This window comes from Manacus candei, unplaced genomic scaffold (assembly GCF_025592945.1).
Source record: "Manacus candei isolate 608988 ecotype Guabito, Panama unplaced genomic scaffold, ASM2559294v1 h1tg000083l, whole genome shotgun sequence".
In the NCBI taxonomy this organism is placed as follows: domain Eukaryota; kingdom Metazoa; phylum Chordata; class Aves; order Passeriformes; family Pipridae; genus Manacus; species Manacus candei.
Genome location: NW_026138131.1, coordinates 1,080 through 577,795, shown reverse-complemented (window position 1 = coordinate 577,795; position 576,716 = coordinate 1,080). Strand labels below are relative to the sequence as shown.

Sequence of the window (576,716 nt, the reverse complement as noted above, 5' to 3'; positions counted from 1 at the left end):
AATTAGGGTTCAAAGAAAAATTTGCAATAGTAGAACAGATGACAAGAGTACCAGTGCAGCTTGTCTTTTTCCTCCTATGTCCAACCTTAACAAACGAAAGCATCAGTGGAGTTGAAGGAGGGAGTGCTTACATAAGATGCAAGTTACTCCCTGTCAGTACTGTTTATTGATCAGAATATGAAAAATTTATATTTTTCTTCCTGATGAAGTTTGTTTCAATTTTTCCATAAAATCAGAACTACTTTAACCCCCAGAAGAATTGATTTATATTATAAGTTTTCTATCCACCTAAAGCAGGAGACTGCATTATAACTGCTTCCTGAATTTGACCATACTTTATTTGCAAAAAAATAATTACATATGTGCAAAAAAACCATGCAGAGTTGAAAGTTGTAGCCAGGAATGTACCTTGCAGGTGTGTGTGCTTCTGCATTCTTCCCATCCTCTGGATTCTGTATGTCAGTCAGTATAGCAACCAAGGAAAGGAAAAATCTTACACAACCATATAACCCTGATATGCACTATACTACAACAGAGACCAAGATGTGAGAAAAGATCCAAAGCCTTTTAGCAGCATTTTGCCTCTGGATGCTGCCACTTTTTATCAGCATTTCCCTTTTGCATCCCTCTGGAGCTTCTGTACTGAGAATATACCACAGAAGGAACGTGTGATGGTAACAGCAGTCAAATGAGTGTGGGGATTTATGGTTTGCTTCCCAGGTTGGCTCTCACCTGCTAGGGGGATCGGGTAAATTCTGTGGTTTGTTCTCCCTCTCTATGAAACATTAAAAATAGCACCTGTGATAGTGTTTTGGGAACATCTTTTTGTGTGTATTTTGGTGGCTCTTTTCTCCACTGGTACATATCAGCATCAGAGATGCATTAGCAGTTCTGTTGCATTTCATAGTACAATATAGTAATTTATCTGGCTAGTGAATTGTAGAGGAGACAAGAAGTCTTGAAACATGGAAAGGTATAATGGAAAATTTACTCCTTCCTTTCAGCAAGGTAAGGCATTATCCTGGTGAGATTTTGTGTGTTTTTCTTTTCTTTTTGAAACCCTGTTAATGAAAATCTGGCTATACTGAATCCCTGTTTTTTTTCCTGAAGGAATAACCTCACTCTGATTATACACTAGTAGAGCTGAAAAATAAGAATCGACCATTGTCTGTCTCTTTGCCTCCTGTCCATAGATAAAGTTCTGCACTGAGGGACTTGTTTGTTTTCAATCTTTAGGGCTGGCAGTGGAAGTAGCACATTTTAAAGTCAAGTCTTGCACAATTTTTGTGATGCTTTCAGGGATAAAGTGACATGTTGACTGACGACAACATGGTTGGTGACATGTTGACAAATGACAAATGTTAAAAATACTGTAGCAAATATTAGTAGTTGGTAACCTCTTTTTGTGGGGAAAGGGAACTAGGCTGAAAGGAGCAGTCATGGTTGAAGAACACCTCAAGTGGGTCTGCAGAAGCTTATGTCCTGCCCAGTGCTATATAGAAGTGTCTTGGACTTCCTCTTCATCAGGCAACACATTCATGATTTTATCAGTGTCATAAGAGTAGAGTATAGTGTTTGGAATCTGTAATTCACAGGAACAAAGAAGTGAATGCTTTCCAAGAATGGAAGTGCACTTTACTGGAGTGACCAAAAAAGCTGCAAAAATTCTAAAGCACATGTGGCATTGTAGCATCGTGGATTTCTCTGTAACACACACGGAATATACCCACTTCTTGGATCCTCAATCTGACTCTTCTGAAAAACAAGGGGAGAAATTGTGCAGATAGTACTGCAGCAGTGGATGGTAGCCTAAACTGTCTCAATGTTCAACAGAGGAGTACGGAGTAATTTAATTGTACCAAATCTTGAACATAAACCACCTTGGTTTAAAGAAGTCTTTGTAAATCAGTATTTTATTTGCAGAACCTCATCTCCTGCTGTCAAGTTTGACAGCAGATTATGATACTAATCCTTCTTAAATGGTTATATAACTAATTAGCAGTAGGTGTTATGAACTCACTGTAGCCTTGGAAGAGTTTAGTATTCAAATAATGCATTGTTTGTGGAAAGGGTTACGCAGTAAAGGATGTGGATTACAATTTTGGTCATTTTCCTGTGTTTGTGTCCACAATTCTGAAGTATGAAGTCTCCTCTGTATTGCTAAATGTTTTGTCTGTTTTCTACCTATAGCCACATATAATGCAGAAATCTTGAATAAAACAAATTCTAAGCCTTAGTCCTATAATTGCTATTAAAGAATGTGACTAGCTACTGGAAAAGACACTGTGATTAATGGATATAGCTAGTTCAAGGATAATAAACTACTGTCTAGTAGTGAGAGAAGTTTAAAATAGGTGAAGATCGCGTAAATGACTGCATAGAATTGAAAATAGAATCCCCATGGCTTCATAAGATAGTTCTTACCAGAAGAAACTAACACAATTCTGATAACAATTTTCCAGTGGTATAAAAAATGGAAGTGTAAGTTTTGCAGAGTGAAAATACTCCATGGAAAATAGTGAACTACTGAGCTTCTTCAATTTAGAAATAAATAATGTAGGTTGCTTGTGGTTAGCCTCCTGAGGAGTAACTGGCCTTTTTGAGATCATAAAGGGCTGATACTTCCTGAATGCTGCTTCGATAAGTGACATTATATTTGTCTTAATTGAAACTTGGAAGTAATATGATTAGAGGATAAGGCTTTTTAGGGCTTATGTTTACTGTTATATTCTCTTGTCAAGATTTGTGGAATAAATATTAAAATGTGAACATGCCATGAACGAAGCTTTTGGAGCCCATTCTTTAAAGCACAAGATCTGGACTTGGGCTGTGTCAGATGGCTTATGTATTTAAAGCTTTAGAGTATGTTTGAGGTAATGTGCTGGAGCTTTTGAACCTTTCTATACTACCACTTTTGAATATATTCAAACTTAGCATTAGACTTTAACAATTACTTGTCAGTTTTAATGGTCAGTGCTACCCTGAGGTAGTTAATCTAGTCAAGCTACCTTTTTATCACAACAAAAAAATCCTTTAGTTCAGTGATGTTGGAAGTGATGATCTTAAGCTTCTTGTGTACTTGTCTGTTCTCTGATGGAAGCTATTGAAGGCAGATCCAAATAATTCAGGTGAAATTCTGCTTCTGCATCCATAAAGATTGACTAGAAATGCAGTAGGACTAAGTTGGTAAGAATCACTCTTATATAGTAGGTCAAATTTTTGTCTATTTTTTAATTTTATTTGGAACTTCAGATTATTGTAATTTTGTACTCTAATTTAAACCCCACTTGTCCATACACTAATCCCAGGTCACCTGACTTCTGGCAGTGATGAGATGGAGCTCTTCCCTGCCTACAGGCCTGTTAGTGCCATTCAGATTTTGATTGAAGGCCAGCTGTAGCCTGTGTAGTCTGGAGGTGGTATAGGCATAAAGATTAACAGTACAGGGAAGGAGAATTTCCCAGTCTGGGGTCTGCTTTACAATTTTGTGATTTTCAGCTACATTGTTGACCTATCTGCATTCTCATACAAGATATGTACTCTAGCACAGCAGTACAAGCAGTTCAAGTTTAATAGTCCTTCCTGGAAGAGGTTAAGAAGAAAAGATATGGAAAAATCTATTCATCTTTAGAAAGATTTCTTTAAGTGCTTTTCCCTAACAAGCTGTTTAAATATTTAATGCATTGTAAACATAAACAGATATTCTTTTACAAGGAATACTTTCATTAAATATCTATTCAAAGCACATGCATATATTTTATAATATGACGGGGGACTGGAAGGTGCTTATCTAAGAGAGAATTTATTCTGTAAAATGATTGAATAGTAGATACGTGATTTTTTTAGCTTGTATGTTCTTTCTGAAGCACTAGTGGCACTGTAGACCTCATCAGCTTTGCGGCAGAGTATTTTAAATCTTCAGACTCAATGGGGCACATATAAAGTAGTGTACATACACAGGAGTATATTTGCATTGTGACTCTCAATCTTGCATACATATCTGCACAATTGAGTCTCTCATGAGGAATGTAATTTACAACCTATTGAAATTCTCTAGGCTATAAATTTTGGTAAGCAGCTGCTTTTTCAAGGTTCGTGTCCTCCGTGTCTTTCTGTAAAACTGCTTTCTCAAATGCTCCTTTCCCTGAACCTCTCTGACTCATAGAAGACTAATGGGGGCATTCCTTCTGATTTACCATCTGTGCTGTAAATTCTCCTCACAAATCCCTGCTTTCTCCCCCTCTTCTTTGATGCCACCTATAATGCACTTTTATATGTGGTAGCTTGTTGCCATGCTGCTGCTTGCCCTGAGTTGACAGCACTTGTTCTCATGCTGGCTGCTGGTGGCTGTCTTTTAACTTGCATTTGATTATGTATTTCTGCTTCGAATCATGTGGATGCATTCAGCTATGAGACTCTTCTAACCACAATTACAGGGTTCTGCCCCTCTGTGTCGGATTTTTGCATGGGCAGTACTGGATAGCAGAGGTAGGCTCAAGAGGAGAGTTTAAAATACTGTTAAAGGGAATTAGTAAACTGTGAAAGTTTCAAAGACGGCTTTTGTCCTAAGCTTCTGTACAAGTTCTCTTTGAATTAGTTTGCAAAAGCCCTTTTTGGTCTGTCCCACCTGGAGTGTTATCTTTCACTTCAGAGGCTGGTGATGTGTTCTAAATGCCATGAGGTTTGTTGCAGTTGGCTTTTCTTTCAGGAAGTGCTTTGTCACTGTAGCCTGTTACTCCCTTTAAATCAGTTATAATCAGGAGCAAAACCTATGTGGAGCAGTAAATTGTGGTACTGTGTACAACCAGCTAAAATTTGTGATGGCTTAACTATGGAATTCTCCCTGTGATGGCTGTTTTGTGCTCCCTCCCTCCCAATTGCCCATTATTGCACCTCTGGAGTCTAATCTCAGCCATGGAGAAAATGACTGAAAGAAGGATGAAATGAAGTTCTCTACTGAAGTTTAATGCTTTTTTACCCACTAACTGTATAACTGGCCTACTTATTGACATGAAGGAAAATGTCATGAGGAAACAAACAGCAAGTCTCAGCAGCTGTGCAGCACAGCAGCTCTATGATAGATGAGACTGCAATGGGTGTTGTAAGCTCCTTGCTTGCTCTCCTCCCAAACCCGCCCATTGCCTCTAATAAAAATACTCTTCTTAGTCTTGTAATCTTGTAATTTGTTTTGTTTTGGTTTTTTTCCCTCTTAAGCTTGATTTCACACCTATTTATGACCCCTTTCCCTGCTGCCTTCTCTACCCTGGAATGACTGTAGAAGTGGTGTTGCCTTCTGCAAAATACAAATGTAATTAATGTCAAATAAATTATGATAACGGGGAAGAGCTTTTTAAAATAAGGCTTTTTCCTTAACTTCTGTGCTTCAGATATGTTTTAGTACTGTAAACATCTTGATGTTTTTCTGGTTTTTAATCCAGAAGAACTGTGAGCTTGATTTTGAATATGTTCGTAACACTTAATGTTTGGAGTTTACTGGAGAAATTAATAAATAATAACACCTAATGCATGATTCATTTAAATGAATTTAAGCTGAGAATCCACAATATAGTAAACATTCTAATTGGGGGATGTTGCTTAATGAGCATTTGATTGTGGCTGATTCAGCAGCACTAGCAGGGATGCAGGTATGGTTGGCCTTGTTTTGTTATATTTGTTTTTTTAGTTTTACATTTCATTGTCTTATAGAAGTTATCTAATTGAAATACAGTTGTAAACAAAACCAGGCATTTAAGAGCTTGAAAAAGATCTACTGCATCAGAGCACGGTATCTGAGACCTGTTGTGTGCATGTGGATCATTCCATTGCTGTTTCTATTGAGATAGCTTTGCCTAATTTAATTTTGTGGGAAATGTTTTACTGTTCACAAGTAATTGCTTATCAATGTGAGCTGTGTAAAATAAAGACTGCTCTCAAGGCTATGCCACTGACAGTGCCACTTGCCATTATCAAGATGGCATATCAAGGATGAATATGATGATGTTGGTAGCACATACTGTCCTTGCAGAATGACAAAATTAAATTTCTTCTGTGTGTTTTGCATGAGGTCATTTTTACATTTATTTTAAAAAGTTGCATGTTTGTTCTCTTGTAAAATAATTACTTTTCTTACTTTGGATTGTAGTGAGTATATACTCGTTAGCACTGAACACAATGTTGCAGTCAGAAAAGAGTAGGATGGAAAAGGAACCATAAAAAGCAGAAAAAGATAAACTATGAATATTTATATATATTTAAATATCTATTGCTAGAAAAAATATTTAAATTCAATATACAGCTTGTATCTATGATGTTGTTTTTAGCTAGATTTAGATAGAGATTATAATTCTGTTTGCCATGTGGTTACTAGTGTTGAGAAGTAGACAGTAAGCCTTGGCTTCAAGCTGTCAGTCTGAAGGAAAGCATTCAAAGCTCTGTGTAATAATTATCCATCATTAGCCACCACACCTCAGGTGGGGGTTTTGTATCATACACTATGTCTCTGTTGAAGCACTAGGAATTCTCCAGCTTTGTTTATTCATGTCATCTTGCTGAGGCAGGGGGACTGAATTCTGCTTTTTACTCAGTGGCCAGTTGATGAAATCCATGATGAAATCAGAACAACAAATACACAGCCTTATGTTAATTGTCTTAATCCATCTGTTCTTCATTCCAGTGTAGCAAAGAGTAGTTTTGTCCAGTTAAGAGCAAAACACCAGCTCTGCTGTCTTTCATAGAAGGTGGTTATGCCCTCCTTGCTCTCTTCAGAGCATTTACATTCATCCTGGATGTTGTCCACCCACCTCTTCAGTGCCTGTATGAGAAAGGCATCGCACCCACCATTTGAGACTCAGGACCCTGTGCAGATTCCCTGGCTGGGAATTGGTCTCCTTGCCCCCCCTCCCTGCTGGCTTTGCCTGGCCTTCTGCAGGAGTCGAGCTAACTCATCTTCCATATCCTGAATCAGATCAACTTGCATCATTAAGTTCTGATATTTTATGCATTTTTATTGGCTGATGTTAGTATTTATGAAGCACTTTCTATTCAGAAGTTAGGGCAACACAGAATACCTCTGGGAGCTACTGTGCTATATAGTACCTTACCTTATAGAGAAGAAGGTAAATTGACTTGCCAAAGGCCATGCAAAGTCTCTAAGGGAACCAGAAATACAGCATGGATCCATGAATGGGTCCTTTTACCTACACTGTAATACCTTTGCTTTAGATATAACGGCAAGAACTGGAATCATTAAAAAGTAATGCAAATACAAACCATTTTTCTGGTGCAATTATCACAGAAGCAACCACAAGAAAGCACTGTGCAGTGAGTTCCTTTCTACTAGTAAATTAATACTTTAACCATGCCATCTGACTGCCTGCCAACTGAATTTTGCTTAACGTTGAATGAGCCTGAGGCAGAAATAGTAGGTCCTGTGCCACTGGTGAAACCAACTTGGCTCTGTAACTATATGATTTTCATTTTGTTTCAGTGGTTTGGTCCAAAATAGTTTGCCTGTGGCACTGCACCTAGAAATTAGATGTTTGTTGTGAGTATGATCCCACCTACACAGAGTGGGAACTGATTTGCAGTATCTGTGTTGCTAGGTTTTGACAGGTTCATATAGAAGAAAACAACTTCGATTGGCAGAGAGAGAAAATGTTCCTTGTATGTATTTCTCAGTCAGGGATGAGTACTCAAACCACAGCAAAGAAATGAAGGGATAATTGGTTTGCAAGTGGAAGTTTTCATCTTTAAAACTCTTTGGCCTTTTGGGTTGGTGTTTGGTCATTTACAGCTCTGACATAGATATTATAAAGTAGGAAGAGATTTTAGAGGGAACAGCACCTGAAACATGAACTCTTTTCTTAAAACATCAAAGATCACCCCCTGCTACTTTCAAAACTCTCCTGTCATATATATATACACTTACAGAAGACATGAGACATCAGCAGTCTGAAAATGAGCCACTCTAAGAAGTACCAGATCTATGATGATATATTATTGATGTGTCTTCCCATTAAGTACTCTGTAATTGCAGTCAAGCTGTACAATTCTAACACAATGCAGTGTTTTACTGTGCTTAACGTGCAACACAGAGTTTAGTTAGTCAAGGTGAAAGTAGAAGGGCCTCCACAGGTGTAGAATATATGTGGGACTTGTCTTGCCTTTGTTTAGAGTATTGTCCAGGATCTACACCTTGCTTTAAATTTTAGGAAGTGCTATAGGTCAACAGTCACTTGTTAGCTGCATTGCTTTCTGTGTCTTGCTTTTCAGCTTTCCCAGTGTTCTTCCAGTTGCTGTTAATGACCTTTATAAAATCTACAGCTGCAGTGCTTACCAACAACTTGAGTAGACCCCAAAGCATGTAATATCGTGATACTTCTCCAGATTTACTTTCTGATTTCTCTTATCTTGCAAAGACTTCTCTTATTTGGTTAATTTTCCTTCAAAACTCTTGATGTGGCCTGCACTTACAAATCAAGGTGCAGGAATAAACATCACTTGAGGCTTAGTGAGCTTACTGGAGCAAAATACCAGTTGCCCCTGTGCATGTCTTGGACAGGGATGCTTGTAGGTGTCTCAACTCTCGGGCATCATGGATTGTTCAACTGAGTGTTTTGGGGTACTCATTCTTCCCTTCCTGGGTATGAGAATAGCAAGTAGTGAGTTGTTTTGTTGGGCACGTGGACACACAGGAAGTGGCTCTTGCCAAAGCTCTGCCCACCCACATTCTCACCCAAAGCATGTTGAAATCTCTCAGCTGATCTTTTTCAATGGGATCAAAACAGAACTGCAGGTGATGTAGACCCTCAGAAGGCAGTTCACAACATAAGTAAAGGCATTAGGTTGTCAATTTGCTAAGTGGCAGGCAGTTTGAAAACCCTTTATTTGGGCACAGGAAATCCAGGTCACAAGACCTGTAACTTACATTAATATAGCAAAACAGAGATTCATAGATTGATGTTGGCACAGCTCTCAGCCACCGGCTGCCTTGTAATGACTCGACCAGCTGTGATACAAGTAGGAGTAATTTCTGGGTTCTTTCTCTAATTCTAGAGTGATTATATATTTATGTTTTGATAGTATTTTATTTAATAGTTTGTGCAATTGTTTTTAGCATTCCTAAAGACTCCTAAAGGTTTCAAAATATCTCTTTGTACCAGTGAGAAGCTGAATGACATACCTGAGTTTTCTTAAAGAATTGACCACTGGTCTATGACAGCAGGTGCCAGATCAAGGATGAAAGAATGAAAAACTCCACAAACTGCTCCTTTTCTGTTTTAACACTGCAAAGGTCTTGTGGTGGGTTAGTGCTAGAGGAAGTCATGACCAGTGATGAGCTGAGTTGAGATGAATAGATGGTTTGTTGATTTGCTCTATTTCCATTACCACAATCTACATTGTGCATTTTATAATACACTTCTGTCACCAGTCTGTTGATGCTGTCCTATGATTATTGTAGCCAGGCACACCAGCGAGTCCTACTGGTACCCATTCCATCTGAGTGGGAGCTGAGCTGAGGGTCGCTGATGGCTGGATTGTCTGTTCCAGATCTTAACCAGCTTCTTTCTCCAAGCTTTGTGCTATATATAGGCACACTTATTAGAGGGAGAATCAGTGCAGTGTGAACATGATTATAGCGATAACTTTCATAGCTTCAAATTCTGTGACCCCTGTGTCTCTACTCCTGCTTCCTGCCCTTTGAGATGTCTCAAAACTTCAGAGCTGTTTAGGCACAACTGACTCTTGCTGCTCAGATGAGAAGCAACTAGGAAAGGGGTGGGTAGACTGGGAGAAGAGTTGGCATTGCATCTGTTGTTACCAGGGAAGGGAGAGGTGCTTCTTTCTCAGCTGCTATTTCACAGTCCTCAGTTTCTCAGTGGTAATAGCCAGGAGCAAGCCTGATTTCTCCTGTATTCCAGGGTGCTGGGAAGCACAGCAGAGCTAAGTAAGGATGTTTTTGCTGGTGGAAGCAAACATTTAGTTGCCAACAGTTCTAGCTTGCCATGCCTGGCATTGTGGATTTTTTTTTTCCCTACTATTTGGTCTTAAGCTTCTCCCAGTTAAAGAAATGAGCCAGAAGAGTTCTTGGTGTGTGTGGAAACTTTGGTCATCCATAGGGATAAAGAATTTAATTCCATGGTTTGGTTAATAATTTGTTTTCTCTGGGTTAATGTGGGAAAATAAGAATATGCTTCTCATTTCCCACTCCCTTTTGAAAACATTTTCCCCTACCTTCTGTGTTTAATCTGTATTGACTGAATGTTAATCAAGATTTATTCCCAGGTAAGCATTAAGAATTCATGTCCGTGCTTTGGATTTTGCATGGTGTGTTTTTTAAAAACTTTTAAAGCTTATAGTTATATGAACTTGACTATGAAAAATAAAAACCCTTAAAATTCAGCGTGTCTCAGATTATCCTTTGCTCTACTGCCTTAGTGCTTTTCTTACTCATAATTCCCATCAGAAGCAAAACTCAGTGAAGTCTACCTCCAATTTGTGCTCTTTCAGAGAGTGGACCTATTCTTTCAGACAACTTTAAGTAACTCTGATTGTTCAGTCTTTGTATTGGCTTGATTGTGTTCTATAGCAGTGTCCTGGTTTCTGTAATACCCTTTTTTAATAGTAGAATGACCAGAACAGTGCAGAGCAGCCTTTCAGAAGACCAGAATGAGTCTGTAAGGTGTGGGAATTGAAATACTATAGGACCCGATATTATTCTTTTCAACTTTTTATCTTAGTACTCTGTCAAGAGATGATGACTAGCTGGATCTAGAGAGATTCTAAGACAAGTAATCTGCTTTCAGGATGTAGAATATGGGAAAAGGATGTGTAGGAGGAAAAAAAAAAAAAGAAAAAATCATTGGATCCTGACTGGTTTTATTTTCTTTCTGTCAACAGCTGCTTAAAAATCTGTTTACTTGTTATGTTTCCCATCTACGTTGAAAATGTATCTTTATTTTAAAAAGTGAGATTTAGGATGTTAAACTGTGTTTTAAGCTTGAGCAGGTGGGATTTAAAAGGAAAAAAAAAATTCCAATTAGGCAGTTGAATCTGCAAATACCTATGCAGGTACCTGCCTGTGAATGAAAAGTTGTCTGGAGACAGGTTAGTAGGCTTATTTGACTGCTTTTCTGCCTTCTCTCTCAACTGCCATTTGAAATATCTTCTCTCCTCTAAAACCTTGAACAAAATCTACCTTTTCAGCTTGTTTTATCAGCTTCTCATAGGTGGGTATCTTAGAGAACTCAAGAGAGGGTCATATGGGTAAATAACTCAGTTTAGTTTATAGTCTGAGCTGCTTAGCCAGTGTGACAACAAAGTTAAAAACATTAAAACATCTAAGAAACAAAGCTCTGAAGATAAGACCTGCACAGGTAAACAGCATTAAATCACGGGTATGTGCTTATTTTTTCTCAAATAAAAATGTGTTCATTTCTCTCAAAACACACAAGGACTTAAACAAGCCTCTGATTCCTCAAATGAGAGATAAAAGCTTCAAGAAGCACAGTCCAAGGCCCAATGAGGGCCCCACTCTGATTCCCCAGAAAACAAATTCATTAAAGCATGCTGCACACTCAACCTTGGGGATCTCAGATGGATTCACCTGTACTTTTGTAATTAAAACAGACTGAGTGCCTGGCCTGCAGTAAACTCAACAGTGGGAATAAAGAATATTACTGGAAAGGAAAAAAAAAAAAAAGGATTTATCAGTGAGTCTTTCACATCTTACCAGAATAGTTTTTAATTTAATTCGGTTCCTTCAGTGCATAGAAATCTGGATGTTAGATTGTCATTGTTTTGCACTTGATTTGGGAAGGGTACTACTATTGTATAGGGAGAAAATTAAACCTCTTTAGCAGCTACACACTCTGTTTCTGTCATGGTTTAGCCACAGCTGACAAATAAGTAGCACACAGCTGCTTGCACACACTCCCCCCATGCCCCCCCATCTCCTGGTAATGTGGAGAGAACAATCAGAAAAATAATACTTGTGGGTTGAGATAGTACAGATTAATATTTACAATAATAGTAACAATAAAAAGGAAAAAGTAGGAATAAAACTCTGAGAGGTTAAGCACTACTCAGCAATGACTGAAACATCACTGTGTTATCAACATTATTCTAATTCCAAATCCAGAACACAGCACTGTACCAGCTACTAGGAAGAAAATTAACTCTATCCCAGCTGAAACCAAGACAGTTCCTTATGCCAGACTAAAAAAGAAACATAGACCCAGGCTGTTTATTATCTATAGACAACTGTCCAAAAATTCTATTAACTTCCATGTTGTGAACATCTGACACAGGTATACAGCAGGAAACTTTTTAAGAAGTGCTGGATCAGTAACAACTCAAGGGAAATGTGTCAACTATTTGGGACAGGACTGGATGTTCACTTGTCTAATTATCTTGGACAGCAGTGAAAGCGACACATCGGGGCCTGCTGTTAACAGACAGGCAGGATAGAGGGTTAGGCAGGTAGGCAGAGCATCTCTCCAAATCTTGCAGACATGAGAAATCTCACAAACATTAATTTTAAATGTGTGGTGCTTTTGTCTGCAACCCTCCTTCAGTGGATACTCTGACAAGGAGGTTTCAAAGCTGCCTAAGGAGAAAAAGTGAATCTTTCAGAGGTGTTTGAAATCTAATTTCAAATGTTAGTTCACAAATACTAATTAGTATTCTTTCAGTCTCAAGAAACCCTGTTAAGAATCAGAAACCTTTGTACGGCACATTTAAGACTGCCTTTGACTGCAAATCCAAATCCTTGAAGGACCTTGTTATAAGCACCTCTTAACTTGGAGACAAATAAACTCCATGTTCTCGGGTAGCTGAACCAGACTTTTCAGAAAATCTACAAAGATGGACAAGAAGCAGAAATAAATACTTGATATTGGCAAGAAATCAGGATTTACCCAGTTTGCTCCTCAGCAATTGGTCTGAGGTGCTTAGTTTTCACAACTCCTTTGCCAGCAAATAAGTGTTCTTCCTTTACCCTAAGAGTATGCCATGTATGATTCTTCAAAATATGTTGTCAATGTTTTGATGCTTTTGAGAATTGTCCTGGTGAGCATCAACTTGCTCTGAAGAAAATAGTGTTTATATAAGGACAGATATGTACAACTTTTAGATTAAAAAAACCGAGCAAAACAACAACCTATTAGAGGAGAGCAAGTACGTTCCTTGCCTTTGCATCCTGGTAGAGGTTTATAAAAAATAGTCATAAACCACATTTAAGGACTTGAAGTAATTTGTTTTGTCTTGATGATATTTGACTGCTTGTTTAGAAAGTCAGAAAAATTTCATCCCAAATAAGGAATGAATTAATACAATAAAAAGCAAATCCGATAACTGTATGCTCTGTTGCTCCAGGCCAATATATCACATCATAAAAGCTGATTCCACCCAAGGTGAAAGTGTGGGGGAGGGTAAGTCAATGACAAATAACAAAGTGGTGATATCACTGAAGAGTTGACAGTTATAACTGAAGGTCATTACTGTGACATTATCATTATCTGGGCAGGATTAAATTAAGTCCAGAACTAATTATATTGTCCTTTGCAGAAACAGTCCAGAAATACTTCTGGTAAATGTCAAAAATACAGTTCAATATTTTGATGTTTGGAACTTGACACTCAATAAGAAGTGCATGTGTCTGTGCAATCAAAATATAATAAATGGAAAGGAAACCACTAAAAATGAGCAGTATTGGAATGTTTCATAGTCCTCAATCTACACATGCCAATGAAACTCAGTTGGATAGATACAAAGGTGTGTGGTTGCAGTGTCTTCTTGTATCTTCATCCTTTTCAGAGGAGAAATAGCTCTTTTTACGTCTTGAACCAAAGCTAATTTTTCCTGTCTTCCAACCTTACTTTCACATATCCTTTCTTTCCAACTTGCTGTAAAGTACTTTGGAAAATATTTATCTTCAGAACATGTTGGGCAAGTGTACTTTTGTGATCTATCTTTTCGACTGTCTCTTTTCAATCTCTTTTTTTGTATGTTTTTTCTTGTATACCCAGTATTTTTATGCTATGCCTATGCCTGTCTTGATTATTTGCTGTACTTTCCTGTTTATCTACATTGGCCTTTCCTCAGTGTTACTACCTTTATTGCTGGAACACTTGCCAGAAGCAGAGCTGAATTTATCTTTGAACAATTTCAATTTCTTTTCTGTTGCTTTTCTTGCCTTGCTTTATATCTGCACATGTTTCTTTTGACTTTATTCTCTGCCCACAGTGTGTTGTGCTGAAATACAGCATCTTTCTTTACCTCTAGTTTAGTCTCAGTTTATTTATGGATACAAACACAACTATAGTACAGGCGTTGCTTAAAAGTTACATGATCTGTTCATCTCAGCAATGGGATTTCTGCGATTTGGACCCAATTTATTTTCTAAGGAAGTGCCTTGTGGAGATGCCTCAGCTATTTCTGTAGTTATCAAGCTGGGTGGCAGTCACAGCAGGTTTGCTCTTTTCCCTATTTCTAGTCAAGTTTCTGCCTCTCTTCTCTCACTTTGTCCCCTTTTTGTGAAATCCCTGCTATCAAAGAATCAACTGGCTTGGAAAAGACCTCTGGAAGAAACTTTTTACAGAGAGGGTAATCAGACATTGGAATGGGCTGCCCAGGGAGGTGGCAGATTCACCATCCCTGGAGGTTTTTAAGATGAGACTGGATGTGGCACTTAGTGCCATGGTCTGGTAACCACAGCAGTGTTGGATTGAGGGTTGGACTTTTAAGAGTTTTTACTTAGGTAGGGAGGAAGATGGCAAACCTGTGTATCCATGGATACTTTGTTGTCCAGGCATTCTGTTGAGTTTAACATTGGCGTTGAAAATCAACACATCTCATCTGCACTATCGTTACTGGAGTGTTTGCAAAGGCATGCTCACTGTTAATTTGGATTTAATTTAAAATGGAGGAATTAAGGTTCAAAAGCTGTATTTAGTGAACAAACTGCTTTAGAAGAGGTGAGGGCTCTCTCAATCTTGATGAGGCAATTTTGTCACAATTTAAAAAGAGGTCAGCTACACTTCCATGTACGTTACAGGGCACAGACATTAGTGTATTTGAAAAAGACAAGTAAGTGCTAGGAATCTATTGGGAAGAGGACCATAAAACTGTCTGTAATTTGAGGTCCTAAATTTAGGGCACTCTAATTAAAACTCACTTTGTATCCAAAAATAGCAATCATATTACAAATCTGTTTGATTATGTACTACAATTATACCACTTTATTTCTGGTAGACCAGATTATATTTTTTTTATATCCAGCTAGTTTTGTTTGGCTGTTGGGAAAGGAGGACAGACATTCTTATGCCTAAAACCCTTCCCTTTGTATCTGAAATCCCCTTTTTTGACAAAACATTGCATTTCTTGCTATAAAATTCTGGAGATTGAAATAAGACTTATTATGAACTTAAAATTTCAGACCAGCTCAGACTGGGAGAATAGATGAATGGAGGAGGATAGAAAAGATTTTGTCAGTACTATGGTGTATATAGATTTGAAAATGAGATGTAGTTTCTGAAAGGATTAGGGAGCTATCCATAAGCATAAGCCTCCAATGCCATCTTGTATACTCAATTTCATATCAGGACAAATTGATTTTTCCTTTAAAGTAGCTTGTTTTATTTGTCTGGAGACCAGTTTTTACTTCTATGGTCTAACCTAGAAAAAAGATTCTATTTTCAGTGGTACCAGTAACAAAAGACACTAGAAATGTAACTGGCTTGATAAAGCAACATACAATGAAATCTATCTGTATACAATCTGTCTCTGACACTTGTACAAGGGTGGGAGTTACAGGCTTAATATTAATGAGACCTATGGTTTTTACAGCACTACTTAATGAGATGAGAGCTTCTCTGCTCTGGGTTTGTTCCTCACCAGCAACTCTGGGTGACAGAGTTGTTCTGTTCATGTGCTCTTCTGTGTCCATTGGCTTAGATTGTTTTAAGAATGTCATTTTTCATATTGGGCCTGTGGTTTGTTACCTTTGCTGTAAAAAAAATGAGCATTTTTATTGTTTGATTTGTGAGGTTATTTTTACTTTTTAGATGTATAGCTTGAGGTTTTTTTAAAGTGAACTAGAAGCATGAGATGAAAATGAGTTGCAGAAAACACTTTGGTTTAAAAAATAGGCAAACTACAACTGACTTAGTACAGTCTCTTAATGTGCATTGGGAAGCACCATCACCAGACTGTCATAAGATGCTGAAAAAGAACTTGGCAGTAGCCTGTTGATTAGTTTCCTTGACTGTGCCTAGTGGTATTGCCTGCTCACTCATTCCATAGTTATGTCTTTTGAAATCTTTATTCTTGAATTACTTCTTTATAAATATAACCAGTACATGTGAAAATTCTCCCGTGGAAATGTCTGAGGGAAGGTGGAAACAAACAGAGGGAGAGGGCAGGGTTTATACCTTGTGTAGCAGGAGAGGCTTGTGCTTGTGTGATGCCATATTTTGTTACCTACAATATATATGGATTGCTTCTGGCAATGAAAAGGGAGCTTAATCTCATGACCCATGTGCTTAATGTCAAAAGTGTACACAGTCTTGGGGAATTGGCCCTCACTCAGAGCAGCTATGGCATTTATATTAGTACTCCTGTCTCTGCCTGTGGATTTGTGCCTTTTTTCTTTTTTATTCTTGCCTACTTGCCTCTGGATGAAACTTATTTCTCTTCTTTGCTGGCATCATGACTGCCACAGAAGAGTGTGGTGAGTGCCCACGATGACACTTCCATGAGTATGGAAGCAGGGGGAGGTTGGAGTCCCTGTGTGAAGTGGGGAGCTGAGGTTCCCTAATGAAGGTTATGTAAGAGGCTGCAGTGTGATGCAGCCTTTTAAAGAGAAGGCAACTAAAAGGCTTTTCTGTGTGTGGATCCTAATTTTCTCAGTGTGTTAGACACGCTCAGAGTCTAATGCAATTAGCCAGCTGAGCCTGGAGAACACTAGTGTCATGTGAAAAAGCACTTGTCCGGCCTCTTCACCTTGTATGAATGGAATCTTGATTTCTTCTGTGATATTCTCAAAGCATATTCTTTTTCTGAAGAAGTCTAATATGTACTGAGTTTTACAGAAAATGTTTTAATGCACTTAAGTTCTTGGTAATGGACTTTACCCAGTGTTTTCAAATGTGATATGTAAAACTTGGCAACACTTACTGTATAATTTATGCACTACAGTACCTAACCCTCTTTTTGCTGCTTATAATACACTTACTGTTACACTAATGTAAGAATATAAAAGTATACTATATTTTTATCTGTGGCATAACTAATTCTTTCATCCCAGCCTGTTTGGCCTTTAGTTTCTCTCTGATATGTCAGAGGTCTTTGTTTTTTTTTTCTGAAATTGGGGAAACTACTTCAGACTTGTCAGACATAGATGGCAAAATAATACTTTAATAATTCAATTTATTGCCAGCAATTTCATAGAGATCAATCCAATGTTTCAAGTAATAACTTTGCCAGAAGTTCTTGTAAAAAACAGTTTCATGTTTGTCTGTAATTATTTTGTCTGTAAAACAAACTGATAGCCTTGTACATGTAAGGCTTTGATTGCATGTTATATACCTACAAAACCTATACTGCTGAAAGGGACTGTTTGGTTCTTCACTATGCCAAAATGTTATGATATTTAAAAATTAAAATGTAATGGCTTCTCTGGACATCCAACAAAAACATGATGTTAGAACAAACCTGGTTATTGTTTTTTAGCTTGAAAGTATATTAATGTTGCTTAGCTTCTTCTTAAACATATGGTAACATAGTCACTTGTACAAGTATGTTTTGAGGTTGTGCATTTATGAAACCTCCAAATGAAGTGTAGTAGGGACCATGTGCTTTTGCTAGTCACCAATTACTCTAGCATAGCCAGTTTTTGTGCATTTGTGAAAATAAAATGGAATCTCCAGCTGGAAAACACTTCATTGATATAATTTAGCACAAGGAGCTAGAAAATGCTGTTCCAAAATGTGATACAACAATAGGAAATGTCTTGAAGATAAATGATGTGATTGTTCTGGTCAGTAAGTATATTCTGCACATAAAGGACAATAAATAACATAATCCACTTTGGTTTTATCCAATTTAAGGCAATTCATTAAGCAAAAACATCTAAATGCTGTTCCATGGGAAGCAAAGTAACTGTAGATTTCTTTGCTCGAATTCCTCTGTGAGGTGAGACGATAACTTACTAAAGGATGGTGCCAAGTCTGTTTAGGGCTTACGTTCCGCTTCTGAGACCCATTTTAAACACGTTGCTTGCATAGGGCACTTTGCCTAAGTAAAAATGAAAGAGACTAAGAGGAAGAAATCTAGATTTTCTGGAATTTTATGGTGAAATCAGTAATCGTACAAGAAATTAAACATCTTCTGAAAGAAAAAATTAACTCTTTGGATTTTCCGTAAACTAACATTTGTTTCTTTCTATTGAGTGTGACAGGGCAAACAGAAAAGCAGCTTTCAGAGCATTGTTGTCATGAAGATCTAATGGTCTAATGAATAAGTAATAAGCCATCTTGTAAAGCTATTGCCTGTTCATAATGCATCCATATTATAGTAACAGATTGTAAATTAAGAAATATGTCGTTTCTTGATCCGTTCTGTCTGTCTGTGGTTGTCCCATAAGGATAACTGATGATTCTGCATATCAGGCTTCAGTCATTTGGTAAAAGAGACTGTTTGGCAGAAGCACATGTCTAGGATGGTGTGCCTTAACCTTGAACCTACTGTGGTATGAGAGAAGGATTTATTTATATTAAGTAATAAAGTTTACCTTGAAAAAAAATATCAACAGGGGGATTTAATCCAAGTAAAGTTCTAAAAAAGAAATTGACTTGTAAAAAACTTTTCTCTGTTCTAATGTCTATAGTCAGATTATTTGTTTTGGAGTTTGAAATGCTAGTTTTTCTTGAAAATAAATCGGGATTAAATAAAAATGTGCAAATAGTATTTATAAACAGTAGAAAGTATTTGTCATGTGACCTGTCAGGTCTGCCATACTTGACAAAGTCATCTTCTGCATCTCCTTGAACCTATAATGGGCAAATACACAAAGTGCAAATGAAGCATTTTAGCATCACTCCTTAAACAGAGCTCAGATTTAAGAGTTGGACACAATGATTGTTTTGTATTTTGAAAAAGGGGCAACAGAAATCTTATTTTTCCTCATGCACTTATTTATGGTGCTTTTAAAATCATTCTTGTGTCACTATATTGTCCAATACTGAATGGTTCACTCAAGAAAAAGGGTCTGCTTCTCTACCTTAGACTCTTGTCTACCCTAAGCTTTATTTTATAATATTTGAAATCTGTTCCTTTCAGTTTTCTCACTTTGAACAGTCCAGCTTGGGGGGAGGTAGGGTCACAGGAATCCTTAAAAATATTGCTCTAAAGTGTACCTGCATCATCTTAATTAAAGCAACTCATTTCCAAAACCAGAATAAAGTATAGGTGCACCCTCCTGAAAATGTTTTTGAAAATAATTAAGTTTTATCTCATTAAAGATCTCCCACAATAATTTTCCTTATTTTAATCACAGCCTATTTCTGAAAGCAATTGATAATAATGACATTATCCATGGATGTTGACACACTCTATCTGATTTAGGTGGAAAAGATTAAAAAAGAAAAGACACTTCGGTTACTTCAGAGAATAGAAGTTCATAAGCTGACTTCACTGATGTTGAAGGACAAATTCCCTTTAATTTTACTTGCCTAATATAGTAAAATGTTATTTGTCTGACAGTCTTGCAGCTGCTGTTGAGTGTAGCCATTACCTGCAAAATGAAGGAATTTCATAGTGCTTTCATAGCAGTGAGAAATACACAGCTTGACATCATCTTTCATAATCATGACCCTTTTTGTTCTAGAGGGAAGAACTGCATTAGAAGAATGGTGGCATCCTGTTTTTTCTTGTCATGTCACTCCACTATTTTTGAGTATTGCTTTTCTTCTGTGCCTAGAAGCAAAGGAGAGCATAATTCATGGAAAACCAAATTGTTCTTCTGCTTCATACTGTAGATGATTGATACATGTTAATTTTGGGCACAGTTGTAGATTATGAGTAGTAACACCCAGCAGTAGTGAAGGGGTTTATATTCAATTCAGCACGTTCTTTTTCCTATTTGAATTGTGCAGCCAACTGCCTTGTTTAAGCTGAGGTAGATGGAGGTGATGCTGCTGCTGCTCTGTATGGTGAAATGGGGCAACTGTTTCTGGAGGTTGAGGAGATGGTTGATGAAAGAGGAATCTCTAACAGTGAAATATTTTAAATTATTTCCTCATTTTATAATGAAAATGCATTTGGTAGTCATTTCCTGTTTAATTCGTGTCCAAGTCCTTTGCTGCAAGAATTGTTAGCCTGGAAAAGCTTTCACTTCTCTTCACTCAGAGTGAGGAATTTAGGATGCTGCTAGACTATGGACAGAGGGACAGGTGAGGGGACAAAAACATTCACTAATGGATCAAAGCAGGAATGTCCCAGTATATCTCACCACTTACAGCCATGCTTGCCTTTAGGTACATTTTTCTTTTTTTTTTCCACCCTTCATTTTATTTAGGGTTTCTTAGCCAATTACTTGAGCATCAATAGTTCCACAGAGAGAAAAAAATATAAAATAGGAAAGGAGATTTCCAAGTATGCATTCTGCCTTCAGTTTTATAATGTGTTACTTGTTGGGATTTCTTTTGTTTCTAGTAGTGATGATACGGCTAAAATTAAATACCAACCCAGCACCTCTTTAGTTCTTCTAGGTTCCCCATCTTCTTGAATATGTAGACATCACTTCCCCAAGAGAACTTGTACAAGCTAATCCTTCTGTCATCAAGCCTATCCTGTTTTGCAGAAGGGGGTGGGAGACTGAATGGCAGAATAATTGGTCTGGTGTATTGGCAAGTCCTTTTTGTGTTGCCCCGCTCTCATTGCCTGGAGTTCTGCCTGGATGGCAGGTAAGGGAATAGCTGAAGTACCAGTTTAAATACAAGGGTCTCAAGAACAGTTTTCATAATCAGACACCTGGGATTTTACTGGTGGATTAGCCTTCCTGGGGCAAAAGGGACATCTGGAACCTTTGCAGTTCTGAGTTAAGCAATTTCCTGCCCTCTTGGGAGAAGTTTTCCTGTTGGTAAGGAAAATTATATATAATAGATTTATCATGTTTATGAGTCATATACCAGTCATACTCTCACCTCTTCACACTAGAGACATTAATGTTCAGCCTGTTAAAGTAATAAAAATTCAGCTGGATGCTTAAATTGATCCAATTGTCTGCTTTTATTCACCTGTGTATCCTCATCAATTAAACATTGGTTTAAGACATCTGTTGTCATGCTGGTCTTAAGCCAAACCAGTCTTAAACCTTTCAAAGGCTGAAGGTGCTGAAAAAGCTTTGCACACACGTTTCTTCCCTTTTATCTAACAGGAATAGTTTTAGAAACCTGGTTTTCCCTTTGTTCAGTAAGAAAACCACCTCCCTTGGGAGATAGCTAGCATATCCTTGACAGGCCACATAAATTACAGATTCAGAGTCCTGGGAATTTCCAAAATTACTCTGCTTACCATAAAATTTATGGAAATAATGAAGTGTGTGTACATAGATATTTTGATTAGTGGTGACATGAATAAAGAGGAAGTAGTCTTACTGTGTTTTCTTTATTCCCTAATTATAGAGCTGTGATAAAATATCCTAAGGTAAAGAAATATGTTAGAGTAAGCTGTCAAAACAAAACAAAAAAAGAGAATAAAACCTACTTGCTGCATAATGTCTAGTGAAATGGAAATAGCTTTTAAAAGTACTTAATTAGACCATAGTCCAGAAGGTAGCTATTGTAGTTTGTGGGGAAACACTTTTTTAAATATAAGCTTCTTAATCCTTCAAGAGTTTAATTGCTAGTAGGATTGTGTTTTGTTAATATTTCCATCTCTTCTGAAAAGAATTGAGCAAGACCTGTATTTTAAGCAGAAGTATTTAGTGAATTAAGGTGAACTACTTCAAGTGCCTAAAGCTAAGGCCATTTTTATAAGATCAGCAGAACTTGATTTATTTAGTTTAAAGGCAGTCTGACTTGGTTTTTAGGGGACATGTCAAATTAGTATGTTTCTCAGCTGTATTGTCTGTGTGGTCTGTTCTTCCTGATCCTCACAGGTGTATCCAAGGATAGTACAGAGCTAAGTTAAGCCTGGGGCAAGAGAGAGTGCCTGTTTTTTTCTGTGCTTCCTGATACATGGAAGAAGCGTTTCCTCTGGCCTCCTTCCTAGGCTGAGGTAGCTGAAAACACAGAAGAGTAAGAGACAGCACAGTGGTTTTTGCTGCGAAGCAGTTAGTCTTTGGCAGAGCTCAACAGATGAAAATATCTTTGCACTTGCCCTTGGGAGTTTCAGTCGATGTATCCTGACCTGAAATCAAAGCACAGTCTGACTTGTCTGTGGTAGCTAGGTAATTGGTTTCTGTACATCTCAGGGTGTATTAAAAAAGGCCAAATCTTCTGAATTATTTGTTTTATTTTGTGCAATTTTTTTAGTTGTCCTTTTCTGTCTTTTATTTAGGGTTTAGTTTTAGTAAAGTCACAAATGAGGTAATTCTATAGGGTCCTTGAGGGAAACACCTACACTCCCTTTTGATTTGGGCCTCTACCTCAGTCCTTCAGTTAGCAGTCCCTGTTGTTACTTTTCTTCCTTTTTTCAGTGTACAGTGACTTCCAGTATTGTGTTTTGAATGGTCCCATATGCTCTCTTACAATTAATTTAGAAGCACAGTCTGACAGAGGCAGGAAGGCACCTCTGCAGATTGTCTGGTCCAATCTTTTGCTCAGAGCAGAGTCAGTCAAGAGCAGGACAGTCAGGGCCATGTCCACTTGTGTTCTGAATATCTCTAAATCTAGTGGTAAACTGCCTTTGATGTATTAAAACAAAAAAAAAATAAAAAAAATTATGGAATTTCCTGTGTTTCTGTCCCATGAACTTATATCTCTTCATCTGGTTTAAATGATTCCCTGAATTCATTCTCCTCCACCAAGGTAAGTCTTCCTTATTCTGGATTTCCCAGCTTGCCACAGAAGCTTGTGATTAGTGAGTGCCACACTTACCAGTAAAGACAGAAGTGAGGAAGGTCTTGAGCAGTGTCTTCTCTGTGTCCTTTGCCACTGGGTCACCTGTTCGGTTCAGCAGCAGACCTACATTTTCACAGTCTTCCTTTGGCTGCTGCTCTACGTGTAGAGCCTTTCTTGTTGCCCTTTTTATGTCTTACCAGATTCATCACTGGATTGGCTTTCTTAAGATTGTCCTTTCAGACTCAGGAAATGTCTGTATTCTGTTGGGTCATCTGAGAGTCAGTCAATGAGGTCAAGGACCTTATAGATGCTTTTTGGAAGACTGAACTCCGAAGTGTTTTATGAACTTAAAACAGTTACCTGTATGCTCTAATAGCTCTGTGTCAATAGTGAGCTCCAGGAGGAACATGAAAATTATTTTGCTTGATTAGGATGGAATAAGTTGCTTTTTTTAAAGACTGGCTTCCTTTAGCCACCCCCCCCTCAACATAGCTCCCAAAAATCAATGATCAATTTATTTTATTTGTCAGCCTGTTAAATACAAATAGATGTTCTCAGTATCCCTTTTTTTTCCCCAATAAGCTGTGAGGTTTTCTACTTTGTGGAAGTGATTTTCACTGATTAATTATATCTTGCATAAAAAGATTTCCTTCATCAATTTAAAATGTCTGCTTTTCGGATTCATTGATTGGCCTTGCTCTTGCATTAGGAGGCACAGCAATTAGGAGTGCCTAATTTGTGTGTTCTCTCCCATATGTTATTTTGTGCACCTTTATTGTGTCTTGTATTAATCATCTCTGCTCTAAGCTGAACTTTCTTTTCAGTCTCACAGTGTTGTCAAATGCAATAAAATCAATGTAAGCGAAGTGGTTTCAGATGGTTACATTGCAAGTTTTTGCATAAGAGTCTACCTTGTATCAAAATTAACAATTTGTGAAACACTTAGAATGTTTATTTCAGACTGGAGAGATACTTTCCATGAGTAGTTCCTGCAATTATTGTTACAAAGAGAACAATGGTGCTCCCAATGTATCTGCAATGAAAAAAATTTAAAATGTCTCCTAATGTGCATTTAATTAGGTTATTTCGCATCTCATATTACCCAGTAAATTTTAAATGTCTCTTTTCTAACTAATCTAAAAATTACTTCAATTGACTGTTTCAATAATAGGATGCAATTGTGTATATTATTGATAATTTGATTTATTCACTTACCCCGATTACTCTGTATCTAAGCAACTGTGCCTGCAACGAGGTATCTGATTTACAGAGGAGTGATAGGTGGTTTGTTCTGTGTTTAGTTTATTACAGCACAAACGTCCTCCAAAAAAAAGCATAGAACACGTGTATATATATTTCCTAGAACCTTCTTGATAACCATGTCCACACTTTACATTGACATGTGAGTCTGCCACTGGAAGGTGGGCTAGCAATCTTTAAATGCTAAAATGATACCTTTACATAAGCATCTCAAAACTGGCATTCAGCAAAGAGGGTAGGGGGATTAAAGACAACAAAGTTCTTTCAGCCTCTCTGACTTTACCAAGGTTTACTTCTTGTTTTTCACCAAAAAGCGAGTTGAAATGTGAGTACTTTCCCTTACAGAAAGAAACAAACATGAGCAATTTTTTTTCAGTGTATGCCTGAATGCTACTGTTTCCTTCTCCCAAAGTGTCTTGCATATTTTAAACCTGACATTATCAATGGAAAATATGCTTGTCTGAGTAAGTTCTTTGTGTGAGAGGAATGAAGAAGAAATGAGAAATGGCTTTTCAAAACTGCTGAAAATACAAACTTAAATAATTGTCCACATTTAACATTAACACTGTGTTTTCCTGTTTTCAGTGGAAGAGGGACCCTAAAATGTTAGAGACCTTAGACTATGGCCTTATGCATATTCACAGTTTTTACTTCGGTGTTTCAAAGGAGATGGACGTCTTTAATTACCACTTCAGATATGTTTTGGGTGCCATGAGCCGTCACTGCCAGGGAAGTAAACACATACCATATTACTAGAAAGACCATATAGCAAGATTATGCTTTACTTTGAAGAGTTTTATTGGTAGTTTGGTGGGTTTTTTTCCTCCCTACAATTTCCAACTTGAAACAGAAATATTTGTGTAAGTGGATGTTGCTCCTCTTTTAACCAGTTTAAATTATGTATGAAATATTTCATCAAGTGTCAATTACAGAAAGTTTTATTTTTAGTGGCAAATATTTGGTTATATTATCGGAAGTTTTAGTATCATAGGAAGTGGTACTATAAAAAGCATATTCTGAAGCACTGTACAGTAGTAATCTTGCTTTTCCCAAAAGCCATTTTCAAGAGAGGTTTCCCTGAGAATGCAGCCATGAAGATGTTTCTCATTATCACCTTTACCTAGCTTCAGGCAAAGCTTTAGGATGCAATAAAATGTCTGCTTTTCTTCACATTCATCTGTCTTATAAAGTTTCAGCAGAAAACTGTGAGCTTAAAAAAAACCCTATTCTCCTTAGTAGATTGGTTTGAAATGGCAAGTATGATGATATCTTTTGATGTTTGTTTGTGCGTTTTATGTTTTTTATTGTTGGGGGTGGGGGGTTGGCTGTTGTTTGTTTTGTTTTTTTCTGGTCTGGGTGTTTGTTTTTTTGGTTGTTTTTGTGGTGGTTAGGGGCTTTTTTCTGTCCTCCCCTCTCACCCCACCCCCTAATTTGAAGAAGCAGGACGTGTGTGTTCTGGAAATGGTCTGTTAAATCAGGAAGTCTGTGTTTTTACTGAAGTCTTTTTGTACTTTTAAGTCTCCATTTATACCCAAATTGTACTGCCTTGTAGGTCTAGTTCCTCTGTAATCCTTTGCTAGAAATTTTAGGGGTCTAATCACCCAGAAATGCAGAGACGGGGAATTTGGTAAAGGCTATTGCTGAAAGAGAAGAAAAGCAAGAAGATTAACTAAATAGTACAAGTAGAGAATGTGTGTCATAATGAAACCGTAGACTAGGTAGTGTCTCTGTTCTCTTGGAGAAGTGTTTGAGGGAGAAAGATGCCTATGAAATTTAATTATTTTGGAAAATGATGGAGGAACTGATGTGTTAGTGGGGGAGACATTTACTTCCTGGCAGAATGTGCTCTGAATAAGCTACCACTGGTAGTGGTAGTTTGTGCATATCCACACCTCACACACCTCACCTTTATTATTTTTTTTAAACCCTGGAACAGTAGCTGCTCTGGTACAATACCAACCACTCAGACTGGTCAAACAAATGTAGAACCTAAAATTGTTGAAGGAACAAAAGAGCTGAATGGTACTAAAATCAAACTGTAGCTTAATATTGATTTCATAGCTTAATTAAATAGTAAGGTGCATAACCTACTGCAGAGGCTTTTCTTCTGAAGGAAAAGGAGGAAAAGAAAATGAGTACAATCATGAGTCCCTATTCTCCTGTCTCTAGGGTGACTGTATGCTACCACTGGAGGCTTAATATGTAATTTCAGTGACATAATTACCACCCTTAGATTTATCATAGTTTTGTCTGACACTGCAGAAAGCATGAGGGCATGAAAAAGAAATGCACTTAATAAAAATCATAACTTTTTTTTATTGGATCCAAATAGAAATTATAGAAAACAATGACATAGATTAGCAATATTGGTTTCCATCTATAAAATTAACAGAAACTTCAAAGAGAAAACAGAATGAAATATACAGTCAAGGCACTCATCCAGGAATAATTTCACAGAGAATGATCTATTGGGAGGTTATAAGTGACAGGATCAGGAAAAAAAATGCCCAGTGTTTCTGGGTAATTTGTCATGTAAGTAGTATAACTTACTTATCACTTATACTTCCTTCTCTCCTCTATCACCATTTCAAATCTAAATGAGCTGGGAAGTGACTGCAATAATTTCCTTCTGAAGGCTAATTAGCAGCTTAAAGTACTGATTTTGGGGAGTTTGTGTGAGATGGGTGTATCTCAGGTGCGGTTTAAGGAACGTGCTCTCCATATGAGAAACCTGGCACTCAGCAGTGTTCTCACTTAAAAATGAGGTGGAATGAGGGTAGGGACTAGTATAACCTCTTTAGCAATCACTGTGCTGAGGCAGTTTCTGGCACACTGAGCAGTCATGTTTCTTAGTGCAGGCTTCTTTATATTCATCTTTCATCTGTCTTGTAGACTGTAAATTTTGCAATCCAGAACCATCTTTCATCAGTGTTTTGTAAAAGACTAGCACAGTGAGTCTTGAGCCAGGGCTTCAATATGAATAATAAATGCAGTTCTGATAAAGTATGCTTCTGAAAATAGAAAAAAAAAAAAGGAAGAAAAACAGGAGAAGAAACGCAGCTGATTCAATGCACCATAATATCAATGACATTTATGATGTTGTATAGTCAGGTTGAAAAGTTTGGATTTGTTCTGTATCAGCCCTGCTGAGAAACACAAGTGAGCACTAATTGTTCATTGTCTCTGACATGCTGTTGACTGGATATCCATGGGACCACTTGAACAATGAAGTCAATGCTATACTTGCAGCTCACTGATCACAGGTCACCTATAGGAAGACACATAAAATAAGAGGTCTAGTCTAGTGTTGTTGTCTGTAGGAACACTGACATCTGTGGTGAAATAATGTCACCAATTTCAGTCCATAATTTCAAGAATATCAATTATTCAGTAATGATAAATTTCAAGATATTTTTTTGAATCAAGGGAAAAAATGTGGAAACATGAGAAAAGCAAAGGCTTTCAAACTTTTCTTTAAGAGATCATCAGTTCTTGTTCAGTTTTTTTTAATTTTTAATGTGAATGTTGTTTGTCCTTACCTGAAGCCAGGCTGTAGGATTCAAAGTGGTCTTGAGGTTTCTGTTCAGTTTCCTAGTCCTTTTAAAGTAATTTCCAGTAAGGGCATCCCATGTGTGCACTGACAGCTCCACCCCCCTTTTCTGAGCTCTCATTCATTTCAAGTGAATGTTCCTGTAAGAAAGAAGACAGAAGTTTCAGGAGGAGAAAGAGTGGTAATATCTCTTCTAAGTGAGAATCAGTAGCATGCAGTCAGTTTGCTTATTAAAACCAACAAAACAAGGAAAGAATTCAATCATAAGACAAGAAATTACTATGGAACTTGTTTTGGTTTTCCTGTAAATCTCATCATTCCCCTGAGAAGTGAAGAGAGGGAACCCCACCCTTGTAACTACTAATGAAAGTAATCACTCCAATTCTAAGGAGCTCAAATGTTACCCTGGTAGATCAAAATTCGGTATCCTCATAGCAGCAGCATAAATCTCTGTTCAATTTTGAGAAATTGGAGGAAGAGTTAGCAGTTGTTGTGGGTAATGTTTGTTTTAAGTTCAAATCTGGTAGATGAAGGAGGAGAGAAGGGTAACATGATGTCAAAAACCACAGTTTCCAGTTCTTTAGGGCTAGAGTTTACTAAAGGTGGTTTCTTTTATATAGATGGGCAGCACAGTAAGAAAATATACTGAGAATATTCTGAACATTTTTGGGTAACTTTTTTTTGGTAAATGAGGCAGAATTGTGGAATCCTGGGACAGGCTTTTCAATTTTTATTCTGCTGTTCAAGGCTAACACCAGTCTTCATCATGCATCTCTCTAGTCTTCTTAGTGCACAGATTTCTCCTTAGTCATTCAAGTGTCTACTTCATTGCTACTCTGCCATCTGCAATATGACCAGGACTGTAGATTTTCTGTCTGCAGTACTGATGAAAAAGTTACAGAGCATTTTGGTTAGTTAGCTGCTATAGTAGATGAAATGACAAATATATTTTTTGTATATTTTTACCTGTATTAAATTAGTACATGTTGAAAGGTTGTACACAACTGGTATAAACAGCCCAATATCTGCAAGAGCTTGGATCTAAGCTGCTGCTCTTTGTCCAAACACTAAACAAAATTGGTGTCAGTATATAGCAAAACAAGATTTTGTGAATTTTAATAATTTTGAAGTCAGTGTTTTGATATATTAATCTCTTGTAAGCATTATATAATTAGGATAGCCTTTGAGAGGACTGATGGACTAAATTATGAAATATATCTTATCCAAATACACATGGAAAAGTTGTTTTGATGAAATCTAACTCCTAGTATGAATTTTTTTCCTTTTCATTCAAGAGGTGATATATGGACAGATAAGCACTGCCAAAGGTGAAACACAGAAGACACTTCCAAATAACTGGAACCAAGCTGCAAAAAAACCATTTCAAGGTGCATAAAACAAGTTGTATCCCTAAGCAAGCTCTGTTACTGTGAAGGCTGTTTTAATCAGACCTACTTTTCTAACTGCCCTCCTGAGTATGGTGGCTGCCTATGATGTTAGGAAAGGCATTTAGGTTTTACACATGCGTTGTATTCATGCAGAAGAAATTGAAATTTAGCAAAGATTAGGTAGGATTATATGGGGGGAATAAACATTGAATTGGGATGTGTGTGGCTGTGCCACTGGGATAACAACAGTGAGTATGCAGAGGTGCAAGATGGGAAAAAGGAGCATGAAGGGAGGGCTGGCATGGCTGGAAGTGAAGGACTGTGAGAGGGTGGAAGGGAGACACAGGTAATATCTCTTCTAAGTGAGAATCAGTAGCATGCAGTCAGTTTGCTTATTAAAACCAACAATACCCCAGTATTGGGAGATACTGGGGAGAAGGGTGGAGACTGTGCATACAGGCTGCTGGCTGGCAGCTCTTGGCACCTGTAGGAGGAGGCTATAGGGAGTAGTTGGGCACCAGATGGCTGTGGGGGCTGTTTTGAGAGAAGGATAAGAGGCAGTAGGTTTTTGGGGCTAATTTCTCAGGGCTTACCATGGTTCAGTTGAGCCCTTAAATAGAGGAGCCCACTCATCACGATCCTTGCTTTCAGAGTAGTGTTGCTTCTGCTTATCTCTACCTGTGAGCAAAAGTGATTTGGTTTGTAAAAGAAATTTTCAGCATTCTCTCAAATGCAACTGATTCATCTTGGAGAGAAAGAAGATGGTGAGGGATCTTCAGATTAGTGTCTGCCTTCTGCTCTCTCGTTTTGAGGGCTATTTGTGTTTGCCAAGATGTAGGGAAATGTTGAAAAGGGTAATTAACTAAACAAACAAGATCCTTAATTGCAGGGAGACCTTTATAATTCTGTCAGCATGCTTTTAAAAATGACCTGTGCCTTCACACTTCTGTGATTAGGGAAAATGTTGTTCCCTGCATTTTCAGGCAAAATAAGGGCAGACAGTTCAGTATAGTAGGACAGTGTGTTGAAACCTGTAACACTGATGCTGACTATCAGTCCTACCAGTGAAGGGATCCTGATGGCTTTCACACTGCTCTGCTGCTGAGTCCTCTGTCCCTGTATATGAAGGTCACATAGATTTTTGCTTGGCACTCACTCGCTGTGAAATATCCATCAGTTATAAACCTACTGACAACCCAAAAGTCAGAGACCTGAGCTTGTAGGAGGTTACAGTGCACTTTTCTCTGCACAGCTGTGGAGGTGACCACAAAATGCTGTGGGATGCCCAGGGTAGCACTGCTGACTTGCAGGATGTGTGCCTCCCTTACAGCGTGCTTACATGCTTATAAACCCTTGTTTATAAATTCCTCCAGCAATTCCTTTACAAGCCTCATCTCTTAGAAAACTAATCCCTTGTTGTAATGCACATAACAATAACAAGATATGGATCAGTGACAGATGGATACTTTCATACTTGGCATATGGCGTGTTATGAGCCTGCTCCCATGCTATTGAAGCTGATGAGTCTTTCCATTGAATTCACTGAGCTTTGGATGAGGCCCTGGAAGAAAATGATTATACATCTAAAGACAGCTTGATATTAAAAGGAAAAAAAAAATCACTTTAAAATTTTTTTGGCTCTGTAGAAGTAATTTTTGGTTATGTATTGTAACTGAGTTGGAAAGACACACACATGGGATCATACCAATTAAGAGGACTCCACAATGGGGGAGAAACTTCTGCTTAGTGTATAAATCTTGAGCTTTAATAAGTGATGTTTGAGAATTGGAAGCTGACTGACTTTGCAGGCAGTGAGGCACAACAAAGCTGGAAATGTTGAAGTGACAGGAAAATATATGAATTATGGCAAACACCTTGTGTCTAAATGCCGAAAATGCCCATTTATCTCCATTTTAAATTTCTTCAGAGATTACAATTTAGCAGAATTGTCTTTGAGGAATAAAAAAGTGTTTTACCCAATTAATGCCTTGCCTTAATATTCTATTAAGAAGTATTTTTATGATTAACAGCACATAGTTAATTTGCATAGATAAATGTGTTTAAAGTTTTGACTGTGTCACCAGACTGGCAGAAAAAGTATAGCTTGGGGACTTTCTTATGCAAAACTTGATGTGAATTTCAGCCTGATTCTTATTGCAGCTTGTGTCAAACACATTAGATTCAACATAAGCAGCTGACAACAAAAATGTGTCATTGAGAAAGACAACTGTGTGGTATTTAATGGATCATATAATTTATAATTTGCCATAGCTGGAAGATGACTCCCTAATAAAAATCTAAAATAAAGAGATTTGTAGTGAATGTAGTTTTGATATTGAGTAACCCACAGTCTTTTTTAATAATGTTACTGCTGAAAACTACTGCCAAGCATAATGAATCATTTCTTTAGTCCTAGCCTCTGTCAGGCACCTGTTCAGAACCTGAGGTTATTTACAGAGGTGGCTTTCATTATAGAATCATAGAATAATAGCAGGTTGGAAGGGACCTTAAGGATCATCTGGTCTAAATTTTCTTGACAAAAGCATGGTTTAGATAAGATGACCCAGCACCCCGTGAAGCTGAATCTTAAAAGTGGCCAGTGTTGCAGTATCCAGTACTCCTCTGGGGAGATTATTCCAATGACTGATTGTTCTTATTGTGAAAAATTGTCAGTTTGTATCCAATAGAAATTTCATCAGGATTTATTGTACCCACTACCCCTCATCTTTTCTATGTGGGTTCTTGTAAAAAAGGAGTCTCACTCTCCCTTAAACACTGGAACATGGTGATAAAGTCTCCCCTTAGCATTCTTTTCTTAAGGATGAACCAACCCAAGGATGAAAAAAACCCAGTTCTCTCAGCCTTTCCTCACAGACCAGGCTTCCCTGTCCTTTGGTCATCTTCGTGGCCCTTCTCTGGACTCTCTCCAACCTGTCCACATCTTTTTTTTTTGCGTAGTGGGGACCAAAACTAAACACAGTATTCCGGGTGTGGCCTGACAGTTTCTGAGTAGAGTGGGATACTTACTCCTGTATTTCTGCTGGTGATGTCCTTGTTGGTGCAACCCAGCCCCTGTTCACCTTCTTTGCCACAGCAGCACACTGCTCACGTTGAGCTTGCTGCCCACCAGGACCCCCAAGTCCTTTTCCATAGAGCTGCTTCCCAAATGGGATGATCCCAGCCTGTGCTGCGCTCCTGAATTATGTTTTCCCAGGTGCAAAACCTTACACATGTCCTTGTTGAACTTCATACAGTTCTTGTGAGCCTACTCTTCCAACCTATCCTAGTCTTCCAGTGGGGTGGCTCTCCCTTTGAGGTGTCCACTTCCTCACTAAGTTTGATGTCATCAGCAAACCTCAGCAGGGTGGTGCCTCTTGATCCCACCACCCAGGTCACTTAGGAAGATGTCAAACAGCATTGGGCCCAATATCAGTCTCTGGGACCCCACTTGTGACAGGTTGCCAGTTTGAAAAGGAGCTGTTTACCACCGCTCTCTGGGTGCTGCCCAACAGCCAGTTCCCCTCCCACCACATGGATCACTTGTCCAGATTGTAACACATCAGTTTCTTTAGCAGGGGGCTGTGGGAAAACACACTGAAAGCCTTAGAGAAGTGCAGGCAGACAGTGTTTGCTGCTCACCCCACATCCACTGGACAGGTTACTTTGTCATATGAGGCAGTCAGGTTTGTCAAGCACTATTTGCCCTTGGTGAATCCGTGTTGGCTTCATCTGACTGGTGATAACCACCAAGAGGGATTCATTCTATAACTTTCCTAGGGACTGAAGGAAGACTGAAGGACCTTTAATTGCCTGGATCCTCCTTTAAACCTTTCTTGCAGATGGAGGCTACATTAGCCTTTTCCTAGTCTTCTGGGATATCCCATGATCTCCATGACTTCTCAAAGGTTATGGAGAGCAGCCTCACAATGACATCAGCCAATTCTCTTAACTTCCTTGGGTGGATAATGTTGGGGACCACTGATTTGTGGACTCAATGTTCTGTAATAGTTCACACACCAACTATTCCTTCACTGGAAGAGGACCTGTGTTTGCATCAGCCTGGATTTTTATTCCCCAGGCCTGGGACCAGACCGTGCCTGTAAAGACAGAAGTGAAGTAATTATTGAGAACTTCGGCCTTTTCAGTGTTGTCGGTGACTAACTCGCCTCTCCTGTTTCACAGTGGCTCAATATTGTCCTTGCTTTTCTTGTCATTAATGTACCTGAAGGACTTTTTCTAGTAGTTTTTGATGTCTCTGGCCAATTTCAATTTAAGCTGAGTTTTTACTTTTCTAACTGTAGTTCCTAGCAGTTATGTGTCTGCTTTTCCATGTCTGGCACTCTTCCCTTTTAGTTTTGAGCAGACTCAGGAGCTCATAGTTAAACCAAGGGGGTGCTCCACTTACTTCCCTTACATTTAAGGGGTATCAACTGCTTTTGTCCTTCCAGGAGAGAATTCTTGAAAAACTCCCGGCACTCACTAGCTCCTTACCTTGCATGAAAGATTCCCACAGAGTCACTCTCAACTGAGTTCTGAGCAATCTGGAAGGTCACTAAGTTTTTCCTTGGAGATAACCGCTCAGATATTTACCCACAGGCATTTGGTAAGTGCTTCCACAATTGCCAAGCTGACTTCTATACATTCAAGGTTCTCCTTAGCATAGAATGCAACAACTCCTTCCTTGCCTTTCTTTATGAAACAGCCTATGATCCAGTATGATCCTCTGGGCATGTGGCACATTCTCCAAGGACCCAGTTGCTCCTAAGATGCTTTGGTACCTGCTTTTCATTAAAGTCACATGAGGAAATGTTTTACACCCAGGCTTATGCTCCAAATGTGCGACCTTTTTATGACAATATCATATTTACTGTTCAGTGCTGCTTCCTCTTTTATTTACAAATGACAGCGTTAGGAGTGTAGCTCAATGCACTGTACTCTTTGGAAATAAAAATAATTCTAAGATGTGATTGGTTACTAATGAAGAAAACCACAAATTTTGCTTATCTTTGGAAAAAGATTTAAAACTTTTTCTTCCTGGATTGTATTACTCGAGTTCTGGCTGTGGTATTTTGGGAAATTTACAGATCAGCTTTTTTCTGGCATGCACTAATTTTCATTTAATGGGTTATTATATTCTATAGTGCTTTTCAGATATAAGCAAAAGAGCATAGCTAGAAAACTGTGTTGTGCTCTTCATAATGTCCTGTTTTGAATGAGAATTACATATATTTTATTGAACATGCACTGATTACTTGATTTAAATGCTGATTATGGAATTTTAAGTCTCTCCTGAATGGGCATAGCAAGGTGCTAACAGAGCAGTGTGTTCCAAATAGCTTGACTGTGGTTTCTTTCTCTTCACAGTTGTTGCTCAAAGCACATAAAGAGTTTGGAAGCAGTGTAATGAGAAATTTCATGTTGCTGGTTCTGGAAATCCCCCCAAAAGGAAATTATAATAGACTGCTTCCCTGGGATGGTCATGAGCACCTCCCAACTGTACAGATGTGGATCAACACTGACTGACTGTCCCCTAGGCTTGCTCCTTCTTCTAGTGTGCTGTACCATTCCCAGTGTATGTTGTTGTGATACCAATTCCAAAATTACCTAGCAGTCAGAGTTATTTGAATACCAACAGTAGCAGATTAGAAATGCATGATTTCTGCATGTTTATGAAACCCACTGGAATGAGGAATCATTCCTCTGCTGTTCCTGTCCCAGTGACGTGAGCAGTACAGCCTCTGTATTGCTCTCACTGGAGCTAGAATTAAATTGCCTCATTGATGATCTTGGTCTACTGAACAGCTCCATCCAGTTTTATTTTTTCTGCTCTTTTAAAACTAGCTGTAGATGAACAAACTTGAAGCTTATGGACACCCACAGCTTCTGAAATCAATAAGGTTCTATAATTCTGAAGAGTAATAATTGGCTTCAATCTTTGTAGTGTAATTTTTAAAAATTATAAGCAGATGGAGCAAGAAAAATTGCATACAGAATTTCTGACAGGATTTAGGGGAAAATGCAGAGAAGAGAAACTGCAATCTCCAGGCCCGTGTATAATGCTGGGAAACTGAATAGTGGTTTCTGGTTTGGTCTTTTGCTGCCTTGTTGTGTGTCTTTGGGGAAGCTGCTGAACATGTGCACTTGCTTTCTGTGTGGCAGAGATAGCACTGAGTTACCTCTCTCTGGAGAGTGTTGGTATAACAGGTAACATGTCCACAGGACTCTGCATACATTAAGTCCTGGAACTGTTTTCTTCTTTCTTTTTTTTTTTTTCTTCTTTTCTCTCCATTCATTCACAGCAGGTCTTGCTTGCAGAATTATGTAATAAACCAAACCACGATAAAATTTTAATGTGACATGAAATTAGGCTTATAGCTATTGTTACTTTTGCTTACTGTGCTTCATTAACCCAGGCTCAAAAAAAAAAAAGAAAATTACTTTATCAGAGGAAAATCAAAAGGTGGAAGGGTTTTAAAAAGCACATTCCACACCTTGTGGTTAGTTTTGGTTTTGGTTTGGTTTGGTGTTTTGGTTTTGATTTGATTTGGTGTTTTTTGTTTGTTTGTTTTGTTTTGTTTTGTTTTCAAATTAGCCTTTAATAAAATTATGCATTTGAATGCAGTACAGGAATAAAAGAGACTTTCTGAAATTGCAAAGTGAAATTACTGCATAACTTATTTTTCAATCTTAAACTATCCTCCCAAGAACTGCTCCAGTTCTTGGGTACTTATTTCTTACCTGGTAGTTTTATTACCTTTTTCTTAATCTTTAATTATTTTATATATGTGCTCTTCTGTAATTGATTCATATACTTGTTTGTCTCTGAGACTCCCTAAGGATGTACAGTTACACTCTGTGTCCATTTATGTCATCTGCTCTGTGTGGTTAGGCAACTTGGCCAGAGCATTTTCAGTACACAAACAGTAAAAATAATTAAATCTCTTTTATATAAGAAGCTTTTGCTTACTCCAAGTTTAAAATGGAATTGTGTTGTGGGATTACAGACGCCACCTGTGGGTGATACTGAAGATTGCAAGCAGCAGAGAGCGCAGGTGTTATAAAGAGTGCAAAAGATTTTAATACCACAGAGCATATAATAGAGCATAAATAATTGGTTTTCTCCCGGTCAGTGGCTTATACTGAATAACTTGATTTGTTTCAGTCTTTGACATAAAACTGTGTTCTGGTCTTTTCCAAAGATGCAGAATTGTTTTAAAAGTAATTGATTTAGTCCTGTAATTTTTACTTAGGCTCAATTTCCCATGGTTTTCGGATATCTGATTGCAAGGTCTGTTCACACAGGTGCTGGGAACATCTTTGTGCTTCATCAGGCTTCAGCCTTCTATCTGCTTGGTAAAACAATGCTCAAAGAGGAGCTGTGTGGCTGGAAGGGGTCTGTGCTCAGGCTCCCATGCAAGGTTAGGCATAGTCAGGGGTTCATCCAAGAAATAAGTTTCTTCTTATCTTCTTCTAAGTGTCCAGTGTTTCCTTTTGTTTTGATTACAATAATACTTCATTGTATAATTTCTGTTTTTCTTTTAAATTAACCGATAGGTAAAAATATGTTGGGGTATTAATTTGTTTTTAGTTTTTAGAAGGGGTTTGTTTCTTTGTTCCTTTGAGATTTTTTTGAGAGAGGACATATGTTCACTAGCTTTTTCAGGCTTGAAAAATAGTGTCCTTCTGGAGAAGGATTAAGCCATCATCTGATTTTTTTTTTTTTCCCCTTATTTTTCCTAATAACAAGGATGAGTGATAATCTTATAAACTCAATTATTATGATCTGAATCTTTAATTTACATTGTTGCTTTACATTATCTTTAGACTGATTCATAGCTCCTTTATAAACAGCTGAAGATAATAACTTTCTTGAGGAAAAAAAGTAAGCTATAGGCACTGATTTTTAAATAGTTTTTATTTTATTTTGTAAGAAGAAAAGAAATTATTATTAAATAACATAATTTGATTTTTTTTTCTGGTGTCACATAAGCCCCTTTAGGTATGGTAATCCACTCATTCCATATCATTTGTTGTATTATGGTTAAAGGAAAGGAAAAACTACATAATATTCTTTCTGTTGTCTGGGACAAGGCATTAAAACGTGGACCTTTTACTGTGTTACAAATAAGAATGGTGTTTTAGTTTTTATTAGAAAGTGCACTAGACAACATTATTGAAATGCAATATCAAAAACTTACGTTAAAATATTTTAAAACATTAAGCTCTGAGGAGACTTGCTGCTAATTTTAGTAGTCCAAACTTATTTTCTACATGACTGAATCCAGAGATTAAGTTTCAGTCTATTACTTTAAAATAAGATTGGGTCTGAAGAACATGCAGAGTTTTAGAGACAAGATTTCACCTTTATCAAGCTAAGCACCTCTGTAGTACACATTGTGACTTGAAGTAGAATAATTTTGAATGTGCAGAGTTTCCCAATGGGTTTTTTGTACTTGACTTTTTTATTATATCCTCAAAGAGAGAAAAGAGAGAATAACACATCCTCTCTTTTATCCATTTTGATTCTCTGTTAAAAGGCATTTTTTAAACTGCAGGACATATTTGTACTTTCTGCAGTTTCCTTTGTAGTTTTGATTGTACTTTGAGCCATTTTGCTCCTAATGCAAACATTGTCTGCTTGACCCAGGAGTTCTTCTAGACTGTCGTGATTTTTGCAGGTTTATTCTCTGCAGAAAGCTGGCTGGACTAACTTGTGTTGGGAACAAAAGGATAGAAATCCTACCTGCCATTGTTAGGCACCCATGTGCATTGCTGGTTGCTCAGCCTGTGTGGAGATGTTGGTTTGCATAGAAGCAAAAACATTTTTTGGTTTGGTTTTGTTTTTTTAAAGCCACATTCTGTCGATTATGTGCCCACAACAAAACAAAACAAAATTATCTGTATTGTGGGCAATTTTTTTGTAGTCATACATATATTCCCAAACTAGCACCATGGAAATATCTTCTTTAAGATTTCTCCGGTGTCGTTGATATGTTTTTCCAACCCCTGTTTTCTGAGTGGACCTACTGGTTTACTGTTAGTCCTGGGCTGACCCGGCAGATTTAATAACCTGCCTTTTCCCAGTTCTGGACTGCTATGTCCAGACTGTAAAATTTGATTCAATTTTGGAAACCATGATGAAAAGTCAAATGGGTATACGGAGCGCTTTTTTGTTGTAAATACAAGAAAAACAACTTCTGTGTCTGATGGTTTATTTTGCAAGGCGGGAGCTTAAATTCCCCTTGGCACTTGTAGACAATGTGAGGTAAATCAATTCTAATAATGAAACATACCTCCCTGTTCTGGTTAACTCTTAGAACTTTCAAAAATTAGAACTTTATAGGAATAAAGATGAATGAGTCCTCCACCCTGTCCTCCCAGTCCACAAGGGATTGTCGTAGCAAAAGCTTAAGGAGAGACAGAAAATTTGGAAACACTTTTCTGAAATGAGCTCTTTGTTTTGCGATTTGTGATTGTGTCCTTAAGCTAAAGGTGAGACCATTCCACGGAAGTTTTCATTTTTATTTGGTTTGGCTGACTAACGTGAATCTTCACTTTATTTTGCATATATCTATCTCCTATGCTTGTTTGTTACATTTTGGTTTAGAAACTTTTCTTGGGAGGTAAACTCTACCACAGTTTGCTGATGTGTAAAGCTGGGGTGGCACTGTTGGTGGGAAGAGGAATTACAGAACAGCCTGGGAAGCTGAACCAGGAGGGCACTGGCACTAGAGTAATGGTATCAGTAAGATGCTGTAGTTTGGAAAATGACAAGATGCAAAGATATTAAATGTTGCCAACTCAATCTGTCCAAGTATATCTTCATGTCTGTTGTATTAACAGTTAAGAAAGTACCTGTTTGACTTGATAAATGTGTTTTTGCAAGACAGGGTCTTTTGGAGACCTCCTTGGTCTAAGTCTCAGAAGGTGGACAGAAGATGGCACATCCCCTTCCACAGGAATTTATGTACGTGTAAGAAAAAAAGAAAAAACCCAAAGTGAGAAGAGTGAACACCTGCAGGGCATGACTGTAGTCTGTGGAAACAAACAGGAAATAAATGTCTTGGTTTCTTATTTCTATATCTTTTTGTGGAATAGTTCAGTTTAGCAGTTCAAACTGAGCATAGCCAACAGTCATCTTGTGAACAAAAGGATTTTCCTTTTACTTCAAATTCAGAGTTTTTTGGTGATAATATTTGGATACGAGAGTGGCAAAAAAATTACCATGTAAATGGAAAATTAAAATAAGAATTAGCTACACCTATATTTTAATACATACACTTCAAATAGCTACTTTCAACTTCTCTGGGTTATATAAACATTAACTTGTCTTCGTTGTGCCCCAGAGAGATAAGTGTTATTAGCTTGATAAACAATAATATTAAGTAAATTATTTCTTATTTTCCTCCTTGCTGTTTTCATTATTATTTTGTGTGTCTGAAAATTGTTTCTGTTATGCAGCTTTTATTTCCATATAAAAAATTATAAAACCATGAAACAAATTTATTATTAATTATGCATGCTTTATTTTATTTAATCCTTTTTCTGTTTGAATGGGAAGTCTTCCTTCTTTCTGATACATTAGGTAAAGCACATTGATTTCTTAATGTCTCAATCTAAGGGGAATAACAACTGAAAAGTAATAAATTGCAGTTTGAAAAAAAAAGAAAAAGAAAAAACCCATCCCTTTCTATGAAATAAAGAAAAATCAAAGGATTATATTTTCCCCTTTTACAAAGCTTCAACTCCTATAAGTTCTCCAAGTATGTTTTTCTTCTGGTTTTAAGTTTAGGTTTTCATGTTGTCTTGGTGAGTTTCCCATCCATTCTCTTCCCTGGAGTTTATTTTGTCAGTCTCTCAGTTCTGGGTTACTGGGGGAAGAAGAGGCAGCCTCTAGGAAACACCAGTTTGTATTTCATGATCAGTGTGACTTCTTCAGTGATTAACATCATGGAGCCCCTAAATGAACAAGCTCTGGCAGAAAAAAGATTCTCCTCACTCCTTTCTACCGTTCCTAACTTTAGGGTGTGAGTGATGTTTACGTAGTAGAGTGGTGGGATAGTGGATGCCTAGATATATATAACATCAGGCAGGATTTATGGCAACGTTACTCTTTGCAATGCATTTACAGTTATCTCTCAAACTTAAAATAACGGACCAGGTAGATTTGTAAGAGACAGTTCCATAGACACAGTTAAAAGAAATCATCTTAGTCTAGAAGTCTGCTATAAATTCATGGTAAGTTTATAGGCTTCCTTTGTTTCAGATGGCTGTTTCTGGGATTCCTGGCTGCTATTACAATTGCCTGAGCTTCTCAGGGGAGCTGGATATAAACGTCACTCACCCAGCAACCTCCTGGCCCTTTGTTTTTCTGTCCCTCCCTTTTTTTCATAAGGTATTTTATGGGTTGAATTACTACCTAAGTAGATTGTTTTCTTTCCTGCCTGTGTTTAGACCTTCATTCTGAGCTATGTCATCTTACCATTATGGCTAAAATATTAATCCTTCCTTTGTGACTTCCCCAAGTCACATATGCCTATAATATGGATTGCCATGCTGATAATTGGTCAGGCAGATTGAAGAAAGTCTGTGATACTCGACATTTTCCATGTTGACTGCAGGCTTCCTAGCAGCCACTGCCTCCTGATGACCTATGGTCTTCTAACTGTGCCCTTGCTCACAGTGGCCAGTCATGTGGGAGTGAGGCCTTGGGCAGTAACTTCCCAGAGTTTGTGAAGGGCATCAAATACAATTTTCTTCTGCAGCATTCTGGCCTGAGTGATACTGTGTATTTTATCTTTCCTGCACTAGGAGACTGCTGAGTTTTATCTTCTCAGTAGGAACCCAAAAAACAATATTCTTCAGTTTATTGATGTGCTGCTATTATGAAAAGTAGTTAAATTGGTTAAACAGTTTTAATCACCAGATAAGAAAATCCTGGACCTTGAGGAAAAAATGTATAGCAGAGAAAATGTGAGCCACTATTTAGTATATTAAGAGATAGAACAATTCAGGATTGGAAATACAATGTTTAAGATGGAAAATAATAGAATTGGGGTAAGTATAAAGCTTTTTAATTTTAGCAGGAAAGATAGGCACCTGCAGTTGTTTCTATTAAAGGACTGCTGAAGCAAACACTTTAACTTTCTTTGTAGGCATGGAAAAAACAATTCTTTTTCTTGAAAAAGGCTTCTTACAGATTGCTTATGAAACTTAGGGGATTTTAACAATAGATTTCCCATTAAAATGTGCAAACTGTCTTTCCTTGCCATGACAGTGATGTTAGGCAGTGCCTACCTTAGCACAAAGGGCAACCCAGCAGGACCAGATCTGTAGGTTGAGACACTGCGTGCTGAGGACCCCAGGTCTTGTGCTATGGGACAGCATGTCAAGGGAGTTTGCCTTTGGGCTAGCTCTAGACTGCACTGAACACACCTGATTGGAATAAATACCCTATCTGTTTTTGTCCAGTTGACTAGAGTTCACTTCTGTCCAAGAGCTCTGTGATATTTCAACCAAACCGTGGGAAGGTCAGACACGGGGGCAACCTAATTTAGTTGTGTGCTATTGAGAGTAGTGTTAACAAATGCTTAATAATTCTTTCTTCTTCTACCCAAAAGTCACACAAGCACTTATTTTTATATTTTTACTCCCCTCAGTGTCATGTCTGAGTGCAACTTTGTATTTTAATGTCACCACTGAGATTGACTTACACTGAAAACTTTGTGTGTGGTTTTCTGTGTAGAATTCATGCTCGTAAGCTCTTCAGCACAGGGATATTTATCTATCATTTTACCCATATAACTTGCATGTTTCTTGGACAAAGCAGTGCTAAACATGAAATGAAGCATAAAGGTACAATGTACTTTGAAACATACACTTTATAAAATACAAAATTGTTACTTTAGTCTGGATGGATCATCTTCAAAGATCCTGATTTTTACATCCATGGGCAACAAAAGGAAAACAATACCACTGAGACTTTAAAGCTATGCTTAGGCACTTAAAGAAATCAATGAGCAGTAGATTCTGGATGCTGTTGTAGATTCCACTCAGCAGTGAAGTGCCTTTTTTAGGTGCCAGAAATACTTTGCTCAATCAAAAGTTCCTGACCATAAGTACACTTGGCCAAAATTTTACAAGGGATTTAGGAAGATGCCGAATGGGATTTACAAATATTGCTAAGTGATTACCTGCAAAACAATCACTTTGAAATGGAAGCTAATGTTCAGACCTCCTAAGTATTAAGTATCCTGGAATGTCTCTGTGGTATTTCGTGTAGGATCAGTTTTCATCTTTGCTTGAAAAAGCACTTATAAGCCCTCCATCTCATTCATTTGCAGAACTCTTAAAATTGGAGTTGTCATCATACTCTTTATCTTGCTGGTGTACTTTCTAATTGACCATTGAATGCAAACCTATGCAATAGTAGATGTGCATGTATGAATATTTTTATCTGAAAATCTAGACTTGTATCTGGTCTTCTGCTCAAACCAAATGCTCTCTTTTTTCATTGTTTTTATTGAAACTAGTAGGTGGTAGAATCCATTGCTGGGGGAAGGGTGCTCATGCAGTCACAGAAATGTGTGCAAAGATTGAACAAAATACAATCCAGCCTGTAATGTGGTCAGGTCATGTTTTAGCTATATTTCCTGTTTGCAGTTCCATTTTCCCACCTATTTCTTTCTGGATCCTGTGGAAATGAAGGATCAAAATACTATAGTTTCTTATTCTGTCTAAAATGTCTTGGATAGCTGGGAGGAGATGGCTGAGGTTCAACTCTAGGGCAGCTGAGTGCCAGGGGCCCCTCTTGGTCAGGGATCCCTGAGGCACTGGGACCCCCGAGGTTCTTCAACCACCACTGCTGCCCAAAGGCTCCTGGTTCCCTCTGTGGAGACAGAGACTATGACACACCTGTAAGCAGGAGCTGTGGGGCACTTGGGTTTGTGTTTTGCCTCCTCCCAATACACAGGCAGGACATGGTGGAGTGGGAACATGCTCAGTTTAGTCCTGTCAAGCTGAGGTGCAGCATTAACAGCTTTACGGGAAATCACTAAGAAATGGATTTATAAACCATCCAGTTTTGATGGAAAAGAAAAGATTTGGAGAGTATTAAATGGTGTTTCCAAGTAGGAATGAACTTTTGAACCTTTCACTAATTGTTTTAAGTAATGTATTTTTCTTGATACTTATCTGCCATACAGTCTAGAGGGACTGATTTTTTTTTTTAAGTCAATTAGTTAAACCATTATTTATAATGGTTAATTTTCTTTGTCTAGTGTTTTGGAGGAGAAATACCTAAGTGAAGAATTGATTTAAACTACCAAGAATAATAGAAAATCTATTGCTGCCTTCTTTATGTTGGTTTCTTGATATATTCTAGAAGGGTCATGAACTTTAACTGTAAATTTATGTTCTCCAGAATTGTGTTTCTGCTGATACAGTTTCTCTGAGCTGAATTGTATTGTCCCAGTCAGGTTTTCCTTTTAATAGCAGCACATGTATGAGTTTATGTGGAGGTGATTAGATCAAAAATTTGCCTTTAAACTGGGGCACTCTATTTCATTCACCAGAGTACTTTCGTATGCACTTATTTTCTGAAAAGGTAATTTTAATATGTATATAGAATTGGACCAAAAAAAGCCTCTAGCTAAAGGCAACCTATGTGTTACCTATTTTATAGATAAATATCTGCTTCATTATTTGTAACACAAACGAAATACTGTTGATGCCATGAAAAATACTTAATATCTTCTGAATCACCTTTCGTCACACTCCTTAAAAGGCTTAAGTACTGAAAGGGAGCAGAGCTGTTTTACGTGATGTGAGGTCCCTGAGAAAGTTATAGAGAGCGTGCCCTAAATTATTGGTCAAAATTGAAAGCCTCAGGTGTTTCTGTTGCATCTTCTAGAAACCTAACTCCATGTCTCCAGTCTTGTGTATCTTTACCTTTCATCCCTCAGTGCCAAGTCATGCCCTCCAGCTTTCTCCATCCTTCTCACTGCTGGTTCTTGTCTGGTGCTCCCTTCCCTGTGCCCTCCCCGCTGGCGTGCAGAGATGCCACTTGGCACAGCTGCAAGTGTCTCTGAACCCAGACATTCACGGGAACTGCCACCTACAGGCTTCTATAGGAAAGGAAACCTATAGGAAAGGAACAATGATGTGTGTCTTGCAGGTAGTGCATGCTTCTCTGGAGTTTCTCACTCTGCAATATCTAATACTCCAGGGACCTGGAGAAGTGGCTTGAATTGGTTGGACCACAGAAATCTTTGGAAATGTGAAGAATCTAAAAAATGTCTTGGCATGGTTGTGCATAAGGCTATTTGGGTATAGAAACTTGAAGAAAATAGGAAATTTTTTTTAGCACTTAAATGTTAAGAACAACAGAACTTTTTTCAACATAGTATTTATTGAAGTTTAAAGAGACTTTTTTTTCTTTCTTTTTTTTTTTTTCCCCAGAAATGGGGACAATTCATGGGTTTTGGCAGAAAAGAACTCTGAAACATTCATAATCACAGGTATAAGAAAGGATTCTCTAAGAATATAGTTATGTTCTCTCAGATGGAGGAGTTGAAGTGATAAAGTGAGTTTAAGTAAATTCATTTGGGAAAGAAAAGGTACACTGGATGTTAAGAGATAGCAATTGAATATATTGTAGGAAAAAACATTGGTATTACTAATATCTGTATATTGATTTGCATTAAGTGAATCTTAGCATTCTTGCTTCAAGGAAAAAGAGGCTTCATGATTTAAGAGAGAAAACCTCCTTGTTAGAGTCTCATAAATCAGAAAAAAAAGTTTGGAAAAACCTTTAAAATCAAGTCCAACTGTAAGCACAACACTGCAAGTCTTTTTTAAAAAAATGAACACTTTTGTATATTGATAAAAAGTAGCAGCAATTTTTTTTTTGGTAGGGGTATGGAAAGAGAAGAATTGTAAAGGAAGAATAAGAAGGAAAAAACAATCAAAACCTTGCAAAATATTAATGATAAAAAAAAATAAGATGCTGGGCTTAATAGAAATTAATGTAGTTTAACTTTTAATAATTAATGTCATTCTTTCTGTGTGTGTACTTGTCTAACTGTTCTCATTTAAGGGACTAGGCATAAATTGTATTGTATTTTATTTTTTTCAACCTCTGAGTTATTGCTTCTAAAACAATCCAGGTGGGTGGTAGCCTGGAATAACTACATTCTCATATCTACTCACACTCCTGCTTTATGCATCAATGTGTGATGTGTTTTGTGTGCCCAGTATAAGTGACTCATTGCTTTTACAGCTCCTGCCCTCATAGCAAAAGCAGTAGTTGTAGGGCCTGGGGAAGGTGCCCCTTGCTGTTGTGACACCCCCTGCAGCCAGCAGTGCTGGTCCCACAGGGCATGGGCTGCCTCATCCACAGTTCCCCAAAATGGACCCCTGCTCACACAGGTTTACATTAGCAGGAGAAAGCTTCCCAGTCTTTTCCTTCTGCTTATTTCTGGTTGATTTGAAAATTTACTGCCTTACCTGGGTTTATCTTTTCTAAATTTCAAGTTTATCTACAGAAGTAGTCTGTCCTGACTGCCCCATCATTCGCCTTCCTTCTTCCCTGCGTTAATAATAATAATGCAAAAGAACTTTATTAGGCACTTTTAGAGCACTGAACAGATTATATTTAGCTAAAGAGGTAGTTAAGATAAATGGATGAATTACTGAAGATGAAAGTTTAAAGCTGACCTTTAGATCATCTATTTCTTTCCCCTTATTATTATCTATTACTTATTTCATTATATCTTGTCCAAACTGAAATCTTTTGAGTAGCCATGCTTCTAAGTATACCATATCCAAGAGAGATTTATTTTCCTTTCATCACAGAGTCCTAATATTTATTTAGAACATGTCATAAGCTGTGCAGCAAGCCTTAAACCTGAAGGAAACCCTAAAGACAAGGGGAGGATGTTTGAGTGGGTGGTGCTGCAGGTTGTTTCATTCCCTGGCCACTTCACATAATTTGGGAAATGCAATAAACTGCAGTTGAATCCATGTAGCATGGCTGTGCTGTTTTCCCTATAACCTGTCCCCTTCTTGCCCCCCCTCTCCCCCACGATGGTTTGAGATTGGCTGTTTCTAGAGAGATTTAAGAAATTATATATTTTAAAGCACATCAATTGTGTAAGCTGGGTATAAACTGAAGATCTGTGGGTTCGATCTGCAATAAAATCTCCTCAAGCTTGTGGTGTCATATCAACAGATGGGGCAGGGGGATTGTTCGTAATCTTTTCCATCTTAGTACTGGAGGCTTAAGCTGAAGCTGCAGACTGAGTCTGGATTTAGTCCTTTTTAAAAGTTCCCTGAAGTCAGTAGAAATGAAATATGGCAGAAGTTGCTCCTCTGGTTGCCCATTAAACACAGGTGGGACCGACATAAGATCAACCTAATGAGCAGGTGCTCTGTTGCCACCACTTCATCCAGTCCTGGAGTTTGCCATCAGGGCCTGGCTGCAGAAAGGCTGGTCTCTTTGTGCATAAGCAAAAATAAAAATGTCCCCAGTTAGCATTCTAGGACCTGTTTTATTGACTTGTTAATGTAAGGATGGGCAGAGCAACAGGATAGCCTTCATAAATATCCAAGTTATTATTCTCTAAGCAAAGGCACTGCTGACTGGGAATGCATTAAGTGGTCGTGTCACTTCGCCTATTTTACCTCTCTGGTGGAAAATAACTGGGTATAATACAGGGATGCAGTTGAGGACCTGTGCTGCTGGGCTTTTTAGTTTTGTTTTTATTATTTCTTATTAGACTTCTCTTGCCACCTGTGTGGCACATCACCACTTTGCCAGTTTGGAAAGAATCAATCATTTTATTGGGGTTAAAGCATCTAAGAAATAACCAACTGCCTACAGCACTTCTCAGAATATGACTAGTGAACAGAATGAATGGTGATAGTGAAATTCAGGTGGTTTTGAATTATTTGATTTTGTTTTGAATATTGACTCTACTACTGGCTATAACATAAATGGAAGCTACAGTCTGATTCTTTGCTTACATTAATGTTGGGTGAGTGTTCTCCAAATAACAGAATATCTTCTTGAGCACTTTCAGTTCATAACTGCAGAAATATGACAGTGCCTACTCCTTGCTAGTTTTTGAAAGGTGTATCTTTATGGCAAAGTAGCAAACTACATTACTAAGGGAAAGAGATTTGTACATTTCTTTTCCCCCTGGCAGATTTTCTGAAGTCCTTTGAAATGACTGTTAATATTTTGATCTTTTGTGGTATTTATTATTATAGGTCTCAAATTCTACCTCCCCACTATTAATAAATAATTATTTCCCCACAATCTTCTTGAGAGGTAGGCAGCTGTTTGTTCAATGTCTTTTACTAGCAGTCTAGCTCAAGCACAGCAAGAAAGGTCATTTGTTGTGAGTGTGCTATGAAATTGTGGACAGAATCTGGGAGTCTTAATCTGTAAATACAGTTCAGATTAATCTCTTCTTTTTCTCTATGAGGTGCCTGGTGGACCAAAGTAATTAGAACTATGAGATATATGGTTGTGTATACATCATCACATTCACATTTCTCTATATTGTGAAAATATTTTGTGTTCCTGCTCTGTCTCAGAATTCATCAGGGCTAATCTTTGGATGATGTGATCTTTTCTCCTTTTGCCCATAACTTACTTTTGTTTAGTAAACTAATCCCTCTAACCTTTCCACCTGTATTTTACATACTAATTAAATCCATCAATATTTTTTTTTTTTAATTCTAAGAGAGTTGCTGACTAAAATCTCAAAGGAATGTGTTAAAACAATATACAGTTAGTGCTCTGTGTTCCTTTCAGTTAAAACCTCTGGTTGCCTCCTCAACAATAATTCATCTGAGTTTTCCAGACTGACTTTTTTAATGAAAGATGCATTGTGATTGTATCGAACTTTCCAGGCCTGATGTTACTCTGTGGTTACATATAGTGTTTGTGACAGATCCTGGTCACTAAAGATACTGGTTTAAAAATATATAAAAGTGTAAATCAATCTCTGTGAAAATATCTTCAGGTGAAATCTGGCAAATATGCACATGTGGCTCTCTGACAGAAACTGCTGCTGACCGGGAAGCATTGCTCTACCAGTCAGAGATGTGAGGAGTATGAGACTTGCTTGTAAGCTAATTATTGTTTGTTATCATGTTGAATTACCAAAGCATCAGATATATTAGAAAGGTGTTATGAGATTGCCTTGGGTGTTTTTTCTTAGTAGTTCCTCAAAACAGTGGAGGAAATGTTCACTTGGATTATATTTGGATGGACAAGGTTTTCACAGGTTTCATACTTGGAGTAAAAACTAGTGCAAATCACTACAACATAGCATAGGCAGAATGAGAGAGTGTGGAGAATGGATTAAATCACCATGAATTTTATTAAATAAGGTGATAAAGTATATTAGAATAGGATGTACTGCAGCTAATAAGGTGTTTTCCTTTCTCACATTTGTCAGATCTCTGCTTTTTCTTACTTGTTGGTCTCCAGGTCTCATGCAGTATTTGTAACCTTGATCAGGTTTGTCTTGAGCTCCGGTTTGTGCTTTTAATTTAGTCCTCTTCACCTTTTGAGTGCTGGACTGTCTTTATTACTCTCCCTGTGTGTTTCTAACAGAACATATTAACGTTGATTGAAGTCTCCAGCAGCTTGTTCTATGTGTTTCACAGGCATTTAGTCCTGTATTCTCTTTCAACGTGACAATTAAAATCGCTTTAGTTCATGTCATTAGAATTAATTGCAGGCATTGCAGGTGACTGGGAATTCGTCTGGCTTAGGACAGCAATGCTTGGTAGCTTTCATGTCATCATAAATTGTGACCTAAAAAGTTGAGTAAAGGGGAGCCAAAAATCTCCATGAAGCAATTTGAAGGTTTCTGAATCTAAAAACCTGTAAGCAGATTATGTATTCCTTATAATGTGAAATGCACTTTGAAGTATAAACTGTCCAGGGAAATATTTAGCAGTAACATGTTTTTGGCTCACCTCTCAAATAACTATTCAAAATACATATGTAAAGTAATAGGGGCTTAATAGTTGATCGATAAATTGATTTTCCAGTTGCAGACTTCTTAAGGAAAACTGTTGACTTTGATATTACAGTATATAACTTAGGATCCGCAGGAGCACAGATTTAACTTAGCAGGAGCTGTCAAATAGGGAAGGGGAACTTCTTTTGATGTCATAAGGATGTTGTAGTCTTCAGCATGGACTGCATTTTATAGCAGTACTTTTTTGTTTAATGATTGTGTATGGCAGAAGAACAGAGAAATCTGTTAACTGTAGTATAGAATAGTGATGATGATTTAATACAACCCTTAATAAAAAATAACCGTTTTTGAAAGTGGTGTGTGAAATAGAACTGAGCCTTTTTACTCTTTCTATTTTCATGTCTCTCCTAAAATTTTAGGGATCTTTTTCTTCATTCTTTCAGTTTAGTTTAAGGGTCTGTCTTTGCTGGTTTTTTTTACATTGGACATATGCTAGGAAGCATTTCAGATTGCTGTTCTCACCTGCCAGTAGGAATAAGATGACATACAGAAAGATTAGCGTTGCTTTTAAAACTCATTGGTTACAGTTTGGGGAAAAACATGTACCAAGCAGAAAGCTTTGAATATTTGCAAGCACATACTCCTGAAAAGACGTTTTTAAGATCAGGGCTTTTGCAAAAGTGAAACCTGCTCTTCTGTTATAAAACCGGCTTTTCACTCCTCTGTATAATATGCGTTTCTTAAATTTTCCTCTATCACTATTTACTAATTATCTGTCTTCCTGATTGTGTTCTCAGATTCTCATGTGTGTTGATCTTTACATCAAAGGGCCTCTCAAAGTGAACATTTAGCAATGTATTAATGAAAAAAAATGCACACCCAAAAAAACCAAACCAGCAAACAAACAAAACCAACCCAAAATCCCCAAATAAAAAAAACCCAAAACCTCCTCGCCCCCAACAACGGTGTAAACCAAAACCAAGTTCTATAATTTATGATGTGTCATTGGGTATCTTTCATTTTTTTCACTGATTGCATCTGTGTTTCTGGCAACTGCATTACTTCCCTTCTTTATCTAAGCTGGACAACGTATTTTGATACTGTCTGGGAGGTCTCTTTAGATCTACCTTGCACCATATGTCTCTCAATTTGCAGCTGTCAGCATCTTCCTGGGCACAGCCAAGTGGCAAAATCCTGTATTTACCCCTCTCCTGAAGAGAAGCACCCTTAGATATTACCATGACTGCCATCTCCATCGTTCCCTTTGTGCCTCCCCAGTGGACACTAACATGATACTTACAGAAAGTACATTGGAGGAGGGTTCAGACAAGTGGTTATCATTAGTACTAATGCATGGTATGCTTCCACCTTGTCCTAGTTCTTGTTTGCATCTCTCCTATATGCTGTAGATGTAGTCATAAAAATTCTTTAGAATGGCAGCATCTGTTTGATTGAAATCATGTACAGCACTGGGGTTTTGTTCTTGCATATCTTAGAGCAGAACCTTCCACCTGCTCCTTGACATGACTTACTGATCAAAAGTGGGGAATACCACCCCTCCTTTTCAAGCATGAGGAAATAACACTGTTTGAGAATATCAGGAATACAAGAGTAATCCTGCATTTCTGTTGTCCAGCCTGTCTATGTATTTCTCACAAGGCAGTGTAAGTGCAGGCTTATATGGCTCCCAGCTGGTAACGAGGGAACCAGTGCCCTGGGAAATTCTGCCTAAAAGTTGAGAAGCATCATAACACTTGGTCAGAGGGCTGTTGTCTGAATCAGTCCATATAAAGGGTTTTGTTATGCAGCATCTGTCAATATATCTAATTTCTCACATTAAATTTTTATTTTTGTCTGTCTTGCCTTATTTTCAGTTGCCTGAAGAAATAATATTTCTCATACCACAGTGGAGTTACCACGGTGGTTTGTTTTTGAAATACCAGGCTGTAATTGTTGCCAATTTTTATTTTTGTTTAGTTTCTTTGTCTCTTGAGTTTAGTATTCATTGATGGAAAATAAGGATACTCCAGTGGTTTTTTTGTTTGGTTTTTTTTTTTTATTGACTGTAATTTTTTATATGTTACACGAGTAAATTAATTTTGTTAGCTCATGATGTGATTGTCCAAGATTCTGAACAAAGGATTTTAGTGACAGTGTAGAAATTTGAGGTGGTAAAAAGTTTTGGCATAAAATTCAGGAGTAAATTTGCCAAAGGATTGGAAAGAAATGAGGAATAATCGAGGATTCAGGTTTTTTGTTTAGAGATGTTACATGCTTTGGGGGAATAATCATCTCTTTCCTGCCAATTTTCCAAAATTTAGAGGGATACCAAAAGTAAGTTTCCATCAAAGTTTTTCCAAAATCAGAAACTTTAGGTTATAATTTTTTGGTTGTTTTTGTAGGATTTCATTTTCTCTGCAGAGTGACACCATGCTTCTTAATACAAAAAAGAGTGAGAAAAGAGACATAAATTGTTTTGACAAACACGTTGAATATTTTACCTTTTTAAGTTCAAGGCAGGAACAATTGCATTTATTGTGGGCTTTTTATTTTACTTCAATGGATCTAACCAGCTGAATTTACACTGCTGGAGGCATTTCAAAAATCCGTCCTGAGGATATTCCAGCTCCAGTACTAGAAAATTTATTATTTCCTTCCCAAGAAAACCTGAACTTCATTTACCTAATGATTTGGAGTGGAAGACTAGAGCCTCTCTTCTCCTTTCTACAGACTCAGTGGCCAAGAATATTTGATTTCACAGAATCCTTCCAAAAGGCTTTGGAAATAACTTTCTAGCAGGTTCCATACTCTGTGAGCTGGTGTATTTGCAACGGAGCTTATTTTATACCATCTGACAACTTGATGTCCAATTTTGTGCTTTCAGAGCATGCAAAGGGCACGTTTTCAAAGTGCTCTGTTAAAAACAAACTAACAGAAAGCTAAAAACTAAAAACAAACACAACTTTATCAGCAGTTGAAAAAATGAGGATATCTGTTTTTTCCTAAGGTATTAGTGCAAATATATACACTTTTAGAAGTAGCAAGAGACTGGGGGGGACACCAGGCACAACAGAAGTACACAAATCTTATGTTATTTTTCAAGAAATATCTAGCAGAGGAAAGTAAGCAGTTAACTCCCTTTTCATTCCCTTTTTCCTCGTTTTTGGTTTTTGTGTGTGTGTGTGTGTGTGTTAAATGATCTTGATGGCAGCGAATGTATTAAGATTCTCCTGCTGCTTGTCCATGCCATGTGACAAAAACACTCCAGCAAAAACATGTTGAAGTGCTCTTGGAAGTGGGCAGTGAGGCTCTTACAAGGTGTGAAGCATGCGGAGATGGAGGAGTTTGTGCAACTGCTGAGCATGTCAGAGACTGTTGTGCAATTCAGTGGAGCTGTTCATGCAAGGGTGTGTAAGGCACTTCCTACGTGATAGGACCTTTATCTTTGAAGTTGTGGGGAACCTTTAACTCTTGATGAATTCAATTAAAATGAAGGATATATTCTGCACTGTAAAATAAAAGCCTGTACCTTAAACAACACTTGAAGAGAAAGTTGGATATTGCGTGGTTGGACTCTATATAAAAATTTTGAGCACTAATCTGAGCTTAAAACTTAAGGACAGTTTATGATTCCCATCTTAGTTTTAAGAAGTATTTATGATAAATACCTACAGGAATGACATTTAGAGACATCTATCTCTTGCCAAAATCAGATTGTTTACTATGAAGTAGGAAACGAATTTATGATCAGAACATCAGAAAGCACACAGAGGAAATCTTTCATGGCTATCGTTAGTCATACTTAGTTTGCAATAGTATGAAAGCTATTTTATGCTTTATATAGGCCTCCTGCTGAAGATGACTTTATTTCATCAGTCAACTTCTGCTTTTTGCCATTCCCTAGAGGTCTTACATTAAAGGAAATCTGTTGATCATCACCAGATACATTTGTGTGCTTTCCGTCTTCAGGATAGCTGCTCTGTTCTTCTGTGCATTGATTCTTAATAAGTATTCTCCTTTTTTTCTTTTAAATTTTATTTTTGTGGTTGTGTTCTTCTCCTCAGAAACTAATTTTTGCTTTATGGCAACAACTGTATGTTCTGGAGAACATTTGGTTCCTGGTGTTTTGCTGCATATTTGACGAAAAGACAACTTCTTTACCTCTTCCAGTAAATACAAATGTGTTTTTTTGTTGTCAGAGAAACAAATGCTTTTTCTTTTTTCTGTTACCAGAAATAAACTATTGAACTCTGACCAAAAAAATGTCATTTTATCAATCCCCATCCATTGTATTGAATCACCAATCAGGTCCATATTTCATTATCTTTTGTGGATAAATATTTGGTTGAAGTTACTTCATAATTCATTTGTTTGTACTTTCTGGAGATTTTTGAGAACACTTTCAACTTCTTGTATTTTTAGTTATTTTAGTTTAACTTATATAGTGCTACACATGTATTGGTGTGGTTAAATATATAACGTGTTTGAGAGACAAAATCATAGAAAACAATATTTGCATTATTTGATGCTTCCTGAGCAAGTGGGTGTACTGTTCCATTATTGTTCCTTATGTAGGTGTAATTTGCTTTATTGCTCTTGCATTCTTCACTGTTTCTGAAAAGATTTCATATGGCTGCAAGACAGAGGTCATATATGAGCATGTATTGAACTGAATTGTATTCTAGCTTGAATTTAAGATGCAAAGAAATGGGTAGTCCTAATGATTTTTTGCAATATATCGATAGCAGTATCTATGTATCAATAAACCAGTCTAAGAAAACTCCTGAAAACAAGTAGTTTACTTGCCTGTTATGTAAGAAGAAAGCTTTCCATTTTTTAAGCAATTTTCATCTGCTCTCATGGAAGGGTAACAGATGCATTATGCATGATGCTCCTCCTCATTCAGATGCAGCTTTCTTTCTGACTGTCTTGCACTCACACATTGATCTTCCAGGCACCACCAATCCTCTCAGGCCTCATTTTCATTGCACTCAACATACCCTCATTTGGCATCAAAACTCCGGTTAATGGAAGTGACAAGGTAGAATTATTTTTTTTTTATGTGAATATTCTTGTTTTGTGTGCCTGAACAGATTGAGTGTGGTGGGGAAGGAGTGGGGGGTTGATTTGAATTTGTTTTGTTCAGAATTGTAGTGCCTCACTGCTCTAGGCAGGAGTTACAGACAGTAATAAACCCCACCCTGAACTTTATTAATTAGAGCAGGAAGGAGATAAAAGTTAAAGACAGAGGGAATAGTTTCAGTGACAAGTTGCAGTATTAATGTGAGTACAGAAGGGTAGAACAGGTTGCTCTCAATCCAAAAAGCCCCGCTCAGACCTCAGTTGCTGTTTCCCACCTCTCTAACTTCTCTTTCAGTGAAATCTGGGCAGGAGAAGGTAATGGTGTCATCTGAGCAACTGCCACATGTCCTTATGTTTGCTACTGTGTTCACTGCAAATGTGTGTGTGGGGGTGTAGAATCCCAAAAGATAAGGGTCTTGTGTGTATGTCTCAAACACCGATAGCCACAATAGCCACCGATAGCTCCACCTTGTGGAGCCAAGCAAGGGTTGTTGGTAATAACAGACAAGAAGTGGAAAACAAAAGGATGTGGCTGGAGAAGGGGGCCGTGTGGAGGTAGGGCAGCAATTTCCCAGGGCATACATCCTTGTTCTGCTTCCTGGAGATAAGTACAATACAGTACAGGACAGGTGCAGGATTGAGACCAGGAAGTGGGCACAGGTCAATGGCTGTATGGAGGGATCAAGAGCACCCAAGGCTCCCGAAGCCCTCCAACCCATTCCCAGAAAGGTCTGAAAGAAAGGACTGACATGTTAACTAATTTCTGTAGAAAACAAAAAAACTGTCTTCAGGGCAGGGAAAACCTGTCTGTAGAGAAGTACCCCCACCAGGCCTGGGTGTGCACCCCAGGACCCTGGACATACTGTTGGCCAGACCAACAGTGGAACCTGGACTGATGATCTCTTTCTCCCTCTTCCTTCCTTCCTTCCTTTCCTTCTTCTTTTTTTTTCCTTTCTCTCTTCCTTTTCATCTTACCCCTTTATCCAAGACCCACTGCCATGTGCTTATATAGTAGGTCACCCTAACTTATACTTATTTCCATGCCAAGTGTTACTAACAAAACTCTGTGAGCTGTTGCAGGCCCTCTGACTTGGGTTGTTCCTTTTGATTGTGAGCATCTACGAATCTTGGGTGCTCCCTTCTCCTTAAGGGTGGGACATCACATGCGGTTCATTTTATTTTGTCTTAAGATTGTGTACTGGATGAAAACGTTGAATCATTAAAATTGGAAGAGACCTCCAAAATCATCGAGTCCAGCCATTAACCCAGCACTACCAAATCTCATAAACCATACCCCTGAGCACTACATCCACACACCTTTTGAAAACTTCCAGGGATAGTGATTCCACCACTTCCTTGGGCAACCTGTTCCAATGTCTCTGACTGTCCTTTCAGCAAATAAATTTTTCCTAATATATTGGGGTAGAGACTATAAGAGCTTATATGCATTTATTGCATCTAGGACAGTGGGGTTTCAGCCTGAGAGCTGTTATTAAATCCTTCTAGTGGGTATTTGAATTATTATTTTATCACATTCTATGCATTGAACATAAATTATAAAAGTTGGTAGCATTTTAGAGTGGTTTTTGGATGTTTTATGGGATTTTTTTTTAAGCAAAGACCATGTTTGTTTGTTAAAAAAAAAATTCCTTTAATTTGTATTTTTTCTACTTGTACTTAAAAATGAGAAATTGCAATAAGACACTGCAGGATCTAAGTTAGGGTACAACAATTTACACATATGTTAAGCATAGTCATTAGTATAGTGCCTAGCAACACAGCAGGTATGACTTATTACACAATATAGTGTTTGCTTATTGCCTAAGTGGAAGGCAAAGCAGTTCTAACTGATTACATGTTACAGAGCTCAGTTGCTGTAGTTAATTTCCCCACTGTTTCTCTTGCATTTTGCAGGAAAATACTGTGATAGTGTTATTAATCAATTATGATGTACTCATTAGGAGGAAATGCATATTGAATATATTAATCACTTCCTTAATAAATTATACAACCACACAATAAAAGCACGCATGTTCTATTGGTAAATAGCTTATCGTAGTCTAAGATTGTTTTCCTTCATTACTCAATTAAATCCATAAGTAGGAGAGCAAGGTGTCGAGGAAACACCTTACAGGAGCTCAAGCATGACAAAACAACACAAAAGTGGGAGGAGTGGATGATACCCCAGAGGGCTGTGCAGCCCTTCAGAAAGAACTTGACAGGTTGGAGAGATGGGCAGAGAAGAACCATCTGAAATTCAACAGAGGCAAATGCAGGGTCCTGCACCTGGGGAAGAACAACCCCCAGGCAGCAGCACAGGCTGGGAGTGACCTTGTGGAAAGCAGTCCAGTGGAGAAGGACCTGGGGGTCCTGGTGGACAACAACCTGTCCATGAGCGAGCAGTGTGCCCGGGGGGTCAAGGAGGTCAATGGGATCTGGGGTTGCATCAGGAAAAGCATTGCCGGCAGGTCGAGGTGGGTGATCCTGCCCCTCTACTCAGTCCTGGTGAGGCCACATCTGGAGTGCTGTGTCCAGTTCTGAGCTCCTCCGTACAAGAGAGACATGGAGCTCCTGGAGCAGGTCCAGGATGACAAAGTCGATTAAGGGACTGGAGAATCTCTTTTGCAAGGAAAGGCTGAAGGAGCTGAGCCTCTTCAGCCCTAAGAAGAGGTAAGAGATGACCTCATCAATGTCTGTAAGTGTCTGAAGGGAGGGTATCACGAGGATGGAGCCAGGCTTTTCTCGGTGCAGTAGGACAAGAGGCAACAGGCAGAAACTGATGCACAGGAAGTTGTGCCTGAACACGAGGAAGAAATTCTTTATTATGTGTGTACTGCAACAGATTGACCAGAGAGGTTGTGGAGCCTCCCTCACTGGAAATACTCTAGAACCATCTGGACACAACCCTGTGCCATGTGTCCTAGGATGTTTCTGCTTGAGCAGGGAGGTTGGACCAGATGACCCACTGTGATTGTTTCCAACCTCGCCCATTTTGTGATTCTCTAAATACCATGGGACTGAAAAATCACATCAGCCTGGGATCCAGAAGCTACAGGTGGAAGAACAGAGATGTCACAGTGACCAAGATACTCAGATCCATCCATGGTCATCTCTAAAGGTCACCTAAGGGGATCATGGGCTAACTGGGTGGGATGAGTCCTGAAGGGGGAGGTCAGTGGCAGCACCAAACTGGGTGCTGTGGGGAGGGGGTTGCATCCTGGGAGCCCACAACCTCAGCTGGCATGCCCTGGGGTGCTTTGCTGAGGGGATGGATATTAAATGGTCTTCATTGGGATGTGGAGCTGCAGCACAGTCAGTATTTGTGCTGTGCCATTTCCATTTAAAGAACTGTTGATTCAAAGTTGCTGCTCCACCTTACTTTCATTACAAGTGAAATTAGAACATTCTGTTCTTTTTTAACCTATTAATTAATTTTTACATATTTGGAACCAGGATCACTGCAATGAATAAAAGTATTTTTCCTCAGAAAATATATCTTAATTTGGATACGTTAGATTTCCAATTTTCCTTATTGTCCAGTGACCTTCTACTTGTATTTTCTTTTTCATATTAGTGACTGAATATTCTGAGAGAAAAATTGGATAATACATAACAAGTTATTCTCTAATGCTGTAAACTTTAAAAAGCATGTATTTAATCAAAATGTTTAGCGTGCTTGAACATTATGAACTTGAAGAAATAAAGCTATTAGTAGTTTTTTCATTTTAAAATACACAAAGAAACAAACGTCTGTAAATGATATTTAGGAAAAAGTTACCCAGTTGCTTGGGAAATTCATACAGCACAGCACTAATGCACTCTTGTATTTTACTGTACATAGTATCAAAATAATAATTTCACAGCCTGATGTCCATGACATTTCAAAGTCCTTGAATAAATTCCTTTAATATTTAAAATCAGTAACACATGCTTATCACCTTTTTCATATTCTTCTTGGTATTCTTCCTTCTCAGAATAAAGGGAAAATGAATTATTTTCTTAGTTGAACAATTTTTCTGTTGTCTCTGACAGTAAGCCTGATAATAAGTTGTACAAATTACATAGAAGTACAAAATATGTCTTGAAAGTGCATGATTGAATGCACATCTCATTTTGGGATAGGTAGGTATGTATCAGGCTGTGGATAGCTCACTGAATCCAGTAAGATAACTTGAATCTGCAATTCAGTAATGTAAATGAAGCTTTGAGAAACTTGAGTATCTTCAAAATGAAACAAAAGAAAAAAAAAGGCAGCCTGGAAAATGTAACATTTACTATGTGCCTGTAAATATCTCCTCGGGAAATGGAGAATATTATCCCCTAATGTTTCTGGGTTGTGCTGGGTTCTGTGTGTTATGGAGCTTCCCAGAGCAGAGAGAGCCACTCAATGTGAATTAGGCCAGACAGTGCACGTGCCAGTAGAGAGGCTGTGGTGACACTGCTGCTGCTGTGACTCACTGTCATCGTGATGGAGCCTAAGCTGAAGTCCAGGCTGACCTTGGTGGTGTCCTCTTTGAGTCTTGTGGTCCCAACCCACCTGCGGAGCTGGAGTAGGGAGCTCTTTGTCACTCCCAGAAAACCCATGTGACATAAAACAGGGTGGGACCTGGGTCTGGATCCTTCCAGATCTATGGAAATAAACACCTGGGGAGAGCCTGGAATTTTTCAGTGGCCCTTCAGGAGCTTTTCTGGTGGCAGCAGCCTTGGCCACCCTTTGGTCCCACAGCAGGACGAACAGGTTGTGAAAGTCTCTGTGGGGGCACCCAAGGTCAGACTGTGGTCCTTCGAAAGGGTCAGCTTGAGTTGGTGGAAGCTGGATGGACCAAAGCCCTTGAACACAAATAAAAAGTTTATTGCTGGACGTGAAGTCATTTCTGTATATGTAAGTGGGGTTTAGATTTGAAGCAGGTATACCAGAGGCTGCTTAAATCTGCAGGACAAAGGATTCAAGACACGCTTAATTTAGGTTTTATTGGGTTTTATTAGAAAATCTTATACTTGATATTTATGTTCATTAACAGAATAGTTCACCCTTCTGGTGGGACCCTTCTGTTAAATGTGCATTTTACTTAAAGTATATTTTTAAAATGCCATAGTTGATGGCACCTTTTCTCACAGCATTACTTAAGATAGAGAAACAAACTTCTTAGTGCCTATGGACATGCAAAATATATCGCTTTCACTCATATATGAGGATTGACTTGACCTTCCTTTAAAATTGCAGGACTTCAGAAGTTCTCCTGAAATTCATTGGCTTATGTAGGGTGTCATAAACACGAAACTGCTATACATGCCACATCTAAGCTTTCAGCAATAAGAAATGAAGAACTGTGAGAACAGAAGAAAAGAGATCTGCTGCCTAGAGCCTCTTTAGGTGCAGAACATTTCATTTAAGAGATTGCTACAATTATCCACCGTTGTACCATTTGCAGTATTTACTCATATGCATCATTTCTATGCTCTTTTTCATGTCAATTAATGCTTTTCCAGGAGACATGTCCTTGAAATAGAGATGGCTTATGAATCCTTCAGGGTCTTATAGGAACCTTCTGATTCCTGGATCTTACAGTTTTGTCCTTCCCACGACTTATAATTGGATGCAATTATGCTGGAAATGTTTAACGTGTGGGGATTCACAAAACTTAAATATGACTGTGCCCTTTGCCAATGCACACATGTACATCAGGACTACAAACCATATGTGAGTGCCCCAAAATGTATTTCTGTATTAGAAAATGATAGTTTCTGCTACTTCAGGAAGAACGAAAAACTCTTCTGAAAACCAAACTATATATAAAGCAGGGAGGAAAAACAAAGTCTCAGTGCTCATAAATTAAGTTCTTAGAAATGCCTTAATACGTAAACTATGGTACAAATCATGTAGCTATTAATATAGTAGCATAACTGACCATGGTGTTGTGCATATATTTACTTTTGTCGTTAACTGCAGTTTTTGATGGGTGAAATGTAGTGGGATTTCCTTACAAAACACCGAATAGATAACAGGACACAAAAAGGATGTCTATATTTTCTTTTGTTTTAATCCAAGCAGTGATGCATTATTCAAGGTGAAAACATACTGTATTAATCTAGAACACAAAAAGCACAGCTAGTGCTGATTCATTTTCTCTTGCAAATGAGATAATATAATTTTAACATGTTTAATCAATGCTACTTTATAAACCACATGACTTACATATGCCAGTAATTTGTTTTTTTTCTTTAAAAATCTTGTTAATGAACCACTGTGAATAAATGAGGGAAAACAAACAACATTTTCAGGCTTGCCCACAAAAAAACAAAACCAAAACTCCACATCTAACAGAGGTGCTACATGAGGTCTTTGCTAGAATTGTTCACCTGGATTCCCAGGAAAGGGAATCCCAGTTGTTAAGAGTGGTTGTATGAAACCATGGTCTCTTCTGCTGTGATGATGGCAGCAGACAATACAAATACCAAAATGCCAGGTTCTGGGAAATCAAATTGAATTACTTCCAAGCATAATTGTATGTTGTTTTAAGTATTTTTTCTATATTAGCAAAGAAATTTTGTCAATAAATAGCTAAATATCCTAATATACGCTTGGTGACTTTTTTAATATTCTCTTTTACTTGTTAATGAGGCTTTTCAAATGATTCTTTATATTATTGAAATAGCATTTATTTACATATTTGAGTTGTTCTTTCATGATGTTAGGGTGTATCGTTGAAAAAGGAAGGGAAATGATACTTACAGAAATGTTGCTGCTGAAAAAAGTTGGTGTGAATTTGAATTCCATCCCCAAACCATATCTAGGCAAAGTCAAGAAAAGTTGATTTAGCATGTCCATGAAAATGCTGTATTATGTAAGAGTGCAGGAACCAGGTTTGAAATACAAACAAATGCCTGGTGTAAAATTGACTGCACAGTAGTGAGTCATTAAACTTATGAGTAAAACTTGTTAACTGGAATGGAAGTAAAAAGAGCTAAGATGTATCATACAGCGATGAGGAGCACTTTCACATCTTGCTGTGCAAGGTGTATTGCAGACAATATACTGATATTTGCTCTATATACTGCATACATACTGCTATCAAGTCCATACAGTACTTTTGGGTACCATCAAAGACACATTTGAAGTGAGTAGCGGACAAGCCAAGATGTAGAATATTCAAAGGATCGGTACTAAAGTCTGAAACATGGAGGTAGGTGAATACCCTAAGTAGCAAGAGTTGCATATACATAAGTGTAAGGGGGATATTTTTGAAATAGATGATCAATGGAGCATAGAGGCGTGAGAACGAAGTCATATTAGGATGTGAAACCAGCTAGAGTATGGTACAATGTAACTTCATGGCAGAAGCTAATTGTAAGGTCCATTGTGCTTTTTAGCAAGTTAGCTTGTAAGGTCCATTGTGCTTTTTAGCAAGTCAGCTTGATATTCCCTATTATCAGAGCTGAGTTTTTCCTTGGTTTTGCTACATATTGCAAGATAGATACATCTACCCTTGAAACACAATGGTAGAGGTCATACATAGGGGTGAGAAAGATGATGATGGGAGGAAGATTATGTGGGCAGGGGTCGCTCGCCCCTTGCCCTACAAGTAGGGCATGCGCAGACTGTTGCCATTAGATAATGAACAGGCGGTGTTTGGCTGCCATTCAGGCATCACCTTATACTGCGTACTGGCCCTACGTAGTGTAATGTGGAACTGATAAAAATGGGGTGTCGGAGCTGCTGAGTCGAGCGATACTCATCCTACCACCGAGACTGTGTTGCTCCGCGGGGACGCCCGCTAAGCATGGGTACCCACCAGCTGCTGCAGATCCTGACAGCCCTGGCCTGTCTGTGTGGGTAAGCACAGTTTATTGATAGGAAGCAACTGAGAGAACAAACTTTTTAATATCCTTTTAGTGTTCCTTTAATTCCCCTTTTATGTTTATAGTTTTTTTTTCCTTTAGTTTCCCTTTTTACTAACCAATATCATGTTATCCATAATATTGTGTTAAGATCCTTTTTTGGTATCCCTTTTTCACTAGTTAATACTGTATTAAATGCTGTTCGTAGTATTTGTTTTAATGCCACCCGATAAGATAGTTATTTTGTATCCTTTTTTTTTTTCTCTTTTTAGTTTTTAATTCCTCTTGCTAAGTTTATTACTATTATTATTATTCTCACTGTAATAAAAGATATTTTGTGTGCTTGAGTATTTTTTGGCACTTGTCTTTATTCCGGACATGTATCCGAACGTACTGCTACAATAAGCATAGTGTTTTAAGAACACCAGGAAGTGAACCATTTATCTTATTATCTAATAATGTCCCATTTTTTTGTCGAATGGTAAATGTATTATGATAACTGGAGCAAGTTGGAGAGACAACATTTCCTGAAAAAGTAAAATGGCATTGGTAGGTTTGAGACAGAGACTGGACTACATAATAATTCTACACAGGGCTGTGCAGATTGCAATCACAGCTAATAGCTGTTCCTTTTCAGAAAAAACCCAAAACATCAAACATAGATTACAGAATAATACAGAATTACTCCAATGCATTTATTAAAATTTTAGTGCATAAAATTAGGGATTCCTTCTCCTGGAAAACTGGACTCTACAGGATATTCTGACACTTTCTCGCTTTGCCACATTTTTATTTTTTCTCCTTGTACTTGCAGGTGGCAGAAGGTTTGTGAGCCCCACGGTGCTTCTCGGTACACACCATATTCAGATGTTGGGAACAGCACCTCTGCTCCAGCTGCTGGGGAGAGGTTGTTCCTTCACCTTTAAAGAAGGGTGGGGTCCACCTCATCCACTCCTTGGAGAATAAATACTTTTCTTTTTTAGTAACAGGAAGACTGAAACTCCTGTGGAAATGGGATCTTGATGGATTTAAAAAGTAAAATATAAAAAAGACTCTTTCATAGTAGCAAAATAATATAAATGGGTATAAAAATAAGTGCTTATTTATTTCAGAACAGTATCCTTTTTCACCAGAAATCAGAATAGCTCTCAGCTCTGGGAACTTGAGCAAAAATAAAACCACTGACAAAAAGCCCTTGAGCTCAATTATCTTAGAGGATAAAATTCAGAAGTTGACTCTTTTTATAAACTAAAATAAGAGAACAGCACATTGGTATACAGCTGTAGAAAAAATTTAATTAATTTTTTTTCTTTATTCAGGCTGCTGGACAGTGTTCACCTCCCCAAGAAACAAAATGAAGGGTCTCTGAGTTGTCTGAAATTGCTTAGGGAAATCATGGCAATTAGGAAGCCACATGGAGATGGTAAAGGTGGTACCTTGACTCTATTGGAACTGGCAGGAAAAGTTTGAGCAAGTGGGATTCAACCTAATGGTTCTCTATGGATTCCTGTATAATACCTCCTCCACTGAATTAAATAGAGACCAGAAACCATGTCAAAAAGCAAAAAAAAATGCAGCTAGTCAGTAACAGGAAATTTGTAAGGAACTATTAAGGAAATTTTTGATAACAAATGTCTAAACCCAGTTTTCAGGAATTGTTTTGTTTTATTGTACTAAAGAGTGGTGATGAATATTTGTCTACATCAAGGAAATCACAGATAATTATTCCCTGATAATTCTGCAAACAAAATGTAACATCTCATTAATTCTTTCTGTTCCTGATGGTTTTGATTCTGTCTGGTTTAGATACAGATCAAATTGTTACTTTGATTTGTATCTGTTCTCTTTTTTTCCTACAGATGCACGCTAAATGAGATTAATTAACAAAGCAACAGGAGGGCAAGGGAAACACCAGAGCATGGAATTTTGATGGGTTTTTCTCTCATTTCTGATGAATTTTGACCTCAGCAGAGAGCTTGACTGTACAGCAAATAATAACTGAGTAAAATGTTATATTTGTGATAGTTATTATCATACGAGATCAGCTATAAAAATATTATCTGCTGAAACATCTCTTATATGAGTTCAGTATAGAAAGCTGATGATTTATCTGAGTTTACATGATATGTGTTTAAAATTTGTGGACACGTGTGTGATACTAAAAAGTATTACAGAGGCCAGTTATTTTTAACATTTTGATTTCAAGGTCAAAATAATTTGTTTCTTCTCAGAATGATAGAGGAAAAGAAAGATGAAAAAGAAAATGAAAGGTTTCATAGACTTTTATCTTAGCTGTAATTTCAAGAAGTCCTTATGTAGAGTGTGCACAAAAAAAAAAAGACAAAAAAGGAAAATACATTCTAAAAAGGAGTTGTGTCATAAGTGGTAAGTGGAGTCAGACTATATAGTGAGGAGAAAAGAGAATAAATCTTTGATACATCTTGGTTCACATTAATAATTGATGAAGACTGCATAAATTGATTTTGTTAACTCTTTTTACTTTGATGTTTAATTCATGGTTTAAAAAATACAAAATGGCCAAGAAAACTTCTTTAGAGGATCTTGAAATATGTTTTAATGGTTTATGTTTAGAGATTAGGTTTATTGTTATGATTAGAGGTATGAACAGCTGCCTAATTTAGAACTCAAGCACAGAGAAAATGAATGGGATAATGAGGAAAATCTGAAGTATCCTCTTTCCTTTTTACATTCCACTTTTCGAAACCAAAATACACATTACAGAAAATACCTATGTTGTAAAATGACCTATAACTGGTTTATCTTGTGAAATTACATGATTTAATTTGTTTCCATTTAAGACTAAAAAATATGAGAGTCTGTTGTGGATCAGAGAAGCTTGACAGAACCTGACATGAGACTATTATGATTTTGAGAGCTATATGTAATGGTGCTTATATACAGCCATTTTTTGTTTTATTTTTCTGTAGATATTAGATTTTTTTGTTTATTACGTACTTGGCTTAGTGAAAATAAAGTTTTAACTGCTTCAATAAACCTGGCTTTTCTTTTGTACAAAAAGATGTGCAAAGTGATGAAATCAGACATGCTCCCAAATCACTTGTTATAATGTTCTGGCTGTCAAGCAATAGACAGAAAATAGCGATCAGGTCACTTTAATACTTTTTCCAGGCAATGTGCCTTCATTTATTATGCTTTTTCATAGAATCAAAAAAAAATGCAAATGAGTGGCTCTGAAGAAAATAATCTGGGAGGGAGGAGAAATAGTAGGCAGCAAATATCTGTGCTACCTGGCTCTAAGTGCTTAGCTGGCATTAAGTCATGCACTCAACAGCTCTCTGAGGTGCTCTGTTGTAGGTGTTATCTCCACTTACAGGATTTGACCATCAGCACTGCTTTTGCTGGGATCTCAGGAGAGGAATTAAAAAAAAGAAAGCTGAAGATACAGTATGCTGCATTTGGTTCATGATACTAAAACCCATCTGCAACAAGGCTTTTGTGAGACTTTACTCATAGAGTCTGACATTAGAGGTTTGGTTTTTTTGGCAGGGAGGACTTAATCCGTGTAGCAGTATTGTTATGACTGGTTGAAGAATTATGCAGCAAATTTCTTGACACTTGTGGAAATACTGAGCTTTTTTTGCCATTTTGGCATTTTATGCTCAAGTCAGTCATCAGATCAATAATTACTAGTGGAACAAACCATGGTTCCTTTTGGTTTCCTAATACTGGTAGTACCGGCAGAGATCAGAAAGTAGCAAGCAAACCTTTATGGTGAGGATGTGCATTAGTTACAATAGGAAGTAAATTTAAGAGGACCAAAACCACTTCTGCCTGCTAAGCCAGCATTTGCTTGCAGCCCTCTCAGTCTGTGGTGCAGCTGCCTGCCCAGGCTGTCCCAGCCCTAGAATGGGTTCCCCTTGGCAGTGCTCCAGGGACATCTGTGATTTGGGGAGGAGCAAAAGTTGGAGTGCGCAGGTGGCACGGGTTGAAAATGACATGGACAAAATTTTGGTGCCAGGAATTTGGACCTTGTGGATTACTTGCACCCACTTAGGAGCACATAAGTAGCTGCTTCTGCCTCATTTTTCATTTCTGTGTCTCACAGCAACTCAATGAGTAGAGAAGTATGACCTCCATTTGAAAGTTACTTTTTTTATTACACAGCAATTATACTGCCATTTAGGGATAGAAATACCCTCTTCTGTCCTTATAGACTTGGACAATCATCATGTGCCCTATTTAGGCAGGATTTTGTAATGCTTTGAGTGGTCCCAAAGAACAGGCAGAAGGGAAGGTGGTCCCAGTCTTTCTTGTTATACTTTAGAAGTAACACCTCTGCATTGAATGAGAAAGAGAAAAATTCAAGCTGCTTTTAATAGCTTTGCTGTAATTAGATACTGAATAGCAATAGCTGAGAAAGTATTGTATGATTTCTGTGAGTATGGTTGCAGGAAACCACTGCTTCACAGAGCAGTCTGTAGGATAAGAATGTATTGTAGCCTAGAGCAGAGACCTTGAAAGCACAGACACAAGAAGAAAGCAGAGTTACCAGAGGATCATGTATTGATCAGAATGAATGCAACCCAGAGAGACACAGGTTTTAGAGAATTGCAGAACCAACACACAAGGTTTAATTGTGCTGATGAAGGCATTAGGATGCTGTCTTGAAGGTGTATATCTTGGAAAGGGGTGAGAATAGCAGGAATTGTATATCTTTATTGATGATAAAGTCTGGACCCTTCATTTTAGTCATTTGCCAATGACTGCTTGGAGCCCCCAGTTAAATTTCTATAGCCCTATGTATCAATTTCTGAAAACCATTCATAACTAATAGCACAAATGAAATTGTCTTTAGATTGTATTTTTAAGCCTGTAACAAAAAACAACTGCTGCTATGCATCAGAAAAGGGTCGTCCTGTATCCTGTTCTGTACAGGTACGTGCATAGGTTATTTTTTGCTAATGAAAAGCATCAGTACTTTAGTATCTGGTTTAAGGTTTTGCTGATTATTGTAAATTGGCCTGGTATCGCACTGTTAAATCTGGATGCAACATCTCATTGAAGTATAGTCTATTTATGTATCATCAGACAGGTCCTTTGTGTATTAATTATTTCACAGTTTCTTTTGTGAATGTCTTCTGTCTGAACAACCTGCCAGGAGTACACTCATGATGAATATCCATTTTCCCCGACTGACTCTGCTAGCAAAAATATCAAGGTTTTACTGTAATTAGTTCTTTTTCAGATCTGTGTATAATCTTTTGATTACATTTCTTATTTCATTTTGGTACAGATAATTAATACCATATCCTGTAACACAATTTTCTATAAAAACAGACTCTATGCATTCCTTTTATTTAAGAGTGCAGCGTGCTACAATAATTGAATTTAATAGACTGGAGGATTAAAAGGAGTGCTGTTTCTTGATTACAATGGAGTGGTGCTTTTAGAGTTTCAAGGTGTGAGTTGCTTGCCAGGAATATGCTTTTTTCAGTCTGTAAGTCTTGATGGACCCTGAGGAATCTCAGCTAAAGTATCTGTGGTGGTGACAGAGGTTGGTTGGCTGTGTACTTGGCATCCTTTTCCCCTTTCCTCCTCATGCAATACTGGAAATGAGCTCCCAAAATGGGTGGGACTTCTAGTCTCTCATGAAAAGGAGCTCCATGCTTGATCCTCTTGAGATGTTTCCCAGAAACCAGAGCTCTGTCATGGTTTTCCTCTGAACACAAACAACTCCTTGGTCTTTCTGTCAGGCATGCTTGGCCCATGTGCTAATCAGTTGTTGAATTTTGCCAGATTATTTGCCTCTAATTCCTTCATCTTTGGGAATGACATATGGCGGAATGTAGTCCAGGGGGGCAGGCATCTTCATGGGTGGAGTATTTCAAGTATAAGATGATATGCAGAATGTCTCAAGTGAATGACAGCATAGTTATTTTTCTTGCAAAAAACCCTCTTACATAAATCTGCTAACTCTACTTGGCTTTTCAGAGATCAGTTCAGCTTGTGACTTGATTTCCTGTGATTTCTCTTGATTTTCCCCATACTTTTTAACAATTTAAAAAGTAAAACAAAAGTTTCCATTTTATTTTACTTTTTGTACTTGTTTTTTCCCTCATTTCTGTTACTAGAAAGAAGCCCAATTTTGGTGTAACATCTAAAATTTACACTGATTTGCAACCTGCCATCCACTGGTAAATTCATGCGTGCCCTGATTTTCAGTAAAAATCAATTTCATACAATCTGTATTCTCTCAATTTTTATGTGATTTCCTTTAATTCTCTGTTTTAAATGGATTGATAATAATGCAAAATAACTGTTTTGATATCTAGATGATGGTAATTTCTACTGTATTAGGCACAATACTGACAAAAACTCAACCTTCAGAAAGCTATTAAAACAGAATCTGAGACTTCTCATATCATTGGTTCAGCTGTGGAGGAGGAAGAAACAGAGTGAAAGGAACTGCAGAGTTGTGTCAATGGCAAACAAAATTCACAGTATATTGAAATATTACAAATCCATTTGGTTCCCGAAGTGCTCCTGGTTATCTGCTATATTACATAACTTTAATCTGAACTGCTTTAGAAAGCAAAAAGGCTTTTTTTTTTTTTTTTTGGTATTAAGCTGTATGCAGTACCCAGGCTGACATTTTGAAAAGTAAATGACGGGTTTGTGTGTCTGAGAAGTCAGTTTAATATGTCCTAAAGACTTTAAGAAGTTAAGCGCCTGCCATCTGCAAAGTAGTCCTTTCTGAGGCCACTAAACTAGAACATCCAGTTTCATTATCTCTTTCTGAAAACTTCGCTCACACAATACCTGCATGGCTTTTTTTGCAAGATGTCCCATGTTTTAAGTTGTTCATAGGCCAAGTAGGACAAGAAGTCTACATGGAGGAAACAAATGCTGGAAGACAAAATGATACTACAGAGTCTGAATGAATTGCCTGAGTTTTCACAGCACTGCTACATGCACAGCAAAGAATTACCTCACTTTTAGTGTAGTTTTTCCATCCAGTGGATGGCAATACAGCTCACAAAGAATTTGTTTATGGCCAATCCTTTTTTAGGGATTTTATTCCTGTATGTGGTGGTTTTTATGAGGGTTTGGTTTGATGTATACACATGTACTTATCATGGAGAATTAGAAACTTACTGGACTAGGAATTGAGTTGTGTTCAAATAAAAACTGGCCTCAGAGCAGAGGGATAGGAAATCTCAAGTACTTCTGTTTTAATCTTTTCAGAAATACCAGTGGAGGCAGTTAGGATTGGAGAAGCTAATAAATAAATTGAGGTGTAAATTTATTTACGTGTTACTAATATGCACCTCTATGAAAGTGTTTTCAGAGGATCTGATTGAAGGGCTTGACAGAAAATGTTACAGATAAATAGGCAAAGTCAGTATTAATAAATATCCAAGATCAGATGCTAATCACTGACAAGTTTTTAAGTAACTCAGAGATGAAGCAGTTCAGATAAGTTACCAGTTGTGATGTGAAGCTTTTCATGTAAAACTGTAATTGGTTTCTGTGGCTGGGTTTTGGTAGTGGGGGCTGGTTATAGGGATGGCTTCTTCTAGAAGCTTCCCCTGTCCTGTGGAGCCAATGCCAGCTGGCTCCAGGATGGACTTCCTGCCACTGGCCAAGGCCAAGCCAATTAGGAGTAATGGTAACGCCTCTGGGATAACATATTTAAGAACAGAAGGCTGTTGTGCAGAAAGAATTCCAGCCAGCAAAGAGCAGAGTGAGAGCATGGGAACAAGGTAGACCCCAAGGTCAGTGCAGAAGGAGGGCAGGAGGTGCTCCAGGCACCGGAGCTGAGGCCCTGCAGCCCGTGGTGCAGCCCATGGTGGGGCAGCTGTGCCCCTGCAGCCCGTGGAGGACCATCGGGGTGCAGAGACCCCCCTGCAGCCCATGGAGGAGCCCATGCTGGAGCATGAAGGAGGCTATGACCTTGTGGGAGGCCTAAGATGGAGCAGGGTCCTGCTGGAGACCTGCAGCCCATGGAGAGGGAAGCCCATGATGGAGCAGGGTTTTCCCGGGTAGGACTTGTGGCCCCTGTGGGGGACCCACATTGGTACACCTCATCTGTGAAGGACTGCACCCCATGGAGGAGTGACCCACGGGACAGCAGTTTGGGAAGAGCTGCTGCCAAAGGGATGGACTGACACCATAGAGGTCCATCAAGGACTGTCTCCCGTGGGAGGGACCCCATGGGAGCAGGGGAAGGACTCCTCTGCCTGAGCAGTGGCAGAAACAACAACTGACCGTAACCCCCATTCCCCATCCCCCTGCACCACTGGGAGGGAGGAGGGAGAACATGGAAGGGAGGAGGGGTGGGAGGAAGGTGTTTTTAAGATTATTTTACCTCTCACTCTTGTTCTCTGATCCCATTAGTAATAAATATCTCCACTTTGAGTCTGTTTTGCCCATGAATGTAATCAGTAACTGACCTCTCACTTAACTCATGAATTCTTTGCTTTTTGTTTTTTCCCTCTCCTCTGTCCAGTTGCAGAGGGGAGTGAGAGAGTGGCTGTAGTGAGTACCTGGAATCCAGCCAGGGTTAATCCACTACCACAAAAACTTTGATACCTCTTTCTGTCACCAGGACTCCAGGAGAGAGCTGAGAACCACTGTCAGTGAAGGCTATATGGAACAAATGAGGAGAAGCCATAGCAAACAACGAGTGGGGGAACACAGAAGCAAAGTACAAAAGACCAGGGAAGAGTCTTTAAAAAGGGAATTCATGTTTAGATAAAATCAGGTTTGCCATTTGATGCAGCTTGCTAGGATTTCCAGAAGGCATGAGATAGTTCCCTTTAATCAAAGGCTCTTATGAAAGTGAAGCCATGATGGGAAGAAGGGAAGATCCTTGCAGGTGTTGGTAGTTGCTTAAAGAAGAACATGTCCCTACCCTTTCTTTGCTAAAGTGTTAACAGTAATTAGGGTAAAATAATATGTAAAATAGATAAATACATAAAGGATATTAGTACAGCAATGATGTATAGTGGTAAGAGATGTTGTCTGATGCTTTTTGCTGAAGCAAACTTGTGATTTTCTGAAATTATTTCAGCAATTGACCAGAGATGTACCTTACAAAATTAACAAACATTCAGCTGTGTCACTCTAATCTACCACTAACCTGACAGTCAACAGATTTAAATCTCTCACTCATCTCTATACCATTGGTTCACTGTTCACTTCTGGAATCAGGGAACCTGCCTGAGTCAATCCTCCTGATTTGTTAGTGAGGTGCCCAACACAAAACCCTTCCAGAAATGTGAGGCTAGCTATTCTAATGTCCTGGAAATGTGAGTTCTTTGAGAGTACACTCTGCTGGCTTCAGAAAAGTTTGGCTCAGTCCTACTTTATGGCTTTGCTGCTGTGGTAACTAGCCAACTGACCTGAAAAATTGGCTCCGTCATTTTGTAACTATAAACTCCTTAAGATTCAGTCAAATAACCGTCTGATTTTGAACACCTCAAGCATAACCAAACAAGGAAAACCTTTCAGACATATAATGTATGTCCAAGGGATTATTGGAAAGGGAGATTAAAAAGGGAGACACCAAATACAGCATTAAACGTTCAGATTAGAGCAAGAAGGAAACAGGAGAAAAGCTGCTTCAGATCAGCCTGGTTAGAGGAAGGAAATAAACTTGAATTTCTGTAAACTTGGTTTAAATTGAAAATGGTTTGAAATGTTTATTTGAGACACTTCATATTGCCCAGAGTGTTCTGAAGTGGTTTTGTTTTGTTTATTTTGAAAATTCTTCTGAATATACCTTTGTATCTTAACCTGTAAGGTTGGGGTTTTTTTCAGTTTTAATATTTCTTTGATAGATGAAAACTGTGAGCTTTACAAAATAAAAAGTCAATTTGAGAAATTTGTTTTTCTGTATCCCTGAACAACGTTTCTGAAAAATATAGCAAATGTATTTACAGTTTCTGCAAGTAGAACTAGAAAATTCTGACTAGATGTTTCAGTTATGCTATAGGTGTTTGTTCTCTAGCTGTATGTGCTTTAGATATTCAGGTATCAGAAGTCAGGTACATACTTGGGCTTCTGGCAACTTTGTGGTGGTATATCTAGAAAGTGACCTATATTTTTAACTGTTTCATTACTAAAGGTCATTTTGTTCAGTAGAGTACCAAATCAAAAATGGAGCAGTGCGATGCTAGACGTGGGAAAAATACAAAATAACAGATGATTTGCGTCTCAAATTTCATTGTGCTTCCAATTAAAGTAGGCACTATTTAGGGCCTTACTGTACTGGGAAAATATCTAATATTTGCGACTTCAGAATATTTTTTTTTACTAATGGAACCAGCCTCAGTTTTCACCAGTATTCCTTGTCCATATTTAACTGCTGCATCCAAAAATAATACAGTCTGTTTTCTCACTGTGTTATGTCATTCACTCATCCATTTGGTTCTTAGAGGACATGGCACAAGTATTCTGCTTGTTTGGGTTGAGACTGTTTCAGTTTGGTTTGTTTGCTTTTTGTTCTTTTTTTTGTTTGTTTGGTTGGTTTTTGTTGTTGTTGTTGTTTGTTTGTGTTTTTTGTTTTGGTTTTGTTTTGTGGTGTGGTTTTTTGTTTGTTTTGTTTTGGTTTTTTTGTTGTTATTGTTGTTTTTTTGTTTTTGTTTTTTTTCTAGTTGGGTTTTGTTTGTTTTGTTTTGTTTTTCTAAGTGCCAGATTCTCCGTAATCCTCGTGTCACTTCTGAGTCACTTGGAAATGGTTGAACTAACAGAATAAACCGTATGTATGGTTAAATTCTCATTGTGTTTAGCAGTGGTCTTGGTAATGGCTAGATCTTTCTTAGTAAATTCATACAGGACTATATAGCTCAAGAACAACAGCATATTTTAAATTAATTTCAATATCAAGTTAGGCTTTTTCATTACTTCTTTTTTACTTATCTCTCAATGGCAGAGACTATTTTAAATACTGTTTTAAGGTTGTGCAGTTACACTTTGGAATTGCATTATATCAAATAAAGTTTTGACTAGTTATAACCCAAAGCATCAAAAATGTTTACACTTCATTCTATGAAGAAAAAGGAAAAAAGACATAAATTATTACATGAATTTATATTAATACTTTGTTCCTGGATAGGACTTTTTCTTTGAAATTAATGAATATGTTATTTCTCTTTCTTGTTGATTTGAAGTTTTCAAAATTCCAGATAAATGCAGTACATACTTATATGAGGTGAAAAGATGGATACTTTTTGAATGTTTGTGATAACTCTCTTTTGAGATTTTCTCAGATATTAGTATTGAGAGCTTGCATTTATTTTGAAGTTCACTTAACATTTATTTTCACATTTTATACAATTTATATAAATGGGACCTGCATAAGGTCCCTCATTTCATATTCATGCTCAAAAACACACTGTGGAAAAGGGTCTAGCTTTGGTTACAAATAGGTTACAAATGCCAAAATAATGCCAGTGAAATAAATGTGTAGTGTTGGTAGCAGTCATATGTAGCTTCATGTATCTAGAAGAAAAGAGACATTTGTATTCTCTGAGAGTTTTCTCAGCTTGTTAAATGCCTGTTTAAATACAGTCGATGAGATGGAAAATCAAGTTTAGTGTTAGAGACTTCCTGCCACGACAGAACAAATTTTCCCAGTAATTTAATCAAAGGATTGTTCTGGGTTTATATGGTGGCATCTAAAGGGAAAAAACCTATGACATTTCTAAGATTTAAATAATACAAGAAGGTGAATATCAACCTGAGAACTGAATTCTACCTCCATGATATCTCATTTTTTGGCAAGTCCAAAAATCTCAGTATTGTGCCAGAATACGTGCCAAATGTCATCACTTAATTCTATGAGGGCATTTATATTTTTGGAGCAGATGAGTCCCTGAAGTCTGTATGTAAGTCATAGAGATGCCAGGCTGGTGGGCACATGGCAGGGCTTGCATGGCTGTGGGGCAGCCTGATGAGAGCCCTCCTCAGGCACAGCAGGGCCTGTGCCCCCAGCACTGTGAGGAGGGAGAGTTGTGCTGGTGTTCCCAGCTGTGGGACACCAGCTGTAGCAGTTCTGATGGCTCTCTGTGGCAATGGATTTGCCATATGTAGGATGGAAGAAGTCCTGTCAGAGATGGACTAGTGAAGAAAAAGAAAACAGCTCAAATGTTACAGAAACAGAAGTTTTTAAGGTGGTTTAAACAGGTTTTAAAATGGCTTTTGCTTTTTGCAAAGTCATTGCCCCTTCTTCCTGACACTCCCTGTGAAGGACTATTGTCTCCCATACAGGAGTGTCCTGGGAAGATGTCCTGAGGTGTTTCTCATTGGTCTTTGTTAACCCCTTCCTATTGGCTGTTAACTCCTTACCTGAGTGGTTTTTTCTGTATGACCCTGAACCTGTAACTGGTCCCCTTTTGACCCTCCTAAAAGCCTTATAAACCCCTACCCCACAATAAACTTCCTCTTTCGTCCGTCCCTCCCTGGTGGTCTGTGTGAGCTCCTTACGGGGTCACCGGGCCACGTGGCAAGGGCAGGGGGGAAGAGCATTCACCTCCAGGTGATGGGCTGGCACCCAGGGCCTGAAGGTTCCCCCTCCAACTTATCTGCCGTAGCTCTCCTTTCAGCAAGCTCTCTGCTTCGTTCTGCTCAAGGGGGCAGTGGTGAGGAGTGGGTTGAATAGAGTGGTTGTGACTTTTACCCTACACCTTGACCCATGAGGTTTGTTTATTTTAATGTTATTTTACAAACCAGAATGATGAAAATGTGGCATAAACAGGACAGGCAATATTAGCTGCACTCTTCCTTGGTTTTGGAGAAGTGCATCACTATTTCATTGCAGCTGATTTTAGAGGACTAATCCAACTTCAACTATTGTTGCAGCAGAAGCTGTGGGAGAAAAGTGAAGCCCTTGTTTGAAGGTAGAGTTGAGAGGATGCAATCACTTTTTGGGTCAATGACAACTATAAGGAGCCAGTCAGAATGAGATGAGGCAGCAAGTGACTTTTTCAGATTTAGAGGAATTAGTTGATGAAATGGTACTTGATGTAAGGAGTTCTTGTGTGGAGGCTCTGTGTGCAGTCCACTAGATGGGATTTCTTCTTGGGAATGAGGAGAGCTTTTAAAATTATTTTTGACAATGAAAATGACTGCAGAATTGGCCATGAAAGGATGATAGTAAAAGAAAAATACGTGAAAAAGCACCAAAGGGATAAATGTTGCTGAAACTGTGGGAAGCTCTTCTACCTTTTTGTTTGTTCAAAAAATGCAGCAACCTAATGTGTGAAATAGCTGGGAATGCACAGATCCCCACAAAGGCACAGGACATATTTCAGTCCTTTGGGATTGCCTTTCTGAGATATTTGTTAATTTATTTTATTTTGTCCAGAGGCAAAGAAAGGTGCTGCCTGTAGCAGGTAATCCTGTAGAAATATGATCATCAAAGTATTGCTTATGTTGATTCCTGCTGAGAAATTATAGAGGAAATAGGCTCAGAAGTTGCCTGAGTTTTGCCACTGAAACACATTTAGATGGAAGTGTGGATCTCATAAGATGTAATCAGTTTGCCTTCTGGTGTCATGGCTATGTTTGCAGCAGGTTTATAGCTTTGGGAATTCTGTATCTGTTAGGGAACAGATATAAAAGGAATTTGAATGTAATTTGAAGGAACACTTAAGACTCCTGGGGTAAAATCTGTTTTGGTTGCCAAGTCAAATTTTTCGTAGTAGTTGTGTTGAGTAAATTTATATTTAAATTTTGATTCCTCGTTTGAGAGAAATTAGAATAATAAATCTTACCTGCAAATACTGGAATATGATTCTAAAAATAATAAAGCATTGTATGTTTCCTAGTCTACATTTTGTTTGTTGAATTTGGAAATTGGGCCACATTTGGCCTTTCTCCAACAGAATGAGAGGGAGACTGCATAATTTTCAACTGAGTTTAATGTAGCAAAGAAGATATTGATATAGGTGCTAGAAAATTCTTTTAAGATTTCTCTTCTGTAAGCTGTAACCACTGAATTTCACAAATATCATATGATATACTCGAGTAAGGAACATGAAAAACTCAAGGCATAAATTGTATTAACCTACATCATAAATCTGAAAGCTGGAATATTGATATAATCTGAAAAAAAACCCCAATTGCTGCTGTAGAGAAAAATATTTCCAATGTTGTAGGAAAAAAACCAAGACTTCCACCACTTTTAAGAGTCTATATTTTATTTCATACACTCAAATCAATTTTATGAAGTTTAATTATTTATTTACACATCTGTACAAAATTATCTTTCCTCCCCCCCCCCCAGTTTTCACTACTTCCATTGTCTTTGTTGATGGGTTAAAAAAATATATGCTTCTGTATGCTCTATTTTAACTTAATTTTTCAGGTTTATGTTACCTGGAGGCTGGCATTTCATAGAAAGCATGAATCTTGTCACTTTGCTGTTGTAATAACTGTCATTTGACTAAAATTTTATGTCCTGACGTTAGTTTTGAAATGGATTTCATAATTTCAGGTTCGGGATTTTTCAGCTGTAAACACCTTGGGAGGAAGGGAGTTGTCTTTGCTTTTCTGACCTCAGAGAGCAACTTCAGCATTTCACATTCCCCAGAAGTGACTGGACCAAAACTAGATCCAAAGTTATGTCAAACCTTTATTTTTCTTTATTTGCCCAATTTTTCTAAGGTGTTGTTTCTTCAGGTTTTGTTGTTTTTATCATTGCTTAGTTGTTTTTTTCCTGTATATGTGTTGTTAAAAAAAAAAAGTCATAGACTGGTAATTTATAAACTCCCTCTTGTTCTTTCTCTTAACACCTGAGTTTTTAAGCCACACAGCACCCCTCTCTCATTTTGAAGATGAAGAAATTCCTGTTGAAACCCAAAAACTTAGCAAGTTAAAGCATGAGGAAGAGATCCAGACATGGTTTTAGCCATCAAGATAATCAATGAAGTCCATTAATGCTTTTATATCATCCGCTTTTTGTTTGAGTGTGTGGGTAGGGTTTTGTTTGTTTTCATTCTTTGAAAATATGTTAGTACTTCTAAGCGTATTACTTTTGGCAGGAAATACATATTAAAAAGGGACAATAAAGTTTATACTTATTTCTGGTAAAATGGAATTGTTTTCTTAGAAAGATGTGAGCATGTCTGATCACCAAAACACCAAGAGATATAAAAATCGAGACTGTATAAATCGTAGGACTAGTTTCCCTTAATCAGTCTTGACTTCTCTCTTTGTTTTTGTTTTTCTCTGAATATAGTACTTTTTGCTAAGATCTTCTCTAATCTCAGTTAGATTTTCCCCATGACAAATGAATTATTTCATGTTTTAATAAATTTGCACTGTAGTTTAAGAGCCCATAATTTTTGGTACATTTATGATGCACTTTGTGGAAGAGGGAAGAGGTATTTTGTTTTAAATGGGAATAAACTTTCGTCTCTGGAATTGCAGGTTAATTAACATTCATTATTATGTGATTAATAGTTCAGTGAAAAGAAGATGTCTTTGATGTTTTCTTTTGAAAGTAGTACTTGGTCACTCCTTTTGGTCCTTCCAGTGCCACAACTGTGAAATAGAGATTGATCTTGTGGCATTTTTCCTGGAAAAAATATCTTTACTGAAACAGGGGAATCCTAATTCCTTCAGGATATTCTCTAAAGAACTTAGCTTCTAGCTCTTTTCAGAAAGCTGGCTCTGATTTCTTCTGTTGAACAATCTGCTAAAAACAAAATACCTGATATTCTTTTCAGCCATTGCCTTTTAAGTGTTTGATTTTTTTGTTTTGTTTTGGTTTGTTGTATTTTTTTTTAGTAAATCTTCAGTGCTTAATCTCAGCCTAGTTCTGAGCTTGCCCTGTGGCAATGTTTTGGGGACAATTCCGTCAATGGTTCTTGCTTATAGTTCCTCACTGCAGGGGATTTGAAGGTTATTTATTTATTAAAGCACATTTATTCAGACAGTGCTCCATAACTGTTTAAGGAGATCATGTAACAATGTGGTTTTATATTGCAGGGACATAATATTTGGCCCATGGTTGTGCCAAACAAAAGTTACAAAAAGGAACTAGTCCAGGCCCATTTCTTTTCCCCCTTCTGTTTTCCTGCCTGCACTGCTGTGACTGCAGCTAGAGACATTATTGCTTTTCAAATAACCAGATCAGAAAGAGCACAACATGGCATCATCCTCTTCCAAGCCTTTTTCTCCTTTGCCTCTTGTCTGAGGCAAAGAGGTCACCAAGACCTGGCCAATGAGGATGTGCATTTCATATGTTGGCTACTCAGGGTTGTGGAAATGAAAGTATGTTACTCATTCTCTCATTGCATTATGAATACTAAAATATAATATAATTGTTATTATTTCGTGTTCATCCCCTGCAGAGTTAAACAGAACCATATTGCATTCCTGACCTTAAAATAGTAGTACAAGTTGTATAGCTCCCTGCTTCAGAGCATTTTTCTTTTTTCTGGTTGCAATTTCAAACCCAAACTCTTATTAATATGTGAAGTTATTGTTCAGAAAACCTCTGAAGGAAAATCCATACTTCATTTAAGCCTCCCTTTCATCAGGACTAGTCAGAGCACTGAGAACATGAAGGTGTCACAGGGAAAAAGAAAGGTAGCCTTGAGCTGGGTGGCAAGTGATTCATTAGCATTGCTAAGGAGGCAGCTTTGTGTATAGGGTGCAGCGTTCTCACTGAAAATGTGCTCTTCTGGCACGAGAGGCAGAAAGATATAGATTAAGGCTAAAACAAACAAGTGTTCAGTTATGATTTCTGAAGAAATGCTAGGATGTCCCAAGCACAGGACTCCTCTGCTGATGATGTGCAGCACAACAACCACAGGCTGGCTATTTTCAAGGCATGAACAGCAACACCAGTAATAATAACTCACATATATTTTCAGATTAGAATATGTGGAGATAGCATCTCATTAGCAATCAAGGAAATAATTTCATAAATGCTCATTTCAAAGGACAGTCATTGACATAATACCACTGCATATGAAAAAATACATTTAATACCATCTTGCTGCAATGTTGGGCCAGAATTTGTAGATGTTTATTTGATTTATTTTGTCAGGGATCACAGAATCACAGAATATGCTGAGTTGGAAGGTACCCACAAGGACCATCGATTCCAACCCTTAGCCCTGCACAGGACCATCCCCAAGAGTCACACCATGTGTCTGAGAGTATCATCCAAATACTTCTTGAATTCTGTCAGGCTTGATGCTGTGACCACCTTCCTGGGGAGCCTGTTCCAGCATCTAACAACCCTCCGGGTGAAGAACCTTTTCCTAACATCCAACCTAAACCTCCCCTGACACAAGTTCAGGCCATTCTCTCACATCCTGTCACTGGTCACCACAGAGAAGAGATCAGTGCCTGCCCCTCCTCTTCCCCTCATGAGGAAATTGTAGAGGGCAATGAGGTCTCCCCTCAGTCTCCACCAGGCTTAACAGTATTAGGAAGAATGAAGGATTAAACATAATATTCATAAATTGCTTCCCCCTATTATGTATTTTCTGGTAGTCAACCTTTTATTTGAGGTATAGTGATGGATTTTTTAAAAAATATGTTATTTGCTGTCAGTCAGATGTGACAAATAGAGGAAGAAACCTATAAACATCATTGGTTCTGCCTGGTCAGTCATCAGCCTACGTGCTCTCCAGGTGGATGGATGGCACTAAATTTAGGGGAGAGGGTAAGGTGTCTTGGGTATTATCAACAGTAAGTATTACAAATAGTGATTGGCCTTGGTTACTTGGAAGAATTTTAATTTCTTGGATGCTATCTAGTACCTGTAACTTGTGGGGAAGCTTGGAACAGTATTTGAAGAAAGAGGCACATTTTAATAAACCTATTATGTAAAGATTTTTTGGCTTGAAATTGATTTTTATTCCCCTCCACTTTCTCTTCTGTTCTCAAGAAAGTCTCCAGTCCTCTTTCAGGTGATGCACTGAACTCCCAATAGCTTGGGCAGTGACTGACAATAGTTCTAGCGGTTTACTCTAATACTTTTATTAGTCAAGATGTCAGAAGTCTGCTGCCAGAGGTTTTGATAGAGGCATATGAATCTGTGCCTTTTTTCTGATGACTGTCAGCTAAGAACAGAGGTGTGACTCTGTGTCCTGGGTTGCCAGTGATTGCATTCAGTTAGAATCTTTGTCCATCCAGCATTTCTTATGAACCAGGTTCTAATCAGTACTGGAGCTGAAGGCTCCAAAGGGTAAGGGAGAAATATGTCCATCTTATGCATGTTGACATTTTATCACAGAATAACATTGTATGTAGAGAAATAGATATATAATTAATTTTTTAATATCATAATTGTATGTTATTAATAATTAATATTATAGTTATAGAATCGTAGAACTGTTTGGGTTGGAAGGGACCTTTAAAGGTCATCTGGTCCAACCCATGTGCAGTGAGCAGCGACATCTTCCACTAGATCAGGTTACTCAGAGCCTCATCCAACCTGACCTTGAATGTTTCCAGGGATGGGGCATCGACCACCTCTCTCTGCAATCTATGCTTGTATTTCATCACCCTTATCATAAAAAATTCCTTTCTTACATGTAGTCTGAACTTGCCCACTCTGAATTTTAAACCACCACCCCTTGTCCTATGACTACAGGCCCTATCCAGCCACACTTTAATAAAATGTCATTCCTCAGTGCATTCTAGGACATAATTGACACTATTTACTGAATTTAGTTTTAAACCATTTAGAACTGGAATTTTTACCTAAGTTAGAAATTTTTGTAATTCTTAGATTTGTTTTCTTGATTTTAAACCCAGAATTGCTGTAGGCACTGTCTAACTTCTGTGTTTTGCTTTCTGAGGACATTCAAGCAATCAAATTTTGTTCACATCAATGCTCCTGGTAAACAAATTTTAAGTTTCCACACTTCAGTATGCACACTGGGAGTGGAACTGTACACAGTGCTGTGGTATTACTTGACACAGTGATAGAAGTGAGTTCCCAAAACCCCCAACCAGAGCCTGGCACAGAAGCAATTAAATATGCCATTCTTAGCTAGGAAAGTACAGAAAGATGCAATATCTTTGTGTGAATGTGATGAGAGAAAATTGCATTTAAACTCTAGTCCCAGCCAATAAATCTTACAGCTGCCTAACTTTTCTTGGAATGATGCCACAGGCAAAGTATACAAGTGTCCCAGAAAAGAAAAAAAAAAAGAAAAAAGAAATCCCTTAATGTTTTCATGATTATCTGTTGCTTCACCGTAAATTGCAAGTCCTCTCACACAGAGACTCGGAGCCTTAGGGCTTTTAGTGAAGTTCTCCTACTGACTGTGTTACACTTGTCCCATAGAGCAAAAAGAAACTATATCTTGTCACATCTTCCCATTCACATCACACACTTTCAAAAGATCAAGTATGCCAATACTTGCAGCAAATGAGTCACTCTCAGTCCACAGTGTACTTAAAAATTAAGAGAACTTTTGATGTATTCACATAATGCATTCAGTTGAACATGAAGTATTTTCCATGAAGTGATAAACTGAACAAGATGAAGCTAGTTCATTAAAGACTTATTCTTTTTCATAAGTCTTTTTCTGCATTTGGTTTAATTCAGGTTGTGCCTTAGCCATACTACACTAATGAAGTGATTTTTTTTTTCTATCTGGTACAGTAGGCACATGTAGACCTCAGTTTGAACAACTATCTTTGGAAAAGTTTCTAGACCAAAGGTGTACAGATTTAAAGAGCACCTGCAGATTTGGTATTGTTCAAAAGTGCTCAAGGGTTGATATATAAAGCTTATATGCATGATTTAGGCCTCAGAGCGTTTCTTAGTTCCTTTTACTACTTGAAATGGAGAAGGGAGTTGCTTTGTGGCATTCCTTCCCCCACCTCCCGCCCCATTTTCAGTGTTGAGTGGATGCCAATTTAGACTCGTGGCCAAATCTGTTTTTGGAAATCAAGAGCTGAGTTCTGTTCATAACAGAAGTGCTCATATGGCTGTTTCTTGTTGATTTTCAAAAGACTTTCTGGTTGATAATGTGGCCCCATTCTTCCAGCCAGAGAAGAAGCAGAAGAATGATGCTCTTACTCAAGTCTGTTGAATTGGGAAGTATTGACAGACATGCAGACAGTTTTGGGAATATATTGATGGCAGCAGCTTCAACTGTGTATGTTAAAAGTCAGACGGTGATAAGTCTGAAATGGTTATGAGGAAGCTTTATGCCTGCATCAGGGAAGCATCTTTCCTGGGCTTTTGTTGTTCCTGTTGAGGGAGACATGAGTGGGAAAGGGCATTAATACTCATTAACAGGAAACCAGTGTGCACGTGGTGTTGAAACACTATCTTTCTCTTCCAAAGTTTTTCCTAATTCAACCTAAAATGTCTTTGTGTAATTATGCAAAGAAAAAAAAAGAGTTTTGCATAGAGTTTAAAACTAAAAGTTTAAAGTCATGCAAAAGGTATAAATTAGAATAAAAAGACAAATATATCAGTGAGTCCTCTGTCATGTCCATCCCACACATACAAGCACAATGACAGTGATTGCCTTGGCATTCTGGATAGGTCGATTTGATTATGGACCAAATTTGAGTACTTACTGTTTTCTAAAGATCAGGGATGTGGAATTGGTGAGTATCTGGAAGGGAGGAAGGCACTAAAACTTCCCAGGTGCCACTGCTGTTGCTGACATTTTTGAACTGCATGCAGAAGCTAGGGTACCATATGCATAGTGAACCTTTCTTTGCTCAGTCTCTGTGTTTGCTTTCTATGATACCATTTTGCTGCCTTTCTGTGCCTTGCGCCGGATCTGGTAAGTCCAAAATGACCTAGTGGGATGCTGCATGGAGCAGCATCCACGTTACACACCAGCCCATTGAACTGAGAGTTCTTGCAGGTGTCTGCCACTTTTATTGGAACTGGCTTTCTGCTTCTATCAACTGAAGTCATGGTTTCCTGGGAAATTTGCAAGATAATTATATTTTTGTGATAATGAGGTTGTTAAATCCTGCATTTTTTGCATAAAAAGAGTTAGTAATGTAAATCAGTGTGAATCAAGTAATGTAATACCATGTTATATGCTTAGTAGGATGTGCTGTGAATTATAAATAGTTGAAAAAGGAAATATTAACTGCTCAGGGAACGTGTATTCCCACAACACCTTGTTTCCATATTCAGTATCTGGTTTAAGAATTCACCTTTTGTAATTGTTTTAACAAAACTTTGAGCTATGTTATATACTCTGTTGATATAATCAAATGCTCAGCTATTCTACTGATACAATACAAAATTGATTGCACTCTGATATTATGCAAAAAAATGTTAAAAATGAAGCCTGGCAAGCAAAGTGATCCTTGGCAGCTGGCACCCTGCTCACTGGTGCCATTCAGTGTCCCAGATACGCTGGAAGTTTGACAAGATGCAAGAGAGAGGGTTTAATTAGGCCACAGTTTTACTAATTCAACTAATCTGGGAGTTATGCATCAATCACCCCATAACAATGCAGAGTGTTACTTCTTCCTCTGTCATTCCTGTCTATTTGGGAAGTGCTTATGGTCTCACATGTGGCTCCACAGGTGTGAGGTTTAGAGGCCTGATGACACAGGGTTCTCCAATTCCTATCTGCTTGGGAACTGACTCTGTAAGGGTCATGCCTTCCCCTAAATCTGCTTTCAGTTCTGCCTGAATGAGAAAAGGTTCTTGATGAAGCGACTTCTAAATTACCATTATATGCCCTTCTAACTAGGGCCTGTAGGGCAGCCCAAATAATTCACTGTTCCCTGGCAGTTCTGGGGATTAAAAGAAATTAATAAAATATTCACAGTATCTTCTTCAAACTTTTCATGAAAAAGGACATTCATGTGAAAAATGGACATTCAGGGTCTCTCTATGCTGAAGTTGAGAAGGTTATCAAGCACTAACAGTTGTGGATGGTGAATTGAGCATTTGTTTCAGATTTAGATTTTTATCTCAAATCCCATATAAAAGCAAATAAACAAATACACACAAAAACCTCCAAACCCCAAGACTACAACTGCTTTTTTGGGTATACATTATTCTCCAGAGAAACCAAGTTGTCTCCATCCAATTTGTCTTACTTTGTGTGTGTATTGTAACAAAATGGTAGACATCCAGTCTTAAATCTCCGAAGTCAAAGCAGATTATTCAATGATGAGCACAATCTGTGGGGTATGTTATTTCTACTGATGAGGGAGGGTAAGAAGGGTGAAAGATGCTTTTCTTTGTGAACCCCACTACTAATTTTTGTTGTGGCAAGAGCCCTACACACTGCAGGGAGAACTCTCTAAGGCAATAAGTCTGCTGTGAGCTGCAAGGCAACTACCATGGATTTTATTTTGTTTTAATTTAGAAAATATATTAAAACATATAATAATGATACTGAGTAGCTTTATTTCCTATTACAGAAAGAGTAAAGTCTTATGATATTTTAATATTTTGAGCCCACATTACTGTATTTATCCTAGGAAGGGGAGAAAGTGTTCACCTCCAAACTCAACTGCTGCCATGCACAGAAATCACAAACAGAAACCCCAGATTGTACAGCCAGGCTTGCTCACTGAGCATTAAGGAATTAACTTTCTTCCCCCTATATATTTTTTTAGTTTTTTAAGAACCTTTAATGTATTGAAAGCAGCTGGATAACTTCTGTCTGTGTGAGGTGTTTGGTTTGTCTTTTAAGGGAATTGCTAGAGTTTTCTGAAACAGGTACTGGATTTTAATGGACTTGTGTCAGAAAGTTGCCTGGGATTTTAACTTAAGCCCTTAACTGAGAAGCAAAGCTTTAGGAAGTGTTACCTGTTAAGAATTCTCAGTTGCCATTTTTGGAGATTTTGGACTTGTGTTAGCAGTTGCAGTCTCATCAGTAATCTTAATCAGAAGTCTGTTTTTAATATTAATACAACCCAAACCACATAGATAATTAATTTAGGGAAAACATAGCAAAGAAACAATAGGAAGATAAGTTTGAGATACTACAGGAATTTGCAATATGGTAGAATCAGCTTGAATTAATTTAGTTACATGTAGCTGTCATACACATTTTACCAGCTCGTTAATGTTCCATCAGAAAACCAATACAATGAATCAGAAATACCACTAAAGCAGAATATAACTGCAGTAGCAATAGAAGTGACCAATAGAAAGCATTTCAAAGCACGCAATCTCCAAAACATTTATTGACCAACAACCATTTAACTAATTCCTTAATTTAGCTTAGGTGACAATCATCTGCATTTGGTGAAAATTGAAAGGACTGTGGAGTATGTTAATGGAGAGCCATACCAGGGTAGAGTGCTGATGAAGTCAAAACCACACTGAGCTGAGTACTGGCATACCAGGGGCTGCACAGAAGGGCAGGCTGTAAGGCATGTACTACGTCTGGGTAGTTTTGTTTTGATTTTAATTTAATTTTATTTTTTATTTATTTAATTCCTGGTACATCTGCTTTGTATCATTTTATACACGGACTGCAGCTGCAGAAAGAATGAACAAATTAAGATGCTTAAATCAGTAATTATTTCAAGCCCAGTACTGCTGAACAATGTATTTTCTCAAAGAATAAAGGTATAAATGAAGAGGGTTAAAGCTGTGTAGCTCAAGTCACTCTGATTTAAAATGAGCTGTAAGAGAACAAAATACATATTTTATATAATTAGCATGAACTTCATGTCATTGTTCAGTTTTGTGCTAACAGCACATACAAGTCTTGCTTGAGGAAGATTAGCAGCATTTGCTGAAGAGTTCAAGGTCACTAATTCTCTGAGTGTTAAATAGGGAAACTCTGTATGTTTCTGCTTCCTGATGTGTGTTAAATATTTGGAGAATGAGTTAGCTAGATTTCTTTTTTTCTCTCTAGAACCTAGTATTTTAAATTCAGTGTCACTGAAATACATATGCTGTGTGAGAACAAAATGTAGGCTGTGTGGTGGCTTATCTGTAGACATAAGCAGAGGTTGACATTAAAAATCCTCAATAGTTGCTGCATTTGAGAGATTATATTATCCATGTTTGCAGCAGTGTTCAGATGACTGTATCACACAGCAATCTGCCATTAGAGATGATCCCAGAGAACTGTTTCTGTAGCATTTTTTATGAATAACTTTTTTATCCAGGTCCTGTAATATGAAATCCTGTGATTGCTGAGGAAATTATTGCTTGTTATTGTTGTAAGCACATCTGTAATAAAATTTTGCAAAACTTTTTACCATAAGCAGATCAATCTTTCTTTGAAATTTTGTTCAAAGTCCTCCTACAACATCCTCAGATAAGTGTGTTTGGCTTATGATGAGTGCCTGAACTTGGGTGAATTTCATACACCTGAGATATTCAGTTAAAAAATTAAAGATGACTTCTGCACAAAAGTAACTGGATAAACTGTGGTCCAGATGAGCAAAAAGTTTTATAAAAACCCCAAAAGTTTCAGCTCTTGGAATGGCTATCAATTGCCTGGCTGGATGGCTTCAGACATTCACACCTGAAAAATCTCTCTGGCCAACACTCTGATCTTATGTGAATGACTGGGCCTTTAAACCTTTCCATTGGAGTCTCAGGGCTTGTCTGTGTGAAGAGGGTGGTTGCTTTTAGTGGCTAGGCTTTTAGTTTATAGAGACATGACTTCTATGCATTTTTCATTTTCATTTTTTTATACAAATTGTCTGTAGTAATTTTTTTTAAATCTTGAACAGTCAAAGCTACATTTGCCATAATTGTCAGAAGTTATCCTCTCTAAGCTATTGAGATAGTACCATTAAAATGAAAGTACTGATGAATCTAACGAGATGGGAAAGTGACTCTTTATGGACAGATTACTTTTATAATCATATGTCAGAAATCCTGTAATGGAGAAGTAATTAATATAGAATGGTTAACAGTAAGAAAAAATGAATAATTCCTGGCTTTGTTATACAAACAAACTTTCCAGTACCTCTATTGGAGATGTTTATTAATCTAAACATGCACAGTATATCATTAAGGTATTTTCTTGCATGATTGATCGATTGAATTAGTTGTTCACTGGGAGAGGGATGGAGTATCTGAGTATAATGGGAGGCAGGGAAAAAGGGAAGAGAAATTGACTTTCTTCAGGAGACATATTAGCAAAACAAATGAACGGTTTTTGCTAAGCAAAATCAGCATTCATTTCTGCATACTAGAGAGAGTGTATTATGGAGAGCATCATGTAGAGCTGAAGGTCAAGGCCAATCTGCTTGCTTCCTATTTTTCAGTGATCCATTATTTACCCTTGCTTAGTCAGAGTAACTGGTACTTCCAAAGAGGAAAACAGAAAGCAAAAAGAAATGGCAGCAAGAAGAGCTTGTACATGGTGTCTTAGTTATTATTGTAATGTGCACACACCACCACAATCAAACTCAAGCACCCTGAATGCACCAATTAGTCACTCTACTAGCAGTGAAGCAATTAAATTGAATACACATCTTTGCCATAGGATGTAGATGGAATAGGAAGAGAGTTGTCACACAAATAGACTGGAGTTTCTTTGCCTGCTGAGTTCAGTACTGTAAAAAGCAGAATACCACTTGATGAGTGTTTTTCCACTTGTCATTTATTTCTGCTTTTTCCAGACTGAGGACAGCTCTGTATAAGACAAAAAATTATGTATTTGTGTTATTGTAGATTCTAGGAGCACTACCCATAGGGCTTTCTCTCTAAAGCAATTCATTCCATATGGGTGGGTTACTATAATTATATCTATGCAGATGCTGAATCCACTTACAATATGCAGAAACCATGGCTGTTGTTTTCCCAGAAAACTGCAGAAAAAACTGGAGACCAAAGCCGGCTATTAATCTGGCCTATTAGTATGTGGACAGAATGACTGATACTGGTTTCTCCTCCCAGATTATCCATTCATTTCTGAGCTGTTTTTCTATACAGCTAATGTACACAGAAGATGCAAAACCTGATATATTGAGTTTCCTTCCCCTCTGAAAAAGTAATTAAAAATATAACTTTTTTTTCCAAGACAAAAATGGCTACTTCCCGTAGACCTGATCTGAATGGGAATGTGTGCCTAAACTATGTTGCACCCACTGTATGCTGTGTTGCAAGGCTATAATACTGAGTGTTAAACCACAGTGGATCCTCCCTGTATGGCCATGCTTGTTTCTCTGGAAATATCTTTCATAATTCCCTCTCTGTTTTCCTCCCCGTTTGGTTGTTTCTCCCCCTTTTTACTTCTGTCTGAGGTATTCTGGGTGGGATAGGATCCTGCTAAAGCATATTTATGCCATACTAGATACCCCCATTCTCTTTTCATTATTATTTGTCTCACTAGCATGTGAAATGTTTTTCTGGATATTTCCATCTATAATCTTGCACAGCTCAGGATTCAGAGAATTAGAAATTAAGCCCATGTTGAGTTTCTGGGTACTTTAGGTCTTCCCTGCAACTACAGACTGTATGAGCTATGAGCTCAAACTCATCTTTTGTGAAATACCGTGTAAATTCCTTGTTGCTGTGTCTATGGTTTTAAAATCGTAATGCAGATAGAAGTGTGAAATATTAAGCATATCTTTTTATGTACTTGGAACTGATGGCGACTTCAAAGTCAGTCCTCATTTATTGCCTGGTTTGTTTCACTTCAGAAATGACTTGAACTGTGAACAAAAAAGGAGCCGACAGTATTTTCAAACAGCCGCTTTAGAGTTGTGCACTTTGCCACTATATGGTAGGACTGTCTCTGTTGCCTTGAATACAAAATTGGCTTGTTGATACGTGCTCCTACAGACAGAGGAACAGATGTAGTAATTCTATTTTATTTACATGAAATCTCTAAAAAGGAGTTTTCTGGCAGCATGCTAGGAATAAATACAGTATCAAATATAAACCGCGCCGTGCCATGGTAGCTCATTCAGGTGTCAGCTGTGCCATTTCAATGTGAGTGAGAGCAGGGAGCTGGATCTCTCCCAGCGGGGTTGGAAGCTCTCTCATACTCAGCAACCCTGGCACCAGCCTGTCCCTCTGCCCAGGGACCCTGTCTGTAGCCCCCAGGTTGGGGCTCTGCAGAGGGCAAACAGGGACGTACCCGTCAGTCCACCCACTGATAAACCCCTGTGGGAGGCCTAGAGGAAGATATCAGATGTCCTGATTCTTTATTTCTAATTTTTTTCCAAAGTAGGAAACTCTCTTACCTTTTTTCCTGGTTTGGTTTATTTGTTTGGTTGTTTCTTTGTTGTTTTGTTTGGGATTTTTTTGTTTCACTCTGCCCACCCTCCCCTCCCCCTTTACTTTCTGTGACTCAGAGCTCCCATGAGCTCATGTTTTCAGGTTTCTTGTTCATAACCAAGAGCTTCAGGAACTTAACTGAAATTAGGAAATTATGGGGGAGGAAGGGACCATCGGGATGGGGGAGATTGCAAACCACAGAGAAGTTCATTATCTGATTAAAGAAGTGAGGCTTAAGTAAAACCCTGTGAGCCTTTTGAGCTGGGAGTATGAGAACTGGTGAGTGATGCTGAGCTGGCAGCTGCCACAAAGAAAAGCTTTTTCTGGGGGACTCTGCCCTTTTCCCCCTTCCTCTGTCCTTTGCCATTGTGCAAAGGCTGAGGAAGGAGGTATTACTCCAGGGACAGTCCTTGCTCTCCCTCACCACTTAACTATCCAGTTTTAGCCAGGTAACTGCCTCTGTTAAATTGTCCCTTTTTTCTCTCTCAGGTATTCAAACTTTGCAGTGTGGGGTTGGGGATGTTTATTGAGCTTATGAGCAAGCAGATGTATTAGAGATGAAATGCCTTGACTCTGAACTGCAGGCAGAAGGGGTGGGAGGAGACGCAGCTAATTTAACTTGGAGGATGATTGATGTGTATATGTCAATTTCTATTAATACTCTTTTGAAATCACTGACGCAAGCCTGATTTTCCCCCACTCAACAGAAAATATAAATAGAAAGACAACAAAACAACCCTATCCCTTTAATTCACAATACTCAGAAGCAGTTAGGCAAACTCTGTCATTCGAGAGTGTCCTCCACAGGCTGGCAAAACGCAGCTTATGGGGGTGTTCTTACCACTTTAAGAATATCAAGATGCTCTAACGGAGCTATCCACTTACTGTTAAAATTTATAAAGCACAAAAAGCAAGTGTCACCTACAAATAGGCTCAGATAAATTGCTTAAAAATGTGCAGTTCCCTCATTAGACAGCCATTCATTGCATGAAAAGAAGTAAATGTATTTGTCGAGGTGTAGCTATAAAAGGCATGTTCAAAATGAAACAGAGTTGAGAGCCTGAACGCACAGCACTGTTATTCAGAAGTAGCTTTCGAGCAGAGAGTTTCAACGGGAAGGTGCTGTTTGGTTGGACAGAAATCAGCAAACGTTTAGCTGGAGCGTGCATAATTCAAGCGTGCACGAAGAGCTGTGCTTTCTGAAGAGACAAAATGCAAGAATAAAAGAAAAAAATCTTCAAACATTCACATCAGCCTTAGAGGACAATACAAGCAGCAGGATTTGAAAGAGATTTGCAGATGCACTCTCTTTAGGCAGGGAGAATTCTCATTAAATGCAAGATGCTTCTGTGGCTTGTGGGCTTGCACGGAGGTAGAGGTTTGCAAGACTGACGTATCAGATAAAGTCAGAGTGGTTACCACACCGACGGTGTAGCAGCTGCATAATAAATGATGGAGAGAATCATGTTAGGCATGCCCACCTAACCTAACTTGAATCATGCGAAAGGGGAGCTGCTGGAATTCAAATAGACTTTCTGGTTCCCAGCAGTCGGCAGTAATAGAATGCTTTCAGGAAGATGACAGATGCAGGGGAAAGATGCTGTTTTGCACTATCTTGATTTGTTACGGCAGCCAACTTATTGGCATGATGGAGTGACAAGAAAAGCAGCTGGCATGGAAGGTAGGATTATCAAAGCTATTGCATCATTATGAATGTAATTAGAAACTGACCATGACAAAGCATATGCTAGAATGAGCTGTCGCCGATGGCAGAGGATTTGTTGCTGAGGTCTTGAAACTCTGAAAACAACATTCCTCGTGCAAAATGGATTTTGCAGTTTCATTTATGCTTGTGTTACTCTTTCTTTGCTGCTCGCCTCCAAGCTCGGGAAATTGCTTGCTTGAAAGAGAGTGTCGTGCTAGGATGAGACTGAAGAATAAAGTCTTTTCTAAGTCTGTGAAGCCTCAGGTAGATAGGAACAAACAAATGTGAAACAAGACTAGGAGAAGCTCTCTCGGATTCAGTAGCAAGCTCTGACCTATAGGTATATTGAGGAATCCCAAGGATATGAAGGTGCATGTACTGAATGTTTCGGTATAATGAAAAGATATTATTGCAGGTCCCTGCTTTACAGTTAGTTTTTATGACAGGTTTTATTCCCCATCAGTTTTTAGCTCTTGACATTTATCCGGTTGTTCAGTATTATATAAAGAAAATACATCAATATCTCCTGCAGGGTTTCTCAACAACTTCAGCATCTGTTTCAGCTATTGAACTGTATTCACGTTTTGCCAACTTGATGCCTACCCAGCTGGTCTATCATTTCTCGCTTGATTACTGTTCTTAATTTCTCTGTATCAGCTTGTTTCAGACAGGATTTTGAAAGCTGTTAATGAGAAATGACAGTAACTGCTAAACTGTTGAGAACTGGAGTATTCTCTTATTTTTGAAACATCAGAGAGCATTTTTGTGTGCATTTTATTAAATTCATGTTATGTGTTGTACTGTGAGGTTTTCATATAATAATTAAATTTAGCTGTGAATACTTTGAACTAGATGGATCACAAGCATAACTTTCAACTGACTATTTTGAGAGAGTTTGAGAAATTGTACAGGTGTTTGCTTTGGTGTAGGTATTGTCTTAATATTTGTTCCTTCCTCCTGTTCACCTCTCCCCCCACAACATACATACCCTCTCTCAGAGTGAACAGTCATTAAGTGTATACTGTACATATTGAAATATATTTTATCACCACTAGGGTGAAACTGCTAAGCAGCTCTGAACAGGTGATTTGAACAGGTTTAAAACAGACGTCAGCTCTATCAGAGTGGATCACCCTCGATGTGAGAAGTATTGCTTTCTAAATGTAAGGCATTCTCTTTCCTTCCTATTTGCAGGTTTAACAACCTCTCAAACACTGCTCGATAGCTCACAGGTGATGATTATGTTAACTTATTTGGATCATTTGGCTTTACAAAATTATTTATTTTATGTAAACTTTATTCTTCATTAGGTCTATATTTTTTTCCAAGGAGATGATCAAGAAATCTCTTGTCACACTGGATATTCACTTTTCTGAATTTATCTTAAATTACTTTGTTGGCTGTACTCTATGTTGTCTTGTCAAAAGGGAATCAGGCTATTAAACACTAAATGTTGCTGAGTGAAGCTGTTACAGTTTTAGAAAGATAGATGTTTCTAGATATGCAGCAGTGAACCAGCCTTTAGAAAGTTTGAAGGTAAAGATCAGTAAAACTGATATACTGTTTCCTAGTTTGAACATTTCCCTGCTTTGATCATCTCTGTGAGGCATTTTAAATTATTTTGTAACTGCCAGAAAGGGAGATGTACTTACTAACGGAGAGGATCACTGTGGGGTATGTATAGCCAAAAATAGTTCTATAGTTTTGATGACAGTAAAAAAAAATATTATTCCATTTCATGGAAGTTCAGTTAAATTTAACAATAATTTGTTGTTGTTGATCAATGAAACCATAGAGAGAATAACCCCTATAAGCAGCTTAAGTGCCATTCTCCTTTTCAGGGTAGTAGTAAAACTGTTTTATATTGCATATATGATATTTATACTCCTGAAGCTGCTAGTCTCTTTTCTCAAGAGTGCTTGCTGGAAATCATCATACAGTAGTTACTTAAAATGGCCTTTTCCCTGTGATGCCAGAAATTGTAACTGCATGCTGTCTGTGGTCATCATCCAACTGACAAGTGATTTTATAGTTTGTTTCTGGTTTATCTCTAGTATTTGGTTTTAGCTTTCTCTTTCACTGATGAAGTAAGACGACACTAGGTGGAGCTAGCTGTTGATTATAAATAGAACCACAGTAATACAGGCCTGTCTAATGAGCAAGCCCCTGTCTATAACGATTATTAATAAAAATAACAATTTTAAATGTTAAGAATTGAGTTGAAACTTAGCCATGAGAGTCTAGATCTGGTGAGACTAGAAGAAACCATTTCTTCATTTCCCTTGCCTTTTATTATCTTAAAAGCTTGTAGTCAAATATGAAAAATAATAATAAGGAAAAAACTTCTACATTCAATAAAGAGGTCTGGGAAGAAAAAAAGTGGAAATAGAAAAAGAAAAGAGAATCAGCAATAAGAGGCAGTAGATGTTTCCACTGTAGATACATGCAGATATCCAGTTGTGTATGTACATCTTTAGTCTGATGCACATAGATTTTCTCTCGTCCTTACATTTAAATCCTCTTTCCAGTCTGTCTTCCTGAGGTAATTTATAGAGCTGACATCTTTCACTTTATATTTAGATATGGGACCGATGTTTTCAAACCTCTTCTTGGGAGGGTGATCTGAAAGGTGTGCAAGGGCAAAGAAAGTTGTCACTCACATGTTGGCCAGAGATAATTAAGAAAAATGTGAAAGAATATTTACTGACTGAGATGGGATCTGATTGTATGTGCTCCTTCACATGATTCCAGTTATTAATCCTAGTCAAGAATAAGAAATCTGTAGTCCTAGGCAGTGTGACAACATATGAAAAATACACTCAGTTCCACACAGATTTACTGATACGTACCTTAGATATGGTGCATATATTAATTCAGCAAAGAAAAGACAGAAATCAGGATATATGCTGATACTTAGGTACAGGAACTGGAGAGTAAAAAACAGGGAATAAATAAGAAATATGAGATGAGTACAAGGTAAGGGACAGGCAAACACAGAGATTAAGGATATGGGCTTGGGGCAGACTGGCAGAACAATTCCCATCAACCTCTGTTGATTGAAGCACCTGCAGGTTCAATCAGTGTCTTGTTCTTATAGCAGTAAAAGGGAATTAGGGTAGGGAGATACTCAAGTCAGTGATAAAAACTTGCACAAGAGGGAAATGACAGCAGCCTGATGCTCCAGGAGTAACAAAATCTAGAAGCCTGCAGACTGACCTTTTTGAATGTTAGGAACTTAAAACTTTAGTACTGACATGGTTAGAATAGTCCTGTTCTACACAAAACCAAATTGTGTATGGACACAATGGAGGAGTCTTGCAGGAAAGCAGTGCTGCATTGTCAGCCTTAAAAGACCTTTTTGATTATGAGCTCAATAGCACAAGCATGAGAGGTGATCAGCTATGGTGGAGACAAAGTTTATTAGTTTTACAAATCATTTAATATTTTATTGAGGCTAGACCATGATTAATTGTTAATATTTTTTTATTTTAATGGATAGTCTCAACCAGAAACCAGGCTTTTAAAATATTTTATGGTGTCAGTACTTCCATATCTGCTTCTATACAGTTTTGTCAACCAGTACCCTAAGACTCTTGCTTTAAATGACCTCATCCTGCTGTGTCCTGAATGTTCCTCTGACAACAGCAAGATATGTGTAGTGTAGCAGCTCTTGCCTTTCTGATGCTAGTCACCTGCTGCTTCACTCAGTTTGTGGTTCCTCCTGAACAAGGTCAAAATTATAGTTAAGAAATACTCACAGTGTGGGGAAGTGTCTGACAATCTTGGGTAAGGGTCATGAGGAGCTCAGCCAGATAAAAAGGAGATGTACTCCTCCTTCTCTCTATCATTAAAATCCGTCCATTTTAAAATCCACTAGAATGAGGAAGAAGACAGGAGGAGAGAAAACAGCACATAAGGTGGGAATGAAGGATCTTCAGGTGTTCCGTGAGATGGTCATTTGATGAGTAAATGGTATTCACCTTGAAAAAAAGCATAAGGAAAGGCACACATAGGAGTCAAGTTATCCAAGGGATATTACTGAGCATTTGGTTATGTACTGCCAGAAAATTCTACAAAGATATATTACTTATATGCAAAATATGTTAATAAATTAAGTCTATTAGCAAATAAGAAAATATTTTTGTCCTTCAAAAGCCAGAATTCAAATTCTGTGGGTTATTAATTTATTCTTACTGTGTAACATAATTAAAATTGCTAAAAGTTTGGGGGCATTATATTTGATAATAAATGCTGAAGGATATCCTTTCTCTTCATCCCAGATAGGAACTGTTGGGTTTTTTTCTCAAAATATTAAACCACTTGTCCCTGAAATCATATTTTAACTTCTATAGGAAATGTTGAGATTTCCAGGAGCTGCTGGTTGTTGCTAAGTACCATGTTAAATTTCTGTATAATACTCAAAGGAGTAAAGGTCAGGGGAAAGATGATCTATCTGAACTACCCAGACACAACTAGTTGCTGTCTTTTGTTCAGAAAGGCATCTAGAGAAATGTTAGAGAATTTTCTGAAGGCTGGTATTTTCTTGCTTCACCTTCTCACTCTGGAAAAATAAGACCAGAATATTACTGTGTTTGCATTGGAAATAACAAGAAATCCTTCAGCTTCCTGCTCCACTGAATCTCACAGCCCATCTCCTTGGTGACAACACCAAGCCGAGCGGCGCAGTTGATACGGCTGAAGGACAGGATGCCTTCCAGAGGGATGTGGACAAGCTCAAGAAGTGGGCTCATGGGAACCTGGTGTGGTCCAGCAAAGCCAAATGTGCCTGGGTCAACTGTCAGTCCAGGCTGGGGGATGAACAGATCGAGAGCAACCCTGCCAAGAGGGCCTTGGGGGTGCTGTTGGATGAGAGGCTGGGCATAACCTGGCAATGTTCACTCACAGCCCAGAAAGCCAATTGTATCCTGGGCCATAACAAAAGCAGCATGGCCAGCAGGTTGAGGGAGGTGATTCTCCCCCTCTATTTTGCCCTTGTGACACCCCACTTGGAGTACAGGGTATAGGTCTGGGGCCCCCACACAAAAAAGACATGGGCCTATTGGAGCAGGTCCAGAGGAGGTCCATGAAGATGATCCAAGGGTTGAAGCACCTTTCCTACAAGGACAGGCTGAGAGAGTTGGGATTGTTCAGCCAGGAGAGGAGAAGACACTGGGGAGGCCATATAGAAGCCTTTCAGTACTTAAAGGGGCCTTACAAGACGGCTGGAGAGAAACATTTGACAAGGCTATGTAAGTGATAGGACAAGAGGGAATGGTTTTAAACTAAAGGAGGGAATGTTTAGATTAAATATAAGAAAGGAGTTTTTTACAGTGAGGGTGGTAAAACACGGGAACAGGTTTTCCAGAAAGGTGGTGGATGTCCCATCCTTGGCAACATTCGAGGTTGAGTTGGACAGGACTCTAAACAACCTGATCTAGTTGAAGATATGGCAGGGAGGTTAGAATAGATGACCTTAAAAGGTCCCTTCCAACTCAAACTATTCTGTGATTCCTTAAACTGCAAAGTATGGCTGGTCTTGCATCTTCTCTCTGTCACTAGTTCCAGAATGTCCAAGAGATTCTCTGCAGCACTGAGGTTATGAGTGCAGTACTTGTGAAGTCCTTGCAGAAATGTCCCGACCATGATAGACCAAGTGATAGAATCATGACAGAGGGGGAGCTAAAATGGAGAGATGAAAGAAGGGAAATCACGACTGTACTAGAAATAGAAGAATGGAAGTAACAATAATTTTGCCTGCATCTTTTTTTTAAACTTCTTATTTATGGTCTGAGCATCTGTTCATCAGAGTAAGGATGCAAGATACACCTGTTCACAAAAATCAGGAATCTCCATCTGCACTGCAGTTTCTTTAGCTTTTGTTATCTTTAGAATGTATCTTAGTCTTAAAAAAAGGAAAAACAGTGAAGTAAATCAAGATTAGTCACACAGTTTTTTTCATTATTATCCTCGAGTTACCCAGCTGAATGTTTTACATTACAACGCCATTCTTTACAAGGTGTCTCTTCCATTTACATATCCCTGAAGATACTGCACACAGCGCAACCAGGACTTTGACTTGCTTGATCATACAGAAACTGAAGATACTGAAATGGTCCAAGACATACTTTTGGGGTTGACCAATGCTTAAAAAGACTCTTCTTTTTTTTTTTTTTTTCCTTCCACTCTCTTCCCTCTTCCCATGACTTGCCACAACTGAGGAAAAAGAAAGATCAGAAAAAGTTAAAGCAAAATTTGTACAAAAATTAAGCTACTTGAAACTCGTGTTTTCTTAACCCATACCTAGTTTCACCTTCACCTTTTTTTAGTGTCCTTCTGATGCTTAGGAATAAAAAGCATGCGGAATTCCTTTTATAGGGTCAACTTCTTTTAACATTCACTTCTGATCACTTATATTGATCTGTTTCCCTGAAATTTAAAAGCCACACTAAATAAAACCACCCCATGCTGTTTTCTGTAGACTTACTTTTTATGAGCAGCCTGCTATCTTTTTATAGCTATTATGCAGGTCACGTTTACTTTTGCAACAAATAAAGCACAAATACTTGCAAAAAGTTCATAATTTTCTCTTTTTTTATATAACAAAATTCATTGATGTATTCCCACAGTATGCTCATATTTAACACATCTTTATTTCCTCTTAGTACAAAATACGATTAATAGTGGGAATTCCCCTGTAAGATAGATGTTAATGGTCCCAAATGGTACTTAACAAATATCCCTGGGTACAAAGACAACTTTTTCAAATGACAAGCTGGAATTTCAATGATTTGTTTAAATGAAGGTTTTTGTCAAAAAACAGACTTTTCACTTTGCAGTCTCGGGCTGCTTTTCTTTTGGTGTTGGTAAGGCAACTGATGTCTTCATCAGTGCATCCTTCATCAACCTTACCTGTTGTCTTCAGTAATTATTGCAGGCCCTTAATTGTAACTGGGTCAAGTTTGGTGACAAGGCAGAAAAGTAAAGGTGTTAAACAACTGCATATGTATGGAAAATGTTATATCTATATTTTTCTGAGCCATAATGGGAAGAATCTTTTAAGATGCATGATTTGGTGAAATAGTTTTGGTGCCATTGAAATATTTAGTGAGTGAAGTTTGATGTTAAGATAATTAAGAAATTTAGGATGTTTATGGTTCAATGTCTGTGATGACTCTCAAACTAATAGTAAAATTACTGACTTCTCATTTCTTAGTGACCTTGTTTTAGACTACTGAAAGGCACAAGGGATTTTTATCTTACGAATGAATTTGGTACTTAGCAAAAACAGCAAAATGAATTGCTAGTCCAGTTGATTCTGTAATTAAATCTTTGTATGCATGTGTCTCTTCAGATACTTCTGCAGAAGCCAAGAAGAAAAAGTATGTTACAGATTTTGGTAAATCCCGGTAACTAATTATATTTATTCCCAGGTTGTGTTACTTTTTAAAACTTCAGAAATAATGAGGATTAGGTAAGCGATTAGGTATGATGCAATCTGAACAAAGATCAAACAACTACTAAGACAGTTTAGGGTTATGAGGAGATTCTCAGGCTACTAATTTAAGGATGTAATGAGAAGGCAGGAATTCAAAATTCTTGACATACCTGGGATCCATATGCAAAGTAAAACCAGCACCATCATATGCCCTCAGAATGTGCAAGGTCAAATATGATTTGCTTCATTTACAGAACCTAGTCTTCTGTTAAGTACTTTTTGCAAGTTAAAAATGCTTTAAGCAGTAATACCTCATTGTCTGTCATAATATCTAATCCTACACTTTTCTTACAGGCACTGTTTGTTAAACTATGTGAGCCTAAATGTGACTTTGAATCATCAGCATTAGCCAGTTGTTAGTGCAGATAATAAAGGTCCTGTAACTGGAGGGAAATGGTATGCTACTGAAGAGTACCAATTACAGTTATTCCTCTGGCAATAAGCAAATGAATTTTTCCTTAACGAGTCCTTAGTGAAACTGGTATTTAGTATGAGATTCTGTGTGACCTGGCTGACCCATCAAATAAACAGCAGCCCAAGCAGCTCTGTCAGGCTACATGTATCTCGCAGTTCTATAAATCTGCCTAAACCTAGGGAACAGAACACTTATTAATTTATTATTATTTAATGTGAACGCTTTATTATTTATTTTGTGATATCAGTGTATGTGGCAAGTGATAAAGCGTAGAGAAAGGGGACTTCTTTGCTCTAGGGAGCAATATGTAATCAACGTGAAAGGTCTGCTTTGTATCCTGAAAACCAGTCACAGAATGATGGCTGTAAGCCTTGGCCAGTTGTGAAGCTATTATATACCCCAAGCAGAAATGGAATTGCATTTTGTGGCCTTGTTACTGAGACACAACTTGAGGATTTTACACTGAATGATAATTGTATTGCGCAGAGACAAACCACCCATTGATGATTCTGAGACATCATGGAAACGCAGAGGTACCGTATCAGTCGTGTGTGAGCCAGAGATAGGCATGTTATTGGGAATCCTCCACAGCCTGTACATCAATAGAAACACTGAAACTGAGAGTGAGAAGATACATCTACACTGAAAGACAGAAAATATGAGCTAGTCAATTAGATGTGGGAAACACAGAGGTGTCAGTTCAGAGGACTAACTTATTCTGCTATTGTTTCATGTAACTTATTGGTATCTGCCAGGTCAATAATAGAGAGAATAGCTTTTGCCTGAGCAAACAACCATCTCAAAACAGTTGTAAGCATTATTATAATTCAGGAGAGAAAACCCAAGGTATGTGGTTTGTGTTGCAGAGTAGTTTTCTGGAGTTGTAGAAATATGAGAAAACACAATGAAACCATTGAGGAGAGGTGTATCAATGCTGAAATTGTCAGTCTTATTTCTTTCTCTGGGATTTTATTAGGTCTCAGTTGCCTCAAGTTAGTTTAAAGGAAAAATAAATCCATATTAATAGTGCTGGACAGAGCTGCATTGACAAGATGGGAAAAGAAAGTCTGTGTGCCCCCAGCATAAGTATGGGACTGGGAAGCATTAGGCTCACCCACATCAGCACTCTCCCAGATGCAGAGGCAGAGAGAGAACAACAGAGAGACGTTTTGAGGGTGCCGATGCCTCTTTTCTAAAGGGCTGTATTTGGTACAGGTGGTGAGGTTGATGGACTCCAGAGGAAGGGCTGTGGACTTCATGAGAAAAGGCCAGGGACTGTCCTCTGGATGATACATCTGATTCCAGCCAGCTCCAGTGGATCCACTGCAGGGCACAGCCGAGTCCCACAGCCTAGATGGTGGTGCCTCAGGAAAAGCCTGTTTAAGAAAGGAAGAGACACTGCCCTACAGCAACTGAGGGGAAAACACTCTGAAACACCAAGGTCAGAGAAGGAGGGGAGGAGGTGCTCCAGGTACTGGAGCAGAGATTCCTCTTCAGCCCTTGGAGCAGTCCATGTAGGATACCATGTCAGAGCACGTGGATGTGCCCTAAAGTAAGTTGCAGCCTGTGAAGAGCCTACACAGGAGTGGATAGTTCCTTAAGAGCAGCAACCTATGGGAGGACCCAAGTTGGATCAGGGGAAAAGTGTGAAGAGGATGGAGCAGCAGAGAGGAGTTGTTATGGACTGAGCACAGTCCCCATTGACTAACACCCTGTGTCCCGCATAGTGAGAATGATGAGGAAGGAGTTGGGAGTGAAGTAGAGCCTGGGGAAAGAAGGGACATGGGGAGCAGGCAATTTCAATCATTTTGTCTTTGTTTTTGTTTTTGTTTTTTTTCTGTCCAAATCTACATTAATTTGCAATAATTTAAATAAATTTTCTCCAAGTTCACTCTGTCTTGTCCATGACAGTAACTGTTAAGTCATCTCTCTGTCTTTATCTTAACACAAGAATTTGCATCCTATTTTCTCCTCCTGTTCTGCTATGGCTGGGTGGGTGTCTGGCTGCTGGCCAAGGTCGACCTACCACAGTGAGATCAGACAGGATTATTCCAGCTGATCTTTCCAAATTGACAGGACATAATGACTCATGTTTGGTAATTTTAAGGGATAACGAATATTAGAATGGATGGGTGTGAACCACAGATGATATTTGGTAAAACAAGAAAGTATGTAAAATTAAACCTCCCTCTGTTTGAAGCAATGAGTCATTATAGAGATATTTATCCTGGACTTGCCCTAAAAAGGCAGATTAAAATATGCAAAAGGCAGTATTAGTAGTTTAAAGCTGCTGTCAGTTGTGCACACCTGAGATAAGATTAAGAGCATGAGGAATTATATTTGAGCAACATCAAGAGTGCCTTGCTTTGCTAATGTTTTTGTGTACTAGAGAGGGATTGTATGTATCAGAATTTTTCCTTGGCTGTCCTCATAATACATGATCAAAACTTGAGTTTAACCAATTCCAAAAATGTTTCTTTACTTTTAACTACTTAAAAAAGAAAGAGATATGGTGCTGTGGTTGTGACAGGTTACTCATTCAAAAGGGTTAAAAAAAAAGAGAAAGTTTTATTAAAAAGATATGCCATAAAAATAATGACAAAAAACATAGGTTATGTCCTTAAAAAAGATGCTACTCAAATGGGTGTCTGTGGCATTTCACAACACATTGCTTGTACAGATGTTATCTGTTCATAGTGGAGTTTGGAGGGGAAAAAGAGAAGCTATTACAGCATTTGAGTTGTTTCATCATTCTGAGATAATCAGTGAAGGAAAAATAGTTTGTGTCTTCAAGTTGAGAAAGTGTCAAGAACTGTCATATTGTGCTGAAATCAGATTGGGGAAGAGCAAGTTGTCATTTCTGGGATGTTGGAAGCTGTCTGAAGTAACAGGCTGTATTCTGGAGGTTGGATTCCTCTTCTGCCATTGCTAACATAATCTAAGTTTGAACCAATGCACTTGTTCAGTAGAAGTGTTGTCTGTAAAAGGAAGGTTGTAAGCTTGAAGAGTGAGTGGAGGTGAGATGGAGTCTGCTCAGAGGTATGTTATGTTAGGAGCCACTTTGGAGCACCCAGCTGGAGTCTTGTGTCAATGACATCTCAAGACAAACTCGTTTAAACTTGAAAAGAAAATGAAAGATGTACGGGGGGCATTGCTTCAGCACCATCTTATTCATTATTGATTTCAAGCCTGTGACTTAGAATTAAAAAGCTTTGTTTCCCACTGTTGGCCATCTGAGCTTCAGACATTGACAAACTAACAGCACCAGTCTCCTTTCTCTGTGGAAAACTGCTGGAGTTCCAAGATTTCACTGAAAAATAGGAAAGGCCTCATTTTAATCATTGGAGTTGTAGACCTTCAAAAGGAAGTCTTAACAGAAATGTAAAGGAGTTGGGAAATGTAAGGAGCCACAAATCTTTTGTTGGGAGAAAGGCAGTTTTTGTTATTTATTTTTATTTATTTGTTGGTCTTTGGACTGTAGAGCAAGTCACTAGGGGTTTTGGTCCACTTCTTGTCAAAATTTGTGAGGGGGTTGTCATTTCTGGCTTCTTTATGCATGAGTTAAAGAACAGGGTTAGACAACATCAAGCTGAATGTTAGGGTTGAGTGGAGACACTCATGGAAATCTGACTTTTCTTGGATATCTCTCCTATCTTCAGTAAAATGGAGTTGGGAAGGATGTAGCAAACTGGTTAGGAAGGACAGGGTTCATGTCTTCATCTATTGCTTCTGGAGGTCAGTCAAAGCATATTTATGGAAGCCTGGCAGTACTTTCTCTCTTTGTAACCAAAAAACTGAAATTACCCCAACCCATTACTGGAATAAAATGTTCATCTTCATTGCAGATGCATTTTTAGATTAGATTTTGATGTTTCTTTCCACATTCTGGCATGGTACTTTGCACCTGTAAGTAATTTGTCTTGCTAATAGTACTTGCAAGTAGTCTGGAATAGTCCAAATCCTTGTAGTAAGTAATGATCTCCATTGTTCAAGAACAATGTGAAAGATTTGTAGTGAATTATTACAAAACTTAAAAATTCAGTAAGAGAAGGCCCATCTATACTTGAATCAGAAATAATTTCATTAATTACATTCTCACATTATTGTAGTTTCCTAAACTTTGACTTGTTCTTTCAGATTTTTTGATACTATATTCCTACCAGGTTGTGGTATTGAACACTTTGATTGCTAATATTGATACTACTACTATTTCAAGAGTAGTGTAGGGCTTTAAAGACCTTCTTGGTTAAACCAGAACAGGTCTGAAGCAGTGAGATTTTTTTTTTCCTGGCAGAAGAAGTAAGGGTGGAGTAGACACACCTAAAAATAAAAAGGTTTTATTTCTTTTTGTAATCAGCAGTTGAAAAACAACAAGTCCCTTAAGAGTAGAGAGGGAGAGAAAAGTTACTTGAGTCTAAATAACACATCAAAGAACACTTTCTTGTGTATTTTTAGAAAATGTCTGTTTTTCTCCATGCATTTCAAGTGATTCACAGAATGGTGCTCCATGGTGCGTGCGTTCAGCTCAGAGAAAAAAAAATGAAGATTTGAGCCCTCAAAGATTTGCTCCTTTGTAATCCTATTTACAGTCATTTAAGATCAAGTCTGAAGTTTAATATTAAAGGAAATGTTGTTAACCCTGGAAAGTAAACAGCATGAGAGTAATTGAGCTTTTCCCCCTCCAGAGAGTGGATAAGAAGAGAGAGAAAAACCTTGCATAAAATAATTAAGAGAACTAATTGTTTCCTTTTTACCTACTCAAGTATTTTATTCTGTGTTTCTGAACACAGAGCATTACATGTCCTCCAGGGGAACAGTCCTCAGAATTCAGGTTTTATAGTGTTGGGAAACACTGCATGATTATATATGGGGAGTTGAACTGAGAAAGAATATCAACAGGAAGCCATTCCTAGACAGGGAGATGCTGCACCACACTGAAACACGTGCATATGATTGCTGAAAACGTTACAGAGCACTGTATACAGAGCACTCTATGAAGCAGCCTTGCCTCTCATGCTCAGAGTCTGAAGGTCACAAGGTGCATCACTGGAAAACTGTGCTCTCTGCTAAGGTCTGTCTGGGAGAATAAAAGAGATTGGGGTTTACAGGGGAAGAGCCCCCATCCCAAATTTCATCCCGGGTTGTCACCTTGCTTGGCTGTAACTTAACAGTGTTAGAACTATTAAGTTCACGTCCTACATCCTCTGTCTCAAAGATTTATAGACATGACTGGTGGAATACTTGGCTTTTTCCAGTGAATTAATGTTATAATGAGTATGATAGGACAAGTAGGCTTCTTCCTTTATCAGGTCTCCAGGAATACAAGAAAAAGAATATATCCAGGGAAACTGAAAAGCAGTTCCCAGAGAAAGGAGAACCATTCTTAACCTTAGGAACACTTTCTTTCTAGGGCTTGTTTAACATAGTTATTTAATGGTCCCATGGTCTTTATAAAATTATTAAATTAAATCAGTTTTCTTTATTTTGATACAATTATCTTATGTTTTAATTTTATTAATCATTGCTTAACATTTTTTAAAGTAATGTATTTCTTTTGTTCTTGTCTTTCTTATTATTTTCTTTTCACCTATTTTTAATTTTTAATATTTACAATTTGCTACATCTTCCATGCACTTTGACTCCTCTTTTTTGTTTTATGCATTGTATTTTATGATGCCTGTAGGTAATATTCAAGATTGAAGGTGCCAGCACTTAATAATTACATTAAATTTAATGCATATCATTCTCCAGAGATGTAAAAGAAATTGTTTGGCAGTTGAAGCTCTCAGGTAAAAACTAAAGTGACATACATATTTCATGCATCACATCAACCTGTTTTGCATGCCACTATCATCCTGCCTGAAGTTGTGCAAGATCAGATTCAAACCATGCAAAACAAACAGGACAGGTATGTTGCTGCCACTTTGAACTGTGTGTATCACATTGACTCTTCTGTCAGATATGCTTAAACTGAAAAATAACCAGTGTATGTGGTCTTGGTCACCTCCCAGCCTTACTCAATAGCTGTGGTAGTGTTTAACATTATGTAAAATTGACCAGTCTCTACAGCCCACCCACTTTGTTATTAATATAATTGTTGAAAATCAATCATTCCTTAGATCTTGGATTTATTTCAGGTTTGTGTAATTTCTATTGCATACTGAACCACCTTCTCCTGCTCATCAGCCCTTGCCACAGTTGCTGGAAACCTGGTTAGAATTACCCCTCCAAGAGGACCCTCTCTAGCAAAGACAGCTCTCTCTAGCTCAGCATATTCTTTGACCCTCCAGTATTTTGAGCTTTCTTGGATGTTGTCACATATAGAAGTAGTCATTTTATTATGAATTCTCAAGTTACAAAGATCAGTTTTTAAAAAGAGAACAAAGGTTTCCTTGGATTTATATTCCCTAAGACTTAGTGGGGGGTTTTTTCCCTACATTTGGAGGATGCCTTGTCTACTTCTGTGTAGATACTTTTAGTACAACTGGGGAACTTGTGGGTCATTGTGGCATATTCTCCCAGCTTAATCTGCTGTTACTTATGCTAATGAAGCTTGGGGCTCCGGGTTTTTGCTTCTGCAGCAGAAGCAAAAAGTGACTTTATCCACTTCACCTGTGATGCTCTTTAAGTACATTTTGATTTTCCAGTGATGTAGCCCCAGAAATCTGCGAGTTAGACTATCTCAATCTCCTCCTAGGATCATGGATTTACAGCCTCCAATTTATTCTCCTCATGTGAAGTTCTGTGAAGCTTGTCTAAACTTGCTAGAAGAGTAGAAATTTCTCTTTTATAGAATCATAGAATGCTTTGGGTTGGAAGGGACCTTGAAGATCATCTAGTTCCAACTGTCCTACTATGGACAAAGACACCTTCCACTAGATCAGATTGTTCAAAGCCCAATACAACACGACCTTAAACACTTCCAGGGATGTGTAGGCTTTTATGGAAATGTTGGGAATATGGGGAAACTGAAATAAAGAAACATTAATACATACAAAGCTATTATATGTACATGTATTCCCTCTTCTAATGAGACAGTTGTATTTCATATTATGTCAGAATTTCATCTCTGAAGGACTCTCGGTGATTTGCAATCATGGGTGAATTTTGAACGTAACGATACAGAGATGGGTAGGAACGTTATAATCCCTGTTCTAGAAATGGAAACAGCATAAGGAAGTTCAATAAGCCAGTGAAGAAAGCCAGAGAAACAGAATTTCTGTCTGGTTTTGTATTTTCTCATGTCCTTCTAGAATATTGAATTAAAAAGGGAGAGAGGAAAGATCTGGAAAGTCTGCTGCTTCTCTGCTACTCCATATACCTTTGCTGACCCTGTGAATACAAACTGGCTAGAGCCTTACTAATTTGTTTAGCTTTTGCCTGTGCTTGGGTTGCATTAATGTAGCTAATTTCTGCTAAGTTTAGATAAAGCCTCTTGTCTTCACCTTCATTCTTCTAAAGTGATGCAGTGAGAGATGCCAAGTTCCTGCAAGCTAAAGGCAATCGAAACCTAGGGCTTTCTGCAGTCTGGTTTTTGCTCCAACTTTTGCATCCTCTGAATTAAAGGATATGCTCAACCCTCTAAGTAAAACCTTTCAATCTTTTGTTAGAGCTCCACACATTATACTCTGAGTTTTGACAAAGAACAGTTTAAGGTTTAATCTTGATTGGCCTTTCACAAGTACATAGAAACCTTCAGGGTCCCCAGGCAGAGTCATGTTCTTTCCCTGTTTTCTCTCTCTTCCCAGTTTTTTCTGAGACTTGAATTTTGCATGGTTGTTGTCATTGAAAGCAGGGACAGAGGTGCTATTTGTCTTCTCCTACTCAAAACAGCAGGAGAGCAGATGTTAGTAGGAATGGTGCTAATAATCTGCAATAGGCATGGCAGTATGTCTAGCAGGAAAGATCCCTGGCTGACCATGTTTTCCACTGCTGTAGGGCACAACTACAGTGTGCAGTGAAGAGAGCCATGCCAACTCCAAATGAGCCAAATCTGGAACTGGAAACTCTTTATGGCTGTGTTGCACAGGAGGATGGTGAAGTTGCCAGGCCTGCAGACTCCTGAAACATGCTGCATCTTAAGGATTTATCATATGATCAAAGGAAATGGGATATGTGTGTGTGGAATCCCAAGAGAGCACTCTGGAAAATTCATCAAAACTTATGTGTGTGTGTGTGTGTGTGTGTGTGTGTGTGTGTGTGTGTGTGTGTGTGTGTGTGTACCACAGGTTCACAAACAAACAGATACTGCCAACCAACTATATTCATAGTACTCTCTAACCATTTCCTCTAGAATTCTGTAAATGTGGTAACCTTGTAATGATTTCAAATTAGTTTGAGGGTAAAAAATTAACTGGAAAACCATTATCACAAGACTAATGATAAACACAATCTCCAATGCAATATACTTCTTGATTTCTGCTGTTGCCTTTAAGTTGAAAGTAAATAAAAGTGACTCCCTTTAAGCCCAGTTTCTCCTCAAATTGGCAACATTCACAAATACAGGAACAGAACTGAATGTGTTTATGGCAGTCATGATAATTATGGAACATAAGATTAACCTAGCCAGGAAAGATAAATATCTTGGTACTCGTTGCAGTGATAAAATGACTTTGGAATGCAGCCTGACAGAGTGGCAGATTAAATTTGATTTTTCTAGCTATACATAGCTCACAACAGGCCTCTGTAATATTTGTTGAGTCTAAATGTCCTGAGAACCTTGTGTTGTCTTTGTAGCATGGGTAGTTATTCTCTTATAATATTTTATGGGAAAAGGCAATACTTTTAATGCTGAAAATAGGTAAAAATCTTTTAAAGATGTTGGAAAAGAGAAAGAGACTTGCTTGAACTGTAGAACACGGTTTTTGTCTTAAGTGTGAATTAGACCTTTCACAAAGGCCATGTGTTCCACGTCTACCTGTCTAAATAATTGAGTTGCATTGATACTGTATAACAGGCTCTCTTTTAGAAAAAAAGCACATACAGTTCTTCTAAGGGGGAAGATCAGATTTTTCTGAGCTGTGGTTGACTACCAAAAATACAGGCTGGATGTATATAATTTGTGAAGAAAAATACTGTTATCTTCTCCCTAAATTGCGGGTTAAATAAGATGATATGATGGTGGAGAAGACAGAACAGTTACTAAATAGTTGCTGGTCTGGGTTCTCTGTTTCACCAAAGTATTATTGACAAATATCTGCTCTCAGTTTCCAGTGATGTCCTCTGTACATGGAGGGAAGTTTCACAGTGATGTTTATTCATTTTCTTAACTAAATAAAATAGGTTCCACTTCAAGGGATGCCTTCAGTAATTTGAGTAAGTTCTGGTCTCTTTGCTTCGAGTCATCAGTGTCCAGTCACCAACATTCGCAGAGAATCTCTGACGCTGAAATTGTGTTCTGTAGTACACTCTTCGCTTTTCTTCTTAGCTGAGGCACACAGATCTGAATTATAAGTGCAAGAAGGGGGCTCACAGCAGCACTGTGTTCTTTTCCTGAGCTCTGTCAGCCTCTTTCTGTGTAAGGCAGAGAATTTAAGACCAGGGATAACCCTTAGATCATTCCGCCTGACCTCCTATTAAAACCAGATCATTACATTTTACATACATACCACATGGTTGATCTCAGTAACTTCTGTTTGGCTGAAGTGTAGCTCTCGGAAAGACACCCAGAAAGACAGCAACAAACACAATGTGCATTACTGCTCTTGGCAGTGTGGTTGCACTGGTTAATCACCCTTTCTAAACAAATATGCCTTTCATAGCTGAAACCTTGCCTCAGTCAGCTGGCACACTGTCACTACAAAACTTCTCATTCTTAATTTTTAGCTTGACTTTGCTTGGCTTCATCTGTTCATTGACTTTGTCAATTGATGTGTTGGTTGAGGACTGTGATTTCTGCAGGTTCTTGGCCAACATTTTTCTGCGATCTCTCCATGGGTACGTTTCCCAAGTGTCTTCACTTCATAAATGTGTATTTCCCTGGTTCCATCCATTTACAGTGGATTACTTCTCCTCCTCTTGCATTCATTGTGTGTCAGCTACACAATGAGCAGTGCCTTACACTTCCTCTTCAGCTGTGCATAAATGCACTACTCTGCTGCTCTTGAACTTGGCCCTGTGGTGGCATACCAACACTTCTAATTATAATAAAATTAAAGACCTCGTATTTGAGACATGCTTTTGTAACCGGTACTTGAAAGTAATTTTTCATCAAGAAACTGTGACCTGTAACTGATTGAAGTGATTAGAAACAACTCCTTTCAATGGCTGTGTTTTCTTTTGAGGGGAGAATGGAAGGGTTTATGACGACAGAAAATCTAAATCATCCTATTCCCTAATGAGGGTTACAATTCCTAAAAGGACAAACAAATGTTAGTTTCAGAAAGTTACGTTTGAGATGTGGGTCTTAGATTAACATCCCAGTTGTGTTCCTGGCCTCCTCCAGCTGTCTGCACGTCAACCTAAGGCTTCCTCCACCTTTTGAGCTATAACCAATTTATTATGCTTTTGAACTCCATTCATGCACACATAGACAAATCTGACAAATCTCTTATACTGGGATTTTTCATCATTTTATACATTGCACATTGCTTATTTAATTTCTTACTGATACAACTCATTGTAGAAGAATGGCTTTTTGAAATAGTTTCCTTCAGCTCTAGAAGATGATCTGAAGCTCTGTGTGTGTTCATTCACTACTGATGGCCACTGCGTGCTCTGCATTTTTCTTTCAGTTCATTGTTTCTCTCACATCACAATGGAAAGTGAAAGATGGGAGGTGTGTGGGTGGTCTGGTTTGGACATAGATTTGAGTCATAAATCTTTAAGCTTATTTTAGCATCCTAGCATACATGTTTCAAGTAGGTAAATGTATTAACAGAGTTTTATTAGTAATTAACAAATATTTTATCAACAATTAAAAGCCTTCCTTACTGTTGCTATAACACACAGCTTTGTTGACTAGTGCTTATTCTAATGATTGGGCACTAAATTTAAGAAGAAGACTGGTAACTTATTTCACTTATTTTTGAGAGCTTAGGGACTACTAAAGTTTACTCTAGATTGCACTATTGTTTTCCTTCTCTTAGAATGTGTTTTGATGCTGGATACTGCCTTGAACAGACTTTGGAGACCAAATTTACTCGCTGCTGCTCAGAGTTCAGTAAAACTCCTGAGTATATGAAAACTGTATGTGTACCCTGAGCTTTAAGTGCATATTTTTATTTTTTTTTTAAGAAGAAATCCTTGTACTGAGGAAGTTAGTCTCATGGAGTTTGTAAAACTTACACAACAGAGGCTTTATTCTCAACTATAAGCTGTATGGCATCCAATTCAGCAATCATTTTTTATTCATGCTCTCAATTATCCAAATAATTTTCATGCCTTTTATATTAGATACAATGGTCAAAATGTGCTCAATAATTATTTAGGCATTCAAGATGTTTGAAAGTGTTAACAGAGCCCTTTGTACATCTCTTACAGTATGTGTGTGGGAAGTGCTTCTGTTTTAAAAATACTTGTCCAAATTATGTTCTTGGTAATGAGAGTGTCACCTCAGCAAGGTTTCAGCTGTGAAGCTCAGTGCAGAGTTGGGCCACATTAATACAGAAACAGCTCATCAAGTTCCTAGAAGCGATTTAAATCCTATTAGTGCAGGTATTGTGTGATATTGAAGCTGACAGGTTATCCGCTTTTAGCAAGACTAATCAAGTGGGGTTTTTTGAATTGTTTTATTTTTGGAGAAAGAATAGGAGTGTTGTTATGCAGCAGCCTTTGTAAAAGGTTGGAAATTTTTCAGGACATAAGCCTCTGCTGCTGAAGACACTGCTGAAGGCAAATATTATTTGGGAGGAACTTAGAAAAAAACTACTAATATGCCATCAAGCCTCTCAGTTCCCCATAGCCTTTCGAGGGCCCTGTTGAGCTTCAGTGTGGTTATTATTAATAACATCAGCCTCTTCCTGTGTTGTCTTTTGCAGGCAGATACAAACTCCTCTTGTCAGTACTCTGAGTGAAGATTTGTTTACTCTGACCAAGCTCTAGATGCACTAAAACCTGGGCATGCTAACACTGTGATAAATAGATCTTACCAGGCTTAGTAGCTTGGCTTTAACAACTTTTTTTTTTTTTTTAACTGTCTTTTAGTTTAGTAGCTCAGCTACCCACCGGGGCCATACAAGTTTTATTTGGCTGAGGCTATTGGCAGAGCATGTTTGCATGCACCTGGAGAGCAGGTCACAGGGGTTTGTGTTTGCCTTGGGAAGACCATGCCAATATACCTCAAGAAAGTGAATTTCCTTGAGCTTTGCCTGTCAGCACTAAGGAGAAAGCGGATTAATACAAAGATGGTCCACTGACTGTGGAGGCCTGTGGAGGTTACTCCTGAAAATTAGTTCTTGTTGGAGAAGAGAACTGGATATTTCTCCTAATGAAAGTGAGTTTAAGAGAGAAAATGGCCCAAAGAAGACGGAAGACAGAGAGGTGAGGGTGGATGAAGAAAAACTAAAAATACAGAGAAGAAGAAGGTGAAAGTGGTAGAGAGTTGGCTGCAGCCAAGGGTTGTTTTTCCAGTCACAGGCAGAATGTTCTTCTGAAAAATCTACTTCCAGGAATGTTGAGAGCCACACAGAAGCCTACACCTTGGTAAAGTATGTGATTTTCAAGCACTTGTAAGGCAGAGAGAAAAGTATTCTTTTTTGGGTTACTGCAAAGTCGCAGCAGAGTAAAACTATTTAGGGAATATTTCAGGTAATAGGAATGTCTCAAAAGACTTCCACCTACAAAATACCACCAAATGGAGAATTTCTCTTTAATAAGTCATCTTTCTTTAACTGCAGCTGCTACAGGGGCTAGATATAGAATTATTACATTATAAAGATCAAGTTTCCAGGGTAGACCAACGGTACGGTAAAATGTCAGTTTACCTAGTGCAAACACTTGACATATGTTGAACTGCATAGGGAGTAATGAGGTTGGAGACTGTCTATTTGCTCCTGGTCATCTCTCTTTAGAATATTTTTCTGGATACACACTTGACAGGGTCTAGCTGGCACCATTTCATCTCCTCTGTTCAGAAAACATTCACCAGCTTAATGTGTGGGAAGCTGAACTGCTAATGCTCTATATGAACTTGCTCATGGCTGGACTGTCATAATGATTCTGCTGTGACTTTAATGAACTAGCTGTGAGACCAATTACACCCTGTAAAAGCTGTAATGGTTAATTAAACTATAGCTCTTACTGCAGTCGGTCAAACCTGGAGCCTACTGAAATATTGGGTGTATATCTGAAAGTGAAGTGAGACTGAAACACACAGGACTTCTTTCTCTTCTTATATACTTTGCTTTAAGTTGTCCAGATGAGGTGAACAACTGAATAAATTCAAGAACATTTCCTTTTTAAGAGACAAGGAGTTTACTTAATGATTCCAAACCTGCCCCTTTCATTCCTGTTTCTAATGCACCACCTCTCTCACATCAAAGAAGAAATGAAAACGGCACCCTGCAGAGATCATGAACACTGCTCTAAAAGTGCTAGTAATGAGAGGTTGATTTTTAGTTCAATACCGGGCCAGCAAGCAGCAACTGCCTGATTTCTGCCCTTTCCCACCATTTTATCTGTCTAGGCTGCAGGGAACTGTGGCAGCACTGAAGCCCCACATTTACCTGGTGTGTTTGGCTACTGCACCTACTGCAGTGCCTGGAGGGGAGAGAGTGAGGGGCTGCAGTACCTTGTTTTAGTTGACTGGTATTTTGGTGTGTGAGCTGTGATGTGTCTGTGAGGGAGACCTCGTGTTAACCTCTTGTCTTGGGGAGTACTGCAGTTCTCTCTGGTCATGCCTTCCTCTCAGCCTGGTGACCGGGTGTTACAGGAGCTCATCACATCTGGAAAAATGGGGCTGAGGATCCTCCTCCAGTGGAGCTCAGACCACCCTCTGCTCAGGAGAGAGGAAAGGGAGTACTGCCACAGCAACACAGAAAACACCAGAGGGAGAGATGGATCCTTCTTGGCTTTGGTACTTCCAAACAGTGGTCAGGAGCAGGAGGTAACACCAGGACCACCTCCAGGAGCTCATCCCTCTCTCCCCTGGGAGCAGCAGCAGGAGCACTGCCACTGCCTGACAGCAAACTCCTTGGGACAGGATGAGTCAGGACAAATGGCTTTCCCAGAGAAGTTTCCACTTAGCTTCTAAACTCCTATAAAATCATCCACTGTATTATTTTGTGTCTCTCAAAATCTCAGTACTGCGTAAGAGGGGGAAAATGAGAGAAAAAGAAGGAGAACGGATGATGTGGCAGTGAGAATGGCTTTGGGGAAAATAGGTGTGTTCACGCAAGCACTGTACCTATGTGGGGAAAACAAAATGTTTTAGTAGGTAATTACAAGTTAAGCACTTAAATGGCATATTGTTTAGGACCCCTCTTTTCAAAGAACTACTTAGAAGCTCATGAGCAGAAAGGGAAGTATTTAACTGGAGGTTGGAAGTTATTCTAGACATGATGAGCACCCCCTACTCCCGAAAAAAACCCACCAAACCAAAAATAACCAGAATGAAAACAAACATTGAATCTAGTAACAGCTGGTTGTTTTCCAGGCATAATCTTTCAATAGCTGTTTGAGACAAGAAGAAAAAAATCCATCCCCAAAACAGCAATTCACAACTATTGCACTGAACAGTTACGCTCTACCAGCTAAGGCTGGTAGTTCTTGGTTTTCATTAATATAAATGCCCCTCCCCTGCAACAGGGAATGAGTGATAATGATTGTGATACAAGCTAGCATTAGTTTTACTTAGCATGTAAGTGAATGCTGCCTTCAAAAAACACCATAGAAACAGGATTTGAGGTTTTTTTTTTTTCAAATGACAAGCTATTTAATTTTCTTTTTGCATATTGTACATTTGAGAAAATTGAAATGTTCAGTCAAAAATGAATACATAAAAAAAATCTGGTAAGAAATGTTGTTTAATAGTATTACATGTCTTTATAGCATGATAATTTCTTGGCTTTTTTCGTATTTTTTCTCTCCAGCAGCAGCATTAATTTTCAATCCCTTCTGCTCTATGTGGGCTGTTGTCCAGTGACCTAAAAACTGACGTGTTACAGATTTTGAACCATTACTATTTATGCATGGGGGGGGCACAAGAGGTTATTATTTGAGTAGCTGAGGTAATGTCATGCTTTTCTTTTATATATTTATCTATATATCACACCCACACACACACTCTTTAGATATATATGTGCATATGTAGCTTATCTTCTGTAAATAATCAGACATAAAGTTTGTATTTAGGAAAACTGTAGAGTCTGGTGAGTGAGAGCTGGAACTGATGTGAACTGGAATTATCGAAACTTGATTTGCTCCTTATCTTTCCTGTTGTGAGATGAGATTGTTCTCTGCTGGGGGCAAGGTAGGATATCCATTTCCCCTGAAGGTTTGTAGTTGCTTGCATAGAAGAGGACTTTTGGCTTGAGCAGGATTTCGCTTGGCTAGTGCAGTGTCTTGTGACTATGGTCAAAGTAAGTATTTTAAGATACCTGTGATGGTGATGAGTTTAAGCAGTTTTGGCACCAACAGACAGCTTGTGGCTGAAGAATATAAGTTCACTGGGAGCTTACTTAGACTCCAGTATATGAAACAACTTAGTCAGTCGTGCTTATTATGTAAAAACACCTCCCATGCCACCCAACCCCCCAAATCAACCAGGTCGTTGGTCGCTGTCACTGAGCATGTGGACGAGGATGCTTTATCTGAGCCCATGTCACTGCCACTCATTGGAGGTCTGCCTTCAGAAGCCCTGCAGAGCACAGAGCCTGTCCGGAAGGACTTTTTTAAGTTATAGTTACAATAGGGCCAAAATGCATAGCAAACTGTACAGTTTCACTGTAATTGTGTAAGAATAGTTAATATAAACAGAAAAAATAAAATATTTATCAAATCATTAATTATGTAGATCCTGCAGATATTACTAATTTACAGGCAGCAGAATAGTTTTCATAAAAGAATAAATAGATGTTAAAAAATATCGCTTTGCTTTTATATGCGATTACAGAAGGCCTCGTGATGAAGTGCTGTTGTTTACTTATGTTCCAAAGATATTCTCCCTCTTTTATCTTAAATATTCCAAATATAAGCATCATACATACCTAATACATGTGTTGTGTAATTCGTGATGATTTGCTTATTCATGATTTGTTGCCTCTTTCCAGCTGTATCCGGATGCTTAAATATTAACTATGTGGGTTTTTTTCCCCAATTTTTATTTTCTTGCCACATAAGCATCATTATAAATAATACATTTTTTGTTGCCATGTGTCAAAGATGTTTAGAAATAAACCTTTTTTGCATTAGTAGCTGAGAACACAAACATCCAGCCGCAACTTGTTTAGATGTTCTTTTTTCTGAAACCCAACTGTTTGATTAGTTCTATTTAGAAGACGCTGGAGGCTCTGATGCTCTGTGAACACCTCTCTGCTCTTTAATGAACACTTCTGAATCCTCCAGCAACACAGAATCAAAGTCTTATTGTCTAAGCTGTTATGAGTAGCTCTGTCAAAGGGGTGCGTGTCATTTGCTGTGCTCAAGCTGATTTTAATTTAACGGATGACACAAGTCCCCTTCTTCACAAGAATCCGTGTTTATAGTATAAACTTACTGCTCTCGCCTGAAATTCCTTTTTGGAATTGTTCAACTGAATCACAGACAGGAAGGACATGAGGATGTTTAAGAGACTGTTTGTCATGCAGGTTGTAAGAGCGCATGAAGCCAGTGGCACCAGTGGCACCTGGGCTGTCACACTGCAGAGGCAGGTACGGTGTGTGATGAGGGGACTCTGCTGTGCTATGGCCACGCAGCACGAGCACCCAAGTTACACATGTGGTTTCTGCTTCATCTTGGGGTAGACTTTGGTTCTAAGGCAAACAAACCCAGACATTATCACCAGTAGTCCATATTCAGACAGAAGGCAAAACCTTGCATTGCTGCGTCTGACTCAGTTCACGGAATAGTTAATGAATTTTCCCATGTAAAGGCAAGGGATGGATGGGCAATTAAGTGTGATGATTAAGTAATTCTGTAACCTTGTTTACCCTTTTAAACAGCATGAAGGAAAAAGGTGGCATTAAAAAGAAGAATAGAAATTGGTCTGGCGCACAGAAAAGCTAATTTGCAATTAGAGGAAAAAAATTGTGCCACTCAAGCACTCTGCCTGTATTGAGAAAATGAGATCATCAAAGGATTCAGAGAAAGTGACTTAAAGAAGCAACAACTTTTAAAACAATTAATTTGCAGGTGCTGGGTAGAACATATACAACTGGCATACAACTAACACAAACTTGGAGAAGTTGGTCAGAAAAACTACTACTTTTTCTCTTCCTGTACCCAAAATATCGGACAATGACAATACCTGACATCTGACAAATCTGTGTTTTTGAACTTTTTGCACTACAGAAGTCATTGAAGTAATTAATAAATTGCTGATATAGTTTAGTTCTGTAATGGATAAATCATGACAGGAGAAGAGTACATATGAGTTCATGAATGCAGTATTTATAGAAGTCCTGAAGGACAACACGAAGAAAACATGCACATTAACAAACCCAGTTTAATACCCAGGAAGTGCAAAACAAACTGACTCCATAGAAACCCTAGGATGAGTAGGAATAAATATAACTTTAGTTCCTTGTTTGTCTAATTCTACAATGCTTTATGAGATTAACCTATTACTGTGTTTTGCATGATTACCCTAACACATTGTAATTAACCTTTTAGTTATCATGTCTGTAAATAATTTTTTGTTACATGCTTGCTCTAGGCTTGTGGACAGAAAAGCAAACTGTTCCTTCGTGCATATCCTGTGACTTGATTCTCCTTGTAATTCTTCCTCTGTCCTCTGGTTCTGAAACTGCTCTCAATTTTGGCTCAGTTTTCCTCCTGATATTCTGTGCCTTTGTCATTCTCCCCCATGACTCATGCAACTCTTTGCTCAGATGTGCAGATTATCTGAGATATTTTATTCTTCTTCAGCTTAATTATTTTTAAGAGTGTTTCAGGTTGCACTAAGTCAAATTAGATATTAAGTTTTAATCTACTATTAAAAAAGTAATAATATTTTTGATATTAAAGACATTAATTTAAACAGTAGTTAATAGTAGATTCTTTCAATGAGACTTGATTTTTTATTGAAAAAGCAAAGATTTCATGTTTCTTATGTTCCCTTTCCTCTGGATATTTCTGTAGAAATTAGACAGTGTTGTGTGGTTTCTCTCTTTAAGTAACAGCTGTATTCAGGATATTTGGCAAGATATTATGTGCCATCCACAGCATTTTATTATATACTGGAGTTCTTGTAAAGCTGGCATTTCCATTAGAGTAGATCAGTGAGTTTTAGTCATCAGAAGCCTATTACAATTATTTTATCACTTTTTTTTTTTTTTTTTTTCCCAGCAGAGTAATCACTTTCTCATTGATCTGGACATACAACCGATAGATGGATATAGGGAAGGGCTGAAAGCAGCAGGCTCCAACTGCATTAGATTGATGTATCAGGCAGCTTCCAGCTGGGTGTGATAGGAAGATTACAGAGCTCCAACTGTATCTTTGTGCAACTCCAAGTAAGCCATGTAAAATCTATCTGAAAGATTGAACATTGAATCCTTCAGAACTTCCCATTACAGTGGATGCAGGAAGTACTGAAAAGGGAACCTTAATTTTCAGAGACACTAAAATTCAGATCATCACCTGTTTACGTACTGTGATTCTATCTGTAGGAGTAGAACTTTGAAACAAAAATAATGAATCAAATTACCCAGAAAAACTTTCCCACTTTGCTTCCAGATGTGCAAGTTATCTTCCTTAGTAATAGTAACAACAGGTGATATTGGTAACAACAAAATTGCCCAAGCATGCAGTGCCACAGTGTCCCTGTCATACTCCTGACTCTCTGGGAGTCCTTTGTTTGCCACCTGCAGCCTCTGCCCAGAAGTGATCTCAAACACAATTTTATCTTTAAAAGCAGATAGTTAACTAGAAAGTGGTGACAAGTCTTCTGGCCTCTTTTATATCCTTTATAAAATACTATTTTCTGTGACTACATTTAATATAAACTGTATCTGCTTGTGTGATACATGTAAATATTACACCATAAGAGACAACACCAGTATATAAATTGACTTATTTTCCTTCTGTACTTCCAGTCAAGTTTTAAAAAAAACACTTATTTACCACAACTTAATGTTTGTAGACACAAAATTTTGTAATTGGATATGAGTCACTGAAGATTGGTCAAAGAAAAACCAATGAAAATATTGACTAGTTTGTAAGCATTAGAATGACTTAAAGCTTTGGACTTTCTTCCCAGACAAACTTGTATTTCATCCTGACTAGAACCTAGCCTCACTAATGACTTTGGCACAGTCTCATATAATTGATTTTATATTAAATCAACTGGTCAAAGGTTCAGAATAAACTGACATGTCCACATTGTTGTTACAAAAATAGCAGCCTTAGGATAATATTGTTTTTTCTCTTTTTTTCTTTTCCACAGATCTGTCCTTTTGTACTCATTGCTTGAAACTGTACTGTTTACCGAGTGACTAACAAATACTGATTCCTGGTTTGTTTGAGGTTCTGAGAAAGTCATGGCAGTGTAACACATGCAACAAAAACACTTGGGTAGTGTAGTTAATCTATTTGTAGAGGTTTGGGTTTTTAACGATAAACAACATTTTTGTTCAATTAATACTGCAGTAGTTTAACGTAAAGAATTCTGTAAAATCCAGTTAATAGTCAAAAGATATCTAGGAGAGCAGGTTTCAGCTTGGCAGGATCCCATGAGAGGCTGCTCTGGAGGGCAGAGGGGCTCAGAACACAAGGACAGTCCTTTCCAAGCTGCAGGGAGTAAGCAGGTGTGGCAGGAGATCAGCACAAGCAGAGCTCACAGATAAAACTAAGTGCACCAAAGGGGGTGGCAGGGGTGGGCTACCCAGTAGGAACACAGGCAGATTGTCCAAGCTTGCATGGATGGAGAAGGGGTGTAGGAAAGCCACAAGTTACCTGAAGCTGAAATTGGGAAGGATGAGAGGGCCAAAGTAAAAGTCTCTTTACATACCTTTCAGCAAAAGAAAGGCTAAGAAAAATGGGAGCCCACTCCACAAAGGAGCAGGGAATGTGCTGACTGATAGGTTACCTCAGCTTTTTCTGTGTCTTCCTGTTTTTTCCTGGTAAATTCTGCCCTTAGCTCAGCCTCTGAGCCATGTGGCAGAGTTCAGGGGAGTGAAGAGTTACCTAGAGCAGAGAAAGATCAAGACTGATGGCTTTTAGGCCAATTGAACATACACAAGTCTGATGGACCAGGCAGGCTGCACCAGAGAGTGCTGCAGGAGAGGATGACAGTGGTCATTGCAAGGCTACTCTCTGTCATCTCCAAAGAGGTTCACAATGACAGGAAAGAGGCAAACATTGTTCCCGGCCTCAAGGACAAGGAGGAGGATCTAGGGAAGTTTATACAGCAGATCCTCCTAGAAACCATGTCCAAATGCATAAAGATCAAGAAGGTGATTGTGAACAGCCAGCATGGAGTTACCATGGGCAAGATGAGCCTGACCTTCTGGGTTGCCTTCTCTGATGGATTGGCTGGCTGTGTGGGTAAGGGAAGAGTGGGTGATGGTCCCTACCTCTGACTTTAGCAAGGCCTCTGATCGTGTCTTCCATAGTTTCCATGAAGAGAGATCCATGAAATATGAGCTGGATTAAAAGATGGGCGAGAAATTGCTGAGAGGGATTGGGGGACATCCCGTTGCCATGCTTGATGGGTAGGTGTAGAAAAAATTAAGGCTCTTCCCAGAGGTATACAAAAAAAGAAGGAGAGGCAACAGACCTGAGCTGCAATGCAGGAGATCCAGATCAGGGGTAAAGAAAATGCTTTTCACTGTGAAAGTGGCCAGACAGTGGAGCAGAAACTCAGAGAGGTTGTGGGATCCTTGGTCCTGTGCAATCTGCTGTCCTTTATGCTGCTTTGAAGAAGTCCCTTCCAACCGGAATCACTTGTCATTCTCAGCATTTTCAAGGAGTATTGAGCCTTTTCTTCCCTGCAAATTTACTGTGGTGTAAAGGAACATAACAGAGTGTAGTATCATTTTAAGCATCAGTTCTAAAGAATATGTGAAGACGCTCTCTGTGCTGTAAGGCAGCAGACCAACCCTGAGTCCCAGAAGCACATGTGTGCAGTTATTACTTGACCTGCATATAAATCTGCCTGAGACAACAGCATCATTCCCCCTGTGTAAACACATGCAGTTTCTCACTAGGTAATTAGGGCTGGGTTTGTGAAGGTGAAGGAAAAACGGGGAAGGGGAGGATGAAGGCTGAGGGCTGCAGCAGCAATATCATCACCTCTCCCTTCAGTGGCATTCACAGCAGAGGTACCGAAATTCAGAAAAAAGGCAGTTTACTGAAACTTCTTTACATTTTTTGTAAGTGAGATTGAAATTTTAGACTTGACTTCTGTGTAAACTGAGCTCATTTAGTGTGCTTTGAATAAATATCTGGTAAGACTGTTGCACCGGATTACTGTAATTGCAGAGAAAGAAGAAAAGACTTCTAAATGCAGTCAAAATGAACAAGCTTCCAATATGTGCACCTAATTTTCTTATTCCTGGAATGCTGCCCCAAGTGTTCCCAGAATAAAGCAACCATTATTTCTGAAGCTATAGCTAAATTGAAAGAATATTTTACCAAGCAACTATTTCGAGAATTCAGTTCATCTAAATGAAAAAAAAAACCTAACCACTAAATAGCAGGTTTTGTAAAATATCTAAAATTGATTTTCAGACATGTATCTAGGGGCTAACAGGGAATTTGGATGTCTGAAACAACCAGTGAATCTCAAAAAAGCAATAGAGGGTTATTTACTTTTGCATAAATGTGAAATATTCACTGAGTGATAAAGGACTTGTAACCTGGTTTTGATGCTTTTTGTGAGGAAATATCTCCATAGCTGGTTGGAACTGGTAGTGTTTCAAAGTGAATCCAAAAATGTAAAAACTTTTGACTCTTTTACTCTGTTAGTGTTTCTCCCAGCCTTCAATTGAGTACTTTATAAATGTTTTGAGGAATGTGTTACACTATCTGGAGACCAAGCAATAAAAAAGCAAACTAAAAGCAAAACATTTAAAATGAAAGTCGATTAAGGACAGACACTTTAAAAGTGATATTTAAAAAGCATAGGCTAACAATAAATATTTGAAAAATAATGTTTGCAACAAAAACACAGCAGTACCCACACTGAGCTCTCTATGAAAAAATTTAATTAAAAAGATTTATTTGTGCATTACTGACTGTTGGATATTCTTTTTATGGTAAGTTTATATGCTGTGGGTACTGTATTTGTTTTACTGCAATTTCTGACTAATTCCTAAACACGGGAGAATTAGTTTCAGTGGAACAGTAAGAATGAAGTATTAAAGTTTCATTGAGTTATCATGAGAGACTTAATTTGGCTCACATTCCTGTCTAAGGCGCTGCTCCTAGCTTTATTTATCCTTTTAGTTAGTTCCACTAGGGCTGAATAGTATATTGCCTTTTCCTGTTAGTAGCTGCTGCAGTGCTGGTGTCCTGCACCCTGAGAACAGGTCTCAGAAACATCCCTTCTAGGTTGAGTGGAATTTTTAGATAGCTATTTATGTGGAGAAGCATTCAAACTTTAAGCCCAAGTGTCTTCCAGGGAAATAATTCCCTATCATCACTTGTAACTATTTAAGGTCTTTTAATTATGCTGAGGTAAATTGAGTGAAAGAAAATAATTTACTTTCAATCATAAAATCTGGCCGCTCTAGTAAGCACTAAGTTAGTGAATTTATTAGGTTGAAAACATGGGTTTCTGCGTGTATTTATGGTCCTAAAAAGTTCATATAATGGAGAAGCACCCTCAATCCGTCATTCAGAAATTCTGTACTATCACTGACAGAATTCCAGGCTAATTTATAGAGTGCTTTTCAGACAAATATGATAGTAAATTAAAGCTTTCATATTAGTTTGTTTTAGTGCTGAGCAGACTTGATAAGGATCTCTATTGCACCTATTCTTAACCCGGACAAATTCCTTATTTTTAGAACTGAAATCAAGTTCAGCTCTTGAGGTCTTTTTACTTCTGGCAGACCTGAAATTCCACATGGCCAAGTACCACATAAGACTAAGCTTGTAGTATTTTTAACCCTAGACGTACTAAGGAGTGGTAAAGGAAAGGTTTTGGTGGTGTGGGCTTTTTTGTTTATTCTTGGGAGAGGTTGTATATTGAGGTTTTTCTTGTTTTGTAATTTTTTTGGGGGGTTGAGTGTGTGGTTTTGTTTGGGTTCTTTTAGTTGGTTGGTTTTATGGGAGTTTGTTTGTTTTTCGTGTTGTTAGGTTTTGATTTTCTCTTGTTTTGTTTGTTTGGGTTTTTTTTCTGAAAGACCTTTTTCATCTTGGTAACGAGAGCTAAAACTTCAAGTAAAACTTAACCAGCATTCTGAATAACTGCACATATACAACACTGGTCCTGTGGTTTATCTGAGATCAGAACCTTTTGTACCTGTAAGATTAATTTTGTAGATGGAAGTGTTATCTTTTCTATTTGAAGTACACAAATATGTTGTCTAAAACTATTTCTGTGCAGAATAGATTCTACAAGCCAGGATAGTTAGAGGTCATCCAGAGAAACAATTGTAGCATTCATTTTCTTCTACAAGTTGTACCTGAGAACTTCTCATGAAGTCTGAAAACACTGACCTTGAGAGACTGTTATAATTGCCTATGACAAGCATACTTAAAATAGCAGATAATTTCCCATACATTTTGAGCTGAAATAGTATTTGAGAGATTAGTATTTGAGTTTGTGAGTGATTTTGCCATAGTTAGGCTTAGTGTGTCTGCCATATATGTTTCAACATAGTAATATGAAGTCAATTCAGACCTCACACCGTGGACATGGTTCTGTTTACTTTGCCATTTTGAACATGTTTCTTGCTGGTTTTGGTCCCTTCTCTGGGCTAAGCAAGTCTGGATCCCCCAGCAGTTCCTCCCAGGGCTGCTGCTCCTGACCTGGAGCTCCCCTGGACTCACTCCAGATTTCTCCTTGTCTCTTGCGCTGGGTTTGTGTGGCAGAATTTTGGTAGCAGATGAGCTGCAGGGGTGGATTCTGTGAGAAGCTGCAAGAAGCAGCCTATATCTGACAAAGCCAAACCTAGACAGCTCTGAGATGGATCTGTCACTGTCCAAGGCCAAGCCCATCAGTAGCACCCCGGGGACAAAATAGTTAAGAGGGTAAAAAAGTTGTTGCGCTGAAGCAATTGAAACCAGAGAAGAGAGGAGTGAGGATATGTGAGAGTGACAGCCCTGCAGACACCAAGGTCAGTGAAGACAGAGAGGGAAAAGGTCCTCCAGGTGTTAGAGCTGAGATTCCCATGCTGGAAATAAAAACATAGGTTTGTCACCTTGCTGGTGACTAGGCAATGCCTAAACAAGAACAAAATTTTACAGACTAGTAATAAAACAATTTGCTGTGTAATAACACAATGAGGGGAGCAGGCATTTGTCCCTGTAAACTGAGCCAGCCATCAGTCACAATGAGAGGATCAGCACACTCTTCTCCCTCACTGTTTTGCGCCCTGGCCAGCAACTGGACCAGCGTGGGGCCCTATAGTTGCAGCACAGGCACAGGTGAACCAAAGTACAGGATTAAAAAGTGCAGAGGGAAGGACTTGCCAGGTGTCACCTTGTTATCCTCATCCATCAGGGCTGTCCCATGCAGTACGTTAGTATTTTGCAAAAGGAAAAAAAATCCATGAGCAGTTTTCATGTTTTCAGTGGTCATTTTCTGCAATTCCAAAACTTTAGGCACATTTGCTTTTTATTCCCTCTTGCTTTTAGAGACTCAGGATGCACTTTTAAACTGAATTGTCGACAACTGTTCTACCAAACTTAATACAGGGCTGAATAAAGGCATATTCTCTAATGTCTGATCCAGCCTTTGCCTTAACAGAGCCACTGCTGCCTGGTTTTGCAATTGCAGTGGCCCTGTCTGTTCTGACATCTTGGCAGGGGAAAACAGATTCATTCATCAGTAGTTGATTTCTGAGCCTGTAAATCTAGCAAGACTATGGAAACTGCTTTGTTAAAAACTAGTGCCATATCAGACCCATCTTCCAGAGCACTGTTATTTTATGTTCAAGCTTCTCAACGTTTAAAGGAATTTAGTTTCTCTCAGTTTTTATAGGGTAATGACCATGAGACTCACTTTTGTCAGATTGAAATAATAACTTCATTTATTTGCTATTTAGTAATAAATTGATTTAGGGAGGATACAACACACAGATTATTTCAATGCAAGTATATGGATTTGTGTGAGTCCTATACTTCAGTGATCAGATGATGAAGAAAAAAGCACTCTGGCAGCTCTTGATTTTTAAAGTTCTGTTTCTATTTATAAATTCTGTTAGGAAGGCACAGCCTAAGCAGAAAGACAAATTTAAATGACACTTTTTATGTAATAGTGCTCATTTCTCTAAGGATCTGAAATGTCCCATTCATCAGTTCTGTTATCTCTCAGCTTGATGAGCACTTAAAGCTGAAACATGTAGCTATCTTAATCTACTCTGAGATATAGTGCTTTTGGATACATCAATTAGAATCTGCACTAAGGCAACCATGTAATTTCTTACAGTGGCACAAGGCAGCCCTGATGAGGTTAGACATTTTTCTACCTCTTGTTAAGCTAATTAATTTTTGAAACCCCATTTGTTGGTATTTTTTATTGTTTTTCCTCTCCATATGCAGTCTGAAAGGAAAAAAGAAAAAGCCAACAAAACCAACCCAACTATCCCAGAAGATTTTACCTGATGAATTGGACATTATAATCAATTTTGTGTGCTTATCAGGTGTTGCAAATGGATGAGAGAGGGATATTAATGGTAAGATAGTTGTGGAAATGAACAAATCACAAGCGCAATCAATCTCACTTGTGTCTTCAGGGAGGAGGGTACTGCAGAGTTTTAGCATGGATGTGACAGCTTCACAACTCAAGGTTATTTCTCTTTGAGAAGTGAAGTCATGAGTAGCATGTGGTGGCAAGATTGTAGCCCAGAAGGGTAGCTGGGGTAGTTTGGGCCTCACAGAAGGAGTCAGTGGCTGCCCAGGGCTGGGTGCTATGGAGACTTGCACCCAGGGAGCCTGCAGCCTTGTGGGGCAGCTCCCAGGGATGCTCCTCCTGAGATCCAGCCTGATCCTCCCCCGTGTCTGTTTATGCCCCCTGTTTCTAGCTCTCCCACTGCTCACACCAGTTCAACATACTTTGATCTTAAGGATAGAAATTGTCATATAGGAATACTTGGGTAGAAAAGGAGAAACGTTTCTTGCTAATGAGAGGTAAAAAACCCCCTTAGTTAATCATCATCATAGCTAGACTTCGCGAACGAAGATTTGGGGAGGGCTCGTTTGTTACGAGTGCTCTGGTGGCTAAAAAGGCCAATGCGAGATAGGCATGTCCGGTTGCAAAAGGCACAACAGAAAGACTCCTTAGATGGTAAATTCTGCAAGACATGATTCTTTCTGCGATGTCTTTTCTCCTCAAGGGTGATCCTGCGTGCTTTCTCAAAAGCATCAGCAGCGTTATAGATGGTGTGTCTCCAGGCCTCCCAATTGGAGGCCAGAGTAGACCAGTTATGGCGATCAATATGGCCAAGGCTGAGATGTTGTTTCAGGGAGTCCTTGTATCTCCTCTTTTGGGCTCCTCTCATGCGGCAGCCGGTGGCAAGTTCACCATAAAACAAGATCTTGGGAAGGCGGTGGTCCTTCATCCTTGAGACGTGTCCTGCCCATCGCAGCTGTGTTCTCAGCAACATGGCCTCAATGCTTGTGACTGCTGCTTGTTCTAGAACAGATGTATTAGTCACATAATCTGACCAGTGGATGTTTAGGATTGTTCAGAGGCAGCGTTGATGGAAGTGTTCTAGGAGTTGCAGGTGGTGGCGGTAGATGACCCATGATTCGGAACCATACAAGAGAGTAGACACTGTAAACACTGATCTTGGTACTTTTCTTCAAGTGTTTATTACACCGTACTCTTTTATGAAGCTTTCCAAAAGCACTATATGCCTTTGCTAACCTGTTGTCTATCTCTCTGTCAATCTTACCATCTGAGGAGATGAGGCTGCCTAGGTAATTAAACTGCTGGACTGATTTGAGCTCTGATTGGCCAATGGTGATATGGGGATGATGGAAGACTTCCAGAGGTGCAGGTTGATGGAGAACCTCTGTCTTCTTTAAGCTGACTTCCAGCCCAAAGAGCTCGGCAGCGTCAGCAAAGCAGGATGTTAAACACTGCAGAGCTGCTTCTGTGTGGGCAACAAGGGCGGCATCATCAGCATAAAGCAGCTCCCGGACAAGATGGTTTAAGGTCTTGGTGTGGGCCTTCAGTCGCCTTAGGTTGAAAAGGCTTCCATCAGTACAGTATCGAATGTAGATACCGTCCTGATCATCAAGGTCTGCAGTGGCCCTTTGGAGCATCATGCTGAAAAAGATTGTGAATAGGCTTGGTGCAAGAACGCAGCCTTGTTTTACACCATTGGTTATTAGAAAGGGCTCAGAAAGTGCATTGCCACATCTGACCTGGCCGTGCTGATCCTCATGGAGTGAGATGATCATTTTAAGGAACTTGGGGGGACAACCTAAACATTCCAAAATCTGCCACTGACCTTTTCTGCTCACAGTATCGAAAGCCTTGGTGAGATCAACAAAGGTTACATAAAGACCTTTGTTTTGTTCCCTACACTTCTCTTGCAGTTGTCTGAGAACAAATACCATGTCTGTGGTACTCCTGTTGGCTCTGAAACCACATTGGCTTTCAGGTAGAATTCCTTCTGCTGTAGCGGGTATTAGTCTGTTCAAGAGTATTCTTGCCAGAATTTTGCCAGCAATGGAGGAGAGCAGAGTAATACCATGGTAATTTGAACAGTCTGATTTAATTCCTTTCTTCTTATACAAGGTGATGATGACTGCACCTTGTATCACCTTAGTTAATACATTTTTGATAAAAGTAGTTACAGTTTGCACTGCTACAGTCATTTTATTCTGGGTGGTTAGGCCTGTGTTAAGATGTATTTATTTTCATCGAAGATGGTGAGACGAAACAGATGTAGGAGGAAGATTAAATAACAACAAAAAGCAAGCAAACAAAAGCCTCATCTTGAAGTACATTTTTACATATGAAACAATAATATTGTTGGGAAAAAAAAACCCTCTGGTTCTGTACTACTACTTGAAAACATTTATCAATGCTTTTTGTTTGTAAGTGTTGTGGGTTTTAAACACCTGTTAAGGCTGATGTAAATAAGATTTTCAGACAAAGTGAAGTCAGGAGAAAACTGACATCTCATCCAAGGTCCTCAGGAGATTCGACTTGGAGACAAGAGAGTCAATCCTTCCCCCTTGAGATCCTTCTGTCCATCCCATCTAGGAAGACCCAGATGATGTATGGCTCTCCCTGGCACCTGGGGCAAACATGGTTGAGGTCAATCAGGAGCAAAAGCAATGTGGCACCTGCATGTTGATTTTCATATGCTTGAGGTGCTGACCTAAAATGCTGAGCTGTGCAGATGTACAGAACGAGCAGCCTGTTGCTAAATAACTTTGGATGGCCAAAAAAGTCACTGCTGGAAGGGTTTCACATCTGACAGATCTGACTACAGTTTTAAGAGCACAAAGACAACAGTTTGCAAAGTGTTACCTGCATCTGAAAGCAATTAATTAATTTAAATTGAACAATGAACCACTTCTTGCAGCTGTACTCCCTGGTTTGTGACAAATTGACTAAGTCAATTGTATTAATGAGGTCAGCCTGTTCTGGGATATCTCTGATTCTAGAATTAGTGAGGTCCAAAGTTGTTGAATTAGGAGCTGCCATATTCTGCTGAAAGATTGTAAAAGCCTCACTGAGTCACCTTAATTTGAAGGGCTGTAAGATTTTTTAGTACAACACCTCAGCCTTTGACAGCATGGCACAATGGATACCCATGAAGGGAGCAAAATACAGCAATAATAAAACCTTTGTTTTCTGGCAACAGTCAGAGGATTGAAGTAGTTGCTATTATAGGAGAAAGTTAATGTATTTTGGGGCAATTTTTATTTAATGAACCCGATCTTATCTGAAGCTCACGTTACTGCAAACATGTGACCAGTCTGTGCACAAAACGAAAGGAGTGAAAAAAGTTCTTCATCCATAAGAAGCTGTAAAATAGTGTGAACTAATAATGTATTGTTTTGTTTACCTTAAAATTTAAAGGTTTGTTTTGTTTTGTTTTGTTTAAGATGAATTCAGAATCCAAAGGAACCTGGTCAGGCTAAAGAAGAATTACTTTTGTCTCCTCTAGAAATGAAACAAAGCTAGAAAACATGTTTGCCACTAGTTTGCTAGTGGTTAAGAAGGAAGATCTCTGTTTCTGTATAATCTTCTGAATTTCCTCTTGCTCCTTTCACATGACCCAAATGAAAATTGAATGTCCCTGAGCTTTAGGAAAACGAAAACTAATTTTAGTAGTAGCAAAGTTTTTTGAGATGTACACTTTATACCGCCTGAGAAAAGGCAAACTATATGAATATGTCTTCTATGCCTATTGATCTATTCTAATAAATAAACTATTGATCTATCTACAACCTCTTCCTAAACGTTAAGCCTTGAATAATTAAATGTTCCAAACCTCTGGCAGGCTTGGGGACTGTTTATTTGCATTTTATAGCCTGAAGCACCCAATAAAAAACCCACCAAACCTCAAACCCCTGTGTTCACGTTTTACCCAAAAATCATTTTGAGATAGCCATCTATTATCCAGAGATTGAAGGGATGTGTATGTTCCTATAGTTATGATAGCCTGGAGCTTTAATATTTGCAGTTTGCATACAGGAATTTTATGGGGAAAAAAAATGAAAGAAAAGGTAGTTGAATAAAGACATACAACTGTATTCTGTGTATGTGGACATAATCTGTACACATCTAAGCATAGGGAAATATAATTTAATTTCACTTGCATTAAAAACATGTTCTGAATAACTTGTTATAAATAAATGTGTTAATAGTGCCCATGCCAGTAATTCTTTGGACTGAATCAGTTAACCAACAATGCATGTTTAGTGATCTTTCTTTTTCGTTTTCTTTTTTTAAAGATTGACATTCTAATCCTCGGCTTCAATCTTTTTTGTGTTATGAATAAAAAGTGAGAAATAATGTGAACATTGCTTTCACATACGTAGGCTCTACCTTGGAAGCTAGACTGGGCTATTTTGCTTTAAAACATTGAGTCTGAAGCTGCTATACCAGGGGAAGCTTTACAAAGCAGGGACGATGAAGCTGACATTTGAAGAACTGGGCCGTTGTGTCACAAGTTAGGCCAATAGATGTCAATCTAAATCCTATGGAGAAAAGCAAACTAATGAGTCAGAAACGTACTGGTGCTGTGTGTTTGCCCTCCAGACCTGAACATTTGTTGGTTTCAGGGAAAGAATAACTTAAAGAAACTCAATTTGGAATTTAATTTTAACTGTTTTCAAACCTTGTGATGTTTTAAGAGAAGATACTGCTAATACAGTGAAAAAATGGGCCAGGACTGGCAGCCTGGAAGCCCAAATGTGCAGAATTGTTCCTGAGTCACTGCTTTTCCCTGGCTGTTATGGGCTGCTGTGGCCTGCCTAGGGTTGCCCACTGGAATCTCTGGCCACGTGTCCTCATCAAAAGCTCGTGGGTTTACCTGAAAATTGGTCACCCTCCACAAACAAATTCAACAGATGGCAAAAATAGTGCAAAACCAAAATGAGCATGGTACTGCTGACATTCATTGTTGTATCCACCGTAGGAGCTAGAAAAAGCATTATCTACAGAACTTACTATTTTAGAAAAAGTTTTATGTTTTGGGGTTTTTTTGTGGACCCTAAAAGCTAGTAATTACCTGCTGAATCATAGAATGGCTTGGGTTGGAAGAGACTTTAAAGATCATCTCATTCCAACCCCCCTGCCCTGAGTAAGGATGTAACTCACTCGATGAGGTTACTCAGGGCTCCATCCTGCCTGGCCTTGGAACTTCAGGGATGGGGCGTCCACAGCTTCTCTGGGCAACATGTTCCATTGCTTCACCACCCTCTGAGTAAAAAATTTATTCCTAACATCTAATTTAAACCTTCTGCCCTCTTTCACTTTAAAACCATTGCCCCTTGTCCTGTCTGTCCATATAAAAAGTCCCTCTTCCTCCTTTTTATAAGCCCTCTTTACATTCTGGAATGTCATAATGAGGTCTCCCTGGAGCCTTGTCTTCACCTGTGGCTCTTTCCTTATGGGTTGAAATATGTATATTATGGTTCTGAAAGGGTGGGGCTTGTTTGTTTTTTATAAAGAGAACACTAACTGTAGATAAATTCCTTTTTTAAAAGATGATGTGAATGTATACATATTTTGAGTAAATGAACAAGATTTGCTACTGTTATTGGAAATAGAAATCCCACCATATACATAAGGCTTTGATTAGGTTGTTTTCCACTTTTGACTTGACTTTCTTTGGTTCCTTTTGATTATGCAGATCTAGATTTGAGTGTACTTCTCAGGTGACCAGTAGCAAACACTTACGGTCTACTTCAGAACTTGAAGACTTTATCCTCTGTGAAATCATGTACAGCACGATCACAGGTCTTACAGAATTAGATGACAGGATGACAGTACGTTACTCACAGTTCAGATGGCTGCAACAGAGAATGTAATAAGCCATAACGCTATTATTTTTCATGTTAGAATTTTAATATTGTGTTTTCTACAGCTCTTAATATATCATGCATTAAACATGTTTCAGAAACCACAGTGAGTTATGTATTCATAGTGTCATTAAAGGAAAGCAGTCTGACAACCACATGGAGTGATGAAAATCTATCCTATGGCCCCTCTCTGTTCTTTTTCATGAAAGTTGTTAAAAGGAAACATAACAACCTGGAAGGACTTCACATTTAAAAAGTGTTGTGGTCATAAGTCAGAGGTAATAGCTTGATGCTTTGTGCTGCAGGCTGGGTTACAGACATAGCCCACAGTGTCTGGATTTCAGTGTGCAAGAAGATAGGTCACTGTACTCAACCACTGCCCCTCTCTTAAGGGGAAATGATAGCAGAGAAATGGTGTTTTTGTGTGTGACTTTGAGTACTTTGTCGGGACCCAGATAGAAAAGGGCAATTACGTTTGCCTTCTGGAAGAAGATTAAAAATAGGATTTTTGGAATCCTGGATCCAATTTTTCTGGGAGGAGAGTATTTTTGAACCAGTAATGCTCTTGGCTGCATATCTTTATCACAGATACCTCAAAGCTGTCATGCCAGAGAACAGAGTGAAAATAGTGTCAACAACAAAATAAAATGAGAAATTACTCTTCCATCAAACCCATTGCCTGTAGTCATAGATGGTGTTGATTGTGTCTTGTCTTAGCAGCATATACTAGGGAGGTAAATTGCAGTAACAATAGGAGACAACATATCTGATTCAACTGAGAAACACAGTTAAAAACCCTACCATATCACATTTACTCGGATTACGTTTTTGAAAACTGTGAGCAGCGAGGTGACCTTTTTGTTGATTAATCCCAAACTGGAGATTATTTTTTTGTGAAAGAGAGGCAGAAGACTTAAAAAAAAAAAGGAAAAAAAAAAAAGAAAAAATAACCAGTCACTCAGAAGTCAGTGGTATTTTTAGGAGCTGGCCTTACTGGCAAGGGAAGGAGAAACAAAAGAAATTGCTGAGAGACCCCACTTTACTGCTCTTTGCAGAGCCAGGTTCAGCCCTAATAGCAAAAAATGGATGAGTTGCATGGTTTTCACCCACCATGGTAGTCAGCTGTAGCAAGGGAAAAGCTCCTGTTTCCCAGTTGCTGCACCTTGACACAACTTCCCCCTCGTTTTGTCCCCATGAGGCCCCACCTGGAGTTCTGTGTCCAGCTCTAGGGCTCCCAGCCATAAAAGGGGACATCGACCTGTTGGAGTGAGTATAGAGGAACGTCATGAAGATGGTCATAAGGCTGGAGCCACTTTGCTATGGAGACAGGATGAGAGGGTTGGGGTTGTTCAGCCTGGAAGTTCCAGGGAGACCTTAGAGTCCTTTCCAGTACCTAAAAAGGGCCTACAAGACAGATGGAGAGGGACTTTTTACAAGTGCATGTAGTGATAGAACAAGGCAGAATGGCTTTAAATGGAAAGAGGGTAGATTTAGATTAGATATGAGGAAGAAATTCTTTACTAAGTGGGGTAAGGCACTGAACAGGTTGTGTAGAGAAGCTGTGCCCCACCCCTGGAAGTGTTCAAGGCCAGGCTGGATGGGGCTTTAAGCAACCTGATCTAGTGAATGGCATCCCTACCCATAGTAGGGTGTTTGGAACTGGATGATCTTTAAGGTCCTTTCCAACCCAAACCATTCTATGACTCTGTGATCCCCCTTGGGGTCCCTCCTCTAGCACTGGGGGCTGGAGCCAGGACATTGCCTGCCCTGGGAAAGAACAGTAGACCAGGTCTCATGAGGGCCAAACTTGTCACCTTGCAGCAACTTGACAGGGCTTCACCTGCTTATTAATGTGTTGTCACAGTGGAACAATTTGTTCCCTGTGACTGTTAAGAGGATTTTCCTGTGTTACAGTGTCAAAATCCTGCATAATTTCTGCCTGATTTTCATGGAGGCATAATCAGACTTTTTACTCGGTTCCATCCCTAAAGACAGTTCTCTGCTGGTGTTCTCTTAAAATAAACCAGTTCTTTAATGAAACCTCCTGTAATGAACTGCACTGTCACTATAATTTTGTTTATGAAAAAATATGAAAGACATCAAGGGAACTGCAGTATACGTGTAATGTTATTATAAGAGGGCCTTCTGCCAATACTGGAAACCACAGTTCAGCTCTTTTAGAAGATGGAATATGTTTGCGTGCAATGGAATTACAGTTCAGTTTATGTTTCTGGGAAACTTAGTATTTACATTTATTTTATGATGTCTCAGATTTCCTTAATTGTTAATTGAAATAGATCTGCAAGGCTGAGGTATTGGAAGATGCTTTCTCTGCAACATATTATCTTAGTTTGGGTTTCTTTATTGTATTTTGTCTATTAGGATTGTATTAACCATTAGTACCTGTATTATTTCACAGACTGAGCATTAATTTGGTTCTAAATAAGAAATGTTTAGATTAGCAGAATTATATTATGATCTTATAAATTCATAAGAGCATTCTGGTGTATATCAATGATATTAAAGCTTACACTGAGCTACCATGGAATTAAGAATAAAGCAAAATGAAAACAAGGGATAAAAATTAAAAGAGTGTCTTGACGGAGGAAAAGCCATATATAGTTTATAGCCTCATTCTTCTGCCAACTCTATGGTAAAACTTGTGTTTGATTTTCATAGACTTTTTCCTGAGTAATGATTAGGGGATTATATTCCTATTTTAGTGTTATCTTAAAAGTTTTGGTGTGTCATAGGTGAAAAGATGTCTTTCCATCATTTTAACCAAATGTTTGGGATGAGATCTGTATAAAAAATTTACTCAAAACTGTATACCGACTGCAACATGAAATAAAAAAAAATAAGTGAAAAACAAGGTCAATTTTTTTCTCTTCCTGCAAAAATCAAGAATTGGCATCCTTTGAAAAGCTCCTTATGGAAAAGCTTTCCAGTGATATAATTCATCTAGCTTTGAAGTGTCATTTGGAAATTAAACATGAAGATGCTTTATTTAGAAAACATCAAAACAATCTCTTTCAGGGGAAAAAAACCCAGCTCCTGTGTTTGGAGGCATGAAACACAAAATTCAGTGAGGTCCATGCATATTGACAAACCAGATTAGTATGTGGGCTTTTTTCCTTTGTTTTCTGTTGTGTCTTTGAAGTTGCCAGTGTGTCCTGGGGTCCCTGCTACTGAGAAGTTTTGACTCAGTTGACACCAACCCTACCTGAGCTGGAAGCAGAAGGCATGTCTGCCTATCTTTTTTCTCCAGAATGGTGTGCTGGAGACAGCTCATGGCTGCTGAGGGCTGTGATCTGAGTCTGTTAAAATCACTGGAAGTTTTTCCATTGATTTCTTTGGGTTTGAGTTAGTACTTCAAGGAAGGATTAATACCTCTGGTCCTTCTCCCCTAACCTTTGAGAACGGGGAGAAAAACTGAAATAGGTTTGGGGGAAGAAGCTTGTCAGAGAGGGCTCTTTGTTTTTCTTAGTGGTTGGGAGGTTGTAGGAATAAGGTAGGAAAAAAAAAAAACCAGTGAACTCTGCTGTTTTCTTCCATTGTTTCAGTGATGTACAGAAGAGGGAATGGGCCTGAACCCACATGATAAACCTTAGCTCTCCCTGCCACTGCCGTGCACTCTGACTGCTCTTCCCAGGACCCATGTGCACCAGCCCTGAGGGTGAGGCAATAAGGATATACACAACGTTTCCAGAACTTCTTGCTAAAAGCAGCATAGCTCAGGAGCAGCTGAAAGGGGATTAGACAACAAAGCACAGGTCCTCCCAGAAATGTCTGGGGAGAGGACAGCTGGGGCTGCTCTTGGGAAACGCTCTAAATAGAGGGCTCAAGAGCTGGTATAACTTGAACATAGAACTTGTGTTGAGCCCTGTAAGTCTTGGCAGTCACCCCACTCAGTGGGACAAAACCCTTCTACAGTTCATCATCTGTATACAGGCAGTGGCTGAGGAGCCAGTGAAACTACTCCCTGGAGTACTGATTACTCACATGAATAGAAGGTTACTAATTCAAGACTGTAATTGTCATGCAAGTGGTTTACAATATGGATAATGTTTTCCTCCTGATCTTGGACACAGAATTTTGTGTAGTTTTTGGCATATGCTTCAATTTAGGAGCCAACACTGAGGCTCACTGAAGAGTAGGATAAGAATTGCCTATTTATATTTGGAGGCACCTCTGCTCATTTACTCCACATGAAGATATGCTTTGTGATTTCCATATTCATCTAGTATTTGCATCGGGGGGTTTCTTTGTCAATTATTAAGAGTTTTTATGGAGGAAAAAAAGAGAATTTTTTTAAAGAACCGTTAAAAGTGCCAAGTGGAGAAGGGAGCAGAAGGTTGTATGTGATGCTTTGTTCTGGCTTATTAGTATTTAACAGGAACTGAATTTGTACAGTTAAATGAGATTCAGATCATGTTTTATTGTGCACATAATCATATATCAGAGGAAATTTGTTAACTTTTCCACTGTTAAAGCATTTAGAGTGTATGGAACTGCTAATGTTTTAGCATAGTTTCATAGAGGAGTAAAAATGAAGTAGTATTTTGAAATGTAGAGTCAGAAATATATTTCTGTACATCTGCTTACCTGGTATGAGTCTAAAAAAAGGCAATTTAAAATTCAAGATATTGATGTTAAAGCTAAAAAATCACCAAACATGTCTTTTTAGTAATAAAAACACAAGAATAAAATTAAAATTAAATGCAAGCACAATAAACTGGCACATTGTACTGTTAGTTTATTAATTTTGATCTCTGTAGCATATGGTATTTTCATGCAGCTAGGGGCTATGGCCACCTGTTAATACTCCAGAGGACCAGAGAAGAAAGGATTTCTTTGTTCAGTGATGAAAAATACAGTGAGTTCTGTATTCTGATTAAAGAGGGAGATTGGGTTTTTTTGGGGTTTTTTTTGGGTTTTTTCAAGTATAAGTAACTTTCTAAAATGAAAACAATGCAGCAGATTTTGTGGGGGTTTATTTAGAGGAAATCCGAGTTGTTTTTCCCAAAGGCCCATTTAAGGCTTTAGAGAATTTACATTGAAAAACTATCTGCAGCAACACTTCCCTGTTGAAGAAATACGCACCTTGCTGCATTTTTAAAAACAATAATTTAGTTAAAAAGTATTGTTTGCAAGAGGTCTCTTAACATAAAATACCAAGTCAGTGACATGTATAACCGTACTGTTACTTTATGAGAAGTGTTTCAGAGATTCCAGGGAACACTCCTGGTGCTCGTCCAGAGGGAGGTGCTGAGCCATTTCTCCCCAGCTGGCTCGTGGGTGGCTGGCACGGAGGCAGCGCCTGGCCCACAGCAAGTGGGTCCCTGCCAGTGGCACGGGCTGGCACCTCTCAGCAGTGGGAATGAAGGACTGTTTCACTGTGACTGGGATCAAAGCGTCGCCTTGCAGCAGAGGCTGCAATTCCCCGCATTCCCTCCTTGGCTCCCCAAAAGAGATGGACCCACGTTTACATCACATGGAGTACGTAAGGTGTCACAGTAGAGTAAAGCCTTGGCTGGCACTTATCATCCACATGGTAGGAGGGAATTTTCTGCTTAGGGTATTTTCTTTCTCATTGCATCTTGGTGAAAATTTGAAAGACATATGGACCTACTGGAACCATTTGGTGTTTATCCACCGGTCATTCTCCACTTGGAAGAGCAGCATTTGTTGGAAAATCAGTGCATTTGGAACCAGTTGGTGTCTCAGATTGTGTGTTGTTGCAACTTTGCGCATAGAAAGTCAAGGAATCTGGATGCTTTTTAGGCTGGCATCCCAAACTCATGTGCAGAAGAAGGCTTAGCAGTGCAGTAGGATGGGGGGTAGGGAGAGTAGGTGAGTCTGGGGCTGTTCTCACTGGCAAGCAACTGGAGAGGCCACTGCACTGGTCAGTTTTGTGCATCTCAATTGGTGAAGGTGTCCCAGGGGTGCAGGGGTCTTGACCAGTTGCTCAGCACCACTGGGGTTTATTGGTAACAGGTGGCACTTTTAAAAGTTTGGTGCTTGTTTGATGTTAATTAAAACTTTGTAGGTGGAGCTCTTTCAGCCCAGAGCTCTGACGTGTTCTTTTGTGCGTACCACAAGGTTGGCACTCAAACAGGACCTGAGCGTGAATCAAAAGTGTTCTCTTGTAATCATTATACTTTTAAAACAGACTGGATAGCTTTATCTTTTGTGGTGGCAGATGTGAAACATGCTTTAATTTTGTGTGCTGAATTATTCAGATCACTGTGGACATGTCTGTATATTATTCATCTATAGTTGACATCCTCCTTTCTCTTTCCCTTTTTGATATTTTTTTTTTTTAGATGTAGGCTTTCTTGTGTATTATTTCCTGAACCAAAAAAGTGTAGGGCACATTACTTTTCATTTCTATTCAGGTTACACCAATAAAAAAGAACAATTATGATTCCTTACAGTATTGTCTCTTGTCCACTGTAAATTAAATCACAACCATCAGCTCATTTTGCAAAGGCATCTGAACAGCCATCCTGCGTAATTATATTAGCAGAAACAGTATTTTCATGGTACGTTTGAGCATAAATAATTAGATACAGTTCAATATGTGCAGCTCGTTGATTGGAACAGAACATGACTTGAGCTCACAGAAATCTGAAATTTGACAAGTGCTAACTGTGCTAACAAATCTTAACTCAAGGTATGGGGAATTTTCACAGGGTGGTGGTGCTAAAGCTTCAGCTAGACAGTGAATTTTGGGGTGGACTGATCATAATAGATTATTAAAGTGATGGTAACACATTGTTGTCAAGAGATGTTGCAAAGGTTTTAGAGGCAGATGCCCTCTGGATCACAGTAGCAGAGTGAGGATGTCTGTGTGCCTGTCCCTTCAAACAAAAGGGCCTGTCCTCTAGATTGAGTCCATCATAACAGAAGCACCTTTCATTCTTCTGACCTGTTCTGTACTTGGGGCAGGGGGAAAGGTATGGTTTCCATTTATAAACAAGACAACATTTATTCCTCTCACTTCTCGTTATATAATCTCATACGTGCTCTGCCTACTGTCTGGATTTTTAAAAGAGAATATGTCCAAGTGTGTTCATGCTTTTGTAAAAAATGTTTCAATTTCCAGCCAGAGGAAATCTCTTTTAAGACATCTTATGGTACTTCCATTAGTTAGTTTTGAGCTAGAAAAACACTGCAAATGGTATCTACAACATGTAAATATATAGCATAAAAATTGGTAGGAATTAACAAAGACTCCAGATGCTGCTTACTGAGTCAGACCAGAAGTTTTTTTGTCATACAGTGCTGTCTCTTTGACAATTATCTGTAGAAAATATTTCATTTCACATCAGTCACTGTGGGCAGTAGGCACCATCATGACATGGGGAGATCCCCATGTGTACCCTACCTATGCTCAGAGGGGATGGGAGCTGCACCAGGGCTGGGCTGGTGCACTATTCAGCCTCCTGGTTATCAAGGACTAACCTGGAGGTACTCTTTCATGTCTTAAATGACATCTTTGCTTTGCTTTCTCAGGTAAAAAGATCACAGAGAAAACAAGCCCCAAATTCCCCTTGTTACGGATCTGCTGGTCAATAATTCCTCATTTCCACTGTTTCAGCTGATAAAACCCATTCACTACTCTGTGCTCTTCATTGATCTTTTTCAACATCTGTGGCTGAGCTTAAAGCACTCTTGCCGTGTAGTGGATATTTGCTGGGTACCACAGTCCTGGTGGCCAAGTTCAAGCTGTGTGAGCACCCCATGCTTGCAGGTTTTTCATAGAACAGTTGCTGCAGAAGAGTGGTTCAGGCCACTGGCTTCCCCAGGGGGCAAGGGCTTTGGTATGGTGGACAGGACATAGCTCCCTCCCCTCTGCTAAAAGAGTCCTGCTTAGTTGCTTGCAAACAACTTTTTTTTTTTCCCTCAGCAGAGATTCCCAGTCTATTTTTTTTCCCCCTTAGTATGCAAATTGTTTCCTACCTCTACTCATCTTTCTCTCTCACCTCTCTCCTTTTTTTAACAGAATCACAGAATGGTTTGAGTTGGAAGGGGCCTTTAAAAATCTCCAGATAAAATTTCCATCCAACCTTGCCTTGAACACTTTCATGGATGGAGCATCCACAACTTCTCCACTGTTTCAGTGTCTCACCACTCGTATTATGAAAAATTTCTTCCTCTTGTGCAATCTAAACTTTCAGAGAAAAGAGGAAAAAAATTTAAGGACAGAGGTCTTGGAAGGGTTTAAGGGCAGTACAAGAAGCAAGGCAGCAAGCTCTTGGTTTAGATACTTTAGGGACTATGAATGTACCTGTGAAGGAGTTGCACTGGATGGGCTGAGTTATTAAATGCCAACTCAGATTTATCAGCATTCTTCCAAATACATTTTTGAGTGAAGGATCCCTTCCCCTTACAAATCCTTGCGTGCAATACTTTTACCTCACTTATATTTCTCTTCCAAAAGTGCTTAGCGAATAAATGGACCAATAGCAATTAATTTATCCAACATTTATTCGATATTCAGAGTCTAAAGCAGGGAAGTTAATGTAAAACTCAGTGCTGCAGGTAATTGCCTGGACACTGATTCTGAGCTTTACACCTTGAACCATGTGATCTACTCAGATATTCAAAATTAATAAACTCATTTATAACATTCGTGCTCCTGGTAAATGAGCTGTAGACTAAATATTATTTTAATAATATGGTGAATTAAATTTGAATAATTATAAGAATAATTTGTGCTAATCATAGAAGGTTCATGAATAGAAAGAAGCAAAGTTGACAATTTATTCACTGCAAGTTAGTTACCTCCCTCTATTGCTAATTAAGTTCAAGGCTTTGAATAAGTAGTTCTGAGTTGCTTCATTACATGGCAAAGTGCAGCTCTGACCCGATAGGGACGCCTGAGCCACAACACGTGACAGAGGTTCATCATCTGGTACTGCAAGCTCCAGTGTGCTTCCTCCTCTCTGAATAAATCTCTGCCCAATTACTGTAATGCATACCAGGTACTTTATAAAAAATGCAAATAACCTTCCAATTATGTGATTGGAAGAAGGGGGAGGATATTTACAATGCACGGCTCTTGGTGGTTTGGGAAAAAAAAATAAAATCTCTTTTTTTTCCCAGTTTGCATTTGGTTAGATAATGAAAATGAGCCCTGTCTTCATTTTTGCATAATTAAGAGGTATCAGGGGAACATTATTTTTTAAGAGAGTCTTATTTCTTGTTTCTTTTATCGTTGCTTTGTATTGGGTCACTTTTGTTTTAAGGATGATCTTGCATATTCTTGACCAAAAGTTACTGGTTTATGTTTTGGTGTGTTTCTGCTAAGCCTCTCCCATTCATGGGCAGGTAGCCCAGAAGGTATTAATGCCCTATTATCTTTCCCTCCAGTTAAATCCCTGTTCTCTGCATCTTGCCCTTACATTTTTCTAGAGGTAACTTATTTTGCCCATGTAGTATTTGTTGAGAATACTAGAAAAATCACTGGAGCTCTGCTCTAGACACTGGGGATGTCACTGGTTTTCTGTGGCACTGGTCCTGTCAGTATTGTTAATGATAATTTAGATTTCTCTGCACAATGTCGTAAGTGTGCTTAAGCACAGAATAAATTCAAGTTTCCATTCCATTTCCAATTCAGTCTTTATGGCAAATCAGTTGCACTTAGGAGCCCAGATTTTTTTTTTTTCCATTTTTGTGATACATTATTTTTAAATGGTCTTGTTTCAGGTTTATGTGTAGAACTTCTGACTGGTTTGGTCTGTAATAAGTCCATTACAGTTTTGTTGCATCCAAGATTGAATTCTCACCAGTGTGATGCATTCAAAATGTTTATGTGGGTGGAAGGAGCAGAGCTGCTGGGCAAATCTGTGATGTTTTCTTAGTCTAATTAATTTTTTTTCACTCTAATCAAAGAATCTTTTGCTCAGTTACAATGCTGTGAATACTTTATAGTCATAAGTTCAGTTGTTAATTATAGACCAACTTACTAGTGTATACCCTTTTCTCTGGTGTGAGCTCACTTTCCTGTTACCCCTTTGCATCTCAAGGTGGAAGGTTTCAGCCTGGAGAGAGTGAATTCAGGGAGTCATTTTGCCCTCCCCTCACCCTTTGCTCCAAGGAGGGTGAGGTTGCTGTTAATGGTTTCTTCTTCCTTGCTCCAGGATGGAGCGTGGGGGGTCACTTTGCCATGTGTACTGCCTCGCTCTACACCTTATTCTGTGATCCTTAATCACATATCAATTTGCTCTAAGTAGCTTGGGTTTACAAATATGCTGTCTGGTGGCTCATTATTACCCTTAAAATTGGTTTTGCCCAAACTGCACAAGTCTGATGAGAAGAGCTGCTACTCCTGAGGGATTTATAGCCCAGAGACTATGGGCATCACCCTGCACTCATTCTCCTGGGCCAAAAATGGTTCTTTTCACACATAGTAAGACATTGGTTTTACAGAAGTGCATATAACAAGAGGCTTGGACCCTGGAGGGCCCCCCAGAGGAATGTTCCTATTAACACCCAGCCCCCAACGCCCACCATGCAGCATTTATTCCCCTTTCTGCTTTCACAAAGCCTCAAAAGTCTTCCAGAAGTCTTTATTACAAAGGAGAGTGAGCCTGGATGTGTTATGAGGCTGGTGGGCAGCTGGGCACGCACTCCTCCACCTCCACTGCAGTCAGACCCTGCGTGATTAAATCACCCCTGTCTAAGGAGAGTGTTTCTGACAGCATAACTGAGCGTAGAGTCTCTTACTATTATTCTTTCAACCCCTGGGCATGGTTTTTAATGTTTTTGGTTTTCTCTGTTGTGTTTTTACATGCTTTTTTAAGTTCTATTAATGTTGACTCTCCAGGGTCTCTCTGTATATTTGAAAACTGGTATTCTAGTCCGTGTGTGTGTGTGTATTAGCATGTGTGTATGCAGAGGGGGAGAAGAGGGGAGCAGAGGGGGTCTCCCTTTTTTCAGTGCTTCCACATCCCACATATGTAATAAAAATTCAAATGTCTTTTGTTCATTCTGGAGCTTGGAGAAATTTTTTAACTCTTGGTTAATAAAAGAAAGCCTGTTCAAATAGAGGCACCTTTGTTAAAAATTACCCCCAAAGTATGTATTTTCAGAGTTCCAGAATCTCGTGTCCTGTTTGTCTCAAGGATGCATCTCTTTCATAGAAGTTCTTAAACTGCATTTGGATGAACTGACTGCTATTAGTACATAAGAGGATGTATTTTTGGCAATACTTTACTTTTTGAGGGAAATATTTTTAAATGATGCCTTTAACACACTGAAGGCTTACAGCTGTTTTCTAAGAATGTTGTTATGAAAAGAAATTGTTAGGATTTTGCAGAATGGCTCAGGCAAGCAAAACCAAGCTTCATGCATCACAACCTCGGCCTCTCTTGAACTTGAAACTTAGGATATTTTTGGTGGAGCCAATAAATCTTTACCTTACAATGGCAGGCAATTTATTTTTAAATAGTTGAGGTGAGGCTGAAGGAAAAAGCAGTTTAAGGACATAGAAAGAGAGGTAATCTATCCTTTTTCCACAAGTGGAAAAAGGCAAACAGAACACTAGTGTGATTTTACAATGCGAAAACAGCTTAACCCTCATCTGCTATTTTTAATTGAGCCCCAAAAGTGCCCTTGTGTAAGAAAACACCATTTCTGGAGTTAAGGCAGAGGAGCTTCCTCACTCTAAGTGGTCCACATGCAGAGTTGTCTGAAGTAATACCGAGCAGTAAATTCAAACACAGCCTTACTTTGCCCAAATTCCCTCATGTAGGCAACCACCAAGATAACTGGAACAGACCATGAGATTCACTTGGAAGATGAGCACACAGCCATCGATGCAGGCTGCCATGAGAATATTCTGATACCCATGCATATGAAAAGAGCATTGAAGGGATTTAATTTTGATATTGCTGCCGGCAAGAGCTTAGAAGAAGAGCATACATTGCAATTAATATCTTTCAAGCAATATTTCTATGTTTATAACATATCCTGTCATCAAATCATGGGAGTAATCTGGTAGTAATGCCCTGGAGGAACCCATCAGTGAAATTTTCTGAATTATATTGAGCTCTGAGGCTTAACAGTGTAGGACTGATTTAGGGGACAGGTGAGGTATTCTCATAGTAATGCCATTACGCCTTCTCAATGTTTTCTTCTGTAGCAAGAGATTAGCTATTGTGCAATAATTGATAAAGTTGATTATGTCAAGTCATATTTCCTGAACAAGGATTAGACACAGACAATTCAAAGACTGATAGGTGAGGAGTTTCCCTAGAAATGAAATTAAGAACTGTCACCACAAGGAGCACATACGGTGGTTCATGACTCACACTATCCATCACTGAGTCATGGCTGGGTTGATGGCTGTGCATTAGGAAGCTCTGCACTGGTTCATGCAGTTTGTCAACCAGGAAGGAGACATGTTTACCCTTTAGTGGAATAAGCACTGGAGTATTTTTGTGTACTGTGGCTACATGGAAGAATTCAGTGGTCTTAAGCTTTCCCATATTTCCAGATACGTTTAAACTAAGGTGCCTACAAGCCCATTCTGGCACCACGTGTAGCAATTCTCCCATTTCTGTCAAACTCCATATTGCAAAGAGTCCTGGACATTTACCCTTCCCTTCCATACTCCATATCCATATATCTACTATAAAATAATACTATAGGTGTGTATTTTTGATTGTGTGTATATATTTGTTTTTGTGTATATGTATATATTGTGTATGTATATATGCACCCACATGTATTTATTGTTTTGTTTCTGTTCAATGTGAATTTTTCAAACTGTAGGGGATAATTATTTCTAATGTGTGGCTATTTCCTTCTGCTTTCTCACATTTTCTCTGTTTCTAATGAAGCTCTTGAGAAAAGAGAGTGTCACACAGTCTTAAATAAAGTAGAATATTTTATTATTTCAGTTCTGCTGGTGATGGATGTTGGAAATGAATTAACTTTTTATTCTCCCATGCCATGAATTGAATTCCACAAAGATGCATATGTATGTGATTCATGTTTTGGGACTGCAGACAAATACAATTCTCTGTATATTTGCACGTAGTAAGACAGGTGAAGAAATTAAAATGTTGTATTAATAAACAAGATACTTTGATATAATGAACATATAATTAGTAAATATTTCTGAAGTAATTCAGTGGAAACAACCAATACAACTTGAGAATTGGGAAGCAAAGGCTGGTATCCTCTTTTAATCCATGAATTTTCTAAAGTAAAAAACAGGTTTTTGATTCCTTGAAAATTTTAGAAATTATAAACTAAGAATTGCTCTGTTTTACATGTCCCTACTGTTAATATCTCTCTTTTCTCCTTAATGTAAAGGTATGAACCCAATATTTAAAATCTGTTACAGTTTTGTCAACTCTGCATCCTTTAGTAATGACTACATTGCTTTACAGAACTGGATCTTTGTGTTTCATGGAAAACTGTGGAAAAGGTACACTAATTTTGTAACTTTTTTTTTTAAACTGACATCTTTTCTTGTTCTTGCTGTCATCAATGGTTGTCACTTATTAATACATCCAGTTGCTTAACTTGAAACACGAAAATGTCTTAGGCAAAAAATCCAGAAAGTAAAAACCCTGCAGAAGCCTTCTATTGATAGTTATAAAAATGACATACTGTTTTCCCTCTCACGACTGAAATGAAATGATGCCTCCACACTGAGACTTTGAATGCTGATCTTCAGCTGTGAGCATTTTTCCAGCTAAATTATAAACCCTTGAAAGCAGAATATATGGTAAAAACATGGAGAGCCTTTTAATATTTTGTCATGCAAACATTGCTGTATTAAAACACACAGCACTATTAAATTCAGAGATGGTTGTAACTACAAAAGATGAGAATAATACCAGTGATTTAACCTGTGTTGCACTGTTCCCACCAAAGTTTACCAGCAGCATTTTGCCTGAGAGGCTCTGGGGCAGAGGAAATAAAGAAATGACTGATCTGTGGGGGTGAAGAAAGCTGGTATAATGTTTTCTGTAGCATGTTGTTTTGTACTTGAAGTGAGGCACAGGTAAGTGATGTGTCCAGTTCCTTTTTTGCTTTAAGAAATGACTGAGCACCTGAGAGGAGTGTTCAAGGAGACTTGATTTTCACACTGTTTCTGCTGGTGCCGGGGAGCAGGCTGGGGTGAAGACGGAGCTCTCAGGGTGGCTGAGTGACATGAACCCTTGGCATCCAGTAGTAGAGTCCTATCACTTAGCTACACACAGTGTGAAGAGGTACCTCTTTTTGCTTGTTTTGAACCAACCACCTACTGATTTTCTTTCTTTTCCTTTTTCCTCTCTTGTGTCCAACTCTTGTGCTAAGAGAGACACTGAAAAATTGTTCTCTGTTCATCTTCTCTAAAGACTCATGATTTAGTGCACCTCAGTTATGTTCAGTTGCAGTCTACTTTTCTGTGTAACTTAAGTTCATACAAAATGTCCTGCTGGGTCAGAACAATAGTGCATCAAGCCCAGGGCTATTTCTCTGGAGAATGGCAATAGGAGATGATAGTCTGGGAGAACACAGGAGCCTGGAGGTCCATTTTCTCCTCTTCCCCCGGCATGTGTAATTACAGTATTGAAAATGCTAGAGGTTGCATCCTGGCCCCATTCCTTTTAGTGTCTGTTTACAGACCTGTTGACCATGAATTTATCTAACTCTGTTTTAAACCAGGTAATAAACATCTGCCTCCATAACCTCCTTGTGCAGCAAAATCCAGAAGCTGATAGCCCACTGGCTGAAGAAATACTTTCTTTTTTGTCTTTCAAATCAATTGTATTAGAAGATTCAGTAAATAATTTATGCAGCTTGTTCGCCCCCTTCATGGTTTTCAAGCCTCAGTCCTATCTGTCCTATCTCCTCTGAGCCTTCTTCTCTAGAAACCGAAGCCTCCCAGCTCTTTGAGTCTGCTCCTAAGGCAGGACCTACAGCTCCTTGATTGTTTCCAGTTGCCCTTCTCTAACTCCACTGCATCCTCCTGGAGACCAGCACTGCACACAGCCCTTCAGGTATGGACACACCACAGCAGCAAAGCCAACCCTTCTGATTTGCTCCCAGCACTTGTGGGGAGGCCCAGTGTTGGGTCAGTTCTTTTTGTCCACTCTGCACATTGAGCAGATGATTTTGGAGAACTGTCAGTGATGGTGCCAGGACCTCTTCCTGGACTTGTACCTGCCTATTTGGGCCTCAGGCCCTTTCTAGCATGGTTTAGATGATTAGTCCCTCAATACAGAATTCTGTGCTCCTTTAGTTGGCATGCATCCTCTGGGTGATCTCGTCCTCCTTGTCAGGCTCAGAGGACCTAAATTCCATGCTCATTCACAGTCCCCTCACATTGCCTTGAAGACTGTTCTTTAGTCATGCTTTATATGGAAGCCATTTCTTGCTAGTTTTCAATCATTTCTGTTGTCCTTACTATTCCTTCTATATCTTTTTAGTGATAGGGGAAGTAAAACAGCCCACGGTATTCAGAGTATGAGCACCTGAAGACTTTAAATAATACCATTATCATATTTGGTATGGTGCTCTCCATTTCTGTCATAGTAATGTCCAGCATTTGATTTGCTCTTTGACAGCCTCTAAGATGGAGTTGATATTTTCATAAACCTTTTATAACTCCAAGATCTGTTTCCTGAGTGGTAATAACTAGTTCAGAGCCCATGCTGAGTATGTAAATTTGAGATTTCTTTTTCTCCACATATTCTCAATACTGAATTTCATATGTCTTTTTTTATTGCCCAGTTGACACTCTGAGACTCTTCTGCATCTCTCTGGAGCCAACTTTCATTTTATTTCCCTGAATACCTTAGCACTATCAGGAAACTTGAAAGTTGCCTTCTTTTTTGAGATCCACGTAATGATAATCACTGTACTTTATATGTTGACCAGTCCTGGCACTGATCTGTGATACATGTGTCGTGACATACACATTTGAGAAAACTGAATGCTTTCGGCACTTTTGTGTTTTAATGATTCATTTGTTCATGAGAGAAAGAAGATCTCTTATTCCATGATATCTTTGTTTCTTTAAGGTCTTTAATGAGGCAGTATTGAGAGTTCTTTAAATTGTATAAACTAGATTTCTCTTGACGGTGTGCTCACTGACTTCCTCAGAGAAGCCTACCAGACACATGAAGTGTGGTTTCCCCCTGTAAACTATATTTCCCTGTTAATTCATATCTGTGTCTGTTAGTTCTATTCTTATTGCAATTTCTCAAAATTAGATCAGTACCATGATTAGATACACTGGTTTTTAGTTCCAGAAGAGGGTTTTAAAAAATGGGCATTGCATTTGGCAGTTTTTATTGAGCTGAGGTTGAAACAGTTTTGCACAGTAACTGCAGTACTATTGTGGGTTTTGATGAATTTTGTACTTGAAAAATGTATCAACATTAAATCATTTTAAGTCTATTTGTATATTTTGGCTTAAAAATATTTATTTCAATTGTAATAGTAGTCTTTGATGCATCTGTATTCCGGTCAAGCATACCCTCATGAGAAGTTTTATGTGGATATATTTATCAAACAGGGAAAATAAGTAATTGGAATGATTGAAGAGTGACAGACTACTTTAATCTGAAGTATTTTTTCTGTTTGTGAAAAAGAAAGAAGAAGTCATACTTGTGCTGCATTGGTAGGGAATAAATCAGGTGTTTATGCACAGGCCATTTAAAATGTTTGACAGTGACTGGAATTTCTAGCTGGGGCTGGTGGTTCTCAAACAAAGTCTATAGAAGACCTGTGCCTTTCAGAGGAAGTGAGTATAGACTAGGCTAATTACCATGAAGCATCTAAAATAGTATTGGATAAATTTAGTCATCTGTTGCTCTCATAAAGTCCACAGAGGTTGCGACCAATACTCTGTTCTCTAAATGCCTGTGCTGCTGTTGTCCTCCATAGAGGACATGTTACTCTATCTTCCATGGATTGATTAATTTTAGAAAATTTTAAATGTTGACCACTTTCTCCAATGTTAATATATCATCTCATCTAGTTTTACTTATGTAACATGCATAAGCCACAATTTATTGCATAAAAATAGTTTGAGGTGCATTTTACTTGTAACATAAAGGCACTCAGGCTGTATGTTAGTGGATCTGTAACAGAAAAGACTGCAAAAATTCCTTGTTTCCATATTGGTAGCAAAGCTGCTCTAGTTCTGATCTACATTAAATTTTTAAACTTACATGAAGTGTTTCTAAAGGAAGCATTTTTTTACACACAATTTATAATCCCTTTGGACTGTTGTCATCCCACAGGTCGAATGTGGTAAGCATTTGTATACATATTGCATAAGCAACTAACAGGCTACAAAACCTCAAAACAACCAACCTGTAATTCAAGGTGCTCTGATGGAATTAAATATTCTAAAGCAATTAAGATTTGAAATAATTCCTTAGAGAAGAGACTTTGTAAGTTTCAAAACTCCTTAGCTTGGACTTCCTCTAAATCATTTTAATAATTAGGTGCCTTTGCTTATAATTAATAATTTAAAAAAGCAATCAGCAATTTTTCCCATTATCTATTCTTTGTCTGTGTTATAGAACATCACTGAATTCAGTGAATTCTACAGATCTTATATCCTTGCCATCAGAGCATATGTCTTCACTGGAATATATTTAGTAAGTTTAAACTCAGCAGGCAGAATGAGGGACCACTGTATGGTTCATCCTTTATAGCTTTCAGTCTGTGTTTTCTTTTCTATGTTTGGTTCAGATTCACAGGTAGCTTCAGCTGGCAGAGGTTCCATGCCAACAGAGAACTTAGTGAGTAGCTGGATATACTGATTTCCCAGTCTTCTAAAAATCCATGCCTTCAGGTGGTATGTGTGTGTATCTCTAGAAAAGCTACATGAATTTTAATATAATGTATGCAGTGATAGTGACTCTTACAAATTTCAGTCTGTAATCTGAGTTACTTGGAGCCCTGGACCCATCGTTTTGATCTCCTTTTCTGTACTCCAACTGCTAATTTATTAGCCAAGGAACTATTTTGAAAATTCTGACAAATGCACAAACCACTCTGTACTTATCTCTGAAATAAGTTAAGATTTGGAGTTTTTAAGTGAGATTTTGCCATTCTGATATTTTACTGAATAGGATGTGTAATTTACTCAATAAAAATGTATAAATTTTCAATAAAATAAATTTTTTCATTTTCTTCTCTACTAGATGGAAGAAAATTATGCATGCTTTCCATCTAAAGGTCAGGCACTACCTAAAGTACTTGACAAAGGCTGTTATTTAACCAAAGCACTTCAGTTCACCAGTGTAATTCATCAGGAACTGAGTATCACATATTTTGGGTGATAAGAAGATGGAAAACATTACAGATAGAGAGTCAGACAGATAGATAGATGTGCCAGTCTTTTGAAAAGACACAAAGTACCTGCTGTTGCCAAACTGGAAATGCAGTGTACCTCTTATATTTAGCAGTAGATAGAAAAATTATAATGAGAAGAAAGGACTTCAAATGCAGAAAAAAAAAACTTTTTCAGGTTTTGAATTAGTTTTTTTTCCCTCATATGTTAGAAGTAATAATTAAACATTGCACTTAGGAAATATACTGCCAGATCTTTGGTGTTACTGACTTAATCACATTAAAATATTATGAACACTCCGCATATTAAATGACTAATCTTCCTAATCTTATAATGCTGTGGATCCTATGTATTTGAATTTACCTGAGACTGGATTAATTTCTTTTGGGCCTAATGAATAATCTCATACTAGACATGTGCTACTAACCCTGCCAGAATACAAGAAAGAAAAACATCAATATGATTAAATTTAGGAAGGAATTTCCTGACCAAACTGGATTCTGTCATAGGACAATAATCTTAAGCACGTTTTCAAAAATTATTTATATTTCTACAGAGTCAATTACCTCTTTTTAGTGGAAAAAAATATCCTAGTGATGCCATTACTCAGAATTTACTGGCAGTTAGTTGTAAGGCAGTCTCATCCTGGCTTTGTGTCCTCCTGATCAACGTTGGCCAGTTTGGCAAGGAATTGATTTGCAGCACTAGTGGTATCCAGTATGTTTTTTGCTTTAAGGAGAATTTTGTTTGGTTTTATTTTCTGTGGTTTTATTTTTACATTCTCCTAATACATTTTTGTGTTTAGGAGCCTATTTTTTAATCATAGTTCACTTGCAGTGGCATCATTTTGCAATCATCTTGACATTTGTAATGTGAGCTCTGCAGACTTGCATTAACTTCAGTTTGCCATCATCTTGATGTACTAACCTGCATATAGACCCACACAGAAATAATTTAACATTCATCCTAGTGTGTGCACTGATGTCTCATTAGACTTGAACTAACAGAATTTTGTCATCATAATTTGCTGTCATAATAGCCCAGTCTTCACAGATTTAATGTGACAGTCTTTTGCCACTGTAACTAAGGCTTTGAGCAATTGTCATCTAGGGAGACTTAGGGTGAAATCAATGTAATTAAAACACAGACCTTTAATAGTCCTATATATTAAGCAATTTGTCACCTATCTTAAACAATAATTAATCAGGCTAATGCTTAGCACTTGTTTAGTTTGTGTTTGTTTTCTATGTGGGAAAGGGGAAAAAAAAGGCAGAAGTTGAGTAATGAGTGACTGGTAGAACTGCTAATCAAATTTAGGTCTCCAGATTGTCAGTGTGTACTCCTGTATCCATTGGGCTGCTCTCCTTTCACAGCACAATTATTTTGTTTAAGAGATGAATACAAACTTGAACTGTATATGACTGGTCATATTAGCTACTCTGCAATTCTTGTTTCAGAGAGTTACAGAAATACAGAGCTGAAAGGCCTTAGATTTCATCTACTGCAAGGGTTGAGATAGATCAAATAGACTTTGTTACCCTGGAACAATTTGTTAAACTTTTCCTTACAAGCTTCAGTGTAAACGTTCTTTTGACCTCTGTGTATATATGTTCTCATATATGCAAGTAATTTGGTACTCCCAAAGTTTTCTCGTAATATCAAATCTAAGTTGATTTTACCCTAGTGATGTCCCTTTCCTTGGCACATGTGAAAAATAATGGAGTGTTGTGATCTTTAGATGCTGAAAGGCAGCAGCTATGTTCTTCTTTGCCTTTTCTTTCCAGACTAAACATGTAGTGCTCCCTCAATCTTTTTTTACAAAGAAGACTGTTTGGATATTTGTGATGCGAAGTGCTCTCCAATTTATCTACGGCTTTCATAAAGTGCTGTGTCAAAACTGGACGCAGTTGAAATGTTGACTGGAGGAGAATAAAGCCAAGGGATTACATGGTGGGGTGACCGGGATACTGCGTAGGCGGCTGGCGTTCGAGTTGTATTTCCCTAAAGCAAACTGTGTATATGTGAGCAGCTAGCACTTTTGCTATGCCAGGTGACCTTGAGTTGTCTTTGGTAGAGCTGATGCAGCTTGCCTGCAGACCTAGGTGAATTCTCTGTATCGTACGTATGGATTGTTGACTCTGATTCATAATTACCTCTTAGTTCCTTATTGATATTCTTTGCAATCAGCTTGGCATTTTTCCTCTGCTCCTTACATATTGTGTTTGCTTTTGTTTTTTAAATACCTGCGGTGTCTTCTAGACTAAATTTGTTTTTGTTTGCAGTTGTTTGTTTTCAACTAGAGAAACTTATTTTCTTAGCAATGACATTGTAGGCCTGAGCAGTGTTTTCGAACGCCTTCCAATTATCGTTCACATTTCTCTGTTTAACTTCTTTCTCCTCGCTGATGAGGTTCTATAATTGTCTTCAACTTTGTGAAATTGGGTCCTCTTAAAAGAAGTACTAAATATGCACACGCACACATTACCATCGCCAGTAGCTTCCCTGTGAGTGCACTCGCTCTCTCCGTGACATACGTGCATGTGAATGTGTGTGAGTGCATAAAAATTGGTTAGTATTTCACCATTTAGGTGTGATGCAAGTTATCAAGTTATTATCAGTTTCATTTAAGTATTGTGGAGTCTGGGAAGAGTTCCTCTGTAATGTTGGTGACACTGAATACAGAATTCCCTTGGGTGAGTTGCAGTGGCTTTCAGAATTGGGTGAATTTCACATGCAGTAGTTTGTACCCAACCTGAGAAAATAACTGCAACAATGGCTTTGCTGAACTGGAGAACCTCATGTGATATTCCTCATTTCTGGTCTGTGGGCTCAGATTTTCTTCCTGTGGATGTTGAGAAGACAGGGAAGAGAAGGGCAGCCTGACATTGGCCTTTCATAGTCTGGACACAAAACCAACAGTGGACCAACAACAGAAAGCCAGAGAAAGACACTCCCCTGCTCCACTAAGGGCATTTTGGGGCAGGAGCCTATTTTAGATATGCAGGCACTCTCCTGAGGAGAATCCTCTCTGTAGATTATGTGGGATGCTTATGGTGATTGGACTGAGTTACACGCCTAAATCTAGAGAAAGGAATATTAGTTAATAAGATGTTCTCCCTTCTGGTTGTATCAGCCTCTCTAGAGTGATCAAGACCAGACACTGTATAAGCATAAATGAGAAATTCTAATTCCTCTTTATTACTTTGGCTCCTACCATATATATATCAGTAATTAAAATCTTCTTCCTCTTCTCTTCTTTGTACTCTTAATATTAGTTTTTAAATAATTTACTATCCTTTTTTACACTTTCCTTTTGATGACTCAGTATATCTCCTGAGTACTCAGGTCCAACTGACTCCAGTAAAGAATGATTTCTTTTCTGCTGAGGTGAAAGTTTCTAAAAGTTGGAGAATTGACAGGGTTTGAGAATAAAGATCTACAAAGCATGGACATGCTTTCCTGTTAAATCTGCTCAAGACCTCTCACTCAGGAGAGCTCCACTAGGTAAAAAGAATTGGTTGTTCTTTAGCTGAAGCTTTCCAAATGGATAGTGATTACTGCTTGTTTTCTGAGCGTTACTTGTTATGTTGAACAAGTAACAAGTTAGCCCAGCCCTTCTTTTTGCTAGATGGCCTCCAAAAAAGAGTAACCTCTATTTCACAGTGCCCATGACAAGAAGGAGATAGCTTTCCTGGGGATAGCACAAACACGGTAACAAACCAATATGCTGGTTTGTATGCTAGAACATGTTTTCAAACAGAAGTGTTTCATGATACAAAAAACCAGTGAATTGTTGTAACATACCTTGCCCATGAGAGGGTTTTGTCTTTATCATTGTATTGACTACCAATATTCTGACTATAAATTTATATTTATATTCTCCACTTGGGAAGCCAAAACCTACTACTCCCTTCAGAATTAAGAGCAAGATTTTGATGTTTTTTTTTTTTCTCCTCTTATTTTCTGGTCTGAAGATCAAATAACATATAGAGAAAAAAGAACCCCCTTGCAACCTGTACTAAAAATCTCTATAACATATTCCTTTTTGAAGTAAAAATAGGCTAAGAAACAAAAGAAAAAAATCCTTCAGTGACTTGCATTGGAAGGATTTTCTTTTTTTTCTTTTCTTGCCTATTTCACAGGAAAATTGGAAGCTGCTTTTTTACTTCTGTTGTCATAAAGCTGCCAAATATTTGTTTTTCCTCTGTTGCTGACACACATGTGGTTGTCTATTTTTCATAACAGGAAGTGAATAATAAAAAGGCTCAGAGCCAATATACCACCAGGGCAAAACCCCACTGTGCGCATTAGTGCTTTAAAGAATCCCATCCCAGTTCTTCCTTTACATCAGTCCAGTAGTCCCTACAGCTCAGCACTTCTTCCCACACAGATAGATGTGATAGATTTGCAAATACTAGCAAGAGCACAGAGACATCTCGTTATGAGCTTAATGGCTGAACTGAACGACAGGCTTGGATTGCCTTTTTTTTTGGGTCAGCATTGGCAGGGCGTTAAAAACAGGGTGGAATAAAGGTTGAAATGCTTTCTGAAATTATAATCAAAATATCATCTGTCTTAGGTTTATGCTGTAAGCACTCTGCCTGATGTTGAGTTGTATTGGCAAACAACATGTGCCACTGGGATGTTTAAAAAGTCATAAGAGGTTTGTAAATCAGTTCTGTGTGGCATTCTACCTATTTGTTATTTTCCTGTTTGATCTGTCAACAGGAAAGGAGATAGACGCTACAAATGGCAATATGGTGTGCTTTGCTCTGTTGGGGGTTTGTTAGGTGCTTGTATCAGAGTAAATTACAGTGTGATGGAAGATTTGTTACTCTATGGAGGTTGTTAACATGAAGTTATTTGATTTATTTATGTTGAACTGGGGACCTCTCCTCCCATATCAATTATGTCAAAAGTGTAATTTTCCAATTGTGTCTTTTTTTTTCCCTCTGCCAGAGAAGTCCTGAATTTCAATGTAGCCCTTTATTAAGGTACAGGAGAAGAAGAGTTAGAGAACTAAGAACTTGGTTCCCACGTCCAGCCTGATGTTTGACCATTATCCTCAAGTCCTAACCTCCCTCTGGTTTAGCTTACTGAGACAATAAACGTGGCTGCCAAATTTGGATGTTGAAATCCATTTCTTTTCTATAGCCATGCTGACATATGCTGAACCCAATTCCATACAAAGTGACTGAACAGGCAGTTTATTGTTGGGTCTTGTTTTCAGATAGCTGCTGGCCTCTTCGGCATTTTCTCCAACTCTGCATTGCTGTCACGCTCATGCCATCAGAAAGGAGATATTTTCATCTTTATCAATACTTAGGCTTTGAAAGGACTTCTCAAGCAGGGAAATAAACAGCCTCTCTATAAAGCATTTGTTAATGGGAGGCTGGAAATCACCCGAACCATTTCTGTGAAGATGACAATTTTCTTTCATTTAACCCATTACTGATTGTGAAAGAGGAAGGCAACATTAAAGTAAAGCTGACAACAATGATTAAGAAAAAAAAAATAAAATTTTATCATTATAGATTTTCTACATTTTCCAAATTATTTGTAACTTTTAAGCTTGTTTCTTCCCTGCCTTGTAGCACAGGCACTGTAGTCTCAGAGCACTGAGCAGAGCTGCTGCGGGTCAGAGCCTGCTACTTGCAGCATCTAGAAGGAAGGGTGAGGCAGGCAGTCTCTGACTACCAGCATTTATTGAGTGTACAGTAATTACTTGACATAAAGCTAAAGTGGCTGTGACTTGCTCTCTGTTTTTGAAGATAGACAGAGCTTTTAATGCTGGTTCAGAGAAAAAAGCCCTTTATAAATAAGAAAACTTGGTGTGTCAAAATGACAAACCTGTTCCACATTATCCGTGAAATAAAAGTGCACACGATGCTGGCTGGTAGGGACTAAGAGATGCATATTAAACCTCTTTTCAGTTGACTTGATGTTTGTCAGAGTTAGCCAGTCACAGCATTCATAGCTGCTGAAGATAGTATTAAGTTTTTTGAGAGCCTCTCAATTTTGATACAGTCCTCCCCAAAAAAAACAACAAAGCTAGAAATTCAAACCCAGCTAAATACCCAGTAGATATGAACACTCACTTTTGTTATTTCTCTATGGCCCAACAAAGTATGACTCTTTCCCCATTAACTGGAGGACCATCAATAGGAGGAAGGAAATTTTTTCTAGGCTGAAGGTTTCTGCCCTCCAGCGAATGACCCAGGTGTTCTTTAGAGGAAGCAGAGTTTTGAACTCCCCTGGCAAGAAGAGAGGAAGCAAATCTGAATTTCCTTCATCTGGAAGATTGTTTAATTTGTAATTTATTGTAAATATTACCACTAGACACTTCTTTGGGCCATGTTTTAGAAGAAAGTATTGAGTAGAACCGTATTTCTTGCAGAGCCCGATCCAAATATTCTCTGATGGTCTCAAAGCCATTATTCGAGAGGATGGATAATCCACATGAATTCTTGTGGATTATGACTAGAGTTAGGTGTAAAAACAGACTGCAGATCTCTGTTGAGATGAAGGTAATCTGGTCATATTTAGAAACAGAGATTCAGGCACCTGAAAAGTTTTGAAGGAAAAGTTTGTCACCTTGAAATGAATAGAAGCCAGGAGGATCACAGTTCTAGCATCAGACACCTACCTTCCAGATAACTTTCACTTGTAGACTATAAGTACATTACTGAGTCTCAGTTATTGACAGCGTGTGCTATTAAGGGTGACCTTAGGTATTTTAATACAGAAATTTTGCACAATAAGCAGTTCCTTTCATGAATTTTCTCAGTCTCCTTTTCCCTCAAATAATCAAAATGCTGCTGCTGTCACAGTATGCTCTGCTCTGCTTCAGATTATTTTCTACATCAGTTCATGACTCGCAGTTCCCGTGGGCTGCAAATTAATCCTTAGGAGTCTGTTGGTGTGTACTGTACATCCAGGTTCTTCAGTGTATTAATTTGACTATCAGTGTAGAAAATGCCACTGGCTGTAAAGTTATATTACATGTTTCATGTTTGTGTTTATAATGTTTGTGTCTGTATAATTCAGAAATTTACTTATAAATTTGTAATCACCATGACTAAACACTTAAGCTTTAAAATTGAAAAATTTTGAGGCTTTTAGGGATTGATTTTTAAAAGTAATGAACAGTGTAAGAGTATTTTTTCAAATGACTTTTCAAATAAAACCATGATTTAATATGACCTGTCTCTAAAAGCCATAAATACTGTACAAAGTATATATTGTAGAAAGCAGCCCTATAAAATGTGGGTTTGGGTGAAGGATGCCACAGTCCTGTTTCCATGTATTGTGTGAAGGCCTAGTTTTCCTTCCTGTGTAAACTAAAGAGGCCTGGGACTGAATGTACAGGGAGAGCATCAGCCCAGCTTCCACCTGTTTGGGTCCAGCAGCTTTTGGGATTTGGGAGTGAAATGATGTTCTCACTTTTAAAGAGAAAGTGACAGGCAGCTTGAGTACACTCCCTCCTCTGCTTCCTCTGCAGCTTCTGGGCTGCAGTACTGCGTGGTTTTGTTGGGAGTGGAAAGGTCAATTGTAAGTCAATAGTTTTTGCCTTTTTTTTTTTTTTTTAAATCAGCTACTGACATCACAGATTGTGTTAGCATTTACACACTCAGTTTGGTGACAGCACTATTTTTGGGTTTGTTTATTTTTTCCTCTGCTTGGGAGCAATGCTGAAATCCCAGAAGTCAGGGACGGTTACTGCTCCTCTCCCAGAAAGGGAGGATCCTCTCTGGGGATGGGCTGGGGGTCATTAGCTGGGAAGGGAGCAAATCTGCTCCATAGGGATCTCAGGAGAACTGCACAAAGGAAGCAGTAGAATTTTCCTTTTCCTTGCCCCCGCTTTGTAGCCTAAATGTTCCTTGGGAAGCCGCAACACATAATTTAAATCCATTGCACATGCCACCCTGGAAGCAGAGCCTTATATGTCGAGTGCATGGGCTGTCCTATTATGGGAAATCAACTTTGTTTTGAGGGAAGCACAGAGCATTGCTTCTGCGCAGGTCCTGGAATTTGAAACATTTAGGGGCCTCCAAAGAGCACTGGCATTAGTTACCATGCCGGCCGGGTGGAAGTGAGGATCCCTGCCTCTCCCTGCTCGGGACGCCGCAGACCCTGCCGGCAGCCAGCCCAGAGCGGCATCCCACCCGGGGGATTCCTGCCCTCTCCTCTGCAGAGCTGCTGGGGCTTGTGCGGGGACACTTCTGGCATTATGCAGGGACAAGCCTAATTCAGCAAAAGCCACTGGAGCAGCAAAGTTGGGATACACTTTTGCCAAGAAATATTTTGCTGTTGTTTTCTTTTTCCTCTGTTTTGTGGAGAGATTTCATGTCTGCTCACATGCTTTGGTATGAGGAAGTGGAAGATGATTGTAAGTATGAACAGACTGACATAATTTATCACAATATTCACTTTGACAGAGCAGTGTAGTGCTACACAGCCCACTAACAGCATGCATTTTTAAATGTTTACTTTCCAAGTCTAAAGGAGGATAACACCAGAGGGGGAAAATAAAGAGATTTTATTTTGTCTCTGTTAGGGGGCTAATATCCTGTACATTATATATATATATAAAAGAAGTCCTCCTGAAACAGCACACAGATCGCCTTTGAATAAAAATAAAACATTTCTTCCTGAAGTTCAACGGTTATTAAAGCATAGGGTTAAAAAAGAAAGAATTGAGAAGACACACCAGTACACTTGAAAAAAAAAAAAGTGTCATTATTCTAATAATTTGGCAACACATCAGAGGAGTAATCAGTTTCTTTGAACTGTAATGGCATACGCAGTTTCATTGCCTAATATTAACTTACAGAGTAAGAGAGTTCTTCTCTGGCTGCTGAGCTGTCTGGTATCAACCAAATGAGGGGCTGTCAGTTTTGTTCCAAGGGAGCAGCAGCTGAGCTCTCCCATGCACTTTCCAGAAAAAAAACAGGCACCTTCTCCAGACTTGCACTTGTTTGTTGGTATAGAACTACTCTTTCTGGGCAATAAGAATTAAAACAGGATGACAAGAGTAGGAGACTGAAGAGAGCCAAGTATGAAAGAATGACAGGGAGCTCAAAAATCCATCTACCATGCTCACAGATGATCTTTCTTCCTTCCCCACACAGGCTCTCAGAACAGACTGTGCTGGTGAAAAAAGAAGTGTCAGTGTTGTCTGTACATAATCTATGATGGTCCCTGACCCCTGATTTATAATCTATTTTGCCTCTTTCACTTTCAGCTTAGTCTTGTGTCTTTATAATAATAGAATGTCTGTTTTTCTCTATCTTCTGATCATAAGAGGCAGAGAAATCTATACACACTCTCATTTACCCCCATAACATATAATGGACTGCATGGTCCCTAACATGCAGTGAAGACAGTCTAAAAATAATGTTAGATTTTGTTATGTTTGACAGGAAAGAAGCTTAAACCAGAAAATTTCAAGGTGCAGGTGTGGCCTTTTGCCATACGCTTTCCCTTTATGCAAGATGAACTCAAACTGTGTTTTCTTGTGCCATAAATAAGACTTGGATAAGCTAAAAATTTTCTAGACAGGTTTGTCCTCCTAAGAGAGCTCCTGCAGTGATAGCACCCTTTACTTATTGGACACATTCTGGCAGTTCAAGTAAGGTAGAATAATTAGATCACCATTATCACATATTAAATAATTATGAGACAGTTTACTAGACTTCTGAAAATATTGGGAATGCAGTTGGGAAGAAGAAATGTTGTGGGTTTCTCCTGAGGGATTTTATTCCTGGTTAGCAAGAGGAAGATCATGTACTCTAGAGCAATCCACACAACGCCCAACCATTTTCACAAGTCCTCTTTGGAGAGAAATAAAGAGAATTTGTTTTCTTAATTTTTCTATATATTCCATTTCCAAGCTAATCACAGTGTCAGCCCAGATTTTTAGTCTTCAGCCTTGAGGAAGAGACAGTGCTGCAAGGAAAGCTGGGCAGGTGCTTACTAAGTAAGGAGGAAAGATATTTGCTGCTTAGTTTAAAAGTTGTAATTGCACTCTGAAGATGTAGCGGGTGAAAGAAAGCAAAAAAATAGTTCTGTTGGAGCTTCTATAAAATATGAATGGAAAACCAGAGTTGCATCTAGCAGATGAATAGCATTCATGATAAGAGCCTTTAAATCACTTATATGTTATGTTAACTTGCTATCACTTGTATAGTTACATGTTATGTAACTATGTTTATATCTAAAATGAAATGGTGATGTCCTAGCACTTCTTTGGAATTATTTAGTTGAATTGATTTCCTCACCTGTATCCTCACTCTTTTAAAGAGCATGACATTTTTCTTTATATAATTTTGTATAACATTGTCAAGGATTTTTATAGTTGTATTTCAATAAAAAAGGAAAATCTATATCTGCACTTTGTGACAAAGTGTGCCCAAAATAATGCTCTCAAATTTATCCACAGCCTTCCTTCGGTATGTGTCACTTCTCCTACTTGTTGTCTGTGCTTCCTTTCCTTCTTTCTCTATTATTGGATGAAAACTTTTTTGCTCTTGGAGGTGACAGTGGTCACTTACACCTTTGCATTATTCTTTAAATACATCCTTTCTCTTCAAGTCCCCTCTTCAACCCTCAATCCACCTCTGTATTCACCTATTCCCTTTTCTGTTCTGTTCTCTTCCATGCCACAGCAGTAAAGACAGGTTCTCCATTCCCTACTTTGTCTCACTTTTGCTGCGAATGACCTTTGTGAAAACACAAAGGTATTTATTCTTTGCCGAAGGCTTTACTTTCTTTCCTGAGCTATTCAGTGTTTACTTCTTCCTAAGTTAGACTGGAAACTCCTTGGGGCAGAGGCTGTCTCTTCCTAGATTTCTGCAGAGTCTTTGACAATGACACCTAAAGAATAAAGTGGCAGGGAAATGAGATATCATAAATTTCATTTTGTTTTAATTATGATGAGATTACTGCAAACTTCATCTCAGAAATGAGTCTCCCTGGGGGATTCAGTATCATATGCTCTATTTCTTCCTTCTAGTAGATATAATCCTCTTTCTGCGTCCTTATTTTGACGTGGAACCAAATTCAGCTTTCAGTCACAGACAGGCATCCTCTTTCTCTGCTTGGATTTGCACAAAGTAGCGACTAAAAATAGAATTAATCATCCAGCATGGAAAAGAAACTAATCCTGCCTGAAAGTTGGTGGCCACAAGGGGTCTCTTATAGGATGCCATGGGTGTACTGTAGCAGAGGTCCATCCAGGTTCATGTTTTAGCTCGGATCAGAAGTGCATTTCTGAGGCGAATTCTCAGATGTCACATTCCTTGCTTACGACTGTACATCAGTCCATGTGCCAGAGGATGTGCCCTGCATCCCCTTGGGAGGAAGCTGAACTCAAAGATACACTCTGGGTTCGGCTGTTGGTCACAAACTCTCAGTAGGTGTGTGGGGTGCTGGAGTCACACTGAAGCTCCTCCAAAATGAGCTCAGTGACACACACCCCCCCCTTGGGGGGGAGCACTGGGTTGGCAGCCTGCTCCTGTCAGGCTGTATGATTTGCTGATGCTCAAGACAACTCAGTGAGATAGGGAAAAGATGGCAACAAATTTCTTTGGATCTTGGATGGGAGGACAGAACTGCTTGGAAAGTTACTTCCTAGCTAGTGCAGGGTGGGTGCTTCATCCTGTCTGCTCCATCTCCCCTCATCCCCAGGCTGCCCATGGCTCTTTTCAACATGATTATTGATCAAGGGACTATATTCAAGGAACAGGGCCTGTTACATACATAATTGGTGATCCTGTAAAAATTAACCCTCTTGATTTTTCATTTTTTTAAATTTTTTTTTTAAGGAAACAAGTCAATTATGTTACTAATAGAATATAGTTACTGATCAGATCATGTTATTTCTTACTGAAAAGGTACAATATTTATAGAAAATGGTTAACCCTTGACTAATACTGTGAAATTATTCAAACCACAGAACTGTCCAGAGGGTTAAGTGTTTTCAAATGATCTCCAGAGGAAACAGGATTAGATTCATATATTTTTGTCATGGATTACTGTTAAACAAAATCACATTGAAAGGTATTGTGAACCAAGCAGCCTTGACTTGAAAAAGCTGACTTGTTGATTTTCACAGTACATTTTCAATTAAATGTTACCCCAAAGCTTAATTATCATTTAGGAGGATAACCATTGTACTGTGTTATAGCTAACTGCTGGAAAAAAGCTCCTCGATAAATTTAGCGGAACTTTATAGCATCACATTGCTGTCGAGGAGGATGCACTTGTGATAATACTGTATCACTGTCAGGGGAAGCAGAACAGAATTGGGAATTTTAAATTATTGTGCCTTATCAAAGACTGTGGAAAGCAGAAATAATGGTTAGTGGAGTGTGGCTTTGCAGAATGTCTTGCCAACTGAGCCACACAAGGGAACAAGCTCCTTCATCTTCCCAGAAAAGCACATGTGGAGCAAAGGAGTTGCTCTTTGCTGCAGAGACCACTGAAACTTCCCTTCTAGTTTGCTTGCCACATGTGTAACAAGTCAGAACATTCTTAATAGTGTGTTTTGAGGCAGAGTTAGACTGCATTTTAAGAAAGTCATAATCTTTCTTGGTCCTTCTTGCAAGACATATTTTAATTTTAGGGTATTATTTAGAGCATGAGACTGATATTTGGCAGGTTTTCTGGTCCTTTCTGTCTCTCATTCTATATTTTCAAAATAATGGGTATCTATATAATTTTTTCAGTTATATGCAGACTTTTATTCTGAAAGACAAAATATAGTTTTTAAGTATCACAAGTGTATGTAGGAGAAAGAAATGGTATTATGTGAGCAAAAGCCTATGTTCTTGTAATTTTGCATATGTTCATACAAGATAACAGTTGTCACATTTATACTGAATTTCTTTCTTGAAACACTTTTAAAAGATAATAATCTTCAGCAGGAACAAAGTAGCATAGTTTAATAGTAAAAAAAGATACAGTTGTAAAAATTTCCTCATAGAAAACATTATAGAAGTATGTTAGACCCAAGGGTGGGGTTTTTTTATTTTTTTTCTTCCCCTACAGTATTTTTCTATCAAGTAACATAATGTTTTGAGGATTGCTTTGTAAAAAAAAAAAAAAAAGCTAAATAATCTTCAGTATGTAGAGATGACCTAAAAGTGAATCCAGAATATCACATTTTGCTTACCTTGCCTTTGCTAATAGATTCTGAAAGGTCCTGGGGGACCTAGTGGTATTATGAGCACCCCAGAATAAGAGAGAGAGAGTGAGTTTTAGTCAGGCTAATTAAACCTTTTTTGCCTATTTCTTTTAACCACTTAATTCCTCTGGCTGCCAACAAAGTCTGAGAAAACTGTACATTTCTTGTCCTCCAGAAGTGTCCCAGTAAAAAAAGAAACACCAGCATCTGCTATTTTTTATATACACTTAGAAAGAAGAGGGGCAAAAATTTAGTAATATGCACTGGACTAGGCACATGGAATTGCTCTGCTGGATGCACAATAACCTGTATTTCTTATAAAGTGTAGAAGTTGTTGTCACTTGTGAAAATCAGCTCCACTGGCTGCAGGAGCATGGCCATGAGCACGGATGTCCGTGGGGGAGCCTCCCTGTGTTACCCCCCTGGTGCTTGCCATGTTCTAAAATTGGCACCCACCCGCGTGCCTGTGTCTGCACACATGCACACTGGTTTTTACAGGAAATTATCCATGGGTTTTAATGTTGTGTAGCACAGGGAATTGAAGGAATTTAAGGGGTGATTGGAATTTGACATCTCTGCCTTTTTTTTCTAAAAGATACTTTGATTAAAGTGTTGGAAGGCCCAGATAATGGAGGCGTTGCTGCTATTTCAGATACACAGGGTATGAGATTTGAAGGCAAGCCAAATCACAGTGAAACAGAATAATGATGTCCTTGGTTTATTTTTCACTTGGTACTTTCAGGTTTTGATTGGATTCCGAATGAGGCAACAGTTTTCTCTCTCAGAAAGCAGTGCTAGTCCTTGGAGGCTCGTAGCCTGTTGTCAAAGAAGTGCTTTCTTGTGAAGGTCATGTACTGCAGTGGCAGGAGAGGGGGAGAAAAACCAAGGGGCGGGAGGGGGGAGATGAAAGAAAAGAATGAAAGAAAAAAAGATTTCTTTATTGGTCTTAGCCAGGTACAAGCTTCTCATAAGAAACATTTCTGCAGTGAGACCTCTTAATACTTTGACACAGCCTGTGCTCTGCTGATGGTGTGTATAACAAAAAGGTCCTCCTCTCTCCTAAGCCTCTCCGTGCTCATCACACACAAACACTTCAGTGATTCCCTTCACCTTGTTCTCTCAATGTTTGGGTTTTTTTCCCCAGTATTTTAAAGTTTTTATTTGGAAAAGACTGTTCATGAATTGTTTCTCTCTGAACAAACCTCAGATCTTCTTAGCTGTTGCTGAGCTTGTGCCAGATTAATGCAGGCACTGTATTTTCTAAAAAGTTAATAACATTATATAGGTAGCATTATTGGAGGTGCTAAAGAGCACCTTATGAATTTCCTGGATGGTGGGTTCTGTAGATATAAGGATAGGATCCGTTGACACGTTCTGATGTAAATGGCTGATGCTGAGGATAGGAATAACTCAAAACATTTGTGCTCATTTCTTCAATACGAGGAAAAATGCTGTTAGACATAAAGCCATCCTGTCACATTCCTGTGCTTAGAAGGTATGAGTCCCCAACCCTTCCTGGCTGTCTAACTCATCCCAAAGCTGATGAACTCATAAGAAAGGAAAACATGAGAAAGTCTCTTTGGGTCTGAGGGAAGCAAGAAGGATAGAGGTGCTCCTTGCTGCAGAGAGATCCAGGTGGGACTACCTCATGATCCTGCCCAACTAAAAAGGGGAACTGCTCATAAAAATGAAAAAGAGGAAACTGAGAAGTTACCAACTTGTGATAGTCTGATGGTGAGCTTGCAGATGTGGTGTGTACAGGCTTATTAATTAAAAAAACCTCAGTTTAGTGGCTTTTTGTGCTGCTTTTAGTGAAGATTGTTAGAAACCCCAAATTATTTTCCACTAGACTTCAGGAATACAACAGTATTTCTTTTATTCATTTGACTTTATTTACTGTGGACCTTTTCCTATCATGTGATTTAGTACATATTTTACATTTACTCCCTGCCCCACCCTTCCGAGCCCAGCAAACGATGCTGAAAATAGAGATCAGTATATTTTTACACCAAATTCTAAGGTCACATTTATAAATGCTTGATTGACTGATGGTTACTCACTCTCCAAAAATGCAGAAGATCCAGATTAAAGTGTTTGCTCTGCTTATACTCTGTTTACAGAGGAGAAAATTTCAGTTGCACTGGATGTTGAATGCAAACCAAAGGTGAAGCCAAGTAACTTTTCACAAAAAGGAATTCTTGTTTTCTCGCCAGCATGAGAACAGTTCCTTTTATAGTAGTCTCTAAAGGACAAGCATGTTGTAAGCTTGATTCTGACCTTTCTGTTTTTCCTAATAATTAAATATATCAGCTCTGAAAGCTCTAAGAAGAGCACGGAGGGAAACTTAAAACTGTGAAATAAATGATGGATTCCAGGAGCAATTATCTAACACTAGAATGTATGACATTTATTGTAAACAAAAAGCTTTATAGATATAAGAAATTATCATAAATCTAGGGGGTTTTTTTCCATAACTGTTTAAAGTTCCATGATACCCTGTATCCGTGCATACAGAATGGCTCAGTGATAGTAGTGTAGCTTTGAAAGATGTTGCTTGAATCAAGATGCTTTTTGGAAAGCAGATAAGTAGACCTGTACTTAGTTATATCAAATTCCTCTATTAAAAGTGAAATGGTATTTCTGTCTTGATTACCTGATTGATGTAAAGTTTTAGAGAACATAAGTTGGGGCACATTTTTGCCTTGGGAAAGGAATCTATTGGATTATGATGTCCATCTCTATTTCCTGTTCAAAACAAGGCATGTCTTTACAGAATCAATTCAGAATTACTGCTGGTTTTAGCACAGGCGTTAACTTAATAATGTTTTTCAACTGTTACAGCTGGAAACCAAAATTGGAAACATTTTATATTTTGAAAGAAACTGAATGACAGTGAACATTCACCCTTTAATCTTTAATCTGGTAAGGACAAGCCTATTTTTCTTAGGGAATAGCAGCTGAATTGTGAAGCCCAGACTCTTTCTACCAATACTGTTGTCAGCTCTCTTATTTTCTGTTTAGTCCTTTTGCCATTTTACCATTTCTCTGAGTCATGCACATCCATTGCTGTACTGCTTATACTACTTTAAATAAGTCCTTTCCTTCCCCAAGAAGGCTTGCTAATTTTTGCATGTTATCTTAAGCTGATTTAACAGTTGTTTCCCAATTCTTCCCAGCTGCTGCTACTGCTGAATTGATTCATTTTACTCTTGAGATATTGCAGGCAAAAGTTTACTTGACCAATAATCCTCCCCTTCACTGAAGGAAGGATGTGATTTGAACAAGAACTTGTTCAAAATGTGGACAGAGTTTTTTCCCTAAATCTGCCTACTCTAGACACCAAATGTATTTGCTTCTTATCTGGTAAATTTTTATCTAGAAAGTGAAAAATGTCTTAGCCCTAAATAGTAACAAAGGAATTCATTTTTTCCTGGTGTAATAAGTCAGTCTATGGAGGCTTTTTTTGATGGGGCTATGAGTTCCTAAGAGGTGTTCTGTGTGTCTTGGAGTGCTTCCAGAAACTGTTGCTCAGCCTATAAACAGATGAAATTTCACAGACTCACAGACCAGCTGAGGCTGGAAGATGCCTCTGGAGATCATCAACTCTAACTCTCTGCTCAGAGCAGGGTCAGTAAGAGCAGGTTGCTCAGGGTAATGTCAACTTGGGTTTTAAATATCTCCAAGGATGGAGACTCCACAGCGTGTTCTGGCAACTGACCATCCTCACAGTAATCTATTTTTCTTCTTAAGTCTCTGTGGAATTTCCTCTACTTCAGTTTATGCCCATTGTCTCTCATCCTGCCAGTGTGCACCAAAGAGTTTGACTCTGTGTTCCCTACTCCCTCCCATCAAATATTTATAGCTATTGATAAAATCTCCCTGAGTCTTCTCAGTTCCAGGCTGAGCAGACCCAGCTTGCTCAACCTCTGCTCACCTGAAAGGTGGTCCAATCACTCAATCCTGTCTTTGTGGCCTCTTGATGGACTCACTCCAGTATGTCCGTGTCTCTCTCATACTGGGGCACTGGACTCAGTTTTCCAGCTTTGTCTGACGAAGGTTCAGCAGAGAGGAAGGACCATCCTGCTGGCAACAGCCTGCCTAATGCATCCCAGGATAACAACCTTCTCTGCTGCAAGGGCACATTGATGGCTCATGCCCAGCTTGGTGTCCACCAGATCCATTTTTGGAAAACTGTTTTCTAGCTGTTAGGTCCCCAGGTTATACTGGTTCATGTGGTGGTTCTTCCCTCTGCTCAGGGCTTTGTACTTCCCCTTCCTGAACTTCACAAGACTCCTGTCAGATCTCCAGTTGGACTTTGTAGAGCTCCAACCTTTGAGCCCAGCAGTTCAGTTCATTTCCAATAAACCCCACTAGCCACTTGCTTAGTCTATGCAGGGGTTTTTTTAATGGGAATGTTGTGGGAGACAGTGTTGAAAGCCTTTGTAAAGTCAGGATAAACAGCATCAACTGCTCTCCCTCCTGCATCACTGAGCCATTCACCTCTTCATGAGAGGCTGTCAGGCACCATTTTCCTTTGTAAACCCTTGCCATCTACTCCCAGTCACCGTCTTGCCTTTCATACATTAGGAAATAGTTTCAAGGGTGATTTGCAGTTTTCTAAGAGGATTTGCTGCATCACTTTCCTAGGTTATCCAGTTATTCCTTGCTCCTCTTGAAAATGAGCATCATTTGCTTTCTTCTCATTCCTCCAGAATCTCCCACAATCACAAAGGCCTTTCTCTAGTAATCAATAGTCATCTTGCAGTGACTTCGACCAGCTCTCTCAGTGCTTTTGTTTGCCGGCAGCCTTTCTGACTAGTGCAGAAGGTGACTGTAAAGAGAGATTTGGGGTCTCTCATGTCTCTGTCGATGCCAGTTTTTGGCAGGTCTCGCACACAAATACCAAAACTGTCCATATTCGCTGTGTTGCCCATATTATAAACCACCCGCAAATCAATTTAGAGCTAGTATTTCAGGACATATTTGTTTGAACTCTAGCTCATCTGAACATCCTTTTACTGTAAAGCCCATCTAATTAAATTAATATGTAGTGTAGAATGTCCATTATTTGTTTAAAGTCTACACAGGTTCAAAACCCATTAAACATAAAAGACTAAACCTGCAGTAGTATCAGCACGTTTTTTGAAAGTTGTTTAAAAATTAGAAGTTAGCAAAGTGTCTAAGGTGATAGTGTAAATTATTTGATCCATATTCTGTGAAAACATGGTTGTTATTTTGAAGACTTGTTGCAAATTTATTCTGATTGCAAAAATTAATAAAATTTAATTAGTTTTAAGCATGTTGAGATTTTAGTTTGGATGTCTTAATTTAAAATCAAAGAAATAAAAGTAAGCCTTTTAAAAAGTAAGCCCTTCCAAATGAATACTGTTATTGAGTATACAGTCAGTGTGTCTCTCTCATGGAAGAACTGTACTGAATTTTGCCACTTTAATCATTTAGATGTAGATAAATTCTGTATGTTCCATCTTTCTTTTTATCTGTCTTATGTTTTGGTAATTTTTGTTATCATCTTTGGTTATTATAGTAATTTTAGTATGCTTTGTGATTATTTTCTAGTAACCACAAACAGTCTGTGTTTGTAATAAGAAATTTAATTATTTTGCCAGATCGTATTTGTTTATGCCACCTAAGTTATACGCCCTATTTTTAATTGTATTTTCACTTGTTAAAGTGCAGCAAAGAAAGAATTAACTGCTTTTTAAACTGCTAAATAGCATATCCTGTGATTATGTGAATTTGTTGCTCAATTAAATGCTAAAGTTTAGCACAAGATGTTTGAAGTGAGATATTTGAAATATTGACTTAGAAGTCATTTGGTTCCATTCTAATGGAAAGGGCTCCCAGTTGGGAACCTATTGGAAACCTGAGGAGTCTTTTTGGAAACTTATAAGATGTACTTTTTGTAACAGATTTTCATTAAGACAGAGAGGATTTTTGAGCCAGAAAGAAAATGCATGGAGTGTGTGTCACAGCTTCCAGGATTCCTTATGTTAATCTCACTTCTTTGATAGTAATATCCTATTTCAGTTTTACAGCATACAAATTTGCATCGTCTATATTTTGTTTTATTATAAAGCTCTCTATTCTAATTTACATCCACTAGAGCCTATTTCTTGGTCTACAGCTGTACCCGTAGCTGTGGCCAGTCATGGGATGTTACTTTTAGAAATCCACTATTTCTTTCTCACACAGAAACAGCACAAGCCTCTGCAATTACCCGAGTCCTTTTCTTAATAAATACTAGGAATTATTTTTTTATCTATGGTGATTCAATTCTTCATTTTCTACACAGTAAAAATCCCTGGACTTTTTTTTCATTTTTAAGGTTGTTGGGGTTTTTTGTTGTTTTGTTGTTGTCGTTGTTGGTTGGTTGGCTGGTTTTTGTTGATTTTTTTTGGTGAGGATCTGTTCCTGGGGAGTTGTTGTACCCGAGTTTGGAATATGCTAAAAGTTTTCAATGTACTCCCTATACCATATAATTTACAGCATGCAGAAATATATATATATGTGTCAACAGTTTGCTTTGTAGATATGTAACACAATCAATGGGCCTACAAGCATTAATTGGACATTAATTTCCTATAGGTTGTGCAAAATTCTGGGGCCAAGATGGGATTATGAATTTGTAATCACTGTAAACAAAGGCCTGGTTATTTTTTAGTCAATGAATTTGAATACAGAAATTAAGCTGGAAGCAGAGAGCAAGAACATATTATTTTCTGTATGGAGAGAAGTTGCTATGGTGTGGCCAGGGCTGAACTCATAGCTGGAAATGATCAAAGATGTTGCTAGAAAGGGAAGAGTCCTTAGAGGTGTGTTTAAGAAGCTTCAAGTACCTCATGTGATGGTAGTGACAGTTATTAGCTACTACAGCTGTTGTCAAAAGATCTAGTTATTCTGAAGCATATCACACACGATCTGAGTGGAATGAATGTATAAATCGTTATAATTATTATTGATACAGTATAACAGCTGAAAGTACTATTTGTGGGAAATCATATGCACACTTCAATTAAGCTATAATATAAATGCAATTTAAAATGTAACTGCAGATTAAGTGTAACACTCAAGCCTGACTTCATGCAGAGAAACCTTCTTATGGAGCCCTAAATGTTAACAATATCATCATTTTTAACAGACAAAAATGTCAGTGCTGTAAGCCAGTCAGAATTGCACCAGTAAATCAGTGAATCTCTTGTTTCTGTAACTAATGCAGTTAGTATCCCAGGTCTCATTATGCACAGAACCTTTCTGCCACAAGATTTCTTTATGGAAGCCGACAGGACAGGAGCTGGTTGGCAATGCAGTTCAAACACTGGCAAGGCAACTACATGCACTTAGACCTCCAGTTTGTATGATCATTTATTCATGCATTCAGATCTTCTCATTTTTACAATAAAAGAAACATATCTATGTACTTGCAGAACTATTACAAGAATTTATTCTGATGATACAAATTTCGTGGTTACTAGTGCCTACTTGAAGAGGAGGGGATGTTGGAGGCAGCAGGAACTGATGTAAAACCAGAAATGCGAAGGCTGCACTGGGATGTGGGGCAAAGGGAGGGAAGAAGTCAGCCAGAACACAGCTGGAGAGGATTCAAGGAAAGATCTGGGACACATGGCAGCCATAGACCTCTCCCATCATAATGCATGCCTGGAAAGAGCTTGCCTGAGAATGTAAGGTGAAGAAAACTAAAGAAATCTGAGTAGTAGTAGCAGATATAGGAATTCATTTTAACCCTCTTAACTTCTAATCTGCATCTTTGTGTCACTGTGCCTTCTCACATTGGTTGGCAAGTAGGTTTGCTAGACCTTGCTGCTGGAGTTACAGCTTTCACGAAGGGAGTGTGATAGCAAGGATGAGCAAACACAGTTTTCTCACTCAGAGCCCTTTCCAGTACTCCTCTCCTTCCCTTCATGACAGGTCTGGTGTATGTCACTTCAGCATGTCTCTCTATAATCTAAATCATCTTGTTCTGTGTGTACAATAAATCACATGCTTGGTTGATGCGACATGGCATAAATTACAGGTTATGCATAAATTGTGATGGGTCCAATCAATTACAGTCTAAGTTAATTTAGACCTCACATTGGGACATCTGTATTACACATCTTTAACTTTAGCCTCATTTATGGGCAGGCAGGACTTGTTTTGGGCTTGTTTGTTCTCACTAAAGCTCAGACACCAACACCAGTGTTCTTCCAGGTGCTGCCTTCAGGTCTCTGTGCCAGAGGTGGCTGTGTGGGATAGGACATGTCCACCTCGTGCACCAGAGGCTGAAAGCTGCTGCTCAGATTAGAGCTGAGGCCACAGCCTGACAGGCTCACATACTTTTGAAACAGAGATGTATTCACTGGAGGCTTGAGGGAGGGAAGAGGAATGCTGCATTTTTGTGGGGCCGGACTGCTGGAGGTCCTCCAGGACTTCTCCTGTTATCCATTGTTTTGGCAGCACCGATCGTGTCAAACTGCTCCATCAGCTGAATGGCACTGGCCCTCTTTGGTTAATTTATTTGTCATGGTTGTCTCTTTGCCCTCATCCTCCCACGTCACCAGAAAAAATAGATTCAGTTTTTATGTAGTTAGAGTAAAAGATGTTTTGGAGCCTGTTACGGCTTGGAACAAAAAGGTGGGCAAGTTGGACTGGACCTGGTTGCCTTAGGTCACATGTGAGGGGACCAGTGGTAAATGTCCTACTCAATCTTTTTCTTCATTCTCTTTCTTTATTGTAAGGAACTTGAAGCTTTTGAAGTAGTAACATGGTTTGCTGTGGCTGCTGATATTGAATCCCTCTTTTCCATTTTTCAGACAGCCTCCTCATTACTGCTAAGAACCATCCTCACAATTACAATGCCAGTCTTGATCCCAAATCACCAGCAAGATACACTAATCCCTTCACCCTGTCTGAAAGGATTTTATTCCCTTACTGCTTTAGAAAACTAACACCGTAACTGGAGAAAAAAAATTTCTCTCTGGACCTTTAGTCATAAGGTAACAAGCAGGACTTACTCTGGATTTCATTTCTATGGTATAGATATATTGCCTCTTGATCTATGAAAATGGCTGTTGTCACCTATAGTACTTTACCATTTATCTCCAAAGAACATAAGTCTCATTGTGTGGTGTAAATTCTTTGAGCCAAGAAAAATAACCTAAGTGCTCCCTGTGACAGGGTGGGAAAGTCTGATGGCTCCTCAGTATTAGGTTTGCAGACCTTCCAGTGTCTTCAGCTGTGAGGCAATTCTGGTTTACAGTAAATCTCTTCTCCCAGAGTGATCCCTTAAATGACTGTATATATTTAATCCCCTTTTGATCCTTGACAAAAACTCCTATCTCTTTTCCTTAGGGATCTTTTGTTGTGTTTTCAGTCTTTCTTTTTTTCTATTTACTTGGATATTTAGGAAACAGTTAATAGAGAAAAATAGAAATTTCTCCTGGGTACCTAATGCACATTCTCAACCAGGAGAAAAAAGTCTTTCAGTGATATTTGGAAAAAAAAATGCTTGTATTTTCCAGTGTTTTGAAAACATTGTGTGGTGTATATTACTAAAGAAAGTGGGAAATTCAGTACTGCTTTCATATTTAATGTATAACACCTTTAGTGTTAAAATACTATGAAATATTTATAAACTTACAAGCCTTTTCCCTCAACCATTTTCCGTTAAACTTCACTGAGTGCAGCTTCTCTGATTTATTCATGTGCCTAAGTTGAGAGCAACAATGCTGTGTTCAAAGATTTCTTTTGATAACTTTGACTTAAATCATACTGTGAAGGGTGTCTGTGACGATTCTCTCCCCTTCTCGTCTTGGAGCTTGCAGAGTGGTGATCTCTCTGTCTGTTCTAAATTGTTATTATTTGCCTCCCATTAGGTTCTTGCAACTCTGCACTAAAGTTCCTTCAAACTCTTGGGAGCCCTCAAGTCTGCTGGGGCCAAGTTGTGGGAATTCGCTAGTTTACCCTTAATAATTTTACCATTCAGCACCTCTGCTGGAGCACGAGGCTTACAGGCCTTTCCAGCCCACTTCAGGATTTCCCGTGCCTTGAAGAACTATTCATATTCAGGGCTTTAGAGATGGCTTCTGGAGGCATCTTTAGCCAACAAAGAAAATCTTTGTTTTGCTTTCTCCTTGTTCTGTGCAATTTGACAGTAAGATATCTACGGTATATCATTCCTTTTGCCCTCTTTCTCTCACTAACTCATCTATGTTTCTATTACATACTTTAATAATAGAGAGCATTCTGGATCTAAGATAGAAGCCCTTCCACCTTCTTTGTAGCTATTCTACAAATGGCTCAAAAGGTATTTGCACAATTAACAATCTTCCTGATTTAGAACACTGAACTTGCAGGAGATTTGCACAGGGGTTGTGTGTAGCTCAATCAGCATCTGATTCAATTATGGACTTGCTAATTGTAGGTTCTCCCTTTTCCTGGTAATGCAGACAGGCTCCATTCGAAATCTGGGGACTGGTTTCAAGAACTGTGTCACAAATGTATTATCCTCATTATTGCATAGCAGGCTACATAACTCAGTTTCTGTGGCTAAAACTTGGTTGTTTCCCTGACCAATTTCTGAGGTTCTTTCAGGTATCTCTAGAGAACTTAGGTAATTCCATAGAAGTTTAGGAATATAATATACTGTGAACATGCATATAGTTTGTTTAAGAGAGAAGTTATGTGAATATAGGATGCTCTTATCCTTTTACTTACAGCTAGATCCATAGCTAATTAGAAATTGAGAAAGGCCTAAAATCCTGTTGCTACAAAAATGTAGGGAACTCTACTTAGTGCAAAACTGTATTCTGCCTAGTGATGAAAATTAAAACTACTGTACTGTTTAGCCATGAAAAGGCTAAGAAGGGATCTAATTGCTCTCTTCAGCTACCTGATAGGTAGTTATGGAGAAAATTGTCAGACTCTTTGCACGGCTGTAGAGGGAAAGGGTGAAACAGTTCTCTAGAATGAAAATTTTGACAAGATACTAGGAATATGTTTTTTTTTTTTAACCATGGGTATCACAAGTTAAGCACCAGAGGAACTGTAGAATCTCCTCCTATGGAGGGGTTCAAAACTCAATTGGACAGAGCCCTGAGCTTCTCGATCTAGCTCTGTAGTGGGACCTGCTTTGAGCACAGTGTTGGATTAGATGGCCTCCCTCACAACCCATATTATTCGGTAATTCTATGTTTGCTTTACAAAGAATGTTCTAGTCATATTCAATTTAGAATAGAGATATAGCTGCACAGATTTGCTAAAAAAATACCAGCCCACTGAAAACTGTAACTTACCAGTTGAATCAAAAATCTATTATTTGAAAGTATTATTTATTTTACTATTCTGTTTCCAACAACGTGTGAGTTTTTTTCCTCGACCCCTCCCTTGGTACTAATATGCCCATTCTATTTTTTGTTTATTTTAGTGAGTCACCATCCTAGCTGGGTATTCTCTCAGTGTAAAGGTTTCAGACTGTAGTCCCCTGTAATCATTAGAACTGCTTCTTGATGATACATGGAAATAACAATAATTTCTGAACGCAACAGTGCAATCAAGAATGAGCCTTGACATGTTTAGATCTATGTTATTTAAAGGTACATAAGGCAGTAGGCTCTTTATTTTTGTTGTTGCACAGTAATTGTGCTCCAAGCTCTGCATAGCTGTTTGTGTCTATCTGTGGGCATTGCACAGGCCTTCTCAAAATAGTTTCCACTGCACAGAAGTAAAACAGATTTGACCTGGATTAACTGGAGCATAGACTTCTAATGAGCCAGATGGATCAACATTCCTGTTCAGCAGAAATGATAGTTACAGTGTTTGCCATAATAACCCAGCAGTTGCCTTGGTTTTCTCCTCAAAAAATAAACTATTTTAAACTTGGTCTCGAGTGGTTAAGCAGTGACTGCTGTGAGGCATTTCCTTCGAAAAAACCTTATTTTACGTCATTATGAATTTCCCAGGGAGGATCTAAAGCTGATATGGTGAATGAGGTTTGTCCTTGTGACTCTGACTGGGGACAGTATCTGCCAGCTAGCCCTGAGCTGGGTAGAGCTCATCATAACACTGATTTAAGTAGAAAGTATGGAGCATTTTGTTTCATTCACATCCCTTGCACAGGAAGCGGGCAAAGGTCAGAGAAACTCCTCTTGGGTGTGTCAGGCAATAATTCATAGAATTCAACATTGAAGATCCCAAGAGTTCACTGTTCAAGTGTAGAAAAGCTTTCTTTGTGGGTATATCTGATTTCCAGGCTCCTCTGTCTGGGCAGAAAGGGAGTGTACCAGTCTCTGGCCAGCCAGCACAGTGAAACAGTATCTGGATGATGTGCCTTAGACAAAATGTCCACGTGTTGAGCGCAGCCTAAATAGATGACATTCTCAGTGCAGCTCCTTTAACGCCACCCCTCCCACCATCTCATTCAACTCCAGAGAGCTTTCCCATGGACTGACAGTGATTTCACAAAACACATAAAGATTGGGACCTAGCTACTGCATAATTGCCAGTCGCCCTAACCCGGCTCTGCTGTGAGCTTGCACTTGTGCCAGCTTCTGCCTTGCAAAAGGAATAGGAAAGTACTTATGAAATAGGCTTGTGTTCATTTTGAATAGGTACAGATACATACAAAAGCAAGGAAATATGCTGGAAAAACTGGAAAGACTGTGTGTGTTGGGGAGGGAGAATTATATGCCAAAGGGATTGAGTTCTCCTACTTAAATACTAAAAGGGAACAAACCCTCTGTTCAGCATAGAATTTCCTGTAAATTCACTGACGAACTGAGAACGATACATCGATTCATAAAGACCATGTAACTTAATAGCTGTTCTTCCAAATTTTCATTTGACCTTTCAGCTATAAAAGGCAATTCCTTAGAGTTTTCAAAGGTACAGTTCATTGCTCTTTGGTTTAGTGTTACAGAGCAAGTATAGTAAGTAACAGACCTTATTACAGTAACTTTTTTCTCTTTGCAAAACCATTATACACCTCTTTGACCTTTAAAACAAAAAGTGCAAATACGGTTCAGCAAATGTTTCCAGCATTAATTTCTGTTTTTCAGAATTACAAATATGTGGGTCTTAATCCATATGGTCTGTATAAAGCCTGTTTTATTCCTTTTTGCTTTACTCTTTCTTTGATAGTTTTTCTCAGTTCCCTTTCATCCAACATCCTCCATTGTTCTTAGTGCTTTTTTCAGTTTTTCCTCTATTTGTGACCAAAGAGACCAGAAGATATTTTTTATTTTTGGTACAGTATGGGATTATTTATCAAAAAAAAACCAAAAACCAAAAAACAACAAAACCCCCCACCAAAATACCTGTAAATCACAAGATGACACCTGTGTAAAATTGATAAGATATTTTCAGTTTTCTACTGCCCTGGGCAACCTATTATCCATTCATCTCACTTACAGGCTTCAGACTTAAAACTTGAAAGTTTTTTTGTTGTCTTTTTCCACTGTTTAAACCTGTTTGTTTAGAAAGGAACTTATTACTATGCAACATATGTATATGAAATACAAAACATTACCAAATTAATGATGGCAGCAGGAAGAATCACAGAATTTTTTCATTGTTAGGGAAATGAAATATTTTACTCTTAAAGGTTGTGACCTCAGTAAAAGCACTACTTAGCTGTTTTCCTTTTTTTAACTTTAGGAAAAAAAAAATCCTTTTTGAAGATCCTCAAATGTCTTATCCTAAAACCATAGGAACCACAAACACTGTGTATTAGAATACTCTCACCCACACATTTTTTTTTCTGGTTGTGAGTGAACTTACTTGTGAGAATATATAAATCATTTTTAAAGGTGAAAGGGGGGCATACATTGCTGTCATTATCTATTATTTGTGAAGTTACCTTTTTTTCTGTAGCTAAGAAGAGTATAAATTTTGTAAGGAAGTGAGATGACACATGAAATCAACATGTCATGGGTTGTTTTTTAGTGTTTAATTCAACTAATTTCTTGAATATTTTTGGACAAGAACAGTTAGAATTGCAGTCACACCAGTAGTGCTTTGTCATTTAACTCTTGCTCTGACACAAAGACTTTTGAACTCCATAAAATATCCTGTGCTGATGTGCGTGAATAAAACTCATTTGACTTCATCTGAGGATCTGGCCCAGGCTTTGATCTCTTTTTAGAACTTGTCCAACTTTTCCCTTTATGGCCAACAACGTAGTACCAGATTTCTACTAGCTGAATACATGCACTATATATATATATATATATATATAAAGTAGCTAATGGCCTTTAAATAGTTACCAGTGGGCAATTTTTAACTTGTTATAATAGTTTGAAACTATTTGGATGCCCTGTCCTCTCTGCAGTATGCAGCACATTAACATTCCAGAGCCCACAAGGACATTTACTATGAATTGTGACAGTGTTTTCCTCTGTGGCAGCTTTCAAGACTTTCACGTAGTAACTGAGCCCTTGTCTGAATGACTCCACAGCACGGTGGCAGTCAGGAGTGCTGGCAAAGCATTGTTGTGGGCAACATACCACCAGAAAGCATATTTCAGATAATGCCCCCCTCCAAAAAGAAAAAAAAAAAAAACCAACAAACAACAAAACAAAAGCAAGCACTCTGGCATCTACAGAGTCCCCATTGTCAGCTGGTGAAATACATTATAAATGGCAATAGCTGCCTTAAATTTCAACACGTACATGGTCTACATATAAATACAAAATAAAGGTTACAGACTAACATTTGGAGGGATGGGGGGAAAGGCCTATTTCCTGGCATAATAGTGTTGAAAACAGCATCACACAGAGTGGAAATTTTGTTCTACAAATAAAAAGTGGTCAAACTATCACAGGAATAGTGGGTTTGTTAAGTGGGAGTCTGAAAGAACACAGTATAGCAAATTAGTGTGGTGTTATATAGGCTCTCTATGTACACACTTGCTGAGCCTGTGGAATGGCAGAGCAGTGAGTATGTTGCTTCTTTGCAGTTTTAAGGATGTCTTCATTTTCTGCACACATTGCCTGTATTAAAGCATAAATGGAGCCAGGTTATGGAATGCAGTACAAAAGGAGATTTTGAATAAGGAAGAAAGAAAGAAATAGCTATTCCCCTCAAAATGTCCAATAACTAACCAAAACCTTCCAGAGAGACAAAGATGTTCTAAGAATTGCTTGAATTTATGGAGGAAAAATATCAATAGGAAGCCAGAAATGTGGAGTTTAATATTAAAACAAACAAAAACCCAAACAACCAACTAACTGCTAGTTTATTATTTTGTTAGTATGCTTTTAAGAAGATTCACCAAAGAGCAGAAGGGTTCATTTTGTAAAAGATTAATTTTGTTTCATTTGTTGAATTGTACATTTTCAATATGGATTTCAAATACTCCCCAGCTCTGTGGAGTTGGCCTTCATCAGCCAAGTGACGGAGGATGATAGACAAATTTTGCTAGAAGTGACGAGTAAGATGTAAGATGTAAGAGTAACAGCAGAAACTGTAATAGAAATAAATAGTTCATGTATCAGCTTCTCTAACAGAAGTAAGAGTTAAAGGCTTTAGTATTGATGTTTCTGGTTGAACAAAATCTTTGGGTACTTAGGAGCCTGTATGACATTGCCTGGATTGATCAGGGCGATGACCTTTTTGATGGGAGATTTTGCAGGTATCAGGGCTAAATTACTCCTCTTTCATTATGTCTAATATTTCTTTTTGTCTGGTTTTCGTACCACAGAAGTGTTTTTGACAGGAACTGTGAAGCTCACTAAATGTGACAGAATTGAAAAGATTTCAATATGTCCCTTTAGACTTGTGGTCAGATGCTTGGTGATGACTGAAGACCATGAAATCTCCTTTACCTTGTCAGGGGCAATTGTTGCCTGGGAGAGGGTGCTGGCTCTGTGACAAAGTGCCATCGTGGACCTCATGTACTGTGCACCACTGCAGCCACTGTATTTTATTGTTGATATTTGTGATGGTTTATAGAAAACATGAATTGGCTGTAAACTATAGCAGGGCTTTTAAAAAATAATCTCTAAATCAGAAAGTGGTTTACTGTGTTTTCTCCTGTATGGTGACTGTGCAGTTTGCAGGTGAAGCCAGTCTTAGTACTGCTTCTTAGTACTACTTCTTAGTACAGGTCTTGTTCAGTGCAACTTCTGTGAGCTCCTCTGCTGAGAATGGTGCATGTCACTCTTCTGACCCCAGGAGACACAGATCAGCAATAGCCTAGTAGCTGAAACTGCAGCAGTAACAGGACTGTGGACAGGAGAGTGTCCTGCTCACAGACATGATCTGAACAAATGTAGAAGTATTTGAGAGTTAGTTTGAGCTTCAACATGTGGTTACAATGGTACTTCTCCAGAGAGGTCAAGTTTAAATTGAAGCTGGTGGCCAAGTCTGATGAATTGTACCAAAGTGTTATTGCTGTTTTGTGATGTGTAAAAATAGACACAAGGATCAAAGAGTCTGGTACCCTGTAGATGAAAGATTAGTCCACTAACAGGGTAATTTAGTTCAAATAATCACAGTGTGGCCCCTTTGTATTGCTTTCATATTAGAGTGGCTTCTTCCTTAAAAGATTTCTGTGCAACACTGAAAGAGAACAAAGTCTAGTAATTCTTCTGTATCCCTGTCTTGTCAAAAAGGGTCAATAGAGAAGTGACCTTTTAAAAGTGCAGAATTGAAGACCTGTATTTTGTATGATTTTTTTTGTCGTTGGTTGTTGTTAATTAAGCAGCCCTGTCCTGTAGAAGACACAGTAAAGCAAATGGCTATGGAGAGCATTGCAGCACAGCATGAAATTCCATCAAAATAATGTTTTGATATACACTTCTAGGAATATATTGATGTGGGTTTTTCAGTACTAAAGGTAAATTGTTCCTCTTCAGACAATTAGTTAATAGGCATGTTATGATGAGCTTGTGTGTTTGACCTTCTCAGAGGTTTATTAAGAGAGTAGAGAACCTCAGTTTTGTGGAAAGGTTTGTAATATATATTTTAATAGAAAGTATGCAAAACTGCTATCAGGGGAAGCTTGGTTGTTGGTATTTAGATCAGGTCAATTTTTTCATATTTTACATGTGAACACTAGTGTCCAAAGCCCACCTGACTCCAAATCCTGGCTGTGATGCTGGCTGATCATGGAGTTAGGGAGGAATGGCTGACCAACCTGAACTCGTAGACTTCTCTGAAGTTTACTTTTCCAGTCTTGAAAAATTTAAGGAATCCCTCCTTTGGGGTTTTGTTTATTTGCTTTTTTTTTCGTGGAATAAACCTGCAAACATCATTGAACCCTCCTATCAAATTGCTTACAGTAGAGCTCAAGCTGTAAATGCAATTCTGCTTTGGTATTATCTCATATGTCTGGTTTAATATACTCAAAAGTGATGAAAAATCTATAAGACCATGTAATATTTATATCATATATAAAATTGACTTGAGCAATGACATTGCATCAGTGGCAACATGACATTGAAACCTAATAGTTTGGTCTATATTGCTATAATTTAAGCTTTAGTTTTTTTAAAGTTGAGATCAATATCTTAATGATTAACTGATTTTTTGTAAAAAATCCTTAAAGTTTTTCACAAAGTAGTGATTAGTTTGTTAGTAATGCTGCCACATAAGTTTCAACACTCATGTATTAACACAACTATTTTCCATAGTGTATAAAAAGTAAGCTATGCTATTTCCTCTGAAAATTCATTATGAACCCAATATTTAAACTTGACTAAGAAAAAATAATTTTAAAAATCAAGCTGATTGATGTGACCTTGAAAATCTGATATACCTCCAAAGACAGCAACAGGTCATAGTAAAGTCTTGATCTTCGTTGCTCTCATCTTTTTTTTTCATATTCGCAAAATTAACTTTGACCAATTTTAATGTTTCTATGCAGCATTGCTATATAGCTTGAAAACTGGGTGAAAGATGAAAAAAAAGCCTAATGAAAAATTAGATTGATAACAGTTTTTAAAGTAGGATTATTGCTGCTTTCTGTGTTGGAATCAGTAAGGATTTACTCCACAGTAAAGCTTCAATTAAAAAACATATACTTGAAAATAGAATAATAGATGAGAAACTGCAATCTTGAGTTAAAGTAATGATTGATAGCAAACTAGAGTTAGGATTTCTGCAGCTTTCAGGATGACAGTAGTTGACTTTCCTTTGAATTAAGTCTGTTATGAAGGTGTTTTGTTGACACTGCTTTGGGGCTTGCTGGTGTCTGACATGTACCTAATAGAATATTTCTCTGTGTCCAAGAAATAATCTTCACTAGGGCTAAAATCCTAAGTAAGCAGAGCCCAAAGATGCACGGCATAATGTTTTCCTGGTGTGGATTCTGTCCTATACTGTTCTTCACAGTTACCATGAACAGCTGTGTGGAACATTCAGGTACAGGCCTTCAGATGTGATCAAAAAAATTAAAGCACCATTAGCTTGACATAACAAGAGACATAGAAAAGTATGGATAGAAAAGAACAACAATGAGCTTTAGTTTGACAAGTACAAATGTGATGCATTTCCAGATGCGAAGGATGGCTGTTCTGAGCCTTACAGGTGCTCAGTGGACGGATAAAATCTATTACAACTGACAGATTTTTAAAAATCTAAACAAAAAAGTACTTACAAATAATAAACCTGAATACATCATCAAAATCTATGAGGGTTTTTTTCCTCAAAAGTTAACACACAGTAAAATTTCACTTTGTGAGTGTGAGGTCTGGTTCATGAATAATCAGTTAAGTTTGATTATAAAAATAACAGAATTGGATGAACAAATAAGTCTTTTCCATCTGTAATGTCTGTCAATCATTTTTAGCTTTTGCTGATAAGGAGAGCTTGGCCAGATCGTGTTGCCTGTTACATGAGTGTAAATCCATGACTTGAGGGTAAATGAGAACAGAACCTGACTACTCTCCCCATCTCTTTCTCTCTCCCTCACACTCAGCTTCTCTGACTTGTTTTCATTTGTTTATTTTTACCTTTTTTTTTTTTCCTTTCTAGTCATTCCCTTTGCCTTTCTTTTGCTTTGGTTTGCAAGATAATTTATAGATTGTCTGCCCTGTTACCAGCCTCCACGTTACACAGACCTATTTCCATTTTGCTCTACTTCTCACTGAACCCTGAAAGTTAAACAAATACATAGAGAAGGCAGAATAATATCTTAATGTGTCAAAATCCTCTCTCCTGTCATGTCTTGAGCTTACCTCTGTGTACAGGTGCCTTCATTGTTCATAGTAATTTTTGACAGTTGCTCCTGATTGATAGTAATAGCATGGAAAATGTGCCAGGACTTTATCACGATAGTCAGTTGAAATCTGTCATGCTTGTCTTGTAACTTTGACCTGTGGCAAGTGAGAGGGACTAAGAAATAAATATTGATCTCCTTCCCTGAGCATCTTATGTTGTTGAGGTTTTTTCACTTTTTTTTTACTTCTTTTTTTACAACATTCCTCATTTGCTTTTTTTGGTTTTTCTTTTCGTTAAGCTACTTGCTCTTCCATGTTTTCCTCTATGTGCACTGCTCGTGGAAAATTTTCCTGCTCTTACTGATCTTATTTACACTTTATTTTCTTGTTCTTGGATTTCCTTAGGCTATAGATTTCCTTGCCTCCATAGCCACATCAGAGAAAGGCGTTTTGGAAAGTCACATACTGTCCCTTCGTGACCCCTGTGCAGAAAAGGAGTGAAAACTTCTGCTTTCTCCTTCTTCTGTTTCTGCAAGCCTGTTAGTTAATCGTTCCTGGCAGGTACATGGACATACTTTGGGGACCAGGATGGGGGCAGGTGCTCCTGCCCTACAACCCACTGGACACCTGGGGATCCCAGGTCTGTTCTGATACTACCAGAGTGCCAAAGGAAAGCTGGCACCTCTGCCCTTGGGGAACTTAAGATCTCAACTCTAGTGCTCTTTGAAGTGAGTGAATAAAATTTCAGTATAACTCAGGAACTTCATTTAATAGTTTAACTATTCTTTTAGCTTTTTGTAAATAGAGTAAGGAATGAAAATAAGACCTTCAGTGCAAGTGTCGTGCACACTAATGAGATCTGCAAGGTGACAGGAGATGATACAGTAGTTCCTCAGTCCTTTGTAAAATACCCAAAGGTTCTGCCTAAGCAATACATTAAATTTATCTGTTAAATCAAAGTCTTTTTAAAAATTAAATGCAAAGGATATTTTTAGTAGCTTTTTATTATCACAGAGATATTTTTATAGTGCTCTGTGAGTGATAGTTTTTTTCATTTTCTTCAATGTCACTGAAACTTCATTTGATTCGCACCACATTTGGTAAAATTTAGTTCTTTTTCAGGCTGTCATACTGTACACTGAGTTCTAGTTTAAATGTATTTCAAGCTAGATATTTTTCATTAGTACAGTTAGATCAATTTCACCTACCTTTGTCTACCTAAAAATTAATTGTCTGCATTTCCACTGTAGTCAGAGGAAAAAGAATGACACATCTGAAGGGTGATCCTTATCATCTATATCTTGAATAACAAGGGAGAGATAAATCCTCCTCTGAAGGCACCTTTCCTCCTTGCCTGAATATACAGGGGGCTTAAAGAACTATTTTAACCTACAGTGATAATCCTGTGCTGGCTAATTTGGCTCTAAATGCTCATGTATGGCATATTCTGTAAGGTGTGAAGAGAAGAGCAAGGTCTGTGATAGACAGGGGAGTGGCAGAAAAGACACTCAAAGGTCGAGGTTGTACCAAAACCCTGGATCATACTCAGTAACTTCATGTGTGCTGACATTTCCTGGTCTGTCAGTCCACTCCTGTTGCACACTTTGAAGTGATTACTAAGAACAATATGTTCCTAGATGGTGAAAATCACAGGTGATTGATTTTTTGCCTTTTTCAGAGCTTTTTTCATGCTTTTTTTCTTGTTTGGCTTCCATAATGTGTGTGGGGAAAAAAATCTTTTTGTCATTAATGGAGAGAGTGTAGGTATTTTTTTTGAGAGAGGCAGTTAGTCTCCATTACACATAATTGACCAATTACTGTGTCAACACACAAAGTAAAAACATGACCCAGGCTGATATTTCCTGTTGGTATTACACCCATTTATTACATGTGCTAAATGAATTACTTATTTTCCATCAAGGCAGGAGACTAGAGAGGATGAAATATTTTTCTTCAGTTCAGCAAATATGGTGTATATGTTTATTTATAGAGGTGAAATACAGCCACTTAAGTATATTTATCATGTGGTTTTAGCAAAATTTAAATTTTAATGTTTGAGAGATGGATTTCTTATCCTCAGATGACTATGTTTTTGCCACATTATCCAGGAGTATAAGTAGGAAGACAGTTTCCCGTGAAGCATTTCATTTTTTCATATTCCCATGAAAAATCTAAGGGAAATGTCATCTTGACACATTTTGCAGGTTGAAATTCCACCCTACATGAGAACCCCAGTGTTTGAGATGACAGTTTTATCTTAATGGACAGTTTTAAACTGAGATCACTTTAGGGTATTGCTTTTCTGAAGTTAGAACATTTTTTCATCTTTCATTTTAAAATATCAGTAGATCAATAGAAACATAAATTCAGTCGTAAGCAAGGCTTTGGTTTTTTGATAGAAATTGCAAATATGAGTTCTCACATCCTATTGTTTGAGGCAGTGTCTCAATAACTGCACTTGTATGAACATTTCCACTACTTTGGTTGGATGATTATATCAGAATAAAACATAAGCAAGTAAATATAAATAGAAGCTTTAGCTCATAAATTGCAAGATACCTTATTTCACAGACAGAATATAATGTGTAAAGAGAAAATAAAATGATTTTGCATAACAATAGATTATAGAGGAATTTTATTTGTAAATGAGAGTAAATTCTACAGGTATCATCCCAGATCCACCATTTTATATGACAATTCAAGCGGTTGTCTGTTATTTTTCTATGGAACCAAGGATGTAAGTTCAAGTTTTGCTATGAAAATGACATTTTTGGTCAGCTACAGTGACATGGATTTGTTTTGAGGTCTACCCAGACCTATCCTTCTCTGGTATGTTTGTTGGCTTCAGGCAATTCCATTGCATACCAAAGTTTTGGTTGGATTGCATTGGATTAGAGCTGGTGCTCAGTCTAGGGTGTACAAGAAATATCAATAATATTTTTAAAAATTCTCAGTATTACTGGAAAGAGAATTTTTCAACATTTTTTTTCCTCCTGCATAAACTTGCATATTTGAAGACATGACCTGTCTTGTCAAACCTGACTCAGGTTGCATGTGACTCCTATTTCCTGGATCAGAGAAAGGATGGCAGCACTGAACCTGTAAAGTACCAACAAGAACTACCAAAACCAGCATCCTTTGAAGTCAGTGACAAATGTCAGGAAGTCAGCAGCAAGGTAGTTGCTAAGTTGCCAAATTTTCATAATTTCTTAAGTAAAATAAAACAACCAACTGACAAAAAAACCCCTATAGCCCAATTTCTGTTTAAATTTTGTTATCCAGATCATGGTAAATGCCACCAAAAACCTGCAAATAAGTACTTACATTTGCCTCCCTTCTACACAGCCTTGTGTCCTCCAGGCACCTGCTATTTGGAAAGCATCAGCCTCCAGAAAATGAAAACCAAAATCAGACTTGGACTAATTTTCTTTTTCAAAACGTTTGACATGAAAATTTCTTGTCTTCTGAAACCAAATCAATTGTGTGTGAAGTTGAGGCCATTAAAGAAAATATAAATTCTAATTACTTAATTTTTTTAATCCAATACCAATGCAAACTTTAAAACCATGTTATCAGAATGAATCATTTGCCTAAATCAGAATGAATCATTTGCCTAACTCCAAATGGGAAAAGAAAGGAAATATATGTACTGGAAGAATCTTTTTTTCCTTTAAAAAAGGCTTCCCGAAGTGCTTATTTCTTACAGTCAGTTTACAGGGTTTGATTTCACTTTCTACATTAACAAAAAATGTGCAGGAATAAGGAACTTTATTAAGAAAGTAGTTTAGAAATGCCTAGTAAACAATTTAAATGTAATTTTTAAAACAAAACCAGAACTGTCTATAATGTGTAAATGTCATGCCAAACTCATGCTTTATTGATACATTGGGAAGCATCATTTTCCATTGCTAGACAATAGGTGTTAGTAATTAAACCTATGATATGCCAGTTTACAATAAACTCCATGATAAATATTCCTTTTAGGTAGTAGGCATTTTAAGTAAGATATTATTTTCATACTGCATCTCTGTTTGTATTATTTTGAATTCTGATATGCAGTTTAGGTAGCAGGAGGTCATAAGAAGGTCAAAGAAACCTTTAAGCATTGTGTTCATCTGACCTAGCATTGCCTTCTGCTCGCTGCAGTAATAATGGCAAATAGATACTCTTTTTATTCTAAATAAAGCAAACCACGTCACTTAATAAATTTTTCATGCACAGACATTTAGGTCAAATGGGAACTCCCTCTTGAGAGAGAATTAGAAGAAAAAAATTGAACTTTCATAGAGAGTAATTTAAAAAAAAAAGAAAAATGGGATGAAAATCAGTTGGGTTTTTCATACTTTTTGGATCATGATTAGGTAGGATTTTTCTGTTTCTTTTACATTTTCATATCATTATTTAATTTGTCATAATTATTGTGTAAAATGTTACTTTCTGTACACACTGGAAAACAGAATACAAACTTAAATAAATAGGAAGTGATTTTTTGGTAATGATCTCTTCTGTTGGTGGCTTTTCCACAATGGACACCGAGCCTGTACCTGATAACTATGCTGTGTGTAAGAAATAAGCTAAAAAGCCTTGTCCCTGCTCGCTATATAAGATTTTTGAATACAAAACCCTGTGGAGGAAAATGCTTGTGCAGGATTCAGTGTGGCATCTCCTGTGGTCTTGGTTACCATTTCGCATTCAGGTGCTGTGGCGGGTGAGGGTGACGAACAATAACTGCATATGCAGAGCATTCAGGGAACTGCAAAATGTCTGGGCAATTTGCACTCCCATGTACTCCATTCGGAAACTCAACTCTCAAATTACCCCTGAAGAGCAACAATGGGTGCATTTGTGGGGATGAATAAAGGGATCAGAGAGGAATTTACATCATACAGCTTCGGATATTATTTACATGCCTAGAATGGGATTGTGGGCTCCATATGCAGTTAATGGAGGGACTCTTCATCCTGAGCTGGCATCTAAAAATGCAACAGGTTTGTGAGATGACAAGACACAGTAGGATGTGGTCTTCTGACTCCCAACTGTGCAGACCAGGGATCCAGCTGCCTTGTGTGCATGGTGGTCCCTACATGCTCAGACATCTTGGCTCCTTCCTCCTGGAAAGATGGATGTGTTGCAGGGAAGAGACTCTTGGGTCTTACTCTCAAATAGATTTGAGATCTACTCAAGATGTTTAAAGGGACTTCAGGCTTGGTAAATGTTTCTTAGTCCCTATAGAGTTATGAGGTATAGTTTCAGTTATAGCCTTTACACTCTAGGCTGGACAACATGATGTCATGGTTTGAGATAGTCCCCAAATCCAATCCCCTAGCTCCATTCCCCCTCCCACATCTCAGCCTAATGTGAGATGGGTTTTTCCAGACAAAACACACTAGACTCAAAGTGGGGGAAAGGAAATATATTACAATGACTGTACAAATAAATACCATATCAAATTATACACATGATCACAACTATCTCTACTATGACATATGTATTTACAATGATCAGATCTCTTCTCCCCTCCAAATAAAAGTCCAGGAGGGAAAGAAGGACAGATCCCTTCCAGTCTCTGAACAGCAGCATCTTCTGAGGCAGCAGTCTGTCTGTCTTCTCCACATGCAGCAGCTGATAGCTGGATCTCTGCCAGCATCCACGAGGGAGGTATTCAAGCCTCTCTCGGCCCCATCGCCTCCAACCGAGGGGTCTTCCGTGGGCTTCGTAACCCCAGACAAGGTCGTTTCACCACGTCATATCACGAAGACACAGGGGGGTCCTCGTGATGGTCTGGTATCTCCAGGAGACTCAGCTCCTTGCAGGGCCTCTGTGCCCTGTCTCTCAGGCTGCCACCGTGGCAGCAGTGCAAGGGGGGGAGCCAAGGTCAGCTCCCCCCGCATTCCTCTGGCCGTCCCGGTCCAGCTCCGGGACGCTCTGAGCTTCTCAGCTCCTCTCTCTCTCTGGTGCTGCATGTCTAAAACTCTTCTCCTTAATAGGAGTCCATGTCCCTCTTCTCCAAGAGGGGTCTCAAGGGAGTTTTAGGGGATCTGGTACAGTCTTACCCCCAGAACTCTGTCTCTCAGGCTGCTGGCTCTCTTTCTCCCGGCTCTCCTTCCAGGAGTCCTTTCTCTGGTGCTGCATGTTGCTTCTGCTGCTCCTCCGGTTCAGGTGTTATCTCTCCTGGCCCTCTGCCACCGTTTCTCCGGCCAGTGCCGGCTGCTGCTCTGTGCCCATGGAGAAAACATCTCCCGGCATAACTACAGGCACCTAGCCCAGCTTTATGCTGTTCCAGGTCCCTGCAGCCCCCCAGCCAGGGGCTGGGAGGCCCCAGAGGGCCCAAGGGGCTCAGAGCCCCTTCCGCGTGGCTCTACAACATGGCCACCTCCCCTGCAACCACCAAAACTACCACTCATCTCTTCCAGTGAGCTTGTGATATGTTTACATTTCTGCAGGAGCGCCCATTGGGCAGAACTCCAAAACTTCCAGGGGTTTCCACCCCTTGGGGTCTACCACTTTTCTAGCCTCTGGGGGAAAACAAGATTCAAACCATGACACATGATTATTCTCAGAAAAGTTATATGCAGTAATTATAAGCTAAAATTAAATTAAAATGTATCATAATATAGCATGGTGTGATATATTCTTCAGGATGATTTTGGATACTTAGTTATCCAAGCACTGTGTATGAAAAAGGCTTGTCACTCAACTTCTGTGTATCTTCAGAGTTGGAGATCCTTGTCCCAGTGCTTGACTATCCTCACACTGAAAACTGGGGTTTTTTATAACATAAACTGGAATCCTATGGGTTCCAGCATGTGTCTGCTGACTCTAAAATTTCTAATTTTTTTGATAGATAATACTTCTTCTTTCTCCTTTCTTCTTCTTCCTTCTGCCAAGTAACACTTGTTGATCCCCAAGGGAATGGCCTGAAGTTTTGTCAGGGGAGGTTTAGGTTGGATGTTAGAAAAAGGTTCTTCACCAGGAGGGTTGTTGGATGCTGGAATAGGCTTCCTAGGGAAGTGGTCACAGCACCAAGCCTGACAGAGTTCCAGAAGCATTTGGATGATACTCTCAGGCACATGGTGTGACTCTTGGGGATGGTCCTGTGCAGGGCCAGGAGTTGGACTCAATGATCCTTGTAGGTCCCTTCTAACTCAGTACATTCTGTGATTCTGTGATTCATGTCATACATAGTAATTTTCCAACAGAACAGTTGTTAGGACTGAAGGGGAAGTGGACAGACAGGAAAATCGAATTTATAATGGAAAAACTGATGCATTTTTGGCAAAAGATCTCCCAACAACCCACAGTCTTCATGCTGTTGTCTTTCAAGAAATTTTAACTGTAAATTTTGAATAGTGACTTTATTTTAAATCAAACAAACATGTTTAACTTCCACAACCCAATGCCAATGTGTCTGTAGACTTATGGAGGAGATAGGACACCATGAGCCTGGTCATCTGTCTCTGCTTTGCCATTCCTTAGGGTAAGATCAGTCTGTGTGGGACAGACCCCAGCCAGTCTGGGGCCAGAGCTGGCTGAGGCCAGAGGGTCTCTGCTGAGCAGCACAAGTCCCCCAGCTGAAGCCATACTACCCACACGTGCAATCACAGAGCAAAATGGAAATGTGGTTTTGGCGTATGCTGAAGAGTCTGTACAGTCCTCTAGTTGATGTGCCTGGCAATAACAATTAAGATGTGCCAGCATATGCAAGTAGCCCAAGTGTAGGCTCTGTGGGCACACAGCAGATACAAAAAGAATCATATATTTTAGATATATTGTGGTCCTCTCCAGATGCTGTCCTTGGCGGTTTCTTCTGAGATCTGAAGAAGGAGGGAAAGCAATAAAGGCACAATAAGGAAATAGGAATTTGATCACTACACAGTGCTGTCTGATCAGACTTAATTGATAAATGGAGCAATGAAAATAACTGCTTTTTAATAAATCTGAGTGTTCATCACCAGTTATAAAGATGTCTTTAGCTATAAATTTGAAAAGATTGGACTGCCTGGAAGATTTTATAAACATCTGTTCTTCCAAGGTTAACTTGGTAAAAGAAAAGTCAAAAGGCCAATTGACTTAATATTGTTAGTTAAATATTACTAGTAATGAACTAATTAAAATAATAGTAGCAAAGAGTTTGGGGGTTTTAGTTTATATATATATATATATATATATATCTGTGCATATTAGCTATGGGTGTGTGTGTGCGTAAAGACTGTATATCTGTAGTATATTTAATCACATTGAACACATAGATTTGTGAGCAAACAATTTCCTTGATTTAGTGCTTTTTCCCTGCTCTTTCTTATGTGCTTCTTTACAAAATAGTTGTATTGCCATATTTTGTGTCTTCAAGTTGCCAGAGGCATCAAGTTTTGAAGGGAATCTATAGCACGTTCATTTATTTCAACTGCTTAGCTGTACAATATCTCATGGATCAGATGGGGTTATGCAGAGAAGTTTTAGACAAGAAACAAGCATGTACACATGTCTGTGTACCAAAAAAACCCAACAAACCCCATAACAAAAAAACCCTAACAACAAAAAACAACCCCCCAAAAAACCAAAAAGAAACCCAAACAAACAAAAAACCAAACCAAAACAAAAAATAAAACAAAACAAGAAAACAACCCAAAAGTTGTATTGGAAATTCACAGTAATAATTACACATTCTCTCCTATCTTCAGACTCAGATTTGCAGACAGAATCTGCTTTCAAACTAAAATATTGGTTTTGTTCATTTTAAAGGCTTGGAATATGTTGTACTAATGCTAGAATATTTCCAAGCATTAAAGTGTCTTCAAAGAGATGAAAACAAGCCCTGTTACCTGTGAAGCTTAGCTTGTTCTCTGGCTTACATGTTCAGGAGCTGGCAAAGCCAGGAGGTGTTTTAGAGAGGCAAGTAAGAGGGGAGAGGAAATCATTCAAGGTGAAGTGGATGCCCTGAGAGAGGCTGGACACTGGACAGGTTCAATATTTCACATGTTCCACACCCTTGTCTTACTGTTCCCTCTGGGCTGCAAAGGCAGGAGGTCGAATCTGTGCAAGGCACACATCCATTTTGAGCTTTACAGCTGGCTGTCAGTTGGAATCCCCCTGAACATATTACTGCATGTTAATATTTCTCATTAAAAGAGATCTTGAAATTTATGTAAGCTTCAATTGCATTATTTTCAATAGGAAACCAAATTTATACTTAAATCTTCACCATGAGGAATAGCAATCAAGTAGTGTAACAAAGATGGTTGTTTTACTGATAAAAGAAGTTACTACTATGCTTTTGAAAAATATGTCACTGAAAGTGCGTATCAGGGGAGGGGAAGAGGGAGTAAATGTAGGGAGATACACAAAATTGAAATAGGGGTGGGTATGGGGTTGGGGGTTTTTTTGGTTTGGTTTGGTTTGGGTTTTTTTGTTGTTGTTTGTTTGGGGTTTTTTTTGTTATTTTTATTTATAACCAGACAGTCACTTTAAGGTCAATTCCAATATATGCCAGAGCCAAGGAGCATTTTCTGTTCTGTGAATGTTTATGGTATTTTATTAGCCAGTCCCCTTCTCTGGGCTTTTCATCCTTTTGATGTTTAAACCGGAACACTTCTTCTGGAAGCCAGTTCACAGGGTGTCTTGGTGGGATGGAGATGAGCGTATGCTTCTCCCCAGCAGATTTACAGTGTTCTCATGTCACTGCACTTGACAGGAGCACACCTGGATACCTCGTTGTTCTGCGATCATCTGTCTTGTGTGTGCTTCAGAAGCCATGAATTATTCATGCCCTCTTAGAATATTCCTCTGGATTTCCTGTGCTAGACCCTCAGTATTGTGGCTTTTAAAGTTTGAAATGTAATTTTAGGACTTTTATCATGTCACTTCTACAAATATTTTCCTGTAGTGCAGTTTAACCCTTTACAGGGAAGAACTGATTTTTTGTTTTCCCAGGACTCTCTTCTTGGTTACCATTGAATTTATTTGAAGAATGTTGATTGATAACAGTGATATAATTTAGAATGTAGTCTACTTAAAAACACCCGCTTATCATTTGTGTAACATCTGTGCTGTATGAGCGTAATGGGATTTTATGACAACTAAAAATTTTCGCTTTTTATTCGTGCTTTGCCATTTTTCCACCAGTCATAAATTTCCTAGTAAGTCCATTTTCAGTTTTTCTGTGTGATAAGATCTCTCTATTACTAAATCTCTCTGAAAGATAGCCCTTAATCCTCATGTCCCTCTATTCCAAAGCTATACGTATTACTGTAACTCAGCAGTAAGTACAGTTCTGTTGGCCTAGTGTCCAAGAACTGCTCTCAGTCTCAAATCCCCCACTGCCTGCTTCATATGACACTAAGCTGTCATTTTAATCCCTGTTGTAATGAATCCCACACATATAGAGTGAATTTCATTATACTGTACAAGTGGTTTAAAATATTCCAGCAGAACAGTTTTCTTCTGAAAATGGCTTGGGTTTCTTGAAACAGGAAAGTTTCACAGTGTCTTTTCACTCTTTAGTGCAGGACTTGCTTGCAACAATTTATGTTATGTGAAGGAGTTTCTCTGGAGTTCTTTGCTGGGTATTGCATTAGACTGTAGATGTTCTGTGCATCCAAACAATGAGAAAAGGCTGAATTTCATCTGACTGCACAAACTCGGGGAGAAAAAAAAGACAAAACAAATGAGAAAAAAATCCTATGAAACACGAATATAGTCAGTGGCCATCTGTGCTGAAGGGGTACACAAACACACACACATCATATTCTCATCCTCTTGACTGAGTTGTGGGGACACAATCAGAATGTGTGCTTAATGAAGTGTGAATAATGGAGGTAATTTTTATAATTTAGCAGTGGAAATTCTGCCTGGTTTAGGCTGTCTTTCATACTATTTATTTCTATCTTTCACTTTTCATCCAATTTTATAAGCTTTCAGGTGCTGCTGCCTTCAGGACATAGTGACTCAATACTACGAATTAGCTGTTTAACAAGAGAACCTAATTTATGGTGTAGAGCAGCATTTAATGGAGAATTCCCAAATTAAATTTCATTATAATTCTGCACAGAGGTTTGATTAAGTGTTTCTACCACTGGGAATGGAAAGCAGCAGTGCATATGCAGACAGAGAATGCTGGGAGAAGTCTTCCCTGCCTTTAGTGCGCAAGGATTTGTGGAGTCTGCTTTTCCCATCTCACCAGAATGGCAAGACTCTTAAAAGCAATAACTGGCCAACAGGTTGAGATCAGAGGGAGTTGAGTTTTTCCTTTTCCATTCCACTCCTTCCCCCAGACGTGACTAAGATGTGGGACTTATTTTCATAGAAGGTTTTAGAAGCCAAATTATAGATGGGATTAAAAAGCAACTGGCAGGAGTCACATAAACCCAACAAAGTTGGTTGGTGCACAGTTCCCAGGGCGCAGGGAGTCCTTTCAGTGTAGACCACTGGAAGCATTTGGATGGGAAGGGGAGGTTATTAAAGTATACTCTGCTCTTAAATCCCTTTGGTAATCTTTGCCTCTAGCCAACAAATGAGGTGAAATGGTCTTTATCTTGCTGTAGATGTCTATAATACACATCCATACCTCCAAGGCAGACACATCAGGCTCCCATTTAGTGGAGAGAAATAAGCCTTTCAAAGAAATTTCTGATTCATTTTGCTTCAGATGCCTGGCCATTCACTTTAGCATTGGACTCAATGATCCTTGTGGGTCCCTTCCAATTCAGAATATTCTGTGATTCTGTGATAAGCTGTGACTCTAGGTTGAAGTTAAGAAGACTTGTTTATGAAGGCAGCTCAGATGACTGCTTCAGATGTAGAGTTACAAAGTGTGATTTGTCCTGAACTAGCTGTGCTTGTTCTTTTCCACTGGCTAAAAATGAAGCTTTGAGTGACTAGTCAGAAGTGGATGCTGGCCTTCATTTAGTCACATCAGTCCTCACGTTTGTGTGGCTCTGTATTTGAAAGAGTTTTAATTGTGATTTATTTCCAGCTAGAGCAGTCTTTGGTCAAAAGATGTCAGAGACTGAAGAATGGGGCTTAAGGTAGGGGAAAAAAGACTTGCTTACCATTTAATCTCATGAATGAGGAACAAAATTTGAAGTTTAAAAGGAGGAGAAATTAAGTATACCAACCCAGCATCCAAAATGTCCACGGTGCATGCTCATTTCTTGTGGATGAGGTTCCTTAAATCTCAAGTTTTTTACTGGAAAAAGCAGAATGCGAGAGTCTCCCTAGGTCTACAACAGATAAAGCCATATATGACTGTGTATGATTTTAGGCTTATTGCAACTATACTGAAATTCAAAATGCAAAAGGAAAAGGCTCAAGGACATACACACTAACTTGTGATACTCTCTGGAGTATATTGTGTTCATAAAGCAATAAATGGTTTGAATTCAGACTCACAAATGTGTATAATCCAGGTTTTTTTGTCTCTTTCGTATGACGTATCTAAGCATTGCAGAGAAGCTACTGAACATAAACAGTTATTCCAGTAGAAACTGTTATATACAGCACAATTCACTGCATCCAAAATAGGTTAAGGATCTTTAAAACATTGCTTGTGAGGGAAAGGACTGTAGCAAATAGAAATGATTCAGAGGATTCAGTTCCAGCAGCATATTAGGAAGCTTAACATTCAACTTAAAATAGAACTGCAGATTAATTAAACAAGCAAGCTAGGACAGTAAAAACAAACACTGTTAGCAGTTTATGTAGCAGTAAAGACAAACTTCATGAACTTCACCGTTAATGTCACCAGATTGAAGTAATGTAGGAAAAAAAGTATTTAAGAACTTCATTAAATGTGTTGGAAGAACTGAGGGAATATATTAGTAATTCTATCTTAGACCAGACATAGCAATACTTGAGAAAAAGAAAGCAAAAAACCAAAGTATTTCCAGAAACAAGGGGCACATACAGAAACAGTAAAATATATTTTCAATAGAATAGCAAGTTAATGCACTCATTCCCAGTTGGCATTGAGGTAGATGGCAGAGCAACTTTAGAGCTTACCTAAACCTTTATGCATAAGGTGACTATTAACCTCAGGCAAGTAAGTTCATTCTTTCTTCAGGTCTCATGTAAGCCCTCCCTAGTGTGATCTTGAGCCAGCAAAAAATACATTACTAACCTCACCAAAAACCTAACTTCTAAAATTTCCAGCATAAATTAGACGAAGCATAGGAAATTTTAAGGCACTGTCATTAATTTTTATTTTCCTAAGACACCTGACACTAGCAGTTACTGTTTACATATTTCTGGTAGGTGAAAAAAACACCCCAGTATATAATGGAAAATGGACAGACACTGAACAGAAAACTAGCCATTATTGTAATATAATTAGTCTTGGAAGAAGCATATAATAAATCACTGGAGAAAGTAAATGCAAGAAGGACAAATAGGTAAAAGCGTACAGTACACTTTGAAATATATCCAGGTTTATGATATTCGTCATCTGGGGAAATACTGCATTCTGAGGTACCAAAATTTAATTAGAAGTAATCCTTTCAGTTGTCTATAAACTACAACGTGACCTTTGGCAGATGGCTGTAATTGATCCACACTTTATTTCAAAGCAAAGAGTTTTGCTGACTTGAATGAGCACTGGGTCAGGCCCCAGCTCCTTCTGGTAGAGAACAGCCGTGTGCCACAGGTGGAGGAACATGAAATGTGTAGCTCTTCGTGGAAGTTTCTGTAGCTGAAGCCTAGACTAAATCCTATGTTTAACTTCATTTACAGGTTTTATTTTCTGACTCAGAGCTTGAGCTGCATAACTCAGTTTTTCATTCTGCAAGTATGAAACGTTGCCAAAAATTAAATTGACTACGGAGTATTAGGTTTTACAGCTGGATTGGACAATTGACCAAGCAAGGAACTGAAGGAACTTCACAATTTATTAGTTACTTAGTTCTTTCCAATTCCAAATTTTTACAAAATTGTATTCCTCCAGATTTGGAGCTTAAGGATGACATTTTAATGTGGGATTTCTTCATACTTTATTTTTGCTTTAAAATAAATCTTTATTAGAAAAAAAATGAATGTTGACTGTCTCAAGGAGGAATTACTTCATTAGTGTGGAGACATCACACTGATTAGTTCATCAGCTTGTGTCAATTTTTACTGCATTCATTCTTGCTACAATATGCAATACTTAAGTAATGATGGGTTTTGTTGCTGTAACAAAAAAACCATTGGGTTTTGATTAAAGTGATAAATACAATACTAGGAAATGTAAGCCCTGTGTTTTTACTTTAGGAAATAATTTGATAATTTATTTATTTGTATTTCGAAGATTTAATAAATTGTTATATATTTTTAGCAGTCAGGAGAAAGTTAAAAAGAAATACTTTGGTAGAAGTCAAGGAAAAGAATGAAAGACTGAGAAAAAAAAGGGAAAACCCTTTATGATTAATTATTGCTTGTACAATAGAAGAAAGCAGAAGGTGTAGCTTTATAAATTACAGAGGTATAGAATAAGTTGTAACAGATTTTCTTGTACAGATAAAGGGTTGACAGCACTCTGCAGACAGCCTTTCATATTTTTGTTCTGCAAGAAGCTGATCCTGCAGCCTTTGCAAAGTGTTTGCCGTGACATCAAGGGCAGTTGTGCCTGGATAAAGATAGAATGATCAGTTATTATGCTGGGAGATAAGTGATACACTTTAAACTGAATTCATCCTCAACATTTTCTTAAATAAAAAGTTTTAAATCGTTTGTGCTCAAGAGGTAAATTAACTGATGTAAGAAGTTGCTCTGCATAGCTGTCCTTCAAAGTGACTCAGTTACTTGTGAATGTTGTATGGAAATTTACTTTTTATTTCATTACAAGTCAAAAAAAAAGCATCGTGTAGGTTATTTTTCAGGTGGATCTGAATAGGATGAATGAACTTAGCAGTTATCACCAAAAAAAGTTTGATTTTTGAAAGAGGATCTAAGTGTTGCTAAACACATTGGTTTGGGTGTTAAGCACATTTTTGGCATAATACAGCTGCCTCAGGTATCTTCTAATGAGAAGTAACAAAGTGAAAAATTGAAAAAAAAAAGAAGTTAAATTTCTAGTGATCTTCTTACTCTCTTCGTGTGTCTTTTTCACTGTCACTGATACTTTTGTATCACTCCTGTATGTATATCAGTGAATGTTTTACTTAAAAACAGTGAAATTGGCAACTGGGTGAAATAATTCACTTTCACCTTCCCAAAACTTTAAGAAACTAGTTATTTTCTTAACAAAGCACAGTTAACTGAAATTGAATTCAACTTTTTAATCTTTTGTAAGATCAATTGAAGTAATTGGACTACGTAATAATGACACATTTAATTTAAAATATTTTTAGATTACCCATAATTGATTTCGAGACATTGACTGATTGCTGTAAAAGCTTGGTTTTAAGCAGCTGACAAGCTGATGACAAGCATTAATGGATTTTGCAATGAAGAGTTTGAATTAGGAAAGGAATTTTGTCAGAAGAAAATACATGTTTCTGTCATAAAAATGCATGACAGCGAAGATGGACACTACATCACTGAAAACAACCTGAAAACTAAGTTTGAAACTTTTTGGCAGAAAGTATAATGGCATATAAATACAACCATTGTGTTCCAAACCAAAAGATTTTGAGTTTAGTGACTTATCTCACTACTAACACACAAATATGAATCCACTGCAAGTATATAGACTATTGAAATCTAAAGGAGTTGAAAGAAGGAAACAATCACACTAAGAGAGGTGCATAAGTGCCCAGTCAAGTCTCTGTCAGTGCTCAGGTACAGGCAATCTCACTGCTGTTAACCACTCAGGACATTACTGTCCTTATTTAAAGGTTTGATCATGAGTTATGGACTTGAGCATAAATGTGTGCAGGGCATTTCAAGAGTATATGTGAAGACAGAAGTGAGTTTTGTTTAATTTTAAAACTTGTAGGAATATATGCTTGTATTATTCTGATATTTCAGTTGTTTCATGTGAGGATAACTGAGAGGACGAAGCTGGTTTAGGATTAAAATGGATCTGTAGAATAAGTTTGTTTCTGATAGGTCATGATAAAACTGTTTGATGACCTATGGTAAAGGCAAAAAAGTTGAATACTTTTAATACTTTTATTGGACTAGAGAGAGAATGGCCGACCCTATTTGTATAGGACTACAGTAGCAAAAGTACAGAGTATTTTATTTTATAAAATTAAAAAAAATAACTGCGAATAAATATTTTATACTAGTGTAATGCTATAGTGTATGTGCACAAGGCTAACTGTCACCTGGTCAGTGGAGGTTCTTGCCAGTGCAAATTAAAGCAGGGGAAAATTGAGGGAAATTTAGGCATAAGAGACCCTGTCAAACAGTTCGCAGTTTCATGAGGCCGTTAAAATCTTGAATTCAGTATCATTTGGAACAGCCATGCACAGAGAGACTGAAGATGAAAATGGAATTTCTTAATTTATTTTTACATATGGAAATAAAACAAATGCATATTTTAAAGAAACACAGACGAGGTGTTAATATATTCAGAAAGCAATAGATGGTTTTGGATCTACCAATTCAGTGTCTCAGCTGTAACTTGCTGCTTTCCACATACTGACATTAACTGTAAGCAGTATATCACAAACCAATTTGTGCTGTAAGAATGTGTTGCAGCATGTATCCTGAAGAACATTTTATGTTCCACAGTATCAGTTAATTGTGGAATATTTGGAGATTGGTTTTCTCTTCTTTTCTTGTACTCCAGGTTCTCTGCATTCCTGCCAAATCTGTGCATCTCTATAATTGTGTAAATATACATGTATGGATCCATGCACACCAGGTATGCTGGAATGGTGACTGTCAGTGTACAGAATTACAGATCAATCATGGGAAGGTAGCAGTATCCAGTGTTAAAATGTTAATGATATTCTAGGAGGAATAGAGAGTTGCTGTTCAATCTGACCATAGCTGTTTCATTGGAGACTAGCCCACTTGTTAATGATGCTAACTGGGTGGGTTTTTTTTCCCTTCCACTGGTAGGTCTTTGTCTGCCCTTAAAGCACTCCAATGATTTTTTATTCCACCACATATAGCACCAAGTCCATAGTCTTTGATTCTTCATTTTCTGCTACTAAATTGCAGTCCATATCTATTAATGTCATTCTGAACACTGCTCACGTCTCTTTGTCTGATATTTCAATTTCCCTCTGCCTTGACAACGATTCCCAATTTTTTGTCACCGTTTGACTTCTTTGGCATAACCTGTTTGTGCAAAGGTCATTAATGCCTCCTGTCCCAGATCCTCTTTTAAAAAAATGAATCAAGTAACTTGACTTATCAGCAAGTGATTCCCTTTCATCACAATAATTGACATTTCACCTTGTTCTTACTAGTTGTGATTCTTTAATGAATTCGTATTTTTCTCAGACTTGCCTTTCATTAAACTTGCCTTTTTCTTGTAGCTGCCTTCAGCTGGTGAATTCTAGTCAGATGGAGCTGAGGTACTTGAGGAACTGTCAAATGCTGACATTCAGAGAGACTAAATCCATTTCATTTCTTTGTCTACAAGTTCAGTTATCTTCTCAGAGGAGGATAACTGGTTAATCTAGTGCAATCTTCTTTTCACAAACTCATGATTCATTTTGTTCCATTTTCCATTTATCTCTATATTTGAAAGCCTAAACTGAGGCTATACAACAAAACAAATTTAACAAGAAAAATGAAGTGGAGAAATAACTTTAGATAGTACTGTATCTGCAAGTGATATATAAGACTCTACCTATTGTAAAGTCAGGCTTCTTTTCGATGTATGTCACATCTGATATGCACTATAAGGTAACAGTTAAAACTGAGGCATAACTTTAACCTCGTGTTTGCTACGATTGCTGTGGTACACAGAACAGATAGAGAAGCTGAGTTCACAGAACTGTTGGGGTTGTAAGGGATCTCTGGAAATCATCCAGTCCAACCCTGCTGCCACAGCAAGGTGACCTACAGCAGATGACACAGGAACGTGTCCAGGTGGGTTCTGGATACCTCCAGAGAGGGAGACTCCACTACCTGCCTGGGCAACCTGTTCCTGTGCTCTGCCACCCTCAATGTAAAGAACTTTTTCCTCATGTTGAGGTGAAACTCCTTGTGTTTTAGTTTATAGCCATTGTTTTTCATCCTGTATCTGGACACCACTGAAGAGAGTCTGGAACCATCTTCTTGGCACCCACTTTTGAGATATTTATATGCATTGATGAGATCCCCTCTCAGGTTTTTCTTCTCTAGACTAAACAGTCCCAGCTCCCACAGTCTCTCCTTAAAAACAGAGATGTTCTGGAGCCCTCATCATCTTTGTTGCCTCTGCTGGACCCTCCAGTAGTTCCCTGTTTTTCTTGTACTGAGGAGCCCAGAACTGAACATAGCACTCCAATCTCCCGATTGCTGTTCCCAAGGCAGCCTCCATCACATCACCCATCAGTCCCTCTCTGTTCCCAAAGAACAGGTCCAGTGGGGCACCTCCCATAGCTGGCTCCCTCACCAGTTATGGAAGTTATCTTCCACACACGCCAGGAAACTTTTAGACTGCTTCCTCTCAGCTGTATTTCTGTATTTCCATCAGGTGTATAGTAAACTGAAGTCCCTCAAGAGAATAAGAGCTAGTGATTTTGAGATTTCTCTTAGCTGTTTATAGAATATTTCATCTGCTTATTCATCCTGGGCGGGAGGTCTGTAATGGAATCTCACCAGGATATCTGTCTTGTTGGCCTTCCCCCGATTCTTACCCATAAACCCTATTATCACTATTATCAAGCTCTAGACAGTGACAACAATGTCAGTTTTGTTTAAAATATCTGTTTAAAAAATATCAGTGCAGAGGTTTGCTTATATTTTTACTTCTTCCATTTCCCAGGACTGTGGTTTATTCTAACAACAAAAAAAAAATATGACACTCTGGCATCATTAGCCCAAGGGAAGTGGCTTTGTGAAAAAATGTAAATTTTTTGAAGTGCAACTGTTTCAACAAGGTTTGAGAGATAGGAGAGCTTCCAAGTTCCAAGGTGCTCCCGTCTCTATCTACAAGGAGAAAGCAAACTGTGTTAGAACTAACTGAACCTTTTCATTTTGGTATTTCTAGATATGGCTGTTTTGCAAAAATCAATTAGGAAGATAATGGTTTAACTCCAAAGAAAATATAAATACTACTCATCTGTTCTCTTTAGCACTAAGCAGTCAGTCTTTACAGAGAAGAAGAGCAGGTTTTTTCCATGTCTAGTTCTTTAAGGCAAGTTACTGAAAGTCAGTCTGCCAAAGGTACTTAGAAAAAAAACTCTGTTTAATATATACCGTAGTTTGATGAAGAAAGTGAGTGGTAAGTGCCTATTTTTTCCTCCTTTTTTTGGTCATTTTTTTTCCCCTGGTCAATACTTGATAGCTCTCGGGAAAAGAGAAGCTCTTAGATGCTAATGTGCTTTAATGCCTGGTGTATTTATTTCGGTAAGACCTGTCTTGAAATGGGTGGGATTTTTGACAGCTACAGTACACTAAACATTGATCTACTTAAAAGGGCATCATTTGGTATTCTCGGGGATCTTTGAGGAAGTTTGTATCTAGTTAAAATGACATTCTCCTTTCCATTTGCCATTCGATGTAAGCATAGCAAGAAGCACTGTGTACAGAGTATAAAGACATAGATAAGCCTTTGTTTTATAGAGAGTGATAACCTGCAGTTCATGTACAAGTTAGAAGGCAAAGGTTATATTGAAATGGGTAAGAGGGACCAAAAAAATACTGTGTCTTTACTGGGGGGAGCTGTGCATTAGTTTGGCTGGGTGCTGTGATGCTGTGCTAATTTAGATAAGACAAGCGTGTGAGTGGGTGTGAGTTCATTAATGATCACTTCATGTTCCCACCAAATTAGAGCATCTCCCCGAAGGTCACCAATCTCTACGCTGCCTGTGGCAACACAGGTATGAAACAGGGAAACACAGAGTGGTTCAGAGCCGGCAGCAGCAGGGCTGCAGACTTACCTCCTGCGTTTAGGTCGCTCCCCCTCTCCTCGGCACCTGCCTGCTGCTGCCTGAGGGGCAGCCGAGTGCTGCCCCTCCCCGGCAAGGGAAAACAGAGCTACAGAAGAGTGGAATGAGGGAGCAGAGAGCAAAAAAGACAGAAGAGACAAAACTCTTATTTTATCAATTTTCAGTGCAGTTTTCAAGCAGAGAGTTTAACCCAAGGAGCTGGTTGGAGCAGTCTGACAGCATTGCAGCAGCCGTGATTGGAAACTTTCTTCACACCTTTTGACCTACTTAGCAGTGAAGATTTATGTGTCCATTCACATCTAGATCTTATCTAGCTTTTAAAGAATAAAATATAAGATTGCCCTCTTTGCTTTTAGACATTCTTGTTATTGTAGATCAATGAAAAGGCAAAAAAAAAAAAGTTCTGAACTATTTGTGTATGATTAACAATTTATCAAGTTGCCCTGTTGCTACCTCTGTTTGCTTTCTACTCATTTAAAGGTTTGCAAAACTGCCCGTAGGGCTGGTGAGAGAAGTATTAACAGTTCTTAACTTAAAAAAACCCAAACAAACAACCAGCTGTAGGCACGTCTTAAATCCCAATTGTACAATGATTTGCACATATATTTTACTTTAAGCTCAAAATGACTATGAAACTGAAGCTCCTTCTGTTAGTTGTTTATTTTGCTGTATCTTAATTGTATTGTATGTGTGGGAGTTATCTCACCAGTCTCATTTGGTGAGTCGTTAGCACGTTTCATAGAGGATTAATAAAGGTACATCCAAGAGTATATATATTTGACAATTATTATATTATTAGAAATATTCCATAAAAAAAAAGAATGTCTCATAGTAAAGTTTAATGCTTATGAAGCTTGGGTATCTGTTTGTCTATTTTGACATCTGTTTATGCCAGTTTATCAATCCCAAAATGCTACTTCTTAATCTATATCTGTATCAAAAAATGTGAGACTTTGTTAACTAGAGCCAAATTCAACCTGAAGATTAAATGGACCTCTATCAATCTTAGGTTATTTAGAAACAATATAACAACTATTCTGTTAATTCATGGAATATGCAGAGAAGACATGAACCAAAGTCAAGTGAAAACTGCAATGGAGCTGATTCCTTAAAGTTAAAAGTTTAGACTGACTTCTCTCTTACACTTCCTGTAGATCCAGTATTACACCCATAATTTTAACCTTGATTTACAGCTTTACTTCCAGAAATCAGTCACATCATGACTTAAGGTTCCAGGGAGAACACTAGAACCAGAAATATTTTTTTGGCATTGTTCACAGTTAAAAATTTGCAGTTGTTATTCCGAACATGTCCAGCTTCCTCTTGCTGTTGTTACATACTTTCTTTTGCTGGATTGATAGCTGCTCATTATTACTGATTTCTTTCAACATGGATATTTTCAGGCCATAATTTCCTGTTAACCATCTCTTAGCCTGGATAAAATAGCAAGCAATCAAAAATGGTCAAAACAAGGCAGGTTTCCAATTTTATCTTTAACTATTGGTGAGTTTCAGCTATATCAGAGATGCCACAGAATAGGATCAAAGTCTCAATGATTAGAAAAAACATTGAATTCATTACTATGTGCATCACTCCTTAGATTTAATTTATTTTTAAAGACAACTAGTATTCAACAAATTGAGAGTAATCATTGATAAAATCATACAGTGGTTAAGGTTGGAAATGACCTTTGAGATCACCAACTCCAATCTATGACCATCACCATGTTTACCATTAAACCATGCCCTTAAGTGCCATATCTACATGTTTTTTAACAGTTCCAGGGATGGTGACTCTCCCACTCCCCTGGACAGTCTGTTCCAATGCTTTACAAACCTTTCTGTGAAGAAAGTTTTCTTAACATCCAATCTAATTCTCCTCTGGCACAACTTGAGGCTGTTTCCTCTTGTTCTGTTACTTGTTACCTGGGTGAAAAGGCCAATTCCCACTTTAGTTCAACCCCCTGAGCCTCCTTTTCTCCAGGCTAAACAACCTTAGCTGCTCATCCTAAGATCTGTGCTCCAGACCCTTCATCAGCTCCATTGCCCTTTTCTGGACTCACCACATTGCCTCAATGTCTTTCTTGTAATGATGGACCTAAAACTGAACACAGTATTGAAGGTGCTGCCCCTGTGATATAAAAACAACTGTTCCTATCTTCTGAATAGGCAAAAAAAAAAAAAAAAAAAAAAAAAGAAAAGAAAGAAAAGAAAAAAGAAGGTAAAACCCCCCTTAATAATGCAAATGATCTGGTTGTGTTCTTTCTTGAACCTTTCTGAGCTTGGATTCAGGTCCAGTGCCCGCATTACTTTTTTTGTAATTGCAGCTGAAGTGATAATCCATGTCTTAGATGTTATGTCAGTTTGTGTTATGATTCTGAACATCTGCAACTTTCTTCCTGTATGTAGACTCAAGACTGTTTATTTAATTGATATCAAAACAGTAAATCTCTGACAAGCATTCTAGAGCAAATTATTCTGTAATTCCTGTGACGTTTTGGAGGTGGGGAGTAAACGAGGGGAGCAGTGGGGACAGTATTTGATTGAGCACTGTAACTCATTCTGTTTGAAAGCCCCATATTTATTGGTCTGTCAAGCAATTATCAGCAATTCCAAGAGAGCAATTCAATTTACACTAATCTTAATGGTCAATTTAAGTGAATTAAGCCTTATCAGCAAGATATATGTTAAGAAGTTTTTGGTTTAGTGCAGATTAGAGCTATTGCTGCAAATGCCCTACAGAAGCCTGAGGAACTCTGCTGGAGGCACTTACTGCTGTCTGAGGAAGCACGTGGCAACAGAAAAGCCTCACAAGAGAAATTGGGGGCTGGAATATTTTGTCATAATTCTTACTATATAGCTTGACTAATTATGACATTATCCAAACTCTATGCAAATATCAATTTACAATAAATTGGGATTACAAAACTCAGTGAAACTGTGGTTTATAAAATTATTAGAAACCATTACATCTAGCAAACAGTATTTGTATTTCAAGATTTTCTGACAGTTGTCTGTAGACAAGGTTGACTTTTTTGGTCGTTCAGTACCCTGGGAAGTCTAACTGGTCTTTGATAGTGGGTTTGCATGAAGATAAGGATTTAATAATGTTTCTTTTACTTTATCACAATGCCAACTGACAATTGGACAAGCTTCAGTACATTATGCTATATCTGATAATATCTTTAGTTCCTATGTGTACAGTTTAAATTCAATATGTATGGTCTTCTAGGGCAGAATTGCATTTTATCTCCATTCAACCAAGTAGTCATCATACTGCTACAGTAACAGCAGTCCAGGAATAATTCTGAGAAACTGAGTCAGAATGCATATAATTATAATGGTGAAGTAATTTTGGAAGGAATTAGGATCTAACAGATCTTTATTGCACCTTAAATTTTAGGTATATTACTCCTGAAAGCATCCCTGATTCCATAGATTTATTTCTCATGTATTTATACATTAGTTTTCAGATAGGTTACAGTGGGCAGCACAGTAATGGCTCACTAACACATAACACTTGTCATCATCCACCTTGGGATGGATAAAAACCTTTGCAACAGATAGGTAACTTTTTAATGTTTTATTATAACTGTGTGGATAAAGTTACACATCTGATTTCCTGACCTAATGAGTCAGTCCTTCACTATCACAAACAAGACATTAGATTGAATAGACACATTTGGGTTAGCCTGACAGAGTATCATCAGGTAGTCCAAGCTGTCAATGTAATAAAGGAACTGTAAATGCAAAAATTACAGCCACCTGATGTAAGGAGATGTATTTTTGCCTCATTTGAGATGTTTCCAGGCCTGCAACTATGATACAGAAGTAATGATCTTCTATTTGTCATACCTTCATTTTTGGGAAAAAAAAAAAAAGACAAATTAGCATTATAGCTAGTAACTTTTAAGAAAACACTGTTTTAAAAGCTGTGCAATTGCTTGGCAGGCTGTTATCACTTGATAACACTGTCAAGAAAAAGTGTAAGACAGAAGTAAAAAAAATGAAGGAGCAGGTTCATGAAAATTTTGCAGTTCAAAAATGCCTACATACTCATTCCAAATCCCTGAAGTATAAGAATATATTAAAATTCTGCATATCTGCACACACAGCCCTATATACATAAATATACAAAAGTGTGAGAAAATATATGATAATACAGAATAGTCACATATGTCTACATTTATAGGAAAGTACAGGGACATGCTCTGACTGTTCATCAAGGCCTCTCAAGGCCAGCACAAATGAACAACTATCTCCCTCCATAATACGACACGAAATAGAGCAGATGTTGGCTTTTGATCTTGAAGCAAAACCAGTTTCTAGTGAAGTTTTGCTTTTGACCTCAGGGTTTTGCCATCCAGGATTTTGCCAGTTATTTTATCAAATTATTCTTTCTGAAAACCTTTTTGGTTTTGTTTGGGTGTTTTTTGCTGTTGGTGGTTATTTTTTCCCTCTAGCTATTCTTTTTCTAATCCCAGATTATCAAAAATCACATCAGTCTGAGGAAAACATGTATTTTTCTGCATAAAGCTCCTTCAGTAGTAACAGCTCTCAATTATAGAAGAGTATAGAAGGTTTCCTTTAAAAGGCACCTTCTCATGAGCAGTTTGTAAGGAATACTTATACTCTGCATATAAACTCTCTTGTTTTTTTTTTTCTTTCAAAACATGAATGTCTCTCTCCCGTGTCTGAAATTACTTGGGGAATCAAAGATAAACAAAGTCTCTGCTCTGATATCAAACCACCTACATCGTATTTACTTTTTATTGGCTGAATTCCCAGCATCTGTTTTCTCAGTGGTTATATAGCACAGCTGTTCCATATAACACCCTGCTTCCCCAAGTTAACCCCTCTTGGGTAGTGGCAGACAGAGAGGTGTCAAAAATGGGAAGAAGGAAAAGTTAGTAGCAGGCAAGATGAGAAGCTGGTGAAGGCCTTTGGGTAGGGTAGGAGAGATGGGCCTTGAGTGTTCTGGGCAGCTCTTCCATCCCACAAGGTGGAATAGAGGTCAGAGAATGAGAGTTGGCACCCCTAAGGCATGGTTCTCCAAAGCTGTCCAAGGCTAGGAGATGGATCACAGCCAGCATGGCTTCATCAGGGGAAGGCTGTGCTTGTCAAATCTGATTTCCTTTTATGACAAAGTAAGCCACCTAGCTGATCAAGAGAAGCCAGTTGATATAATCCTTTTGGAATTCAGTAAAGCTTTTGATACTGTGTCTCACAGTATCCTTCTGAGAAAAAGTCCAGCACACAGCTGGATAAATACATCATGTGACAGGTGAGGAACTGGCTCATGAGTTGAGCACAGAGGGTAATAGCAAATGGGGGAACATCAGACTGGCGACCTGTCACTAGTGGGGTTCCACAGGGCTCCGTTTTAGGCCCTGTGCTGTTCAACATCTTTGTAAATTACTTGGATGCAGGGCAGGAAGGGATACTAAGCAAGTTTTCAAATGATATAAAATTGGGAGGAGCTGTTGATTATCTCAAGGGCAGGCAGCCCCTGCAGAGAGACCTTGACAAATTAGAGGGCTGGGCAATTAGAGGACTGTGTGAAGTTTAACAAAGGCAAGTGCCGGATTCTGCACCTGGGACAGGGCAGCCCTGGATATATGTACAGACTGTGGAATGAGATGCTGGAGAGCAGCACTGCAGAAAGGGACCTGGGGTTGATGACAAGTTGATTATGAATCAGCAGTGCCCTGGCAGCCAGGAGGGCCAACTGTGTCCTGGAGGGCATCAGGCAAAGCATCGCCAGCTGTTTGAGCTGATTGTCTTGCTCTGCTCTGCACTGGGGCAGCCTCACCTGGAATATTGTGGCAGTTTTGGGCACTACAATATAAGAAATAAAGCTGTTAGAGAGCGTCCAAAGGAGGGCCATGAGGTTGGTTCCCTTGAGGGGAAGCCGTATGAGGAGCAGCTGAGGGCACTTGGTCTATTCAGCCTGGAGAAGAGGAGGCTGAGGGGAGACCTCATTGCAGTTACACTTTCCTTGTGAGGGAAGAGGAGGGACAGGCACTGATCTCTTCTCTGTGGTGACCAGTGACAGGACCTGAGAGAATGGCCTGAAGTTCTGTCAGGGAAGGTTTAGGTTAGACATTAAAAAAATGTTCTTCACCCAGAGGGTGGTTGGGCACTGAAACAGTGGAACCAGGGAAGTGGTCATGGCCCCAAGCCTGACAGAGTGTGAGAAGTTTTGGACAACACTCTCAGGCATATGGTGTGATTTTTGGGGGCTGTTCTGTGCAGGGTCAAGAGTTTGACTCAATGATCCTTGTGGGTCCCTTCCAACTCAGAATATTCCGTGATTTTGTGATTCTAGGAGTCCCATATTACAGAAGAGTCTGAAGCTAAGCTGAGGGGTATGATTTTAGACTTGTTTTTCTCATCAGATGATTTGTGGCTATATTTCACACATCACATGAAGGGTTGTGTGTGACAGAGTAGTTTCATGGTTATTTTGGATGAGATTTAAAAAAAAAAAAAAAAAAAGTTGTGGACCCTCTTGCCATTAGTCCAGACTGCTCACAGATTGTAACACTTTCTTTAAAACAAAATTACCTCTGTTCACAGAAGGACTTTAGTTTTGAATACCAATAATTTTGTCTAGGTGTACGTGTACCTACATAGTGGTGCTTGAACATTTAGAGGTATTTTTCCTCACGTCAGCTAATGATCAACTGCAGTCAAGACTGCACCTATAAACTAATATACCCCTCCCGTGAAGCTCAGGAAAATAAGAATAGAAACACATTTGATAAATGCCAAACAAACATAAAAGATTAAAAGTACTTGTTTCTATTAAATTAGTATTTTGACAAACTCTTTGCAACATAAGGCCTGTCCTTACCTTCCTGTGGGGCAGCCATACAGAGTAGAGATGGAAGCAACTGCCTTTTGTAGTGCACATCTGCCCTAATGCAGAGTGATGGAATACAATTGCTCTAAGGAGTATATTGCATTGAAATCTGTTATTTCTTCTTCCCAACTGAAATTAAGAAATCAAGCAATGTGCTCTGCCTCATGCTAGACTCCTCTATACTCCCTAACCATTATTTTATTGTTGATTATTATTAATTTATGTAACTGTGTTTATTTTTTTTTTACTGCCTTTTATTTCTTGTCTGCTTTTCGCGCTTATGTCAAATTTCTCAAAGTTTTTAAGGTCTTGGGAATTGACACTGTATCTAATCTGGCGTTTCTACAGTACCTGTTTCTCCAAGACATGGTTGTGACAGAGGTTTCCATGTTATCAGAGTAGCTACATCATGGAGATGATCATAGCAACCCTATTTGTAATTCCTTAATAACTTTACTCTGAGTTATGCTAATGCTTGAATAAGCTTGCCAGCATATACGTGTTCAGTCATGCACAGTTTCAGTCAAATTTTCTTTGAAAAACAGGGGAAAGAAAGAAAACACACAACCTGTTCTACTCATAAAGGAGGGTTGAAATAGCATTTCTGAGCCTTCCAGAAGTGTGGCAACTCACTATTGTGGTGTGAGATGTGCTCAGCCCTGCTGTAGGTATTAAGGCATTCACCATGCTGTAAATGGCATGGCATAGATGTTCTATTATCTCGTGGATTCAGTTAAAAAAGTTTTAGCTGCTGTCTTTCTTCCCATGACTGACTGAGTAGTTCTAGAGGCTTAATCTAACTTAACTGAAAACTACTTTCAGTAGTAACCTTCTAGTCTGTTGTCCTAAAAGATGCTAAGTCTTGATTCAGAATGGGACATGAAATGACCTTTAGTTTCACTTGGAATAGATTGTTCCAGTGAATGAAGAGACATTGAATCTGTTTGTTTGGCTGACAAAAACTAAGCATTTGCTGTTGTTAGGAGACTGCTGTATAGTTTGTGTTAATTTATTTATTTTCTTCTGTCTGCTTCCAAATGAATACTAATTCATATTTTTTTAATATACAAATTCCAAGATTTATCATAACTCCATTTATAGAAGCCAGTTTTGCTTATTTATTAAATCACCAGACATAAAGAGATCTTCACAGTGTTTAAATACAGTACCACACTATCCTGGAATGGAGTGATCCTAAGCATTTACTATCTCCACATCTCTTGCCTCTTTGCTGTCATGGCTTTATGTGGTGCTGTGCCTGACAGACCACAGCCTGACTGTCCTACAGCCCAGAAGAAATACTAGTGCAAATCTTCCCTTGATCAATGCTTCGCCCACTGCTTTCTCTCAACAAATGGTTTTAAAACTATCTTGTTAACTACTAAAGGAAATTTTGAATTATTCTAATCTAGTCTCTAAGTTTGGATTAGAAGAGATTTACAGGAGAATAACAGTTAATAATGTAATAATCAGGTCAACTGGAATAATTAGGACAAAAATAGGAAAACTCTTTTGTCTGTACCATCCTCCCTTAGTTATTAAAATTAAAAAAAATAAAAATTAACAAGGAAACGAAGCTCAAACAACCCTTTCACACTTAGAGCAAGCATGTTTGTTGAAAGGCAGCAGATGGTGTTGAAGTTGGTTTAGGTAATATGTGTTGTACCTATTCTTCCCCTCTTAGTTCACAAAAGAAAAAAGGAGGGGAAGGAAATAATACCTCTTCCAGTTCATTTGCTGACTAGAATTAGGGAAGAATATACTGCAGGCGCATATATAGTGTTATATATGAAAGAGATGCAAGCTGGTTTTAGGAAAAGGATACACACACAAAAAAAAAAAGTGACCTCGTTAAAAGCAGTTCCTGCTTGATGAAGTAGGTAGCCTTTTTTTTCTTAGGGACATTAAGCCTATTTGAATAGGATTGTAAAAGCAGCAAGTATAATCTCTCTCTCACACAGGCGTAGGCTGTACTCCAGTGTTTGAACAAAAAGCAGACAGAAACACAAGTGCTTCCAAAAATGTTGCTCCCTTTCCCTGGCTCCCCGGAGCACTGCCGCTCCGCTGCTGCAGCCTGCCCTCCAGAAATCCCGGGTGAAACAGGAGGGCCGCTACTGCTGGGGAAACTAAGATTACTGATTAGGAGAGAACATAATCAGGTAGATTGAGCCTGTGTAGGGAGAAACCATTTCAGCGAGGAGGGAGGGAGTGCAGCACACGCTGGCTGTCTACCTTGGGAGAGTACCTCGCTGTTGTTTAAGAAAACAAAATTGGCTGCAATTCTCCTGCCGGCTTCTGAGGAGGGGGTGCTCTTTTTGTGCCTGTGAAACTGGAGGGTGATTGCATGCGAGCGCTACCTGCACCTGGCAATGAGTCTCCCTCCAGGTTTCTCCTACTTTGGAGAATGTGTTAGAGAGAAGTACCCACGGGGAAATCCACTAACCGCTTCCCCACGAAGGTAGCAAGACACCGCAGTGCCGGCAATGCCTGGGGATGCCTCGGGTGAGTACCGGCTGTAAATGAATACCAGGAGTATTCAAAAGAGTGAAGAGCAGCAGCAACGCCACCTTAAAGACGGCATTTAGGTCAGTTGGCTGCCTCCCGGGATATCTGTGCCTGGCTGGGGCGTGGAGGGGGCTGTGGGAAGTTCCTCTGCGGGGGCTCCAAAGTTGAGGGCAAATGGGGCTCCTGGGAGGGGACTGACCTCACCGCAGCACCAGCCCCGTTCTGCCAGATATCCGTGCCTTGCATAACTTTTAAAATCTGGTTCGGAACTGGCTGGAGAATATCAACAGGGTATTAAAACAGGCAGGAAAACAAACAAACTTTTGTGTGTAGCAAATCTTTGATTAGATTAAACAGGTTTATTATTTTTTCCCTGCCAACGTGAAGGAAAAGGGCGGCGTGTTCAATGGCAAACAAGAGGGTTTGCACAGTTGTGAATAATAGATGTTAGCTGATCAAAGAGGACTTAATTGTTTTGCTAAATGAGTTTCTCATAAAGCAAGTGGAAAGATGCGAAGTTTGCTGCAAAAAGATTTGGACGTGGTCAAATGAGTCACTCAACTGATGATATAGAAATAGCTTGGAAACTGGGCCATCAGGCAAAAACAACCTTGCATTTAGTCTAGGATAATTGCATAGACATGTCTGCAGAGGATTGATTCTGAAAAGTAGCTAAAGTAACTTCATTTCTTTCCAGCCTTTAGGAAATAGATCTTGAGAGAATATTTGACTGTATGTATGTATGTAATACAATGCTCCACTTTGGTGGGAAAAAATAATCCTATTTTCTGTTATAAATAGGTAGCTTGATGCATTGTAACAAGTTTTATTCTATTCTTCCTCCTAAAAATGGAGGAAAATATCTATTTTCTCTGAAGAAAATTATACTTTTTATGTCTCCTGAAGGAAAAAGGAGAGTTTTGCAGTGGTTCAAATTTGAAGTATCTTCAGGGTATTTCAAAATTAATTAATTTCTCTTCCTATGTTTTGCTTCCTTTCCTAACTTGGATGCATAAAATAATGGTTATTCCATCATAAGGATGTGTAGCATTGTCATATCACCTGTTTGTATAAATCTATCTTTATTGGAGTGATTAAAATACTTTTATTTAAATAGCTTTTATTACTCTTCTCTCTTAAAGAAAAAAAATGAGTTTGGTTTTTGTTTCTATTTCCACATTTGTTCTTTATTCATAAAACGCATTTCTCTGGAAACTACAGAGGCCAGTTAGTGGTTTATGAGTTCAAGCTGAGCTGAATATAGCTAAGCTTTGTCTTGCTTGACATTTCATCAAAAGCTTTGTTGATTTGCAATGTTTACGGACCTATTTATTGAACCTTCACAGCTTGAACTATGCCACCGAGCTTGTTGACATTGCTGAGTTTATCTCTTGGTGCTTGTGCAATTTCAGAAGAAAAGTTTAGAGCAAATGAGTTATAACAAACTTGTCACAGTTTATAAAATATGCAGTTAGGACAATGAAGTTGATCTTCTCGTTCATTGGTCATGATACATTAGAGAAATCTGAGTAGGCTAACACAATCTCATCTGGGTAGGTGAGTGTATGTCCTTCCCTGTGATACTAAGATTTGACTGTAGCCTCTTCAGGGTTTTAAAAAAGAACTCATAAAGAGAACAAATATTTTCAGTGCATGAGACTACTTATATTTCAAAACAAAATCTGACTGTTTTGCAGCATGAAATAACATGCTTATTGCTCTTCCATATAGATCTTATTTTGCGAGGAGTGATATACCAAATAGATGAGCAAACAGCAAATTGAATCAGAGGCTCATAAATATCATAAAAATCATTCAGCTTTTAACAGTGAGAGCATCCCATGCTCTATGCTACTCTTCAGAACATCCTGTCTGCACAACCTCTATTTTTAGCCAATAAGATCTATCTTGCTATATAATCTACTACTGTTACTGGATCAACAGTGCACATTATCATGGTTTTAGACACTTCTCTATAACTTGAACAGAAATAGATCAAAGATAGTGTTACTGCCTGGCATCTCAGCAAAAGCAACAGAAAACTATGTGCTATTTATTCAACAACAGTAAAATGGATAGTTTAAGAAGTGATGGATTGGTTTTTCTTTTTCTTTTTTAGTTGCATGGAAGCTATTTTCCCATGTGAACATTTTCATAGCTACCATTAACTGGGTTAACATAGTTGTTCATTCTCCTTTTAGAACTCTGGGTATGCAGCCAGTTATAAACATCCAAAAGGGAATTTTGATAATTAAAAAAAAAAAGGAAGTTGGAGAATTTTTCCATGTAGTTGAATGGACTTTGATTGGCTCTTGGTTCTTTTTCAGCAATGAATGCATAAAGACGTTATGCTTTTCAAATAAAAAGTAATTGCTTATTGATTGTTGCATGCAAATTGTATTCTAAGGCTTCAGTAAGAAAAAAAGTCATGGGAATGTGTTGGGGGAATATTTGCTTTGCTTAACTATTGCTGTGTTATGTAGCCTGCTGGTATCATCTAGGTAGACTTACTAGGCTCAGATATCTTGACAGTAGAGAGCAATAAGCTCTTTCAGCCAGCAAGTCCAAGCAAGAAAATAGCATTGGTATCTTGTTTCCTCAACTGCCTGTGCATTAGCAGATTAGCCTCCTAACCTGAATGATTGAATTTTAAAGGTGAGGAAAGCCCCAATACATTTATTAGAATATTTGTATGAATAAATTCAGGGTGTTACCATCTGATTGAAACATGCTTATGTAAGTAGTTACAGAAAATGCCAATCAGCCTTCAGAGTTACATACAATTTCTTAACTCTGTGGAAAAAGAAACATACGTTGCAGAGAGCATTTAAATTAGTGAGAATTCATCATCAGAAATTCTATAGTTAACTGTGCTCTGTGTGCATGGGAGGGTCAGCTGAAGTCAGTCAGAATCTGCAGAACTCCAAAACTGCATGAAATATCTAAAAGTTTTTGAATCTATGTTGTAGGATCCTATCTCATAATAGTATTTCTTATTTATTTTCTATTTATCAAGCTACTATATTTCCATGCCATTTTTCAGCTTGACTTGTGGTTTGTTTTTTTTATTTTAGAGTAGCAGTATCCTCTGATCTATTTTCCTTTTTAGATAAGAATTCACCAAGAAGAAAGTCAAACACGTGCTCTAAGTGTTGTCTGAGCTGACTCTTGTACAGTACCTTTGCCACTGTTGTATATGTGTTCTTAATTTAGGTTCTTAATTTAAGTTCTTAATTTAGGTTCTTAATTTAGGACTCCTAAGACAGTAAGACTAGTCTTTTCTACCTGAAGTTTTCTTGTGATCATACTGGAAAGCACTGGGATTAAGGGCAGTATTAGATTCCAAGTAAAACAATCTTCTGTAAAAATATACTGTTGAGGACCCCACATACGTCATATGTGTAACACTGATCAGGTTAGGTCTTAAATCTAGATGGCTCTGTGAGGTATATTTAAAAAAAAAAAAAAAAAGAAAAATGTGGATTTTTCTCTTTACTGTGTTCTGAACAGAATAAAGAGTTTAAGAATTTAGGAAACGTTACTTAAGTTTTATGAAGGCAATCTTAAGTAATCTGTATTTCATTATCATAAATGTATAATTCTCAAATGCACTGTTCAGCTTTGGTCACAACTCAGCCCTGCGTTTTTAGGGTACTTGATGTGTTCAACAACCACTTATTTTGTGGCAGATAGAGAGTATCCATTTGAATACTCATCACAGGAATAACCATTCCTACCAAATCAAAGGGAATTTGCTGTAAGCAGTCCAAGGTGTGTTTTACTGCAGTTCGTTTAGTAGCTAAATGTAGTGATGAGAGAGGTAAACAGGGTTTCAGGGGGAAATATTGTGGGGTTTGCTGTCAAATCCTCATCCACAGAGTAGGATGCCCATTCCATGAAACATGATTTTAAAGTAAGGACTATATGGCATGTTAGAAAGCATCAGTTCAGATAGTCATGTCATAAATACGAGCATGGTCAGTGCAGAGCTGAGGTGAAAGGCTAATGTGTTGCTACTGAAGTATCTTCTTTGAGACAGTAATGAAAAGGTCACACTATCATTTTATCATTGAAAAGTAAGACATAGTCAAGAATATACTTCAGTAACTTTTTTTTTTCTTCCGCTCAAAATTTTCTCTGCGTATGGAAATCTATTTAAAAAGTTCACTTCCATTAAAAAAAAAAGTGTTCTTTCATGGACATATTTGACAGAACATAAAGTGATGCTGATAATTAATTGTTTTAGGACTGTAGTCTCAGTCAAGGGAAAGAAAGGCACTTTCTCCAATATTTTATTTCTTGCAGATAAAACTTAATCATCCTAACAGAGTCAGGGGAGTATTGTTGATTTCCTGATTCGGAGGAAGTTGTGGGATAAGGGGGAGTGAGCAAGATTCTTGAGGAAAATGTACAATAAAATTATCAAAATAAATAATTGGGGTTTGAATTCTCTGACTTCCTCTGTGTTATAGAAAGCATGGAGGGGACAAGAAACTTCAAACCAAACCAATAGTTTCTCTGGGTTTTCTGACAGAGATTACTGTGTTCAGCCAATTTGCCATCATGCCAGTTTTATTCTATTGAAGTGAATAACGGCACAAGTTCTGTTTTGGGCAGTACTTAAAATGTAAATGCTTCAGGCAGAGGCCATTCTTTCAGAAGACATCAAGCTCCCTAAGTTCTAGTAGAAAGTGAAAACATTATGAATAATGCAACATACAGTTTAAAAAAGAATAGCTGTTTCAAAATCCTGCTTCGTGTAAACTGATAAGGATAGGATGGACTATGGAAACTTGACTATCATATGTAAAATGAATACATAGTTTTCCAGGGTGGTTACAAAGCAAGTTGGTTGTGAATCTACTGACGACTAGCACAAGCATATAAGATTCATTTAATTGTTTGGTGAGATTATTTTTATGAAACTTTTTAATGTGTACATTACTTTTTTGCTGACCTTTACCATGTGTACCCTTAGATAAAGACACATTTTTCCTTTAGGATGGTCAGCTTGTAGACTTTACATAGTTATACTATATCAATGTCATTGTTTTGAGATGTTTGTTTTTTTTGCATTGCTAAGAACCATGGTCAGTGGAAGATCTCTTGTACTTCAAGACTAGTCTAGAAGTATGCTATTCTTTAAAAAAAAAAAATAATAATTTTTCTGTTTTTTTTTTCTTGCCAGGACTGGCAAAACCTGTTGATTTTGAGAACACGAACGTAAAGCCTCTTTGTTCATTCAGGATTTTGTTCTGAGAAGGTAGTGCTAGGTCACAGGATGCTATGTTTAGAGGCAGGTTTCTGGGTTAATCTCTACATTTATAATATTGTCTGATTTTGTTTATCTTTCTTATACGTGCTTCCTGACTGAAGCAAACTAACAAGAAAGGATGTGTATATCAGTGAAGAGATAAAAGCCCATGCCTGTTGAGATTTATTTTTCTTTTCATCTGAGAGTGTCCCTAGACATTTAGAAATTAAGTAAAATAATCCTTGGAAGAATTAATTGTGTTCTAGAAAAGATTGAAGGCATACACGTACTTTGGGAAGAGGGTCTCAATTTGATGGTATGATTGATGAAGTGTTGTGTGTAGACAGGAGTATTAGTAATTGCTGGAGCTAGTATATAGCCCCTTAGCCCTGCTCACTAGTGACTTGCATCAAATCCATGGTTAGAATTCCTGTCTTTCTGAATGATGCAGGTAATTCAGATACTATGCTTTTACCATTTACCTATACACTACATACAGTGTGGTTTTTGGCTCTCCTAGATTCAAAGCTTTAGGCAAAAATCTTAATCTGATTAGTTCCTTGTTAAAATAGTCTGTCTGGTGCTCCTGGTCAGAATGGCAAGCTCCAGGCAGCTGCTCTGAGCAGCTGTAAGTTGGATCACCATGTCAGTGGCTGGTCTGGCATTTTCTCTGTCCTGTGTCCTCCCCCTCTCCCATTCCCCAACAAAGGCCTGCATTGGCTGGGCAGTGGTGTCTGAGGATGCTCCTCAGTTGCCAGCAAGTTAGAGCTACCTGTGACAAAGTCCCTCCAGTCCATGGTTTGGGACAGGCCTTTGCTGCCTGGTACAGTTGAACTGAAGGGGTGGATGTGGCTGTGGCAGATTAAGAACCACACAGAATTTCCCTGGAGTCATGCTCCTCTCATATTGGGGCTTCTCCAGCAACAAAATTAAATTTTGTGTTAGTATGAGAAGAAAATAATTTACTTTATCCTTCACCTTTGGAAAGGGGAAACTAAATCTTGGTTATATTTCTGAGAATCTTTTGAGTCAGCTTGTTCAGCCCTCATATAGAACTGAAGACTTTGAAGCCATATCTAGTTACTTTATTTTTTGTGGCTTTTCCTTTGCCTACAGGGCTGATTTTTCTGAGCAGTGAGTTCCCCAACTTACTAGAGTCATATTTTATCATCTTGATGAAATTTCCACAATCTCAGAGAGCTTTGCTGCATATCTAATTCAAACCTTGTTAGTGTACTGCATTGCACTTAGGTGTACATGTGTCAACAGAGGTCTGTGATGAAAGGAGATCCAAGGAGCACTGTTCTCAAAGATGTCATTAAGATCACTATGGGGTATGTTTGCGGTAGAGTGACAATGCAGTCGTTTTACATTTTACTTCTTAACTATTTATGAAGCTCAGCAGGCAAAATTTTGTAACATTTTGTACTGCAGTGATGTAACTTGAAATGTAGTACTGGGGAAACATGAGCAAGCTCTTCAGGGTCAAACAATTGAATTTGCTAGATTTCTAGCTCGTTTTCTGTTTCAAACGGATTGACACAATTGATTCTCGATTGATTTACAACTGATTTGCCTTATAGCAAAAGGAATCAGGGAGAGAAATATCACTTGAGGTAAACCTCCTGTTGTGATCATTTGAATTATTAAAATACTTATCAATACTAATCCTTCACAAGTAGTACATTTCATCTTCCCTTAACAGCACAGTAGATGTTCTAGTGATCTGTAGTGAGAGCTGTCAAGTCATCAGATGTATTTTACAGAAGTAGGAGTATTTTAAAAAATTGTAAAACGTTTTTTGGCTATAAGAAGTATTTTTCCATCATTATTCGAAAATTAATAAAAAGAACGTATTGACAAGAATGAATACCATTTATAGAGTTTTAGAAGCAGAGCAAAATTGTGTCATGAACATGGATATACAGCACACCATCAGAAAGTGTTGCCTCCTCTCAAGTCAGCTCTCCTGAGACCTACCTGGCATGTAGTCTCTACCTGTGGCTTTCCCTTTAGGCACAGAGGTACTGGAGCAAGTGTAGAGCAGGGGTGCCTGAATGCTTGTGGGCTGGAGCACATGGCATGGAGGAGCTGGGTTTATTCACCTTTCAGATCAAGGCTGTGTGAGAGGGATTGTCATATACAACTACCTGGCTGGAAGTTTGGAGAGAAGAGAGAGACAGAAGCTTCTAAAGGTGCATGGCAGTAGGACAATAGGCAAGGGATGTGGTTTGGAAAGAGGGAAATTCAGGCCTGATATGATGAAAACTTGTTCTCAGTCATTGGTCACCGGAATGGATTGTACAGAGACATTGTGGGATCTCCACTGTTGGAGATGGTCAAAACTCAGTTGAGCATACCATCGAAAAATCTGCTCTTGCTGACCCTCCTCTGGCTATGGAACTTGGACAAGGAGACATTGGGAGGTCCCTTCCAGACTCAACTGCTCAGTAGTTCTAGCTATAGTGTTCATATTTTAACATTGCATAGTACTTTTTTTTTTTAAATGTCACTTTGGTTTTTGGGGGTTTTTTTTGGCAGTTTTGGGGTTTTTTTATTATGAATGCAGATTCTTATAGAATCAACTGTCTTTTTAGGAATCAGATCTATTCCAGGACTGAGTGAAGACAATTGTGATAGAAAAATCACTGAAAATTAAATAGCTCTGGCTAAATCTTGTTATGATAGTGCAATGATTGTTAATTGATTTGTTTGTTTGCTTGTTTGTTTTTTAAAGAAGTTAATGACATTTGCATCCCAGACAAGTTTTGAAGCAGAATTTTTAGAGCTGGGGAAGAAAGGAAAGTAATTATGAATTATTTTTCAAATTCCGTGATTGCCTACTGTTACCACTTTGCACAGGTAGCAAATTTAAATTTCATCAAAGTGTATATAAGAGAGGATGGAGAGCATGGAGGTGTGTAGTAAATCTTTATGTGCAAGGTCAGACATCACTGATCTATATTATGTTGAACCTTTGAAGCTTAAGCCAGATCTGAATCCTGAGCAGAGCATTTTTGTAAGAGACATGCTTTGAAAGAAATCTGTTACTAAAGTCTTCATCTTTTAGTTTTAGTTTCTTAGCAATTAGTTCCTTAGTCTATCTAATTGCATTATAATGGTTTTATGCTGCAGCAGATGCTAAAGAGATAACATTTTTCTTTCCTGGATAGCAGTGCAGTCTCTATATTTGGAATTCTGTTTTGTGGTTATCTCAGTGACAGGCTATGGTACAAGCAAGCCACAGGTACTGGATTCTGATTTTATAATAAATCAAATCAAATCAATTTAAACTTTCTTGAGAAATAGAAGATCTCTTTAATTGACAGAATTTTGTAAGTGATTTAATTTATAAGTATTCAATCTTGGTTCTAAGAGCAAGAGTAATGATTTATGTCCCATTATTACTGGTGTTTCCTATAATGTACAAGTTTGTTTCCTTTCCTGTTTATCAGTCTTTACTACTGTGTTCTTTCTTTGTGCTTGGCTAGACCTGTGCAGTGGTCTAATTTGTTATGTTGCATGGAATAAGGCTTTATGAGCAGGAAGCAATCTGTCTTCATGCCTAATTGCAGAGGCAATCATAACTTATGAAGGCTGCAATCAAGTTGTGAGTTTCCTCATCTGTCCTTGCCAGGATATTATTTATAAGGAAAAAAAAAAAAAAGAGAGAAAAAGAAAAGAAAAAGAAAAGAAAAAGAATTAAGGGTGTTGTTGCACTTTCAGTTAGTGCACATTTACTGTAATTTAAGAAGCTTACTTCCTTTCATATGTGATTGTTCTATGTGGCCTTTTTGGGAACAAAGTAACATCACAGCAGTTTACTTTAAAAGCTTGAAAGCAATCTTTAAATTTGAAAATTAAAAACTAATTTTTACTAAACAGAATTCTTAAATTAATAATCACCTGCTATTAAAATATCAGCAGATAGCATCTTGACCATCTAATTATTTTATAACTTATTATATAGCTCATTCAAAGTATAATTTATTAATTCATGTATTGCTATTCTTTTCTGCAGAAATAGTGCATTAGAATAATTTGTAATTACAATTAGGATGTATCTGACTGTATTACAAGGAAAAAAGTAGTAAATGTTAACACTGAAATATTTTTGTCTGCTCCCTGATATGCTGATTTGGGGCTATCAGACTCAGTATTACATGGTATTTTAACTTGTTCTTGTAACCCTGACTTTAAAACCTTTCAAAGGGCATCGTATATGTCTGAAGAACGGGAGGGGAGGTGTTATGTTTTCTTTTAAAATACTTATTTACTGAAGAGTGGTGGGTTTAAAAGCATATTGAACATTTACAGATTACATTTTCTGATAGTGGAGAAGAGCAAAAAGGCAAGGAAAGAGCAAGAGAACAAGCAAAATACATATATTTGTACATGAGTAAACCCTCCCCGAAGAGATACAAACTTTTTTTTACCTCTAAAACACAAATAATTTCAATATGCCTTATGTCATACCTTTCTTGTGATCAGTAAAATAATTTATCGTTTCTCCCCATGAATTGACTAGCCTGCAGTTAAATGCTGTGAATAGCCCTCATCTGTCATGAAGGAGAATTCCCTCCTGCTATTAGTAACTGTCAACATGCATGATTGTTTCTGCACTGAAAGTCTTGGTAGAGTTCCTCATTAATTAGTTTGTGTACAAACATGACTACCTCTGCCAGTGGAAGTAATGGGATGCCATTAAAGGTAAAGCCAGAGAAAATCTCACTAAAGTAGATGAATCTTCATTACAGCCTCACCATATGACCTTTATCAACATCTCAAGCTTCATTACACACACAAGGTTGTTGCCTCAGATTTGTAGTGATAGTTTCAAATGCTCATTTTTCAGTTATGTGGATATGCAGTTCATTTTCTTCCACTTAATTCTACTTTTCACCAGAATTTATTCTGCATGTTTCAGAAGTTCCTTTTCATAACCAAGGAGTGAGAAGTCACACTGATATATAAATGTGTGTGATAGTGTGCAACTAATCTTTCTAAACTTCAAGTGGACAAATAGTGTAATAACTAGTGGATTTTCATAGTTGGTTTTTAAATTTTAAAGGTCCCATACCTTTTCTTTGCATTGACTCTGACAGATGTTCTCCTTGGTGCAGTGCAAAAGAGAAGGAAAACTATTTCCTTCAGGAAGAGTAAATAGTTTGACTGAGGCAAGTGTCAATGTAATGCCATGGTTCTTATGTCAGTATTTCCTTCAAGTAATGGGCGTCCATCATTGCTATTTAAAAGGTTACCTTGATAACCCCAAGGGGAATTTGTCTGGTAGGTTTTGATGACCTGTATTAAGCTGTAGGAGTTACTAAGAAATTGGATGCTGCTCATACCTGGGAGTGCTTGTTCCAGTGTGATTTTTGCAAAAGTCACTTTCCACTCACTTTCCACAGTTTTTTCCTGTACCATGCCACTTGACAAGTCCTTGTTTTCTGGATGTTTTTAGCTTAGCAGGATACTATGAGTTATTTCACTGATGATAGTACTCAGACAATTCTTTTAACTGAGATTTTCCTCTATCTGAGATGAAGACCTGAGTGTAAACATGTCCTAATTCCACCTTTCTTTGGAACTGCACCTATGGTGCCTGGTCCTATGAGATCCATTGTGATGCAGAGAAGTTGGGAGTAAATTAGTCAATGCCTTGTTGACCGCAGACTGAGTGACCAACATGAGTTACTTCCCCACTTCTCTGTCCTTGTGTGGTGGTTGTTCACAGCATGATACACGTGGCTTCCAGAGACCTGCCTAAGCTCAGTATGCTAATTCTTTTGCTCATCTCCATTGTAATGATACTTGTATTAGGCAGGGGGTCACATAAGTGCTTGTCCTGATTAACTGCAGTGTTAGAATAAGAAAACAGCGCAGAATAAATCCCAGACAGATTGAGGCAAAGGAACTATGTCTGGGAATCTCCAGATTGGTTCAAATTCCTAGTCAGGCATAGATAACATCCTTAGATCCTGCTCAGTGGGTGAGTGGGTGTGGCTATTCACACCAAAGCAAAAGATCTATTAAAAAGAAAAGATCATATTGGAGTAGGAGAGGGTTTCTTGTTTGGGTTTTGTTTTGAATGGGTGGACAGTGTTTCCTTTTGAGGATTTTTTTTCTTGGTCAACTGGAAGGGAAAGGGGAACACTAGGTTGCATCAGTTATGTTGCAGGAGGGATCTGCTCCTTCCTTTTATGGGAAGGGTGAAGGCAAATTGCTGCTTCTGAGTGGCAGTCAAATTCTGAGCATTGCTGACATCCCTGGTTCCTTGAAGCTGAGATTCAGACAACCCTGGGTGGAAAGAACCCTCTTCATGAAAGAAGCACCCAAAATGTGCAGATAAGGAGGCTTCTGGAAGTTCTGGAGAAGTAGCCACAGCTACAGTGGTTACAGAATGAGTCATGTTGGCTTCTATTAGACTTACAGTTTTGTGCATGCTGCAGGATAAGATCCAGCAGTGTTGTGACCCACCTGCTGATGCTACAGCTGTAGGGATTCCACACATGCTGAACTTGACAGTGCTAATGAAAGTGTCAGGGGATAGAAAGAAGATTGGAGCTCCATATTATCTTGCCAGGATAATTGTGCCGGTGGTCAGGAAGAGCCCAGTGGTCCTGGATCATAAACACTCTTTTTAATTTTAGAGCAAGAGTCTGAATCGTTCCTAAAAAAAGCTAAAGGGCAAGACTTAGTGGAAAGCTCTTCCAGTATACTGTATAGCTGTACATAATTCTTTTTTGTGATTCCCCTCCAAGGGTTTCTGTTCATTCTACCATTAGTCAAGCTGATAAGATTGGTCCTCAGTCAAATCTCCTTGTAATGCACATACTTTCGAAGTATGTGCATTTTTTCAAAAGTGCCATGGGAAACTCAATAAAAGCATCCTGCTCTTTGTAGTGGAATTATGGCATCAGGCTCTCATCATGCTTTGAGCATCAGTTCCTTATCAGTAACAATACTTTTATCTTCTTATTAGCCTCTATTTTTTTTTTTTTTGCATATGTGGACACTGTAAAGAAGAGCTATGAAAAGTTGTCTTTCACTGTACTTATTACTTCTTTTTATGAAGATTTAATTGCAAAGTTTAAAAATTTATAATTCTATTAATAACCAACCTTTTTTTTTTAACATCTCAAATTGTCATGACTTAGGTGTTGAATTGGATGGATTTACATTCAAATGCATTTTCATTCTAGGGTTGTATTCCTCTGCATTATACTAGAAGCATTACTATGCCAAGAACCCTTTTAGTATTTGAAAAAATATCTGTTAAAATGGGTTAGCAACTTTTCAGTGACATTTCGGGGAAATATTAAGTCATTGATGCTTTTTCTCAAATTGTTATTTCATTACAGAAAATTTTTCATTTGAGAAAAGTCTGTTAAAGTCTCACTTTTGTTTTCTAAACACCGAGGTTGTTTGAGGTTTTCTCCCTTCTTAATAAATAGTGCAATAAACTCAAAAATTTAGCAAAAGAATTTCAATTAAAAAAAATTGCTGCTCATATTTTGCCCTAATTTGGGAAGAGAAAAGGGCTCTAATTACATAGTATGGGAAACTAGATTTTCTTTTCTACCTGAGTGATATGATTTTGTGTGTGTTCCTCTCTCTTTTTTCGGCTGCGTGTGCAAGTTTTCTTCCTTTCTATTGCATCTTACTTTTCTGTCTGCAGTTACCCTTACTGGTTTTGTTTGTATAGAAATGCTCCTACTCTAATAGTGTGATTCCTCAAAAATATTGTGAAATATTATTAAAATATGACAACCTTATGTAAGAAGATTCCACAACTGGTATCTGGATAACACAAAGAACTTGATGCATGAGCAGTCGAGCTTCCCAGCTTGACCATAAGGAGTTAAGAATGTGAAGCACTTTCATGCAGATTGCAAATTGGCTGTTGCTAATTCTCCTGTCTTCACCAGTTGATGTAGTATCAATTAGCAAATATAGGTTTTAATGTTGCCTTTAATATTCATGATTCTTAATTGTCTTTGTTAATTGAGGAGAAACACTCTGGTGCGCAGTGTTTGACAGGTAAGAATTATGATCTGCTACTTGTGTTGGCAGTTGTCCAGGGAAAAGTAGGTTACTGATACACAGGTGTGTGCAAACATTGTACCCACGGATTTGTTCTTTTGGCCATGAGTTTCCCTGCTCTTGACAGACCATCTGAATTAAGGGAACAGCTGATGGTTCAGGTGGAGCACCTAAATAACCTGTTTTGAGCAATCAGGTGTGCATGTTCATTTACAATAGAGAGCAGGCACAAAAGAGAGATGTTTTTAGGAACTGTTACTTTAAATAATTAAAAGAGCTGCAGAAATCACTGAGACTAAAAGCAATCGAGTCAGTGTTATTCAGGGTCAAATTTTATTAATGATTTTTTTTCCAAATATATAAAGTTTGATATACGTTTGATATACGTTTGTCTTTGGATTGTACATTTTGATCCCTGAAATGTATCTTATGAGCAGGAGTTTAAATTTTTTTATGCTGTCCACACAGCTTGGATTTAATATACTTTCTTTATGATGTTGTATGATTGGCCTTCTTTGAAATATCCTCACAGCTGGTAAACTATATTCATTTACACATTTCTAAAGGACATTTTGTTTACTTTCAAACAGTTTGAGCTATTGCTTTCATAGTGCTTTAAATAATAAGGATGACTCTAAAGACTATGAAAGAATTAATCTAACTTAAAAAAGAAAATAAAAGCAGAAACACTTGAGTTTCAGCTGAAAAATGACTTAGAAGGAGGTGGTCACTAAAATTAATTGGATATAAGTTTGTATTTGCTTTTGAAAGACACTTAAGAACTTGGTTTGTTTAAATGCTTTCAAAAATTTTGGCTAGGCTCAATAATGCTAAAAATTCAAAGAAACTCATCATGTAGTAGGTCTAGTAAAGACATGATTGATGCTTTCTATAAGAAATGCTTCTAAATGAGGCTTTTGGTCATTTATATTCAAAGGATAGATTCTTAACTGGAAAAGGTGGTCATTCTGTGTTCTGCTAGGAACAGAAATGGCTTGATTTTTAAATGTTAATTAACAATAAAATCTTAATTTTTCATGAGAGCTGTAAAATAAATTGAACTGGAAGAAGCTTACACAGAAAATGAGACTTATCAGTTAATTTTATTGTCTAAGATTTGGCATCTTGGCTGATACAAGTGTGTCTAACAATTTTGCTTTTGCTTTTGTCAGGGTTAGCCTGTAGAAATTACAGCAGTATTGTGTGGCATGGGCTGCTCTGTGCCAGATGGACTTCAGAGAGATAATGGCAGCAATATTGTTCCCAGCTTGGCGAGTGTTGCATGGGCTAAGCTGCCCAGCTGCACATCATGGGCTTCTGTAGAAGATATTGCAGCAGGAATCTTGTGCTTTGTAGGGTTCATGGGCTGTTGTGAGAGAACCTTGCACAGCAACTTTCCATAAGGTACAGATAACCACGCTGCAGGCTGTGGCTGCCTCTTTATGGTGTTTTGTTACTCTTTCATGGTTGTGCAGCAATTCTACTGTATTCTCAAATCAGAACAGTTTAAGTCATCCAGAGTGAGGGATTGTTTGGAAAAAAGCACCATAGACTAGAAGAAGCTGGTTAATAGAAAGATGAATAGTGGCAGGAATGGATGCTTTCCCACAGGCTCTCCAAATGTGACTGTGATCAGATTGCTGGTAGCAGTAGCCCAATTACTGAAGGACTCCCTGTGCTAAAATGACATTTGAAATGAGTAGGGATCATGACTGTTCCTTCTGACATATCTGTGACTGCATCTGCATAACAGCTCAGCCAGTCTGGAGATCCCGTATAAAGAAAACGACTATGGAGGGGAATGGTGGGGGAAAGTTGGTTTTAGGCATGGCATTGTGAATTTAGTGGTGACAAAATACAGGAAAAGTTGGAGGGCAGAGTAATACTTATGACCCCGGAGTCAGTCTTAGAGTTTCTTATGGTTAGATTCTTTTTATTGGAATTGTTTTGTTGTTGCCCGACTATGTACTGTTCCTTGTCAAAAATCACCTGCAGTGCTAGGGATCATCTAGTGTGAAGTGATATATCAGCCTAGGGAGATTATGGTTGTACTTCCAGTGGAGGATTGCCCTGTGTATGTAGAAATATCAGATTGCTACCACATGTATTCTCAGCTGGTTGCAGTGTTTTGGATCATCAGTAATTGAAAATATGTGACTGCTACAGAAATAGGAAATTGAGGGCATCGCAGTATTTGGCTTACCTGGAAACACTTCAACCTTTGAAAACAGACCTGGTCTTCACCACCTTGAGAATTTCCGTATATCCTAAGTTCTTCCAAAATCAGTGTTGTTTTGTCCATTTCTAGTGCCAGAATACAACCAATACACAGATAATAAAACAGCCGCACATCCCACACAGAATTATTGTCTGAAATCTGCTGAACTTGTCCTCTTTATTCGTGGAGGAGAGAAATTACCGTTGGGTTAATGTACTGAGAATTCAGATGTTCTGGTTCATAGATATAATCTGATTGTTTCTGGCGGAGAGTTTTGGGTTTCAGTTTGGGGTTTTTTGTTTTTGTTTTTTTTTTGTATTGGCAAAGGTCCTTATATTTATTAATGCTGTTTTCTGGCGGATTCCAAAACAGAGACCATTTTTTTTCCTTTGCACCATTCACGAGCTGAAAACTGTTAAAACCAGATATGTGTGCACTTCAGAATTTCTACCAGTGAGTCTGGTAGGCCATGACTGTTTCTTCTAAACCTGTCCCTTAGGGTACAGATTTTGGATGATAATTGGTTTTGGCTCTGTATCAATACATTCTGTAACAATACCTGGCACACTTGGAAATATTTTATTAGAGGTACTTTTTCACTCGATACTTATTTTAATTGAAAGGTAATGATACCTTAAGGCACCTTTTTTTATATTGTAGTGAGCATATAGTTTAAATTGTGAAAGATAAGTTTTACAATGTTTTTTAAAAATTGCCCTAGGTTTCTGAAGGATTTTGTGAATCCCCTTAAAACCTTCAATATGTTCAAATTTTTATATTAATCATGTGATTAGACTGAAATTGTTATGGTTCTTTTAATGCTTGTTGCTTCTATGAGCTTTGAATTGATGTAAAATACATGTGAAGTGTTACAAGTTACCTTAGCAGGAATCACGAGATTGCCTTTCTCCTAAACTCTGAAAGTGAAGTCTTGTTAGTAGTTTGCTATCACTTTCATCCTTGCAACTTCATGTCTTGGTGAGATGTGATGACTCATGGTTATTATAGTTGTCAGTTCAGTATTAGAGCAGAACAGCTTCAAAAATGTCCTATTAACCTATCTCATAACCCAGTGCCAAAACACTTTCATCATCTAGTCTATTCCAACATGTTAATACAGCTAAAGATTTATCGTTTTATTACTCAGTGCACAAAAGTCAAATTACTTCCTTGGTGTCAAAATTAATTTCCCAGAAATCATTACCCAGATCACCTCTTCCCATTTCTGTTCTTCCTACTAACAGGAGTTTCTAACCAGTCAGATTTTGGAAGGGTCTTGTTCCTTTTTTATTGAAATATGTACAATTGCCAGTAGCCTTTCTCTGGTCAATAATATATGTTTTATTTTAATGGCATATTAAAAGTTTATTGCTTTCCCATGGGTGTATTCTGGGGAATTATTTTAACATGATTCTATGATTCTATAATATTATAATCTTAACAAGAAGTAGAGCTAGTCTTTCTTCTTCTTGTAGGCAAATGAATATAAAAGTTAGAGAAGTTACTCATTTGTTCATTTTAATGCTCAGTTGTCAACAAAAAAATTAAAAAAGCCATGTGGTGAGGCATAAAGATATATCCGTTTGTAACTGCTCATTGCTATTTCATTTGGAATAAAGATAGACCAGTTTATATTACAGCTACTAATTAAAAAATAGACATGAATGTAGAACAGAGATAAGTAATAAGATGATCCAGAAGGTGATTAGATTTAAAGGTGACCTTAAATTGTCAGGCAGCATAGGCAGGGGTTTTTATTTGTATACCAATTTGCTTTTGTCTTCTCCCTTTGTCCCTAAACACTGAATATAGAAGAAATTTCAATAATGATTTAATAAACTTAGCATTACTTATAAGCTACTGTGCCTCTAGTTTATGAGATTGAATTGCATTACTAAAATAACGTAGCATACACGGATACTATAAAAGCAGAAATAGTTAACTATGTGTATTGCATAATGGTTCACTGTTTTACAAACATACCATGTGGAATGTTGATATTTTTCTTATTTAAGAAGTAGTGTTTCTGAATACTTATATTTTTCCTTTTTTTTTTTAAGGTAGTTGAATCACATTAAAATGCATACATTAATATGAATAGGAATTCTTTTCTTCATAGTATATAGGATATATAGTTTATGAAATGGCATGAATTAAGGAATTCAGATTTGGGAAAATCTCCTAAAAGAGAACTCAGATAAGAATTTGAATATAACGATGGTCAGATTGAAACTAATTTATCTTACAAAAAGTTATTGCAATTTATATTTTGTTCATTTCTCGTTAGAACAGAGCTAAGGATTTCTGGAACTTTATTTGAAAACTGAGATGGGGGGCTCTACTTTGTGCAGACTTTCTGGTAGCTCACCCAGCTTCACTTCCCAGCTTTTCCTCATCTGAACCATTATCTCATCCCTTTGCCTTGCCTAGCCAATCAGGACTGTTTTCTCTTAGGAAAAATCCAAATATTTTCTCAGACAGAGTGAGAGGCAGACAGGTTCTTTTGCACAAAGCTGAAGAATCTCATGAGGGAGAGATTTGGCTGAGGTTCAGGTGCCTGCTCAGAAGAATTTGCAGGATGGTCTTGAAGGCCCTGTCCTTGAGCGCAGAATTATCTTCTCTTAATAGAAATGCTGTCAAAACCAGGTAGCCCCAGAGCATTTCTGTAAGTGAGTAAATCATCATGTTCTGACATGCAAACATCAAAACTGTGGACTTAGGTTTCTAATTAGCTCTAGACAGGGATCACAGTGAATCAGCAATTAAACACAAGCTGTCAGTGCAGTCCTGTTGGTTGAAAGTGTAATCCCCGCGTGTACAGACGGGGAAATTGTCAGAAGAGGCTGGGACATGACTGCTGCTGTGAATAACAAGGATGAGGGAAATCACCCATCGTCTGCTCTGCCAGTACATCTCGTCCAGGTCACTGCTGAGGCTGGCACAGAACACACGCTGCCTGTCAGGTTTCCAAGGGATGTTAGGGAAGGCAAGCAGCAAGATAATGAACTGAAGAAACTACTTCAGATGAGGTCTCTGGTTACTTTTATTTCAGTGTAGGAGAAGGTCTGGATAGTTCATATAACACAGAGGGGAAATCTGGACAATAACTGGATTTTCCCCTTAAAGATATTATTTTATAATTTAGCAACAACGATAATTAACCACTGAAAGAAACGATGAAGAGCTGTTTTAAATTTTTCACTTTTCAGTGTTTTCAATTTGATAACATTTTTTTCTGAATGTTACATTTTAGCCAACTATGAATTATTTGGCTCACTTTATGGACAGCTAGATGAAACCTAATGACCTGTGTGCAGTCCACTGAATGAGTGAATTACATAATTATACCAACAGTTGAATGTTGGTTCTCTTCTAAAGGGCTATTAAAGTTTTGGATAGAAGGTGGGAACCCACCTTCTCATCCCTTTTTCATCCCTCTTTGAGGTGACTTTAATTTCTAATATTTACTGTAATACAGCTCTTTGTGCTGTTGGCTGGAGAATATTACCAAATTAGTGTCAGATTCTAATTCCTTTTCTTATGTTGACAAGTACACTTTCACCTTGGTTGATTCTATGGTACTTACCATTTTTATGGTGTTATTTGCAAAACAGTGCTAGTCAAAGTAACATTTTCTAGACTGTTTGACTACTTCAGGCGGATCACTTTTTCTAGCTTCTAAATCGTCCGAACCATTTTGCAGAACATGGTGATGGAGAAAGATTTATTTTTATTTTTATGCCCTCCCTTTCCCCTGATGACAAAAGGTCTTCCCAATCTAGTGCCAGCACTCCCTGAGAAAAAGTAACACTGTGGAGATCAGGTTTTAAGTTGAAAGTCTGCATCTGCTCAGTAAAGAGTTGTTAGTATTTAATGATTTTCTTGCAGTTTGTGACTGTCCCAAAGTGTGCCTCCATCTGGCACTGCAGGAGTCAGGCCGTGCTTTACTTGTCACTTTTCTGTAGCAGCAGGCACTGCTGTGATGTTGCCTCTAGATAGAAAATGAGGGTTTCTCCCCACAAATCCCTCAGCTGCAGTCCTTATGATGGGAGGAGTGACAGCTAGTATGGTGAAAAAGAGATTTGTAAGACATGAGGTAGGACACAAGTGGGAGTTGGTGGCTGATGGGGAAGGAAAAGTGGATTGGACAAAGGAGATAATGATCACCAAAGCCCTTCCTTTCCAGGAAAGCAGGATCCTGCAGAGAAAACATAGGCATAAGAATTGCTGTCCACTTCACTTTTGACATAACTTTTTTACATCTTAGTACTAAGTCCTGCCTAATTCAATGTAACCATTACAACAAATATCTAGTAATGGTTTAAAATCTCAATTAACAGAAAAGGACAGTTACTATAAAAGAGAAAATCAGAACAAGGCAATGTTACAATAAACATTGGTTACTGTCAGGGATGCCTGAAGTAGGTGGTTGTATTACATTAGCCACACGAGGAGCAGCTGAGGTCACTTGGTTTGTTCAGCCTGGAGAAGAGGAGACTGATGGGAGATCTCATTGCAGTTACAACTTCCTCGTGAGGGGAAGAGGAGGGGCGGGCACTGATCTCTCCTCTCTGGTGACCAGTGACAGGACTCAGGGGAATGGCCTGAAGCCGAGTCAGGGGAGGTTTAGGTTGGATATTAGGAGAAAGTTCTTCACCCAGAGGATGCTGGAAGTTGAGCACTGGAACAGGCTCCCCAGGGAAATGGTCACTTGAAAGAGTTCAAGAAGTGTTTGAACCACACTCTCAGGCACATGGTGTGATTCTTGGGGTGTTCCTGTGCAGGGGCAGGAGTTTGACTCGATGATCCTTGTGGGTCCCTTCCAACTCAGTATATTTATGATTCTGTGGTTGCCATCTAATGTCTGTTCTGCACATTCTGGCAGGTGGTGGCACATTTGGGTAGTCCCAATGCAGGGAAGAGTGATGACTTCTGTCAGTTCCCTGAAACAAGAAGAAGGTTGTTACCTCTGACCCTGAGGTAGCAAGGGAAGAAAGGAAATATGGGAAGAAATGTTGTGAGACACAAGAGAAGACTATGCATGTAGAAGTGGAGGCTGGAACTTGTGTTCATATTATCTACTTATTAATTTCTTTATCAGGAAAGCCAACGGGCAGTCAGAGGAGTGAGGTGTGTGCATTGCCTGGCTGTACATTACCTCAGGTTGGAAAAATCACTTATGCACCAGAAAAAGCACTGTAAATTAAACACAAATCTATTATCTCTGTTAATTGGCTCTTTTGGAAAAAAGGATGATGTTATTCAGCAACAAGTACTGAAAGAATGATTTACTTATGAAGAAATATTTCCTTTTATTTTAGTTTAGATTTGTAATTGCCTGTAAAGGAGTCAGACAGTGTGACCAGGTCTAGGTCTTATGTATTTGTTTGGCTTACACCTAGTGCTAGTTTTGACAGCTATTACCTCCAAGATACTCAGCGCCAGATGTTTTGTTGAAATAAAACTTACCTCCTAATTTTTCAGTACCACGCAGCAATCTCAGCTTTCCCAAGTTAGCTTAAGTAGTAGTTTTGGATTTTTTTATTTGATGAAACTTATGAAGGTGCTACCAACTACATATACACGGACCAATGCAGTTTCTTATTCCTTCATTATTGCCGTATCTTTCTCTGAAAGTAAGAGTGTGTGTTAAATGGACTTTTTGTGTGATTTAGGAGACTGAGAAGGAAAAAGATGGAGGATAAATTAGTAATGTGAGTATTCCAGGGTTACATAGAAACATCATGCTTAAATCCATGTAGATTGTAAAAAGCATAAGGTTGTGTGTAATATTTCAATAACCTCTTCCCCTTTCCATCCCGGTTTGCTGTCTTAAATTATAGGGGAAAAAATGGTGTGGCACTATTTACCTGAATACTTTTAAACTACATTTCATATGAATTAGATGTAGACTAATGATTTGACTGTAAACATAATCATCTACAAAGTTCCTCAGCTTTATCTCTTTGTATTTCTGATAAAGCTGTAGTTGGGAATAAAAGTCATTGTTTTAATGGCTGCTCAGTCATTTACATAAGGCACTACAACCAAATTCTACCATTTATATTATTCAAATTATCCTTGATAATACTGAACAGATTAAATGGACTTTAAGGATTCATTTTTTAAATGGAAGCAGATGTAAAGTCAGTGAATGTGCATGTACATGCAAATATTAATACTCTATAAAGTCAGCAGTTCATACTTTTAAATGTTAGATGCATGCTGGATATCCTATGTTACATTTTATTGCATCATTTAGAGTAAGAAATTGCTAGAATATAACCAAGATTACTTCCTGCCATTACATGTTCTATGGCTTTTTGGCAGGAGTAAGGGGTATTAACCTCAACTGCCTGGCAAAGAATCCTTCTGTTATAACTGTACTGTCTGTTTAAATTTTCCCCATAGGATTTTACCCAAGTTTCTCATCTCTTTGTAAAATTATGACATTAGTGCCCCAGAATGAAGTTCAGTCCCAATGAGATCTACGTTGTAGTGGTGGGCGAGACATCTATTTATCAGATTGCTTTGAAGAATCTGTGATTGAGAATGCTGTTTAAATATAAGCTGTTGGTACCAAAAATAAATCAGTAATTAGAACTGACGTGAGTGAGGCAAAGCCTTGTGAAATTCGAAATTTAATTTGATACATGAATATTTTAAGGGATATATGAACATGTGCTTACTTTGGACAGCATTAGCTCTGGGCAGCAATTTGTTGTTGTGGTGAAGGAAACGAAGGGTTTATGAGAAACTGTCAAGACCATTTTTGCTTAAAATATCCCTGCACTTTCTACTGTACATCAGTGAAGAGCATGATATAGGTTGTTTCATACAACGCTGTATATTGAAGTTGACCCCATAACTTTCCTGGAACAAGATTAAGGGAAGTTATATTTTATTTGTGTGTGGAAACTGTATAATAATTTTATAGAAAATTTCCGTCCTTTGTGCTGGATATTTCAAGCTGACAAGGATGCAGAGGAAGAACTGAGATAGCCCCACAGTAGCTCCAAAGGAGGCTTTGTGGGCTGCTGTTGGCGCGACGGCTTCCCAGTCCTTCCCCTAAATACATCGACTGCTTCTGTGCCAGCCGTGCAGAATGGTACTTATTCATCTGATCTACTGTGGGGTATTTTGCCTACATTATCTAAAAATGTATTTAGCATGTGCCAGAACTCCATTGATTGCATTATAGTGTGTTTTGGGGGGTGGGGAAGTAATTTCAGCCACAAACTGAACCTACTTTTCTTTTTCATTTAAATTCCATTATCTGTTCAAATAGGATATTTTGTTTTTATTTTTAGCAGGCAGTTGTGAATGGCAGCTGTTTACTGTGAGAACATCAGGGTTTTTCAGGAATCTTTAAAGAAAGAAAATTAGCTGTTTAGTCATAGATCATTTTGTTTGCCAACAGTAGCTATTAGCTTGAGAAACAGTTTTGTGTGGCAACAGGTAAGGAAGCTAAGCTGTTTTTTTCAGTAAAGTACTTGTTTTTTCTTTTTCTGGAGTGAGTTTATAGTAGCATAAGTAGGTGCATTTTGTATGTAACTGACAAGTTGTTCATTATGAGATTTTAAAATGATATAATTCCCCTTATCTGTGATTGATTTCATTAATGGCATAGCTTTGAGTAGGCAGAATTATGCCTGTCTAATATTGCATTTCTGGTTTTTTGTGAGTTACTTGATAAAACCTTCTCTTTCTTTGTGGTGGATGCCCCATCCTTGGAAGCATTCAAGGTCAGGCTGGAGAGGGCTCTGAGCAATATGATCTACTTGAAGATGTTCCTGCTCATTGCCTGGGGATTGGATTAGATGACCTTTAAGGGTCCCTTCCAACCTAAAATATTCTATGATTCTAGCAATGATTCCTAGCCATGTTAAGGAGCAACACTGCAGGTCTCTATTGCAGGTTGGTTAACCTGTGATCTGCTATCATCTTTCGCAGTGCATTCCTAGTACTTACAGAGATCTGGATTTGTGATCAGATTGAGATTCAAGATGAAAACACTCCTTTCCTGCCTTTAATAACAGATGATGCCTTTAGGTGGAACAGTTAGTGGTTTTGTGCCTCACCTCTTCTAACCAAGTGTACATCTTTTCATCATGTTTCTCGTTTCTGCTTTAGCTGCAGGAATTCATTCTCAGTGCACACAACATAAAATTTATCCAACTCTGTGTGTGTACAATCTACCAAGGTGTTAATTGCAGCTTATCATTTTGATGCACTGTAATAGGAAGCACATTGTATCTAGAGTTAAGAGTTGGGGACAGATTACAAGTATGCTCAACACTGCACTTCTGTTAAAACATACAGATCTACATGCATTCTGTGAGCTGCAGGTAGTAAAAGCTCACTGAGAAAAGTGAGACAGTCATGTTTAGACTGAGAAGAACAAGGCGTAGTAGTTAGCTTTGACTCATTTATTTCTTAAATTCTTCAGTAATTTTGAAAAGAAGGGTTGTACCAATTCTGTTGTCATGTCTGTAGGAATTGTTATACAAGAGGTGTTAAAATACAAGGTACAGTAAGGACCTCCTGAAACTGTGTTTCAGATTCAGGAGTTATATAGATTTATATATCACAGACACGTAGAAAAGGGAATTTTGCTGTATCAGAAGAAATAATCAGAAGTCAAAATGTCCTGAAATCTAAATGCATTTGCTAATAGTTACTTCAAACCTGAAGACACTTGACTTAGCCTACTTAGTGCTCCGGTGTCTGGGAAGACAAAGTACAGGAGAGCCTGAAGAAATTAATCAAGAGAAGGTAAATATGTTTAAAAAGAAGTTAAAGTCCTCTATTTGGGATTTCAGGCAGGAAAGACTTTGGCACTTCCCACATTTTGAAATGGAGGATTGCTTAGCTTCAGGTGATAGCTTCTGCAGTGGGTCTTATTTCTGTGGTGTCACATACAGGGTTCTTTTTCCTATACCAGTGGGAGACAGCCTCCTCCTGCATATCCCTGGGAAGTTGCCTAGAAGGCCACAGTACAACTCTTGATTTGGAAAATAGTTCTTACTCTCAAGCTGATGCCAGCCTGTTGCACAGCTGAGTGATGCTGGGGCTCCTCTTGAGATGTGCAGGAGCAGCCACAGGCAGGCTGGGCCAGAGAGCAGGTACCTGCCATGTGCTGCCTAAAGAGAATTGACACCTGCACCAGATCTGCTGGTCAACTGGCCTGACTTGCAGACCGTGTAGTGAGGAAATCAAGATGTTGTAAGAATAATCCATCTTGGAAGAAGCTGTCACTGCCTCCCATGAAATTGCTGTGTGTGCAGCTGCCCGTGATGCATTTTGCTGTGCAAGGGCTATCAGGGAGATCATTCACTTTTGTGCTGACACATCCATATCTGGAAGTCTGCAACATCTCAACTGACGCGGACTTAAAACATCATAGAGTTGTCCAGCTTGAAACGAGTGGGGGTTATTCCCTTGCTTGTCTTTGCCCTTCCTATACTTTCCTGTTTTTAGAAAAACCAAGGATATTACACTTGAACAGAAGGCAAATTACCATTTTAAGCATTGGATTGGCGCTCTGCCCTGCTATTTTAACCAGGCTTTTAATTGTAGACCAGGTAGTGTAAAGAAAATGTGTAGGTGTGGTGCTTAGGGACCTGGATTAGTGGTGGACCTGGCAGTGTTAAGTTAATGGTTGGACTCAATGATCTTAAAGGTCTTTTCCAACCTGAATGGTTTTGTGATTCTGTAACATTAGTTATGTGAGAAGCATTCTGGGTAAGACCTCTGTAAAGATAACCTTTTGGAAAAAACGCTGGAGAGTAAATTAAAACTGAAAGAATATAAAAATGCAAACGTAATGGTGGGAAAAATCCCAAATATTTGAATCCAGTAAAAGAAATGGCAAGATCTGCATGACCTTTTCCTTTGAAAATAATCTGCTTGTTAGTGGGAGTGATTTTTAATCTCCAAAAAGATAGTCAAATCCAGAGTCTAATTCCAAAGAAAGCAAATGCAAGGGTTCAGACACTGCTGCTTACTCTTGAAAATAGGCTTGGCTTTATATAGCTGGCTTTAATGAAACTCTCTCAGCAGGTGTCACACCATTGTGGCTTAAAAGCTAAACAAATATGTTACCTTTGCTGCTGCAGTCTTTTATTTGTCATGGAAACCAACGGTTGATGTAATGCAAGATAAGTAACTATTTTGTAAATGTTTCAGTTTACATACCCTGTACATACTGTTTACAAAATGGGATTTTTTTCTCAAGGATAACTTTATCATAAAGCTGTTGGTACAGCACATACAATTTGTCTTGGTCATCTGATACAAGCAAACATACATTTTGACCTGTCTTTCCACATGCAGATTAATAATAGTGCTTTGTACTTTGGTGAAAACCAGCAGTTTCATAGCTGAAAACCTGATGAAAAGTTTTGTTTGCTGTTTACATTTATATTAAAAATATGGGAGGTGAAGCAATCCTGGGAACCAAAGTAGCACTATCTCCTGAAATTGTCATAATTTCCAGTTTCTTGTGCAGCAGAAGCCAAAATGACACTGTCTGTGCAAATCATGACCAATAATTTTTTTGCAGAAAAATGAATTAAGCTGCTTTTCTGCAGTGCTTCTTGTCGGTAACATTGCAGTTGACAGTGCTAGATAGAATTAAAAATAAAAAACCCTACCTCTTCAAGATGATTGGCATTCTTAAAGGCAAACATTTAAGGGCCTTTTAAAATCCAAAAGCAGTTGTTGTTGCATAGAAAGAAATTTCTCCTACAGAGAATAATGGCTTATGTGAATGTCAGTTCAAGAAGAGAAGACTTTTACACAATGGAAGCGACTCCTTTTAGCAAAAATACATTTACACAGAGGAATTAAGAGCTTTGACTTTCCTGACTAGTGTGGCAGTAATTTACTGTCAAACAGACGTATTTGTAGAGAAAATGCATGCAAAATAATGGCCAGTGATTTTTATTTTTTAAATTAATAAAACCAGAACATACATTACTACTTTAAGGGATTCTGAATCTTTGATATTGTTCTTCCTTGAAAATTCCCACATAAATTATCACTAAATAATTGACACACCTTCAGGTAAGGCATCAAGACTTCTGCTTAAAAATCAAATACTTTCTGTCTGGAAATGAATATGAATATTGAAAATCAAAGGAAATTAATTTTCTGAGCTATAATGAATATTGTTGAAAACTCCACATGGAGCTGATGTCATGATCTTATTTCCCACACAAATATTGGCAACACATGAGTAAATTTTTGAGTAACCCTAGTGCTAGGTAGTCTAGTAGGCTGACCCTGTGAAATAAAATGGAGTGTTTAAAAAAAACTTATTCATCATGTAAAACTTTTAAAATGTGGCCTTTCCAACTGATGAGTGCATAACTCTATGAGACCTTCAATATGCATTCAACTGCAAGATAGGACAGTACTAGTACTATAGACCATCAATTATTTAGGTCACTTTAGCACTGGTTATGCTTCTAATGAGTTTCCTCAGCTGGACTCCTGTAGTCTTAAAAAAAACTATATTTAGTATAAGCAAGGTTTCTGCAATATGTTTTAGATATATTTTCATAAATGCATTTTCTTGGGGTTTGGGTTTGGATTTTAGCATTTATCCTTCCTCTTCAGTTTAAAACTAATTAACAAATTTCTTAAAAACAAAAACTGTTTTTCTTTGAAGACACCCAGTTAAAAGTGCAAACTGAAGTTACTTTGACACTATGTTCTTTCTCTTTCCATCTTGCTGGTAGCTTTTCACATTTGAGTATTTCAGTACATGATACTTATTTAAATTACATAGTTGGTTTTGTAGATAATCTTCAAGTTTTTTAGCGGACTTATTTGGAGTCACTGGTAGAGCAATGAAATGAGAATTATATGCCACATATTATGGAATAATGTCATAATTTTTCCTCACTGCTGAGATTTTTCGATGTGTTATTACAACCACAGTGAGAATAGGCAAGCTAGTTGAGTTGATAAAATGACGGAGAAGGTATTCAAACAGCAGTTGTGCGCTGACTAAATCTGTTGCTCAACCTGGCAGTGTTTATTCTGGTTTCCCTGCTGACAGCAGCTTCTCCATTTCCTGTGCATCTTCTCACTTTGTAAATTGTTGCTTATACATAAGGTTTGGAAACTGTGTTGTGTTTTTTTACTGCTGTATTAGGTAGAGACTATATAGTCCCCTCTAAAGGATTTTCATATTCAAGAGAACAATTTAAACTTAGTTGGAGAAGAGATCAAGCACCAGGATTTATATGGGAATGTCACAAGTGACAAGCCTTCCCTAATGAATTGTTCCAAAAGAAAAGTACCACCTGTCTGACATTACTCCAGACTTAGTTAATTACCCTGTATCACTTCTGACAACTGCAGAGAAAACAGAGACTGATGTTTCTGACCTCGAATTTGAAGAGATCTTTCCATCTTGATGTTGTTTTAATCAAATAGCCCAAGGTCTCAGCTGCCAGTCAGAAGGATTGTATTCTGCATGACAGCTCCAGATCCTCTTTGTCAGTACTGTGTTGCTTTCACTTCCATTACAAAGTGCTACAATATTAGTCTTTCATTTTATATTATCTCTTTAAAGAGATTATTTTTGTTCCTTGTAGACTTGTAAAGTAAATGCAAAACTACTCCTTTTCCTCCCAAAACTTTTGCATTTATGAGAGTGATAAAGAAATAGAGAATTACCTGGAATACAGCCCTGTTTTGCTTGATATTTTACCTAGTTTGTGAACAAAATTATTTCTGATCACAACTTTAACCTTTTTTTTGCCCTTAGATCTATTTACTACTATTTGAAGTTCTTTTTTTTACATACTTGAAAAATATCTCTCACTCTGGAATATTTAATATAAAAGTATAAATGTTCTGTGATTAACTGAATAATTAATTGTGTCTAACTGTGTTTAAAATCACTGGAAAACAATGTATGTATCTATATGGCAACTTTATCTTCTGTAACATCTCTCCCTAATGTGAAAATTCAAGAAAATCTATATTTGAGTAGTTGGGGTTAAATTATGAAGGTACTCCAAATGTAAGGTCTGGTATGCATTGTGGGACATCTGGTGTTTGTTTTAGAAATGAAAACAAAGTTTTCTTGAGCTTGTGATGCTGACAACTAGGAAGTGCTACGTTTGATGTTACTCATGCAACTGTTCATTTTTCCCATTGCTGTTGTGCATTTTGATATAGCTTTTAAGGGCACCCTGACATACTACCTCTCATTCCCATATAACACTGTGTTTCCCAAACTTTGAGCAGTCTGTTTTTCACTCTGCCTACAAGGCATTGATATCTAAGGTTTGACAAATAAGAAGCATAAGAAGCCACAGTGCAGAGCTCTCAAATTTATAAGTATATGTTATATTTGATTCCCATCTAAAAGACAGCTGCAAGCAATTTTTCAGAGCAATTAGTGCTGTGACTTTGACTGATTTTGGGGCATAATTTTGTGGTAGATGTGGTGCGGGTATGTGTCTTCGTGGGTTATCATCTGTGCTTGTAGTCTTTGCCACTGGGGTTAAATTCATAAAAGTTTGTCACCCTTTCAAGACTAAAATGAGCCCAAGATATCCCTGGGGGTGATTTTTTGCAGACACTTTACAACGAAGTGCAAAGTTTGGGGCATCAGGAGATCTGGAATCTGTGCCTGACCTTGCTTCTCTCGCTGATATTTGCTGTGCTTCCACATTCCACCCTTGAGTCCCTCCTGGTGGTCTGCTTTCATGCCCAACAGCTCACCAGTTGAGTTCAGCTCTCCAGGTTCTTGGTCTAGGAGATCTAGTTTTTCCTTCTTGGCTTTTCATCAAACATAAATTCAATTAATTGTAATGAAAACTTGTGTGGTTTTATGGGAGGAGGTTTTTTTTTTTTGGGGGGGGGGCGAGGGTGGCTTAGCCTCTTTGGTGAGCCATTGTTCTTTAGTTCTTCACTGGTGAGCCATTGTTCTTTAGTTCTTCACTGGTTCTCATGGTATTTCTTTTATTTTTAGCTCACCTTACAGTACCATTCTTGCCTCTCATTCCACACTACTGAGTGTTTGAGGGAGGTGCTGGAAGAGGGAAATAGCAGAAGGACAGGGGCTTTGCTCTCTGTGCTCACCGTAGTAGAAGTCAGTAAAAGTTAAGAAAAAGGGAAAAGTGTGTTTCTGACCCCTTCCTGGTGTGCTGACACATGCATAGTAATGAAATGCCAGGTTATTCTAATGACTGCAATTCTTCCCAGTTCAGGTATTTTTTTCTCACTCATCACACAGGGACTAGCATGGATGTGTTCCAATCCATTTCCCTTCAACTCCAGGAACACATTGAGATGCCTCTCAAAAAAAAATATAGGATGAATATTTTTGATAGGAGACAATCTTTTCCTTAGTTTGAATCTCCAAGATGGATAAACTATTCTTAACTCTAATTTTTAATAGTGGAAGTAAAAATACAAGTATAGAAATGTCAACCTGACCAGACTGTATTTGAAAAAGGGGTAGAATGGAAACCTCGTGACAGTATATAAGACCTGTTTATAAGTCATTGACAATCTACCCTGTTCAAATTAGTCATAATTTGAAAGTGTTTATAGCTTTGCAAAGGAGAATCTTAATCTCCTTCATAATGACTAGTAAATCAAGTGTAACACCATTGGCTTTGAGTTGGATACAGCAACTGAAATGCAGAATTTAAATGGCTTAACTTGGACTCTATTGTGGCAGAAAGAATTCACGTTATGACCTTTTTTTGAAATTTTTCTCATATAATAATCACAGAATCACAGAATATGCCAAGTTGGAATGGACTCAAAGGATCATCAAGTCCAATTCCTGCCCTGCACAGGACCATCCCCAAGAGTCACACTATGTGCCTGAGAGCATTGTTCAAATGCTTCTTGAACTCTGGCAGGCTGTGACCACTTTCCTGGGGAGCCTGTTCCAGTACCCAACTTCCAGCACCCTCTGGGTGAAGAACTTTCTCCTAATATCCAACCTAAACCTCCCCTGACTCAGCTTCAGGCCATTCCCCTGGGTCCTGTCACTGGTCACCACAGAGAAGGGATCAGTGTCTGCCCCTCCTCTTCCCCTCACGAGGAAGTTGTAACTGCAATGAGGTCTCCCCTCAGTCTCCTCTTCTCCAGGCTGAACAAACCAAGTGCCCTGAACCGCTCCTTCACCATCTTATTTGCCCTTCACTGGACACTCTTTAACAACGTAATATTTTTCTTATATTGTGGTGCCCAAAACTGCCACAGTATTCCAGGTGATGCCGCCCCAGTGCAGAGCAGAGCGGGACAATCCCCTCCATTGCCTGGCTGGAGATGCTTTGCCTGGTGCCCCCGAGGACATGGTGGGCCCTCCTGGCTGCCAGGGCACTGCTGACTCATAGTCAACTTTCTGTCAGTCAGGACCCCCCAGTTATTCTGTTACAATTATTCTTAGTTTCACACCAGTTGGAAGGTAAATTTTGTAAGCCGTCCTTTGTGTTGCCTCTGGCAACACTCATACTTCTGGTCTTTTGGTGTTTCACATGAATCTTTATCAATTCTGTGATCATTTCAAGAATGAGAATTGCACTGTCACACAGAATCTTGAAGAGGGTGAGTGCAAAAGAGACATTTGGATTGGAGAAGTCTGTTATATCTCATGCAGTGGCATAGGCAGATATATTTGTTGGTGTCTTCTATAGTCAAGCGCGTTGATAAATATCAAAACATGAGCTGTAAACAGGTGCTGTATCAGAAATATTAGAACCACTTTCAACCTTATATTTCTTTATACTTCATGCACCATTTGACAAAAAATATTTGTATGTGGTCAGCCTCCCTCCTTATTTATACAATTAATACAACTGGATGGTGGTAGTAATGCATCATGTTTGTTACCATGCTGCTGATATTATTGTAGACTTTCCAGTATTGTGTGACTTTACAGTGCATCTCTTCCTGCTCTTCAGTTTGTGTTTTCAGGAAATCAACTTTATGCAATCTGTTATTATAGTAGTTGTTACTTTTTAGTGAGATAAACTTACTGGAAATATAAGCTCATGAAATCAATAGCCAACAAAAATATACTATTTAGGTTGGTTTTGTCTTAATTTCTTTCTAAATGTGCTTATTAACATGCAGTGAATGACAATTTTGAGAGAGAATCTTTAGGATGGATTTATTCTGGATAACCAGAAGAAACAGGTACTGGAGCTGTTTCTTCTTTTTCTAGTAAAAACTACACAAAATTGGATTTCAGGTATCTTTCCTCAGATGGCAAAACAATCATTCCTATTTCTCTGACTTCTGTGGCCAGTCCTGGAGAAGGCTTCCTGTGGGTTAGCTGGCTTGGTGAAGTGGCTACTCAGCTATTACTTATTTTTCAGAAAACATTAAAGCGGCTGTTCTTCAAATTAAGGAGTAATGAGGTTCTCCTCCCAACAGCAGGTGTGGAGCTATAATTGGCCATTAGGATGTCGTGCTTTGGTTGGAGACTGAGAGGATAACAAAGCTAATTTCTGTCAGTACTAGTTCTCTTTTATTACAAGTGAGGGAGAACTCCAAACCAGGTCAGGCTGGTCACAGAGGTAGTGGCTTATTTTCCTCAGTGAAACCAATTAACTTTCTTGACTTCAGAACCCATGTTTCAGTGTAAAATTCTCAGATGTCTAAAAGCACTTGGAACTTGATTAGCACATAAATAAGTTAATTTTGCCCTAACAGAGAAAAAAGGAACAAAATGAAAAAGCCAGAACTCTGGAGCCTTATTCCTTTTTTTCAGGAATTTGAAAAACAGACAAAAAAACCAACTAACTTTTTTCCATTATGAGTTATTTGGTTTTAAAGTGCAGTTTTGGACTGCGTATAATGTAGGGAGTGATCCTGCAATTATAGTCCTTAATTAATTTCCAAATATCACTTAGGACATGATTCGTGTAACTTCAGATAGAAGGGCAGCATCATAAATCCATGGAATAAAAATAATGAAAAAACTGCTCTCTATAAGGTATAGAGAGGATACTGAACTATAAATACAAATGTCTTTGTACAATTCAGAACAATGTAATAGTGACTTGCATTAGCACTGTACTTTTCTTCATCACAGAGCTGAGGTTTGATTCACTTCTCTGAGCATTACTTTCAAAATATTATTGTCTGTGTCTGAAGATACACAAAAACCTGCAGTGAGCAGCTATCTCAAAGTCAATTCTATGTCTGGTTTGCTTTTAAAATTTGTGATTTTAATGGCATTGTTGTTACAGTGGCAGATTGTCCAGTGGTCCTGGCAGAGCCTGTAAATGGCTGGTCCAGGTCCATGTGTGCCACAGCTCACTTCAGCAGAAGGATTTCTCAAACTCTTCTGAAATTCGATGGCTGCACTGACAATGGGGTGGGACTTACTTCATCTCTGTTCCTATCATAGAGCCCAACCTAATGATACTGAGCATCTGGGATAGATAACAACTAAATTTAGTCATTAGGTTAGGGGTTTCTTTGCTGGATCCAGGATTCAATTTTAAAAGGGGGAGGAGAAAGCTGAACAAACCCAAACTGAATTACCAAAAGTGCTGAGGATGTTCATTGAGATTTAAGAGGCGATTGTAGATCCCTGTTGTGCTTTAGGAACCAAAGCTTGTCCCTAGTGAGTGGGATCTTCTGTGAGTGTCTTCCTCAGTGTTTTCCATGAGGAGTGTTACCCTGGGACAGTCCAGAAGGACACAAGTCCTCCATTGGCATGACACAGAGATGTGGGAGTTAGAGCACATAACCAACACTAAAGGTAGAAGAAGCTGATGGATGTTGTGTCTTGAAAGCATAATGACTTCTATCAAAGCTTGCTTCTACTAGAGATTTCATTATATGTGCTTAATAGAATATGAATGTAGACAACTTGAGCTTCTATCTGGTTACCAGATAGAATAATTATTAATATAAAGAATATAATGCCATGGAAAAGCCAACACTTTTCATGTGCTGCTTTTATGCTGTACCAAAAATCTTTACAAAATGTTAATAATATGTCTAAAAGTTTATAAAAATGTTACTTCAAAAGAAGGTGGAATCAAGAGGCATTTCAGTCCAGTTGTATTTGTGGAGAAAATGAGATGGAATACTTGTATCTGATCCCTGAAACACTTTTTAAATGAGTGTTGTTATCCTTGAAATCTGACATGATCTACTTTTTAATTTTTTACATTTTTCCTTTTTTTTTTTTAGGACTTAGTGCTATGTGACTTCATATGGATGAATGCCTTTATTATGACCTCATATCTGATGTTTTACTGTCTTAGAAACATTGAATTTTATAGGCCTTTCCCCTATCTTTTTTGGGAGTTCCTCCCCTTTCTAATAGAAATAAAGCAGCTTGAATTGTATTCTACCTGGTTGTTTAATTTTATGTATTTTAATTGTTTAGAAATATCTTTGAACAACTAAATACATTGTTGATATTTAACAATCAGTGCAGTTTTTTCCCCTGATATAAGCTGATGAGAAGCTGTAGAACAACCTTTTTTCATAGAAAATTTCTAAATTCAACTAATTGCATTGAATATCAGCACTAATTAGGCCTGGAAGAGGAAGCACTTTGGAATAGTGTAAAAAAGAAACCATAATTATTTAGCATACTCTGATAGAGCCCTGCAAAAGAAAGCTGAGAACCAGAGAGAGGCTGCTGTGGTAATACACATGCTAAACATGCATAATTTTAGCAAGTATAGTCATGAATTACTAGGAAAAAAGGTTACAGACAGCAAAAGCAATCTGGTTTTCAATGTATTTTTTTCCACTACTTTTAAATATTTTACATTGCATGACCTAAGAGATATGAGCATTCTAAATTTTAGTGTAATGAGCAACAGAGGACATCTGTGAAATCTTCCTGCTTGGTTGCTCTTCATTTTTGGAGGTTCACCTTGTGTTTCTCTATAGGGGGATAACACAGGGTGGGCAGGGGAAGCCTGTGGGATTGCAGCTTACAGATTTATGGAATGGTGTTAAATAGTGTGTGGAAACTCAGCTCCCCCTAATCTTGGTTAGTCCCACATATAACCCCAGGCTTATGAAAAATCATGTTTCCTCCTTGGAAAAGACTTTAGGAAAGAATTTATGAGAACGTAGAAAAATATCATTGCAGAAATACAGACTGTATATAGGGACTTCTGTTCTCCCTGAGCCAAACACATGTTTTATTAGAGGATAGTTCTTTAAAAAAATGGACCTTTGTATCGAGGAGGCAGCTCATCTCTGGGCCTGGAGAGAGGTGCCTGTGTAGCTGGTTCAGGTGAGGTGCTCTGAATGCATTTGGGTCCTGGCTAAGCTCCAGCTTTCTCTTCTGACTTCCTCCTGTTTCCTCCTGTGTAGCAGCACTGTTGGTTTGAAGTGAACAGAGAACATCCACAGGCTTTTTTAGTGATCCTCAGATCTGAGTAGATCTGATCTTACATTTATTTGTACAGAAGTAACACCAAGAGGAGGTAATGATAAATCTGGGCCTTTTTTGCCGTTGAGCCTTTTTTTCTTTCTTTTTTTTCCTGCTTCTGGATTCCTGAAGGCACCCAGAGCTTGAGAGCAGCTGAGAGCTCTCAGAATGGTCTGATCTTTATGTGTTTGCTAAGGAACCCCTAAATTCTGCACAAAAAAATATTTTTAGTGTAATTTCAAGCACTGTTAAGAAATTAAACATGTCATCTAGAGACTTACCCTAATTGATTCCCTGAATTATAATCATTAAGTGGGAAGAAACTTGTTAGGAATTTAAATCTTGTGAGTCCAAAATGGTATGTTTTTCAAAGATATATCGGTGACATTAAATTTTTTTATGTTTTATCTTTATTTATATTTTTAATATTTTAAATGATTCATTCAACTTTAACTGCAAATTTCTGTTTGGAAATTTGTCTAAACCCTTAAATTCTATTAAATAAACTGGTTCATAAGTATCTCTTGAAATTATATGAAGACAGTTTAGCACTAATTCTTACCTTTTTATGCTAATAATGATCTCTGTAAGGAAAACAGACTGAATAGGCACAGAAATTTAAATCCCTTCAGATCCTTGAAGCTGAAAGACATAATTCTGAGAGATATAATAGATGCTGATGGGAAAGATAAACCTGCTCAATAAATTAGGAGTTTTCAGAGATGCCCAAACCAAGATTTTATTCTAAGCATTTTCCTTTCAATATTTGTCCTATAAGTAAACTTAGATTACTTCAGGAAAATGACTGGTTTCTTTTTATGTATGTAGTTTGTTAGAATAGTTGCTTCCCATGCAAAGACTTCTTTAATAAAATAACATACTCCAGCCAAAAAGCTCCCAAACATGACTTTTAATTATATATCAGGAATGTGTATTAGCTAGCCTGTTTTAAATAATGCTGAAAGCCTACAGTCCTAACAGCACAGATGGCTGAGTAGCTTCATAATTCTCAGTCTTTTTTATTTTGAATAAAGGTGTCATTTGTTTATTGATGATGCAGTGCATAAGTTATACTGGTGCATTATATCTACATATTTGTTGCCGTAAATCAGTGCAGCAAATTAATCACCAAAATAGTTCTTAATATTTGAAGGTATTGTATGACAGGTTTTGACATGGGGAGCCACATTCTGTTATCCTTCTGTACAGGCATGAGCTGAATTTATTCACTTAGTTTCACTAAGATGGTTTCAGATGTATTGCAAACAAAGTTAGACAAAATAAAGCCACAGTAAATTCTGTATCCACTTAAAAAATGAAGTTTATAAAGGCTGAATTAATGGGATTGCTTTATGTTTAGGAAAAGTAGCTATTTAGTGAGTGACTAGTTAAAAGGTTACTATTTTTGGCCCTGTTAAATTGTGTACGTCTGCTTAAAATGCTGTACTTAGCTTTTGGAGGCCTTTGTTTATGAGCAAAATTTTTCAACACAGTCATCATCCACAATTATTCAAATTTCAGTGAATAATTATTAACAGATTGAGGATTTGCAAATATTTCTCGTTCTCAATTCATATTTTGAAATTATGAGTACTAATTCCTCATTTCAAAGTAAATTTTCAATTAGCCAGCGTTAGTATCTATTTCCAGTTATGTTTTTATTCCTACATTTTAGGCTGTAGAATTCAGTTGGAGTTTTGCACACACAGAATATACAAAATTGAGTGTTTTACCTTACTCTATCAGGAACATTTGCAACAGTAAAGCTTGAGTGCCTAAATATTAATAGTACAAACAGTTCATCAAATTAGTGTTTTGAAATGGAGTGAATAATGACTGACCTTAGCAATTAGCATTCAACTCCTGATTGATATGTTATCTGGTGGCATCTCAGAATAATGTTGAGCCACTTGCAGATCTTGAGCAATTTTCTGTTTGTTGTTAATTGTTCTGTTTGTTGGTTAATTATGACCCAATCCCATGAAAGCCCCTGGCTTGCTTTTATTTTCCTGATGTTGCAAGCAAAACAAACTGTTGTGAACCAAAGTTACTCATGGCTGCTTAGGGAAGGGTATCTTCCCCTCAAGGAAAAACCCTTCAAGAGCAAAGCAAGAGCTGAGTCACAGCTTTTGTCCCTCTGCTCCCCTTGCTTTCAGCTTGGCTGTGCTACAGGAAAATCCTCCCATGGACACTGTGTGGTCTCACCAGCACCCTCAATGCAGTGATAAACTCAGCTAAGTTAGTCTAAATTGAAGTCTGGCACACATATCTTAGAGAAGACTGCTTGGTGATCTGGATGTAGCAAATTGGATCAGACTATGAACCCCACATTGTATATGTCCATAGATATCCAAATACATGGGCATGCATATATATGGGCGGAAAATAAAAGTTTGCTTTCTTGTACATCTCATCCATGAGTAAACCAGCACATTTTAAGTAAGTAGGCTTTTGGTGCCATGTTTTCATATAGGACTTCAGAAAAGAGCCTTTGATGGTAGTAATATGTAATTTTTCATTTAGTAATATGTAATATGTGTGCACATATACTTAACATACAGGAGTTATTTTTGTTCTGTTAGGCAGTGAACTCTCGTGTCTTATCAGTTTATACTTTTTGCAAAGAAAGCAAGAGGTCATGCCTCACTATGGAGGCTTGTGCTTAGTAGGGAGACCAGTATAGTCATATTGCAAGTACAGTTGTGTCTGTTTTAATGTGATTGAGAAATGATACTTGTTGCCTTTGGTAACTATTAGCATATAAAGTATATCAGAATTAAGTATGTTGCTTTTCTGCTTGTTACTGGAGTATTACAGAAAACGAAGTATACAAAGTAAATGAAAAAATGCTTCATGATGTCAAGAAATGTCACTGCTGCTTAATTTTCATTTCAGTTTTTGTAAGGAGTTAGAGTACTTATTTAACTTCATTCTAACAGTATTAAGCAACTAATTGGATAATGTGGGAAATTTCATTGTATTAATTAAATGTAACAATGGTACTCTATCCAAACGAGAGATGACATTTGAATCAATATATGGTTTTCTTACTTGCTATAAAAGAACAAATCGTATTTTCAGCAATTCCTCTCTTTGATAGCAATTCTATAGATGGATTCACCCTTTGACTAGGGATATTTCTATCCTTTTAATTAATCTACCACCATAGCCTTACACAGTCCTTTTCAACAACTCTGTTAATAACCGTTCATGTAAATTAAGAATAAAATGTGTTTCCCATTTTTTTAAAGTTATAAAAACCAAAAAAACCAATACAACAGAAAAAAAGGGCCTAAATAAAAGACAGCAAAATGTACACCTCTCCCATCAATGCAAAAGTATTCTTCACTTCTTCAGATGGGAACCAGAGGCAATGACGGCTGCATCAGGGAGCAACCAATGCTGCTTTCTGCTTCAGCAGGTCATTCACCAGCAGCAGCAGTAGGGGAGAAGACCTTACTAATTTGGGAGGAGGGGCATCATGCCTTATCCGGAATCCAGGTCTTCCTCAAGCATTTCAGTTAGCTTAACCTGAATGCAAATGAATTGTGAAGAGTGTTTAGCATATTTCTGTTCGTATTATCTTCGTTTAATGACTTGCTTGTAAATCTCAGTGGCATGGTTGTTACTATTTTGGAGGCACTCTTTATTCTGTTGGCATCTTTCCCGGTTAAGTGTAGGTTTTGGGAGAAGGGCAGCAGAGATGTCAGCATGCCAGCCCACCTTGTAGAGAGAGAGAAATTGGGTAGACTTGTTCTGGATGCTTATATGTTATCTGTGGTTCATTGTGTGTGGAATACCTTTTGGGTTGACATCAACCACCCTTTTGGATGGTGAGGCTTTTTGTAACATTGTGCACAGTGGTCTAGGCTTGCAGGCACAGAAGTGGCAGAGGTGGCAGTGCTTACCTGGCTTCTCACTTACAGGAACAGCAGATTTTCAATAAGGTACAAAATATAGAGCAAGATGCACTATCTTGAAGCATTAAGGGTGGCGGAGGGTGAATATATAAAATGTGTTAACACAACGTATGCATAACACATTCAGCCATTTCAGTCTTCAGCTAAATGATCAGGCCTTCTCAAAGAATTTCTGCTGCAATTACATTTGCAAAGTAACCCAAAAGTTTGGGTTGGATTGGTTGGACTTGTTACTTGAAATATTTGTTGGTAGTTGGCAATTTCATTACGGGTCTCCTGTACCTTGTGTGTACATTTTGCAGAGAAATGTAGAGGCAGTAGTTAATGGTTGAGGATAATAGTCTGCCAAAAAACAGTCAGCAATAGGAAAGGCACACACAATCTACAGTCTTTGTAACATATAACAGCTCTCAGAAATGTAGTTAATGCATTTTAATCACCAAACCTAATTGGAGTTTGCAAAGTGAAGATGACAGCTAGTAATAGCATTGAAAAAAAATCCAGTGGCGATCAAATATACAGTATGGAAGTTAAAAAGAGTTGCTTATACATATAGGTTAAAGTTTATGTTCCCAGCATAAATAATGAATTAAGGAACAAGAACCAGATTTAATGCTCACTTTAGTGCCATTAGAATTGAAAATGATCTCCAGAAATACTCAGAAGTGAGGGGAACACTTCTTGCTTGAATGGTTTAATAAATTTCATCAAACATCATCACATGTATGTGCCCAGAAATACTTGCAAAGCTATGTTTGTGTATCAGTACTATAGAGATGTACATATAGAGATGAACAAGTGAACATTGTGTGGGTGAATATTCTGCTTCTATCACAGCCAAGCAGTCACAGAGCTATGAAGCATCTGAAGGTCAGAACTCACCACAAAAACTTCAGTACTTTAACTGTGTATATCCTTGTGTATGTGTGTATATCAATGTGTTTGAATTGTTTCCTTGGGTAGTCTTACATTTCACTTGATACAAATACTGCAAAATTTGAATATGGGTGCATTTGAAAATTACCTCGTGATGATTTTTTTATTGTTTGTAATTTGCTTCAGAATCACTTCATTGATGTATTTGTTTTGATAGTCTTCTGAATGTGCACAGAGAGTCTGTTCATTAACAATCAGATTTCTGGATAAATTGCAATTTTGTAAAATTAAAATTAATGCACCTTCCTTTTTTTTTCATTTTTTATAACCGTATGGTGTAAGTAAGTGCACAGAATTTTAATGCCTTGTATGTTTTTGTCAGTATTAGTTCATTCTCTCAAGCAGCATCTAATATTCATAATAATTAATTATGTAAAGTAATACCTAATCTCAACTCTTACAGTTGTAAAATGCTTATATTTTTGACAAGGCTGGTAGTAAAAATCAAAGCCAACTTTTGAGTGTTTTTCTCTGCTACTTTCACTGCAATCTTAGGAACTGTGTGTTACTTAGGAAGTATAGAAACATTTTCAAAGATGTGAAGTTCTATGGAAAAGAGAAATTAAAAAAAAGTAGCTTGGGAAAGGTATTAAGCTTTACAAACTGATAATGGACTGTAATTCCATAATTTACTTATTTCATAGCATTAGTATTATACATGCTGTAGTTATTTCAATCTATGTTGCTTAGACTGCCAAGATTGTAATCCTCACTAATGAGAGTAATCCAGTAACATGCATCATTTCAAGCAATGACACTGATTTTTCCCCTCCTTCCAACCAGGAGAGTGACTTGTCTGCCAAATGACTGTGAAATAGGGAAGTACTCTCTTATTCTTTGTTGGTTTGTTTTTGGGTTTGTTTGGTTTGGTTTTGGGTTCTTTTTCCTGTACATGCAGTATTATTTTATTTCAAAGTTGAAATATACAGTAGGTTCCTCTGTTCTAGCAGAGCTCTAAACTACAGGAGTGCTGTGGGGAATGTCTTGGCAGTGCAGTACATTGAAAAGTAGGTGTACATCTGTTCCATTTTAAAATAAAAAGCAGCCAACCCTTAAATGCTCACCTTAAATCAAGTGCATTTAAATAAGCCAACAACTAAAAGGAAGATGAGTTAATTGTTTCTGTTTCTGAGACTATAAACTTTTTCAATTTTTAAAATTTATAAGTCCTGACAATAAGCTGTCATACAGGTTGGTTGAATGTTACATCATTAAAGAAATTCTCATGTTTTGTGTGAGGTTCATGTGGTACAAGCCGAAGATCACAGTGAAAAATATTCCAAAAATAAAGCAAAGAGCTTATGTTTCTCTGACTGATTAATATCCATCTAATGATGCATAAAAATTTTAAAAACTTTGTGAATGAAAATGAATGTCTCACAACTTACAGTTCTGTCTTACAGTGTTATTGCATTTCTATAGAGACATTGTCATATTTCCATTTACTACCATAATTTGTTTTCCTATGTGTAAATCCTTACTTTGTCTTGAAGATAATTTAATCCAATTACAGTACAGTCAGCTTTAAAATTTTGTTTTTATACTTCTTCTGTATCTTACTTCTTCCCCATCTCAATGAATAGTTCTTTCAATATATTTGCTGTTAGCGCTGAAAATTATTTTCTCATGACCACACCTAGCTTCATGGGGAAATAGGAAATGTCAATCAGATTCTCTCACTGTTTAACTTAGTAACCAGGCTCACTTTGCTTAGTCCAAAAGTTCAGTCTGTGTTCTGGGTAGTTCCCTATCGTGTGTAAAACCTAGCAGGGGGCAAATATCTTCATCATATTCTATTAAATACAGTTTGCATGCCTGATTATATGAACAAACACAGTTTAGAAGCTGTCTTAAGCTTTCTTCATGTTTTGAGTATAACATTTGGTTGGAACATAAATAATTTCAAAAGCGTGAGTTTTTTATGCACAGTGATCTCCTTAGCTGTTAAACAATTTAATATGGAGAACTGTGTATTACCAAAGTCCTTTCTCCATTCAAGACTAAACTGTGAGCAGAGGAAAAATGTTCAAAACCTGAAATTCATTCTGTTTTCTTATTACTGGGAAAATAAAAGAGAAATGGAGAGAATTTTAAGAGTTCCATTTATATTGGTTGAAATATGACAGTCATGTCAATTTGACCTTTGTAAGTTGCTTTGTATTAATTATAAATGCTTTTGATGTTACTTTTATTAATCTAACTGCCTGCTGCATGATTTTCTACTTCTTCCATTATAAGAATGGCAGTATTTTTGATTTCCAAAACTACTATTTAGTTGCAAACTCCCTGGGGCCTGCTGTGATGTTAGGTGGAGCCTGAATGTCATAGAAGTATTGTTTCTGATGGCTAATCAGATATCCAAGTGATTTAACCTCTGTATGTCATTGTCATCAAGCTGATGATGCTGATGAAGAATGCCTGACAATTAGTGATGTAAAAATACCAAAATAACATAGACACTATTTATGTGGTTGCTAAGTTAGTTGTTAGGCATTGCAAATATTAGAGGAGTAGCCAGCTCATTCCTCACTTCTCAAAATTCTCAGAAATATACTTTCTTTTTGGTTCTTGTATTGACCAAAGAATATTTCTTTTGTGAGTTGAGTAAAATGAGCAAAATACAGAAACCATTCTAATTTTCCTAATCCTGGTGCTCACTGAATTAGCCTAAAAGTCCAAATCTAGCAATGCTGTGAAACAAGAATCCATTACGTGGTAGATAACACCTTGCAGCTTCTGGATATTAGTAATTAGTCTTTACTGAAGCTGAGCACTGCCTCAGGATACTTGTGTTTAGATTCATCTGAATACCTTTCCACCATTAAATTTTATAAATTCTCTTTTATCCTTTTCCATATTTGTCCCAGGGATTTAGTATGCTCAGGAGTTCCACAGTGTGATAGTGAGTGGGTGACCATATTCAGATTTTGGAGTGTGAAACCACAAAAAACCCTAAAGACTGTGCATAGGAGGTGAAATATTAGTAAATAAATGGAGAAGTATGAAGACAATAGGAATTCTCCATGATTTGAGCAGGGAAAGAGGAAGTATATTTTCTATTGTGTTCAAATTGAACTGTTTTGTACAGTGCTATCTTGAACTTCCTGAGAATTAATGGGTAAAAACTTTTTTTTGATCCATTCTAAACCATCATGCTTTAATTTCAGTGAGTTTCCCTGGTTCATGTACAAGTTTTTAGTATCTGTCAAGGCCACAGTGTAACAGTTTCAGCGTCTTGAGTAAGATTTTATCTGGAGTCTTTGCATTTGGATCCTCATTTCTTCTCTGTTTCCTTTCCTGGTAAGGTAACCATAAATTTTTGCATTATATATTTTTGCATTTGTTTAACACATATTTTGAGTTTCTACTTAAAATATTATTTTTGGCGTGTTCTTACTGAGAAGCTGTTGCTTTAGACTGACCATTGGAAAAACTTACTATGCAGTACATAAATGCAACAAGAATTAGGTCCCCTTCTTATGCATATAATTCTGGTTTCTGCAAAACTAAAGCCTTGTCAAACAAAGAATAGGCAGAAGAAGTCGTTTGCCATGTGCATGCATTGTATGGTATTCCTGTTCCCACCTCATTTTGCCATTGTTCAATGAAATATTTATGCTGAACTTACCAAAGGTATGACAGTTCCCTCATAAAATATATGTGTTCTCTTCTTAGCTTTTTTTTGTCTTTTTATGCATGTTATAAATTGAAGAAGTGTAGTTGTCTTGGAAAGCAGCCATGAAATCCTAATCAATTTCCAAGTTTGATTTCAAAGGCTTAGAACACCTAATTATTCTTATCTGACTTCACTAGCATTCGTTGCATGCTCAAATCTTTCACATTTTGATACATGCAATTTTTTATGCTTTTGTTATTACTTTAATAAAAATGCTGATATGTCTCAATATAAGTATATGCAAACAAAGTGGCAAAACTACTTCCTAGGGATAATCAATATTTCCAAAATTGAAACTTCTGTGATGCACATTTTGAACACTGTGGTGTAAACTTGGAGCCTCTGGGATGCATAGGGAAAGAGAAGTTGTCTGGACCATTATGTCACTATATGAAGGGAAATATTTTACTGGGGTCTGATTGGAGTTGTTTGGGGTCCCAGGCCAAGGAGACTGGAAGGAGCTGTCTTTTTTTTCCCTTCCTTCCCTTCCTCCCCTTCCTCCATTGGCTTGTGAGTTTTCTACCCTGAATATTTTCAATTGGTCTTTTGTACAGTCCTCCAAGATAGAAGCCAAACATGAAATTCCAGTATCTATTCACTTCTGTTTCTCTGTTAGGATGGATATGACCAAAATATGCATGCAGATTGATTAAGATGCCTCTAAAAGGCATTAGGCTACAAAGAAAATTACTCTTCTTTACTGTTGCAAAAACATTGGAATAGAATGACAGTATGTTTCTTCAATGTAGTTTATGATCCTGTGAAATGTCATACTTGCCTTGAGTTGTCTAGACTGGAAAAGAACAACTGTAAAAAGAATGACAAATAGATGTTTTTTGTCTTTTTCTGTGCTGAATCTATATTAAAGAAACACAGCTCTTCTCAGTAGAGCTGATGAGTTGGCACTGAATTGAAATAAAAATCAATGTTTATAATAGGTAGCTGTCCTAACATCAATAATAATATTTCTTAATCTTCACTTAATGTTATAGATATGAAATCCTTCATTGCAAGCAGTTCTGAATGATGTATGAAATGAAAAAAAACCTCGATCGATGCACAGAATACATACAGGCAACAAATATAGTAGTTATCTAAAATGTTCATGTCTAGTACAGTCAGAAAATCCTCATTTGAGTTAGGAGGGCAAGATTTAAATAGAATTTGTTATTGCAAATAATCTTGTAAATTGCTCAGACAATGCCCACTTAATGAGAAGATGAACAGTACTCATGTTTAAATCTAATTTTAACAAATATTTCACTAGTACTTCAAATATTCTAAAGTGGAGTAATAATTTCAGGGACATGTTACAAAATCTAATGATGTTACCTTTCTAAAAATTGCTCCCAAGATAAATTTAAGATGTTGTGCTTTGTCCCCTTGTGTGGATGAACAATGTGTCCAGCCCCAAACTGAGTATTTAAACTTAACAAATCCCAATGCGCTAATGTCAGGTAGATGGTTTTTGGATACTTACGACTTTCAGTTGGTTCCTTAGACAACTTAAAAATAATCTGAGAAGTATCTGCAGAGTTGTAAGCAATATGTTTACCAACATATAGCAAAGCATGTTGTACTATAGATATTAAAATGTTCATAAGTGGGACCTACACCTGACTGCTTAAAAAGAAATACATCCTGTACTTCCTCTGTATGTCATAGGCTGTCCACTTCTGAATGCAGTACTTAATAGACAGATATTGGACCAAAACTCAATGCTATTGTGTAACTTGATAGACAAGGATGGCACCTCACCCTAAGTGCTTCTTTTGTCTTCAGCAGTGAAATTTCTACAGTTTATGTCTGTTCTGTATGATGATAGTTTTTCCCCATGTGTTTCTGGGGAAAAACACAGCTGGAACTATTGGTGGCTCTGGGCATGTTGCTGAGTTCTAACTTTAATACATTTTGTCTTAAAAATTCTAAAAAGTGCATTTTCTTTGTAATGGTTGTCACCACGTGTGGATGAAGACAAACTGATTTCTGTTGTGCTCTCATTTTTCAGTATCTTAGAGACAAAAGAGGCAAAACACGTCCCCCCTTCTTCCAATTTGAATGTTTTTTTTCTTTGTGTTAGGAACTAAACATGTCACTTCCCAACTAAAGCTGTTAAATGAAAATAGAAGCCTCAGAAAGAAGCTAAAAGAAGAACAGTCTACAGTAAACATTGTGGCTGTTGGCTAGGTGTTACTTTTGAATTTCTGGTAGAAATTCAATGAATTTCAGGAACGCTAGACATTATGGGGGTAAAAGGGGGCACATTTAACATGCCTTGTAATCCAGGTTTTCTGTGAAGTGATGGTATTTAGATTTTTATTTAATTTGTATTAACCTTCATCCGTACAAAACAGGAGTTTTCCCAAATGTGGGGTAATACTAGGCAATCATGTTCTAATGTGTATTTCTGAAAATTTAAGGTCCTTCAGCCACTCATACAATTGAGCCACTACAAACAGTATAAGTAGCTGTGAAATGGGAAGGGCTTTAGGAGAATTAAATTTTACTGTATTAACTTCCCCCCCTTCCAATTATCAGTATCAAAAGGGGCTTTTGAAATGCTTTGTCTTACTCTCTGACTATCTTTCCTTTTCTCCCCTTGAGAGAAGAGGATGCTTGGAGATGGTGAGAGGACGCCAAGAGACCTAACAACATGCAATCTGTAATAGTTCTCTGTGAATTAAATAAATCAGAACTTTGGTTCAGATACATTTATCGTTCCTTTGTCTACTTCAGATGAGGTGAAAACAGGAGTGGAAAATACAGTTCACTTACCTTTAATTTATACAGATGTTCTTAGGGGCATGTTTCCTTTCTTTCAAAGCCTTGCAAAAGTTGTATAATAAGGAGAAGCCTAACTGTGGGCCAGTAGATGCTATTAGCTTTACAATGACAGTATCTTCACTGTAAGAACAAGGTGTGTGTGTTGTAAACAATTGCATATTAACACCTTGGTCTTATTAATTGCAAACTTCTCTGATACATTCTCTGATGTCTCAGTGGCAGCTTCTCCTAATTAACTCAGATACTAATTGGGTCAGATGAAATAAAGTAGACAGCAGTCAGTCAAGCAGACTAGAACAGCCTGTTCTCTAATTGCTTTTGACAGAGGAACAAAAAAGGAACTTGAAATATCATGGAGTAGTGCTATCCACCACGGTGTACTTAGCATGGTTGTTTGTAATGAATATTTTAATACAAACTGAAACAAATGTTGGCCTTTCACATGTGGGTAACCCATCCTTCTCTGTGTTCTGCACTTGTGTGACATGAATTTGAAGTGTCTGTGACCATGTAAAGCATTTGCCTGACTTTTTTTTTATAAGAGCAAATCAGAAAATCTGGGACAAAATACATAAAAATCACAGCGGTTCAAAGCTTTGCAACTATGCATCACTAGGTGGCATTTGCTGAAAACAGAACAGCAATTTTGTTTTCACATCAGAAGCTTGTGTGAAACACTAGGTACTAGTGTCATGTGTAAGACTGATTACCTGTTTTAAATCATGGTGCTTCTTTCAGCTTCACTTGTTATTAGTTGCAAGTCTATAGTTCAGAAAGTTTGTGGGCTCCTATTTTGCCTTTTTTATGTGTGATACTCTGACTGGTTCATGAATGTACACTGTCATCCTTAGTCCTTGGTCCTCTATTGCTCATATTTGAACAGAAATAGAAACCTAGATGGTAAAAATCTCCAACTAAGGAAGGACACACTCGGTCCAACAGTAAACATTTATCTTCTGTTTTCTGAACAAAACAAAAGTAATTGTGTATTTTTCATAAAAGTTATAAATATGAAAAATATGAGTAATTTTGTCTTGTTACATAACCTTGACTTTTTTATTTCTAATAATTATCTTCTGTTATAATAATGCTTCCCATGCATTGTCTCTGCCACACCTTACTGTGATATGGCCCACTGATAACTAAGTGCTGATCTCCCTTCCAAGGTTTAAAAAAACACAAACAGATGAAAAAAAAAAAGAACCTATAGCCCCTGTCCATGAAAAATAAACTTCAGTGTTGGCCACAGCTTTCCTCCTCACTGTGCATGTAACTCTCCTGGTGAAAACCATAAAGGCCAGAACCATTTAAAGTTTTTCCAAAACAAGTTTTCTATTTTGGGGGCATTTTTTTTTTTTTTTTTGTGACATTGCTGAAACAAAGGAGCTGCCAGTGCTGCTGTTTTCTGGTCTGTAACTTTTCCCACAGCAGTGACAGGGACATTTATAATGCTGGGGTTCTCTTGGAGCCAGCTGTGTAACAGCAGCCAAGGTGAGAGCGCTGGCTTTCACTTTGAGTTAGTTTCAGCAGTTCTCAGATCCTCTGTACAGAGGAGTAACAATGCTTGTTACAGGTGCACTAAAGGTGCTGTGTACACAAACCAATTTTATTAGTCTTTAACTGATGAGGGTTTTCTGGGTGCTGGCTGTAGCATAGGGCTGGCAGAGGGACTGCTGCTGCCATGTGGCCGGCTTGGGCCTATCCATGTGTCCGAACGCTGCCGTCCTTCCTGGGCAAGGAGCAGAGTATGGAGACACATATGTGCTCTGAGGGGGGAAAAAAGGCTGATACTGATTCTCTCTGTCTTCAGATAATGATTCCCATTTTCTCTGGGAAGGAACAAAAATGGCTTAAAAGAAAGAACCTCTGAAACCAAAGTCACTTCAGTCAAGATGTATTTAATCAGTTTACCATGTCTACTCACTCCTTCAAAGAAGTTATATGTTTGGTTTCTTTTTTAAATGTCAGTTAGGTTCTACCCTTTTGTCCAAGTTAGACCAACAACCAGAGAAGGGTCTGAGCTACAAATATTGCTTCCTTACTTGGAGCACAATGTGATTTCTGCTAACCTACCTTACAAGTCATAAGTATTTTTTGGGAGATGAAAGGATCAAAGTATCTCTCATCAGCTGTGGTAAAAATTTCAGGGTTGGGCTGTGGAGTTGCAATAGGTTTTATATATAAAAATAATAATGGTAGTAGTAAATCAAATGTGGCAAAAAGCATTTCTGTTGATTTTATATAGCATCACATGATGTATTAGCAGCATTTAACTTCTGCTTCTCTAATCTGTAAACAAGAACAGAAAAAAAATTCTGCTCAAATGGGTCCATCAAGAAAATGAAGGTATTTCCCCCAAATATACTCATTTGACAAGATTAAGTCAGTTTTGATCAACTCCTAGTTTTCTTTCACATTTTGGTAATGTTGGTAACCTTCTCCATTTTTTTTTTAATTTGGCACATTTTATAGCATTAATGAGACTTATCCCGTAAATGGATTTTGTTGCTTTTAGCAACAACAAAAAAATGCTCTTTAATCATCCTCATTAGTATTTTTTCAAGGTACTTGGACATACTGGCAACGTGATTTCATTGGTATCTGACTGCCAAAAATTTGATAATACAGTTAAATCATATAATACTCTGCAAGTTCCAGAAAGCTACTGTGGTTCAGCTTGTACAGCACTTCTAAGTACCATGGGCATTTAAGTGAAGACAAACATATTACCTCATTTTTAAGATTTAATATATGATCCACAGTATTCAGAAAATACTGTTATAACAATGGTATGATGCTAAAATAGCATGAGCTTCTATTAATATGTTATCAAGCCTCCTTTTCATTTTTCAGTATATGTATATGACATTGAAAAAGAGAGAAAAAAAGGGACACTGCTCATACACAGGTGAATATCCAAATGAATTATAATATGTTCCCATGTAAAGATAATAAGTCATAAGCTGAACTCCTTTTGAAGGACTAACTTGTCAGGCAGAGATAGGTTAGTTCTTTAATTTTGAGAATTGATTTATCTTTTGCAGAGAAATCTGGTGTATTGAAACACTGGGGCTTTTTAGGTTGCATATTAGGAGTGATTTCTTTTTGAGAAAAACTTACTGGATCCAATGGAATTCCTGGTTAGAAAATAAAAATTAAAAAAAAACCCAACTAACAAAACCAGTTAAGCTTGTGTTTGCAAAGCTGTCAATAATAAAGACCAGGGTATTTTTAGTAGACTGTGGTTCAAAACTCTTTTAAGCCCTTATCCTTGAAAGCCTAAGGCAGGGGTGGGTCACCAGCACTTGAGGGAGGTGTCCTGACAATCAGTGTCAGGTTGATATAGATGGGAGATGAAAGCACTGATAATCTGTTTCCATGCCCTTATCTTACTGATGACAAGAGGCATGAAATCAGGGCCCTCTTTCAAAGCATGCTTACCTTCCATACAAAATCAAGTGGAAAAAGTTCCAGGAAGCTTTTCAAGGGGAAGAAAAGTGGATTTTTTTTTTCGGTTTTTGTTCATTGATGCTTTCTCTACCTTTTTTTTTTTTTTTCCCCAACCTATACAGCTAAGTCATTGGCTACTCCACTTAAGAGCCAGTCAGCAAGAAGACAAAGGCCATCCCATAGGGCACTTTAGGAAAGTTATTGTCTATTTGCCATTCTGCTCCTTCCTCCTGGGTCAAATCCATAGCCATGAAGTATGATCAGTTCCCAAAGTGTATTTGTGTGTAGACCGGAGGAGGACTAGACCATATACTGGGAATGTCATTACCAATGTATAAATTGGAGCTGAGCACCCCATGTTGTGTATACTTTAAATGTTCTGGAAATGTGAACTGAAATTCTGCTTCTTTTCTTCTCTTTTTAAATTTCATTGGAATTGTGCTCCTGCTTTTTTTCTTGGGAGTTGCATCTGCCACAATTTATTTAGGCAAAAGGGTTGAGAAATGGTAGGGGATGGTAGGGGATGGTTACCAAACGTGGCAGATTACATGATTTTGTTCAGATTTAAATCTATGTGTACATTGCACAGCTACCCATTATTTTTTTAGGAATCATATGGAGCTTGTTTGCGTTATCCTGGTACTTTTGGATGCTAGTCAAATTTTTTTGACTAAGCTGCACATGCTCCAGTAGTTCTTTTGTTCAGACTCACTGCTTCCCTGCATATGATCTAGCTACCAGATATCATCCCTTTTTTTTTTCCAGAAAGGAAGTATTTATCTCTACCTTTTCCCATCCCACTCCTACTTTTCCATATGTCTTCCCTCCCCCCCCCAAGGCAGGTGTTTACTTCCCTTTCTCTCTTCCACCCCACCGCTTCGTCATCTTTCTGTTTGTTTGGTTGTTTGTTGTTGTTTTCTTTTTTTTATCTTTCCTTCTGTTCCAGGCTGGCACTCTGTTGTGTTCTCTACCCTTTGTGCTGCTTCTACTGCTTTTCTACACATGACATCCATACTGGCCCTGAAAAGCACTCTATAGTTTTTTCCCTAAATAGCTAATTAATCAAAGTTAAGTCAGAAGACTGAGACCTTATATAAACACTTGCAATGCCGTAAAAAATTTAAAAAAGAAGAAAAGTCAGGAAGTAGTTTCCCTTAAATGTTTATAATGAGAGAATAATTCCAACTAAAATAATGAAATGAGAAAAGTAAAAGGTTTTCTCAGCCTGGGGTTCAGTCTAAGCCAGGTAGTTCAGTAGTTCAATCTGCTACACCAGTCTATCAGTAGAACTCTTGTAGATTGGGTCTTACAGCCATCCTCTTATTTATCCCCTGAGCACTGAATGGACCCCCTCTCTCTGAGTTCCTGTATTTGAAGGAGATGGAGGGGAGCAGAGTTGATATTAGGTCTTTTTGGTTAGTGATACACCTGCTCATTTCCTACATTTGCCTTAAATCTTACCAAATGTATCTCAAAAATTTTGGTATACTATTTCTCAGAGGATTTAGTTGTACTTTTTTTAAAAAAATCTATATTAATGAGGGTTCTGAGTCCCATTTCTGCTGAGCTTCTGAATAGCTTCATCAGTATTTTGAAAAGCCTGAGATGGTCTGATTATGATGATTTGACTCTGGTGCCACAGTAAAGTCTCAAGGGGTAGCACAGGGAACAAGGAGTTTTAACAATATTCAGATTAAGGCAACACACTGCTCATCAGTGTATTTAAAGAAGATGGACAAAGAACTGTATGTTACATATTGCCTTACATGAGCAATAGACTTAAATTCATTGGCTGTCTGTCAAAGCAGTCTATTGTATTTCCTGTCAACTTGTGAATGTCTTGGATGACCTCAATGACTAAAAATCAAAGCTAGTCCACTCAAATATAATTCAGTCATTCTCTTGCATTGATTTCTTTTTTCCCCCTCAGATAAGCAAGAATGGGAAGGGAACATTTCTCAGCAGTTGTAGTTACTGGCAGAGTATTGTAACAATGTGCTGGAAATCTCTAAGAATAGTGAGTCGATGGAGCCAGAGTATCAATAATGTGACTGTCTGTGGCCTCTTTTGTTCCTAGTGTTCCCACCATTCCTGGTACTCACTCCCACTCACCGAAGAAAACCCTGACCTTTTCTCAATCTGCATTGTTTGGCTTCTAGAAAATCAAATAACAATTTTGATGGTTTTATTCTCTAAAGTGCAGTGTTTCAATGAACCTGCGGTTGCCACGAATGAGGGAATTGACACCTGCCTTAACACCATTGTTTCAAAGTTTTCAGCGGTATATGAGAATTTTTTTTTTCTCTTATTTGCTCATAGTTCCTGGTAGACAAAATATAGCTATTCAATTATTGTTTAACCCAGCTCAGAGCAACACTGGGTAACAAAATAAGATAAATCCCCTTCTTTCCTGCTTATGTTTCCACCTGTGATGGAACTGCTTGTTGAAGGCTGCATAAAATCTTCTGTCACGCAGCTGAGCTTTCTATCACTGTCTGTCTCTGCAGTGATTCAAATACTCTACACACATTATGTCACATCTTTTTTGACACCTTAATAACAATGGGGTTTTTGTTGTTTATTTAAAATTAAACTTTGTAATCTGAGGATATGGCTTATTTCCTGTACCCCTCGTGTACCAGTAAACATTTTTGAATGTCTTCTAATTTTCAAAAATGGTCTATACTTACTCTAGAGGAGAATTTCCTAAGCCACTTGTGTCATAAACCACTACCCAGATCTGTGGAAAGCAGAAGATGCAGTCTTGATTTTGCAATCTGTAAGAAGAGAGACCATCAAATCTCAATCCTTGGAGATAATAAAAACCATACATGGTCCTGGACATCTGCTCCAAATGACCCTCCTTGACTGGGGGGTTGAACTGGAGGTCCCTTATGGCCTTGGCTATTCTCTGAGTCTGTGAAAGGAATACTAATTTGGGTGTGTCAAGAGTAAGAGAGGATGAAGATCCTCTAAAAAACAGGGAAGGATGCACCAAAGTGTGCAAATTTCCTTCTCCCTGCTACGTGTTTTCTGTGGCAGAGTGGCTTTTATCATACAAATGGAATGATATAGTGACATGTATAGTGTGTGTTTCTGAACCTTGGTTTATTTTACAATCTGCTTGGTATTTGTCAGCTCAAATTGTTTGAAAGTATTACTTTTTAATGACTTGTTAGTGCTCCTTTAAGTTTTCAGAATAGTATCTAAAACATAGCAGATATTTGAAATAGTTTTTTTTCTAATGCCATTTTTTATTTAATATGTTTGGTGTTATTTGCGGGAGTGGAGACTGGGAAAATAAGTGTAGTAATAAGTGTAGTTTACTAAGAGTTGACAACATAATGTTAGGGGGTTTCTTGTGGAAAATAGAAGGGAATCACATTGGAGTGGTAGGTTGCAAACATGAGTTGTTAAGTATTTAGGAAAGTTGTAAGGTGACCATTTACCATTAATAATAGCATCTTAGTTCTGTTGAATCCTGATTGTTCCTAAGCATTCTTCAGAGTACCATTTGTCTCTATTGCCTTTTCCACCTGGTTAAATCTCAGAACTGTCCTTTATCAGATGATTAGCTTCATAAATACTGCACTTTCTTTCCTGACCATAATTTCTTATGAGGCCTAACCTGGAATAATACTTCTAAAGCAAAATGTGCAGTTAGCTAATCTGAGAGGTTCGCATTAACAGTTGCAAATCTGGATGTTCATCCTACCAGATATCAGAACCATTTGTGAATGTGTTCTGATTAAAACAAGATCTCTTCAGTGGTACTACAGGCTGTAGGGCATGAAAATCAGGTAAATCTCAATGGTCGGTATCTCTGTTTTCTGGAAGGTTTTCTATAGAGCTCAGAGCATCAATTTTCTGAGTTGACAACCTATAGAGAGGAGCTTAATCCTATTTCACTCAGTGTCCCTTATTTCATCATTTTGAGAAAAGCATTTCTGCTGTGGGAAGAGATCACATTATTAGTGCAATAAAGGAATTGGGAGTCCATGCAGTGTTTCATGTTTAGATTGAACCCTAAGAGAGACAGTACACTGTTTTGCAATTCTTTCAGCTTGAAAGAAAAGAAATAAACATACTCTATTACACTTGAACAGGTGAAGGAATTACCTGCCTAGCCATTTGATTATTCTTATTGGCTCACAATAAAAACACCTGCAAGGACATTCATTGGCTCACTGCTGAAGGAGCTCTTATAAACACAGCATTATGAAAGTGGCAGATGAATGTTCTTGGCACATTTCTGCAGCACCTAGACAAATGTCATTCAGCATGCACATCTAGCATTCAATCCATAAATCTGGGTTAGGAGAACATCCTTTTTTTAAAAAAAATCATGTTTACAATGGGGAAATCATGCCATGCATAAGCAAAAGATTGATTCTTTTTTAGGTTAGGACGCTGTCACTAACAAATTGCTGTGGTATAACTTGTCAGAGCAAGCATCTAGAGATAAAAGTGCTTGCAATGATCTCTGGATAAAAATAACAGCAGTGGAACAGATTTGTGTTTACAAAGGTAGAAGAGCATCGGCTGAACTTTGAAGAAGTTTCAGACATTCAAATTGTGGGTTTGACTCTCGTTTTTCTCAGGACACACAGTTTTTTATTAGCTCAGTGGACAGGAATTAATTGGTGCCTACTAGTTAAAGTACTTGCATATATCTTTGTGAAAAAAACAACCAACCAAACAAACAAAAACCCAAAGAAACCCACTCTGTTACTAAATATGCTATTACAGCTGCCTGAGGTGGAAAAACAGAAGTCTGAACAGTTTGAAAGAGACATTTTTGCCTCTTTCCATTTCCCTGCTAAATACCACATATTGTTCTTCGACCCTACTTTAAGGTTGCATTTGGCAGTTTTAGCAGAGATGATTAAACAGAAATAGCTATTTATATGTAATATTGTATATGAAGTTGCTGAAGAAGTTTATAATACAACATCAAATTGAATATGTATCTTCCTCCAACAAAATGCATCCTCCTTCTCTCACCTTCTGTGTACTGCACATGGCTGGAATGAGACAAAAGTCAAATAATAAACAAGTTACTAACAGTCAACAAAGAGGGAGGAGTTAGTTGTGGGGAAAAATAAAATTTTTGACAGCTTTAGCATCATGTATTACCAAAAGCATGCATCTCCTTCACATGCTGTTTAGATGAGTTTCTAACTATTCAAGTACCGCTTTCAGCCAAAGGATGAAGCAGGGAGCAGCATTATTTCGTGTAAACAGTAGTAGAACTCTAAAGAGTTTATTGTAGCAAATACTCACATTATTGGCAGAATGATTATAATGCATGTTTTCTAAGGGAAGTTTCCAGTTTTACTATTGTATTGTCAAGCTTTTCACTCGGGATCATCTGAACGCAATTAGAATATGCTCCTTCATATACAGTAGTTCTTTATAATGAAATAGAAACTTTGCAAACTCTAGTATTTTGTTCATGAGTATATTGTATCTTTGAGACGGGAAAACATTCTTGAGGAAGGATATTTTTAAAGTGCTACTGAGTTGAGGTTTTAAGGAAAAAAAGATAGATTTGTCTTGTCATGGCTTCTTGGAAGGGTGGAGGGAGGGAAAGCAAAGTACATTATTAATGCTGTGCATTTCTCATGTAGCTCATCCATACCTGCCTTTCAAATTCATCTGTATCCATTAACATTATTAATTGCTGACCATTTCAGATGGGAATTTAATGTCCCTTTTTATTTAAGAAGTGTGGAGAATTTTACTGCAAATCAAAAGGCTGCATTGAGTGAACTTTATTTTAGTATAAGCATTCTGCACCCTTTTCCATATATGCCCTTTAATTCTAGTTTGGTTGATTTTGTTTTGTCAAAGAAAGAGGTCTGTTCTTTGTATTTCAGGAATGATGCCTAATAGTTCTTTTTGAGCAAATGCTTATGAAAAGCATTAGTTTGAAAGCATCTTTCTTTTCCAAACTCTATAATATACATCAGGATTATACCTTTGTTTGTCCAGATCCATTCAGCATCAAGACTGTACTTGTAACTTATATATAACCAAGGCCTAAGATAATCATCTCCATCTACAAAGTTTTCGTATTAAAGAACTGAGGAAGAATTTTGTGTATGGCTGAACAAGTGTAGGTATTTTTTTTCTTTCTCCACTGGAGGGAAAATATATAACAATTTTTGACAGGTAAATAGTTGCAAGTCAGAAAAGACATAAGGTATGGCTGCCAATGGAGAACTATTATGCTGGTCCAGAAGGCCTCCTCAAGCAGTTTGATAAGGTGCATATAAAGTTGTTGTTTCAAGGACTTTTCCAAAAGTTCTGTAGAAGAGTGTCCTGATGCCGAAACCATTGGATCACATGTTTGGTTTTTTTCATACCTGTATTAAATTAAAATTTAGAATGGGATATTTCAGGTCCTACTGCAATATGTTCTCTTTTGGAAGGAAAGACACCACAGGATGGGTCAGATGAACTAGGGATATAGACCATGAAGGGTCTGAATGAAGGGGACCTATAGACTTTCAAAATATGTTGATGTAATTGGCAAGGACAGAATAGATCCAAAAAGGTGCCCTGAAGGTGTTTGAAGTATCATCAGTAGCTTTACAACAAACCAAGACTGAAACATTCATCAGTAATATTGTACTATTTTGTTGAATAAATCTAATGAAGTGCTTTACTTTTTTTCTGGCAGATGAACGGGAAGATGTTCAAAAGAAAACTTTCACAAAATGGATAAATGCACAGTTTGCTAAGGTAATTTATTTATTTATGTATTTACTGACCAAAATATCTTTTGTATCTTTAAAAGAAACAAAAAGAAACTCCAAATATTCCTCTGTTGAGGCTTAATTTTCAACATAACATTTAAAAGTGTCAGGTATTGGTGAAGGCAGTTGACTGACTTATTAGAAAAAATGTCCAAGTTTTATTCCTTTGATTTTGGTAGAGGTTGAAATGTAATAAGCCATCCTTCTTTCAGAATGTTCTCTACCTCAATGTATTTGCCTTTTCTCAAAAAAGTGATGCATATGTATTACTGTTTGTTGGGGTCCTTTGTTATGTCCCTAATATGCAGAGGATTTTCCTCTTTAGCCTTGTCTTTTCTTGTTTCTGATTGCAATTACAAGTTTAATAAAACTAGATGAATTGCAGAGGAGAAAGGTTAAAGATAAGAGGTGTGATCCAGTTACCAAATTATGAAAGTCAATTATAATATGTTTTGAAATAGTTATTTTTGAGAATGGTAAAGATTATAAATGTACTGGGGGGGGGGAAAAAGACAAAATAACTGATTTATTTAAAGCATGCCCTTCTGGCAGTATGCAAGCATTTTATCTTTAACACACAGGAAAAATTTAACTTATACTATTAATTTGATGAAACTTTTTTTTAAAATTCCTGGAGGATAATTATTCAACTGTATTTGCCAGTAATAAAACAAATCAATCCCACGATTTATCATTTTATCTGGTAATAGGCAACAATGAAATAGTAGCTGTGATATATCTTTTGCTTAATCCGGCTTTTAATTGTGTCCCATTTGATTCTATGCATTAAAAAAGAGGAGTAAAATAATCTAAATACAACCACTATAATGTTGAAAAACATGCTCAGCAGTGGTTTAGTCCAACAGGCAGTCCCACAGGGCTTTTCCATGGTCTAGAACATTTTCTAATAGCTATTCAAGTGATTTAGACAGCACATATTTGTGCTCAGCATCTTTATAGCAGAGACATCCAGCAATTTGGAGGATTGGATCAGGATGAAATACGGTCTTGAACAAATGGTCTCAAACTGATTGATGAATTACAAGACAACTGTGAAGTATTATATTTAGGACAGCAGTAAAACATATGCATACAGAAGTGGGGATAGTTGGGCTGGCAATAATAAAGCAAAGAAGAGCTCTGGGAAGTGTTTTGAATCACAAACAAAATGAATCAGCAACAGGATACCATTGCAAAAAAAGAAAAAAAAGCAACTTTTTTATGGCTCTGATAATGGAAGTGTTTTAGAGAAGGTGAAAGATGTAATTATTTTCTTTTACTTGACAATAGCGAGATTTTTAGCTTGAGTAATTTATAATCTTAGTGTTCCATAAATGAAAAAAATAGCCCCAGCACCAGTCATCTGATACAACCTAATTTGAAATGTGTTACCAGTTAGGCCTTGTTATGGTCACAGAAATAGTTATGGAAAATGAAGAGTAACTGTTGCTCCTATATCTAAAGAAAATGTCATGTTCCTAGAGCATTGTTTTCTCAGAAATGATTGTTTTATGGAATAGAAAAGCTTGCAATTACAAAGAAACTTGGACCAAGTTGCTGAAGAATTATATAGGGTTTAGAAAATATGACCATCAGCAGATGCTTTTAATGGTAGGCTTGACTCGATCATCTGAATGATCTAGAGGCCTTTTCTCCAATTCTAATTCAGTGAAATGTACAGTAATGGTGTTTTAGCTACTTTTTACTTGAGTTTTATACATAGTACTTTTAGTTGCATGTGAAAATGCATTCCTAAACATACTGGAGAAATAGTAATTTCCCTCTATTTCATTTGGACTCTGAAGAAAACCTCCTAAACACTATGCTTCAAGAGTTTCTTTACCTCAAGCATCACCTGTGTTTTGGACAAAATCATCTTATTTCAACAATCAATCAATCAAAAAGCTCTTGATCTTTAAATCTTGGAGAAATTACTCTTGTCCTACAAAACTGTTACAGATAACACCAGCATACTTGGTCTGATTGGAAATCATGTATTTCTGGTGAGTTTAGTAATACCTGTTGTCTGGCTGCCTGTGTGGTGCCCTGCCTTCAGTGTAGTCACACACTGTGCAGGCTTTATTTCTTTCTAGGGTTTTAAGAGGTCCTGCTGTAATAGGAATGAACACAGTTAAGAGCTGTATGCTGTCCCAGGACAGTGTTTCTCCCTCTTCTAATGATCAAGATGTTTTCAGAGAGGTGGTCTTCAAAACATGAAAGTGGATCTCCATGTGAAATTTAAAATTTATCCCTCTTCTTCTGCTGACTTGTTTTCAGTGGTTCAAATCCATCTCTGTTTCTAGATGTGGAATTGATTTCAGTTAACAGGCAACTCCTTGTTAGTGATTTCTCATCATTGCCAGCTTTGTAAAAGTGCTAAATTAATTACTTTCATTGTAGAATTAGCTTTTATTCACTCCTATGTAGTTCTAGAGGTCTTGAGTGGATTAGCCTATGGTGTTGGAATTAAGATAGAAGAATTTATTACATCACTCATTTCTCTTATTTGTGAATACTGAAATCCAGATCATTAATTAACTATAAAATATTTAGGGCTGAGTGAAATTGTGTTAGACAATTCTCACACGTCCACCACCCTCCGTAGCTAAAAAATCATGTATTTATACAGTCAAAATAAAAGCTTAGTTCTAAATGTTCTAAATCTTCATTTGTGTTGCATCTGTAGTGCATTGCCTCCCAAAGACCTGCATAACTTTCCTAAAAATTTAGTGTCTAGAGCACTTGTGTCTCAGTGCATTTATTCTCAGAGTAAGCTTTCAAAACACTCAGATTTGCAAGTTGTTTCACATGACTTGTGGTGCAAATAAAAATAATGCTTTCTAATTTATGTATCACCAGCATAACTTAAGAACCCACATAATATTTTTTACGTGTGTGGGAAAAGGAAAACTATTGTTCAAATCACAGGCCTGGAGAGAAGTACTATTCCTTCTTCTGGCCATGCACACAGTGACATTTTAGTTGGATCACGTGTAGCTACTTCTGACTCAGATGCCTTGAGTTTAGCAGTGAACTCTGCTACCTCTCAGCTGTGGAGTCAAGTTCCTAACACGAAATCCATAAAAAACTTTCAACCACATCATCTTGAAAGTTTTCTGTCTGTGATATTCAGAACCTGGAAACCTTTGCAGTGCCACCAAGAATGTGAAATCTGCTAGGGAAATCCAGAACTCTCAGCAAGATTACAATTGCCATGGGTGATGCTGTGTCTCTCTAGACTTTTTTTTTTAGCAGGTTGAGTGGAGTGCTCTAAATGGAAAAACTGAGGAAAATACATTTTGCTGTAAGGTCCCTCTTACAGCTTCTTGAAAGAGCAGGTTTCTGTCTAATTCTTACTTTTGTTACTAGCCAGAAAATGGATTATGCAGAAAATCTGTGCTTTGAAGATTAGAGTATGCAACTCATCTATAAGCAAATCATCAACATTTCAGTAGGAAAGCCAAAAGTTGGCTTTCAATATTTGTGAGATAAAACTTTTAGTTAATTTAAAATGTAGGAGAAATGGGAGAAGGTAATCCAAGAGACCTTTGTGTTTTCCCCGTTCTAATCCTAGACATGGTGTATGACTTTGTTTAGTGATACCTTCTTAGTTTACCATCTAAATGGCAGGCAATAAGTTGCAAAACAATTTTTAAAATGTGGAACATAATACTTTAATATCATTTTATTAATAAAGAGCTTTTCTCTGTCCTCAGAAGAAGTTTATTTATAAAATAATGAAATTCTGCAGGGTGCACATAATGATAGCAAAGGAAGGTATTGTAACCTAGTTTTTAATAATAGTACTGTAATTTGAGCTGTCACAGGAGATACATCTAGTCCTGGCTATGATATTTTTTGCTCAGATATCAACTTTTAAAATTTGATATAACTGAAATCTTGAACTACGTGTTTTTGGAGAATGTAAATATATCACAGTCCCTCAAGTGTAGCAGCTCTCTGCTGGAACTTTGAAACAGCCACAATTATGTTAACAGTGCCTGTACCCCATTGTAAATGAGTTTATACTCTTCACTGGTTAAAAATTTTTTATTGTTTGTTGCATAATAGGCTTCAAAACAGAAAGTGCTACTGAAGATGGAAATATACTTGCATGTATAAAAGAGCTTGTATATGCCAATTAATTTTGCAATGAAAACCTGAAAATTCCAGCACAAAAGGAAAAAAAAAGAGCAACACTGCACCCAGAAAGGAAAGAGTAAATTCCTATGACTAAGGAAATATTCACAATTTGTTTTGTTCCCTCATTAAGGAGAGAGTGTCTCAAAGTACTGACAATTTTAATGCCAACAGTAGAAATATCTGTTGTGAGTAGAGAGAAGGCCATCAGCTAATCATTGTAAGTTTTGGCAGCTTGAATTTTAGGTTATATCCTTATGGATAGCTTGAGGTCAAAGCTTAACATGTAAGTGTTCATAAAAGAATGGTAATTTGTAAAGGAGCTTTCAAAATTTTAATCTATGATATAAAAAACAGTTGTTCATAAAATTGCTTGTAAATTCAGAGTTTTAAATAGGTTGTCTTTGTTTCTGCTACAAAAGAATAGAAAATTCCACAGCATAGTCAAAGAAAAGATTATATATGACAGTACACTTTTTCATGTAAACACTCTAATTATTAATCTCCAATCAGGTAGAAGCAAGAGTCAGAAAATAAAGCATGGTAGATTTTGGGGGGGAAAATTTGGTAATGTTTTATGGTCCCTCTACCTCATGCTTTGGTTTCCTTCCTGTTGTTATTGAAAAAGGCAAAATATAAAAACAGATGTCAGGATACCAATTATTGCATTACTTGGCTTTATGCAAAGCAAAGTTCATTCAGTAGTTATCCTTTTAATAGAGAATTTAAGTGGTGAAAAATGGCAGATGGAAATATTATGGGCAGGTGGAAATATTAGAGAGTAGTTGTTTGTGTGGTAAATATGGAGTTAGATTCCATTTTTGTGTGATCATGTGAAGAAACATAGCAATGATGAAACCTGTGCCAAAGGGAGTAAGGTTGAAAGCCTCATTTAAAATATTTGTAGCTAGTAGAATAACAATTTTTACTAATGGAATTGTTTTAAATAGCAGCTAAATTGTTCGGTCAACTGGTATATGCAAGAATAAAGGGTACACACAAAAGGCCTTGCTTATAGCTTTAGTCAAACTATGTAGCAGTTAAAATAGCATAATTACTCAGGGTTTGTATGTGGTTTTTATGATGGGAGGTGTGGTGATGGTCACAGTTCCTTCCGTCTTTTGGAGTTCATGGACAACCTGAGGTTATTCAAGACTCCCATTCACTTTAGTAGTCTCTTGCAATTGTAACTTATGTGCCTTCTGCATGTCAGACAAAAGGAACGACTGACACAAATGAATAGTTTACTTGTCTTTTGAGGAAATATGTCAAAATAGTTGAGGTCCATAGAGACTGCACAACCATAAGTCTGGCATCTGATAGAGGAATTTGCAGTGCTGCATTTGCTTACATGCTCACTTTTCCACGCTATCACTCACAGTTACTTCAAATTAAAATAAATTTAAAAAGCCCCTCAGGAAAATGCGATTTCAAAGTGTGCAGACTCTGGGAGGGGCGTAATCTGTTGAAGTTTTGTGGAGAAGATAGTAATAATCTCATTTGTCAAATTTCTTTAAGATTTTTGTGTTTAATCTACATGAATAATCTACGTCTTTAACCATATTTCTGGACAACAGTTAATAATCAAGAAAAGGAGCTGAGGGGAGGGATGGAGGTTGGCAGCAAATCACAAAAACACAGATTAAAATGTTCAATATGAGCTCTCTCCAAACTGCTTTCTTGACTGCTAACCTGTAAGTCAAATGAAGACAGTTGGTGACTGGTAGGAAAATTGGAACTAAATCCTGTACATAGAGGTTCTGATCAGTGTGCTTAAGCTTCACTGATGTCTGCTAGTGTGCTGTATTTTCTAAAATCAGAACAGTAGTTGCATATGCATGTCTACAAGACCAGAAAAGATCTATTTCATGTAATAAAAGCTATCAGTAGGATGTGCTGGTGTTGTAGGATTTCAGCTTTAGAATTGAATTCCAGAGAGTACATCAGCACTGGTTTGCAGGACAAAACTTTGATGTCATTGTAGACAAATTCAGAAAAATTCATTCTGATAGCTGTGGCTAAAGCACCATGCTTTAGTGTCAGATTTAGTGTCTGCACAAAAGCCTGTTGGAGAAACCAAGTAAGTAAAAGTTTGCTGAGCTCCATGGTGCCATTAGATTATTAGACTTCTGCTGAATTTCACTAGAGAAAAAATTGTTCTCTATTCATCTAAGGAACACTAATTGGAGATAAACATCAAGGACGATCAGGTATCACATGTAAGAACATTGATTCCAGGGCAAACAAAAGATGGACTGCTAGGGAAATTTTGAAATCGTGTCTGTGGTAAAACCCTTATCAAATTTTTAATAGTTCCTTGTTATAAGTGAATATAGTAGATGCTAGATGAATTCATTAATTAGACATTGATAATACCTTTGGAGCAGTGTCAGATTTTTATTTTTTTCTGAAAGAAAACTTTCAGAAAACCAGATAGATTTAAAATTTTATAATTTTTGATACATCTGAAAAAAAAATATGGTTGGTATTATTTGCTGTTGGTTAGACAGCGCTGTTGGTATTTATCCATCCTAAACACCTAATTATTCTGTTTGGTGTGTCTGTTGCCAGCCTTCTAAGTGCTACAGCAAAAGTGATGAGAAAGAACAGCTTCCTAATGTGGGAGCCAAACGACTTTTCTCTGCTACAGTGTGGCAAATAACCAGAACTCTCATTGAAGATTAATAGTTTGCTTTCCAGCTCTATGTGATCAACACTACCCTTGGGATACATACTGTTTTAAAATACCAGACTTTCTTGTGCCAATAACCTTTTTATAATACGTCTTGCAAGAGCACACCAAAGGCCCATCATGTCTATTCTGTATCATTAAAGCAAAAGCTTTTGAAGCCAAATGATGTTTAAACCTGGTGTACAAAACACATTTGCACTGTTAAGTGTTAAGAGATTTTTTTTCTTTTTTTTGGATATCTGCAGAATACATAAAGAAATATCAGACAATACACATGCTCGGAATTATTTGCATTGATATACAGTAAATAACCTATTAGGTCTCCATATTCTGCACCATTTTTTATGGTGCTCCAAAATGGGATTCTTGCTGTGTGAATATTTATTATGTTTCAAATAAATTTCCTCTGGAATAAAAAATAACTTAAAAATTATTTTCACTGTGCTTTTTAAGGTAAAGTTGCTATTTATTTAACTCAGAATTTTCATTCTAGGAATTGTATTATCTATTAATATATTTTTATAGATTTTTTTGTATGACCAAAAAAAAGTGAACAGATCATTACTATGAGCAGAAACAGGCACAAACATCCTTATGCATTGAATTTTGCACGTAGCATCAACCCTGCATGAAAGCTTTTAAATTTACAAACTTGAAGACTTTTTATCTTTTGTTTATGAAGCAATTTTTCAGCTTATTGTTGGTAAAATACTTAGGAAACGTCTCCCTAAACAATCAAATTATTGTTTACAAATATTTAATTCTGCCCAATGTAGAGGCCTGAACTGCAGATAGAGATTTTATCCTGTTACATTTGCTGTAAAAGCAAGGAACACCAGAAGTTGTGTGGTGTCACAGTACTGCACAAGAAAAGCAAAGTAGTGTTTAAGAAGGCAGTCTTCTCTGTTTTTCCTGTTCTTGGTAACATTAGAAATGTGAACCTCATGACCCACTGTGGCCATCACAGAGGTGGAGATGCCTGGAAAACTGTCAGTACAGGAAAAAACCTTTCACTGAAAACCTAGAAAGGACAAAAATTGTGTTTTGTTGTGCTTCAAAGTCACAAAGATAGATATTTGCTGTTAGCAAAAAAAGGATTGTCTCTATATTGATTTTGGTTGCATTTTAATTTTTTTTCGAGTAAAGGTTTATTCTTTGTGCATGAAGAGAAGAGATTTTCTAATGTTTTTTCTCCAGAACATTCTCCCATTACCAGGAGACTTTACAACTTTGCCTGTTGTGGGCTCTTTTCCTCAAAAATGTTTGAATGACTGCAGTTTAACAAGACAGCTCTTAGAGAGCAGATTAATTTTCACTTTGATGAAAAGCGAAACTTTTCCTTCCACCTAATTATCTGCATATTTTGGTGGAGCTGTGGCTGCTGGCTGTGCATCTCAGAAGACCTTTTGCTTGCAAGTGAGACTCACTTCTGTCTGCTGCCTTGGCTGTACAAGCAGTGACATGTCTTCTCTGCTTTACCTTTAGCGGGCATAAATTCAAAACTAGCTACAGGTCAGGGGCAGCTTTTCCTTTCTTCTGGGAAAATGGAATCTGCCTCCACCAGAACTGCCTTGCACCACAGCCATCCTGCCCCTGTGTGCAGCAGCCCTCCAAGGAAATCCCCACCAGAGAGAATTAGAGCTGTCACTGCTGCAGTATGGTCACTAAAGACTGTCATGTTCTCAGTATCTTTTGATTGCATGTGCAAAGATTATGTTACTTTTCCAAATCAAATTTTAAGGCTTAAAATGTTTTCCATGAAAATGACTTCCCTTCTAACACAGGCATATTGTCTTAAACAATGAGCATCTGCATGAGAAAACACTTTTACTGTTACAAATGTCTCAATGAATACAGACTGCATTTTGAATGCTTCTAAGATGATACAGTATTTCAGACTTTAATCTGAATTTCAGAGTGAATTAGTAAAATTAGGAAGACTAAAATATATGCATTTTTATTATATTAAAATAATTTGTCTTCACATTCTTGTTTTTATAGCCTCTTCTTGTAGAATAACAAGGGCTTCCCTCAGATTAGACATGCCAAGTAAGCAAAGTAATGACTACTGTTGGCAATAGAGGGCACTGGACTTTCATTTCTAATATGTTTTACACTGGAAAAAATAGTTGAATTATGTTCATTGAGCTCTTTCACCTTTTTCTTCTCATATTTGGCCTTGCATCTCTGAGACTTCTATTCAAACTGTCATATTTTGTCATTGCACTTTCAGTATAAAAAAAAACCCAACTAAATAAAATTGTTCGCTTGAAGTTATTATTGTGTGTGTGTCTTGAGAGGGGAATAGGAACAAGCTAAATATAGCACTACAATATTGGTCTCAGTGGTGCATATGTCTAGCTTGCAAATTTGTAAACATTTACAAATTTGCATGATTGTTGCTGGCAGTAGACATCATCATTTCCGTGCTCAGAATTCATTATGATTACATCTAATCATCTTCAGAAACTCCAAAGCAGAACTCTTCATAGAGACAAACAAGAATTTAGTGGATTTACATTATACTTTGAAAGTTCAAAAATAAAACCAGGAGAAAAAGAAATTTTTGAGCTATGGTCCCCATTTATCTGAATGCCCTCTTTTGGAAACACTGAAGCTCAAGCAAATCGTATTGACCATTCTCCCTACCTAAAAACAATTAATCACATCTCTCGGTTTCAATGGAGACGGGAAAAGAGAAGGTGCAAGCTTGTACATTTAGGACTGGTGCACCTCTCTTAAGCTTTTTACATCACTTAAACAGATCCAGCACATCTCCTTGTATCAGTGTCATGTCATGTTTGTCGGTGAGGTTGAAAGTCAGGCTTGTCACCAGCCCAGCTGCACACCTGCACCCCTTGGGTAGGACCTCCAGTGGGCTACTGCCCTCCCCTGCTGCTGTGTACCATTCTTAAACCTCCCTCTGTCTGAGGCAGTGGGGGTGTTTTGTGCCTCTCAGACATAAATCCTTTTTTTCTATAGTCTCTCTTTGACATGAGGAAGTTTGGCCTTTCCTCTCATGTGTTTAAATGCATAAAATGTTTTTTTTTTAAAAAGCATGACTTAGAGGGGAAAAAAAAAATCCCAAAGAACCCAAAACAAAGACAAACCTCCAACCCCCAAAGCATTCAGTTCTGGGTACACGGTGTCCATGTTACAGACTGCATTTTTGGATGTTGATCTGTTAGAGTTGGTGATGATGAGCTGACCCACCCCAGTTCTGTTTTTTGTTTATCGCTTTCTTTATTATGCTTTGATATATCTGTACTGTGTGCAGAGACTTTTAGTTCCTTCAAAGGTTCTGCTGATGGACATAATTTAACCCTTGTATCAAATGCAACTTCTATTGAGGTTAATTTCTTTAAACTATGTGCCTGTATTTTAAGTTCTACTGTACCATGAAGACAGGAAAAGTTACATTATGAAAGATGGTCCTATGGTAAAAGGGCATTACTAAGAAATAATAACCTTGTTTTTATAGGGTTGCAAATAACAATATTTGCACAAGATCTTTCATATCTGCCTTTTACATATGAATTGGCTTCATCAGATCTTTGGGGTGTTTCTGGACCAACACTTCAAGTATATGTACGCTTTTTGCTAATCCTTTCCTCTATTCTTTCTCTGATCTTACATTTGGGAGTTCTGAAGGGAAAAAGCTGTCACCATGCACATGATAGCTGCAGTTATTTCTCAACAGCAGTGGCAAAATTGACATAGACACCCTATTAAGTCTTGCTATTAAGTCTTTGCTTAGAGAATAAGTTGTTTAAAAAAAACCAAAAAAAACCTTGGTTTTTTTCTACTCTGGAAAGGCTGTCTGACTTATAGATCTTTTTTCCCCTGTTTTTGTATCCCAGACTTATTAAATATTGATACTCATGTCAGTGACTTTGCTAATACTTCCACTTTTTTCAACAATCTACATGACAGGTGTTATTACACAGAATAGCCATTTTTCTTTTCTATCTGCTTTTCATAGTGTGTTTGATTGATTTGCCAGTTTAAGCCCATCACATTTGCTTCCTGGTGATATTAGTGTGAGAGCATATATTGCTGACTTAAAAATAGGATGCTTTTAGTGTGTTCAAGTACTTAGGATTGGTTGTATTGAAACTAAGATTTCAGGCAAAAGGACAAAACAAGTAATTTCTTCTGTTCAGTCTGGTACAATGGTACAGTTAAAAATATATATATAAATATATATATATGTATAATTTTACTCTGAATCCTAAGTTATTGGTAGCAATAAGATCCTTTCCATTTAAAAAAGAAACAAACAAAAAACCCCAAACGACCCAACAAACAAACCCTGACATTACTTCTTGAGAATTACCTTGTAATTCCAGTTGGAATTCTATTGAAAATTTTAAGTATTGACCAAGACACAGGTAAGCACACTTATAAAAAGCATATTAAATGAGACTATTCTTTTTTTTTCCCCTAGCCTTTGACCTCAGAACAAATCAATCTATATGGCTTTGTCTGTGCATGAAAAAGGCTATGTATATTCTGTATGTTTTATGATCTTAGAACAAAGTTACTGTGTGCTGGATTGAAAAAACCAAATTATTATGGCAATTTTCAAATGTGGTGATTTTGTTTCTTTTCTTTGTAGTCATCAATCATATACTAATTGTCATATTAAGTCAAGGACTAGTTTTCTTTGGGAAAAAAAGTCATATAAAAAGCACACCTAGCATTTGGTAAAAGGAAGTCAGACATGAGACACATACTGCAATCAGGTATAAGCAACCTAGTTTATGTGTAAACATAGTTTATCACACTGGTAGAAACAGGGTTCTATTACAGGGTTGTATTCAACTACTGCATGAAATGTTCAAAGTCCATACTTAAAAAGAGGGAATATTGCCACCCTGATAGCAATGACTCTAAAGTACTAAAGTTCAGACAGGATGCACTGAGAAATTTCAGTCACTGTCTCTTAGAAGTTTTAAATGCTGTGTTTGCATAAGATATAAGCCCTAATTTTTCAGATATTGTAAGGAGGCAATTCTTAAAGCAACTAGTCAGAGTGCACAGCAAGAGGAAAAGCAATTCTTGACTAAGTTATGGGCAATATACAAGACTTGTAGACAGTAAAGTTTTCTATAATTCTGACAAATATGCATTCAAAACTGGTGTTGTCATAGAAGAATGAAGACAAATTGAATCCACATGATAGTATTTAAGGTCTGGAACAGGAGCCATGCTGAAAAGAAGATGAAAAAGGAACTCTAAAGAAGTGAATGCACTTATCAAGGTGTATCACAATCTCTTTACATAAGCTTATCAGATATGATGTTTGCCATCTCATCTCGTGCTTTGAATACTGAAGCAGCATTCAACCAGTTTCTTCTAATATTTTTGCCTATGGGAAAGACTCAGTATGTGTTTCTTTTGATGTTTTGTAAGCTTTTAATTTCTACTTAAGTCAGCAAGGAATTGGGTTGGTCTGTGCTACCTGTACTGATTATTCACTTATTCACTCAGGATAAATTAGGGTTTATATTCTTACCTGACTCTTTCTATAAGAAACCATAGAATCACTAAGGTTGGAAAAGACATTCAAGATCATTAAGTCCAGCCTTTGACCGAACACCCCTACCAGACTGGACCAGGCTCTACATATGTAGCTTTTCACCTTGGAGGTTGTCTCCACCTGTGATCTCCTCTCCAAATGTGATCTGCCCCATCTAGTCCTTATTTTGGTGATCTCTGCTCTAGGGATCCAATGGGTCTCTAAGTCAAATATTTCCTCTTTCACCTTGCCATGATTTTACCAAGTTGTCATTGGTTTCCACCAGACAGTGTGTTTCTGAGACAAACAAATCACCTCAAAGGCCAACAGCAGTTTTTTGCTGGTGTGGGTTTGCCCCTTGCTATCAAGCTCTGGTTTACATGCTTGTCTGGGCAAAGTGGAGGTGTAAGGGAGGGCTGTGCACCCTCTCCACTGGAGTGCTTATGGAAATATAGCCTAGTAGTTAAACAATTTTTTCTGTTTTGCTTACTGTGAAAGTCTCATGCATTAATACTTTTCTTTACGCAGCATGATTCTGAGGATCTGTCTTAATTTCAGTGGCATTAGAAGTCACCTCTTCTAAAAGAAATAAAATCGCAGAAAGCAATGGGTATAAAGAAATTTTGATTTTGGTTGACTGGTTTGTAATCTGTGATATCAACCTTGTATCCAAAGGAGGGTGCTTTGTCTATTTCTATATCTGACAGAAATCATCCGAATTTCTAGACATGTGGATCCATCTGATATAATAGAGAAGAATCAATACAGTTTGCAAAGAAACCACACCTCACAATTTAATTACTTCTTCCAAAGAGCCTTTATGGTTACCTATGTATGACTTAAACACAAAAACGTGTGTATCTGTAAATACTTTACCTTTTTTCTTTCAAAAGATGAAATGTGAAAAAGACCTCACATTTCAGAAAGTTGCTATAAGACAAGAAACAAATTACAGAAATGAGGTCATTTCACACAACAGAGCAAGGTTTGGGTTGTATGCAAATTTCTGTTGAGCTGATGATTATCTGGTAAAGGGATGTGGCAAAACTACTGATGCTTTGGAATCACTCAGGTCAGATAAAAACAACCAAAAGCTTGAACAAGGATTTCATTTTACTGAATGGCAAGATGATTAAATTACAGATGATATTATTGTTTGTTTACTTAAATAGAAAACACTTCAATAGATAAAGTTTAGGTTACTCCTTCCTTTGTGCATATGACATGCCCTAAGTGAGACTTCACCACTCAGAGCTGTATACAGTGATATTTCCCTATAAAGTTTAAAAAAAATCTTTACTTAGTTTTTGATGGTTTTTAATTGAAAAAGTTCAAATCACATCAGCAAGAAATTTAAACCCATCTTGAATTTTCTGAGCATTAAAGAACATAACCTTTCTTTAGAAATTTCTAACCATAATTTCACAGAAATAAGAGCATTATTCTGAAGTACTATGTGATTTTACACTTATGCTATTCTTATACTCTGTTCTCAAGGAGTGCAGGCCATCATCAGAGCTGGATGAACCTAGAAGAGCCCTTGGTTGGCTCAGAATAGCAATTCTTATTTTACTCTCATAATAATTCCATGCTAATTCTGCAATAGAATATTGAAGATTATTTTTTCCAGGAAATGAGAATCGCTTCCTATAGTGAGATATTAATGGCACCATATTTAGCATAACATAAAAATGGCCCTCATAGGCACAGGAATAGTAATCCAAAAGCTGGAGGCTCAGTTGAGACTCCCTCTATGAGGGAGGAAGAACACACCCTCCCAAGCTGCTTTTGGGTATGTGAAGGAATTCACTGTGTTGGGAGGCAGGAATTAATGCAAAACCCAAATAATAGATACATTTATCTCTGCATAAAGCTGAGGGAGATGGGGTTATTCAGCCTGGAGGAGGCTCAGGGGACACCTCCTTACTCTCTACAACTACCTGAAAGGAGGTTGGAGCCAGGTGGGGGTTGGTCTCTTCTCCCAGACAACTATCAGCAAGACAAGAGGACATGGTCTTAAGCTGTGCCAGGGGAAGGTTTAGGTTGGATATTAGGAAGAAATTCTTTACAGAGAGGGTAATCAGACATTGGAATGAGCTGCCCAGGGAGGTGGTGGATTCTCCGTCCCTGGAGATTTTTAAGATGAGACTGGATGTGGCATCAGTGCCATGGTCTGGTAACCACGGCGGTGTTGGATCAAGGGTTGGACCTGATGATCTGAGGGGTCCCTTCCAACAGGGCTGATTCTATGATTCTATGATTCTGTGATAATGCAGCTTGTCTGTGGTGATTCACCTCCTTCAATTGGTGCAGCCCCAAAGCACACCACCTCCGTGCAGTCTCCCTACTCTTTGATATCCAAGCCAAATATAACAAAACCCATTGTCTCCTTCAGAAAAACAAGAGGTGATGCTTTTATAGTTCTGATTCTGTAAAAATGATAAAAAAAAAATCTAATGATGGAAATCTGAAAGGTGAGATTGCTGAGATTTGGAATAGAGAAAACAAAAAATAATTTCTATATTTCCATCTCTAAGTATTGTAGAAATTAAGGGTAGAATCCAAAATAACCTCTCCTTATTTTTCAGAGAATAATAGAAATGCATGTAATATTGCCACTCTAAAGTCAGTACCAGAATGCTTATTAAATTGGTTTGTAGACCTATTGTATAAATTTTGACTAAATATACCCAAATACTTGCTTAAACTCAGAGGAAAATAAAATAAAACAAAATAAAATAAAAAAAGAAAAGAAAAGAAAAGAAAAGAAAAGAAAAGAAAAGAAAAGAAAAGAAAAGAAAAGAAAAGAAAAGAAAAGAAAAGAAAAGAAAAGAAAAGAAAAGAAAAGAAAAGAAAAGAAAAGAAAAGAAAAGAAAAGAAAAGAAAAGGAGAGACCGTAGAGAGAGAAGTTAAACCATCAGAGCAGAAAGTACTTTCCTTATGAAATTGCACCAAACTGTCTTCCCTGAGAATCTAGGATGATTCTTGTCTTTGTGGAATTAATTTTCTCATTTGCATTTAAACATCCTATGTTGAATGTGATTTAAAAGAAAAAAACAGTTGTTCGAATATGAGACATTGTGACTGCTACATTCTGTTTGTTATTACAGTGTAATAGGTGTCTTTTTTTAACACCTCATGAAATAATGGAAATATTATAATATTATATTATAATTAATTAAAATATTATATATATTTAATTATATAATTATATCGTATAATTATAATATAGTTATTAATTATAATATTGATATATTATATATTATATAATTAATATATTATATATATTACTTGATAACCTCCCCATTTCAGAGCCCTAAGCTATATTCAGTGCCCTCCTACACCACACTAAGCAATTCAGTTAGATTTCCCCATTAGCCAAAGGGAGGAAACTAGTGTTTATTTTGTTCCCTTGTGTTTTCCTAGTTGATTGAAGATGTATTCAGTCTGTGGGTTGACAAGAAAGCTATGTGAAGAAGGTTGAACAGGTTATAAGCATTGTGTAAATCTTATGTTTCCTAGTTCTGTCAAACTAGGAGCAAAGTGACTTAATAGAAAAAATGCATTCTCTTTATGTCATTCCTTTACCTCTAAAGAAGAAAACCACATGTAATAGCTTTCTACCTGCTTTCATTTAGCTGCAATATCCTCTTCAAATTATCTTGGTCACTTAGACCCATTTACCATTTAGCTATTTTTAGCTTGCTAGTTGTCTTCTGGAGAATTATCCTGTTTGCAGTTAAACTTCCTGACAAATTTTTGGTGCATATTTGAGGTGTTCAAGTATGAAGTTATAAAGGTCACTGAAAGATCCAAATTTATAGTGATCTGTAATTTTTCTTGGGTTGGATTGGGTTGGGTTGGATTGGCAGTTTTTTTGTTTGGTTGGTTTGGTTTTTTGAGTGTTTTTTTTTTTTTTTTATTTTTCTGGAATGAGAATATTAGAAGACATTATCTGATAAGGAGAAATAAGCCTCTCTTGGTCTGCAATACAGGTCTCTCTTGGTGTACCATTAGGCAAATTATGATGAATCTGTGTGCGCGTATTTTCATTCTTTAGCAACACATCTACTTCCTTCCCTAGTTGCAAAGGCAGCCTGCAGAGACAACTCTGCCATCTCTGATGTGGATTTTGATGAATCGATCAGTGGGGCACAGAGATCTCCAAGCTGGGGTTGGTCATAGTAGAGGTGGAAATCAAAGCTGCACGGCTCCTTCATGTGCAAGATGGTCATAAGGCCGTGTATGGCACAACACAGCTATGCCCACATGCCCTCCTGGATCGTGGCATGGTGTTGACTGGTTGTAATACAAATTATACTTGCACAAACAGAGCCAAACACAACAGGCACCTAACTCTGGTTATGATTATTGAGTGTAGCTTTCATGCATACCACGTAGGGAGATATGCATACCACGTAGGGAGATATGCATACCACGTAGCCCTGGATGTGAAACATTGCCTAATTAGGGCAGAAGTTAACAAGCTGGTCTTCCTAAGATTTTTGTATAGTGGAGCAGAGGAGGTAGATGAATATAATAATTTAGAGGGAATTGGTTAGTCTGAAAGCTTATGATAACTATGGCAATATAAGGAAATTAAAGTAGGGATCTTCTCTTCTGCTACTAACTGCCAGTGAAGAATGCATTATTATGTAATTATCTTAATGTTTGTATTACTAATGAATACACTGGTGGCAGAATATGGTCTTGTGCATTCATGAATTTGCCTTTAATTATAAACAGAAGGAATGTATAAGTAATGTAATTTAACATTATTTGCTCTATACAAATGTTCCATAAATGGTAATGCTTTCATCGGTATCACATGCTTCATCTAAATAAAAAACTGTCGTACATTGTTACATATCTTATCTACTAAATGATATTGGGACAATTTGTGAAAGTAATTGCAATTTTAACAATACGCACATATGGAATTTTGTGCTATTTTAAAAGTTTATTCTGTAATCTGAAATCACGCTGGGTTATCAGAAGAGAAAGGATATATTCCATATTTGGTTTGCTCTGCAACTGATGTATTCGATAATATGTATGAACTACATATAAAGCTCTCCAAATAATAACAAAACTGTGAAAAATAGTCTGTGTGATTATACTACTGGTCCTGCAAGCATACTTATTTTGTAAGAGTTCTTTGCAGGTAATAAAAGGCAGAATTTGTGTGCATTTGACGGATTAAGATTTTAAATAGTATTACAGTATTTTACATGAATTTTTCACTTGGATTCCATTACTTAGGTCTCTGAGGTTATGTTCTTTCTCACGTGTACCAATATTTCTCAGTTATTTTTCTAGTGACTTTTGCCCGTAATAAGCATGTGTGTTGAGACCTGCAGTTCATCATGGAACCTATTTATGAGGTATTTTGAACTTCCTTATGAAATGATATTAGTTGCTGAACTTAAGTTTCTCTTCAAGCTATAAGAAGACAATTTAGATGCTCATCAGAAAGATGTGAACAACTGTATTTGACTCTGTTCAGGAATTGAAATGAAAGAGGAATGTTTAAGTGGTTTTGAATGCACAGATCTACTAAAATAAAAAAATTAATAATTATAGAGTGAAAATTTCTTGGCATAAAAAAGCTACGTTAAAAATGGAAACATATACATGTCCCTGAAACCCTAACTGAAACACTGGAGAAGCTGAGAAGAAGTCTTGGAGATAAATATAATCTAAAAATGTATTTTAATGTTGTGTCTGACTTTTCTAAGTTTGTTTCTAGTTTATAAGAGATCTCAAATGAACTTAACTCTTGTTTTCCTTGAAACAAACTTCAGTGGTGACTGAGGCAGCACTAAGGCCTCTGGACCTTGCAATGACAGGGCAGCAGTGAGAATTGAGACCCCCTGAGAATCCTAGCAGGATGTGTGTTTTGTTCTGGATTTTTTTGAGGAGGGAGATGGGACTGGGAGGTGAAATTAGTTGTTTTATGTTCAGAGGATGTCAGCAAAGTCAGGTAGCTGTTTCTGCCAATTACAGAAGAAGTCAATATTCCTGTCCCAACAGTGTAGTAATTAGAACAAAACATAACACAGGATCAGAACGAAAGAATGAGGTAGTGAGAAGTGAAGTGAGACACTTCAAAAAGACTATAGAATGGAAAAACAGTCTAGTCTTGTGCAAAATTTCCTAATTATTTGAAGGCTCTGTGTCCATTTTTAGTGGATCCTCTTCCCTGCTGCATCAAGCATAATATATATGCAGGTCTTTGCTTCCAAGGCCCTTTTCAGTTTCTCTCTGCCCTGTCTGGCCTTGTAATAATGAGAGTGAACTCTCATTATCTCTCACTATCTGTAATCAACCCATCCTGCCAGATTTTACTAGCCACTTGATAAATTTCTATTATGTTCCTCTTTTGCCTTTTATATCAGAAAATCTCCATATACATATTTTCAAGTCTACTCAACTGTCATTCCTTGAATTGCTTCTTAAGGACATCTTCCAGTGCTTATTAATTTGTTGTTTTGTTTGTTTGTTTTTTTTTTTTCTTTTAGCATAACTATTTTCAGATATGCATGTTAAAGCTTTTGGTTATGTTGTTGCTCATCTTATTTTCTTCTTTTGCTCTGTTACATCTTTGTACACTGTTCTGTCCTTATTAGCACTTGAGTAGTGAGATCTGTAGGTCAGCAGTTCTCTGGTGGTTTTTTATATTCTTTCAGTGCCTAGCCCAATGGGCTTCTTGTTCAAGACTGATCCTTAAGTACTATGGTAATTCAAATTATAATTTTGAATTGGATATGAGTTACTCATACCCATATAACTCACATGAGTTATATGACTTGTAATAGAAGTCACAAATATTGACCTTGGTATCCTGCTTGACTTTGTCTCAAATAATATTCTCCTCACTCAGCTATGAAGCTATGAAGCTATGAAGGTGAAACCAGGACAAGCACAGCTGAGTGGCAGAGTTGGGATAGAAAGGATGTACTGAATGAGGCTTGCATGCTTTTTGCCATTGTTTTCATCAGCATTTTGAACAGTGGAAATAGAGAATACCAATATTAAATAACACCAAATTTATGGAGATTGTGGCAACTAGCAATGGTATCAGTGTTAATCTTCAACAGGGGGGATTATAGTTACCATTTATTTATATATTTTTATAGATACCATTCAGTCACTGTAAATAAAACCAGGCTGCAAATACATGGCTGGGCACTTCCCTCCTGGTTTTTAATTTGTAGCCATAAATTTCTCCATATAATGCCCTTCTAGCCTTGAAGGTTGTGTGAAAAATAGTCTGTAAGGCCACGTTTGTTCCAATATCCTGAATGCCTTTACATATATACTCCATGAAATGATTTCTATGCTTTCCTGTGCATACTCAGTTAAAAGATGTCGAAAGGCCCTTTGCTTCAGGGAATTGACCGAAGTGAGGAGGCAGCATGCTAAGTAAGCCTTCTTTTAATCAACTGTTTTGGTTAGAAAGGGTAAGGACAGGTATATAGAACAGTGGTATGGAAAGCTGTGAAAAATTTAAAGTTTTTGTGCAAAAACTTACCAACTCCCTGCATCAAAAGACAAAGTAAGTAGAAGTGTGGTGTATCGCTCTGTTTTAACTCCCTACAGGAGCACTTCATTAAGAGAGGATAATTTTAATTTTTTTTCAAGTTCTTTTTGAAAATTGGGTACTACAGTATTTTGCAGCAGAGATTAGTTTCATTATTCTACTGCAGAAACTTAAGTCTTTGGTATTTACTGTTGATCTGTTCTAACAGGGAAGTCTCAAAAACAGGTATTAGTATCTCACTTCAAAATTCTGATTATGTTCTAGACTATATTTTTCTTGCCAGTGATGACAGGTATGGGCTGGACCTGGGGCTTCCAGTCCGTGAGTCAGATTTTCTGTTTATATGTTAAGTAGTAAATTTATAGTTATTTTTAAAAGTTCCTGGTTCTCTGGAACTATTTATTGATTAATGTTGTCTTAATTCTCTTGCTCCTGAACTGAAGTTATCCAGTAGTCTCTATGTTTTCAGAGAGCATCCTGATGTTTTCATTACAAAAGAAGAAAAATAAAATGGCAGGAGGCTAGAAAGGAAGGAGAGGCCTTGCATCCCAGTGTGCTTCCAACCTCTTTCCTCCACTTTTCTGTGTCACAGGAATTGGGGAAGGGGTGGGGATGTGAGTGTGTGTGGTGTGTGTAATGTTGGTTTCTAATAGAGACCAAAGAGACTAAGAAGAGGCCGTGAAGAAACTGGAGAAGTTGTGTAGTTACTTGAAGTAAAAATCACATTATTCCTAGCTGTAAGGACTTATCTATGTTACAGTTTTGACTGTGTTACTCATAAACCTGATGACATCTACTTTGTTATGAATGGATGAAATGTGTGGATAGAAGTAACATTACATTTTACAACTATTTTACTATATTGATTTACAGTGACAAGTACAACTATTTTGCCTTTAGCGCAGCCATCTGTCTTGCAGGCTAATCCCTCTGAGTTGTAAAAGTGTATCCCCACGGTACTTGTATCCTTCAGTAACCCACATGGTGGCAGCCAGCCACCGGTTTTTCCCTAGGGATACAACTGACCCTATGTCATCCAACAGGATTTCTGTGAAAGCTCTGACAGACACATCTCCCTTTGCTTAATCCCATGGGGGTGAGAAGCTGCCTAGTTTGTCAGTGACCAGTGTTTTTGCTGATAGATTTCTTTTTCAGCAATTTTGTTTTAGCTTAGTGTATTGCATAAGTTCAGTTTTACTGCCATGCTATACTGTGAGATCTCAGGATGTCTTCTGGGAGTGAAAGTGTGGAGGGTATGCTTAGGAGGGCTCTCCATGGAGGGATTCCCTTTGGGATGAGGTGTTTCTATAAAAAACAGTGTGCAGAGGCCACAATCTGTGTTTTGTTCAGGCATCTTTTGTCAGATGCAGAGAGGCTTTGCAAAGCAGGCTATACATGGGTTTTAATACATAAAAAAAGTTGTGTATTGGCCAGCACACAGGATTTAGCTGGCAAAGAAGAAGCACCTCTGACAAGACCCCAAAGGGTTTGGCCTGGCCTAACTGGTCTTCCCAGTTAGAAAGGGAAGAGTCCTCCCCAGTGGCACCCAGGGATGGCCCCTCGATGTGGCTGAGTTGGTGTCTTCCCCCAGCCCTCTTAGCACGGGGGACAGTGACAGCTGGACCTGACCAGTCCTGACCCTCCCTGGCCAATACCAGCCTGCCTCCAACATGTTTTCTTCTGTAGGATTTTGTACCTTTCTCTGATGATCTTTTCCCTTTTAAGTCCTTCAGCTGCTAAATTCTCTCTGGGCAGACACTGCATATACTTTTTACCTCTGTTATCTTTGGACAGATGTTTTCTTTGGTTTTTCTCTCAGTAGTCTAGCTCCATATTGTGTAGCTGTTCCACACTGGGGCTGTCCTGTGGGGCTTTGGTGCCCAGGTTCCTAAATCTGTGGTGGGGCTGGGGAGAGCCTTAAGGCAGAGGCTGCACAGAAAAGGGGGCTTACAAGTGATAACTACTTCACTGCTTCTCAGTCTGATATTGAGTAATTTCTGGAATCTTCTGTGTCATGTTAGACATGACAGGATCTTTCTGAAACACAAATATATAAGTATTTTGAGAGGTACAGCTGAATGTTGGTAATATAAGGTCTGTCATGCTATTCCTGACCAGTCTGCCTCCCATTCTTATTCATAGGTTTAAAGTAGATTTGAAGAAAATGATGTAGATAAAAGACCATAAAACACCATTTTCTTCAAATCTACGTTAAGTCTCAGAAACTTTCTCATTGCAATATTTGCATTAAAAATGTTTCCCATTATTTTTTTCTTTAATCATACATAGCTTCGCTATAATATTTAAAGTCTGACTAGCACTTTTTGTTTACACTTAATCCTTTAAAGGTTGTTTTGGAATTGTTTAAATCAGTGTTTTAAATTGAACAAGGCCATAGAGCCACTCTGTAGGACTGTATCATTAACCTATAGTTGTATATTGCATGAAGTACTTTGTTTTCATTACTTTGGAAAAAGAAGTAATGACCTTGCAATTGACTCCTCTATTTAACACTTTCATCTGAGCTTTAACACCATTAGAAATAACTGCTTGCATTGAGCGCAGAAAGAGTCATAGAAGCAATGTACTACAGTCAACCTAATTCAGTTCCAGGCTAACAAAGTTAATATTAATTGGTGATTTACCAAGTCAAGGGCCTCAGTTAAACAATAGTCAAGACTGTGAAACTCCTTTTTCTTTTTGTAGATTGCCAGCCCTGCATTTTAAAATATACTGTGTCAAATTTAGATTTTCACATCAGGATACCTAACAATTGGATAGCCAGTAGGTCTGTACTTTCTGAAATATTAACCTAAACTGTTTAAGGTAGATATTGAGTATGAAAAGTTCTTGTTTGTGAGAAACACCCAATCCATGCAGAAGTTATTTGCAAAATACTCTAAAAAAGTCCTTTTTTTTTTTTCCCTTAGTTGCCCAGAGCACATTTCCATTCAAAGCCTGTCAGTACTAAATAATCATCAGGCCCTACAGTCTTCACTCATGTTGATAGGCAGCTCAAACAGCCGTGTGTGCCTCCCATTCATCTGTTCCCAGTATCCAGACACGAGGAAGGCAGAGCAGACTGTCCAACCTGGCTGCCATTTCAAGAAGACTGGGACACATAAAAGCAATAAGTTATAACGATTTAGCTGGGGGACTGAGCATTCTGTACCACATGAAAAATGTGCTCCGCTTAAAACCACAAAACTTGGCAGATAGGCTTAGGTTTTGCTAAGGCACAGAACAAAAGCAAATATGGTGCTTTCTGATTGCCCACTGTAGAAAACTGGGCTCTTCTGCAGAAACTCTTTTGATTCTGATTTTCCACAGGTTCTTAAACATAGAAGAAAGACAGTTTTAGCAATGTTATACAAATGGCAAATGTCAGGGTTGTTTTTTTTTTTTCTTCTAAAGACTAAAGCAGGATCTATTTGTCCTAATCTCAGCTTCCAGAAATAAAATGACTAAGATTTTTTTTTAAATCGTAAGGTCTGAAGAAAAAAAAAAAGGGGGAGATGAAGGGGCAAAGGAGCAGAGGTAACTTTTGATATACCTTCAAGGTAGATTCAGCTTGAAAAACTATTCTACAAATATGTCATCCAGGGAGAACAGCACCTGAACAATCTACAGACTTTCTTATTTGCTTTTCTATAATATATATGTGCTTTTAATCAAAATGATCAGGAGATTAGGTAGGAGTAACTCCCACCATTGATTGTTCATGAAAGATAAGATCAGTAACCACTGGCTTTTACAGTGAAAACCTTTGCAAACACTTGGTTGTATTTGTGAAGGATAACTTTCAGGTCTTGACTGGCGAAATCTAAGCCATGTTGCTTTCTTTTGAGGGGGCTCATGGCACAACTTGCTTCCCCAGGTCTGATCTAGCTGTTCTGCTATCCTGAGAAACTTCAGGAAGGGCAGGCTGTCATCCAGGCTCAAGTAGGCTCAGGAGGGTAAAAAAAGTACTGGTATCTGCCTTCTGAACTGGCTTAAAAGAGAAAGTAAATGAAAATTCCTTTGTATCCTTTCAGTAATTTGAATTAGGTTTGCGCTTGTCTGTTGTGCAGTGAGCTAGAGTGAATTTGGGTCATCAATATTCCAGGTACAAAGAGAGGATACTTTCATTTTGCACATCTTTAGAAACAGCATGTTGTCTTGCTCCCTGTTGTTCATATTTTTAACTGTTAATTAAATCCACTGACACTGCAGCTGTTTAGATTATTAATAGTATCCCTTACATTTGAAAATAATTAGATTGCTAATATTTTTGTGATCTCACTAAATACTTTTCACAATGGACTAAAATATGCTCTGCTTAAAAGGTAAGATGGCATATTCAAGTTGTGAATGTTTATTTTAATTAAAACATCCTGTACAGTTAAAGCCTTGGTTTGATTTTTATATAATGTAAGAAACAAAGGATTTCAGAGTCAGGGATTTTTGTTGTTGCTGTAGTTCCACGATGACCCATTCATAGAGATCCCCAAATGTCATTAACACCCCAAGGGCAGGGTCTTTGAAAGTTTGCTTGGCTCAGTGATTGCACACAAATATATCACCGTTCAATTGAACGGAGGATATGTTGAGGAAATGCTGGCTTGAACATAACAACACAAATATACACTTAGGGAGTGTTTAGGAATTTCTGTCTTGATCTGACAGATGATGAAACTGCTATTTTGATAAGCCTTTTAAAAATACTTGTAATGGTGCTTGAAATTGCATAGTTTCATTGAAAGGAAGAGTTGTTTGTTTCATGTATTGCTTCTGATAAATCTATTTTTTTTTGTAAGTAGCTTTCTTCTCCAGCACTGTCATTTCCTAATAAGCTGCTTCTGCGATGCCACAGCCTAATATTTAGGTTGTTCCATTTCAATAGCTAAGAAAGCTGGTATTTTCATAAGCATTATGCATTAAGCAGATGGATGAGACTGACATAGCTAGTATGTGTACACAATTTTCTTTCCTGTCTTATTGTGTCTTTGCTGATAACAAATGTAGAAAAACTGTTAGTAGTCTGCTAATGTAACACAGAATGCTTATAAAAAGATCTTAAAAATATCTTAGAAATTTAATATACTTATTCAAGCTTGAAAAATGGAATTTTGCAGTTCTGAATATATTCTAATACTTCAAACAGACCAAGTTTTGGAATCAGTTATTACCAATGTTACATGGTTTTGGGGGAGAGGTGATAGATACCTGTCATTTAATTATGGAGATGGGAGCACTCATACCTGTTTCACTTCTGCAAAGCTGACTCTTGTGATTCTCACAGTACTTGAAACAAGATTGTATCAGCCTGGCCAGCGAGATACCTTTAAAGCAAGACACAGCCAGGATGCTGAGACTACTTTTAAGGAAAGTTCTCAGTCTTTCTCCAGTAAGCAAACACTGAGGCAAACATGCAGTGCTCTCTGTTATTTAGATATTGTGTTTCTTATCTCTGAGTGTTTTATACAGCACTTTATGAGGAACTGATCTGAGTACAAGTCCCTGTGCAGACTCTCAGCTCTAAAAAGAATAGAGGAATAGTTTGTTGAACATTGATAGACTCTGTGCTGGGAAACAAGACAATGGTGCTTTATCATGATAATGTTTTTTTCGTTTTGTGCACCACTTCACCTCTGCAACTAAAGAAACACCCTTAAGATTAAACTGAGAAAAGTTAAACTAAATCTAATAATGGAAAAAAAAAACATTCAGCTTGTGAGGAAAAACCTGGCATGTTATTCTAAGGTGCTCATTTCTGTGATTAACTTTATGTGAATAGCAATTAGCTTTGGCTTAGTATGTATTCAAATACAGATGCTTTACTTGCAAGTACTACTAGAAAACATCTTAATGGACTAATCATAATGCAGAAAAAAAAATCAGGTTCATGAGCTGACCATAATGCCTATAGACAATTTGATATAATGAATAGCATATAATTTCCATATATAAGCCCACTAGCATTATACAACTGAGCATCATCTGATGTAAAGCCCATAAACTCTAAAGAAGAGTAGCTCCTTAAGTAATTAAATGAACTTTATGCAAACAAGTTGCAGTGAGCAAGGCCCTAATGGTTCTACCAACATGAGGTTTTGGATAAAACTTTACAGAACCTGGAACTGGATTAATATGTAGATTTAGAGAACTGCCTCATCTTTAATCCAAAATTTTAGGTAGCAGTGTATGTCACTTTATATGAAAAGTTACTGTGTTTCTGTACTATACCAAGATGTTACATAAAAGTACTTGTTATAAAAAGTAAACTTTTTAGTCTTATGCTGTAAGGGAAATAAAACCATCCTGTAAATTACAATACCTCCAGAGTTATATGAATTACCTTTGTGACAAAAAGAACCAACTAATACTAATATAACAGGTCTCAACCTGTTTATGTGAAAATATTTTCTTTTTGTTTTTATACACTAATTCTGAAAGTCTTGAAAAGCACAAAAATCTTGATTCTGGAGACTGATAGCAGTCTTCTCTAAATAAGCATACTTTAATATCTTAAACAGACAGTTTAATAGAGAAATAGGATAGATGTTCCAGTGACTTAATATCCTTGCTCCTGTGAATTTTTGTTCTATCAAATTGTAGTTCACTGTAGAAAGTAACATAGTTCACAGTAGAGAGTGCTGAAAATCCAATTTACTGCTCTTTGCTTAGGAAGGTCAAACAGCCACACATACACAAAAAGAAAAAAAAAAGGAACTCATCTTTCTACATCTCCTACATTTCAGTGCTATGATATCACTTTATCACTTACATTGGTTCCTAATAAAAAGAGAGAAATTTTTTTTCTCAGATGGAACATTTGCACAAGCTGTGTCATGGGATTAAAACATGTTTTGTGTTTTTAATTTCTGACTTTAGTTATTGTCTGCTTTATTTTTGGGGTTGTTATCATATGTATGTTTCTAAACTGCATGTAGAAAGCTTTTTTAAGAGTTCTGTTAAAGTAGAAAAATGAAGCGCTTAAAACTTGTAAAATTTAAGAATTAAAGCTGCTTGTATAATCTTAATTTTGGCCTCCCTATGTTTATGCACAATGGCACAGTCTTTAATTAGAGAATCAAATACTGGTTTTTTTTCCCCCCTAGGAGTTACACTTCATTCAGTGCACAGGAGGGATAATGTTTACTTGATGACTGCTGCCTTCATTCTCACTGTTCTGTGTGTGGCCACAGGCTTTATTTACTTCACCCTAATCAAAGCATGCTCTGATGACAAAATTATTAATCTCCTTTGGGATTTTCTATGGGTCTTATCCCTTTAGGTCTGAGCAGTTCACAAATATTATTAGTTGTGGTCTTTACAGTGCCTGGTTTTCATTGTGGAGACAGTATTTCAGGTGAGAAACTGAAGTACTAAGAAGCAAACACAAAATGTGTTTGCTGATTTTGAGTTCTGTAGTTGTCATGCATTGTGCCTGATAGTTCAGAGTATTTTTTATTACACAGCACTTTATCTGTTCCAGACAGAGATCCTCTTTGATTCTAACAGAAGCAATGAGTTTTCAGCACTTCCACAAATTCAGTACCCAAAAGATCAAGAGCACATAATAGTCACCCTTAGGGGACTGGTTTAAATGATATAATGTGCAGGAAGAGAAGAGATAGAAGCCAAACCCTCAGGGCAGCAGTATCTGCAGTAGAATTATTGTTTCATTTCACATTTGCCACATGGCTTCCACTCTCAGCAACAGTTCAGACTAGGGCACTATGGAAAACAGCTTTACTATGTAACCTGGGTTTTGTGTCCAACCAGATGCCAAGGGATCCATTCTGTTCACTGATTGGGGAAATGACATGAGATAAAAAATAAATTCAGTTTAGGCTTGTATCATGAGTGCAGAGTGGGAAAAAATCAAACTGGAAAATGAAGAGAGATAAAGTATGACAAGTCTTACTAAAGTCTCCTTACTTGAAAATGGGAAGAACAAAGTGGAACTCTGTGGATGAGGGAAGGCAGATTAGCATTAATTAAGCAGTAGAGTTACATGAGATGATGAAGGCATTGGAGTGATCTCTGATTGTCTGTACCCATCACGTAGTTCAGTGCTGTAACAAATAAGTAGTAGTAAAGTAATTTACTCATCAAATTAGTAGTAGTAATAGTTGTAGTAGAGTAATTTACTCATTTAATAGTATTGCATGTTATATTTCTATATATATTGTAATCAATGTTCTGTTAAGGCCAGAGGACTGTAAGTTGCAAAATGGGTAATTAACCTATCAGTACTATAGGCTGATAGTCCTGCAGCTGCAGTTCTTAAGCTGACAAAACAAGTTGTTATGCCTTACTGAATAAGTCTTCTGTATATTGTCTAAAAGTGTACGCTTAAAGTAACGAAGGGAAGGACAAGGATCAAAGAGTCAAGTACGAGGATGATAAAAAGGATCCAAGATGGACATCTGGAGGGGCTCACACACTAAGTTTCAAGGACAAAGAATTACCTAAAACTTTGGAAGGGAAAGTACCTGGCAACTGAAAGCGAGCTTGCAAAAGAACCAACCAGAACCAGACTTGCGAACTCGGATCCAATAGAAGGATAACAAGTGACTATGGGAAGGGAATTGACAATAGTGTAAAGATTACTGGTTTTGCCCACTGTTTTGCTGGCCGTGTGTGGAGAAGGGGTAAACTTTAGCCTAAGTTTCATTTACTTATATCAGTACCATCTTCCAAAGACCTCCTGTTGATGGCTGGTCTACTACTTCCTTTCTGTTTTCTCTTAAATAATAGTCACTTCTTCCCTCTCGTTCAAAATCTCCTATTTCACCATGTTTTCATTTTCTACTCGGATGGTTGAAAGAGACAACTCCCTTCCCAATTCAGCCTGGGTGCTGGAAGATAAATGGGAAGCACACTTTCTGCCCACAGCTTTCTGCTTGGTTCTAGTCTGGCTCAGAGCTGCCAGAAGGGAAGCAAAAATGCCAGGGAAAGCCTTGCTAAGCTTCTGGAGTCTTGGGCCATTAAGCGTTTAGTTTCTTTATGTTGCTGGAAGGTAGGTTTTAATGAGTTTCTGAGAGGTTGTGTGTCTTGTCTGTGTGTATTAAAAATGTGATAAGCTTTTAAAATTTATAATTTTGAACCTCTATTTGGGAAACTTGGACAGATTTTCATGGATATGTGAAAATCCACATTCGCTATACAAAAGTGTGCAACTCCCTCCGGCCTAATCTCCCTGCTCCAGATCAGTGAAATAGCAGAGCTCTTCACCAGCCATTTTTTAACACATGCCAGATATTTCTGAAGACCAGCAAAGCTGTTTGGCAGAATAATTACTTTTTCATTTTTGCCTTGATAAAAGAAAGTCCTTTACTCTAAAACAAACAAACCAAACCACAAAACCCCACAACATTCCCCACTTCAGATGTGAAAGATAGGAAAAAAATGATTAGCTGCAGTTATAGGCAGTCAAAAATGGATTGATAACAAAAGAAATATCACATAATCTTAAACAAATAACAATTCCTCTCTGTAGTATTACTGAAGAATTTATATGAGATTATGTTAACCATAAATTCAGTAATAATACATGGTATACTGAGGCAGGTACAAGATATGGAAGATTTTGTATTATTAAAATACTTATTTTCCCCCCTGAAAAAAAAATAGCTCCTGTGAGTGCAGTAGTGTTTGCATGCAGCTTCATAGTAGTGTTTCTTCTTGCTATACTTCATTCTGCAAATAAGTGCAGCATATCAGGGTACCTGGAGTTGGTAAAGGCTGAAGTGGAAAGGGAAGGTGTGTCCTTACATGCCAAGTCCAAGGAGTGCAGAAAATATAGACAGAAAGTTTGCGATTTTGTTGTGTCTAATTGGTCTATCTGTATATTTTGAATGTTGCAGTGAACACAGTACAGTGCAAATTATTTGAGGTTTGGGTTTTTTTCTAAAGCATTCTAAACAAAATTGTAAAGTACACTTCGGGGCTACACACTGTAGTTAAGGTGATGTTCAACCAATATAACAGAATGGGAAAGTAAATCTACTTCTTTTATTGTTGCTTTGTTGGTTCTGTTTAAGCTTAAGAATTGGCACAGGTTGTTTTTCCTTACTTTTCTTGTTTTGCTTTTAGTACCTGTTAAGCATTCCTTGCATTTTTAAAATATATTTAAATATATCTTGAAGTGCTTTACAGTTTCAAAGATTAGTTTTATGTCAACAAAAGCACATTTGGATTTAGGTTTACCCGGGATTCTATAAAATCACATTTTTGCTTTGAATTGAACTAGTTTGTAAGTGTTGACTACCTTGGAATTAGAAGAAAAGATAGAAACCTAGTGCAGAAACCCTAAGAGGTCAGATGACCTGATGTCTGAGTTTCAGTTTTATGAAATCTTTGTGTCGGGAAATTTGAACCTCAGCTGAGAAAGCTCAGCTTTTAAATGCACCCCCGAGACTCATCTTGATTTGAATCCCTATCCCATATAAAAGGGGACCATTCTTCAATTACTGAAAGTGCTAAGATGCTCTCTAGTTAGGGAGCAAAGAAAAAAAGGTGAAAACAATTAAGACAGCCATAGCAGCTAGATTTTCTCTTGCAGCTGGCCAAAACACAATCTAACTAATGATCTGAGGAAAACAGTTTTCCTTTTTTTTTTTTCCCCCCATATAGTTCATTGGCAAGCTTCCTGCAGTAGCTGCTTTAACAGATCTAAAATTGCCTCTGTCTTTATTGCATGATCTAGCTGCTGCCAAATTCCCTGGCCTTTCTTGTTCCAGTGGACATGATGGTGCTTTACTGAAATCTGAGGAAGTAAAATTCATTGAAGTGGACATACCTGAGGTTAGGTATGAATAGCCAAACATTTCAGTGTGCAGTGAGCAATAAAGTTCTCATATGCTTTGCAATTTATTTCTTTTAAATAATTTGTATTTCTACCTTCTCTTTATTACTTATAGTTGGCAGACAGTGATCTCTATACGTCCTTTTCATGGTGTGCTTTGCCATGTGTGAGCACTGAATTTGAAATAGGATGCAGGAAGTTACAAAGCTTTCACTGTTTTTCCCTATTGAAGTGCAACTTGTGTTTAGAGTCTTATGAAAAAGAAGCAGGTTCTCAACTGAAAACTAGAACTGTTGTACCTCTCTGGTACAGGCATGAGGGAGAGAAAGGTAGTATGAGGTCTTCATCAGGTGTGGGGTGAAAGATGGGAATGCAGCTGGTGTTTTTGCATGGGGTTCAAAATGAATGTAGGGGAGAGTAAAGAGCTCAGCTAATTAGGTGGCAACTCAACACTGCTTACTACTTGTAACCACCATTAAAATGCTTGTACATACAGTCATCTGGCTGGTTTGCCTCACTTAGCCAACCAACAGCTTGTTGGTGAGGCCAGAAAATTATAACAGGAATGGAAAATAGGCCAAAAGAAAAAAAAAGCAGGAAAGTTGTGATTCCGCAGTGCGGTGTTGAGAATATGGACAAAAGGACTCCATGCCCCTTAAAGCGACACCACTTATTCTTATGGAATTGATAATAATGGAAATCTAGGAATAGGATGTTCTTCTAGATAGTTTAAGTCAGTGTTATTACTGCTTCAACACCTGAAATAATAGAGAATAGCTTTGCAAAAATTTTGGTGGCAAACACAATTTTTGGCAGGAACAAAAGACTTTTTTTTTTCTTTCTTTCTTTTTTTTTTTCCTTTTTTTTTTTTTTTTTGGTAGCTGTTTCCTGATGATAACAGCTCTCTACTGCTGCAAACTGTGTCAGTGTGGGCATATATCATTTTGTATGCTTATGGTGAGTCCAAACATAATCTTAAAAAAGAGCTGTTTGTCTCTGATGCTGAAAAACTGGGAGATGGACCAGAAGGTACAGAAACAAAGGGAGTGGAAGGATTGGGATGCCAACTGAAATAATGTTGAGGTAGACTGGGACTGGGGTTTTGGGAAGAAGTGCAAATTGATTGCCTCGGGTGTAGGCAGACTGAGCTGATTGCTGAAAAGATTGTGGCACAAAGAAGGTGAATTCATCTCTTAACAGCATAATGAAGAGACTGGGAAGGTGGCTGGGCCAAAGGAGTTGAGAGAGGCATATTGCATAATAAACTGATATACGGAGAGGAAATTAGCACTGTAACTTGGTGTCACAGAGCTCAGGGTAGCACCTATTTAGGTCTGATGAGAAGTCTGCAAAAGTAGGTTTTACTATCAGAGAGTTAATGAAGATGAAGAAATGTTATGGAGTAGTCAGCTGGGATTAGTTGTGATCTAGACAATATGTTGGAGGGTTGTTCCATGGTCAACAGAGTAAGTATTTAAGATTCGTGTTCTCTGCTTGTGCATCTTCTCCTAGAGCAGCCTCTTTTTCTGAGGCTTCCTCTACTTCTCTTCCAGAAGAGAAGTAGAGGAAGCCAGCTTTTTAGTAATATGTTCTTTTGTTCTCAGTGACTTGATTCAGAGCTCATTCTAATGCCTGCTGGAGCATGAATTGTTTCTCAGAAAACTTACATTTCTCTCAAAACTGGTTTTCAATATTGATGTTCAAAATTGCTATGTGGCTTACACAAGTTTTATTGTTTCTTCTTGCTAAAATATTTATATTTTTTTAAAAATGTGTTAGTATCCATGAAACTGTTTTGTCCTTTGTAAGAGCTTTTTCTCTCACTTTACCCTGCCCACACTTACCACATGTGATCTCCACGTTCCTCTCAGCTGCAAACTGTTATCATCCCTTTATGTACCTTGTTTAAGGCCCATTCAAACACATACAGGTGAAATGGAAGTTACCAGCAATGGCAATAATATTTTTTTTACATTATCAGGCTATACTCTTATGATAAAATATGAATAAGTGGGCCAATATAGCAGTTTCAGACTAATTCTCTAACAACTCTAAATGAGAGGAGTAAACTTTTCAATGTGGGAATTCCAGATGTCCATTGTAGCCTACTGAAATAAGAAAACTTCTCTAAAAAAAATGTGAAAACAGGTATAGAACACATCTTTTTAAAAGTTAAAGCTATTCAGGATATGATTACTCTTGAATAATATCATTTTTTTATATCTGAAATAAAATTATAAAGTACATTACAATACAAAAGAAATTATTCAATTGTAGTTAAAAGTTACATTTCATTCATAGCATCGTGATGGTTTGAGATACTGCAGTTTGAACTCCGTTCTTATTTTTGAGTGTGCTTAATGAAAAACTGACTCAATTTTTTAAGAACTTGACATCAAGAAAAATACCTGCTTTCCAGCTTGACTAATTAATTAATTAATTGTATGTTCAGTAGCTTGTGCTCTGCTGAGTTGCCACACTGTTCAAAGCTTTAAAAAGATATCATAGCAGATAATGTTTGTATAAGTTGTGGTAAACAGGGATCAGTAAAGGTGCTTTGTTTTCACTTCTGTGACCTTTATAAAATCTATATATTTTCTCTGTGTGTTTGGTACTTGTGGAGTGCTTTGCAGGTCTGCTGAGTACAGTAAGATTTGTGCCCTTTCTGACACTTTCTCAGAAATGACTAAGTGACTGTGACTGGACTTTTTTGGGGGGGGACTAGAAAAGTGAAATACTAACTCATAATTCTAAGAAAAATATAATACTCAAGATACTCACTGTAATTCTGAATTGTGAGAACTTGTAAAAATATCAGAGAGTGTAAGGCTATAATACATTTTTTGAGACTGTATGTAGTTCTGAGATTGCAGAGTTGCTTTCTTCTGCAGAACACTGCAACCCTGGCTTGTATTGGAAATTTTCTTAATACAACTCATTTAATTAAGCCATTTACAGGGAACATTATGTATTATTAGCCTTGAATATTATCATATTGATTTATTATGTTAGTTTTTCTTCTTAAAAATCAAGCAGAAATAAATCAAGGGTGTGTCACCCCTATCTTTTAGCAATAGCTTTTTTTTTTTTTTAATACATATTAGACTCTTTTTAAAAAAACATGGAATTTGTAAATCTGACTTTTCTGGAGTTCACAATATTTAACAGTGCAATCAACCTTTGAGATGCATAGAGGGGTTTTTTCTGTGTGGAAATGAAATATTAATTCCAGAGTAAAAGGTTTAACTGGAGGACACTAATTTTTTTGTTTGTTTTTTTTTTTTTAGATTTTTGTTACTGCTTAATTTCAGGCTTTTAAAATCTAACATTTTAAAACATTTCATACATAAAGCTATCTATGAAGTAATTGCGCAAATTCTTAAATAACATATATGAAATAAGTCATCTGCAAATTGAAGACTCTGGTGAAGTTTGAATGAAGAAGGGGTGGTCAGCTTGTGAAACTGGAGATGTTAAATGTGTTTTCTGCCAGAGCAATGTCATGTAGCAGGGTGTGCAGCTGGTACATAGTCTGAATATCAGGCTTAGGAAGACATCAGTTAGACTGATGTCACTGAGTGACCTGGCAGCTACCTGGAAACCAGATCATACCTTACCTAACATCGTCATAGGGCTCTGAGAAACACCTGTCATATTCTCCTTGTGACCATTAGTTCTTCTTTTCTTATGGGAGGAAGGACGTTTAGTAGCTCTGGGTCTTGTGGGTATATTGATGTGCTTATCAAAGAGCTAGGAGAGTCGATAAAAATAACATTAGAGTGGTGTATCTGCAGATGTAGTAGCTGAGATCTGAAAAACCCTCTGGCATCAAACATTTGAAAAGTTTAAAACTGAGCCACTGCTATTCTTGATATTGCTCTCAAGAACTACAGAGAATAGATATGTGTTCAGGGATCATAATCCCCCAAAACACTTTTGGTAGAATAACATATGAGATTTAAATGGTCAAAGAGGCACCAACACCACCTCCAGAAAAGAAATAAAATGTTTTCAGGGTGACTGTGAGATTACACATGTTGCTGCTTTGACCTAGAGTGAGTCCCGAGACTGTGACAACCTGACTTAATACATTCCTCAAAATGTAATAACGATAAATGTGACAGGTATATTATTATTTATTATACACCGTTTTTCCCACTAGCTTTCACTGTGGAAGAGTATATGTCACTTGTAAGCACTGAAATGTAAGTACCCCAAAGAAAACAAGCAGAAGCTATTTATCTATGTGTCAAAGCAATAATCACTACTTTTAAAAGTATGAGAGGCCAAAAGACAATATTTTTAAGTGTTTCATAGGTGTAACAGCAATGTCTTACTCTTCTCCTACAAACAGGGCATGTATCTGAGATATGTTGCCACCGAAAAATCTCCTGACAGCGGTAGCAGTGAGATATTCAGTTTATGTGCATCATTAAAGGAATGATTTGTTAGTAGTTTGAAATTACTACCATTTTCTCAGTGGGAGCTGTGCCCAGGTAGACGAGCTCCTCCACTTAGTGGCAGAGCTCCAGGAGGAGGTGAGTAGGTTGGGGAGTACCAAGGAGTGGGAGAGATAGACTAATAGATCTGCATCCTGCCTTCTCTAAGACAGGCCCAACAGACAGGCAGGACACATAATACGGAGGATTCCCTACCTCTCTCCACCTGGCTGAACGTGGTGATTGAAGGGATAGGAGTCAATAGCAACAAGTTCCTGCCTGGCACAGCAGATATGTCTCCTCTGTGGCTGCCCCACCTTCTCAGGTGCCCTGGAGTAATCCGTGTGAGGCTCTGCAAGTGGAAGCGAATGATGACAAGGACTATCAGGTTCAACTACCTTGAAGGTGTCACTGAGGTTTAGTCAGTCCACACCCTGCATCAAAACTGCTTCCATAAAGAAGGAAAGAGTAGTCATTGTCATAGGAGACTCCCTGCTGAGGGTAAGAGAAGGCCCAAAATGCAGACACTACTCACTTCGTAGGGAAGTCAGTTGCCTCCCTTGGGTTCAGGTTAAAAATGTGAAGAGAAAGCTCCCTATCCTGGAGCAGCCCTTGGATTATTCTTCATTATTCATTTTTCATTTTTCATTGCAACCATGAAGCTGCAACCAAAAGTCTAAGGCCAATCAAGAGAGACTTCAAGGCTTTGGGATGATTAGTAAGGGATCAGGAGAACAAGTAGTGTTCTCCTCCATCCTTCCAGGTGCAGGGAATGGTAAGGAAAAAACAGCAGATCAATACCTGGCTCCAAACCTTGTGTCACCAGCAGAATTTTGGATTTTTTGAACGTGTTTCAGGTTACACGACACTGAGCCTGCTAGTGACAGATGGGGTACACATGTCTCAAAGGGGGAAGGGGATCTTTGTGCAGGAGTTAGGAGGACTCAGTTAAAGAACTTTAAACTAGGTTTGGAGGGGGAAAGGAATAAACCAGGCTCGCTACAGAAAAGCCTGGGGGCAGCACACTAATGTTTGAGGCTGTACAAGTGAGGTGCTTTGATGTTCCATCTCAGTGGAGGGAGGGGATGAAGAATCATCTGACAACACAGACACAAGGGTTTCTGATGTGTTACAAACTATGGAAAAGCCCATAAATGATCACATAGGAGTTAAGGCTTTCCCCCTCACACAAAAGGGGAATGTTTACCAGAGTCTGATACAGTAAGAAGAGAAACTGAATTGGTTTGAATAATTTAAATTCAACCTACCTGTAACACCTGAGATTATGCTACTGAGGTTTATCAGGATACAAGGACAACAAAGCAGTATGGTTATCACTCTGTAACGAGAGCTAAAACAATCAAAAGGATACTCTCACCATATATGATGGTCTGGTGAACTGGAGTAGGAAGCATTATCTTTGTAGTACTGTGTTTGTACTATACTTTGGAGTCTTGTCTTTATGAAAGACAGAAATCATAATCACTAAAATGCTGCCTAACATTTTCGTGAGCGGGAGATCACATGTTGGAAAAGAAACCATTCATATCCCTACTAAGATGTTTCTGTAAATGTTATGGAATAACAGCAAAATACTTGCTGTTAGTCCAGTGATATTTGAAAAAAAAAGCAGTAAAAGTTGTATGATTCTGGAACCAAATAAACTTATGTGTGCCAGACAAGCTGCACACTAAGATCAACACTCTTTATAGAAAAGCCACTCAACTATTTCAGTTTTCAGTGAATTTTTACAATCAAAATGCAGTTGGTGTCACATTTATAGGCTTTTTGCAAATCATGCCTGAAGAGAACAAAAATTAAATGAGTCAATATTATGACTCTTTACAACACATAAGAATATCCTGAACATTCAGTCTTTATGTTGTGACAGTTAACAATTTTCTCTACAGCTAAAAGAAATATTTTCTATTATAACCAATAGAGATCTTTTTCATGTTGACTAATGCAATTGAATTCCAAAATTGAATTACTTAATGGTAAAAACTTTCCAATTTAATAATATTAAGAATTTATCCATGATATTAGATATTCTTGCAGATTTGAAGGTATCTTTACAGTGTTTGGATAAATTCATTATGTAAATTTGCTGCAGGAGGTATAATTTCAAAATATTCTTTTTTAATCCACATTTCACATTTTTAATGACATTGTTCTTGCATTTTTATTATATCTACTGTACAGTCAGTAAACCAATTTAAAGTAGCAGGGACTGGATGTTTGAGCTTTCAGTTTGAGTTTTCTCTGTTTTCATGATGCCAGTGATTTTCATTTCACAGGACTTTGCTTCCTCTCTCCGTGTGTGAAAATTTTAAATCAACCATTTTGACAGAAATGCCCTATCTGTAAGTAAAAACAAAAACATGCCCCAGGCAAGGACACATGACCCAGAGATCTTTATTTAGCCTGGGTGGATGATTTCTATCAGTCATACAATGGTGAAAAGAGCTTGATAATAGAAAGTGATAAACTTAATGCTAAGAAATCCATATTGAATGGGAAAGACTATTGAAAATTAATTTCTAACATCAATCTCCTTAATCATACAGTACATCGTCTTCTTTCCTATTTCTAGAAATTGATACAAATTCATGTTATATTCTGGTAGAAAGCTTAATAGGTATATTACTTGCTCTCCTAACTTAGTTCTGATTTTTTTTTCTCTGTATACTCTTTTCCAAGCCTAAAATCAGAATAATTTAGGTTGGAAAGTTCCTCTGGTGGTCAGCCTGTCTAACCTCCTACTAACAGCAGGGCCTACCTCAAAGATGGATCTAACTTCAAAGTTGGATCATGCTGCTCAGGGTCATATCCATCTACTTTTTAGTAGATTTTTTTCTTTACTTTCTTTACTTTACTTTACTTTTCTGTTTTTTTTTTTCTTTAATACACACTTTTATTGTTTATTGGTTGGGGTATTTTTTCAGAAAATCTTTGTAGGCTTTTTTGATAGATAATTTCTTAGAGCAACCAGGTCTGTACGGAGGTATAATATTTTATTTTATTCTTTCTAGTGAAATCTCCTTAGAAGTTTTGATTAGATTTCATTTGGTGACTGCAAGTGAAACAAAAAATGCAGAAGTAATGAGCTCCAGTTACTGCAGTTGTTGCCAATTTTTATATAAAAGCTAAAAGTAAGAATTATCTCTTTACTTCAAAACGTTGAATAGTATAATTTTGCAGTCAGATGAAATAACAGCAAAAGGCTTTAACTAGTACTTAGAAATTTCATAGAAAATGCATTTACTGGTTTATAATTTGTTTCATTCCATGAACACCTAATAAAATGCTGAGACCTAACAAAAGTAATGAATCTGCTGACTACCGGCTACGTTTTAAAGCAGAAGATATGCTAATTTAGTATCAAAATCAGTAATGAAAAAAGTTTAGTTTTGCCTTTCTATTTTTCTAAACTGTATCAATTGAGCCGCAGGTGGTTTCATGACAATTATAGGCCTTAATTTAGCTCAATTATCACCATACTTTCTTACTTTATTTGTTAAATTATTGAAGGAGTTACTTAAAAGATTTCAACATTTTAACTTTGTTTCACAATAAATATCACTGACCTCTTAAAAGATGATTTTGTCTAAATAACTTTTGAAATTTGTTGTTCTAATTGTCATGATACAGGTTGTCTCCTACACTTAATTTTATCAGTTAAAAAAACTACCAGATAAACACTTGTTAGTTAGCAAGAAGGACAAAGGATTTTCATATCTTCACTATGTCATGACTGGCTTGCCATAATACTTGATTTTCTGAGACTTCAGCAAATTTTGCTGCTAAGATGTCTTTTATTCAAAACACAGATAGCTCATGCCCTTGCAATTTCACTGAGGTGTCTGAACATGTATTTCCACTAACAAACAAAACTATATGCTAATGTCCTGTAGATCTAAAATAATTTCTAATTTTTTTTTTGTCTTGACATCTTCACAACCTTGAATAGATGTATTCTATGTATGTGATACACTTTCTCCTATTGTACTTTTGTTGTTATTCATTTAAAAGTCTGAGGAAAATTGTATTGTCCAAAACATTGAAAGCTCCCAAAGTTTTTTTTAGGAACTCTTTGTAGATTTTTTTTTTTAATTTTTATTTTTTCATCTACCTTTTTTATTTCTGTGTTGAAGTCCCAATATAAGTTCTCCCTATTGGCACATGAATCCATAACTAGGTACCGAAAATTATAGTGGTGGATATAGTTTACTTTGATTTCTAGCAAGGTTTTTGGTGTAGATCTCTCTGTCAAAATAGACAGACTGGTATAGTAGATGGAAAAATTGCCCATAAGGTGTAGGAACCACCATAGCCAAGAACTGAAGCATGAGCTAGGAGTATGCCTTTGCAACAGGGAAACCTAGGCACCTATGGGCTTAGGTTTCAAATCTTACAATTTCTTTTACTGTTTTATATCTCACTAGTTGTTGGGAACTTTAGGGAAGTAATACTTCCCCTCTCTTCAACATGAAACCACGTCTAGAGCATTATGTCTGGTTGGGGCTCCGTGGTACAGAAGGACATGGACATAAAGAAGCAAATCTACAGCCAAGATGATTTAGAAACTGAAGGAGAGGCTGAGAAATGTGGTTCATCCTTCAGAAGAGAAGGTGAAGAACTTGTTGCTGTCTATAACTACCTAATCTGAAGGTGAAGACGTCATAGAGCTGGATCCTTCTCACAAGTATGTAGGGACAGCAGACATCAACAAGGACAATTAAGCCATCAGAGAGTGTCCAAAGAAGGACAAGGAAGATGGTGAAGGGCCTTGAGGGGAAGCTGTCTGAGAAGCAGCTGAGGTCACGTGGTCTGTTCAGCCTGGAGGAAACTGAGGGGAGACCTCATTGTAGTTACAACGTCCTTGTGAGAGGAAGAGGAGGGGCAGGCACCGATCTCTTCTCTGTGGTGACCAGCAACAGGACCCAAGGGAGTGGCCTGAAGTTGTGTCAGGGGAGGTTTAGTTTAGATATCGGGAGAAAAGGTTCTTGACCCAGAGGGTGGTTGGGCACTGTAACAGGTTCTCCAGGGAATTGGTCACCAGTCCTGACAGAGTTCAAGAAGCATTTGGGCAATAGCCTCAGGCAAAAGGTGTGATTATTGGGGTAGGTCCTGTACAGGGCTGAGTTAGACCTTGTGAGTCCTTTCAAATCAACATATTCTGTGATTGTGTGACAAGTTGAAACATGGGGAATTCTGTCTAGGCATAAATAAAAGATTTCTTCTCAATGAAGGTGATCAAATACTGAAAGAAGTGAAATGAGGATGGGGTGTTGAAACTGGACCAGGCTTCCCAGAGAGGTGGTGGCTGCACCATCCCTAGAAACATTCAATATCAGGCTGGACCAGGCTCTGAGCAACCTGATCTAATGCAAGATGTCCCTGCTCATTCATTGGAGGCAGCTGGGACTAGAGGACCTTTAAAATTCCAATTCAAACCTTTCTATGATTGTGTGATCACTAATCAGTATTGAGTTTAGATAGTATTTTCAATTCCTGGATCTTCTTCCTGGGCAGTAACGACCAGGTCAGAACAAAGTATTTTCATAATTGAAAGTACGACTTTCATTCTCTCATTGTCATCATAGCAAAGAAAAAAATTGTGCAATGATATGAATGAAGACCAAGATCTCAGTTACACAAAGACATGTGGAGCAATTTGAAAACCATGTTGGTGAAAACTGACTAAAGCATCTGTGTATCTAAAAAGACTAATCTAAGCAGTTGTGATATTTTGAGTATTCCCTGTGTTCCTTAGTGTTAATTATCAGGTTGAAAACGTTGTTTTACTGTCTTGCTTTCTGATTTTAAATGCAGCTTGAACTTAGGCATGTTGAAGTGACTTCTGTACAAACACTACAACATTTAATTTTTTGAAAGGCTTTGAGGTTTCTTTGGAAAGCAATATATTCTGTTTTGTTACAAATTTTTCTTCATTAATTATTTTCCATTAAGGTCTAACATTTTATAAGCACTAATTAGTTTTTAATTTAGTATGTGTGTAGTCTTCTGACAGAAAGAGAGGAAAATTTCCACATAATTTTCAAGATACTTTTTCTACTTTCTATTTATTAGTTGAGAATTCTACTCTGAAATTTACATTTATGGGTACAGAAGGACTATTCCTGCCATTTGTCAGCTGTGATTGAAAAAAGATTTTGAATAAATGATGGTACTGGAAATAATGCAGTGTTGTAGTATATAACTTTTTGAGCAATGAAATAAATCATATTTTTAAACTAATTGCTAAATAAAATTACAAAGATTCATAGTTCTGATCAGATGTGTGAAGTATATTCAAAGACAAATAATCATATTACTTTTTTAAAAGCTTTTAATTTGCAAGGGAATTTGAAGCTAAAAACATTAAGACACTTTTTGTAACATGAAAATAAAAAGTGTACTATTTTCTGAACCAGTTACATATAAAATATAATGCACTTTGGATCCCTCCCTTCTGAACTAATTGAATAATCCAACATACAAGTTGGAAAATATATTTTGTTATTGTAGATTGTGTCATCAAAAACTCCCACAAAACAGCTATTATTCTTTTAAGCAAATTAAAGTAGAGACTCTAAGCTATGTTTCTATCTGTAAAAATAAATTTCTATATTATAGAGATGTATTTAAGACTGTTTCAAAATTCACTAGTGGCAAAATTATGGGCTTGTAAGTCTTGCTAGCACTGAAAGCTTCTTTAAGCTGCTATGTTCTAGGGAAAAAAACCCTTCTTTATGTGTCATGGTAAAGTCTAAACTCAAGTTTCATCATGTTCCAGTAAGCTTCAAATCTCAAACACTTTCATCAATTCATGAGATACAAAATGGTAAAAGAAATTGTCAGATTTGAAATCTAAAGTAATTTTCTAAGCTTCTCTTCTACAGGAGATTAAAGTGTAAAACTCTTCCCTTTTTTAAACTTATGTTAAAATATTTTCTGAAAAGAGATATTTTTGTATAGTTTTTGGCCTTATAGAGAAAGGAAATTCCTGCCCCTTTAGGACAGGTATAAGAGAATTTTACTATGCCTAAGTATTGAGATTAATGAATACTAACAAAAAGTCCCTTTGAATCAAAAATAAATGAGAAAGTTAGTTCTGATCCTTAACATTTCATAATTTTTGATTAAAAGTATGAAAAGAGTGTAGTAACCAGTCTTACTGAATGCTTCCATAAGCATATGCATCAATTACAGAAGTTTCCCCAAAATTGCTTGGGAAGGAATATTTAGGCTGTCAAACAAATTAAAATGTGAGTTTTGGTTTGGGTTTGTTTGTTTGTTTTATTTTCTTCACGGAAAACATTGGAAATTTGGCTTGGCATAGCAAATACATGTGGGATCATGTTCTGGTGGTGTACAGTATATTTTTATTGCTGCAGTCTCGCTAGTGAAGTAAAATTTTCATAGTTCCTTTTAGTACTTCTGAATAACTGAGAAGTTTCTTTAGTTTGAAAACCAAATCCTACTGTTTATTGAGGAAAAATTTCAGCATTTGTTTTCCTACAGTCATGTTTGAAAATTTTCTTGCTAAGCATAACACCTATACTTGAAAATTCCACACTGTTTCTTTTTTCTAGTTCTTTACTCATTGATTATTCATCCACTGTTTTCTAAAGAGATGTTTGAAAATGTGGGAGTGACAGTAAATGTGTGCAAAACATCTGTAATTTCTGTTACTTTGCAAAAATTAAACTCATTGAAAATTTGAGGTGATTATCCAAGTAATAATCTTCTCCATTAAGGGCAAAACATTCAATTTTCGATGTAGCATTATCATATTCTTAAACAGTTTTTATGTGAAAAGTCCAGTATTATTTTAAGTAGGATCTTAGGACACTGTAATGTATTTCATAACAAAACTGATGGTTGTAGTGATTACGTTGTTACATGCTGTTGCTGTTTTGTAATGTTTTTATTCTCTTAAATTTGGTAAGGAACAGGTTGGGTTTTTTGTAAAAAGTTTCTTCAGCTTAACTAGAAGTAAATGGTCACACAAAGTGTAATTATTTTACTGCATTTATGCATTTATTAACTCAGGAGTAGTGGTGTGTATATATCTTAACTTTGATCCATTCATTACCTTTTGAGTGAAATAATTTCATTGCATTCTCCTAAAACATATTGTCTGGTCTCTGTGCAATGATGCAACTAATAAATACTTTTTAAAAAAAATTGCAGTAGCTTCAATAAGACCTTTCACTAAACAGGCAGACTAGGTTGTTCTCCACTGAATTTTTTTTCAAATTAATTTGAGATACGAGCAAATTAGAGCGATTTGAAATTCACTGATCCCCAGTCAGCAATAAAGAAAACAAAACACACTAAAATAAACCTGCTTATAGGGGTGAATCTCAAGTTGAGATCTATATAGAATCTGTGTTTCAGTCAGTTTGGGCTCAGAAAGCTTTCTTAGCGTCCACAGTTACTTTGGGGGACTTTTTAAAGAGTGTTTTTCAGCAGGAAGATCTGACATGGTAAGTGATATGGAGTTCAAAGGAACACACTGTCAATTAGCACTGAGTCTTAGCAAGCAAGACTTTGTTATCCATCACTGTATATCACCATTAAAGGCATGTACTGTATGCAAGTAATTGGCAAGTTTCCAATTATTTTTCTTTTGTGTGTGGCATGGAAATGTTGCATTTCAGCCAAAAGAAGTTCAACTTCTCTAAAGCTGCTGTAAGAAGAAAATTATTCATGTGTGAGGATGATGAAAGAACTCTCTTTGACTGAGATGTATGTCAAAGTATGTGTGATGACTTCTGTGTTTCATATTACTATTTCAATGTAAATGACTTATAGGAAATCCATATGATTTTTTATTTAATTTCATTATAAACCCCATGTGTTTTTTTGGTTTTCTGTGCCTCTGCATATTGAATTGAAATGGTCTAAACCAATGTGGAGTGGTATAGTTTTCAGCATCAGGATGTAAGCTCCTTGTGACTACTGGCATAAATAAGGGACCTTTTATCTCATCACACTTTTCTATTTGTAGGAATAAATTCTTTTTCTATGAGCTTTCCAGCATAGTTTCTACAGTCTTTTTAAGCAGAATTCAGGCTGCTGAATGCCAGGGATGTAGGAAATAAGCATTTCACAGAAAATTAATATTAGGTAATCTATGATTATGCAGCAAATACGGAGATAAATAGGACTGGAATTATTTTTAGAGGGTTTTTGTAATACAGTTTATTTAAGTAGGATTAATAGTACAGTGTCAGCTGAAAATAAGTGATATTTTGCCGGTAGATGTGAAGAACAGGTTTGACCCCCATATAGGCCATTCACTTAAGAGTTGGACTTAATGATCCTTGTGGGTCCCTTCCATTTCAGAATATTCTGTGAAACCAGAGAAACAATCTCTGTGTGTTAACTTCAACAAAAGTCAGGTACATATTTGAGTGCTATCTGTATAATCTTCATTGTTTAACTGAATAAGTGTGCAAATTACTTTCTTTCCATTTCCAACATCTGTTTTATCTGATTATTTCAAGGTACGGTCATTAGTAACTCTGCCTGATTAAAAAAGATGGTAAAATTGCATTTCCTTTACTGAAGTTAACATAGTATTATTTCAGCATTGGGGAAAAAAGTTTATTAGATTAAAATATTATTTTATTAGATTAAATTTTTATTAGATTAATATATTATTTTCTTGAGGTTGCAGAAACCTCAATAAAAATCAGATCTTTATTTTAATTTTTTTCTCCATTAAGGAAAAACTGGAGTAAGATTTACTGCTTACACAAACTCTAGATAGGTTCTTCTAGAAGCAGTAGTGTTAAGTAATTATAAGACAGCATGACATTGTGATCTGGAGCAGACAGCTTTGTGCTCTGTCTGTTCCCATAAATTCTTATGATTTATCTTATGAAGTAGAAAATAATTGAAAATAATCTGAATGGAAAATTGTACACAAACTGTCAGAACAGACTCCATAAATTCTACCTAGCCACTTTTATCACCTTCCAATATGCTAAACATGGAAATTGTAGCTTGCAGCCTTTTCTAGTCTCAAAATTGCAGTTTTCAGAAGTGATGGTGTCGTCTGTAATCTGTAGGCAGATGTCTGAGTCAATGGGTTTTCTGCTTCTCTGTACGGGGAGTACACAGCTGATGTACTCTGATTCACTGCAGAGGGGTGTCATTACTAGGAAAAAACATCAAAGGAGAACTTTTAAGGGATTTCCACATTTATCAGTAATAGTCTGAAATGGCTATTCTGTCTAATATGTCTTTCAAAGAGTTTTTACTGCTACTGTTTTGAAAAGCCAGAAGTAACAGTCTTTAAAATAGATTTTCAGTCAGAGAACTTTTATTTTTTGTTCTTCTTGCAAAGTAATCATAAAGATCAAACTGTGACACCAACACTGTTTCCATACTAACACTGAATGAGATATTACAACAGAAGTCCTCTTGCTAGAGACTGAGATAGATAACCACAGAGGCAAAGAGACTGCATGTAACACATTAATGTCTATAATACTGTAAAGATATGGGAAGCACAGTAAACTTTCAGTGGCTTGATAACTGTTGTTAGAGTTTAGTAAAATGGATTACCAGATCAGTTATCAAGATTCATTCCTGCTGGCTTCTTGGTGAATTGCAATAGTCTTTTTCTTTGTTTTCTAGCAGATATTTACATAGTTTGTGTGTCTTTGTCTACAGAGACTTTTTATGTTCCAGGGGTGTATATGAACAATTCCTTCTTTTCCTCTTGGTTCTTCAGTTTTCACAACAATTAGATGTAATCTTGGTACTTCTGGGGAGGCAAGGAGAGGCTATGCTTAAATCAGAGGTATAGACATAAATTTGGATACACATGATAAAGTACTATAAAGCTTGCAGTAACACTGCATCTGACAGTGTTGGGTAGTATGTTGAAATACTTCCCTAAAGCAATGGAATTATCTGCTTCCTCCTCAGCACTTCTCTCCTTACAGCATAATACCAGTGCACACATGTATATATATATATATATATACTCACATATATTTATAGAAATTGCTGGTTTATTTGGTTTGTTACTTCTGTATTTAATGTGTGTGTAATCAGCTGATCTGTTGAGTAGTGGTTGAGCTCAGAGTAATGACCACAGGACTTGATACCGAAGGTCATAAACCAAGTGCTATCACTTTACAGTTCTCACATTCAGATGTACTCTGACTTAGTGCTTTGGTTTTCATCACTATCCCATGAAGAGAAAAGGTTGGGGCAGAAACCCCCCAGGTGTACTCAGACCCAGGTTTTGAAAGTTTATTTCACTTGCTGCAGTGATAAAGTTCTGTACTTTACCGTGTGATTGCTGAGGGAGAGTTGTAAAAGATTACTTTTTTATTAAGTGTTCATTTGGCCTGAACCTTGGAAATGTGTCCATTATGTATGGACATATGAAGTCCTTATGTAAGTGAGATTCAGGTCAGGAACAGGGAGCTTCTCATATGCAACATGTTGCCAGGCTACAGCCTCATTTATTGCTCAAGTATTTTCAGCATTTAATTTGTAGTACTGTTGCTAAGGCAACTAGCTTATAACAAATTTCTGTTTACATTTCTAGATGGAAAAAGCTGATGAGTTCCATTTCTTTTTAGACTCTTAGCACTGTTCCAGAACTGTTATCAGATTTTCTAGAGCTCTCTTTAAATGCTAAGTTTAACTGACATCTATAAGAATTTTTCATTACACCTAAGCTGAAGCTTCTCTGGTCTGACCCCTTTTGTGAGACCAAAGCAAGCCTTGCTTTGCATTCTTTTTTTGACCATGAGGGAAGATTCCACACATTGTCTTTGTATTAAATTGCTGGAAGAGCCTCAAGGTGTTTTGTTTGTGTGAACCTATTTTGGCGAGTTATATGTTTACTGTCTCTGTCTTACAGTTCCCAACTTGAGTCATAAGAATGTTTTTATTATCAACCTTGTGCAGCCTGGCCTGTTACAAATTCACTAATGTTATACTTTGGGCGAACAATCTCCAGGCATATACAGCAATGATTTTGATTGACTGTTTCTTACTGCAGGTTATGATTACTTGCAAAGAGTCACCCTCAATAGAATTAGATACTTCATCTACTCGTTCTTCCTAAGTTGTTCCCTGAGTTGCAATAACACCACAGCTGACAGCAAAATTAATATCTTTCCTTGTCAACAGAGATACCTCTTTCCTCATGCTTTCTCTTCCAGAGTTCACACAACCTACTTTACATTTTATGTTGGTTTTTATTTGTGCAATTTACTTTGTCATCACTCCAGAGTTCTCAAGTTCCTCTTTTCTGGTACAAGGAAAACAGTTATTATTTTGCCCTTTAAGCATGAATTCTCTCCATTTATTGTCAAATATTGCACTGTTAGATTCTGGAAACCATACTAGTAATTAGCTCCACAATTTCCCTCCACCTCAGACCAAATGGAGAATAATATGGTAAATATAATGACCTAGGAAAGGATATTCTTTTCTTTTTTCCCATTAATTACTTTCCATTGAAATTGCTAACAGAAGTCTCATAATAATAGAGTGTTGTCATGCTTTAATGACAGTTCTAAGATACCATAAATGTTTCCCACCTGTTCTTCAGTATTTGCTAAATTAAGTTTTACCTCCCAGGAACTTTGGTATTTACTTAGAAATAAGTGCAAGGCCTTTGCAGACTTCCTGCCTTCCTACCTAGCATGATTTTTGTGTACAATATTCATAAAACATATAATTTGATGGAGTGAATTGGCCTTAATGCTTCTTATTTTATGAAATTTTAAGAAACTTAATCAAATTTCATTTTCATGAAAACATGAAAATTTTTAAATTTTACAGAAAAGGATGAGAAACTAAATTTGCAATTGTTCAGGCACATAACTGGACAAATTTATTACAAGTTCTGAAACCTAATGAAAGATACAACAACCCATTTATCAGATAAAGGTTGCAATTATGAATAAATCAATAAGATTTTTCAAATTATCTAGGAGTCTTATTAGTAAAACAGATTATCATAACGTATTTAAGAGGTTTCCCTTAGGGGAAAAAGAAGGTGGCAATTTTCTGTAGAGAATATTCAAGGGGAAGACAACTTGCTTTCAATTTAAGACCTCTGCCAGTGTTTTAGGCAGGTAGGCTTAAAGACCTTTCTGGTGAAGCGTACAGTTAATCCACAAGATGCAACTGTTCCTACAGTGTAATTGTCCATTATTCCTTAGATGTGTTCTGGAGGAGGCAGTGCAAAGAATTGATGTCTTCTAGAAGTATTGCTATAAAAGTGCTTGAGTCACTTCACTTTTATTTTCTCTTTGACAATATTTGCTCATATATGTTAACAGTCTTTCCATTGTCCTTGTGCACACAACAGTGGAGACATTGTTGTGGTTTCACCCCAGCCAGCAACTAAGGGCCACACAGCCACTGGCTCACAACCCCTCTCCCTGGGTGGAATGGGGAGGAGAATCAGGAAAAAAGATAAAACTTGAGGACTGAGATAAGAACAATTTATTATTGGAAATAAAGTAAAAATTATTATTAGCTAATATTATTAATTAAATAATGATGATGATGATGATGATGAAAAAGTGGAGAGGGAGTGAGACATAAAACTCAAGAAAGACTAGTGATGTACAATACCTGCTAACTGATGCCCAGTCTGTCCCCAAGAAACCCTGGCCAACTCCCCCTGATTATATGCTGGGCATGACCTTCTGTGATATGGAATATCCCTTTGGCCAATTTGGGTCAGCTGTCCTGGCTGTGCTCCCCCACTCTGCCTTCTTGTACACCTGCTCACTGGTAGCACATGGGAAACTGAAAAGTCCTTGACTTAAAGGAAATACTACTTAGCAGCCACTAAAACATCAGCACGTTATCAACATTATTCTCATCTTAAATCCAGAACAATCTTGATCAGAGCCAAAGAACAGTTTTGTACCACCTGTGCTTCATGTTTAGAGGAACACTGGTTGCACGTGTGCTGGAAAAGGCTCTGCTCTCTGTCTGTTTAGTTCTGGGTGACAGGCACAGGGGATGTGTGTGTGCCCATCACCATGCCCATCAAGAATGTGTGTTCAGGGTTGCTGACTAGAGCTGAAGATGGAAAACTACCACTCCTGGGCTTTGGCTACCTCTGAAAGTTTTAGGTCTTTCCAGCCTACCCAGGAGAGAGGGAAAAAGTGGCTTTGGAGGGTGTTGATAATACAAGAGAGATAAAAGGACTGGTATTGTTTTGTGTGCACTTTTCTTAAGGAAGGTTTATCTGACTTTGGAGCCCATTAACTGGACCCAAAATGCCAGTGTAGTTGCTGTGTTTTAATCTCTTGGCAGTGGACAGTGTTTATGCCTTAAATGACTGTATTAAAAAAAAAAATCTTTATTTAATGATCTACTAGTCTGAAAAACGTCACAGAAGTAAATGAAGCTCAAATTATTGTCTAGAAATACAAGACAGCTGATAGGTTTGGGCTAGGAAGAACAGAAATTTTGTTCAAATTAATGATATAAAATCATCAAAATATTTTCTAAAACCATCTAATTTGTTGTTCAGTACCTCCTGTCCACCCACTTATTTGTTCTCTCAGTAGCAAGGGTTTGATTACTATTTCCTAAACTCTGCAATAATACCAGAATAAAGACTTGAAGAACTCTAAAGAGCATATTTTTTAGTTTTAATTGACCTTCAGCAATGAAACACAAAAGGTATGTTTTCTTAGAATAAATAATGATTTAAAGTACATTTTGCCCTGGATCTGTGCCTTTCAAAATTGGAATTATGTCCTTCAAATTATGTATTATTATCTTCTAGGAGCAGATTTTACTTAAAACTATCATAATTCACCTTTTAATTTGTTAGAATGTTACTCTTCCTGATATTTCAGTCCATGGAAGCCAGAATTGGCTTTAGATGGTAAATTTAAATTAATTAGCAGTAGAACAGCTAACATATATATAAAGATACTTATTAAATAGCTGTTCACATATTTGAACTTTCTTAAAAGCAACGTATTTATTTCTGAAAATATATTTCAGCAATTTGAAGTCAAAATAGTGGCTCAGTATTAGCTAGTTTAGTTTGCCTTAGTTATTCTAGGTAATTATTCAATCCCAGTAGTTATGTGGTTGACAAAAGAAGGGCAAAATGAATTCATCACTTTGCATGTTTTGTTGTTGTTTTTTTAAATTTCTCAACACCATTGAGTCAGCAGTACCCTGACAGCCAGGAGGGCCAATTCTGTCTGGGGGACATCAGGCAAAGCATCACCAGCTGTTTGAGGTAGAGCACAGTCCTGCTCTGCTCTGCACCTGGGGTGGCCTCACCTTGAATATTGTGGCATTTTGAGGCACCACAATATAAGAAAGATGTTAAGCTACTGGAGAGCATCTAAAGATGGTGAAGGACCTCAAGGGGAAGTCGTATGAGGAGCAGCTGAGGTCATTTGGTCTGTTCATCCTGGAGGAGACTGAGGGGAGACCTCATTGCAGGTACAACTTCCTCATGAGGGGAAGAAGAGGGGCAGACACTGATCTCTTCACTGTGGTGACCAGTGACAGGACTTGAGGAAATAGCATCAAGCTGAGTCAGCAGAGATTTTAAGTTGGATATCAGGAAAAGGTTCTTCACCCAAAGGGTGGTTGGGCACTGGAACAGGCTCCCCAGGGACATGGTCACAGCATCGAGCCTGACAGAGTTCAAGAAACTTTTGGATCATACTCTCAGGCACATGGGGTGACTTTTGGAAATGGTCCTGCACAGGGACAGGAGTTGGATTTGATGATCCTTGTGGGTTGCTTCCAACTCAGCAAATTCTGTTATTGATTCTATGATTGTATAATAGCTAAGCCTACAGGTTATAATTGTTAACAAGTTCAGTAGAGGTTGTTCTCAACTATTAGAGCTGTGAAGATACGACCAGAAATTACCTTCTTGTTACATGAGATTCATATAAGTAGTATCTCCTTTGCTAATGAAAATACACTGATGTAGAAAACATAAAGGAAGTAATAAATAAATGCAGTTACATAATACTAACTTTCTTTCAAGCTGTAAACTGATCACCTACATGAATCACCCTTTCAAATATTTAACCAATGGCTTAAAAACAACTTTATGTAAATGCATAACAAACCCAATTCAGCCTAGAGCAATTTACAAATTGAATACAAAATTATATTGCAAGTTTTCTATGCTAATGATAAAACTAGACCAGAATATGCTGCAGTAAAAAAGGTATGAAGCACTCTGGTAGGCTGCTGACTAGTGAATATCCAAAGGAGATAAGAAAAAATAAGACAAAACCCTCACCCTGCTCCCACAACACTCACCAAAAAAATACATAAATTACATAGTGAGTATTTTATGACAAAGTTATTTTTGTAGGCTTCACGAACAAAGATTTAGGAGGGCTCTATGCATGATGATGATGATGATGATGATGATGATGATTTCTGTAGGAATATGTTTTCCTAAATTGAGCAATAATATAACTTAAATATAAAATTATTATTCTCAGTACCTAGAGGAAAGAATCCAGGTAGTAGAACATATAACTGGAAACTCTGGCAGAATTTGTAGGAAATTACTTCTGTGGAGGAGACAATTTTTTCTCCTGTCAGAATAAAGGTGTCTTTGATTCAGTGTGTTTTGCAATGTTCTGTTGATGGAAATGGTCATCCTAAAACACATTTTGACATTTAACTTAGCAATTGACAGCTATCAGTATTTATCATAGAAAAGAAGGAGGGTTTCAAAATATTTTGTGCATAAACGTATTTTTTTTGACTGCCATCTTTTCACATTGTTCTAAGAAAATTATTAAAAATATATATATATATTTCTTCTTTTACATCATGCAGCTAATGAGTTACTTAAATTTTTTTGGGTGTGATTTTATTAAAAATGAAATGTTATTAATCTGGATACACATCAATAGTATTTTCCCTTGGTAAAGCTCTAATTAACATGGGAATTCTGCCTACCCTTTCTTCTGCCTTGGTTTATCCTTCAGTATATAGCCACCACGGATGGCTCATGTAAAATACATAAACCCACAATATAATTATTTAACACAATGTTATCATCATCATCAAGAACTTTCTGTGATTAACTACTCTTCTAATGTATTTCCTTATCATTGTATTGTATCAGCATTGTGATGCCTGAGCATTGAGCTTTGACTCCACTGTGCATATACATTTCAGATTCATAGTTTGTTTTGTAGAAGCTGCAAGGATTCAACAGTTGTTTGTGAATGTGTTGCTGCTTATCTGCACGTGTACCCAATTGCACTAAGCAGCCTTTCAAGTTTGTACCATTTTAGGTTCCCCAATAAACATAGGGGACAGCTGGTGGGATTTAGTAATGATGCCTCACTCGCATCATCCAGTGTACTGCCCTAACCAAGGCTAACGTCTAATACCTGTAAGGTGTGATCTAGGGGAGTAAATAATATAGTAAATGATATAATAAAATAGAAACCAGCCCTGTCTACTTCCCAAATCCAGAATACTAAGTTATGTGCATATGATGGGTTGGAATGGAAGGGTATTAAAAATCCTATTGTATTCGGAGTGTTTCTGAAGCCAGATGACAGAGATCTGAACACAGTTTTGTGGAGACTTGTTCATGACTACACTGATGACAGAAATGGGAATCCTACCCTTTCATTACTCTTGAAAATAATTTTTCAAAGGGATGAGTAGAATACAAGGATAAAAGGACAAACATCCCATTTGTGTCCTACTGTGCTTTAGTCTGAGATTTGTCACAAAAGTTTGTTTAAAGTCTTTGCTGATTTTTTATCTTTTTTTTTATGGTCAATATAATTTTGAAGAGTTTAAGTGATGGTAATTACATAGCCTCTTTCAATGACCTGTTTGAATGCTTGTTTAAATATTTCTCTTACAAAATCATTTGCATAAATTGTAATAAGCGAACCTGCAAAAATGGGTTTTTACTCTTTCTTTAGAAGGAGTACTTTTTATTCCTTCTCATAAGGTATTTGTTAAGTCTTTATGAATACAGCTGTTTTCTTTGAAGGGGAGAAGGAAGAGAAATAACTCTATAAAAGGTAAAAACCAAATTCAGACTGAATGGCTCAGAGTGGTTGAGGTTAGAAGGGACTCTGGAGTCCCTTCTTGCTGCATGTGCAGTAGTGTTACTTCAGAACTGTGTGTACTTGTGGAGAACGATGACCGACTGAGTGACCTCACTAGTTGCCAAACAAGATTTTCAGTGTTAAAAACTGTTTTACTTCTGACAAATATTTCACTGATTGCAATAAGTTGGGTAATTATGAGAAGTTGAAGTGCTTGAAAGATTCCTTTCTGTGTTTACACCTTCACTTCATACCTCAATTTGAAACATCTTTCTGTGGTGTAATTTGATGAGGAATATAAGGAAAAGTAGATGGACATCTTAAACTCCATGGGTGTTTCATTTTTACTCTCAGTAGTTTATCCTTTTCTTACTGTCATCATTATTAAAAATCATTATTGCTTTCAAACTGGTATATCTCAAAGGCCAAATTAGCTGCAATTAACTGGAGATGTAAAGTGATTTTTTACTTGCTAAAAATAGTTATAATGTAACATTGAATTTGAACTTGGAGGCTAATTGCATCATTTTAGAAATAACAAATCCCAGAACTTTAACACATTAATTATAATTTACTCCACTAACATGTACAAATTGAAATTTTTAAGTGTATTTAAATGAACTTTTAATTTTTCTTATGTCATCTTGTATACTTTATTAGAAAGCATTAAGGGATCTCGAGGCCAATATTGCTTTGAAGTATATCAACAGAAACACAAGGCTAATTTAAAAACGTTTTATTATATTTCCTATAAGAGGTTGAATTATTTATAAAACTATATAATTCACTCGTAATGAGGATCATAAAGCTCTGTACTATTTCTGTGAAACACCTCTTGCACTTTGTTACTACGCTACCTCTTTTTTCACTTTTTTTCTTTTTTGTTTTTGTTTGTTTGTTTTTTAATACTTGATACCTCTTGATACAGGAAAGGTTGCTTTTCACTACATGTTTATAGAAGTGAGAGAACTTTCATCCTGACTTGAGGTTTGATTATAATTGTAAAGTAACTCCAAAAACGTATTGACCACCAAAGTGGGAGGAAGGGAGGTGGGCAGGTGTCAGGAAGCAGTGATGTAGTGACATATGGGTTAAAGTAGTGAAAAAGAAAATATGAGGAAAAATAAAGAATGATCAAATACAGAGTTCGTATGAATGAGAAAAGACGTAAGTTTCTTGTAATGCTGGAGTTGGTAGAATATCTTGTTTATTAATGCAACTGACTTGCAGTAAAACAAGCAGTGATCTACAATGTGGATATATTCTGAACTGGGTGAATTGTAGAAGCATGTATTTTATTGTAACTGAGCCAGTTTCATTAATTCTCTTGACAGTACAGTCCTCTGCATCAGATATAGATGAAAAGGTAGTTTTGAGATGAGAAGGGCAGAATTCCTGTGTCTTCTGCATTGTGCATGAGAGGTGCTCATCTGGCCTTCTCTACAAAGTCCTGCACTCTGGAACCACTGTCCATCAGAAAATGGCACTACATTGTGTCTCTTCAGGGTTCCTGAACCTGTCTTGTACAAAGTCCCAGTGTGGAAGAGGGATTTAAGTGTTAAGCTTCAACAGGGTACATCTCCTCGGGAGAGAGTATAAGTGGACATGAGAGAAGCTGCTCACTTTCTGAGCCTAGTGCTGTGACTCTTCTCCATCGTATGATTGACACCACCATCAACCCCCAAAAGCAAGACTGTTAAATAATCATTTTGTACAAATAAGAGTAGGAGTATTTTTATTAATCAGCTGCCAGATTTTTCATGCCTTTCTCTTCACTTGGTGACTCACCAGCACTCATTGGTGTTGTCACTAACTAGAGTTGGCTCCTTTCTGACACATTGTGAATAAGTAAGAATTGATGTTTTTTCAACAGTAATGATAAATTCCTATTTTCCTTTGCTGATGTTGGTAATCATAATACCTCTGTTTATTTTGCAGCTTTAATTTCTATGTAGATTTTTAATTATCTCAGTTCTTCTCTGTGGGTACGATCCACTTGCAAAAACAGTAATGATCTTTCATATTTTGATAAATTTAGACTTCATACATTGTTAAAACGCTATGTAGCAAAGGAAAAATGGTTTTTGTGTACCAGCAATATTTGGACCAGTTGTCTGCCTCTCTGTCGTAATATGAGTAGAGTCTCTGTGCTTGCCTTTGTGCTATCTGTAAGTTAGGCCAATGAAAATATATTTTTCATGAACTTTGACAAATGCTTTAAAAAGTGGTAAAGGAAATCCTGAGAGGAAAAGCTAAGTGTAGAGTGCTGGGCTGAGAAAGTGATTTTGTCCATTGCATTTGAATCTTGAAAATTGATTATGTTTAATGAACTGTTCTGAATTTTCCGTGAAAAGCTTGGGAGCACCTCTATCTACAGGGTACATATCTGAGGACTTCTCTAGTAAGAAACAGCTAGAAATTTTATAACAGAATTTATAAAATTAATAGTTATAAATCAGCAATGGTACATCTAGTCTTCCCAGTCCAAATCATTGGTATTCACCCCAAAACTCTTAAGGAACTCAAACATGAAATTACTGACTGCTAGGTTTACTGTGTAATGTAAAACTTAAATGACCATGGGGTGGTAAATGAGATGTTAAGGTTTGGGGTTTTTTAAATGGTTCCAAGTGTGAATCAAAAAGTCATATAGTACTTTTCTGAATTCTAGAAAACCAAGAGAAACTATATCAAAAGCTTGAGTTGGTAAATGAATGGAAATGTATGATTATAGAAGAGGCAATAGAGTTTTAGGAGAAGGAAGCCATGCCTCACTACTCTGTTCAAATTCTTTGAAGGAATCATTGAGCATTTGGATAACAAGATTCCAACCAGGTGTGTCTGTGTCTTCATTAATGTTTTGCTTTGGAGAAGCAGTACTGTTTTAAAGAATTCCTTAGTGCTTCTCATTTACTGCTTCTTGGCTGAGGTCAGAGAGTGGTTTGGGGGAGTTTAAAGTAGATTTCATCGTGGATCACACAGGAAACTCCACTCCAGGTACCATCAAAAATTCTTGCACCCCACATGGTGAGGAGCCCTCTAAGTCTAAATCCATGTCAGATCTCTCAGTTTTAAACCACACTGGTGAGGCTGTTCAGTCTGGGGGCACTAGTTTAAATTTAGTCTGGAATAAAACTTTTGAACTGCATCTAGTGTAATTGTAGGGACCACAGCTTTAATCTACTGATAGATGATATCAGGTGGTAGGGTGTTGTGTTTTGGAGTTTGTTTTATTTTGTGAAGGTTTTTTTGTTTTGGTTTGATTTTGGTTTTTTGCTTACTAGTGTGGACATAGCTTGAAATACTTTCAACAAGACCTGTCACTAAAACTGCTAAGGAAATTTGTCATAAGCAGGAAGGTCTTTTTTGAGATTATTAACTTACTGATAAAAATGGCAAAAAAAGGGGCTAATTTTCACAAGTGGAGGAGACTACTAGTAGGATTTACCAGATGTCTGTTACAGTACCAGTAGTATTTGACATGGTAATAAGAGTTCTGGAAGAGCACTGCAGTGATAGTGTTCTGCTCATAGAGAGTTGTTAAGAGTATTCAAAATAAAAAACAGCAAAGGATGTTAAAAATGTTTCTTAAAAAATATGTGGGAATGGAAGTATTACATTTTCTACATTAGAGTAGCCACAATTATAGAACAGATTCAATACAAGAGTCTGTACAAGAAAGAACTGGTTCGACTAGGAGTCTTTCCATGGAAAAGAAAACTGAAGGGAACTATCCTTAAGGTCTGCAAAATCATACAAAGTACAGAAAAAGTGAACAGAGAAAAATTTATCACACTTTCCTACAGCACCAGAAGGAAATACTTCAGACAATAATTAAAAGCAAATAAAACTAAATATTTGTAATCACCTCATATTAAATCATAGCCACCAATGTTCCTGAATGTATTTTTGTGTATGAAAATTTTCAAAATATAGGAAACTGTAAAGCCTGCAAGTATGATAAGAGCAATTAAACTCATTAAGGATGTACAATTTCTGTCTCAAGTGTTTTCTTGTCAAGGAACATGCTTGAGTTTCCCTCTCCTTTCCTCTGCTTTTATGATCTTCACAGCTGCCTGGGAAAGGTTGTGAATATATGGTGTTAAATACTGCACTCAACCTCTTGTCTCTGCTGATACAAGCAAATTGGTTCACAATAACTCTCAAAAATTGCAATACTCTGACTTGTAACCAGCAAGAGGCATTGGAATGAAAAGTGGAAAGCTCCTTTTCCCCACCTCACTGAGGAATTGATCTTGCAGACGTCTGCTTATGTTTAGCATTACATGAATTCAGTGAAACTACCCATTATGAAACTTTGAACTTTAACTTTCAAAATGTGAGCTGGCAACTAATGTCTGGCAAACCTGCATTATCAGGAGGTAGGCACACAGGAACCACTGTCTCATAAAAGAAAGAAGATACCGAAATAAAAGGGTTGAGTATAAACTAATATGAAAACCTTTCTGATTTTGTTGCTTACATCATCAAATTTCAATACATTTTATATTTGCAGATGTTCACAAGCAAGTAAACATTCACATTCTAACCAGTGTCCTTTAATTATTTATTTATTCTGTGTGGTGGTTCCAGGAACTTTATTTATGTGCTCTGAAAGATACTCTGTTGTGTTTGAGTTCCTGCTGTTAGTGATTTGATATCAAAGTATGTTCAATGTAAGGCATTTGTTATTTCAAAATAATAATTTCACTGACTGACTGCAAGGTTTGTGTTCAGAGAAAACAGTGATCTGCTTCAGTCTGGAGTACTGACTGTCAAAATTTAAATTTTCACGAAGGAGACAGGGTACTTAAAAGAAAAAAAATCTTAGTGTGAGGATACTTTAACATTAAAGAAGGAAAAAAACCAACGATAACATGGGCTTCCTTGCCCTCAGTTTTTTTGGTTTTGTTTGAGCTTTTTTCAGGTTTGCGTGCCTAAAATACTTAGTCTTACTACGGTGAAATCTGCCTTGCAAAAGATTAGTCTCTTAAACTGTCAATGTAATCCTGTCCAGGAAATTGTCACTTCAAAACAATTTAAATCAAGCACTTTTAATCATATTTAAAGTACTCTCGAGGGAGGGAGGGATTCAGAGTCTGCACTCTCAGTAAATAGGCATACAATTGCATCATTTATTCAGAGTAAAATATAGGAGTCAAAATTTTAGAAAGAATAGCCAGAAGAGTAATGTTGTTAGCTTTTAAAGATTTTACCACTTTCATTGCATTACAGGCTTTGCATTGTCTGCTGCTGCATATTATGGCTTTCCTGTGCAACTGATGTAATTTTCTGTGATGCTGATAGCTGTAATGTAGGGAGGTGATTCTCCTTCTCTACTCTGTTCTTGTGAGACCCCACCTGGAGTACTGTGTCCATCTCTGGGGTCCCCAGCACCAGAAGGATGTTGAACTGTTGGAATGAGTTAGGAGGAGAACCACAAAGATGGTCAGAGGGCTGGAGCACCTCTGCTATGAAGACAGACTGAGAGAGCCAGAGTTGTTCAACCTGGAGAAGAGAAAGCTCCAGGCAGACCTTAGAGCCCCTTCCAGTGCCTCAAGGGGGCCTCCAAGAGAGATGGAGAGGAAATTTTCACAAGGGCATGTAGTGATAAGGCAAGGGGAAATGGCCCAAAGATGAAGTAGGATAGGTTTAGATTAGATATTAGGAAGAAATTCTTTACTGTGAGGGTGGTGAGACACTGGAACAGGTTGACAGAGAACTTGTGGGTGCCCCATTCCTGGAAGTGTTCAAGGCTTTGAGCAACCTGGTCTATTCGAAGTGTTCCGGTCCCTGGCAGGGGTGTCGGAACTGGATGATTTTTACAGTCCCTTCCAACTCCAACCATTTTATGATTCTATGATAATGCTTCCATTTATATAATAAAGCCACTGTATACAGTGTCTCCTCTATGTATTTTCCAACAAGAAGTTGACAGAAACCGGTGTGTCACTGAATCCCATTACAATCCCCTACTGCAGGATGCATGACTCTTAGTCTTTCAGTTGTTTTTATTCCATTTTCTCAGCTATTAGATTTGTCCTTTTCCTAGAAAAGTAAACTAGTTGGTGTAAGGGGAAAAAACACACTAACAGGTGATCCTAGCTGTATTTCTTATAAATTATTTACTTTCTGCTCCCTTTGCTGCCTCACATAAATAAACTGTAGGAAATGCAATGTGACAACCCCCAAATTGATACATGACATGATCTAATGGATAAGGTGGTTGTTTATTAGATGGATGTCTGCAGTGGCCACATCTGCTGCTTTCTTACTGAGCTTTCATGTTCTCACTGATACTTCTTTCTGTGTTCAACAGGGCTCACTGAAGTAACACTGTTTCTAAAAGATCCAAAATATGAAAGATATTGACATAGAGAATGTAGTGGTTCTTTTTCTCTGATACAAATATTTTATCTCTTAACTGAGATTATAAGTGCTGATACAAATCTCTTCTTCTGGAATAGATATTTACATTCTGATCCGAAGAGTAGTGCAGATCCAGTATGCAGAGAGGGTAAAAAAAAAAAGCTGATGAGAGAGTGGGAAAGAATAAAATAATGAGTAAGAATTTTTAAGTTCACCATACTAAGTATGGCAGAGAAAAGGAGGAAGCACTTTGAAGCAAAAACATTCATGATCATTAATACCTGTAGAGTTACTAAATCACAATCTGTCTATAACCGAGCATACACATATTTTGCCCTTGAACTGTTGTTCTGAATACAAGCAAAAGAAAATTGAAGGGTATTTATTATAAATACTTCATTTTCAGAGCAGTGGAGATACTTCACATACTGAAATACAGCTGTGCAACTACAGCTGAATATGTTTATTCTCCCTCAGAAAGCTTAAAAAAAAATCTCAAGTGCTTTTTACACTTGAGGACAGTATTCTGTTGCTTTTTGATATTGTAGACTTTGAATACAGAAAATAATACAAATAGAATCAAGAAATATATGGGTTGTATTGAATAAACTAATTAGATTTATTATCTCCATCTGTCATTGTCAAATGTTTTTTCGAGGTGTATTGCTGCCATAGGACTTCCCCAACTCTTTTCCAATTTGACAGTGTTATTTTTTCCAAATATGAAACTGAATTCGGAGCCTTAAAGATGAATGCAGCTGCAGTCCAGATGTGACGTTTGAAAAGTCTCTCTTCATCTATACATCCAGGAGTGTGTAGCTGAATGAAGGAGAGAAGAAAACAGCTCCCTTAGCACTCCCTGAGCACTTTTCTGGTCCCATAGTAGTCTTAATAATAACAAATGCAGATGTACCAGAGTATATTTTTTCCTCGGTATTATCTTACAGTGATCATGTTCACTCTCTTGGCTGTAGCAAGACAGTAGGAGCCACATATATGCTGTGAGTCCTAAATGCTTTTTAATGCCCCTTTTTCTCAGTTCTGTCTTCCATTTTATAGATTTAGTCCTTACTGACTATATTGAAATATACATTTGTCATATGAGTCCATGATACCGGCAGAGTAGATTGAGGGAATACCTGGAGGCTAAAATGAAAACTAAAATTTAATAGATATTTTTAATTTTATTTTATATTGGGGTTTAGTATTAGATTTGAACTTATTGCTGTTTTTCACCAGGTAAATACTTAAATTGTTAGTGAATTTCATTTGCAGTGATTTTATACTCTGCTCAAAGGCAAAATCAGTTGATATGCTAAACCATAAGTAATGCTCCAAAGGATTGTGTCTTTACAGGCATGGTACAAAAAATAATCCTGTTTTCCTTCCATTCAGAACTTACTTGAAGAAAATTCTTGGCAAAATATCAAAGAGATTTCTAGTTTGACTGTGCTTTACTTAAGGGTCTAGCATGTTGAGTAGAAATTGCTGCACAAATAGTTCAACAGAGATTCTCTTGTTGCTGTTGTGGCATCTGGTCCCCTAAGAAACCTCTTATTAAATTGTGTGTGAGTAATGCAGAGATGTAGCCACTGTGTGTGGAGTTGAAAATATTTTTAGAAGTTAGCAATTCACAGAGCAATTCAGAGAGGCTATTTTCTCTTAGGTTTCCAAGAAAAAAATCCTTCATTAGCAGGAATTTGAGTAGGCCATGAAAATTATTATTAAGGTTAATTTAATTAGTATTTGGTGACTTATTCACAAACATATTTTTAATGCATGACTACACAAAATTTTTTTATTATATTAATGTTTGATGCTGATTTTTTAATTATTTTTTTACCTAATTTTGCCCCTATGCAAAATAAAACAAGATAATTTGTTGCAGATCTGAGAGTTAAACCTACAGAACATGCTGATGATGTACCTGAGGAGATCACAGATGATTTTATTTTCAGTGTACTCCTAAAGGGATGATGGATAAAGCATTTGAGCTTACTTACAGCATCTTTTATACTAATAAGTCATCCCAGAAAACTCTGCAGTTTATGGTTCAGCACTTGCTTATTGGAAAATACACAAATAATATATCGTACCTCTGTTTTGTTCATTAGGCTCTGATAGAGGCACAAAGTTCTTATGTGAAATAGTTTTGCAATTAATTACCATTTCAGAAAATCTAAGATAGAAGCTTATTATTTTGTAATTTGACAAGTCTAAATGCTGGCATTTTATGTAATATGTTGTCACCTCCGCAACATTTTAGACCTCTTGTTTGAAGTATTAAATATGAATAGCCTTGATTGTATTTCAAAGTGTTTTGCATTTTCCCCACGGTGTCGTGCATTTTAAATGAAGGATATTAGATAATTGTATTATCCTGCATACATTACTGCTTGTATACTCAAGTTAAATTCACTGTCTCTGTTCCCAAACACAGTCTGGTCTGTAGTGCTGCAATCTGGATAAAACTGAAAGGCACAGTAGCTGCTAGCCTGAAATAATTAACTTCTTGAAAGTTAAACTTCTTTCACTGAATTTTGAGATAGAATGTTTGTCTTAAATGTCAAAGAATAAGGAAAAAAAAGAAGATAAATATTACATCCTGTCCTAGTGTTATGAGGTTTGTCTTTGACCTCAAAATGCAACTCAAATATTCTGGTCCATTACACCTGTGTATTCATTTGTTCCCATGAAGACTTGACCCTGAAGTTTTTAAAATTCAAAGACTTGTTGTTGCTGATTCCGTATAATGTGAAAAGAAATTGCTGAGGTAGCATGTAGGGTTTTAATACTCTTCAGATGTTACTGCCTCCCTAGCAAGGATCTTGTTAGTGGTGGTGTAGAAAACTCTTCTTCCTGAGTGATCCTAACAATATTTGTAAAAAGTAGTTTTGTTGAAGCAATGACTTCTGTTCTTGGAGCTTCTTTGGGCATACCTATGAAATTAGGGTTGTGGGCGTCTTTATATCCCTGGTCTGTCCTATGCACAGTTTATGCACTGTAGAATAATTTGTTCTTACACCATTAAAACACTCATGCTGTAGGCATACTGGGACTCTTTAATAGTTTCTCACTGATATGACACTGGAGCCTCTTGACTAGCTTCTCAGTGATGAATAAGCATTCTGTGGTTGGCAGAACTTTCTCTGTTATCAGCAGTATCAAGTATTTGGGCGCCTACAGTGAAATTCATATTATAGATACAGTAATACAAGTGAAGGAAATGTATAATAAATGTATATAAGTGTAATACAATATTATAAAACAATAAATGTAATGTAGAAGTATTATACAGAGACACAGTTATTTGCTTTGTGCTATTTATTGCCAAAGTAGGGCTCATCCCTAAGTTTCTTTTGGTAACTTAGCTTTTGAGAAAACTGGCATAATGACAGCCCTGCTACTAGATGGTATTCTGTCATTATTTTGTGGGGTTTGTTTTCCAGAGAGCTTATAATCCAGACATTTCAATTGCTGTGGGTGGAAACTTGCAATTTTTGAAAAAATTAGTTTAGATACATTTGTTAAATTGTGGAAACATGAGTTTAGTTTGGGTTATTTTAATGTTATTTTAATTTATTCAAGACTCTTCAAAATTAAGGGACAGTACTTCTCATGTCATGATCTTTTAGGGGAAGGCCCTTCACATCTGTGTCATGCAGCAGTGAAAGATCTGTCCTTTTGCTGACAGATCTTGCATGGGCTTCCCAGAAGTCTTCATCTAAATCCTTTTATCCTGAACCCATATTCAATATCACAGTGCATTCAGTAAGGGTTTTGCCTGAGGCTCCAATGTCTTTCCAGCACAGTTTTTTGAGGTATACCATTGCTGCAGCCCCTGGAAATAGTGTCAGTGGTATGCTGGCTCGCTGATTATCTGTGACCTCTACCAATGCCAATGATGTGTCTTATTAAAAATAAGCCTTTTGATTCCATTCTTTTGGAAGTGTTTCCATTGAGATTTGCCCATTAAAATATGAAAGAACTTAGGCATTTGAATTAATGAAGCTAAGTTCTTGTATTCAGGCTAAAAAGTTTTCCAAAAACAGTTTCCAGAATCCTTGGTTCATTAAGGACCTTTAAAATATTAAGACAGTCCAATCTTAATACCTCAGAGACGCATGAATTTGTATGAAGACTAAGCTTAAACACTTCAAACAGCTTTTCCTATTTGCTTATAAAAAGAAATCCAGCATAAAAGGCCATATTTAAACCTAGGTAACAAAAAAATTTGAAAATAAATATTTTCACTTTTACTTAGGCTAAGTTTTTTTATACTCCCAATTGTATCATAATTAAAAGATGATTGATCTACAGATGTTTTATCCTGACTGGCTTGGCTTTTGAAAGATGTGGAGTTTGCCTGGTAGCGTCCCAGTGCATTTCAAGGGAATGGATTTAATGTTGTATATGGCATAAAAACTTACTCATAAAATACCTCACATTTATGTGTATAAACCACACTGTAGTATTTTTAATGGAATATTAACAGGGTTGAAACAGAAAAAAACCCACAAAGACTGTGTTTCCTGAAGCCTTCTCTTCTCATGCCTCTTGGGTTTCCTCAATAGGCCGTGACATGCTGAGTAAGCAGCCAGAACTGTTTTTCATTCTGTTCTCAAAAATTTTGGTGCTACTAGAACTTGTCTAGTGGGGGAGAGGATGGAAACAGTGCAAGCTAAGTTAAAAGCAAAGGCACTTCAGACTGACACAAATACTCTGTACCTGCTGCAGGCTCTGCACTACTTATCAACACCACTACCACTCTTCCCTTAAAAAGGACAGACTGCTGTGCTCCCTGTCATTTCTTGATCAACTGATTTTTATCATTTTGTTGTCTCTTTTAAAAAAATAAACCTACAGATGTTCTTGGTAGATGTTTACTGTTCAGTTAACTTTTTAGGTTAAGATGTTACGAACAGGCCAATCTGACAGTAACTGGAGTGTATGGGAGAGGGCTGAGTGATATTCTTAAGATATTTTGCTAAGAAACTTTGTCATCTTCATGAGTAGTATTTGACAGGAAATAGGGAAAATGTCTTCATCTCACCTACTCAAAAATATTCATAATTTCAGTTTGCTGAGTACTTTAAGGCCTGAATTTAAAGGTCCAGCTACCTGCAGATTTTGCACAGAAGGAATTTTAGAGCATTTTGAATAACTGGAAAGCAGAGTATTCATATAATGGATATTTGCTTCATAAACTGCTGTCATGGATGAGAATAAAGGAAGAAACACTATTCAGAGCATTTAAAAGAAATATTTTCTCAAGAATTTCAAGAAATATTGGAAGGAAATGATCCAGACACACTCTTTTAATTTTAAAATTCTTTGCGGTACTCAGTTTCCAATGATTTTAAAATAAAACAATTTGGTTTATTTACACACAGTTCTTACCCATGCACTTTTCATGGTAACCCCTACAATGTTTGGGTTTTTTTATCTGCAGATCCACTGCTAATTTTTAATTTTTACATTCTCTATTCTGTTGTCTAAAACAGGGTTGCCAGGTAAGGAGTCTGAGCTGTCAAACTGCTTAGGCAGCTCAAGTCAGACTCCAGGGACCAGTCTATGGCAGGTATCTGGTGGGTGAAGACATTAGTGTGGGACTTTGAATCCCCAGAAGGTAGGGATTCTACAGCTCAGATGCATTCTCATTTTATCCACATACTCCTCTACCAGGCAACCAAACACACAGCTTTTAGACTTTCAGCTCAGTTAGGTACATAAAAATGATATTAAGATGCCGAGCCGTATTAAGACTTTGCTATATAATTTGCAGATTCAGGTTATATGGCCATCAAAATTTTGAGGTAAAAAATGTGGGAGTGAATTTGGTATTATTTTCGGAAGAGCACTCCATATAGGTTAGGGTAGGTTTCACTTTCCATTTATAAAATGAAACTTGACCTAAAAAGATAATATGCTATTTTCAGGTGATATGTGAATTTGCCTTAGTTATAGGAGTGTAGTTTTGTGTGTTTTTAACCTACTTTCCCTGTAAGTAGATATATTTTAATGCTATTAGGACTATCTGGGATGTGTTTTAGTAGTCCTTTAATGCACACTGCAGATGTTGATAACCCGAAAAAGCTTTTGGTGTATTTGAAGTGTAGACTTACATACTTCCAAAATACACCCTGGTGGGTCTTAATGCTGAGTATAAGACATAAACAGGTATTACGTGCATTTTAATGTCCAACCATAAAATTGTGAATTTAAGGTAAAGAAACATCTGTGAAATCGTGCATTTTGAACTTTTATTGAATCCATCATTGCTTTTTGAATATACTCTCAGTGAACTGATGAATGGAGCAATGCTGTTTTTCTTGAGTAGCCATGTTAAGAAGTTGCCAAACATTTGGAAAAAAAAAAAATCAGATCAAAAATAGCATTTAAGGCAGTATCTCTATCAATCATTTATATCCCTTAAAAATAGTATAGACTGACTTTCAGACAAAAAGCAAACAACACACTCATAAAATAAAATCCTGAGTCAAAAGAGGAAGGTGAATCACATTTAATATGTCTGTGCAGTGAATTCAACTTTTATGTTGTTAGAGCATGATGAAGTAGCCGTGGGATGTGGAATATATCAGAGAGAACTTTAGACAGAAGCAATGGAGAGAAACTTATGATAAGCCCTTACTATTGAAACTATAAAGTATAAAAACTTAGCATTATTTTGCTTGCCAAGCAGAAAAATAACATTTGTTGGGGTGTCTAGTTCTAAAGGCAGGTACAACATTTCTTCTGTAGGAAATTATATGGTTAAACAAGTGTAGCATGCCTTGCAGGGTCAAAACTTTTACAGGTTGTGTTAATGTCTGTAGAAAATATGAGAGAAGGTCAGCGAGACTGTATTGTTGTCTTCAGATATGAATGAAATACTGTAAAGACATTGCTACAGATTGACTTAAAAATGACTCATTGTGGTGGGGGGAAAAAAGTTTTTCCCCTGGAATTAAAAATATGTTAACCCCCGAGGGGCTGGTGTCCCTTGGGGTGGAGCCAATGAGCATTCCTGCAAAACATAAACATATCACACCAGACTGGAAAAGAAGGATGTTGTAATGGTTGTTGGAGGAAAGTGGCCATGTTGTAAAGCCACAAGGAGAAGGGGCAGGAGCCCCTCTGGGGGGCCACGTCCCCCCAGCCCCCAGCTGGCGGTTGCAGAAACTCGGAAACAGTGTTAAACTGGACTGAGGTCTGTACCTGAGAAGCTGGGAGTTTTCTCCACCGTGAGTGGGTAGAAGGAGCAGCGGCAGAAACAGCACTGACCGGAGAACAGTGGCGGAGAGCAGGGACAGCATGCAGCAACACAGAGAGAACTCTTGCAAGGAGAGAGACAGCCAGCAGCAGAGAGAGAACTAAGCTCTACAGAGACAGAGTTTTGGGGTAAGAGCTGAGCCAAACCCCCCAAACCCCTCTGAGACCTCCTAGAGAGGAGGAGGAGATGGACTCCTATTTGAGAGAAGTCTTGGAGTGCAGCATGCACTGGAGAGAGGAGCTAAGAAGCTCAAGACAGCCCGGAGCTGGACCAGGACGGCCAGACGGAATGCAGAGGGGGTGACCTTGCCCCCCCCCCTCCCACTGCTGCTACCAAGCTGAGACAGAGCACAGGAGCTCTGATAGAACTCTTGAGGCAAAGACTTCCAACTGAAAGCTGCCTGAGACGTTCTGACTCAGGGATGAATCCCCTGAGGAGAGGGACCGTCACGAAGATGCCCCTGCACTTCGTGATATGACGTGGTGAAGTGAACCTGTCCCTGCTAACGCAGTCCATGAAAGAGAGAGAGAGACCTTCGCTTGGAGACGAAGGGCTGAGAGGGGGAGAGGAGATCCCCCTTGTGAGTAATGGGAAGAGATTCAGCTACAACAATCCAACTGCAGCTGCTGCATGGAAGAAGAGAAGCTGCTACTCTGAGAGTGGAGGAGGGAGAAGAGATTGATCCATTGTAAATACTGATTTATCATAAGAAAGATAGTTAAGATTATGTATATGATTTATTGTAATATTTATTTGTACAGTAATTGTAATATAATTCCCTTCCCCCCATATTGAGTCTTGTGTAGTGTCTGGAAAACCCATCTCACACTGGGGTGAGATGAGGGAGGGAGACTTAGGCTCGGGAATTGGATTTTGGAGGTCTCAAGCCAGGACACTCATATACAGACATCTCTTGCAACTTTGGGACTCCAAAGTGGGGTGAGTTCCTATGCAAGAGAAAACATCCTGATTCCTTGCAGTTATTGAGATGCATCTGGCTTGCAACCATCATCATCATTACAGTATGCCTCTTGCTTGCAAACAGAGTTCTTGATACTGACAAAAACATAAGGCCAAAAGTTGGCCTTCAGGAACATATGCTTCCATCAAAGGAAAGTAAGCCAGTACGAAACTCACATGTTATTTGAAATTACATTTTGAACTTTTCAAGAAAGTGATCATTACTTCTTGGGCACACGTTCTGAGCATAGCAAAATGTGTTTGAACTGTTTGAAGTCTTCAGATGCCAGAGGAGTACTAGCAAATGCTAATACTAATAAAAGTTCATTAAATATGTGTAATATAAAGTTGTAGCACCGTACCTGCAAGTACACTGTCCTTACAGAGTCAGTGGATTGATGTGTCAGAAGGGTATCACACTGTGCCCAGGAGAGCTTCCTCAGTTGTACTAATCTCTAAACAATTCAAACTCTCTTTGGTTCCTTGTTTTCTTCCACGTTTTTTGTTTGTTTTTTGGCTCTTGCATATTGGTGGGCTCTTTCTTATAGAAATTAAAATGCTGGCAGGCTTAGTATTTCTTTTCCATGGAATGATGAGCACTGTGATACGTAGGTGTTTTCCTGAGGGTGAGAGTGCCTTTCTGTAGAAGCAGTCAGTTTGCTTTCTTCAGAAGCACTTTGATATTGCCAATTAGTAGCTGTGAGGAAGTTTGTCTTCAAGAGTCATTGGCACAAACAGTTGGAATTTATAATTATATTCTTCAAAGCCTCTTAATAGGTAATATTAGTTTGTTAGAACTCATACCGTGAATGAAACAAACCTCTTTCATAGCCTCCTTCTGTCTGAATGATTATTGAATAGAACAGATACTCAGATACCATATTTGAGGCAATTTCAGGATGGGAGAGACTGCATAACAACTTAAGGTTTCCACAGCTTATGATTTTCAGCTACTTAATGCCTCAACTCTTAAGATCCTGCTTTCAAGAAGGAGTTGGGCACAGTAGCTTGCTGGACAGTAAAAGATTTTCAAATGATTATGTAAATGTGCATATTTATAATTTCTGAGAGTTTAGTATTACAAATTTGGGACTACTCAGATTCCAAGATGTCATTTTCTCGTTACAGTTTCATATTCAGTAAACTAAGATTGTGATTTTTTTTAATTTTTTTTTTTAGAAAGGGCCACATTTTGTCTCCATTAGGCAAAATAACTGCAAAATACAGAGTTAGTATGGTATGTTATTGGAGATTTCTCAGTATTTGAGAACTACTGATTAAAAACTCAAAATAAGAATTTTTTTAACTTCTTTTGCTCAGAGGATCTGTTGAGAAATTAGAAATAAAATGTGATAATGTTAGAAATTTTGACAGGGTAGATGTTTGTCAAAATAAATGCAGTATTCAAGATGGATTCTGCTGGGGTACTGGAATACATGTATTGAAAAAAACTGCATATGGTCCCTAAATGTGAAGTCCTAGAGGGCAGTTTGAAGGACATAAAAGTAAGGTATGTCATGCCAAAACCAGGTCAGGCCCCACAGCTAAAAACTACAGTCAGCTGCAGATTTAGTTTACAAATATAGAAATGTCCTTTACAAATATAGAAAAGCCCTGTGGAAAAACGAAGGTCATTGATCTGAATATCCTGTCTCCAGCAAAAGCAGAAGATTAAGGAAACATATATCAGTAGAGCAAACAACTCATAATTTTTTTCCCCCCATAACCTTAACAGTCTCAAACAGTTGCAACTCAAGGACTTTCTGATCCACCCCTTGGGTTTGGGGCTTAATAAGTGAATTTAGTGAATTTCTCTTCTGTGAACTTGCTTAGTAACTCTTCAAATTCAAGTCAGCTTTAGCATCTGCAGCCTTCAGTTGGCAACAGGTTACACAGCTTTGCTAACCACTGGGTGAAGGAACATGTCCTTCTGCATGTGCAGCTGCCACATACCTGACTTCGTACCAGGCCTCTCCAGCTTCTTTTAGTGGACCAGTGCTATTTAATACCTTACTTAATGACACAGACAAAGGAATTGAGTGCACCCTCATCAAGCTGAGTGGTGCAGTTGACACACCTGAAGGATGGGATACCATCCAGGAGGACTTGGACAAGCTTGAGAAGTGGGCCTATGGGAATCTCATGAAATTTAATAAGACCAAGGGCAAGGTGCTGCAACTGGGGTGGGGCAACCCCTGGTATCAACACAGACTGGGGGATGAACACATCAGGAGCAGCTGAGAAGGACTTGGAGGTGCTGGTGGTGAGAGGCTGGACATGAGCCAGCTATGTGCACTCACAGCCCAAAAAGCCAGTTGTATCCTGGGCTACATCCAAAGGAGTGTGGGCAGCAGGTCAGGGGAGGTGATGGTGCCCCTCTCCTCTGCTGTGGTGAGACCCACCTTTAGTTCTGTGTCCAGTTCTGAGGTTCTTGGCAGAGGAAGGACATGGACATGTTCCACTTTCAATGAAATGAGTCTTACCATGCTTTCTGCATGGATGTGAAACCACATGGACACTAAAGGGATCTTAAGATTATACTTAATTATGTAGAGAAAGATACTTTAAGAGTCTGAAACACTATATACTCTCCTAGACGTCTAGATAGAAGTAGGCCCAGCATAATTTTTTTAGCTGAGGCAGCACATCTTGAAAATTGTGAGCTTGGATCATAAACATTATAGTTGTTTTAAGGAGGACTTAATTAACATAAGGTAGATTACTGCATAAGGCTTAGTTCCCATGCATTTAAATGTATGTGTTTTAAATGATTTACAGTCACCTCAAAAACAGTTACTTTTTACTGGAACTCTTGTGACTCAGTTTTTCTAAAAAGTTAGTGAACCAGGAAACGTAGGAAAGAGAGCACATATCTGAATGAATAGCAAGCTATTAGTCAAAACACTTTTTAATTTTAAAATGCATATTTGATTACTGGTATCTTTTCAATTCATTGTACATCCATTTGAGCTAATTAAAAGCACACAAACGATTTTGAAATAGGAAACAGTCATGTTTCTGCTCTAACATTCATTGTATAAACTCGTTTTTCTCTTTTAATTATTGCTTTTATGATCATTTTTATGCATTCTAGAAATTAATTCTGATTTGTTGTGACACAAATTATATTCTTTTGAGTGGAACTGAAAAATACTGAGTATGAAGTCTATTTAAAATATTTCTGTTTTTCACAAACTTTATTTAGAACAACAGCATAGGAAAGTCCGGTAAAGTGCAGATGTTTGAAAATCAGTGAGCTTTGTCCTCATTTCTACCATTTGTCAATTTAGTAGGATAACAAAAGCATATTTGTGGGATTTCAAACTATTTTCACTCTCTGTAACCTGCTGAAGGTTTCATCTGAGATGCTTTGTCATGGTTTAAGCCCAGTTGAAAATTCAGCACCACACAGCTGCTCGCTCGACCTCCTCTTTATCCCCCCCCCAGTGGAATGGGGAGAAGAACCAAAGTAAAAGTTTTAGCTTGAGATAAGAAAATTTTAATAATAGAAAACAAAGTAAAATATAGTAATAATGGTAGACTATAATAAAAATTATAATTAAAAAAAAAACAAAAAAAACCAAAACCAAAAACAAAAAAACCAAAAGAAAGAAAGAAGTGATGCACAATACAGTTGTTTGCCACCTGCTGACCTGTGCCAGATTCCCCTTTCCAAACCCAGATTGTCCCCCCTTCTGGGTAGTTCCCCCAAGTTTGTACTGGGGAAGATGTTCTATGGTGTGGAATATCCCTTTGGTCAGTTCAGGTCACCTGCCCCGCTATGCTCCCTCCCAGTTTCCTTTGTGCACATCCTCACTGACAGAGCAGGAGAAAAAAAAAGTTCTTGACTTAGGATAAACATGATTTAGTGAAAAAAAAAAATCAGTATGTTATCAATAGCATTCTTATTCTGAATCCAAAACACAGCACTGTAACAGCTGCTGAGAAGAAATTAACTCTATCCCAGCTGAAACCAGGACACTCTCAGAGAAGAACTCCCTATAGATTGCAACTTGTGTTCAAGTTGTTCCAGTGGTGTAGAATCATAGAATGATTTTGACTGGAGGGGATCTTTAAAGGTCATTTTTAAAGAGACATCTTCCACTACATCAGGTTGCTCAGAGCCCCATCCAGCCTGACTCTAAATGATTCCAGGGATGGATCATCCACCACCTCTCTGGGCAACCTGTTCCAGTGTTTTATCACCCTAATTGTAAAAAATTTCTTCCTTGTATCTAGTCTAAATCTGCACCCTTTTACTTTAAAATTGTTACGCCTTTTCCTGTTGCTACAGGCCCTATTAAAATATCTGTCCTCATGCAAAAAAAGCTTTAAAATGGAAGTACTATAATGCTCAACAAAATTATTAAAACTTCTGTAAATACTTCAGAATTGAAACAAAATTTGTTTCCATTCCAGGAAAAATGGAAAACTGAAGGTGATATTTCTCCCCAGGTCATACTGTCTATCTTTCTATGTAGCTGTAATTTAGTAGGAATAAACCACCAAAATTTCCTGTAACTTTTATGAACAATTTCCTTACTCTGAGGGTAACAGCAAATTTTGGAAGCAATAATGAACTCCAGAAAACCAGTTGTTTATTTTGTAAGTTTCTTTGAATAAAGGCTCATTTAGTCCTCACTGATTTAACAGTGTATGACACTAAGCAAAACTGGCATTACTCATAAATTTTATTACATTTTTTGGTTTAAATTCCAGCATTCAAAGAACAGTTAATGTCAGGCAGTTGCCCGAGCAAGCCTACACTCTACAGTAAATAACACTTTCTAATTAGTGCTGATGTGGATTGGAGACAGAATATCTGATTAACAGGAATAGCAGCAGTTGAGTGAACTTCATCAATTGTATAAACCCATGCATTGTGTAACCTGCTTTCTCTCAGTGTTACACACACCATGTCCACCCATGGTCCATATGTTGTGCTGATGTTTGCATGACTACTTCCTGAAGGCCCAGTAATTCTGAGAGGTGTGTGCTGAGTCAACCAGTGTCCCCTTTTGCATTAATGCTAGCAGGAGTGATGTGTGGCCCTGCAGGCTGTTCAGGACCAGCCACTGGAAATCTCACCTAGGCAAGCCAAAGAGGGTGCCCATACTGCAGAAGTTCCTCTTTGTGTACCCAGGGCAATAAGGTGTGGGGACTTCAAAGCACAACCTTCTTTTCTTTCAGAAAAGGTTGGACTGGACTGTTGAAAGGAAAAATATAATTGTCCCATGCCTTTTCTCTTACACTCCCTTGGTTTATGCATTCAGAGATATTTTGGGGGATACTCTTTTCTCAGTTTCAGAAAAGGATTCTGATTTTGGAAGATGGTAAAATCTGCAGCGCATGTGTGGAACTCCATTGGTCAAGCTTTTAGTATATGATACTGTGGGTTTCATGTCACCTGATGGCTTCATATTTTAGTTTCTGAGACTGATCTGTCTCAGTTCAGCAGCACTCTGAGTCTGGAAGCCAAAACAATCTTCCCCAAGCTCCATCATGTATCTCTGGTGATATGTGTGGTTTTCCATGTACAAAGGATTTTATGTTGGAGAACCAACCTGTTCTAAATTGTTCAGGTGGGTGGTACATCTCAGACACTGGTTTATTGCACTGTCTTCAAGGTTGCTGTTATGTATTTGTAGACTGGTTGGTGGTCATCTATTTCCTTTGTAGAGTTTCAGGCTGAGTGCTGCTCTTTTCACTGCACTATTTTTATAAGAGTACTAAGCAAACAATTGAGATTAAAATCAAACCCAACATTATCAGTACATTTTATACATATAGTTAAGTAGTTAAATGTTGGGCACAACATGTGATATAATCCAACAAAAAGATGCAGATTTCAGAAGCCATTCATAAGCTATTACTTAACACAAAAAATACAACTGAAATGCAAGCCAAAGTCTCATTAATTCCTTCTTATTCACTGTACTGCAGTAAATTTTAAATGATTGGTTTTAAAGAGAGAGTCATCTCATGTTGCTGTTTTTATTAATTATGAAAAGGGATCCAGATACCCAAATGCAATTTGTTACATAAATTCCTTTTAGAATCTGGGTCATTTATTACCAGACATTACAAAAGAAGCATGTGCCAATCATTTTCACTGTTACCATAATTAGTTGTGATTTAAGGTCCATATGCCTGCTACCTGCTGGTAGCCAAAACACAGCAACTTATTATGTTAAACATAACAAATATGTTAAACATATTTGCAGATAATAATGCGCAGAACTGTAGTAGTAATAGAAATATCAACTTAGTATCTAGTCAAGATGTCTTCTAGTATTGTAAGCAGTTATTTTATTTATTTGCCATATAAACAATTATGTGTGGTTTGATGAGCTGTGGAGAGTGAGAAGGAAAAATTGAAAATTTACATTATTTTCAGTGTAAGAAAGCTATATAATATGTATGTTACCTGCATACACTATTTACATTAGTAACACTACAAGAGAAGAAAAAAAATATAAACAGAAGAAACAAATAAAGATTCTTTTTTCTTTTTTATTTCCTCTTCCTCACCTCTTGAGCATACCAAATCACAGTATTGGCACCAATATGGGGTAATAAAAACTGAGGTCTTAAGGAGTGCCAGAGTGATGGGCAGATGTTATCAGATAATGTAAAATCCAACTATAACATGCTTCTGGCCATTCATACAATCTGAAAATGCGCATCATTGCTGATGTAGGGTAAGAAGTAGAATGGCTGGGAAATGAGGAGCAGACTGGGCTGTCCAGCAGTAAGAGAATGGCAATCAGAGATCAGGGTGAGCAGCAGTGGTGCCACACTCACAGCTCAGCCTGGGAGGCCTGCTGTTGACAGACCAGCAGACTGCCAGATGTGTACATTTGAATTTGTCAAAAGAAACAGAAGTTTTCTTTGAATGACCTCATTCCCTGCTGTTTCACTGTGTGTTATAGTGTTCTTCTGTTCCCTTTCAAATACTGTCCTCTTTCTATGATTTCATTCTGATTGTCTTGAAATTTTACATATAGATAATAAACTCTACAGCAGGCTACTACTTTTTAGTAGTAGATCAAATGGAAACTGTGATTTCAAGAAAGAGATGTTGGGTCTGTTTGTTTGGTGGTTTGTTTTGTTGTCTTTTTAATAGAAATTAATTTCTCACATTTAGATAATGATCTCAATATATAAAAAGATTTAAACCAAAGAATGGACTGTATTGGAAAACTGTATCCCTTTATTTCACCATGTGATGGATTTTCAGTCTGTAAAATTATGTTTGACTTCTCCAGATGGGGAAAAAAAGTGGAAGAATGTATTTTAAACTTCTACCTGAGCTCAAGCAGATAGGATATACTTGCTCTTTTAAGCATGTAATTTAAATTAATATCCCATTTACTGCAGACAAGCTTATTGGGAATAAGAACAGTGGGCAAAGGGGAAGTCCCAGAACAGTTCTTGGTTATAGTATTCATGTAGTTCGGCTTTGACACAGTACAGCAAAAACAAGCTTAGTCCTCCAAGGCCCTAAGTTAATGAAGTAACCTCCATGCTAAATAAATAAATACTGATCTTTCCTTTTCACCAGGTGAATATGATCACCTGCCAGCTCAGATGTGGTTGCATGGATTTTCCCATTGCTCCACCTTTAAATGGCAATATTTAAAGCAATTATTTAATTGATTTAACTATTTCATGTAGCAAAATGACAGGGAGTGACTATATGTGTGTGCCAGAAAGTGTAATGAGTTTGATTAGATGTTAGGAGGGAGGATGAGTCATCCACTCATATGCCAGTATTAAAGGTTCAGTTGAGTCCATGAAAATACGTTTGAAAAAAAATACATTTGCAAGCAGTACTACCTCAGATGTACTAAGAATTTAGCTTTTATTTGACTATCAAGTTATGTTAGTTCTTGAGGGTGACTACTCACTGATGCAGACTAAATACATAATCATTACCTATTTATTTTCTCTATGATACCCCCATTCCTTTTAATCATTCCTTTTTATTTTTTTTGTTAAAATCAAAATACTGGTCGGGTGTTTCTTAATCAAGAAATGTTAATGAAAGGCAAAAAAATATAAGAATTAGTGTGAATAGAAGCATGACAAGAAATGCCAGAACTCTTGCTTTTTGCACTTCCTCCATAGACAAAGGCAAATCAAGCAAACTGGATGACTTGCTACAATGACTTAGGGAGTTTGTTCCTTTTGTTTTCCTATTGATGAAAATTGCTGTAGCTTTGTCTTGTTTGATTACCATCGGACTTACTTAGAAGCTTGACTATTTGCCTATTACATGTATAGACAGCAGAAGAGGTTTGTTTGTTTTATTTATTCTTAAAGAAAAGATTATGTACCTGAAGGGATTCCAAGGTAAAATTTTGAAATTTCTCTCATCATTTTCTTTTAAGCCAGGATTTAAGCTCTAAACTGATGGGAAAAGTATTGCTAAAGCTTGTCTCTCAATAAATGGAGAATCCAAACTCCCTCAGAAAGGGCATCTTCATATGTGAGGAATGACAGTATGTGCAATATTCTGTACCTCTTTAAGTAAATATTAACCTGTTCTCTAAGATTCAGAGCATCACTAAAACAAAAGACAAAAATTTCAGAATCTCTCTCTACCGTCTGAGATTTTGCACTAAAGCTGGATATTTTCAAGAAGACTGAAGACATTCCCTTTTATTTCTGTTTTCTAATAACCATGTGTAGAAAAATAAATTACTTGAATAACAAATATTCATGGAAACAGTCTGTCATGAAACTGTTGCTCTCTTAAATGAGAATTTTAGCCAAAATTGTTGCATTTAGCATCTGCTAGATACAGTTTGTGCTTCTCCGCTGGAAAGTGGGCTGGCTCTTCCTTTCAGAAACCCTGCATTTTAATCTTTGTAGCTCCCAATGTTTAAAAAGGCTGTTATAAAACTCTACCCTCTATAGCCTCAAAAATACCTACATTAACACCTACCTAAATTAAAACAATACAAATGTTCTCAAACGTAAATATAACTAACATTCTATCTTTTACTGAAAGTTACATCTGAGATAACACTATAAATAAATTTAGTTGTTAGTTTATGGTCATTTTCTTCCTTATAGCTCTCTTTGCAGAGTGGGAAGCATCATTATATGACCACTTAAAAAAAACCAGCCTCACTGGAGTCAATTACAGGTTGCATGAAGCTACCTGTACTGTCAAAAGAAGCTCCTATTCTTGACTCTGAATTCATAACTCATTCTTCAAACCTTGTAGGAGCTTGCTGAGTGCATATTCATTCCCACCAAGGTTTCTTTTGATCCTATTGCCAATCATCCGGTCTTTAATGGCCTTGAGCACCATATACTACAAAATAGGAAATGCTTCAACGATATTAGCTGGCTAGATTCAACTGGTGAAAAAGAGAGCTGCCAGATTTATTTTGTGTATCCCTGTAAGCTTTGTATTGTTTAGAACAAATGCAGTAGATGCCCACTGCTTACCCAACAGAAACTTGGTGTAATTTTAAATATTTTTAAGGAAACTTATATACTTAATTATGAAATTTATCCACATATATTAAATAATAATGTTTTGTTTATTTCTTTGTTAGCAGGTATCTGAGTACAAAACCTGCCACATTCTGATGTGGATGTCCAGAGGTGGCTGTACCATCTCTGTCAGCTTAAAACTGGCCCATCAAATTTTTTATGAAAAATTGTTCATGCTTTCATCTGTGTGTTTATGATCTACACACGGTGAGCAATATGAACTGTTTAAAACATATTTTCTTCTTTGGAAACAGTTAACCTTTTGAAAAATAATATTAAAAAACCTGAAATTATACAATTTCATTTTAGCAATTGATATTATGGATTATATAACTTCTTAAAAAATAATATCTATTGTAGTGCTATTAAAAAACTACCGTTCATATAATTGTACTTTTCCTACTCTGACTGGGGACTATATCAGTAGGTTTTATTTTGTTGTTCTAAATAGATCTTCAGTTTCTTAATATTATCATGCTATTACAATTAATATATGCCCTTAATCTAGTTTTAGTCTTATGAAAAAATATAAACCACTGAACTTGAAAAAATAAACTGGGTTGTGATGTGCTTAATTTCAAAATCTCATTTTCAAATGGCATTAATAGGTAAGATCAAATATCTAGATAAAGTGAATTCAAGTTGTATTGAATAAACCTCATAAGGAAATTTTATACTGAAATAGGATATAAAATAACTATTTTGTCTTTGACTTTTAAAATGCCATGTGTCTAAAAATTCCTTTTGCTTTCAGAGCAAATAATTTACTAATTTCAGTGGTCCAAATGATGGGGATCATTTCAACATAACTTTGAGAATTTCTTTTATACATGAGAGTTTCTAATTTATTTTAGAATTGAAATAACACAGTATTCTTCAGAAACTTGAGGGTGTGCAAATATCCTTCTCTGTCATGACACTAGAAAAGTAGAATGATTCCTTATGCTGAGGGGAAAACGTGCTTTTACAAGAACTGCGCAGAAATCCCAGGAAGGTCTGGTGTCATTACCTCACTTCAGGGTCTGGAGATGAAACCAGCTTCTTCTCTGCGAGTGTGTGTCCTGTCCACAAACATGAACTGCCTTCAGACAGGTGGTAAGACCTGCCCCTAGATCACTCTTTAAGGACAGAGTTGGGTGTTCTGTGCCTGCTGCAAGCCTCATGACAGTTACCTTGTTGAAAGGCACAGAGAACATTTGGTTCTCTGACTGGGAGAAGAATGTGGCTTTAGAGAAGGATTGTACACCTTCCTCACAGTTGTTCGGTAGCAATCAATTTTAAAACAGCGGCATTCATCAGTTACTCTTCTATGTAATTCCTTGGAAAATTAAGTTAGAGAGCAAAAAAAGATTTCTACCACAAAGCCTGGGAAACAGATTGGATCTCTGACAGTGGAGAGGCAAACCACTTGTGCGGTGTTTGGCCTCCAGCTGACTAACACAGAGTTTCACCTGGAGCAGAGTGGATGCCTCCATGTTCTAACAGGCAAAAAGTGTTGAAGGGAGAAAGGATGGCTTGGGTGGCTCAAGTTATTGTTTGGTTCTTCCCATGAGTCCATAAACCTACGGCCTAATTAAACTATGTCTGCTGCGTCTTTTTTCCCTCATGACTAGGACCATATCTTTTGCTGCTGTAATAGTAATCCAGCATCAATGAAAGAAAATGTCAGTCACTTTCATGGAACTTCCCAGCAGAATTGAACAAACTATAAACAAGAATGTTGGGGAGAGAAATTGAATTTTTAATATATTTAGCAGAGCAAGAGCAAGTATTAATAGTCCTTCTTTTATTAAAAGTGACTTAAAAGATCTGTTGAGATTAGCTCAATAGCTTTTCTTTATTGTTTCACAGAGTGAAGCATCAAATATTTTGACTGCAAGAAAAGGCTGATTCTTTAGAGTCTTACTAAGGGCAACATCTGTAAGCCAACTAAGTTTTTATTTCTTTCTTACTGATGTCTATTCAGCAACATTTACAGATCCACAGAATGGACTTGCAAAAATAATTTGAAAAAGTTATTGAAGACTTATGACTTATGTCATTCTGCCTTTCTGGGTTGCATTTTTTCATTTTTGTCTTTTCGTTTTTTAGCAGTCAATCACTAGTCTGAGGTCCCAGCTAAACTGCAGGGAACCTCTTACTCTTTGTTCCACAAGCCTGCAAGCTGCAGGCACAGGTGGAATGCATTGCACCTCCCTTCCAGGCTCTGCAGTCCAGGTTTCCTGTGCTTAATGGAAACAAAGGTCTTGTCCCAAGCTAAAATCTCAGTTATTTACCTGTCCTGAGACTCTGAAGGACCTCCATGTCCACTTGTTCTATTGTAAGATGATCTTTCCTATTTACACCTAATATAACCTTAAATCTTTTGTCTAATGCTGTGCTGAACCTTGAATTCCCTGTCTTTACAGTGTCTTTTACGCTTTTAATTTATTCTCTGTCTCTCTCCATCTGTTGATCGTTTCAGTTGCTAGATTTCCCATATGAATTGATAATAATAAGCCAATAATACTGTAAAATTCATAAGAAATAGAATCCAACTTGTCTTACTGTAATAATCTTCTTACAGTCTAGTCTACCTCAATTGAACAGTATAATCTAAATGCATACTTGTCTGCAAAGGAAAATGAAAAGTCAGAGATCTCTTCCTCAGCCAAGTTTTTTACCCTTTGTAATTTTTCTGAGAAAAAATGTGGAAATGTCTCTATTACATGAAATTTTTATAAAACAGAAAAAAAAATATATGCATGTTAAAGAACCTCAAATAATAATTGTGTTTCAGTCTTCTGTTATCGTGTATTTTGCCAGAGTTGTTATTATGGACTCACTGTTTGAAATTTTGAGTGTTTATGAATCTCAGGAAATAGAATTACTTTTCTACACTTTTTACTTGTGGGAGAAAATTCGTGACTTCTTGTGGTTTAAGCCCAGCTGGCAACTACAGATACCACCAGATACCACTCCAGATACCTCCCACCTCCCACTGAAATGGGGAGGAGAATCAAAAGTTAAACTTGTAGGTTGAGATAAGAACAGTTTAATAATTGAAAAAAAGTAAGATAATAATAATAATAATAAATTAAAAATATAAATAGAGAGATAAACCCCAAGAAAAACAAGTGATGCACAACACAGTTGCTCACCACCCGCTGACAGTTGCCAAACACCATTCCCCTGGGTTGGGGTTAGGTTGGGTGAGTGTGTAAAGGGCTACTTAGTTGTCAACAGGGCTTAAACCACAACAGTTCATTTTGGTGCCCCGTGTGGGGTTGATGTGCCGGGCCCTCAAATCTACACAGTTCAGTGAACCTGGTTATCCCTCTCCTCCACCTGACTGGAGACAAGGTCTCTCTAATGCTGATCACATGGTTCCACATTTCCTTCTTGTAGAAATGGACTAGAACTTGTTTCCGCAGAGTCAGGAGTATAATGAGCCCTTTCATTCTGCTTGGGAAACTCTCCACTGGAGACTGGAGCAAAAATCTGTGATTTCTTTTCCCTGCCATTCCCACACCCATGCCTCTAGAGTTGGGGTATGTTTTCAATCCTATTTCCTCATGTCCTCTCTGAGGTCCCCCTTAAACCTCGACACTTGTTCTTAATCCTCTTCCCTTCCTTTCCTTTCCCCTCTCTTCTCCACCTCCTTCCCCTTCCTATTTCCTTTCCCTTTGCCCTATTTTCCTTTAGTATAGCATTTGCCTATGCTAATTTATTCTAAAATATAACATCTGCTAACAGTTTTATGCTAATCAAAATTTTTAGAGCTTTGACTCGTCGGAGAGGCGATTTTCATGAACAGATGTCTTTGTGCCTTCTCTGGACAAGTTATTTTTTAATTATTTCATGGTGTTCTCTGTATTTCTTTCACAATTACTGATTTGCATTTAGCTCTGAATAGAGTGCTTTTCGTAGAATACCATCTTTTCATGTAATACTTCCCACAATACTAATTTCTTTGATTATGTATCTGATGAACGAGCTGATTAAATAGTTTAATTTTTTGATAAAATTTATTTGTTAAATTTACACAGAGACAATGAGGTCTATTATTTCTTTGGAAAGAAGAACACAGGAATGGCAATGAAAGTAGACAGTAGTGAGATAAGTAGGATGAGGCTTGATGTTTTAAGACATCTGAATATATTCAAATAAAAAAATTTGCAAATACAGTTATCTATTAACACTTAATTTCAATCTAATTCCCAATTCTCCTTTTTTTTTCTTTTTCACCAGCTTCTGAGTTTTTAGGTAATGTTCTTTGGCATAAAATTGTTTCAGTTGCTAAGCTTGGAACATGTATACACTTGAGATATTTCAGTCTACATAATATTGAGGTTGAGTTAGCACGCAGAATACTCTAAGTATGCCTCACTCACTTATAACACCTGGGGGAGGACTCTCTTGCAAATTCCACATTTTCCTCCCATGTTAATTGTACAGTGCTTCATAATTCTAAGACTAAGGCTTCTTTAGTTTACCATGATGTAGTGTAGGGTAGAGGTTTTGGTTTTTTTCCATACCAGTGTAATTTCTTCAGTCCTTATTTAAATTTGAAGGTTAATTTAATCCATGATGAAACAGGAATCTTCTCTTCTGGATCATATTTTATTCTGATTTTCTTAAAAAATAAAATCCCTTGGATTTCCTTCAGGTCCCCTTGTGTTATGTAGGGTCAGCAGTTGCAGCCAACAGCTCCATCAGCTAAACCAAGAAAGTTTGTGTTTTGGCCTTCATTTAGCATGAAGACAGAAATATGTAAAACTGCCATATACTTAAATAGCTATTCTTTCTAGTAGTTAAGATCTTAACAAAGTCCTGTCTTGGATTTTATTTTTCTTCTACTTCTAGAAAGGAATTTCTCATGAAAAGTCATCTTGTGCTTCACATTCAGTATCTGCAGTCCTTCCTCTGTCCTATACTCTCTTGTTTCCCCCATCTCTTCCATCATTGTGGTTTTGAAGAAGAAAAAATAAATGGGAACCAACTATTCAGCATTCAGCTGCCTTGGGCATTTTTTAAAATTAGGTTTTGGATAAATTTTTAATATAGCACAAGTAACAAATCAACATGCAAGGGAGAGTCTTCTGAACATTTTCATTCCTCTGTAGGTAAAGGGTGATGGGTAAAATCTAAAAAAGTTTTTTAAAAGGTTATTTTCAACAGGAATGTATAACAAGCAACTAGGCATTTGTTTGGCAAGCCATTAACTAGCCATGCTTGGTTTTCAAGTTTTGAGTTTTCAAAGGTTTGAGTTGACAAACACTTTTCAATGACACAATAAATTTGTCTGATGCAACTTTGAGACCTTTGTATCTGAAGACTTACTGCAATTTTGATCCACAAAAGACATTCAATCTACTTGAGAAAGAAGACTTAATTACCTTGTTGCCAGAAAAATAGCAACCTTCTTCAGGTTTAGGATGATATGTGTTGCAGCAGTGTAAGGTGTCTTAAGGTATTTTTAGTTGTGATTAATGGAAGATATTCTTCCAAGACCCTAAAAAATCAATGGAACTTTTGGTTTAAGGTTTACTTGTAATACATTTGTAATTAATATGTCCTGCTAGGGATGCTACCATGCTGTGTCTTTATTTTCTTTCTAAAAGCTTTACCAAAAAAAACATATTATTTTTTAAGCAGACTTTTTTGACTGTCTAGGTTGATTTCAACATAAATTTTATGAATAGCTTAAACGCTGCAAAAAGGAAGACAGAGATGCAGGCATTACGAAGGCTACTTCTGTTTTTCCTGTGTGATACAAACCAATATAATTATATTCTATTATCAATATGTCATTGTGCTCAAATTCCCAGGGAGAGTCAGCAACATTATGGGCACAACTCTTTCATGGTGTAACAGAAGAAGGGCCTATTGTTGTCTTATAGTGCTCCTTTAGAGTGCACAGATCTTGTGTTTCCCCTCTGCAAAAGTGACTTTTGTTCTGCAAGATGCAATAAGCGTCTCTCTGATTCAGTCGTATGTTTTAGTGTTAAATTTGTCCAACAACTTCAGGAATTCTGTACATGGCTTGCATAATGGCACACAATTTTCCACACCATAATTTAAAACATTTTTATAAAGCTATTTCTTATACTAAATGCAAGGCAGCAAATAGAGTTGCTGAGTGTTATTACTTAAACAAATAATTCGAGATGTTGAGCAGTCCAAGTAAATAATATGTGAATCTATTCAGTATTGGTTTTCAGATATTTTGGGTAATAGAGTGGCAGCATGTGTGTTAACTAGAAGTTACCTTAGTTGGAATGAGTTGTGCATGGCGTAAAAATGGGCTAGAATATAGGGATTCCCAGTGCTGTAGAAAATTTGTGATGTTTTGGATTTGTTTGTTCCGTGAAACAGAAACAAGACCTTACTAAAAAAATGAAAGAAGGATTGAAAGAAACTCTTGCTTAGAAGAGCAGTCTGAAAGAAAGGAGAATGGAGTCATGGCAGAACAGCTAATAGCACTGAAGTCTGTACTGTACTCATAAATTTGTATTGATTGGGGAAAAAAATTGATTTAGCACTGAAAACTGTCCTTAATTCTGTCCTCTGTTTAAGAAACCTTCCAAAAGAATTGGTACTTTCTAACGAAATGTGTTTTTCATAAAATTCCCAGCTAGCTCTAATGAGTGTAGCAGTGAGTAGCAGAACAACACTGCTGACAAGAAAGCAAATGTTTTCTGTGTAATATGGATTCCCAATTCTACGTTGCTCTGTGGTAAAAGTGGAAGATATGCAATGTAGGTCAGCACAGTGTCAATTCTAGCAAATTAAAGTACAGATGCTTCCTCTCAAATCAATCAAAGCATCTGTCAAACTTCACAAATTAGAAATAATGTGGACATGTGAATCTACTTGGCACTGCAAAAAATAATCACTGTTTTTTATAGTGGTTCTCAATAGCTCTCATACATACAAAACCAAAATTGATGGGTGCTCATAAAACTTGTACAGTGACTAAACGATAAAAAATTATATTTCTATATTTTTAATGCACTAGTCAAAGCATCAGATCATAAACTTAGCTTGAGCTTTAGAAAGAGTGAATAATTTTTTATCATTGTCATGTGGGGAAAAATCTCAAATATTTCCTTTCATCTTTCACTGATGCTGTGGACAAAGTATAAGATGCCTTTTAGCCAGTTACAACAGTGAGGCTCTGATTCAGTACAATTCCAAGTATGTCCTCTTAACATAGATATGTTTCTTAGATCTTTAGTAGACTAAGCCTAAGACTTATCTCCCTCTGCGTAATTCCAAGTTTGTTTCTGTCCCATGAAGGAGCACTCAATTTGGTATCACTTCCTGTGTGTTTGGGGTATTTTTGTTTCTTTCCCATTTCTTTTTTTTTTTGCACCTTTATTGCCAAGTCTAGTTTGTGTTCTAGCTTTATTAGTATTCAGTTCCACTTTATTTGTTCGAAGTAATGGTATGTACTTGAAATAAGGTAAGCACATCTCTCTTAAGCATTAGAACCCTGTTAAAACCAATGTATCTGAAAGAATCCTATGGGTTTAGTTGTACTTTCCTCTTTTACTCTGTATCATACATAATTTTTTTTTTTTTTTTTTGGTGCTCTAACTAACTAGGCCTATTGTTTCATTTCAGTTTGGAAGACGTTACATTGAAGACCTTTTTAATGATTTTCGAGATGGACGAAGACTTCTGGAGCTCCTGGAATGCCTTACAGGCCAAAAAATTGTATGTGTTTTTTAACACGTTGACTGTATATTGAAGCCCTGATGTTGTGATAAGTGTAGTAGGTGATATTCATTAATTTCTGCCATTGATGAGGACCCATGGAAACTATTTTTAGGGATCTGAATATGTTTGACTTCCTTCTGAAATTGAGAAAACATTGTGACTGAGAGCCATATTAGCCAGTAGCCCTTTGCTAGGCATATATTTGAAATGAAAATATTCTACTTTGTTCTTTGCACTTATTAAGGAAGTGGGGCAAAGAGAAACAAGACTGAGGCAAGGTTCATTTAAATATCTAGATTTTAGCTGGAATAACATTTAATGTGTAGAATTAGAATGTTTTGTTAATAAATTTCGTACATACAGTCTATGTGTGGGAGTTGTACTTGCCTGAAAAGACAGAACAGCTTGCTCTTATCAACTTGGAAACTCTAAAATGACATGTCACACATATTTCTGAATCTCCTCTCTTGTGTTCCTGGTTGGACTTGGTAAGCTTAGCATCTTTCTCTGAAACTTTCTCATTAAAAAGTGGTGAAGCAGGCTGGAGTTTGAGAATTAAAATCCAGAGATAATATATTTGTAAATAAATATTAAACAGACTGATGATTATCTGTTTAGTTACCATAGTAATGATCCTAAATTGCCATGCAGAATACAACTAATCATGATAAATAGAATCTGAAATTATCTGATTTTATATTCATTTCAATGATTCATTCACTGAAAATTGTCAAGGTACCAAATTACCTTCTAAATGTGGATCCAGTTTGTTTCACAGTTAACTCTATTCCATGTTGGGAAGCTGCATAAGCCCAATGTATGGTAATCATGGCTGGGCTTCATGAACAAAGATTTAGGAAGGCTCTATCCACATTTGTTACAAGCACGCTGGTGGCTATAAGGCCAATGCGAGATAGACATGTCCGATTACAAAAGGCACAACAGAAGGACTCCTTAGGAGGTATATTCTGCAAGGCACGATTCTTTCTGTGTTGTCTTTTCTCCTCAAGGGTGATCCTGTGTGCTTTCTCAAAAGCATCAGCAGCGTTATGGATGGTTTGTCTCCAGGCCTCCCGATTTGAGGCCAGAGTAGACCAGTTATGGTGATCAATATGGCCAAGGCTGAGATGTTGTTTCAGGGAGTCCTTGTATCTCCTCTTCGGGGCTCCTCTCATGCGGCAGCCGGTGGCAAGTTCACCATAGAGCAGGATCTTAGGGAGGTGGTGGTCCTTCATCCTGGAGACATGCTCTGCCCAACACAGCTGTGTTCTCAGTAACATGGCCTCAATACTTGTGACTGCTGCTTGCTCTAGAACAGATGTATTGGTCACATAATCTGACCAGTGGATGTTTAGGATTGTACGAAGGCAGCGTTGATGGAAGCGTTCTAGGAGACGCAGGTGATGGCAGAAGATGACCCATGATTTGGAACCATATAAAAGATTTGAGATACCTGTAATGTACTCAATTCTGATTTTGGACAGTCAAAGTTCTTTTACTTTCTTTGTAGGCAAAAGAAAAGGGCTCCACAAGAGTTCATGCTCTGAACAATGTCAACAAAGCACTCCAGGTTTTGCAGAGAAATAACGTAAGTATTCAGCCAGACAGGCTCAGAGCATCCTATAGACAGCATACAAAATATTTTGTAGATGTTAAATCAAACTTTGGTCTATAGTATACAAATACTGGAGTCAAGGCAGTTTTATTAATGTGACTTGGATACTTTGTCATTTGGCATCAGGGGTGAATGTATTTTAAAGAGTTTAAAATCCTCTTCCAGCAAATTTTGAATAATACATCTATAGTGGATGATACCTGAAGATAGATCAACATGCAGGATTTTATGCTAATGCATGGTGTTTAAAATAGATTTTTAAAAGTTAATTACCAGAAGTCATCCATAACTGGTTACAAGGTGCTATCTATCAAAATACCTACTCACAACCTCTGACAATTTTGAAGTCTGAAAAACCAAGGCTTTTATGAGAATAAATTATTTGGGTAAATTTTCAGAGGTTCTTCATGGTTCAAAACATTAATCATATCAAACCCACTTTCAATTCTACTTTGTGAAGATTGACTTTTCAAGCCAGTATCCTGTGCATCATTACTGAATAAACATCCTCATAGTATCTCCCTTATGCCAGCATTCTAATGGACCCATAACTTCAGCAGACATTTCCAGTGACCAACTAATTCTATCATATATCCTTCTCAAGAATAAATTCAAATAAACTATAACACTCACTTAAACTTAACAGTAAGAGGTGACAGAACAAAGATAATGTATTCTGTGCTGCCTATTATATTGGATTTCTTGATAGCTGCAGTAGGTCACTAAACATGCTTGAGTTCAACTGCTGAATAAAGCTATTTACTTTATAAATCTAAGATAATCCATCTAAAGATTTGTGCATAAATGAAAGTGACCTTATAATATTGGCATAAAGACCTCCCACTTGATTTTTATTTTTATTTAGTGGAATTTCATGTAAATAAATGGAAGAAAAAGCTTCTAATTATTCAAAATCTGCAACATCTGACCTTATTGGGAAAAAATCATCAATGCATTATTTCACAGTATACAAGAAGGTGTTGACTGCATACCTGGTTACAAATGTTCACAGCAAATGCTTTTTGACGTATTCAGTACATACCATCTAAGTCCATTAATGTGCTATTCATTCAGTTTCTGGAACACAATAGTAGTCCCTCTCAAATATGGGAAGAAAACAGAGAGTATTCCAATTTTAGAAGATAGAAGAAAAAACATCATTTTAGAAAGTGAAGTGGCCATCCAGGGGCCATCATATTCGTATAATAAAACCCTCATAAACTGTACACAATATAAAAAGTAGCATAGTATATGTAGAGATATACTTCATACTTATTATCATGAAGCCAAAAGTTTCCTTAACCTTCAAAAGCTTGATGAATGATTTCTATGGGACTTCAGGAATGCAAAATCAATGGCTCTAAAGCTAATTAAAGCCTGTGAGTAATCTAGATTTTTTTTTTGCTTCTATGTGCTATTCTTGCCCTGAGTTCTGCTGTCATCCAGGTGGTAACACTGAAAAATGCTGCTGCTTCCACTAAACGTATTTTACAGGTTTTTTTGTTCCTATAGAAAGGTGAGAGTGTTGTGGGGGTAATGTAGGGGACATGGGGGTTGCCCCAATATAGGTTTAGGTTAAGTTCCTTAAGATCCATTTGGGAAATGTTCTAAGACACTATTGGTTAGAATGAATTCCAGTCTCATATGTTTTTAGTACAAAATGTGCAATTCTTAAAGAAAAGAGCTCTAAGAGAGTTTTAGAGTTCTTGACAAAATATCTACTTGGTATGGATTCATAAAAATAACCTATACACAGATGTATTGAAATAATAATAATTAAAAAAAAAGCAGCTTATTTTGGGGGTGCAAAAGCAATCTACAGATACAACTTTGTAACTTCAAAAAACTTCAGCAGCTCAGCAGAGATACGCAGATTGTAGTTTGTGAAGGAATGGGGTACTTTTCCATATAAACATCAGTTCTGACCATGAAAAATGGCATCTACGAAACAGCGAGGATGCAAATTTTAGAATCATAGTTCTCTCCAGAAGTGCAGAACCTAGCTTATATTCTCTTGCACTCACATCCCTGGATTTGGCTTTTTTATTTAGGTAGCATGAAAAATGGGGGAGAGTGAAGGATCATTTCACATGAGCAGGAAAGAGTATTCTAGAGTGGTAGATGCATTATGAAACTGCAAATGCATGATATAATTATGGAAAACAACATTTCTGGATGAACTAATGTGTAAAAGACTTCCTTAGATGACGATCACTGCTTTATCTGTATTCCAGAACACAACCTGCCTTTCCTTATACTTTATAGATATTAGTTAAGGAAAATTTAAGTTCTATTTTAATCTAAATGTGTAGAACAATATCTTGAGTTTGTAGGTTCTTACTCTGTCTATATGTGTATGTGTGAATTTCAGAAAATTATATTATGTAAGGTAGCATGAAGTATAGTATGGGAGTTTTTCTGTCTCCCATCAGTTTTGTGATTTGTAGTTGTAGAGGCTTAATATAAAAGAGTTCAAGTTATTATTAACTGTTACTTTTAATTCTGTGTTTTCACAACATGCTATAACTGGAATAATTGGAACTCCAGATCACTGATGGCTTTTTTCCAGAACATTAATTGTGCCATTTGTAAAACACGAGTTTTATCTTTATGGAACAACAGAAGCCAAATGGAATGTTTACCCTAACCCATCCCTCCCTCTCCCTCCAACCTCTTATGCTTGTTATTTTTCTTATACAATTATTTTTGGTTTCTCTAATAGGTTGATTTGGTAAATATAGGGAGCTCAGACATTGTGGATGGAAATCATAAGCTGACCCTTGGTTTGATCTGGAATATAATCCTCCACTGGCAGGTGAGTGGCATTGCTCCTTACTTTCCATGAAGTACTTTTATTCCACTGATCTTGTTCCCATTATTTTCCAGCAACAACTTACAAAGTAAACATAGACATTGCAATGTGCTAAATCAGCAAATTTTATGGCAGTCTGTTTAGATATCATCTAAGATATTAAGAATATTAAGAAGATAAAATAGTTTTTAGAGCATTAGCAGAAGCTCTTTTGACTGTAATTTCACCATCAGATATTGCAAATTTATATATATAACAGTTATCAAAAGAAAAAAATGGATAGACAAAACCAATATCGCTTTCATAGTCACTTTTCTTTTTAATATCTTAGAAAGAGTGACTTCTATATTTTAATAAAATAATCACATTTGTTGCTTTTTGCTGCTGACCCATCCTACCAAGAATTATTTTTAGAACACTAAAAAGCTGCAAGGCTGCTAATTTATTGAAGCAGATGTGGCTCATTTAGCTTCCTTTGTCTTTAGAGAGAAAGGGGTGATTATGATGCGGATCTTGTAAAAAACATTATGGTAGACGAGGACACTTGAGTAAACAAATTCTGAGACAGCAGCAAAAACAAAATTCAAAAGGAACTAGCATCTAGATGCTTTGAGTCTGTTTATAGCTGTGAATTTGGACTAAGAGGGTGTCCATTCATGTCCAAGCAATAAGCTACGAGTTTTTCATAGTATTACAAGAAAAGATGGTAGGAAACAAAGTCTAGAAGACTTTATATTAAAAATTAAACAATCCTATCAGAGTCACACATACATCATTCATTGAAGAAGACAATATTTTTATTCAAAATTTACGGGCATATAGTGAGAGCAACAAAGAAAAGCTGCAAATAGTTTACTGACTTTTTCCTTTGTCTCCCATATTCCTAGTTTAATTGCATAAAACTCTTCTGAATTACTTATTAAGAGCAGATGGAATATGATACCTAGCTGTGCAACTTTTGCCAATGATCCTTCAATCACTGTGTTTCAGTTTGCATGAATAATGAACTGACTGTTCATGTTCAAATTAATATTTTGATTTGTTCTTATTTTATCCTGAAGCAAACTGTTAAAGGTGTGCTTTAGTATTATCTGTGTACTTACTAATCTCTTTTCAGTTGTTCCCACCACTCCTCTTAACACACACACAGAAGACAATGTTCTGATATAATTTGCTGAGCTTTTTGTCAGTAGGCACGAGCTCTTGGAGTACCTCTTGCTTGCAGGGCACAGGTGGTTATTTTCAAACTTCATCTTGAACCTAATGATAACTGTGACAGCATCAACTGTGATGGTACCCAAGGCTTCAGTCTGAACTAACCATGTATGAAAAGTCCAAGGATCTTATTTACAAAGCATCAGTTAAAACTGTGACACTTTCTCAGTGTAGTCATAATGATTCAGTCCATGTTTCATCTAACTTTGAGTTCCGTGTTTCAGTTTATTTTTATTCATGGACTGCTGAAAGGAAGTGACCTGTATATTCTGGACTTCTCTTTATATTCAAAATTTTGTAAATAAATTTTCTAATTTGTCTAGAATTAAATTTCAAATAATAGCACTTGTTACTGTTGCATAATGGTGAATACTTAAAAAAAAATAATATAAAGACAGATTTGTATTTGGGCTTTTCTCTCTTTTTTTTTTTTTTAAAAAAAAAAAAGGACACTTGGGAGATGGTTTGCTGCCTATTTCCCTCAAAGTATTGGAATGGTTCAAAGTAAATTTGTTTGTTTACAGCTCTGTGGAGGAAGTCTGTTCTTTTCCAGATTTTAAGTTTTGAAGGGATTTTCATAATCTAGAATATGTTTGTTGTTGTCCTGCCCTGTTTACGTACTGACAGCACTTCTGGTGAAACAAGCCTCTAAGTTTCTTAAGAAAGGGTGCTGATTCCTGTTGGTTCCAATTTGCCTATCGCAGATTTGCCCCTGGAAATAAGCAGCTGGAAGCACAATAAGATGTTCATAAAGACTCAGGGCCACCAAACTTATCTGCCAGTTGTCTACAGTTGAGTAAAATATCTCACTCTCAATAATAATTTATCAAGACAACTATGTTTATTTGTAGTCTGTAGAAGGCCTAAAAAAATTAGATGGTAGTACACAGCTTGATGTCATACATGCTACTGGTGTAGTTTGCATTTGATGGTGCAATCCTACTTTTACAGCTCTTCCACTTTCTGAGCTAGAGGAAGTTTATCTACCTGCATGGAAAAAAAAAAAAAGTTGTGTGGCAGTTATTTTGTTGCAGATAACAAGCAGGAAGCTTTTTTCCCCCGTTTCACATTCTGCAGCCAACATCACATAAACTTATATATGACCACATGATGGTCTCTTACAAAAATGTCAACCACTTTGTGTAAAAATTAAAAAAAAAAAAAAAGAAATGGCAGAAGAAAGGTGTATGGAGGGAATAATGAGTCAGTACCAGTCCAAGTGGATATCAGAAGTCCCATTGAGGAGAAGCAATCGTAGAGGGATTGCAGCAGACACAACTCGACTCATTCTTGCCACTATCATTTCTGTTCAGTAGAAATATCATGGCTTTCTATATCCCCTGTGGTGATTGTGTCCTTTCTTATCTAGCCTGTTTTTTTCAGATTATTATTAAAAGTCTCCCTGAAATTGAACCATCGTTCTGAGTTGAGCACCTGCTGCCAAAGCTCTTTTTGCTACTGCATCCATCAGGCTTTCTATTTCCTTGAAGCTGCTGCCCTCTTTCTCACAGCTCTGTGATCCCAGCCTCACTGCAGCCTTAGCATCTAAGTAAAAACAGAGCAAAACTGTTAATTTCTGAACTGTTATATTTGACAAACTCTCTTAAGAGTGGAAAAAACATTCTCTTGCAGTGTGTAAGTTCTTTTGTCATGTTTTTAAGAGCTAACTGATTTTCAGGTAAAGCATGAAAGAAAACCACTAGCAAAAGTCTTTGGCGAAAATCACGGCCCAAATCTTGACTTTCTTTAGAAAAAATAGCAAAAGAATAGACATATACAAAAGGCATATATTTCAGAGACGTGCATTTCAACAGTTTTTCAGCCTTGTTTGGAGACTTATTAAAAGCATCAGGGTTATTGTGCACTTGTTGCAGAATCAGTATTTTAAGAGGAGTTACCATTTCATTTTATTTTGAATTTTGATTTTGGAAATGAAATATTAGTGGTTCTGTCAATCCACTTTGAATCAATGAGCAAAGAATATCCTTTACTTTGAAAGATATGACTTGAATATCTGTGAAAACGTTCTTAAAAGTGTTCTTTCAAGTGTGCTTTGAAATACTTTAGTGGTTCTAGCTATAAAAGACGTAATCTATGCAGTCAGAATACCTGAAGCATAGCAAGTAAAAAATACTAAGTCATTCTGTCAGGGAGCTATAAGGTTCCCATTTGATAGAGAAAAATGAAAAATTCTTGCTTTGAGAACAGTTTTCTTTTTAGATTTTCTTTTTCCCTCCCACTGTTCTAGGGTCTGGCATCCTGAAGCCAAGTGCCAGTCTTACAAAATGTTACATGCCTAAGTGTTGGTTTTAAATTGAAAAGATGTAGTGAGACCCTTAGATCATATGCCTGGTCATCTGACACACAGAGCTACAAATGCACAGGCTCCAGGACATGGTCCTGCAGTGGGAGGATCAGAGATCCACTGCTGCTGTGAGGCAGGGCTGGCTGTGCTGCTTTTAGCTGTTTCTTAGTGCTGTGACAAGAATAGCAGTGCTCCCATTCCATTCACAGCTTTCCATTTGGCAGTTTGGCATTCCAGAAACCATCTTGGTGATGTCTGTGTTGCCCTTTTCACCCCTTCTATCAAAATTTAATCTTTTCTTATTGCCATAGCATATGCCCATTCCCCAGGAAGAGCAAGTATGTCTATTCTCTGGAAGTCAGAGTTTCCTACACTTTAGAGCTTTGTGTCCTGCCAGGATATATTACATTAGAAAGGAGAAGTAGCAGAGAAATGAGTATCAGAGGTCATCCCATCATCTGACAGCATGAGGCAGAGCCTACTAGACACTTTGAAATGGCTGTAGTTTTTGAGCCTGGATGCTGAAAGAGTTTATCTTCCCAAAAGCTCTTCAGGCTGACATGAACACATCTCTACGAACTACGTTCTCAACAGTACATCTTAACTAAGAAGCCTTCAAAAAGCTTCCTTCTCACCCAAATGTCAGCCAGCAGTTTTCTGCTCAAGTGCTGATCTTGCTTCTGACTGAAGTCAGGAATGTGTCCCATAAAATTTATAGAGGATCAATTTCTCCTCCCATCTTAGAAACTAATAACATATAAAATAAACTTTATACTTAAGTCTCAAAAGGAAAACTGAAGACAGTGATACTTTCTGGTAGTATGCATCTGAGATGCAAACCCAAGATATTTTCAGTAATTCATATCTTTATGTAGTCAAATGACTAAATTAGTTACTGTGAAACTACCAAGCAACTTACCGATACACAATAAAATGGTATCTCTGTTTTCTCTGCAGTATCACAGTAATTAATTTTTGTTGTTGATGATTATTCTTTCAGATTACATCTTCTACATGTAATTTTTACAATTTCAAAGTGGTCCATCCTTTATCATAAAGTAGCTTCTGCACTGCATGTTTTTCTTTGACTGACCAATATTGGCTGCAGAGGAATTCGAGGGAAGAATTACAATGAAATGCTATATTTCATGAGTGAATAAGCAACTTTATAGTTAAATTATATCTTAGGAAGTATTTTAAAGAGCTGCTAGTCTTTCAAAGATATATGGAGAAAGCAAAAGAAAAGAGAAAGAAAAGAAAAAAAGAGTTCACTCTACAGGAAAATAATTCTGAATAGGTGTTTTACGTGCTCTTGCACTAGTAAAGAAGTTGATAAGAAATATATAATCTACTGCATTATGTCAAACTCCAGGCTAATATTTTTAAAAACCCTTAGGCTTTTTGTAAAATAATAACTGTAGATTGGTAAGCTCTCTCTAGTGAAAGAAGAATATTAACTATTCATTAAAAAATAAAATTGAAACATATGCAATACTCTTTTAATGCAGGCAGTGAAATTCATTTTTCATCCAAGTGCATTTATGCAAATATAGTTTGCATATTTAAGTCAAAAACATTATCTACCGTGCACTGAGCACATTTATTTTGCCGTGGTACTATTTCAACTCCGTCAGTGAGAGAAGAATGCTTTTCATCCTATTATCAACTTTTGCTATAATGTATCATATTAACTAAGGATGTATTTCCAGAGCAAAGAAAACCACAAGAAGAAATACTTAGTTTGAATGAATTCTGTTCCCACAAATGGTGCATGGAATGCTCTGTTCGTGCATGGAATGCTTCATGTGGCACAGGGATGAATGCACTGAATGCATCAGCAATAGTGACCAGCAAGTCAATATCCCTTGTCTTTAAGCATCCAGACTTGATTGCTGTCCTTATGTTGTGACTATGTTCTTTAATTACTTCGGAGTTTTCTTCTTAAAGGCTGAAATCTAGGCAGCTGAAGGATTTTTGTGTCAAAAAAAAAAAAAAAAGAAACAGTCAGCTTTTAATAAGTTCAATCATTGATCAAATTCTGTCTTTTATTGCAGGTCAAAGATGTAATGAAAAACATCATGGCTGGACTGCAGCAGACAAACAGTGAAATGATTCTGCTGAGCTGGGTCCGCCAATCGACTCGCAATTACCCACAGGTCAACGTTATCAATTTCACCACTAGCTGGTCTGATGGATTGGCTTTCAATGCACTCCTCCACAGCCACAGGTAGGAAAAATAGCTTTTAATTATTTTACTGAGCCTGTAACAAATGGCTGTAACAGGACTGGAGGATGGTGTGTCTATTATGTGGGGGGTTTCGCTGCTTCGTGTGTGGGAGGCTCAGCACTCTTTTAAATGGCTGTTTGCTTTGAACTGGCTGCTGTGTTTTGTGTCATAATGAATCCTCTCGTGGAGGGACAGGGTCTGAGCTCTTGACAGCACAACCAAATATACTCAGTTCAGATCCTTTTCTGGAATTTCAGTGTGTATACCCAGTAGACAGGAGTACAGATTTGGAAACTTCTGAGAAGAACAAAGAATAGATCCAAAACTATGCCTTTGAGGTTGTCCTAGAGGGAGAAAGAGATTTTCCTGGGGGGACTTGGAGGGGGAAAATGTGGTGTTTGTAGAAAGCCTCTCACAGATGCTGAATTGAAAGTATGGATTTACCTCACAAGGACACAGCTGGAGAAGGTAGCCTTTGTTTTCAAAACCTTTCATGTCATTCCACCAGCTGATTTGAGTTCTTAGCCTCTCTCAGAAGTTGTCTTCTACTCTGTGTGTGCTTTATAAAACTCTACCTTTAGAGATTCAGAGGTCTCTAGTGGTTCTGTGTACTTGGCTTAAGGAAGATGTGTAAATAAATCTATCTAAAAGGCCTAGTTCTCGCAGCTACAGCCTTTAAAGCAATATTTCTTTTTTTCTTTTTTTGCATTAAAGGCTTAAAATGAAATAAGGCAAAATACATCTAAAAGCATAGTGTGAGACAATATATGCCTTCCAACTTAAGCAGCAAAGAACTGCAGATATTATTTTCCAGAAGTTTTGCCTGCTCTTTTAATTTTTCTAAATGAAACTGTCAGACGAAGTCTACTGCTGCTCCAGTTGAACAGCTGTGAGTCCATTTTTCACACTGTATATGCCTGGGAACCTTAGAATCATGAAATCATTAAGGTTGGAAATGACCTCCACGATGATCAAGTCCAACCTTGAACCAAATACCACCATGTCCACTAAACCATATTGTGAAGTGCCACATCTACTTATTTTTTGAACACTTTCAGGGACGGTGACTCCACCACTTCCCTGGGAAGCCTGTTCCTATGCTTAACCCCTCTCTCAGTGAAGAAACTTTTCCTAATACCCAACCTCACCTCACGTGGTGCAACTGGAGGTCATTTGCCCTTGTCCTGTTGCTGGTTGCCCAGGGAGAAGAGGCCAGCATCCACCTCACCACAACCTCCTTTCAGGTAGTTGTAAAGAGCAATAAGGTCTCCTGAGCCTCCTTTTTTTTTCAGATTAAAAAACCCCAGTACCCTCAGCCACTCCACAGAGCACTTGAATAGATCAAACTGAATTAAGATGCAGGAAGTTTCAATTGCAAGCATTGTTTGCTTGTAATGTTAGGAATGAGGCATTATCTTAAGGAAGAAATATTATACTCTAAAAGGACTTCGTGTATGCCTTTCAGCTACATTCAGTATTTACAGTGTTAACAACTGGCCTTCCCACCATCCTGCTAGTTACTCCACAGTGTGGGCATGAATACCTTTTTGTCTTCCTAAAACATCAGCTATATACACCTTATTAAATGGCAAAATGCAGTTTTTAACTCAAACACCAAGTTGCTTAAGTCATACAGGAACTTCGTGATGCAAAAAGGATTGAGTGATTCCTACTACTTTTGGTGGTACCTCTGTTGCATTGGATAGAGCTGGGAAAATAAAAAATAGATACACCTCAAAGGGAAAATACTTACTTTCAAAAATGCCAAAAAATAGTTATGCTGAAATGATATTGGATAACTAATTATTACTGTAGACTCAGAGCTAAACCCAATAGCACTCTATGGCACTGTAACTATCTTGAATTCATCTTCAGCTAATCAGTGCAGCAGAAGGCCTAGAGACAATATCAGACTGCCTCTTTCCTGATTAGGGTATCTGATACTCAGATATTCAGATTGAGTCCTCCACAGGACCATGTAATATCATCTGGTGTCTGAAATCAGTAATCAGAAATTCCTTTTTGTCCCTCTCTGTAGGAATAGCTTCAGAAGTCTGAACACGGACACTTATTCAGGAGCAGTCTGTGGTTGGGGAAGGCAGTTGCCTGCCTAAACCATTGGGATTGTCTAGACAAATCTCTGTGTCTGCATGCCAAATTTTATGCACTGCCGTGTTCAGTTCAGTGCAAAGTTCACCAGTTGTGAACATTCATTTCCTGCTTACTAGAATTTATGCACTTTATTCAGGCTTTGTAATTCAGGGCTGCAAAACTTAAGCTCGCTTTTACTCTTCTTCTGTCTGCTGCCATAAATCTTGCACAGTTTTCTGCACAGTGAGCCTATTTTCAATAGAAGTGAAAAAGATTTACTCCACAGAAGTCTTGTCTCTTGCCCAGTAGTTAGTGCACTTATCTGGGAAAAGGCAAGTGTGCATTCAGATTCTTCTGGGCTTTAATCACAGGGTTGCTCTGCAAAAGTTTCAGAGGAAGAGCTAATGTTCTCTGAAGCAGTGAGTCAGTAATTTTTAAGATGAACCGATGAATATTTTGGTGACTTTGCACATTGTGTTCAGTGTGTGGAAACATTGAACTGTCCTTCAAGATTCAAGATGCAATCAGTTAAATAATTACACAAAGACACTCAGAGAGTTCAGGAGCTCCTAACTCTATCTTATAAAAACAAACACAAAAAAACCCAAAACTCTTAAGAAGCCTAATTCAGTCACTCTAAGATGCAGGTACATTACATACTTGTTGGGTGCCTTGGATTTAGCACCTAAAGAAGACACTTTGAACATAAACTGAAGAAAAGTTGTTCAACAGTGGTTTACATGAATTTGTAGAGAAACCTAGTGTCTTGCACATCCTGTGCTTTAAAAATATAACATGTATAGAATGACAAGCCCTCTGAAGACAAACACTTTTAAATATAACCATTCTGTTTTCCCTGTTTCTCTAGTTCTCCTGTTCCACTTCACTCTTGTCCATTTCTTTGTTCTCTGTGAAGTTTTGTCCAGATGTTCTCTTCTTTTTCCTTTCATCCTCTGATTTTATTCCTCTGTATTTAGTTAATTCACTGTTTCCACTGTCTGTTTTCCTTCTTCATTACTGTCCCTTTCTACATTACCTTTCAGTAATTCTCTTTCTCCTAGGAATTTTTATATTGAAATGTCTCATGAAGAAAACTTGTTGCTCTAATTGTCAGAACAACTATATGTGTCTTTATGGTTACTTAGATAATAATCTAGTATATATATATAAAATACTTTAGTGGAATTTTTCTTTGTTAAACATTTAAAACTTATGTTCATCGTTCCTGAAACCTAAAAGACTTCCATGATTTAATTGTAAAAATAGTCTTTACTGCACATAATACCTTCTCCTTTTGAGATTGAAGTCTTTGAGTTTAGCCCTTCCTTCAGGTGTGTTTCAGGGGTAAGCCATAAACCTTCTGCATTGGCCTCAGGCTCTAATTTGCATCCATAGTCTTCATCACATCTAGATATTCTCATGATTGGAAGCAGAGTTATTCAGAAAAAACACTACTTATAGTTTGAAAATCGTGTGATAATGAACTCATATGGTGCACCTGGTGCTCATGTGCATAGTTTTTGCCAATTGTAGCACTATTCCTAGACTGCTAAAAAAACCCAAAACCAAATCAAAAAACCCAATCGACCAAATGAAAAACAAACAAACAAAAAACTCCAAACAAACAAAAACCCAGAAAACAACCAGACACACAAAGAATCTTGAATAATGCTACCCAAAATTTTTTCCATAGTATTTAATCTCTGAAAGTGAGGGTAGATTTCTTGGTGGCATTAAAGCGATTTATTTTTCAAACCAATTCCTTACCTTTAGGGATTATAATATTTTCATTTCTCTTACGTAATTTTTTCAGTGCTGAGCAGGTAGCTTTTTGTTTTGTTTTGGGTTTTTTTTAAAGAGGTTCAGGAAGTAACATGAAATTTGTATCTGGATGAATATTCTAAGCACCTCCTTAAAGGGATTGAAATAAAGTAAGAGACTGTCACGAAACACTAACCACATAGTACACTGTAAGAGCAGTACTCTCTGTGGGAAGCTTTCTCTCTGATAGGCCCACCAATCCCTTGCTTTCAGCTGCCTGTTTTGTTTTGATCAGATATTTCTAATGCTCTTTCTCCAGCATTTTATAAAGGGGTTACTTTAAGTAGATATTCCCATCTTTCTAGTCACCATCTCTCTGCAGACATTTGGGCTCCTTAGCAATTGCTTTCAATACTGAGTGCAAGGAGCAGTGGAGCACAGATTACTTGGCAAACCTACAAGGGCACATCAGTGTGAGAATTTTCGGAATATAAACTTTCCATAACGTTCCTTGAATGGCATGTTCTGCATTGAACTGAATAAAACCTGACTGTGGAATGGCACCGTCACCCTAAGAATATACAGAAACTAAAACATTTTGCTAAGAAAGAGAGGTCAGTCTTGCTACAGGTGAAACTCTCCCTACTTCAGGCTGGAGATCATAGAGAGATTTTCTCCTTTACCTCTTGTAATCTTTTTCCTCCAGACAGGTATCAGAGAAAGCTTTATGTTTTTCCTCTAACTTTGCTGAGGCTTTTTATATTTTTTTCCCCCTACCCCTTTAATCAGGATTTTGAAGTAGGAACAGTTGGCATTCATTAGCTTCCTCCTTGCTTCTTTAAAATGCTTGAACTCAGCCCAGGTGACTACCTTAGAAATGAGCACTTTAGTGCAGCTGTTCCCGCTTCAGGGTGACAGAGTGAGGAGGGAAGGAAAATGGCATTAAGATGACACCCTGGATAGAATTTTAAAAAATTGTCTTCAGTAAGTTACAGGAAAAGTAGAAGTAAAAGCAATGGTATGAAGAAGTATGACAATAATTTTATTTTAGCAAGTCACTAGGTTACATGTTAGCTACTGGCTCCTGGTTTGTTTTAATTGTGAGAGTACTCAAGACATATACAAAATCTTCTTGTGTACAAAAGTTAGAGCAACAAACCCACAACTTTTCTTTTGAAAAGGAGATGGTCAATTTTATGATCTAAATGTGACTACTTTCTACCTACAGTGATAGAAAAATTTTGTGAATTAGAACAGTAAGTTTCTCTTTTGCTGAGTTGTTCTATCACATCAGAATATGAGTTATACTTTAGCTAGATTTTGATGCAGCTTAAGAAAATGGCTTAAAACACGTATGTTGTTTCTTCATGATATTTGCAATTATGTCTATGTAGTTAATTTTTACTGAAAGTCACATAAGTTATAAAGGCTCCTGTTTTAAAGACTTGTGATACTTGAAGAAATGAAAACAATACATCATGTGATGTTAAAGTATCTTCAAAATGTTTCACTTCCTTGAGAATTCTCCCTCTGGCTTGAATGCTTTTTTTCTCTTAACTTTTCTTAAATCTACACCTTTGCAAAATTCATTATCTCTTTAGATTAGAATCCCATCTCAGAAAATCTGGTGTTTTTCTTTTCTTTGCTGCTTATACAATCTTAAAGGTGTTATATGGTTATAATTTTACATCTGCACTTGTGAAAATAAGCTTTCCATTTTTGGCAAGATTTAGAAGGTGTCTCTAAGAAAAATAAGAGGGGCTCAGCTTGGAACAGAGCACTGGTGGGTTGAAGTTACTATACATAGATACTTGCTGCCTCTGAGTTTTGTTTTGTTGCATACTTTAAATTGAATAGTAACCTATTGGCTTTTGTAGTAACCGTGGTTTCTGTTATCTGTGAATTTAATTTCTATGCAGAAATCTGTCTGGATTTGTTTGGCTTTAGTATACTCCAGATTCAATTTTCTTACCCTGGCTGATATAGTTCTGTTCTACATTATGTAACTGGGGGCAGGTGGGGGGGGGAGGGGAGCCCCTTTTATATCTTATGAAAAATTATTTTTCTTGGAAATATGTTTTGGAAAATTTCTGACTTGTTTTCCTTTTATCTTTATTCTTTTATTTTTATTTCCGCTGGTTATAGGAAAGAACTGTCAGTACAAAAATTACCTTGTATTAAATATAAATTTTGATTTTCACAATACAAACTTCTCCACTGAAGCCTTCAAGCCTTTCAGTTTTGGCTCTCAGTAATCTTGTCATAAACTAATACAAAATCAGTGCTGTTTGAGCTGATCCGTGTGTGGCTAGATGGAGTTCAGCATTTTCTACTTAATTCTCATTTCTTTGAGCATTCATGTGCTTGTATTGTCGAGGGAAAGGAATGAAGAAGACTGGTTATTTTTGCTTCAGTTTTCTCCCTGTCACACATGAACCAAGCTGCAGATACAAGAACAATTTTTGTCTCCCTTTATACAGTTCAAAAAATTCAGGAAAACAAACAAAAGCAGAGAATCACTGTTCTGTTTTATTTCTTTCTTCTACTATTTCATAGCAGCCCGCTCCTGTATTTAAAACTCCTTAGAAAGCTAATAATAGTTGTTATTTGAAATTCTGTTTCAGTGTTGTTTCAGGGATTTTTAAAAGCTATTTGCCACATACCACAATTATTAACTTTCTAGACTGTAATATCTCCTGCAGTCAAACTTGGCAGTATTGCCACATAAATATGCCCAATGAAACATCTAGACATGTAGCACTGAGAAGTTGATGCTTCAAGCTGATATTATGACGCTCTTATTCTAGTGATGGTGCTACTGAAATGTGGGTAGTCACATATTCTGTCAACAAAGGGAAAAATGTGGAAGTTTAAATTGCTTTTGGAGTAGGGAGAGTTTTTTGGTTTTGTTTTCTCTGTTTAATTAAGTTGATGCTTGTCAGAGCTGAGTTGCAGTAGGTGGCTTTATACTTTTAAGTTAACTTGGAATCTGTGCTGTCTGCTACAATACTAAGAAAAGATTGATAAGAATCCTGTCACTGACTTACTAAGGCTTACTACTTCTCTTATTGCTGTGTCTAAGAGGGTTCAAATTTTGCCATCTGTAGTGAGTGTAAAAAGAGATGCTGTGTATGCTCTACACAGGCACATGCAGCACGCAAACTCAACCAAGGTATTGAAGACATGATGTTGTCTGAAACTTTATTAATCAAACTTTTGTGTTTGAGTTCTGGAGTTTAAAAAAAAAAGAAAAATCTGTGTCTTACATTGAGAATCCTCCCTCTACACAAGATGTCATGATAATAACTCTAGCCTATCTGGATACATTAACTTGAAAATGCCCTCCTGGATTATACAGTTGAGAATCTGGATGAAATTTACCCTCTAAGATACTATTAATAATGACAGAGGTTTTTCAAGAGGATTAAGAAAATATTGTGATGTTCTTCAGTGAATAATCGTAAATATTCATTTTCTTTGCCAGTGGAGCCCTGAGTGGTTAGAAGAAAGTATGTTCCTGTATATAAAATTTTATATCACCAAACAAGTAATGATTGTGTGAAGATACTGTGCTGCTCTGAGCAGCACAGGTGTGGTTAGAACTTTAAACCAAATCCCTATGAAAACATTTGAGGGGGAGGAAATCCCTTGGATAGCATTCTTTCCTTTCCTTGTCCTAAAAGCTTTTGTCACTAAATAATCTTTTTACACTCTAGTTTCTGTAGTATTTGTGCAATGCATCCTTACCAAGCTTTTAAGTCATAAAGATAGCTCTGTGGTTACTACAGTGTTGGGTTTTTTTGCTAAATTTGCTGCATGGGCTTGTGCATCCTATGCCAAGCATTACATTTGGAGAGAATAAGGGATTGAAGAGTATCCGTATGCTTGCAGAGTAAGATGTAGATGTAGAAGTGCAGTGGGTTGACCCCAGTCAGCAACTGAGCAGCCACACAGCCACTTGTTTGCTTCTCCCCCTGTTGCCTTTAGAACAGGGAAGAGAACAGGGGAAGGGAAGGCAAGAAAACTCCTGAGTCAAAATAGACTGTTTCAATAAATAAATGAAAGAAGAACAGGTAAAGAAATGGTGCAAAGGCAGTAACTGATGCCTGGCCGGTCTTCAACTAGTAGACACCTTCCAAGACAAACACCCCCCACCCCACTCCCTTCCTTTACCCAGATATTTATTGCTGTTCAAGTTATATGGTATGGTTTGGACCATCTGTCCTGGCTGTGTCCCCTTCGAGCTCTTTGACCATCACTATACTACTCACTTGGGCAAAGAAGAGTGGAGGGAAAAAGAGGTCTTGATCGTGTGTAAGCACACTTCAGCAATAGCCAGACAAATGGTTTGCTCTGAACACTTTTTTAACCATAAATCTAAAATATAGCATTGTATGGACTGGTATGAAGAATGTTAACTCACTATCCCTAGTAAAAGCAGGATGGCAAAAGTTATGCACACATAATCTGTATTGTGAATGCCTGTGTTTTAGTACACAAACCAATCTATAAGATAACAGACTTAATGCATCCAGGAGTAAAAACAGAGATTACTACCAAAGTTTCCTTTCCCTTCCTTGTAATGTCCCCAGCTAAATTTAGTATTTTGAAGTTATTCTGTATGTGGGAAGGAGAAAACTCTAATATTTACGAACCTCTGCACGGAGAAGCAAAATAACTTGGAGTAACTTAATTGTTACTATATAAATCACTCCCCCCTCAGAAAAAAATTGGACAGCAAAGGTACAGAGCTGGGGAATTATTACTACATAAATGGCATTTTTCCTTTACTCTCTTGACATTATTACAGTATGATTTAGTGAATGTTTTTGCCATTTATTATAGGCTAGGAGACTATTTAAAATTAAATTTAAAAATTAATAAAAATGTAAGTAAATCTGTCATAACTAATTGCAACATTTTAATTTGTGCAAATAGCCAACTTGATTTATCTGCAGTTGAAATTATGCTTTTAAATGTTTTCTGATTTAGAACACTGTAACAAAATCACAAATAGCATAGTTACTTTGCTTCTATGTAATTTTATGTATATTAATTACAAAATATTTAATTACATTTTTTTTTCAAAGTGCCTGATAACAAATTGTGGTCTCCTAATGGATAACTTTCAAATGAAGGGCCAAAGATCATGGTCTGTTAATGTTATTTATACTACAAACAGTGCAACTGATAATACAAGGTCCCAGATTGTATATCTGAGCTATAATTCAGTTTTGCTTGTTCTGTCTTTTCCTACAAGAGCATGTAAATTGTGCTCTAGTGCTTTTGCACCAATCAGCTAAAACCCATGATTGGACTACAGGTTTACACTCCTCTGAAAAGTGTAAGATGGTAAGCAAAGTGGCATGTGCAGCTATGCTGCATGTGTTCATAAGTCACATCAGTCCTTGGGATGACTGATTAAGGAATCACAAGCACAGTGTTCTCTTCCAATCTATTGGAGGTCTGGAGCACAGGTCTGGTGAGGAGCAGCTGAGGCACCTGGGGTTGTTTAGCCTGGAGAAAGAAGGCTTTCGGGGAGACCTTGTCTCTGTCTACAGCTACCTGAAAGGAGGTTGTAGCAAAGTGGGTATCATTCAGATCTCCCAGGTAACTAGCAATAGGACAGGAGGAAATGGCCTCAAGTTGTGCCGGGGAGGTTTAGTCTGGATATTAGGAAAAAGCGTCTTCACTGCAGGTGTCATCGAGAATTGGAAAAGACTGCCCAGAGAAGTGAAGTATTTAAAAGATGTGTAGATGTAGTACTTATGGACCTGGATTAGTGGTGGACTTGGCAGTGCTTGGGTAATGGTTGACCTCTGTTCTTAAAGGTACTTCCCAACCCAAATGTTTCTATGATTCTATGATTTTTTTTTAACCCGTAGACTGACTTCAAACTTAACAGAGAGGTGGTAATCTCAGAAGTGATTACATTTTTAGAAATATCAAAAGAAGCGAAAAGCTGGTGGCTGGGGAAAGGGGGAAGGCTCCAAAATGGCCTCAGCAGTTCTGTCCTGCTTGCCACAAGCCAGTCCCAGTGTGCATGGCCACAGCATGTGATCTTTCTCACACAGGAACTACCTGGGACTAGAATAAGGAGCAAACCCACAGTGGATATTTGAGCAGTGACAGGAACAGAATGCTATGGGTCAACACAGGTGATTTGGGGGAGTGAGGTAATAGGCTGTTGGGACTTGATGGAATATAAGAAACGTAGTTAATATGATTGTGGTGGGCATGGATGAGAATAGGGTGCAATCCCGTTAGAAGCCAAGCTTCATTAGTTCCATTGCCAATCAAACAAGATCTTTGATTATGAAAATAAAAAAGCAGTAGCTGATGCTGATGGATAGCCTTAGAAATACATAAATAAATCTAAGACTGAAAAATAAGAAACTTACTCTTATTTTTGCTTTAGACCAGACCTGTTTGATTGGAATGCTGTTGCTTCTCAGCCGTCACCTGTACAACGATTAGAACATGCATTCAACATAGCCCGGCAACACCTGGGCATAGAGAAACTCCTTGATCCTGAAGGTAAGTAGAAATTACGAGGTTTTTTCCTCTAAGTGGAAAATAAGTTTTTCCATGTATTTGACACTAAAATTAATTTGAATTTTTTTTTTGCATGAGAATGTAACATTTTGCAAGATAAGTCATACACTAAAACAAAATTCTTTATCTTTTAATGTTATCTTTTTGCTCTATTGAAATAACATTAAATTGCCTGTATGTACATCCTCTAAAGCAACTTTATTTCAGCTTTGGGACCAGATTTCTAATGTGCATGCACTGAATTGAAAGCATCTCAATAAGTTGTTGATTCCTGTTTCAAAGATTTAGAGCATCTGCAGCTTTTATATCTTCTCGAAAGATCTTAATTTTAAATTATGTTGTAATATATATCCATAATGTGAATTCAAACTCTAGATATTCATATATTTTAAGTATGACTTATACATCTCTGTGTATTGAAATTTTATCAGGATGACATCTCATATCACTATTGTTTAATCTCACATGTCATGGAATTGCCTATTTTACCTTAACTCTATCTTTTATATGTCCTTGTGCAGTCATGTTTGAAAGGTTCCTTGTTTTTCACATGATATTTTTAATTTTGTCCATTTCTATATATTCTCTGCCATACTTCCTGTACTGCTGACAGCCTAAGTAATTTTCCCTCAGAGGAAATTTCTAAAAAATATTTTACTTTAAGGCAATGGGAACAGCTATTGTATTTCCTTTTTATAAATGCTTTTGTGTATATAAGTATATATAAAAATACTCTTTTTCCCCATACTGTGATCCATTTGCTGTATTTTCATAGAATTTCCTATTAAGCCACTAAAAATGCAGTTTTTTGTATGTTTGTCCTGTTCTCAGTGGCTCACCTCATGAGTTTTTGATGGGAATAACTAGAATTCAACAAAAAGTAAAAATGAATGTAAAACAGAGCATTTAGTCTCTTAATATAACTTGCACCAGGAATGTGTGGGGTGTCTGTATCTGGCCCTGTGGAAGAAAAACCCAGTAAAACCAGTACACCATTGCTTGTTAGTACACTGTCTTTCTTCTCTAGCACTGCATTTTTGTGACCCATTGGAGGAAGAATAGGCTTTCTACATGCTAAAGCATGAAATAACAGTGGGAGATTGAGCTCTGTTTGGATGCAGGAGCTGAATGTATGTTAAGTTTGCTGATGACTCCAGTCTAGGAGGAACTCTGAACTCCCTTGTGGGTAGAGAGGTCATACGGAAAGATCCAGACTAGAGAGGGGGGTATGAAATTTAACAAGAGAAAGTCCTTGATTCTTTTCCTGGGACAGGGTAATCATATAGGTGCAAATTGAGGGAAGAGAATCTCAAGAGCAGTAGTATAGAGAGAGATCTTGGGGTTGGGTTGAAGGCAAGTTGGACATAAGTGTGCCCTGGCAGCCAGAAGAGCCAACCATGTCCTGGGATTGCATCAAGCATTTTGTTGTCCCATTCAGTTCTGTGCTGGTGCAGGTTCTGTGATTAGGAGGAGGTTCACACAGTGGGTGGTCAGACACTGGAACAGACTCCCCAGTGCCACTTGGTCATGGCACCAAGCCTGCCACAGTTCAAGGAGTGTCTGGACAACGCCCTTAGTCACATGGTTTAGTTTTAGGTAGTCTTACAAGGAACAGGGAATTGGACTCAGTGATCTTTTTGGGTCCCTTCCAACTCAACATATTCTATGGTCTTTTTGATTGAATCTTGTCAGTGAGTGAAATGTGAGCAGGTTCAAATGTCTATCTGGTGTTTGTTACCACAGTGTATGAAAGATAACAAGAGGAAAACGTAAGATTAGGCGTGGAAAATTGGTGGATGTCAGCAGGCAGAATTCAAAGGAAAAATATGTTTGTAAATTGAACTTTTTAGGCTGAAGTATGCCTGCATGATTCACAGTGACCTTCTGTTGTAAGACATTTATGATTATTCAGCTAAGGTATTTTAAATCTTGATAATAATCTCTCTGATCCTTTCAAAGAATAAATAGTTATTGTGGGTTGCTCAAAACTAGTATTTGTTGCAAAATATTAGTTGCCAAAGCCAGGTAATTTTAATACTGATTTCTCTTCAGATTTGAATGGCAAAACCAGTTTGTGGGTAAACTTCTATTGCAGTAATCTTATTTTTTTAATGTTAATTTCTTTTCCCTTTTTAAAAAATAAAAAAACAATTACTCTTGATACAACTAAGAAAAATTTCAGACTGATTTTTTCACACTTTTCTGCTGCCTGTTGTGGTTTTCTGGATGTAAATTTCAGAAGATATACTGAAAGGTATTATGTTGATTGTTGTGTATCTGCTTTTTCAGAAGCATCTTTTTAAATTTCACTAAGCAAGGAATAGGACAAGCAAACAACAACGTGTTGTGGTCAGCAACACATTGTAGTTACATGCTATTGGCTGTATAATGGCTTTTACCCTTTACTTTGGGAATGATCTCTCAGAAACTGAATCTGGGAGTACATCTGAGCTGTTCTCTTTCCCCTTAAAACAAGTAGTGGGGTAGCAGCAGCAGCATAAGTGTCTCTGTGCTTCCTTGTAGCAACAAACATCTGATTCTTGATTTAATGAACTTGTCCCTGCTGTCATTTTGCTGGGTCTTGTGCTTGTTTGTGCTAGCCCGATAATAAATGGACTGTGAAGTTATATAATGGTATTTCTGCTGTCCTTTTCAGGTAAAGTAATTATCCAGTTTCTTATACTTTGTGTAGCCTGATAAAAAAAACCCTCATTTAATCTGTCCCAGTCACATTTTCTGTATTTTTCCTTAATTTGCACTGATGACATGAGTTTTTGGCACAATTATTAAGTGATAATGAGACTCAGACAGTTTTCCATAACTTTTTTGTTTGATCTTGACTTCCTATACTTCTGTATCTCAAGAGTAATGATTCTACCATATTGGAGCACAGAGAAGAGGGGAAAAAACTGTCAGCACTATAATTCTTGAAGTTGTTAACCGTGTCTGTACCCAGTAGTTCTATACAGTGATAATGCTGTTTTTCAGTTCACTTTACTACCCTTGCTGATATGGCTTATGTCAAGGGAGTACGAGAAGTTGGGTTTTTTCCTATTGTGCCCTAAAATTTAGAAATGTTTTGCCTTGTACAGTGCCAGCGTGGGGGAAAAGGATATTTTTTTTAAGGGTAGGAGGGAGACAAGTCACAGGGGCTATGTTCGATATCATGCTGCTGAGAAAAGTCAAGGAAAAATACTGGCTCAAGCTCAGAAATCATTATTTCAGTTTCACAAAAACTTTATAATGGTTAGAAAATAAAATGGAAAAGGATTGTTTTAAGGCTCGTTTTGGTTCTCAAAACCAGGAATGCTTTTGATTAAATAAGAGATAAGTCTACAGGATTCACATTAATAAGTACAACAAAAAGTATGTTTGCTTTACTGTTTGTCAGTACAAATTACATCTCTAATGCTGACATATCATCATGCCATATCATGTACTTTGTCTTCAGCTGTTAGTACAGCTGTGAAATGCAGAACAAGGGAAGGGCTGTGGAAATACCTTCAAAACTGACAGTAAAATATATAAATTTTTATATGAATGACATTGTAATACGTATAGGTTTTCCAAATGGTTGCTAGCTTGATCTATATTCCTGTTGTAATATTTTACTCTACAATTTCTTTTTAGAAATATTTACCCCAAAAAATTAAAATGCATTTCTTCTTTAGCTACTGATGAGGTGAAAGTCCTGCCTTTTCTTTGCAGTCTTAAGCAAATACGAATAGTCAGCAAAAATGATAAATTCACTAGACTCCATCTAAACCCACTTTATCTTTCGTGTTTATTAATAGATTTATTACTACCTCTTTGACCTGTGAGCAATTGAATTACCAAGAGATGACTCAACAATCAGTAGCTTTTACAGATTTCCATGGAAATAAATGACTTGAAGGGTACTGTATTAAGAGACTCAAGGAAAAAATAGGCCCTTCCACTTATGAGTGGGAAAATTTAAAATAACTGTGATTTAATTTGGAGCGGGGCACATATGCTACAAAAGAAATTATAAGATTTTCTCTGACAATGGGTTTGCAGCTTATAATATAAATTGAAGTACTGAACTTGAATTGTAAAGAGCTCTGTAGTAACTTTGCATAGCAGCTGCTATTGTTAACAATGCAGCAGTGGTTAGGTATAAGGATTAGTATCCAGAAGGTCTGAAAGTATTTAGAAATGAAGATAGACTTTTCTACCTCTGTTTTGACTAGGTAAGGAGTTCTGCCTATATTCTAAGGGACTCCAGACCTCTCTTATCATTGATAGCATTAGGTCCTTGTTTTAATAAAACCCAGAGCACACAACTATGGAAAACACTTTAGAGCTGACAGTACGCTACTGAGTAATCTGCACACTGTAAAATGTATGTGGCTCAGTGTATTTCTCAGCTGAAATGTGTTAAGGAATCTTAAACACAGCGAATGCTTTTTCTGTTTGTCCTGTTATTGCTCTGTTTTGTGTGTTCTGTCAGTAAGAATGACCTCACCATAAGTGTCACATAAAGGCACATATGCCGTCTTTTGAACTTCCAGTAATATTTCTCTGTTGAAAACAAGGAAAACACAAGGACTCTTGCAAAGAGCCATGTGTTAAGAAAACACATGTAAACAAAATTTGTTAGCCAGAAGTTAAGGTTTTTTCTGCTCTACAAATATATTGAGATCACATAAGGCAATAGTTATTAACTATTGTCATGCATCAAAGTGAAATGGGAAAATAACCCTTTCTCTAGGACTTTATGACAAAGAGATTTGTTTCTATACATATAAATAAAAAAGATTTAAATTTTTTTCTTCTCTGTTAAGGTAGGGAAAACCACTGATTTTTGTGATTGCTTGAAATTATGGAGAGCTAAGACTCAAGAAATACACAGGAGTTTTGGAGATTGTGTAGATTATATCAACACAAGTAAAAGTATTAGAAGGAAGAGGCAACACAAGTAAAAGTATTAGAAGGAAGAGGATTTACTTAACCTTTCATCTGGGATATAATGGCTTTCCACAGGATTTATCTTACCAATTTGTCTATCCTTGCACATTTTTTATATATCATACATCATCTGTACAATATATATAAATACTACAACTAAATACACAATCCAGCAAGGATAAACTAACAAATTAAGAAAACAAGCTCTTGATATAGCACGAATTTGGATGCTGAGTGCTTGTCTTATTACTCTTTTAATGTCTGACTGAATACTTCTGTAATGTCATAGTAACACAAATAGCATAAAACTAAATGAAGTGTGTGTGTTTTTCCATAGGACCAAAAAAAAGAAAACTGCATTAAAACACATGAAAAATCTAACAGCACTGATACTTGTAAAATGTTTTATGATTAAAAGTAAGGGTTGTATTAGTATAATGAACAGGTATCCTCATAGTTACAGATAGAAGTCATATTCATCTTGGATTTTTAGTGATGGTGTAATTCAGGCATACGACTATACATTTCCTTAAAACTATGTCGTAGTTTATAGCAATGCTGTTATTAAAATTGGTAAGCTTCAGTGACCACAGCTACTGTTCTTCATACGATGCTGAGAGCATAATGAATGAAGGTACTGTAAAAACTTCAGTCATTTCTCACCTAAATGTTCTGTCCAGCTCCTTCCAAGGTGAGAAGGAGCAGAGTAAATCTCTGCTGCTGAGCTACAGCAGGAATTGGAGTGGAAGGGAGAGATGGGCAGCAATATCAGTCTGCAGATTAGACCCGGTGGTGAAAACTGGGTGTTGCAGGTACTGCAGAGAACACAGGTGTTTGCACTGTGACCCTACTTTTGGCAAAGTTTTCTTTTAAATTTTCAGATTTAGGACACTTTACTACCTCATACCCCCAGACATACACACATCAAAAAGAGTGATATTCTAAATACTCCTGTACTTCACATCAAAATGCTACTTCTATAAGTTACCTCCTGGTCCTGCTTAAGCAGACCATTTCTCTCTTTGGTGCATGGTCTTCTAGTTACCTGTGGTTTTACAGTTCTCTACCTTGCTTTGCTGGTTTTGCGTTTTTGTTTGGGGGTTTTTGGGTCATTTGTTGGTTGGGTTTTCTTTTGGGAGCTTTTTTTTATTTTTATTTTTTACTATTCCGAAGTTCTTTCTAATTTTTTTGGGTCTGTGTTAGTATTTTGCAATCACAGTGCTTCAGAACACTCTGGCAAATTGCAATAATTAGTTTACTCTGGCAAATAATCACATAGGTTTCCTTGCCACTATATCACAATGCGTGTAGTTTTCTGTCTGTCACTACTAATACTGTGTTTTATCATTATTTTTTTCCTAAATAAATCTCTTCTGTAAGAGTGTTAAAATATTAATCCAGCTTCAATTTCGTGTTATTTCTTTGCCAAATTTCTTATGTAAATAGATTGTGTCTTCTGCTGGGACTTGATATGTCCGTAATCCATGCTTTAGGCTAAAATTGTAGAGTTTTTAACTGTATTTTAGTGAATGAAGTCCTTTGGAACTGTGTATATAATTCTTAGTTGCTCAAAATAATCACTGATGGAAAACAACTGAGAAGAGATCAATTATACACAGAATTATATTGTTTGATGCATCAGGACAGAGAATGAAATAAGTATATCCAAGTCTTATAACCACAAAGGAAGAAGAAGGTTTGTTTAGGTGAATGTTCAGCACATAGTCTGAGAAGTTTCTGAGAATGCATAGCAATGCATATATCTTCTCTGGATATTTTGTCTCACGATAATTTAAAAAGATGTAAAAACATTGTATTTGCTCAGCCAACAAAAGTTCTATTACATTTTAAATAAACTTCAATTGAAATAAGGAGATTTATCTGTTAGAACAGGTTTTACTCTACTTATTGTAAATCAAGTGTGATTCTTCAAACTAAGAATAGGCCCAGATCAAAACATGCTGCTTTGATCTTAGAATCCCAGTTCCTACAAAAACATTCCGTGATCTGTACCTTCAGCACTGTAATACATGTACAAATACATGTATAATTTAAAAAAGGCTTTTTGAAAATAGAGGTGGTTCATGTAAGGAGTTATGGAGTATCGAAGATGTCACTCAGAGGTTAACACTCTATGAAAATGTAGATGAGGACTTTGGCTTAAAATTAAACCCCCCTATTTGTATCTTAATATTCTTCTTTTTTTTTTTTTGATAACTGAAAGAATTTACTATATTTAGAATATAGCCCATATTGCACTGTGAAGATACTGTTATCTGCCTGTCTGTTATTGATCTGAAAAGTTCCTAAAAAGATTACCTAATTTGAAAGAAGAACTCATACAGATATCTTGAGACTGCTGAACTTTTGATTTTGTCACAAATGGAAGGGTGATTAGTTCCTACTAGGAATGAATAATGTTAACTGGTGATGTTTCAAATCTCTGGATTTGAAATAGGAGATACTTCCTTTGAGGCAGGCTATTCCCACTACCCCTCTAAATACAACAGAGCACAATTTTGGCCAAACAAGGAAATATAAATGAAATGAAAGATTAACCAGCTCCTAAAACCTGGTAATAGGTCAGAAGTTTGAGGCAAGTCAGCTGACATGTCAGGCCTTGTACTGGGAACAAAACATTAATTTAGGTACAGATATAATCTACTTAGCCTGAACATAAATACCATATAAAGACAGTTGTTACATATTGGGATTGGAACTTTTGAGTGTTTTGGTTTTGTTACCACAATTTAAAAACAGTAAAGAAAAAAAAAAGGGAGGGAGGTGATTTTCCAAATTTGCAAGTTACCATTTAGGTCCTGTGCAGAGAGGGAGGTTGCACAGCCCCTCCTCTGTACAGTAAAGAAACATTTGTGGGTGCAGCAAATGCTAATAATCTGGTTTGTTTGTCATGCAAGGTCTTCTAAAAAGGAATAAGATTCTGTTCTTCCAGTGGCAGACAAATAGAAAGCCCATAATTTCTAAAACACATTGATTCCTCTTTGGAGTCAAACTGCTTGTGTGTTTTCCAGTTGATGTTTGTTGTGTGTTTTTTTTCAATGCTAATGATTTTCATAGGCAGAAAAAGTCTCTTGTGCATTAGGAGAGCTGTATGAAATCTTAGTAAATCATTGAACCCCAAGTGGAAATGCTGGACTTTCTCCTCCTGGTGCTTGTTATCAGGTCATTTGAAACATATTTGTTGACCAGGTGATGGAAGACACAGATTTGAGTTGAAACCTCTAGAAAAGAAATGGAAGGAAGAAATTCATTGAAATCTTAATCTTTTGGGTAGAATGAATGTAATTGAATTTTAATCTCTAGACCAGAATTTGACATCTGAATTTGTTTCTTAGACTCTACAGTCATAGAAGATCCATATTTTTGAGTCATCTTAGGTGTATCTTTTGGCCTTGACTCTGAGCTATTTTGTGTGTATAAGTGCAACTTTGTGAGTTGTATCACAGCCTTTAAGCATGACTGTCCTGAGGTAAAAATTTTTAAAAAGACCGTAAGAGATGTAATTCTCTCTGTAGTGATTTTCATCTTCAGTTGACATTCTTCCATAACAAGGCAGTGTATCTAAAGCCTAAATTAATTTCCTTATCACCTCAGTGTGTCTGTGTTAATCCAGCAGACAAGACATTCTGGGCACTGTAATGGCTTTCCTGTACTGAAATCTGATTAGAAAAAAAACACCTTGAGAGAGGAATTTTCTCTTTTCCATACAATAAGTATTATTTTCTACTGATTTCAAAGAGAACATGTGGTAATGCTTGAAATGATTGAATCTCGAAGTAGAAAAGAGAATCATCTATCCTCAGGCACTTCTTGCATTCTTAATATATTAAAATGAAAGTGTATGGAAAGCAGGACTACAGAAATTTGAAAGAGAAACTTCCTTAGTTTTTCTCAGTTATTTTCAAAATTTTTCTAGCTTTGAAGTTCACTTTTAAAAGAGGAAGAAACTGTATTATCATAATCTTCATAGAAGGTGGGGTTATTCATTTTCTGGTCTTTCTGGGGATAATTTGCTTTGCAAATAAGGAAAAAAAGCTGTTTCTAAATTGCTGTAAAACTCTAGTCTATTGTTGTGGATGATTTTCAGTGGCTTCACTGAAACAATGTAGCTTGAATAACCTTGATTCAGTCATAGATATTGAAGTTCAAAGGATTTATGTGAAGTTCTCAGGCATTCAAATGGCAAATAGCAGTCACTGATGGGGCACTTGCAAAAAAAAAAAAGGAAGAAAGAATAAATACATTAAAAAAATAAATGAGCAAGTATTTAGGGGATCTTACTTTTTCTGTTATCCTCTAACTTTTCTTTTTTTCTATCTATTAGTTTTTAAACTGATGGCTTAATGAACAGTGGCTTTCTTGGCAGTTACTTTTTGGAAGGTTGGTGTAAAGAAACAGACTGAAATGAACGTCGCAAGAGAATCTTGAAATAAAAATTAGAACATGCGTGTGTTTTTTGGTAGGTATAGGAAGTAATTGTTTTATGACACGATTACAGGGTAACTTCTGTCACAATTGCCAGCTGGAGTCCAACCAAGAGGGTGATATTTGTTGTTAGAGTAATCATGGATTTACTTCCAAAGAAGGTGTTTTGGAACTTAAATTTTTCCATTTTCTTTGTAGTTTGCTTCAATTTGTCAGGAGATTTTTCTTTTGTATAGCATCTTGCAGGAAGTAGGTGGTAGATCATCTTCTGCTAGTTCTAATTGCTCTACTTGTCATTAAATTCACTGATACATTAGTTAGTGCACCAATATCAGTAGAAAAAGATATTGTTATGAATTAATGAGGCTTATACTCTCTGTGAACAATATTTTTGAGATGTGACCTTTAGAGATTACTCTACCAAACAGCTGAAGGGGTCCATAAAAAATCAGCCCGAAATAAGGAGAAGCTGCCTGAGCCATAACTAAAGCAATCCTCTGAATGTGAGTGGAGGGGCAGAATTAAAGACAGGGGTTTTTTTAGTAACTCATGTTTTAAAAGGATACAGTGATCAGCAGAGACAAAATGGTGTGAATCAGTTGTAGTGCTTGAAATGAAGTGACTTGGGGGCAAATGGAGTGATGCTCCTGAAATTACTTCTTAGTCACCAAGAAGCAAGGGAATGGTATTGGACAAGGATAATGGCTCTCTGATATCTGTTATGGCTAGTTTTTGCCTTTCATGGAAATAGTACTTTTTCACATTCTGGAAACGTGCTTGACTGTGCTATACTATGACTTGGCTATGCTATGTTTTAAGGAAAACTTAAGTTTTCCTTAAATAAATAGGAAACTTTCAAGAATTTTCAAACAAGTTATAAATATTTAATATTTCTACTTCAATATTTTGAAATTATTAAGACTTCAGGATTGAAACCAATGATGTGTCTTAAAAGTCACTTAAATGTAATGGTGGCTTAAATAAAAATACCCATATCGATGGGCAAAATGGAATATCATCAGTCATGTTGAATTTGAATACATTAAGGCCATAAAAAGTGGTTCTTGGTATTTTTTTATTCAAAGCCTACACGCAGCTCTGAACTTGATGAAAAATCACCTCTACTCTTGCATATTTGGTGAATGACTTCTCCAGGAATCACTGTCTAATGATGGATGAAAACCCATTCAAGTTTCTGCATTTCTCACTGTTGTAATACTTAAACAATTTAAATGAGAGGAATTTAAATCCCTCATTATTATGGTGTTGTTTTGCAATGACAGCCTCCCTGACTTTTGCACAACCGTGTAAATTATTACTCTGTCTTCAGAGCCGCCATAGAAAAGCAGCAGTCAGTGATCTGCCTCCCTGCATGGTTGTATAGCATTGTTCATGCTCAATGCAAGACAACTAAAGCTACAGGAGACTGTAATTTACTGCCCATTTTCTTAATTTTTCCAGCCAGAAATCATCATGGGTCTTTTCTGTTCTCTGTAGTCAGATTTCACGTGTAAATGCACACAGGTCATCTTGTGACAAGTAGCGTGGGGCCAGAGTATGTTCCTGGACATGCAGAAAAGCAGTCAGGGGAATAAAAGTTTTGCAAACAACAATGACTCAGTTCTGGAAGATAGGGGACTGAAAATATTTTTCAGGGCTAACATGCCCTTTTTAGTAGGGGTTCTATATGATAGAGAAAACACAAAAATACCACTTGCTGCTAACTTAATTCTCATAAAAATATTGTATTTTTTGTCAGTTTCAGAACTCACAGTCAATAAATCTGAGGTGTAAATTATTTTTTTTTAAAGAATAGCTTCTTTTCTAAATTTCTGCTTGTATTTTAATTTACCTGAACTGAGAGATCACTAAGCACTGACACTGACATCATATGGTCCTCCTTGCCTCACTGAAGGGGCTGGGTGTAACTTGTGGCAATAACAACGGAGAAGAGAAGTCTGGGACGAAAAAGGGAAGAACGGGAACAGGGGGAGGCAAGGCAAGGTGTTTGAAATGAAGTGAGCCTGGAAGAGAAGCTGGATCTGGCAAAGATATTTCTTGGGGAAACATGTTTTCCCCTAAGTATTTAGATGTCCTCTTTTGTTTCTCAATAATTAAATCAGTATTTAAATTTAGCTTTTGTTATGTGGCAATAAATGAACTCAAAAGCCCTAAGCTGAGACTGTTTTGCCTGCAACAGTAACTGGTGAGTGATTTCCCTGTCTCTATTTTAAACTGTAAGTTTTCTCACCCTGGTTCTTTCTGTTTTCCCTCCTTGTCCCATGGAGAGTGAGCAAGTTTATGGATGGGGCTTGTTTGCTAGCCACATCAACCCACAACCCTCAAACATATTAAATGGAACTAAACACAAATATAATCCAAATCAAAATAGATGTCAAGTGGTGCTCTGTCCTTGACTCTTCTTTTTTTGAACTCTTTCACCATTCAGATGATAATTAAAGATTTCCTTGGCCTCTGAAAGATATAACAATCTTGTCTTCCTCTATCCCTGAAGAAAATTGGCTTAGAGCTATGATGGCTACCAGTGCCTTAGCTATTTGTAATTGACAGTGGCTTCCTAAGGTCAAGAAATATAAACCCAGCATTGTTGCACCTGGGAATAAAATCAGAAATACATTTATACTTCATTTTTGTATAACCGTGGAGGTGTTTGCTTAGAGTTTACTTTCTCAATACGTGTATGACCTACAAGGTCATGATAGAATAAGATCTATATAAGTGAAATAAACTGAATATGATGAGGAAATGGTGGATGCGTGACCCTTGTTTACTCTCTTGATGTAACTTTTGTGCATTCTGTATTCCTGTGCTTCTCCTCTGTGACTACAAACACCAGTAGATTGCCTGCAGGGGAATAATTGTCCTTTAGAACACATGTCTAAAGATTGATATTTATAAACTGATGTATTAGACATTCCTGCTTGTAAAGAGTGAAAGGTGATTGCTGACAGGAACAAACTTTTAGAAAGATATATAGGCTAGTGTAATTCCACAAATTGTAGTCTGAGTATATCTAAAAGTCTGTATAAAGCTCAGATGCACTGCTGCTCTATGGACTCCATAGTAACTGCGTAATCATTCCCTTGGTGTCACTAATTGATAGTGTTTTATCAACCAAGGGGGGGTTGCATGTTTATTAAAAAAAAGAATTCAGTTGTGAAATGAAAAGTAAAATTTAAGAGATTTTTTTTAAGGAGAAATCATGTGCAAAAGAAACACACAGCATTAGAATATTAATATACATTGAATTCTACTCAGTCATAAGTGTTTATCACATAGAAAATATCCAGGATGGCACAGCAGAATTCCATCATGCTTTTCCCAGCTTGCATGTGCTACTTCTAGCACTGTTTTTTGTCTGTAGCTTATTCTATGAATATTTTTCACTGTATGCATAAATGAATGTTATACTTTTTCTGCACTTAATATTCTATGCTTTTGATTATTTTTTTCTATAACTTAGCGCTGCACTTGTCTTAAAACAGCTCCTGGGAATTAAATATTAGGAATGGAGAAAATATACGGAATATTCTAAATGTACCTATTGTGTGTTCTTATGTACTTTGGCATTCGTATTTAGAATTAATTCATAAAAAACGTTTAAAATAAGTATTTGGCATGTTTAACCTCTGAAATTCAGATTGATCTCATCTCTTTTGACCTTCACTGTTATGTGAACTGTATATTTATGTAGGTGAAGCCTTATTGAACAATGGCTTTAGTTCAATGAGCTGAGACAAGTATTTCTTCTGCATTAGGAATGCACAATTTACCTTTTAACTTTAGGAAACACCAATCTTTCAAATAGTGCAAAGAACACTGGGGGTTTTTGCATGAGGGGCCTTTTATTTTTCTCTCTCTTGCACATGATGTGGCCAAATGCAAAGAGGTATTGTTCTAGTTTTCAAATTGCTAGCTAGAAAATTCCTACATCTAAACTGGAGCAGTCTTGGATGCTAAGTGGGGCTACAGGTGTAAAAAATATGTTGATGAAAATCTCATTGGCAGGTGTGAAGCTTTCTTTATTCTTTGTCAGTAATCTTTTCCATTTAAAATTGATAGATAAAACTTTTTTTCTTTTTTTTCAAAAAGTAATGCCGGGAGGCAGCAATTTTAATAAAATTGTAGATGGGTAATAAGAAGTACTAGTACTTACCCTAAAAAAAATATACTGAAATTAGAACCTCATGGAATTGCCTCTGGAAGTGTTTTTCTAGCAAAAGATCCTTCACGAGCTGAATCTATCCACAAAATTTATGCAGAAGAGTGTTGTTTTCCAAGGAGAACTGAGAAATACTCAATATCACATTTCCTTTCTTCAGTTCACTGTTAGCGCTTTAAAGAGTTACAGTATGCTTCTGAAGTACATCAGCAACAAAAGGAAAACAAAAGGAATTGGTATTCCAGTGGTCAGTGAGGCAGGAGAGTAAAGGCTACAGGAAAGAATGAGATGATGCTGCTTTCGCCTCAGGTTTTACTGGCATGGTTTGCTCAACTCTCCCTGATGTCATGGCAGTCTGCAGGAGTTAAATATTACCTGCACTAGAAGATCAAGTCAGGGAATCATATAAGCTAAATGAATATGCAAAAGGCCATGGGACTAGGTGTAATGTCTCCAAGGCTGCTGAGGGTGTGGAGTGATATCACCGTGACACCAGACTCTAACACCTTCAAAAGGTCATGGCATTTGGGGGAAGTTCCCAATAACTGGAAAAACTGTCTTCAGAAAGGACAGGAAAGATGATCCAGGAAAACGCAGTCTTCTCTGGCTCTACTCTGTCATCAGGAAGATTATGGAGCCAGTCCTTCCAGAAATTCTGTCCAGCTACCTGAAGAATAAAAATATGATTGGAAGCAGCCGTTTTAGATAGGGCACACTATGCCTGGCCATACTTCTCTGATCAAATGGATAGGAGTGGGGATAAGAAGAAATCAATGAATATTTTTCACCTTGATTCTAGCAAGACCTTTCACAGAACCCTCACAGCCAAAACCATGAGATGTGGGTAGAAAAATGGCTAGACTGGTCTCAAAAGGTTGTGATCAGTGGTACATGATCCAACAGGTGGCTAGTGTTCCTCGGGGGTGGATAGGGGGCCTGATTATGTGTTAATGTCTCAATGTCTGGGAGGAGCTACATTGCAGCAAGTCAGCAGATAATTCCAAACTGAACATGAGTCAGCAGGTCCCACTTAGAGCAGTGTAGTCCAAGTACATACTCAGCTGTAGGAGTGAGAATGTTGAGGGAAGTTATTCCTTACTTCTGTTTAGAACTTGATACCCATCCTAGAGTTTGTTCTAGCTGGTCACTGTCTCAGGCTATTTCAGCATGGGAAACTGCACTGAATACAAATAACTTAGATTCTCAGCAGTTGCCTTGTTGTTTTTTCATGCTCCTGTTGTGCTGTCCTTTCATTCAGCAAAGCCTCTAGGAGGGATCGTGCTCTGGAGAACTTGAGGGAAGATTTATTACTAGTTCTCATATGTTTTGCTAGTTCCTTCTGGGCCAGTCTTTGTGTTTTTCACATTGAGCCTGTCAGAATTTATTATCCTTTCTGTTTCCTCCATTTGGATATATGAGCTTCTTGAATGATACTTCTAGTAACTGCTCTTCCTGACTTGCTTTTATTTAAGTCTTCATTTCTCCCTTTCATCTCTGCTTTCCAAGGTGATATTGCCTGCTTCCTTGTGATTAAACCCTTAACCACTTTTGGATTTTTTCTTTTGAGTCTCAATCTTGCAAGTGATAAATGGGCACTGTGCTGCCTGTGTGACAGGAGTTATGATCTGGAAGGAAACATTTAACTTCCTTTGTTTGTTTAGAAGTTGTCCTTTGTAGTCCCAGCTACTGATTCTTCTACAGTAATATTTTTCTCTCTCTTTCTGAATGGAACTCTTCCCTTACCTCTCTTCTGCTTGCTAGCCCAGTGAGACTCAGTGATTAATGTTTTCCCCCTCTCAAATATTCTTTTTAATCTATTCCTTTTGTGTGATTTTTTTTCAACATGTTTTTAAAGAAGTCTAATAGTACCTAGTCACCTAAAATGCAGAAATTGTGTTTGTTTCACAATCTTTCTGGATTAAAATTTGTGAGAACAATGATAGATAGCTAAGGACAGACTGATTTTTGCTACCTGTCTTCTGTCTTCAACTTTCTTACCTTTAGCAGTCTCTGTAGATAATAGTTTTTTCATTTTTCCCTGAGCCACTGAAAATATACTTTAAATTTCTTTAAGGGGAAATTTGCTTCTTTATCCTTTATGAAGAAGTATTGAGAAATACTCAGTATTTAACCCTGTGATTAGCTCAGTTGGTTAGAGCATGGGGCTAATAACACCAATGTTGGTCATTCACTTAAGAACTGGACTTGTTGGTTCTTGTGGGTCCCTTCCAACTCAGAATATTCTTTGAAATTTCTGTGAAATATTTAGTTGTATTTTTAGCTCTTCTTGCTTTTCTCCTTATGACATTATTCATCTACTTCTAATATGATGTATACAATGAATACTATTACATGTTAGCGTGACACCACTTCTCAATTTATACAAACACCCCTGCTCCTCACATGATGTTATGCAGCACTGAAATTGAGGTGGCAGGAAATAAAACCCAAATTTTTTTATTATTCATTAAGCCAAATAAATTGGAAAATAATTTGGAGTTTCTGATGTAATAATAAAGAGTTTCAATGTCACTCTAATGTCCTTAAATTGACAGATCCTTCTTTCAGTAGTTTAGTATCTTTAACTACAATCATAAAATCCCTGACACTTTTCATAGTTGTGGTTTTTATGTTTTGGAAGTTGTTTGTTGGTTAAGATGTGTTATCTCCATGCTGAATGGACAAATTCTTTCTCTGAAACTTTCTTTTGAATCCACTAATGTCTGTGTTACAAGGTAGTACTCCACAAATTGGAATGGAAAATGCTCTAAAAGAATGGCTGGCAACAGGATTAAATAGAAAGAGCATGCTTGCATTAAAATGGTAAACGTTGCATACTACATGTTCTGTTGCCTGTAATTTATAAAGTAATCATCCTAAATTGATGTAATAGAACTAAACAGAATATCGGCAGAATTAAAAAGAGCCCAAGCTCCAGTTAATGTGTTGGAAGATTGGCACCATGTGCTGAGAGTTAGGAAATCGCCATGGATTTATACTTCATTAGCACTAGATTTTGTGCTGCCATGTGCTGATTAAAAATCAGATAGAGGGGGAAATCCTCTTTCTGTCATTTATTACAGTGTTGGAAGTCTGAATTACTCTTCACTAGTAATTTCTAACATCAACGAAAAGCTGAATGCAGATCCAAGTGCCAGACCACAGCACTTCAAACAGCAATAACCTCATCCTCACCTACTGCACACCCCGAAGAGACCACAGCCATCAGTCAATATTTATGCAACGTGAAGTAGATTAGAGGCAGTGCTAGTTGGAGGAAGCAGATTGGAAGATCTTGTTCATGGCATGACAGTATTGGATCATGTATATTATCATGCCCCTTATCATATATCATGCCCCTTACACCAGCTGGGCAGGTGGAATTTCTCAACTTACAAGCATCATTCTTTCAAATTCAGTGTTCTCTTGAGGTCAGTTCTGACAAAAAACCTCTGATTTTTACCAGTCCTACTGAAGGTAATAAGTTCCTTTCTAGTATAGATGGAATTGAGGGAGTACTCCTGCTTTGAAGTCAAGAACACAGTGTTTTTTCTGTTGAGCAGAAAGTTGAGTGAGGACTCACGGCTTTGGGAAAGACCCGTGACTAGGCCTGACTTCTAGGTTATAAATTATACCTGAAAACTTAAGGAAAGATACTTTCAAACGTCCAAAGTGCTGAAAGTTGTTTTAAACCCATCAGAATGCAGAAAACAGTGGAATTTTTATTAACAGCTGCAATTTAACTATTACACAGGGTTTAAGTATGTAATTTTATAATCTTATTCCTTCTATGTAATCATATTGCAATTATTGTTTCTTGGTTTTGTTGTGAAGTACTCTACTTTTCCTAAATTAAATGAATGAGCTGTGCTCTTATTGAGTATTTCATCTACAAAACATATTAAAATATTAATTAAACTTCACAGAAATCCCTGTGAGGACTGTACACAAGTATTATCATTCTTTCACAGATGGTAAATGCAGTTAACATTTCTCCAGTAGTGCTAGGGAGAACTTTTGTATCCAGGAGCTCATCCAGTTCTGTCAATTTGTTTTTACAGCTAAAACGTATCATTACTGAGATAGCTGTGAAGTGGAAAAAAACATTCTGGATTTTAATAGGCAGTTATATCTCCATACCTCCAACTTTGTTTCACATTTGCGTAATGTGTTGCTTTGAATTCAATATGATTTATTTAAAACTTCAGAGTAGTTTAGTTTTGGTCATGGATGAGCTAGTTGAAATCCAATTGCTAGTTTTGTGAACATGGGCTGTTGTTTAGCCATACTGAATCAAATTGCTTGATACATGATTTAATAAAACAGTAGAGTCGTGTTTGATCCAGTCAACCATCCTCTGAATTAAAGTTGTTACTTAAAATTGCTTAGAAAGAAGTATCAGAGGATTGAAAACTTTTAAAAGGGAAAACATTCTTTGATGCTCATTCTTGAAATAAGTCTAAGTAATTTGAAAATGAACTTCAAATTATGTAATTCTCATGTGAAAGTTGCTACATAATCTATGATCAAGCAATTTATTCTTTTGCTTTTGTATTGCTTGGAATCAGGATCTTCAGAATGTTTCTTAAATGTGGACAGAATTTTAATTTGGAGATTGATTTACATTGTATCTGATTCTGTGTGCATATTATAGTAATGTGTTAACAGAGGTGTGTCTTACTCTGTGTGGTAATGACAAATATAGTAAACCAACCATGATAAGGCAACAGTACATGGTCATTTAGTTCTTGTTCTGAAACTCTTGTTTAGGAACTCCTTAATACTTTTTAAGATGTAGCTCTTCAGTCTACTGAATGGCTTCATTTAGTTTTAAATGTATATAATAATCACTATTACCTAAGTTAAGTTACTCTGCACCTATTGGAGGAAGGTCTTTTATAACTAGAGCTTTGCATGTTGTTTGAGGGTGCTCAGCATCACTGAAAGCCAACTTTAACTCCTACAGTTTGGGTCCCTTAGCTGTATTTGAGTGGTGGGTAATAAGAGCTGCTCCAGTTGCTCACAGGCCATGTCAGGTCTGCTCATCTCATTCTGTTTCTCTCCTGGTACCCACCATGAAAAAAAGGGTGGGATCTGGCTCTGTTACCTCTCCTTAGACATACACTTGTAATGTATTATGTAGAACATATATTTAATTTCTGCTGCAGTGTGGAGCTCAAGAAAGCAAAACTTTCTGTCAAATGTATCCTGCTCTCAATGAGCAGGTGATCGCTCTGTATTGAGGAAAGGTGCCCCTTTTTGGAAGAGACTCCAGGCTACTCTGAAGTGTCAGATGTAAGTGGAAAATCAATGAGTACAGGCTACTCCCTGAAGGCTCTCATCTCTCTTGGTTGTACAGGCTCTGAGCATGGCATGGGAGAACATCCATCCTCTTAAATATAGACTGACAGTAGTAGCAAGGTTACTGTAGTTAATTTGCTGCTAGATATATCAAAGTTCATATACATTTGCTTGTGCCATGTTTTTTTATTACAAGTATTCTACTGGGAAATGTTGGATAAAATTGGTATTGGATACTTCGCTGTGATAAATTAAAACACGAAACTGCAGAATTACTCTGCCATGAGCTATAGTGACTGGGGTGATTTTTAAATCTTTCCTTCACAGAATGCTCATCACCTTTCTCTAGTACATTTTTCCTGTATAATCAGCTATCACTCCCCTGACAAGTGTTAGTCTGTTAGAAACTTATCATAGGCTGACAAGTGCCAGAATTCACTCTCATGTTTCTGCTACTGGAGCAAACAGACAGTTGGCTTTAGGGGTTGAAATAGTGTATGACACATTCTTCTGACCTACAGCTTGACATGGAAATTGTTTTTAATCATTCAATTTCAAATCAACATGTAGTTATAAGTATGACTCTTGGTGAGGTTTCCTTATGTTGGCTATTGTGTTTAAAAAAGAATAACAGAATAATCAAGTTCTGTGCAACTCAATGCTAATGCTAAAGGAATGTTCTAAGTATCTGCCTGTTTTGTTTCAAGCTAAACAACAGCCTGGACTAAGTAAACTAAATTAATTTTTAACAAAAGCTTAACCAATTGTGTAAGCATAATATTCAGTGTGCCACTGTATGTTAATAGTTAGGGAAAATGCTGACCATTAGCTATATATAGCTTACATAACTTATTATATGTGTAAGACTTACAAAGAAGATATATTTACAGAATGCTTTCCCAGAAGAGATGCATATTGTCAGAACATAAAAGGACAGTTTCCTAATGCATTTCCCATTATTTGTACCATTCTGGAGAATTCTTCCATAATTTCCTTTCTAAGCCTTTAGAGATGGCAAGATAAAGATGACAAACTGCTTAAGTTATTACTTGGAAAAAATCAAACACGTTTCTGATATTATTTGTTAAAGCTTTATTGTTTGGAGGGTGACTGTCAAACCTTGTTTTATGTATTTTTAAATATCTGTACTTACATCCTAAATTTTATTATTTAAAAGGAAAACAAGGAAAATTGTACAGTTGTGCCATTGTAATGTATGCAATGGTGCATTACTGCACAGTTACATTCTTGCTTTTTTTGGTGATTATTACAATATTATAAGTCTACATTCAAAATGGAAGAAAAGCTTAAATTATTAATTTTTTTATTAGCATTTTATGCAGCTCCATGATGTGTGACTTGGCTCCTTGGACTAAAATTAGAATATAAAACTAAAAGAGATTCAATTCTTTAAGGTCATGGAGCAGTCTGTGCCTAGAGAGCCATAACACATACCTTTATAATGACTATTTGAGCAGAACCTAATAAAGGAAAAAATTGCACCTAGGCTCTTATACCAAGATTCTCCAGTTTGCTGAATATAAATAGACGTTTTACCTATTGAACTACAGCAGCAGAAATGCTCAAGTAAGAAGTTGACTTTTTCCAAAGGCTTTTAGTCTGTGTGGGACCCGTTCCTTGTGTGGCATAGGTGGCTTTGTGAGTCAATAGGTTTCCACGTCTCAGAGCTGTTTAAAAATGCAAGATGTAGTACCTCTCTGAAAAAGCTAAAGTCAACCTTTTTTGGGACTATGTTACCTGAAAAATTAAGAAATTAAATAATAAACATAGCATAAGAATACGTTTTAAGAAAATAATATAATTTAATTCTAGAAGTATTTAAATGTTAGTGGGGTCTTTTCTTTTGTTGGATTGAAGTCACATTGTGCTGGTGTTGTGTCCATGGGACTTGTTTGTACCTGATGTGTTTTGCAATCAAGGCAGGTGTCTTTGACAGACACTTTTTTGTTTTTTAATGTATTTGTGCCAAAGTCTACAAACCAATTATGGAAATAATTAAATAAGGAAAGATACATGATAAGATCCTGAACACCAGGTTTTTGATGTACGTCTATTTTTACTACCGTGCAAAACCAGAAGACATGACTAGATAACTTGTAAAAGAGAATACAGAAGTATTGCTGAGTGAGGAGAAATGGAAATGTTGGGTCCTTGAAATAGGTTCTTTTTCATACTTGCTCTCTGACCATCAATTTTTAGTGCCTTTCTGGGTTGTCGTGAGCTCTTCGCTATCCTTCTTTGGTCTTTGGGAAAAATATCTCTCATCAATATTTCTGAGGCTTTTGTTAAGGTCTGTTTGTTTTCTCTGAAATCCCTCTCTTGATTTCAGATGCAGGCTCACAGCTTGCTGTCCTGACTCCACCATGCGCTCGAGAAACACCTCTAGATGTTGTTAGTTACTTCTACAGAAGGAACAAACTTCTCTCTCTCCAGTGCATTCCACCTCATCCAAACTGTTTCTGCCAGAGCAAAATGAACAGTTTTCCCATTTGAAGAGCTGATTGCATCTCCTTTTGGTAGATGCATGACTATACATGCGTGTAGTACAGTACATATTATAGGTTCCGTATATTATGTATAGCAACATATAATATGCAGCAACTTTATGTTGAAGTATGTACTCTAAATAAACTGTATTTCTAAAAATTTCTAAATTGATATTTTGGAAAGGCTGGGGTATATTATGTGAGATAGTGTTGGCTTGTTTGTTTTTTTTTAATCAAGAAATACATGCAAAGTGCTGACTAGAGCAGCATTTTTTGCCATTAATATAACTAAATTCTTTATTAACCTGGCCTTTTAGTACTGTGCTTACTTTTTTTGTTTTCTAATAACTTTGTTATGATATTAGTAAGTATGTGAATATCAGTGTTATAGATTAGGAAATCAGGGGAATTTTCCTTCCCCCTGCCCCACTCCAAGGGAGAAGAAACGGAGTGAGTGGGGGGAGGGAGGTTATTAGCATTACCAAAGATGTAGCCGGGTTGGGTTAACGACCGATCTTGGAGAAAGATAAGGAAGAGGCACGGAGGCGGGGCTGGTGGAGACTCTGGCTGGGAGGGGAGAGGCAGTGTGGGTGTGTGGCTGGCTCTCTGGGGTGCAGACAGGCATTTTCGTTGGGGAGGGGGACCGGAGGTCTAGCTTGTTTTGGCTGTTAATCCTGGGGGGGCTCGCCCTCCCATCCTGCTGGCTTCAACCTGTCTGACTGTCCCGCCCGCCGGAGCCGCTGTGTTTCATCGGAGAGTTTTTGCTTGCCCGCGGGAGAGGAGGAGGAGTTTTTGGAGACACTACCACCTGAGACTGCAGTGAGTCTTCGCCACTTGAGACAGCGGTGAGTTCCCGTGGGAGTGTGCTGCCTGCCTTCCTTGTCGCCCCCACGGAGGCGAGGACCCCCCTCATCTCCTTCTCGGCTTCCCCTCGTGGTCCGGGACCTCTCTCTCCGGTCCCCTCTTCCCGCGGGTGACTGACGGAGCCCACAGCGCCCCCTGCCGACCGTGACCAGGTACTGCAGGTCCTACAGCTCCATCAGTCCTACAGCGCCCCCTGCCGACCGTGACCAGGTACTGCAGGTCCTACAGCTCCATCAGTCCTACAGCGCCCCCTGCCGACCGTGACCAGGTACTGCAGGCCCTGCAGCTCCAGCGGCCCAACAGCGCCCCCTGCAGACCGCAATTAGGACTGTGTTAAAGGACAGAGGAGTATTCTTTTAGACTTGTTGTTGTGGTTGTTGTTGCTGGTGTTGTTTTGTTTGGTGTTACTGTTTTTTTTTTTCTTTTTTTTTTTTTTTTTTTTTTTTTTTTTTTTTTTTTTTTTTGCCAACATTCATATATTTCTTAATAAAGGGTTGTTATTTCTTCTGTTTTTCCACATTTTCCTCGAGTAAAGCCCCTTAATTTGACATTACAATTGCAGAGAGAGAGGAGTTTGGTCTACCTCACAACTCACCCTCTTTAGCAAACAGTCTAGTCTCTCCAGACTGAGACATTTTTGGCGCCCAACGTGGGGCCCGAAAGAGGAAAGGTGGAAAAAGAATAACTACCCTTTGTGTGATTGACACGCGTTTTTGAATTTGTAGGCACCATGATGTTAGGGGTTGTTGCTCTCCTCTGGCATATGACCATGCCAAGATACCTGTCCCACCTGTCAACGTGTTTCAGTTCGCATACTAGTACTTACATTGCAATAAGTACTTTTGAGTTTGTGCATTGGGTATATGACACGGCAAATTCAGCACCTGTGATTTTCATCCGGAACATATCCTCAAGGATACACTACTGCTCTAGCCTAAGCTACTTCCTCTGGGGTTTTAAGGATAATAGTACCCATTCTTATGGAGACACACAGGGGAATGCACGCGCCCAACCTTTTATTCAGTTCCCTTTTGGATACGATACAATGGCCTCTGGGAAGTTTAAATCATTTTTAGATGTCCGAGACATTTCAATTGTTGGGCTTTTCATCCTAAATTGTGCCACTATAGCATACCTGATATACCAAGCCAAGACCAAGAATTACCGAGAAGGCGTTCAGGAGCCTGACCCAGGGGTGGAAAACCTCGAGTGGCGTGGGTTATGGGAGGACATGGGTAAATTCCTAGAAAGTTGCTCAGCTCCCATGACATGGAAACTTACCCTTGAACAACTCCTGAACCCTATAAAAATAATGAAAGCTGTGAGGGAGAGGGGTCGTGATGGATCCATGGAGAAGCAGGTGACAGCTGCATGCGGGGTCTTGGCCATTGCCTACAGGAAGTTGCTTGGTATGGTGCAGCATTCCCAGGGGAAAGGAAAAGACGAGGACAAGATGCCTAATATCAAGGTGACTCAGGATAAGGAAAAAACTAAGGGGCAGACTAAACCAACGGAGGTTGCCACTATCCACAGGAAGAAATGTAAAGCCAAATCAGTTCGCCTAGTTGACGATGATGGAGAGGCAGGGTCCTCACAAGCAGCTGCTCCAGAGACAGAAATCATCACTGAGTCTTTATCGTATAATAACCTCCGGAATCTACGGGCAGATGTTGCTCGTCGTCCGAGTGAGCCCGTTCTGGCCTGGATGATCCGAGTTTGGGACTCTACAGGTGATGCAGTAAACCTTGATGGTGGTGAAGCGAGGTTCCTGAGGTCCATTGCCCAAGATGTGGGTATTGAGGAGGTGTTTGTGAGGGAATCGAAGCCCCTGTCTCTCTGGGCACGGCTCGTGGATGGTGTGAGAGAGAGGTTCATTTACAGAGATTCCTTGCAGGCAGATCATTACACCAAGAGCTGGAAGACCATCGAAGAAGGAATCCTACGGCTGAGAGAAATGGCATTGCTAGAAGTACTGTTTGGGGGGGATGGGCAACCTACCAACGATCCTGACAAGGTTAAGTGTACACCACAGATGTGGTGGAGCTTTACACGTATGGGGCCGTCCATACATAAAGGTTACCTGACATCACTGGAGGCTGGGGAGAAGCGGGAGCCAGTGATGTCTGTAATAAATAAACTTCGGTTGTACGACAGTATGATCGGAGGACCGATACAGGCCCGTATCTCCTCTGTAGAGACAATAGTTAATGAGCTCAAGGAATTAACTACAGGGTTGAAAGAGAAGATTGAGAGAAACAATCTCCATACGGCCCCAGTGAGAACCAGACGCCCCTCAGCTAGAGAGAACAGACAGACTTCACGAACTGAGTTGTGGTACTTCCTAAGTGACCATGGAGAAGACATGAGACGATGGGACAGGAAACCTACCCGGGCCCTAGCAGCCCGAGTACAAGAGTTGAAAGAGAAAGAAAAGGGGAAGTCTGCGAAAGTGAGTGCCGTACCAGTATCCTGCGGGCAGGGATCTGACTCGGTAGAGGGCACCTCCCGTCGACGTTCACAAGAGGAAAACGATGACTGGCAGAATGAAGACGAGTGTTAGAGGGGCCCTGCCTCTAGCCAGGTAGAGGCACGGGACAACCGTGTCTATTGGACTGTGTGGATCAGATGGCCTGGCACGTCAGACCCACAGAAATATCAGGCTTTGGTTGATACTGGCGCTCAATGTACGTTAATGCCCTCAGGACATGTGGGACCAGAGACTATTTCCATTTCGGGGGTGACTGGAGGATCTCAAGAGTTGACCATAGTTGAAGCTGAAGTGAGCTTGACCGGGAAAGACTGGCAGAAACACCCCATTGTGACTGGTCCAGATGCCCCATGTATCCTGGGCATTGACTATCTCAAGAACGGGTACTTCAAGGACCCCAAGGGACATAGATGGGCTTTTGGAATAGCTGCTGTGGAGACCGAGGAGGCTAAACAGTTGAACTCGCTGCCCGGCCTCTCGGAGAGCCCTTCGGCCGTAGGGTTGCTGAAAGTCGAGGAACAGCAAGTGCCAATCGCCACTACAATAGTGCATCGCCGGCAGTACCGGACAAACCGAGACTCTGTGATCCCCATCCATAAGATGATCCGTGAGCTGGAGAGCCAAGGGGTGATCAGCAAGACCCATTCACCTTTCAACAGTCCTATCTGGCCTGTGCGTAAGTCTAACGGAGAATGGAGACTGACTGTGGACTACCGTGGCCTGAATGAAGTCACCCCACCGCTGAGTGCTGCTGTTCCAGACATGTTGGAACTCCAGTATGAACTGGAGTCCAAGACAGCGAAGTGGTATGCTACTATTGACATCGCAAACGCATTCTTCTCCATTCCCTTAGCAGCAGAGTGTAGGCCGCAGTTCGCTTTCACCTGGAGGGGCGTGCAGTACACTTGGAACCGACTGCCCCAGGGGTGGAAACACAGCCCCACCATCTGCCATGGGCTGATCCAAACCACATTAGAGAAGGGTGAGGCTCCAGAACACCTGCAATACATTGACGACATCATCATATGGGGGGACACAGCAGAGGAGGTTTCCGAGAAAGGGAAGAAAATCATCCAGATCCTCCTGGGAGCTGGTTTTGCCATAAAGAAGAGTAAAGTTAAGGGACCTACCCGAGAAATCCAGTTCCTGGGGGTGAAATGGCAAGATGGGCGTCGTCAGATCCCGACGGAAGTCATCGATAAGATCACAGCCATGGCCCCACCAACCAGCAAGAAAGAAACGCAAGCTTTTCTGGGTGCCATAGGTTTCTGGAGGATGCATATCCCGGAGTACAGTCAAATCGTAAGCCCTCTCTATCTGGTTACCCGAAAAAAGAATGATTTCCAGTGGGGCCCTGAACAGCAACAGGCATTCGAACAGATTAAACGAGAGATTGCACATGCTGTAGCCCTTGGGCCAGTCAGGACGGGGACAGATGTGAAAAATGTACTCTATTCTGCAGCTGGGAATAAAGGTCTCTCCTGGAGCCTCTGGCAAAAGGTGTCTGGTGAGACTCGAGGTCGCCCACTTGGGTTCTGGAGCCGAAGCTACAGGGGATCTGAAGCCAATTACACCCCAACAGAGAAGGAGATCCTAGCGGCTTATGAAGGAGTACAAGCTGCCTCTGAGGTGATTGGCACAGAAGAACAGCTGCTCTTGGCACCTCGACTACCAGTGCTGAACTGGATGTTTAAAGGAAAGGCCCCCACCACACATCATGCCACTGATGCTACATGGAGTAAGTGGATCGCTCTGCTCACACAGCGTGCCCGTATTGGAAATCTGAATCGCCCTGGGATCCTAGAAGTCATCACAAATTGGCCGGAAGGCGAGAGTTTTGGTCTAGCAGATGAGGAAGCAGAAGAGCAGGCGGTACGGGCTGAAGAAGCTCCAGAATTTGATAAACTACCGAAAGAAGAAGCACGCTACGCCCTCTTCACTGACGGTTCCTGTCGCCTTGTAGGAACGAAGCGCAAATGGAAAGCAGCTGTATGGAGCCCCGCCCGACAAGTTTCAGAAGCTACTGAAGGAGAAGGAGAATCGAGTCAATTCGCAGAGCTCAAAGCAGTCCAGCTGGCATTGGACATTGCAGAACGGGAGAAGTGGCCAAAGCTGTACATCTACACTGACTCGTGGATGGTAGCCAATGCTCTGTGGGGATGGCTGGACAGATGGAAGAAGGCCAATTGGAAACGCGGGGGAAAACACATCTGGGCTGCTGATACGTGGCAAGACATCGCTACCCGAACAGAGAAGCTCACTGTGAGGGTCCGCCACGTAGATGCCCATGTGCGCAAAGGCCGAGCCAATGAGGAGCATCGCAACAATGAACAGGCAGACCGAGCCGCACGAGTCAAGGTGTCACAGGTGGACTTGGACTGGCAGCACAAAGGAGAGTTGTTCCTAGCACGGTGGGCTCATGATGCCTCAGGCCATCAGGGCAGAGATGCCACCCATATATGGGCACGAGACCGAGGGGTGGACTTAACCAAGGACATTATTTCCCAGGTTATCCATGACTGTGAGACCTGTGCTGCCATTAAACAGGCTAAGAGACTCAAGCCCCTATGGTATGGTGGACGTTGGAGTAAGTACAGGTATGGGGAGGCCTGGCAAGTCGATTACATCACACTGTCACGAACCCGCCAAGGTAAGCGCTATGTGCTTACTATGGTGGAAGCCACCACTGGATGGCTGGAGACGTACCCGGTGCCTCACGCTACTGCCCGAAATACCATCCTGGGCCTTGAAAAGCAAGTCCTGTGGCGACATGGTACCCCAGAGCGCATTGAATCAGATAACGGAACTCATTTTAAAAACAGCTTAGTTGCCACCTGGGCAGGGGAGCATGGCATCAAGTGGGTGTACCACATCCCATACCACGCAGCAGCCGCAGGGAAAGTTGAACGACATAATGGACTGTTGAAAACCACCCTGAAGGCGTTGGGTGGAGGGACAGACAAGAACTGGGACCAGCATCTAGCAAAGGCTACATGGCTAGTTAACACCAGAGGTTCCATCAACCGAGCCGGCCCTGCCCAGTCAGAGTCCCTCCACACCGTGGATGGAGATAAGGTCCCCGTGATTCACGCGAGGGGTGTGTTAGGAAAAAAGGTTTGGGTTGACCCTACCTCGAGCAAAGACAAACCCATTCGTGGGATTGTTTTTGCCCAAGGGCCCGGCTGCACCTGGTGGGTGATGCAGGAAGATGGAGAAACTCGGTGCATACCTCAGGGAAACCTTACTCTGGGGTGAGCTGGCTGTAACTGTATACTTGTATCTGTATGTAACCCTGCACCTGTATCTGTATGTGTATCTACCTACTAGTGGATGAGTATATAGTTGGAATACTGCATGTACGTATGAGGATCAAAGATTTAACCTAATAAGTGTGGCAGCATGGGGAAGAAAAAATTAGGGGTGGATAATGTTATAGATTAGGAAATCAGGGGAATTTTCCTTCCCCCTGCCCCACTCCAAGGGAGAAGAAACGGAGTGAGTGGGGGGAGGGAGGTTATTAGCATTACCAAAGATGTAGCCGGGTTGGGTTAACGACCGATCTTGGAGAAAGATAAGGAAGAGGCACGGAGGCGGGGCTGGTGGAGACTCTGGCTGGGAGGGGAGAGGCAGTGTGGGTGTGTGGCTGGCTCTCTGGGGTGCAGACAGGCATTTTCGTTGGGGAGGGGGACCGGAGGTCTAGCTTGTTTTGGCTGTTAATCCTGGGGGGGCTCGCCCTCCCATCCTGCTGGCTTCAACCTGTCTGACTGTCCCGCCCGCCGGAGCCGCTGTGTTTCATCGGAGAGTTTTTGCTTGCCCGCGGGAGAGGAGGAGGAGTTTTTGGAGACACTACCACCTGAGACTGCAGTGAGTCTTCGCCACTTGAGACAGCGGTGAGTTCCCGTGGGAGTGTGCTGCCTGCCTTCCTTGTCGCCCCCACGGAGGCGAGGACCCCCCTCATCTCCTTCTCGGCTTCCCCTCGTGGTCCGGGACCTCTCTCTCCGGTCCCCTCTTCCCGCGGGTGACTGACGGAGCCCACAGCGCCCCCTGCCGACCGTGACCAGGTACTGCAGGTCCTACAGCTCCATCAGTCCTACAGCGCCCCCTGCCGACCGTGACCAGGTACTGCAGGTCCTACAGCTCCATCAGTCCTACAGCGCCCCCTGCCGACCGTGACCAGGTACTGCAGGCCCTGCAGCTCCAGCGGCCCAACAGCGCCCCCTGCAGACCGCAATTAGGACTGTGTTAAAGGACAGAGGAGTATTCTTTTAGACTTGTTGTTGTGGTTGTTGTTGCTGGTGTTGTTTTGTTTGGTGTTACTGTTTTTTTTTTTCTTTTTTTTTTTTTTTTTTTTTTTTTTTTTTTTTGCCAACATTCATATATTTCTTAATAAAGGGTTGTTATTTCTTCTGTTTTTCCACATTTTCCTCGAGTAAAGCCCCTTAATTTGACATTACAATTGCAGAGAGAGAGGAGTTTGGTCTACCTCACAACTCACCCTCTTTAGCAAACAGTCTAGTCTCTCCAGACTGAGACAATCAGATTTCTTAAAACTTCCTTGACACTGTGGTTCTGGATAGAAGAAGATGTTTCCACTGCACAGTGGGGATTGTGGTTGCAAGCAGGCACAGATACCAGTGCTTTGTAGTGGAGGGGAATGGTAGTCCATAGTTGTATATGCAACACCACTCCCTTTATTTATTTACCAAGAGACTTGCTTGTTGATTCCAAGGAAATGAAGAAAAATTAAGCTACTTGCTCCAACAGAGCAGTTAATGTACTGCAGAGTGTAATGGTTTACTTTTCCTCTCTTCCAGAAGTCTGTATGTCCTTCGGTTTCAGTTACATTATTTTAATTTGCTGTATTGTGAAATTAGGAGAGAGTGTTACTTTAACAACGAGTAGTTATTCTTTTAGAATGCTTTATAAGTCTGTAGAAGATTATTAAGCTCAGAGCAGTACTGATTTTGAGGCTGTTTAACTGAGCAAATTAGCTTTAGTGCATTAAATCCTTAGGGGTGTATACCCCTTATCACAAGCCGGGATGGAAGAAACAAGAACTTAGTATGTTAATTTATTGAAGGCAACCACTTTTCACAGAGCGTGAGAAAACTGCAGTGCTGAAATCCCTTTAGAACAGTTCTTCCACATTCCTGCTTGTTATAAATAATTATGAAACAGGTCCACCAGGTGCCATTTTAAAATATCAGCATCTGCCATCAAAAGTGTTTACAGTAATTTAGCACTTCACTGTGTTTAAATAGTTGCATTCATAGTCACTCACGCAGAACTGCAATAGAAACAGTGCACAATGAAATGCAGGAAAAAAAATGGTGAAGCACTGAAAGAGGAAATAAAATCTTCGTCTGATACCTAAAAAATGAGACTATGCTCCTATCTGGTAACTTCAGTCTGTCACAGCATTTCTGTAGTGTGTTTGGAGACAAGACAAACTCAGAAAACTTTATTTGAATAACAGTAATTTTTATGAAATGCTTGTTTTAGGGAAAATACACCTTTTAAAAAAATTTCTTTTATTTGATCAGTAACTTAGTGATAGGTGGTTTTAATTTCTGATAATTTGCTATTACAGAAGTGGAATCACAAGTGTAATTTTCTGCTTTTAATCTGGTTTAATGCTAGCCTTATTTTAGCTAGAAACTGGGCAGTGGTGGTGCAGCCATAGGGAAGGTTTCACAGCATTTAAGCCAGTCAGTTCTGTAATGATCTCTTCTTTTCCTCCTGCACTGTTCCTCCCTATTAGTCCACAGTGAAATGGTTCAGAGAGCTAAATGGGTTTGTAAATATTTATTTTTGTTTTGTTTTGGGTTTTATTTTACATTGGTTTTATTATGGCTTAACTTTATAATTTGCTTTTTATGAACCAAGATAAATGCTAATGTCTTCTCAAAGAAGAGTGTTAGGATCCTTAGTGTAGCATTTAAAAGGTAGGAGTTGCAAAAACCATCCTGGCTTCATTCATTAAGCTAAGGTTTAAGGCTAAAACTGTTTTGAAACTGCATGCTGAGTTTAAAAATTACCACTCTGTCAGTTTAGTTCCCAGAGAGAACTACAGATGGTTTCTTTCTCAGAATGAAAGCTGTAGATTAAAAGAAAAATCTTTTTTTGACTAGTTTTCCTGTTGCAGGAGTGCTTACTGATATCCACAAGTCAATGCGTGACTTATTTGCTGTTAATTCCTTATATCATAGGGAGAAACTGCCCACAAAAGAGTGCTTTATTGCTCTTTATTTTTCCTCTTAAATATATTATAGCAGAAACTTGTTAGAATAGAGTCAGTGTTATTGACCACTATATCAATGTATAATGCACAGAATAATAATAGAGACGCTTTGGTATTTTCATTGATTTTAATGTTTTATGCATATTGGCAATATGCTGAAATGTTGGTTTTTTATTTCACTGCAGTTAGTTTGTAGATTCATAGATCATGGGGCCAAACTGAAATGTTATGTTCACATGCTCTGACCTTGTATGTACTGTAGATAAAAGAACTTTATTTGGTAATTTACTATTAAGCCCAACTTTTGACTGGACTTATGGCTTGTGTTTTAGGAGACCTGTCACCTGCTTAAGTATAGGTTCCTCTGGAACCTTATTAGAAAACTTCACTGGGTGGTGAATTTTCTCTGTTAAATAGTTATGGATTAATCTGTTTTATGGAGGCTAGTGTAATTTTATGTAATACTTCAGTTTCTCAAAACATTCAGGATTAAACCAGATGCTGTTAAAGCTGTGAATGAATTTTAATGTTTGTAAGGAGCATTATCAATGTACTCTCAGGTACACATTATATGTTTGGGTAATGTTTCATAGTGTTCATTAGTGTACACTCTGATTATTCATCTAAGAGGGAATTTACTGTTCCCTAATTATTTTTTTATGACTCTTAAATTCTTCTGAAGTAGTTTGGATAGTGCTGTGACTCTTCGGGCTGCCTCTGTTTATTGTGCTCTTGCCCACTTGCAGTTGAATTGGTGCTTGATGCTCCCTGATCAGCAGTTCTAGAGAAGATGTTTAGGGGGTTTAGGGCTAACTGATTGCAATCAGCCTCTGGCTGCTCTTTTGGAACAGACAGAAGCAAAAGCCTGCAGCAGAGGTGAGCATAAGCTAACCCACACCAGTTCCCAGATGATCTCTGAGAAAATTACCCCCTGGAGAAGAGCCCAGGAGAGTTAACTCCCGGAGAAGAGGTGAGGAAGATGACTTCTTGTCATAGGAGTCATCAGAGGCAGGTGCACCTTAGCCAAGGTGAAGAAGAAAAGGATGGTGATAGTTCCTGGAGATTGTCTCCCCTAGGAGGTGGAGGCATTCCTCTGTGAACCTGACTGTGTCTTGGGAGGTTTGTTGCTCGTCAGGCACTTGGATCCAAGAGGCTACAGAGAGTCTCCCTCAGGCTACTACCTCTTGTTGTTCATTCATTTGGGCACTAGTAAATGTGACCTGGAGTGTATAAAGAGGGACTACAGAGTTCTGGTGAGGATGAAGGGCATGGTGCCCACAAGGTGCTCTCCTCTGTCCTGCTGGTAAAGAGGAAAACTCAAGGAGGACTAGGCAAATTTTCAGATCAACATTTGACTGCAGATCTGGTGTCACAGCCAGGGAATTTGGCTTTTTTCACTGGGGGGGGTCCTCTTTGAGGAACAAGACCTGCTGAACAGGAACAGGACTGTCGAAGCGGGACAAGAACATTGACAACAAGCTTCTAACCTTGTGACAGGGGCTTTAAGCTAATTATATCAGAGAAGGGGTGCAATAATCAAGAGAAGGGCAGGCACATGAGACAGTGAAGAAGTGTTCAGAAAACACTTCTATGTTGAGGCATCTCTCATCTTCCCCGTGTAAAAATCAGTACACAAATGCACGTGAAATGGAAAACACGGACTTGGAAGTCTGTGCACAGTTGCAAAGCTGAGACCTCACTGGGAATCCCAAGACTGGGGACTGCTTGCATGACTGATGTGCTGTAGGAAAGATGGACCAAGAAGGTGGGGAAGAGAGGTTATGCCCCATGCAAAATAGGGGCTGGAGAAAACACTGGGAAGGGAACGAGAAGACCAGCCATTGTGTTTTCAACAACTGAAATAGAACATTATCACTGGGTGTGTTAATAAATTAACTTTGTGAACTGTTATGAAGGCCAAGATTGCCAGTTCATCTTTGGATTGTGTATGGAACATAATTTCCATATACAAGCTGGGGAGGTTTTAACATTGGTGTGAATCACCATTTCTTTATATCCATGTTTTTCTCTGCTGAGATTCCCTTTAAGAGTGATGGATTGGAACTTTAGAACTTTTTTTTATGTACTCTACTAGGAATTGAACTGACACTACTGAATATTGCATATTGGCTACCAAACAGACATGAGATGTTCAGATGGTAGTGATTTTCCATTCTTAACTGCTTGGGTTTTATTCAAAGAGATGACCTAGAGGTGAGACACCTCACTGTGTATCCCAGAGTTATCTGATATTTTCTGAAAGGTTTAAGGCACTATGACTACCTTATTATTTGACTACTCTGGTCACATACAAGAAGCAGAAAACTTACAAGCTTTTATGGATATCTAATTCTCATCAAACTAGTATCTGTATAATGTTCCACTCCTGAATTCCTCCTGAATAACACGTGGTGCAATGCCCAGTGAAACACTAAGAACAGAAACAATTAATACTTCAAAAAATTTAACTCTGTCTTAAATCAATAACTCTCTGTTGGGTAACTTGCTAAGGCTGGGACATTTTTATGAGGAAATATCACTGTCTATGGCATATTAACATTTTATGAAAGAGAGGCCATAAAAATACATGTGTAAAAACTATTTGTTTTAAAAGATTACACACAGATACTGATCCACCTCTTACCTGTTTTCTCTACCATGATCTTCAGAAAGCTGTAACATTTGGGTAGACCTTAAGATTTAATGATAGAACACAAACATGAACATGCTTCAGTAACAATACAATCAATTGTCACTATTGATTGTATGGCAGGAGCACACAGACACTATAGAAAATACGAATTTGTAAATATTTTACTTTGATTCTGCTAGTTTTATCCTCCTCTACTTTTCCTGATGTAGGGTGTTTCATGTTATGTTACTTGCATATTTAGTACCTTTTTTACAAGTTGCAGTGTTAAATGGTATCTTTGTTAACCTCGAAGTTTCAGTGAAAGTCGTAACAAATTGCACAGGTAGTAAGGACCTACGTATAGTGCAGTTGCATCCGTTTGAATTGAATACAATCCTTTAGGTGAGGCTTAATCATACCTTATTAATAGGATAATATACTCAACCATCTGGGGTTTTAGAAATACAGTCAAGTTCTGGACACTAGGAACTTGCTCACTACGTAGTGTTTGCAATGCCACGGCTACAGTGTTCTAGGTTTGATGTCGCTTACCTTCCAGTCTGACTGGAAGGAAGAGTCTAATTATACTAGAACGTTTTGGGAGGTGTAACTTTGTTGTTTGTCTGTTGGTGTCCTACCTGAGTCCTGCAGGCTCATTTTTAATGTAATTACTACCCTTTTGTGGAGTTGGGTTAAATTCTTAGAATGCTGGGCCAGCTTGCACATCTGCTTGAGGAACATTATTGCACAGCGAGAACCAAAGATATTTCAGGATTTACGCTGTCAAATAAGGACCCAGAGCAAATACTACCTAAGGAGAATTAGGGCCATCTTATGTTTATTTGGGGATTTTTAGTAGTAGATTATTTGTAAAAGAAGAAAGTATATTATATGTTAGTATATTTTTGTTTGTTTGCTTTTTTAAATCAGTGGAAACAAGCTGATGAGAGAAGATACTGTAAACGTTGTTTTGTGATCTGTTTGTAATTTACTACAAGATTGTACTTTGTTTAAAGACTGAAAATTTCCCAGTTGTTTTGGACATGTATTTTCATTTATTTAGATGTTATAGGCCCTGTTTCGAAGCCTAATCTTAGGTCTTCAGAACATTCTTAGTTTTTTGCCAAGGCTGCTCTTCTGCATAATTTTTAGATTATCTATGTTTTCTTAGTTAATAACCACTAAACCCTCTCTTTATATCTGGGCTAAAATCAATCTCGCTAAGACTGGGTAATTAAAGAAAGACTTGAAAAATAGTGTTGGCCTCCACTGCTCTCATAATCCCAGATTCTGCTCCCATTTACTGTAATCATGATTGTTGCTTATTCTCATCATGGCTCTGTTTGAGCCCTGTGCCTGTAGCATTGCTTGTTTGTTTAATTGTTCAACCCAGAGAAGTCAATCCTAAAACCAAACATGTGGAACTTTTCAAGCATGTCTTCTAACAACCTTTTTTTTTTTTCTCCATGATGCTAATAAAATTTGTATTTAAGTTGCTTTGATTTCAAAAATGTATTTTGTTGCAAAAAGCAAAGACTAAGACCTAGCATGACATAACCTCTTTAGCAATCAATAATTAGCTGTCAGGAAAAGATCTGAAACTGCTTCAAAAGAGGCAAAATAAAACTACTGAGTAGCTTGACCTCAGGCTAAAATGTCTGCAATTAGTTCTGTCATTGCTAGAAATTAATTCATAAAGAATTTTAGGGATAATGGAAAAAAAAGGTTTACCATTCTTTCAAATCTGAGTTGAAAGGAATAAATAAAGGTGGGAGGGAGGTGAGGAGAAAGAGGCAAGAAAAAGGAGGAATAGCACTGTGCTGTAATAGATTTCTATTAGTGAGTTGCAAGGTCCCGATTACAAAAAAAAAACAAAACAACACAATAGTGGGGAGTTATCCAGTTGACTTTGAGAAAGAGAAGTGAGTTTAAGTAGATATTCAGGTGAAAATTCAAAGTTTATGTAATTTCTTCCATTTTAAAAGGAGATAATTCAGGAAATTAGAATTAATACTGGTAAGTTAAAAATCAAGGGATAAGATTATTGGTGGAATTAGCAGTTCTACAATCTCTCTCCCTGAGTATATATTTTCTTAAACTTTTACACATTCTTTGTTGTTATTCTTAGCCCCCTTATTTACAAATACTTCTGCTTCTTAAAATACTAACCAACTAATATTTAGATTTAACCTGGTCAATTTTTATGTTGCTTCATAGTCCTGTCTAAACATATTTTTTTTCTTCATTAACATAATGTGTGATAAATCTGTAATAAAATTGATTGTTGTTCTAATGCATTCCTAACTCCTATTTATGTTATATTGACTGCACTAATTAATCTCCATCTTTGTTTCACATGCTCTGTTGATGTACTATTAGTTGTTAACTGTGTATATGTATGCTATATATGCAAAAGTACTTTCATATCTTTAGTGTAGTGCTTTATGAGATTTTCTAAGAATAGTCAGACATAACACATTATTTTTATTGTTATTTTGGCTAGGTTATTGCATGTACGTATTTCCCCATAATTGAATAATTAAAAAAAAACACCTCAAGGGATTAGAATTCATAGAAAGAAAAACATGAAACTAACTGTAGCAGTAGCTTGCATTAAAAATGTTTAGCTCAAAAATACGTAGCATTAACTATAATGTAACAGAAAGGGAGGAACAGAACATGAGGGACCTGATGATTCATTGAGATCTGTTACCTGCAATTTCAGGTAAATGTCTCATTACAATGGTTTTATTAAATTCCTCAAGTTCTGTTGTAGTCAGTTGGATACTTCGCTTCTGTTCCTTCACCTTGATCAGAACCTCACCTTCTGAAGGTTGTAAATTTTTCTGCATTTTTAGACTATATTTCTTCAGGTTTATTTTGCTCTGTTTTGTTCTTGTGCTAACACTGTCCTTGAGCTTGATGCTTTTTGCTCTGATTACTTTTACCCCATGATATATTTATAAAGAGCACTCATATACCTGCCCTCAACCTTTCTTTGACTAGACTTTCAATAGGTTTACATTTCTCTCTACATTCTCTAGTTAACACTTAACCATTTTTTTCTGTTTCACTTGTGATTTATCATTCTTGAACATGTCTGATCAGAAGACAGAATTCCAAATCAGATCTTATTAATGCTTTATGCAATAAAATTAATATTATATTTCTTGAAGATGAATTTGATTTATCTTTCAAAACTGATATTTGGATTAAAAAAATAGTCCTCCATTTCAAGACTGTGCTCTATCTGTTCCTTGAATGCTCAGAAGTATGAAGTATATACTGTTGTAAATATAATATATATTTGACATAGTTGCAGCTATTGTAGAAAGTTTGATAGGCATAATTTTGCAAGTATCACAGTGAGAATGATCTGATTCTGATCTTGTGTGTTTTGTCTGTATTCACTGAACATAGCCAGACATACAACACTAGAGCCTTAAAAGAAGCTGTGCTTTATTTGGACTGGTGTTCCCATGTAATCTGAAGGGTGGTTACATTCAGTGTATCCCAAAATTGATATCTGTTCTAGAAACGCTTGAAAAGAGTAAATTACCATTTCTTAGCTTTCCATCCCTGTGTACAAGTCGGCCCTGTAGCACTAGCATTTAAAGCATTAAAACCATAAGTTTGTTAGAGCTATTGAATAAAGCCATCCATGAAAATATTGGGATTCTTTCCCAGTGCTCCTATGCTGCTATTGTCATAAAACATTCCTGGAATTAATATCTGAGTAGTGAAATTATACTATCCGTTTGTTTCTGTGAGAGAAGACCATAGAGGAAATGATTTCAGGTATCCCATGTATGCCCTTCCTTAAAATTTGCCTTTCTGATACAGTACTAAGAAGTATTTCCTTTTTCCAGGCATAAAGCGTTACAATGCTGCTATTATACTGACCACTAGACTGTAATTGTTATAATGTTTTAATATTTATTGTTTTCTTTTAATATATTAAATAATGTATTGCACATTTGAAATTTGCTGTATTTATTTTAATGTTTGATACACACATAATATACCATCTGGCATCCCAGTCACATCTGGCTGCTGTTGTTGCATATTTACAACTATTGCAGCTTGCAGGGAACTTCTGAAGTAAGTGTTGTAGAGATAATGTCCTCAAATCCAGTCTGATTCCACCAATTTCTGTAGCACTTTCTTCGCTTTAAAGTCTCACCTGCTCATCAGTGTCTACATATACTTATGTTTAATCAGGCTGAGGCTTGCATTGGCTGGAAAAGGCAAGACACCTTCTACTGCCTGTTTAAATAGAGGTCACTAAAATGTTGATTTCTTGGTCTGTACAGTATATGCTACTTACTAGACATCTTGCTTTGCCCTTGAGTTATTTCTCTGTTTCTCCAACACTAGCCATGTATATAATTGTTGAAAAGTGAATGGAAGCTTGCATTTATGCAAAACATGGGCAGGGGTTTCCAGACGAAAAAGTATTAAATGCCTTAGAGTGTGGGCTTAAGAAGTTCTGACTGTCCAGTTATCTTCCTCAGATAATTGCATTTAAGGTTTTTCTTCTTAAATTACATAACAGCTATGTTTAAATAACTTGCTGGAAGATAGAAAACATGCAATAAGCAAGCCTTTGGTCAAAGCTTGCATTTTCAAGAAGTATTGGCATGACACATTTTAGACTGGTTTTCCTCATGATCAGCCTAAGGAAAAAGATCAGCACATTAATCTGTTTGCTGAGTTCTTGGTGAAATAATCCTTGAAAAGTTAGAAATCTGTCCCCTACAGCATTTACAAGAATTCGTCTAACCTATTTTCTTAGCATTTGAATGTAGGAATAATCATGGTTGTATATAAAATCTAAACACCTGGGTTTCAACTTTTTTAAGACGTATGTGTATTTTTTAAAAATAAATTTTAGTGAGGATAGCCTTTTCCTATCTGCTACAGTTACCCTACAGTTCTTAAAACCTTCATTTTTCATTTTGATACAGTTTTTGTGCCATACATATAGAAGCCAATATTAACTAGGTAATTGGTCTCTTCATTTAGATGCAGGAGTAACACATGCAGTGAGAAAATTCAAGATGTATTGCCAGGGGACTGAGCAAGAAACCTCTTCTTTGAATTTAAAACTGACACATCGAATCACTTTGTGCAGATTAATTCCTGGCAGGGATTCTTTTTGTTAGATATTCCGTATGTAACTGACCCCTAATAGGTATAAAGTTCCCCAGTCTCTTGTAATAATATTGAAAAATTGTCTGGGTTTTTGTTAGTTGTTATTAATCAAACTTGCATACCCTGTGGAAGTGTGGTCTATTGAATATAAAAATTGATATCTGTTGTATCAGCAAAGAATACTCTGGCCTAAATTAGTGAAAAATGGGAATTATCCTTGAAAGTACTATTGTACAATAAATGTTGTAGTTTTTAATGAAATCTACAAGTAATTTTACACCTGAAGTTTACTTAAAGTTAAGATTATTTTTTTTTCTGCATAGAAATTAAGCTACGTCCCTTAAACTTTCTGCTATTTTTTAAATAAATGTAAACAAACCAAGAACAGTTTAATTTTGGTTTACATACGAATAAGTCTATTTTGAACATCTTCTTGTTTAGGTGGGTTTTTTTTCAACGTTTTGATTTTCTCAGATTTGATAGTTGTCCGTGAGGTTCTAGAGGGGAAGAGTACAAGCTGCATGTGCACGCACCATTCTGTTGTGTCAGTTTTGGAAGGCATTAACTTCAGGTGATCATTAGCTTGCCTCAGTGTCAGAAATAGCACATTTCAGATGGCACTAAAAGGAAGGTATATACCATAGAAACAGAATGCCTGTACTTCTCAGTACTATCTCAGAAGAATGCCATGTTTCCCAGTGCTTTTTTGAGTACATTTGAAGAAATATTACCTTCTCTAAGTGTTGAATCACCCATTCAGTATGCAAACTGATCTCTGTATTGTCTATTCAGAATTGGCTATTTAGCTTTCTATTGCCCTTTTTAATTCACCTTGTATCATTTTATCTTTATGAAAGGTATTACAGTGAAATGGAAGTAATGAATTTGTCTCCATAAGAAGTTATAAAATCTTTAGTTACTGTAGTTGAGTCTCTAATTTTTTTGTAGTTACCTGTGCAATTTTTCTAGGTGAAATACTTATAAAAGTAAAGTGGAAAATGCACAGTATTTTGAAATATCATCCCATTCACTTTCTCAAATATTAGCCTGTTTACAGATATCTCAGATATTCTTAGCAAAATTACTGGGTTTGTGCCTGCTAATGTTACCATTTTTGAACACTATTCTTGACTCTAGTTATTAGAGACTGTAACTCTTTTGATCTATCTTTATTTGCAGGCTCTTCAGTAGGACCTAGGTGGTAGAGTGTATTTTAGTTTTGTTTCCTGTGGCCCTTTCCCCCCATCCTTTACCCCTCACTGCATTTGTGGGTTTTGAACAATTGAACTGCAGCTTTCAGTAATATCTATCAGTTTTTTGAGTAAATTAAAGGTTGCCTTTTATTTGTTGTTTCAGCAAATTGATGAGAATCATGCTCAATGACAAAAATATAAATATACAACGTTATGATAAAAATGCTAACATTTGCACCACCACTTTATAAAACCAGCATTTTATTCCACTGCCATTTTCACTTCATTTCTTTCTGTCTCTGTCTTTGCTGCTAAAATGCTTATGTTAGACCTAGCTTAAGGTGCAAAGATTGTTGTGGTACTGAATCAATGTTTAATTGTAAGGAAACTGAGGAAGAATAAGGAAAATCTTTACTGTTCTACAGAGGTATTATGTCTGATTTTGCAGATTTGAAAACCAGAGATAGTGTCAAGTTCATTTAACCAGGATAGTACTGGCTTATTAGTCCAAGACTCCTTCACACTCATGCAGCAAATCAGAACAAACATTCAGATTTTAAGGTATTTTCTGCCACCAGATTTCTTAATACCAAATACACTTGATTCCTGTAGCACTTAAATTCCAAAAATCCTGACCTGTCTTGGTAATTCTGAAAGATAAACACAAATGAGGTAATCTGAAGATATTTTCTTCATGCTGATGTTGTGACCTTATTCATCACAGCCTACAAAAGATGGCTGAGGTCAGTGTTTTGAAGGTATTTAGTAGTTCTTAACCATAAGGTTAAAAACATTTGTTTTCTTAGGGAAAACTGTTGAAAAATCAATGACATTTTCCTCTATGTGTTTCATACTGGTTTAGGTGTGTGGGTATTCATATCTACAGAAAAGAAGAAAAAAGAACAGTGCCACTACCTGTGTAGATCACCACTGGGCTGTCCTCCAGGTTTCCACTCTCACTTAATTATCTTTATGTAATTTCTGCCTTTTACTAGCAGTTAATTTTTTAAAATGTGAGTTTTATTCTGCAAAAAAATAGATTGTGATCACCATGCTTGTTTGTGTAGGCCACTGAATGGCCTTCCAGAAGTTTGACTTTGTCTTTGTTAAAGAATTTTCAGTTTAAATTTCCACCCCATATCTATATTTACAGTTATGCAGTATTTAATAAATTATTTTTCTGAAAGTCCAGTGGTATCCTTTGAAATTACTTCCAAAAGTTTTTTTCATTTTAAATTTAACATGCAATCTACTGATGGAGTGGAAAAAAAAAAGGCAGAAAATAATTACAAGTTTTAAAAAGAAGTGGAAAAGGTCAATAATTGCAGAGTAGGTGCTGCAGTTACTGGCTGACCTTTCAGAGACTCACTGTTTCTCTTTCTTTGAGGCCTTACTGGCAGCAGTGAGTTTCAGTAGGGTAAACCATTGCAACTTCTGTTGTTCCTACTATTATCATACCATTTGTATAGTGTTAATGTAAATGTAGTTTGTAGGAAAATATCATTTTGAGACTGGGTGGGAACTGAGGGACAAGTTTGTATACATTTAAGAAAAACAGTTTGTAGTCTTTACCTGATGCTCTTGCTTGTTTCGTGGTGTTTAAATAAGAACAAACTGTGTTTAGTCTCATGTTTCCACAATCAGGAAATTAAGTCACCAGTAAGAGCAAATCAAAGACAGGCCTCGAAATTCTGTCATAGCTTAATGTCTGTAAATATTCTTAGTAAATGACCTAAAATATATGTTTGGAGTAGAAATCACCAAGTTCAAATTTTTCCCCCCTTTTATTTCTTTCACCACCACCACCCCACTTACCCTAGCTTTAGGGCTAGTGTTTTGAAGATACTTTTACCTAGGGTTCTAATATATCCATTTGGGAATAAAATCTTACTTGTTTTTCTTGCTATTTAAAAACAAGAAGTTTCATTCTACTAGTGCAGTCTCATGCACTTTCATACAGTTTCAATTGCAGATTTAGGTTCATTCAAGTCAAAATGTAATCAAAATATATGACTTGGGTTTTATGGAAGCTCTTTCAAAGTGTTTTGGTGAGCTTTGTCAGACAGATTGCCACAGGCATTTGAACACGTTTTGAAAAGTTCACCCTTGTCCTTGAGGCTAAAAGATAAAATAAATAAAAATGACATGTGAGTTGAGGTTGTACATTTTTAAATGCTTCTGCTTTGCCTTCACCTTAGTTACTGCAGTTGAGGTTGGTGCCACACTAGCACTTGCCTTACAAACATTGAAATCTCTCCTGTGATGAGTTTACATTGTAGAAAGTGATCATTTATGTATCACTAGATCCTGTCTTAACAATCTGAGAGCTTCTGCTCTCGAAACAGATGCATTTGGAAATAGCAGTAAGATTTTTTTCAGGAATCGTAATAAATACTCATATTGCATTAGTATCACTAATAAGTCTTAAAAAAAAACAAAACCCAACTTTCATAGAAGAAATAACACTAGCCTCCATTTATCAGGGAAAAAAAAACCCGATAATCTCTGAAAATTCAAATCAGCTTTGAGAATCTCAAATTTATTGTGGGAGGGATTTTTTTTTAAAAAAAAATCTTATTTTTTAAAAACTCATTTGGAACATTTAAAACCTGTTTTCATAGAAGCCAGCAGTATTAGGTGAGGTATAGGATTTAGAACTTAGTTTACTGTGTTTTCCACTTTGTGAATCTGTGAAAAATCCTAGCTCCTTCTGTTGAGGACAAAGAACTTCTTGTATTTTTAGGGCTCAAGTCTTATCTTGCTTCTCAGCACTCTATAAGGTAAAGTATGTTTCTGAATTTGACTGTCAATGTAAAGAAACCACATCAGCAATTTATGTACAGAAATATAATCTTTCTGGCAATGCAGAAGGCATTTAAACTTTCCTCTTTCAAAGTTACTTTGCTACTAGTTTGATATAAAGAGTAAGTGGAATCAGCACAAATTCTGACAAACAGAACTGTTATTTGGTCAAAGCTTGGAGACAGCAAAATATTATTAAAAAGGAATGACTATATTATAAGCAGACATTTATTTAAAAACTGGAAGAAACCTTTCCATAAACACTTATAACTTGCACTCTGTGTGTGGCTGTGTATAAGTAATGTAACACTGTGTAGCAAAATGCTGGATTTTGTTCATTTTGCTAGACCTGTAGAATTTTTTTTAGTATGGAACTTACTTTTTTTATATCATCCTCATTTTCACTCATTTCTTAAAAAGGCATCTTTCTGCCAGGAAGAACCTGGAAAAAAGACTTTTGAGAGGCAGACTGATATTCCTTCCAGACTTTGCAAATATGGTTGTTTAGATTTTGTTGTGATTAAATAATTAAATCTTTTCCTGTTTGCCAGTGGATTTTGACAACTGCGCCTGTACCTTTTATTTGTCAAATGGAATGGGTAAACAATTTTTGGCAAGTATACTCTTTGCTAGATATTCCTTTTATTTTATTGTGTGCGATATTTGTGTAGATAAATGATATTTGCCCATTTGAATACCAGAACATTTTGGAAAGCAAAATAATGAACAAACAACAGAAAAATCACAGCTGACATTGATGTCTGTTCATTCAGTGTGCACTATTCCCTGTATATAGGCATGGGGTATTCTTGTAAACATCAGTTACTAGTGGACACTGAGTATAACAAAATGATATTCTAATATTAACAAGAAAACAAAAAGGTGGTGATAGCAAAACACAGCATGGAAGTGGGAATCTTGTAGGGAATGTGCCATTTTTCCAACCATTGCTAAGTAGAACTAAACCTTCAGCTCTCTTTCATAACTTATTGAGCAAAGGTATGGATATGGGTCAGAAATCCAAATCAAAATTATTGATAGGATTTCTTTTCTTGATTTCCAAATATATATGGAGTTTTTAATGCTTCCCTCATATATTCTGCATTGTAAGATGAGAGAATGAGATGCCACCTTGTAGCATTATTGATTCCTTTTTTTATTATTATTTTTTATGAACTCAAATCTTATCTAAGCCAGGATTGATCTAGGACAGTAAAAACTCATAGTACTTGGCTTTCTGCCAGCAGTCATGTTAAAACACTTATGGAATTAATGATAAATTTCTTGTACAACAGTGATTTTACATTTTGATTCACGAGATTGAGTGTAGGAAGTAAATGTCAATGGCAAATAACAAAGTGACTATTTCAAAGAGCTGCCACATGCCTTCACATTTTTACAAATTGTTATTGACTTGAAAGACTGAGTCAGAGAAACCACTTTTACTGCTGATGTATAACATGGCTACGTGCAAAACCTGAAATCGTCTTCGTGTTCACGCAAAGTATCTTGTACTTCCTGCTAAGGTCCATAGAGATTTTTTTATACAGTTATTCTCTTGTGTAGTTTAATGCCTTGTGAGTACCATGATCCTTTGGTGTTCTACAGATTTCACAAAGAGTATAAGACTAAGTAGAATGTAAAGGCTTGTAGCTGTATTGTAGTTTGGCTTCAACAGTTGGTTTTTATGAACCCATTCACTAGAAAAACCTGTAAATATTTTTTTTCCTTACATCATTGTTGCTGTCAATTGTTAAATAATATGAAGAGAATGTACAAGGAACGACTTGGAAAATGAGGTTGTCCTTATTTTTTATAACTGCAGTATTTATTCAGCACAAGCAAATATACCTTTTCCTATGTCTAGTCCTGCTTAATGAGGATCACAGTGTCAGATTGTATACTGTGTGTATTTTAACTCAAGAAACATAGATGGAAAGTTCATGCTGAATGAGGTGACATTAACTTTATAAACTTTGGCTCCTTCTCATTGATATGCAAGTTTGGTCTGCAGTTTTGGAACTGATGGTAAGGTTCTAATTAGTCTCTAGAGAGTTCATGTGGACAACAGATTACTCATTAGTCTATCAACTTTGAATGAAGTTAATTGGCTGTTTCTTCTGTGTAATGTGAAAACCGAAATGACATGTTATTTTGCCTTCCAGATGTTGCAACTGCCTGTCCAGATAAGAAGTCCATCTTAATGTATGTGACTTCACTATTCCAAGTTCTGCCCCAGAAAGTCACCATGGAAGCCATCAGGGAGGTGGAGATGCTGCCACGACACACAAGGGTCACTAGAGAAGAGCACATAGAAGTACATGAACAGCATTTTTCACAAGAAGTGAGTTTCACTTTTCTGCTTTCATCTTGCTGCTCTAAAGTAGTTGTTTCCCCACCTACCCACCCCATGAGTTTGATGTTACATGGCCAGTGGAAGGCAAAAAACCCATGGGCATAATGGGCAAAGTCTCTTTACTCCAGGCAAATCAAGTGTACTTTAATACTGATTTTTATCTTGCACCAGGCTGTTTTGAAAGTAACTATTCAGCAAATAAGTGCTTTGCACATCTCTTGTGCAGCACTGAGTGTTTTAATTGCAGTAGGGCACCTAAAGGAAGAACAAAGGAACTGGGGAGGCTTTACATTTAAAAATAAACATGTAGATATATTTGTATCTTTTCTAGAGAATAGTAACTGACATTTCTACATATTCATGATACATTTCTAATTTTTTTAGCATTTTTTCTACAGGCTTGTATTTTAAAATAATCTCAGTTTACAATTGGCCTCTCAAAAAGCTCATGTAATACTTGGAATTAATTTGTGATTGCCAATGTCAGTTATGGTTTTGACTGAAATAATCAGATAATCTCTGTTGAAGTGTTTAGTGAATTTTAGGCCTGGTGTGCTTGCCTGAATTTAATCTGATGTATGTTAGTTTTGGAATGCTCACTCTCTTTTGGAGTACTGAGCAGATAAGTATTGACTCTGTTTATTCAAGATGTGCCACAAGATACTTGCCTTTGCTTGCAAATTATAAAGAAGCTTTAATTTACATTGGTATTCTGCTGGTATTGAGTCCTGACAGTTTGTTGCTTTTGGTAAGGATGTCAGATTAAATGAGAGCTTTCCTTAACACCATCCCAATTTTGCCTTCTGAATACAAACATTGTCCTTGAAAAATAACAGTGGTGATGACCTTCCTGCCTGTTTTTCTTCAGTTCCTCTTAAAATCAATACTTCTATAATCCATGCTCCTACCCATGTGTCCATTCTGCCTCTAATTTATTTGTAGATCACAGTCAGTGTACCCCAGGGACCTTCGCCTTCTCCTAAACCGCGGTTCAAAAGTTATGCATATGCACAAGCTGTCTATGTCACATCCCCTGACCAAAAAAGGAGGCAGGTTCCTCCACAGGTCTGTCAATATTGTAATTTTTTTTAAAAACCTGCTTTATTAAGCTTGTGCTTGGAGTGAAAGAGCTTGTGCATTTTGCTTACACCTTGATCTTGATGCCCTGCTTTTTCCAGGATTTTTTTTTTCTGTCGAGTGATTACTTTTTACTGTGTATTTCTGCATGGCTGGCAATAGATGTTATGCTGATTGTTAGGGTTGAATAACATGCAAGCACAGCTGTTATAAAATAATAAACTGCTTCCTTTGTAAAGTTATTTTTCAAAATAGTACATACATTGCCTTAAAAAAGTATTACAGGAACAAATCAAATATAAACTGTATTTGGCATCTAATTATTATATTTCTGTTTCTGGTTTAGTTATAGAAAAACAAGAGCCATTGGTTTTCTCTTTCTTCTCCTATTCTTTCTTATGTAAGAAAATAGCAAGTGATGGCATTTCTTAGAAGGTTATTGTAGTTGAGAAAAAAAAGATAAAAGGAACATTAAATTTAATATTCTTTATATGACTTGTATTATTGGATTACAACAGTTGGTAATTTTTATCACAAATGGAACCATGCCAGCATTCAGCTTAGGGGGTTAGGTTTTTGAGGTTTTTTGGTGTGTTTTTTTTTTATTATTATTATTATTTTTTAGTAACTGTGGTGGTTTAATAAAACTTGTATAAGCAATCCTTATAATGAGCATTTCAGTAGTTGAATTTTTATAACTTTAGACAAGTGTGGGAGCCAAGGTCATATTGTGTACTGCAATGTGCTTTCCTTTCATTACTTTGGGAAAAAAAAGATCTGCATGTATTTGGCAATACAATTTCAGTTCACTTCTGGATACTTAATTCTGTCTAACTTATAAAAAATTATTGCAAAATTATACTTCAATTCAACACTGTGTTTACGAATCTACACTGCGTCAGGTTTTTTATTGAATGGTGACTTTCTTTAAATACTCCAGAACAGAAATCCCGTTCTAGTGATGATTCATACACCTTTTAAACAAGATGTTTAAAACTGTTATAATTGCTTCATCCTACGATAATATTAAAAATCTACCAAGTTGGCAGAATCTGAAGACCTGACCAGAACTGGGCCCTATTGTGCTACAGCTGTAACAGATATTAACTTTTTACTTAAAGAGTGCTCATAAACTCATGCAGATCCTGGTATAGGAATCCACTTCTCAAATCTGAATCCTTGAATTCTCTGTATTAACATTAATTAAGGCCCAACAGAAAATGTTTCTGTTGACATGTTTCAGATGGCAGTTACTGTTTAGCAGTTACAGAAGGCTTGCCTGGCTTTCCAGCTCTATATTTTTTCTTGTGTGCACTCTCTGTAATAAGACAGTCTGTTTGGCTTCATTTAGAAGAAAAGAATCTTCAAGTTAATTTTCTGAGTCATTTCAAAATCCTCATTTAAAATTAACCTTTCACTTCTGTTTTCTATTTATGAAAGCATTGGATTTTGTTTTAATGATTCATCTCATTGAACACCTGACCAAAAAGAGTACTGGGTTTACTTTCTATTTTGTTTTATCAGAGCAGTTCCTTATATTGATCCCAGGCAAAACTCTTATCTCACTGCTTCATTTTTTGCTTGCTATGTGCTACCTCCATAGGACATCTAGCATACAGCCTTAAATGAATTCAAGAAAAAAAATAACGTTATAAAACACTGAAGTACCTAGAAAAGAAACTTTTTATGATATAGAATCATAGAATCATTTAGTTTGGAAAAAACACTTAAGAACGTTGAGTCTAACTTACCCTAATGCTGCCAAGATTCCTTCAGGGATGGTGACTCCACCACTTCCCTGGGCAGACTGTTCCAGTGCTTGATAACCCTTTCAGTGACAATTTTTTTCCCAATATCTACTCTGAACCTCCCCTGGCACAACTTGAGACCATTTCCTCTTTTTCTATCACTTGGGAGAAGAGACTGACCCCCACTTTGCTACAACATCTCTTCAAGTAGTTGTAGAGAGAAATAAGGTCTCCCTTCAGCTTCTTTGTCTCCAGGCTAAACCCCCCTCCAGCTCCTTCAGCTGCTTGTCATAGACTTGTGCTCCAGACCCTTCACCAGCTCTGTTGCCCTTCTCTGGACACGCTCCAGCACCTTAATGTCTTTCTGGTAGTGAAGGCCCCAAAACAGAACACAGGATTTGATTTGTGGCCTCAGCAGTGCCAAGTACAAGGGGACAATCACTTCCTTGGTCCTACTGGCCACAGTATTTCTAACACAAGCCAGAATGCCATTGACCCTCTTGGCCACCCGGACACACATTTGGTCCTGTTCAGCCAGCTGTCCAACAGCACCCCAGGCCCTTTTCGGCTGGGCAGCTTTCCAGTGCTCCTGCCCCAAGCCTGGAGACTTGCCTGGAGTTGGTGTGACCCAAATGCAGAACTCGGCACTTTGCCTTGTTGAACCTCGTACAATTGGCCTTGGCCCACCAATTCAGGCTATCCAGATCTCTCTGCAGAGCCTTCCTACCCTCCAGCAGATCAACGCTCCCACCCAACTTGGTGTTGCCTGCAAATTGAGTGAGGATACCCTTCATACCCTGTTGGGAAAACAGTGCTGAAAATGTAAGCGATGAAAAAAATTGGGATGAACGAAGTCTATGTATATTTTGAGACTGGTACTTCTGTAAATAAGCTTTTGACAAGCCTGTCTAAAAGGTCAAATGTGAGTCTGGCTGCCTTAAATTATCAATTCTTCAAAATCAAACCCATTCATCTCTATCATTGTAGATTTTTGTTCTTTTGACAGGAGTTATGTATTCTACATTGTGTTATATGAAATACAGAGCTTGTGTGCAGAATTATTCTTAACATTTAAACTGACAAACTTTAGTATATTTGAATTGAAATAAATTGAGATGCACCAGTGGTAAATGAGGACAGTGTTCACTGGCACATGATAATTTGATTTGGGATTTAAGAATTAAAGGCTTCACCTCAGGCCTCACCCTCGTCATTAGTTTGTGGGAATTTCCTAATCCTCCAGTCATTACTGTTGTTTTACAGAAGTATTGTATTGCATTTTTGCTCATGTTCTCTGACGTTTTTAATATGGATTTTACAAAGTTACTGTACCAGTCTTTCTCATGTACATAACTATAGTAATTAACTTGGAAAGTCACTAAAAACCCATTACAAAATTAAACTGAACTTAATCACACAACACAGGATCCTTCTGGCAGTCTTGCTCTTTCGATTTTGGGTTTTCTAGACCCTTAATTTGCCACGCTCTTGGTCTTCTGCTGGCAATTTAACTCCTTTAAAAGTGTTGCAAGACCTCCTCTCTGAGACCCTTCAGGGTTCATCTGTGCCAAACACTTCAGTGGTACAGCATCACAGAATTGCTGTATTGCTTTCCTTTGAACTAAACCAGACCTTTCTTTTACCTAGAGGCTGTGATCCGAATATGTCCTGATTGCCTTGTGGTAAAGTGCTCTTTAGAGAGGCATCAGAAGACAGCTCTCATAAAGTACAACCAGACAGAAACTTAGTTTAACTTCTTGGTAGTGTTTCTAATGTAAGGTATTCATCACAGAAAATATCCCATTGCCAGCATTGGGGGGATTTGTGGAATAATTTAAAGTAGAAGTAAGGAAACTTCAGAAATACTGAATTATCTGCACATTTAATCACAAGGTCATGAAGGATATAATTTGGACAACAAGTATAATCCCCACTGTTAGCTTAGGTGTTCTCATTTAAATAGAAACTTGTTCCATTCAGAAAGTTAGAAACTGTTTCTACAGAGCTAAGTAAAATCCCTAAGATTTAGACTAACTATAATAAAATAGCAAAAACTGCTACAGAGGACAAAACAAGGAAATGAAGAAGTGGAAAAATGAAGCTAAGTACAAGTCTTCTGGATTTCTTAGGGAACTCCCCTGAATGCCATGTCTTCAAGGAACAGTTTGCAAAATGATGAAGCAAACAGTTTCAAGTGAATTTCATATTTTCAATAACAGTCTAGCAAATTGATGGCTTCTTCTCCAAGCCTGCAGGGTTGTCAGCATGCCAGTTGTTTCCTGTCACTGCTTTGTGTATAGACTCCAGCGGCAGTTCTAACTAAGTTTTGAGGGATTTTTTTTTATTTGAATGTATACTGTAGACTCATTTTTCAAGAGCTTTTGTTGTCAAAAATATTAGTAGTCTCATGGGTTAGTGACAACCCATAGTGAATCTGGATCCTGATATTTAAGAATCCAGCGAGATCAGAGCTTTTAGTCCCCTTGTTTATTCACACACTGACTCATTTGGTTCTCTCCATAGCTAAACCCTTGAGGTCTCAACTTTCCCCTCTCCACTTACCCAGGCAGAGGTTTCTGCTGGTCCAGGTAGGCCAGGCAGAAAGTTGTGTCAGCTTGAGCTGTGTCACTGCCTGCATTTAGAGGTGTTGGACATCCCTGGCCAAGATCCCTAGGCATCCCCTGCTACTTTGTCTCCACATATCTCTCTGTTGACTGGCAACAGGTCATGAGGAAATGCAATGGAACTGTCTCAGGGGAAGTTCAGACTGGACATTAAAGAAAGGTTCTTCACTGAGAGGATGGTCAGTGAATGAAACAGGTTCCCCAGTGAAGTAGCATAGTACCAAGACTATAAGAGTTCAAGGAGGGTCTGGAATTTGCTCTTAGTCATGATCTAGTTTTAGGTAGTCCTGTGAGGAGCAGGGAGATGGACTCGATCCTTGTAGGCCCCTTCCAACTGGAGATATTTTATGATTCTCTGATCTACAGGGTCTCCTCTCACTTCCAGGATCTTTCTTCTAGGCAGCATCTTTTCAATCTTATTTCCAAATCCTATTCTCTTTCCTGGCAGGTATTTTTCTTTTCAGAATGTCTCTTTTCATCAGTTGGTCTTCTTTGCATAACCATGTTGTCCCTGACTAAACAGTCTGGGCAGAAGCACAACTCATGATCAGCCTCATAATTAGTGCTTCTGTCTTACGCCTCTTCAATAATGGGAGGATTCAGAGCATACTCCTTTTGTCTAGAGCATTTGTTAGCAAAACTTAGAATGGCTGGTAGCTGGCAAGTAGGAGGAATCAGTCATGGAGCTCAGAAGTGAAATTTCAGAATCATGCCTGGAGCTCAGAAGTGAAACTTATCTGCTCCCTGTACATTTGCCTGTTCACAATCACTAATGGAGTGGGGTTTTTTCCATCTCCAATAGGTAATGACAAGTCTTTAGTTTGACGTAAAAACGAGTTACTTGCTGACCTTTCCATCCCCTTTTAACTTTCCCTTTTAACTGACCTTATAAAAACACATATGAGAGAATCTTTTTTATGTAAGACTTTTTCAACTAACATTTCTTATTTAAAATATAATTGTGTTTAAACAAAGGAACGCTAGAAATGCAATGTGGTGCATCCTATATGAATTAATAGTGTTCATTGCTGACTGATAAGGAAGGGTAATATGTTATTCACAAAGTATAAATTCCTAGATAAAATATATTTTCATATGCTGTATATTGAGATTGAATTTAATAACTCTGAATAAATTAATAATATAATAATCACAAGTGTACCTATCTGTTGGAAATATCTAAGAACAAAACCACTTTTTATTAGGTGAACTTGGTTTGCATTACTTTTAAAGTGGAGAGGGCTTGGTTGTTTTTTTTTTTCTTTTTAACTATTAGAAACATGGAAATTTTATACCAGTCATTTCCTGATTACATTATTGGTGAATGTATTTTTGAACAGAGAACTGTACGTACTTTGAATAACACATTTATACCCTGATTATTTTTTACCTATAGTTTATTTTTAGGTCCTTTTAACTAGCTTCAGTGTTATTTTAAGTTTCACCTATATTTTTTTTTGAAAAGCAAACTTAGCAAGAGATTCATAATTTCATAGCTGAGCTGTGACATAACTGCTTCTTTTTTTGTTAAGTCTGTTATACAAGTTCTAACCTGTGGTATAAACCTGTTACTGCTAAATTCAACACCTTGTTAATATGAGTGAGAGCATTCACCTTTAAAAAAAATAATTGAATTTTGAAGTTTCAAGTCTTTTTTCCTCTCTTATTTTGAAAAGAAACCCATTTTCTATGGGTTTTAAATAATTATCAAGGAATACAATAAGATATAAAGGAGACATAACATTTAAAAGTATTCTTTTAAGTTGTTTTTTGCCACTGAGTCTCTTGAACATATTTTATGTGTATGGTATGTTAAAAATGGAACTAGATACAGCAAATAAGGACATATACTCATATACTGGAAACAGGGGTTTATATCCGTAATATGTTAATTAACAGATTTAATCCCCCTCCTGACCTTTAGAGTTGTAGAATTGCTTGTACCAGCAGTGGATTTGATGCAAGGAAGAGCTAGATGAAATGTAGGAGCCAATGTTAATGAAAATCCTTACTGGTAGACAGACTAGTGTTCATTTTTTCCTGATTTCAGAACTGAAATGGAAAGAACTTGAGGGTACAATTTGAAATCATTATGCATCCCTATTTCAAACCCTTAGGAAAGACCTTTCAGTTTATGCACACAGGAAAAGTGAATTTAGTCTGAGACTGAGAAAGCAAGCAATTAATTCTTTGCACTCTTTCATTACACCCAGTAAAACCTTTGAAATACAGAAGAAATAAAGACTGAACTCATATCTTTTGGAAAACTGTCAAATCAACAGGACAATTTACCACACTAATGCATTTTAAAGCGTTTGTCCAGAGATAAAATTATGACGTAATTCTAAATAGCAGTATTATTAGATTTTTACTCATCTATGTATATCAGGTGAACTTCTCAATAGTATGATACAATTTTGCTTCATAGTTTTAGATAACATTATTTTAAAACTTAATAATAATGTAGCAGCAGCAACATATTTTGTTACTTCTGATGAGTGTTAATTGCTCTACTTTGTATAATTCAACCAAATTTTCTGTCTTACTTTACACCATCCTGTGATTGAATTCTATTTGGCTAAAGTAAAACTGAAGAGTGTTTTTAATTAAGATAGCTTTAAAAATGGGGGTAGGATATGCACTGTGCCCTTGAAATACCTGTAGCTGTAACTTTGAGGAAAGAGCTTCATGTTTTACTCTATCAGAAAACATTAAGGCTTCTGTGGAGAAAACCTTTGTGCCCTCAATTGCATATAATACTCTTCATGGTAAAATCTGAAATATTTCTGGTGCACGACAAATGGTCCTATGTTGAAAATGCAAAATTTGGACTTTGAGAAGTGAATGAACAGTTAATTGCTCGAGTCAGTGGGAGGTTCTGTTTTCTGAATGTCCTTTTGCCCAAATGATTACGCTGTGGGAAAATGGATAACCATTTTTTCCTCCTGTATTTGAGTTGATATTTTGCAGGATCAAACTAGAGTTGTAGGTCTGTAGGAAATGCCATGAATGGTTTGTTAGCTCAGATTTGTACAGCAGGCAGGTCTGCATGTTTACCTGAAGTAGTGACCTTTGAAAAGGACATATTGCTTATCTCTACTGATCATGAAAGTCCTGGTTTCTCTCTTTCTCACACAGATTTTAATGCAATAGAAACTGCATTGTAATGTTTGTGTAGATGACAGTCTAAGATGCTGCCACATGCACTTTGTGGTTTTGGTGTGCAGGTGCAGACTTCAGATAGAAGTATACAGAAGAAAGTATTCATAGATTTTCCATGTTCATTTCATGCAGCAAAGGCTTCTCTCTCTATGTACAATAGTATTAAGGAATTTTGCTTTATAGGTTTCTGAGATTTACAAGTATTCTAATATTATTGTTAATATTTTAATATTTAACATTTATCTAATGTTATTAATACAGGTGTGTTAGCCTGTGGTGATCAGTGAGCTAAGGGAAGAGAAAGGAAGGAATAATACCTTTTAAAAGAACAACACATTTAGAATGGAAGGTACCAAACGATTTTTTAGGTGTTCAAACTTTCTTCAGAAATTCTAGCCCTGAAAGCATAATACAACAGTAAAGTTAGAACTTCAAAACCAGAAAAAACTGTATGGAACAATATGGTGTTTAGACAGCAAGTTTTTTTTTGTTGTTTTTTGGTTTTTTTTTTTTTTAGAACTTAATTTAGCTGTAGTAAAGAAATAATATATATATTTTTTGATGGAATAAATAATTCTTAAAAATGAAAAAGGAAATTTTAGTTACCCCATACCGATGTCATTACAGAAACAGTAGTTTAAATAAACTCTGGACGATGTAGTGAGGCATCAAATTCAAAAAAACAGACATATATTTTAAAGGGGTACAAAATGGAACTTTGCTTAAAAATCAAAGTTATTAATAGAATACAGTAGCACTCTCTTATGGAATTACTTCTGCTAAGTGTTTTGCAAGTTATTTGGAAAATATTTTTAAATAAAGTTTTTTTACTTCCCAAGCACAAATAAGAAAAGAATAAAGATCTTATTTTGTATGTCATTGTTCAAGAGACTGGTTTAACTTTAAAGCATAGCTCCCACTAATATATATAGAATTGGCATGTGTATTTAGAGAAAATCAAGGTGAAAATATGATATCCGAGTTTCCGAGTTCCAGTCTTCCAGGTTTATATTTTTCTACCTTCTTTATTTCTCCTATAATCTTTCAGCTTTGTTTCTCTCTTTGGTATTTAGCATCCTACCTAATGTTACAATATTTGCACCTTCTACCAAAAGTGCTTTTTATCTTCATTTGAAAAAAATGACAGTTGACTTATGAACTGTTGGTCCAGTATATTGCTTGTGTCAGCTTCTGAATTTCCAATTCTTACATACAAAGGTTGATATTTCTTCACTCTAGAAGTATATAAAGCATTTTTCTCTTTCTTTTTGAGAGAAGATCTTCTGTCTGTTAGTTTGAAATATTTTTTTTCTTGTACTTTGTTCAATGGAGAACACATCTGAGTTTCAGTTCTATCTTTTTTGCACAAATAAACCAAATCTAATATTGATTTGTCTTCATTTTGTGTTCTGATACTTTGCTTCTGGAGCATTAACAAAGGAATTTTAAAAATCATATTATTGTCTGTCAGAAGCAAACAAAAAATATAAACCAGAAAAGGGAGAAGGGGGGGAGAGCAAGATAGCGAGAGAGAGCAGAGATAAGAAGCTCTAAAGATTTCTATAAAAAATAAGAAAAACATCATGCAAACATTGATTGTGTCAGGAGCATCACATAGAGAGAGCAGCAACTTCAGATGCAGAGACTATCAGTGAGACAAGGGGAGGATGGGATGAAAAATAAATTGACATTCTGCTATGGGATTTATAGAGGTGGCATGTTTCCTGTGTGCATCCTTTGCTGCTTTGTAGTTCCTGTGAGGTATTTTTCTGTTCAGCATAACCTATTTCATACACTTAACAAGTGAGCTTCATTGTTGAGGTGTTATACATATAAAAAGAGATTAACAGTTTTGTGATTAATTTTGATTTTCACTTTTTATATTGACCAAGGAAAAGAGCTTGGGGATTTTTTTCTTTTTGTATTTTCGGGGAAATACAATGTTCCTGTAATCAGGATTGTTTTTGTAATTCCTGACTGTTGAGTTTGAATTTGAAAGTAACATCCAAAAATAGAGGTTCTACAACATTGTGTTAATTTTAAAAGGTATTGAGGTGTGATAACAATAAATGTCTACATGGTTGCATAGGTTTTGCCGCTTGAATTACACTGCAAAATGAATAAGAAATTAATTCCACAGCACAGTATGTGCTGTATGTTACTGCAGCCCCTCTGTGTCATTAGCATTGTTCAGTATGATAACCTTTCTAAAAATGTTTTCTAGTCTGTCTATAATCTACTGTTCCTTTTCAGAATATATTCAGTTTCTGTTCAATATCTGTGGTCTTAAAAATTCACTTGGTTATTTCTCTGACTTCTTTTATTTTTATTCACATTCTTAATCACAATGATCTTTATCTTCTCTATGTCACCAAGTAAATACTTTCTCTGTTATGCCATGCCATGTCTTGCTCCTTCTAGTGTTTTCCTGTCTCTCCTTTCTCTTTTAAATTCAGTCTCAAAGTCACTTTCTGCTGCATTGATGGCTTTTAAACTAAGTTTTAACAATTCATTCATGTTTAGCCTCCTAATTTTCCCAGTTTTAACTTTACCTTTCACTGTTTAGCCTTTTTTCTGGCTTTTTTTTTTCTTTTCTTTGAATGTGCATGATGGCTACTGCAATGGATATGCAATTTAATAGCTATAGTTTGTAGTCATGTGTTATATTTTAGAAAATATGAGTACATGTCTACAGGATATGGGGAAGGATAATATTGCTTGGCAGAATTTCACCTGTAAAGCACCTGCAATTCTTTTCTGCCACATAAGCAATGTCAGGCAAAAGTATCTGATAAAATATTTACAGATTCTTTTTCAACATTCTGATACTCATTTGAAGAGCAAAAATAGGAGAATGTACTGTGGATAAATAAGTAAACCTCAACATGTCTCCAATTCTAGAAGTAAGAAATTTCTTTTTTTGCTAAATCTCAACTGGAAAGGGGAAAAGAGAAAGATGAATAACAACTGTTGAGAAAGAAAGAGTAATGGTAAGGAAGAATATGGCTACAAAAGAGTATATTTATAATGTATATTTTAAACTGACAATTTTAGAATTACTAGTGTCTGTTAAGAATTTAGCAGCTACAAAGTTACACATCAGTTGTATATTGTCTCTGTAATGAGAATTTAGAAACTTGTAAGTCACTGTTCTTTAAGTATGTTTTCATATGTACCTCATTAGTACTTGTATCTGAGTACATCTGTGTATTCTCACTTCCTCAGCCTCCACCGATTTGTGGCTCAGCAATTTCCTGAGCTGGAAACTGCATCTTTATGTTTAAAAGTCCTCACTGGATTTTTATCCTGTTCTTCCATCAAGTTGCTGCTCTCTGTGAACATTTAGGAAAGCTTTCTATATAATTTTCAGTGCGTTCAGAAGTACTTCTTGGTAGTTCCTGCTCTTATTATCATTTGGAAATATTTTTATATTTTCTGTATTATTATCCAATTTATAAACCTGAGACTCTGTGATCAGAAGAGGAGGAAAACCCTGTTATGAGACGACTGGTTATCATTTTGACTGATTCACAGCTTTTGATTTACTATTCAGAGCATGCAGCTACAAGCAAGGTAGTCACGCTGCAGAATTTGAAAAGAAAAAAAAACATTAAATTGCTTGAACCTCTTCTGCAACAGCCTATTGGTTAGTTTTTAATTTTAAATTGGAAATGTATTCATTGTCGTGGCTTCCATTGAAGAAGGAGAGCCTCTTTAATAGAAGCTAAAATACATTTAGGAAAAGATTAAATATAATACGAATAAATCACCTAAGAACCATGAATGGGATATTCAGCCTATTCAAGCAAATTTCACTATTTAGGATTTTAGATGACTTTGCAAAATCACTTTTTAATAATTCCTTCCAACTCTAATAGCACATCATGTTGAATACTCTGAAATCTTCAGGACCTCAACCTCAACTTCACAGAAACTGATTAATATGTCCACTAATTGGCCCTTGTCCCAGAGTCTTTATTTCTCAAAAGAAAAACTCATACTGTAGATATATCTTATTATAGTTAAATGCACTTGCTGTTGATGCTTTTGAAGGCATTTTGATATTGTATTGTGTGGAATACATAAAAAGAGTTTTGGAGTTAAAGTTCTTATTGAGAAGGCTAGAGGGTCTTTTGTGCTATGGGATAACATGATTTTGCTGACAGCAGTGGCAGAAGAGAGAGAATTAAAAAAAAAAAAAAAAAAAGAAGAGGAAGAGAAGATAGCAACAACTGCACAGGATGCTGAAAAGAGAAGGATACTTTTTCTTCCAGAATGATGGAACCATATATACATATATTCATAGTTTGTTTTTTTTTTTCTTTAACTATGAGGCTGTAGAGTTCACAGTTAAGTACATATGAAAATGAAAAAAAAAAAAGCCCTTGATTTTTGGGGGAGAGGTTTCAGTTTTTACTCTTGGTCTGCATTTCTGTAATCTTAATCTTGAAATCTCTGTTCATATTTTAGCAGGATACCCTTTGATGTTTGTTTCTTGATTTGTCTGTCATCAGAGAGAAAGGGAGTACAGTCTATATTTTTGTCTCAATCTCCCGTATGACATGCTAAAGAAATAGTTTAGTATGTTTTTGCATAATCCTTTTGCTTTTCTTTTGACTAAGACATAATTCAACGGTCTCTATTCATTTTTTCTCTTCATAGACTTAGTAGTTTTTCTGCTCATGAAGATTTTTAGAATACAGTTTAGAACAGAAAATTTCATAGAACGGTTTGGGTAAGAAGGGATATTAAAGACCTTTAAAATGTCTTTGTCAGAGCAGTCTACTTCAAAATGGGTGTTACTTAAGCCTTATTACATTTAAAATTTACATTTTAAAAATTAAAATTAAATAAATGTGACCATTTTCTATCCCATCTTGAGTATTTCTCATGCTCCTGAAATTGTGATCACAATTGAAATTTTGCTCTAGTCTGATCATCAGTGGCTAAAATTAACTTTTCCATTTTTTCGTGTATGTGACAGCATAAAACAGAATGGACATTTCTCAAATAAGCTGAATCTGCTGACCTGGAGTTACCTTGCTGCTAACCCTATTGGGAAAAGACCCCAGGCTTCTTGACCTGTGATAGACTTTCATTAGGACCCTGTTACCATTTACTACTGGAGAGTTCTGTGAAGAGTCATTGTTTAATACTGAAAACTTATCCTGGGGTGAAAGCTTCACCTTTCTTTATGTGGAGAGTACCCTTATTTATTTATTATGTAGAGCCCAAATGATCTCAGTCTACTGCATGACATGACAGCACCTGAAATATGCATCCCCTTAAAGTGTGCCTTGGTCTTGCATCAGAAAAGGGAAGGTTTGAAGAATGGTTGGTAGACCAGCCATTTCAACAGGAAGAAATCATAATTTTGTTGTAGGTGTACGATGAAAGTAATTTCATTCAGTCATAGACAGTTGATTTACACATCCACATCAAGTCATATTACTGTCTGGAGCCATGACTCTTAATTGCTTGAATAAGAAGTGCCTTCCTTAGAGAGGTAAGTGTCTCCTGTCATCAGCAATGCCAGAAACAGCAATACATTTTAAATTCAGAGCAAAAACCTCTATATAATTGAAACCCTTAAATAAATATAGGCTGAAAATTTTCCCTGGAGACTTTATAAAAGCAGTATATTTTGATACACTTTTTATCAATCAGCTACTAACCAAAACCTGCTCTGATATTTTTCCAAGTACAGGTGCATCGAAGAAAGCAAGCTAAGTAGAAAATCTTTTTGTGAATCACTGACTTACCATGTATGCAAAATGAAACAGTTTTAAATTCTTAGAAAATTTTTGATCATTATAGGCAGCCTTGATTCCTGTCCCTTAAGTCTTTGTACTATTTTACCTGTCCTTGCAGTTCTCAGTCTTAGTCTCTTTCCCAAGCCAATTTATTCCAGTTTTCTTCACTGGCTTTCATCTGTCTTAAGACAACTGCTACACTCCAGATCCCAAGGTGCAAACTTTTGCTGTAATGCCAATAAATTCTTTTTTTGTCTCTTTCAGTCTTTATTTGTACAAGCTGTTCCTAATAACGTAGTTGAAGAGATTAATTTTCCTTTACCCCTTTCCTGTCAATAGTTCCAACATTTTCCTTCCTTTGTAATGAATGTACTTTCATCAATACTGCCTGGCTCTGGCTTTTTTTCTTCTCAGCATGTATATTGCCTAAGCTCCATTGATTTTTAATGACCTAATAATTTGCTGCATCTCAAAACTGCAGTTGCAAGGACAGGTCAGTTCCTCCAGGTGGAAACATATGCAGTACAAATGTAACCACCGAGAAAATCAGGTACTAAAAATCTAACTTGTCTCAACTGAGCAAGCAAAACCTGCATTTTTTTCAGGCAAAACCTGTGTGGATTTTCAGATGAAAGGTAAAAAAAAAGTCTTCTTAACCTAAGATTCATTCACAGAGGCATTTTTTAAATACTTAATAAAAAGAAAGTGCTTGCCTCATTTAGAGCAAGGAAATAGTTATGATTATAATAACAAGCAGCCTGACCAATTTATCTTACGAGTTTTATTACCAGAAATGACGGAACTATTCTGTCTGAAGTCATCTGTTGAGGAAACATAGTCTTGATTATTGAAAAGATTATTTTATCATTTAACGTTTTAGCAGTTATAATTTTGAAATACAAAGACACATAAAATAGGATTTTGTAATGAGAAGCTTGGGGGAACTGAAAGAATAAGCAGTGGTGTCATTCTTACATGATAAGAGGCATATTTAGGGAGTGAATTATGTGTGCTATTTTCTGAGGCTGTAATCCCACAAAGGGCGTTTTCAAAATGAGAAACATATTCTGAACTTAAATTTGCCTTTACCAAAAAATGTTTCTTTAAAATTTTATGCCTCTCAGTTTAAAAGCTCTAAATGTCTAGAGCCACATTCTTTATCTTTCAGTGGGACAGGCAGTTTCTTAATGAAGGAAATATATAACATAAATAAGAGTGCTGGAACAAACCCTAAATCTTTACTGTAAAACTACTTTCTAAAACTGCCCAACGAATTTCTAAAACTCAGAAACAGTCTCTATGAATTAAAAGGAAGCTTCTTGGAGAATTTACTAACACACAACTAATCCTTCTCCTCCCTTTAGGAACATAATGCAATAGCAGGTGAGGAACACTATGTCCCCTCACTTGCTTACCTTGAAGGAGCTACGAGATCATAGTTTAAATTCTGTGAATTCATACAGCTGCCAGGAACACTTCATTTTCTCCAGTCTTCTGAAGGTCAAAGGATTTTTATTTTCACTTTTTATACTTCAAATTAAATCTTCAGAGTCCTTGGGGTCTTTCAGCCCCCACACCCCAGCAGAAGGTGGTGAAGTGTGTAGAAATTAAAACTCCCATCTTTTCACCTAGATATAATTCTTCCATGTGCAAGAGCAAAGGAAAAAAGATAGTCTAGTGGACAACTTATGGGTCCAAAGCATTTTTTCCTTCTACATCAGTCCCTAAGAACAACCAGAATTGTGTTACATGCAAAAATGGCTGACCGTTTTCCAAAACAGTCTGCAGGATGACTTCCTGGCTAATTCCTAGCTAGATGGGATGCAGTGTTCATCAAACATCTGAATTTTTCATGTCATTTCAATTGGTGTTCATCTGTGGTCCTCCAAGTATAGCAAACTTGAGAGTTCTGTGGCTCTGAGAGGTCCCACTCAGAGGGAAATTGTTGGCCACACCCCGCTGTGGTCTGGGAGAGCCAGGGACTTAGGAATGCTGCTTATAGGGTCACAAGAGAATTGGCTTTAGTCATAGTAATTTTCCATCCTGGCCACAATTAGGGTCAGTACCTTTCTTTAAAAGTTCAATAATACAAATGTTCCACTCAGGTTGTTTTTCAGGAAACAACCTGAGTGGAACAAAGTAAGTCTCTAAGGCTGTTGGTTTAAAAAGACAGAAGCTCGTTAGTCAACGTACGTTCCTGGAAGCAGATAATGTTTCTGATAAGCTCAAGGCCAAGGCCCAGGAGCATTTCTGAGATCGTAGTGGAGACCAAGGAGGAGAGAGGGATGTACCACCACCATGTGTTCTTATTCAGGTTTTTATTCAGTAAATTAGTCAGTAAATGTTTTGCTTTGACTGCACCCAATCAAGTTTGTGTTGCATAATCATTAAATACTTTATTAAGAATAGCTGTTGATTCAAGAATGAAGTATGCCTAAGTATGCATACTTAGGCAGCTTTTTTTCCTAAGAATAAGGCAGTATTCTATGTCCAATCTAGAGAAAGAATGTTTTTTAGATGAAGAACTTTCAAAAAAAATGATAACATAGATAACCACAGATCTCTACAAACACGATATCCGTAGTCTCACTCAACTGTTAGGACAATTTTTTTTGTATTGTTATAAAAAGTATTGTTATAAAAAGAAAAAAAAAATTACATGTGAAAATCGGGATCAAATTATCCCTTTTCACAGTGGACTGTATACTGCAAAAAATTGTCTTGCTGCAGAAATGTGATGTGGTTGGGTGTAATTTCTTACTACATTTTATAAAATTTAAAATCTAGAGTTACAATTCAAATACTCATTTGTGCAGTGGGAATATATGGCAACCGTTTTCTGTGCTTCATTGTTTATATTTCTGTAAGATAGTACATTCTTTTAACAAAAAAGCAAAAAATCAAACTATAAAGTTCATCAGATTTTGAAACCTGCTTTTCTGAGGAGGATTCAGTTACTGAACATCGTTTTTCACATGTTAAGTGCTGACAAATTTATGACTGGTGTTTTAGGTAGCTATACAATTCAGAATGAAGTTGTCGTAAAAAGGAAGATTGAAAATTTTATTTTACATGATTAGATTACATCCGTTATGCTTCTTGCTTATGGTTCTAGAGATAAACTTTGACTTTCAGTTCTAAACTGCAATGAAAGGCTTTGGAAGCTGCTTTGAGTGTTTTACTGGAACAAGGTTGTCAGTAGAGACAATTTCTGACAACTATAAAAGCATTAAGTGCCTTAGTATCATTTTTATAAAAGTATAAGTATATTTTTATATAAAGAGTTTATTTTTAAAATAATTTTCTAACAATGTAGCTGAACTTGTTCAGAACTTTTTGAAAAAATTATCAGATGGTATCTTCTGTAGCAAACATGTATTTCTTACTTCTATTCTGTTCTCATCTTCTACTATTATACTAATCAATAAATACTTGTTGATTTCTCTTGACTTGAAGCAGTAGAACAGAAATGTGAGTTCTGTGCTTATAACAGTCACCTGGCTTCTAAGGAATGAATATAAGGGTGATCTTTGTGGAAAAGAGAAATCAACAGTAATGCACTTCTGCTTGGTTTTAAAAAGTTATGATTTCACATGAGTTTCTGAGCTTTTCCAACCTCCTGGAATGGTTTTCACAAAATGTGTGTCTGTGGATTGCTCAAACACGGCATTGCATGTAGTGTAAAGGTTTGTTGCATTTGTTTTTTTTAAATATCATGTTTTCCATTCTGCAATGTCAGCATGTAACTTGCTGCTTTTTATTTTACTAGCTGCTGTAGAAAATAAATATCTCTCATTTCCAAGAGAAAATAGTTAAATAAGAAATAGTAAAGTAGAAATGAAAAAGCAGAATATTTAATGAAAGACATGTATAACTGCGCTCTACAGGTACAATTATTTACTATTTGGAATGCTCGGTAGGAATTTTGAATTCCAGCGTAAAATATGTGATTTATAATAATGAATTTAATATGTTTTTTTTATTTTGCTCCATCTTAATTGATCTTGGTCAATAAACTGATTTTATACTACTAAGTACTTCCATACATTAGCCACATCATTTTCTTTGCTTGTTTTATAAACAGGTGAAGTTTTTATAGAAAACAATGATGTTCCATTTTTTCCTTTGTAGAACTGTCTGACCAGATGCCATTTTCATTGCACTTAAAATTTTGGTTTTGATCAGTTTTCAGAAACTGTTGAACAAAAGACATTTAGCACCACGCGGATGGGATCTGAAATGGATCTTGAAAACTACCAAACTGCTTTAGAAGAAGTACTCACGTGGCTTCTCTCTGCTGAAGATGCATTACAAGCACAAGGAGATATATCCAGTGATGTAGAAGTTGTTAAAGAACAGTTTCACACACATGAGGTAAGTGTTTATACTAATCTTTCAGTAGTCGCTTATATGCTCTTATCCCGTATTAAGGTCAAAAACACAAACCAAAAATATGTCTAGTTTATTTTATTCCTTTTTCCTTTCTTTTTTTTTGGTGTGTTTTGGTTGGTTGGTTGGTTGGTTTTGTTGTGGGTTTTTGTTTGGTTGGTTTTTTTTTGATTGGTTTGGTTTTTGTTTTGTTTGGGGTTTTTTGTTTCTTTGGCTTTGGTTTTTTGTTTTGTTTTTTATTTTGATCTGGAGAATTTAAACATCATACTGGAGACTGTGCCCTAGAATCACAGAATTATTTAGGTTGGAAAAGACCCTTAATATCATCAAGTCCAACTGTTAATCTAACACTGCCAAGTCCACCACTAATCCATGTCCCTAAGGGCTGCATGTACACGTCCAGGGATGGTGACTCAACCACTTCCCTGGGCAGCCTGTTCCAATGCTTGACAACATTCAGTGGAGACCTTTTTTCCCTAATATCCAGTGTAAACCTCCCCTGGTGCAACTGGAGGACATTCCCTCTCATCCTATCTTTTGTTACTACACCCACCTCATTACAACCTTTTTTCAGCAGTTACAGAGATCAATAAGGTCACCCTTCAGCCTCCAGGCTACTTTTTGCTCTATGAAGAAAGTGAAAATGTTTATTTCTGGTTCATGTTACAAGGTTTGGGTTAGGTTTGAAAAAAATAAAAGCAAAGTTAAAAATCACACTCGCAAAATGATGGAATTCTGTTCTTTCCTTCCAAAGAATTCAACTTAAAAGTAGATATATATATATTTTTTTTTTATTGTCAGGGTTTTATGATGGAGTTAACAGCTCATCAAGGACGTGTTGGTAATGTTTTGCAAGTTGGAAGTCAACTTCTAACAACGGGAAAACTTTCAGATGATGAAGAGAATGAAATCCAAGAACAAATGAATCTACTTAATTCTCGATGGGAAAGTCTCAGGGTAGCAAGTATGGAAAAACAAAGCAAGTAAGTAATATGTCAGATAAAATAATATATATTGACTTAGACTGAAACAATCCTGAACTTGACTAACAGTTGGGATTTTTCCTTCAGTTCACTGTGAAAAAAACTCCATCTTTTATCTGTTTTAATCTGAAACTTGATGTGCAGTGACTTTGAAGCCTGCATGGTTTTTGAGCCTTGAAACCCAATGACACTTCAACCAAAATGTATATAAACTTCCTCACATTTTTCCAATTGTTTCAACAAATATTGTATCACACATTGTACCTAGCTACAAAGAAGAGAATCTTTAGAAGAATACAAAAGGAAAAAGGAAAGAAATCTTTAAGCCCTGTAAAACATGATCCCATAAAAAGAGTAAATGGGAGCTTAGCTTTTCTGGAAATGTTGTCATGGTTTTATCTGAGTACAAATTATACTATTCAAAAAATGGCAAGTCCTACAGCTTGAAGTTGAAATACAGGTAAATGTAGAAAAATAATATGTTAAATAGTCACATTAGTCTTTGGAGCATTTTTAATATTATTACATCTTATTTAGAAATTTTTATTTATATAGTACCATCTAGTATAAGAAACTTCATAAGAGTTTATGTGCACTGTGACACTGTGATTGTGTCACAGTGAAGTAATTTGGTTTGCAGGATACAGAGATTCCAGGAAAGTTATGGAAGGTGATTTATGTGTGAGTTTCCTTCCTTATCTTAAGAAAATAACTGTTACCTGATTTTTCACATTTATTCTTCTCAGCCTTTCTCTTTTTTTTTTTTTTTTTGTATTTTCCATTTTATGTTTATACTCTTAATATCTGTCTGACAGGATAACTCTGTGTCAAACTCATGTGACTGGGTCTTCCTTTGTCATGAGGAATTTTGTATATACCTACTGGCCTTTCTGTAAGGGGGTCAGTGTGAAGTTTACCAACTGACATATTAAATCAAATGCAGTGGAAATTTTAAAATTAATTAAGTGTCATTAGGAGTTTCTTTATAGCCAAGTAGTATTAATTGTTGAAGACTATGGCTGTTCTCTCCAATAAAACCAGATTAATGCAGCGGTGAAAAAAAAAAAAACCAAAAAACAAAACCCAAAAGAATCTGAGATCCTTGGTGGTCTTTTAGGAACTTTAAGCTAGGTAGATTTTTTTAAAATCTCTCTGCTGAAGTCTTAATTTTTCTCTTAGAAAATCCCAATGAACATGTACTATGTGAGAAACTCTTCTATTTCTTTAAAACAGCTGGAAAGTGGCCCTTTTTGCAAATGTGATTTTAATAACAGCTAAATATCTCTAGCAGTGAGACCAATGGTCTAGTCCAGCATCCTGACAGTAACAGAGCAAGAAAAGACCTCAAGTTGTACCAGGGGAGGTTTAGATTAGATATGAGGAATTTTATTTTTTTTTTATAAGAAGGGTTGTAAAGCATTGGAACAGACCACCCAGGGTCCTGGTAGAGTTACCAGCCCTTAAAATACTCAAAAAATGTGTGGATATGGCACTTGAGAATATGGTTTAATGGTGAACATAGGATGGTGCTAACGCTGACTGTTGGACTTTGATTTCCACACTTAATGATTCTATGAGTCTAACAAAAGGTTTAGGGGAGATACATGATCTCCTGAAACAGCATCTTATCATCTCCTTTTTCCATTTCATCCATGGAGATGAGATATTTGTCTGCATGGGCCTACTGCTCTGGAGAACAAATACTGGGCTGTGTGTCATTGGTCTGACCTAATACAAATGTGTTATGTTATGAAGTTCTCTGTGGAACTACTCTGGCCTCCAGTTGTTTTCAGCTGAGGGTAACATTGAGGTGGAAGCAGTTTTGCATATTTGGTAATGTACTATGAATTTTATTTTTTTTTTCTTTCATCTATTTATTCAATATCCTCTTGAATCTGTTAGCATTCATGACATCCTTTGGCAGTGAATTCCAAAAGCTTCTTACCCAATAAGTGCTACTTTTTTGAGGAATGGCTTATTTTAGTTTATTTGTCACTGGTAGCTTAAGTGATTCCCTCAAGTAACTCTATTAGAACTGAGAGTCAACAGTATATATTTTCTTACTCTCTTCATAAATATATATTGAATATATTTGGTTATTCATCTTGCTCCTCTTTGAGCTTTCTCCAGTTCTACCCTACCTTTTTGAAGTTGAGGAATTTGTCCACAGTATTAAAAAGCAAACTATGATTTTCAATAATTGCATGACATTACTCTCTTTTTTGCAGTATGTTCTTGGTAATTCCAAACATTGGTTTTCTTTTCAGCTTGCTACTGAGTAGTGAGATTGTTTTCTGCATTTCATCTTTCTTTGACAATAAAGAGTTTCAGATGTTTCAACCTAATTTATTCTAGCTCTGTTATTTTCTTGGAAAGAAAAATCTATGATACTTTACTGTAGGGAGGTTTTATTTGCCATATTTATTTTCATTTAAGTCAACACATGCTAGTAGCAACCTCACCTCTATGAGTGGTACTATGCCTACACACTCTACACAGCTAAAATGTCCTTTAACACCAGTTGTTCAACTTATCTCCTAGATTCAGCTGTAGAACATTGCTTAGGGAATTGAATGGTCAAGTATCTTTTGTCATATTTGAGCAATATGAATTTGGTAGAAGACATAAAATGATATGGGCTTCACAGAGAGTGTGATGCTACTATTTAATTTCTTATAGAAAAAAATCTGTGATAAATTGAATGAAATTTGGCTAAGGGCAAGAGAAAATTCCTCAGGAGTGACATTGCTTGATATAGCTAATTTTGACCTATTGGTCAAACCCCTGTGATTCAAGCACCAGCTATAAGATGTCACAATATAATATATTTCTAGGTTATTATACATAATTTAAACTCTCAGGATCCATCTTCTGCTTCAGTTTAAGGCACAATCTTCTGAGCACATTGCTATAATGTGGTCCCTAAGGCAACAGTGACATGTTTATCCAAAGAAATGGTTTTTGTGAGGATGAGGCTGTCTGACCTCTTGTAATGTTAATAAGAACTGTAACAAAAGGTACCACACTTTACAGCACAGGGAAAACAAAAGCAAACAATCGACAGGGGAGAGGAGAAAGATATTCTGATAAAGGGTACTATAAAAATGAAAGCATCTTAGGAAAAGTGATTTAGTAGGTCAGAATGTCTGAGGAAGTTCGTAGCATAGCAATGCCTTTCTGTAAAAGCAGCCCAAATTGGATTTCCCACGTATTGACTGTTTATTGAAAGTATTTGACTCTTATAGCAATGCTGAAGGAAAATAGCCTGGTTTCTGGTGGTTTTTTTGTTGTTTTTTTTTTTTTTAATTTCTTGCTCCTGGCAGTCCCCAAATAGAATTTTCTAAAGTAAAGCATCTCAGAATGATAAGTATACCACTGGAGGGGGAAACAGTGCAATTTATGGCTTTATAGAGAATTCTACAACTTTTAAAACACATTCAATTCAATGAAGTAGTATTTTTTTATTTGAAACTTGTGAGAACCATACCATAAACAGAGGTTTAGATAATCTCCTGGGGTATATAAGTATTAAAACTTCTATCAGATGTTTATAAAAGTAATTTGAAAACCAGGAAGTACCTGCAGAATGGTGAGAAAAGAGAAACATTCTTTTGCTTAAGAATAAAATGTGATTATTTAATTTTCAAGTTTATGCTTCTTGCTTCAGAATAAGATCATTAATCATATAATAATTATTTCCTCATATCTTGGTTTTCTTAAATTCTCTTTAACAGATTTTCTGTACTGTTTATTTAATTTATTGCTAAGAGTATATGTCTAGGATGAAGCACTGTACTTTTTGCTTATAATAGCTTACTTTAGAACATCAAGTAAGACAATAAAATACTTCAAACTGAAGGACTGAGATGTGAGATCACAAATTCCTTGTGAACCATGGGCTATATTAAAGCAGGGTATCATCTTTCTATACTTTATCTATAAAGAAATAGAGAGATTAGAGTGGAAAAGACATCATATGAGTCTTCTGGTCATTTTGATCTATAATTAACACATGATTTCCAGTTAAAAAACACCCTGAAATTATAGTACATCACAAAGATCCATGACATTATGTTCTTAGGAAAAAAAAAACAACAGAGATAATACAGAAAAACATTACTGTTTGATATCTCCTGTTTAGAGATTTGGATTAATTCAGCCCTTCCCATTTCATGTTACCTTTTTTTTTTTTTCTTCTCGAGTTCTGTTGAAGTTCCAGTTTCTGCTTAAAGTTAGTTTTTCCTGTGATTTGTTTGCTTTGGTCCTTTGCTTCCAAGAGTTGTTAACTGGAGACTTTAAAAAATGTTATTTTCTCTAGAAAGTAACATAGCTTCACAGAGATCCAGATTTAACACCTGATGCTGCCATTTGGGACCAGAAACAGGTGTAACTAAAACCTTATTACAAAACAAACCTTATAAAAAATTTAAATTTGTTTGCAAGACTTTATTTCCATGAAGTTGGTTCATCTTGGTGTTTGTCTGCAAACAAACACACTTTTCTGTATCCACCAGTCTACATTTGAAAGTATGAGGAGCAGCTGGAGTCACTTGGTCTGTTCAGTCTGGAGGAGACTGAGGGGAGACCTCATTGCAGTTAAACCTTCCTTGTGAGGGGAAGAGGAGGGGAAGACACTGATCCCTTCTCTGTGATGACCAGTGACAGGACCTGAGGGAATGGCCTGAAGATGTGTCAGGGAAGGTTTAGGTTGGATATTAGAAAGAGGTTTTTCACCCAGAGGGTGGTTGGGCACTGGAACAGGCTCCACAGGGAAGTGGTCACAGCACTAAGCCTGACAGAGTATAACATACAGTGACACTACATACTGTAAAATATACTACAACATATCCTATAACATATAGCCTGATACTATAACATATAATGGTTTTACCAACCTCAGTATGATTGAGGACAGTGACTTTTGTCTGTCAAATCTAAATTAAAAGTTGTATCTTATGTGAAAGATGGATAATACAAAATGCTGTTGTAATTCCATGGTTTACACAATAATTTAAAAATGCTTCTAAAGAGGTAAAGATTTCATTTAGGAAAGTTTGGGGAATTTCTAAAGAAGCAAGTATAAGGAAAGGATTTGTGATGGATTTCTGGTCAGATCATTCTGGATCTATCAAAATACTTTGATTAGGCAAAACTGAAGTATTTCCTGTTTAATTCTTCAGAGCTTTCTCCACTGAATAACTGAAAACTTACTGGTTTTTTCTGTTTACTATCCTAAATTAGGGAAAACGTGGTAAGGCCAGCTGTCTGAGAGTTTTCGAAATACTCATAGTAGGTAACACAAGCTTTAAAAAAACAGGTAGCAGAAATTTTCAACTACAGCTCTAATAGAAATGCAACTGGATGACAAAACTTAAGAGACAGAATATTGTATGCAGTATTCAGAGTCTAAAAAAAAAAGCTTCAAAACTGTTTGTCGAAATCAAAACTTTTCCAACAAACTTTCAGTTACCTCTTTCATGGAATCACAGAATATGCTCAGTTCGAAGGGAACCCATCATTATCATAAAGTCCAGCTCCTGGTCCTGCACAGGACACCCCATGTGTCTGAGAGCATTGTCCATACATTTCTGGAACTCAGACAGGCTTGGTGCTTTGACCACTTCCCTTGGGAGCCTGTTCCTCTTTGAAAGTGTATATTTTTATTCTGCCTTCAAGTGTAGCCTTGTGAAAATGAGTTGATATACAGGGCAGATGTTTCTTCGTGTTGTTTTCTTAACGTATAAATTGTAATTATAATTTCTTTGTTTTAAAGTTTACATAAAGTTCTAATGGATCTGCAGAATCAGCAGCTGGCCCAGTTAGCTGACTGGCTGACAAAAACAGAAGAAAGGACAAAGAAAATCGATTTGGAGCCCCTAGGTCCAGATCTAGAGGACCTAAAGCATCAAGTAGAAGAGCATAAGGTATGTTATGGTGTGCTTCCAAGGGCATAAAAAACAAATTCATTTTTTGACATTTTAAAACCTCTACTCTTGCCATTAGAGCATAACAAAGTAATATGGAATCTTGGTTTAATATTTATTGTTCTCTACAGTTACAAGCTTTCGTAGAGTTATTTTATCACAACTCTGAGTTTTATTCTGATATAAAAAAAAATTACTTCCTTTAAACATATAGACAATATACTAGAATATGTGAGGCAACTGTAACATCCTTTTATTATGTGGTACAATAAGAATATATCACATTTTTTAATACCTGTGTTGTCTTCTTTTTGCATGTTATTTTTTCCCTTTGTATGTTGCAATAATGATTATGCAGTGCTCAGACTGCATAATCTTGTTAGCACTCCTGGGACTCTGAATATGTATTTGTACAGCACTGCTTTCTAACTGTAGAAAATACTTTTTAGTAATGTATTTGATTAATGGAAAATAACAAACTCATAAATGGAATGTAAGAGAGAATTTGGCCAATTTTTTTCTACTTTCCATGAGGGTAATTTTTTAATTGGAAAAATTGAGATCTGAAAAGAAAGAGACTATATCGTGTGTAATAACTTGGTTTCATTTACTGCATTAAATTTTCCTGCTTCATATTAATTTAAATTCTAAAATAAATTAAGGTATGTATCCATAGTACATGGTGATGATAAGGAAACACAGAAAAATAAGGAACAGAGATGATTTGTGAGGTCATGGAGATTTGATGTGATAACCTGTTAATGTTTCTACACCAGTGGCTCGAAGCAGTTCGTTTCCATAGTATCTTCAGAGATTTTAACACCTGATGCTTCATGACCTGTGTCAGTGCTAGTCCAGGTTTTAGAGGGCAGATCATCTGAAAAACAATTCAAACTGAAATCAGCTTTTACAGTTCTTTTACAAAGAGGTCAAATACTGCAAGACTTCATGATCCACCAGTGTGTTAAAGATGATTTCTTTGCATTCTGATTAAGGAGTGCTACTGAAGAAGAATACAAATTCTACAGCTCCTGCTGCTATTTGTGCTATCTGTCGTTGCCCTGTGAGGAGACAAAGTATTTCAGTACGTGGGTTTGCTAGCTAAGCACATATTCTGATATTAAATTTTCTTTTTAAAAAAGACATCAGGTAATTATGAAATGGTAATTAGGGAAAGAAATGTGAAGGATTTTGAATACATGAGTACTAAGACTTGAATAACTTTATTTCTATGCATTTTATGCTTGAATATTAACATAAAATGTAATCCTTTTATTTATGCAATCTCTTTATGCTGCTTCTTTCTAATAATGAGAAAAATGTGTGTTTAGCTTGTATTTGAAGATTCTGAGCGCAAACGTTCATAAATCTCTCTTCCACATACTAGTTCTTCATTTTTGGTGTGTTGAGTTAGTCAGCATTATTTATTTATGTGTATTACTTTTCAAATCTTTTTTTCTGTGCAAGAGACAATTTAGCTAGTGTGCTGGAAAGAAAATGTTTGTGTTTAATTTTAATTACATTTGTATTTATTTACTGTTTGTCTTATTCAGAAGTCAAAGAACAAGGTGTTTTCCATTCTTTCAATTATTGTGAGAAAGTTCATATAATTTTATTGTATGTTATATACAGCAAACCTACCTCCTATAACAAGGGTTAAAACAATGGAATTTTAGTAACACAGATATTGCTTCATTACTAAATAAGCAAACAGAAAAGCAAAACCCAATGCCCTTCATATTTCCTCTGACTCTCACCTGTCTCTGGATGTACCAGAAACAATGTTTTGCAAATTAATAGGAGGACCCAAAAGTTAGAAGATGTAAAAGGCAATGATGGTTTCAATTGAAACAGACTTCAGCAAAGGTGACAGGTTTGGTTTGTTGTTATCTTGACTCTGTTTCCTCTTTACCTTTATAATTTTGACTTCCCCTCTTTACCTGTTCATTAGTAGCTACTTTTCACTCTGTTAATCATTTAGTAATGTGTATTGGGAATGGTACCCAACAGTCAGACCAGACAAAGAACACAACATTCTTTCTCACTTTTCAGCATGCTGCTTAGTTCAGAAATATGTGAGCTTAATATTTTGACAGTACTGAAAATTTTCTGAATGGGCTGTATTAGTGGTGAACTCTAGAAGATTTTATGTCATTAGCGAGGCACAGAGTTCTGGTGAGAAAGAAGTCTGTCGTAGTCAATATGTTTTGGAATTGTAGTTAAACATTTCAGTAAAGAACTATTGTTTTTTTGCAGTAGTATTTTATGTATTTTTTCTCCTGTTGCAACTATCCCTTCCTTATAATTCTATAAAGGGAGAAAGCTACTTTTCAATAAAAGTCTGAGGACTATTGAACTAAATCGAATATTATATTGGAAATGTGTTAATTAAGAAAAAGTGTGCTTTAAATTGAACTGATTTATTATTCCAAATTATTATTATACAACTTATAGTTAATAGATTTTAAAATTTCATTAAATTTCCAGAAACATCTACGTTTTTTAATGCTAGGATTTTTAGTACTTCAAATTAATTGAAAATGTAAAATGAGATACTTCCTAAGTGTTCAAATAGGAGTGGATTTGTCTTTGGGTACTTGGATGACCTAGGTAGATATTTTTATTCACTTTCAACTACATGAAGTTGGAGTTGTGTAAGTTGTTATCTGATAGATAGGAATTAAAAGAAGTGTGGAGTTTTATGAGTTTCTGTTGTTGCTATCTCCATGAATCAACATTTATGTCTATCCTACTTTTAAAGTCCCTGAAAATTTGCTTTCTCTCTGACAAGCTCAGAAGAACTTGTTAGAAATTTCAGTTTAAATTATTTGAACAGAGTGTGCTCTAGCCTTGGGATTGCCCTTTGTAAATTCCTGTTTCGACAAGATCCTGAATACAAACAATTTTCACCAATTAATTTCATGGTAAAAATAGACACTTGGGTTATAAAAAGTCCTTTACCTCAGGGTAAATTGAATCTGTCTGAGGATTAGGTAATGACTCACCTTTCTGGTTCATCTGTTCCATGACTTCTCAAGTCTTTCACGATGTGTGTGAGACTCCCACTTCCAAAGTGCCATCCACTCCTGCGCTTGCAGAGCGTTGCTAACTCTGATTTTCTTCTGGGATACCATCTGTCAGATACTGACTAACCAGGAAATAAAAGTCACCTTGTCCCTTGCTGTAGGCTTGCAGAGCAATGTATTTATTGTTGTATGGCTTAAACAGGGGATTAAACCTGGGGGAAGCGAGCTGTGTTATACGCTCTGATCCATTAGTGCTCTTCCTTGATCAAGTGCTGGGTCATAAAATGTTGAGAAGTCTAAATTCCAGGGATGACTCTAACAATTATGAGTGCTTCACAGTCCTTGAGAATTGTTTTATAATCTAGCTTTCTGAAGCAAATGGTAATCACAGGCATGAAAGTCAGAAAAAGGAGGATTCTTATATTGCCTCAAAGGCTATGCCCATGAAGGAATTAACTCTGAAATATGTGGCAAGAAATGTACACCTTAAAAACAAAATAGCCTGTGAATTTCTTTCCTATTGCTTATAACCACATTTTTTTTTTTTAATTTTTAACGTTCACATAAAAGTAAGATGTTTTACCAAAGAGGTTGAGAATGCATGATCTTATCTTCAGCAAGGGCTTACTTTTCATACCTAAGTGAGCTACTCTACTTGAAAGGGCAGCAGAAAACAATGACATGGTGAAATTTAACATAGTTTGAAATACAGCCAAGATTTCTATTATGACAAGGCAAATGTAGTTAGCCATGTTATTTTTCAGACTGTAACTATCACACTATATATGTACTAATTCCTAGGATGCACTCAGCTGAAGTATTCAGGCTATAATCCAGGAGCTTAATTTCCCACATTCTTTTGTTGATTTGAAGCTAGAGACACCTAAAAAGTGTCAGGCAAGATACAGACCTGGATACCTCGGGCTTTTTTCAGGGGAGTGGTATTAAGGGTTCTTTCAAGTTTTATTTACACAACACAGAACCCAGTAATGTAAAAGAGTGGTTAACAATTGGAAGTTAAAAATGCACATTTGGGTTTTAATATGCAGTGTTTTCTTACTTTGGAGCACATTTTCTAACACATATCCTTCAATTATAGGCATTTCAAGAAGATCTGGAACAGGAACAAGTCAAGGTGAATTCTCTAACCCATATGGTAGTGGTGGTGGATGAGAATAGTGGAGACAGAGCTACTGCTGCACTGGAAGAGCAGCTTCAGGTAATGACTAAATGACAATGCTTGTCTCAAAAACTTGAACTAAGAAATTTTAAAAATAAGCAAAACCAAATAGTGAATGTGTACAGAACCATAATTTTTAGATAATTAATGGTTATCAAGAAATATAAAGATTATTCCGTTTTTTCTAAAACACTTGTTTTGGGAAAGTCATAATTTACTTCCCATTATTTTTCTTGTGGACATGTTTCTTAGGAAATGAAGGGAACAATCTCAACCAGTCCTTAGTTTCATTCTTCTGTTTCAGTGTACATCCTTTTCAGTATTTATGTTTTTTACAATAGTTTGTCATTTGAATTTCTTATGAGAAGACTTTCTAGAGGACTAGAATAGGGAGAATTTAGAAATTAGCAGCAACACCTTTGCAATCCAAATCTATTCTAAACTGCATTTTGACCCAAACCCTAAAAAAAGAGAAAACTTTCCATATATTTTATTTTCTAAATACAATTAATTGATTATTTTTAAAAGAATGACACATTGGAGATACATTTGTGATAAACCTAGAAAGATATTCTGAAAGTTTATTAAGTATTGACTTGCTTATAATAAAAGTTTAGTACTTCACTTGCATCTTTAAAAAGTTGCTATTACTGTATTATTTTTATTTCAGTGCTCTTACTGTCACTTCTGAATGAAATTAAATGGATAATTAACGTTGAGATGCATTGAGGGAGGGTTCTCTTGTGTTGGTGGTCAGATCTTCAGGGACACTGCTCAAGAGGAATCACAGTACTGCAACCAAGATTTCTTATGTTTTTCTCCTTCAGAAAGGAGAAAGTACTTTTCCTTTATTTTGCCTCATTACCCAGGAAAATAAAAATGTTGTGGTTTTTGAGTCATTAGAACCCAAGCTTTCTCTAGAGAAGTTATCAATACATTCAGCTGGAAGGTAAAGCTGTAGCACAGATCTGTGTGCTATCTTAAATCTGGCTAATTTGGGTACACAACCCAGCCAAGGTAACAATGCAACCTCTACTGATCCATAATTATTACTTCCTTTTAACTTCACCTTAAGTGTTAGAGCTTTGGTGTACCTGCTCAAGATATTCTTAACCTTCCAAAATTTCTTGCCAGCTCCTTGTATACTGTTCAGTGGAATAAAACAAATCCCTTGCAAGAACATGGCTCCAGAAGCTAAGCTAAACATGTAAAATGTCTTGAATGCTGGCAAACAGTATGTTCTTGCACAAAGGCCTGGAGTAAAGTACAACAAAAAAAAAAAAAAAAAAAAAAAAGAGAAAATTACGGGTGGTATTTGATATTTATGGCACTTCATGAATTAAATGATGTACAAATGAGAATTTTTAATTGTGTGAAATACAAATGAAAGGTTAGTGGATTATTAGATATTTAATCTAATTCCACAACTTCAGAAAGACATCTGTTAAGAACACATCATGTGACACAGCTGCATCACCTATTATTACCATGGTTGCAAAGGTACCATTATTATGCTGTGGAACTTCTACGGCTGACCCAGATTACAATACAACCTGAAATGGAACTCAGACATTACTGCAATACCTTAAGAAACGTAATGAATGATGAGTGTAAATGGAACACAGTGGAAATACACCATTTGTAACTGTAATAGTGGAGAAGGCATCTAATATTGGGATGAAGTGTGCCGAGTTGTTACTGTCTTTGAAAAAGTATATTCCTTGAAAGATGCTGGCAAGAAAATTGCTGAGGCCCCTCATCTGCAGCACATGCCTCCATCTGCTGGTCTGTCCCCTCCTTGAATCACACTGTCTTACAGAAGAATCTTAGAGAAAAACCCGATAATATCATTGCTCTGGAAGTCAAAGAATATGTAGCAAGATTGTAGATGTTAATAAAACCCAAATACAGATATAAAGTTGTGAGGTTTGGAGTGTTAGGGAGGTGTGGAAACTTTCATACTATAATGCCCAGGAGAACTGACTTACCATAGACCACCTACTATCCTAGCAAAATATCACACCTCTTTTTTTTGCGTACAGAAACTGTTTGGAATTCTTTTTTTTTCGTATCACTTGCAATCTGAATATAAGCACAGGAGATAGAATGTGTTGGCAGGCACGACCATTAGAGGGTTTGACAAAAAGCACAATGGAGCAAAGTTCAAAGCTTGATTATGTATCTGATTTGTAAAAGCAGAACAAAACAAGAGCATGCACTGTCAGACAAAAGAGCTTAATAAGGCTGGCTCACTGAGATACTGGTCAGGATCAGATTTGGAAGAAAGTGAATAGTTATTTCCATGTAATAGTCAAAGATGCATTTTCCAAGCAGGTGTAATTCAGTTATACCTTTCTTTTTGAGATGGTGATTCCTGAAGTATTTTCATATATATAAATATCTATATTTTTGCAAGTGTCTGTATAAGAAAATTTTTAAAACCTAAAATGAACTTTTAGAGATTTTAAGTCTCAAAAAGGATGACAAGAATATATACTGACCTCAAATGAACTGTATAGAAGTTCTTGAGTTTTATTACATATGCAAAAAAATATCTATTTAAGAGGCAGTTAATAGCATAGAAGCCAGAAGTGCCCCCTGAAACAAATTATCCATAGAAAATTTAACCTTACTTGGAAAAATAAAAGTAAACACAGTTGCAGTGCTTCTCTTACAAACAGCTGTCGCCCCAAGGTACTTTGAGAGACTACAGCTAGTCTAGGTGAGCATGAATATTAAAACTACTTTTACATTACATTGCTTACTTAATATATCAGTATGTGACAAGTTGAGAGGCTCTGTTTATGCTGCTACTGAGAACTGACTATTTAGGCTTATAACTCTGAGATCCCAATTAAACTCAATCCAAAGATTTACCAAGGTAGCTGCTAAGTAAGACTCAAATCTGTATTTAGTGCTGCATAATCAAAGGACTGTAGTGGCAAATCTGTTGCTGTAATCTGACTCATTTCCATAGGAAAAATATGGGAAATTATCTTCAGTGCAGAGAAATGGCTGGATAACGTACAGAAGCCATGAATGCAGGGAGATTTTTTCCTCTAATTATACCCAGCAGACAGCAGGTCCCTTAAGGACTCTTGTGGACTAGCTCAAATTGGAGGCTTCCCCAGGCTCCAGGGGTCAGGGTCTGTGCTAGAAAGAGATCTGCATTAAGGGTATCATATACTACTTGATGGCTTATTCCCCTGCTGAGGGAAAGGAGCTGAGAGTTTAATTTACACAATTACATATTCATATTATTCAGGGTACTATCCTTTAAATAAAGATGATATATGGGTAGTTCTTGTAAAAATACAGCAAAATAAGTGAGAAATGTTAAAGAATGAATAGAGTATTTCAGTTGGCTCACTGAATATCTATGACAAGAAGTTATCTCCTACAAACTTTAGGGATTTCCAAGACCTGCTCATGCCTGGGAAGTTGAAATCCCACATAAGGATGAGGGCTACTGATCCAGAAATTTCTCTTAATTACCTATAGAATAACTCATCCTGGCTGGGCCATGAGTGGTATATACCCACTACAGCATCATTTTTTCCATCCCCTCAATCCTCACCCAGAGAGTGTCCAGCACATCATCACTAACTGCAAGGGCTGTGCAATCCAACCTCTTAAACCTCACGTGGTCTGCCTGTCCCTTCTGAACAGTCTGTAGTTCTCCATCCCAGAACTCCAACCGTGGGACTCCTTCCACCACGTCTCACTGTTACCAACGATATCACAGCCGTGGCACCTGACCAGTGCCTCCAGTTCATCCTGTTTGTTTCTCACACTGCATGTGTTGGTGTACAAGCATTTCAGAACTACACACATGGCTTATTGCTGCATGGTAGAAATTCTATGAATGGGCCAAATATTCTCTTTTAAATAATTATTTTTGGATATAGGCAAAAACATATTTCCACTTCTCATTATTAAAAGTGGATAGCCGTACCTGATTTGAAGAGCATCTTTCAAAAAACTCTTAGTTACAGGCTTGAAGTATATTATTTCACTTTTTATACATTCACTCCAGCATTCCCAAGAGTTGTGTTGGTTTTACTCATTTTCTCCTGTTCTCGTGCTTCCTTACTTTGACCATTTAGCAGACTAGAAATATTTCTTCTGCTGCTTTTTGTAGTCATAACGAATATTCTTTCAGAGACCTCTCAGTAGGAAAAAAAGTTTCTTTTGCACGCAGATTTCTCTGAAAATTTGTTAGGGTTGTAAAAAGAGGCCTTTCAAGGGAGCAGGAGGACATTTTACTTGTTAGTCTGGATTCAGTGAGTTTCTCTGGAGATTTGTTTTCCCAGGTTTCAGGAACAAAACATTTGTGTGCAGTCTGAGTTCCTGGGCATCACACAGGCTACTTGCAGCATTGACTGCATATTTGATGTCAAGAGGGAGTTAAAGTTGAGCACCATATGATTTAGCAGTCAAATGCTACTTTATAAATAGACAGTCCTGACTTGATATTTCAGACTTGAAACTTCATGGCTTAAACCTCTTCAACCAAACAGTGTGTCTTGATCTGATGGTTGTTAAGACCTCTCATGAGAAAAATCAGTTTTAAGGCAGGTCACAATATCAAAACTTTTATCAGTGGTCATTTTACTTAATTAAAATAAAAGATCTTGTCAAATTATTGAGACAAAAAAGAATGTTTTGTGGCTTTGAAATCATATTCTGACAATAGTATTTTGTATTTTGACTCAGGAAGACCTTTTTTACCGTGCTCATCAATTAAAGTAAATGCAGAGTCACATATTCGATCTTATACTCTTGAGGCTTTGGTATTTTCTAGATAATAAAAAAATTACTTTTCAAGGTATATCATAGCGATAAAGGCAAGTTGATGAAGATATTAGTGCAGATGTTGAGAGCAAATTATATTTTTCATGAAGATTGTTAACAGAAGTCAGCTACTTGAAAGTGAGATATTTAAAAATTACTCAGGTATGAGAATTTTTATAAATTAGCTATGAGGAAGGATATGGTTATGATTTTTGAGCTTAAAATTAGCAAGTTAAAAAAGATTGATTGAATATGAAAAACTAAACAAGTGCTAGATACTGGAGATCTATCTCTTAAGTTGTCTTCTGGGCTTGGAGAAAAAGGAGGAAGGAAATGTTGAGGCTGTCTTGAGCTAAACTGGAAATCTAGTCAGATTCAGGACAAATAAAACTAAATGTAATACATCATTTTGTTACATTAAGACCTTTAGGTATTCAAATCAATGAAATAAGTCAAACTATAATTTTTTCAGAAAAGACATGAGATGTTAGGGTATACATATAATTTAGCCTGTGAGGCTGATAAATACTCTTTATAAAATTGTGACATTTTTATAGAAGGAAAAAAAAATAATTAAAAAAGGACAACTTAGAGTAGCTGTCTGAATAATTTCCGGCACTGTTCTCTGTCATAAAATTTTTCAATTTTATTTAATAATGAATGGGTAAAATAAATGAATAAAATATGTTCTACTCTATTTCCTGATAAGTTGAGACCATAAATTTCATCAGCAAGTATTTGTTTGTGTTAGTATTGAAATTAGCTTTATGAAATATTCACATTCAAAACCTGAACTTTTTTGTGTTTGTTTGAATTAGTGATCTTTGATCACATTATGTTTAACGGAAAGCAAACACTAACATTAAAATTATGTGATTTTAATGTGAAATCACAATGTGAAATAGCTTGGTTCTGTCTAGATATAGTTAGGAAAAAAGTGATTTATCCATTACAGAATTTTAAAAATAATACCAGAAGTGTGATCCCAATATTAAGACTAGAAAAGACAAAACAACTTGCTCAAAATCTACTTTGTATTTGTGCAGTAACTGACTGATCAGGAAGACTCGTCTATTCTGGGAAATATATTTTATCTGTTTAAGAATTGACGTGTTTTTAAATTAATGTTATTTTGCTAGTTGATTGGAGATAGTTTTCATTTTTCTAAATTGAGACAATATCTAATATGATATTACTCGATGGCATGGCAGCTGACTGTTTAGTCTGAAATATTTATTATGGTTTTAGTGTCCACTCAATGAAAAATGTTGTATCTGCTGACTTTTTACTTTTAATTTTTAAAGCAAATTAAATTGGCTTTCTGAAATTTTACCTTTTATTTTCTAGAAAGTAAAAATAAAATTTTTTGTTACTGGTAGAAAATAGAGTACTAATTCAATCTCTTAGTTTTAAAAATCCACCACTTTGATGCTGCGTTTTTGCCAAAATTAAATTATAATATCTATGGAAAATATGTAAATATGAAAAGTATAGAATCATACAATATCTCAAGTTATAAGGGACCCATAAGAATCATAAAGTGATTAAATAAATATTAAATAAGGAAGAAAATATTATCCTTTTGTCCAGATGTCCTTTTGAAGTAGATGAAAAAATAAGTATGCAGTAGTATAGAATATCTTTCAGATTTTATAAGGGGTTTTTTTGTTGTTTTTTGTTTGTTTGTTTCTTTTGGGGGAGCAGATGAATAATTTGCATATGGTGCTCAGGGGAAATTAAGTCATTGTAAATCATTGCAATAAATGTTTTATATCCTGTTGCTGTATCACAGCAGTATTATATATCCTACTTCAACTTAAGCATCATTTAATAAAGGCTAGTAGGAATTTAAAAGGAAGTAATAATGTTTGCTTTCAACTAAAATAAAGGAGAGAGAAGAAGGTAGTGTTTTGTGTAATTTTAAAATGTATATAATAGCATATGCTACAAATACTGGAGAAACCTGTGTGGTGGTGTGCTGGTGTTTTAACCTATAAGTTGGGGGTTTTCCACTGCAATATTTTGAAAGAGGTGGGAACTTTGATCAACTGCACTGATGGTGCAACTTAAAAACCAAATACTTTTTTGCTTTGACCACATCTTTGAACCATCATAATCATGTTTCAAGTTGTTATGCTTTGGGCATCATAAAGTTTTGAAACGGAGGGGTTTTTTGGAAGTGTGGTACTAATAGAAAACGGTGTCTGTGGATTAGTGTGAAAACACTCTCATTTAGGATCTATTGTTTTCCTATTCTCTCCACTATGTTTGTGTTTTTTTTTAAATAGTGCGAAGATCCATTTCACTTTGATATGCAAGATATTTTAAGGGCATAAGAGTAAAAAAAAATGAGTTAGGAAAGTGTTTTCATAAAAAAAAATGAAGAGTTTGCCTTGCTTAGGGGAAAAAAAATAAACCAATGCAAACCTTTCTTTTGTGTTTCTTTCTAGCACTTTGGAAAACGATGGGCAGCAATCTGCAGATGGACGGAAGACCGATGGGTCCTTCTGCAAGATATTCTTCGTAAATGGCAGCATTTTGCAGAAGAGCAGGTGAGTAGTTTTTTGCAGTTATAAATTGGAATGTTCTTCAAAATATTGCACTAAGAAAGGCCTGACTGAAGCTTTTTCTCTCCAATTGAATTTCAGTGCCTTTTTGATGCGTGGCTTACTGAGAAAGAGGATGCTGTGACCAAAATTCGTACAACTGGCTTTGAAGATCAAAATGAAATGCTGACCAATCTAAGCAAATTAGCTGTATGTATTTTTCGTTCTTCTATTTTATATTCAACTTTCTTAATCTGACTGTGAATGCACTTGGCTTTATCCCACTCTCAGACCATCTGGTTTAACGGAACAGCTGTTTCATGCTATTGGAGTGGACATTGACTCTTGTGGATGGAATAGGTTGGTCCATAGCCTTGTTAATGAAGGAACCAACACATACAGATGTTTTTCTTGATTGCCTCTTAAGTAAAAATCTTATGAACTAAAATAGAATCTGGGTGTCTTAAAAAGATGTATACTTTTATACTGAAAGTTTCTTTGTTGATACTGTTGGTGTATATGTTGTGTGTGAGATGGAGTATATGTGCATATGTGCAAAGGCATATGCATGAGTAAGTACTTATCATGAAGCAAACCCTGTTATACATTCCTTGAACTTGAAAAAGCTAAAGGCTTGAAGTTGTGAGAAGTTGAAATTAGTATTACTTCACAACTAGACCTCAACATCAGAAATCTAGTCCTCAACGTCCCTCCCTTTATGGAGGGAATATAAGTCTGACTGGCTTAGAAAGATGCTGTGCTTGTCGAGGTGAAAAACTTGTCACAGCTTAGACTTGCCAATGGTTTTATAGCAGTAAGACATTTGTAAAGAAAATTATATGATATGTGCTATTTTTGCATGTAATGATGAATGTCTGTGCACTTAGAGGAAAGGAAACAGTCATGTCAAAGCTTTGGTTAAAATAGGTAAATTATTATTGCTTTAAAAAAAACCATAATTGATGAACTTCTCTTCAAACAGAAATATTATTGAGTTTTTTTTCAAATGGGGGGAGAGGAGTATCCTAGACATTATTTCAAGACTTGTTTTTACAGCCTACTAGAATTTTTAAGGAATGAAGAATTCTCCATTTATTATTAATGACCTATTATTAATTGTTTGTTAATAATAATTATGTTAATAGAGTTATTAATAATTAATTATGTATTATAATTGACTATACCTATCTTGGTTATGTATATCTAAGGCTCAAACTTAGATTTTCAAAAATTAATTGAGAATTTATGTCTTTCTCATCATTCTGTATTATAAGCAGAAACACTTGGGCTTTGGGTCAATAAAAATACCGTGATGTTTCTGAAGTTTAAGTGATATTTTTAAAATTTACTCTATTTTATTCTCTCATATACAAATGTATAAATTTTTAATAAAGTGATCTTATAGATTGAGTATGTAATTTCTAACTACATTCTGTCTGGTCCAGAATTCGCAGTAAATGATTGATTTGTAGAATGACTAAGTAGTTATTATTTGTTGATTTTTTTTCTCCAAAAGTCAAGACCCAAAAGATTGACTTTTAGCATAATCTTAAGACACTGTAATTATGCTACTACCTGTAGGCTTCTTTTCCCCCTCCCTTCTTTTTCCTTCTGCAACTCTTTAAGGATTAATAAAAATATGCATTTAGAAGTACAGACGTGGATTTTGATTAAAGACTACTTAGGATTAAGTAAACTTCTTTCTAAAGAAAGTTTAGAAAGTAGTCAGTTGCCTTGGTGTATATACTTCTTGGAAATTCTAGGAATCTAACATGTAAGCAGTCTCGAAGCTGACCTCAAGCCAGGCTTTTACTAATGCATAACAAATTAGAGGCAACTCAGGATGCTTTAGAGCAGCTTCATGAAGAAAAATGTATTAAAAGGAATTCAAATTTATTCAGTAAATTAGTACTTTTGGATTTCAGAAGGTTGCTAGAGGAAATAGGTACTGAGGGTTGAAATGTTTATCACAAATTGTGAAGTAGAAGACTATTAATGGTTTACAAGAGTCAAGGCTAGAACAACTTTGGATACCTTTCAGAATTGCTGGAAAACACAATGTTAAGAGGGAAACACTTGAGTAGTATTTTCATAAATTTGATTAATGAAATAAATACGGACTTTTATGAAGTTAAAATTATTGTGCCAGCTTAAATCGTTAAGCATTATTGTCATTAAATCATTGTGGTCTTCCATGCAACTGAATGAAAAACAGAGTAAATAAAGTGATTTCTCCATTGCCCTGAACCTCAACAAGAGTTATGTCATCCTTAACAGAACAGGTAGGTTTATTAATACCGACTTAATCTTTTTTACACGTGTGACCTTGATTTTTTTATAAACAACTGAGTCATAATGCAATAGTTTAGCTATGTAAATGCTGGTGATATGCTGGAGGAACATTACCTCTCCTGTGTCCGATTTGTAGCAGAAAAACATTGTTTACTTTGGAGTTCCTCTGTCAGGTTTTAGATCTACTAGCAGTCATCTCCAAATTCCAGTGAATATGTATTTTTACATTCACACAATGCCAAATTGTCAGGAGTTTTGTATATGAAGATTTGCTATTTTATTCTTGTCTGAATCATGGGGAATTTGTGCATGGCCCACATGAATTTTTTTTTCACAGAATATATTCTTCTGCTCTTGGACTGGCTTTTAGAAATAAGGAAAAATGGGATCCTGCTTTTCTGACGCTGACATGCCCATCAGACCCATCTTTTGGTGTAGTTTATTTTGGGCGTAGACATGTGTTTGAATGTAGTGAAGGAGAAACTGTCACTAAGAATCACTGTTATAACTAGGCCAGCTTCTTCATGAATTATAAAAGTTAGTCTACGAGGCAGTGAAAATATATTTTTTCAATAATATGAAAATGTTTATATTCTTAGTGATATGATAGTTTTGTCCCTCAACTGTTTAATCATTTCCAGCAAGAAATTACAGCATTACTTTTTCCTCTATGACCTTAAGAATTTTAAGTTTGATATTATGGTATGGCATAAGAACTTCCAGTCTCTTTTTATTGCCCCTCTTATATGTAGAACTTGGCAAGATTAAGGTCTTTTTCTTTAGCCAATCTCTTTAAACCTGAAAGAAAATTTCTGAAGGTATTTTATTAAATTATTTAGCATTATGACTGTTGATTTGAAATTCTACAGCTCTCCTACAAGGCCCTAAGCATTCTGAAGTGACTGAAGTGAAATAGGCCTGTTGAGATGCTGTTCACAGTATGAAAAAAAAAAAATGACTCTTTCATCACAATAATGTCCCCAAACTGGAACCTGCTCCAGTGTGGGCTCTCCACAGGGTCACAGCTTCCTTCGGAGCACATCCGCCTGCTCCGGCATGGGGTCCTCCCCTGGCTGCAGGTGGATCTGCCATGAGCTCCATGGGGTGCGGGGGCACAGCTGCCTCACGGTGCTCTGCACTGTGGGCTGCAGGCAGGTCTCTGCTCCGGTGCCTGGAGCACCTCCTCCTTCTCTGGCCTCAGTGTCTGCAGAGCTGTTTCATGTTTTTCTCACTCCTCTCTCCTGCAGCTGCTGCACAGCATTTCTACCCTTTCTTAATGATTTTACCACAGAGACACTGTCAGAGTTACTGATGGGCTCAGCTTTGGGTAGTGGTGGGTCTGTTTTGGAGCCATCTGAAACTGCTTTTATCCATCACAGGGGCAGCTCCTGGTGTCTTCTCCAAGAAGCGAACCTTGCAGCTCCCCTGCTGCCAAATCTTGCCATGTAAACCCAGTACAGATGCTGTCTCCTTTTCCCCTTGGCATTAGTAGTTACATTTTCGTTGTTATTAGAATAAATATATTTTGAACAGTGTAGCAATTCACTCAGTTCTAGCATTGTGATAAAATTGATATCAAGTCAGTTAGATTTCTTTTTAATTTATGTACTGGATGTGTAATATCTGTAAGAATTTTTGTTCAGATAAAATTGGTTTTCCCAAGAAAATTTTATGTTTTACTAATCTCCAGTGGTTTGTTTCAAAGGATTTATTCAGTATTTGTATGTGAAAATTTATCTTCTTTGTCATTAACTCCCTTCTGGGATATTCTTAGTCTAAAGGTCAGAAAAACTGTTTGTCTTTACTACTTTGTGCATGTATTAAGTTTGACTTTTGTCCTTTTTTATTTTTTTTTCCTGATGTTGGTGGGTAGTTGCTCTAGTTCTAAAAATGTTTCCTTAAAACAACTTAATTTTTCCACCCACCATTATTCACTGGCATTATAATTGTCTTTGAATTCTTACACAAGGCAAAGGGTGAAACAGGACGTGGACTAAGCTGGAAGATGTGATAAACTGAGAATGTAGAACTGGGGTGAAATTTTACTGTCATGTATGGCACAGGCTTGATAGAATGTTTTCATGTCCTGTGCCTACATTTTGTAATCTGTAAAATGAAGCTGATCATCTTTCTTTTTTTTTGTTTTTTTTTTTTAAATATTGAGAGTTACTGCAAAGGTATGCAAGATATATCTCTATTTATAATAAATGTTCCATTAATATAGAGTTAAATCTTCTGCTTCACCTAATGCAATTATTTTTTACTTATTATAGAGAATAAATTAGATATTACACTATTTTTTACTGGAATAAATCTCTTAGCACTTGAAAAATTACAGTGGATGTTGCTGGTTAGATTATTACAATGAGCAAAGAAAGTTTTTGATAATGTTTAAGGAAAAGAAGAACAGTAATAATTAAAATCTTAAGACCAATAAAATGGTAAAAGTGCTTTACCAACAAATAAGGAAATTACTTTGTAATATTCAAATATCAGGGTTTACAGTATGAACTTGACAGAAGTTATGACTGACATATTTGATAACTAATTTCGTAAAGCAAACTCCCATTTCTTGTCTTGCAGATTGAAAAATTACTTATTTTGTGGCTAGTATTAGTAGTTTAGGTCTTGAACATAGGTATTTTTAGTCTATTCCTGTATTGGAAAAAAAAATAGAGCATATTTTTGTTATTATGACCCATTGACAGGTTTTTGGTAAGGAAATGTGAAAATAGAATCCCCTGGTATAGTTCTGGAGGTTCACTGTATCTATCACAAAATCATATTAGGTTGTAGTGAGCAGTATCTTTGACACAGAAACTTTTAGCATCCTTCTCTTTCTGGTATTTCACTTACTGCTGGTGCTCCATGTATCTTGGATTGATGCTGAGCTCATGGGTGTATAATGCAGCTGTTGTGAACCAGGGAGGTTGGAAATAAAACTACTGTTCAGAATTGTTTCACAGGGTACCATTTTTTTATTATTTTAGTCAGTGTATATGGTGGCTTCCACATGAGCTTTTTCTGACACTACAGGCGAAGAAGAAGGTATATTTTGCATATATAGCAATGCTTGAAATTTAAGATGATAAACTGGTTTACATCTACTTTCCTCCATCTGTTAGATCTCCCACTATATAAACAGATTCTTGAATATAAAGTTAGCTTCTGTTTCTTAGGGATATACCAATTTAAATTTTGGTATTAACTCCAGCTAACATTAGTAATTATGATGCTTCATACCACATCTGAATAGAAAGAGTACTAATTACAAAGACTATGAATCTTTTTTTACTGAGCTGTAGTTTTAATTACAGTTTTGGATGATATTACTATAGGAAACTATATCTAGACTAAATTCTGTTGTCTATCCATTTGTTTAATTTTCATTTTCATGACTTGGGGATTAGAATGCAACCCACAGCTGCGTAGAGAGGTCAAAATTTAGCCATGGTTAGCACAAATTAGGGTGTAGAGAATGAGTACTTAAGGAATGGAAATCAATGGAGTAAACCAGTTAAGGCTTGGAAAACTAAACCCAGCTAAGAACTGGAGCTGTGGATGATCCTTGGATCTGTGAATAGCCTACTTCACAGACAGGTTTGATTGTGTGGATCTCGGGAATTTCAAGATCCCTTGGCAGTTTGCTGCAGTAGAGGTGTGAAGACTGTTAGCATCACTGGGTTCAGCAGGTTGCAGAGCTCAGAGGCTGCACACAGGAGTTCCTGGGCTCCAGCTGCGGGACCCTGTCCTTGGAACACTCAGCAGAGCTCCTGGGGTTCCCAAGGGCTCCTCATTAATTTTATTTTATTTTTTTTTTTAGGTTTTGAGTTTTTTTTTTAATCCTGGTTTGGGGTTAAATATTATATTTCTAGGAAACATTTTTTTTTCCTCATGAAGTTTTAATATGCAATATATAACAAAGTACATTGAAACTTTAAAGACACATTGTTTGACATGTTGCTATAGTTGTTAACATTGGTGCAGTTTTAAGGTTATTAGTGTCACACAACTCTTAGCTTTTTGATTTATGTCACCACCTGAGGCATGCTGTGATGTCCAGAGTTGCTCTACCTACCATGTTATATTGCCTTGTGAAGTACACTGTGTCCATTCCTCTCCGTCAGCTCTGCCAACATTTTTTACAGTAACAGCAGCATGGAAGTATAGGGACCCTTAGCTATTTTCAGTTCTTTATGATGCTCTCTTTAGGATTTTTTTCCAAAGTTTATTGGATTTGTTTTTTGTGGGGGTTTTTTTGCGTATAATTTACTGTTCTTCCTTCTGTTACTTTGTTTAACAGATCCTAAAAGGAGATCTAGAAATGAAAAGGCAAATGATGAGTAAGCTGAAGTTGCTCAGTCAAGATCTCCTTGTAGCTGTGAAAAATAAAGCAGTGGCTCAAAAGCTGGAGAGTCGTCTTGAAAATTTTACCCAGCGCTGGGATAGTCTTGTGCAGAAGGTGGAGAGCAATTCTAAACAGGTTTGTCAAAACCATAGTTTTATCAGTTTTATCCTTTGGCAGACAAATGCTTGAAGTAGTTTTGGTGCTGTTTGTCATCTTGTTTTAATTTTTTTCCCTGCATGATTGCTTAAGACATATTTTATTTTTAGGACAGTATAATATAAGAGCAATATAACTTTCCAGAATTTTTATTTATCTCTTTAGTTTTTAATCTGTCTTTATAGTGTTGATTACTTTCTTGGATTGTTAACCATGTTTTCAGGGATGATACAATCTGTAATGAAAATACCCTTTCCAGTTAATTTATTTTTAACCTATAATAATGCACTTTTTTAATGACTGTCTCTGTGGAATAGCACTTAGTCTGAAATTACTGTAAGAACTGTCTGCTAGTTAAAGTGAACGTTTTTCTCTTTTTCAACAGTAAAAGTTTATAATCGATTGCTGTTTTACTTCTGAATATGTTATGCTGATTTACAGATTCAAAAGAGAGGCCACAAAAAAGAGAAGCTTCTTGGAAAAATAAAGAAATCAATCCATACCTGTAACTAAAGTGCCAATGAAAAAATATCATTTGCTATTATTTTGACCACTGTATGTTAATTGTAATGTATTAGAGAAAGAAATTGAGGTTTTAAACCAGATAAATTCAGCACTCTGGTGTAGTACCCAAACAGGTATCCAATTATTTTGCCTAGCCTTCTGTCAGCATCTTTTTCTTATTGGATTTAAACCCAAATCAGCTCACTTTTCCCATTCCATTATCTCACTAATATTGAGTTATTTTTGTGCTATCATTGTGTGACTGGTGAAATGGAAATGGACATAAAGACTTTTTAATGATAACACAGAGCAGAATGTTACAGCCATACACCTCTGTCCTGTCCATAGAGGATGTCTCATAGTTCTGGACAGTTTGATTCAATTCCCTTGAGAATTCTGCCCTTTTTTGTCACTGTATATTAATATTTCTGGTTAATTAAATAAAAACTGCTATACTTCCTGTAGTGATCTGAATACCTCTCAATAACCTTGCTTTTAACTCATACCCTGATATTTCAGTTTGCTCTGTGATAGTTGGAAAAAATCAGCTGAAGTTGGAAGAATCAGTTTGAGAGAATAGAAGGGAGGAAAGCGAGGGAAGGGCACAATTTCACTTAGTAACAGAAGTTCGTTCTACACAGCATTTATGATTGAAAATTTTATTTAATTATTGTATATTTGCTGTAGGAAACCTGTGGTTTCAATGCAGAGGAAAATCCAGAGATGCATTTTTTAATTTGGGATGGCTAGGGTCACATGATTTGAAAAAGTTAGTAAGTCACTCCAAAGTGTTCAAGAGTTGTCTAGATTGATGATCCTAAAAGCAAATACTGGTTTTGAAAATGGAACTTAAGTTACGGAAAAGATGGGCTCCTTGTGAAGTGAGCAGTCCTGAGGCTGTGTATGTCATACACCTGCATGGATGGGTGATGCTTTGGATTCCCAAAACAGTGTAACTATTGTCATAGCAGAACACTTCAGCTGATAAGCTTTTCCTCCAAGGAGAAGCTGCTTTTCTTGGGACAGAATTGGTGTGCTGTTGAGGACATATTGCTTCATGTTCTAGAGGCATTGCAGTCAGTGCAAACCGAAGGACCAGTTTCTAAGGCGCTGTTGCAGAGTTTAGCTGTACCTTCTATGAAATACTGATGGTGTACTTGTTGCCATTTAGGCAGGGCAGATAATGTTAGTGGGTTTATACATTTATTTATTACAGAGCTCATTTTCTTGCAGTTTAGGCTGCAAGAAAAAACTTGCCTTTACAATATCTCATTATGCTCTCTAGTTGTGAACTGGAGAGGAAGAGGCTTGGAAGAGAGTGACAAATAGAACATTTTTCACTAAGATCTATCAGAAAATGCACATTTTATTCATCAAGCTTAGATACTGACTTCAAAATCAACTTTACGTGGTTTAGCAGTGTACTTGGCAGAGCTAGGTCCATACTTGAACTCAACGATCTTAAAGGTCTTTTCCAACTTAAATGATTCTATGATTAATAATTTTTATAGTACCTTCGCAATTATGTTTTTGTCCTTAGTTATATCACCTCTTTCTCTTACTAAAGTGTCATTAAATGATTAACTTGTTAACAAAATAAGAAATTAAGTGGAAGAGACAACCTCAGGCTCAGTTCAAAGCTGATTCTACAACTAGACATAGACAGTAGTTATACATCCCAAAGGAAAAGCGCAGAAAGTAGAATGCGAGTCCTCCCACATTTAGCTGAATTAATTACTGTTGAATTTAAGCATCTAATCAGAACTCATGTCTGAAGCTTCTGCTACAAGAGTGGATGGCAAGAGTGTGAGAGAGAGACAAATACCTCTAAAAAGCAATTTGTCCTCACCATGAAAATGTCAGCTTTCCTTCATTGACCACACACTGGAATCAAGGACAAGGACAACTTACTTGGACTAGATGCATAGCTTCTAGAAGCTCTAAACCCAGCTTTACTGAGTTGATTATGCTTCACTAAATTGTACTGAAAATCTTTCCAAACTAAAGAAAACACCATTCCTCATCTGAACTTCCCTACTCACATAGATAAATTTCATCAAAGAACATATGACAGCTCCAAAAGTGAGTGTAAAGGAAAATTATGAGTTTATCAGGACAGAGGGCACTTCCAAAGGCAGTAATAAATGATGGCATTAAAGGTAGGCTGCTGTATAAATGAGAAATAAAATGACATAAAACTACTGAAGTGCTATATACACATTGTACATATGTTTGCCTGTAGAGGATGAAAAAGAAGATTTAAATTTGTCTACTCTGAAAGAGATGAGTTTTAACATGTTCCTAAGATGGGCTTGCTGATGTGAAACTGCAGGCAAGCATTGTAATTTGAGAGCCTTTTAATGTGCAGCCTTGTGAGTCACCTTAGCACTTTCCATATGATTTTCTAGTGGGTTAAAACCCTAGTCTGTATTGCCCCTTCTCAGAATCATATTTGCTTGTCAGGGAGGGATGCTTGACTGAGAGGGATGAAGAAACTATACTGTCATTACTTGGACCACCTTTGAATAATACATGAAACACATAACCACTTCGGTGATTAAGGAGCTGTTTCAGTTCTTTGGTTTCTTTTTTCCCAAGGGAAGTCAATGAAAGTTACTTCTTTTCTTTTTATTCCTCATATTTTTAAGGGTTGTCCTTTACTCACTAAAGTGCATGCACTGTTTAAATGTGAACCGACTTCATCTTGCCGAGTAGGATTGCAATGTACATTTTAGTCTTACCCTGTCTCTAATTAGAATGATTATGAACATCAAATTCACATCTCCATTCTCCTTTTGAAGTACACAGTATTTAACCTCCACTCCTGTTGATTAAGCATGAAAAATACTTCTTTACTGTTTTGACATGTAAATCATTACCCCCCACAGCATCGTGACTTGACTGCTCTGAGCATATGGTAATTGCATCGCAGCACAGTTCCCAATCTCCAGCTGAAACTGCTACTCCTGTGTAATTGGTAGGATGCTGCAGATGATTCCTACAGTCCCCTAGCTGTGGTTTATTCTGTGTTACACCTTCTTCACTGGAAACTGTGCCCTGGTATTGACTGGCAAATGAAAACATGGCAGGGTGCGACCTTGCCAGGTGTCATAAGCAGCTTATCATTGATTTTTAGATAAAACTGAGTGTAATACGTGTTTTATGAGAAGAGGAAAGAGAGACTGTACCCAAAACTTTTTGTTCTAAGGTGCAGAGTCAGGGAAAGATGACATCAGCTGCTATCCTCAAATTTCACAGAATGCTAGACATCAGAAACTTTAACTTGCTTTTCCTGCTGCACTCTAATTAATTAAAAATAAATTGAAAAGAATGCTGTGTGAGGTTTCAAGAAAACTATAAGGAAATGTTTACTTAATGTTACTGTGATTTCTGTAGGAAAAAAATGAAAATCAGTACATCTTGTTGAGGGAACTAAAACAAGAGCACTAATACATAATATCGTAGTGATTAAAAAGTCAACTGGGTGTTTTTCTCTTCCAAAGAATTTGGTAGTTCATACATTAGCTAAATCCCTGCAGGTCACAAGCAGCTTGCTTCAATTGACATAATTAATCCAGAGATTTAAAAAAAAAAAATCTGCTCTGAATCTCAATTTTCTAGTCTTCTGAGTAGTCCATATTCTGCTCTAAAACCTAGACAGCTGGTAATTCCTAGAGGTGGAAGCATAGCATTGAGTTAACTGCTCTAAGTAAGAAGTAGCACCACAAGTACAATGGAAGTGGACTTCCCTACTCCTCATTTCCACTGGAAGACTGGAGAAAGAACAGGAAGACTTTTGTGTAGAAGACGTGAAGGACTCAGCAAAGTTGGCAGGAATTTGGGGGTTTTTTACTTGTTTTTTAGCTTTACTGATGTTGCCTGCTCTGAAGAGGCTGCTTCTATCAGTATTTCCCTTTCCTTGTCATTCTACTTTTTTTTTTCAATGAAAGAAGGCATTGTTATGAGCTATTTACCTAGTATGCCTCTTCTCCATTGTTTATAGAAACAATACTGTCTCAATAACTAAGGTGACTCAGTTTTCTTACTGAGTTTCTGATGCAAGAACTAATAGATAATTTATGTATGTGTTTATAGTTTCATGGAATTTTAGATACTGCCATTTCTGTTGTTGAATTGGGAAGTCTAATTCTCACGTATCGGCAGTAAACAAAGAAGCAGGGTTTTTCTGGTGCACAACCTTTTATGCTCCTGGTATAACTTCTTCCTTTTATTTTCCATTTCACTGCCCTTAAACTGAGGTGGCCATTGGAGCTGTAACTAGAACATTTTGACAAATGAGCCATCATCTGACAGAACTAGAAAAAGAAGTGACCTATTTCTCATGAGTTAAGGGATTTAAGAACAGCTGCCCACGTTTAAGTCACAAGTTTCTAGTTTGGTGTTATATGGAAAGATGTATAAATGGGCAGTACATGTACAACCAGTGTCTTTCAAACAAATATGAGCAAAAAATATTCCTCATCTTTTTTTTTTTTTTTTTCAGTGCAGGTCAGCTATATAAAGAGGTTTTTTTCATATTACTGGGCAAAGCTAAATGCATCAGATTGATAGTGTTTACGGAGTTACATATTATATGTATTAGTATCTGGTATGACCCCCTAACATTGCTTTTAATTATGGAATAAAACTGCTGAAAATTAATTTGCTTTCTAGTGCATGTTTTCTAATTTAAGATTTCCTGACAGAAAGTTAACTGCCCTTTTATGCAAGTAGGTTATGATGAATTGCATTCTATTTCAAAATTTTTATAAACCATAATAATAATAATTGGTAATTTAGTGCCATTATCATGCCTTTATCACTTCTCAAGGAGCAAATTTTCAGAATGGGGGCAGGATAACATTTAGCAATAGTAACATTTTATATATATGCTATCATTCAATTCCATCACAAAACTGACCATTCATTTCTTCTCTTCATTCAGCACAGATTACAGGGAGACTTAATTTCATTAGAATCGTTCCTGATTTTGATATTGACTATTGCAGGCATCTTTTTCACATGGCATGAGTTGGATAAAACAATCTGCTTTGGGTTGCATATAATGTTTTTCTCTGAAGGTCAGCCTACGATCAGATGGGAGCAGTTCCTCATTATTTTCTATTGCTACTCCAAACAGTCTTTACTGAAGGCTTTCCAACAATGTGTGACCTGTGTTTTTATACTTTTCACAGATTTCGCAGGCTGTCACTACCACTCAGACATCAGTAACACAGACAACTGTAATGGAAACTGTAACTATGGTGACCACAAGAGAACAAATCCTGGTTAAGCATGCTAAAGAGGAACTCCCACCACCTCCACCCCACAAAAAAAGGCAACTCCTTGTGGATTCAGAAATTAGGAAGAGGTGAGAATCATCAAGAGACAGAGAGAGAATACTGGTAGAGTCTGGATGAAAACGCAAATACAGTCATTTGACTGCAGTAGTTGGCTGTATACTTTTTTTAGCTTAAAATTATATTTCCATTCTCTTTATTAAGGTACAAACTGATTATTATAATTCTTTACTCAGTATGAGTTATGGATTATATTGTGCTTCTATTCCAACTATTTAGCAGTACAGAATATTAACAATTACATCAATACCATTGCATAGTAATTATAGTCAGTTGAAGTCCTTATGTATGGCATCATGGGGGTCCCACTTGACTATAGCCTTGAAACTTGATGGGCAAGAAGCATTCTGTTAATTCTTAGCTTTTTACATTCTTTAAGAAGAATTGTTAGAATACTTATAGTGCAGATATTGTCTAGTTTCTAAAGTTCATGTATTTTTTTATGCTTGTGGGTCAGCAGCAGAAATAACAGTTCTGCAGAGGTAGTTAATATTTGGTGAAATGTGCATTACCATTATTTTTTCCTGTGTAACTCAAGTACAAGTGACAAGGGATTTTCGACTGATGTTAAACATTGGTTGAAGTCATGAGAAAAAATTTTAATGTGTTTAAGTAGAATTGGCTCATAGTTTCTAAATGAGGTTTCTTAATAAGTTTCTAAATGAGTTGCTAAGAAACTAGACTTCAAACGTTCACTGTAATGTTTGTTTGGGAAATATTTTTTGATATCCAAATAAACATGAATTCCAAGGTAACAGATTTAAGTCCTGAAAGTGACCTGAAACTGCATTGAGTGTCTCATTTCTATAGAAAATACCTTTGTTTGTTCAATGTGTTTACAAGGATAAGGTATTTTCTTGTAAAATAGTATTTAACTAATTAAGAAGAATGAAATATACCAAGAACAGGAGAAATCTTTTTTTTTTAATTGAAGAATTATATAATTGAAAAAAATAGGTACTTGCTTACACATAAGCATCTGAAATGGGATTTATCTCTTTGATCATTCTGAAAGTAAGGTTTCTAGTTGAGCTTCGTTATTTAAGAAGGCTGTATATGTGATGTAAGAAGAGTGATTCACCCCTCTGTGTTAAACTGGATAAGTATTACTATGGAAAGTGCTTATCCTAAATAAGTAACTTCACTAGCTTAACTTGAATGACTTGCATCTATCTCCAGAGTCCTAGTTTGGAATCTGTTTTTCCCATATCCCAGGTTACTATTCAATGGTAGTGAGAGTTGTATTTTGCTAATATGTTCCCAAGAACTCAAAATAATGCACAGTGATGACTATCAGCAGACTTGCAGTTCTTGAATGTTTTCAAGGAATTCTTAGATGACATTGCTGTTACTTAACAGAAATTATAAGCATTAGCCCTCCTGTTAATATTTCAGTGGTAATGTGCAAAGATCTGAACCGGGATCGAGGCCGTGTTGGCTTTTATGCAAGAGTAAACCTTTATTATAGCATGATCCCTACCATGAAAATATTGATGTTTTTTATTTTGAAATTGAAAAGTTAAGAATGAAAATTTTCCTGCAGTTTTGAAGTATTTCAATAATTGTTATTTTAAAACATTTCACTTTTTCTTTTTCCAAATGGAATGTTCTTGGAATGATCTTACTTGATAAGGAAGTAAAAAAGACTACTGTTATAAAGGAAAGCATTATCTTAGTTAAAACTAGATGAAGTAGAATGATTTATTTAAGCCTGTATTATTCAATTCTGTGAGAAAATTTTTGCTATATGTAGTTTATTATGAAGTCAGAAACCAATTTGCAGTAGAAATTCCTTTCTCAGCTCAAGTATATGTAATGTTAGCATACGTTTTCCTTCTTGATCATTTTATTTTGATTTACCTTAATACTGAAAATAAAATAAGCATGATACAGAAGACTACGGACTTCATAATCTTCATGCAAACAAACTACCAGAGGGCAAAAAGTAGCCGGATTATGGGAATTGTTTATGTTCTGAAATCCCTTTTTTTATATAAACTGAGAATTATAAATTCTTCAAGTGTTTTAGCTGTTGTCTCTTTAAGGCACTGCAAATAGCAATGTTGTATGTAAATTTGATTGATCCTTGTACAGAAAATAGGACATATTATCAAATTTGAGACTGTGATTGCTTGTAGATATATCATTGGCAGATCTTCTACCAAATTTAAAGAGTATTATTTTTTTTTTACCATGCATACTAGGTTTTGACAGATTTTGATTTATTTTAATGATATCTAAGAGATAGACATTCACCATGTAATTTCTGTTTAATTTTTGTATAAGAGCCAAGATGGAAAAACCTTTAGTTCTCAGTCTTTGTCTAGGATGACTTTAGATAATTGAGTAAGTTGTGGTTTCTTTTATATATTTAAAATCAGAGTCCTTTTCATTGCTGCACAGGTTAGATTTTTATTTTAATCTGACAGGAAAGAAATCTGAATTGTAGAATGAAGAAGGGATTTAATTGTTTGATACACTTTAATATGGTCTTACTATTGTTTCTTGTGCAGAAGTTACTGGATTTAACAATGCAATTGTACCAGCACATGAGAACTAGTTCAATGTGACTGTTATACCTCTGAGTAGACCTACATTATGGTAATATGCAAAGTAAGCAATGTTACAGATGTCCAGAGCTGGGCAGCAGGTTGAATGATGGTTATGTTATCTGAAGGCAGGATTTCATCTTTTTGGCATTTCTGACTGAACAGACCAAAAAGGAAAAAACAGCAACTTATGGACCTTTCTTCTCTAGAAAGTCCAATTTAAAATACAGCTTAAAATAACAATTTTTGTTACTGTTTTTTAATTAATATGTAAAAATGCAGTCTTGGAATCGAACACGTTTTACAGTATGGTGTTGTCTTTCTCAAAGACAAGAAAAAGTAAATCGATACTAAGTATAAACATAATAATGGGAGAAGAAAACTCATCTTAAAATTTGGGTGCTCAGCTAAAATATCTGTGCTCATTGGTGACTAGACACCTTTTCGATCAATACTTTTTTTTACTTGGAGAATCTCATGGTTCTATTCCCAAACAGACAGTCATTTATTTTGTTAATCCATTGTTGGTCACAAGATCTTTCAAGGGTTTTTGTATGTATTTAGTTGTAGCTTCACCCAAGGGCAAGCAAAGCCCATAGTACTGCACACCTTTTGATTTTTTAAATAAACAAGAGGATGGAGTTTCTCAAGCTACCTCTCCTACATTGTTCTATACTGTGTGTGTGTTTACATTCAAAATTTTCTCTGAGCACTTAATGACTAATACTTGATGTTTATGTACTGTTTAGCTTTTGTTTGACAAAAAAAAAAAACCCTAGCAATTATCAAAGGCTTGTCAGAGACTTCTGAAGGTGAATAAACAGATTGTGTTGGCTACTTTCTGCTGTCACACTACAACACCCTTTAGGGTGTTTTTGGGCCTGGGAGGGAAAGACACATTGGGGCTTTTTTGAGATAGTCAATAATGCTTCAGGTTTCCTCAGCTTCTTTCATCTGTCCTCAAGCTTTAGTCAGCATTGTTGCTGTAAAAGAGTATGCCTGAAATAAATGCATCATCAATTGCCACATGTTTTGAAAGATTTGTGCTCTAGATTTTCTTCTCTGTGAAATACATATTTTGGAAATTCTAGAAACCTCTTCAAGGAGGAAGAAAGAGTAGTTTGGCCACTCTGTGAATATTGAGTTAATGTAAGAGTATGGTCTCCAACTTCCAAACTGAGGAGTAAAAAAAACGAATGGCTAAGATTGAAGCATCAAACTTTGTAGAAAGCTTTTTACTTTTATGTTTGCAAGTACTTTGGCAGGATTGAAAGTATGAGAATCTCCATTTATACTGAAGAAATTGAGGAGAAGCAATTTGACTCGTAGACCAACAGCATACATGGGACCGAATGTCACATTTCCATTGCTCCAATTCACTGTGACATGAATGCATGGGAAAGTAGCTGTTGATTCTTCTTGCCTCCTAAAACAACTTTTTACCGTAAGTGGTGGAGAGCGTAGATAAGAAGCAGATTACATTTTTTTAACTCTGCCTTTGCCCTCCCCAGAAAATCTAAAACTACCTCAAAAGTAATGCTTCAAAATGTCATAGTAATTCAGGCACATGCTAAGTTCTGTTACTAGGCAAAGAAAAACTCCTTTTCCCAAAAGAATCAATTTGAAACTGAGACAGATAAAATACTTGGAGCTGTATATTAAAATCTTGAAAGTATATATTAGGCATTAGGACTAGAGATAAATGTAACACCACTGAAGTTATAGAATGAAGAAAGAATGTAAATAGGAGAAAGGATTGCAAGGTGTAACATTCCTTTTCACGGTATTTACATATTTTGGGAAAAAACAGGTTAGTTGTGTATCGTAGCAAAATCTGAAAATTGTTCATTTTAAGTTTTTAAACAGCAAACATGTTAGAGATGCTTAACATTTAATTTAAGCATATTTGTACTATTAATGTGCTTGAATAATGTCCAAAGATACTTTTCTTAGCCATTTAGTAAATAACTTTGTACATGCTTCCTAATGTTTCCAAGGAAAGTCTATTTGTTATAATATTATTCTGGGTGTAATGTTAATCTGAAGATTTGAAAGAGACTTGATGCCCTTTGAAGAGGAAGGCATCTTAAAATAAGATAGTTGCTCCATCTAGTGGTTTTTTTATTTAACAAGTGTTAAAACAATTTTTTGAAAAGACAAAAGCCTTCATTTCTTTACAAATTATTATATTTGAGATTATAGGATATTTTCATTTCTTAGAAAAGTTTGGATTTTTGTAGAAAAATGTATCAAAGGAAAAATTATGATGACATAAATATTTTCATTTGGAGTGTAAGAAGTATGGGTATGTTGAGGTGTGTAACATGGACACTTTATAACCTCTTAATGCTCGTTAGTTTTAACCCTTTATCCTGTTTGTGAGGTGAGAAATAGCATAGTGATAAATACACTGAGAATTTGTATTCTTCACTTTTAGCATCTGAAATTACCTGTTATATTATAGGAGTGGTACCAGTGGGCTCTCACTGGAAGCCATGGACTTAAAACTATTTTCCACCTCTAGCCACTGGCTGTTTGCTGCAGGCAAATGGTTTTAATGAACACACTCTAAAACAACTTCTAGATTTTCATTTGCCTTGGCTGTATCTATCAGATTTTCTGCAAAGCGTTCCTTGTTACAGTTTAGGAATTACTGCTCTGGCTGGGGAAGGTACAGTACCCCAGTGGCAAGATGGATGGTCGGCTAAAGAAGGAAAAATATGAGACTAACAAGATGGTACTACTGAAGTTTCTGTTGGAGATTTACACTTGGGATCAATCTAGTATTTCCTTTCATGCCTTGGTGTGCATTACAGAAATGTGCTGGTCATAATGCTGGTGAGGCTAAACTGAATAGTATCACAACTGTAAAAGGAGTTTAAGAGTATCATTCCAAAAGGAAATAAAATTATTTGACAACTGAACTAAATAAAGTAGAAAGGTAAAAATATTTGTTAGGATTAATCAGCTGTTGAATTAGGAGATAAGAACAAGTCTGTTTATCAGCTAATGGTTCATCAGCTACAAATACAGAGGAGGAAGACAGACAGTAGGGACTTAGTTTATTTCAGAGTAATTCTGCCAATGGGCATCGTATACTGCAGAGTTGTTCTTTGATATGTTCTAGGCAGTGAGGAGCTACAAGCTGAGAAAGACCTCTGGTGAGCTGGGCATTTCAGTCCAGACATGGAAATGAAATAATTCAGTAATGTGGTGCTTGGATGAAAGTTGTATCGTTCCCTGCCAGCTCAATATGTAGGCAAATGGTCTTATGTCTGTCCAAGATACACAGTGGTGACAGGCCCAGTGTGATTTTGTTTGGGGAGGGAACTGAAAAAACAAATGAGTGAAGGAAATTGTGCCTGTTGAAAGAATAAAGTACTGAAACCACTGTAGCTGTAAAATAGTAGCAGTTTCAAGTCGAAAATTCATTCAGTTTAGAGGTAAGATTATACACCATGATGGCCACATGACAGCAATATACTTCATGCCTTGTGTTCCTGTGTGAACTTGTTCAACATTGAATTTGTTTGTGTAAGTATGCATCATCATCTTACTGTGGCAGTATATAAGAAAAGGCAGAAATTTAAATTTAAAATATACAATTGTCTTTCTCTAGATAATAGTGGCTGTAAGAACCACAATAGGCCTTTATAAGGTATATTGCAGAAACTAAAGGTTTAGAGTCAGTTGACCCTTTAAGTATTAATAAAAAATTACTTTTTTTTATTGTGAAATATAAACAAAGTAACTCTTGTTGTTACTTGGTGATTTCCAGAAGTTATTTGATTAGATAGGGAAATTCTATTAGGACTAGAGTGTCATACTCTGCTGGGTATTTGAGTTGGAGTCTCCTGCACAGAAAGAGAAAAATGTGAGGCAACTAAGTTGTGAAATGCCTCAAAGGTGAGGTTTATAATGTATTTAATACAGAAAAGGAAAGCCGCCAGAACAAGGAATTAATTTTGAACAAATACATGGTGATCTCAGTAAGAGAGTTTGGAATGGGAATCTGAAGTGGACATATGGCTTAGGATGATCCAGAAAATCAATTTGTGGGGGATTTCCATGAAAATTTGAACAGCGTGGACTAAAAATGTGAAGATGCTTTTTCAAACCTGCTCTGGAGTAAAAAGAGACTCTATTTGGACTCAGCTGACATGTACTGGCCTGTAAAGAGAGGGCAGTGGGACCAGTAAAAGGTAGTATCTCTCTGGTGGAACAGACATAGAAAAGACTAATAAGAAAACATCTTCCAAATCTATCTTCCATAGATTTATTTTTACAAATTCTACATGCATTAAACTTTGTTGGATCCGAAAGGTAATCTTGCATTTTTTTATGTCAAAAGTATTGTTGTACTTAGGAGATTTAAGTATTCTATTGATTCTTTTATACCAATCTAGAGCTAATATAATTTGTAATTGCAGCTGTCCTCAGAAATGAAATATGCAATTACTGTAGTGGAATGTTTGAATGCCATGTTCTACCTGTATTTCCTCCTTTTATACAAGCTGAACATGAGAGAATTTTTTTTTCCCCCAAGGTAATTGAAAAGCATCTTTATCTTAAGGATATTTATGTACTGCAAAATGCTACTTAGAAGACTTTTATGTATTTTAATTCTTTTCTGTCCCCTCTTTTTTACCCTTTTATTTGAGCTGTAGGCTTTGTTTGTGGAGTGATATTTATCTCCAGAAGAAACTCCAAGTGACAGAGCCATCCGTTATGTGAGATCAGCTCTGTCATATCAGAGAATCATATCACATTATTGAATGCTTTGGGTTGGAAGGGACATTAAAGATCTGTGTCTAATACTTATCACCATCTGATGGCTCAGTGGGCCATGAGATGTGTTCTTGATTATTTTGTTGTACTGTCAAAACTGTCCCAAATGCTCCCATTTCTCTTCCAAGGAAGGTGTTGCAGAGACAAGAGCTAAGTCCTTTTATTTAAGAAATGATCACTGGTAAATATTTTGCTCTGCCAGTTTCCATCCTATACTGGGGTAATACCAGGCTAATTTTCAGGGAGATGGTCTCACCAGTCCTACTTACCTGCAGTTTCAGAATGGAGCAAATACTAGAAGTCATGCAATTTTACCTGTAATCAAGGGAGTTTCATACTGAGGGACTGAAAAACTTGTCTTCATTGTTATCAGACTTCTAGGGTTTTGTGATCCTCAAATACACAGTTATAATTTACGTAACATTATGTTTCAAGAATTACAGTTGATTTAATGATCAGAAATAGAGCTGAGGTAGGAAACCCTTAACTGGGAGTGTAGTTTGAGTTCAGGAATTAGAATCTGTTACCAACACAGAGATTCCTTGAACCATCTGGGAATTTTGTCTCCTGCCTCTGAACTTGTAGTACTTTATAAAAATGAAGATTTCTGCACCTTCCATGACTTCACAGTCACATTTTTTCTCCTTTGATGAGCGTTCAAATAGTATTATCAGGAATTGTTTTATCAAAATTATTCCTAGGAGTTTATAATTTGAATATAGGATGTTGGACTGGGATTAAGACACTGTGTGATTCTTCTTTCTTTTGCTTTCATTATTTATGAATAAAAAAATCACAGTGCAGAAGGAAAAAAGGAAGGCATAAATATTAGATAAAGCATGGAACTGTTTCTCATATTCAGTTTTCATTTCAGTATATGTAGAATTCTGTATCACCTGATTTTACCTTACATACTTACATTTTAGATCTTGTATAAATGGAGTATATTTTTATAAAATAATTAAATCCTCTAAGGGTATAATTGTTCAAGTTACTGTTGTTAGTAGTTTTTCAATTGTATGCAAATGATACAACCTATAGTCACAAAGCAAGCTAAAGACACAGCTAGGATTTTTTTTTCCCCTAAGGTCTTTCTGTTCCATTGCGTTCTCTATATTGCCGCAGAAGGAAAATCAGCTGCAGATATAAATATTAAAACATATAGTTCAATAAAGAAATGCAATCAAGCAGACAGTGTGGCACAACTGAAAAAAAATATTGTCTGAAGCTTCTTGTTTTAAAAACTGCAATAGATACTGAATCACCATTTGAATTTTGTATACATCAGTAATTTAAATATCTGCATTTTGACACATTATCTTGTTAACAAAAATTAAGATCAGTTTTAAAGGGGTTGATGAAAGAATCTAGACTGTAATAAAGTGGACTGTAGAGTAAAAACTAAAGTATGTGCAGAGAATTGGGGATCTTAATTTCAATTTAAAAAACTTTAGCTGTAGGAAAATTATACTTTACTGTTTATTAGTGATTACATTCTACAACAAATTTGATTTAACCAGAAGAGAGTCCTTTCTTATAATCAAATATTCTGCTTGAATGTCCTCATAATATCCTCAGCACAAGCTGGGACAGAAATCTCACAGGTTTGAAGGCTGCATTTAGTCAGCCAGATAGGCCTTACATCCTCAGCTAAGCCGACAGGACTTGTGGTACTCTGAGAGACATTTGTTTCATGTCTTCTAAAAACATCAGCTTGAAAAATTAGAATCCTTATTGTGAAAATTACTGCATCTGTTTGGCTGTCAAATCAGGGTCTTAAAAATGAAGAAGTATTGCTCTGCTCCTAAATTTTAGACTGAATAGTTTCATGAACTGTCTAATGACATATGGGGGTTTAAAACTGTCTTTTGCTGAGAGAAATTGCTGCTTATTCGTTTGTTTAAACAATGGGTTAAACATGTTTACTGTGAAATCCTGTTTTCGGAAACTCTGTGGAAATTAAATGTCTCCTTGCACTTTTCTGTCTTGTAGGTTTGACTCTGACACAACAGAGCTCCACAGCTGGATGACCCGCTCCGAAGCCGTGCTTCAGAGTCCCGAGTTTGCAATCTTTCGAAAAGAAGGCAATCTCTCAGATCTCAGAGAACGAGTCAATGTAGGAGAAAGTGCTTGTATATATATATACGTCTGTTAGTCTGTATTAGCTTGTCAAAGGGCTTTCAAAGTCCAAGTTTAAGTGGGTTCAAATGTAGACTGGCAAGCATTGATTGTCCAAGATAAATTTAGAACTGCTCGCTATTTCTGTGAATTTCAGGTTTTGGCACCAAAATTGCTACATAGGCTGTGTGAATACATAGATTATTTTTGTTGTTGTTCATACATATTCATATTTAATTAAGGTATTCTAGATTTATGAAAGTCTTAGGTAAAGTTAAATCAAAGCCTATATATCATTTTTTAAATATGCATCATCACTCTATACTAAGAACTTAATTAGACGTTACATATGCATAAATTGAAGAAGGTGAAAAGTGTCACTTTAGTGTATGCTAAAGAAAATCTATATCTATTCTCTTTTACAGTGCTGTAAAATATCTATGAAAATCACCAGCCTTCACAGGGTTTTTTTTGTTTTGGTTTGGTTTGGTTTTTTTTTTTACTCTATTGTAGTAACATGCCTGAATCAAAACCTGTTCTTGTCTACTTCTGCCAGAATTAATTGTTCTGCGCTGCTTAAGGAGTAGCTGTGCTTATGTATATGTGTTAAAGTCTGAATGACTGGATTTAGCCCTTGAAAACTAAACCGTTACAAATTTTCTTCCCTATTTATTTTTTGTAGATCAGTGAAAAAATGCCTATCTTTTCCAACTAAGAGAAAGGGGAATTCTTATTGATGATTAACTCTTATAGCAGCATAGTGTATTATGGAACTTCATTAAACCGTATGGTGATAAATACTCCTAGAACATCTACAGAAGGAATAAGTCACTGTATTGAAGTTGGGTTTGCTGCTGTTTTTTCTCATTGTCTGCTTGTCCATCATAAATCAGCTAAGATAAGATTAAGGAACATGGAACCTTGTGATTTTAAATACAAATTTTTAAAATTTCATGTTAAATCATAGTTTTCTTGAAACAATTTTAGTTGTTAATACTGTCATAATATTACTGCTGGAAAGTACTCATTAAAATTTAATATCCTGAATTTAGTTCATGCCACCACTTCATGTTACGTGAAATATACATAAATACATATATATATATGCAAAATGGATCAAATATACAGAGTAGATTTGATGGGTTTAAGTGCTTCCATACTGAGTTACTGGGATTCATCTAATATATAAATAGATATATAGTTAATTTTCTGAGTTCTTCAATCTTCATTGTAGGTTAAATTTAAAAAGAAAAAAAAGTGGAAAAAATAGAAACAGAATACTCACCTCCCTTTCATATATTCCCATCTTGAGGAATGTATAATTTTCAAGGATGGAAATTAGCTCATCTTGGCCTACGTATTACACTGGATACCTGCACTGTCAGGTTTCCCTAACCAACATGATGTTCCACCTTATATTGTCAGTTTCTAAGACTTTATAAAAGCATTAAAGGATCCAGGAGCCACGGTTCACCTTCCTCCTTCTATCCTTTCTTTGCTTCCAAGTAGGTGGTGATCACTGCAATTAAAGGGGTGGAGGTAGGTGAACCACAGCCCCTCCTTTGGTCCCAGCTGGAGTTGCCACTAGCTCTTGCTTCGCCTTTGCTGGTTCTGAGAGAGAACACTGGGGCTGGGAAGCCACTACCTACCACATTTGTTCAGGTCTCATTTCAGTTGGTGAAAACGTATATAAAACATATATAAAACTGGAGGAAGAGATGTGGTATTTGACCAGCACATGAGCATTGTAAGTTTGAATTCAAGACACTCAGAATAGCAGGAGATAGCAAAGATGTTCCTTTGACCTCTTTGGAAATTGAATAACCGAATTGTCAAGAGACCAATTTCCAGCTTCTTTTCAGTAAAGTGGTGCAGAAAAGGATCTGCTTTGTATCAGGAGCAGTCTGAGACAAACCAATAATTCTAAATAGATATAAGAAAAATCAATATGCATCCTTCATTACATTGAAGATATTTTTAAAGAACAAGACTGGTTTTAATTACAAAGGTGTCACTGCTTTTTAAATGAATATTTTTATTGAGAAAATCAAGTTACATTTAGAAGTTTTTAAGTATTCTAAGGGAGAAAACCTTCTCATTACATGTATTAATTTGATAGAGAGAACTCTGAAAGATGGCACTTGACAAATACTACATGGATTCTGTGTTGAATGGTTTTCAGTTAGTGGAAGTCTTTGTACATGTTTTTTTTAAAAAAAACTTTTAAAAACCAAGTTTTTATAACTGCCAGCTTTTAAAACTTATCCTGATTTGGCTTTTCCTGGTCTTTTCTCTGTATCTATCCCTAAAACTATAGCCAAAGCAGAAAGTACTGTTCAGTTCATTGATTTGAACAGTTCATTGATGCTTGCTAAAACTTTTCCTTTCAATTCCCTCGAAATGAGCTTCAAATCAGTGGAAAATAAGATACTGTGGGTTTTAACATATTATAATCACTAGTAAAGTTTAAGAAGCCATATAAAAAAAGATGAAATGCAAAAAAAGGAAAACATATGTGAGTGATAGTTGAAATAGATTTTATTGTGCTATTGTGCTGTTGTGCTTTAAACCCAGCTGGCAACTAAGCACCATTGCAGCTGCTTACTCACCTCCCCCCACCCACCCTGGTGGAATGGGAAGGAGAATCTAAAGTAAACCTTGCAGATTAAGACAAGACTGGTTTAATAATTGCAACGAAGTAAAATATAATTATATTAAACGATAATAATGATAATAAAAAGGGAATAAAAGGCAAAAAACAACTGGTGCACACAACACAATTACTCACCACCAGCTGACCAAAGCCAGACCCCATCCCTGAACTCAGATTGGCCCCCCTTCCAGGTAACTCCCGCAGTTTACACACTGAGCATGACATTCTATGGTGTGGAATACCCTTTTGGCCAATTTGGATCACCTGTCCTGGCTATGCCCCCTCCCAGCTTTTCTGGGTTTTTTTGTGTATCTCCTCACTGACAGAGCATGAGACAGACACAAGAGTTCTTGACTTAGGGCAAACAAAACTTAGCAAAGCCCAAAACATCAATGTTATCAATATTATTCTTATACTGAATCCAAAAGACAGCACTGTACCAGTTACTGAGAAGAAATTAACTCTATCCCAGCCAAAACCAGGACATGTAATGACATACACAGTCATACACCACTGTTGTACTCGTACGAGCATGCATGCCACCATGTGCAAATGCATGCAGAAGTCCCATTTTACCCTTACTGTCTTATTTAGGGTTTTTTCCCCATATGACAACATATACATTGGTGTAGCACAGAACACCTGTGCTTGGCTGGCGTCAGATCTACCATTTATTCCCTAACATAGCAAGTGCTGAGTCCTAGGCCCTTTTTATAATGACTTTCTTTCCTGCTGTTCTTTTGAGGAAAGGTTACTAGGATTTTTTTTTTCTTGTGGCAGCTTGCTCCTGCCCATTATTTTTCATGGATGAGGGGTCATTTCCACAAGATTTAGTGGAAGAGCATCTGCTGCTTGATGGAGGGACACAGACGTCAGAAATGAAAGCCACAAAGAAATCTCTTTTGCCATCACTGATGGTGCATCAAGTGCAAAAGCTTGCTCTCATCCCAGCTCAGAGAAGGCCTGGGGGAGACAGAGCCAAGAGCAGGCTGTATGAAATGTGATGACACTGTTTGCTAAGCCAGCTGCTCTTCATATCCTGGCAGGAAATTAGCCTTTGGCAGATCTATTATGTAGCTTGAATATATTAGACATGCGCAAAAGTCCATTCCTGTTTGAGAAGAAGAAAAATATTTATAGTCCTTCCCTACAACAGAGGCCCTCACCTTACCTGACCAGAGAGACTGGGATGCCATAGGAATAGAAGTTTCATTGTTGTGCAACCATACTACTCCTAAATAATGAAGACATCCAAACATTAATGCTGTAAAAATTGTTATGCTGCATCACATCATTAAAAGTTTACAGTTAGTATGTGTATTTTACTAAAAACAGACCTAACAATGACTCCGACCTTTTTTTGTTCTTCTTAAGCTTTCAGTATTGCAAATTCAAATATAGGAAGATTCAGGTGCAAAAAAATCACCCACAATTTTTGATAGAAAATCTTGCTTAATAAGTCAGATTTCAGATTATACAACAATAAACTGGAAATAAAACTCCTTGAAAGGAGTTTTGCTTAGCCAAGAAGCAGCACCTAGAATTTCAGAATCAAAGATAAACATATAAGGAACAGATGTAAGGGAAAATGTCAGATATTCCAGACAATTAAATTTGTTCTCTTGGCATTCTCAGTAACTCCATTCTCCTATGTTTGTTTTGTTTTAGTGACCTTTTTCAGACATGCTTTGTTGGGCCTGTATATTTGAGAGATGAATCACAGTCAGAGCTAGTGATGACAATGTTGCCCTCTCCTGCCCTCAGGGGTAACTGGTCACCATCACAGGAGGTCAGGGAGTACTACTACCTTACACCCTTTCACAGACCTCTAAAAATAGGATGTTGATGTGATACATGAATAACATCCAAATTTCTCCAACCAGCAGAATTTTCTAGGTTACAGTCATTAACTGCCAACTGAAGTCCCAAGGTCAAATAAAATGTTTAGTATTCTGAAAATAGCCTTTTTGCCTTTGGCTGGCATTTAGCTAAAGATGAATTTATAATGTCTTTCAATCAATTAAGACTAGGCTATAATACATTTGCACTGTTTGTTAGAAAGCAGTCCAAAAGAGAATTAATCCCTGCTTGGACAAAAGCCCATAAAGCCAACCTTTTACTCTCTTACTGGTGTCTTTTTTTTCTAAAAAATCTTTTACAGAAAACAAAAATAGTTAAAAAAGGAGGAAGTAAATATTTGGAAATACTTTGAAGTGGCTTTGCCACTAGAGTCAAAAGATGTCTATTACAGGTGTGTACAGAATCTAAGAGTTTCGAAACTTCGCAAACCTCTTCAAAATTTTCCCATTCCACTGGTGTCACGAGCGAACCTGAGCTGAGAGTATGGTTCCCTTCAGTAAAGCAAAAAATAAAGAAAATAGAGCCAAAGAGATATATGAGAGATGTTTCCAGTACTGCTCCCTTCATTTCTAGGCACTTTATTCAAGGTTATGGAAATCCTTCTTTAAAATCTTAAAAATCCAAGACACAGTTTGCAAGTTCAGCATAGAATGGCAACGTGTACAGACTGATATCAGGACTATGTGGTTAGTGCTGTAAGTAACTAGAGTGAATTTCCTCCCTTCTGCCAGGATCACATAATTTGTCTTTGTACAAGGAACAAGACAGGCTTTTCTCCTTTGGCTTGCACTGTGCTTTTTTGTGTGTAAGCAATTGTCTTCTTGTAACCGGTGCTGGACCTTCATTTTCATAATATATGCTAATTACATAAAAATGAATGGAGAAAAATAATTGACAGAAAGTTTAATATGTACCAAATTTTTTATGTTTATTTAAGGATTTCAAATATAGTGCTTATATTTTCTACCAGGACCTGGAAACTAATCTTTCAGGAGAGAGGTGGAGATTTCTCCACATTTTCCTGTGCATAAAGCATGTTACTGGGCCCTGAGGGGTTCACCTCCACAAGCTCTGATGTCATATCATTTTTATATGTTAAAAAGATAAGTTTTAGTATATTTTATGAGGAGTTTTTATGATTCATTTGTGCTCTCATGATAATTACACACCTGGCATTACAGACATTCTACAGAGTAGAATTTTTTCAATATATTTTAGTGTTTTATTGATTCATTTCAGTTCTTAGTAGTTATTCTCATGTTAATTATACCTGACGTTATAGACAGAGTAGTATTAATTAAGATTCTGTAAGAAACTTTGGATCTCTGCAGAGAATTAATAGACTTTAATTTGGAAAATATTTAAATTGTACAGTGAAATGGTACAAGATTTTATTGGCCTAAAAAAACTACAGATAATTAATATAATCATCTTTAACTTATTGGGATTAATATACATAATCTTTCAGTGATGATTTAGTGATGCATTAAAGATATGTTTATAAAATCCAAAATATTTTCATCCCGAATTATTCTCTTAGTAACCTTTCTTTATATATTTTATTTATTCAAAATTGTATTAGTGAAAGTGTTTAATAGAAGCTTCGAGGTAATGTTAGAAAGCCTGCTGTTTAACCATTTCTGTATGCACAAATGAATGTCAGTTATAGGTAGGCTGTGGAAAAGTGTTAATTTAAATGAAAATTTCTCTTTCAAGTTCTGAATGTCTCCTCACATACAGAAGTCATTCAGGGAGCTCTGTCTTATTGAACTGAAGATGTTTAAAGCATTACACTTTAAATATTACTATAAGAGAGTTTATGCAAAGGTGTTTATATTAATTCCGTAGGCATAACTATTTATTTGAAAAATAGTATTTTCAAGTGTAAGTGTATAAGGTTCCTTTACTAAAATCCTACATTCTTAGACACCTACTTCAGCTTTCTTTCCAGTTTAAGGAACCTTTTCCCCCGAAGAGTCCAGTCACCCAGCACATCCCTTTGTTGTGGGAATAAATAAGGTGTTCAGGAAGCCTAGTGGGTTCAGCCAGTCTGAGAAGCTGCATCCAGGACTGTTACCTTTCCATGTACACCATGTAGGACTTGTGGGGACGTAGGCTCTTGTATGTGTGTATCTGCTGCAGTAAAGTGAGGGACTCTCAATTTCTGGGAGACTGTGTTGGTCAGGATCTCTGGGAGGTATATAGTCTGTTTTATTTTTGGTATCAAATTTGACTGTGGCCCCATGCTGCTTCTTTGGGTTTCTGATTTAGAGCTTCTAAATTACACCTAAATTATGCTACTAAATTAGTTTAAAATCAATGAAGTGACTTCATGATGTTAATTACAAGACAGCATTGATGGACTGTCAGATCTAAAATGAGTTTACTTTCCACTAGTATTGCTACTAATGTAAAATGAAATTTAAACTTAGATTTCTTCTATATCATGTAATTTTAGCAGCTAGCTTTTACTAGGCCTTAACAGCTAGCCTGAGTGCTAGCCTGAACATAGGTGAGAAATTTTTGCATACAGAGAGGTGAATCAGGAGTATTGGCTACAATACGTAATGAGAAGCCTGAATTAAATCTGCAGTTAACTCTCTTACTCAATAACTCGTGGATGGATGTCTGCTGTATATGGTCTTATATACGTTAGATATCTATTTAGTAAGCATTTTACAGGGTCAGGGTTGTTTTTTTTCCAAACAAAGTAGTAACATGACACAATATCATACAATATCAAATTGTGTATGGGTTCAATACTGTAGTATGCTATGAATCCCTGTGATTTGGTTAGCATGCTCAATTTTGCTGTTAACATGAGAAATAAGCTACTCTATTCTTCCACAAGGAATTTCTATTGAATGAATATTTTCACTTTGAAATATTGGGCTTTGACTAGCTCTTAGGTTGTACTTCTTTTATTTGTCTGTAAAAACTGATGTGTTGTCAGCTCTGTTGTATTCTGACTCTCCATTTTTTGTATTTGACTCTGACTCCCTTCCTGGTTATATGTGGTACCTACTTGTTTTCATTGCAAATTGGGAGGCAGGCAGGGCAATATGAGGGGTAAATGGTCTTGAGAAATCAGAAGGCATCCCTGAGATTAATTACTTTCTTCTTCAAAATCCCTCTGTTGAAATACTCACCTTTCCTGTCATGCTGCAGGCCATCCAGCGAGAAAAGCCTGAGAAGTACAGAAAACTGCAAGATGCCAGCAGATCAGCTGAGGCCTTGGTGGAACAGATGGTGAATGGTAATTACATGGGAGTTGGTTTAGATAATCTTCTTACAGATTTGATAAACGTACAGGTTTATATTTATCACAAGAATTATATTAGTCCAAATGGAATGGTAAAGTGATATTGCCTTATATTTATTTTATTATTTCTGAATGTTAAATCTGTTAATTAGAAAAGAGGGAAAAAAAAAGTCTTACCACTTTAGTACCATGAAAAGAAATCTGTGTAAAACTTGCTCACAGTAATGAACTGTATATTAACAATCTGTTCTCTGGAGAGACTTAAGTTGTAATCTTATTTTGTGAGCATGCTAAGCTTTTGAAGTACTTTAACACATCTCAGTTAGAAAAGCTCTGAAGGCATTACTTTAAAAGTTTAAAAAAAGTGCATCCTGATTTTTAATGTGAAATGTATGTTTTTTAATATGCATATTACTGTAATGGTCTGTGTCATAGGAAATACAACATTGGGATTTAGAAGAAATTTTTGGCATTTGGTTTTTCAAAGATGATAAATGTAAAAACTTAAACAACTCTTTAAAAAGAAAAGTAGCTGTAGGATTTTGCGTTTTTTTTAAAATATGATATAATTCTTTTGAATTTCTAGATAAAGCAAAAACAAACCCCAAAGAAAGGTAAATGAAAGTAAAATTGTAAGTCATGCCATTGTCCTTGATATTGAAGAATGTCTTACTTTGCAAGAAAATATTAAACCCGGGCCAACATCTGTCATACTGATATGATTGCCAGAAATACAGATGATGAATGCACTGAGCTTCAGAACATATATTTTCTACTAAATTGTTACAGTGAAGAACCAAGAATTAAATAGCTAAAATTGAAATGCTTTAAGTTTGAGGTACTAACTGGCCAAGCTAAAGAAATTTGATGGAAGCCTAAAATTATTTTGCTTAAATATAAAGGTGTAATATTTTAAAAGTGGTCATGTTTGATGTGTGGTGCATATTTAATTATCATTACTGTAACAAGTGCTTCAAGGGTTCCCTTCCCAGGCTCACTGAATAGACTGAAGGGAGTCTGGTAACATCTGCACTCTCTTTGAAACAATTTGGGCTGTTTTATGGTTGAGTACATAAAAAGTTCTGATTTTTTTTTTTTAATATGTTTTCTACCTAGAAGAACTGACTGTACATGACTTTTAGGGAAGCATTTGAAACTTGTGTGCTGACACGTCGAGGTTGCTAATTTGGGCAGAATCTGTCTAGGGCACATTTAGCAGTGCCTCACTCTTCCTTTGGCCAAATGGAGACTTGCACCTCAAGAATTCCAGTTTTAGTACCTTTGGTTTATATAGTACTTTATGATGACTAACTTTGGTTTTAGTTGCAGAACCTACTACTATATTAGATAATGCTTTCCTGGTACTGTACTGCCTACCAAGTCTAGTATCAAGTAGACTAACATTCTGCCTTAATTATTCTTATGTGTTTTTAACTGAAGATTCTCCTTTTTCTCCCTCAGTCCATGGGTCCATTCTTATTCATGGTTTGTAGATATCATGATCTCCACTGTGGCTAGATGTGCATATAAATATTTCCACTATGTCACAAATCGCACCTTTTTTGTAGGAAGCACATCCTCCACCTGGGGTGCAGGTACAGGGTAGACTAACTAAGCCAGCTTTGACTTTATCAGCTTCATCAGCTTTGTCAGCTGCTCTGAGATCTATGTCATGCCATATATTGTGGTAACCTTGGTAGTAAAAATATTCTAGCACTGATGACAGATTAGTTGGCTGTGAAAACGAAGATCCCTGATTGTCATGGTTTTGGGGAAGAAACTATCCCTTTGAAAAAAGAAACAATTCCTCTGGACTTGAAGCCCTAAATATTTATGGGACTTTCAGCTACTCCACTAATGCAAAGTCAATTTGAAGAATAGTGTTTGAAATGGTTAATGAATGCAGTAATTACCAGTGGTAGAGAGTAGAATTAAATAATTAACATTAGTTGATGAGAACTGTGAGATGATTTTAAAACGGATTTGCAAATGGCATATATTGTGAAGTGCTCAAAATTACTCCTTGAGGGCAGACAGAGTTAACTGTCATGTAAAACCATTGTACTTTTGAATAGAACATATTTTCTATTTGTCTTTTCTTCCAAATCATTATCATCTATTGCAATTAAAATTAATGGTTGCAATTTAGTTCAATTAACATTGAACTAAAAGTTATGTAAAAATATTAACTTAAAACTGCATCTCAAACTGTAGTAGAGTTATGCAGCTTTATATTTTCCACAGTAATTCAACTAAGTTTCTATAGTCTTTCTTTGGCTTGTAGAATTTTTGTTTTTCTTTTGATTGCTGGATTCACTAGGAATAAGAGGAAAGTTTTGCAGAATCTCCAAAGTGATGTTAAACAGAGCAACGTGACTGTGCCTTCATACCTTCCTGTTCTAATGCTGGAACTCTTTTCCATAACATGGGAAGGAACTGGACTTAATGTGCCTGTATGGATTTGTGGGAGGTCTGCAGTTTAACATCTAGTGGAGGAAAGATGTACTGTGTTATTTTGAATGAAAACCCTTTTTAACTACCACAATTTACAGATCGAAAATGATGATGCTCCCTTTGTTATTCTTTAGGGAAACCAGTCAGTGATACAATTGATGATTGTCATGCATTTACAGTGTTATCTGTAATTAAAAGACTACAAAAGACAAACAGATTTACAGCATAAATGAGTTCAGAAGTCAAGTGATGACAATTTTAATTGCATTGTTAAATTTCACTTATTGTGTGTCAATTAGATGTGGGCTAATAATAATTAGACTCTTTAAGATTCCAGTTATGCTATCACTGAATTCCTGGCTTTAGTTAATATATAAAATGTTCTTCCTCTGCTCCTAAACAAGATTCTGAATGTAACAGATAAAGAGCATAAAAAGATGAAATGTCTGGTGGTTTGTAAGAGCAAGTTCAGAATGGTGGTGAATTCCATTGTTGTATCATTTATATTTACTTTCTTGCTTTTGTTTTTACTGTGATAGGAGAGGGAATAAGCAAAAAGTAGGATTCAGATTCTGGAGATAATTGGATTGATTTATCTAAGATTTCATTTGTTTGTTTCTTAGCTCAGAAGAAATTATTCTGAGGAAATGCGTTTATACAGGGCACTATTCTTGCCTTATGTAAATGTTTTCAGCCATTGTCAGCAAAAGTATTTTGCACTAGAAAGAACTGCTTTGTCACACAGCATAGCTATTCTTGTGTTTGTAAGCAGCGTGTCTGGACATTGCCATTTGAAGGACTTTTCCTATCACAAGGGAAATCATCGATGGTTTTGGTGGATGCTTCTTTATCCAACCACCCATCTTCTACATGATCTGTGCTCTTCCTCTCCTTGCCCACACTTTCAAAGAAGTCTGATGATTACAATCAAAGAAAACTTCCATATTTCTCCCATTTTGTAGTAAAAATATCTATTTTGTTTTCCTTTACTAAATTATATTCTAAAATGGAATAACACATCTGTTGGTGCATGAGTGAAGCAATTTAGCAGTGACTACTACAGTAGTTTAGAATAAAATAAACAGGGCATCAAAATGAATACTCAGAGAATTTCTATAGGCAGTACTTAAGTGAATACAAATGAATTTGTTGTGATAAAACATCTAATATTTAAGTGCCACTGTTCTGTGGAAGATATGGATTATCTTGTGAGTTACTATTTAACACACAGGAGTCAAAAGATACAAAACCCACAATAATATTACATTGTTCTATCACAGAACCATGGCAAATGATAGATGCACTTAATAAGATTTACTTCATATTAAGTGGCAATTCCAAAGCACTTGCATGTGAGGTGCTGCACAATTAAAAATGTTCAGGCACAATTTGTTATGTGCCATATATAAGGTAATAAAATTAATAGATGCACTTCAGATAATGATCTGTTTCCTCTGGGTAGCGTATATTTATTCAATGATTATATCAGAAGCTTTTAGAATATGAAAAGATTATGAACCATGCACTATTCATAAAATAATATTTTACCAGAGAATGGGTTTTATATGGTTTCTGGACCTGTTTGTAAACTTTTGGTATGTCTTTCTACTATAAATGAAACAGAACAAGGGGATCGATGTTAACATCATGAATGAAAGCTGGTGGTTGCTAAAGTTGCTAAAGTTAATGAAGAAATCAGTACTTATCACAGAGAAAGGTTTCAAACAGGACAAGGAGCAATGGCCATAAACTAAAACACAAGTTCCACCTGAGAAAAATCTTTACACTGAGGGTGGAACAGGCTGCCCAGGAAGGTTGTGGAGTCTCCATCTCTGGGACGTTCAAAACCCACCTGGACAAACTCCTGTGTCACCTATTCAGGCTGACCCTGCCTTGGCAGTTGGTTGGACTAGAAGATTTCCAGAGGTCCCTTCCAATCCTAACAATTCTGTGAAATTCTTGATTTTCAGCAATTCAGTGAGCAAATAAAAACATTAAAATTATGCCCTCGTATCAACTTCTCAAATAATAATTTGTCATTTTCAAGGAGACAAAGGACTCGTTTTCTTCATAATAAGAAAAAAAAATTACAAACTTACCCAAATGTTTTCAAGTGCAAGTAATAACCATTTTCTTACATCCTTCTGGCAATGACATACCAGCATGTGATAGAGAACTTTGAGTTACCTGAGTGGACTGTGAATTAAGAGAGTTTGAAAACACATGCTATGGAGATTTTCAGATGGGTCTTCCTTTCAGTAGGATATTGTATTGCCTAATGGAGGTGTATCTCTGCAATCTTTTACCAAACATGGCTCAGCACAACCCAGATTTGTACTGTCCACTTCAGTAATATGAAGAGCAAAAGCATTTTTTTTGTCTGTGGACTTATGGAATCACATTTAGATTCAAAGCTTAGATATTACAGAAAAGAATTAATGAAAAATTGAATATTGGGTATTTTCACATGTTTAAATGTTACGTTAAGAGAGACATATGAGTAAAAAGAAGAAAAGAGAAAAGATCATCTGAAATAGTCCTCTCTGAATCCTTGAAGAAAATATTGCAGTGAAAAGTATTATTATACATGGGGAATCCATGACTGCACTTCACCTGGTAATCATAATCTTGCCTAAGGGTACCTTGGAGATTGTGGCAGCTGAAAAGAGAGAAAAGGAGGAATAAATAAAAGTGATCTTTTCATATCTACTCCGCCAAACTCATAAGCAGTGTCTTCCAGGTTCAGAGGTAATCATGAACACAGTGGCAAAGATAATCTGCTCTCTGTTATGGGTATACAGCATTTTTATAACTAATATCAGAACAGAAAAGGAAAAAAAAATTGTTGAAATACAACACAGTTAAAAGTCTTATCTTCTATAAGACTTGTTTGTTCTTGCTGTTGTTAAGGTTCAGTATCTGTGTACCTGGTCATCTGTGATTCTTGTTATTTAGATGTGCTATGCCAATCAGGTTTATGCTATCTCTTCACATGTCACTATATGTTACTTAGACATTACACTTTAATAAAATCTAGTTATGTGTACTACATCTCCAGATGCACACACACACTCACAGAAGACCACGTTGGTTTTGGATTTTATTAAGACGTGTCAAAATCCTGTTTACCTCTTAAGGTTCATTTTATATTCTTGCACAGTCCTTGAACTATGCTCTTCAGTTTTTAGTATATAATGTGTACATGTGACTGCTCCAACCAGCACAGTTACCATTATCTCCCAGTAGCCCTGGGCTTCCTGTTTTTCTGTAGTTTTGGTTTTTGAAATCGTGTACAATTTGCTTGGCTAGGGCAGCACCCCAGAAACAAAGCATATCCAGAGAACCACTGTCAGGTACTGCACAGTCTCTTTCCAAGTGGGCTGTTCCCAAGCAACTCTGAATGGAGTATCTGTGAGCTGGATCCAGAATAGGATTTGCCAGAGCACTATGGTGCTCCACAACAGACATGATCCTGGATTATCATTTTGTGTGGTTTACTATATAGCATGCATTATAGTAATTCCCTAGAAAATTTTATTGTAATATATTTCTAGTACTTATTTTATTTAAGGGATTTAGCTGTAATTAGAACTTCATTTCCTGTGTCCTACCTTACAAAATTGCTCATCAACTTTACTATTCTTTATCCTTGATAAAATAATTTTCCTGCAGATTGGGAGTCCAGGTTGCAAACTAGATAAACCATATTTGACAGTGTATTAAAGACCACAGAAGTGGAACACTTAGGTCTTTTGCTTTTACTCATTTGCTTTTAAACTTGCTTTTAAAAAAAAAAACTTTAATTTTGATTATTTTAATAAAAACTGTTTTACTGGTTAGCTAGTGTATGACTAAGTGATGATATTAAAAATGTTCTTCAGCATATAGCATTACTTAATGAATTGAGAAATTTATTTTTGAAATCAAGATTGGTCTTATTGCTATATGTATCATTACATGTCATTACACCAAAAAAAGGTTAGGGGTTAGATTTAAGCTTCCATTGAAAGAATAAATGAGATGCTTAAGTTAATATTATTTTGAAGTCAGCCTGAGTTCAAGTTTCAGTATAATTATAAATTATGTTATTGTAAGACGCCTTTGCTTATCTTTCATATGCATTGCCTCGCTTTCTTCACAGAGAATATAGAGCTCTTTTATCTTTAAATTGTTCTAAATAATTGCCTTGTCTGTAATAACTAAAGCCAGTTTGACTTTATGAACTTTAATATAAGCATAATTATTGAACAATAGACAGAAATGGGCAAACTATATCAGAGAAACCAAACCCTGTCTGAAAATAATCATAGAGAAGCATCACCTATGGTTCCTCGTCTCTCTGCTTAGTGTCTCCTGATTGTCACTGTTGTATACACAGGACTGGCCTGGATGGAAATTTGATCTGATCATGTGTTTATGATACTTCTAAAATAACATCTAATGCAAAACTTGAGGGATTATCAGAAGCCTCCAAATAGCTGTGAATGTAGTTCCCATTCATTTAAATCAGTCTTTTTATGAAAGAAAATCCAACAACAGTCTTGTACATTAAAATCTAATTACAGTCCAGACAAAGTTTTCAAAATCCAGCTGTCATGCATTTTCTTATTTCTTACAGCAGTTTTAATTAGCTTTATGTATTGTATCTTTATTTTCTGCTTTATTCCCATTCTTGTACTTTAATGTACTTTATAATTCATTCCCATAGCAACAAAAGTACCGTAGAAGCAACTTTAAATATTTTTGATATGCTTTCTCCAGTAATGTGTAACATCTGTATACTCAGGACTATTATTTGATGATAAATCATTAACTGGATTTATGAGTTCTCAAAACCAGAAATTGAATTGTTAAATTATATTACTTTATTATTATTATTGTCTTTGTAACTTGTTTATCTTTAATCATCTTCTTCTCCCGTGTTTCCAGAGGGCCTGAATCCTGACAACATTAGACAAACCTCAGAGCAGCTGAAGAGCCGCTGGATTGAGTTCTGTCAGTTGCTCAGTGAAAGACTGGCATGGCTGGAGTACCAAAATAACATCATTGACTTCTACTCCCAGCTGCAGCAACTGGAGCAGACAACAATTACTGCAGAAAACTGGCTGAAAGCACAACCCACACCAGCAACAGATCCCGCTACAGTAAAAACTCAGTTGGAAAAATGCAAGGTTAGAGATTCTTCTCCCAGTTTTTTATGATATTGTACTTCGTTGGCGTTCTAACAGTGAGACAGATTATGACCAACTCTATTTCAACATAAAAATGGTGAATGGAACCCTTGTCTTTACAAATTATTGAACTTATTCAAGGAAGGGAAAGGAAAGACTGGTAAAGTAATAAAGAGACAATAGAACCCAACATATGGGTGTTTAAAATATTTAGTTATTAAGATGCTTAGACTCTTTAAGCTAGAGAACTGTGGCCCTAAAGTCTTCTTCCTTTTTTTTTTCCTGTAAGAATCTGTGTCTTAGAAATTGTTGCTCATCACCTCTGTTAAGGATCTGTGCCAGAAAATTGTTTTCAAATTCCAAAATTCTGCTACTGCACACCATTTTACTTGATACATACCCTGTGTTCTGCTGCAGGGGAGGAATATTATTCTGTCATAGTGTGACAGAATCACAGTGGTTGTGCAAAATGGTTACACCAATTCACTTATTATTCTCCCTAATTGTTTTAATTTTTGTGCTACACTGTCATAGAAATTTGATTATCTCTCTTCTGTAGAGAGCTCTGTGGGTGGGGATTACTTACAAGTTAATATTGATGTACAGGAATATATTGAGATGTAGTATTGAATTATAAATTGCATGACATATTTGTAGAAGCTTGACTTCAGGGAATCTCTGACTCCAAAAGCTTTCAAACAGAAAACAATGTTTGAAACCCAAATTTAGATCTGCGCTATTACTTCTGTTTTCAGGCATTTCCAAACTGGAATTGTACTTACAGAGGGTCTGTGTTTTCAAGCAGAAAGGTTCTCTTTGAGTAGCTCTACTATGAACTGTACATTTGGCTTACTTTCCTCATTTCTTTTTACTTAGTAGTTGTAGGTGTACAAGGTCTCATGAAGGTATAATAACCCAGCCTCATGGCTCTCTACAGCTTCCTGAGGAGGGGGAGTGAAGAGGAAGGTGCTGATCTCTTCTTCCTGGTATCCAGTGACAGGATACATGGGAATGGTCCAAAGCTGTGTCAGGGGAGATTTAGACTGGACTGGGAGGGTGTTCAAACAGTTCAGCAGCCTTTCTGGAGAGGTGATTGATGCCCCCAGCCTGTCAGTTTGTAAGAGGCATTTGGACAATGCCCTTAGCAACATACTTTAACTTGGTCTGCCCTGAAGTGGTCAGGTGGTTGGACTAGATGTTCCTTGTAGGCCCCTTCCAGCTGAGCTATCCTACTCTACTTTAACCTCAAACTCTGATATGTTACTGTGAGGCTGATAGAAATCACTGGGCACCTTCATCTTTCCTTTTCTGCTTCATGCTATTTAGACTGTTTGGCCTGCTATAATCTAACAGAGATTCAGTACATAGTCTAACAGACTCCAGGGTTATGGGACACGTGTTTTTCTCTTCCCAGCTTCACGTGAAAAAGATGTTCCTTAGGCATGAAATATTAATGTACTATCTATCTTATTTTCTTTGAGTATTACACTAATAACATGACAATGTTCTGCAAAAGTGTCTTTAAAGTGTCTTTAAGCAGTGCTATCAATCAACAATTGTATTTGGAGCAGAGGTATTGATTTGTGAGGAGAGATTTAAAATACTGGTTTTGCTTGTATTGTAACTGATGTATTTGGGAGCAGAAGAGATGTATAATGTGCATTGAAACAGTGGTGATTTCATGGCACTATGGATTTCATTTTTCAAGTAGCTTTATCTTGATTTTTTTTTTTGTTCAAACATGCAGGATGAAATCATCCGAATGTCAACCCTTCAACCTCAAATTGAACGACTAAAGGCTCAAAGTCAAGCACTGAAAGAGAAAGAACAAGGACCAGTGTTTCTGGATGCTGACCTTGCTGCTTTTACCAGCCATTTCAAACAAATATTTGCTGACATGCATGCCAGAGAAAAGCAGCTACAGACCAGTAAGTGTTCATGACAAGAAGTCAATTTGCCAGACTAGCATGCAAAGAATAGGTATTGTATATATTTTACTGTCTTAGTTTTATATTTGCTTTTGTCATATTAAACTAGTATTGCAATTTTTAGGTGCACTTTTTTGCAACTGAATTAGTCTTTCAAAAATCATCAGGGAATTCCATATTAATAGGAAAACAAGGGCATGTACACTGGTCAGAAGAAAAGGTTACACTCAATGTAGTTCTACTATCAGACCTCCTCTTGTTAGTGTGTTTATGGACAGATTCAGTGATATTTTTTGGCAACCTAAAAAGGTCTTTGTTTAGTTGGGTTGTAAGGTGGGACAGTCCATCTCTGTCAGTAGAGAGAAAAGAGATTTATATTACATGCTAATATTAAATTATATTAAATGCTCTAAATTTTCACAGAATAGAGATTTAACTGCATAAAGCTCATCAAAGAGAGCAACTACTTTAGTGTATCAAGTTTTTTATCATGTGGCCAACTGTTCCTTTTTTTACAACGTGGAATATATGACTGCCAGTTATAACATTATTTGCAATATTTGTAGTAAAATGAATTTTTCAAGAGATGGAAAATGCTATACCAAAATAGAAAAGTGACTGTTTCTTATTAAAGATATGTAGAATGTCAATGACTACTGTACACTTTCTGTATTTGATTATGAAATTAATAATTAATACAAATGCAACTTTTCTCAACAACAAAGACATTATTTGCCTCTTAAACCAACAATATCTCTAAATGACTGTACTGTTTTGAGATTTGACATAGTGCTAGCTCCTTCTAGTGGTTTTTTATAGTATTCCTCCTATATTCTTTCATGAAGAGTTTTGGATTTTGTTTTTACAACAGTACATTACTGTGCTGCTGTAGCTATTTCACACGTGCGCACATACACAAACTGAAGGTGCATAGGAGAACTGAAGATATAAAATGTAAGTGTGCCATAGCAAGTGATGAAAGAATGAACTGTAGAAATTTAGTATTAAGCAGTATAATGTTTATTCATGACTCTAAAACCAAGACATGCAGTGGGTAAGATTTAAAACCCATTAATATGGTGAAATCGGTTGCCATTCTGCCAACAGAAAAATATTGTAGATGCTAGTTTGTTTATGATTTCTTCTTTATCTAATGTTGCATAATTGCCGGGTTTGCCTCATCTAATTTTACTGTAGTGATTGCTCATGAACTAATCAGTTGATTAGTCCAGTAAGACAAATAGTCTTCACTGCCTGAACCATGGGCTTTGGGAAAGTTCTTCCTGAATGTTCATTCCTCCCACCCCCCTTGCTGTATTATGCTCCTTGGGTGCCCTGGACAGCTGCAGAGGGAGTTGCTCTGAGGTGAAAACATTGAACAGACTGGGCAGAGTCTCCTGAAGTGCTAGAAAACAGAAGTTCCTAAATCAATATTTCATGGAGCCCTGGACAGTTGTTACTGTTTTATGTGGCTACTGTGCATCATAGGAGCTTCATCTCAAATGGTTCAGCTGTCAAGATGAGGTTGTTTTATCCTGTAGAGTACATACCTGCAGTGATATTTTAGGTGAGAGTATTATGTCAATTATATTAGATCTTCAGAAATTTCATCCATAGTTTTATCCAAAGTGCTAACTTCCTGCCGTAACTGTTCTAGATATGAACGATCACGCATGGGATAGGTTTGCCTATTGCCATTTCAGGAAAGTCTTACGGATCAAAACATATAGAAAAAAACCCAACAAACAAACCCTGAAACTAAAGCATGGAAAATTTGGTACTTTGAGACTCAGTTTCTTCAGCTTTCTTTAATGACTACTTTTCTTGTGTTATACAGATGGGGAAAAGGCCATATCCCGTCTTTATTTTAGCCTTACTTTAGTAGAAAATGTTGAAATTTTGCTAGAGCATTTTAGATATTTATCTTTTATTATCTATTATTTAGATATTTTATGTTTTATTTATATAAATTATTTGCAATTAATTTTTTCTACAAATAGAAAAAATTCCTGAAAACTGAATGATGTTTTGCAGATCATCATAGATTCATAGATTCATTAGAATCATAGATTTATAGAATCAACTGGGTTGGAAAAGACCTCTGAGATCATCAAGTCCAACCCTTGGTGCAGCACCACCATGGTTACCAGACCATGGCACTAAGTGCCACATCCAGTCTCATCTTAAAAACCTCCAGGGACGGAGAATCCACAACTTCCCTGAGCAGCCCATTCCAATGTCTGATTACCCTCTCTGTAACAAAATTTATTCCTAATATCCAACCTAAACCTCCCCTGGCAGAGCTTAAGACCATGCCCTCTTGTCTTGCTGATAGCTGCCTGGGAGAAGAGACCAACCCCCACCTGGCTACAACCTCATTTCAGGGAGTTGTAGAGAGTGAGGAGGTCTAATCTTCTCCAGGCTGAACAACCCCAGCTCCCTCAATCTCTCCTCATAGGATTTGTGCTTGAGAGTTATAGTATTTATTTTTTTTAATTCCCTGTACATAAAATGTACATGTTTAGAAAGATTTATTTTTTTAAAATTCATCATTAAGGGTTCTTCTTATGTTAAAAGAATTTTATTTTCGACTTTTTTTTTTTTTGTTCATGTTCCATTACTCCATATTATCTTTTCTGATGGATAAAGGTATTTAACTGTTCTGTTTTCCAAGGGAATTTCCCCCCCCCCATAAACAGTTTCCTCTTATTTTGGAAATTGTCTCCCTCAAATACTTTTTGTTTGGTTGGGTTTTGATTACATTTTTTTTTGAAGGTCATGGTTTCGTTTGGTTGGGTTTTGTTTGGGTTTTTTTAGGTTCAAGAGTGCTTAGTAATTTCTCTGTGCTGCACAGTAGATTTGTCACTAAAATATTATTAAAAATGAACTCAGATTTTCTCACTTTTTTCTCCATGATTTGGTTAGCATATCCAGTTATAAAATGTAATTTAAATTCTAAAACCTATTTGGTTGTTTTTTCACTATTTTACAATGTCTTTTATTAAAGAAATACAGCCTCATAAAATACAAAGAAATATGACCTTATTTTTTTCACTTTATCTGATATCTGTATAGTGAAAGGTCCTTTTGAATAGGATGTACCCAGCATTCCAGATCTCCCTCCTTCCCAAACAAATTTAGAGTAATTTCAACGATATTGGTATATAGAAAAAAACAGAGATCAGACAGTGCTTCAAGCTGTTCAGTAATCTATATGAGGGAGAGAAATGGACAATCCTGGCAATAATTCAAGAACTAATAATGTGATTTCACAAGGAAATTCTTAGTTTTGTAATGCCCTGGTGAAAAATGAGGGTTTGCACTTTATATTTACTTGCCTTGACATTAAAACTGCTGCTCTGTCAGAGAGATTTCTAGGGAGCAACCTGGTCAGCCTCCCACTCCCCCTCAGCCCAGGCAGAGCTGTCAGTCAGGGTCAGGTAAGTGAACACTCCCTGGTTCAAACTCCCTCCTGGGTGGCAGCTGATTCATTCCAGCAGTCCTGAACCTCTGTGACTGAACTAAATTCCGTGAAGGTGCTTCTGGTTTTTAGTCTTGCTGCATTGAACTCTTATTCAGCCATGGTCTTGAGTGAGATACATGTTCTCATTTTGACAAGGCTCTCTTCAGAGGGAAATTGGAAAGTCATTAGATTTTTAGAAAGTCACTTAAAAAAAAAGAAAAAGACTTCTGTCACAGGTAAAGTTAAAAGTATGAAGATGGAGGTGACAAAGGAAAAGTCATACTTATTTCCATGTTTCTGTTCATAAATTCATGCACTGTGGTTTCCTTTCAAGTTCTGATTCTACCTTTGCAGGATCTGTAACTCCCAAAGGTGAAGTCATCATTGTCATTTTTATTACTAATGATGAATTATTCATCTGGATTCAAATGATGTTTCTCTTATTTAGAAAGATTTTGCCTTCTATATCGTGTCAAGATTCTTTAGACTTTTTATTTACCCAAGCCATGCTTACAGTTATTTTGCATGCAAACTGCTATTCTCTTTAATCCACTAATACAGTTTCTTAGAGTGTTCCATTACATATATTTCATGCAACTTAGTCTTGGCATAATTTTATAATTCAATAAACCACAGTAACTATAGCAGTATGATGACCGTTGGGAGTTTTAGTCTGTAATTTGTCTCTGTTTGTTTAAACTTTGAACTGCTAACTTATTTTGATGCTCTAAGTGCATGATGGATGGGTTATAAGTGGAAGTGAAATTGTTATCATTGTATACTTGAGGAAGGAAAATTTTAAGCAGGTGTCCTGTAAATTTCCTAACTGTAAGTTTTTCTTAAGACCTAAACTATGATTTAGCAGCATAATATTCATTGCTGTTTGATTATGAGGGAGGAAGTTTGCTTAACCTTCTTTGAATGTGCCTTCTGAGCTGAAGATACATCTTAGATGTGTGTGGGAAATTATTATTCTAATAAGTAGCATTCAAACAATTTCTTTCTTTCTTTCTTCCCCCCCCCCCCCCCATCCATCCATTTCCTCTGGTAATTATTTTTATTTAAATAAAAATCAAAAAGACAAAGCAGCCTGTGAAATGAATGTGTATGAGATAATGTCCTCTACTCTGTGGGTGACTTTATCCTTTTCCTCCATGGTAAAAATGAAAATTTTTATGGATGGGAAATAAAACCATCTTAAAAAATTTCTGTCTTTAAAAGATTTTTACTGTTACATTAGATCTTGTGAAACTGGAGAAAGGCTTCCCTGCAAGTGTTCAAGACCAGGTTGGAGGGGGCTTTGAGTAATCTAATCTAGTGGAAGGTGTCCCTGCCTATGCTGAGGGTGTTGGAACGAGATGATCCTTAAGGTTCCTTCTAAGCCAAACCATTCTATTATTCCCTTCTATTTGTTTTAAGACTTTTATAACAAACAGAATTGGAAGTGTTAAATCACTTGCAGAATATTGATTATATATTATACAAGAGTCCTCATGATTCTACTTAGGCAGTTTCTGATTAGAAATGTGGGAGAAGGGAATCACAGCTTTTATGAAGGCATCGGTATAAAGAGTTTGATGAATAGGTTCAAGTATTTGTATAACAAAATAAACAAAACAAAGTTGTGAGAAAATCAGCCTTGTTTTAAACTGCAGTTGCTACTGAAGAAATTTTTAGTGGAAATATATGAAGTTCAGTATAGTTAATTCATTTGAGGGAATAACTCTATAGATTATATTTATTGCCTTTCATAATGATGTGATGAACAGTGGGATTTCTACTGACTGCAGGAGATACACATTGAAACCTATCCAGTGTGATATGATAGTTGTTGAGATAATTGTATTCTCATTTTATTTCTGATTTGGGAAAATATTTTTGACTGAAAAATCTGGTCCCAAAAAAAGAAGATGGGAGGAAAAACAAAAAAAAACCAACAAAGTACTTTACTTACTTGGAAACCTGTTTTCACATGTTTAAATAGTTCTAGTTATTAAAAATATATCTTAACCAAATATCTATTTGAACATTATATATGCAAATTTAAGGTCTTTCTCTAAAATAAATATGCAAGTGTAAATGTATTTGCCTGTCAGTTCTCAAGGGTTGCAATGTTAGTCACACCAAAATTCATTTCCTACAAGTGGAATAGATTAATACAACAATATTTTTCCATTCTGGGATGGAAATTGTATTCTGATACTACACAGAAACATATTTGCCATTTCCCCCTGTGATATTTTTTTACAGTTCTGTCATGGGCCTGGTTTTGCTACACCTAAATGAGGTCCATGTTGGGGACATGCCGAATCTTTCTCACTACCAATTCATTTTTTCATATAATACAACAGAATCCATATTAATAGACTTTGCTTATCATGTGGGCTTTAACCCATGAACATTAGTATCACAAAGCAAATTTTAGGATAGAATAAACAGGTCTGAATGTGGATTTATGTTATTAGCATGGGAAATTTAAAGATTCCTACTGTCCAGAGAGAGGCCATAAATGGGTTAGATTAGTCATAAGATTGTTTTTTTATTTAAAGGAGAAAATAATTTAGAGAAATCAAACATTATATCACAATACCGAACTCCATTTCATATTTCTAAATAAAACTGCAGTTAAAAATTGTATAATTCTTTAACATAAACTGAAATTATATCTCCATTCATTTGCAATGATGAGTTTAAATGTATGTTCTATTCTAAAGTAGGAATTGTTTGGATTAAATGAGTCAAAGACAATATGAATCTCACTAAGGAAATAAAAAGATTTAAAATGCTATTTGATGAGATTGAATATGTTCGGGTTTGTGTTTCCAAGAATATATTACTATTACTTTCTGTGTAAAAAAAAAAAAAGTCACAAGGGAAGAGATACTTGGTAATTCTTTTCTGGTACCGTCTTTTGTAAATCCCCAGATGTATGTGATAAATCAGATCAGCCAAGACTTTTAGGAGGAAGGTATGTGATACAATGTGTATACTTCACAAGAGAGAGTTTAGATTGCCCTGATTTTAGTATGTTGTTATGATGTCTAACTGAAAATATAAGGGTTTTTTTTTTTCATATAATGTTCTGTTGATCAACTAAAAAATTCGGTTAAAATCTGAAGTACAGTCTGCAAAGCATTGCTGCATGAAAATATAAGCAAGCTTGCACTTATAAACTTTATTTGTGAGGCTTGTCAAAATTGCTTTTTGGACAGATTTGTCATTTCGCAGTACAGTTCTTTCTGAAACATCAGAGAAGATGGAGGAGGATACAGGAGATAGAAATGGGTGTAAATTTTTTGAGCTTTTATATGCTTCATTTTTCTGTGGTACAAGTTGGAAATATTTCAGTTCCAACCAACCATGCTATTTGTCTGTACATTTTTCAATGAGTATAGAAGCAACTGTTGTTGATGGCAGAGGAAATTTCTGTGCTAATGAGTTGCTGATGTGTGTGCCAGATGTTGTCTATTTACAGCAGCTGTAATGTTGGCACAATAGGCACAGTTCAATAAAATTCAACTTTATTGCAGAAGAAAGATTAATTTTCTACGCTTTTAACAGGTGTCTTAAACGGAACATTTTACTTGAACAGAAACATTGAACACACAAACATGGGCCATAAAAGGGAACGCTAGTTCTTAATATATTTCTGAAATTAGATTTTGGATTAAGTACAATGGTTTGTCAGTTGATCTCTGAACACACATATTTAAGCTAGTTGTCTTGACCATATAGGTTGTCTTGTGGTCTATATAATAAGAGAGTCAAATGACACACAACTCATGAAATGGCAGAGATATTGTAAACGTTAGACTAAGTGTCATCATTTTTCAAAATATTTCTGTTTCCACCATTTTTTTGAAAATTCTGATACTAAACATACTGAACCTGTTGCAATCTGTTGCAAAACAACCAATGACTTCAATGAAGCTTGGTCTTTTATCAAGCATCTTCTGTCAGCAAACCGAATAACGAAGCACAAAATCATTTTATTTTGTTCCTTCCTTTATTTCCTTCCTTTTTCTTCCCCATTGAATGTAGTTTGTGACAGTTTGCCTCCTGCACACTACAAAGAGACAATGAACACTGTACTTTTGTGGATCCAGCAGTCAGAAACTAAACTCTCCATGCCTCAGGTTGCAGTTGCTGAATATGAAATTATGGAGCAGAGACTCAGGGAGCTCAAGGTGAGTAATCAAGCTGTGGGAATGAATGTCTTGAGTGATAAGTTTAGAAGAACAAAACCCTCAGTTGTCATGAGCCTGCTGAAGCCTATGGATCTTGAGTAAATAATGCCCATTTGGGTTTTAGACAAGGGCTTCGGGAGGTGGTGGCTGCTTGCTTAATATATTGACTCCTAAAGTTGAAGAATATAAAGTGATGTTCACCATCGAAACTAATTTTATATGATGTTTAACATGTTAAGGTAAAGACCTTGTTTGTCCCCATGGTATATATAATATTCCTTTGATGATAGCTCTGGTATTTATATATAGATTTAGCTGATTTCATTTTCCAGTGCTAACATGGAAACAATTCTGATTTGCAAAATGCAGCATGGTCTTTGTCAGATTTTCTGTCAAATTTATAAGCAGACACGAATGCAGAACAACTTTTACCAGTGGGTACAAACCTTCCTTGTATTTCAATGTCTGATAATATTTTACTATTGAATGGCTAATGAGCATGTTGTTTGATGAGCATTCAGAAATAAAAAGTAGAATATAGGAAAAAAAATCTGGATGCAGTAAATTTGGACTGAGAATTGCAAAAGTTTGAGAAGCGATCAAAAATGTAAACCAAAGAATTGGTTCTCTAAGTTTATTGGTTTTGTCCATGTAGGGTCTGATTCTTTTGAAATCTTTAATCACTAGAGCCATAATAAATTCCCATCTCAAGTTAATGAAATGTATGTAGATCACATCTATTAGCAAGTATAACCACCTCTGGTTATATTCTCAATTCAACTAAAAAAATCTATTTTCTGGTTTGTGTGAGAAAAGCAATTCTAAACTGCTCAGTAGATTATGCCATTGCATGTTTTAGCAAAGGTGACCTACATGTCTTGGCTGTGCTTATGAAACAAAGAGAACTGCCTAACACATGAATCAGGGTACTACTTGCTTCTTATCCATAGGCTCTACAAAGTTCTCTCCAAGAGCAGCAAAAAGACCTGAACTATCTCAGCACAACTGTGGAGGATTTGTCCAGGAAAGCCCCTGCAGAAGTCAGTCAAAGATACCGATCAGAGATTGAGGTGATCCTTGGCCGCTGGAAGAAACTGTCAGCACAGCTGGTGGAACATTGTCAGAAACTTGAGGAGCGTATGACCAAACTCCAGCGATTCCAGGTTAATCAGGTTTTTTCAGCCTCAGCTAACACATGGTGGCTGGTTGCTGTGGGACTAGGATAAAACACACATTTATATACTTCCAGAAATTAACACCCAAGTGAAATATCAAAGCAGCACAAAAAATGTATTAAAATGTTTGCTTGATTTTGATTGGTCCAAGATTTTACTTTGAATTCTGATTTTGTGGCTGTTTCTACCCGTGTTGTTTCAACAGCAAAAACTCTGATTTCAGTGAAAATTGCTACTAATGTTCTTCTATTTATTTTTTCAATGCAGCTGAAGCTCTTATTCATGCATCTGAAGTAGCTGTAACCATATTGACTTTAATGAATTCACTTACATAATTAAAGTCATCTGTAATATAGTAGTATCTTGGCAGCAGTTACCAGAAAGCAGAAGTATTTCAGGTATTTAGAATGGCAGTGCTGGAACATTACACTATTTCTTCCCATTGTGGGGATCCTCTATTTATACTTATTTATAAATCACAAGTAGCAGCATTACAGGGAATATCTGAGACTTAAAAAAGTCAATTTTTAACATATTTCTCTTCTATTTTTATATGATTTCAAGGGACAAGTTTCAGAGGAATTCAGAGCAATCAGTCATAAAAACAGAGAATGTAATTTTTTTCTATAATTTTTCTCCTTGCATCCATGCAAATGGACATTTGTGTGCTCATGGGATATTGCAAAGAAAATTCTAAAGACTGATGTCCTGCATCCATACTCGAAGCTCTTTTCTCACACTGTGTTTCTTCTCAGTGTTTTGTCTCAGTATTTCTTCTTTTTACTGCATCAGATATTTCTGTCCTTGGCTTTGGTTTGTTGGTAGCAGAACATGATACATGATTATCTCCATGTTTAAACAGCAGCATGTGAACTGTAATTGTTATTTTCATCTTAATTCAGTAGAGTTGTCTGGTCAGGAATAAATTTGCTGTCAAAGTATTCTTATACTTCTTTTTTTGAAGATAAAAAAAGTAGAGAATAAAAAAATTATTTTTTTACAGTTCATCAGTTTTTAGATTATCAAAACAGACTAAAAAAGGGAGGAAACATTGTATTAATATAAAATAAACTATATATTTTATGTAAACAATTTATTATAATTTAGCTACCGAAATACCACGTTGTTCTAAATTGTAATTTTATATCTCCATTGCTTGTGTTTGAAGCTGGACATGAAATCAAGTTTAATGGTATGGTGGGATAACCTTGTCTAGCATCGAGGTGCCCCAGCTACTCTCTCATTCTCTGAAGGACAGGGGGACAAAATAGGATGGAAAAGCTCTTGGATTGACATAAAGATTGTGATAAAGGGAGATCACTTAGTAAGCTGGGCAAAACAAACACAACTTGGGGTAAATTAAAAGGCATTTGTGTGGTAAGAAACAAAGACAAAAATTAAACCAACACCTTAAACCCCCTCCCTCTTTTTCCTACTCTGCACTCCATCACTTTACTCTGGTCTCATTTTTCATCAAGGTGTGCAGGGGGATGAGGAATGGGAGGAATGGCTGTCCATACCAGCTCTACTCCACTGCTGCTCCCTCCTCACTCTTTCCCCCTGCTTCAACATGTGGGTCCTCCCAAGGGCTGCAGCCTTCAAGAAATACCTTGTGTGGACTTTTCATGGGCTGCAGTTTCCTTTAGGGCATATCCACCTGCACTGGCATGTGGTTCTCCATGGGCTGTACAGGGCAACCTGTCTCACCATGGCCTTCTCCATGGGCTGTAAGGGAATCTTTGCTCTGGCACTTGGAGTACCTCCTGTCCCTTCTTCTTCACTGACCTTGGTGTCTGCAGGGCTGTTTCTCACTTTTTATAGGGCTGTTTCTCACTTTTTTCTCTCCTCCTCCATCTGTCTGGCATTTTTGCCCTTTCTTAACTATATTATCACCGAGGCATCACTAGCTGACCATGGGGTTATCCATGTCCAGCAGTGATTCCACTGGAGGAAAATGGAACTTTCTGTGTCTGGCACAGGACAGCACCTGTCTTCTCCTCACAGATGCCACCCCTGCTGCCAAAACCTTGCCACATAGAAAAAGCAAGACACTTTGCTTGAGAAAATAAAACTTTTGCCTTTTCCCTCTGCCTCCCACCCTTCTCCCCAAATTTGGAGGTTTTCCCACTGCTCTTAAAAAGAGAAGGTCCTGAATATCATGACCATTCTCTATAAAACAGGTATTTTTAAAGCTATGTGAGCTGTTGTCGTATACCAATCTTAGCCTTTATATTTGTTCCTGAAATCTCTCTAGTACACATCCAATATAAAAATCATTGTCTTTTCAGCTTGTTGAATGACTTCTCATCCAGATTATGGTTTTAGCTGTTGCAATTTATGGAATGTGTCAGCATGGGATATGATGAAAGAGTCAATAAACAAAATGCATTTACAGTCTGATTCAAAATGCAGGTGATACATTTGATCTTCATTGGTCGCTGGGGACTAATCTCTTTTTAAGTAAATCCCATCAGATCTATATTTTACCACATTAATGAACTATACCTTAAGTATTCTTGTAAAGGTATTAAAGTTTCATCATCAAATATGATTCTGAACTATTTTTACTGTTGAATAATGGAATGCACAGTAGACATTTCAACAGTGCTTTGGTAATTGCCATTCTGAAGTATACTGATAATTTCTGTATGATCATTTTCACTGAATCAATTCATTTTCCATAGTAGCCTGTTGCTTTTAAATATATCAATCACATTAGGTAAATGTTCCCTTTGGTTACCTGTCTTGTAATATTTACTAAGGCATATCTGTATATATTTCAAGACACAGTCTGTATTTTAATGAAATGTCCTTTTCTGTGCTTTATTTCTGCTTTGCCTTCAGCATGTAGTATCAATACATATTTCACTGTTGATGAAAACAGTTTGATGAGAAAATGCATTAGAATTAACCTTCAAAATTTTTGCCATACATAATTTTTATTTTAATATGTACATCTAATTGTTTTCCTTAGGTGGCATTTTAAGGTAATTTTAAGTTACATTTTTTAAATCTCATTCTACCTCTCAAGTTATTAGATTATGTAACATTGCCTGGGACTGGTAGCATTCTCTCTTTCTAAGTGTTTGATGTACAGCTTTTTTTATTAACTGCAAGACTTAATTGAAGACTCTGGAAATAGTATTACTATCCTAGTGCTAGAAAAAGCAACTGAGAATTCCTGAAATGACTCATTGAGTCATTATATGATTTTAGTTTCTGAAGTGAATCTGTTTCAGTTACATTGGTTTTTTTTCATTCTAAATAGTAAGGGCATTTTTCTCTGTTGTGTTCTGGCAGAAAAATAGGCAATATAGCCTACAACTTCTAAAAGAAGTCTGAAGTTTAAATAGAAGCACAGAATATTTGATAGGTGAGACTGAATTAAATGCCAAATATGAGTAATCTGAAGCAATATAAGGACCCAATGAACAAGTATGCAGTCTCTAAACACAAATGATATCTAGAAGGTATAAACTTGAGAGCCATAAAGTTGCCTGCTTGTAGACACATTAAACTTGGACAGAAATGGTCAAAGTGCAGCCTGAAGTGTTGATGACAGTCCAAGATAAAATTGGTTTGCTTGTTTGCTCTGCTTGTATTTTTCCAACAGTTCAATAATCTTGAAATTACATTGTGATGAGTTTTAGTTGTAGTGCCAGGATGAATTACACTCTTTCCAGTCGGGTTTTGTGTGATGCAATGAAATGCCTTTTTAATAAACAGAATGACACTAAAACACTGAAGAAGTGGATGGCTGAAGTGGATGTTTTTCTGAAGGAAGAGTGGCCTGCCCTTGGAGATTCAGAAGCACTGGAAAAGCAACTTGAGCAATGTACAGTGAGTATTACCTGCCTGCTTGGCAAATATTCAATTCCTCTATGTGAACCTGGCTTATGCAGAAGTTGCACAAAAGATTAGTCTTCCTAAAAATAAATTCATGTTGTAAGGGGGTTGTCTTCTGCAGCGTATTTCAACTTCTTTCATTTCCTGGGTTTGAAGGAAAATTCAGTTAAAAACTTGGAATTTTTAGTATCAGGAGGAGGCACAGAGTGACAGTGTCGTTATAGAAGGAACAACACATTGAAGAGTACTTGCAGCAAATAATGTTAGTACCCTCTGAAGTCAAATTTTTTTTACTTTGCTGAGTTTAAAGGCATAGCATATTTATTTTTTAAGCTGCATAACCTGTGCCAGATGATCTTTTTCTGTATCTCTTACTCACACATGATTTACAAACTTTTCTAACTGAAAAGTTCTTAAGGAACTTGCAAGAATTGTAAATTATATCCATTCTTTTTTCACTAAGCTTACAAGTTCCAGGATTTTATCCCAGCAGAGTTTTAAAGCATTGTGAAGTATTGATACTTCCATCACAGGGTTTACAAATTCTTTTGTCTCTCCCAACAGAGTATGTAAGTGCAGTGAATCTTGTAATCCATGATGGTCCCTGTCCATATGTTCAGTGGAATTTACAAGTTCTGTAAATGTTCTGGCAGGATGTGTAAATATTATGAAACATACACAGTGATCTTGCAGAACTGCAAGCTCCTCAGACATTCTCCTAGCCATTATTAAACAAGAATTATCATCATTTTTCACTTTTATGATGGAATACTCTTTCAGAAATGTGAATAGAAGATCTAGGCATTTTTCGTGTTTTCAACCAAAACCAGGGAGGCGTTGTAAAAAATACAACATATGTAATCTAACATTATATATGCGGGTTTTTTCAGTACATACCTAAAATTTAAAAATTAAATAATACGTATCTTACAAATGAATTTTGTTTGGTATAGCATAGCTCATCACATAAGAGCTGCTCATTATTTTTTAAATTATTTTCATAGGTAGATCTGTTGATTGTGCTCATTTGATTGGAGAACTGGACCACAGATTTGACAGAATCCGATGTAGCCGTGTTTTCGTAGGGATAACTGTATCTGAAAATTTGTGTGAATGGCACTTACCTAATCTTCTACTATTCTTTTAGGCTTTAGTAAATGATATCCAGACAATCCAGCCCAGTTTGAACAGCGTTAATGAGGTTGGGAAGAAAATGAAGACTGAAGCAGAGCCAGAATTTGCTTCCAGAATAGAATCAGAACTGAAGGATCTCAATGCTCAGTGGGAACACATTTGCCAACAGGTATCAAGTCTCCTGCTGTGACTGGTTCTTTTTAGATTAAATATCAGGTTTCTCATTGTCAGAATCTGTCCTTCTATGCATATCCAGTAGACGTGAAACTGAGTTTAGACATATTTGGTTCACATTAATTAAACTTACATTTAGGAATTTAGCATGCAGTAGTATATGTGAAGTATATTCATTTAAATTATAGAACAATATCTTACTATTTTTATAACAAAGTTGCATACTACTATCTTAGATCTTAGAAGCAATGTAATTTATGGCTCCTAAAAAATTAGATTTTTGAAAGTTTTTTTTAGGCATTTACCAAAAAAATCAAGTTCTGTATTTAGTTCTGTGTTGCTGTAATCACATGTCATTACTCCAGATGAAATAAGACAGTAAAACAGTGAAGAGTTCAGAATTCAATAACTTGGAATTTAGAGTACATACACATACACGTGTATAAATTGTTCTCCAGTAGTCACATGAATTTGAGAGAAAGGAGCATAACAGGAAAGGATGGTTCTTTTATTTTAATTAAAGACATTATTAATAAATAATTTTACAGTATCAGGAAACTAAAAATTGCTATTATTTAATTGATGGCATTTGGATTCTTATTCTTTATGGTAGTTGAAAGGAAATGTCTTTCATGTTGTATTACTTTTAAATTTTTCCTACCTGCTTATTCTCTTGTCTACCTTTTTAATGTATATTTGTGGAAGAGTAAAACTGTTACCTTTTAAGGTGGTCTAATATTTTCTAAAATTATTATTATTCACTTTACGTGTGAAAAGCAGTTTCTATTTTTCTAATAAACATAGTTATAAAAAATTGACCTTTGAAATCTGTGAGACATTTTAGTGATGCAGTTCTGTAGTCTTTCCCCTTTAACTACTATGGGGTATTTAATAGCTTATTTTTGTGATATTAATAATTTACACTTGTCTCACAGAAACTTAATATTGCCTTATGCATTTAGAAGTCTGTCACAGTTTTCTTCTGAATTCCCTGAAAATCTACCTGTAATGATTTCATTCAATACACAGCACAAATTATTGCCTCTTGGTGGGCACTTCTAACACAACTTCTTCTGTATAGCTATTAAAATATATGAGTAATAAAAATAAAAATCAGTTTTGTCTGTGGGGAAATCCTTCTTGAAAGGATTTGGAAAAGTCAGTTTGAGTTGATATGCATGCAGTTAACACGACTGTCAGAGCTGACAATTGACATTCACATAGTCTTTTCAGGTGATGAGAGATTACCCTGTCTTCTGGTACTGTGACAGAGGAGGAGGCAATTTTGCAGGGCCACATACAGTTCTGCTTTTATACTTGCTGATTGTTACTCTGTTTTGTTCTGTAAAACAACATTTTCGTAGAACAGCATTTATGTTAAACAGGCAGTCCTCAAGGATGAGTAACAAACAAATAAACACCAGCAATTAAGATCAAATACTAAGAGAATTCCTCCTCATATTACTGAAAATAATGTTTATTGAAGCAGCACCAAAAAACAGGATATTGGAGCCATCAGCTCTGAAGGTCCAACTCTGAAAGTGGCACCAGTGCAACTTACTGCTTTTGTTGTAAACTTAATTCTGTTGAAAGATGGTAAATGGATCAGTCAGTTAGGGACAATTTTGATAAGCTGATGCACAATTTGTAGTCTTAGAGAATGGTTTGGAATGGAAGGGATCTAAATTATCATTTAGTTCTCTTTTTATATATGATCTATATGACCCCTGTATAGTGATTGGCAAAGGATTTATCAATAGTATTTTCCCCTTTAAGATAAATAGTTTCTTCTACTAAGAGATTGTTTTTTTTTACTTACCTATTTTTAGGATATGCCCTTTTCTGGGACATCTATTAATGACTTCTGAAGAAAGATATGCACATTTCTTTATTCTCTAGTAAGTTGCATTCAAACTAGTTAGAAGGTCATCTGATTTCATAGCTCAAGAGCCTCTGGTTTCATCCTTGGATGCACTTTCAAAGTCTCCCATAGTTATTCTTTTTACATCTTTCAGAAGGTAGTCCCTGGATGATGTTTGTTTTCCGGATTTGCTTTCTGATAACATCAGCATATGGTGTAGATTCTTGTTCTAGTATCGTTAAAAACTCATTCTGGACAGCAGTGGTTCACTAAAAAAAGGGAAGTATACACATGTGTAATACTTTCTTGATTACCTGTTATTAATATCTATCTAATTACTCATTAACATTTTCCTAAGTGCAACAATGTTATTAGTATGGGATTTAATTTAGTTCTTTTCAGGCTAAAATATTGTCAAGTTTGTACAGTAGCTTTGCTTCAAGTACCATGTAATCTTTTTTCTTAAAGGCCTATGCTAAGAAGGCTGCATTAAAAGGTGGTTTGGATAAAACTGTGAGTCTCAGAAAGGATTTGTCAGAGATGCATGAGTGGATAACACAAGCTGAGGAAGAATATCTGGAAAGAGATTTTGAGTATAAAACACCTGAAGAATTGCAGAGAGCTGTTGAGGAGCTGAAGGTAAAAATTAACTAATTCCTTGAGCTGTGATTAAAGTTCTTTTTGAAGCTTTCATTGTAAAGAAAGGAGGGTTTTATATAGAACCCCTGTTATGGATTTTCTAGTAGATATTCTGTACCCAGATGAAGTACAGCTGTGTTCAGACTGTGACACCTTGAGCTATGGAAATAACCAGATCATTTGCCATGCATCCCTTCACCTGCTCCTGATGATATTTTCCCCAAAGGATTGCAGCCACCTTTCCTCTCACACAACAGAGGAAATCTGGATCAGAATTCCTTGTTCATCCTGCATCCCATTCCTACCCACAGCTAGGAAAGCTGAAAGTCAAGAGCAACCTAGTAAACTTCTTCTGGCAATGGTAGCCTGATCCCAATTATTCTGGTTCATCAACTTCCTCAGACCCAGAGAGAAAGTTGCCAGGGATATGGTTTTGGTTTAATGTTTTCGGGCCAGGGAGCTCTCATTATAAATTCTTGTGAAGACTTGTACACACTGATGACACTGTGTATACATCACTACATTTCCAGTAGTGATATGATTCCAGTCACAGACATGAGTAAGTACTCAGAGGAAACAATGAGAGATATGAAAATCTTATTAATGAGACTGCATAGCAAGGGAGAAAATAGCAAAAGTGTGAAATATATACTAGAGAAAAACTATTTTCTCAATTTATCTTTAAATGTAAGTTAATGACAGTGAGTAGGAGAGAAAAATCATTCAGGAATATTTTCCTTTTTTTCTGCCTTGCTTGTGATTTTACCTTTAAGTCTGGGTACATGAATTTGTTGTGCAACAGATTTTTTTTGTCATTTGTGATTCACAAATTATGATGGCAAAGGTATTTGGAGCATTTCTTGGAGGAAAAAAAAGTACTGAAGTGTTTCACTAGTCTGAGAGCTCCAGAACGCTGAACAGTTGTGAGATGTTAATTGTATTGAGTATTGTGCATTGGCAACGAAATGAAACAAAAGTTTTTTGGATGCATTCAAGATTACGTCAGAAAGTCTGGGAATAAAATGGCTCTTCTGTTGTGTTTTGTTTTGTTGTTGGAGGATTGTTTGGGGTGTTTTTCTTCCTCTAGAATTCTATCAGAGACTTCTAACAGTTAGAGAACTAAATTTCCTTCTTTTGCTTTTCAGAGGGCAAAGGAGGAAGCCATGCAGAAAGAAGTGAAAGTGAAACTCATTACAGATTCTGTTAATAATTTTATAGCAAAGGCTCCACCTGCAGCCCATGAGGCTTTGAAAAAGGAGCTTGATGTTCTGATTACCAGCTACCAGCAACTCTGCAGCAGATTGAATGGGAAGTGGAAGACTTTGGAGGTTGGATATCTTGTCAGTCATTGTATTATAGCCCTTCTAAGTGCAAAAAAAGTGAGGTAGCACAAAATCATATGAGATCTTGAGTAGCTCAGGGCTATCCTCGCTTTATGAGCCATGTACCAAATACCCCATGTTATGAGCCATACAAAAAATTATTTTGAGAATCATATATGCTGGAGACCCATGTTAAAAGAGAAGCCTCAAACATGACTCTTAGATCAGAGGCAGGAACGGCTACTCAGTGTTCTTATTCCTCCTGAGACCAAGCCAAGAATCTGGCTTTGTAGCAACCCTATGATGTTGTCTTCAGCAGCTCCTCTGGGCTTGCTTCTCTCCTCCATGGTTAAGGATTTTGACTGAATGATCCTGAAGCTGGACAGGTGGTGTTATCTCAGCAGGGGAACAGCATTTGATCTGTTGGCAAACTGAGTATGTCTCACACATTTTGAGTTGACCCTGCCTTTTGGCCAACTCCATTGCAGATTCTTGACATAGGACTACTTGCATATTATGCAGTACTCACAGAGAATTAGGTATGGGCTTTTTGCTGTGAACTAATTTGCACTAACTAAGCTCATACAGGACAATAATTTATCAGGATAAAATTTATCTTATCTAAATTTCAGTGTGGAAAATTAGGTGTCTAGTCTAAACTAGTAATCTATATTTCCCCTGATCTGATGATGTATAGTTGCATGCTAATATCTATCCCTCTATAACTGCCTCCTAGATCAGACACATTTGATGTGAGCTAAGTTAGTTAGGTGAGATTAATTACACTCTGAAAAGCTTGATCTGCCAAGAGCATAATGTATTTCAATAACATTATTTTAACTTTTACTAAGCAAAAAAAAAAAGGAGGAACAAAAAGATGATTTATGGGGAGTTTAAACATTTTTGTGTATAAAGTGCTGGTTTTGTCTGCTTATTTAAGTATCTTCGGGCACTGTATAAATAAAATATTAGACAATAATTTAATTCCAGGGGAAAAGAACATTTTATAACATTATGTTTAGTACTCTAGCACTTAAGTGGTCTATAAATTGCATTAAATGTGGTTTCAAATTAATTTCCATAGAGATTTCAGTCTGAATTCTTGAAAGCTGTGGTTTTAGACATTTTATGAACCTGTGGTTTAAGTAAGTAATATATATTGAATAAATAAGCAATCTAACTGCATTTTATAATAAAGACATAAACATGGTTATTTAAAAATTCTGTTAATTTTTATATTTATATAAGAAAATTTTACAGAAAACATATAAAGCGGATAATTCATGAGACAGAAAATTCAAGTTGTGTTTTGCAGAAGTGTTCACTTTTCCTGTTGTCTTCTGTGGTTTTATTCTGTTTAGCATTTTATATTAGTTTGGATCATATGAGTATTGGGAAAAATATCAGCTATATGACTCCATAACCATCAGATATCAGCCATGTTGTTTTGGGAATAAAGCATGAGTATTTTCACTATTTTAATGCATGAAAGTTAGCTGTGAGATTTTCAACCTCAATAAATGTTTTCTTCATCAGGAGGTATGGGCATGTTGGCGTGAATTATTGTCGTATTTGGATGCAGAAAATAAATGGTTGAATGAGATTGAACGGAAACTCAAGGCAACTGAAAATGTCCAGGGAGGTGCAGAAGAGATTTCTGAGTCTTTAGATGTAAGTGCTGTCTTAAATAATACCAAATCACATGTACTGATAAATTGTAAATCATATGGCATGCTAAACAAACTATGAATCAACATTCTGTATGAACAAGGTGAGAATATTTGGAAAGTCCTATGTTCTCACTTGATTCAACAAATGAGTTTTTGAATTCAAATCCACCCAAGTGAAACAGTGATTAAAATCTTTCAAATTTGTAGAAATTAGGTTAATGGTTTTAGTGGATCAAAATATAAAATGTTGCACTGATATTCCATTTTTGCTGTTGAACTTAATACATTTAAATACTCAAGTTTTTCATATTGAAGTATTCAACATATGTACTACAAGTACTCTCACTGAACTTACTGAGCATAGTCCACATTTTAAAATCAAGCAGACAATTTATTGTATTGTGAAAAATCTTTGGGTTTGGTACTAATTAGTACAGAACATTTGTTTTCAAGTCATGGGACATAAGTATTTTATCTTTTTTTCCCTACTTTTACTGTGTATGAAATGTGAAATTTCTTTTTTACATTTTTAAGGCAAATTATGATTGCTCTGTAGAATGTTATTTACAAAAAGGGAAATAAACTGCTTTTTTTGACCTTTTTTCAGTCTTTGGAACGTTTAATGAGACATCCAGAAGATAATCGCAATCAGATTCGGGAATTGGCTCAGACTTTAACAGATGGTGGAATCTTGGATGAATTGATCAATGAGAAACTTGAGAAGTTCAATACTCGATGGGAAGAACTTCAGCAGCAGGTATATTTAATAACTGACCTGTCTTCCCGAGGACAGTCTAGCACCATTAAAAAAAAAAAAAAAAAAGAAAAAGTTATCTTTTTCTAAAAAAAGTTATCTGTTCCTAAACAGTAAACTTCTAACAATTGTTAGAAGGCGTTTGCCTATGTGTGGTGGGCTAACTCCAGTAGGTAGCAAAGCACCACATGGCTGCTTGCTCCTTTTCCATGTCTCCTGGTGCAATGGAGGAGGTTATAGAAAAGAAAAAAAGCAAGAAAACTCACGGATTGACATAAAGACAATTTAATAAGTGAAAGAACAAAAGGGGAAAAGCAAGTGATACAGAACAAATCACCCCCAGGAGACTAATCTCCAAGCAATGACAATTTGAAAAACTTTTCCCCAGCACCTTTTATTGTTGAGTATGACTCTGTGTGGAGCAGAATCTCTCTTGGGTCCGTTCAGGTCAGCAGTCCTGGCTGTGTACTTTCCAAGCCATTGTCCACCCCAGCCTGCTCACTGGAAAGGGCAGAGTGAGGAAGAGAAGACCTGGACACTGTGAGAGAACTGCTCAGCAAAGGCTAAAACATCCCTCTGTTATCAACACTGTTTTGGCCACCAATCTAAAACGCAGAACCATATGGGCTGATGTGAAGAAAATTAGCTCAGTCCCAACCAAACCCAGTAAAATAGGTAACACTAAAATTGCAAAATTGAAGTGAATTTAATCTTCAATTACATATTTAGAGATGATTTCTCTGGCAAAACTCTTGTCAAGAAGCAAATTATTTTCAAAATTAAATATGAGTAACGTCTCTTAAAGATGTATTTTTTACTAAACAATAAATAAGAGTATTTGTATCAATGAAAGATTTTATAAAGACGCTTCAATATAGAAACATGTTTAGCACAAGGAGAATCAAAACTGTCAATATGCTAGAAGTATCAGGAAGGTGCTCAGTCCTTGGTAAAGATCAAAAAGAAATTATTAAGGAAAGACCTAGTGAAGGATACAGTGTTGTTATGATTGGAACCAGACCATGTTCAAAGATGGTAAAAAATTACTCAGTTACAATGATGTAAATGGTACACAAGTAAGGATTTTTGGAAAGCCACTGTATTAGAATGGTAACAATCTACCATGACAATGAAAAATTGTCTGCTTTTTTTGGTGATATTTGAAATATAGTTGTTCTTGAAAACAGTGGAAGTAAAAACACTACAATAAAAACTAAGGGAGTGTCCTCAGCTGCTCCGAGAATAAACTTGAAGGATGGGGAGGAAAAGAGCCTGGTGGTAGTTCTGGTGCAGTGCAAGCATCATTCACATAGTTCCATGTAGCTGGATGATGTCATAACAGAAAAATAAATATAACTTTCTGTATACCTGTTCTTTTTTTCTCCTTTTTTTTTTCTTTTTTTTTTTAACATCCCACTCCTGTTTAAAAGCAGATGCACTTCCTGGAATTCTGGTTCTTAGTATTTCTTTTTTTTTTTTTTTTCCTGACTTGGAGGAAAAAACTGAGAAAATTTGAAGGAGAAAACAGGAGGCTTCCAGTTTGTGAAAACATGAAGTTCGAATAGTCTTGCTGAGTGATGGTTGAATGCTATTCAGTCATCACTATCAAAAACCATGAAAGTTACAGGGATTTAATGTGAAAAGTACAACATGAAGATGCTGTGTGAAATTCTGGAAATAATTTGGATGAATATATAAGCAAAATATATTAGAAATTTATTCACTGCTTTCCAGGTTTTTCCAAATATAGCCAAAGTATTGGGGTGCAAGGCTTCCTTGAAAGCTTATTTGGAAGCTCAATCTGATATTTAGTAATTAAATACTAATGGTGAGATCTGACTCTGAAGTAGAAAACCCCTTTTTTTGCATAGCTTCCTGATACTGATTTGTGTACTGTTCATGTAGTCTGTTGAAATCCAAACAGCATGCATCCTTCTTGCATAAAAATATATTACAGGCACATAACACAATTCAGCTCGTGTTCAAGGTCACTTCTACTTCAGACAGGCTAATGGGCTATCCTAATGTGATGAAGTTATTTGGTTTTATTTGAATAATTGTGCAGGTAATTACCAAGACAATAAGCTCATGTGGGCAGAGACTGATATGGGAAATATTTATTCACTACTAATAGAGCAACCAAACCAACCCACATTCCATATGAATAATGCTGCAAGACAATACAGCTTTGCTAGTGAGATAGAGATTCATTTTTCAAGGCAGATAATGGCTTTATGTTTGTATGCCTTATCTTCCTTAGTTAACAAAGACTGAGTGTATTTAGTTTGCTTTTTAACATTTGAGGATGACTGATAAGCAACAGATACCCTATAGTTACTTTTCAAGGACTGATTCACTTACAACTCTATGTATGGTGCTAAGAAGCACTGAAGAATTTGAAGCTAATACTGCAAGTGGCTATCATCCCCTGCAATGATGAAAGTGATTTATATCCTGTCCAGCAAACTTCAGAAATGTCAATCAGATATTCTTGAGACTATGTTTGCAGAAACCTGTACAAAACATTATTGTTCAGATGGCTTTACACCAGATTCAATTATTATTGTTGGGTGCTGTCTCTTCATTTCTTTTAGGACTCCCCTGAAAATTGCCTTCTTTTTCTTTCAAAGAGCACACATTCATCATTTGACACAATTTTTTTGTTGTGTCCTCCTCTCAAGAGGAGAAAGGGTATTTCATGCCCCATATCTGTGTGATTGCCTTGAAGGCTGCTAAGCAGGCTGCTTTTAGGAGTTCTGAGGCATTATGTGTCTGCAGTGATAACCTAAAGAGATATAGAAGTCCTCTTAGGTATAGTTTGCTGTTTTGGAATACAGTTGATCAAAGATGAATGTAACTTAATGGATGAAAGATCAAATATTTGTAGGCACTTTCTTGAAAAGCACATTGTGAAATATTCCTGAAATTTGCAGAATTAGTTCCAACTGGGAGGGTATTAAAAATTCCTGGGTCCAAAATGAATGCTTTGAATTTAAAAAAAAAAATATATCTAAACACAAACTCTAATCAACTCTGATTCCAAACAAAAGCAGAGATTAACATATTAACAATTTGATGAATGATTTACAGAGAGGTTTTAATATATCTCAGACACAACCATTATAGCACCAAGAATCAGGTTAAACTTTAAAGTAAAGTTTAGAAGAAATTTAATGTTTCCTAACTTTTAACCTTTTGACTTTACCGTGTGGTAAAGTTATATCTCAATAATAAGAGACCCAAAATTGAGGGAGAAAAAAACAAACAAACAAAAAGAAACAAAACAAACAAAAAAACCCCAAACAAACAAAACCCCAAACTAAACAAAAACAAATAAACAAACAAAAAACCAACAAAAAACCCAAACTAACATTTCTGCCTTTCTTGACGGACTATTTTCCATGAGCTTGAACTGTATCTTATAAGCTAATTAATGAATTTTCTTCTGCATTCGGAATAAATATGCCCTGTGGTAAAAGTACTACAATTTTCAAAAAAGTTTTGTTCAATTTTTCTCCCACAGCACAACTACTACTACTTGGTTTTAACCACAAAATTCTAACCAACATCTTAGTAACTGTGTGTGTGACTAATGTCATTAAATACATGAAATGTATTATTTAAGCAAAAAGTGGCAATGTCTATAAATGGAGCTTTTTAATGTTGAACATCAAGGAATGAACTATAGTCATAAGCACTCATAAGGTTTGAGGACCTTCAGTTTTCCTGTTTTTTCGAACACCTCTCAGTGCAGCCTTTCCCTTAGGATGGTATTTTATATGGGTAATATGCAATGTTACTATTTCCTGCATTTGCCATTGACCTTTGTTAAATTTTAAACAGGTTTATAAAATATCTCATATCATAAAAAATGTTACATTTATAATGAAAAAACTGAAAAACTATTAAAAACCTGTATAGACTTAAAATTCCCTCAATATTTTTATCTTTCATTCTTATAGTGCCTAACAGCAGGGAGTTTTTTCCTTTGATTTTGTTTTCCTTGACAACTGTCAACATTCCACTGACTCAGAAATAATTAAACAGTTGGTTATTTTCCTGAGATTTTCTATTTAGCAATTAATTGTTAGACACTTCTCTTTAGAGACCAGAGCCTTCAGCTTTATTGACTATGATATGATAGCAGAACCAGAGATTCTTGTTGTGTCCCATTTATACACTGTGATGTTAAACCATCTATTTGTTTTGCAGGCAAATAGAAGGATGATAATCTTTCATGAAAAAAATAAACTAACAAAAAAACCCACACCCACCCAGAACATCATAAATGAAAATATTTTTGTATTACAGTATATAAAATTTCAACTCTCACTTTTCTTTAAAAAATAAGCTTATATAGGTTTTCAGATGGACAGACATATGAGTTTCAAGGAAAAATTTGAAACTCAGGTTCACAGATGTAAATTAATAGTATGATTGCCCCTTTTTGTAAAGCATTCTGATGCTTATCTCCAGCAAATTAAAGCAGCACCTGTTTATATCTAAGAAGATCATCTCAACTATGAAGGTGCCATTTCCCAGCATTTGACTGTTTGTCTCTTCTCCCGCTGCAAAAATAATTCCCCTCTTCGACCACTGCACTCACATCTTGGCCTGATATCACCCATCCACCTAAACTGTTCACAGCTTTGGGAAAAACATACTTTCACCTCACTTAGAAGGTACAAAATGTCACACAAGTTCTCAGACTGTAATCAAATTCTCTCTGAGGACAAGGAAAGGTTAATGTTTTGTCTTTGTGTGTGTTGTGTTCACATAAAGATATCATAAGCATGAATATATAATCATCTGACTTCGTATTTGTTTGAAATCCAATTGTAAAAATTCAGCCACACTCGGAAAGCATTTGTTGGAATGTTTTCTTAACTTTATCATCTTTAATATTTGATCCATGATGGGAATGTTTTATACTTTTTCCAGTTGTATTCTAAAATGGGATTTTGATAGACATATACTGATATCAGCACGGAGATGACAATCTTTCATCATCATATATTTGTCATACAGTTTTAAGACATTGTGAATTTACATGCACTCCACTACTTCATTGCATGCCTGCAGTCTGCTTCTGAAGCTGGCAGCAAATATACCTGTACTTAAGCAATTCCCTGGTTGCAAATAGTAGTTAGCATGGGTCAGCATTTAACAGGGGTTCAAAGCTTCAGATATTGCTATAAAAATAGTTTTTCAGATGGACTTAACATCAAATTTGTGTCCGGTATATTGAATTCTCCAGAAAGCACAGGCACTTATTTTAATGACTCATAAGAATGGAACTTTTGCATGTTAGTCCTACCAGTTGACCACAGAGATCAGTATAGACAGAGAGGTTACCTATGGGCTGTAGAAAGCTACTTATCCTGTTTTGTGATTTAATGTGACTTTCAAACTACCGTATAGTGACGCAAATGGATTGATAGAGAGTATCTTAGCCAGGCTTACAAATTGATAGTAATGAGTGCCAAGGTAAATGGAAGCTGTGTTTTTTAAGTTTAGCTGTGGTTTTTTGAACTCACTGCTTTGAACAGGCTGAGAACATTAATATAAGAATCTCAAATCAGATGAAGATAAAAGTCATTTAAGTGTTAGTGTTAGTACTGTATTGTGAAGTTACACTGTTTTAATGGTTCATTTAGTAGGGTAATAATACCTTGGTGGCTTAGGTGCTCCCATTAACACTGACAGCATGAGTCTGATATGTAAAGCTACTCAGTTCCCCAGAAGGTTCCTGGAACTGGCAGTGATACAAGATTATCTGATCAGTTGTTCTGAAATAGCGCAAAGCAGCTTACAAAAACAGATATAGAAAATACTGGTTGGATCCCTATCCCTTAACTAAGTCAAATAGCTAGCAAGAATGCTCACAAGAAATAATCTTTCTCATTTGTTACATGTGAAGCTCTAGAAGAATCTGAGCTCCATGAAGAAACTACAGATATATCAAATATTCTCAGTGAAGTACTGAGAGATATTTTTGTTCAAGGCAAGAGTTTTAATAGGTATGAAATCAAATTAAAGTATAGCTTGCTCACCAGAGAGAAAAAGAACGATTTGACTTGAAAAATGGCTAGACACCTGGAAATGTTATTTAAAGAGTGCTTCCTTTCTCCTTTGATTCACGTCAAAGAAAGTTAGTCACTTTATTCTGTGGTCAGCAGTGTGACTGAGCTTGTATAGAGAAAAGCTATATTGCATTTGAGATTGTTCGTAATTACTGTGTGTTTTGTATAAAGCAGAAACTCTACTTAGGCAGTTGCTGTGGTCTGAGTAAAATATGGGTCTGCAGGTAGACACAATGACAGATGGAAGAAAGTAATATGTTATTTATTACCTGTTAAATGCCATATTAAACTGTTACAAATAGTAGTTAAAGCTGACTCATTTATGTCAAGTGCTTAAATATATGTGTGTTCAAAGGACAACTTGGAAGGAGAATTTACTGTTCTGATTTGTTGAAACATAAACTGAGCTCCTTTGAAGGGAAGCATCCTTCTCCAAAAAAGATTTGTGTAAAAGACTGTGGTAGACAATCCATGGTGACACTGCTGGTAGGGTAGAAGTAAGAGTCAACTTTTTAATTTTTTTGACCCAGAGGACGAAAAAAGTAGGCATTGCTTTTTCCAAACAGCTATTTGTACTTCATATAAGAGAAGTCCATCTCAAGAGAGTCTTTATCCCTCTCACTTACTGAGGTGGATTGCCTCAGATGAGATTGTGATGACAGTAACCCTATTCTCAGTAAACAAAGTCTCTTGAATTATATAATAAGATCAGGAGGACCTCTCTGCCTCAGAAAGAAAGAGAGCACTGTCAGGGTGGTTTTATTATGCGACTTTGCCAACTCGCACTCTGTATAGAAATATTCAGTTTATGCATTGGCTCTTCAGGATCCTACATTTTTTAGAACTTGTCTATGCAATCTGAGTGTTGTTTGTTTGTTTCTTGCCAAGAGAACTGAATGGGTGGCAAAAAGATGCGCAATTTGTCCTACAGAAAGGTGGATGAGCACAAGCCAGGAGTCCTATATTTGATTCTTTACCTGAATTTTTGGGGAAAAAAGTGTGGGGAAAAATGTATTATATGCATCATTTCTGTGAATACTGATAACATTGTCATTGTTTTTAGGCCGTGAGAAGACAGAAAAGTCTTGAACAGAGTATTCAATCTGCACAGGAGACTGACAAAACCCTGCGCTTAATCCAAGAGTCTCTCGCTGTTATTGACAAACAGCTGACAGCCTACTCTGCAGACAGAGTGGATGCAGCACAGGTCCCTCAGGAAGCACAGGTAAGGTATATACAGGTTGAGCTGATGTGTTTACTAGTTTTCTTAATCAACCAAAGAGTGTTTGGTGTTTGGTTGTCTCTCAGCCTCTTATCAAGGAGGATTTGCAACATGATCAGTAAGAAAGTGCAAGTAAATTTTGTGTAGGATTACTTTGAGAAGTTTAAGCTACTCTTCTAGTAAAGTCATATCTTCCTTCTGATTTATATACCTGCCCAGAAGATGCAAAGAGCTATAAATGTCATGGAAGGGTATGCAGTAAATTTAAAATGACTAGGTTAAAAAATGTGACTCTTTAAAATCCAGTTCCCATTCTTGAAAGAAGAGACTCATCATCCTCACTACTCTTAGGTGGCTCTTTTATAAAGTTGATTGTGTGGCTTAGGGTTTGTTACTAAATTATTGCAACATAGACAACATTGTTAATTATTTCATAATGTGCGCATAAAGGTACTTATATTCAAATTTTTACAGCTCATGTAAGTCCAATAGAAAAAGCTTTTATTTTTTCTTCACCCTTCCTTCAAAGGGGCTTATTCATCCTTTGAAATAAAAATGTACGTCTAATTAACATTTTTACTCTTTTGTACCACCTATAAGATCTGCTTTACTGTAGTATGGAAAGGGCAAGAATAGAAACAAACCCAAACATCTCTGCTATAAAAATATCAACAGTCTACAGTATTATATACAAGAACTTTTCTGTTAATTCCATCTAAATTTAGGCAGTCAGATTACAAAAGTAAAAAAAAAAAGGCAAAAAAAAGCCAGAGGGAAGTTGAAAACAAATGTTTTATAATTATTTTAGAAAAAACATTCAATTATGTTTTTTCTGACATACCTATAGAGTTTTAAATCATTCTAAAAAGTTAATATCTTGTATGGAGTAGATGATCTTAAATATATTCAGAGCTGAATATATGCAGCACTGAAAAGAATTTTTTCTCTCCTTTAAAGAAATAAGGGTTACCATGTCTTTTGAATTAAGATATAGATAGGTGTACCTTTCAGTTGCTTTTCATGTGTGTGTGTGTGTGTGTGTGTAGGTACATGCAGATATTTTTATGTGTATATATGAATTACAAATGCTATATTTAGGAAACAGGATTGTATTTGTGTTCGGTCTGATAAGATCAGATTTAGAAAAAATTGTTTCAGTTTGAATCCTAAATGATGTTAGCTATCAGCTGACTCTCTTGAATTATTTTTCTTCTTCCTTGAAATATGAATGATGTAAACAATTTTTTTAATAAGATACAAATTAGCATTTGTTAAAGATGTATCAGTTTAATTTCTCATCTTGTAATTATATAAAGTGAATACATAAAGAAATTATATGAACATATGCTTTTTATTGTTTCTGGTGTTTTTGGACCCTTGCATGTTTCCCATGTCCCATGGATGCATCTGGTTTATGTGCACTCTCAGGTACAATATTGGCAATGATTATAGACTGTGAAAAAGAAAGTAATTCAGAACTTCAACAAGTGAAGCAGCACAAAACTCACCCTTAATTAGCACACTTTGATAGGAAAATTTCAGCTCAGTGCTTTTGCATAACTTGGGTTTTTTTCTTGAGATTTTATTGTCTGATGTCAAGTTCACCTGATTATACTATATCCACTGTGGGAAAAATCAGTATAGAGGCTGCTGCTTTCATGTTTTGATTTTATGGTGCCGGTGAGACCTAATGAAAAAACAACTTAATTAACAACTGAACAGATTTAATGCAAATATTGAAGTTCTCTGAAGTTCAGTTGTGAAGTTATCTAAAATCCTTAGAGGGAAAGGGAATAAACAATCAATTTTATGTGGGTAAATACACTGAGTCATTCCTTTAGCAAACAGCCATGGCAGCCGAGGGCAGAATAAGCACAGACTGAATGGCCTCGTCTCCCGTGGAGCTTCTGCTGGCACAGGTCTTTTGTAGAGCTGAAAGCAGTTCATTCATCTAAGATACCCTACAATAGTGTCTGCACAGCTGGAACGGGAATCTTGCAGTCAGTGATGTTGCTTTCTGGGCAGGGATCAGTTTATCCATGCTGAGGGATTTAGCAAACCGTTCAGCATTATGTGTTGCATTTCTAAAAGAGCATATGGGAGAATTTATAATCAGAAAGCTGCTGAGGGTTTGGGAGCTCTCTGCGTTTCCTTCAAAAAATTCAGGTCTGTTTAGGGCGTTGATGGGAGGATTTATCTCTGTTTCAGCTGATCAGAATTGTATCTGAAAAAACAAAATTATATTTAGCTCCTTTTTTTTAAGTGAAATGATCAGTTTAATTTATTAAGAAAGTTGACAGAAGGAAAGGGGAGTCAAGTATGTGCTGTTCAACTTCTCTTTAGGATCGCTTTTTGAATGTAAATTCTGTGTGCTTCTTACTCCACCATGTGGCACTGAGAATTTAATGCTGGAGAGCCAAGTTACCCAAATTATTTGGAATACAACTAAAGATGCTGTATGCAGACAAAACAATCTAACAGCAACCACACAGATAAATCAGTTCAGGTTCCTCGAGGTCTGATGATAAAAAGAGCTGGAATGAGATAAATTATAAAGCAATATCCCAAAAGGAAAGATTATTTCTTTGTATGCTTGATCTCATGATCCCAGCAGAAGTCCTTAATATTTCTCAACTTACCAAGAAAATAAAGAGAGTGAAGTCATCATCACAAGAATTTATCAGTTGCTGACTTTTTTTCAGGTACTCTTTAACTGACAGGAAGAAAATAAATCTGTACTGAAAATATTACATTTATATGACAAAATATTTTCCAGATAATTATTTACAGCTTTGTTATTTAATAACTTGTGTTGGGAGAGAGAATCTCTGCTATGTACTTCTGTTTAGTCAGAGTGACTACCTGAAGATTTTTATTATGGGAGAGAAAATAAACTTATTTCACTTCTCACATGCATGTGACAAATCACTTTTCTGTTATTCTTCTGGTAGACTTATGTAAAATGCAGTGTGGAGAGTAACTGAACAATATTACGGTTTTGAAAAACACGAATGTTTTTTCAATAAACTCCTTGGATAATTCCAGTTCTGTAGTGATAAGCACTTCTGAGTGAAGGTTGTTATTAATCTGTATTTAAAATACCGTTGTGCTTTGTTCAAAACAGAAGTGAATGTGATGATATAATGGCAGGATTGTTCAGTTGTTCAATATGTTACCTGACAAGAATCATGCCATGCTTCATTGCCTTCAGACTAATATTTGGGACAAAAATAATTCACAGTCATCTACTTAGAAAAATGTTAAAAGTGTTTACACTTACCTTTCCTCTGCTGGAAATTGTGACAATTGTTTTGTTCAGCCATGTGTGGATCAGTGGTCAGAGGGAAGAGCTGATAAGTGCTATTCAGAATTGTAAGCTTACATTTTGTTATGTATGAATTTTGAATATCTATGCAGATTTCTGTACTACACAGGTTGTCACACTACACATATCCACAGCATCTGAACACTGTGTTTTAACTGCATGGACTGCATTTTTCATGTCCAACTTGTTCAGTCTGGCCTTGTCATTCATGTTTTTATCCTCTGATGATTTTCTTTTCTCATTTGGACTCTTCAGTTAATATTTCTTGAAAATTAGTGTCCATAACTAAGTATCTGGTTCATGATGAGATGTACTTGTATATCATTCATGCTATAACATCATCATCTGTATGTGCTATATGCTTTCTATAGATAGATAGATAGATAGATGAATAAAAGTTTTGCAAATTTCCTGAAAAATTACCCGTGATGGAAAATGATTACCCTTAACCTGTAGGACACAGAAATTTATGTGCATTGCTACATGGTTATATACAGTACATTATATTCTGATGTTCTAGAAATTAAATGAAGGTAAGTTTTACTCTTTATTAAAAAAAAAAAAAAAGGAAATAGACAAGAACCACTGAGAAAAGCAGAGAAAGGGATAACAGGGGAAAAAACTAGTGTTTTCTTGTGGATGTTAGAAGAAGTCAATAAAATAAATACATGAGCCAAAAGAGATGAAAAAGTCAAAATAATCATGTCAAAACTGAATGCAAACAAGCATTTTTGGCAGGTGTCAAATTCTTTTACATCTATTCAGGACCAATTTATTCTTTCTGCCTGTGAGAAGCAATAGCAAACAAAAAAATAGAAATGTCTTCTTGCTTTAAGCCTTACTAACTTTTCTTTTAATCTTTCCTCTAATGTGTTTGTTCTCTACAATTCTGCATTTTGATGTCAGAGTAGGTGATGCTTCATCTCTCTCCTGCAGAGCAATTTAAAAAAGTAAGATAGAACAATCTCCCTGCGATGTCCCATAATACCTAATTGCTTAAACACTACTCTTATCTGTACTGTGCTGTTCTGACCTATTCAGATAAGAACTGTTCAATTATATGCTTTCCAAAGTGACTGAGGTTGAACAAAGTAAATTGGAAAATACAACCAAAAATCGGTTAGTTGATGAAATGCAGAAGCAAACTGTTGAAATAGTGGATGTGATATGGATATTTTTTTTCTGACATTCAGACTTGCTTCTTCCTTTTATATACGTTTCTAACTTCCAAGACATCAAGAAATTACTTGGCTTGAAGTACTAAATAATGCTGTCACCACTAATTTGGTCCTTGTGCCACACAAAAATGGAAGATAATCCTGTTAAATTTCAAGCACCTTTTTAAATTGGGAGTTACCTTTTAGTCATTTTGCTTTTACAAATACTTTGCTTCAGAAAAATATTTTAATTCTCTAAATAGTACTGATAATTTAGAAACATAAATATATTTTTGCAATTAAACTTAGACTTAATAGCTTTCTGTATTTTTGTGAGTCTTTTTCTCTAAAACTTTAGTACATTTTCCATATAACTTGTGAAAAACTGCTTTCAGTATAGTGTTGGAATACATGGTATACAAGTCATTATAACTATGTAATATCCCTATAAAGTAGACAGCATACAGTGTATGCAGCTTCGTACCTAATAACCTATAAATATATCATTAAAAATACGTGTATTTTTACTATTTTTTTACTATGAAAGTTACTGTAGATAAAAGTATGTGTATATGATTAAAACTATAGCTAGTCTTCAGAGTATCTGAAAAATGCTGCATAGAAAAAATAAATTATTAAATATAAAATAATTTTTTAATGCAGGAGTAATGGCCTTAAATGCATGGCCTGGTGGGAACATATCTTGTCTTTATTTCATAGAGTAATATTTCTCAGTTGTGCTGTCTAACAATTCTGCTAATGACAGTTTCTTATTTTCCAACAGTTTAAACATAAAAATATGTGAATCATCCTAAATTATACTGTTTCAATATACTTTGTGGTAATTCTTTTCCGTTACATTGCACTAGCCAACACTGCTTAAGTTAATTGTTTCTTGTAAGATTGATTTATGGTGGACTAAAAAAGCTGATATTTTTCCTGTGATCATTCACTGATTTTGCAGACAGAGATAACCAGAAACGTGTGTTAGAAAATGGATTAAGTTATTATGTTAGTGAACTACAGGTCATTATACATTTAGCATATATATAGATACTGAACATAGATTCTGGTTAGTATTATACCACAATTTGTATAGTGTTTTAGATATAACACAGCTCTCTGAGATAAAGGTAATGTTATGGCTACAGGATACTTCAATCAGTTTTCTCCCAACTTGGCTGGTGATACTGTGAAAATAAAAAGAAATAAGAATAGTGAAGCAAATCAATTTTCTATATATTTTTTCTATGAATAATTTTTAATGTTTTTATCAATGAAAACTTGGTTTCCTTCAGAAAAAAGAAACCTATCCTGAAGTCCTTAATCATCTTAGCCCTCTGCTGGTCCTGCTCCAGGATCTCCGTGTCTCTCTTGCACTGAGAAGTCCAAATCTGGACACAGCACTCCAGATGCAGGGCAGAGTAGAGGGGCAGGATCACAGTCCAGTACTGCTGTTTAGTATGGTTAAAAATGAAATGTTCCAAATAATTTTAACAACATAAAATTTTCATTCTAGCCCTGCTGATTGCTATATTTGTTTTCCAATAGAAAATACAATCTGAATTAACAAGCCATGAGATTAGTTTGGAAGAAATGAAGAAACGAAACCGGGGTAAAGATGCTGCCAAAAGAGTGCTTTCCCAAATTGATGTGGCACAGGTATACAAATTTTATTTCCTCTATTTTTCCTTCACTCATTTAGATGACCAGCATGAGTAGTACTGTTACTGCAGTATGAAGTATTCTTAAGGTGTCCCTTCTGTATTAGCTGCTCCTTTCCAGCCAGAAAATTAGAGTGGACAAAACCATCCACATCTTCTTACTGCTCATTTTTTATCTTGCAGACTTCCTGCCTAGTTGGCAACAGTTGTAGGGTGCACAGAGGTGACATAACCAACTGGTAGGGACACTGTATAATAAGGGGTGTTTTAAATTTGCTGCAGTTGCAAGAAATAAAGCTACAATTAGGCTTTTTGATATACCTTTTGAGGTATTCGGAAATATTTACAGTGGGAAAAAAAAAAGTATGTTAAAATATTTGGAAATATTTAGTAGGACTACATTTGAAATACAAATTATGCTGAGCCGTGCAATGCAGACGACAGATTAAAATGTTAGCTAATGCATTATTTTGTCTGTCTTAAAAGGCATAGAGAGGCCTGCTTGAAATTGAAACAGACTGAATTAACACTAAAGAAAAATACATATTTTTATCCATTAGTGGTGGGTTCTTGACTATTTTGCAGTCTTTTTTTTTTCTGACGTTAGTGCCAAAGTTCCTCAGGCTGCAAAACAACTTGACATCATTCATTAAGAAAAATAATTTTATTATGGCCATCTTTTTCTTCATCTCTGTCAAATATTTCTAAGTATCTTTGTTTCAGTTTTATTTTTTTATTATGGATAACACTAAACTTTTTAGCAGTTAATTAATTTGTAATTAACAAATTAATTTTTTTAATGTTTCATCTTAGCTACAAGACTAGCTTTTCTTTGCTGATAATATTTATGTTTCCATATTTTTCCGTCTTCCTTTACACTAAGTCAGCTTCTGATGGTCTCCATGGCAGCTGTGAAGTTGCCCATATTTCATCAGTGAAATGGAGGCATCAGATGACTGTGTATCTAAATGTTTATAAATTCAACAGCATGCAAGGGAGCACTACCCTTTCTAGGTGCTTTTTTTTTTAAATAATCCATTTCTAGGCAGATATTTTTTTCTTTGTAAGATTTCTCTAGATGATGATATGTACCAGCTTGAGTTTTGACAAATTGGCAGGGTCATCTTGAGACTCTGTTTTGCTAACATTAGATAAAATATAAACAAAAAAGTAGTAAATTTACAGGCATAATGTAAATATCAACTAGCAAAACATGTAAAAGCTGAGCCCTTTGTTACAAATATTTATGACTATATTTGATTTTAGGCCAGTGAACTCTCTTGAATTCTTTTCTATTATCATGCAGTATCTTTAGTGGTAAAACACATTTCAAAGATCTGTTGTCATTTACTATTTTCTAAAGAGCATTCTCACTTAGAAATGCATAATTAATGCCTTTTTTTGGCACTAAGTAATATTTCTAATTTGACATAAATATCTATAAAAATCTACTTCTGCTAAAGTGATATAATTCCTAGTTAGTCATAATAAATTAAGAATTGTTACATGAAAATGAGATCTTTTCTAAGGAATGGCTATTTTTGGAAATTCAGTACTGAGTACTTTGCAAGTCAACCTTTTGCATACAATTAATTTTACTCATGCTCAGTTGACTCTTTTCTAGAATGACTGTGTTAAATCATACTGAGACCTCTAGATAAACAGCTTTCATGTCCTGTCATTCTTCTTTTAAACTTTCTGTTTCTGAGATGTTTTTGAAACAGGGTGATGAAAACTAAACAGCTTAGCTTTATACAATGACTTTTATACTATGACAGCTATTTTAATTTCTGTTTTCCTTATGTTCCAAATTATTCCAAATACCCACTTTGCTTGTTTTGTTACTTGTAAGCATTGAGATAATATTATTTTAAAACTGTTGGACATAAATATAACTGCAAAATCTAGCTGGTATATTTATCTGTTAGAACTTAAATGAGAGTGCTAAAAGATAATTTAGATCCCAATTGCATATAGAGCTTAGTGTTCTTCTACATTGCTTAATTTCTGGGTGAACTCGAAATAATCTGCTTGTTTTTTCCTACAGATCCTTAGTACTGTGCAAGTCTTCAGTGACTCTTCACAGATGGCTTTAATTTTCTCTGTCATTCTCCCTTTAAATCATTTTCAATGTATTGACCAACACAAATTGTAACAAACAGATGTGGCAATGCAAACTTCCCACAGAACTTGATCTTTATCAAACTGAAGTGACACAACAGGATGAAAAACTAATTACGTATGAATGTAGTGTATGCAAACACACTGAAAAAAAAATAAGACCTCTTATTTCTACACTTTTTTTTCTATTTTTATTCAACCATTCACTTATTTATCTAAAGAAAGTCTTCCTTCCTTACCTCATTGGACCTCAATTTCATAAAACATATTTAATGAGGAAAGCTGTTGGAGGGCGTTGCTAGATATCTACACCCTTTCCTGTGGTACCCAAAATTGCCTGTTCATGATTCCTGCCTCCTTCTCAGAAATCTGAGAGATGTGGGAAGCGATTTTACTAATGCCTAGGTATAAACTGATTCTGTTCCTTATTAGATTTTTTTTCTTGAATTTGTATAGTACAGACCACTTTGTAGTGGAATAAAGTGTCCAGAATTCGAAGGTAAAAAAAAACACGTGTGTTTGCAGATGCTGAGTTCCTATGTAATTACTTATCTATTTCTTAATGATGTTTGTTCTTTCTTTTTTTTAAATCAAATAGTTGAAAAACTTTTTCAATAATACTTTGCTCTGTACTTCTACAGAGAAATTAGTTCTTTTTCAAATAGATAATTAAAATGCCCTTTCTTTGCTTTACTTTTAATTATTTCCCCTCCCCCTGAGGTAGGGATCATGTGAGCAAGCAATATAATTAATGCACAAATATAACAAATTGTGAAAATTGTGAAATTAGAGGCCAAGCTTGTCACAGATTTTTCTGCCTTCAAATTACTTTCTTTTTACTCTCGGTTAGGCTTTTTAAAATTGAAATATAAATCAATTTTATACTCTAAATCTCAGATTTTTTGCTAGACCTACTTACTTTATTTGGGTTTCTTTGACGGACTAAAAGATTCATTCCTCATACCAGGAAGCATCAAGTGATATTGTTGATGAGCTTTCAGTCTGCAACGTGGATGTCTTATGCTCAGTCTAATAAATCTCTCTTCTCCCCACACTCCCAACACTTTACATATTGAAAAATACAAAGCCTCTCCCTTTCTTTGTTTGTGTATACGGGCCCTGCTGCATCCGGTGCTCTGCAGGGTGCAAGATTTTTTTATCCTCTGGTGAAGACCAGGATTCTCTGCCACGGGCATTTTCCTCAAAATTTTTAAATTCTTTAAATAAGAAACTTCTGTCTGATAATGGGTCTAAGAATTCTGAAACAGGACTAGGACTTGATTTCACACTTACTACTCACCCATGTTTACTTTTCAGAAAAAGCTGCAGGATGTCTCCATGAAGTTCCGCTTGTTCCAGAAGCCGGCCAACTTCGAACAGCGCCTACAGGAGTGTAAAAGAATTTTAGATGAAGTGAAGTTGCAGGTGCCCAAGTTGGAGACGAAGAGTGTTGAGCAGGAAGTAGTACAATCACAGTTGGATCATTGCATGGTGAATATTTAAAGATGCTGTTGGATTTATGCAGAGAAAGCTAAAAGTTATAGAATGTTGTCTTTAATTCAGAATTAGAAACAATGTATGAGTTACACACACACAGTTCTCATTTCAGTGAACTTTCAAACAATAGTCATGCACTTTCACTATGCGAGAAGGTCAGTTGGGATCCCACTGATTCCCGCTTCCCATCTTGCATATGAGTTTATCTTCCTGGATTAACTCTATTTTCCACAATAGTCTACATTCATGGGACCCTGTGATGTAACCAAAAGAGATGCTGCAGGGCACAAGTCTGTTGTAGCCAGGAAACACAAAACATAATGGAAACCATAGAATACAGCTTCCATGAGATGGCATGCTATGACTATTTTACAGTTCAAGAACTAAAGATGACCTGAATGTGTCCTAAAGAATATGAGGAAAATCTCTGCATATCTCTTTAATATCCCCATAATCCTGAAACCCTTTACTCTTGAAAGGAAGTAAAGCTAAAGGTGAGCACTATGTGCTTGATGATAATAAAATTGATATTTTAGCAGCAAAAATCAGCTTTTTTTTTTCTTTAACCTAGGAGGGGTGTGGAGAAGGGTTTTGTTTGCTGTTTTTTGGGTTTGTTTTTTCTTGTGGCAATGGCATGCCTGAAGAATTGTTTTCCCCTCTCAACCTCTTTCAGATGTAAATATAAGAAAGAACTTATATTAAAAAAATAAGCATGGGATGAGTCAATGTTATTTCTTTACATCTTGGGTTTTTCTTAAATGCAATTGCTCTTAAATTCACATTCTTATTAGAATGACATGTTAATTAGAAGCTCTGTACTGAATTAAAGAGTCTTCACTCATCAGCTGGCTTTTGCAGCCCTGACATATTTTGTGGAAGACTTGCAGTGATTTTAGAGCATCTTTATCTGCAAAGATTCTCATAATGTTTCTATTTTAAAAATCTAGTCGTACATAATATGTCATCAGAAGTTAGACAGTGTGGGTCATACAACATATTCCTAATTTGCTGACAGGTTTTCAGTGATGAAAAATATATTTATCATATTAAGCACCTAGAAGGCAGTTGGACTATATACATACTACCTTTAAGTAAATAAAATGCTAACCATGTTAAGAATTGTCTTGGTAGTTAACTTTAGATTATGGAGGAAATGCACTGTTCTGGCTGTTTTTCTCAGATCTGCTGGAAAAAAAGTCTTGTCTTTACTGCCCAGACATGCTAGATACAGATTTTACATAGTGGGAGATATTGCTACTTAAAGAAAAGCTAGAAAAAAATAATGATTAAAAAAGTACAGTGTTATTTATTTTGCAGTTTTGTCTAAGTACACAGGACAGTAAGTTTACTTTCTAACACCTGATTGCAAAATGCTGGAACACAGACTTAAGCTAAACATCTCAAAAAGAAAACTTCTCAACAGCTTCATATTTGCAATTCTTCACATATCTGTGTGGTAATGGACACTGTGTATCTCTGTGGAGTCTTTTTTCATTGTGAACTTTAGTGGTGTTTCCAAGCTGTGGCAGAATTTATTCTTAGACTAAAAAGAAAAATAAATTTAATTTCTACATTATTTACGTGACTGTTAATTGGCCTTTTATGAGGCTGTTAAATGACTTGATTTGCCAAGTCATACATTTAGATAAAGATACCAAATTTCTGCATATGGAAAGAAAGAACCCTTTTGTTGTTCTTATTATCACTCAGTGGAAATGTTAGGAAAATATATTGTGTTTACAGATTGCTTGCATGCCATCTGTTTTCCCCTTAATTTTTACTTTTTAATTGAAATAGTGGAGGAAAATGCAATGAATTGTATATTTTACATTAACCTCATTATGTTACTTTTTTATTTAGTTTTTTTTCAATTGATTAATTTTTTAACAGTATAACACTTAGTAAATGTAGGAGTAATCCTCTATCCTTCCAGTCTCTTGATTTAGGAATATGAAAAACTGTCAGATTTTAAAATTGTGGCTATTTGTAGTTCAAATACATCCAACAATTTGTATGAGTTGACAGAATACATCTGTTGTTGTTTTAAATACTGCACTATCTAAATCAGTTTGAAAACAACCTTTTTCATATCTTAAAACAATTAGTAATGGTATATACTTTCTTATGTCTAATTAATGGCCTAATTTGAGGTTACTCTTAGTAAAGATGGGCTATTCTGGATCTGGTTTAGAAATTAATTAATTTTTCCTATAAACTTTCTTAATACACACTCACACTCAGGGTGAGTTTTCTCTGTCATCAGACCAACTCCTTTAACTTTCAAGTGGGAGTGGAAGGTGCTCGTCCATGTTGGTGCTTTTGTACAGCAAATAATGCAAAGTGTACCTTTGTAATACCTTCAATGGTCTTTTCTAGTTTTCGTATTTTAATGGTGGTGTTTCATTTTTATATTTCTGTTTGATTAGAAATTATATAAAAACCTGAGTGAGGTGAAGTCTGAAGTGGAAACAGTAATAAAAACTGGGAGGCAGATTGTTCAGAAGCAGCAGACGGAGAACCCCAAGGAATTGGATGAAAGGCTTACAGCTTTGAAGTTGCAATATAATGAGTTGGGTGCAAAGGTAAGCTCTGTGTTTTTAATGCAAAACTATGTGTTCTTTTTAACTGGCGAAGTGAGGAATAATCTTGGTAGGGTAAGTAAATGTTGAAGGTTTTTTTATTGGTTCTTTTCGTGTCTCTCCCATTTTCTAAACAGTGAGACAGAAAAAATGGAGTCAACTCTCAGCATGGCTATTCAGTTGCTCTGAGAAAAAAACCCCAACCATCTAGGAAAAGATAAAATTCTTTTATTACAATTTCAAATTATACTTTCTTAATAATTTTTTTTTTCTGCTAGTTCATTGGTTTTTAGAGGTCAGATGGGGGGTGTTTTTTCATTTTAATGCTGAAACAATCACTTGTTTCAAAACACTTGTGATCAGAAAAATACTTAGATTGTTTTGCTTAAAGAACTACTTCATTTAAGAGAGAACTCTGCCTTTTAATTTCCTTCCACCTCTGACTGTACAGATCTTGAAGTATATTATGTCAATATCTTGCTGTTCAAAAATCTGTTGACCAAAAAGTTGCTGCTGCAGCTTTTCTCAGGAGGCATCTGTGTACCACTGTGCTTTGTGGCTTCTGCAGTTGTGACCATGCATATGGTCAGCTTTTGTTGTAACCATTCCCTGATTTAAATGTCAAGAACAACCCTGACTTGCATTTTCACTGTGTCTTAATATGTAAACCACTTCCCAATGGGAAAATGTTTTGTTTACTTGATTCCCAATGGGAAAATATTTTGTTTATTCAATTTTTCCTGAAAGTCGACTAAGCAGGGAGTAGGAGGGATAGGCTGCTAACCAATATTAACAAGAAGATGGCTGGGAAAAAAAAAAAGAAAGAAACCATATGTCAGTCCATAAAGGCTTTTTATTCTGGGTCTGCATTAACAGTGGAGCGAAGTACAATGCACTTACAAGGACCTTGGAGGTCTGAAGAGGAGTTGTGGCATTGTCCTAAAGAAGATTTCATTTCAATAATTCAGTTAACAATTATCCTTCATTACTCTGTTTCTTCCTCTTTCCCTCATTAGAACTATTCACAGAACTTCTAAAAACTGTAGGATTACAGTAAATTTGGTGGTGTGGCTAGATGACTAAAGATTGTGACTGACAGATATACCTATCTGTTTGTTTCTAAAATTTATATACCCAAATATACAAAACTTGCCAGGAGGCAAATTCTTAAGTTTTTTAGATTCTAAATTATTTAAATCATAAATTATTAATGGCTAGGAAAATGAGCCCATAGTAATACTGAGAATCAGTACGTGGTTTAAACAGATAATGAGAATCAAGTCCTGCTGACTGCAGTCTGATAAAGCAATAAAAGTTATGTTACTTTTGACAGAGATAATTCTTATTTGGGGATCTGAATTAAAACAGTTCCCTCTTGCTAGAAGATAAAGGGAGTAAGAGACATCAATCTTTTGAGCGTCAGGAAAAGTGGAAAGTGTCCTTCATTAGGTGTGGATAGGTGTCATTTGGGGTTGGATAAAATGTTTGGGTTCTCCATTGTTTTAGAAAGAACTGTGGCATTTATTCCTACATTATGTTTAACTTAATAGCAAACAGGTGCCGTTGTTATAGGAAACCTCTCTTAAGTAATGAAGGGATAAAAATGTGCCATTAGGGAACCATTAGTGATCTGAAGTGAGCCAGATTGCAAATTAATTTGTCTCAAAAATCTGCAGTGCTGTGTTTAACTCTGTTGTCCTAGGTGTAATTTTCCACATTTACTTTTACATAACATGGTAATTAACAGTTTTAGAGAAAGTCACGGAAGCCCAGAGATAAAGAAATAAAAGAATTGGTTAGCCATTATCAGCCTTAATTGATTGCACTGAGAAAAAGTTTTTATAAAAGAAAACTAATAATAGTTATAAGTAATAGTAAGTCCAGGACTGAAATGTATGTCTGAGGGGAAAACACGTCTTCAAGCACAGACTCACTTCTGTGATTTCATAACTACTGCTTCAAGAGGTCCCCTCATATAAGTACCTCTTAATAACATTTTATGACCCAGAAAGCCTTTAGAGGGCACTGTTTCCTATTTTTATTTAGAAAATACATCTTTACATTTGAAGTACTAACAAACTGATTGATCAGTAACCTCTGGATATATACAATATATATGGAAATATTGTAGTATTGTTTATGTAATAAATTTAGAGATTTTAGATATATATAGCAACACAAACATTCTCTCTCTGTTTGACATGTATCAGTAACTGCATTCTATAATATACCGTGTGTTTAGAATTCTTAGACAGGCAGTTACCCTTAATGCACTTTGCATTGTATTGCTGCTAAGTACCTGCAAATAGATATTTAAAAGTACTATTATGACTCTTCAGAAGAAGAGGTGAAAAACATGTGCATTCATGGCTCTAGAAAGCTGAGTTTTATGGCCTTTCCCAGGGATTTACTTCTTTGCCTGACTGTAAGTTCTGTGGTCTCATTTAATAAATTTGGCATGCAAGAAAGCACTATTCAGTGAAGAAGAAATATTCTGAGATTTTAGTAGTAAGCCTCTACAATGGGATAATAAATTATAAGGAACACTTTATGGCTTATTCCCTGGGCAAATCTCATCTCTTTACTCAGGGATAGCAAAAGCCATGTACCTAACCTTGTAACATCCTATTACATTTTAAAACCTCAAATTCTCCTTGGCAGTCGAACTAAGAATCCATGTGATCATTGTACCACTACTTGTTCTCAGTGACCAAATCCAAAATAGCTTTAGTAGGTACTGAAATCAGTTTTGAATACCTAAAACCACTGTGGATTTTTTTTTCTGTTTAAAAATACTGAAATACAAATCAGTGGCTACAGTCTTACTTGATTGCTAGTTGACATGCAAGGGAATTAGTAATTTCTTTAAAATGTTAGTGATCTATGGGACACTTTTAATCCTCTTAGTCTGATTGGGCTTTTTTAAACTTCATCACAACATGATTTATTAATTTGTATTTTCTGACTACTAGGTGCCTAATGTCTATTATGGTGTAGTTTCCCATCAGAGATCTCTTTATTTACTCTTCTACCTTTTCTACTAGTTATGTGGAACTTTTTCTCTCTCTCCCTGAAGATTATAGGGGCTTGAAGGAAAGATTGTATTTTCCCTATTCTTCCAGGTCACACCAAAATTCAATATAAGACAATCGAGACAACATAAATACTCAGCCTTTCTTCTAGGTACCATATAACATCCTTAAAAGAACTTTACAAATAAAGCAGGGGTTGGTCATAGTACTTCACATCCAAAACATTCAGAAAATGAAAAACTTAAAGTTAACTCTGCCTTAGTTTGACACTATTTGGTGACTTCTGTGTCAGATTTGAGGGTTTCTTTGACTGGTATTTTTCCTTTCTTTGTAGGTATGCTACACAGAAAAACACCTTGAGGAATCCCTATCCCTATATCACCACCTATATTAAAATATACTCTGAAAGGTTTTGACATCTATTTTGTGTCTTAAGGAAAGCCTGATAGTTCAGTTATTCCAAATTAATTTGCTCTGCATGATATCAAAACAGAGGAGGAGGTTTTCAGAGGTCTGCTGCTAGTTCAAACTCCGTGGGTATTTATGCACATAATTTTATTGTAGATGTTTTACATTCTAGCAGCAAAACTACTGATATTGAGAGAACTAAGGCAAGACCCAACTGTATTATAAGTGCATCTTGTGAAATTGCAAGTTTGGTTTTTATAGAAAAGTGGCATACGAAAAATGATGTATAAAAATCATTAAGCCTCTTTCACTAGAGGGTTAATAACCACAAGTTTTCTTTCTGCAGGTGACAGAAAAAAAGCAAGAGTTGGAGAAATGCTTGAAATTGTCCCGGAAACTACGAAAAGAAATTAATTCTCTGACAGAATGGCTCGCAGCGACAGACGCAGAATTGACAAAGAGATCGGCTGCGCAGGGGATGCCGAGCAATTTGGATGCTGAAATTGCCTGGGGCAAGGTAACAATGTAACACACACATCTGCATATTACAGAAAGATAGATTTCTTTCTTGATAAAGAAAAATAATTAAAAATTCTGGCATTTTAATTAGTGGAACTTTGTAAGTGTTGAGGCGCTATCTCTCCCTAGTATTAGTGCTCATAAAACTTTATCTTGTCTTTGCAGATATCAATAGCACAATTCATCTTCATATTGCAGGAGTCTTTACTGAGATGAATTTAAAATTGGAATTTAATTTTTTAGAGTACTATAAATTGCTCACCCAGTATCAATCTAAATAGAGATCCCTTTCTTACCCCATTCTTCTCATAATTAGAAAAGTATTAAATGGTAGATGAAAGATTAAGGATGCCAGAACATTATATATTTCACATTTTCAGATAGCAGCCAGGATATTTGTTTTCTTACTCTTTTAGATTTGTAGCTCATTTGTTTTCATTCTGGGAGCGTCCTACTTCCATGAGACTTCACCTCAAACTCATATTTTAGGTTAAAACTCAATGTCTAACTCAAAACTTTCTTCAAAATCACAGTTTAGATAAACATCTTACAGAAACACTGAGGAATGTGAGAGTTCTATATAAAACAGAGTATCTCTGTGTGATTTTAAGACTCAACACTAGCTGATCTGTTGATGTAATAAAAATCCAATCTGAGAACATAAACAAAACAAATCATCATTGTTCACACATACCAAAATCTGCATTTTAGAGCAAACTATGCTCAGCATGTTCCAAGGCTTCAAAATTTCATATAATTGTTTGCAGCCAGCAGCATTTTGAACAAATGTTCCTATATAATTTCAAAAAGAACAACCAAAATCCCCTTAAACAGTATTGGGGTTTTGTGCCAAAAAAATTGCCACTTGTGCTTTGTTTAATAATAAGAATCCTTTGAACATTTTACTAGTTTCACTAGGCATTATAGAAATAGTCATGAATAATACACATGCAACCTTACTATTTTTTTGAAAGACAGTGCAGATTAAAAGCACTTGAATAAAATGTGGTTTGTGATTTGGGTTTCTTTGGGAGGTTTTTTGTTTGTTTGTTTGTTTGTTTGTTTTTCAGACTCTTAACTGCCCCTTTCAAGCTTCTAGGCTTGATAAAGTGGTTTTAGCCTTAAAATGCACTGATGATTTACAAACTAATAACAACAGTAGAATAATAACAATAACAACAATTAGAAAAAGGCAGTCTACAAGTCTTCTGTGAGGTTTGGAATTGGGGGTTATTTTGGTCATCAGTCTCTAAGAAAGACAGTATTTTAAAAGTGATATCCAAAAATATCAAATTTTGCTCCTATTAACTTAAAATTACTGTTTTGACTACTGCTACTTTTACTTTCAAATCAAACCCTAAATACCTAGAAACCCCATTGTTCTCTCCTCCTGTTGCCTGATGTTTTCTCATTTTCACTTGCAGCTTTTCCTACAGTAAAGGTTTTGCAGTTCTTCTCAACACTTTTGGTTGATATTGTGATCTTACAATCACAGAATCATTAAGTCTGGAAAAGACTCCTGAAATCATTGAGTCCAACCTTTGGCCAAACACCATCTCTACAACTAAACCACAGCACCAAGTGCCATGTCCAGTTGTTTCTTAACACTCCACCACTTCCCTGGGCATCCCATTCCAATGCGTAGCTACCCTTTCAATGAAGAAATTCTTCCTAATGTTCAACCTGAACCTCCTCTGGTACAGCTTGAGGCCATTTCATCTTGTCCTGTCACTCGTTGCCTGGGAAAAGAGTCTGACTCCCACCTCTCTACAACCTCCTTTCAAGTAGTCATAGAGAGCAATTAGGTCCCCCCTGAGCCTCCTTTTTTAGGGATCTAAACAACCTCAGCTCCGTCAGTCGCTCCTCATATGATTTACTCTGCAGACCCTTCACCAGCTCCACTGCCCTTTCTCTGGACACTCTCCATCACCTCAATGTCTTTCATGTAGTAAGGGGCCCAAAACTGAACACAGGATTTGAGGTGCAGCCTCACCAGGGCCGAGTACAGGGGGAAAATCACTTCCCTGATCCTGCTGGCCACATTATGGTTGATACCGTTGGCCACCTGGGCACACACTGGCTCATGTTGAAGCAATTATCAAACAGCATCCCCGGGTCCTTTTTGGCTGTGCAGCTTTCCAGCCACTCTTAACAGCCATAACAAGGCACAAGTGTCAGATTTTTAAGAGATGGGTTAGAAAATCATATTGCTTTAATGTCCCCAAAGTACCCTGCTAGGTATTCAGGACATTTACCCAGTCAATAAAATAAAAATAATTTTTGCTGCTGTTAAACTATGCTGTACAGTTCTACTGAAACAGATACACGCAGCATGTTCCTGTATGCACATTCAGGAAAGTTGATCCAGATGTATATAGCTTCACAGTATTTTAAAAAGAAAGATTTGTCCTTAATATAATTTAATTGTTAGATATGAAACTTAGTGCTTCAGAAGTTGCATAATTAGAAACCTAAAGCCTGATGATCAGTGCAGTTACACAGTGGGAAGTCTTTATTATGTCTTAAGCTTACAACAACAAGTACAACACATTTTTATCTAAAGACAATCAAAAAGGTAACAAGAGCTAATTAAAATAAGAAATATTAACATGAAAAAATATATCAAACAGGAACCATTCCTCCTCCTAATCTTAAAGAATGCCATTGAGTTTTGTGAATTCTCACAAGGAATTGATACATAAAGTTTTGCAGGAAAAAATGGTAAAAAGGGTATTTTGGCTTCAAATCCTGCCCAAAGCCTTCACGGCAGTCTAGTTTCATACCAGACATCAGCTCTTCACCTTCAGTCAATTCATAAACAAACAATTTTGGATGAGAGCAGCTGCCTCATGCTGAAGTATGTATGTAATGAGTGGCCTTCAGTATTCCATTATTCTTTTTTTTTTAGGAAATGTAAACCAAGATTCACATATATATAAGCACACTTTTAATTTTGAGCAATTCAACAGTATAGGTGGCAAATCCTAGCCTTACAAATGTAAATATTTACAGAAATCATGAGGAATACACTTTTTCCTAAAGAATCTACTCCCACTAGGAGGCAGAAAGTGCTGCATTTTATCCTGGACACTTTAAAATTCTCATGAGGACTTCATAAGTAAGTACGATGCTGATAATCCTATGTGGATTTCATTGAGGCATCACACAAAATCATACATCAATAATTTAGTCCCAGAACCAGATCCTCACAGTATCTGATTGATGTCACAGCTTTGGGCTTTGGACTTTCCGGGTAAGTGGGCTGCCAAAGACAGTAACCAGTCTAATGAAACGCACTGGGAGATGAATTAAGCCCAACAGATTCCCATTGTGAGAAAAGTCTGCAGTAAAACTGAGTTGGAAAATGGAGAGGGAGAGATGAGAATTCAATAGTGTGAATGAACTGAAAATTGGATGTGTGCTGCTGTCAATATATATAAGCAGAGAGCTCATAAGATTTTTTCTTTACAGCATGAGGAAGCATTATATGTATTAGTGCATTTATTTTTAATTCATTTTCAGCACCCAAGACTTCTCAAAGGAGAAAAGAGCACACATGGTTCTAAAGATAATTATGGTTTAGAATAAAAAAAAAAAATCATACATGTGAACATTGTCTTCAGGGTATAAACACCTAGAAATAAAAAGAAATGTCCATCTTAAGTAAGAAATTATGTTAATGAAACATAGCATTAATCTGGACATCAAGGGAAGTGTGTCACTTATTTGTTCCTGTCTTGAATTTTTCTAAGGATAGAACAAAAAGCTTGTCTGAGTTATGTGAAATGAGATGGGCAATATACTGAAGACTGTAAATCCTGCCTTTCTGCTCTGTAGAGACAAGCTAAATCTTTCCATTTGAATTCAGTTCTGTTATAATAGATAAGAAAAATGACATGTGGGTGGAAAGATAGTCATTAAACATTGTATATTAGAAATCCGCTTATAATTAGAAGTCTGATTTAGTGAACATACTTATCACTGAAGACATTAACTACTGCAGGGTTTATTTGTCTTTTAATCAGGAACCGGACTGATAAGAATTAGATTGCCAGGAAACCGTGTTCTTAAAAAGGAAATGGCAGATGGTATTACCAGGAAAATTCTGTATCACTCCCTACTATCAGCAGTATGAATCTGCCAATGCTTTAATCTGATTTTTTAATATGGTGCATAATGCCAGTGAGTAAAAAGTTGACTTGAACTACTTAGAATTACATTTAGCAACATATTTCCTGTCAGTAAATTCCATAAAAGAAGACAAACTGAAAATCATGTCAGCTGATTTATAGTCACTGGCCAAAATGCAATGAAAATAAAAGATGTGCTGAGAATAAACAAATAAATATGTATTATCAACCACTGAGAGGACCATAATGTCAGCTTCTGATTAATTCTGTAATCCCACCTATGAGAGCTGAGCCACCTAATTTCTTTTAGAAAGACTCAAATTGTAAAGTTTACTTACAAGTAATCCAGAGCACATAAGCAGTGTAGAGGCACACAGAACTTTTCTTCACTCATTCATTATTTTTCAATTTTTTAATCTACATACAATAATGACCAGCATGATCAAAATATTATCATCTGCATTTAGTTACAATTCTGGTTTGTTTGAAAAAAACATCAGCAGTTCAACTTCATGCATGGTAGTTTTATCACTATAAATTATAGCTCAGAAGCCCTCTGCACCACACTCTCAGAAAAAGCCATTTCTATGTAGCTTCTATTTTCAAATATAATTAATTTTTAGTTAGTATCTTGTGATGGAAGGGCGGTATAAAACCATCACAGTAAACCAAAACCGTCAGGTAAGAAAACCCAAACAGTTGTAACTCAAACTTTTAATAACTGAGATCTGAAGTATTGAGGAAGATGGCTTTTCCCCTTTGATGTTGTGTTGAAGGCCACAATGATTTTTAAGACACCGAGGGGAAGTCTGATTTACTTAGCTCATATCCCTTACTTGCAATTACACGGGAGTGTTAAAATTCATATTGCCCAGAGGTGCACCTTGTCTTTGGTTTGCATTATTTCTTTACTTTGATAGACATAACTCCTGGGATCAGTCAAAGCACTGTTACACTTTTTTTTTTTACACATAGGGTAAGTACCTCTGGTTTTTGGGTAGTCTTTTTATTTAATAGACATTTAATTACTCAAACCATCTGTTTACTAGTTGGAATTAACATCTATTTATATAGCTCAAGATTGGTTTGCATTTTCATAACATGTAAAATACAAAGGAAACCACAACCCATAGTAAATATGCTTTCAAGTTTCTTTTCCAAATGGAAGTAAATTGTTTAGAAAAAGTAATAAAACTAATCAAAGTTTTCTATCCTGAGTTGGAGGTAAATTATATTCCTTGTGTTATTCTTTTTTTATGAAGACATCCTGCACCTGCTGTGAAACAGATGAAATAGTACTAGAGAGAGCATGTTTTTCTTTAACCTAACAAAAACCTGCTGAAATTTGAAACTCCCCCTTTCAAATTCTGTAATTATGTAGTATATAGTTAAAAATTTTTATTAATCATGTCTTGGCTCAATTACATTTCCTCTATATTTGAGAAAATTGATAGAATGCAGAAAATTTCTCATACTTAGATAAAATGCAAGTTTAAGACCTTTTCTGTGAAATAACATAACATATTTAGATTATGAATTCTAGTAAACACAGAAAATGAGCTGCTGCTTTGAGCATGACATACACCAAATAAATTGGAGGTACACTTAAGATTGTATCCTACCAAAAGGAATAATTTCTATACTGTCTTTATCATAAAAAGAAAATTCTACTTTCACTAACAATACACTTCCAACAAAATTATACTGATGTGTGGCTGTGAGAGAAGTGATAATGTGGAGGTGATAAAGATGGAGTTCTACTGCAGTAACAGCATTGATCCTGAAATGGAAGAATTGTTTGTTTAGAAGTGGTGGGTTTTTTTATTGTATTCAAGTTTCTGTGAGAAATTAGTGTCTCTGGAGACTGGTGCTTCTTACCTTTCTCCTAACTTTTGTTTATGTTCATTCTGGAATACTTCATTTCTAGCTGTAGCTTTATTTTATAAGCAGAGGTCTTATATGCCTGGGTCATTGCTATCAGGTGCCAAAGATCTCAGATAAATTTCTCTCTAAAACTGGTTATATGTGAAATTAGGTATAAGGAATTCATGCCTCTCCTTGAGTATTCAGCAAGACTGCTGTACTTTGCACTGTATCTTCTCAGTATTTAGTATTCAACTTCTGCTTTTTTTACATGTCTAAGTACATGGGGATTTGCTCCTTTTGTTAAACTTCTTGCATGTTACAACAAATATTGAGGCATGAATAACAAGTAAATTATGTAACCTTACATATCAGTTAGATTTATAAGTTAAGATAATAGTGGGAAGAGATGCTGGAAATCTGTTTTTATAGCGCTGCATATGTATTTTAGTCATTCAAGCTGAGAAATGCTATAGACAATAGCTTACTTTAGTATTTTAGTTTGCAGATTGAAATCCTAAGTGAATGTAATGAAAATATGCATTTCTACAATTAGGAAAGAAATTTAACAGGAGAAAAGAACGTGGTTTCTTCTGAAAAAGATTGAATTGAAAAATATTGAAATAACAAAATATTTCAATAGACCACTTTCAATGGAGTTTTTTAAGTCTTGAGATGTCATCGTGGTGCTGTATTATTGTCTCATTTATTATGTAAGCTTTATTTGCTATTTAATAACTATGCAACTTTACTATATGAGAAATAACTTTAAGCATTTCTATATAAATATTATAAAAATTTGTATTAATTTTCAATAATTAAGTATTAAAACTATATTTTTAACACTGAAATAAGAGATAATTCACACTTTTTAAAATTAAATTATTAATAAAAAAAGATCATGAGAACGTGAAGAACATTTGCAGTTTTATTGGAGCTCAAGAGAAACAATTTGCTTTGTACTTACTGCCCTTCACAGAATCATTTTTTTTCTTCCTATAGGAAGCAAGACTGTGTGTTTTAGTATGTACTTACTGCCTGTTTTATTTTATTATCCTTAGTGTGGATAATTTTTAATTTCCAGAACTTTTATTTCTTATTCTGCTCATGTAGGCAACACGGAAGGAGATTGAGAAACGGCAAGTCCAGCTTAAGAGCATCAGTGATTTAGGAGAGAATTTGAAGACAGTGATGAAAGGAAAGGAAAGCCTGGTGGAGGATAAACTCAGCCTGCTGAACAGTAACTGGATTGCGGTAACTTCACGTGCTGAGGAATGGTTCAATCTGTTACTGGTAAGGAAAATGCATCTGTTCACACAGGGAGAATGTTGTGTTCCATTGTACATGCCCAGACTTATTGGAGGGCTTTTTCTGGTGCCTTGGACTGTGCTTATTGAATACACAGGTACACAGACAATCATACTTACTGTTGTTTAGTACATTGTGCCTGTTTTAAGAATCCGGTTTGTTTACAGAGTAGAATCTTGATTGTTAGTCATTCCCATTCCTGTCAGTCTCTAGTTCTTAGACTGCTTTGGTTTTGTTTTTCTAATAAATGAAATGCAGTTTCTCCCCAAGGACAAAGACTAATATAAATAAAGTGAAAGAAACAGTTAGATAAGTTGAGTAAGTCTTGGTATTGATATTAACAACTTCAGCTGCTTTTGACTGCGTTAGCATTTCTGTTTGGAATAGCTCAGTTGGGAAGTAAGTCTCCCCTTGCAAGTGGGTTTGGTTGCAGGGTAGGTCTGCTGTGTGTGAATTAGATTCATTTCAGAGGCAACTAAATCAGAAGCTCTGTTCAGGGTGCACACCTGATGTGCTAAAGGACTATGATTTGGTCTTTCAGAACTGCATGATCCTTTTTTGGATAGTTTTCTAGGGCATGTTTAGATAGGGATAATTCCTTAATGGGACTGGATTAAGCCTAGTAGAAAGTAAAATCCCTAATACACATTTAATACAGATTCAGGAGCCTCAACCCCAGCTGCTTGAAACTACTGATAGTCACATAACTTTATTGTACCTTAAAATTCATTCTGTCATAAAGAGATGAACCCTTAAACACAGAAGGGTCTTAACCATTGGGCTGACAGAATGCTTTGGGAAATCTTGCATACTGTTTCTGTTCCTCAGAGCATGGGAATGCAGTTTCAACACAGAGAAACTGAAGTGATTCTCAAGGGTTTGTTAACCTTTATTGTGACTTTTCAGAGCTTGATGTGTTTGAGCTGCACTAGAGTATGTATGGCTACATTACAAATGTTTCTGCAGTTGATATACAACATCACTACAGGGTTTACTCAGCTGTATGCAGTATAGTAGTGAACGTATCTGGAAAACTTAAGCATTTCATTCAGTACGATGCAGTTGTACAGGTTCAATATGGAACTGATTATAAGAAGCATATAATGGAGTTTATAGATTGATATATTTATGTATTCCTGTACTTTCTCTCTCTGCTTGGATTCTGTGGTTAATATTTACTAATACCAATGATAAAAGGATCTAAGAGAGGTAGTTGGATTTTTTACCAATTTTACAGTGTAAAAAAACCAGTACATACATTTGGAGGCCAAAAGAATTATTTTGAACGCCTTTGATCTCAGGTGTGTGGTTGTGCATATGTATTGTGTGGGATATACACAGGCCACATTGTAGTGAGGTCACCAAGAAAGAAAAAGCTTCTAAATTAAGTAGAGAAATGAAGATTTGTCAGAATATCAACTAGAATAGCTTAAAAAAAAATAAATCTCAAAGCAGAGAAGTTAAATGAAATGTAAATAAGAGGTTTAGATACAAAGCTACCATTCTTGATTGTGACTTTGCGAGTGCATCCTTGTTACCATCTGAGTTTCAATCAACTTACTGTCTTTCCAAAATGAGTTCTGTACCTCATTCTTGGGAAAGTCTTCTCTCCACCTCCAGTAGGTCTGGCTAACAGCTTCCTGTTCCTCTCAGCAGCCTCGCTGTGCTGCAGACACTGGCATCTTGCTGTGATTTTATTGTCCTCCTGCCTGTCACTTTGGAATCTTCTCTCTCACTCCTAGAATGTCTTTTTAAAGAGACTTCACATATAAAGTGAAGCAAACAAACAACAGATTCTGTCCTTCACAGAACAAGCAGTTATTGTGTAAAATAAACAAGTTTTCATAATATCATAATGTGTGCCTCTTTGCCACAATTGGTATAATTACAGCTACTATTTCAGTTCTGATTACATTTTTTGTATGCAGTATTTACCTTTTCCACATACAGGAATATCAAAAGCACATGGAGGCTTTTGATCAGAACTTAGCTAATGTCACAACTTGGATGTATCGTGCTGAAATACTGTTGGATGAATCTGATAAACAAAAACCCCAGCAAAAAGAGGAAATTCTTAAGGTAAAAAAATGTGATTTTCTGGAAAGCATTAATTTTATTCTAAAAAGGATTATGTCAAAACTAGCATAGATTGAAAGGTATCACAAATTGATTAAAATTCTTTTTTTTTCTGTGATAAAGCTACCCTCTGGCAGCTTGTAGATTACTTAATAAATTTTCTCTGTATTACCAAAGTTAAATCCCTGCAGAAATAAAACCAGATTGTTATTATAAGTCTTGGAGACTTCCTGGTGAGTAGAACAGCAGCTTATTAAACATATGTCTGCTGGAAAATACTCCTTAAACACAAAGTTTTGTTCTGGTTGAACAAAATCCTTTTTTCTTCTTTTCTGTACCTTTCATTTTTAATTGTATTTCTGTTTTTCTGTGATACTTTTCCAATATCTATGGTATCTCTGTCTATGATTGTTTTAATTCTATAAACACTGTTTACATTGATGCTGGACCAGCACCACAGACAAGAGTGTTATATGGTGAACTAGCTGTATAAGCATGGGTTAGTATTAGTATTGCTCAGAAGGTTTTAATTGGCTGCTTGCATCTTTTGGACAAATGATGAAAAATTAGCCTGCAATATGTATGTGAATTTTAAAGTATCTCATTTAAAATACCTTCTTTATGAACAATTTTAAATTATTATCTATATGGACATTTTTTTTCTTCTGAAACCAGTGTGAAAATTTGCTTTGTATTGAACTCCATGGTCAGGATATACTATCTGAGGAACAGTTTGCAAATCAAAATCAGAATTGTATTGCTGACACTAACATAATGATGCCATTTACTAAAGCAAAACTTTACAAATTCCAAGGCAGAGCATAAATCAATGCCTCATTGATCTCAGCAGGATTACGGGACTGGCTTTTTGTAGTTGAATGAACAATTTTTCTACCATCAGATACAAAGTAAAATTGTCTTTGACATCAGTACTGGTGTATATGTTTGTATTGCACAAAGGCATTTCATGCAGACAATTAAATGTAATTCTCAATGCCCACTGTGTTCATGATTCCTGAATGCCTTGCTATCCTTTTTTTACATCTGCTCATCCTGGGATCTACTATTAAGATTACTATTGCAGAGGATAAAAAATTTTTGCCCTCTTTTTTCTTTTTTTTGTAGTAGACTTATGGAAAAAATTATGAGTTTTTCAGCTGGTCATTTTTACCTGCCTGAACTATGTCCATGAACGGTAATGAGAGCAACGACCATATATCCAGTTCCATAATACATGAATTAGCAGCTCTTTCTAGCTTTAGGAACACAATAATTTAGTGTATTCTGAAATATGGTGCAATATTATTGCAGATAAGAATCTGCCTGGAAATAATGATTACCATTAATTTCCTTTAGGAAATATTAAAACAGACACGTAGATACGTTCCTCCTGTAAATTTGAGGGACGTGAGTGGGAATGTTGTCTAATGTATTTCTACTGGATTTACACACTCATGCATAATTATCTGAATTTGCTTTGTGGTTTTGCTCCCTATTCCTTTGCACACTTTCTCTCTCTCTCTCTTTCTCTCTCTTTGCATTTATTACTAACTTCAAGCCCTGTCTCTTGCTCACGGACTGTAGCGCTTAAAGGCTGAGCTGAATGACATTCACCCAAAGGTGGACTCTGTGCGTGACCAGGCGATGCACTTGATGACAAACCGTGGGGATCACTGCAGGAAAGTAATAGAGCCTAAACTGTCAGAGCTCAACCAGCGATTTGCAACTGTATCGCAGAGAATTAAAAGTGTAAAGGTAGGAGGACTTGCTTCCATAAGGAGATGCATTAAAAAAATGTCATTTATACAGGGTGCGCAATTGCAACTACGTAGTGGGCTGCAGTTTTTCCAAAAATTAAGCTTTTAAAGGAAAACAACGTAGAACCTAACAATATATTTTTTCCCGAAGTGTGAATATTTGGGGTTTCACAATTAGAAGTATTCACTGACTTTGTATGAATGTAACAATGATTATTTCATTAACTTACAAAAAATGAACATCTGAGAATTAGTAAGATTCTTTAACTTCTCAAAGTATGAGTAGCCTTTTTTTTTATATAGATTGGGTTTTGAGAGCTAATTTTTCATTAAATGCACTCAGTCTTTTCCTGAGTCTATGATTCACAAAGGTTTGAGACAGAAATAAGTAGATAGAGCTTATATCAATGATATTTCAACTACTCATTTGCACAACTAATTTGATTACTGGATCTGAATTCAGTATGGATTAGGTAATTTTTAGCCATCTGAGTGTGACTTCTGAATTGGAATGAGGAAGGACCTAAGACACCTACTTTCTCTATTATATTTGCTACCTTTATTGTGAAGAGCTATTTGACAGATTAAATCAGGCAGCCATGCAGGTTGGTATACAGGATAATGGGAATGCATGGATCCTGATCTAAAGTATTTTTACTGATTACTGTAATAACACTGGAAATAAATGCACAGAGGATCCATGGCAAAGCAGGAAATAAGCTTTGCAAAAAGCATAAGTGAAGAGACATGGTTTTCATGAGTTGTTTGGGGACTATGCAGTGCTCAATACCCTGCCTAACCAGCACATCTTTGTGGATATTTGGGTTTATTTAGGTTTCATTTCTGAAAGAAAAACAAATAATCTGTGCTCTGAATAAAGGTAATTTTTTTTTTTCCTAATGGCTATCAGTAGTATTTCAGCCATTCCAGTGTGCTTCTCACCTACTTCTTAACAAGTACAAACTGTAGACTGAGGACATCTTGGCAAAAAGCCCAAACAACTGTGTTGTTTGATGTTTTTGCTCTGAACATCTGCTGTCTGCAGTCTGGATTTCTGTCTCAGTTTTACTTTGCACTTCCATGATGTTGTAAGCATACAGAGCTGATGCAGCCTTTGATAGGGTCCTGTGAAATTATTACTTGTATTAGGGAAAAATGAGACTGCCTGTAAGTGGCGTATTGTGGGTCCGCGGTTTGCGTTGCAAGTTGTGGGCTCACTTGGAGAAGGAAAAAAAGTGCTCATCAAGATGAAGTGTCTTCAGAACACAGCCTGCAAATGTCTTTCACCTGGCAACCTTCTCTTTCGGGTGTTCTTCCGTTTATGATTGTAGAGGCAAGATGAGCTGGAATGGCAGTACCGCAGTAATCTTGTACCTGGCAAGATGAGAGGAGTTACATCAGCACACAATTATAATGTTAAATTAGAATTTAGGGGAACTTTTCCAGGGGGCCTTTGGGGAATGGACAACTAGAATGTGATTCCCAAAGGACACCTATAATAATCAGCATTGCATCAGATGGAGAGAAAAACACTTGTCTGAATTATTGACAGTTATACTGACTTGCATTTGGATAAAGGACCAAATTGCTTGGTGCCTTATTTTGTCCATTGTGTAATGTAGGTAATTGCACTTCCCTTAGTCTTCAATTCAGCTTCATGAGCTGAAAAGTTATTAATATATGGTGATATTATACTTCCTAAGTGGATTACTTTTTTTTCCCCATATCCAGGTAAAAATTATTCACGTGGTGAAAGATTAAGACATTCATTCAAGAAGATTGAAAGCTCTCATAACCTATTTTCAATAATTTCTCATCTGTTTTCATATTAGCTATATTTTTTCCAGATACAATTCTCAGAACAACGGTGAAGAAAATAAGAAATTATCTACTAAATTAGTAAATGGTAGTATGTAATGGTCGTGTCCTGAATTAACAAAATGTTCATAGTGTACTGAAATTAGACTTAACATTTTCAAGTAGTCTTTGAACCTCATTCAGTTATTGGAATTTAATTTAATATTTTTCTTTCCGCTCTCCTTTTCATCAATATTTTTAACCTTTTTTATAGATTATAAAACTTATATTCCAGTTTTATTAGTTGGTTTGTCTTTTAATGAGATTTAAGTACTTTAGAAAATATGCTTCAGAGTGTTTGAGAAGAAATTACTGTGTAGTATGCTATTATTTCTACCTCAGTTGAAGTGCTTGCTGAGTGCAATTTTGAGCTTCTTGATGAAAATTTGTGAACACAGGATTATTCTCTATAAATATTGTACATTATTATATTTTCATTAATGTTTGTGAGTGCAAAATCTGTGTCATTAAAATAATCAACTAAATACAATTAAAACTTTTCTACCCTGATTCTTCCAGGTCATCTCTGAACAACTGAGAACAAATTTCAGTTGACATCCAGTCTCTCTTCTTTTATCTGTTTAATTTTGATTGTTACCATCTTCATTACAAGTTTTTGCATATAATAATAACAACTAATTATACTGGAGGGAAGAGTGAAAGAGAGCTGGTTAGAATATAATGTGCTTATGTCTTTAACAGGGTGACAAGTGTATGTCCAAGAGTTCCTATAATGTTATAAAGTATTAATTACCTTTAAATCTAAATATTATGCAAAAACTGTTGAGATTTTTTTCTTGTTCTTGCATTTGAAGCTTTGAAAGAAGAAAGCTTTTTCTGTTGATCCTTTGCAATGCACTTAATAAATATATTGTATATTGTACATTAAACTATTCACAGGCACTCATGTATCAGATCAACAAAGGGTGGTGTATTATTGTTAATAAGTGTCAAGTCTCTTGTTTGAGAGTTTAAAGCTGAATACAAAACTAAAGTACCTTAATTTTACTGTGACTTATTTTGGAGCAATTGAGTCTATTTTGTTTGGTTGACAGTTGTTTGGTCCAGAATTTTTGTTGAGACTTTTTGAAACAGAAGCTCTTTTACTGAAGTTTTGTTGTTTTTTTTTCAATATGTTATATAATATTATTAGAGGAATATTTTACACAGAGATTTTGTCCTTTGTTTTGTATAATTTACCTGACACTTTCCCTGTTTTTTGTGAGAGAGCAATAATTTCAAAACTGAACCAGAGTATCATTAAAATTTTCTCGATTGGTAATAGTAGGGTTTTTTCATCTGAATGTATTGCTTGTTGTTGTATGAATAATTTCTGACAAACCAGACTTAACCAAATAGTGTAAACATCTTTTTTTTTAGACAAATTTTTATATTACACTGTTTATTTGTACCTTTTCTTACACACACATTGGAAACTATCTTTTTTTTTTTCTTTTCATTTTCACTCACCATAAAATTCTTTTGTTTACTTGCATGAAAATCCTACATCTATTCCTATCTTTATTTGTATCTTTGGGTACTTTGAGTTGTATGGTGTAGATATTTTTCAGTGTGATGGAAAGTCTACCATTATTTTAGCAATAGGGGATAGAACAGATGTCTCTTTTCATTTATGTCTCTTATAAAATTATTGTGTGCTTTAAATAAAAAATCTTTGTATTTCTCCCATTTTAGCCCTTCATTCCTGTGAAGGAATTGGAGCAATTTGACTTCGATATACAAAAAATGCTTGAACCACTGGAGGTTGAAATTCAACAGGGAGTGAATCTGAAAGAGGAGGACTTCAATAAAGATATGGTAATTTGGCTGAAATGGAAGTCTGAGCAAACTAGACATGGAGATGAAGAAACCCGAGTTAAAATTAGAAACCCATATTTGTGTTAGGATCTGTAGATATAACTTGGGCAAAATTTTACTGTGTTAATATATTATAAAATCAAAAGTCCCAAATTAGCATTAACTAAAATTTTTAGTGCTAACTTAATTTCTAGTTTATCAGAAAAAAAAAAATTTGATCCTTATGAAAACACTAAACAGACCAAGAATATTATCTACGGGTTGTATATAGTACCAGCAGTATTAGAGAATAGGCAATGAATATTAAAACCTCTGCAGCAGCATGAAGACCAAGGAAAGTCAGAACGATGTATCTAAATGGGCAATGTAGTAAAAGAATACATTCACTAAAAATAAATGCTAATCAAAAAGAATGTCACTTGCTAATTTGTTCTTAACCAATCTTCTTATAACATGCAATTTAAATAGTTTTTTTGTCTGTCATAAGCTTTATTACTCACGTTTGCTGACTGCAAGGAGTAAAATCATTTATGTATATTAGGGGGGAAAAAAGAGAAAAGAGAAGTTAAATACTGCTGGTTTTTGCTATTATTGCCATTGTGGTATGTTTTCTCCAAAGTGATTTTCAGAGAGATAACATTTCTTGGCTGTGCAATAATGGAGATTCATCTTTAAAACCTGCTCTTCATGAATCCTCAGAAAGATCAAATATATATTTGTTTCTAACAAATGTAAAGACTCAATATTATTTCCCTTCTAAGGAAGTCCTCAAAAATGTCTATTTTATGTCAGTGCTGGGAGGAATCTTTACAGGACTTTTTTTCATTTATGCAGGAAAAATAACAGTTAAGGCAGCATGTACTGCAGTGGTAAATTCTAAGTGAATCAAGTTTGAAGGGGCAATTTCCACTGCTTGAGCATATTTGGTTCCCTTTCTTTACATCCAAATGTTCACTGTGGTACAAGACACCCCCACTGGGTGGCACAGATTCAGCTTCTGCATAAAAAATATTTAACGATACCATTTTTCCTTCCAGAATAGCTGGTTTGCAAAGTGATGATACATGGAATGGTCAGGAATTGCATGGTCTCCTGCTGTACTGGCACTTTCAATCACTGCTGACAGTAATTTGGAATATTTTGGATATATCTATTCTTTTTGCTTTAAAGTAAAATATATTTCACCTTTTGGCCTTTAATGTTTTCATCCTGTTGTCCTGGATGTTACATAAAGTCTAACATCAAATGTGTAGGTTTTCAGTGCTGTCTTACTTTTATCCTTCAAGTGGCTACATGTGTTGTAGAAAGCAAGTGTAAGTTACTCAGTCTTCAATACAGAACTGCAAGTAGCTGTTACATGCCTACTTTAGCAGAGGAAAGATATTTTTGTATGTCTGTATCTCTTAGTTAAGTAATAATTAGATTAAGATGCACGTTATTTTGTGGGTTTTTTTAAACTCAGAGTGAAGAGGATGAGAGCACAGTGAAAGAATTGCTGCAAAGGGGCGACAGGCTTCAAAAGGGAGTCACAGATGAGAGAAAACGTGAGGAAATAAAGACAAAACAACAGCTGTTGCGGACTAAACATAATGCCCTCAAGGTATAGGAGCTACAATTATAAGCACATGCTACTAAAACCATTTTTGTCTTCATTTCAGGGCACTGTTTTGTTAAATGAGTCTTCATTACTATTTAGAGATGAGTAACCTGAAACTATTTGGCTACAGATGTATTTTCTTATGCTGTTCTCTTGATGCCTTGCAAAAGGCATTTTACGATCTCCATCTTAAGAAGTACTGTCTTATCCACAGTATTACAATTGTGTGATTGCCACTTGGACAACAATGATTGCTTTGATAATCCCTTTTTTAATATGTGATGTGTGTTTTATATTTCTCCAACAGCAGTCAAGACTGAATCAGTTTTCACAAACTTATATTCTCAGTTGCATAACATACTTCTGGCCATGAATGAGTCGGTTTCTCCTTTAGTAAAATATTTACACACTGCATTCTTCAGTTACAAGGATGGCTCCAGCCACTCTAGAGCAGGGGGGGTGGTAGTACCAATAGACTGAGCAGCTAAGGAGGCTGGAAACCAAAACTGCATATGAAAATTCTGTGTTGCCACAATCCTGGAGGTATAACGGTATGATGTTGTTCCTAGAAACACACATGGTGAGACCTATTTGGGCCAGCTAATACGTGTAATTGGAAGTGTTGTCTTTCCATGGAAAAATAAAAGTGAGGAAAGATAGAATCTTACAGTTGTAGAGTCACCTTGGTCACTTACCTGGTGCTGTAGGCTCTGGCTGCTATAGAAGAATTTTTATCTCGTCAGCAAGTAGAATTTTAATTTCTTTTGATAATTTTGATTAAGTTGTCCTTGGTTTGGGGAACATGGCATGTTTACATCTTATTATTACTTACTTTTAAGCAGCCTCTTTCCTTTCCTGTGGATTTCATTCCAATCCTTAAAATTTTGCAGATCTGTGTGAATTCAGGAGAAGGATAGCTGGAATGTACTATTGTTTTGTCCATATTTAAAAGAGCCTGGAAATCTATTAGGTGTATCTTCAACTGTTCCAAGCTAAATGGAAGCAATTCATAACTTTTATGTTGGAGAAACAAGAACAATATTTCTAGCCCTATGCTATTGACCAGATCCTTGCTGGCTGTTTTATGGAAGAGAGTGATAGATTTTCCTTTGGGTGACTCAGTTAAGGCATTCACCCTTGTCAAACAAAATTCAACGATTGTTGAGGCAAATTCATCTGAGTGTTTTTATATAAAATGTACTAGGAATTTTTAAATTTACTTCTTAATAAGAAGTTATAGTAATTAAAATATTCTCTCAATTCTCTGCAAGCAAAGTTAAGCAGCTGAAGCACATATGTGTTTAATAACATTTATGGGGGAAAAATCATACATTCTTTACCTTCCTGCTAAAGAGAAATTTTAATACCTTTAAAAGTGGAGTTATAAACACAAGACATTTATTATATACATGGTATTTAATTTAGAAGAAGGAAACTTGTCTTTGCATACATTTCTGCATTGCAATGACTTTCATTTGAATAGCTACAGAGTTTCATGCAGGCTAGAAATTCACAGGAGACCACAAAATACAGAAGCCCCACTTTTGGCTAGATACTAAGTGGGCTGTGTTTCCATCTGTCCAGTAAGTATTCTGAGCAGAAGTGTTTTATATAAAATATTGACATTTATGTAAGAGTCTTAACTTCTATGAATATTGATGACTGTCTGAGTGGTTTATTCAACATGTGAACAAAACTGAATTAGGTAACTTCCTTTAAAACAAACAAACCAAAAATTGTTGAACTGATGAAAATATGTTCAATTACTCATATACTTGCTTTAAATATCAACATTTAATTAAAAAAATAGTGGCCTTGTACACTTTTTTCCCTACAGTGTTCACACACGCCAATTCATATTTTATAAGCCTTTAATTCATATTCTAATAATGTCTGCACTGTGAACAGGACTTGAGATCTCAAAGAAGAAAAAAGGCTTTAGAGATTTCTCATCAATGGTATCAGTACAAGAGGCAGGCTGATGACCTAATGACATGGCTGGATGACATTGAGAAAAAGTTAGCCGGTCTACCAGACCAGAAAGATGAGCAGAAGCTAAAGGTAATGTTGTTTTGGGTTGAAAATGGTAGATATTTTGAGTGATAGTTTGTCAGTTCAACAGACAGCAAATGCAACAAACAATAATATAGATATAGAAAATTAGCAGTTTTCTTCTTATTTCTATTTATAGTAAAATGAACCCTAATTATCTGTGTTCAAACTGACATTTCTTTGTTGTACTATATTTTGTATTTGTTTGTTATACAGAATGTTATATAAATAATTTGAAACACACTAAATATAATGTTTTATCAGTAATACAAAAAGTGTGCAATGTATTAAGAAGCATCAAATGTTTTCTAGTAAAAATTGTAATTGATTTTGTGTATCTTTGTTCCAGATGAACAAATGACTTACCGATATATGGATGACCTCTATCACATGTTAGCACATTCATTTTCATCAGAGCATACTCATATGTCACTGTCAAAGTCTATAGATTTATTTACATACTGTCAAAGATTTTCCTGGTTTATTTTACATCGTCTTTCTTTGCTTCATTCTCTGTTGAGTTTCCCACAGAGTAAAATAGGAGTTCACTAATACATTAAAGAGTCTAATAATATATTTGTGAGCTGTTCGAACAATATTTGTCCTGAATATCCTGACCCTTATTGAGAAAATAATTTCTCCAATTGCCCATCCCAGTGTACTAGCAAGAATCTGAATGTGGAAACTGTTGGCCTTTGCTAACAGTTTCAGAGAATACTAGCAGTTAGTATCTCTACAGCCCATCTCCAAGAAGGTTCTTCAATTTCAATTATCTTTGTTTTGTTTAAATGTAAAATAAGATATGAAATAGCTGTAAATTTTAATTGTAACAATAAAATGGAAATGGATTTTCTGACAGAAGTATTTTGCTAATTTCAAGTTGATTGATCTAGTTAGCTAACTGTCCTGGGCCCTGTATTGGTTTTGCTCACTAGGAGATTGGTGGAGAATTGGAGAAGAAGAAGGAAGATCTGAATGCGGTGCACAGGCAGGCTGAACGCTTGTCTAAGGATGGGGCTGCAAAAGCAGTGGAGCCAACCCTGATACAGCTCAGCAAGCGCTGGCAAGATTTTGAGAGCAAATTTGCTCAGTTTCGAAGACTCAACTATGCACAAATTGTGAGTTGTTACTGGCAAACCCATATGTTTGCAACTGCTACTACTAACAGCATCCTACTAACAGTGAGAGCTTCAGGGTCACTGTCAACTCTTCAGATATTAATAAGAAAAACCCTATTGTCTGCAAGTGGGGGAATCTTTATATACTCCAATACAATAGTGCTCTGCTTTTGTCTTAAAATTGCCCTTAAGTTATATCAGTTAATAAGAAAAAACTCAGCAATGAAAAATTTGTGTTTATTTCTGTTGCCTCATTATTTTTCCATAACATTTATCAGTTTAGAAACATTAGTTTACCATGCATCTATTTGGTTCACTGAACATGTAAAACACAAAAATTGTCTTTTCCAAACTACCCATCTCATGCCAATTTTAATTGGTTTTTTTATTTGTCCATAACATGTTATACTCACTTTAGGAAGTGACTTGAAAATTTTTTATGACACTATATATACATGGCCTCTTCTTCGAATGCTTAAATTCTCAAAAAAGTTTTTGTAAGAAAGTGTACCCTTAAATTTGACAGGTTGAAAACATAATTTTATGAACCATCTTCATGTCTTCTGATTTTGTTTAGTTGTATATAAAATGTAATTATTCTTACTTGTTTATAAATACTGCGGTAACTGGATAAATAAAAGGGAAATTTTCACTATTCCAGATTTATGATCAAAATATGTATTCAGTGTTACCCATTTAGAAGGTTACCAGAGGTCGCTTTTGCACTTATAAGGTTTTGCCTTGCTATTCCTACTACTCTGCTTATTGTCTTCTGGGCTTTATGAAGAAAGATGAGACCTGCTCTCAAGGAATTTTTTGCTTTATGTACTCTTCTGTAATCTTAAGGTGCCAGTGGATAAAGGGTGTTTCATCAAAATACAGTTTTATTTATTTATTTTTAAATGCACCTAGATTGCAGAGAAAACATACTGACAGAATAATGAAATTTTGAATATATGAAGTGTTACTTTTAATTGATATAAAGTATGCTTTAAAAAATGAAAAAAGTTCTAAAAATCAGCATTATGTATAACCTTTTGAGAAATATATTCCTCTATATAATGTATTATATTGTGTATTTTTAACTTTTCTAATATTAAATAATGTATGTGTAAAACTAATACTTTGGACAGTTATGCAGTTGATGGAAACAATCAGAGAAACATTAACTTTGGTTTGTATGTTATTAAATCTTGTTCCATCTGATTACACTCTTCAGATTACTATGGTTTATATTAAACTTGATGGATGTAATCAGGTGCAAATTGTTTATATTGACATGGAGCTAGAGCAAGCTTCACTTTGTCTTGTAAATGAGTTGACTTTTTTTTATAATGAATATATTTGCTCCTTTGATAAGCAAGTAAGGGATCAGATTGTGCATGCAATTTATATAAAAACATTATGCTGGCAATGCACTTTTTATGTCACCCACCACCTACCATGACAGGAGATGAATATATCCATTATAAAATTTTACTAGCAGATCAATAAACTTTATATTAGCATATTTTTATATAAAATATGTAAGGTAGATACATAAGCACATATGTTTTTAATTCCTCAGAGGAATACATTCATCAACTTTTTAAACTCATGTAACCATTATATATGTTTATATTGTTAAAATATATAATTTATATAATATATAACCTTTTAAGGTTAAGTTTTTTATAATTCTCAGATATTCCATGCAAGAAGGATACTTGTTAGAATTTATCTAGGGAATAAGGTCATTCAATGAAAGTTACATGTACACAGGACAATTACTGTATCCTTCTCATTTCTCATGAAAAATGTCTTGCTGTTTTGACAGTGACTGAGGTGATATTCATATGAAATATTTTGGAGGTTATATAGAAGCTACTGAAACTTGAGAGGGGCAGTGTATTTTCATTACTAAAATCAGAGTGCAAAGTGCAACTGCCTTGTAATTGTTATTATTTTGACTTTGCTGAATCAGTGAAACAGAGAATTTCTCAAGGGGTTTTTTTTCTTTTTTTTTTAAACAGCATAAAAACCTACCTCACAGGGATGTTGTGAGGATTCATTAATTGTTTGTGAAAGATTTTAAAATACAAAAGAAAAATGAAAATTCAAACTATTCATTTGAACACATGCATATACCAGCAAAAATATCTTTCACAGAGATTTTCTATGTTAACCACCAACTAAATAAAACCATACAATAAAAATATAAAATTGATTTTTTCTTTAAAACAAAACAAATAGCTGTATTTTTATTTATAATTGATGATGTATTCGATAACAGTTATTTAACAACTGAAGGTTGTTATTATAAATCAATGAGGATTTAGTTGTATGTATATCTTGCAATCTGTTATGCTTCATTGAATAAACATAGCAAGACTGCACTGAAGAAAACCTTTAATTATGTTGCTTAATGACAGATTTGCATTTCTTACCTTTGTTGGAGATAATACATTTTTGATATCAAAGTGTGAAATTAAAATTATCATTCTCCCCTGGATTTTACTTTTCCCCAATATTTGTTGGGAAGATCTGTCAGAAAGATATAGAAACCATGACCTTATAAGAATTTATTCTCTCTGTCATGGCAGATTCTTGTAAAATCCTGATTGTCTTACAAATAGGTAGCAGTAAATACCCAACAACTAATTGACAAGTATATATGGGTGTATATTTATAAAATGGGATTTTCTGTCACCACTTTTGATGATAGAATGAGATGCAGTTATATTACCTCAAACACTTCATGTTCTGTTTAATGACATTTTTGAGACATTAATCAATTTGGTGTAGTGGTCCTCGATGTGACATTCTATAGGGAAAAAGGTGGGTTCATTGCTTTCACAGGTTAAACATGGCACACAAACACAGAAATGCAACCACACAAAACCCAAAATGACACTGAGTGGAAAAAAAAAATTGGAGTCCTTGTTGTCTTGCAAGATTCTTCTCTCACACAATGTCTTTATTCATATGTGGCAAAATAAACAGTTGGCAAAAAATTGAGATTTTCAGGCAGTCAGATTTATAATTCTGTTCTAAGACAAGTTAGATGTTTTACTTCATTTTAGCTAAAAATTTCCATTTGAAATCAGTTTTTAGTAATTTCAGTTGTGAAATTCAAATAGCTTACTAAAGAGTTGAATATTTTACTATAATGTTTTAAAATTATGATTAACCATAATCCCTTTGCTATTCATGAAAGTGTAAGGTTCTCTTCAAAAAGCAAGCCATTAAAGCAAACCATTAAAGTTTAATCCTAGATCAAAATGAATTTTTTGTGTACTAAAATTGCACATCTGTTGAAAAAAAATTCAGTAAAAATTGTAACATTAGAGAGGTTTATGGACATTTATTTCTAAAATTTCTCTGCAGAATCTGAAATCATTAAGCCTTGTCAGTCACACAGTATTTTCATAAAAGTTGTTGATTCCCTCTGCTACAGTCTAAACCTCTAAAAACAGTAACTTAAAATCTTTCAGTTACAGTTTTTCAGCAACAGTTTATGTCACAGTAATGTAGCTGTTGCAGAGAAAAAGCAGGTAGTTTAATTCAAGTCAGAATCAAAATCAGTTATTATTATGTTGATTACATTTAACTAAATTAGCTTTACTTAATGTCTGTTTTATAAAAAAAAATGTTCCAATGCTTTCATTTCATCAGTCTCTGAGTGTGTTTGTATCATGGCTCAGTTTAGATTTTCCTGAGCTGACTGAAATTACTCTGAGTACTGAAGGCCTTTATCGTGAGAAAACATTTTCTAGATCAACACAGGTGCAAAGCCTACACTCTAAATTCTTACTTCATATGTCCTATTACCATATTTTATCAAGCTGTTCAACATTCTTTCTGCAGTTATATGTGGTGGTCTTTTAGTTTTTCTCTCTCAGCTGAACTATGCATACTGTAAATAGTAAGCCAGAGTATTTTTAAGACAAGAGAGTCACTTGCAATCTGTCAAAATTATGTATCTATTGATGTACATATAAGGAAAAAGATAGGCTTATCTAAGTAACTTCAGTAATTTTATTACACACAAACATTCTGTTGAAATTTATGGTCATTTTACTAGTGAAATATTTGGGCCTGGATGTTGGCCATACAGAGAAAGATATTAATATTGATCAAATGATAAACGTCAGGAGACACTGTCTTTTTCATACCAATTAGACTATGTATTGAACAAGAATGAATAAGGAAAATAGCTATACAAAACATGCATTTGTTTTTATAAGGTAAGTGATTTAGTCTGAGCAGTTCAATAGTTATCTGCAACATGAATAAAGTACCAGCACTCTTAGTTCTTACTGTGAACTAACATAAGCTTCATTTTTCCAAATAAAAGACATTATTCTGCTTAAGATTCTGTAAAGCATTCGCAAATTCAAAATGCCTGTTTCTCAACTGGATGAGGAATTCAGGTGAGAGAGTATGTGATCAACTTCTGGAACCAGATTTAACTGGTCAAGTTTACATATGAAACTCAAGAGTTTGTTGAAGTCCAGTCTTTTAAGGGCATCTTGCAGTTTTGAGTTATTATTTCCCTGTGGAGCTCTATTTAATTAATTTAATTAAATTTAATTTTTTTTAACTGTTAAAATATATATCAAAATATTTTATAAAATATAAATCAATCATTAATTGAAATAAATCTATGACAGATAAACACAGGACTTGATGTTCTAATTATCTGTCTGCATCTAAATAACATGGATACTTCAGTGGCAATGTACTACCATTGTTTTCAGTTGTTGTTTTCCATGGTTCTCACAATCAGGAGCAGTGTAATGAAGTGATTTTCTTCTCTTATCCCTGCTTAAATGTTTCTTGGGTTAAATAAAGGAGTAATGGTTGCCGAGAAGGGGCAGACTAATTCTTCTTTGTTCCTAGAATGAGTGTGAGAGAGAGATATAAATAAGATATAAGCAAGAGAAAAGACATTAGAAGAGCAAAACAGGAAAATACCTACTGGACAAAAGAAAAGAACTATATAGTGATGGATTAGTATCCAATTCACCTATGAGCTTTGGATCTCTTAAGAACAGCCCAGGGGTGATCCTGTGACACCATTTAACTTTTCTGACATTGACAGTGGCAGCTTTTTAAACAAATAGATTTGAATAGCATATATAAAGACTGGGCTTTCTTGACTGTGATCTGCAAAAAAACATGAGGATGATTGAGAAACATTGGGAAAAGAATCACAGCTTGATGTTTGCACCCATTTTCTAGCATCCATCGACCTGGAAATGGGTATTAGAAAATATATTCCAAATAGTTTAACTGTATTTAAAATACTCTAATTATCTGTCTGACAGGAAAGGTATGGGAAAGATGGGACAATATCTACTGAAGAGGGATATTGTCTTTGATGTACTTCAAGAAGAGCTAGTTTTATAGATGTATTTTAAAAGGCACTTTACCTTCTCTGTCTAAAAGGAATGTATACAGTGTTGTGGTAATTTTAAGTGAAGAGGATACATAGCCTTTTTTATAGAAGTGGGCCAGTTTACTGTGCTATTTTGAGTTTTTCTTAAACATATTTTTCTTATCTCATATTTCCTTGGTAATTCTGTACAGCATTCACTCTCATCATTGCAAATCTTTAGTATTTTAATAGGATTAAGTTTAAAAATCCCATTTTGTGGATGACAGAACTTTGCAGAAGAGGTTTTTGTCTGCTGCTTTTCGTTATCTGTTATAAACTTCAGGGAAGTAATCTAAATTACATTCTCAAGTTTAAAAGTGAAACTCTACATCTTTACTTTATCACATAGGAATGAATACTCTTGCTCTAACATGAACTAAAGCAGGTTTAAAATGTTGTCTTTAAATTGTATGAAGTAGTGATACAAATATAGTCTTAGCCACACCACAGGCTCTTCTTACTCTTCTCTGTATGGTTGAGATGGAAACAAGGCCATCAGCCTTTGGTTAAAGAATCATGTGCAACAACACCATGTTTTGCACCCTTTTAATTATCTTCTGACAAAACTGAGCATTATACTAGTATAATATATTTGTCCTTTTAATTACACAGTTATTTGGAAAGCAAGGCAGCTAATTACCATCCTATGTTCTCTGATATAGTGTATTATGATTTATTAGCATAATAAATTCCATGGTGGGGATTTTGGTGTCAAAATTATTTGGCTCTAAATAATAAGGGAAAAGACCTGCTGCAGAGTGATCTGGCCTTAAGTAACAGTATCTTTTGAAGAGATGATGTTCATCTCTTGTCTACATTTCAGAATGTCAACATTACTCATGGGGTTTTTCGTTTTTTGGTGAGTTTTTTTTGTTTGGGTTTTTCTCATGGATGCATCTGAGTATACAAACAAAGTTGCAGAAGGAGGTAGATTTGTAACTGTACAGTGTGAGTGCTGAATATCTATGTGTGCATATTTAGTTTTCAAAACTGCTGGATTGACAGCAATTTCATTTACATTAAAAAAACTAAATCTATATCTTGAAGTAACAAAAATAGCCCAAGTGACAAAACCTGTTATGTATGATTGTATCTTTATAAATGTAGATTAAAGATGGAAAATAATTAGGTATTGCCTTTTAACATTTCTGAATGGTGTCAGAGTTAAAGGTTAGGACTTTGCACTTTGAAGCTGTTAGCATTCATCACAAATGTCGTATTTTAATGTTATTTTCAGTTTATTTTCTAAATTATGTCAACATTATCTAACAGATGTAGTTTGCATAAATAACTGGAAAGCTAACATCACAAATCAGTTTCAAAATGGTTTAGTCAATTTAGATATCAATAGACTGTATTCTAACATATCTCAGCTTTATTTAACATAAATGAGTTCATGGTAATCAGTCAGTAGAGTTACACATACTATTATTCAAGACAGCCCTAAAGCTTCACACATGAATGCTGTCTAAGGTTATGTCTTTCTTTCATCTTAATAAATCAGCCATTAAATAGTTGGCATTGACCAAAATCTGTTCTTAGTAAGGCTAACTTCCGACATATCGTGTAGAAGACAGTTCTGTCACTATATTCACTGTTTCATCTCTAGAACTTATCACATTCCAAAAACTTTTAAATGTGCTTTGTCTACCAGAAGGTAACACATATAAATCAATTAGAAAAGTATTTTCCAGTGAAAACCTTTTAAAATTATAAATACTATTTTTAAATACCTGTTGAGAACCAGCCTAGGATGTAGCTTTTGCAATGTGTTCTGACTGTTTTCATTCCAAAATGTGACTACCTAAGTATTTCCTTATTTACTGATTTCTAGTACTGATAATGGCTATCTCTTCTGACTCATTGGTAGTTAAAGGAGCTAAAGGCTTATCTCCCCCCAAAATGCTAGTGACTGTATGTGATCTGAGCAGTGTTTGGTAAATGCTTATGATGTACAATCTTTAATGAATTTAATAATTCCTATGTTGCAAATGCCTTTTTTAAAGTCTCATGACAGACATACAGATTTTTTTATCAGTTTTGCTGTAATCCAATTGTTAAAATTAACATATACAATCTTCATCAGAAGTACTTAAGGTATATGCACAATTTATTTTAAAACAAGAGACACTTTCTAAATCCCAGTAGTTACAATTAGTCAATAATGCCATAAAGCTACTTTCTTCAGGACATGGTAACATTACAGCTTTGACATAAGATACACAGTGCTCTGTTTTTATTTTTTCTTTTATTTTCTGAAAAAAAATTACTTCTATTACATATATAAGAGTCTTATAGGCCAGTCTCATCATAGTTCAAATAAATTTCTTTTTCTCTTTGCTTAACAAGTAGATACAAATGGAAGTTGTCAAGTTAAAAGTTAACAGCAGAACTTCTACAATTTCCAATTCAGCTTAAGTCTCTTATTTCTGCGAATATTAGCAGGTCTTTAGTAAGGAGAGATGTGCAGACTTTCAAATAAGCTGCAGCTAAGTTCAGTGTGCAGCACAGCCTCAGCCTGAGGACAGTCCATATCTAGAGGTAGTTATCTAAGCCAGGATAAAACAAATGTATTGTTAAGCAACTGAAGAAGGGATTGCCAAAGGTGTTCATTTTACTACTTGACCAAGTGTCTTTGATATCTTGGAGGGCTCTAAAGGCACGAGGGCGTTAGGAACACAAAGAACTGGCCGTGGCACCAAAATGCTCTACCATAGTTTTTAAACTCTACATGTTTTTCTTACCCTGCGGTAAGAAAAACAAAAAAAACCCAAAGAACTATGGATACTCTGGAATTAATGTCTTAAATTATAGCTTTTGTCTCTATCTTTCTCTCTTCCTCCCCACTCCATCTAAATGTGAAAATAATACATTGATCAGACTGTAGCACGACTGTCTGAGGTTTTGGGAGATGTCCCATAATTTAAGCTTATACGTACACGGAAGAGACCTTTTCTTATGGAGAAAACTGTCACATTTCAATCAAGTTTTGAAGTTGATAAATAAAACAATATAAGTGGAAATAATTTCAGGTTGGTTGATGCCTGTTGATTGATAGTTTTCAAAATCAAAGCCTTCAATTTTCTATTTCTATTTCTAGAATCTAAAGTTTACTGAAATGTTTTCTAATTTGTGCTATTATTAGGAATAACTTCATTTTAACTGGCTTTATTTAATTTTATGTATGGATCAAAAAGATTCAATTTATCATAGAATAAAAACTGCAGCATTTTTCAACCACTAAGATATGCCTTAGCAATGAAGTGTTGTGAAGACATAAAGCACTTTCTGTCCAAGAACAGTGCTGAAAATAGTCATGTGTATTTTTAAAGTTTCTATTTTTTGTATAACTCACAGATGAAATCAGATACAAGCATTAAACTAAATGGTTTGAGTGTTGCAACGTGCAGGATTTTGTAGACTGCAACCATCCATCACTAGAAAAATCATATATATGTGAGAATATTTACATTCTTACTTGAAAATATGATATTTTTTTTTTTATATTTAAGTTGATTTTATTGCTGCCAAGTGCATTTTAAGGCCTTGCCTTCACGGAATGTATAAATTAAGGAATTTATACATTTTTAATCCCGTATTTAGGATTTCAGTCTCTCTGTGCTTGAAAGAGATACTTCTTTTTGTACTGATAGATAATTTGTTTGTGATTGACTAAGGACATCCAATCTAATTTTGAAAATTCCATATTAGCAGTATAATTTTGATCTTCTTCCTACATATATACACACTTACAGGTAAGATATGCTAGCAGCAGGGAAGACAGAATTTATTTTTCTAAATGTTAGCTGACATCACCACTCACAGTTGGCGTAGGAACGGATGAATAAAAGCTTGTTTATAAACATGTACTTGAAAGTGGTTTTATTGATCTCTGACAGCATTTTATCATACTTTTGCATGTTTAATTCTTTATTTGATGGTAAACATGGGCTAGCAAATACCATGTGGTTCACAGTTTGCTCTAAAAAGCAACTGTTCCAAAGTTTATTGGACTCTTTGAGGTATCACTGCCCTTGTCCAGAAGGTGTCCACTATCTGCTGCTTTTTTCTCATATGTAGCACCCCTTTATTTATTCTGGAGAGATCACTGGATTTTACATGCTCATATACCTCAGAGCTGCCTGTAGAGAATACTTTCTCAAGTGTTTCACTTCAGGAAGAGGTACATTTGTTTGTTTTTCCTGAGCTTCTCACCAGGATGCTGCTAGGAGCAGTGTTGTGGTACAGTAGCGCTGATGGGAGTGTTTTGCCGTTTTACTCCTCCCACGTGTTCTGTTTGTGTGAAGTTATTCAATCAAAAGCACAGACAGTAAGGTCTCTATGAGTTTGGAGGCCTGTCGTAAGAAGGGACCCAAAATGGAACAGTTGTCAGGATCTTACACAAAAAAGTTGGAGACTTTCTGGGTGTAAATTCCTGAACAGCAAAAGTGATGTTGGGCTTATTCCCTCTGCAGGAAGAGTAAATAAATGGATGTACTGAGACCAGTGAAATTTGCTTTAACACCCAGTTTCCCACTGTTAAAAAGAAATTAAAAGAATTTTCCAAGGCTAGTTAAGTCTGATGTGACCAGGTGATACTGTGCTACATGTAGGCAATAATGATCACAGGTGTTTGTTTGGAGAAGATGTATGAATTTGTGGCAAACCCTGCATTATTTCTGTACTACTTTTTTGCCTCTTTTTTTTTTTTTTTTGTTGCTGTTTTGTTTGGTTGGTTTGTTTTGCTTTTGCTTACTGGCCTTCTCTATAGGGGCAAGTTCATGAATTTACTTCTTGTGTTTCTGTTGCACCTGGTAGGACTTGATAGGTATCAATAAAATCAGTGTCTGTAGAGTCATGTCTGTGGAAAGATCCTGACCCTTAATTAAAAATATTGTGTAATTATGGGGAAGAAAATTCAGTTTACTGTTCTAGGGTTGATAATGCTTGGTAAAAAGCAATGCCTGAAAAGTCACACCTTACCCAAAATAAGCTGGTTTTTTTCAGAGACTATAAATAATTTGCACAGCAGTCTTATCATTGATAATCAAGGAAAAATAGAAAATAAATTATTATCACTAAAATATTATTTTAAAGAAATAGCAATATAGGAAATGGCCATTTACCCAGCATTTACCAATCACTCTTAAGAGTTTATTTGTATTATATATTTTTAATATTATTTTGGTTTAAGTATTTTTAAGTAACTGTTTAAGTATTTTTAAGTAACTCTGTAATGCATTCTACCACTTTATCAGATTCAACTTACTCAAACCCATTTTTAAACAGTTATATAAAACTTTAATCTCCATTTTCTTATTTATTTTTAATCCTTATAAAATCTTAACCTACCACAGTTCTTAGGGGCAATTTTGGCATTAGCAATTGCGTATATCTTTACTGAATTATTATTATTTTTAATAGTAGTGGCTCCCAGCTGCTACGATCTCCTTTTGCAATTTTTTTCTCAATGTTGGGTTTATGTTGGGATATGATTCAATTACATTACAATATTGGGATATAATTCAGTTTCAGCTTCGCATTTCTAATAAATATGCTTGTCAAGAATATAGGATTGTATCTTCTATGATAAGACAATTCCAGAAAACATAGGGACAAGATAAAATGTTTCCCTTTCTTTGCTGATTAAAATCAGTTCTGATATGCCTACCCTCTATTCCTTACTGCCATATGCCAACTTCTGCCTTGAGTTCTATCATTCTACTGTCAATGAAGGAAAGACAGAGGGAAAGAAACACCTGTGACCTGTTGAAAACCCCATTAAAATCAAAGATACTTAATCCCTAATTTCTCAAGTAGCATCACATTTTCAACTCTTTCATTCAAATAGTATTCAGAAACTAATTAATTTTGACTGTGACTTTTTTTAGAATAAGGTAATAAATAATGTAGCAAAACATGAGGGCAGGTTCTGATAGGCCTCCACTTTTAAATATCAACTTATTTATTTATTTATTTATTTATTTATTTGTCTAGTAGTACTTTCCATTTTATCTACACAATATAAAAAATTGCAGAACTATACAAGTAATCATCCAGCTGTGAGAAATAGGAATGTAAATTTTCCTGTAAAGACAGTGTGAATATATGGTAACATACGGCCCATTTTTCTTTGTAATGGTGATTAAAAGATACTGAATTTTGCCACTATAAATAATTAAATGTGATATACATGAACTGCTCACACATCAGATTTCAGCTTGACTTTTATGTAGTTTCAGGAATTGTCTAGAGCAAGAAGGCAGAGGTTTTATGTACACACATATACATACATGTGTACAAATGACTAAATACATAGTTATTAGCCTAAATTTGGGTTGAAAATATAGACTAATCTAATACAACTATAGAAAAGAATTATATTTTGTGTGTCACTTTACATATTCATGTGACCTCTTTTTGAGTGAATAACCTTGCACACCTAGCATACTCTTTGCATTACTGTGAATAGAAATAGTCCGTCTTCTCAGTCAAAAATAAAAATAAAATTATAGTAAAATGTTCCTTATATGGGTCTGAAGGTCTTTGCTACATTTAGGAGTGTCACAGTTAGTCTTGAGTAATTAAAATATATTGCTGCATAAAGACCTCAGTGGCCTGTCAAAATTCTCCAATTTTCTAATCAACTGGGACAGCTTTTTCTTTAGCTTTACTGGAATAAACTGTTATTTTTGCAGAGCATGTGATTCCTGAAACATATGGGGGGCAAACACAATTTTTTAAAGAAATTTATTTTAAATAATAAAAATTATAGCAGGAGTATGTTAATTAGAGAGGTTTCAGTGTTAGCAGATGTACTGAGAAAAGTCATTTAGTGAGAAAAGTGTAAGCAAAGCAATTAAATTTGCATAAGAAATGGAGCAGAATAAGACAAGTCTACAGATAACTTTATGGGCCTTATATCTGATATGCATACATCTTCTAGAGTGTGCATATGCATATTTTAAGACTCTAAAAAAATTTAAGAACCAGATGACTCAGCTCTGTAACTGAAGAGAGAAATATGTCATGAGTTAAAATGAGACACCTTGCTGAGGTAGAGTGTGTGCTTGTATTTGTTTTCTTTTGCATACTGTGTAGCCAGCTAGTGATATTGTTTTCTTCAGGACCATTGATCCATTATCTTTCACATATATGGCTCCGAAATCCATGATTATCAGTAAGGATGGAATAATATAATTTTTGGAAGTCTACCAACACTTACTTTTAAATGTTCTTTGAGACCCTCAATAAGTAAAGCTTACATTTTTGAGAAGACAGACATCAAACACAAAGGATCTTGGTCCCACACTAGGAGTCCTCTGTGATGTGACAAAACTATCTTAAGCTTACCAAACCACAAATAATTGATATCTTAAATTTTGATTTTTCTAACAGACATGCAGATGATCCAGGGTCTGGAGTTTACCTAAAAGAAGCTATCACAGATCTCCCTGCTCCAAAATACACTTTTAGTATTACTTTTTTATCTATGATCCATTAGCATATCAAATCAGAAATATAGAGAATTTACATAAACAGCCACTTTTTTGTCACCTTTTATGTCAATATGTTTCCAAATACCATAGGTAAAAAGTTTTCTTGGAACTAAAATATTCTGGGATGTCCTTACATTTGGTGTATGCATGTGCTTTCAGAATAGGGTGTCTATTTCATATTTTTCCAGATTAAAAACAAAACAAAACAAAAAATTCCCAGCTTCCTGAAGAGGTATCTTGCTGGTTTTGGTTTTGAGTGGGGTTTTTTTTGTTTTTTTTTTAGAAATATTAATGCATTAAATATGTTTCAAATCACAGAATTCCAATTTATACTTGCTACTTTAAAGAGAAAGGTTTTGTTGAAAGTGTAGAGTCGACATAGTTGGTTTGTGTTGCAGTTTAAGGAATTGTGTCTATTACAGAAATCATTATTTAACTGACACCTTGAAATGATTTAGTATTCTAGATGTGGCATGCATGGAATTTCTATAATGAAGGACAGTTTTTTAAAAAGGTGTGATGATTTAAAATTAAAGAGCTAGCACTAAAATCTCAATAACACCATAATCTCAGGATACTCTTGTGTTTCCTATCTTCATTTTTTGGAGAGTAGGAGAAGAAAAGTTTGCACACTTTTGCATGGATTAATTTCAGTACCTCTCATTTCAAACAGACAAGTGGAGTATGAGTTATCTGTGCCAGAAACCTCAAATATTCCCTTCATTTTTTGTTGGAAGTTACTTTTGATTGTTTCTGGGTTGCAAACTGGAAATTGCATTAAGTTGTAAGTTTGTCTAGTGTTAAGAAACTAAAGGAAGCATTCTGTTGTATATCTATACTAGCAAACAGTTCGTGAAGATACAACTTTTGTGATGACTGAAACTATGACTGTGGAAACCACTCATGTGCCTTCTACATACCTGGCAGAGATTCTTCGCCTTCTGCAAGCCTTGTCCGAAGTAGAAGAGCGCCTTAATTCTCCTGTTCTGCAGGCTAAGGATTGTGAGGATCTCTTCAAACAAGAAGAGTGTCTCAAGGTAAGATAGAAAGATTTTCTTAACAGTGATTGGATTCCATAATTTTGGGGCAGCCTGCACTCATTCTGAGACATCTGTTTTCCAAGTGCTAAGACCCTCTCTGTGATATGTGCATATATGAATGTTTATACAGGAGGGCCCATTGGTGCAAAATAAGAACACCGAAGTGTTTATTTATTTTTATCTCTTTCACCTCTGTTTGGAGGACAAGAGCATTAGGGTGTCTGCAAAGTACATCCTTGAATGGGAGAGAAAGGATGGAGAGGGACAGTTGTATATTTAAAGAGAGAATTTGTAGTTAAAGATTTGTTTGTTTAAATAGAAAAAATTTCTTCACCAAAACAATTGTTAGACACTGGAACAGGCTGCCCAGGGAAATGTCTGAGTCACCATCTCTAGGGGTATTTAGAAGATGTGTAGATGTGGCTCTTAGAGACATGGTTCAGTGGCAAACTTGGCAGTGCAGGGTTAATGGTTGGTGTCGATTTAGATCTTTGCCAGCCTAAATGATTTTATGATTCTATGATTGGTAAGTTAAAGTAATTAGTAAGTAACCCTGTCCACACCCAATCTTGGCTGTTTTATTTTGGTGTAAGATTTTAAAAATTATTTCTATTGGAACAGGAAAAAAACCAAGTAAGATTTAGCTGTTGCATTCCATGTTAGATCAAAGCTTGAAGTCTTATTGGGTCTGTACTCTCTGTAGTTATTATAATTTAATTAGCTAAAAAGAGAATATTGTCCAATAGGTAGATAATGTAGTTAAGAAAAAGCTAATTCAGTATCGTTAGTATGACTTTAAATATTACTGTTTGGTTTCTTCAGTGCTTGTAACGCTGAAATCCCTTGAAATTGGTGGAATTTTTCCAACACAGAATTGACATAAGAAGAGAGTAAGATTAAAGTTGTAAGCCTAAGTAGATGAATGAGTTATCAGCTCTTGCAGAATAATGTTTGTATGAGGAAAGCCTTGTAAAAAATCATGCTCAAGTGCTGCATATAATTGCAGCAATTCCAAATTGTCATCCAGCATGAAGAGAAGACTACATTTCCATTTTTCTGTGATTATTTTGGGAAGGAAAAGTTTTTATAAAAAGTAAACATTAGCCTAAAGAGGCTGGAATTTGCCTACAGTCAGCTATAAGAAAGAACCTTAGAGGGAGAATCAGGGCAGTGCCTCTAGCTAGGTTTTCTGGATTTTCCTCTGTAGAAGCCCATTTATCTCTTTCCACATCGGAGGAAATGTAATAAAACCACATCCATGTGCTACTATTAGCTTCTGTAAAATCCCATCTATTTATAAATCTTATGCGTTCATAGATCTTACACATTTTAGGCATCTGTATAGAGTCACGTGCACACACACACAAATATTCTTATTAGCCCTTGAAAATTAGGGTGTTCTCAGTTTCCTAGCAGGGCAGTACAGCATGTGTAGTGAAACATAACGGTGAAGTACTGGATCAAAGGAAGCATATAACTGCTGATAGGGTGGTGTGAAATAACAGTAGGGCATTTCTTTTACAACTTCTGATTTAGTACCAGTAGATTAAAGTAATTCTGAGTATTGAAACACGCAGCATGCCAGTTCTATTATAATTTTTCATTTTAAACAATAGCTTCTGCACAAGAAAGCTCATAGACCATGCAAATCATGGCTAATGAGCCCCTACTTGGTCCTTATTGACGAACCTACGTTCCCTAATAGATTGGATGGAGAAACAGTGACCTAACTCAGTCGATTGGACGGAGAAACAGTGACCTAACTCAAGCAGTTTACTGGCAGCTGACTTCCTGTTAGTTCTTCTCAATGCTTTACATTTGGGCTAGCTTTATCTGATTTATATCCATAACTAATCTGTTGTTCACCCACATATATTTGGTATTATTAGGGTTGACACCAACTTTAATAATATTGATTACTGAGGTTACAAGTAACTACTGCCATAGGCTTAATTTAACTGAACTATTAAATTGTTATGAGATGCGTTTGTGGGCACAGTTCCATCTTCCTCCCAGATAAATCTCTCAGAAGAAGCAAATGGGTCTTGCACATTCATGGGCTTTCGGAAGGATATAGTTTTGATCTGAGCCTGCTTAATGAATATTTATTTCCGAGGAAAAGCATCCATCATTGTCATTATCCTGCAGTAAAAATAGAAAAGTAGTGCATAAATTGTTCAGCAGCTGGTTGGGAAAGGTTTGAAATTAAATTGTGGTTGATTTTTTTTCCTGACAGATTTGCATGAATCAAATTACAGAACTGTCATAAATAGCTCTGTGTTTTAAAACTGAGCTTTTGATTTTTTTCACTCTCATTCAGAAAGAATCCATTTTAATTAATCCTTAAAAGGAAAAATAAGGTTATTTACAAGAATCAGTGGTAACAGCATTTAATATTTTTCTCCAAAGTAAAAATGATTGCTCATTATCAAATGGGATAAATATTGAATACAAATTAAAAATTGCTAATATTAAATGTCATAGATAATTCAAGCACTGACATTTTGTATCAAAGGCATGTAAAATAGTAAAATGTGAGATCTTATAGCAAAAACTTGGTAGGTTCTAACTTTTAGTAAATTTTAATGCTTTTATGAGCACATTTAGTAAATCTGCTGAAACTCAGGAATGTTGTTCTCTTCATTTTAAGCTTTAGGGAGTAGAAAAATCAGAGAAACCAAGTCTCATCACTTTATCTCATAAAGCCAGCATTGCAATGTTTTCACTATCCTATTACAAGCTGTTTACGTATTAGGACATACAGTACCTCAGTTTGTCTTCACCACCATATTTACAGTATTTAACAAAACATTTTAAATATTACAGTTCTGTCAAAGATGAAACTCAAGTTGATTGTATGGAAAAATATGGTTCATAGATTGATGAACCATAAAGGATAAATTGAATAAATTTAAATAATACGTGAATAAATTTGGCCTGATATACTGTCAAGATAGGACAACTTTTGTTATAAGCACAGATGTTATGGTACTTCTGTGTGCTACTGATGATGTTCATGTTGATGGAATTCACAATCTTTGAGTTATCCATATAGAATTGATTGTAACTACAATGGATTTCATTACATGAACAAATACAGGGGAAAAGTGCTTTCAGAATTTAGCTAATTATCATCCCTTGCAATGGATGTTTGAAATGTTAAATGAATGTAAAAATTTGAATACATTCAACCTAATCTGGTTATATTACTCATACTAAGAGAAAGTTTTCCTGTGTATTGATTATCTCATTCAAGCTACTTGCTCAAGCTCGATTGTTTCGTGAGAGATCTATACACTGAAATAAATACATTGATTAACCAGAGAATTAAAACAAACACATATTTCTGTTTGCTAACACATAGCAAAAGTAAGTGTGCTAAAATTAAACAGTATACCTGGAATTTAAGTCTAATTTGCATTTATAGCCATACGTGAGAAAGTGCTTAGTAGAATTTCATGGTGAAAGTCACTGTCATAGTCATGGCATACTCCTGCCTATTCATTACTTAATTCTATTAACTATGGATTCAAAACTTATTTTCTGAGGCTACTTGCTTTATATTATTAATGCTACAAACCTGCAGTAGGGCCCATACATATTAGTGTTTCTTCTTATATTTTTTTAATATTCTTAATCTTGGTAGGAATATCTTATTGTAGAACATGATTATACATTTAGCTATAATATTTTTCAATGATGTAATAGTTTTAATATGGAAAGCCATCTGGTTCTTTGAAAAAGAGATTTCTTATATGTGTAACTTCTTGCATAATCACTCTAACAATCCTTTTTCTAGTTCATCTTTTTGTGTATTTCCTTTATGGTCTTTATTTTGTTCATTAAATATTGGGTTCTTTTCTGTCATTGTTTTTTAAATATAGGTATTTTAATGTTCTGGTTTATTTTTTCTCTTTTTTTTTTTTCCTTGATTTGGTAATTCTTCATTTAGAAGACAGATAGAGCAGGATTTTTACAGTTTTCTCCTGTGTCTTGTTTCAGAATATAGGGGTTTTACTGTACACATTACACATCCATGATTCTGGTAGCTAATATACCCATTCAAAACGGTTTATTAAACCACTAATACCCATACCATATATTGTAACTCATACAGATTTTAAAATTGTAATTAATTTTTGGAAATTTTCCAGTTATCCATGATCACTAGCAACTGTGCTGTTACTGGTTTTCATGTTAATGCAAAAAGTGTGGAATATTATAATGAATCCACTATGCGTGTAAAACATTATTCTACAAATGTTTGGAATTACTAAAAAAATATATTCTTAATTTTGCACATTGGAGTATGTATTTGGTGTGTATTAAGTGAATCTTATCCAGAAACATCACATAACGTGAAATTCAGAGTGATTTTCTGCTGCAGCTCAATAAAACCCAATTAACCATAACTTAGAACTGAGTGTGCTCAAATGCACTCTCCAAATAGATCTGTCAGTAACGCTGTGCTTGGTGACAGATTCGTACACAAATAACCAAGGAACTGAATTTTTACAGAAAGTTGTCTTTTTCTGGCAGATTAAGACAAATTCCACGTAGTGAAAATGAACTGGTGTTTAAGTTTCTAGCACTCAGATTTCTCTTTTAAGAGCAATGAGATGGATCATTCCCTAAAGGCTACTGTCACTTCAGCTGCTAATGATTTTCTGTAATTCTTTTTTTCTTAAAAATTAAAGCTTTGTGCAGTTCTGTTAACCATGTTAACAGAATCTCCCAACAATCTCCCAAGGCATTGTTGATAACCAACTGCTTGAAGCAATTCTCTTCAACATGAAAGATGGGGTATGTGTGTGAGATAC

At 36.7% G+C, this 576,716-nt stretch overlaps 1 protein-coding gene across 4 annotated transcripts; it reads left to right on the top strand.

Annotated features, from left to right (window-relative positions):
- The first annotated feature begins 90,879 nt into the window (after positions 1 to 90,879).
- Positions 90,880 to 571,956, top strand: LOC127481902 (dystrophin). Of its 4 annotated transcripts, none has more exons than XM_051811717.1 (42): positions 90,880 to 91,017; positions 267,094 to 267,155; positions 352,109 to 352,201; positions 353,715 to 353,792; positions 356,542 to 356,634; positions 362,206 to 362,378; positions 372,649 to 372,767; positions 417,691 to 417,869; positions 418,824 to 418,946; positions 436,431 to 436,619; positions 437,436 to 437,617; positions 443,391 to 443,541; positions 447,667 to 447,786; positions 454,992 to 455,093; positions 455,190 to 455,297; positions 461,683 to 461,862; positions 467,583 to 467,758; positions 477,077 to 477,200; positions 484,884 to 484,971; positions 492,361 to 492,602; positions 494,350 to 494,530; positions 502,035 to 502,180; positions 503,131 to 503,343; positions 507,082 to 507,195; positions 508,349 to 508,504; positions 510,839 to 511,009; positions 512,155 to 512,337; positions 513,868 to 514,002; positions 514,609 to 514,758; positions 521,902 to 522,063; positions 528,094 to 528,204; positions 531,645 to 531,818; positions 534,251 to 534,406; positions 538,190 to 538,360; positions 545,469 to 545,648; positions 547,614 to 547,742; positions 549,324 to 549,494; positions 553,049 to 553,171; positions 554,634 to 554,771; positions 556,677 to 556,829; positions 557,756 to 557,938; positions 571,699 to 571,956. In XM_051811717.1, exons 1-42 carry the CDS (start codon positions 90,921 to 90,923, stop codon positions 571,900 to 571,902), a joined length of 6,183 nt encoding a protein of 2,060 aa, XP_051667677.1. In that variant the 5' UTR covers positions 90,880 to 90,920; the 3' UTR covers positions 571,903 to 571,956. The 4 variants fall into 4 exon arrangements, with proteins under 4 accessions (XP_051667677.1, XP_051667680.1, XP_051667678.1 ...); XM_051811718.1 differs by lacking the exon at positions 90,880 to 91,017 and adding an exon at positions 157,065 to 157,420; XM_051811719.1 differs by lacking the exon at positions 90,880 to 91,017 and adding an exon at positions 210,707 to 210,725.
- The last annotated feature ends 4,760 nt before the right edge of the window (positions 571,957 to 576,716 follow it).

What these genes read in the sequence shown, in the direction of transcription:
- LOC127481902 (XM_051811717.1), top strand. Translation starts at nt 90,921, where the DNA reads ATGCAGGGGAAAGATGCTGTTTTGCACTATCTTGATTTGTTACGGCAG. An exon ending in AAAAAGAGGAAATTCTTAAG is followed by an intron (nt 547,743 to 549,323) that starts GTAAAAAAATGT and finishes CACGGACTGTAG; the next exon opens with CGCTTAAAGGCTGAGCTGAA. An exon ending in AGAGAATTAAAAGTGTAAAG is followed by an intron (nt 549,495 to 553,048) that starts GTAGGAGGACTT and finishes CTCCCATTTTAG; the next exon opens with CCCTTCATTCCTGTGAAGGA.